General features: G+C 42.7%; 2 protein-coding genes and 1 long non-coding RNA gene across 15 annotated transcripts in view; 1 reads left to right on the top strand and 2 right to left on the bottom strand.

Moving 5' to 3' along the window:
* Positions 1-184,632: 184,632 nt before the first annotated feature.
* Positions 184,633-207,846, bottom strand: LOC140066059 (uncharacterized). Its single transcript, XR_011848096.1, has 3 exons — positions 207,710-207,846; positions 201,607-201,712; positions 184,633-185,768 (listed from the first exon to the last, which is right to left on the bottom strand). It is a non-coding gene; the product is annotated as an uncharacterized lncRNA (long non-coding RNA).
* Positions 207,847-207,876: 30 nt separating this feature from the next.
* Positions 207,877-464,766, top strand: UNC13A (unc-13 homolog A). 13 transcript variants are annotated; one of them, XM_072113530.1, is made up of 44 exons: positions 207,877-208,014; positions 225,462-225,491; positions 234,447-234,546; positions 234,631-234,748; positions 243,149-243,272; positions 245,600-245,673; positions 252,787-252,841; positions 262,900-262,935; positions 268,443-268,653; positions 268,788-268,913; positions 274,017-274,493; positions 276,770-276,854; positions 306,615-306,667; positions 311,275-311,353; positions 312,051-312,122; positions 312,204-312,423; positions 323,048-323,275; positions 323,889-324,030; positions 325,105-325,274; positions 336,431-336,546; positions 336,629-336,792; positions 338,329-338,479; positions 338,922-338,990; positions 340,158-340,247; positions 362,673-362,807; positions 374,231-374,364; positions 376,487-376,572; positions 382,811-382,937; positions 383,068-383,164; positions 383,880-384,023; positions 386,617-386,706; positions 387,561-387,638; positions 390,991-391,079; positions 391,169-391,321; positions 391,868-391,991; positions 447,237-447,275; positions 447,656-447,685; positions 448,903-448,959; positions 449,110-449,190; positions 449,363-449,510; positions 460,272-460,328; positions 461,324-461,416; positions 462,480-462,639; positions 463,510-464,766. In XM_072113530.1, exons 1-44 carry the CDS (start codon positions 207,993-207,995, stop codon positions 463,793-463,795), a joined length of 5,220 nt encoding a protein of 1,739 aa, XP_071969631.1. In that variant the 5' UTR covers positions 207,877-207,992; the 3' UTR covers positions 463,796-464,766. The 13 variants fall into 13 exon arrangements, with proteins under 13 accessions (XP_071969631.1, XP_071969637.1, XP_071969680.1 ...); XM_072113536.1 differs by lacking the exon at positions 262,900-262,935; XM_072113579.1 differs by lacking the exon at positions 268,788-268,913.
* A 30,446-nt stretch (positions 464,767-495,212) lies between these two features.
* The window catches only part of MEX3D (mex-3 RNA binding family member D), a 7,458-nt gene continuing 7,338 nt past the window's right edge, over positions 495,213-495,332 (bottom strand). The window contains exon 2 of the mRNA XM_072113524.1: positions 495,213-495,332. This exon is cut by the window's right edge and continues 5,743 nt beyond it. The gene's annotated coding sequence lies outside the window, so the exon portion shown is untranslated.

Here is a 495,332-nt window from a genome sequence, read left to right as displayed (position 1 = left end):
GGAGAGCTATAGGGAGCAATGTGAGCAAAGTGAACGGGAGCAACTTATAGGGAGCAACTGTTAATTGTAACAGTTGTTACAATTATTCATTTTACCAAAATTAATTCACAACAGGTTGGGCGTGAATTGTAAATCGGTTGCCTATAAGAAGGTAGAATATACCAATGGACCAACTGAACTTTTGTCACTCTGGAGGGGTCGCAGGTCTCTTAGTAGTATATAGTGAGTATATAGTGTCCATCCTAACTCCTCTTTTGGAACAGACTCTTTATTGAGTCCTACCTTTAGAAGCAGCAGAATTCACCGGGAAAATGCTGTCCTGGCAAAACACGGGAACATCTAATCCAGAGGTACTTGGGCCCTGTCCTTCTTGTCCCAATATTAGTTTCCTAATATCTTCCTCTTGAAAATGGAGAAATGATACGGCAGGACCTGCACATTGGAACAGCTTGTAAGACTTATACAGCATCATCTGTACAATGTACACGGCCAGCACTTTTGTACCATATCTTCGTTTTTCGTAGGGAAATTATCGCCAAGTGTTGCTCTTATTCACCCTAGCGATGCCATTTGTGACGAATATTGCTGCTTTTGGCTGGACCAAATCGACCAGCCAATAACGGCAAACATGGACAGAGGGGGGCAATAAAACCCCTCTGGACCGCAAGGCAAAATTGGTGGCTGTCAGGAACAGCCGCCACCCTTCCCCATTCACTGTGTCTACAGACATGGTGACTGGCATTACTGACGTCATAAGTAAATTTGCTGCTATTGGCTGGTCAGCATTAATGAGCCAATAGCAGCGATCATGAACTGGTGGGGTGGGACGTAACCCTTCGGGTCCATGGGGCAGGATGGATGGCTGTCAGGAACAGCCGCCATCTTGCCCCGATCACTGCGTCTGAACCGTGTTGGAAAGTCACTACCCCCGCACCGTTCTATGACACCCCGCGTCGGGAATAGGCTATACAATCTTTATTAATTTTTTTAAGCAATTTAGACAAATAAGGGCTTATTTTTTGTAAGACGAGATGCACTGTAAAAAAAAAAACCTTCATTTTAGTGGGTTTTTAGCTTATTGAAGCAATTTTATTAACTCTTTACGTGTAGAGGAAAATAAAATAATCAATTCTTGTTCTGGATTTTTGTGGGGGTGTTCACTGTAGCATAACAATAATATATTCTACTGATCACTAAGATTACGGTGATACCTCATTTATAAAGTTTTGTTTATATTTGTCCAATTTTATTGAAGGAAAACTGGAATAGAAAAAATTGCATTTGTTTTAGTATTGCCATTTTTATAGCGGCATAACTATAGTATTTTTCGATTGGCAGAGCTAGTTGTGAGCTTATTTTTTGTGTGACAAGTTGTTCTTTTCAGTGGTATCATTTTGGTGCTTGTAACTTTTTCGGATCACTTTTTAGAACATTTTTTGTAAAGCAATTTGATAAAAAATGTAAATTTTTGGGGTTTTTTTTTACCACGTTCACCGAGCGGGTCCAATTATGATTAGGATTTATTGTACAGTTTGTTACGGACGCAGCAATAACAAATAAGTGGGGTTTTTTTGTGATTTAGTGTTTTTTATACTTTATTACTTGTGTACAGGGAAATGTGGTGTTTGGGGGGACTTTCACTTTCTTTTATTATTTATTTTTATTTAAAAAAACATTTATTGTTTTAACTTATTTTACAGTTGCTGACATCTTAGCTTGAACAAGTGATCTTGTCAAATGCCCCTAAAACACCGTTAACACCCGCGATCGGAGAAAGAGGCGGGTGTCGGCTATAATATATAGCCGACACCCGCAGCTTCTGGCACTGGCTCCTTACAGGAGCCGGCGCCAGAAGCTTGACGTAATAGTACTGCATTTTGCGGGAACGCACCTCCTGCGATGCAGTACTATTACGTCAAATGTCGGGAAGGGTTAAAAAGCAGGATTCACTCTCAATTCAAACATCATTAAACTCTTGCAAATTGCAGCAAACGCAACTTGTTTTACAGTTAAACGTTATGTGTAAATGTATATGCGTCGGGAGAAACCCCCTCCACATTGCGTTTAAATTTCGTTTCAAAATGCAATGCAAACGTCACATGTGGTCACGTCCTGAGGGTTCTCATTTCATTTACGGTTTACTGCCATGCAGTGGTGATGTGATCTAATGCAGCAATGATATGCAAAAAAGAAAACAAACTTTCTTAGGATTGGTAGAGCTTTTACCCCATCCCATTTGGGGGAGGTGTAGCACAAATGGGAGCATCATTCTCCAGAAGTAATACTCCCCCACCGATATACATTGCATCTGATATACTAAAACGTGATCTTTGAAAATATCAAAATAATGGTGAAAAAAAATGTACAATCATCTGTACCACATAATTTTTATGTTTTTCTGTCAGCCACAAGAATTTTAATAAAACTTATCAAAAAGTCATACATTTCTTCAAACAGTATCAATGGAAAAATCAGTGGGTCCCACACAGTACACAGTTCAGTACATGGAAGTATAAAAATTTAATGGGGTGAGAATAAAGCAAAAAGAGCATATCATTTTTTTTGTTTACATTTTTTAAGGTATAAAGAAGGAACAAGACCTTTATAAAAGTAGTAGCTCTGTGAGCACATTGACACAAAAATAAAAGGGATGTGTCATATGAACAGTTGAGTGAAAACTTTAGAAGAATTGCCCAAAGGGGCAAAAGAGAGGCAGGGCCCATAGCAGACTTCTAAATGGGGCCCCCTTTATACAAATATATACACTCACCGGCCACTTTATTAGGTACCCCATGCTAGTAACAGGTTGGACCCCCTTTTGCCTTCAGAACTGCCTCAATTCTTCGTGGCATAAATTCAACAAGGTGCTGGAAGCATTCCTCAGAGATTTGGGTCCATATTGACATGATGGCATCACACAGTTGCCGCAGATTTGTCGGCTGCACATCCATGATGCAAATCTCCCGTTCCACCACATCCCAAAGATGATCTATTGGATTGAGATCTGGTGACTGTGGAGGCCATTTGAGTACAGTGAACTAATTGTCATGTTCAAGAAACCAGTCTGAGATGATTCCAGCTTTATGACATGGCGCATTATCCTGCTGAAAGTAGCCATCAGATGTTGGGTACATTGTGGTCATAAAGGGATGGACATGGTCAGCAACAATACTCAGGTATGCTGTGGCGTTGCAACGATGCTCAATTGGTACCAAGGGGCCCAAAGAGTGCCAAGAAAATATTCCCCACACCAGGACACCACCACCACCAGCCTGAACCGTTGATACAAGGCAGGATGGATCCATGCTTTCATGTTGTTGACGCCAAATTCTGACCCTACCATCCGAATGTCACAGCAGAAATCGAGACTCATCAGACCAGGCAACATTTTTCCAATCTTCTACTGTCCAATTTCGATGAGCTTGTGCAAATTGTAGCCTCAGTTTCCTGTTCTTAGCTGAAAGGAGTGGCACCCGGTGTGGTCTTCTGCTGCTGTAGCCCATCTGCCTCAAAGTTCGACGTACTGTGTGTTCAGAGATGCTCTTCTGACCATTCTCTATAAACCCTAGAGATGGTTGTGCGTGAAAATCCCAGTAGATCAGCAGTTTATGAAATACTCAGACCAGCCCTCCTGGCACCAACAACCATGCCACGTTCAAAGGCACTCAAATCACCTTTCTTCCCCATACTGTGGTCGGTTTGAACTGCAGGAGATTGTCTTGACCATGTCTACATGCCTAAATGCACTGAGTTGCCGCCATGTGATTGGCTGATTAGAAATTAAGTGTTAACGAGCAGTTGGACAAGTGTACCTAATAAAGTGGCCGGTGAGTGTATATATATATATTATATATATATATATATATATATATATACACACACATATATATATACATACCGTATATATTCGTGTATAAGCGAGTTTTTCTGCACAAAAAATGTGCTGAAAAACGTCCCCTCGGCTTATACACGAGTCTATTACAAAAAAAAAATTACCCACTTAAAAAAAATAAACTTAAATACTCACCCTCCGATGTCAGCACGGCTCCCCGATGTCAGCGCATCCCGTCTTCTTTCTTCTCCGCGGCTCCTCTTCTCTCTTCTTTCTTCTGTCATGTTTTCTTCATGGCCGCGCATAGTATGACGTCAGCAGCGGCCGCGTCATAGTATGCGAATGCTAGAAGAAAACATGGCCGTGTCCATGACAGAAGAAAGAAGAGGAGCCACGGAGAAGAAAGAAGTACTGACATCGGGGACATCGGTAAGCCGAGCCGACATTGGGGAGCCACGCTGACATTAGAGGGTGAGTATTTAAGTTTATTTTTTTAAGGGCCGTGGGGGCAGGCTGGCTGTATAGTACTAGGGGCTGCTGTATACTACATGCGGGCTGCTGTATACTACATGTGGGCTGCTGTATACTACTTGGGGGCTGCTGTATACTTCTAGGGGCTTACTGTATACTACATGGGGCTTTCTGTATACTACTAGGGGCTTGCTGTATACTACATGGGGCTTGCTGTATACCACTAGGGGCTGCTGTATACTACATGGGGGCTGGCAGGCTGTATTCTTCTGGGGGCTGGCAGGCTGTATACTACTGGGGGCTGGCAGGCTGTATACTACTGGGGGGGTTTGACCAATGCATTTCCCACCCTCGGCTTATACTCGAGTCAGTAGTTTTTCCCAGTTTTTGGTGGTAAAATTAGGGGTCTCTGCTTATACTCGGGTCGGCTTATACTCGAGTATATATGGAATATTTATTTGCACACTCATATATACTCACATTTATATACATACACTTACAGCATATACACACAAATAAACCCGTGCAGCACATACACATCACATTTACATACATAAAATACCATATACAGATATACAAAATTGTCACGGCGAGGACGCCGCCGCCTCGTCACGTGACTTAGGGTGCAACTGTACGGGTTAATTTAGCCTACTCAAATTTCCGCTCACCTTTTACTCAGGGCACAAATTGAGCATAAATCACACCTCATACAGCTTCAGCACTCCAGCACTAGACCCGCTGCCACCACTTATTGCATTTATACTGGGACCAATAAGTATCCCACTCTACATCAACTCTTGCTCTCAAGCAGTCACCTTGTCACACCACTAGACATGCACACTCAGCACTCTAGCAGTCACACAGCTAACCACACTTCACAAGGCTATGAGTTCGCAGAGCATACAGGGACCAAAAATAAAGTGAAAATCTTTAATTACAAAAAGTTGATCAGTGTATAAAAAGATATTAAAAACAAAAAGAATTACAAAGGACACACAACACGGCAAAACAGTTATAAAATAAAAAGGGAGAAAAATAACAGAAACTTACAACTTAAAGTAAATCCTGATTCCCTGGAGGTGGGAGAAATAAGGAACACACTCAGCTTGTCAAGCAGCCCCCAAAATGTGAACACCAATTTTTGGATTTCATATTGTTTTATAACTTCTCAGTTTGGTTCAGATTTCAGAACCTCCCATTCATTAATTAGTCCAGAGGGTCATTCACGATTGGGCAAAATGTTAATGAGGGGGGAGAGTCCAGGAATATTTAAACAGTTCTTTGTTTCCAAATTCCTAGATGCAGAGGTGGGGGTAGGTGCAGAGGAGAGGTGACCAAATGGCTTTTGAGTTTACCAGAGAACTTTCTGCAGGTCAGAGTTTATCAGGTGGTAAGGATCTCCAGGATGTTGTAAATGTGGCCTGGACGCTTCAATGGATGCCACATATTTCAACAAAGTTTGTAATTGCCCAATAGTTCAACAAATCTTACACATTCAAGAATAATATTTCCTTGACAAAAATATACATACCCAATACACACTCCAGTTGCCCGGGCCACCTCACTCTGCTGGCCCCATAACGGCTGCTATGGCGGCTTTCCCTGTACGCCCCTTACTGACCATAAAAAATGGACAAACCACTTATTTTTTGACATTTCTAACACAAATGGAATAAGGACAAATGCAAAAAATGGAAAGGAGTCTTTAAGAGGCAGCTGATGCATCAATCTGAAAAACAGCCCCTCTCTCTCCTTCACTTTTTGTTTTAAAAAAAGCTTGTCAAAATGTTTTTTGTGGGGTTGTCACCCATTCAATTATATGACATCAGGTGCGTGGCATATAGGTTTACAAACTGATTTTTGTAACATTGTAGCCATGGAAAAGAACCATTTAGGGATAAGGGCAATGCTTGTTAATCATAGTTTTAAATTAACGCTTTATTTTGGGAAGGTTCATTTGCATCACTGGTTCTCTTGAAATAATTCTCAAATTCTCTGAGACACAAAACTTATAACGTCAAGTAATTTACCAAGTGCTGCTGTTTATCCCTTTGTGATTAGAAAACTTAATTTTTGAATTGTATATGCATATGTTTATTTGTGTTCCGGTTTTGTATGATCACAGCACTGTCCTTTTTGATATTAAAGCTTCTTATGTTTTAACGATTCCAAGCATAAGAACCGTTACAAACCTTAGAAGAAGTGTTGCCTAAATTAATACCTTAACAAGGGTTTTATATAATGTATGTGGGCATTGTCTAATGCAAGTTGTCTTGTCTTACTTAGTAGTACAGTAGTGCCAGCTAAAATCACTCAGTTTTGGTTGAAGGAGAGCATGGTCCAGTGTGACCAGGGAGACTCCCTTTCTGAATCTAAGCCTGTGATCCTAACAAACGTTCTTATTTATCTACAGTTTCTGTGTCTATATTTATTTATTATTGTGCATGTAATGGTGAATGCATGCTTATTCAATATTGCACAGGCTCAGCCAGGGCCAGATTAAGGGTCCCAGCAGTTTGGAAGACCTCATTTAGGATGGGCCCCCCTGACTCGGCAGCCAATGCGGGGCCCCCTCCCACAACAATATATCTAAAAGATATACACTGGGGCACATTTACTAAGGGTCCGAAAACCGCATTTTTGTCGAGTTTCCCAACTTTTTATCGTTTTGCCCTGAATTGCCCCGGGTTTTTGGCACACGCGATTGGATTGTGGCGCATCAGCACTGGCTTGCATGCAACACAAATCGGGGGGCGTGGAAATTTAAAAACAATGTTTTGCAAGATCAGCACTCACATGCACCATCAAGAAGATGGGGAAATCCGGCGGACCTCAACGGGGGAAGCGACAGATGCTGGAAATCGGGCGTACGAGCTATGTGAATCGCGGAAGATCCGAATCCTCGTTGGACAATGCACAGTGGGGATCGCAACGGGACCCAAAATGGTGCCCCACTGTTTCATATATACCGGTAATAGCAAACCTTTTAGACACCTACAATCAAAACCCCCTTTATTTATTGTGCCCTCAAGCACAAAAAGTGGGAGGAGATAACAGCAATAATTTTGCAGGACGAATGGGCTACCAGCAATAGCAGGAAATGTGCATCTTTTGGTGAATGTAAATTACCCTACCCTGCAGCCATGTGCATACCACACCCCTGCGGATCCCTGCAGCCATGCACATACTCCTTCCCTGCGGACATTTGTAACACATCCCAGCCATGTGGCCTGTATCACCCCTGCAGCCCTCAGGCCAGTATCACCCCTGCAGCCATCAGGCCTGTATCACCCTTGCAGCCATGTGGCCTGTATCACCCCTGCAGCCATTGTGTTGCACGTGATCGGTGTCTGTAGCAGCTGTGCTGGCTTCCATGCTACAGGAATTGGGGACGGGCCGTCGGACGATGCGACTGATTCGGACTGAACCCGGGATTTAACTTGCAGCAACACATGCAGGACAAGCTGTTTTTGAATCTAATGCTTACAGTCGATTATTGGAGAGACTTCTCCTGGGTCCCACACTGATATCTTCTAGTAACGTGCTGAGGGTTATGGGCAGAGGTGTTGGCTTGATGGCTCCAGTAGGAGGTGTAAGCCCTGAGAGTGCCTAGGGCAGCATCAACACTATGGCTTTGTACACCTCCCTTCTCATCCTGCAGTCTCAGGCAACCAAAAATGTTATATGGCAGGGAGTGCAGGAGCAATCCTGTCTGGTCAACTACGGGTATGTGCTGGGGAAATGACTTGGGTGCCCACAGAGAGGCCTCTGAGTGCTGCCCCTGACACCCGTGCCATAGGTTCTCCACAACTGATATAAACTCTTTTAGCCCAAGCACTAAAGATAATAAAAACAATGGGGCACATGTATCATAGTTTCAGCTAGGCAAATTGTCAAAGTTTAGCGACTTTTGCCATTTTTGCGCCATTTTGCAACTTTTAACTCTGTTCTTTTTCAATTATAGTTAAACAATCCCGTGGAGTGGAAAAATACCTTGGACCGGCGCTGGACTTGTGATATTACATCCAACTCGATGTGTTGTTTAAAAGAAGACTTTTTTATTCTTAAAACAGCTTTGCAACGCGTTTCTGCTCCGGACTGGAGCCTTCGTCAGGCATAACATGACACATACTAATTCAACATTATATACGTTACCGTGATAACGGGGGCCCGGAAGTGAAAGGATGCCGGTCACGTGATCCATAAGGATCAAGATCATCCACCTGGCCGACCTATAATATCCGGGATCGGCTCCTTAACCAGTAACCTTTCCCATTATATCGACCTATTCTTACAACCCCTAGTAGTGCAATTACCCTCTTTCCTACGCGACTCCAGTAGCCTGATCATGGAGTTGGACCACATTGAATGGAATTACACCTATATGTTTTTAACCCTAGACATATCGGCCTTGTACTCTAATATCCGACATGATCTTGGACTCCAGGTAATCCATTGGTCCCTCACACATAACACCAGCCTACAGAAACAACAAATAGATTTAATCTATAAAGGACTTGAATTTGTCCTCAAGCATAATGTGTTTGACTTCCAAGAGCAGGTCTACCACCAGGTACGCGGTACGGCCATGGGGACTCGGGCCGCCCCCAGTTATGCAAATCTATTTATGGGGCGGTTTGAGTCCCTATTCATCTATAATACGGAATACTGGTCAAAAAACGTCGTTTACTATAAACGATATATCGATGACCTGTTCTGTATCTGGCAAGGAAGTGAGGAAGAGGCCATTGAATTTGTGGAAACTCTCAATAGAAACAACTGGGGCCTTAAATTTACGAAAAATCTTAGTCGGGATACAATAGTCTTCCTTGATCTCGAATTGAAAACAACAGGAAACAGGATCGTTACAACTACACACTTTAAAAGTGTGGACAGTAATAGTTTCCTTGAATTCAGAAGTGCACACTATTCGAAGTGGTTGAAAAACATCCCGTTTAGTCAATTCCATCGAATTAGAAAAAATTGTATGAACCCAGAGGACTATAAGGTACAGGCACAGGTCTTGAAAAGGAGATTTAAAGAGAAAAAATACCCCCAAAAAATTATAAATGAAGCTTTTTCCAAATATGCCGGAAAAACCCAAAAAGAATGCTTGCTACCCACTAAAAAGAACAATTTGGGAAATAGGAGAGCGAATAAATCAGCATTTAATTTCATTACTACATATGATAGGGGGAACACTAGGATCAGAGAAACCCTAGAAAAACACTGGAAAATCCTGAAGAGGGACCCAATCCTCAAGGATGTCCTTCCCGTCCACCCTCTCATAACTTTTAGAAAAGCCACCACTATCAAGAATATAGTAGCTCCAAGCAGGCTAAAATCTGATAAAACTATGTTAAACAGTACTGGAAAAATAAAACCTGGGGTTGAAAAATGCAGACATAAGCTATGTTTATGCTGCGACTCAATTAAAGAAGGGGCAATCACTTTCGCATCAGAGACTACCAAAGAAGTATTTAAGATTAAAACAAGAATGTCATGCTCCTCAAACTTCGTGGTTTATTTGGTGGACTGCTCATGTGGGAAGCAGTATGTTGGTCGAACCATCCAGTCTCTTAGAGTGAGACTTAATGGCCACCGACACAAAACTAAAATAGGATTTTTAAAGCAAAGCCTTTCAAAACATATTTTTTTAGAGCACAATGGCAATTTTAACTGTATAACAATAACCCCTATAGAACAGATTCATGAAAACAATGTTAACCGTGTAAAACCCCTCAATCGGAGAGAATCGTTCTGGATTTTCAAGTTGAAAACATTGGCCCCCAATGGCCTCAATGAGGTCATTGAGTCGGTCTAACATATGCAGTCTCAACCAGTATTTTATGACTTACTTCTGTTCCCTTGATGTAGAAACCACCGGCATCCAATGCTTTCGATGTACGTAGTCACCGATACCTAATGTTTCTCCAACGTACAAACGCTCCCTTCTGATTATGTCCCCTTCAGCGATCCGTAGTAGAGATTGAGATGTCATTAAGGGCTCCGTGGGTCAGATGGCATCATCCACCTCGTATGTAAAAATGCATTTCCCATTATACTCCCTCTAGCGGTCTGCAGTGGAGATTGAGATGCCGTTAAGGGCATTACAATCTATATTACATCATCTCCTTGCACAAAAACGCTGAATAGTCCGAATTTTATGTCAGCAATCGCATGTATCTTTTTTATTATGTGTTTTTTAATCGTCTGTATATCCGAAATGATACCTTTTTAAAATGTATATTGAATTGTTCGCTGGTCCCCGATTGATAGAAATTCCCGTCATTCATCTTACCGGGCCGAACTCTATCACGTGACCGGCATCCTTTCACTTCCGGGCCCCCGTTATCACGGTAACGTATATAATGTTGAATTAGTATGTGTCATGTTATGCCTGACGAAGGCTCCAGTCCGGAGCAGAAACGCGTTGCAAAGCTGTTTTAAGAATAAAAAAGTCTTCTTTTAAACAACACATCGAGTTGGATGTAATATCACAAGTCCAGCGCCGGTCCAAGGTATTTTTCCACTCCACGGGATTGTTTAACTACGTCTTACACACGCCCCCGGGATCCTGGTCCTGTGCATCGGAGCGTGGCACACCGCGACTGGCTGCTCGGATCCACATTTTTGATATGCCTCTTTGAACCTTCCATCAGGTGAGAGTCTATCTCTATACGAGTACATACCTTCTACTGTATTTACAGTATCACACGAGGTTGCGCTCCTCCGTTTCTTCCTTCATATCTCCTTAAAACGGGGCTACTCGGAGTTTCTCTGAGCTCCCCGTTCCAGGTTTCTGTTTGATCCCTTTTTCAATTATGCCTTGTCTGCACCTTTGTGCAGTGTGCCTCATGGAACATTGTTTTCCAGATATTCCCTGCGACTTTTGCCGTTTTTACGCCATTTTTGCACCATTTTTGGTTCAGGGCAGGTGCAAAGGAAGTTTTTTTTTTCATGGACCCGATTTTAACATGTAAATTGATATTATTTCACATGCTTTAACTGTTTAACATTCTGCACAGTAACCTCTTGTCAAAATTTTTTTTTGATTGGTTACTTCTAAGGTTGAGGTCAAACGTAGCTGTTTAATTGCGTTTTTAATGCATTTTGAAACTATTTACAACAGCTGAGGATAGGTGATTTGCCTAATTTCATTACTGTTAACATTCGCGCTTACAAAACGCAATATAAACGCCACGTTAATGCATGTGTTAACATTGCGTTTACTATGCGTTTTGTACATTCAAATATTAACAGTAATGTAATTAGGAAAATCAACTCAGCTGTTGTAATAGGTTTCAAAATGCATTAAAAATGCAACATGTTAAATCCCAAATTAACAGTAGTGTCCACTCCTGCATATAACACCCTCACGTAGCTTGTGTCCATGTGGATTTGAAACATTTGCAACAAAAAGTCTCAAAAAGAAGCCAAAATTTGCGCCTGCCAGGATAGGAAATACTGAACATGTATTACAAGTAAAAAGATAGGATCATACATAAGGTTCAATAAAGAGCCGCCAAATGTCTCTAAAATTCACCTCAAAGAGAAAAAACTATGATACATGTGCCCCAATGGCTCCTTTAGTTTTATATAGGTATGAAATTATGAACCTAAACCAATTCCAATTTTGGCCAATCACCAACCGAATAATACCATCATACTGTTCCCGAATAACCTTACCACCATGCTGTTACCAAATAATAACACTACCATATTGTTACCAAATAAAACCACCATAAGCCCAATAGTTCAAACAATAGCGCTACAATATCCAAATGATCACTCCAAAGTATGACCCACAGCTTACCACAGCCATACTGTCATAATACAAACACCACCATGCAAAGGACAATATCACTAATGATACCTCTGTACCTCTGTACCAGTGGTGTCACAAGGGTTTCAGCGCTCCAGGGCAAACACATCTGAGTGGGCCCCCAACCAAATGTTTTTAACTGCAAAGGCACATACTACTAACTGAGTGTTCTCAGACTCTGCCCTTTGCACAGCGTAATTGTGTCATGCCCATCATCTGTGTCTCCTGCTGAGCTCCCAGTGCACACAGCACTTCTGCTTTAGTCCAGGACCTGCCATCTGCTAGCTGGCCAGGACAAACCTATTTTGGTGCCCAAGCCAGACAAGTAAAATTACAGCCAAACACTACCCTGTAAAATCGGAGAAAAAGTGTGCCTGAAAGGAGAATTAAAATGCCCCCCCCCCCCAAATAAAAAAAAAATCAAGAATGAAATCTAAAAGGGCTACTGCTTTGAGATTGTCTACAATAAGGCCTATCAGTATTAAATAGAAAAATATCTCCCTTCCGCGACAATACTACACATACACATCTGAAATCTATATACCACAAATATTAATATTAACCCCATATTGCAGCAAACACCCATCACACACCCACCGGAAACACCCGCAGTCAGTGCTGGCACCGATCGCGGGTGTTAACACTGTAAATGCTTTGTTGTAGGCATTTAAGTTGTGGCGGCACGTAGGTGCTGCCATCTAGGACTCATAAGGCCGTAGAGTCCTACAAATGGCAGCATTGAAAAAGTCAAAAGTTGCAAAAAATTACACCACCCCCCAAAGTATGAAAAAGTTACTAGCGCCAAATGATGGCAAAACGAATACGTTTTTTTTTTGTACAGGAGGTTTTAATTTTTGTAAATGTATGAAAACATTATAAAACCTATACAAATTTGTAGTGTCCGTCAGAGGGAGGGGGCTCCCTCTCCTCCCAGCACAACAACCACATGTGAGGGGGGTCCTCCTACTCTGGCCAAAATATTCCTAGATGCATTTTTAGACTTTTATTCAGTTAATGTGGGTAAATGAATGTACTAATGATAAATATTGTGAATTCCAAATCAAACCTTCATTTTGTTTGAATTTGGTGAAAAACAAGTGATTTTCTGATTTATAAATGCTGTGCTCATCATACAGTCTGCTTAATGTTGGCATCATTTTGTTCATGAAGATTAGCAATCAAACAGCAATTTTTCAATTTTCAATGAGATTTCAAATTCAATTATATTGCGGCTAGTTCTTTTTATTAGGTTTTAAAAGTCTATTTTTTAGAACACCTCACAAAACAACCCATTTAAAACTATGCCACCATCCAAGTATTTAAACAGCCAATGGTAAGCTTGTTAACCGTTTAAGCTTCTCACATAAATTAAAACAAAATTGAGGTTCTGGGTAGAATTTTAAAATTTTGACAATTACATGATTGTATAGGCCTAAAATTGCCATGTTCTTAAAGGAAAAAAAGGAGCAAACACATCTCAGATTTTGTTATGCAGTTTCTCTCAAGTATGGCAAAACCCCATGTGTAAACCACCCTATGGGCCAACAATTAGTACAGAAGGGAAGGAGGGCCTTTGAGTTTTTAGACTTTGATAAAATTGAATTTTAAAATTTCCAGAAAGTTACCAGAACAATTGAAACACTACAAATTTCCCAATTTTGGCACTGTACCGCTCTGTACACAGGCAAAAGATAGGACATGTCGTATCTTTCCACATGTGCATGGCTTTACGCCCTACATCTTTACGGAGAGAGGAGGGGTCATCCCTCCACCTGTCCAGGGGCTGGGCTGGCACACATTCGCGCGAATGTAGCCTTAGTCATAGCAAGCCATAAACTTACCCTCTAGTAGTGTAAATGTCAATTACTCTTTATAGCCCAGACAGTATCTGCAAGGAAGGAATGCTTTACTTGGTACCTAACCACCCTGGGAGGTCCCTGTTTGTAAAAGGCTGTGGGGAAGTCTGCTTGTACAGGAGAGAGTAAGCATTGACACCTCTTCCAGGAACATGTCTTGCACGATCAAAAGAGAAAAAAAGTTCTGTGCTTCTTTCCCGCTAAAAGCCACAAAAGAAAATCATATTTGTTCCATAAACTGGATAAAGCTGCACCTATCTCCCTAATTTTAAAAGCCCAGCTGGGTGGAAATATGGTTAAATCCCAGAACACTCATGATTTTAAGCCTAGCCACCCCAAGTTTGATATGGGTTGAGAGGTAGCGAGTCACCCTAATGATTGGAAGCAATGGCACGGTTATGATATCTTCCGGTGAAAAGTTATGAGGTTTTATTAAAATCTTTCTGAAGAGAGGGGATAATGCAGACCTCCCGCTCTCATTAACATCACAGTCAGGGGTGAGGCCAACAACCCACGGGATCTAATGAATCCAGTGGAACCCCTTTGTCAGTTTTGGGAATTCCATCATCACTGGGAGGCTGCCAGAATTGTCTTTGCTGTGTTCCCCAGCTGAAGTAATTGTAAGTATTCCATAGTTTTTATACCATTTTATTTTCATAAATGTTTGTATGCATCATATGTGTATTTTTTAAATTTTAATATTAATAAGCCTCTGCTTGTAGCCTTAGAGAATCTAAGTTTCCAAAGGGATTTATAGTTGTAATGGCTTAGCATATTTAGGGATTGCATGTTATGTGTGAATTACCAGCGTATGTTGACTGTGTGGCTGAGGTGCCTACGGCCTTCTTTAATTAATTCATGGGTGGTGGCAGTGTGTGGTGTAGGTGCTGAGAGTACTTGGGCAAAGATTTAACGTAAAGATGCCATTTTGTGTAGGTGGGCAGGGATTACTGTAATAAATTTCAGTACCCCCTAGTGTAAGTCTACCCCTTGATTGATCTTCAGAGTGGGGGTTTATCACATTGATCACTATAACCAACAGGCGTTTCATAAATTGTATCCAACTTGGTTTGTGTAAGTGAAAAATAAAAATGTTTCTGTACCTTTGCAACTGTTAATTTTTGCAACGTGTACAGAAGAAAAAGCTCTACCATAGTTTATTGTAGAAACACCCCACGCATGGTGATAAACTGCTGCAGAGGCACATACACTGGGGATGAAAATTATTTAGAAAACATAATTAGAAAACAGCAATTACTGTAGCACAGAAAAAATACAAATTTAATTTACTGAATATTACCATAGACTCCAATCAGTAGGAAGTGTACAGTGTACCACAGGGCATCACTACATATCACACTGCTCTGGTGATATTTTGGTCCACACTTCTTCAGTCTCTTCCATAGTTTTGAGACTGTGGGTTTCTTGATTACCTTGGTCATCCTGGTCAGCAAGGATTTTCCAGAGGATTTTCGGGACTCTGGGCTGGCTATTTCATTTTTTCAAGTTTCCTGTTTCCAGGAACTGTTTTACCATTTTGTTATGTGACGGGGGCATTTTTCTGCATGAAAATTGATGGCTGACACATGGAAGGAACCGCATGTTGTTGAAGAAGGTTCTGATACACACTTGCATTCACTCTGACATGTAGAGGTATGAGAGGTCCAAATCCTGCTGCAGAAAACATTCATCAAACTGTGACTTCCTCCACAACTTTTCACTAACTTCTTTACACACTTTGGGTTCAGTCTTTCCCCAATTTATCAATGAACAAAATGTTTCCCATCTAGTCTAAATCATTTAAACTTGCTTTGGTCATTAAAGGGAACTGTGGACAATTGCTCTTCAGTCCTCAGTAAAGATCAGTCTTTTGATTCTGTTCAAGTTCAGTGCTAAACTGGTTAGCAATTCCAGCTGCAGTGTTAAAATGATTACCCATGGAGAATCTAAATGACTGTTTTATGTTGTAAAGATTCTGGATCTCTCAGCAGTGTTTGATGCTGTGGACCACCAGCTTCTCCTCAGGATGCTCCGCTTCATTGGCCTGAAGGACACTGCACTGTCTTGGTTTTCTTCCTATCTCTCTGACCACACCTTCAGTGTCTCCATCTCTAGACCATGACGGCACAAAACTTCAAAAATGCAATTGTTACGTGGACAAAAATTTATAATTCCGACTTGCATAAAGGGAAACCTGTCCTGTCATTTACCCCATCAGCAAGATATTTCTGTCCATAAAATGGCTGCATGATGAGGGGGAATGTCTGGATGATGAGGGAAAAGACAGAAGGCCCCCCCACACACATTACAAAATGAGGTACAAACCTAAATAACCTATCTAGTATATAACTCGGGTACTGCTTGTATATGCTTTTTAAGTGTCTAATGTGCCATATCTAGCTTTTTTGATTATAAAAAGTGCCAAAGATTATAGATCAGGGGTAGGGAACCTATAGCTCGGGAGCCAGATGTGGCTCTTTTGTTGGCTGCATTTGGCTCTCAGACAGATCTTTAATAAATTGTGATAGCTCAGATAGATCTTTAATAAATTGTCTCTTACGTCCTTTGTACAACCCAAGTGCCATTGCCGCCATTGTCTAAGCCTGGGTCAAAGAGAAGAGCGTGGGAGCAGTGAGGAGCTGGCTGCAGGGAGCACTGTTAAGTGAATATTCTTTTTGTTTGTTGCTGTGACTACCTGTCTACTGGGGGGCATGTGCTGTGGCTACCTATCTACTGGGGGGCATGTGCTTTGGCTACCTATATACTGGGAGACATGTGCTATGGCTACCTATCTACTTTGGGGCATGTGCTGTGGCTACACATCTACTGGGAGTATGTACTGTGGCTACCCATCTACTGGGGGTAAGTGGTGGGGCTGCCTATATACTGGGAGGCATGTGCTGTGGCTACCTATCTACTTGGGGACATGTGCTGTGGCTACCTATCGACTGGGGGTATTTGCTGGGACTACCTATCTACTGGAGGCATGTGGTGGGTGTCAGTATTTGGAGTACCGCGGACCATGAAGTAAGCAGACACCTGGGACCGAAATGTAAGTGGCACCCGGTCTTCACCAGACCCCGCCGCAAAGCAGCATGGTCTTGCTGCAGTGTGATACCACCAGGTCGTTCCACAGGCGCGACTTGTCCACGGTGGCAGCCAAGGTCGAGGTACAGTATCACTAGGAAATCTCGTGGTCAGGAACAGGCAGAAGGTCAAGGCAGGTGGCAATGATGCGAGGTTGGGGTTGGAGCAAGAGATCAGGGCTGGCAGCGAAGGAAAAGAATCAGGAACAGGTCCGGGGTCACAACGAGAGGTCAACACTTAGGAAGGAAACACTTTGGAAAGCTTCCTCATAGGCATGAAGCACTAAGATCTAGCCGGAAGCCGGAAAGTGATCAGTTGAGTGAGCTTGGAAATGGGTGTGGCCACGGAGTGGGGCACGGGTGTGCCTGCGATCCAAGACGTAGATCGCAGGGGCACCCAGGACACTGGGACTACCTATCTACTGGGGGGCATGTGCATATGGTACGGCTCTTATGGAATAACATTTTAAAATATGTTGTGTTCATGGCTCTCTCAGCCAAAAAGGTTCCTGACCCCTGTTATAGATTATAGAATTCCCCACTTACGAGGGTAGTTCAATAAGTACCCGTGTTTAAAAACAGAGGGCATTCCTAAGGGAAGTTGGTGTTATCTATCAAACAATGCTGCTTTTGTTTTTGGATGGGAAAAAATGTGAGGAGATAAAAGCAAAGTTGGATGCTGTTTATGGGGACACTTCGCCATATATAACCACAGTTAGACATTGGTTCAACAAATTTAAATTCGTTTTTGATGAGGAGCGACCAGGACGCCAGGCAGATGTCGAACGAAAGTGCGCGAAGTAGCAGAGGCTGTAGGGGTGTGTCGACCAGAACGGCAATCTTTTTATTGCCAACTTATCATGTAAAATATTAATTGTCAGCCCGTTGGGTGCCGTAATTGCTCAGGGTGGACAACAAGCGGAAGCAGCTGTTTACTTTCACGCAGTTTTTGGAGCAATTTTTGCGAGATCTGAAGGAATTTTTGCATTGAGTTGACACCGTTAATGAAATCTGGATTCATCATTACACAAGAGAAACTAAGCAACAATCAAAACAATGGATTTCTCCCGGTGAATCTGCTCCAAAGAAGGGGAATACGGTCCCATCGCCCGGAAAGCTCATGTCAACGATTTTTTGGAATGCGAACGGCGTCATCCGCATGGATTATTTAATAAAACTAAGAACGATCACTGGACAATACTACAATGAGTTATTGGACCGCTTTGACAAAAAATTGAAGGAGACGTGGCCGCATTTGGTGAAAAAGATGGCGCTGTTTCACCACAATAACGTACCAGCACATTCATCCGGAGATGTCGCCGCCAAACTACATGAATTGCGTTATGAATTGCTGCAGCACCCCGCATATACACCCGATCTGGCCCCCTGCGACTTTCTTGTTCGCCAACATGAAGAAATGGTTTGGGGGAAAAAATTTAGCTCAAACGAGGAAGTCATCGCTGAGACAGAGGCGTATTTTGGAGAGTTCGACAAATCCTATTTTTTGTAGTGGTTAAAAAAATGGCTGGAACGTTGGGAGAAGTGTATCTTTCTAAAAAATAAAAAACAATTTTTTGAAAAAATGGTGTCTTCATTTCTAACTTATTGAACCGCCCTCATATTACGTCAAGAGGCCCATTTAGTGTACATTTCCGATATAAGATGACTAGTATTATAAACAAGACATTGTGAGTGGGGATTTGACACACATTTTGAATTGGCCCGGCAGCTTCAAGTAAAGCCACTGCCTACATGTGGCCCTAATGTTTGATTAGGAAATGTGACAGGGTACTGGTGCTTAGTGGCTTAGTGGTTAGCATTACAGCCTTACAGTGCTGGGGACCTGGGTTCAAGTCCCAGGGTCAACATTTGCAAAGAGTTTGTATGTTCTCTCCTTGTTTTCATGGGTTGTGAGCCCCATTGAGGTAAGGGAATGATTTGGCAAGCTCTGTGCAGAGCTGCATAATCTGTGTGAACTATATAAAGAATTGTTATTATTTATTATTATTAAACTACACCCTTTTAGGATGTTGTGACCCCACAGATAATTTCAAGAAGTCAATGTGAAACATTTATGCCCAGCCCATGTCTCTGTGAAAGGTTAACTCTCTAGTTCTTATGATGTGATGCCATAATCTTTTTTTCTAAAAATAAAATGGGGCACCAAAATGAGAGACCATTATGCTCATACGAGACCTAATTTGGTAATTTGTTGATGAGCACTTACAGAATCTCTAAGATGTGATACCATTTTAGAAACATGTTTGAACCATTAAACAGCCGGGATCACGCAGGTACAAGCATGCCATGATGTTTCCTGATGTCATGGTGTATTAACCCTTTTAAGGACCCCGCCCTTTATTGTTTTTTTTATTTTTCACTCCCCACAATCAAAAATCTATAACTTTTTTACACGTAAAGAGCACTGTGAATGCTTGTTTTTACTGCTTAACAAATTGCACTTCATAGTGATGGTATTTATTCTTCCATGCCATGTACTAGGAAGCAAGAAAAAAAATCAAAATGCAGTGAAATTGGTGAAAAAACGCATTTACGGCATTTTCTTGTGGGCTTTGGAATTTACAGATTTCACTGAGCGCCACAAATTACATGTCTACATTCTTTGGGTCTGTGTGATCAAAGGGATACCAAATTTGTAAAGGTTTATAATGTTTTCAAACATTTACAAAAATTAATAGAATTTGTAGAATTTTTTTTTTGACATCTTATTTTTTATTTTGCCATTATACCATCTGGCGCTAATAATTTTTTTATACTTCTGTGTACAGAGCTGTGGGTGGTATCTTTTTTTGCAACTTTGATGAAGTTTTCAATGCTATCATAGGACTGTAAAACCTTTTGATCACTTTTTATAGATTTTTTTATATTTTTCAAAATGGCAAAAAAGTGCCATTTTCGACTTTGGGCACTTTTTTCCGTTAGGGGGTTAAATGCAGTGAAAAATTTGATTTTTAGTTTTTTTTATAGTAATTTTTTTTTCAAACTTTTTTAAAATTTTTACTTTTACTATTTTTCAGACTCCCTAGGGTACTTTAACCCTAGGTTGTCCGATTGATCCTACCATATACTGCCATACTACTGTATGGCAGTATATGGGGATTTCTTCCTCATTCATTACAATGTGCAAATCGCATATTGTAATCAATGGATTGAAACGAGACAGCCTCGGGTCTTTGGAAGACACAAGGCTGTCATGGCAACGGATCGCCTCTCCCTCATGACATCACGAGGAGCAACAATCTCCAACAAGATGGCGGCGCCTTGCTAGGTCCCATCGTGGGTGTTACTGGTAGCAGCAAAGAATTACCGCCTATGGAGAGGGCTAAGCCCGTGAGCCCTCTCCATGCACCTGCAGCCGACACAGGTCATGAATGGGTTAAAGAGCTAAACAACTCTCTCTAATACCAGAGCCTGATTAATGCCCAGGTTAATGTGAGCTCAAAATCTCGTGGAGGCCCCCACAGAATGTAGCCCAGACAGAGTATGTATTTAGCATCCATGTAATAGGTAGGGTCATGGCCGGCGCCATCACTGGGCATACTTGGACAATTGTCGGGTCCCAGATCTGCTGGGGGGAACCCACATAAGGCTGTACATAAGGAATCCAGGGGTTCAGGAAGGCTGAATCTAATGAATCCATAGAGGTGAGGGGGGCTTTATATTAAAATAACCATGAGGGGGCTGTATATAAAATAACCATGAGGGGGCTGTATATAAAATAACCTTGAGGGGGCTGTTTGGGATGATAAACTAAGGAATATTTTAGGGAACAGGAAACTGTTTTAGTTTATGATTTGCAGCCACGAGACTTCAATGAAAAGGGGCCTATTGAGGCTATGTCGTCCAGGGGCCTTCTGAAACCTGGAGCCGACCCTGGGTAGGGTGGCCCAGTAATAAATATATACAGCCCCCCAGTAATGAATATATATACAACCACCAAGTGATGAATATATACAGCCCCAAGTAATTAAAAAATATACAGCCCCCAGTAACTAATAAATGTATAGCCCCCCCAGTTACTATTATACAGACCCCAGTGATTAATACATCCAGCCCCAAGCAATTAATAAATATACAACCCCCAGTAATTAACATATACAGCCCAGCAGCAATTATAGTGTATACAGCCCCTCGTAATTAATAAATATACAGCCCCCAGCAACAAATAATTAGCCAGCCCTCCCAGTAACTAGTATACAGCCACCCGGTAACTAATATACTGCCCAGTGTGCAATATATCAACCCACAGTAACTAATAAATGTACAGCCCCCAGTAACTAATATACAGCCCCCCTGTAATGAATGTCCAGCCCCCAGTGTACAATACACAGTCCCCCGTTATGCATATCCAGCCCATTGTACAATATACAAACCCCCCATAATGCATATCTAGCCCCTGTGTACAATGTGCTGCCAGCACCACAATGCTGACAACATATACGCTCCACGGAATTTAGTACAAAATTCAAAATAGTACAAAATCTCTGAATCAGGTGGGGAGCTGGACCTGAACACATAGTGAGCTAATTGGGTAGCCATGGGACCATTTGAATATCCCACACTTGGTAGTCTCCCTTCTAAGGGCAAATAGTGGGGACCCGGTGGGGCGCGCCCTGTGCACTTGCCCTATGATCCAGCCCTGCCTAATGCGGCCTTGTGTTAACCAGCCTGACTTTTGTTTTCATGCCCCTATGTTACGCTTGTCGGGAGCACAGCATAGGCATAGGACAACTCCAGTACTTACCTTTTTTTGCTTCCCAGAAGCTGTCCTCTTCTTGTTGTTTAGAAGGACCTACACGTACTAGTAGATCATAGATTAAATAACAGCATGCAATGTCAATCAGCTGCCTCTAAAGCCAGCAAGATCTTGTCATGTATCAAAAGTGGTATGGACTCTCAGGTTAGGGAAGTAATATTACCACTATACAAGGCATTTGTTCAGCCTCACCTGGAATATGCTGTCCGGTTTTGGGCACCAGTCCATAAATAGGATGTCCTGGAGCTGGAGAGGGTACAACAAAGAGCCACAAAATTGATAGGGGGTATGGAAGGTCTCAGTTGTGAGGAAAGATTAAAACGACTACATTTATTTAGTCTTGAAAAGAGGCGACTTTGAGGGGACATGATTAATTTATATATGAATGGTCCATACAAAAAAATATAGTGTTCCAGGTTAAATCAAATCAAAATACAAGGGGGCACTGTCTCCATTTGGTTTAGTCACCAGAGGCAACAGGGCTTTTTTACTATCAGAATTTTATTATGAGTAGTGACAACAGAGAGCTTCAAGAAGGGTCTAAATGCCTTTTTACATCTAAATAACATTGACGGTTATGTTATATAGAGTTGTTTCCCTTAAGTCCCTTCCTCATCCAATCCCTTCCTTGGTTGAACTTGATGGACATGTGTCTTTTTTCAACCGTATATACTTGGTAACTATATAACATGTAACATAGTTCCCTGTTGCTGGGCAAATGAGCAATTGACAGTAATGTCACTGATAAAATCAACTATTTGCTAGGGATCTTGTTGATGTCGCTATAGGGGACAAGTCAACATAAAGGTAATACCCACATTTTTACAATGAATAATATGCTATGTAAGTCATTAATGACATTTCGCATAAAATGTTATATAATGTACCTTTATTTTTAGTTGTGCTTGAAAGGAACATGTGTGTGTCACATTATGTAATTCTGTGGCATTTTAAAGGAAACCTACCATTTAGAATGGCAGGGGTAAGCTGTAAGTACCAAGCACCAGCTCAGAGTGAGCTGGTGCCGGTACTTACTTTCGTTAGTGTTATAAACCGTGGTATTGCGGTTTTAACACTTTTTAAACTTTAGAGCAGGAGAGGCTTCGGCGCTGCGCGCGACCGTGCGCGCGCAACATCTCCGCTATTTCCTATGTAGGCGCGCGCACGATCGCGCGCACGCAGCCGCGAAGCCTCTTCTGCTCAAAAGTTTAAAAAGTGTTAAAACCGCGATACCGCGGTTTATAACACTAACGAAAGTAAGTACCGGCACCAGCTCACCCTGAGCTGGTGCTCGGTACTTACAGCTTACCCTTGCCATTCTAAATGGTAGGTTTCCTTTAAATATTTTTTTTATTAATATGAACTGTATCTTATGGTGTAGTTTCTTGTATTTTATACATAGAAACACAGCGAAGGGAAGATTAGCAGGCAGCTACGTCTCTTCCACACTAATGGTACACCTGGACAAACGCTAAGTCTGCAGATTCACTTGGTGGGGCGCTCTGAAGTAATGCAACAGTACATATAGGATAAAGACATCCAAATAAAGAATAGAAGACGGGTCACTCACCAGTACGTCATAATTTATTGTAGCCGACAAGAGCAGGTAGAGAGGTGCCGGACACGCCACAAACGACGGACCGTTTCGCGCAGGAAGCGCTTTCTCAGGTCTGTGACGTCATGTGGTGGGCAGGAACTATTCTTATAGGTGTGTTCCGGCCCAGTAACCATAGATACTGTGAATACGACTGACACCACATGTTTAAATACAAAGTAACAATGTTAACACTACTACAAAATACATCACTAAGCAAGGACCACATAGGACCACACAGATTTACACTGTTATTTATAAAAACACATTTAACTCGTTACAGTCATTTAAGCCTATCGGTCCCATGGCTTTTGTGCGCATTATCCATTTAACTTCACATCTAAGGAGCTCTTTGTTCCTGTCTCCTCCTGCTGGATTGACATTGACCTTCTCAATGCCTGCAAACCTCAGCACATCGGGACACCCTGAGTGGGCACTTCTCACATGCTCAATTAGCCGTGGGGAACCGTGTCCTGTTCTTATAGAACTGAGATGTTCACGGAAGCGAATATGCAGATGTCGATTCGTTTTCCCTATATAGAATCTACGGCACGGGCAAGTGACCACATATACAACATATTGTGACTTACAATTAATAAAATGTCTCACTGTGTGGTTAATTTCACCCATAGTAACTTTCTTTGTGCCAAGATTAAAGTTACAATAATTGCACTGCCCACATTTGAAGTTTCCGTGTGGGATATGGCGATCAAGCCAGGTGTTCTCCCTCTCAAGAAACCTACTATATACCAGTTCACTCCTCAATGTTTTACTACGTCTAAATGAGACAAGTGGGCTCGTTTCTAATGTGTTCTGTAACTGTGGATCTGTGGCTAATAAATGCCAATTTTTTAGAATTGCAGATCTAATGACATTTTCCTGTGAATTATACGTAAAGGTAAACGCAAATCTCCGATTTTGTATGTCTTCTTTGTCTCTCAAAGATGGAGTCTTTCGTTTAGATAACAGATCAGATCTCTTGACTTTCATAACTCTCGAGCAAGCTTTTTTCAACACATGTTGAGGGTAACCTCGCGCTCTCAGACGGTCTTCAAGTTCATCCGCCTGGGAGTGAAAGGTATCCTCCTCACTGTTTATCCTTCGCAAGCGGAGCATCTGACTATAGGGAATGCCATCTATTGTGCGGGGAGGGTGGAAACTCTCATAATGTAGAATTGAGTTAGTGGCTGTCTGTTTTCTATACCCCTCGGTAGATAGCCCTTTTTCTCCGAATACTACTTTGACATTCAGAAATTCTAAAAGTTCTCTACTGAATTTAGAGGTGAATTTAATATTCATATTATTCTTATTCAGGTATGCGACGAAATTATCGAATTCTGCCTCGGAATTCTCCCATATTAGGAAAACATCGTCCACATACCTGAAAAAAGATTTAAAAGGAGCCGACAAATGGATTATTAGTTGTAAATACATATCTCTCTTCGAAGACTGCTAGAAAAATATTTGCTAGGGTGCAGGCAACTGGGGTCCCCATGGCGGTTCCGACCAACTGCAGGAACCACCTTCCGTTGAACTCGAAGGTATTGTGAGACAGAATGAATGACAGAGTCACTGATGAAGTCTACATACAACTCGCTTTTTCAGTATTCCTTAATACATCTCTAACTGCTAATACTGCAGTATCTTGTGGGATGCGAGTGTAAAGGATTTCAACATCAATTGATGCAATGCTGTAACTCTCTGACCAATCAACTGTCTCAAGACTTTTAAGAATGAGTTCGTATCTTTGAGATATGATGGAATATCCTGTAATAGTGGTCGAAGGTGCCAATCAATGTACTTGGAGAGGGGTTCTGTCAAGGAACCGATGCCGGCAACGATCGGGCGGCCGGGGGGGTTGGTTAAGGACTTAAGTATCTTAGGAACAAAGTACCAACTAGGTTTTCGAGGAAATTGGTGGCACACTGCTCAGACAACACTCCCCTTTCCACATATTTCCTAAGATGAGTCTGTAGCTTCTCTTTGAATTTTTGTACAGGGCTTTTTTCTAAGGTCATGTATGTAGTGGTGTCTGATAAGTGTCGGTGGGACAAGTCAACATCAAGGTAATAGCATATTATTCATTGTAAAAATGTGGGTATGTAAGTCATTAATGACATTTCACATAAAATGTTATATAATGTACCTTTATTTTTAGTTGTGCTTGAAAGGAACAGGTGTGTGTGACATTCTGTAATTCTGTGGCATTTTAAATATTTTTTTTATTAATATGAACTGTATCTTATGGTGTAGTTACTTGTATTTTATTTCCCACTGTGTATTATGGGTAAATACCTGATTATCCCAAAAGTATTGACATGCCAAGAATTTTTTTTAAGATTAGCCAAGTTCAGAAAAAATACATAGTATATTAGTTAATCTAACCCTCCAGTGACTGCTTATACTGGTGTTATGGTGGTCATTAAGAGTTCTTAGGCAAGGTCCCTATGTTTCTATGGTAGTCTAATCTAGGTGTCTCACAGTCCTCCCATAATAGTACTAGCATTCTCATATGAACACTTTAGGGGCCTCTTGGGCCCGGTTGCAACCATACCCTCTTCCTCAAGTTATGCCCCTGCTAACACCCAAGAAGAAAGGAAGCTTCAATCTGAGCTGATTAACACCTTAAATACCATGGTCAATACATATTAATAGTTTCTGAGGGCTCTCTCTCAAGCCATCTACCTCCACAATCTGATTGCCCGTGATTTGCTGAAGTTATTATCCCCCCATCAGTTCCCTCTGTTCCAGTGGGACCGAGATGGGCTGCTCTTCTTTTAGCTTCTTTTACCTTGTTTTTCACAAATAAAAGTATTTAAAATTATGCAAATGAGTCTGAAAGGCTCTAGGATGCATAGGAGATAATGGAGCCTGGAGCCCCTCAGGCTCATTTGCATAATCTTTAAAACCTTTTTTTTCTGGAAAACAATTGAATACATCCTGCCAGAGGGGGCACACACACCAGGATGCAAGTGTGCTTGGTTTACAATTCTTGATCCTGGTGGTAGATGTCCTTTAATTATTTTTATCGTCTCCAGGGCTAGACACAAATTTAGGACCCAAGGTCAGACCCAAGAACCCTGAATAGCAGTCCAGAATATGAAGAAGCTTTGGAAGAGAAGTCAGAGGGGAGGAGAGCAACAACAGTATATAGTCCGCAAACACAGCACATTTGTGTTCAGTCTAACTCACCTGAATTCATTTAATATTAGGGTTCTGTCTGATGAGGTTGGCCAGGGATTCAATAGCTAGTGCAAACAAGGTCGGGGATAGAAGGCATCTCTGTCTTGTTCCTCGAGAAATTTGCACATGAGTAGATTGAAAGCCATTAATGTAAATTTTAGCCATAGGGAGAGAGTAAAGACTATCCAATATCGTTCAAAAATGTGGACAAAAACTCATTTAACTGAGCAAGTATTTAATGTATTCCCACGAGAGGGAGTCAAATGCTTTTTGAACAGCACAGTTTGTGTTTTAACTCCTCCATCTTTCCAACTCAATTGCCTATATAATATCTATAGCCCGACGGGTTTGGCCCCTAGCTTGATGGAATAAAGCCCACCTCATCCTTATGGATATAGTCTGCCAAAAAAGTGTTTAAGGCGATTGCCAGAAACTTTGTCATTATCTTTAGATTCACATAGCATATAAAGTACAGAAGTAAAGTACAGAATCGTAGAGTAAAGTATTTTATATACAGAAGAAATACGAAAGAAATAATAAAAAATAGAAGCCAAATGTAAAAAAAAACAGAACTACACATATAGCAAGGACAAGAAAGCCAGCAAGACAAACATTTAACCTGGCATGACGTTTGCCCCAGGTGAGTTGGGCAGAGCTTCGAAAATGTGAGTGTTAAACTTGCTGGTTCATTGTAAGGATTGCAGAGAACCGGCAGTCCAGCCAATAGAGCACTGTTCAGACTTTCAACTGAAAAGCACCAGATGAATTTATCATACTCTCAGCCTAAGATTGCGAACTGTAGAAGACCCAGACACAGATGTAACATTACTAGAGATGAGCGAGCACTAAAATGCTCGGGTGCTCGTTATTCGAGACAAACTTTTCCCGATGCTCGAGTGCTCGTCTCGAATAACGAACCCCATTGAAGTCAATGGGAGACACGTGCATTTTTCAAGGGGACCAAGGGTCTGCACAGGGAAGCTTGGCCAAACACCTGGAAACCTCAGAAAATGATGGAAACACCACGGAAATGGACTGGAAACAGCAGGGGCAGCATGCTTGGATGCCTCTGAGGCTGCTTAATCGCACCATTATGCCAAAATTATGGGCAACAGCATGGTGATGACAGAGTGACCGAATGAGACTAGATAGCATCTAAAACATCCAATAATTGACCCTGACACTATAGAAGATGGCATGCAGAGGCAGCGGCAGGCTAAAGAGTGGCATGGCGACATACCCCAAATGGACTTCATATTAAAAAAATTCCTTTTGGCGAGGATAACGTGTAACACTGTATGTATCAGTATTTTGCCTGGTTAAGGCAGCAGAGAGGAACCAAAGTAGGTGAGCAAGAAGCGCTGAAATGATTTCCTATGTGAACAAAAGGTTGACGGTATATTTAGTCGATAACACAGCATGGTGGCGACATAGTGACCAAGTTCCATAACGTATCTGGTGAAACACCCAAAAAATTAGCCTGACACAGCTCGTTTGCTAAGGGGACGACATGTGGAGGCAGCCATGGAGATGACTTCCATGATTAAGAGCGACAGTATGGGCCATCCATATTGCTCTGCTATGATTGAAACTTCAGGTCTCCAGCATGGCGGCGACAGATGGGCCGAGTTCCATTCTGTATTTGGTAAAACACCTGAAAATTCTGCCTGACACAGCTCGTTTGATAAGGGGATGATGTGCCCTATATCCTCTCACGCTCTAACGTCTGGGGTATAGACAGTTGAAAGTTGCGCATGGAGACATTGGTGGACGCTGTGGAGGACCGTGGAGGCGAAATGGACAGCAAACAGCAGGGGCAGTATGCATGGATGCCTCTGAGGCTGCCTAATCTTGGGATGGAGCTGGCGGTCCGCTGCCAGGCGAACTTTCGCCTATAAAATTCCCTGCCTCTGGGCTCCTCCCCACCCAAAATGGGCCTGGGGGCCAGAAGCGTTTACTTTGAAAGAATTATAATTTTCAAAGCAGGCGGGGGCTACAAACAGCACTTCTAAGAACCTTTTGTATAAGATCAAGTGTAGTACTGTTCTTATAAGTAATTGGCCTGGTTATTGTGGGGGAGGGGAACGAAAACAGATCTGCAAGAAGCGCTGAAATAATATCGGTCAATGATAAAAGATTGGCAGTATATTTTGTGGATAACACAGCAGGGTGGCGACAAGGTTAACAAGTTTGATGTGGAAGCCATGAAAACAACCCAAAATTCTGCCTGACACAGCTCGTTTGCTAAGGGGACGATGTATGGAGGCAGCTATATGGATGAATTTTGGAAGCAGCTATGGAGATGATGTGTGGAGGCAGCTATAAAGACGACGTGTGGAGGCTGCTATGGAGACAATTAAATTTGGATAGTGCCTGTATGTGGCAGTCCAAAAAAGTTTTCAAACCAGAGGACCGGGTAGGTGGCCCTCCAGAAAAATTAAATACATAGAGTACTATAGCTAGAGCCAGGCAAAAAATAGCCAGTTTTCTCTGCCGGCAACGTTCGGGCGCCCGGGGGGGTTGGTTAAGGACTTAAGTATCTTAGGAACAAAGTACCAACTAGGTTTTCGAGGAAATTGGTGGCACACTGCTCAGACAACACTCCCCTTTCCACATATTTCCTAAGATGAGTCTGTAGCTTCTCTTTGAATTTTTGTACAGGGCTTTTTTCTAAGGTCATGTATGTAGTGGTGTCTGATAAGTGTCGGTGGGACAAGTCAACATCAAGGTAATAGCATATTATTCATTGTAAAAATGTGGGTATGTAAGTCATTAATGACATTTCACATAAAATGTTATATAATGTACCTTTATTTTTAGTTGTGCTTGAAAGGAACAGGTGTGTGTGACATTCTGTAATTCTGTGGCATTTTAAATATTTTTTTTATTAATATGAACTGTATCTTATGGTGTAGTTACTTGTATTTTATTTCCCACTGTGTATTATGGGTAAATACCTGATTATCCCAAAAGTATTGACATGCCAAGAATTTTTTTTAAGATTAGCCAAGTTCAGAAAAAATACATAGTATATTAGTTAATCTAACCCTCCAGTGACTGCTTATACTGGTGTTATGGTGGTCATTAAGAGTTCTTAGGCAAGGTCCCTATGTTTCTATGGTAGTCTAATCTAGGTGTCTCACAGTCCTCCCATAATAGTACTAGCATTCTCATATGAACACTTTAGGGGCCTCTTGGGCCCGGTTGCAACCATACCCTCTTCCTCAAGTTATGCCCCTGCTAACACCCAAGAAGAAAGGAAGCTTCAATCTGAGCTGATTAACACCTTAAATACCATGGTCAATACATATTAATAGTTTCTGAGGGCTCTCTCTCAAGCCATCTACCTCCACAATCTGATTGCCCGTGATTTGCTGAAGTTATTATCCCCCCATCAGTTCCCTCTGTTCCAGTGGGACCGAGATGGGCTGCTCTTCTTTTAGCTTCTTTTACCTTGTTTTTCACAAATAAAAGTATTTAAAATTATGCAAATGAGTCTGAAAGGCTCTAGGATGCATAGGAGATAATGGAGCCTGGAGCCCCTCAGGCTCATTTGCATAATCTTTAAAACCTTTTTTTTCTGGAAAACAATTGAATACATCCTGCCAGAGGGGGCACACACACCAGGATGCAAGTGTGCTTGGTTTACAATTCTTGATCCTGGTGGTAGATGTCCTTTAATTATTTTTATCGTCTCCAGGGCTAGACACAAATTTAGGACCCAAGGTCAGACCCAAGAACCCTGAATAGCAGTCCAGAATATGAAGAAGCTTTGGAAGAGAAGTCAGAGGGGAGGAGAGCAACAACAGTATATAGTCCGCAAACACAGCACATTTGTGTTCAGTCTAACTCACCTGAATTCATTTAATATTAGGGTTCTGTCTGATGAGGTTGGCCAGGGATTCAATAGCTAGTGCAAACAAGGTCGGGGATAGAAGGCATCTCTGTCTTGTTCCTCGAGAAATTTGCACATGAGTAGATTGAAAGCCATTAATGTAAATTTTAGCCATAGGGAGAGAGTAAAGACTATCCAATATCGTTCAAAAATGTGGACAAAAACTCATTTAACTGAGCAAGTATTTAATGTATTCCCACGAGAGGGAGTCAAATGCTTTTTGAACAGCACAGTTTGTGTTTTAACTCCTCCATCTTTCCAACTCAATTGCCTATATAATATCTATAGCCCGACGGGTTTGGCCCCTAGCTTGATGGAATAAAGCCCACCTCATCCTTATGGATATAGTCTGCCAAAAAAGTGTTTAAGGCGATTGCCAGAAACTTTGTCATTATCTTTAGATTCACATAGCATATAAAGTACAGAAGTAAAGTACAGAATCGTAGAGTAAAGTATTTTATATACAGAAGAAATACGAAAGAAATAATAAAAAATAGAAGCCAAATGTAAAAAAAAACAGAACTACACATATAGCAAGGACAAGAAAGCCAGCAAGACAAACATTTAACCTGGCATGACGTTTGCCCCAGGTGAGTTGGGCAGAGCTTCGAAAATGTGAGTGTTAAACTTGCTGGTTCATTGTAAGGATTGCAGAGAACCGGCAGTCCAGCCAATAGAGCACTGTTCAGACTTTCAACTGAAAAGCACCAGATGAATTTATCATACTCTCAGCCTAAGATTGCGAACTGTAGAAGACCCAGACACAGATGTAACATTACTAGAGATGAGCGAGCACTAAAATGCTCGGGTGCTCGTTATTCGAGACAAACTTTTCCCGATGCTCGAGTGCTCGTCTCGAATAACGAACCCCATTGAAGTCAATGGGAGACACGTGCATTTTTCAAGGGGACCAAGGGTCTGCACAGGGAAGCTTGGCCAAACACCTGGAAACCTCAGAAAATGATGGAAACACCACGGAAATGGACTGGAAACAGCAGGGGCAGCATGCTTGGATGCCTCTGAGGCTGCTTAATCGCACCATTATGCCAAAATTATGGGCAACAGCATGGTGATGACAGAGTGACCGAATGAGACTAGATAGCATCTAAAACATCCAATAATTGACCCTGACACTATAGAAGATGGCATGCAGAGGCAGCGGCAGGCTAAAGAGTGGCATGGCGACATACCCCAAATGGACTTCATATTAAAAAAATTCCTTTTGGCGAGGATAACGTGTAACACTGTATGTATCAGTATTTTGCCTGGTTAAGGCAGCAGAGAGGAACCAAAGTAGGTGAGCAAGAAGCGCTGAAATGATTTCCTATGTGAACAAAAGGTTGACGGTATATTTAGTCGATAACACAGCATGGTGGCGACATAGTGACCAAGTTCCATAACGTATCTGGTGAAACACCCAAAAAATTAGCCTGACACAGCTCGTTTGCTAAGGGGACGACATGTGGAGGCAGCCATGGAGATGACTTCCATGATTAAGAGCGACAGTATGGGCCATCCATATTGCTCTGCTATGATTGAAACTTCAGGTCTCCAGCATGGCGGCGACAGATGGGCCGAGTTCCATTCTGTATTTGGTAAAACACCTGAAAATTCTGCCTGACACAGCTCGTTTGATAAGGGGATGATGTGCCCTATATCCTCTCACGCTCTAACGTCTGGGGTATAGACAGTTGAAAGTTGCGCATGGAGACATTGGTGGACGCTGTGGAGGACCGTGGAGGCGAAATGGACAGCAAACAGCAGGGGCAGTATGCATGGATGCCTCTGAGGCTGCCTAATCTTGGGATGGAGCTGGCGGTCCGCTGCCAGGCGAACTTTCGCCTATAAAATTCCCTGCCTCTGGGCTCCTCCCCACCCAAAATGGGCCTGGGGGCCAGAAGCGTTTACTTTGAAAGAATTATAATTTTCAAAGCAGGCGGGGGCTACAAACAGCACTTCTAAGAACCTTTTGTATAAGATCAAGTGTAGTACTGTTCTTATAAGTAATTGGCCTGGTTATTGTGGGGGAGGGGAACGAAAACAGATCTGCAAGAAGCGCTGAAATAATATCGGTCAATGATAAAAGATTGGCAGTATATTTTGTGGATAACACAGCAGGGTGGCGACAAGGTTAACAAGTTTGATGTGGAAGCCATGAAAACAACCCAAAATTCTGCCTGACACAGCTCGTTTGCTAAGGGGACGATGTATGGAGGCAGCTATATGGATGAATTTTGGAAGCAGCTATGGAGATGATGTGTGGAGGCAGCTATAAAGACGACGTGTGGAGGCTGCTATGGAGACAATTAAATTTGGATAGTGCCTGTATGTGGCAGTCCAAAAAAGTTTTCAAACCAGAGGACCGGGTAGGTGGCCCTCCAGAAAAATTAAATACATAGAGTACTATAGCTAGAGCCAGGCAAAAAATAGCCAGTTTTCTCTGCTTTAGTGTACAAAGAGGAAGAGAAGGAGGACAATGAGGAGGAGGAGTGCATACATTATTCAGGTTGAGCTTCTTTCATCTGGTGGAGAATGGAAATCCTGAGAAATCCAGGCTTTATTCATCTTGATAAGCGTCAGCCTGTCAGTCGACAGGCGTGTACGCTTATCGGTGATGATGCCACCAGCTGCACTAAAAACCCGCTCAGACAACACGCTAGCGGCAGGGCAGGCAAGAACCTCCAAGGCGTACAGCGCCAGTTCGTGCCACATGTCCAGCTTTGAAACCCAGTAGTTGTAGGGAGCTGTGTGATCATTTAGGACGATGGTATGGTCAGCTACGTACTCCCTCACCATCTTTCTGTAAAGATCAGCCCTATTCTGCCGAGACTGGGGACAGGTGACAGTGTCTTGCTGGGGTGACATAAAACTGGCAAAGGCCTTGTAAAGTGTACCCTTGCCAGTGCTGGACAAGCTGCCTGCTCGCCTACTCTCCCTCGTTACTTGTCCCGCAGAAGTACGCCCTCTGCCGCTAGCGCTGTCAGAAGGGAAATACTGTTTCAGCTTGTGCACCAGGGCCTGCTGGTATTCATGCATTCTCACACTCCTTTCCTCTCGAGGGTTGAGAGTGGAAAGATTTTGCTTGTACCGTGGGTCCAGGAGAGTGAATACCCAGTAATCGGTGCTGGAATAAATTCTTTGAACGCGAGGGTCACGGGATAGGGAGCCGAGCATGAAATCTGCCATATGCGCCAGAGTCCCAACGCGCAAGAATTCACTCCCCTCACTGGTCTGATTGTCCATTTCCTCCTCCTCCAACTCCTCTTCTTCTGCCCATACACGCTGAACAGTGAAACAGACCTGAGGGTGCTTTGGCAACAACAAGGGAATCTTCTTCCCCAGTCTCTTGTGACGAGCGCAAGGCTTCCGACTTCATGCTGACCAGAGAGTTTTTCAACAGGCCAAGCAGCGGGATGGTGAGGCTTATGATGGCGGCATCGCCACTGATCTGTGTTGACTCCTCAAAGTTACTCAGCACCTGACAGATATCAGACATCCACGTCCACTCCTCATTGTAGACTTGAGGAAGCTGACTGACCTGACTACCAGTTCTGGTGGAAGTTGACATCTGGCAGTCTACAATCGCTCTGCGCTGCTGGTAAACTCTGGATAACATGGTTAATGTTGAATTCCACCTCGTGGGCACGTCGCACAACGGTCGGTGAGCGGGCAATTGGAGGTGGCGCTGCACTGCCCTGAGAGTGGCAGCATCTGTGCTGGACTTCCTGAAATGCGCACAGATGTGGCGCACCTTCGTGAGGAACCGCTGAACTATGAGATTTAACACATGGGCCAGGCATGGCACATGTGTCAATCTGCCGAGTTGCAGAGCCGCCACCAGGTTACGGCCGTTGTCACACACAACCATGCCTGGCTTCAGGTTCAGCGGTGCCAGCCACAGATCAGTCTGCGCCGTGATGCCCTGTAATAGCTCTTGGGCGGTGTGCCTTTTATCGCCTAGGCTCAGCAGTTTGAGCACCGCCTGCTGTCGCTTAGCGACGGCACTGCTGCGGTGCCTAGAGCTACCGACTGATGGCGCCATGCCCACTGATGGTAATTCGGAGGAGAAGGTGGATAAGGGGTGGGAGGAGGAGGAGTCATAGTAGGCCTGAGAGACCTGGACCGAGGTAGGACGGCGTCGGCAGTATATGACCAGCCCCAGGGTCAGACTCGGTCCCAGCCTCCACCAAGTTAACCCAATGTGCCGTCAGCGATACATAGTGGCCCTGCCCGGCAGCACTAGTCCACGTGTCCGTGGTCAGGTGGACCTTGTCAAAAACGGCGTTGGTCAGGGCACGGATGATGTTGTCTGACACGTGCTGGTGCAGGGCTGGGACGGCACATTGGGAAAAGTAGTGGCGGCTGGGGGCCGAATACCGAGGGGCGGCAGCCGCCATGAGGTTGCGGAAGGCCTCGGTCTCTACCAGCCTATAGGGCAGCATCTCCAGGCTGAGTCATTTGGAGATGTGGACGTTGAGGGCTTGGGCGTGTGGGTGGGTTGCACTGTATTTCCTCTTGTGCTCCAGCGTCCTGGATATAGACAGCTGAACGCTGCGCATGGAGACATTGGTGGATGCTGTGGAGGCGAAGGTGTGGTTTTCGCACGGGAGGTGTTGTGCCGGGGTCCTGGGCAGGGGGCTGACTAGCAGAGGCAGCGGATGACACAGGGGAAGGAGCAGTGGCTCCTTGGTTTCATTGAGTGGGGTGTTTAGCATTCATATGCCTGTGCATACTGGTGGTGGTTAAGCTGGTAGTGGTGGAACCCCTGCTGATCCTGGTGTGGCACAGGTTGCACACCACAGTCCGTCGGTCATCCGGTGTTTCTTTAAAGAACCTCCAGACTTCAGAAAATCTAGCCTCGCCCTGGGAGCTTCACTATGTGAAACATTTTGCGTTGATGCACCAACTCTTTCCCCGCCTCTCCGTCTGGCCCCACCACTGCCTCTTCCAACCTGTTCTCGTCGAGGACTCGCCTCCGTCTCAGAAGCATTGTGTTCACCCGGCCTATCAACCCAGCTTGGGTCTGTCACCTCATCATCCTCCGATCCCTCAGTCTGCTCACCCCTCGGACTTCCTGCCCTGACAACAACTTCACCACTGTGTGACAACCGTGTCTCCTCATCGTCCGACACCTCTTTACACACTTCTTCCACTATGTCAACAATGTCATCATCACCCACAGACTGCGACCGGTGGAAAACCTGGGCATCGGGAAAGAGCTCAGCAGCAATCGGACAAGTGGTTTGTGACTCTGGGAGCGGTCCAGAAAACAGTTCCTCAGAGTATGCCGGTTGAAATGCCAAATTTTCCTGGGAGGGGGCAGACTGGGGGGAAGGAGGCTGAGGTGGAGGAGCTGGAGGAGTGCTGATTTCGGTGATATGGGTGGACTGCGTGGAAGACTGACTGGTGGACAAATGGCTAGAAGCATTGTCCGCAATCTACGACATCACCTCTTCGCACTGTTCTGGCCTCAACAGTGCTCTACCACGAGTCCCAGTAACTTGAGACATGAACCTAGGGAGTGTAGCTCTGCGGCGTTCCCCTGCTCCCTCATCAGCAGGTGGTGTCTCACCCCACCCAGGACCACGGCCTCTGACCTCTGCAGTAGTTGGACGCCCACCCCTAGCCCTCGGGTTCAACATTTTCAAAATTTAAGTGTAAACTGTAAATTTTTTTTGTGTGCGTTTTTTTTTTTTTTTTTTTTTTAACAAAACGATCAGAAGAAATCACACAGCAACCACAGAAGATGATGATGATTGCTATGGGTAGTTTCTAACCTACACTGACAGAACACAACAGGATTTTGTGCTGTGCCTGTGATGACTTTCAGTTTTGAAAAAAAAAAAACTGAAAAAAAGCGGCAGACTGTGCCTAATTCAATCAAACCCCTAATAAATTGTCCCACTTAGGTGTTTGAGATGGATATGTGTGTCACTAAGAGCTAAATAGAATGTTCGCAAGTCTCCCTGCAAATTCATCACAATATGGTACTAGCTGCACTACTAGTGCCAGCAAGCCCAGCCACAAAGCAAAGAAAAAAAAATTCTAGCCCTAACAAGGGCTGTTGGGTTCTTATAGACTCACTCCTGTCTAACAGTAAGCTAATATAACACCCTAACGCTTTCCCTGACCAGCAGCAGCTCTCTCCCTAACGGCATCCAGACAGAGAATGATGCGAGCAGGGGCTAGTCTATTCCAGGGTCACCTGATCAGGCCAGCCAACCACTGCTATCGATGTGTAAGTGTACTACGTCATGCTGGGAGGAGTGCTGAGTCTCCTGGCTTGTGATTGGCTCTGTTTCTGGCTGCCAAAAATCAAAACGGCGGGAGATGCCATTTTCTCGAGCTGGCGAAATATTCGTCCGAGCAACGAGCAGTTTCGAGTACGCTAATGCTCGAACGAGTGTGTTCGCTCATCTCTAAACATTACCCCCCTAACAAGGGGCCAACGTACTCTCTCTAGGGCCACCAGGTTTGGAAGGGTTCTTGTGATGGAACAACCTGAGGAGATGCGGGGCATGAAGATCTTTGCCAGAGACCTAGGTATGGTCCCACCTTTCAAGTATTGAATGACTTTCTGAACCCTGAGAGAGTCCAGAATATTTTCAACTCTAAATTCTAATTCCTCTTGAATGACTTTAACATGCAAGTTCTTGGTCTATTACCACACTCTTGTAAGACCATTGAATCGCTTAAACCTTTTGCTGAATTGACATTTCAATGACTGAGCTGAGTCTGGGCCCAGACATAATGGGAGAGGATGTTGTTTTTTTTACAGTATTGTTCTTGAGTTTACGATACAAGACAACCGCGATGACAGTACCTCCCTGTGCCAGAATGTGGACATGTTTCAAGACAGAAGAACAAATACCACAAAGGGTAGGTTGGCAATCTGGGTCACAACTGAGATAGCATACAAAGTTTAGAATTATATATAGAGAAGAATAGTGAAGAATATAAGCAAAATATAGAAAAACAAGAAGTACAAACATATATCAAGCAAGACAAAGGACAAGATCACTAATAGGGCTTTTAACCATCAATGGAGATAGTACACAGAGGTTTTTAGAGTATGACACATGCTCCAGGTAAGAGAGGCAGAGTTTCCGAAAGTATGACATTGTTAAGCTTTTCTGGTTAAGAGTAAGGTTTGCAGAGAGCCAGCAGTCTTGCAGAGAGCCAGCAGTCTAGCCAATAGAGTACAGTTCAGACTGCTGACTGAAAAGCACCAGATGAATTTAGTCTTCTCAGCCTGACAGTATGAACTGCAGAAGACCAAGACACAGATGTAACAATGGCAATTTGGCACTGGGGTAAGGGGGTCAGCTATGCATTGAGCTAGTTCTGGTCTTTTCTCAGTAATTACAGGAAGCAACACCTCTGTAATTTTACTTCTGTGTGCTATGTCAACCACTTTCTCTGCTCTTCCTCCCCCACTGTCCTGGGATGAGGAGAGAGTGATTGCATCTGCTGTACAACCTGGGTGACACATCCATCTTAGCAGGTAGTGTGTATAGGAGTCATAAGGCTTTATTAGATAGAAGGTTTGTCTCTATAAAAGGTGTATAGGTGGGTACAGTGGGTAAGGAAAGTATTCAGACTCTTAAATTTTTCCATCTTTGTTTCAACCCATCTTGACAGAAAAAACATAATTGTAGATATTTTTGCTAATTTATTAACCAAGAAAAAATAAAATATCACAACGTTGTAAGTATTCAGACACTTTACTGTGAAACTCAAATTTGCTGTTCATTTCCTTCTGATCCTCCTTGAGATGGTTCTACTATTTAATTGGAGTCCAGATGTGTTTAATTAAACTGATTGGACCTGATTATGAAAGGCACACACCTGTCTATGTAAGTCCTCACCGTTCACAATGCATGTCAGAGCACATGAGAATCATAAGGTCTAAGGAACTGCCCAAGGAACTTGGCCAGATCTGTGCCTTGCCGCAATTCTGTATCTAAGGTTACAAAAGAATGTATTAAGCACTCAAGGTGCCTTAGAACACAATGACCCCCATAATACTTTAATGGAAGAAGTTTGGAACGACCACATCTCTCCTCTCCTCAACCTGGCCATCCTACCAAACTAAGCAAATGTGGGAGAAGAGCCTTGGTGAGAGAGGTAAAGAAGAACCCCAAGATCACTATGACTGAGCTCCAGAGATGCAGTAGGAAGATGGGAGAAAGTTCCACAAAGTTAACCATCACTCAGGCCCTCCACCAGTTGGGGCTTTATGGCAGAGTCTACCTACGGAAGCTTCTCATCAGTCCAAGACATGTGAAAACCTGCATACAGTTTGCAAAAAAAGTTTAGCTACAAAATGAAGCACCTGTCCATACAGAGATGCGTAGAAATCACATATATTTGCAAAGGCGCACAAAAAAAAATACAGGCGTTTCCAATGGCAATACATCACCACCAGTATTCACTCCATGTGTGCATCAAAGTTCATTTTTTCCATTTTTGTGTGGCTACTTCATCAAGCAGAATGCAATCATGTGTGTCATGTGATGTTTCGGGTAGTGGCCCCTTTGGACATGCTTAGTGACATACCCACCACCATTATATATACAAACATTTAATCGGGCCAATTTCTATAAAAACATAGAATAAAACAATTAGCCATATGCTTTTACTGATTTTAACCATATATAAGGTTCTACTTCCCTGGAGCTTTATGGGATTATATTATTATACTATTTTTTAAATATATCCATGCTCTTATACAATCATTATGGGAAAATAGACTTCTATTTAGTGGCTATCTCCTAGGTTACAAACTTGTATCCCTACAAATAGACAGGTTTGGAGACCTGAAGAGGCAACTGATTGGGGATGAGTTTGCAAAAAAACATATGAAGGACTCCCAGACTAGGAGAAATAAGATTCTCTGGTCTGATGAGACAAAGATGGAAGGAACTTTTGGTGTTAATTCTAAGCAGTATGTGTGCAGAAAACCAGGCACTGGTTGCAATTGAAGGAAAGATGATACAGATATATCCTGGAAGAAAACCTCTTTCAGAGTGCTCTGGACCTCAAACTGGTCCGAAGGTTCACCTTTCAACAAGACAATGACCCTAAACACACAGCTCAAATAACAAAGCAATGGCTTAAAAACAGCTCTGTGAACATTCTTGACTGGCCCAGCCAGAGTCCTGACCTAAACCCAATTGAGCATCTCTGTAGAGACTTGTAAATGGCTGTCCACCAACATTCACCATCCACCTGAAGGAATTGCAAAGGAACCGCATGGAAGAATGGCAGAGGATCCCCAAATCCAGGTGTGAAAAACTTGTTGCATAATTCCCAACAAAACTCATGACTGTACTAGCTCTAAAGGGTGCTTCTACTTAATGCTGAGCAAAGGGTACTTAGTTATGACAATGTGATATTTCAGTTTTTCTTGTTTAATAAATTAGCAAAAACAACTACATTTCAGTTTTTTTTCTGTCAAGATGGGGTGCAGAGTGTAAATTAATGAGCAAAAAAAGGAACAGTTTAGATCTTACCAATTGATTGCAATGAAGCAAAGAGTGAACCCACTGTATAATAATTAGAGATGAGCGAACATGCTCGTCCGAGCTTGATGCTCGGTCGAGCATTAGGGTACTCGAAACTGCTCGTTACTCGGACGAATACTGCGCCCGCTCGAGAAAATGGCAGCTCCCGCCGTTTTGCTTTTTGGCGGCCAGAAACAGAGCCAATCACAAGCCAGGAGACTCTGCACTCCACCCAGCATGACGTGGTACCCTTACACGTCGATAGCAGTGGTTGGCTGGCCAGATCAGGTGACCCTGGGATAGACTAGCCGCTGGCCGCGCTGCTCGGATCATTCTGTCTCTGGATGCCGCTAGGGAGAGAGCTGCTGCTGCTCAGGGAAAGCGTTAGGGTGTTCTATTAGCTTACTGTTAGGCAGGAGTGATTCTCAAAGAACCCAACAGCCCTTCTTAGGGCTACAATAACGTTCTACTTTTTTTATTTTAATTTGCATCTTTTACCATTTTGTGAGGAATTAGCAGGGGGACTTGCTACCGTTGTGTTTAGCTCTTAGTGGCACACATATCCATAGCAAAGACCGAAGTGGGAAAATTCAGTAGGGGTTGGATTTCTATTAGGCAATAACTCAGTGTCATCTCATCTGGCATAGTACTGTGCTTCCTTTGATACTTGGCTAGAAAATAGCCATAGGAGAATACAAACAGCTTCTTGAAGCCTACAGTAGCGTTCTATATATTTGATTTCTGGTTGATCTGCTGGTGGCTGTAGTTTCTGCAGTGCATGTACTTGCCAATTCTGAGCAATTTGTAGTGAGACTTGCGACCGCTGTGTTCTGCGCTTAGTGGCGCACATATCCATAGCAAAGGCCGAAGTGGCAAAATTCAGTAGGGGTTGGATTTCTATTAGGCAATAACTCAGTGTCATCTCATCTGGCATAGTACTGTGCTTCCTTTGATACTTGGCTAGAAAATAGCCATAGGAGAATACAAACAGCTTCTTGAAGCCTACAGTAGCGTTCTATATATTTGATTTCTGGTTGATCTGCTGGTGGCTGTAGTTTCTGCAGTGCATGTACTTGCCAATTCTGAGCAATTTGTAGTGGGACTTGCGACCGCTGTGTTCTGCGCTTAGTGGCGCACATATCCATAGCAAAGGCCGAAGTGGCAAAATTCAGTAGGGGTTGGATTTCTATTAGGCAATAACTCAGTGTCATCTCATCCGGCATAGTACTGTGCTTCCTTTGATACTTGGCTAGAAAATAGCCATAGGAGAATACAAACAGCTTCTTGATCTTGAAGCCTACAGTAGCGTTCTATATATTTGATTTCTGGTTGATCTGCTGGTGGCTGTAGTTTCTGCAGTGCATGTACTTGCCAATTCTGAGCAATTTGTAGTGAGACTTGCGACCGCTGTGTTCTGCGCTTAGTGGCGCACATATCCATAGCAAAGGCCGAAGTGGCAAAATTCAGTAGGGGTTGGATTTCTATTAGGCAATAACTCAGTGTCATCTCATCCGGCATAGTACTGTGCTTCCTTTGATACTTGGCTAGAAAATAGCCATAGGAGAATACAAACAGCTTCTTGATCTTGAAGCCTACAGTAGCGTTCTATATATTTGATTTCTGGTTGATCTGCTGGTGGCTGTAGTTTCTGCAGTGCATGTACTTGCCAATTCTGAGCAATTTGTAGTGGGACTTGCGACCGCTGTGTTCTGCGCTTAGTGGCGCACATATCCATAGCAAAGGCCGAAGTGGCAAAATTCAGTAGGGGTTGGATTTCTATTAGGCAATAACTCAGTGTCATCTCATCCGGCATAGTACTGTGCTTCCTTTGATACTTGGCTAGAAAATAGCCATAGGAGAATACAAACAGCTTCTTGATCTTGAAGCCTACAGTAGCGTTCTATATATTTGATTTCTGGTTGATCTGCTGGTGGCTGTAGTTTCTGCAGTGCATGTACTTGCCAATTCTGAGCAATTTGTAGTGAGACTTGCGACCGCTGTGTTCTGCGCTTAGTGGCGCACATATCCATAGCAAAGGCCGAAGTGGCAAAATTCAGTAGGGGTTGGATTTCTATTAGGCAATAACTCAGTGTCATCTCATCTGGCATAGTACTGTGCTTCCTTTGATACTTGGCTAGAAAATAGCCATAGGAGAATACAAACAGCTTCTTGAAGCCTACAGTAGCGTTCTATATATTTGATTTCTGGTTGATCTGCTGGTGGCTGTAGTTTCTGCAGTGCATGTACTTGCCAATTCTGAGCAATTTGTAGTGGGACTTGCGACCGCTGTGTTCTGCGCTTAGTGGCGCACATATCCATAGCAAAGGCCGAAGTGGCAAAATTCAGTAGGGGTTGGATTTCTATTAGGCAATAACTCAGTGTCATCTCATCCGGCATAGTACTGTGCTTCCTTTGATACTTGGCTAGAAAATAGCCATAGGAGAATACAAACAGCTTCTTGATCTTGAAGCCTACAGTAGCGTTCTATAAATTTGATTTCTGGTTGATCTGCTGGTGGCTGTAATTTCTGCAGTGCATGTACTTGCCAATTCTGAGCAATTTGTAGTGAGACTTGCGACCGCTGTGTTCTGCACTTAGTGGCGCACATATCCATAGCAAAGGCCGAAGTGGCAAAATTCAGTAGGGGTTGGATTTCTATTAGGCAATAACTCAGTGTCATCTCATCCGGCATAGTACTGTGCTTCCTTTGATACTTGGCTAGAAAATAGCCATAGGAGAATACAAACAGCTTCTTGATCTTGAAGCCTACAGTAGCGTTCTATATATTTGATTTCTGGTTGATCTGCTGGTGGCTGTAGTTTCTGCAGTGCATGTACTTGCCAATTCTGAGCAATTTGTAGTGGGACTTGCGACCGCTGTGTTCTGCGCTTAGTGGCGCACATATCCATAGCAAAGGCCGAAGTGGCAAAATTCAGTAGGGGTTGGATTTCTATTAGGCAATAACTCAGTGTCATCTCATCCGGCATAGTACTGTGCTTCCTTTGATACTTGGCTAGAAAATAGCCATAGGAGAATACAAACAGCTTCTTGATCTTGAAGCCTACAGTAGCGTTCTATATATTTGATTTCTGGTTGATCTGCTGGTGGCTGTAGTTTCTGCAGTGCATGTACTTGCCAATTCTGAGCAATTTGTAGTGGGACTTGCGACCGCTGTGTTCTGCGCTTAGTGGCGCACATATCCATAGCAAAGGCCGAAGTGGCAAAATTCAGTAGGGGTTGGATTTCTATTAGGCAATAACTCAGTGTCATCTCATCCGGCATAGTACTGTGCTTCCTTTGATACTTGGCTAGAAAATAGCCATAGGAGAATACAAACAGCTTCTTGATCTTGAAGCCTACAGTAGCGTTCTATATATTTGATTTCTGGTTGATCTGCTGGTGGCTGTAGTTTCTGCAGTGCATGTACTTGCCAATTCTGAGCAATTTGTAGTGGGACTTGCGACCGCTGTGTTCTGCGCTTAGTGGCGCACATATCCATAGCAAAGGCCGAAGTGGCAAAATTCAGTAGGGGTTGGATTTCTATTAGGCAATAACTCAGTGTCATCTCATCTGGCATAGTACTGTGCTTCCTTTGATACTTGGCTAGAAAATAGCCATAGCAATAGGATAGCATTGTTTGGTTTTAAAAACTCAAAAAAAAACAAAAAACACAAAAAAAAAAAAAAAAAAACAAAAAAAAGTAAAAAAAAAAATAAAGTTATAACTCTCATTTTAAAAATGTTTAACCCGAGGGCTAGGGGTAGAGGACGAGGGCGGGGACGTGGGCGTCCAACTACTGCAGGGGTCAGAGGCCGTGGTCCTGGGCGGGGTGAGACACCACCTGCTGATGAGGGAGCAGGGGAACGCCGCAGAGCTACACTCCCTAGGTTCATGTCTGAAGTTACTGGGACTCGTGGTAGAGCACTGTTGAGGCCAGAACAGTGCGAACAGGTGATGTCGTGGATTGCTGACAATGCTTCGAGCAATTTGTCCACCACCAGTCAGTCTTCCACGCAGTCCACCCATGTCACCGAAATCGCCACTCCTCCAGCTCCTGCACCTCAGCCTCCTCCCCCCCAGTCTGCCCCCTCCCAGGAAAATTTGGCATTTGAACCGGCATACTCTGAGGAACTGTTTTCTGGACCCTTCCCACAGTCACAAACCACTTGTCCGGTTGCTGCTGAGCAATTTTCCGATGCCCAGGTTTTCCACCAGTCACAGTCTGTGGGTGATGATGACCTTCTTGACGTAGTGGAAGTGTGTAAAGAGGTGTCCGACGATGAGGAGACACGGTTGTCAGACAGTGGGGAAGTTGTTGTCAGGGCAGGAAGTCCGAGGGGGGAGCAGACTGAGGGATCGGAGGATGATGAGGTGACAGACCCAAGCTGGGTTGAGAGGCCGGGTGAACACAGTGCTTCTGAGACGGAGGAGAGTCCTCGACCTGAACAGGTTGGAAGAGGCAGTGGTGGGGCCAGACGGAGAGGCAGGGCCAGAGCTGGTGCATCAGCGCCACTGTCAACTAGTGAAGCTCCCGTGGTGAGGGCTCTTGCGGCGAGGGCTAGATCTTCAGAAGTGTGGAGGTTCTTTAAGGAAACACCGGATGACCGACGGACTGTGGTGTGCAACATTTGCCAAACCAGGCTCAGCAGGGGTTCCACCACTACTAGCTTAACTACCACCAGTATGCGCAGGCATATGAATGCTAAGCACCCCACTCAGTGGCAACAAGCCCGTTCACCTCCGGCCGTGCACACCACTGCTCCTTCCCCTGTGTCAGCTGCTAGTCAGCCCCCTGCCCAGGACCCTGCCACAAAAACCCCATCGTCGCCTCCACGATCCTCCACAGCATCCACCAGCGTTCAGCTCTCCATACCCCAGACGCTGGAGCGGAAACGCAAATATAGTGCAACCCACCCGCACGCCCAAGCCCTTAATGTGCACATCTCCAGATTGCTTAGCCTGGAGATGCTGCCCTATAGGCTAGTAGAGACCGAGGCCTTTCGCAACCTCATGGCGGCGGCCGCCCCTCGGTATTCGGTCCCCAGCCGCCACTACTTTTCCCGATGTGCCGTCCCAGCCCTGCACCAGCACGTGTCAGACAACATCATCCGTGCCCTGACCAACGCCGTTTCTGACAAGGTCCACCTGACCACGGACACGTGGACGAGTGCTGCCGGGCAGGGCCACTATATATCGCTGACGGCACATTGGGTTAACTTGGTGGAGGCTGGGACCGAGTCTGACCCTGGGGCTGCTCATATACTGCCGACGCCGAGGATTGCGGGGCCTACCTCGGTCCAGGTGTTTCAGGCCTACTATGCCTCCTCCTCCTCCCACCCCTCCTCCACCTCCTCCTCCGAACTACCATCCGTGGGCACGGCGCCATCAGTCGGTAGCTCTAGGCACAGCAGCAGTGCCGTCGCTAAGCGACAGCAGGCGGTGCTCAAACTGCTGAGCCTAGGCGACAAAAGGCACACCGCCCAAGAGCTATTACAGGGCATCACGGCGCAGACTGATCTGTGGCTGGCACCGCTGAACCTCAAGCCGGGAATGGTTGTGTGTGACAACGGCCGTAACCTGGTGGCGGCTCTGCAACTCGGCAGACTGACACATGTGCCATGCCTGGCCCATGTGTTAAATCTGATAGTGCAGCGTTTCCTCAAGACATACCCCAATCTGTCTGATTTGCTCACGAAGGTGCGCCGCATCTGTGCGCATTTCAGGAAGTCCAGCCCAGATGCTGCCACTCTCAGGGCAGCGCAGCGCCGCCTCCAACTGCCCGCTCACCGACTGTTGTGCGACGTGCCCACGAGGTGGAATTCAACACTGACCATGTTATCCAGAGTTTACCAGCAGCGCAGAGCGATTGTAGACTGCCAGATGTCAACTTCCACCAGAACTGGTAGTCAGGTCAGTCAGCTTCCTCAAGTCTACAATGAGGAGTGGACGTGGATGTCTGATATCTGTCAGGTGCTGAGTAACTTTGAGGAGTCAACACAGATGGTCAGTGGCGATGCCGCCATCATCAGCCTCACCATCCCGCTGCTTGGCCTGTTGAAAAACTCTCTGGTCAGCATGAAGTCGGAAGCTTTGCGCTCGTCACAAGAGACGGGGGAAGAATATTCCCTTGTTGATAGCCAAAGCACCCTGAGGTCTGTTTCTCAGCGCATATCGGAGGAGGTGGAGGTGGAGGAGGATGAGGAGGAAGAGGAGGAGAATGTTGGCGAGACACAAGAGGGGACCATTGTTGAGTCCTTCACTGTTCAGCGTGTATGGGCAGAAGAAGAGGAGTTGGAGGAGTTGGAGGAGGAGGAAATGGACAGTCAGGCCAGTGAGGGGAGTGAATTCTTACGCGTTGGTACTCTGGCGCATATGGCAGATTTCATGCTAGGCTGCCTATCCCGTGACCCTCGCGTTCAAAGAATTTATTCCAGCACCGATTACTGGGTGTTCACTCTCCTGGACCCACGGTAAAAGCAAAATCTTCCCACTCTCATCCCTGGAGAGGAAAGGAGTGTGAGAATGCATGAATACCAGCAGGCCCTGGTGCACAAGCTGAAACAGTATTTCCCTTCTGACAGCGCTAGCGGCAGAGTGCGTAGTTCTGCGGGACAAGTAGCGAGGGAGAGTAGGCGAGCAGGCAGCTTGTCCAGCACTGGCAAGGGTACGCTTTACAAGGCTTTTGCCAGCTTTATGTCACCCCAGCAAGACACTGTCACCTGTCCCCAGTCTCGGCAGAGTAGGGCTGATCTTTACAGAAAGATGGTGAGGGAGTACGTAGCTGACCATACCATCGTCCTAAATGATCACACAGCTCCCTACAACTACTGGGTTTCAAAGCTGGACATGTGGCACGAACTGGCGCTCTACGCCTTGGAGGTTCTTGCCTGCCCTGCCGCTAGCGTCTTGTCCGAGCGGGTTTTCAGTGCAGCTGGTGGCATCATCACCGATAAGCGTACACGCCTGTCGACTGACAGCGCTGACAGGCTGACGCTTATCAAGATGAATAAAGCATGGATTTCTCCTAATTTCCAATCTCCAGCAGGTGAAGGAAGCTCAACCTGAATAATTTATCCACTCCTCCTCCTCCTCCTCATTTTCCTCCTTCTCCTGCTCTTTGTACAGTAAAGCAGAGGAAACTGGCTATTTTTTGACAGGGCCCACTGGCTCTACCTATAGTACTTTATGCATTTAATTTTTCTGGAGGGCCACCTACCCGGTCCTCTGTTTGAAACAATTTTTGTGAGTGCCACATACAGGCACTCAATCTATTCCATTTTTCTGGAGGGCCACCTACCCGGTCCTCTGTTTTAAAAAATTTTTGGGACTGCCACATACAGGCACTCAATCTATTCCATTTTACTGCAGGGCCACCTACCTGCTCCTCTGGTTTGAACAATTTTTGGGACTGCCACATACAGGCACTCAATCTATTCCATTTTACTGGAGGGCCACCTACCTGCTCCTCTGGTTTGAAACATTTTTGGGACTGCCACATACAGGCACTCAATCTATTCCATTTTACTGCAGGGCCACCTCCCTGCTCCTCTGGTTTGAACAATTTTTGGGACTGCCACATACAGGCACTCAATCTATTCCATTTTACTGCAGGGCCACCTACCTGCTCCTCTGGTTTGAACAATTTTTGGGACTGCCACATACAGGCACTCAATCTATTCCATTTTACTGCAGGGCCACCTACCTGCTCCTCTGGTTTGAACAATTTTTGGGACTGCCACATACAGGCACTCAATCTATTCCATTTTACTGCAGGGCCACCTACCTGCTCCTCTGGTTTGAACAATTTTTGGGACTGCCACATACAGGCACTCAATCTATTCCATTTTACTGCAGGGCCACCTACCTGCTCCTCTGGTTTGAACAATTTTTGGGACTGCCACATACAGGCACTCAATCTATTCCATTTTACTGCAGGGCCACCTACCTGCTCCTCTGGTTTGAACAATTTTTGGGACTGCCACATACAGGCACTCAATCTATTCCATTTTACTGGAGGGCCACCTACCTGCTCCTCTGGTTTGAACAATTTTTGGGACTGCCACATACAGGCACTCAATCTATTCCATTTTACTGCAGGGCCACCTACCTGCTCCTCTGGTTTGAACAATTTTTGGGACTGCCACATACAGGCACTCAATCTATTCCATTTTACTGCAGGGCCACCTACCTGCTCCTCTGGTTTGAACAATTTTTGGGACTGCCACATACAGGCACTCAATCTATTCCATTTTACTGGAGGGCCACCTACCTGCTCCTCTGGTTTGAAACATTTTTGGGACTGCCACATACAGGCACTCAATCTATCCCATTTTACTGGAGGGCCACCTACCTGCTCCTCTGGTTTGAAAAATGTTTGGGACTGCCACATACAGGCACTATCCAAATTAAATTGTCTCCATAGCAGCCTCCACACGTTGTCTCCATTGCTACCTCCAAAAGTCGTCTATATAGCTGCCTCCATACATCGTCCCTTTATCAAACGAGGTGTGTCAGGCAGAAATTTGGGTTGTTTTCATGGATTCCACATCAAAGTTGTTAACTTTGTCGCCACCCTGCTGTGTAATCCCCAAAATATACTGGCAAACTTTTACCATTTAGGGATATTATTTCAGCGCTTCTTGCGCATCTGTTTACATTCCCCTCACCCGGCATATCCTAAACTTATAAGAACGCTACTACACTTGATCTTATACAAAAGGTTCTTAGAAGTGCTGTTTGGGGAGTAGCCTAGAGACAGGGGCTTGGATTGGCGAAAGCTCGCCTGGCAGCGGAACGCCAGCTCCATGCGCATCATGCGCTTCTTGCGCATCTGTTTACATTCCCCTCACCCGCCATATCCCAAACTTATAAGAACGCTACTACACTTAACTTGGTGCAGGCTGGGACCGAGTCTGACCCTGGGGCTGGTCATATACTGCCGACGCAGAGAATTGCGGGGCCTACCTCGGTCCAGGTCTCAAAGGCCTACTATACCTCCTCCCACCCCTCCTCCACCTCCTCCTCCTCCGAATTACCATCCGTGGGCATGGCGCCATCAGTCGGTAGCTCTAGGCACAGCAGCAGTGCCGTCGCTAAGCGACAGCAGGCGGTGCTGAAACTGCTGAGCCTAGGCGATAAAAGGCACACCGCCCAAGAGCTATTACAGGGCATTCCACATCAAAGTTGTTAACTTTGTCGCCACCCTGCTGTGTAATCCCCAAAATATACTTGCAAACTTTTACCATTTAGGGATATTATTTCAGCGCTTCTTGCGCATCTGTTTACATTCCCCTCACCCGGCATATCCTAAACTTATAAGAACGCTACTACACTTGATCTTATACAAAAGGTTCTTAGAAGTGCTGTTTGGGGAGTAGCCTAGAGACAGGGGCTTGGATTGGCGAAAGCTCGCCTGGCAGCGGAGCGCCAGCTCCATGCCAAGATCCAACTAACATAGTTTTAACTGCAGCACCTTTAATCTACTACTAGTTCACTGCCTCCATACATCGTCCCCTTATCAAACGAGCTGTGTCAGGCAGAATTTTGGGTTGTTTTCATGGCTTCCATGTTAACTTTGTCGCCACCCTGCTGTGTAATCCACAAAATATACTGGCAAACTTTTATCATGTACCGATATTATTTGAGCGCTTCTTGCTCACCTCCTTTGGTTCCTCTCTGCCACCCATTGGTTTGAAGCCTGAGTCCATTTAGGGTATGTCGCCATGACACTCTCTAGCCTGCTGCCGCTGCCTCTGCATGCCGTCCCCTATAGTGTCAGGGTCAATTATTGGATGTTTTAGATGCTATCTAGCTTCATTCTGTCACTCTGTCATGGCCATGCTGTTGCCCATAATTTTGGCATAATGGTGCGATTATGCAGCCTCAGAGGCATCCATGCATGCTGCCCCTGCTGTTTCCTGTCCATTTCCGTGGTGTTTCCATCCTTTTCTGAGGTTCCCAGGTGTTTGGCCAAGCTTCCCTGTGCAGAGCCTTGGTCCCCTTGAAAAATGCTCGAGTCTCCCATTGACTTCAATGGGGTTCGTTATTCGAGACGAGCACTCGAGCATCGGGAAAAGTTCGTCTCGAATAACGAGTACCCGAGCATTTTAGTGTTCGCTCATCTCTAATAATAATCTTTGAGCTAGGACGGCTAGTGGTAGAGATAAGACGTCAGCATTATGGGAAATGATGGAACCTGCTCTAGCCCCAGTGCCCTCAGCTGATGTCACAACCAGGAAGTTCTCACCTACTTCAGGATAAGAATATGATTTTATAAGTAAGGCTGATAGATATATGAGACTGGATATCAGACTAGGAAGAAGCCAGCAGCATGATATAGGTATTGTTGGATTTGTTGTCAAAGGTTCTCTGGTGTTGAAACTATTTTTGGGCAGTTAACTTGAGAGTGAATAATTTTGGAAAACAATGGGGAAAATGTATCTTAAGTCTGGCTTTGTGCGTCTGTTTTTTTTTGTTTGGCTTTCCTGCTGGGCAGATGTATCTTAGTGGTTCTTCCTTACCTTTTTAATTTTTGTGTTTCCATTTTTCACTCCCTACCTTCAAAAATCTATAACTTATTATTTTTACATGTAAAGAGCTGTGTTTGGGCTTGTTTTCTGCATAACAAATTGTGCTTCTTAGTGACGATATGTAGTATTATATGATGTGTACTGGGAAGTGGGCAAAAAGTTCTAAATGCAGTAAAAACCGCCTGTGCACCATTTTCTTGTTGGCTAGGTTTATAAGGCTTTCATCGTGCGCCCCCTAAAATGGCAGTATACTGGTAGTTTACATATGATCTATTACAATTTGCCACTGGCACATTGTAACAGATCTTCAGTAAATATACAGCCTTGGGTTTTATAAAGACCCAAGGCTGTCCTGGCTACAGATCGATGTCCCTTGATGACGTCACGTGGAGCAAGGATTTCAGCCAAAATGGCCCGCCTACGCTCATCTGCAATCAAGGGGTAAACACCTGCCGTTGGTGCTGACAATTATCGCGGGTGTTAATGCCATATCCCTATGGGATTAAATAAAAAGTTAACTTTTATATATTTTTTTTGTAGTCAAGTATACCTAGGTAGTAGCCATATTACCTGGCACTGTTTTGTGGTGAATTTTCAGCAATAATAATTTATTAGCCTTTTTATTTCAGTATGTGCTCCTGATAATGGCTACATCTAGTGTAATCCAGTGGAGTTTTTTTTATTTATAATTTCATAGTACCATAGTAAATAAGGCTGAAAAAAGACAAAACCTTTAGGAATAAATAAACCTTTAGGAAAGTCTTTTGTTAGAAATTAGAAATGTTTTTTCCCCATAACCCGTGATGTTTTTGCTCCCCAGAAAGGCATCCAGGCTTCTCTTGAACATGTACATAGAGTCTGCCATAACAACAAGTAGCAGAGAGTTCCATAGTCTCCCCATCTATGATGATGGTAGAACCACCTCTCCTCTAGGAATAGAGGATGCCCCCCTGTTCTGGCCACTGGCCTAGTTATAGAAAGATCTTTGGAGAGATCCTTCTACTGCCCTTTCAGGTATTTGTACATTGTAAAGAGGTCTCCCATCAGCCGTCTTTTTTTTTAAACTGAATAATCCCAATTTTTTAAATCTGTTATTATATTCTATTCCCCCCATTCCCTTAATAATTTTGGTTGTTCTCCTCTGCACCCATTCCAGTTCTACTATGTCCTTTTTACACACTGGTGTATTTGCTTTAGCAGCAGATGCCTGGCTCTGGTCACTAAAATTAAGTTTACTATCCACCAATACCCCCAAATCCTTTTCAGCTGCAATTTTACCAAATAATTGACTGTTTAGAACATAATCATACTCTTTGTTTTTATGGCCCAAGAGCATAACTTTACATTTATCTACATTAAACCTCATTTCTCCGCCCACTCCTCAAGCTTCCACAAATCCCTCTGTAATGCTATACTATCGGACTCAGTATTAATTACTTTACACAGTTTAGTATCAAATACATACATATCAAATATTGAAACTTGACTGTGTAAACCCAATACAAGGTCATTAATAAAAATATTAAAAAGAAGTGGCCCCAATACTGAGCCCTGTGGCACTCCACTTGTAACGTCAACCCAATCTGAGAATGTGCCATTAATGACAACCCTCTGTTTTCTATCACTAAGTAAGTTGCTTACTCAAATACACCGATTTTTCCCTAGTCCCAGCACTGTACTAGAAGCCAATCAGGATAATAGAATAGGGTAGTACTTATTAGCACTTGCCATATCACATAGCAAGGCCATGTGATCGGGTGCGTGTATGCTCTCCCAATCAATCATATCGCCAGTGGGGGCATCAGCTGCTGCTGGGCATTTCATTAGTGAGGGGAAGCTGGTGGATATTTCATTAGTGGGAGATGCTGCTGGTAATTTCATTAGTTGGGAAAGCTGCTGGCCATTTCATTAGTGGGGGAGGTTTTTGGGCATTTTATTAGTGGGGGAAGCTACTGGGCATTTCATTATTGAGGATAGGTTGCTGGAAATTTGAAAGTGAGGCTGTGACCAATGCATTTGGTGTTTCCTCTTATACTTGAGTACAAAATATATGCGTAACACCACTTGTGTACATATGAATTTGTCAATAAAATAGTAACACTTTTGTATTCATAAAAATTAAAACCAGTTTTGCATCAATTACACTAAATAGTTCATATGGCCTACATATCCCCATCACAAAGCTATGAAATTAGTCATACCCCTTCTTAAACTTGCACCACATTGTTGTTTTTGGGAATGTCCTAGCATCCATCGCTTCTGGGTATAGGTTGGGAGGCTTTTTACAGCCCAAATGCAGTTGACTCAAATATCGTCATTTCCCTACTCACCTAGTACCTTACCCAAGAAGGGCTAGCCCCTTACTTTCCATGTGTTCAATGGAGTGGATTGAAGCTGTGTTACAAAAAGGCTTCATGCACACAACCATTATGGAGGCTGTGACCTGTGGAAAGTAGAGGCTTTCTTCACCATGTGGAAGCCTTTTATTGAAATGTAAACGTTTTCCAACCCTTTACCTAGTATTTACTGTAGTTAAACCTTAGAAACCAGCCGGTTTTGGGCCAAGATTTCCCAAGAACTTCTTATGATTTGATCAAACTCACCTTTAAATATCTTTCTACTATGTCAGTCTTAAATTATTTTCTTTTTCATGATGAAAAACTTTTTCAGAAAAGAAAGTAGCCACAGTTTAAGACTCCACCAATGAAATTTTGTTAGAGTTTGTTTTTTTTCCGCAGTACAAGTTGTAGTTTTTATCATAATCGGAGGGGTCATCTATTTGTTTATCTTTTTTCTTTTTTGGACAGGGCAAAGATGAACAATTATGGTGGGGACTAATTATCTTTTGGATCATCTCTAGCCTGAATACAGGTTGAGTTGTGCATGGAGGAATTCAAATTCCTTAAGGTATCCATCAGCATATTTCTCCACAAATGTTGAAGCAGAGCTTGCAGAGCCTGGACACTGGTAGGATGCTATAGCTGAAGTGTCAGTTTACCACTCCATATATCAGTCCAGTCCATTCTCAAATTCAGCTGGGCAAAATGTCTTTGAGTATGTCATAGAGCATGTCTAGAAGTAAACATTTTAGCTTTTGAAAGTGTAGCAGTACAAGCACTTTTACATTCAGTAGAAGGAAAAAAGTAGAGCTGGCACTCACCAATAAAAGTCAAATCTTTATTCCAACATAGTTAAAACGACATTGTTGCAGGGGGGAAGCAAAAGACCGCAGGAGCCCACAGAAGGCGTCAGTCCTTTTCAAGCTTCAGAAGCGCCTGCCAAGCACTTTTACACCCTCCTGTTATCCGTTGACAAATCAGACCAAATCTGTAATACTTAACGCATGATAATTAGAGGTGAGTTAATTGATTTGGTAAAAATCTTTAATTTTTCAGGCACCAATTGAATTCAAATATTTTATCATTATAATTTTTAACTTTTTGGATTTTGGACTAAATCTGTCAAAATGGTTTCTGTCATTTATCCTATAACTGAGGGAAGGGGGATGGGTGAGTAAAAATAAAAAAAATTCCTAAAAAGCATCCATCATGGTGGTTCTTCAGGTATACAAAACGCCTGCTTTGATGCTAGCCAGATGTACCTCTGCATAGAGACCCATTATCAATGGATGGCTGGTATCTGTCAGCACCTGCACAATCAACACCAACCCAGCACACTCCTACCATCGCTCTTGCCACTACCATTTTGAGATTGGCCACTACCAAGCAGGACCCAGCCCCAGTCAGGGCTCAGCTTCTGCCCAAGAAATAGATGGATTTATATATTTTTTTCCCTTTATGTTAATAAAACTGTTATTTATGTATTCAAACTTATTGTCTGAATACTTGTTAACTCGAACCCCAAACTTCAGAGTTAACCCAAACTTTAACCCTACCCAAGGGTTAGGGATAACCCTAACCATACTCTAATAAACGGTAACGGTAAACAGTAAAATAGGGGTTAACCTTATGGTAGGGTTAAAGATTGTGTAGAGTAAAAAAAAACTATTGGGGCTGTCTTTTTTAAAGTACTACATCTGGATTTCATTGAGGGTCAGAATATTGAAGGACAGTTGAGGGGAAGAGAATGAATTATTAAAATCCCCAATCAGGCTAAAACTCTCTAGACCATAGGTTTTGTTGAGAGGAAACTAGATACCCCCATATACATATAAAAGTCTAAACTAAGTTAAAGTGAAAACCTTAAAAGAAATAGTTCAGTAGCTATTATATGAATTAAAAGCAGTATTTTAGAAATGAGTCTCATTCCAGGTACTAGTTGGTAAATCACCTGTTGTTTATAGCAAAATGTTTTCTACAGGGGTGTTATCTTTTATTGTTATCTTGTATGTGATGTAAATGAGGTAACATCTGTTAAAGGCATTTTACAGAAACACAGAGCTCTCAACACACATCACCTGATCTATTTCCACAACTACCCTCCCCCTTCCTCTAGTTATCAACTTATCTTTTAAATCAGCTTAGAGACTGGAAATCTCAGATCTAAAGCTATAAACAGACAACGAAGATTGTGTTCCCTTGTTTGACTCACTGATTGTTCAACACAGTGCATACACATTGCTTAAAACAGAAGTTCATGTTAAAATCATTATGAAATCTTGTTAATCACAGATAATCTTTAAAGGAACCCTGTCATAAGGATGGAGGCTCACGTACCACCATTAACCTGGATTATAACACATTGACAGCATCAAAACCAGGAGAATCATGATTACAAAAAGGTACAGGTTTTTGAAAGCTCTTCCCATTTTAGACCAGGGACATCAAATATACCTGGACAATTTCTATAACACAATTCCCCTCCTAAAGTGTCTTGTATCCATAAACACAGTGGCCTGTGGCACTATCAGAATGAATCAGAGGGGGTCCTCCAAAAACATTTCTTTGGCATTCACTACCAAAGGGGAAAATAGGGCAGTTTGCAACAACAATCTGCTGTTTGCGCGACAAACAAGATGTTCATGTCATGGCACAGAAAACTGTCTTAACACTCTTGCTGTGCCCTGTTGTGTGCCCATGCAGAGGTTTACAACCACAAGTGGGGTGTTTTAGTATTCAGGAGAAATTTAGTGACATAATTTGGAGTGCATTTTCTCCTTTAACCCCTCTTGAAATTAAAATCTGGAACTAAATGGACATTTTATGGCAAACAATGTAATTTTAAAATTTTTACTGGCCAATGTGAAAATATTCTATGAAAATCCTGTGGAGTCAAAATGCTTACTATACCCCATAATAAAATTCCTCTAGTTTCCAAAATGGTGTCACTTGTTGGGGGTTACTGTAGTTCTTTGCAAGTACATAATGGCATCTGAAATTAAGCCACCAAAAGCGGTCTTTCAAAAAACCAGTGCTGCTACTTCCTTTCTGTGCCCTGTTGTGTGCCCCAAAAATATATACACATAGGAGGTACTATAATTCTTGGAAGAATAACAAAGTTCGAGAAGGATTTTTCCTTTCAACCCCATGTAAAGCTGCATTTTTTTTAGCTAAATGAGCATACTATTGAAAAACCTCCATTTTGTTTTGATACTGGTTTGGCACACAAAGGGTTAACAAACGTTGTAATTGCTGTGGAACATAGTTTGAGGGTTGCAGTTTCTAAAATGGATTAATTTTTAGAGGCATTATAATTTATATGCCTTGAAAGATGTTTTCAGGATTGCGTTAGTACCTAAAAAATGTTTTTTCATGTCCTGAGTAATTCAAAGGGTGGTTAAATATGATGCCAACATAAAGCCAAAATATGATAAATGTAAATAAGTAACACATTTTGGTGTTACTTATTTGCAAATGAGATGAGAATACAAATAATGTATAATGTATAATGACATTTACAAATCAGAAAATTGAATTTTTTCACCAAATTTACTCTTTGTATATACACAAATGCAAAACATAAGAACCAAAATATACCATTAACATGAAGTTAAAAAAAATGACAAAAATATCTCAAATCACTTGTATAAATTAAAAAGTTTCAAAGTTATTAGCATATAAAGAGACACATGTAATTTAAAAATAAGATCTGCTCTCTAAAGGGGTATTCCCAGGAAGGCAATATTCTTAAATGTACTCAGGATAACAAAATAACACACATTCTCTAATTCACTGTTATTAACAAAAATACAGCATTTTACAGACACAGCATTTTACTGACACAGAACATTTTGACAACTCCATCTTGGTGTGTTGTGGGTGTTTGTCGGTTGAAATTGCCAGAGCCTGGGCTGGTATTTCTGGTGCTTTTATTTTTGAGAAAATTGTCCCAGTTTATGCCCTCAAGGTCCTCCATTAGCTGTTGAAAATGCGCACTTCTAAAATTCAGAGTTCCTGTTGCCCCTCTTCTGAAAGTCATATTAAAGAATAATTCAAAGGGAATGATATTCTAATCACTGTTACTGAGGTGAAACGTAACCGTTGATACCCAATCAGGTCTATTGGTCAGTATAAAGGTCCAAGAGTGCCCCCCTCGCTCTTGTTGGGTCTTTTACCAGTTTTGTCAAGTAATTATCGTTTGTTATTGTTAAAAACCTTCTGCTTTTGTAGGACCTACAGGATTGTGCCAGTGTCTATATCAGGGTAGTTAAAATCCCCTGTAAAATCCAAGCACACAAGAAAATGGCACAAATGTGTGTTTTCATAATTTTCACTGCATACTTAATTTTTTCCCGCTTCCCAGTACACAGCATGGAATATTAAATACCGTCACTGTGAATTACACTTTGTTACGCAGAAAACAAGCCCTCATACAGCTTTTTGCAAGAAAAAAAAAAGTTATAGTTTTTTGAAGGTGGGGAGTGAAAAATGAAAATGCGAAAAAAGAAAAAGCGCCCGGTCGTTAAAGGGTTAAGCCACTATCTAACTCCCTCAACTCCTGCTCTCTCTCTCTAGTGACACTTGTGACAAAAGTAAAAATAAATAATAATAACTTTATTTATAAAGCACCATAAAATCCTGCTGCGCTTTACTAACCATAAGGGACAAATAGAAAATATAATATTACATTACAGTACAAACAGTCATGTGGAATAATAGGGGTGAGGGCATCATATCTTAGAGGTCATTGATTTGAGATTTCAAACTAGTTCCCTACAATCATTCTTAAGGGCCTTCCATCTCCCACTCACTTTGTTATGGGTACAGATACGGACCATGACAATTGGATTCTCTCCAGCCCCACCCTGATCCGCAACATGCCAAATCCGAGCATCTGGAAAACAACATACTGTTTGGCATTCAGTCAGGTGACAGATAACTCTAACTGTGCACCTATGTTGTAGAATTCCCTACCACCAACATTTGTCTAAACATTTTTGCACTGTTATTAACAGTTATTGCCCTGGTTGCTAGGGCAACAGCCTGCTGTAGTTATTCCACTCCTGGGCTTCCATCCCTAACAGCCAAGCATGCACATTAATTAGGGATGGTTAGCTCAGGACTGGCCTCCCTGGTGCTTTTCCCTCTACCCCTTTTTATGACTGTTAACCTGGTGTAAATCCTTAGATGCTCGTCAACCAAAACTGTAAATAGTTTTAAATATTTATCTATGCCTTCATATTGTAGTTGTCTGTTCAGACAGTACCCGGTCAGTTGAGGATTCACCTGCTTCTGGAAAATTGGAATGGACATTTTGCACAGTTGTATATAGAATTAAGTTGGTATGTTCATTTTAGAGATTTGTACAACGGTTTTTTTTGGGGGGGGTTGATTATTTGTTTTTTTTTCTTTTGAAAAAAAAAAAAGTCTTGTTGATGACATAACATGCATCACTTTTTGTAGTAATGACTTTTGCATGCATATCATATACAACCTATCCAAGTAATTTGTAGTTTATTTTTTCGTTACATATTTTACTTTATTATAGTTGTAAATATTGATATATGCAATGTGTTAATTTATGAAAAAAATCTTAGATTTACCAAAAATTTTCATTTTTTTAAATGTTTGAAATATGTTGCCTAACAGAAGAATAGTTGACACATTCAAATTAATTACCAAATAATGTTTTCCATATGTTACCTTTATGTTGGTATAATTTTTTCAAACATCCTTTTATTGTTTTAGGATGTTAGAAGGTTAACAAATTTTTAAGTACATTTAGAAATTTTCAGGAACATTTACATGTAAAGTTTCAAACCGATTTGAAACCTCCTTAAAAACCCCCATTTTGTCAAACTACCCCTTAAATTATGCAAAACAACTTTTAGGTTGTTTGTCAACCCATGTATTTTGTAGTAAAAAATTGGAAACAAGCAGTAGGTAAAAGCTGCCAGAAGGGGTTAACTAGGAAACATAAGGGGTTAACAAGTATGTAGGGAGGTATGTGTGTGTGTATGCTGAGTTTTAACTGTGATGGCATAAATCACTTTAGACTGCTCCTATCTCTGATCTCCTGGAATGAATAAAGAGATCAGAGCTGCTGGTCACTCAGATTTTACAGACCAATTACAGCAATCACTGTGCAAGGACAGCTGTGAGAGTTCTTGGGAGTGATGACCCCAGAGGCTGATTATAGGGGTGGTGCCCCGGGCAAGTTCCGTGGGGCCCCCACCACTTTGCCCTTAAAATTGGCCCCACCAATTGTGCGCAATTCAGGCGGTTGCATGGCCACCTGAACCACCCACAGTATATTTGGGTCCGGCTTTATGGTCGGTACCCCCATATACTTCAGTATATGGAAGAGCGAGGGAACCGCTCTACCATAGACCATCTGAGGTGTACCAAGAGGAAGATGAGCCGCTAGTGCCAGTATTCTAACTTTGCAAGGGAAGAAGATGAGGTTGGCATGCATCGGCGGAGTGGAGGGAGGCTGTATAAGTTATAGGGAGTCTGTATATAGTCATAGGGGGGCTATATAGATTGTCTAAATGCCACAACTAATAACTAATCATGACAAGTTATCTCGTCCTCTGTCTTCAACCAGTTAAAGTAGATTTCTGGCCTCGGGTGAAAAATGCTCATTCTTGCATCTCCAGTTTCATATTGGAAACAATTAGACACATTATGAGGTATGTGCCTGAAGGTATGGACAAAGCTGCATCCTGTAATGTTACCTCCCATTAGTGCAGAAGTGTCTGGAAGTGGGGAGCAGTTTATGGTAGACACTAAATTTCCAAATTGCATTGGAGTTATAGATGGCAAGCATGTTAGGGTCATTCAGCCCCTCATTCCCGAAACCAGTTTTATAATTATAAAAAATATTTTTCTAGTGTTTTGCTTGCCATTGTGGTAATTCTAATTTTATTGTTATTTAGATGGGTTCCTTAATCAGTACAATTTTTTTTTAGATTTTATAGTCATCTCATTTTGACAAATATACTTTTTGAGGAACTCTCACTTCCCTAACCAGCTCTACTACCATCCTGCAATGATAAAATGCCTTTTGTTTTCATTGGTTATGAGCCCTTTGGATTAAAGTCACATCTATTTAGGTCATAGTGTCTAAGCGCATATTTAACACACATTTCAGTTGGGCACACAGGGGCACATTTACTTACAGGGTCACCGGAGTTCACTGAAAGTGCATTACTGTCTATAATGTAGCATAGAGCGGTAGAATGTGCCTTTGGCATTCATAGTGCCCGTGGGCATATTCTATCTACCGCATTATGTACAAATTCCCACAATGTTGATTTAGTTGTGAATGTACACTACATTATTTTCCTCAATAAAATAATGATTTGAGCTGCCCTCAGCTTCATAAGAGGTTTCCCAATGCCCAACTTTAAGGAGTGCATTATGTGCAGTTTTCTTGTGTGGTGTGCAAAGGGCACCAGATTCATGAATTGTAGCACATGTTCTTCGTGCATCCAGCACTCCCTGCACTGCTTAGACAGAGTGCACGAACTTTTTTTGGTGCACCTTTAACACAGGGCATTAACATAATTCTGTCTGACACTGCATGATAAATGTGGTGCAAGGTCCGACTGTGCACCGGAATGCCCCTTTATGTGCAGAATTTTGTGCAGACGTGACACAAATATGTGGCATTTGACACATTTGTGTCTTGGATACTTCTTAAATACATGTGCAAGCAGTCTTCACATAAAAGAACATACAGAGTCCAACAGACTCTGGTTGGTTTCTGGTTGGTGTGATAGGGATGGCTTTGCTCAAGATTTCCTGGCCAGCTGGATAACAGACCTTCCTGCTCCATGCTCCACATTCCCCAGAAATTGACACAAGACACTGCGAGACGTTGGAAATAGTAAGGCCACAGCAGCCAAATTTTATTAACATAAAAAGCAGGTTAAACATTTGCATAAGTAAAAACCTTTAAATAACAAAATTAAATACATTTAAATACAAAGTGCAAAACAGACCATAATGACAAGGCCTCAGAGGGTATAAGACCAAGTACGTGCATTCCTCCTGTCGTATCTCGCCAGTCTGGAACCCTGACAAATATGTCACATGTACTAAATATCCACCGCGGGTTGTGCATATTAATTGTAACCTCCGATACTCCATAACATACATTTGAACTCTTCCAAATTACTCCCCATTAGCTTCCCCTCCAAGGCCTTATCCTGCCAACAAGGCCAGATGTAGCCCCCTTACACATGAAAAGCTGTTTCCACCCCAATTTTGATGTTCAAAGTCCACAGATAAGCCCCCATATGGTTCCAGTGGACTCCATCTGACCTACCCAAGGCCGGATCCAAAGATTCCAGTTCAAAATGTTGAACTACAATGCAGCCATGTCTAGCCACAAACTTCGACACCACCTTGCTGATTTTAGACCAGGCTTAGTTAACCCTACTTACCAACCTAGCTTGCCGCTAGGTAATTCTAGGGACCATTTACGACCAAACGATTATCAAATCAGGATACATGGATTGTAACCGGAGAATATCAAACTTAATGTCCCTGAACAGGTCCACAGAAGAATGTGAACACAAATCAATCACTAAAATGTCTGGCACGGAATCCATCTGGGCATAATAATGAATGTGGCCCAGCAAGGATCACCAGACCATGCCCCTTACCCCAACCACCGGACAATGGCATCAGACCTGGACAGCCACAGCTACCTACCCTCTAGAAGAACTAGAGCCCTCTTGGCTCCCCAGAACACATAGGAATGGCCTGCTATCCAGACGAGGCATGGAGCAGGATCTAAAAAGCAAAACAAATACAATAACACTCATGCCAAACCATCACAAAAGGAGAGACGGATGCACATATGAATGGAATCTACCTGATTTCCATCTACTTATCGGCTTAAATCGCCTGCCGGTGCCACTGATGACCTCACACAGGTCGCCTCTGGCACCAACAGCCAGAACCTGTCCCAGATGAGAGAAACAAGAGAGCACATCATCAACACAGTTCCTCACCCGGGAACATGCCGTGCTCGCAACCAAATATTAGACGACAAACACATCAATACTAGAGATGAGCAAACATAATTGTCTGAGCTTGATGCTCGTTCGAGCATTAGCGAACTCACAACTGCTCGGAGGAGTATTTCCCCCGCTCGAGAAAATGTCATCTTGCGGCGTTTAGATTTTTGGGGGTCAGAAACAGAGCCAATCACAAGCCAGGAGACTCTGCAGTACACCCAGCATCACGTGGTACACTTACATGTCGATAGCAGTGGTTGGCTGGCCTGATCAGGTGATCCTGGAATAGACTAGCCCATGCCCGTGCTGCTCAGATCATTCTCTGTCTGGATGCCATTAGGGAGAGAGCTGCTGCTGGTCAGGGATAGTGTTAGGGTGCTAGTAGATTACTGTTAGGCAGGAGTAATTCTACAAGAACCTTACTGTTAGGCAGGAGTGATTCTTCGAGAACCCAACAGCCCTTGTTACGGCTATTACGGCTGTTATTAGCGTCACACACTCAGGCACAGCACAAAATCCTTTTGTAAGCTGTCAGTGTAGGTTAGAAACTAGCCATAGCAATCATCTTCTGTGGTTGCTGTCTGATTTCTTCTGCACGTTTTGTTAAAAAAAAAATAAAAAAAAATTTGCAGTTTATTTTTCTGTTTTGTATATATAGACGACTTTAATTTGGAACCCGAGGGCTAGGGATAGAGGATGAGGCCGTGGTCCTGGGCGGGGTGAGACACCACCTGCTGATGAGGATTAGGGGAACGCCGCAGAGCTACACTCCCTAACTTCAGGTCTCAAGTTACTGGGACTCGTGGTAGAGCACTGTTGAGGCCAGAACAGTGCGAACAGGTGATGTTGTGGATTGCGGACAATGCTTCTAGCCATTTGTCCACCAGTCAGTCTTCCACGCAGTCCACCCATGTTACCCAAGTGAGCACTCCTCCAGCTCCTCAACCTCCTTCCCGCCCAGTCTGCCCCCTCCCAGGAAAATTTGCCATTTGAGGCGGCATACTCTGAGGAACTGTTTTCTGGACCCTTCCCAGAGTCACAAACCACTTGTCAGGTTGCTGCTGAGCTCTTATCCCGATGCCCAGGTTTTCCACCGATCGCAGTCTGTGGGTCATGATGACCTTCTTGACATAGTGGAAGAAGTGTGTAAAGAGGTGGTGGATGATGAGGAGACACGGTTGTCAGTGGTGAAGTTGTTGCCAGGGCAGGAAGTCCAAGGGGGAGCAGACTGAGGGATCGGAGGATGATGAGGTGACAGACCCAAGCTGGGTTGATAGGCCGGGTGAACACAGTGCTTGTGAGACGGAGGCGAGTCCTATACGAGAACAGGTTGGAAGAGGCAGTGGTGGGGCCAGACGGAGAGGCAGGGCCAGAGCTGGTGCATCAGCGCCAAATGTTTCATGTAGTGAAGCTCCCGTGCCGAGGGCTAGATTTTCTGAAGTCTGGAGGTTCTTTAAAGAAACACCGGATGACCGACAGACTGTGGTGTGCAAACTGTGCCACACCAGGATCAGCAGGGGTTCCATCTCTACTAGCTTAACCACCACCAATATGCGCAGGCATATGAATGCTAAACACCCCACTCAATGGAACCAAGGCCGTTCACCTCCGGCCGGGTCCACCACTGCTCCTCCCCCTGTGTCATTTGCTGCCTCTGCTAGTCAGCCCCCTGCCCAGGACCCCGGCACAAACAACTCCCGCGCGAAAACCACACCTTCGCCTCCATGATCCCCCACAGCGTCCACCAATGTCTCCATGCGCAGCGTTCAGCTGTCTATACCCCAGACAGTGGAGTGCAACAGGAAATACAGTACCACCCATACGCTCAAGCCCTCAACGTCCACATCTCCAAATGACTCAGCCTGGAGATGCTGCCCTATAGGCTGGTAGAGACTGAGGCCTTCCGCAACCTCATGGCGGTGGCCGCCCCTCGGTATTCGGTCCCCAGCCGCCACTACTTTTCCCGATGTGCCGTCCCAGCCCTGCACCAGCACGTGTCATACAACATCATCCATGCCCTGACCAATGCCGTTTCTAAAAAGTGACAATGCAGATCTTCTTTTTAGCCAAAAAAAAAAATTTTACTTTTAAAATTGCATACAATTTTGTTTTGACCCCTGTAAAACAATTCAAGGGTTAACAAACTTCATAAAAGTTGTTTGAGGGGTGTAGTTTATGGAGTTTTACGATAATTTAGGCCTCTTGAAAGCTGAGCAGGTTCCTCAAAAACATGGTTTTGCATTTTTTATGAAAATGTAAAAAATTGCACATAAAATTCTCATAGCAGCCTAAAAAAAAGGAGCGGACACATAAAAAACATTTTAACATACAGCAGACATTCGGTAAATATTAGTTATGAAGTTATTTTGCTGTTATGACTGTTACGAAAAAGTTAAAAAATGTAGACGTTTTCTAAAGTTTTGCCAAATATCAGTTTTATTCATAAATGAATGAAAAACATATCACCAAAATGTTTTAACTAACATGAAGTGCAATGTGTTATGAGAAAACAGCTTCATAATCCACTGGATATGTTAAAGCATTTCAAACCTATAACCATTTATAGTGACACATTTTAAAGCACAGACAGATTTGAAAAAATGACCAGGTGCCCACAAGGTGCACTTGCTGCTAATGTTTTTCCCCTTCCTGGCCTTTTCAGGGACAAATTTAAAACATGGGCATCTACCTTTAACAGTGGCAATAAGCAAAATAGAAAAGAATCCAGCACTCCAAAAGCTTGTGAAAAAACGGAGTAAGGCTACATACATCGGCGCTGCGGAGAGGAGCAGGGGATGAGCACTGCTCATCCCCGCCCCTCTCCATAGGAAGATATAGCGCACGGCGCCGTATCACGGGAAAACATAGGACATGTCCTATCTTTTCCCAGGCTACGGAGCGGTACGGTGCCGCACGTGTGCTGCACCGTACCGCTCCCCTTCAGAGCCGTGAGCCCATAGAAGTGTATGGGGGACGTATATCGGCCGTACATACGTTGGCCGTACATACGTCCCCCATACATGTGTGTGAATGTAGCCTAAAAAAGACTTTAATACAGTAATGTCACCATGAACAAAAAACAAAAAGACGAGGAGGAGGGAAAAGCAGGTGATGCGTTTTGGACTTTACAATATGTACAAGTCCTTATTCATACCTAATTAGATATGACTAAGTATTTTTAATCTGTTTCCATTAGAAATGTAGTTTTAAAATTTTTTGTAGTTTTTCAAGTTTTTTTTGTATTTATCAGTGGCAGGCATGATTAATTTGGTCAATTTGGTGCTCCCAAAATGCTTATATGTAGTGCAGAATCTTTTACGCCATACCTAAACATTTTTTTAAAACCTTAGACTCCCTCATTATCATTTTCATATGGGGGATCTTCACGTTCTAAACTACAACTATTGAAATTACAGCACTCTAAGCACTTACGAGGCATGGCACTCCTGGATTTATACCTTTATCTCTCACCAGTAATTTACTTATCTTGAGAGATGGCTAGCGACTTATTTAGAGGGAACTAACCTGTGGTTTATTCTAATGTCTGAGAAGATAATACTAAAGGGCTCTTACCAGTTCATAGGGTGGCCAGTATAGTATGGAAAGTGGCTAGAGGCCTTTCTCCTCTATTAGATATACCAGCCAAAACCCCACAGTGGCAAAATGCGGATATACCCCATTTCAAAAGCAGGAGGGTGGTTTCTGGAGGGAGCAGGGTGTGCATACAATAGGTTACTTTTTTGATAATGCCTCTTTCCAGTCTTTTAAGCAGCTAGCTGATCAGTTTCAGCGTACTGCATTTTTTCAAATATCTCAAGCTTTTTCATGCAGCATAGACTCCATACCCTGACCCCCCCCCCCCCCCCCCGTACAAATTTCATTCTATCCGCTCATTGGGATTGTCTGTTCCCAGGGTCTTGGAGGAATCATATTCCTTTCTTGTAGATGCCAAGGTACATAGGGTACAGCTAACGGCTGCACAAGTGCCAAGGTTTGATTTTAGAACTGGACAATGACTTAATAGCCAACGTATTAGAGTCACATCATTATGTGTCCCTTGCCATCAATAACAGATTAACCCAACTCTATATTTTCCATCAGCGTTACTTAACTCCGCTTAGGTTGTATAAGATGGGCAGGTTACTTTTTCCCACGTTCTTAAGATGTGCACAGGCTCCGTCTGACTTTATATACATGTTGTGGACCTGCCACTGCATATGATCCTTCCGGTAATTGATCGTCCAGCAGCTCTTATCCACCCTGGTGTCACGGCCAGTTCCTGCTTCTCCTTTAGCGTGCCTGTTCGGCATCTTAGATGAAGAAATGTAGGGGCACCATTAGAGAATATGCTTGAAGGATTTATGGCACCAAAGGCTATTGTCTCATGTTGGCTAAGTAATATGAAACCTTCAATGGAAATCCTTCGTGAATAAAATAAAAAAGTCATATTGGTGTAAAGGCTGCCAAGCAAAATTCCATAAGGTTTGGGACATCTGATGCGACTCTGATCTCACCTCAATACAACCTGGAGGAAATGGCTGAATGTCTTGGTCAAAAGTATATTTCTTGACATGAATGTACCCTACCTTCAGTATACTGTAATGTCACTCCTTTCTCTGCTATTATGGGAAAATGTAACTGTCCCTTTATTCCTTTTCTTTTTCTAGTTGGTTTCTTTTTTGATTTTTCAACAAGTTAGGCATATTGATGCCATGCAGTGGCAGAAAGCTAAAGTTATTCATTCAATATGTATAATTGCGTTAGAGCCATTTAATGGAACTCCTATATGTGCTTTTCTGTATGCACGCCTTGTATACCTAAAAAAACCAATATGTGATGTAATTGCTGATTCATGTCATGGCTTTACATGGATTATGACCTGGTTGTTATTGATATAAAAGTATTGCTTTCTCTGCTGTATGGTGTTTTATTTTTCAATAAAACAGTAAAAAAATTCATCTTGCAATTACTGACTATCTGTTTTAGTCAGTAATTACTTTATATTATTATAAAGATTTATCTGGCTATATCAACATTCTTTCTTGCTACATTTTATGCCTTTTTCTCTTCTCCCTAAACAACGTTGATATCTGAACCATCAATCTACTTTAACCGATTAAGGACCGGGCCCTTTCCTGTTTTTTCATTTCCATTTTTCACTCCCCACCTTCAAAAATCTATAACTTTATTTTTACATGTAAAGAGCTGTGTGACGGCTTGTTTTCTGCGTAACAAATTGCACTTCATAGTGATGGTATTGAATATTCCATGCCGTGTACTGGGAAGCGGGAAAAAATTCCAAATGCAGTTGAAATGGTGAAAAAACGCATTTGCGCCATTTTCTTGTGGGCTTAGATATTGCGTCTTTCACTGTGCGCCCCAAATGACATGTCTACTTCATTCTTTGGATTGGTACGATTACGGGGATAACAAATTTGTATATATTTTATAATGTTTTCGTACATTTACAAAAATTAAAACCTGTACAAATTTTTTTTTTGTATTTTGCCATCTTCTGGCTCTAATAATTTTTTTATACTTTGTTGTACGGAGTTGTGGGTGGTGTCATTGTTTGCAACATTTGATAATATTTTCAATGATATTTTTAGAACTGTACAACCTTTTGATCACTTTTTATAGATTTTTTTTATATATTTCAAAATGCCAAAAAAGTGCCATTTTAGAACGCTATTTTCCGTTAAGGGGTTAAACGCAGTGAAAAATCGTTAATATATTTTGATAGATCGGGCATTTTCGGACGCGTCGATATCTAATGTGTTTATAATTTTTACTGTTTATTTATATTTATGTCAGTTCTAGGGAAAGGGGGTGATTTGAATTTTTCGTTTTTTTTAATTAGTTTTTTTTAAACTTTTTTTTATTTTTATTTTTACTATTTTTCAGACTCTATGGTGTACTTTAACCCTAGGTTGTCTGATTGATCCTATCATATACTGCCATACTACAGTGTGCAGTATATGGGGATTTTCCTCCTCATTCATTACAATGTGCTATCGGCACAATGTAATGAAGGGGTTAAAACGATGGCAGACGGGGAGCGACGATCCTAGGCAAGATGGCGGCGCCACTATCTTTTTGAGGCAGCTTTGCTGGCAGCCATCGCTGTGATAACACCCGAGATTGGTGCTAGCAGCAATATGCAGCAAAGATGTACCGGCTATGGAGAGGGCTCAACCCGTGAGCCTTCTCCATGCAGCGGGACCCGACCGCTATCGTGAATACACGGCGGGCGGTCGCGAACCAGTTTAAAATAAATAAATCTCTCAATATCTATATGTGTGTTTGAAATAAGCAAAGAATTCTCTGTGAAAAGAGTATACATAGAATTGCCAATGCATGTCACCAAATTTATTCATGACATTAAACTCTGAAAATTAAAAAAAGGCTTTTGAAAAATTTACTATGTAGCAAGTTTATGAAGAATCAACAAACAAAATAAAGCAGGATAAACCTGGGATAATATTTTATGTTTGTTATCCATGGACTCCTTACATCTTAAATTGAGGTTCACATTTTGGCTCATACACCTTTGGGCCTACTGTAGCCCATCTTTTTTGAGCTAAACAGGCTGTTACATTGTCTCAACCTATCCCCTGCTTCCTCCTCACTGCACAAGTGCAGATGTAGCAGGGGGAGATGGAGACATTGTAACAGGCTATTATCCCAGAACACAAAAGAGATATGATAGCCCAACAGGCTAATTAGCATACATTTGTATGTTTATTTTAGAAAAAAGGAAGCCAAGGAATAAAAATCTAAGAAGATTGCTCTGCGTGCTGAAGGGATTTCCCAATCCGAACCTCTGATCACAGGAATAAACTCAGGTCAGCACATTCCAGTGATCAAAGGTTCACCCCTACAGTGCACAGAGTGATTTTCAGCGGCTATCATTGCGCACTAATAACCTAATCCACCACCAGAAACCATACTGATTCTACACCAAATATCAAAAAAAAAAATCTGTTTAATAGTAAAAAACGGGCAATGGTTATACATTGGCAATTGGCCATTAACCATTAGCAATGATTAAAATAGGGGAAATACACAGAACAATAAATGTCTAATTACATGGTAACGCGTTTCAGGAAAACAACCTTTCTTCAGACCAATCATAAGACAAATGGCTTGCCTTAGGGTAACCGAAATATTTGTGGTACAGAATTTGCAGTTCAGGCACACCACCATTTAGTACTCTTTCGCCAGTCACTATTACATATGCACCTGCGCTGACAAGCACAACTCACATCAATATGAGTGAGGCATCCTATCCGTTGTCACAGATCCATACATCTATGCAGAGGCGACACTCAGAGCCTTGTCTGTGGGCACCCTGGCCATCAACAAAGAGGACGCAAGGTAGCTTCATGGATTCCCAGACAGCCCAGAACTTGTCTTGCTCAGTGCTAACTAGCGCTGCAAGAGACTAACGGAGGAATTGGTAGGGGTGGGCACTATTATTGTAGCTTCAGGCCTGACAATTTTTCCTGTTCAAGGGAACCTGAATTTGTCCTCCTTTTTCCTGTATTGGTGTTCTCAGGATACTGATACAATTGAAAGCTATAAACAGCGAAGTGAGCAATAAGTTTATTGCTTTAAAGGGGTATTCCCATCTGGCCATTCATATTTAACCTCTAGGCGCACCAGGACGTTATAGTACGTCCCCAAGGCTAGATGCTTAGCGCACGGGGACATGCTATAACGTCCTGCTTCTGGCACCGGCTCACGAACGGAGCCGGAACCAGAAGCAGCGGCTGTCAGCTGTCTATCACAGCTGACAGCCTGCGCTAACACCCGCGATTGGAGCCGACTCCGATCATGGGTGTTAACCCCTTACACGCCGCGGTCAAGCATCACCGCGGCGTGTAAGGGTGTTTACGCTATGGATCATCTTCTGGGCAGCTCCGAGGACTGCCAAGTGCCCCAGAGCTGCCCGATCTCCCTGGCAGTCAGATCCCTTCCGGGTCTAACTGTAAACTGTCTGCGCATGCTCAGACAGTTTACACTGCTCTACAATAAAATAGTATTGTAGAGCAGTGTATTGAATTTGAACCAGCGATCAGAGCATCACTGGTTCAAGGTCAAGTAAGTTTAAGTAAAAAAAAAGTGAAAAACACTAAAGTTAACACATAAGAATAAAAAATACATTAAAATATAAGCCCCTAAAATGTCACTTTCCGATAAAAACACTTAATAAAGTATAAAAAACACAAAAAGCCCACGCATATTTGGTATTGCCGCGTCAGTAACAATCTTTATAATAAAACAGAATCGTTACTGGACCCGCACGGTAAAAGCCGGAGAAAAAAACAAAAAAACAAAAACCGCAAAAACGTTCCGAAAAAAGATCATTTTTAATTAATACCCCATAAAAAAATGCTCTAAAAAGTGATTTAAAAATGTTATGCACTCTAAAATAAGCCCACTAAAAAGACCAACTCTTCTCGCAAAAAATAAGACCCTAACTAGATTTGTCAGCCGAAAAATAAAAAAGTTATGCATATGAAAAGATGGTGATGCTAAAATGAACAACATTTTTGCCAAATTACTTCTTATCCAGTAAAAATGGGAAAAAATAAAAAAAACTATATAAATGGGGTCTTTTTGTAATCGCGGTGACCCATAAAATAAGAATAATATACTATTTTTATGGTATGGTTAATGGCCAAAAAAAAAACATAAAAATGTTCCTAAAAATTGATGATTTTCATTTCCTCCACCAACAAAGAGTTAATAAAATCTCACCAATTAGCTATAGATACCCCAAAATTACGTACCAGAAAAGTGCATCTCATGTGAAAAGAAATAAGCCCCTATAGGTCTACATTAAAAAAATAAAAAAATTATAGCCTGTACAATGTGACATAGCAAATCTGATCTGGACGGCGCCTCCTTCCCTTCTATGCTCGGCCATGCGCCCATACAGCAGGTAACCACCAACATATACGGTATCGGTGTACTCAAGAGAAATTGGGTATCAAACTTTGTGGAGCCTTTTTTCATTTAATCCATTGTAAGTGTTTAATTTTCCACCCAAAATGAGCATTGTGAAAAAATATTACAATTTGTAGACTGCACCTCCATTTTGTTTTAACCCCTATAAAACACCTAAAGGGTTAACAAACTTCTTAAAAGTGGTTTTTCATACATTAAGGGGTGTCGTTTCCATAATGGGGTAATTTATGAGTCTCTCTATTATTTAGGCCTCTCAGTGTCAATTAGAATTTGAGCAGGTCCATCTAAATATGGGTTCTGGCGATTTTACAAAAAATGTGAAAAATTATACCTAAATTCTGAGCCTTATAAACATTATAGTAAAATATGTGGAATCTTAAAAAACCATGCCAACATAAAGCAGACATTTGGGAAATGTAAGTTATGAATTTATTTGGGTGCTATGACTATCTGCATCAAAAGTAGAGAATTTAGAACGTTGAAAATAAAGAATTTTTCAAAATTTTTTCAAAATTTTTTTTCATAACTAAACGCAAAAGATTTCATCTAAATTTTTAAACTAATTTGAAGTACAATGTGTCACGAGAAAACAAACAAAATCCCCTGGATATCTCATAGCGTTCCAAAGTTATAACCACTTATAGTGACACAGGCCAGATTTGAAAAATGCGACTGCCTCCTTAAGGCCAAAAGAGGATAAGTCCCGTAGGGGTTAATTAATTTCATTTACCATATGTAAAGATTTATTCAATTCGATGTTCTTAAAAAAAATGTTCCTGTGTGAAGATAATTTCTCAGACGAGGGGTGCTGGCACTTTACCATATCCCTATGTCTCAATTGCTGGGCGTTCTTCTTAACCCTTTGACAACTAGCGGAACCCCTAGTTATTTTCACATTGGTTATGGATTTTCACATTGGTTATGGAACTGCTGGAAGAAACAATACGGATCTCTGGTATTAAAGTGGGATCGATAGATCACAAAATTGGCTTATTTGCCGATGATGTGATCATGGCAGTAACACTCCCGCGGTCTTTATTGGATGCTATCACTAAAATGCTGGAAAATCACTGATCCTGGCAATGGACATTCCAACTCAAATGAAGGAACAACTTAAACTGTTTTTCCCCTTTAAATGGGCATCTGATTCTATACCGTACCTGGGCATACAGTTAGCTTACCTTATAGCTTATAGGATAGGCTTTCACAAAAAATTATGTTCTCCTTTTATTTAATTTATGTACACCAAATATCATGGGTTGGAAGAGTGGCTACAATAAAAATGATGCTGCTTCCAAAAGATCACCTACAAATGTCCCCATCTTTGTACCAAAATCCTTCCTTAAAAAATTGCAAAGAGTGGTTTTGTTTGGGTGCAGGGAAAACCAAGGGTAGCAGCTAAGATATTGTATCGCCCACAACAGGACGGGGTGCTGGGCCTTCCTTGCCTGTCTGCATATTATGAGGCAGCAATATTAGAGCAAACCAGGCAGTGGCTGTTGCAGGTTTCCCCTAAACATTGGGTGCAAATAGAAACTCCATAATTGAGGACGGTGTCAACAGGGCTAAGAAAATGGCGCAATTATGCATTGGATAATCCAATCCTATGCCTGAAAATAAGCGACTTTCCATGTAAATGGATAGGTTATTTTGTGGAAGACCTAGATTTGAGTAACTAGGTAGACTTGGGGACTTCCTCTATAGGAGATCTATGGGGAGAGAAGCATCTATTGCCATTTTCAGAAATAATTTCTAAATATCATACCAAAACAGGATTTCTAGAAGTATCTAAGACTTCGACACTTTATTTCAGATCTCCCATCCTCATCGGGGGATACTAACTACTCTTTATTCAGTAGGGCTTGTTTACACCCTAATAAGCTTACCAAAAGGATTAGTCTGGCGTATAAAGCCATAATTGCGGCAGAGGTGAATCCTATTAATACACACATCAATAAATGGGAAAAAGTCCTAGGAATGTAATTTAGCTGCTTGGCACTGCTGGACATTGGGCTATTAATTTATCTACCCAAAGAGAGAACAGTGATCTTCCATGTGACCACAAACAGTTCTAACGTTGATAGCATCTCTATGGAAATCTGCAGATGTTCCCACATTTATGAATTACCAGGAAGGGTAAATTCCAATTGCATTATGGAAAAATGGTGGCAGAGAGTGAGGGTAGATAGGAGCGATTTCATAATAACTGGGAATTGTGGTTAAAATCCATATACAAGCGGTCCCTGTATTACGTACAAGATTCTACAGGTTTGTTCTTAAATTTCAAAATGTTTGTATGTTGTTTATCAGTTTTGTGTTTTAAGATATTTTAAGCTTTTGCACAATATGGAAAAATGTGAAGCCACATAACAGGGTTGGAGTACATGTGATGTAATATGTACAAATGCAAATGTATCTATTGTAATGGCTTCAAAATAGTTTATTTAAAAAAAACTTTTTCATAATTCAGTGTATGTAGCTGTGTATTATTCGGTGAAATGAGCTGACGTTTTCATTGCTCCCATTGAGGATTGTGCATCTCTCTGATCACTTTTTATTATACAGACGGTCCTCTACTTAAGAACACCTGACTTACAGACGACCCCTAGTTACAATCGGACCTCTGATAATTGGTAATTTACTGTACTTTAGTACGGAGCCTGAAGAGGTTAAAATGGCTAAATGTCTTCGAGCAAAAATCAGTGTAAAAATGTAATTATCCTGACAAAGATAAATACCCAAACATTACCAATTCACCAACACTCCTTTGAGTCCATTGTGTCCCAATTTGAATACATATCTTTACAAATTTGGAACAATGTTTAATTCCTTTATTGCTGTAATTGGGAATCACTATAAAGAGCGTTCTTTCACGTATGTTTAAAAAAAGCAAAATACACTATTTCTAAAACACAAAAAAAAATAAAAAAATCTGAGGAGAAATAAATAGCTACATATATAAAAAATACAAGCCACTACCAAAAAAGGATGACATAAAATACTTGACAAATAAATAAAAAACAAAACAAAAACGATCCTGGAAACTACAGACCTGTGAGTTTAACTTCATGAGACCCAAGTTCCTCTCCAAAAATTGTTGTTCACTGGAGATACAGTTAGTGACTGAGTGGAAGAAATTCATAGATTTAAAGGTGACTGCTTTAAAAATTGTAGCAAATAATAATAATAATAGTTTTACAAACAGGTCAGTTGTCCTGTATTTCTCCACAAAGTGTAATTCTTTATCTGAATCCACCATGTAAATTTAATTTCATTGTCTATACTGTTGAAGTATCCAAAAAAGGCCTCCAGTTGTGTCTTTTATTCAGTGGAACACATCATCTATGTCGCCACCACCTAAGCACTTGCCTAGAGTGGTGGGACACAGATGTGGTCCTCCTTCTGGACGGTCATCACCATATTTGTAGATCTAGAGGCCATGTGGTTGCTAGAGGCCTTGTCTTACTTCAGCATTGCTAAACCTGTTCTGATATCCCCCTAATTCGCCCCTGTACACCTGAAGGTAGCATAGATTATAGTTCACACCTTTGGCAGCTGCTACTTTAACTGCCACAGATTTGAGTTTCAGTATCACGTTATATCACCGATTCATATCTTAGACACATCAGTTTTGCTTCTTGTGTTTTCATGTAGGATTCTTGATTTAGTGCCTTTAATTGGCGCTTTCTCCATTGCATTTTTGAAGGTCTCCGTTTGTGAGGTGCGTTTCGTATTGCGGTTTTAAAAGCGTTGCATTTTTGGTCTTCATTTGCAGACGCATATGATCACGTTATTGTGTTTTTGTCTGGAATGTCTTTTTGTTTGTCTTCAGATGAAGTTTCAGCATCTGATGAAGACATATTTTCTTAGACGCATGGCACTTGGCTGCTAACTTTGTTAAGTTTTTCTAAAATGTTTTATTCTTGTTATTGTAGTTTTTAAAGGGAATTATTTTTTTTCTGAGTGCATGCTCAGTTACTTACAGCTGGGTCCTGCCAGAAGGTGGAACCCAGCGGGGACAGAAGCCGAGAGCCTCAGGGCACTGTCCGGACCCCGGGTCAGCAGCAGGAGGGATCAGACCACGGTGGCGACACTTAGATGCCTCGATCATGCTTGACCACAGCATGTAAGGGGTTAAACACCAGGGATCTGAGTTTTTACGATCCCTGGTGTTAGTGCCGGGTCTGGGCTGTGATTTCACAGCCCGACACCGGCACCAGCTAAATCCGATGTCCCGAAATCTTTTTCTATAGAAATATTCGCTATAGAAAGGCGTCACATCAGAAGAAGTACCCTTAATTACCATCGTAGAATCCCGATAGGATGGTCATTAAGGCGTTAAACCTCATTAGCCATTTCTCTGCCCATGTCTACAACTTCCACAAATCTCTCTGTAATGTTATACCATAGGCCTCTGTATTAAAAGGGTTTCCCAAGAGAAGGCTGCATAAAAAAATAAATTTGTACTCATCTTGTTTGGCACTCCCAGTGTCCCGCGGTGTATCTTCTCTGGTCTGTGCCATTGTTTGTCTATAGGGACACTCCTCTGCTGAAACAGCTTACAGGGTGCCCAGTGGCCAGAATTTGTCAAAGAGGAGTCTTCATGCCCCTCTAGACAAATAGGGGCACGGCACGGACGGGCTGAGGTGCAGGACAGCAGGAGCACGGGATGAGGGGAATACAAATTTATGTTTTTATACACTCCCCCAGCCACCTCGCTTTTTTTTTTTAAAATTATATTTGGACAACCCCTTCAATTTACAGTTTAGATTCATCTGCAAATATTGAATCTTGACTGTATAAACCCTCTAAGGTCATTGATATAAATATTAAAAAGTAGAAGGACCAATACTGGCCCTGGTGGCACCCCACTGGTAATGTCAACCCAATTTGAGAATGCAACATTAACGATGACCCTCTGATTTCTATCACTAAGCCAATTGCTTACCCAAATACACAGATTTTCCCCTAGTCCCTCCCCCAGGTCCAGACTAGAACTTACCTCCTTGCAGAAGCCGATAAGATTAGTCTGACAGGACTGGTCCCTCATGCTGATGCTGGGTTATAAGGTTATTTACAGTGAGATACTGCAAGATAACATCTTTAAAACCAAAGTCTCACAGGTCTGTAGTTTACAGGATCGCTTTTTCATCCATTTTTGTATATTGCCAAACAGAACCATCCTTAACATCTTGCTATATCGTCCTCGTCCGGCAAGGGGTGTATGGAGAGAGCTCACGAGCTGAGCTCTCTCCATACACAGCAAGTAACGGCTGTATAAAACAGCCAACACCCGCCTGTCACTGCCGCGGTCGGTGCTGGCACCGATCGCAGCAGTTAACCTGTTAAGTGCCGCGGTCAAACCCGACCACGGCACCTAACTTACAGTTAAATGCCGGCCGCCATCTTGGATTCCCGATCGCCGCCCCCTGGAACGTCATTGGTGGGTGGCGATTGGTTGCTATGGCAGCCTAGAGTCTCATTGAGACTCATAGGCTTGCCAGGTACAATGATTTCTAATAGCCACCAGAGGGCAGACTATTAAAAATCATTGTAAAATACACCCACCGGCCACTTTATTAGATACACCTGTCCAACTGCTCGTTAACACTTAATTTCCAATCAGCCAATCACATGGCGGCAACTCAGTGCATTTAGGCATGTAAACATGGTCAAGACAATCTCCTGCAGTTCAAACCGAGCATCAGTATGGGGAAGAAAGGTGATTTGAGTGCCTTTGAACGTGGCATGGTTGTTGGTGCCAGAAAGGCTGGTCTGAGTATTTCAGAAACTGCTGATCTACTGGGATTTTCACACACAACCATCTCTAGGGTTTACAGAGAATGGTCCGAAAAAGAAAAAACATCCAATGAGCGGCAGTTCTGTGGGCGGAAATGCCTTGTTGATGCCAGAGGTCAGAGGAGAATGGGCAGACTGGTTCCAGCTGATAGAAAGGCAACAGTGACTCAAATTGCCACCCTTTACAACCAAGGTAGGCAGAAGAGCATCTCTGAATGCACAGAACGTCGAACTTTGAAGCAGATGGGCTACAGCAGCAGAAGACCACACCGGGTGCCACTCCTTTCAGCTAAGAACAGGAAACTGAGGCTACAATTTGCACAAGCTCATCGAAATTGGACAATAGAAGATTGGAAAAACGTTGCCTGGTCTGATGAGTCTCGATTTCTGCTGCGACATTCGGATGGTAGGGTCAGAATTTGGCGTCAACAACATGAAAGCATGGATCCATCCTGCCTTGTATCAACGGTTCAGGCTGGTGGTGGTGGTGTCATGGTGTGGGGAATATTTTCTTGGCACTCTTTGGGCCCCTTGGTACCAATTGAGCATCGTTGCAACGCCACAGCCTACCTGAGTATTGTTGCTGACCATGTCCATCCCTTTATGACCACAATTTACCCAACATCTGATGGCTACTTTCAGCAGGATAATGCGCCATGTCATAAAGCTGGAATCATCTCAGACTGGTTTCTTGAACATGACAATGAGTTCACTGTACTGAAATGGCCTCCACAGTCACCAGATCTCAATCCAATAGAGCATCTTTGGGATGTGGTGGAACGGGAGATTCGCATCATGGATGTGCAGCCGACAAATCTGCGGCAACTGTGTGATGCCATCATGTCAATATGGACCAAAATCTCTGAAGAATGCTTTCAGCACCTTGTTGAATCTATGCCACGAAGAATTGAGGCAGTTCTGAAGGCAAAAGGGGGTCCAACCCATTGCTAGCATGGTGTACCTAATAAAGTGGCCAGTGAGTGTAGCTATATACTAATACAGTAGTATTACAGTATATAGTATTAGCAATCAGACCCTGCAACGTTAAATTACCCTGGAGGATTTCAAATAATGGTAAAAAAGAATTTAAAAAAAATTAAAGAATAATAAAAAAAAAAAAAAAGTAAAAGTTTACTTAACCCCCTTTCCCTAGAACTGTTATAAATATAAATAAATAGTACAAATCATAAACACATTAGGTATCATCGCATCCCAAAATGTCCAATCTATCATAATATATTAGGGATTTTTCCTAGCGTTTAACCCTGTAACAGAAATTGGCGCCCAAAGTCGAAAATGCCACTTTTTTGCCATTTTGAAGAATATATAAAAATTCTATAAAAAGTGATCAAAAACCCATACAGTCCTAAAAATGAAAGCATTAAAAACATCAAAAGTTGCAAAAAATGACACCACCCACAGTTCTGTACACTGAAGTATGAAAAAGTTATTAGTGCCAGAACATGGCAAAATGAAGAATTTTTTTTTTTTTTGTACATAAGGCTTTAATTTTTTTAAATGTATGAAAACATTTGAAAACCTGTACAAATTTGTTATCCTCGTGATCGTACTGAACCAAAGAATAAAATAGACATGTGATTTGGGACAGTGAAAGCTGTAAAATCCAAGCCCACAAGAAAACTGTTCAAATGTGTTTTTTCATCATTTTCACTGCATTCTGAATTTTTTTTCTTGCTTCCCAGTATACAGCATGGAATAATAAATACCATCATTATGAAGTTCAATTTGTTATGCAGAAAACAAGCCCAAACAGAGCTCTTTACATGGAAAAATAAAAAAGTTACAGATTTTTGAAGGTGGGGAGTGAAAAATGAAAATGCAAAAACGAAAAAGGGCCACATCCCTAAGGGTTTAAAGAATCTTGAAATATTTAAAATAATGGTCTGTCTATCACAGTACATAATTTATGCAGTACGCGGGGGTATATGCCACCTGGGCTCGGCAATTTGGCTATTATTAGTGGTGTTGAGGCAGTGTTATACTTCTTCCTAGGTCTAACTGTTGACTTTCAAAGAAAATTTACATTATTCCTCTCGTCTTCCATCATGGGATTTTCTTGGATAAAGACTGTTGAGTGGGCTAAATTCAATAGATTGGCCCTTTTCTCATCTCTCTCCACCACAACCCCCAAATTGTTCTTCAGTTGTTTTTAGTTTCTTATTTATATGCTTGAAAAATAATTAAGGATTATTTTTACAAAATGTATTTTTCTCTCCATAATCCTCAAACGCCTCATTGCTACCTTCTTGTGTTAGCAATTTAAATGCCTTATCTTCTTCGTTTATTGATCACATTACAGTACGGTACAGCTTTTTTCTTGTTTCTCTTATTTAAGTGCCGAGGGAGGAAGAGCTCTGGCTCATATTCTGCCCCCACCCAGGATTGTCGGACATCACTCCTTCTTTTCAGCTTCCTCCTCCTAGTCCACTTCCTCTCCTCCTTCATCCAGTCAGCGCAGCACCTGCACTGCCAGTGTTAGCCATGCGTGAGGGAAACGGCAGCAGGCTGTGCTGAAACTCATCTGTCTGGGTGAAAGAACACACATTGTCTTGCGCATGTGCTAAACAAGATGGTGCAAAAGGTTCCTGGCCAACTTACCAGACCTGCTGCTTCGACTTGTGGCATGTGTTTACAATTTTGGCAATCATACCTTGCTGCTGCTCACCTATGTGCACTGCAGGGGAACTTTGGCCTGCTCAGTCTCCACCTCATATGCTGGAAGGGTGAGTGAGCCGCAGCAGGCAATTATTGAATTCCAGCTCCAGAAAATTCAGGGGAGTCTAACTGAACTTCACCAACAATTGGACTGACATAAGGGACATTTATTCAGTGCTGCACGGTTTCCAATATGCCATCAATATAGTTAGCATTGATGACTCCATTGTCAGTGCTACCATCCCCATCTTTCACCTGCCTGAAAAAGCTCTTCTGGCCATGATGGGAGAAGTGGATGAAAGGTACCCGGCCATCACACCCAATCATAGTATATAAGGCCTGAAAAACTCATAAGTACAACCTCTAAGACTAACAGAGTGGGTTTCTGGACCAGTGGTCAGGTACTGCACTGTCCAGTCAGGGGACCCTTATGGGGCAGGAAAAGGAGGAGGATCAGGATCTAGGCTGGGGAGATACAGAGAAGGAGGAAGAGACACCTCCTACTGACAATAGCTTGTTTTTGCCTCTGGTGCTGCCACTATATGCTCCAGTTGCTGCACAATGACACCTGAATTGCCTGTATAATCACCAGTTCTGATCACTGTGTGGCCACCCAACTGGATCGATGCTTTTATAGTTTATATGGTTGAAAAAAGACACATGTCCATCAAGTTCAACCAAGGAAGGAAAGGTTTTGGATGAGGAAGGGATTTAGGGGAAACACTTCTATATAATATAACCATCAATGTTATTTAGCTATAAAGAGGCATCTAGTCCTTTCTTATAGTGCTCTGCTGTCCCTACTGTTGCCTGCGCCTGAGGCAGGCTATCCCACAGATTGACAGTTTTCATTTGGCGAGTGTCATTCCTTTTTTTTTTTTTTCCACAAAATAAGTTTGTCATACTTCACTTGGAATAGAGCACCACATTTTTAGATTTATTGAGCCATTTCCATGTCCAGCGCATTACTCTAATCAGAGCCATTGTGTATAGGGGAAATATATACATGTAACACGGGAGTAGTGCCCACTATGCCTTTATTTATTGGTGTTAATTACACTATTAGAGCATGAGACAAAAATGAGGAAGTAAAAGCACATTTGTACAGGCATTCCTGGCGGAGTAACCATTAGACAATGAGAGCTCAGTGGCAGCAGAGGAAGGAGGAGGAGAAGTAATTCACCAATACAACAGGAACACCAGCATCATCTTGGAATACCGTGTTCAATTCTCTTCAATATCCACCACCATTGAATATAGCAGGTATTACTGGGAGGCAGAAAAATACATACAAAGAAGTGATCTTTTTAAAACTTAACTTTTACTGAGAAGTCTCATAAAATATACAAACATTAAGTGGTACAAATTAGCTGCTGCTATGTAGAATCCTTAGTGCATGAACCCCATCTAGAAAAGAATAGACAAATGCAAGACGTGAGCTGGGTGGCCTAAATGGATAAGGTTTCACATGAAAAAATATATTAGACACCAGGCTCACCTTGAATGCTCAGCAGCATAAGTCATCAATGTACACTATCCAACTTCCTTGAGCGTGTCAATTTGTTCATTGGTTTTGTCTCAAGATAGAAGCGTCGGAGTGCTCGCCCGAAAAGTAGACACAACGTGTCTTAAAAGGTGTGAAGAGGATAGGTGAGTATAAACAGGGTAAGATGGGACCTACGGATGTCAAGAATGGGGTCAAGATGACAATGTCATTCTCCCTGGTACACCCTGAGTCCAGCTTCTCTGATACCCTGAGAACCTAACCTTGGAGTCGTGGTCCTATTTGGCCACAACCCCGACCGGAACCTGTCCCTGGCTGGATGGCCCTATTAAACAAGCCTATACCACCGGAGTGGTTCCCGTAAAAAGATTGAAAAGAGTCTGGTATACAGTTATGGACAGTATATAGTCCTATGGAAATTCAATACACAACGTAGGGATCAGAGCGACCGAATCCCGACAGGACCTGTTTCACCCTTCCAGGGCTCATCAGGGGAAAATTGCTGTGCGCCAAAAGGCGTCCCTAATAAATATAACCATATAACATTGTTCCAGTCAAAGCAACGAGTGGGTGGTGCGTTTAACAGAGAAAAGCTTGAAAAGTCCTACCTTTACTGTGGGTAAGGGAAACACAGGGGTAATCCGTCCCTATTATAAAGGAGGGAAGGAGTATACTGATGGTCAATCCTGAAAATCTAATAAGGGCTAAAGTTTCAACGGTGGGCGCCCAAAAAAAATGTGTTCTTACCTTAGTCTAAATTGTTGGTACGGACAGGTGGTCAGGTGGGGGCTGTGGGGGCCCAGTTACAGCGTCCCCGTGCACAGCCTTGCAGGACCAGTGGGTCTGTGTGTGGGTTTCTACTGCACAGGTTAAATAGCGCGCCCTGTACTATATAGCCACGCCCCCCGACGCCCCGCCCCGTCATTTATTTTAAAAATTCACGAAACAGACCGAAGGCGGGGCTGGGCGTGCGCATGCGCGTATCAGCACAGGCATGCCATGCCCGCGCCTGGTCGCCCGCAGCCCGGACACCTGCCGTGCGCATAATCTGTCGCACGGGGAGGCCGCCGATGCACACGACCCGCGCATGCGCAAAGAAACTCACCGCTCAGAGTCTGGCAAAAGTGCCAGGACTCCAGCGGAATGAGTGTCCCCGGGGGGGGGGGGGGAGGGGGCGTGGAGAAGAGCAGGGAAATGTGGTTGGATGAATAATGCGCCATAGAGTCCCTCAATTTAAAGGTTAGGGACAAAAGTTAATGGATCAGGTGTACATTAGGTGAATGTCTGACCCTGATGAAAAAATACATACTAAAACGGGATTTAGGTCAACGTCTCCCTGGTAGTAGAGGCTGGCGAGTCCTTAGCCTGGCGTCTAAACTCACAAATGGATGAGCAATTTCTGCGCATCCTGAGGTATTGACCATACGGGATGCCTTTCTTTAGGGCCGGTGGATGGAAAGAATCCCAGCGCAGGAAGGAATTGTGCTGATATACGCATGCGCACGCCCAGCCCCACCTTCGGTCTGTTTCGTGAATTTTTAAAATAAATGACGGGGCGGGCCGTCGGGGGGTGTGGCTATATAGTACAGGGCGCGTTATTTAACCTGTGCAGTAGAAACCCACACACAGACCCACTGGTCCTGCAGGGCTGTGCACGGGGACGCTGTAACTGGGCCCCCACAGCCCCCACCTGACCACCAGTTCGTACCAACAATTTAGACTAAGGTAAGAACACATTTTTTTTGGGCGCCCACCGTTGAAACTTTTGCCCTTATTAGATTTTCAGGATTGACCATCAGTATACTCCTTCCCTCGTTTATAATAGGGACGGATTACCCCTGTGTTTCCCTTACCCACAGTAAAGGTAGGACTTTTCAAGCTTTTCTCTGTTAAACGCACCACCCACTCATTGCTTTGACTGGAACAATGTTATATGGTTATATTTATTAGGGACACCTTTTGGCGCACCGCAATTTTCCCCTGGTGAGCCCTGGAAGGGTGAAACAGGTCCTGTCGGGATTCGGTCGCTCTGATCCCTACGTTGTGTATTGAATTTCCATAGGACTATATACTGTCCATAACTGTATACCAGACTCTTTTGAATCTTTTTACGGGAACCACTCCGGTGGTATAGGCTTGTTTAATAGGGCCATCCAGCCAGGGACAGGTTCCTGTCGGGGTTGTGGCCAAATAGGACCACGACTCCGAGGTTAGGTTCTCAGGGTATCAGAGAAGCTGGACTCAGGGTGTACCAGGGAGAATGACATTGTCATCTTGACCCCATTCTTGACATCCGTAGGTCCCATCTTACCCTGTTTATACTCACCTATCCTCTTCACACCTTTTAAGACACGTTGTGTCTACTTTTCGGGCGAGCACTCCGACGCTTCTATCTTGAGACAAAACCAATGAACAAATTGACACGCTCAAGGAAGTTGGATAGTGTACATTGATGACTTATGCTGCTGAGCCTGGTGTCTAATATATTTTTTCATGTGAAACCTTATCCATTTAGGCCACCCAGCTCACGTCTTGCATTTGTCTATTCTTTTCTAGATGGGGTTCATGCACTAAGGATTCTACATAGCAGCAGCTAATTTGTACCACTTAATGTTTGTATATTTTATGAGACTTCTCAGTAAAAGTTAAGTTTTAAAAAGATCACTTCTTTGTATGTATTTTTCTGCCTTAAGCATATAAGTGATCACGGGTCATTAACCGTTATTGACCACGTTCTTTGGATTTTTCTTTTTGTGATTACTGGGAGGCAGACTGACTTGCATGACAGAGGATTATCTGTCCACATTTTTCCTGTTACTGATGGATGGGTCCTCCAGGGCCTAGGCTATGGGTGGCCCCAGCACTAGGGTGGCACGGTGGCTGAGTGGGTAGCACCTCTCCCTTGCAACGCTGGCATCCTGGGTTCAAATCCCACCCAGGTCAACATCTGCAAAGAGTTTGTATGTTCTCTCTGTGTTTGCGTGAATTTCCTCCGGTGTCCTCCCACACTCCAAAACATACTGTTAGACGGTTGATTAGATTGTGAGCCCCATGGGGACAGGGACCAATTTGGCTTTGTGCAGCGCTGCATAATCTGTGTGTGCTATATAAATAATGGATTATTATTATGGGTCTGACAGGCACTAAGACGGTATGGAATGGTGAACTCCCATGGGTCTGTAGTGAACAGTTCTATACTGAAGAAATTTAGGTAGAAACAATACAGGTATAGGTCTGACTTCTCCAATCTCCTCCCTGTCATTCTAAAGCTCAGACTGTCTGCTTTTATGGTAAACAAGTCTGTTTTTCTCTTGCAAAACAATTTCTTCTGTAGCTGTGGAAAATTACTAATTTCTCTTTAGTTAGAGATTCACAGTCAGAAATGTCTAATTGTCAGGCATGGTTCTGCTATTACCCATCTAGTTTGCCTTGCCCTTAAGTTTGCCCTCAGTTAAGATGGTGGATGTTGTCTCAACCGGGTCCAATCTTACTTCCTGTTTGGTATATATTTCCTGTCCTGCTCAGTAGACATTGCCGGATTGTTCCTCTCTTCTGCTTGCTGAACTACTGCTCCCAGATTGTTCTCCTGGCTTTTTAAAGTTCTGATTACCTGCTTGTTGTAGTACTACCGTTCCCAGCCTGCTCGCTAGTCCCTGCTATTGGATTCCAGCAATATATCACCAGTATCGTGACACTAATTGTTTATTAACCCTTTCACAGGTCTATGCAGAGATACAGTACTAATAAACAGAATGTATATAACAAAACAATATAGATTAATTCAAGTTAACCCCTGATATAAAATAAAGTAAGAAGTGATGACTTACTATAAGGGAAATATTCAAATGTCCACAGGTGCAATGCTCCTCTGATCCAGGGCACAACACCAGTTCTATTTCTTAGTGGGAAAATTAGACAGTGCTTGTACTCTATGCCTTGCAAATTGTCTCCTGCCCTGCGGCAAGAGTATGTGTTCAGCACTACTGGCGGTGTCATCACCAACAAGAGGATCCAGCTATCAAACAGCCAATGTGGACATCCTCACATTCATTAAAATAAATCAGGCATGGACTGCATGCGACTTGGCTGGACCAAAGGCTGATTAAGATGGTAGAGACAGAAGTACCGGTTTACCTGAATTTTAACTTGAATTCTCAAATTCAACATTACCTGAAATACAACTTTAAATTGTTAAATTCTGCATTTACCTGAATTTAAAATTCTCAGATTCTGCAGACTGAACCCTGAAATGACTCCTGTACCTTCCTTGCTCATTGGTTTTTGCTGGAACAAGCTTCTACAGAATAGTTTTTCTGGCTGGTGTGATGTATTGTGGGAGGCTGTTTGAGTGTCAGGTCAGTAATCTCTGAGCATATGCTAACTTGACAGATGGACTTCCAAACCAGCTGCAGGGGCGGTGTCTGGTCACTTCATTTATACTTGCTAGTTTAATAGACCTTTGGCTGTTATCGACTTTGTCTTTCTGTATTTTTGTGATTTTCGGAGATACTTTGCTTTGATTTTACTATGATTGTGGCCATTTGCCTGAACCTTGTCTACTCGTATGCCTTTTCATAATTTTGTACCTCACTGCCATCTTGGATCTTTGCCCAATTTGTTTGATTTTTCCTTCCTGTCAGTCTTGTGTCCGTTTGTTTGTCTTTCTCTAATATGCAGCTATCCAGGAGAGTACTAGCAGGAAGGCAGTGACAAAGGTTGTGGAAAGCTCAGGAATCATAATTCTTTACTGTCTTGATGAAAAAAAAAGGGAGGTGAAATAGAATGTGTTCTTGAACATATCGCCATGCATTCAGATTTCATGTGAGCAGTTTTTTAAAACTAAAACCAGATGTGGACCTAAAAAGGTACTACTCCCTATTATTATTTAAATACAATATTGGTTTGCGTCGTGCATCAAAAAAAAAAAAGTATTAAAAAAAATGGTGGCCTAAGCTTTAGGGTTCAGTAAGACTCAAGTGATTTCCATCTCCATCTGTTTTGTCAAGTATATGAATTAACACTGACACAATGGGCAAGATTTATTATGGCTGGTATGTCTGTATTCTGATGTACAAGCTGTAAAATAGGCACAATTCCTGCTAACTCGCCAGATTTCTGGTCCCTACTATTGGCCAGTTGGCATTAGCCCTATGGGGTTTGTTACTTTCCTCTTGATCAACAAATTAGAAAGGTTGGACTCTTACCATCTTAACATGTCCAATTTTCTGCATCAGGTTCATGAGCAAATTGCTACTTTGGTCATCTTTTCACAGTAGACTGTTGTCATGGTCAGAAAAAAAAAAAAAAACACACTGACTGTAGATTCAACCTATCTTAAGTGGTTTGTATTAAATTTAAGGTCACTCCAGAGTATTTTAACTATGCTATAAAATATGAAAGTTGATGCCAAATGTAACAAAGATGGAAGAAAACTGAATCAACACTAAAATTGTATTGTAGAATTGTAACATTTTTTAAAGTTCTGTTCACATTCGGTAAAGGGTCAGAGAAAAACCTGAATGTTTTCTAGACACTTCCTAAATGACAGACACAATGACATATTGAAGGACGCAGTGACAATTCCTTAATTGTGTCATTTTTTGTATTTTGCTGGAGAAATCACATTTCAGCATCAGAACTTTTATATTTGTGATGAATCTGAAACAGACCATCTTGACTTGTTGAACACATTGGGGGTCATTTACTAAGGGCCCGATTCGCGTTTTCCCGACGTGTTACCCGAATATTTCCGATTTGCGCCGCTTGTACATGAATTGCCCCGGGTTTTTGGCGCACGCGATCGGATTGTGGCGCATCGGGGCCGGCATGCGCGCGACAGAAATCGGGGGGCGTGGCCGAACGAAAACCCGACGTATTCGGAAAAACCGCCGCATTTAAAAACCGAAAATGTGTCGCTTGGGGAGCGCTCACCTTCACCTTCTATGGGATGGTGCATTCCGGGGCGTTAAGATTATTTTCGGCGCTGCAGCGCCACCTGGTGGACGGCGGAGGAACTACCATCTTAAATCCCAGCCGGACCCGAATCCTGTGCAGAGAACGCGCCGCTGGATCGCGAATGGGCCGGGTAAGTAAATGTGCCCCATTATGGTCAAAAGATGGCCTTAAAGGAAACCTACCACCACAAATCTACCTATAAAGGTAGATCGGCCCTTTTAAGGGCTAATCCTCGCGTCCCCGCACTTTTTTTGGAAACTTTTATTACCCTAATATGTAAATTTTGTTATGCGGCTACTGGGGCGTGGAGTAGCCGCATCTGAGGTTACACGAGGCGGCTACTCCACGCCCCGGTAGCCACTTTACCCCTCCTAATCACCATCTTCGGCGCGCAGCTGCGTGCCGAAGATGGTGAGTAGGAGGGGTTAAGTGGCTACCGGGCGTGGAGTAGCCGCCTCGTGTAACCTCAGATGCGGCTACTCCACGCCCCAGTAGCCGCATAACAAAATTTACATATTAGGGTAATAAAAGTTTCCAAAAAAAGTGCAGGGACGCGAGGATTAGCCCTTAAAAGGGCTATCCTCACGTCCCATTGATCCACCTACCACCCGATCTACCTTTATAGGTAGATTTGTGGTGGTAGGTGCCCTTTAATTTCTTTTAAATATGTAGGTTTGGCTGGGGTTATAATTATAAAATATACAGTTCCAACTTATGAACAAACCTACAGAACATATCTTGTACATAACATTATTGTTATATCTTGAATCTGTGTAGGAAATTTACCATTTAATTTGTACAAGTATGCTTTTTACTAAATATATATGAAATATATGTTATAAACTACTCAACTTGCCCTTACAATGCACTTCCATATTTAAAGAATAGTTCATGTTTACTTTATGAATACTTATTGTCATAAGTAGCACTGTATTTTCCTTCTTTTTTGTTAGGTTAATACACACACCCCTCTGCATTCACTGCTGGCTGAGCCACGTCAGCACCAGTCCAGGATAAGGAGATGGAGGGTTTTAGCTAGTTGGCATTAACAATCTTTAACCTCTGCACTGCCCATACGAAAAATACCAACTGGTTGGTAAACAAAACAATAACAAATTTCAAATGAAGATATAGAAAGAGGTGTACATCAAAATGTAACTAGACTACGATCTTAATTGCGGAAAGCTCTCTTTTTTTACCCACACTCCTCTTTTGGCTGTTCGTTTGCTGCAGCATAAGTTTGAGTCATTGGGCAGGAATGCTGGCAGTTGGCATGAGGCCTCCCAGGGGTGAAAGTACTCTTCAGCGGTATCACTCATGCAAAGTTGTGAATTGCTGCCCTTATTTCTTTAAAATGAATAAATTATGTGACTTTAACAACCAAGACAAACTGATATTAGTGCCTATTAATAGGTTTTGGGTAACGTAAATTAAATGGAAAATACTGAAAGAAAATAAAGAAAAACAAGTAAAAAAAAAAGGAGTGAAGGGGTACATGACATAAAAATAATATCATCCCTACTGTAAACCTCATAAAAAGTAATTTAGCCATTTCTACTTCTGTACTGACACCTAATGGTTATAAGTGGTTATATACACTTGTACAAAACAAACACATCAAAAAAAGTGTTACTGTTTCTGTATACTGTACTTTCCATACACCAAAAGAAACAAAGTAGTAGTTATAGCAAAGAGAAGCAATTTTTTTTTTCAAATAATCGTCCTATATTTAGTAAATACAAAAACCTTACTTCAAAAAGTGCACCACATTTGTTTGAGCTTATATGTTTATATACATTGCTGCAAATATAATATAATGTTCACCTAAAATATGTAAAGAGCACTAAAAACGTTTAAAGGGAACCTACCACCACGATTCTACCTATAAAAGGTAGATCGGGTGGTAGGTGGATGTGAGGGACATGAGGATAGCCCTTTTTAGAGCTAATCCTCACGTCCCCGCTAACTTTTAATAAACTTTATTCTCTTAATGTGTAAATTTACTTATGTGGCTACTGGGGCGTGGAGTAGCCGGGCACGAGGCTACACGGCGCGGCTACTCCACGCCCCAGTAGCCACGTTACTCCTCCTACCCTGTTGTGTGCGTCTTGCAGCTCCTCGTAGCTGCACGCCCTCGTCCGACATGCTGGCATTATGCGCAGAACTCCCGCTTGTCAGACGCTGAGCGCCGCACACAGCAGGGTAGAAAGAGTAACGTGGCTACTGGGGCATGGAGTAGCCGTGCCGTGGGGCCTTGTGCCCGGCTACTCCACGCCCCAGTAGCCGCATAACTAAATTTACATATTAAGGGAATAAAGTTTATTAAAAGTTAGCGGGGACGTGAGGATTAGCTCTAAAAAGGGCTATCCTCACATCTCTTACATCCACCTACCACCCGATTTACCTTTATAGGTAGAATCGTGGTGGTAGGTGCCCTTTAAGCCTGTTTTCATGCAATCTAAAAGCTTTAAAAAGTTAGGAATGTAACATCTATACTAGAGATGAGCGAACATACTCGTCCGAGCTTGATGCTCGTTTGAGCATTAGCGTACTCGAAACTGCTCGTTGCTCGGACGAATACTTCACCCGCTCGAGAAAATGGCATCTCCCGCCGTTTTGCTTTTTGGCGGCCAGAAACAGAGCCAATCACAAGCCAGGAGACTCTGCACTCCACCCAGCATGACGTGGTACCCTTACACGTCGATAGCAGTGGTTGGCTGGCCAGATCAGGTGACCCTGGAATAGACTAGCCCCTGCCCACGCTGCTCGCGTCATTCTCTGTCTGGATGCCGCTAGGGAGAGAGCTGCTGCTGGTCAGCGAAAGCGTTAGGGTGTTCTATTAGAATAGTGTTAGGCAGGAGTGGCTTCTACAAGAACCCAACAGTCCTTCTTAGGGCTACAATAACGTTTTATTTTCCTTTTTTTTGGTTTGCTTGTGGCTGGGCTTGCTGGCATTAGTAGTGCAGCTAATACCATATTGTGAGTAATTTGCAGGGGGACTTGCGACCGTTGTGTTTAGCTCTTAGTGACACACATATCCACCTCAAACACCGAAGTGGGACAATTTATTAGGGGTTTGATTTGAATTACGCCGAGTCTGCTGATTTATTTTTTTTTACGTTTATTTCTTTTTAGAACTCACATTAATCTGCCAAAGCAGTGTGCTTTGAGTGTGGGCTAGAAAATAGCCATAGGAGAACCCCAACGGCTTATTTAGGCCTACAGTAGCGTTATATTTTCCTTTTTTTTTTGGTTTGCTTGTGGCTGGGCTTGCTGGCATTAGTAGTGCAGCTAATACCATATTGTGAGTAATTTGCAGGGGGACTTGCGACCGTTGTGTTTAGCTCTTAGTGATACACATATCCACCTCAAACACCGAAGTGGGACAATTTATTAGGGGTTTGATTTGAATTACGCCGAGTCTGCTGATTTTTTTTTTTTTTAAGTTTATTTCTCTTATAACTCAAAGTCATCTGGCACAGCACAAAATCCAGTTGTGTGCCGTCAGTGTAGGTTAGAAACTAGCCATAGCAATAGGATAGCATTGTTTTGTTTAAAAAAAAAAACACAAAAAAAAAAAATTGAAGTTTACACTTTAATTTTGAAAATGTTTAACCCGAGGGCTAGGGGTAGAGGACGAGGGCGTCCAACTACTGCAGGGGTCAGAGGCCGTGGTCCTGGGCGGGGTGAGACACCACCTGCTGATGAGGGAGCAGGGGAACGCCGCAGAGCTGCACTCCCTAGGTTCATCATGTCTCAAGTTACTGGGACTCGTAGTAGAGCACTGTTGAGGCCAGAACAGTGCGAAGAGGTGATTTCGTTGATTGCGGACAATGCTTCTAGCCATTTGTCCACCAGTCAGTCTTCCACGCAGTCCACCCATGTCACCGAAATCAGCACTCCTCCACCTCAGCCTCCTTCCCCCCAGTCTGCCTCCTCCCAGCAAAATTTGGCATTTGAACCGGCATACTTTGAGGAACTGTTTTCTGGACTCTTCCCACAGTCACAAACCACTTGTCCGGTTGCTGCTGATCAATTTTCCGATGGCCAGGTTTTCCACCAGTCGCAGTCTGTGGGTGATGATGACATTATTGACGTAGTGGAAGAAGTGTGTAAAAAGGTGTCGGACGATGAGGAGACACGGTTGTCAGACAGTGGTGAAGTTGTTGTCAGGGCAGGAAGTCCGAGGGGGGAGCAGACTGAGGGATCGGAGGATGATGAGGTGACAGACCCAAGCTGGGTTGATAGGCCGGGTGAACACAGTGCTTCTGAGATGGAGGCGAGTCCTATAGCAGAACAGGTTGGAAGAGGCAGTGGTGGGGCCAGACAGAGAGGCAGGGCCAGAGCTGGTGCATCAGCGCCAAATGTTGCCCGTAGTAAAGCTCCGGTGGCGAGGGCTAGATTTTCAGAAGTCTGGAGGTTCTTTAAAGAAACACCGGATGACCGACAGACTGTGGTGTGCAACCTTTGCCAAACCAGGATCAGCAGGGGTTCCACAACTACTAGCTTAAGTACCACCAGTATACGCAGGCATATGAATGCTAAACACCCCACTCAATGGCACCAAGCCCGTTCACCTCCGGCCGGGCACACCACTGCTCCTTCCCCTGTGTCATCTGCTAGTCAGCCCCCTGCCCAAGACCACGGCCCAAACACCTCCCGTGCGAAAACCCCATCTTCGCCTCCACGATCCTCCACAGCATCCACCAGCGTTCAGCTCTCCATACCCCAGACGCTGGAGCGCAAAAGGAAGTATAGCGCAACCCACCCACACGCCTAAGCCCTCAACGTCCACATCTCCAAGTTGCTTAGCCTGGAGATGCTGCCCTATAGGCTGGTAGAGACCGAGGCCTTTCGAAACCTCATGGCGGCGGCTGCCCCTCGGTATTAGGTCCCCAGCCGCCACTACTTTTCCCGATGTGCTGTCCCAGCCCTGCACAAGCACGTGTCAGAGAACATCATCCGTGCCCTCACCAACGCCGTTTCTGACAAGGTCCACCTGACCACGGACACGTGGATGAGTGCTGCCGGGCAGGGCCTTTATATATCGCTGACGGCACATTGGGTTAACTTGGTGGAGGCTGGGACCGAGTCTGACCCTGGGGCTGCTCATATACTGCCGACGCCGAGGATTGCGGGGCCTACCTCGGTCCAGGTCTCAAAGGCCTACTATGCCTCCTCCTCCTCCCACCCCTCCTCCACCTCTTCCGAATTACCATCCGTGGGCATGGCGCCATCAGTCGGTAGCTCTAGGCACAGCAGCAGTGCCATCGCTAAGCGACAGCAGGCGGTGCTCAAACTGCTGAGCCTAGGCGATAAAAGGCACACCGCCCAAGAGCTATTACAGCACCACTGAACCTGAAGCCAGGCATGGTTGTGTGTGACAACGGCCGTAACCTGGTGGCGGCTCTGCAACTCGGCATGCCTGGCCCATGTGTTAAATCTCATAGTTCAGCGTTTCCTCAAGACATACCCCAATCTGTCTGATTTGCTCACGAAGGTGCGCCGCATCTGTGCGCATTTCAGGAAGTCCAGCACAGATGCTGCCACTCTCAGGGCAGCGCAGCGCCGCCTCCAACTGCCCGCTCAGCGACTGTTGTGCGACGTGCCCACGAGGTGGAATTCAACATTAACCATGTTATCCAGAGTTTACCAGCAGCGCAGAGCGATTGTAGACTGCCAGATGTCAACTTCCACCAGAACTGGTAGTCAGGTCAGTCAGCTTCCTCAAGTCTACAATGAGGAGTGGACGTGGATGTCTGATATCTGTCAGGTGCTGAGTAACTTCGAGGAGTCAACACAGATGGTCAGTGGCGATGCCGCCATCATCAGCCTCACCATCCCGCTGCTTGGCCTGTTGAAAAACTCTCTGATCAGCATGAAGTCGGAAGCTTTGCGCTCGTCACAAGAGACGGGGGAAGAAGATTCCCTTGTTGATAGCCAAAGCACCCTTAGGTCTGTTTCTCAGCGCATATCGGAGGAGGTGGAGGAGGATGAGGAGGAAGAGGAGGAGAATGTTGGCGAGACAGAAGAGGGGACCATTGTTCAGTCCTTCACTGTTCAGCGTGTATGGGCAGAAGAAGAGGAGTTGGAGGAGGAGGAAATGGGCAGTCAGGCCAGTGAGGGGAGTGAATTCTTGCGCGTTGTGCGCATATGGCAGATTTCATGCTAGGCTGCCTATCCCGTGACCCTCGCATTCAAAGAATTTATTCCAGCACCGATGACTGGGTATTCACTCTCCTGGACCCACGGTACAAGCAAAATCTTTCCACTCTCATCCCTGGAGAGGAAAGGAGTGTGAGAATGCATGAATACCAGCAGGCCCTGGTGCACAAGCTGAAACAGTATTTCCCTTCTGACAGCGCTAGCGGCAGAGGGCGTACTTCTGCGGGACAAGTAGCGAGGGAGAGTAGGCGAGCAGGCAGCTTTTCCAGCACTGGCAGGGGTACGCTTTACAAGGCCTTTGCCAGTTTTATGTCACCCCAGCAAGACACTGTCACCTGTCCCCAGTCTCGGCAGAGTAGGGCTGATCTTTACAGAAAGATGGTGAGGGAGTACGTAGCTGACCATACCATCGTCCTAAATGATCACACAGCTCCCTACAACTACTGGGTTTCAAAGCTGGACATGTGGCACGAACTGGCGCTGTACGCCTTGGAGGTTCTTGCCTGCCCTGCCGCTAGCGTCTTGTCCAAGCGGGTTTTCAGTGCAGCTGGTGGCATCATCACCGATAAGCGTACACGTCTGTCGACTGACAGCGCTGACAGGCTGACGCTTATCAAGATGAATAAAGCCTGGATTTCTCCGGATTTTCATTCTCCACCAGGTGAAAGAAGCTCAACCTGAATAATGTATGCACTCCTCCTCCTCATGGTCCTCCTCTTTGTACACTAAAGCATAGGAAACTGGCTATTTTTTGGCTCTGGCTCTAGCTATAGTACTCAATTTTTGGGAGTGCCACATACAGGCACTCAACCTATTTAATTTTTCTGGAGGACCACCTACCTGCTCCTCTGGTTTGAAAACTTTTTTGGACTGCCACATACAGGCACTATCCAAATTAAATTGTCTCCATAGCAGCCTCCACATGTCGTCTTTTTAGCTGGCTCCACACGTTGTCTCCATTGCTACCTCCACACGTCATCGCCATAGCTGCCTCCAAAAGTCGTCCATATAGCTGCCTCCATACATGGTCTCCTTATCAAACGAACTGTGTCAGGCAGAATTTTGGGTTGTTTTCATGTATTCCACATCAAACTTGTTAACTTTGTCGCCACCCTGCTGTGTAATCCACAAAATATACTGGCAAACTTTTATCATTTACCAATATTATTTCAGCGCTTCTTGCGCATCTGTTTACATTCCCCTCACCCGCCATATCCTAAACTTATAAGAACGCTACTACACTTGATTTTATACAAAAGGTTCTTAGAAGTGCTGTTTGGGGAGTAGCCTAGAGACAGGGGCTTGGATTGGCGAAAGCTCGCCTGGCAGCGGAGCGCCAGCTCCATCTCAAGATCCAACTAACATAGTTTTAACTGCAGCACCTTTAATCTACTACTAGTTCACTGCCTCCATACATCGTCCCCTTATCAAACGAGCTGTGTCAGGCAGAATTTTCAGGTGTTTCACCAGATACATAGTGGAACGCGGCCCATCTGTCACTGCCATGCTGGACAGATTGCAGCGCAATATGGATGCCCCATACTGTCGCTCTTAATCATGGAACCATTTCCGTAAAAACAATTAAAAATAGAACCACTATGCTATTCCATTATTCCTAGGTGAAATATTCAAACGACCTGGCCTGATTTGAAAATTATAATTTTTTCAAAGTAAACGCTTCTGGCCCCCAGGCCCATTTTGGGTGGGGAGGAGCCGAGAGACAGGGGCTTGGACAGGCGAAAGCTCGCCTGGCAGTGGACCGCCAGCTCCATCCCAAGATTAGGCAGCCTCAGAGGCATCCATGCATGCTGCCCCTGCTGTTTCCTGTCCATTTTGCCTCCACGATCCTCCACAGCGTCCACCAATGTCTCATTTCAACTCTCTATACCCCAGACGCTGGAGCACAAGAGAATATGCAGCACATCATCCCCTTATCAAACGAGCTGTGTCAGGCAGAATTTTTAGGTGTTTCACCAGATACATAGTGGAACTCGGCCCATCTGTCGCCGCCATGCTGGAGACCTGAAGTTGCAATCATAGCAGCGCAATATGAATGCCCCATACTGTCGCTCTTAATCATGGAAGTCGTCTCCATGGCTGCCTCCACATGTCGTCCCCTTATCAAAACAGCTGTGTCGGGCTCATTTTTCGGGTGTTTCACCAGATACGTTATGGAACTTGGTCACTATGTCGCCACCATGCTGTGTTATCGACTAAATATGTGAACCTTTTGTTCACATAGGAAATCATTTCACCTCCTTTGGTGAAACCCGAGTCCATTTAGGGTATGTCGCCATGAGACTCTCTAGCCTGCCACTGCTGCCGCTGCCTCTGCATGCCGCCCCCTATAGTGTCAGGGTGAATTAATGGATGTTTTAGATGCTATCTAGCCTCATTTGGTCACTCTGTCATGGCCATGCTGTTGCCCATAATTTTGGCATAATGGTGCGATTAAGCAGCCTCAGAGGCATCCATGCATGCTGCCCCTGCTGTTTCCTGTCCATTTCCGTGGTGTTTCCATCCTTTTCTGAGGTTCCCAGGTGTTTGGCCAAGCTTCCCTGTGCAGAGCCTTGGTCCCCTTGAAAAATGCTCGAGTCTCCCATTGACTTCAATGGGGCTCGTTATTCGAGACGAGCACTCGAACATCAGGAAAAGTTCATCTCGAATAACGAGTACCCGAGCATTTTAGTGCTCGCTCATCTCTAATCTATACCTATTTCGACTTCAGAACCATAAACTGTCTGTAAAGTACAGTTGAGGGTGCACTTTAATTTGTTTCAATCTCTCCTTGCCAATCTGAATACTGGTTTACTCTTTTGCTAGCAGCCTTAATTGATCTTCACAACACCCGTGTGTTTCCTGTGGAGTTTACTCTAGTTTGCAAGTGATTAATCTGTTGTGACAGACAGAATCTCCCTCCACTTACATTTCTAACCGCTCTATCCAATCATCTTCTGGACTTTGATATATCCTAAAAGGTTTGCTGGATAATTCTTCATTGCTTGCTATGGACTTATTCTGAGCTAGCTAGCATTCATTTTGACTTCTGTATTCTAGTATCTTTGGCCCTTTGCCTGATATTCTGATGCATTTGCATCGAGTTTGGACTTTCTTTTTCTCCTGGTATTGACCCCCATCTTCTGATTTCTTTTTTGTGTTTATTTTGTCTGTTTATTTTAATTTTGGCATAGGAAGGGAATGTCGACCAGTTGTTGCCTCTTAATTAAGGTAGGCTGGGTAATTAGCCAGGGATAGCTGAAAGGGGCTTTAGTCTTAGGGAACACTGTGCTTGTCTGTCCTTCCTGTCCATCCAGGCCATTCCTGTAACACACAGTGTATTGTGAATCTCCCATGCTTTCCTACCACTTAGAATGTGGGCCACACACTATAGGCATTATCCGTGGTCCTCTTCAGTTTCCCAAGGTCTCCCTTCTGGACAAATATTTATCCAAAAATTCTCCTACTGACTCTTTGGGTCTAGAATCTTCTTGACCTTGAAAACAGGAACAGAAGATAAACAGAAACAATTAACCCCTTAACGACTTGTGTATGTCACAAGTTTGTTAAGGCTGGGCCCTCTCCATACAAGAAGGGTGTGTACTGCATATTAATCAAGCAAACTAGCTTTAAGGCACCCTAGGGGGTCTGAAGAATAGTAAAAGAATAAAATGGAAAAAAAAAAAATTATAAAATCATAAATATGTCAGATATTAGGTAAACATGCCACAAAAAAGGGCCAAGGGTTAAGGACCACTGGCTTAAGGAGAGATGCATGAGAGGAAGGGATCCTGTGGCTCCAAGGCAGGTGTAGCTTTTAAGTAACTGGATTAATTTGTTGCAGAATTTCAAACCTATGAGCAAACTTATAGTAGACATATAAAGATTTTTAACCCCCTACCAAAATGTGACGCATTTCTCGGCTGCGGGTGTATGGAGAGGGCTCACAAGCTGAGCCCTCTCCATACAAGGTGGGCTTTTGCTGCATAGTGCAGCAAAGACCCACTGGCAACACCTGCAATCTATGTTAACACTTTGATCACTGTCAAAGCTGCCAGTGGCGCTCAAAAACTATATTGCTTTGCTATTTTAGCTGTGTGCTTAGGGTCATTGTCTTGTAAGAGGAACTCCAAAACACTCTTGAATAGGTTTTCATCCAGCAAGTCTCTGTACTTGGCAGCATTCATTTGGTCTTCAATTGCAACCAGTCTTCCTGTCTGCGCAGGTGAAAAACACCCCAATAGCATGATGCTGCCACCACCAGGTTTCGCTGTTGCGATTATATTTGGCAGGTAATGAGCAAAGTTCAATCTTCTTCTCAACAGACCAGAGAATCTTCTTTCTAATAGTCTGGGAGTCCTTCTTGTGTTTTTTGCAAACTGTATGCAGGATATCAGATCTTCCACTGAGGAGAGTCTTCCGTCAGCACACTCTGTGATGTGATAAAGCATGACTGTTGGAGGCCTGCAGTGATAGTTAACTTTGTGGAATTTTCTTCCATCTCCCTACTGTATCTCTGGAGCTCAGCCACTGTCATCTTGGGGTTCTTCATTACCTCTCTCACCAAAACTCTTCTCCCACAATGTTTTAGTTTGGCTGGACGCTCATGGCCCAGGCATCCAGGGTACCTGGCAGAAACCAGGGCTGAGTATCTACAAACCATGGCATCCAGGTTTAGTCTCTAGCACATAGAGGTTCATCCCTTGAAGATCGTACCGTAGATCGAAGGGTTTGTTGTTTAACTGACGACAGTCAGCCTTTTAATGTCTGAATCAATGACAGGACCCACATCTTGTTCTCAGCTCTCTACGACTCCAGGATATTAGGGACTTCACCGGAGTTGGCCGTTAGTTGGCATGGAAGACACAGGGGGAGCCCATCTGTGAGGAAGTAGCAGGAGGTCTTCTCTTTGATGGGAAAGTCACTTCTGGCTGCACCAGTCATTCAAGCATTTTTCTCATTGTGTCAGCCAGAACTGTGAATGGTGACTTGCTCCGGCAGGACAGCAACCTCTTCTGATACTGGAGGTGGTGCAGCTGGCATGGCTGGCAAGGTGGCTAGAGTGGTATCCTCCAGCCTGGGGCTCAACAGGTAATTGCTCTCTGAAGATGTTGATGGCCATCTTCTTAAAGGACATTTACCACCAGGATCAAGGATTGGTGTGTGATATACTGGTGGGTGTCCCCTCTAGCAGGAATTATTTTTATTTTAGCTTCTTATGCCCTGGTTTAAAAAAAAAAAAAAAAAAAAAAACTATGCAAATGAGCCTGGAGCCCCCAGACTCATTTGCATATTTTTAAAGCCTTTTTTTCTTAAAAACAAGGGCATAAGAAGCTTAAAGAAGAGCAGATATTGCCAGGGGTCACACATCAGTATGTCAGTGTGCTTGATCCTGGTGAAAAATGTCCTTTAATCTGTAGAAAGGAAGCCAATTATTAAACTGTCCCCACAGGATTTGTTCTGGATTCTCAGCCTCTTTAGGGTGAAGTTGGATGATTGCCCTTTCCCTGCAGGAGACATGATAGGCTAAGTGTCTGAGGGATTCTTAGGGCTTCCGTCTCTTCCCAAAGAATTACTGCTTTAGCTCAGTGGCATTAGACTCTTCAAAGGTGATGCACAGCCTATTTGGGGCCACAATGACGTTCAGGTGGAACAGGCCTCGTCCAGGATGGGCAGGTGTCCAACAGGTGGATTGCAAGAAAGAGGGAGATGCCGCAGGTGGATGGAAACAGTTCTCCCTAGGGCTCTCCCGATGTATGGATTTGTCACTGGTTGGATTGCGTTCGGTTGCTCAACCTTGCCTGGTTTAGGTGTCTTCTCGCTACAGAGGAACTGCTATAGAAGTGCTGCATGGCAGGTTCTGGTATGGCTCAGGCCTGGAATCTCTGCAGGCCATCTGTCTGGACAGAAGGTCTCAGATACATCAGCTTATTACTGGATCTTCGCTTAATCTGGAACTAAGTCTAGAACTTTCCAGCCACCAGTGAATTAATATAAACTTCACCTGGGGCAGAGAGTTCAGAGAATATCCACTGAGGACCTTTGTACAATACAATGCACTGCTCCAAGGCAAGATCTGGCTTGGCTCAGAGTCCTGAATCACTGAAAGGAGTATTAAGAGTATAATATGGTTAAAACATAACCTTTATTAGAAATGTCTAAAATATAAAAATATGAATACAAATATCTCTCCCACAGTGACCATCCTACACCAAACTATGTATTAAAAATAAAGGTCCGTTCCGGTCCAGTGGTGAGGAGTGCCCCAGCAGCCCCTGGACTCTCTGGAAAAACCTCAGGGCGTGTTCACACATTCCGCACAGGGGGCGGGGCTCGGGCGATTGCATATGCGTTTCCAGAGAAACACATGCAATCGGGTTATCAATCGCATGCGTTTCCCGGGAAACGCATATGCGATCAGCCCTAGCCCCACCCCCTGTGCGCTAGCTTTGCGTTATGAATGCGATGCTGGGGGAATGTAACAACAAATAACATTCCTTCTCAGGTAGAAGGTAAGCAGCTGAAATAATGAAATAGCCAGTTGGTGACAACATTGCTCAGGGATGAATAAGGTAAAGTACATGTTCTTAAAGGTAACTTCCTATTATATCACACAGATTGTAGGATTAGTTGGCCATACCTCTCCCACATCTTAAAGACAATGGGCCACATGTGTCACTCGTATTTTCTGTTGTTTTTGCGCCTTTTCATTCAGGTGCACCGTTTTTGCGCCATTTTTGCGATTAAACGCCAAACTAGCCACGCAGCAAAAATAACCAGCTTTCCCTCATCTATCTTACCAATCCAGATGTTTTGCTGTGCCTAATGCTATTCATCACTTGCAACGTTTTCATTTAGGCGCAAAAACGGGCGCAAAAAAGTGAATTAGTCTTGCCGGTAATTCCATTTCCTTTAGTCCACCATGACGGCCCCACCTGGAGGATGACCCCTTGACCTCTGTGGGGACAGGAAGCAGAGAAGTTAAAGGCCCCACCCCGGCATCCATACTCCAGTGTCTACCAAATAACTACACCGGCTTGGATGCAACCCGATTTATTGCCTGTTATTATGCACAAACAATTAAATCAAGCAAGATTTTAACCCCTAGGCGCACCAGGACGTTATAGTACGTCCCCGGGGCTAGATGCTTAGCGCACGGGGACGTTCTATAACGTCCTGCTTCTGGCACCGGCTCACGAACGGAGCCGGTACCAGAAGCAGCGGCTGTCAGCTGTCTAGTACAGCTGACAGCCTGCGCTAACACCCGCGATCGGAGCCGGCTCCGATCGCGGGTGTTAACCCCTTACACGCCGCGGTCAAACATGACCGCGGCGTGTAAGGGTGTTTGCGCTGTGGATCGGATCCCCCGTGCCGCTTACCGGGGGATCCGATCCACTTCTGGGCAGCTCCGAGGACTGGCATGTGCCCCGGAGCTGCCCGGTCTCCATGGGAGCCAGACCCCTTCCGGGTCTGACTGTAAACTGTCTGAGCATGCGCAAGCATGCTCAGACAGTTTACACTGCTCTACAATAAAATAGTATTGTAGAGCAGTGTATTGAACTTAAACCAGTGATCAGAGCACTGATCAACACTACACATTATAATAAATAAAAAATAAATACATAAAAATATAAGCCCCTAAAATGTCGCTTTCCCATAAAAACACTTAATAAAGTATAAAAAACACAAAAACACAAAAAACCCCGCATATTTGGTATTGCCGCGTCCGTAACAATATGTATAATAAAACAGAATCGTTACTGGACCCGCACGGTACACGCCGTAGAAAAAAAACCGCAAAAACGTTCCGAAAAAAGATAATTTTTAATTAATACCCTATCAAAAAATGCTCTAAAAAGTAATTTAAAAAATGTTATGCACTCCAAAATAAGCCCAATAAAAAGAACAACTCTTCTCGCAAAAAATAAGCCCCTAACCAGATTTGTCAGCCGAAAAATAAAAAAGTTATGCATATGAAAAGATGGTAATGCTAAAATGAACAAGATTTTCTCCAAATTGGTTTTTATTCAGTACAATTGAATAAAATACACAAAACCCCCACATATTTGGTATCCCTGCGTCCGTAACAATCTGCATAATAAAACAGAATCGTTATTAGATCCGCAAAGTGAACCCCGTAAAAAAACAAAACAAAAAAAAGCTCCAGAAAAAAGATCATTTTCAATTAATACCCTATAAAAATGCTCTAAAAAGGGATTTAAAAAATGTTATGCACTCTAAAATAAGACCACTAAAAAGAACAATCCTTCTCGCAAAAAATAAGCCCTTAAACAGATTTGTGAGGCAAAAAATAAAAAAGTTATGCATATGAAAGACGGTGATGCTAAAATTAACAACATTTTTGCCAAATTACTTTTTATGCAGTAAAAATGGGAAAAAAATAAAAAATCTATATAAATGAGGTCTTTTTGTAATCGTGGCGACCCATAGAATAAAAATAATATACTATTTTTATGGTATGGTAAACGGGCAAAAAAAAAAACCCATAAAAATCTTCCTGAAAAGTGATGATTTTCATTTCCTCCACCAACAAAGAGTTAATAAAATCTCACCAATTAGCCTATAGATTCCCCCAAATTACGTACCAGAAAAGTGCATCTCATGTGGCAAAAGAAATAAGCCCCTATAGGTCCACATTAACAAAAAAGAAAAAAATTATAGCCTGTACAATGTGACATAGCAAATCTGATCTGGATGGCGCCTCCTTCCCTCCTATGCCCGGCCGTGCGCCCATACAGCAGGTTACCACCACATGTAGAGTATCCGTGTACTCGGGAGAAATTGGGTAACAAACTTTGTGGAGCCTTTATTCATTTAATCCATTGTAAATGTTTAATTTTCCACCCAAAATGGGTGTATTGTGAAAAAATATTACAATTTGCAGACTGCACCTCCATTTTGTTTTAACCCCTATAAAACACGTAAAGCGTTAACAAACTTCTTAAAAGTGGTTTTTCATACGTTGAGGTGTGTAGTTTCCACAATGGGGTAATTTACGAGTCTCACTATTATTTAGGCCTCTCAGTGTCAATTAGAAGTTGAGCAGGTCCATCTAAATACAGGTTTTGGTGATTTTACAAAAAATGTGAAAAATGATACCTAAATTCTGAGCCTCATAACATTCTAGTAAAATATGTGGAATCTTAAAAAACCATGCCAACATAAAGCAGACATTTGGGAAATGTAAGTTATGAATTTATTTGGGAGCTATGACTATCTGCATCAAAAGTAGAGAATTTAGAACGTTGAAAATAAAGAATTTTTCCAAATTTTTTCCAAATTTTGTTTTTTTTCATAACTAAACACAAAAGATATCATCCAAATTTTTAAACTAATTTGAAGTACAATGTGTCACGAGAAAACAATCTAAAAATCCCCTGGATATCTCATAGCGTTCCCAAGCTATAACCACTTATAGTGAAATAGGCTGTGTCCCCTAGGGGTTAAATAAATTAAATCACATAACCTAGGGTGGGAAAAATATATGGGCCGTCATGGTGGACTAAAGGAAATGGAATTACCGGTAAGACTAATTCACTTTTTCCCTTACGTCCCCATGACGGCCCCACATGGAGATATACCAGATGAATTATTTTTTAGGGAGGGACTACGGCCTGTAGTATCTTTCTCCCAAAGGAAAGGTCCATGTTATTCGGAATGTCCAGCCTGTAATGTCTAGCGAAGGTAAGTGAAGAAGACCAGGTAGCCGCTTTACATATCTGTTCAATTGTGGCTCCTCTTCTTTCAGCCCAGGAGGTAGCCATCGCTCTTGTGGAATGGGCTTTTACGGTATCTGGTGCCGCCTTATTTAGAGACTCATAAGCCTCTCTGATGACGGTTTTGATCCATCTGGATAAGGATGCTTTTGAGGCCTTTCTCCCTTTGTTCTTCCCTTGGAATTGGAGAAGAATGTTAGAGTCTTTACGCCAGACCTTAGAGACTTATATGTACCTGAGTACTGTTCTCCTTACATCCAGGGAATGCCAGGTGATTTCCTTAGCGGATCTTGGGTTCTGGCAAAATGAAGGTAGGACCACTTCCTGATTGCGGTGGAAAGCTGTGCAAACCTTAGGAACAAAGTTTGGGTCAAGGTTCATTTATAGATAGTGCCTGAATCTCGCCAATCCTTCTTGCGGTAGTAATTGCAATTAGGAAGGTTGTTTTCAAAGTTAGATTTCTAAGGCTTACAGATTCAATTGGTTCAAACTGAGGCCCAGTAAGAAAATTTAGCACTAAGGATAAGTCCCAGGGAGCCACTGAAGGTTTCACTGAGGGCCTGATTCGGACAGTTGCTTTTACAAACCTTTTTATCCATCTATGGTTAGCCAGGGATGAATCAAAGAACATACTTAGAGCTGCAATCTGGACTTTAAGGGTACTTGTTTTAAGGCCCATGTCGAACCCGGCTTGCAGGAAATTTAAGATCTGTAAGATATTAGGAGAAGATTGATTGGGGACTGCTGGACCACAGAAAGAAATAAACTTCTTCCACATCTTCAGGTATATAGCTGAGGTAACTGGTTTTCTACCAGATTGTAGAGTAGAGATTACCTTGTCAGAAAGGCCTTTTGCCCTCAAAAAGCTCCTTTCAGGATCCATGCTGAGAGCCTGAGATCCTGTGGATTCGGATGCAATAGTGGCCCTTGGTACAGTAGATCTTTCTGAATGGGTAGCATAAGAGGTTCTGCTAGAGCCATCATCTTCAGGAGCGGAAACCAGCTCTTTTTGGGCCAGAAGGGAACGATCAGGATGACCTTGGACCTGTCTCTCTGAATTTTCCGAAGAACTCTTGCTATTATGGGCAGAGGAGGAAAGGCATATGCCAGAGAAGCATCCCACTTGTGGCTGAATGCGTCCAGGTTCGAAGTGGTCTCTGAATAACTGAGAGAGTAGAAAAGATCCGCTTTTGTATTTTCTCTGGTGGCAAACAGATCCACTACAGGCATGCCCCACATCTGGGTTAGAAGATGGAACACTTGCTGGTTCAAACACCATTCGTTGTGGTCTAGTTTTTTCCTGCTCAGAAAATCTGCCACCTTGTTGTCCCTTCCTCTCAGATGGACTGCTGATAGGGACTTGATGTTCAATTCTGCCCATGAGAATATTTCGCTCGAGATGTCTGAAAGGTCTGGAGATCTTGTACCCCCTTGATGTTGAAGGTAGGCTATCGTCGTGGAATTGTCCGATAGGACTTTCACGTGTTGACCTACCAAGAGATGACTGGCTGTCTTCAGGGTTTCCAGGACTGCTCTCAGTTCTCGATAGTTGGAAGACATCCTTTGAATAGGAGGAGGCCAGCTTCCCTGGAAGAAGGACCCTGCTATGTTCGCACCCCAGCCCTTTTGACTTGCATCTGTTTGGACTATAGATAGGGGCCATGGAACACCTTTCTGTAGATGTGCAGGAATGGTCCACCACTATAAGGACTGTTTGACCGCAGGAGTAATGCTGATATAATTGTCCAGATGTAGGGGATCTTTGTCCCATGATTGCAGTATCCAGCCTTGCAGGACTCTCGTATGGTTCTGAGCCCACTGGACACACTGGATGCAAGACGTCAACTGCCCCAGGAGCTTCATAGCATCTCTTATGGAGCATCTCTGGCGATGAAGAAAATTGTTGACCTGACATACCAGGCGTTCTGACCTCTCTGTGGGAAGATAAGATTTCTGTTTCACAGAGTCCAGGAGGGTTCCCAGGAAAAGGATCTGAGTATTTGGACGTAAGGCAGACTTCTCCCAGTTTATAATCCATCCTAGATCCTGTAGCATCTGGATTGTAAAGTTTCTGTGTAGAATAAGCTCTTCTCAATTTTTCGCTATTATGAGTAAGTCGTCCAGGTATGGAACGACCAGGACTTGATGTGTTCTCAAGAAGGCTACGACCTCTATGATAATTTTGGAAAATACTCTTGGCGCTGACGCAATCCCGAAAGGTAGAGACCTGTATTGGAAGCATAGATTTTTCCCTTGAGGTGAGACTATTGCGAACCTCAGAAACTTCTGAGACGGAAGGTAGATAGGGACGTGGTAATACGCATCCTTCAGGTCTATCGTGCACATGTAGGCTCCTGGATGGATCAGTGTTACTGCAGATTTTATTGACTCCATCTTGAACTTCCAGTACAAGAGATGCTGGTTCAAGCCTTTGAGGTTGCAAATCATCCTGTGGGATCCATTTGGCTTTTGAATGAGAAACAAGGGGGAGAAGTGACAGCACTTCCACCTTCCTTCTGGTACTGGTGTAATTACGTCCATCTGAATGAGTTTCTGGACTTCCTGAAAAATTAAAGCAGTCGACTTTTGAGACTCCAGCCTGGTAAGGATAAACTTGTGGGGAGGAAGAGATGTTAGTTCTAGCTTGTACCCTTGCTTTATTATGTCCAGAATCCAAGGGTTGGATGTGATCTGGGACCATCGTGCAAGGAACCCCAGTAACCTTCCTCCCACTCTGGCATCATTGTTTCCCAAATGAGGAAGCCTCTACCTCTACCTCCTTTTGGATGGCTCCAGCGCCCTTGCTTGCCTTTGCCTCTGTATGAATTTTTTCGATCTCTAAAGTCCTGAAAGGGCTGTTTTCTGGGTGGCTTCTTAACCTCAGGAAACCCTTTCTTTTTGTCCGCCGCCTTCTCCAAAATAGAATCAAGTTCAGGACCAAACACAAATTCTCCTTCAAATGGAATGCTGCAACGTTTAGACTTTGACCTGAAATCACCACTCTTAACCATAGCGCTCTTCTGGTTGCAATGGACAATGCCCCTTCTTTTGCCGAGAACCTGACGGATTCACCAAATGCATCGGCAATAAAGGCAGTAGCCGATTTTAAAGTTGGAAGAGTCTCTAGCAGGAGTTCTCTAGGGGTGCCTTCCCTAATGTGATTCTCCAGCTCAGATAGCCAGAAGTACATTGTACGGGCAACCGAGGTAGTGGCTACATTAGCTTTTAGATTAAGCATAGTAGACTCCCAAGCTTTTTTAAGCAAACAGTCAGCTTTCCTATCCATAGGGTCTTTTAGCTGGATAGAGTCCTCAAAAGGCAGGTCAGTGCGCTTTGTTAGTTTTGTTACCTGGACATCAACCTTGGGAGGTGAATTCCAGAATTTGTATCGCTTTCGTCAAATAATAGACGGTTCCTGAACTCCTTAGACACAGAAATCCTCTTTTCAGGATCTCTCCATTCTTCCTGAATAAGTTGTTTGAGAGTATCATTGATGGGGAACACTCTCTTTTTCTGGGATCTAAGGATGCCAAACAGTTCATCCTGAATGGATCTAGCTTCCTCCACTTCCTCAATCTTTAGAGTATCACGAATAGCCTTAAGGAAAACAGATATCTGGATTCCATTTTTGAAGCGGATAGAGAAGTGGATGGCTCCATCTCTAGAGAATCCTTAAAGGAGGAATTATCCTCCGAGTCAGGGTCTGAATCTGAGGCACATATTAGAGCCCTTTTAGGTGCGGGCCCAGGGAGGCTAAGTGAGGCTATGGAGGAGGCTACAGAAGACTGGACTTCTCCTTTAATGAAAGAACGTATCTCTTCCATGAAACCTGTTCGCTCTTCTCTTAGAAGGTTATCCAAACAGTCCTTGCATACTGGTTTTTTATAATTAGAATTAAGCCTTGTATTGCACATGTTGCATTTACGACAGGCTGATTTCTTCCCATCTTTAGAGGGATCTTTACTCCTCACTTTCTCTTCTGGCTCCTGCCAAGAGAGAAGTGACAGCTTAGTTTTACAGGGGATATAACATATATATATGAATAGAGCCCCAACCCCTTTAAATCTATAAGACACTCACAGGGCCTGTAGACAGGGGATCTGATACAGAAGATTCCATGGCAAGGACCTCGCTAGAAAAGATAGATACTTCCATGGGCCCTATAAATCATAGGTAAGGGGGGCTTATTCACATACAGCAGTACAACATATAGCAGTATCAAGTACATTAACACATGAGCATCGTGCACAGTACCTTATCGGCGTAGTGGTAGGCAATCTAGACCTCAGAGTCAGAGTGACTACCTGCGACCAAACCTTAAATTTTGGCGCCGCCGAGCCCCCAAACGTCACTTCCGGTGCGACCAGAAGCCTTGTAAACCGTGCGCCGGAGCATGTGACACCGCTCCGGCCTTCCAGTGACCCAAAACCGTCACTTCCGGTGCGACCGGAAGTTCTCCATCGAAGCGTCGGAGCACGTGACCGGAGCCACCACGTGTGCTCCGACTTCCGGGTACCCTGGAACTACGCGGAGTCGGGGGTAGAGCCGGCACAACAGTCCCCAACGGAGCCAGGGAGGACGCGCGATGCGCCGAGGCGAGGTCCGGGAACTGGCAGGGTAAGGGTCAGGCCCGTGCCTGCAAGCTTGTGCTCCCCCCACTGCCCCACCTGGAGGAGGCCTGTGAGGAGAGATCCATCTCTGCTCCCTGCCCTGTGTAGGGACAGGAAGACACTGGAGTATGGATGCCGGGGTGGGGCCTTTAACTTCTCTGCTTCCTGTCCCCACAGAGGTCAAGGGGTCATCCTCCAGGTGGGGCCTCATGGGGACGTAAGGGAAAACACTCCAGCCCGAAGGTGGCGTTAACTGAGAAGAAAGCACTGAGCCCCTTTGCAGAACAGCTCATTTCTAGCAGCAAAGCTCAGCCAGACAGTAGTACATATAATACAGACATGAGATACTCTGCAGACAGGAGCTGCAGACTCTATTTACAGTTCATCACCTTCTATTTACAAAACATTCTGCAAACTCCTGAGCTCAGAGCTAGAGAGCTAAGAACTTTGCACAAGTTTGCAGAATGTTGCAGAACGACATACAAGTGTCCCCCATGTAATTCTGCACAGAATCCCCCTCAGACACCAGTGTTTCTGAGGGGGATACTGTGCAGAATTACAGGGGTGCAGCAGGAGACCAGCACTGGGGGACCCCCTCCAGGAGAAGCCCCTGCTGAGGAGGTCACTGGGTGCTGGGTGTCACACACCTGGGTGCTGCTGTGAGTGTTATCTTCATTCTGGGCTGTGGGAGAAGCAGAGAGGAGCTTGTAGCAGGATCACATGTAAGTGCCTGAATCTAACATTGCGCCGAAACTGCGCCAAAATTGCGCCTAAACGGTTTTAAAGTAAAGTGATTAATAAGAGGCAGAAAATATACTTATCACAGATGGTTGTAGCTTGTGATAATTCTGGCAAAACAGTGCGCCAGAATTTAGGCGCAACTACTACACTTAGGCGCACAAAAGTGATAAATGTGGCCCAATGGAAGTGGACAAATTTTGTAACGTAACCCATCCATTACAAGTACATAACCAGGCGCCATTAGACATATGCAATCTAATAGGAGCAGTATTTTGTGATTACTGCATTGGGCAGACCTTTGCAATATCATACCCCTCTCTGTTTGGAAAGTTTATTACTGCTAGGACAGTGGTGGCGAACCTATGGCACTGGTGCCAGAGGCGGCACTCGGAGCCCTCTCTGTGGGCACCCAGGCCATCACCCCAGCATGAAGTTCACCAGGCAGGACTCAAAGAATCTTCCAACAGAATCTTCCTACAACGATAGATTAATTTGCCCTCCTCTATTCAACTGTGCTGGTGTCTTTAGGAGGCTGAACGATTGAAAGTTGTCAAAGAACAAGGAGAAATACATTACTGCTTAAATTGCTGTGCTGGCACTTTGCAATAAATAAGTGGATTTTGGTTGAAGTTTGGGCATTCAGGCTCTAAAAGGTTCGCCATCACTGTGCTAGGATGTTGGCTGGCTGGAAACTCATTTGATTACATAACATGCTCCTCAGCAAATAAATCCTATCAGGTAGATCTTTCTTAGCCCCTTTATGTATAAACCTGACAACATTTCTCCTCTTGAATGCCTGGCTGGTTTAACTGGTGTTAGAGGAGAAAAAAGTGTTGACCCACGACTACAGGCATTCCCTGATGTCTGACCCCTGTCCTGCTGTGGGATGTGAATCAAATGTAGTGTACTGCTGACCAAGACCATAGGGCTGCTAAACACATGAACCATACCTCCCAACTTTTGTTGAGGAGAAAGAGGGACAAAATTGCGGCGCGCGTAGCGGCAATTTTTTTACCCACAGAAGCCACACCCTAGCCACGCCCCCTAACCACACCCCTTGGCCACGCCACTGCTCATACCTCCAACGCATCCACTGACACCAATGTATATATAGCAGCAATATACATATATATATGCTGATTAACCCCACTGGCACCAATGTATATTTATGTATATAATTGGGGGGCATATTCCACTCCCCCTAGACAACGAGCATGTCCCCCCAAGAGACAACGAGCATGCCCCCCCCCCCTAGACAACGAGCATGCCCCCCCATGGCTGCGTGCCCTTTTTTGTGTGTTATTTGTGTCTTCCAGGACCGTACCTGCTGTGGACTACTTCGAATTCGAAGGATTACGTCGATGACCGACATTTCTAACAAATAAAATGGTCAACGAGGGTGTGTCTGCGTCCTTTGTTCAATTAAACTTATATTTGTTAAAAACGGTGTGATTTATTTTTTTGCAACACTCTTCATAGTTTGCCATAGTAGTGGTGCCGGCTAGATGACGGTGCTCATTACTAAGGGCTGGCCTTCGTGTTTGCCTTGATTTTTTTGGCAAATTCACACTAACGCCCATACCATTACCCCGGTACCCACCGCCACCAGGGGTGCCGCGAAGAGCCGGGTACAAACCAGTACCTGACCGTCTATAGATGGTCAGGAAGTGGGGCGGCTGCAGGCTGTTATTGTTGCGCTGGAATAGCCCCCTAACAGTGGCCTATCCCAGCTCAGTAATGGCAGGCTGCTGCTGCTGCTTTATTGTATCTGGCTGATTTGAAAAATAGGGGGCAAACCCACGCCGTTTTTTCTTAAAATTTTTGACAAAAATATGCGTGGGGTCCCCCCTTACAAGGGGGCTCCCAGGCTGTTTCCCTCATTTTTTCAAAAAAATGGGGGAAAAAAAACGGCATGGGATGCCCCCTATTTTTCAAATCAGCCAGATACAATAAAGCAGCAGCAGCCTGCCATTACTGAGCTGGGATAGGCCACTGATAGGGGGCTATTCCAGCGCAACAATAACAGCCTGCAGCCGCCCCACTACCTGACCATCTATAGACGGTCAGGTACTGGTTTGTACCCGGCTCTTCCCGGCACCCCTGGTGGGGTGGGTACCGGGGTAATGGTATGAGTGTTAGTGTGAATTTGCCAAAAAAATTAAGGCAAACACTAAGGCCAGCCCTTAGTAATGAGCACCGTCATCTAGCCGGCACCACTGCTATGGCAATCTATGAGTTTGTCGCAAAAAAAGAAATCACACCATTTTTAACAAATATAAATTTAAATTGAACAAAAGACGCAGACACACCCTCGTTGACCATTTTATTTATTAGAAATGCCAGTCATTGACGTAATCCTTCGAATCCGAAGTAGTCAACAGCATGCACGGTCCTGGAAGACACAAATACACACTGTGGCGGATGCACTGAATTATTGTGACATGCACCCGCTCAATAAGAGGTCCCCAAAATGGTATTAATGTAAGTGTCATCTCATACCGCATAAATGACACCTTAAAGAGGGCCTGTCGCCCAGAAATTCGGCACTAGATGTTACTAAAGTAATCAGCTCCTAGTGCCAAACCAAACGCAGCGGTGTTACACAGAAACCTCTGATAACGCTAACTAACACCGCCGCGCTGTACACTACAAACGCCGGACCGCTCTCAAAGTGGCGTATTCATGAGGGGGTGGGATTGTGGGCATGACACGCGGCAGTCACCGCCGGCCTATGGAACGAGCGGGGCGGTCAGGGGAAGAGGGACCGCCCCCTCATGAATACGTCGGACCCCTTTCAGAACGGTCTGGCGTTTCTAGGGTACAGCGCAGCGGTGTTTGTTAGTGTTATCGGAGGTTTCCGGTAACGCTATCAGTGTAGCACCGCTGCGTCTGTCTTAGCACTAGGAGTAGCTTACTTTAGTAATATCGCTGGGCGCGTTCACACGGTGCGTTTTGCCTGCGTTTTCATTAGGTTTGAAATGCATTACAACAGCTGAGAGGCGATTTGCCTAATTAAATTTAAACAATTTTTTTACATGTTTTATATTTTTTGCGAGAAGAGTTGTTCTTTTTAGTGTCTTATTTTAGAGTGCAGAACTTTTTTTTATCACTCTTTAGGGAATTTTTTTTTTAAAGGTTTCAATTTATTAAAAATGATCTTTTTTCAGAACGTTTTTTCCTTTTTTTTCCCTGGCGTTTACCGTGCGGGTCCAGTAATGATTCTGTTTTATTATACAGATTGTTACTGAAGCGGCAATACCAAATATGTGGCGTTTTTTTGTGTGTTTGTTTTTTATACTTTATTAAGTGTTTTTATAGGAAAGTGACATTTTAGGGGCTTATATTTTTATGTATTTATTTTTTATTTATTCTAATGTGTAGTGTTTTTACATGTTTTTACTGTTCCATACTTGAACCAGCGATGCTCTGATACACTGCTCTACAATACTTTTTCATTGTAGAGCAGTGTAAACTGTCTGAGCATGTAGACTGGCAGGGACATCGGGCAGCTCCGGGGGAAACATGCCAGTCCTCGGAGCTGCCCAGAAGAGGATCGAATCCATAGCGGGAACCCCCTCACACGCGGCGGTCATGCTTCACCGCGACGTGTAAGGGGTTAATACCCGCGATCGGAGTCTGCTCCGATCGTGGGTGTTAGAGCGCGGTGACATTGCGATTATTTCAGGGCTTGTACGTCAAAATGCTGACATACAAGTCCTGATAGATGTCTCCTGTCACACAGATACAGGTTACTGTGGGGGTCAGGCTGTATCCTACCTCATCCCTACTGTGCAGATGCTGGACGTCTGTAGCTGCTGGAGGAGGGGCACATCATACAAGGTGCTGCTATCTCTCCTCTGTGCTGCTCCCTGCACCTCCACAGCTTCAGGAGAAGGAGCAGAGGAGTCTGCAGGGTCTATGGCTGGGTCACACAGCAGCCGCTCTCCTGGTGACCCCCCCCTGATGATTCCATTTCACACATCCCGCGGCAGCTCACACAGGGGGGAGGAGGGGCGGCCCGGGGGAGGAGCAGGGGCTGTGTTCTGCCATGCCCTGCTGTACAGGGAGCAGAGCTCAGGATCTGAAGACACAGCGCCGCTCTGCAGGTGACCCCCCGGAGAGGGGCCGTGCTGTACTGTGAGCTCAGACTTCACAGCAGCCGCGTTGTCTCCTCTGTCTCTGCAGCCGCTGTGTACCGGGACCAGGAGACGGGACTCAGTCTCTTGGACCGGGACAATGCAGAGCAGAGCGTGACATTCTCTTAACCTCCCGGGGCGGCGGGACACGGCTAAAAAAAACGTGACAGTCCCGCCGAAAGCGGGACGGTTGGGAGGTATGCATGAACAATAGGGTTCAGCTGCCTGTGGTGTAACTAGAGGGGGTGTCAGCAGCTGCCATAGATGGTAACTGAGATGACTCCTCAGCTGGGATACCATCATACACAGAAACATTGGGTATATCAGACATAGCAACAACATTATCAGCATTAACCCCCTGCAGATCACAGTCCTAAATGTTCTTCTCAGATACACCCTGAGGCTACATTCACACTAAACGTATGGAGGACGTATATACGGCCGACGTATATACGGCCGATATACGTCCTCCATACACGTCAATGGGCGCACAGCGCCCTACGGGAGCAGTACGGTGCAGCACACCGTACTGTACCCGGAAAAAGATAGGACCTGTCCTGCGCTCACCTCCTCCTCCTCTCCCCGTGCACTGCCGTTGCCCGCTAAGGTACGGTACGGGCAACGGCAGTGTGAATATAGCATGAGGTGGTATAACCTTTTGACTCAGGTGAGTCTAAAGTCATCCAGCAGTACATGGTCTCCTTGCACTTGTGGTGTTTGTACTGCCAATTTAGTGCTGTTATCAAGTCCAATTACAGCTGGAATTTGTATTAGGTCACAAGTGGCTGCTGAAGAACTTGGCTGTTGTCTTTTTTTGTAAAATTTCAAAAGACAAAGATGGCACTACCGCTCCTGAGAATCGCAGCAATGTGAAATAGGTTATAAAACATCAATTAAATTGAGAGCAGGGAAGTGATGCTATGGATGGTGCTCTGCACTTCCAAGGTCTAACAACAACGCTCAAGTGATGCATATAGTAGTAAGAATAGTGTGGCACTCACCCAGAAGCAGGTTCCAAACGCTTTCTTTATTCAAAACATGTTAAAGAGACTTACAGAGGTGCAATGGTGAATACATATAAAAGCCATTTCACGCTGGATGCTCCTCTAACGGTTTGCACAACACATATGACACAGATCTGCCCTTTTCAAACCATGAGCTACTTATGCCCCTCTAATGATCCCCACACCTGTCTGTCACATGATCTATCCAGACAAAGGCACAGGCAGTTCTGTTTACTTCATTATGTTTTTCCATTCCTTATACGTTTTATATGTTTTAAGGTGGCGATTACACGACCCAAAACCCAGAAAAATGCTCACAAACATCACTCACGCAGTATCCAGGAACACCAAACATCCACTACACACAGCAGCGTGTCATGGACATAAGGACACACACACATGCTATTTGCCCAATTTACTTATATTGATTGGATAGGTTGTACCTATATCACAGAAATGTGTAAGTTTGGCCATATCATATACCTATAGGTAATATTCTGTTTTAAACCGGGCACTCTCCATAGCTGGTAAGTCTTTGCTGCGTGTTCCCACTGATCGCCGCCAGCAACGCTGCCAGCGGCTTCAAAAAGATGGTGGCACCCATGCGCTGCCATTTTGCCGCAGATCTTCCAGAGACCCAAGGCTGTTTCGTTTTAACCCAATCATTGCAATGTGCTTATTGCACATGTAATGAATGAGGAAGAAAATCCCCATATACTTCCATACTATAGTATGGCAGTATATGATAGGATGGATCAGACAAACGAGGGTTAAAGTACCCTAGGTAGTCTGAAAAATAGTAAAAGTAAAAATAAAAAAAAGTTTTAAAAAAAATAATAAAAAAACCCTAAAAATTCAAATCACCCCTAAAAATTCCCTAGAACTGACATATATATTAATAAACAGTAAAAATCAGAAACACATAAGGTATCGTTGGGTCTGAAAATGCCCGATCTATCAAAACATAATAACATTTTTTAACTGCATTTAACCCCGTAACGGAAAAGTCAAAAATGGCACTTTTTTGCCATTTTGAAAAATGTAAAAAAAAGCAATAAAAAGTTATCAAAAGGTCGCACAGTCCTAAAAATAAAAGAAATGAAAACGCCATCAAAAGTCTCAAAAAATTACACTACCCACAGCTCTGTTCACCAAAGTACGAAAAATTTATTGGCGCCAGAAGATGACGCAATAAAAAAAATTTGTACAGGAGGTTTTAATTTTTGTAAATGTATGAAAACATTATAAAACTTATACAAATTTGGTATCCCCATAATCGTACCGACCCAAACAATAAAGTAGACATAAGTGTCATTTGCGGCACAGTGAAAGCTCTAAAATCCAAGCCCAAGAGAAAATGGCACAAGTGCGTTTTTTTCACCATTTTCACAGCATTTGGAGTTTTTTTCCCGCTTCCCAGTACACAGCATGGAATATTAAATACCGTCACTATGAAGTGCAATTTGTTACGCAGAAAATGAGCCATCACAGAGCTCTTTATTTGGCAAAAAAGCATAAAACATATCACATTTACAGTATATTGAAGGGAAAGAGGGAAAAGGAAAAGAGAGACATTAGCTTTAGGAAGAAAGAAAACATGACCCTAGGTTGCTCAGCGTGGGATGGGTTGTGTCCGGTGAGGAGAAGATGAAGGTTTTCTCCAAGGCTGAGGAACATCGTCCTTGACCGCGAGCTGGTACACGCTGCCATGTTGGCGGCAAAGGAGGAATTGATGATGTAAGTTCCACTGGAGTAGCCGTGGGGATCGGAATGTCTAGTGACTTGCAGAAGTCTGGCCGGTCTAGAGGTGCGGAGGGTCATGGTGATTCTGCCTTTACGGCCTGGTGGTAGGGCCTGCCCTTACCCGGTATGGCTGCATTGCCGTTGCTGGCGGTTCCTGAGCTCCCGGGGCGTTAGTTGGCTAGCGAGCGCTGCAGGAGCGGGCCTAGCGGAAGAGCCTGCTGTAAAGTTTTGCTGCCGCCTGTGGCCATGAGTGAGGAGCGCTGCTGCACGCAATGGCACCATTTTGGAGGTGGATGCCCACATCGTGGGTGAAGAAATCCAGAAGTGTGGGGACTAGCAACATCCCGGATTTCTCCGGGGAGGTAGCGGGGGCTTAGCCATTCTTTTATTGCCCATGGGGCAGCGGTAGGCTGCGAAAGAGCTGCTAACGGGGCCCTAAGGAGCAGAGCCGATCTAACACGCGCCTTCTTCCCTTGGCATCTGGACACACCTCCCCAGGGGACAGTATTATAGTAGTTATATGGTATCAAACAAGGAAGAACGATCCAGCGTCTCAGGGGAATGTGATGATAAAACTTTTCTTTTATTGAAGTTCCAAAAGCATAAAATCATTAGGCAAGATACACAGCCTCTATTCTCATGGTCTGCAGGAAATGACCGACGCGTTTCGCTCAGGTGAGCTTACTCATGGTCTACTTACAAAGTGTGTATTACAGCTATTTAAAGATCGCGGTCCTCCTCGGCGTGTGACGTCACAGTCACATGATACATGACCCTGCGAGTGACGTCACGGTCACGTGACCCGCGTCACATGACCCAAGAAGCTCCGCCCCCCGGAAGGCCGCGATTGTATAGAAAGCAAGTATTTGTATATACATATAAAAACTTGTAAAGTATTAAAAGTGCCACTAGAAAAGGTAGGTGATGTATTTTGTGGATACATGCATACACAGCAATTAAACATGTAAAACACATGGAAAAACTACAGATGACAAGGGGAAACAGAGCAAACAGCAAATAATTAGATTTTTTCCAATTCTCTTTTGTACAGGATAACACTTAAAGGCTATAGGAGAAATATATACCACAGTACAAAATCCAAGGAATTGTCAGAAAATAAATAAATAATACAATTTGTCTAATAACATAATATCAGATCCTGTCTCAGGTTCATGCCCCAAGGTTGAGCAGTTTTCAAGACAAACATCCAATACGTCTCCCTATTGAAAAGCTTCTTCCTGTAGTCCCCACCTCTTATTGGTTTTGTAACTTTTTCTATTCCCTGCCACCTGAAAGTATCACAATTCCCGTCATGCGAGTCGCGGAAATGTTTCGAGGCGGCTGACATGTTACTCAAGTTTGTGTTTTTTACATCAGAAAGATGTTTTCTAATACGAGTTTTGAGGGAATTCGTAGTGCATCCTACGTATTGTTTCTCGCAAGAGGTGCAGGATATTAAATAAATGGTATAGGTTGTGTTGCAATTAAGGTAACTGGTTATGTTATACCTCTTTTTAGTTGTGTATGAAATAAAGAAATTAGTGGTAGTAAGAAATCCACACACTAAACATCTAGAATGCCCACATTTGTGGTTGCCTGGATGATGCAACCAACTATAATTATATTGTTTATCATTTCTGCTATTGAACAAGCTCGGAGATACAATTGATCCAATGGTGGGTGCTTTTCTTGAAATGTATCTCACTCCATGGGAGAGACAAATTCTGGCATTATTATCCTGCTCTAAAATTGGTATAAATTTATTTACTATCTTTCTGATTTGATTAAATTGTTTACTAAATGTTGTAACAAATGCGATTGGTTTAGTGTCAGATAGACCGTCACAGTTTCTCTTTCTCGTAGGTTTGTTTTTTAATAAATCTTTGCGGTTGATGTTTTTAATTCTTTTTTTGGCTGAGGATAAAGTTTTTTGTTTGTATTTTCTGTGTGTCAACCTATTCTCCCATTCTATAACATGTTCATCAAAAACTGCTTTAGTGGAGCTGTTCCTGCGTAGTCGAACCAACTCCCCAAAGGGAATATTGTCCACCACGTGTCTGGGGTGGCATGACGTGGATAACAAAATTGTATTGCCCGCAACTGGTTTGCGGAAGGGCGACACTAACACCCTGTTGCCCTGTCCCATAAGAGTGACATCCAAGAAATCGATCCCATGACCACCAAAATGAGAGGTGAACTTCAGGTTCATGTTGTTAGTGTTGAGGTAATCAACAAAATTTACAAAATCCGCGTGGCTACCCTTCCAAATCCACAATAGGTCGTCTATGAAGCGGCCGAACCACTCCACAGACGACCTGTGTGGATTAGAATCCGAAAAAACGAAATGTTTCTCCCACTGAATCATATATATGTTGGCAAGGGAGGGGGAAAACCTGATATAAAACCTTTTATATCCAAATAGATTAGATATGATGGTGTTGGAACTATATTTTTCCGGAAAACTAGTTCCAGAAGGGTTAAAAATAGTTTGTTACTGATTGTTACTGATTGTATTAATTTTGTACATTATGATAGCAGCTATCCATGTGCCATGATTATATCATTACTTTACAGCCAATTCCTTAGAGCCAAAAGAATCACCAGTGACCCAAAAAAGTGTAAGACCCAAATGGATGAAATTGCACTGAAATTCATACAAGGATATCCAAAAAAAGATTGTACAACAACCCCATAATGGAATCATGATAAGGACATAGTTTTGCCCTTATGCAAATCACTGATCAGGCCGCACATGGAATATTGGGGCTTATTTAGTAAGCGTCCGCATTTTCGTCGGGTTTCCTGACCTTTCGGGGATCGCGCCAGGGAGTGTGTCGCATGCGATCTGATTGTGTCGCAATCACGCCAGCTTTCACATGACACAAATCGGGGGGCAGGCTGTCAGACGATCCAACGGATTTGGACTAAGCGCGGGATTTAACATTCAAATTTGTGTCACAAGCCAAGCACTTACATGCACTAGGAAGAAGAAGGTGAACTCCGGCGGACCTGAGCGGGGAAGTAACACATGCAGCATGTATGCCCCATTGTGAGCAGTTTTGGGCACCAGTGTATAAGAAGGACAAAGTAGAACTGGAATGGGTGCAAAGGAGAGCAACCAAGATTATTAGAAGAATGGGGGGACTAGAATACAATGAAAGATTACAACATTTTGGGTTATTCAGTTTAGAAAAAAAACTACTAAGGGCAGACCTCATTACATTGTACAAATACTTGAACAGGCAGTACAAGGATCTCTCCAAAGATCTGTTCCTTTATATGGTTATAGCCTTTGAACACTTTAAATTATCAAAGTGATTTTTTAAAATATTTTTTTGTTACATGTTGTACTTCATTTTAGTGGTAAATGTTGGCTGATTTTGTGTTTATTCATAAAAAAATTTTAAATGATTAATTTTTTGAAAAATTTTCTATATTTTAAATTATCTTGTTATAGGCAGATTTTTACCACCACCAGTTTTACCACCTTAATTAGTTGCTAAATAACATTTTGCCTATGTCTGCTTTACATTTTCAAAATTTTTGAGTTAATTTATTTTGATGTCATGCGGCTTACAAATCGGTTTTCTGTATTCTCACGGAAATTTAAGAATTGACTTACTTTGGGATCATTATTGTTCTTAATGATTTTAATATCCCCTTATACATCAACCCATTTTCAAAATCTGCACCCCTCAAACTATCAGAAACAACTTAAAGGAAGATTGTTAGCCCCTTGAGATCTTCATAGTAATTAAATCAAAATATAGGTCCAATTTTGTTGGTAATACTGAACGTATTAGCCCTAAAATTTACACATTCACAAAAGATAAAAACAGAAAACCCATCATAAAATTTGTTATGCTATTCCTTTTGAGTGCCGAGACATCCCTCATGTTGTCGTTACTTATTATACAGTCATGGCCATAAGTTTTGAGAATGACACAAATATTATATTTTCACATGATCTGTTGCCCTCTGGTTTTTATGTGTGTTTGTCAGATGTTTTTATCACATACAAAAATACAACTGCAATCATATTATGAGTAACAAAAGCTTTTATTGACAGTTGGAATGAATTAACCCCTACGGGACACAGCATCTTTTGGCCTAAAGGACGCGGCCCCATTTTTCAAATCTGGCCTGTGTCACTATAAGTGGTTATAGCTTTGGAACGCTGTGAGATATCCAGGGGATTTTGAGATTGTTTTCTCGTGACACATTGTACTTCAAATTAGTTTAAAAATTTGGATGAAATCTTTTGCGTTTAGTTATGAAAAAAAACAAAATTTGGCAAAAATGTTGAAAAATTCTTTATTTTCAACGTTCTAAATTCTCTACTTTTGATTCAGAAAGTCATAGCACCCAAATAAATTCATAACTTACATTTCCCAAATGTCTGCTTTATGTTGGCATGGTTTTTTCAGATTCCACATATTTTACTAGAATGTTATGAAGCTCAGAATTTGGGAGCCATTTTTCACATTTTTTGTAAAATCGCCAAAACCTGTATTTAGATGGACCTGCACAGTTTCTAATTGACACTGAGAGGCCTAAATAATAGCGAGACTCGTAAATTACCCCATTGTGGAAACTACACCCCTCAACGTATGAAAAACCACTTTTAAGAAGTTTGTTAACCCTTTACGTGTTTTATAGGGGTTAAAACAAAATGGAGGTGGAGTCTGCAAATTGTAATATTTTTTCACAATACACTCATTTTGGGTGGAAAATTAAACATTTGTAATGGATAAAATGAAAAAAGGCTCCACAAAGTTTGATACGCAATTTCTCCCGAGTACACCGATACCCTACATGTGGTGGTAACCTGCTGTATGGGCGCACGGCCGGGCATAGAAGGGAAGGAGGCGCCATCCGGAGCAGATTTGCTGTCACATTGTACAGGCTATAATTTTTTTCTTTTTTTTAATGAGGACCTATAGGGGCTTATTTCTTTTGCCACATGAGATGCACTTTTCTAATACATAATTTTGGGGCATCTATAGCTAATTGGTGAGATTTAATTAACTCTTTGTTGGTGGAGGAAATGAAAATCATCAATTTTTAGGAAAATTTTTATGTGTTTTTTTTTTTGGCCGTTAACCATACCATGAAAATAGTATATTATTTTTATTCTTTGGGTCGCCACATTTATGAAAATACTTCATTTATATATATTTTTTTATTTTTTCCCATTTTTACTGAATAAAAAGTAATTTGGCAAAATTGTTGTTAATTTTAGCATCACCGACTTACATATGCATAACTTTTTTATTTTTCACCTCAAAAATCTGTTTAAGGGCTTATTTTTTGCAAGAATGATAGCTCTTTTTAGTGGTCTTATTTTAGATTGCGTAACTTTTTAAAATCACTTTTTTAGAGCATTTTTAAAGGGCATTAATAAAAAATCATCTTTATCAGAGAGAGTTTTTTTAGGTTGTTTTTTACGGGGTTCACTTTGCGGATCTAATAACGATTCTGTTTTATTATACAGATTGTTACGGACGCAGGGATACCAAATATGTGGGGGTTTTGTGTATTTTATTCAATTGTACTGAATAAAAACTAATTTGGAGAAAATCTTATTCATTTTAGCATCACCATCTTTTTATATGCATAACTTTTTTATTTTTTGGGAGATAAATCTTGTTAGGGGCTTATTTTTTGCGAGAACAGTTGTTCTTTTTAGTGGGCTTATTTTGGAGTGCATAACATTTTTTAAATCACTTTTTAGAGCATTTTTTATAGGGTATTAATTAAAAATTATCTTTTTTCGGAACGTTTTTTGCGTTTTTTTCCTCCGGCGTTTACCGTGCGGGTCCAGTAACAATTCTGTTTTATTATGCAGATTGTTACGGACGCGGCAATACCAAATATGCGGGTTTTTTTTGTGTTTTTATGTTTTTTATACTTTATTAAGTTTTTTTATGGGAAAGTGACATTTTAGGGGCTTATATTTTTATGTATTAATTTTTTATTTATTATAATGTGTAGTGTTAACTGTTTTTGCATATTTTTACTTATACATACTTGAACTTAAACCAGTGATGCTCTGATCACTGGTTTAAGTTCAATACACTGCTCTACAATACTATTTTATTGTAGAGCAGTGTAAACTGTCTGAGCAAGCTTGCGCATGCTCAGACAGTTTACAGCCAGACCCGGAAGGGGTCTGGCTGCCATGGAGACCGGGCAGCTCCGGGGCACATGCCAGTCCTCGGAGCTGCCCGGCAGAGGATCGGATCCCCCGGTAAGCGGCACGGGGGATCCGATCCACAGCGCTTACACCCTTACACGCCGCGGTCATGTTTGACCGCGGCGTGTAAGGGGTTAACACCCGCGATCGGAGCCGGCTCCGATCGCGGGTGTTAGCGCAGGCTGTCAGCTGTACTAGACAGCTGACAGCCGCTGCTTCTGGTACCGGCTCCGTTCGTGAGCCGGTGCCAGAAGCAGGACGTTATAGAACGTCCCCGTGCGCTAAGCATCTAGCCCCGGGGACGTACTATAACGTCCTGGTGCGCCTAGGGGTTAATGCAGCATGGCAATATTTGCAGTGTTGACCCTTCTTCTTCAGGACCTCTGCAATTCTCCCTGGCATGCTCTCAATCAACTTCTGGACCAAATCCTGACTGATGGCAGTCCATTTTTGCACAACCAATGCTTGCATTTTGTCACAATTTGTTGGTTTGTGTTTGTCCACAGTTTTGCTTTATAGAATTTAGCGGTTTTAGTTGGTTGATGGCGCACTTTTTTGAGCCACAAAATATTAGTTTTTCTGTAAATATTGCCATGTGAGGGCTTACTATTTGCAGGATGAAATGCATTTTTCAGTGGTATAATTTTGGGGTGGCTATGCCCTATTGCTGAAAATGTAATAACTCCTATTGTGGGGGGAGGGGGGTAATTTTGTTAATACGCCGCAAAAAATGTATGTACACCAAAGTGTGAAAAAGTTATTGCCTCAGAATTTGGCAAAATGGCAAATCTTTTTTTGGACAAAAGATTCAAATTTTTTAAATCTACTAAAACCTAATAAAACTTATGTAAATGTAGTATCACTGTGATTTTATAAACTCAAATAATAAAGAGGAGGTGTCATTTGGAGCAGATACAGAAAGCTGTAAAACAAAGCCCACAAGAATATGCAGCAATTTTTTTTGGTCAATTTCACCGCACATGCATTTTTTTCCCATCTTTCTAGTACATGGTATTGTATGGTATGGAATATTGAATGGCGTTATTAAAAAGTACAATGTGTCCCACAGATAACAAGCCCGCACACATCTCTGTAAACGTAAAAATAAAAAAGTTATCACTTTTGGAATGTAAAATACAGAAACACAAAATCAAAAAAGGTCCTTTAAGGGTAAAATAACTCCAAGCCAGATTAACTTGTAAACAGATTCATCATGTATGCATGGAAAGCACCAACAGGAAGTGCCACTGCACATGTGCAAGAGCACCCTGCTGTGTGATGACTTAAGCACTTTATCCAGGGCAACCAGAGGCATCGGAGAGCAGCTAAAGAGTTTGCAGTCTGCGCTGGATAGAGAAAAATAGGAAAGTATACAGTATGGAACTATAGACCCCTATTGGAGAATTCTTAGACATGGGGGAGCATTTTATTTGTCAGGATCCAGGGGTAGTTGACCCACTGAACCATCGCGGACGATGACATAAGACAACACCAGGGAGAGGAGTCTAAAGGGTACCCGGTTTTCACTGGAGCTCGCTGCAAAGTGAGTTGGACCACCTGGTCGCTCCACAGGCACAAATTTGTCTGTGGTGGTGGCCAAGGCGAGGTGCAGAATCGTGAGGCAGAGACGGAGTCATGGACAGGCAGGAGGTTAGAACAGGCAGCACAGGATCAGAGTTGGGGACAGGACGAAATGAGGAACGGAATCAAGGTCACAACGGAAAATCACTATAAACATGCAGGACATAGGGAACAAGCTTTTTCTAAGGCACAAGGCTCCAAGATCCAGCAGGGGACACAGGAATGGGCTTTCGATTATCAGGACTGGTGGCCAGCCAGCGCCAATTATCAGTGAGGGGGCGCTGTAGGAGGCGGGGACGCGGTTCACTGCCGCTGGAGCCAGGAAAGGTAAATGAGGCTGCAGACAAGATCTAGGAGCACAGGGAGGCACAAGGGTCCACCTGCGACCTGGGATGTGGGTCGGAGGAGCACCCGTGACAGTATCACATATGTTTTGAAATGCACTTGGATCACTTATATGCCTGATATTATTAATATTATGTACTTTATGATTAGATGTGTCATGATTCACTGTATTATATATGACATTTTATATGATCACTAATGTTTTTATACATTAGGGGTTATTTATCATTAGGCAGGCTCATGGGGACAGTTCTATCTCTGTCTTTGGAGCTCTGCTGCCCCTCAGATTCATTAAAGACTGTAACTAACTGTTTTTTCACAAATCAATAGCTCTTGGGATGTAAAACAACTTTGCATATTATCTATGTAATGTATATGCAGCAGTTTCCTTACTATACCCCTCAGATTACTGCATTGGTGCAGAAGATGCTTCCTCTGCCTGTTCTGATAAGCCCTGTGAGTCCGTAGTTTGTTTATAGTTTGTTTAGAAGTTGGTTTAATGGGAGGAAAAGGGTTACTGCTTCCTGCTTACAGAGGAGGAGGTCATGTGACAGAGCTCTCCCTGTGTATGTAGCAGAGCTGGATGTGTTCAGAACTGTGGATACAGATGTCTCCTGCACAGAATAGTGAGGTACAAGCTCTCCCCTGTTCCCTATCAGTCTCTCCATCCCAGTCTGTGATTTTACAGAACTTTCTCTGTCTCTTTCTGCACCTCATGCAGCTCCCCTCCCCCACTATGTCATCGGCACTTTCAGCAGATAAGCAATTAACCTTTCATGCTCACACAGCACAGACTTTACACTGCATGTAACTTGCATATGATTTACACCACTTATTACATGTTCCCTGCTCCTTCATGTATCCAGGTATCCAGGTATATCCAGGTGAAGTTACAAGGTTGCAGAAAAAACATTTTCTAGTTCCTCACAGAAAATGCAGAAGGTTACAAGGTCTCCCAAAATGCCCATTTAAAAAAAAAATATATATAAGTATGATTATTCTCTGTGGTGAGCCCTGTAATGGAGGAAAAAATGCCAAATATTCAAAATGCCAATTTTTGCTATTTTGCCACTTATAAAAATTGTTGGATGAAAAGTGATCATTTAAGTCCCCAAAATGCAATGAAATATCAATGAAAGCATCGTTTCCTGCCTCAAATTATACACTACATAGCTGCTTACAACAAAGTATAAAAAAGTTATTGTCCTAAGAACTTATTTCTTGAAGTTTTCATTGAAAGGAAGTGTACTGTTGGGAAACTACTCTTTGTAGTTCCCAATGCATATTGCTGCAGCAGCTGCATCCCATTTTTGGCTTAAACTTGGAAGCAGCTAGTTTCAAAATAAACTTTAATACCTTAATATACCATAATATGCAAATTTCAGAGGCTACTAGCGGCATGGAGTAGCCTGAGACACCTCTGGTAGCCGCTTCATACCCACCTCCCTGCATGTCTATTCAAATTTATTAAACGTCTCTGGCACTGACAGAGCTTACAGCGCTGAAAGAGCTAAAATAAATATACATACATATACAAAACATATACAAAAATCTTACTGACCCAAATAATAAAAAGAATTAAGAAGAGATGTGTTTTGGACTCCACTGTTCATTGTAGTGCATTTGGATTTTTTTTTCCAGCTTTCTAGTACATAAAATGGAATATTGCATACTGACACTAGGATGTTATATTTATCCCAAAGATGAAAAGCCCTAATTCTGGTATGTAAATGGAAAAATTAAAAGGTTATAGCTTTTATAACATGGGTGTGAAAAACACAAATTGAAAAGCAAAAATGTGACCACATTTGCTTAGTAAATAAGGCAGACAATGTGATACAGCGTAACATAAAATTATTTCATAGGATTTGTTCATTGTTGTGCTTCTGGGTATCATTTCTGTGCACCCACTATGACGGGGTATGCAGTGAGTGGAGTTTTTAACTTGCTTTTGAATAAAATGATTTAGGTATGGAACGTAATGGGCATATAACAAACTAGGGCCAGGGTGTCTTATGATTGCCTCCAAAGGGCTGATCTACAGCATGCACATTCTACTTATTGCATTTCTTATTGCACCCCATATTAAACTCCTATCGCCAACATACTTAAAGGAAATCTACCATCGGGGATGCAAATTATTGACTGCGTCTATACCACGCACCACGCACCATAAGTAAAAGATCATTTATTTTCTGCTTCTACAAATCTGACATGCTGACGCCTGGTACCATAATCTAAGTGGCACCCGGTCCAGGAACCGCAGGCAAACTTGTAGTCATTGACAGGCAGATGGCCAAGACAGACGGCAAAGATGCAAAGTCGGGGATGGAGCAGAAGGTCAAGGCTGGCAGTTGAGGAGCAAGATCAGGGTTAGGTCCGAGGTCACAACGGGAGGTCAATACATGGGAATTACTCACAGGAAACAGCTTCCTCAATGGCATTAGCACAAAGATCCATCAGGGTGTGAGGGAAGAGGCAGGTTTAAATAGTTTTCTGAAAATAGCCAGTGCCAATTAGCGGTACGCTCTGTAAATCTACTGAAGCCAGCGCGTGTGCCCTAGGAGTCGGGCAGAGGGAGTCAAGACAGAAGCTGGGACAGGTAAGAAGTGTGGGCGACGCACCAGCAGGGGAAGAGAGGCACGGGGTGAGCCTGGGACTTGCGAAATGGGTCGCTGGAGCACTAGTGACAGTACCCCCCCTTCGGCCTTCCTCTCTTTCAAAATATTCTCCTCAGGATCCCAAGATCTCTCCTCAGGCCTGAACCCCCTCCAGTCAACAAGGAAGAACCGCTTCCCTCTCACGGTCTTCATGTCCAGAAGCTCTTTTACCTCGTAGACATCCGCTGAGTCATCATCCGGAGCAGGAGGAGGAGGTTGCTGAGAGAAGCGATTCAAGATGATGGTTTCAGAAGGGAGACATGGAAGGAGTTCGAGATGCGGATAGTGGGAGGAAGGCAGAACTTATATGCCACAGGATTAATGTGCTTTAAAACCTCAAAGGGACCAAGAAATCGTGGACCAAGCTTGTAACTGGGAATCTTCAGACAGACATATCTAGAAGACAACCACACCTTGTCACCCGGAAAGAAGACAAGAGGAGTCCTACTTCTCTTATCAGCCTGGTACTTGGTGCGAGCAGAGGCCTGAAGTAGAGACTGGGTCAGACAGATTTGAGGTCCTGCATCTGAGGGAACTGACAGAGGAATAGTTGGGCAAGGAATTCGTCCATAGACAATGAAGAAAGGAGCTGCCTTGGCAGCCTCAGAGTCCAGTGAGTTATAAGAGAAATGTCTGGCAACAGACATCATCCTGATGGGCAGAGACAAAATGCCAGAGATAACAGCCCAAAGTTTGGTTCACCCTCTCCACTTGACCATTCGATTGAGGGTGGTAGGCAGAAGAGAAGCCCAAAGTAACTTGCAACTGATTGCACAAGGATCGCCAGAACTTGGACACAAACTGAACTCCTCGATCAGACACAATGGGGGTCATTTACTAAGGGCCCGAATCATGTTTTTCCGGCGGGTTATCTGAAAATTTCCGATCGGAATGTGGCTCATCTGCGACGGCATGCACATGACGGAAATGGGGGGCGTGGCCGTACGAAAACCTGCGGATTCTGAAAAACGCAGCATTTAAAAAAAGTGTCACTTGACACGCGCTTACCTGCACCCATGATAGGACGGTGAACTCCAGTGCACTCCGATGAACTTCAGCCCAGCAGCGACACCTGGTGGACGTCGGAGAAAAATACCTTAGTGAATCCCGGCAGAACCCGAATCCTCCGCAGAGAACGGGCCGCTGGATCGCGAATGGACCGGGTAAATCTGCCCCAATGTGTTGAGGAAGACCATAGGAAGATATGCTGAAAGAACAAGCTGGCAAGACGTGGAGCAGATGTAAGACCTGGAAGGGGAACAAAATGGGACATCTTAGAAAACCGGTCCGTCACCACCCAGATGATGGTATTGCCAGAGGAAGGTGGAAGGTCCGTGACAAAGTCCATAGCCACGTGCGACTGGGTATTGGTAACAGAAGCAAGCGACCAGCCTGTTTCAGGCGGGAAGGCTTATTACCGGCACAGGAAGTGCAGGATCCCACAAAGTCCCAAATATCTTTGACCAAGTCAAGCCACCAGTAGTAACGGCCACAAGCAAAGAATGTCCCCAAGACAAAATCCTCTTCCACAGAGCAGGTTGGACATACCTTTTGCCAGGGGGAAGCTGTCGAAGATCCACCTGAGCGGCAACAACCAAGTGTTCCGGAGAAATAATATGCTGAGGAAATGGCTCTTCTTCAATGACATCGGAGGCACAGGAATTGATATTCTTCTCTGCAGGTTAAACGTGGATTAACAGGTTGAAGCGAGAAGAAAAGAGGCCAATAGGCTTACCTAGGATTAAGACGTTGGGCTCTCTGGAGATACAAGAGGTTTTTATGGTCTGTATATATGCAGACCGGATGGTGAGCTCCCTCTCTAAAAGATATTACCATTCTTCCAAGGCAAGTGTAATGACAGGACTCAACTAAGGACAGTGAGCCCTGGCACTAAGACCCCCAATCTGTCCATTCCTACTTTTTTCAAATCAGATATTTTTATTAAGGTTTTTTCCCCTCCCATTTAACCCCAACATTACAAGCAGACAAAGAAAATGACTGCCGCAGGCAGTAAATACTGACATTACTGCAGATACAACTAGAGTAGTACAATATTTTGCAGTGTACTATTATTTCCTGCATTTTAACAAATAGTTATCACAAATACAATGCGAACAACACCCCCTTTTAAAGACCCCTCCCCCACCCCATGAGTCAGCTCCTTCCCAAGACCCTGCGTTCCTAAACCCTCTACATTGTATGTACCTTCCATTTTTTATTTCACTAAAGATAACTAATATTCTAGACTTTCTCTTATTCGAACTAGGGCAGCTGAAGGTAGACCAGGAGTATCAAACCATCTTCCCCATATTTTCTCAAATTTTGGTACACAGTTCCTCTTTACATATGCACCATATTCTAACCTTATAATCACATTCACGCAATCTACATACCCCTTTTTGTCTTGAGGCCAGGGCCTTATCCAGTGGGCAGCTATGACTTTTCTGGCTTGATACAATGATCGCTGTATTGCTTCCTCAGTTCCACACCCAGAAGACTCAGAATTAGATCTGACACCTATTTGGTGCAACAGGTCGGGGGATTTATATGCCCTGTGCAGAAGTAACAGATGCGACATCACTAGGGGAAAGAATTGGTAGTGGATCCAGAGCTTCTGTACATTGTTCTTCTGAAATAGGGCCAAGGTCTCTTTCCCATTTAACAAGGCATTTCAGTGGGGTATCCTTAACAGAATCATTAAGCAGTACAGTATAATAATATGAAATTAACCCTTTGGTAAAGTTTGCTCTTAAAATCCTATTCAATACCCCGCTGGAGCCCACCTTGTTAGATTCCTCTCTGACCTGTGTTTTAAACGCGTGGTGAAGTTGTAAATACTGGTAAAACCAAGTATGTGGCAACTGAAATTCAACTGATCAAAAGCTTTACAGATACCCTCTAAACACAGAGGTTATAGTGTCTCTACCCCTTTTGCTTCCCATGGAGTGAACCCTTCCAACCGCAATATTTATGGCAAGGCTGGATTTCGGCATTTCCGAAGTAAATTTGGGAATACTAAAAATCTCTTTGACCTTTTTCATAAGGAGTAATGTTGGCTTACTGCTCATAGCCCTACCACCAAATTCCGCCTCCAGGGCATGCACTGGTGTTGTATGTTTTGTCCACAGACTTATTAACCGACTAGCCGAGTTGGCCTTTCCCCCAGCCATATCGTCCACCCAACCTCTAAAATGCTGTAACTGCGCTGCCAGGAAATAGAGCCATGGGTTTGGTATTGCCAGGCCACCACCTACCTTACTCCTTTGTAGTATATTTAAGCTAATTGTAGCGTGCTGCCCTTTCCAAATTAGCCTCTGAAATAATCCATTGATCCTGCAAAAATATTTCTGCGACTATATTTCTGAATTGTGGACTATATATAGCAGCTGAGGCATCAGCACCATTTTGTCAAGATTGCTCCTCCCAATTGGGGACAGTGGCAGCTTGTACCGTACTTTCATTTTGGTCGCAAATTTGGATAGCAACGGCTCTAAATTGTCTTTAATATAATCCCTTGGATTCTACGTCACCTCTACCCCTAAGTATTTGAACTTATTCACCATTTGCAGTGACACTCCTATTGGAATAGTAATATTATGATTTGGTGGTAATGGTAACCAAACTGACTTGTCCCAGTTAATTGCAAAGTCAGAGTATGTGCCAAATTCTCTGCATACAGAGACACTCGTTCTTCTTCCCCCCTCCCTAAAATCTCAGCAGATGGACTTATAACGGCTGCCAGGGGTTCTATACCTATTGTGAACAAATAATGGGATAAAGGACACCCCTGCCTTGTACCTCTTTCCAGAGCAGACTCTTCAGACACGCACCCATTTACCTTAATTCATGCTCTAGGCTTGGAATATAATAACTTAACCCAACTAATGAATTTGGGCCCGAACCGCATTTTATGTCCCTACCTACTTATTAGGTACACCCCTAAACGAAGGCCAATAACTGTGCGACGTTCCCTCCCTGAATTAAAGTTCTCTAACCCAAATTTCTCTCTACGTGAAAGAAAGTTTTAGAAAAGAATCCGCATGTGTGTTAGGCCTTTAGAACCGCCCCAGCACCTATGGAGGATGCATCCACCTCAAGATGATAGGGTTCTCCGTGTCAGGCCTAGTGAGAACAGGAGCAGAGGCAAAGGCAGATTTTAACTTTGAGAAGGCCTCTCCAGCAGCCAAGGGCCAGAGACATGGATTGGCACTTGAGATGAGCACTAAAATGCTCGAGAGATTTTTACTTGAGTCGAACTTTTTCCAATGCTCGAGTGCTCGTTTCGAATAACAAACCCCATTGAAGTCAATGGGAGACTCGAGCATTTTTCAAGGGGACCAAGGCTCTTCACAGGGAAGCTTGACCAAACAACTGGAAACCTCAGAAAATGATGGAAACACCACGGAAATGGACAGGAAACAGCAGGGGCAGCATGCATGGATGCCTCTGAGGCCGCTTAATCGCACCATTATAGGGCAACAGCATGGTGATGACAGAGTGACTGAGTGAGGCGAGATAGCATCTAAAACACCCAATAATTGACCCTGACACTATAGGGGACGGCATGCGGAGGCAGCGGCAGCAGCGGCAGGCTAGAGAGTGGCATGGCGACATACCCCAAATGGACTCAGGCTTCAAACCAATTTAAAAAATTCCTTTTGGCGAGGATAACGTGTAGCACTGTACGTATCAGTATTCGCCTGTCCAAGCCCCTGCCTCTCGGCTCCTCCCCACCTAAAATGGGCCTGGGGGCCAGAAGCGTTTACTTTGAAAAAATGTAATTTTTCAAAGCAGACGGGGCCATAAGATGGGGCATCCATATTGCGCTGCTATGATTGAAACTTCAGGTCTCCAGCATGGCGGTGACAGATGGGTTGAGTTCCATTTTTTTTCTGGTGAAACACCCGAAAATTCTGCCTGACACAGCTCCTTGTTAAGGGGACGATGTGCTGTATTTCCTCTTGCGCTGCAGCGTCTGGGGTATAGACAGTTGAACGCTGCACATGGAGACATTGATGGACGCTGTGGAGGATCGTGGAGGCGAAATGGACAGGAAACAGCAGGGGCTGCATGCATGGATGCCTCTGAGGCTGCCTAATCTTGGGATGGAGTTGGCGGTCCGCTGCCAGGCGAGCTTTCGCCTGTCCAAGCCACTGCCTCTTGGCTCCTCCCCACCCAAAATGGGCCTTGGGCCAGAAGCGTTTACTTTGAAAAAATTATAATTTTCAAAGCAGACGGGGTCGTTTGAATATTTCATCTAGGAATAATGGAATAGCATAGCGGTTCTATTTTTTATTTTTTTTGGAAATGGTTCCATGATTAAGAGCGACAGTATGGGGCATCCATATTGCGCTGCTATGATTGAAACTTCAGGTCTCCAGCATGGCGGCAGCAGATGGGCCGAGTTCCATTATGTATCTGGTGAAACACCCAAAAATTCTGCCTGACACAGCTTGTTTGCTAAGGGGACGTTGTATGGAGGCAGTAAGGTAGTAGTAGATTAAAGGTGCTGCAGTTAAAACTATGTTAGTTGGATCCTGGGATGGAGCTGGTGGTCCGCTGCCTGGCGAGCTTTCGCCTTTCCAAGCCACTGCCTCTAGGCTCCTCTCCACCCAAAATGGGCCTGGGGCCAGAAGCGTTTACTTTGAAAAAATTATAATTTTCAAAGCAGGCGAGGGCTACAAACAGCACTTCTAACAACCTTTTGTATAAGATCAAGTGTAGTACTGTTCTTATAAGTAATTGGCCTGGTTATGGCGGGGGAGGGGAACAGATGCGCAAGTAGCGCTGAAATAATATCAGTCAATGACAAAAGTTTGGCGGTATATTTTGTGGATAACACAGCAGGGTGGCGACAAAGTTAACAAGTTTGATGTGGAAGCTGTTAAAAAAAACCAATATTCTGACACAGCTTGTTTGCTAAGGGGACCATGTATGGAGGCAGCTATGTGGAAAACTTTTGAAGGGCAGCCATAAAGACGACGTGTGGAGGCTGCTATGGAGACAATTAGATTTGGATAGTGGCAGTCCAAAAAAGTTTTCAAAACAGAGGAGCGGGTAGGTGGCCCTCCAGAAAAATTAAATACATAGAGTAACTGTATGTGGTACTCCCAAAAATTGGTTAAAACAGAGGACCGGGTAGGTGGCCCTCCAGAAAAATTAAATACATAGAGTACTATAGCTAGAGCCAGTTGGCCCTGGCAAAAAATAGCCAGTTTCCTCTGCTTTAGTGTACAAAGAGGAGGAGAAGGAGGAGAATGAGCAGGAGGAGTGCATACATTATTCAGGTTGAGCTGCTTTCACCTGGTGGAGAATGGAAATCATGAGAAATCTAGGCTTGATTCATCTTGATAAGCGTCAGCCTGTCAGCGCTGTCAGTCGACAGGCGTGTACGCTTATCGGTGATGATGCCAACAGCTGCACTGAAAACCCGCTCTGACAACACGCTAGCGGCATGGCAGGCAAGAACCTCCAAGGCGTACAGCGCCAGTTCAGGCCACATGTCCAGCTTTGAAACCCAGTAGTTGTAGGGAGCTGTGTGATCATTTAGGACGATGGTATGGTCAGCTACGTACTCCCTCACCATCTTTCTGTAAAGATCAGCCCTACTCTGCCGAGACTGGGGACAGGTGACAGTGTCTTGCTGGGGTGACATAAAACTGGCAAAGGCCTTGTAAAGTGTACCCCTGCCAGTGCTGGACAAGCTGCCTGCTTGCCTACTCTCCCTCGCTACTTGTCCCGCAGAAGTACGCCCTCTGCCGCTAGCACTGTCAGAAAAGAAATAATGTTTCGGCTTGTGCACCAGGGCCTGCTGGTATTCATGCATTCTCACACTCCTTTCCTCTACAAGGATGAAAGTGGAAAGATTTTGCTTGTACCGTGGGTCCAGGAGAGCGAATACCCAGTAATTGGTGCTGGAATAAATTCTTTGAACGCGAGGGTCACGGGATAGGCAGCCTAGCATGAAATCTGCCATATGCGCCAGAGTCCCAACGCACAAGAATTCACTCCCCTCACTGGCCTGAATCTCCATTTCCTCCTCCTCCTCCTCCAACTCCTCTTCTGTCCAAACACGCTGAACAGTTAAGGACTGAGCAATGATCCCCGCTTCTGTCTCGCCAACATTCTCCTCCTCATCCTCCTCATCCTCCTCCACCTCCTCCGATATGCGCTGAGAAACAGACCTCATAGCTTTGACTATCAACAAGGGAATCTTCTTCCTCCGTCTCTTTTGACGAGCTTCTGACTTCATGCTGACCAGAGAGTTTTTCAACAGGCCAATCACCGGGATGGTGAGGCTGATGATGGCGGCATTGCCACTGACCATCTGTGTTGACTCCTCAAAGTTACTCAGCACCTGACAGATATCAGACATCCACGTCCACTCCTCATTGTAGACTTGAGGAAGCTGACTGACCTGACTACCAGTTCTGGTGGAAGTTGACATCTGGCAGTCTACAATCGCTCTGCGCTGCTGGTAAACTCTAGATAACATGGTTAATGTTGAATTCCACCTCGTGGGCACGTCGCACAACAGTCGGTGAGCGGGCAGTTGGAGGCGGCGCTGCGCTGCCCTGAGAGTGGCAGCATCTGTGCTGGACTGTCTGAAATGCGCACAGATGGGGCGCACCTTCGTGAGCAAATCAGACAGATTGGGCTATGTCTTGAGGAACCGCTGATCTATGAGATTTAACACATGGGCCAGGCATGGCACATGTGTCAGTCTGCCGAGTTGCAGAGCCTCCACCAGGTTACGGCCGTTGTCACACACAACCATGCCTGGCTTCAGGTTCAGCGGTGCCAGCCACAGATCGGTCTGCACCGTGATGCCCTGTAATAGCTCTTGAGCGGTGTGCTTGTATTTTGTAACTGTATTTCCTCTTGCGCTCCAGCGTCAGGGGTATAAAGAGCTGGACGCTTCGCATGGAGACATTGGTGGACGCTGTAAAGGATCGTGGAGGCGAAGGTTTGGTTTTCGCCAGGGAGGTGTTTTTGCTGGGATCCTAGGCAGGGGGCTGACTAGCAGAGGCAGCAAATGATACAGGGGAAGGAGCAGTGGTGGACCCGGCCGGAGGTGAACGGCCTTGGTTCCATTGAGTGGGGTGTTTAGCATTCATATGCCTGCGCATACTGGTGGTGGTTAAGCTAGTAGTGGTGGAACCCCTGCTGATCCTGGTGTGGCACAGGTTGCACACCACAGTCCGTCGGTCATCCGTTGTTTCTTTAAAGAACCTCCAGACTTCAGAAAATCTAGCCCTTGACAAGGGAGCTTCACTACGTTAAACATTTGGCGCTGATGCACCAGCTCTGGCCCTGCCTCTCCGTCTGGATCCACCACTGCCTCTTCCAACCTGTTCTCGTATAGGACTCAAGCACTGTTTTCACCCGGCCTATAAACCCAGCTTGGGTCTGTCACCTCATCATCCTCCGAACCCTCAGTCTGCTCCCCCCTCTGACTTCCTGCCCTGACAACAACTTCATCACTGTCTGACAACCGTGTCTCTTCATCGTCCGACACCTCTTTACACACTTCTTCCACTACGTCAAGAAGGTCATCATGACCCACAGACTGCAACCGGTGGAAAACCTGGGCATCGGGAAAGAGCTCAGCAGCAACCTGACAAGTGGTTTGTGACTCTGGGAAGAAAACAGTTCCACAGAGTATGCCGCATCAAATGGCAAATTTTCCTGGGAGGGGGCAGCCTGGGGGGAAGGAGGTTGAGGACCTGGAGGAGTGCTCACTTGGGTAATATGGGTGGACTGCGTGGAACACTGACTGGTGGACAAATGGCTAGAAGCATTGTCCGCAATCCACAACATCACCTGTTCGCACTGTTCTCATCTCAACAGTGCTCTACCACGAGTCCCAGTAACTTAGGACATGAAGCTAGGGAGTGTAGCTCTGCGGCATTCCCCTGCTCCCTCATCAGCAGGTGGAGTCTCACCCCGCCCAGGACCACAGCCTCTGACCCCTCCAGTAATTGGACGCCCACACCCTCGTCCTCTACCCCTAACCCTCGGGTTCAACAAATTTAAAGTCAAAATTTAAATTCAAAATTAAAGTCTATTATAAAACAGACAAAACAGAAAAATAAACTGTAATTTTTTTTGTGTTTTTTTAAATTATTTTTTATTTTTTCGTGTTTTTTTTTTTAATAGAACAAAACGTGCTATGGCTAGTTTCTAACCTACACTGACAGCACACAAAAGGATTTTGTGCTGTGACCGAGTGTGTCACTTTAACTTTTGAAAAACGCTAATGTAGCCCTAGCAAGGGCTTTTGGGTTCTTGGAGAATCACTCCTGCCTAACAGTAAGGTTCTTGGAGAATCACTCCTGCCTAACAGTAATCTACTAGCACCTTAACACTATCCCTGACCAGCAGCAGCTCTCTCCCTAATGGCATCCAGACAGAGGATGATCCAGGCATCGCGGTCAGGGGCTAGTCTATTGCAGGGTCACCTGATCAGGCCAGCCAACACCTGCTATTGACATGTAAGTGTACCACGTGATGCTGGGTGTACTGCAGAGTCTCCTGGCTTGTGATTGGCTCTGTTTCTGGCCGTCAAAAATCTAAACGCCGCGAGATGACATGTAACCAAGGAAAGGAAGGCTTCATAGGTGGAACTGACACTTGTCGCGCTAGGCGTAGAGATGATTAGCTCGTAGCCTGCCAAGAACATGTGAGATTGGTGGGTCTCAAGGTCTGGGGAGAACACTAAATTGTTGTCTAGGTAGACCATGACACATGTTTACAGCAGATCTCGGAAGCTGTCATTGACGAATTCCTGGAAGACAGTTGGAGCATTACAAAGTCCAAAAGGCATCACAAGGTACTTGAAATGTCCATCTTGGGTGTTAAATGGCCACTGACCGAGGAAACCCTTGCGGACACGGATGAGGTTGAAGGCCTCGCGAAGGTCCAGCTTGGAGAAAATCTTGGAGCTGCGCAGGCTGTCAAAGAGTTCTGTGATCAACGGCAGAGGGTAGCGGTTCTTTACTGTGATCCTGTTAAGTCCGTGATAATCAATGCAAGGGCAGAGGGAGCCATCCTTCTTGGTCACAAAAAAGAACCCTGCACCAGCTTGAGAGGAGGACTTGCGTATAAAACTTTTCTGCAGGTTCCCTTTAATATACTCCAACGTGGCAGTGGTCTCTGGAAAGGAGAGAGGGTACACCAACCCCGGGGAGGAGAGGTACCCGGCAACAAATCTATAGGGCAGTTGTAGGGACGGTGTGGTGGCAATGTCTCTGCCTGCTTCTTAGAGAACACACCGGCAAAGTCCCGGTAACACGTTGGTAGGCCCTCCAAAGGCTTGGGAGTCATGGAGGAGGCCAAGACAGGTACAGGCCGAGATGGGGACTGACACTCTGGACCCCAATGAAAAATCTCCCCCGTAATCTAGTTAAGGACAGGTGCATGGAGCTGCAGCCATAGAAGACCCAACAGAAGAGGGGAGGTAGAGTGTGACAGCACGTAAAAGGACAGTCTCTCCTTATGCATAGCACCGACTTGCAGGGAAATTGGCTCTGTGTGATACCGGACCGGATGAGAGAGGACTTGGCCACTGACCGAGGAAATTATGAAGGACTGCTTAAGGGGAACCACCAGAATGTGATGCCGGGAGACCAGTGCCGCATCCACAAAGTTCCGAATCAGAGGCCTGAATCGAAATGCAGGTGCCGACATTGAGAAGCACCGGAATAGTCTGGCGTGGAGAAAGTTGGCTCACACCTAGGGACGCTTCTCCCAAGAACCCTAGGGGCTTGCATTTCCCGGACGTTGGGGTCGGACTGGACAAGCCCCAATGAAGTGCTTTAGACTGGCACAATAAAGTCAGAGGGTTTCCTGACTTTGCCTGGAACGCTCCTGGATGGAGAGTCAGGTTCTGTCTACCTGCATAGGCTTCTCTGCAGATGGTGCGGCCGGAGGCTGGAGCAGCCTTTGGAAGGCAGGAGCCAGGCAAGGAAGATGACGAGGTCGGGCTTGAGGAAACTTGTGAGGTAACTCCTCATCACGTTCCATGAACCGCACATCAATCCGGGTGGCTAGTGTGATCAGAGTAGATAGCAGGTCACGACCAAGCCAATGCATCCTTGACTTGAGGTGATAGTCCCTTTTTAAATGTTGCAGACAGGCCCGCATCATTCCAAGAGAGTTCAGAGGCCAGGGTACGGAACCGAACAGAATACTCTCCTACGGACAAGTCCCCTTGGCGCAAGTTCAGCAGTACAGTTTCAGCTGAGGAAGTTTGTGCAGGCTCTCCAAACATGGACCGGAACTCTGCCAGAAATGCTGTATGAGTAGCCGTGACTGGATCGCCACTATCCCATAGGCCAGGGCTTTCTCGGAGAGGAGGCTGACAATGAATGCCACTTTTGAGTGTTCTCCTTGAGAAGCAATCTGCTGTGACTGCTGGACCACAACACTGGTAAGATCAGCCAATCTAGAAGGTGGCACCTTGGTGGGGTCCATGGCCAGATCTTACTGTCAGGGATCAGAGTAGTGAACCATCTCGACCAACCATTGAATCATTTATTTATCAATCTCAATGTATTCTTCGGGTCTCTATCCTGCTGGAAAGTTATTTTATTCTTTTCTTATCCATAGTACAAAGTACAAAGGATACACACATACAGTGGAAAAGAAATAATGAAAGTGAATCAAAAGACATAATTTGCTAAAATACAATACACAACTCACTTTAGCAATAGTATTTTCTTGGGAACTGTGTCATAAATTTACAACTGGAAGCCATGACTTATTGTGATGGGAAATGACTTGGCTAAATGTAGAAAGAAATGATTTACATTAATTGAAGTGACACATACTGCAGTACACAGCAATAATGCAGTAATATGTTTGCAGCAGGGATATGGGAGGTCACCAAAGGGTTCATACAGCATAATTCATTTATTTGATACCAAATATATAAATTAGCCAGACCTTAATGGCCTCAACTACAGCCAGCCACTCCGGTTCCTGGAAATCCAGCTGCCCCACACTACGGGTTAACATAGCACTTCTATACCATTTGACACCCTGTGACACCTCCTAACCCTTGCTCACAACTCATGACCCCTGTTTACATTTCCTTACACTTACTGCTCCCACCTATTGAACCATGTTTAGATTCTTTACACTTCACCTGTCATTTCACACTCTCCAGCCTTTCTATTCACTTCTTTATAGCTCTGTCTACTACTTCTGATATCCACGTCTTATCCAGTTGATCTCTAGTAACCTATGCTCTGATCTTGGGATAGGGCCAGCTAAAATCATTCCACTAACCTCACACCCAGCAATTGCAGTTGGAAACTGGCACCGTGGGGGAGACCTTTTGCAGTGATGGGGGCCCAGGAACCCACCTTTTAATCTTTCCTGCAGCTGTCATATTGCCTAAGCTCTGTTAACAGGATTTTTCATACTTCACAGCAGCTTTATAGTCTTAGAAAGGAATAGACTGAAGCCAACTATAAAGGTTATTATCATTATGTTAGTATTTTTCTAAATCCACCATTTGACTTCAGGGCATAATGTAGTTCAAATTCAAAGTTGTCTGGAAATCTGATCCCAGGTCTCTTCTTCACCTCCCCAATACTGGATAATTCACTTTAGTAAGAATATAATTATTTCTTCTACCCATAAACGTTCAATTGAGTTTAGGTCTGTGACAAATCCAGCATCACTACTTCATGTGCGGAGTTTGCAGAGTGCGCCAGATTAAACTGGTGCACAGTCTTGATTAACAGCTTGAAGGCGACCTTTCAACTACCTCACACATGTGGATATGCACATTATGTAGGGACGGCTTCACAGATTCAGGAGCATTTTGAATTTTCTTTATAGCCCCCATGATAGCAGAGATATTAGACCAGATATCTTAACATTGTAATCTGCGTTTGGTCGGAGAGGAGGAGCGGGAGCTGGAGCTGGAGGCATGTGTTATGCTAATCTTTCCTCATACTGTGAGCTGTGATTTTTTTCTATGTTTACACACATTGCTAGTACTCTGTTTACATTACGTTTACACTGTGTTTACAAAAATGCAACCTTACAAATTACATTGTGACCGGGATGTAAACGCAATGGTAATGTGAACGCAGTGTAAATACAAATGTATTGTAAACACGCATGCAATGTAAACTCAAACATGATGCAAGTGAAATATAAAAAAAATGTAAATGCCATGTAAATGGAAGGATAAGCGCCATGTAAATGCAAACGCCCGCAGATGTAAACGCAAATTCGATGTAAGCGCCACATAACCGTGTTCCCGTTCCCATCTGCCTAGAGCTATCGTTGCTGACCTCGGATTGGACTTGTCCTTGCATCTCTGCCACCTGCCCTGACCTGGTGGTACCCTGCTCCAGCAAGTCCATCCGGCTTTGCAGAGGGCTCTGGTGAAGACCAGGTGCCACTGAGACTCCGGTCCCAGGTGTCGGCTAGTACCACCTCCTGCGGTGGTCTAGAGGATCCACTGATCCTGACGGTAAGATCCGGCCATGGATCCCACCATCGTGGTCCAGCAATCCCGGCAGATTGATGCACAACACGCACAGCTGGGACAAGTCACCGCCATGCTGCAACAACTGCTAGCTACTCAGAACAGCAACAGGTTCCTGAGACTGCTCCCGTGATTCCTGCTACCCCGGCTTGTCTTCCTGCTGCTGAACCTAGGCTACGGCTGTCTATGCTGCCAAGTACGATGGAGATCGCAAGCTGTACAACCCAGCTTTATAACCCAGTGCTCCATGCATATAGAACTTATGCCATCTCAATTTGTAATGGAGCGATCCAAGGTGGCATTCTTTGTCAGTCTTCTCTCCGGGAAAGCCCTGGCCTGGGCTACCCCTCTCTGGGACAGAGACAACCCAGTCATGGCTACTATCACTCCATTTCTGGCGGAGTTCTGGTCTGTCTTTGAAAAACCTGCACGGGCTTCCTCTGCTGAGACTCCGCTGTTGAATCTGCACCAGGGGAACTATTCCGTGGGAGAATATGATGTCCGGTTCCGTACCCCGGCCTCGGAACTCTCTTGGAACAATGAGGCCCTTAGGGAGTGTACCGAAGAGTTACGCCTCGAACAATCCCAAGTCCAGCCAGAATATCTTCCTTGTCTGGCTCTTGATTTCCAAAGGCCGCTCCAGCCTCCAGTCGTACCATCTACAGAAGAGCCTATGGAGGTGGACAGAGCCAAACTCTCTTCCCAGGAGCATTTCAGAAGACGTCAATGAAACCTCTATTGTGCCAGTCCTGAGCACTTCCTTGGTTCTTGTCTCATGTGTCCCCAGCGTCCGGGAAACACCAGCACCTAGGGTTCTTGGGAGAAGTGTCACAATGCTTCTCCACGCCTGATGATTCCAGTGCTTCTCAGCATTGGCACTGGCACCAAGATCCAGGCCTCTGCTTTCTTGGACTCCGGCTCTGCAGGGAACTTCGTGGATGCCGCTCCGGTCATCACATCCTGGTGGTTCGCCTTGAAAAGCCTTTGTTCATCTCCTCTGTTAGTGGCCAAATCCTCTCTGACCCGGTCCAATTCTGCACCAAGCCTCTGTCCTTGCAGATTGGTGTGCTGCACAAGAAAGACTGTCTTTTTATGTACTACCACGGTCCATGTCCTCCATCCTTTTGGGACTACCATGGTTGTAGCTCCATGCACCCGTTCTTAACTGGAAGACGGGGGAGATCCTTCTGTGGGGACCTGATTACCAGTCTAGCTGTATGAAGATGCGTCATCCAGTGTCAGTCCTGGTTTTTCTGTGGCTCCCAAGGCCTTGCCACTTGCTATAAGGACTTTTTTTACGTCTTCTTGAAGAAGCAAGCGAGACTTTGCCACCTCACGGCCCCTGCTGCCGGGTACGTCTCCTCCACGGGGTCGTGTATACAAACTCTCAGTACCAGAAACCACAGCCATGTTGGACTATATCAAAGAAAACCTGCAGAGGGGATTCATATGTAAATCCTCCACCCCATCCATGCATTTAAAAATGTGTTAATGACATCTTTAGAGACTTGCTTTATGTCTGTGTTGTGGTCTATCCGGACCTTGACACCCACCAAGTCCACGTATGGCAAGTCCTCAGTTGTTTAAGGGTCAATATCCTTTACGCCAAACTTGAGAAGTGCCAATTCCATCAGCGGAGTCTTCCATTTCTCGTCTATATCATCTGCAACAGAGGTCTCCGGATTGATCCTGCCAAGCTGTCTGCGGTTCTTCAGTGGCCCTGTCCTGTAGGACTACATGCTATACAGCGGTTTCTGGACTTCGCGAATTACTACCGGCAGTTCATCCCGCAATTCTCCTCTCTGGTGTCTCCAATTGTGGCGCTCACAAAAAAGGGGGTGCCTTTGACCCCTCGACTCTGGCCTTCGGCTGCTAACGAGGACTTCAAGAGCTTAAAGTCTATGTTTGCTTCAGCTCCAGTTCTTGTACGTAATGACACAGAGAAGCCTTTTCATCTGGAAGTGGAGGCCTCCTCAGTAGGGGCCGGTGCGAAGCTCACGCAGAAGGGTCCCAAAGGCTGAACCCTCACCCGTGTTTCTTTTTCTCCTCCACGGAGAGGAATTATTCTATAGGAGATCGAGAACCGCTGGCGATTAAACTCGTCTTAGAGGAGTAGCGTTATCTCCTGGAAGGAGCCTCCTCTATCTCCACACTGCTCAGTGACTCAATCCATGTCAAGCTCGCTGGTCACTCTTTTTCTCCCGGTGCGATTTCCTCATTCATTTTCGTCCGGCTGAGAAGAACATCAAGGCTGGCGCCCTCTCTCGTGCCTCGGATGTCATTGAGGAGGAACCGGCTCCTCAGCATGTCATCCCGCCTGAACAACTCCTACTGGATGTGCCTGTGGATGATCGACTACTCCCTCCTGGCAAGACCTATGTACGACCTGCTCTACGGAGGAAGATTCTGACTTGGGGTTATTGCTCATGTGTGGCTGGGCATCCTGGGGTGCAGCGCTCTGTCGCCCTCATTTCCCAATTATACTGGTGGCCAGACCTGGTCAAGGATGTTCGGTACTTTGTGGCTTCCTGTGCCATGTCTCAAGCCTGCTGGTCTTCTTCTGCCATGACGATACCCAGCTGTCCGTGGACTCATCTGGCCATGGATTTCATCACGGACCTGCCGCCTTCATCAGGCAATACCGTCATCTTGGTGGTGACTGAATATTTTTTTCAAAGATGTCCCATTTTGTTATTCTGCTAGGCAGCGGCGTCACCACGTCTCCTTCCTGTGGAGTTCACCACACAGACATCTTATGTCCTTCAATGTCACGAAATGTTGGTTCTCCGTAGTTGCGTTCACATGTTGCAGTTACAAATTCATCGCAATCAGTTTTGAGGTGGTTTAGGTGCAGTTTTGTTATTTTAACAAGTTAACAACATTTGTGGAACAGGTTTCACATTACTCAAATTCACCCGTTCAGTTCATGTTCAGTTCAGTTCACTTGTTAAATTAACAAAACTGCACCTAAAACCACCTCAAAACTGATTGTGAGGCATTTGTAACTTTAAGTCTCACACGTTTGCATTTAAACAAATACAAGACACCAGGCGCTTGTTATCCATCACATGCATTTAATTTGAAACTCATGTGAGATCAAACCTAGGCCCTACCTACTGCCACATGTGGACACGCCCCAAGAAATGCCCCCACAGCCCCCCATTAATGTCCTCACACAGCCCCCAGTAATGTCTTCCACACATTCCCCCCCAAGTAATGTCACCAGGAGTTCTAGGCAAAGTGGGGCCCTGGGCAAAACTAAAAATGGGGCCCCAAAATAACACTATTTTATGACCTATGTGAGACACTGAAGGGGTTAACTGTGGATGGGCGGTATGTTTCCCCTAGGTTTTGCTATTATGCAAGGCCTTAGTGCTGAGGTTGGGTGTCCAGCACCTTGGACACAGGTGAGGAGAGCAGCCCAATCAGTCTTTTTTTTAAACTGCTCAGCAGAGCTGGAAGGGTTGTCTCTCTCTGGAAGGAGGCTGGAGAGCACACAGCCCTGACCTCTGTGCCTGGAGCAGCCAAGTGATTTTGTATAGTGGTGAGTTAGTGAACACCTGTATAGTTAGCACCCTGACGGGTAGGATTTTTGTTTATTTAATGCCTGAATGTAAAGGCTGTTTTATTTTGCTGCTACAATAAACGCAGGCGAGACCTGTTTTGGACTGTACTTTGGTGTCACTGTCTTGAACTGCATCACAGCACCCCTCTACCACGGTCTCTACTGGGCCAAATCTCCCACATATGGTGCTTCGGATTGCGGGCAGTTCAAAAGACACACACATGAAAGACTCGCTACATCCTGCAACATTGCATGGCCTGGGTGAAAGCAGCAGGCAAATTGCAGGATACAGCCAAGATGGAGGATTTTATTAAATACCTGCAAGAGGAGGCCAGAGCTAATCGGCAGCAGCAGCAGGCCATGCTCCAGCAGCAGGAGGAGAGGTCCCGCCAGCAGCAGGCAGAGTCCCGAGCCATGCTACAGCAACAGCAGGAAGAGTCCCGAGCCATGTTCCAGCTCATGATGGAAAAGTTTTCTGGCGTTATGGCAGCACCGCAAGCGACGACTACTGAGGGGTCCCATACTGGTTTGCAAGGGTACCCGGTTGTCCAGCATTCCGCACGGGCTGCAGTGCAGAAGGCTTTACAAAAGATGACGGCGACCGACGACGTGGAGGCTTATCTCACTGTGTTCGAGCGAGTAGCTGAGCGAGAGGAGTTACCAGCTGAGCAGTGGGCAGATGTCCTGGCACCGTTCCTGACAGGCGAGTCGCAGAAGGCCTACTACGACCTGAGTGAAACGGAGGCCCGTGAGTACCCCCAGCTAAAGGCGGAGATTCTGGCTCGTCTTGGGGTCACCGTTCAAGTTCGTTCCAGCCGGGTCCACCAGTGGGCATACTCTGAAAAACTACCCCCCCGCTCCCAAATGCATGACCTGATCCATCTTGTCCGGAAGTGGCTACAACCCGATGACTGCACCCCAGCACAGACGGTCGAGAGAGTGGTTCTTGACAAGTTCACCCGTTCTCTGCCCTCTCGGCTCCAGCGGTGGGTTGGACAGGCCGGTCCCACAAATGCTGAGGAACTCGTGTCCCTAGTAGAGAGATATCGGGCTACGGAGGATCTTCTACTTATCCCTCCCACACGAAGCAGTGCCAGTGACAAGGCCATTAAACCATCTGGTAGGACTGCTACTGCAGAAAAAGGGAAACAGATCAGGTTGGGAGGGGGTACACTGGGGGGCTTGGATACACAGAAACCCAGTGAGGCTCGTGACAGAGGTCATAGCCGTATCCCGTGCTGGCGATGCCATGAAATGGGCCATATTGCTGCCAACTGTCCCCTGTCAGTGGAGCCAATGGACTGCAACCAGACCCGGCGAATGTCACTGTTTGCCCGGCCGGTTCTGGCTGCCGAGTCAGTCACGGATGCAGAACCCCAAGTGTGTATGGTCACAATCGGTGGTCACACGGTGGAAGCCTTGCTAGACTCAGGGAGTCTGGTTACCCTGGTGCGGGGAACTTTGGTTGATCCTGGACTGTACAGTGGGCGTAAAGTGGGAGTGTTGTGTATACATGGGGACACTCGCGAATATCCCACTGCTGTCATCAACCTACATACACCTTGTGGTACTATTACCCATGAAGTGGGGGTGGTGGGGACCCTGTTTCATGAGGCTATTATCGGCAGAGACTTACCGGTGTTTTGGGATCTCTGGAGACGAAGACCCACCTCAGGTGCTGTTGCAGATAATGGACGTCAGGTATGTCCGGCCTTGGCCCCTGAACCCTTTGAGGCCGATGTACCCACACCAGCAGTAGGGGTGACCCCATGTGATGAATTCTCTCCCCTAGAGGTCCTAGCTGGTGAGGTCGAGGGCCACGAGGAGGTGGCCGACATGCCGGACCTTGAGTTTTCCCGTGAGAATTTTGGGGCTGCACAGCTACAGGACCCTACCTTGTTTAAAGCACGGGAGAATGTTAAGGTGATAAATGGGGTACTCCAAATACCAGGGGCTGACAAAATATACCCCCAAATGGTGATTGTTGGGGAGCTGTTATACAGGGTCGACCAGATACGGGGTGAGGAGGTTGAGCAACTTGTAGTACCCCAATCTCACCGTAGGCTGGTGCTAGAGTTGACACACAAACATGTGCTGGGAGGGCACTTAGGTGCTGAGAAGACCCGGGAGAGGATCCTGCAGAGATTTTTCTGGCCCGGGGTGTGGGAGGAGGTAAACAGGTATTGTAGCTCCTGCCCTGAGTGTCAACTTACTGCCCCGGTGTCCCACTTCAGGAGTCCTTTGGTCCCGCTACCAATCATAGAGGTGCCATTTGAACGGATTGCAATGGATCTGGTTGGCCCCATAGTCAAATCCTCAAGGGGGCACCAATACATCCTGGTTATCCTGGACTACGCTACGCGGTATCCCGAGGCGATTCCATTAAGGAACCCCTCCTCCAAAAATATTGCTAGGGAGCTGTTCCAGGTATTCTCACGCACAGGCCTCCCCAAGGAAATCTTGACTGACCAGGGTACCCCATTCATGTCTAGGGTAATGAAGGAGATGTGTAAGTTACTGCAGGTTAAACAGCTCCGCACCTCTGTGTATCATCCTCAGACAGATGGCCTAGTCGAGAGGTTTAACAAGACTTTGAAGGGGATGCTAAAGAGGGTGGTCAGCAAGGATGGGAAGGACTGGGATTGTTTGTTGCCCTATTTGATGTTTGCCATACGTGAAGTTCCCCAGTCCTCCACGGGTTTCGCACCCTTTGAGCTGTTATATGGCCGTTCCCCACGTGGGCTTTTGGATATAGCCAAGGAGACCTGGGAACAGGAGAGGACCCCCCACCGTAGTGTGATAGAACACGTCTCCCTTATGCAGGACCGCATAGCGGCGGTAATGCCCCTTGTAAAGGAGCACATGACAAGGGCACAAGAGGCCCAGTCTAGGGTCTACAATAGGTCAGCCAGACTCAGGACCTTTAACCCAGGCGACAGAGTGCTAGTTCTGGTGCCCACCGTTGAGAGCAAGTTCTTGGCAAAATGGCAAGGACCATATGAGGTCATGGAGAAAGTAGGGGAGGTAACCTACAAGGTATCTCAGCCGGGGAGGAGGAAACCCGAACAGATATACCACGTGAACCTCCTAAAGCCATGGAGGGAAAGGGAGTCTCTGATGGCCGTGGGAGTAGAAAAAGCGTCTGTCCCCAAGAAGGGGACACCGGAGGTAGGTGTACCCGATGCCAAGGTGCCTGAAGTACGGATCTCGGAGTCCCTCTCCAGGGCCCAGATTCAGGAAGCGAAGGAGTTTGTGCTCCGAAATGTGGATGTGTTCTCTAAGTTACCGGGACGTACTTCAGTCATCAAGCATGATATCATAACCGAACCTCACATCCGGGTACACCAAAAACCCTACCGGGTCCCCGAAGCGCGCCGGCTTGCCATATCCGAAGAAGTCAGGCAGATGTTAGACCTGGGGGTTATCGAGGAGTCTAAAAGTGACTGGTCGAGTCCTATTGTGTTGATTCCCAAACCTGATGGTTCCCTACGGTTCTGCAATGACTTTAGGAAGTTGAACGAGATTCTTATCCCATGCCCAGGGTTGACGAGTTGATAGAACAACTTGGACAGGCTAGATTCTTCTCCACCCTTGACCTGACGAAAGGGTATTGGCAGGTACCCCTTACTGACAGGGCCAAAGAGAAGACCGCTTTTGTTACTCCTGATGGGCTTTTTCAGTACGTGGTACTCCCCTTTGGGCTACATGGGGCTCCCGCCACATTCCAGAGGTTAATGGATCTCGTGCTAAAACCTCACCGGAGGTATGCCTCGGCCTATCTGGATGACATTATAGTTTATAGTAACGATTGGGAGAGTCACCTGGCCAAGGTGCAAGCAGTGGTAGACTCCCTGAGGGCAGCAGGGTTGACAGCGAACCCCCAAAAATGTGCTCTGGGTCTGGAAGAGGCCCGTTACCTGGGGTACCGTATTGGGCGAGGTGTCATCAAACCCCAAGTAAATAAAGTGGAGGCGATCCAGCAGTGGCCACGACCTATGAGCAAGAAGCAAGTGAGGCCTTTCCTAGGCATAGTGGGCTATTATCGCCGATTTATCCCCGATTTTGCTACCATAGCGGCACCCCTGACTGACCTGACCAAGGGTAGCAGGGCGGTGATGGTAAAGTGGAGTGAAGAGGCTGAGGGGGCGTTTCAGCGACTTAAGACGGTTTTGTGCGAGGGACCGGTACTGATCACCCCTGACTTCACCAAGACCTTTATTGTGCAGACTGACGCTTCTGACGTGGGCTTAGGGGCTGTCCTGTCCCAAGGAGTGGAGGGTGAGGAACATCCTGTGACATTCCTGAGCCGCAAGCTCACACCCCCTGAGAAGAACTACAGTATAGTTGAGAGGGAGTGCTTGGCGATCAAATGGGCTCTGGAATCCCTGAGGTATTACTTGATAGGGCGACAGTTTACACTAGTGACCGATCACTCTCCCCTCACCTGGATGAGTCAGGCCAAAGAGAGGAACGCCAGGGTCACAAGGTGGTTCCTAATGTTGCAGAATTTCAAATTCACGGTAGAACATCGAGCAGGAAAGCTGCATGGGAATGCCGATGCCCTGTCTCGTACCCACTGTCTGATGGCCAAAAGTGTTCGCCCCCACAGGGTCAAACAGAGGGGGAGGGTATGTGAGACACTGAAGGGGTTAACTGTGGATGGGCGGTATGTTTCCCCTAGGTTTTGCTATTATGCAAGGCCTTAGTGCTGAGGTTGGGTGTCCAGCACCTTGGACACAGATGAGGGGAGCAGCCCAATCAGTCTTTTTTTTAAACCGCTCAGCAGAGCTGGAAGGGTTGTCTCTCTCTGGAAGGAGGCTGGAGAGCACACAGCCCTGACCTCTGTGCCTGGAGCAGCCAAGTGATTTTGTATAGTGGTGAGTTAGTGAACACCTGTATAGTTAGCACCCTGACGGGTAGGATTTTTGTTTATTTAATGCCTGAATGTAAAGGCTGTTTTATTTTGCTGCTACAATAAACGCAGGCGAGACCTTTTTTGGACTGTACTTTGGTGTCACTGTCTTGAACTGCATCACAGCACCCCGCTACCACGGTCTCTACTGGGCCAAATCTCCCACACCAGTCACAGTCAGTAAGAGGCTCCCTTTGGTATGGTAAAACAATAATATGGGAGAATTTTATAGGAGATAGATGATAGGGAGATTGATGGGCAGCACGGTGGCTCAGTGGTTAGCACTACAGCCTTGAAGCTGGTCAACATCTGCAAAGAATTTGTATGTTCTCTGTGTTTGCGTGGGTTTCCTCCAGGTCCTCCGGTTTCTTCCCACACTCCAAAAAATTACTGGTAGTTTGAATAGATTGTGAGCCCCATGAGGACAGAGACTGATCTGGCAAGCTCTGTGCAGCGTTGCATAATCTGTGTGAACTATATAAATAAAGAATTATTAATTATAATTATTATGAAAGAAGATAAATATGAAAGATGATAGAGATTTCTAGATGCGGAACTATAAAGTTCTGTCTCGGATCCCGGTCGCACCCGCGTTCCTCCAAGTGCTCCCCTGGCCCCAGCTTCTACGGACTCACCTGCCCCGGCTCCTGGTCTCCGTCCGACTGCCGTGCGCGCGCGTGCCCACCTCCTATGGCGCGCGCTCTGGTTGTACAAAATTTAAAGGGCCAGCGCACTGCTGATTGGTGCGTTGGCTAAACACTTCCCCTTTATAATCCGTCACCTCCCTTCCTGCCTTGCGATTATTCCTGTGTTCCTGTATACTCCTGTGTGTTCCTGCGTCTTCCTGCGTTCCTGTGTACTCCTGTGTGTTCCTGCTCCCGAGTTCCTTCGTGTTGCTGTGCTACCCGAGTTCATCTGTATTGCTGTATTGTATGCCCGTTCTCTTCTGCCTGGACCTCCCATTGCTGACCTCGGATTTGGACTTGACCTTGCACCTCTGCTGCCTGCCCTGACCTTGAGCCTCGACCTGACCTCGGGACTGTCTTCCGCTAAGGTACCTCGATCTCGGCTGCCACCGCGGGCTAGTCGCACCTGTGGAACGACCTGGTGGTATCCTGCCGCAGCATGTCCAACCCGCTTTGCGGCGGACTCTGGTGAAAACCAGGTTCCACTTAGACTCTGGTCTTAGGTGTCGGCTAGTACCATCTCTCGCGGTGGTCCAGAGGATCCACTTATCCGCACCCTAACATAAAGTAGATGATTTATACAGTAAAAATAAAACAATTCAGCTGCACCAGTTAAGAAAAACCGGGTGCTCAACCTTCAGGATTGTTAAATCCTTTCACATATAAAAATCAAATTCATAAAGGCAAGATAATTTCATCAAAAGTACCAAACATAAAATCAAATAAAAAGGTCCAAGTCTTTCTTGAGTGTCGAGTTCGTCACAGTGATTTCAAGTGTGTTCATTTTGTGATCTAAAAACTGAAAACAGATGAAAACAATTAATAAACAATAAATATTAGAATTATTTACATATCACATCTGGTATACACCAATCAGAATTAATTGTATTTATGCACGTTTGAGATGATGTCACTTCCTTATAAAAAGTTTGTATGTATCACATTCATTTGGCTTGAGAAAGGCTCCAGATATGGGAGCTGAAACGTAGCACTTTTGAAATAAAAGAATTCCTTTTTCACAAGAACTTGGAGTGCCACCATTTTTTGATTTATACAGTGGATAGATATGAGAGATTAATACAGTAGAAGAGAGATAGAAGATTGATTGAAAAATAGATAGAGAAAAATAGATAGAGAAATAGATAGATATATAGACAGATGGAAGATAAGCATCTTCACCCGCGAATTCAACCACAGGGTATTAACCCTTTCACTGCCAGACATTTATGGATATTTTGTAACGTTATTGACCAGAGCAGTTTTTACAATTTTGACGTTAAAAAATGAAATCGAAATTACAGCAAAAAGAATTAAACTAAACCACAGCAAACCACATTTTCTGAAAGCAGACACTTGCCCCATTTTCAAAATTGCATAAAGGGGTTTATAGATATAGGCACCTTTGTGCAATTTTGATCCAAACTGAAACATTTTATAAAAAATACTTAAAATTTGAACTTTGGCAAAAAATGTGCTCCAAACAGAAAATATTTACCTTCACATCTCCTAAATGCAATAGATGGACATGTGTAGAGTTCACAAACGTCCCATATTCAGGGGCGCACCTGCCATGAGGCGAGTTGAGACTCTCGCCTCTGGCGGCGCGCCACCTGCTGGACGAGGGGGTGGCGTCGTGCGCCCACCCATGCTGCCACCCGTCCATGCTGCCGGCCGCCAGTCCACCTGCCTGCCACTGCTTCCGTCTGCCTGCCCGCCCCTGCTTCCGTCCGTCCGCCTGCCCGCCCCTTCTTCCGTCGGCTTCCGTCGACCACTCGTGCCCTCCATGCCGCCGCCCAGGCCGGCACATCCCCCCTGCATGCCGGCTGACACATTCTCTTTCCCGCCAGTCGGCACATCCGTTTACCCGCCGACACCAGCCACCACATCCCCCTGCCCAAAGTGCAGGCTGCCCCACCTGTCCGCTCCAGGTTCGCTCTCCGCTCCCTCTCTCCATCCCGCTCCGTCACCCTCTCTCCTCCCCTCCCCTTCCTACCCCCCTCCCATTTTCTCTGCCCCCACCTCTAGGTCCCACCCCTCCGATCCAGGTGCACCCCCCCTCCGATCCAGGTGCTCCCCCTTCCCCCCAAGTGGAGGACAAGGCAGAAGCTTTATGGAAAAAAAAGAAAAGAATGTAAGTTTATCTGTGTATGTGTATATGTATGTGATGTGTATATGTATGTGATTTGTATATGTATGTGATGTGTATATGTATGTGACGTGTTTATGTATGTGACGTGTATATGTATGTGACGTGTATGTGACATGTAGGTGATGTGTATATGATGTGTATATGTATGTGACGTGTATATGATGTGTATATGTATATGATGTGTATATGTATGTGACGTGTTTATGTCTATTTATATGTATGTGATGTGTATATGTATATGATGTGTATATGTATGTGATGTGTATATGATGTGTAAATGTATGTGTATATGTATGTGATGTGCATATGATGTGTAAATGTATGTGTATATGTATGTGATGTGTATATGTCTATTTATATGTATGTGATGTGTATATGTATGTGATGTGTATATGTATGTGTTTATATGTGTGTGTATGTGTATATATATATATATATATATATATATATAGTGAAGACATATAGTATTCTGTATGCATTTAATACTACAACGCAATATTCTGTATGCATTTTATGCTACATGGCTGTATGCATTTTATACTACATGGTGATATTCTGTATGTATTTTATACTACAACGCGATATTCTGTATATAATTTATACTACATGGCGGTATGCTGAATGCATTTCATACTACATGGCAATATTGTGTATGTATTTTATACTACATGGCGGTACACTATATGCATTTTATATAACATGGGGTAAGCTGTATGCATTTTATACTACATGGCGATATTCTGTATGCTTTTTATACTACATGGCGATATTCTGTATGTATTTTATACTATGTGGGAGGACACTGTATGTATTTTATACTACATGGCAATATGATGTATATATTTTATACTACATGGCAATATGATGTCTGCATCTTATACTACATGGCTGTACGCTGTATGTATTTTATACTACATGGGAGGACGATGTATGTATTTTATACTACATGGCGGTACGCTGTATGTATTTTATACTACATGGTGGTATACTGTATGCATTATATACTACATGGCAATATGCTCTATGTATTTTATAAAACATGGCAATATGCTCTATGTATTTTATACTACATGGCAATATGCTGTATGCATCTTATACTACATGGCTGTACGCTATATGTATTTTATACTACATGGGAGGACGCTATATGCATTTTATACTACATGGTGGTATACTGTATGGATTATATACTACATGGCAATATGCTCTATGTATTTTATACTACATGGCAATATGCTGTATGCATTTTATACTACATGGGAGGATGCTGTATGTATTTTATACTGCATGGGAGGACACTGTATGCATTTTATACTACATGGTGGTACGCTGTATGCATTTTATACTACTTAGCGGCACACTGTATGCATTTTATACTAAATGGCGGCATGCTGTATGCATTTTATCCTAAATGGCGGCATGCTGTATACATTTTATTCTAAATGGTGGCACGCTTTATGCATTTTATACTACGTGGCGGCATGCTATATGCATTTTATACTACATGGCGGTTTGCTGTATGCATTTTGCGTTGCTTTATTCTCACACCAAACCAATATGATAGATCTGGTCCTGACACTCCATGATATATTACATATATGGCGGGGATGGGGGCATCTCTCTATGGCTTGCCTCAGGCAGCAGATAGGCTTGGTACACCCCTGCCCATATTTATATGTTCACATAAATAAATCCACATAATATCACTAAAACTGTAATAACTAGATATTTGCTTTTCAGCTAGAAATTATAGGCAAGTCACAACCTGCAAAATATAGCAATAAAACAGAATAAAAAGTAAAGACGCCATAAAACCCGATGCATTTGGCAATTAACATTCAAAATTTCTTATAAAATATGTACAAATCCAGAATACTTATATAAAGAAAATATACTTTCCTAAAACAGTAAGATTTGAGGAGATCAAACATACCCCACATGTGTATATTCACCAAAATATGCAGCAAAGGGAACTTTAAATCCACAGGGGACACCAAACTGTGTGAGCATCACACAGATCTATCATTATACGCTCCCTTACACAATGGTAACCCCAACAAATAACTATTTATCCATAAACCAAGCGAATGAGATAATAAAGGTCACTTTTAGATGTGCCCCATTGTATTAGGCGCACCATAACAGAATCCTTCGTGCTTCATAAGAATTTGAGTGAGAATGTCATAACGTGTAAATAATGGAGGATGGTGTGAAATAAAAACTTTATTCCAGAACATGTCTGTGTTTTGGTGTTACATATAACTTTATTCTGAGTGTCGGTGTTAATACGTAGCGACATTAGGCGAAGAGGATCGAATGTTCATCTTATCAGTCAATTTTTGCAAAAAAAAAAAAAAACTATCACGAAATAAAAGGCAGAAAGAGAGAAAGTGTGTTCTTAGACAGTTCTGCATAGAGAAGGGTTAAAAACATGAATATTAGTTGATATCATCCCTTTATGTATTTATGTAGTAACATATAAAGTGAATATTTCCATTATCTGTGAGGTGCAGCAGCTCCTGTGTGCAGCAAACTCTCCCTGTAGCCTGCCGGCTAAGAATGTAAATTTGTGTTTCTAAGTGTCAGGAAAGCTGAGATATTAACTGTTAAACTGCCATAGCGCCGGCCCTGAATGTCACCCACTCATTCCCCAGTAATGTCTTCCCACAGTCCTCCAGTAATGTCTTCCACACAGTCCACCAGTAATGTCTTCCAAACAGTACACCAGTAATGTCTTCCACACAGCCCACCAGTAATATCTTCCACACAGTCCACCAGTGATGTCTTCCACACAGTCTACCAGTAATGTCTTCCACACATTCCATCAAGTAGTGTCACCCACACATCCCCTCAGTAATGTTCCCCACACAGTCCCCCAGTAATGTCCCCACACATCCATCCAGTAATGTCTCCCAGTAATGAACCCCACACAGCCCCCCTGTAATGTTCCCACACACAGCACCCCTGTAATGTTCCTCAGTAATGTGCCCCACACAGCCCCCCCCCTATAATGTCCCCCAGTAATGTCCTCACACACAGGCCCCCTGTAATGTCCCCCCACATACATACACACGCAGGCCCTCTGTAATGTCCCCTACACACATACTCCCAGTAATGTGCCCCACACACAACCCAACGTTAATTTCCCCAGTAATGTGCCCCTATGTTCTCCCTCTCACCTCACTCCTGCAGCTCTGTGCACTGTTTCCCCCTGCAGGTTATGTGATCGTGACATCATCACAGGTCCTGGAGGGAAAGAAGTGTACACCGTGCACTTTCTCATCACAATCTATGTCCTGAGGACACCGATTGTGATGAGAGGTGGATGACCGGGCAGCGGGACACATGTCATGCTCACCCAGGAAGATACGGGACACTGGCCAAAAGATCCTGTCTCGGATCGCTAGCGCTCCTGTGTTCCTCTCTGTGCTATGGACTCACCTGTCCCGGCTCCTGCTCCCAGCAGACTACCGTGCGCGCGTCCCTGCCTCCTAGGGCGCATGGGCGTTAGCTGTCGGGAATTTAAAGGGCCAGCGCTGACTGTTGCTCTGGCTGAACTCCATCTCCTTTAAAACTGGCAACTCCCTTCCTGCCTCGTCAGATCTTTGAGTGCCTACACCATTGAGAAAGCCTCCCTGCGACATTCCTGAGTATTCCTGTGTTCCTGCTTCTGAGTCCCGTGTTCCTGGGTGTTCCTGCATTCCTGTGTATTCCTACATTCCTGCGTCCCATGTGCCTGTGTTCCCGTTCCCATCTGCCTGGACCTCCCGTTGCTGACCTCGGATTGGACTTGACCTTGCATCTCTGCCGCCTGCCCTGACCCTGTGCCTGAACCTGACCACAAGACTGTCTTCAGCTAAGGTACCTCAACCTCGGCTGCCACCGCAGGCTAGTCGCACCTGTGAAACGACCTGTTGGTACCCTGCCGCAGAAAGTCCATCCCGCTTAGGGGCGGGTTCTGGTGAAGACCAGGTGCCACTTAAACTCCGGTCCCAGGTGTTGATTAGTACCACCTACCACGGTGGTCCAGAGGATCCACTGATACTGACATGGAGTACTAATCAATGAAAAAGATTCAAACGATCCAGCACTTTTTATATGAAAAAAATTCTTGCTTCTTTATTAAATCATCATTTAAAATTGATCAGCACATAGTGGTATCCACAAACAGCTATGCGTTTCGAGTAAAAAAACTCTTCATCATGGCTAACATGTACTATTGCTAATGTCGTATTTAATACAAAATTGGAACCAAAGAGAGGCTGATGACGTCACAGATAGAAAAAACACACACTTGCATTCAGTATAGATTTTTTTTTTGTCATATATGGTAAATACACTCACCGGCCACTTTATTAGGTACACCTGTCCAACTGCTCGTTAACACTTAATTTCTAATCAGCCAATCACATGGCGGCAACATGGCGTGCATTTAGGCATGTAGACATGGTCACGACAATCTCCTGCAGTTCAAACTGAGAATCAGTATGGGGAAGAAAGGTGATTTGAGTGCCTTTGAACGTGGCATGGTTGTTGGTGCCAGAAGGGCTGGTCTGAGTATTTCAGAAACTGCTGATCTACTGGGATTTTCACGCACAACCATCTCTAGGGTTTACAGAGAATGGTCCGAAAAAGAAAAAACATCCAGTGAGCGGCAGTTCTGTGGGCGGAAATGCCTTGTTGATGCCAGAGGTCAGAGGAGAATGGGCAGAGCTGATAGAAAGGCAACAGTGACTCAAATCGCCACCCGTTACAACCAAGGTAGGCAGAAGAGCATCTCTGAACACACAGTACATCGAACTTTGAGACAGATGGGCTACAGCAGCAGAAGACCACACCGGGTGCCACTCCTTTCAGCTAATAACAGGAGACTGAGGCTACAATTTGCACAAGCTCATCGAAATTGGACAGTAGAAGATTGGAAAAACGTTGCCTGGTCTGATGAGTCTCGATTTCTGCTGCGACATTCGGATGGTAGGGTCAGAATTTGGCGTCAACAACATGAAAGCATGGATCCATCCTGCCTTGTGGGGAATATTTTCTTGGCACTCTTTGGGCCCCTTGGTACCAATTGAGCATCGTTGCAATGCCACAGCCTACCTGAGTATTGTTGCTGACCATGTCCATCCCTTTATGACCACAATGTACCCAACATCTGATGGCTACTTTCAGCAGGATAATGCGCCATGTCATAAAGCTGGAATCATCTCAGACTGGTTTCTTGAACTTGACAATGAGTTCACTGTACTCAAATGGCCTCCACAGTCACCAGATCTCGATCCAATAGAGCATCTTTGGGATGTGGGGGAACGGGAGATTCGCATCATGGATGTGCAGCCGACAAATCTGCGGCAACTGTGTGATGCAGATGGATCCATGCTTTCATGTTGTTGATGCCAAATTCTGACCCTACCATCCGAACTGTGCATTCAGAGTTGCTCTTCTGCCTACCTTGGTTGTAACGGGTGGCGATTTGAGTCACTGTTGCCTTTCTATCAGCTTGAACCAGTCTGCCTATTCTCCTCTGACCTCTGGCATCAACAAGGCATTTCCGCCCACAGAACTGCCACTCACTGGATGTTTTTTCTTTTTTGGACTATTCTCTGTAAACCTTAGAGATGGTTGTGCGTGAAAATCCCAGTAGATCAGCAGTTTCTGAAATACTCAGACCAGCCCTTCTGGCACCAACAACCATGCCACGTTCAAAGGCACTCAAATCACCTTTCTTCCCCATACTGATGCTCGGTTTGAACTGCAGGAGATTGTCTTGACCATGCATAAATGCACCATGTGATTGGCTGATTAGAAATTAAGCGTTAACGAGCAGTTGGACAGGTGTACCTAATAAAGTGGCCGGTGTGTATATATATATATATATATATATATATATATATATATATATATATGATCTTCAGGAGAACCATCATGTTGAACAAGGCGATTCTGCCTACTCATGCTATATTATATGTTGCATAAGTATTGATGTCAGAGTCAACATTTTCTTTAAATAGCTTAGAGACAGGGAAAGTTAACTTTACCCCTAAATATGGAATATTGTCAACCACCCATACAATTGGCATGGTAGTATGCAAAAATTATTGTTCTTGGCATAAAATAAGGTTTATAAGATACCCTCCCAAACTGGTTTAGAAGAATATTAACCAATGATTTTGTTGGTCTAGAGACAGCAATAATGATGTCATTAGTGATCAGCTTATGGCTCCTTTATTAATGTAAAAGTAAGAGGGAACAGGGGGTTCCCGTTACCAGTGCTATCTGATATAAGGTACGGCTTATAGGCATATTTTCCTGACAATACAAAAGTTGAAGGGGATCTGTATAATGCCATAAAACTTCTTGATGCTTGCTCCCAAAGACCAAACCTACCAATACTTATTTTCAATAATCTCAATGGACTCTATCAAATGCCTTCTCTGCATCCATAGAAAGAAGCAGGGAAGGCATCCAATGTCGTCCTACAAAGTCGATGAGATCTATAAACCTCCTCGTGCCATGTGATGACAGCCTGCTCTTAACAAATCATACCGACCTGATCACGATAAGCCAAGCCAGGTAAAAATAGGACTAATCTAACGGCTAAAATGTAAAAATACAGCTTATGGTCAGAATTCAATGATTCAAGGATTATGGGGAAGAAATTACCCGGGCAATCTTGCGTCTTGCCATGAATCGGGGCATGTTCCGACTAAATAATAATGTCTATTTTCCTTAACCTAATAATAATGTCTATTTTCCTTAACCTGTTATAGAGCCGATGATCGGTGGATGTGAGAGGAAGGAATTATCTCTCTCAGTAGAGTGATGCAATTTCTACACATCCTAATAAGATTTCCTATGTGGCAGGGTATAAAGTGTATCACCCTTTGCACCAGACAGATGAATCCATAGCGTGCCACATGGTCATATTAAAGTCCACTGCTATCATATCAAATCCTTGTTTGAATGTATTTGTCAAGAAAAAAACCCTCTTAAAGAAACGTAATTGACAACAAAACGACTGTGGGGATCCAGCTCAGACTGGAGAAGTTAGACGAATATACCAGTATCTAAAAGTGATAATGGCACCACATTACATTACTCAACATACATAGGAAAAAATGTTCACTTTGATTGCCAGGAGTATTTGCATGCACAGGTGTAAGGACAAAACCTTAATTGGATGGTGTTCCGGTCCTTTGGAAAAGACAGTCTAAAAACAGTTTAATAGTGGTATAGAAAAAATGGACGGCACTCACCAATCTTCAGTAACACATTTCTTCTTCTTTATTAAAGCAAAAACATATACTGGGAGCAAAGTGCCGTTAGAAGGCAACAGCCGTTTTGTGCAATATAGCGATTCTATCGGCCTTCGTGTACAGTGATTAAGAACAAATTATGCTTTATATGCTCAGTTTGATAGGTAGAAACACCTGTCACACAAAACACATAAATCCAATAGGATGGTCAAAACGTAACCCTAGTGCACATTGGCTAAACTCACACCAGTGTGCAGTTGCTCCACCTGCAAAGTTGTGACGTCCTCGTATCAGGGGTAAAGCATCTGGAGTGCAGTGCTTAGCCGCCCGGAGATCGGGCGGTGTCCCCGCCTCTCCCGCGGCCTCCCACGTGGGGTGCGTCACGTGAGAGGGTCTTGGCCCCCTCCCCTCCTTGACCGTATGATGTGCTGCCACAGTAACAAGGCTCATCGTCCCAGGGTCTTGAGGTACAGATAAAGCTGAAGAACCCAAAGTGCAAGGTAGACGGCTATTCATACTATACGGGTGATACGAAGCCTTTTACTTAGTGAGGATAAGTTGTAGGATATTATGCATGTATTTTATAATTTATTTAAATACGGAGTCCCACCAATTCCTATTATGGCATATTATACCCCATACAAACAATTAAAACCAAATTAAATAGGGGATTAAATAACCTATCAGAGGTTATCCAAATATCCCACACAAAAGTATTTAGAACAGCTTAGGACTTTTTTAAGGTCACAGGCAGAAAAAGGGTTTTATAAAAAAAAAAATGGTGGAGAAGCTGTTACCCCCTCTCCCCAAAAAGCCAGATGGTATTTTTGCCAAAAGAGGATAAAAATGTGGATAAGCCGCCGGGTTGGCCTATTGTGGTCGGAATGGGCTTAGTTACTGAGCCATTATCACAGTATGTGGACTGGCTGCTTAGACCAGTATTAAAAGACATCACCTGCTATCTAAAAGACACAAATGATTTCTTGAACAAGTGTGGCAAAGAGGCTTTTTTCTGGCCTCTATCGACGTAGAGAGCTTTTACACCCATTTACCCCATAGAGAAGGAATATATTATCAGTGAGAGAGATTGTATCTAAAGCAGGAAAGGGGGATGATTATACTAATTTTATTTGTGAAGCATTACTGTATATTCTATTCCATAACGCCTTCCTTTTTAATGGGGTATGATACGTGCAGAGACGGCCATGGGCACTCCCATCTCCTGCACGTATGCATATTTTTCTGGTGGTGTTTGAAGATGTGTACATTTACAGTGAAAGAAATCCCTATGCAAAATTTATTCAGATGTGCAGAAGATTTGTGGACGATGTAATTACTATATGGTCCGGTTCAGAAGAGACATTTATAGAAATGGTGGGATATTTAAACCTTGCTAACAAAGTGAATCCACGGTCCGCGGACAAAGGCGGTAGTGTGGTTCTTTTGGCTGCTTTATTATCCAAAAAAATCAATGAAGAGTTACTATGTGATGATAACACTTACATGTTTTTGTCCGAGGGCCCCACGCCCCTCTTTCAACAACAAATGGATGAAATTCTGGACGAAGGGGTCATCAGAGGTCTCCTTACCCAGCGAGTTAGAGACTTTTTACATGTTGAGTCCCCCACCACTCCAGTCTTTCACTCTCTGCCTAAGGTCCACAAGGAGGTATTCCCCCCTAGACCAATAGTGGCAGGTATTGGCAGTATGAGTGAGGACTGGGTGAATGGGTGGACCACTATTTACAGCCTGTAACAAAAGTTACTTTTCTACAGGACACGTACATCTTCTGAGGATTATGGACTCCTTTGAGTTGAGGAATCAGCATGAGTTGCAACAACTGATGTTACCGCACTCTACTCATCCATCCCCCACCACGAGGGACTCCATTTTCTTCAACGTCACCTGTCCAAGTATACCACTTACAGTGACAATCTTAAAGAGTAAATAGTGACGGTTGTAGAATTCCTCTAAAAACACAATTTTTCCTGTTCGATGGCATATATTATTTGCAAGGGGAGGGGGCCCCAATGGGGGCCAAGTTTTCCCCCTCCCTTGCAAGTATCTACATGTCCCAGTAGGAAGATCTGTTCCTCTTCTTCCCCAATAATCCATATCGGGAGTCAATTAAATGGCTGGGCCGTTATATTGATGACCTGGTATGGATCTGGGAGGTAGCCGAGTCCCTCTTCACGTAATTTGTTTATTCATATTTTAATTCCAATGAGATGAATCTGCGGTTTACTTTTTCATATGGTGGTACATCTATTGCTTTTCTAGATGTTACATTAGAGGGACACGGAGAAAGGTTTTGGTTAGTCCCTACAGAAAAATAACAGCGGGAAATTCCATCATCATGCCATCCCTCCCCTGACATGCCTCCGTAGAAATTGCACAGTTAACATCACGTTTATTAAAAGAGAAGGAGGTGTTAAAGAAATTATAAAAAATTTTATTTGCACATGGCAGATAAAAGAATATCCAGTTCACACAACAGGATCTTCTCAATAATACCCGTAAACAACGAATGAGGGACAAATTAGGTAATACAACTCGAACTCTAGTATTCTCTACTTGTTATAGCAGACAGTTTTCACAGATTAAGCGAATTGTAAATAAATACCTACCGGTACTGCTACAGGATGAGGATATGACCCCGATAATGGCCTCTAGAGTTCGTTATATAGCAAAGAAAGCCAAAACTCTGGGGTCCATTTTGTCTCCCAGCTTGTTTAGCAGCGCAACAAGCGGGACTTCTGTTCCTAATTGGCTGAAATTCCCTGGTTGTTTCAGATGTGGACATAACAAGTGCAAGGCTTGTTCTTGCATTTTAGTTTAAAATACCTTTACCTAGTACTCCACAAACAAAAAATACAACATACACAGCTATATCAACTGCAATTCTGAGAACATTGTCTATTTAGCTGGATGTTCTATCTGTCAGAAGCAATATGCGGGTCATACAACAGGGTCACTCAAAATAATAATTAGACGCCACTTGTCAGATATTGGAAATAACACAGTTAATGTATCAGCCTTATCTAGGCACTTCAGAGATAAACACAACAGGAGTTGACAAGGTTTTATCTGTAGTGGGATTGAAAAAGTGTTTGCCAAACAAAAGATTACTCAATCGGGAGACCTTCTGGATGTTCGTGCTTGGCACCTGTCACCAAAGGGTCTCAACAGGAGATTAAATCTAATATTGACATATTGATATCATTCTCTGATGATTAATTGTTAATATCATTTTTTGTTATAGTGGCCCCAACTTGGTTTAATGTTATTCATATACTCTTGTGGCTTGATATTTTTCTTCTTTTTTAATATTTATTCAAGATATGAATAATAAGGTATTACAAATTTATATGTAGCATACATCTTTCTTTCTTATGCCATATGTCCATATTTTTCTGCCATCACGTATATTCTATGCCTTTATTGTTGTCTTTTCTCTGTTCATCCTCTAATGATTGATTATCTTTTTTTTGTATACATACGTATTTTCCCGGATAGTGCATAACCATTTAGTCTTACAGTTTGGTTCCTAAGAAACTTTTTAGCTACAATGCAACATTTTATTTACATATTTCGTTTATGTGTCAGGTTTTAGAATATGTTTTTATGTAATATACTTACCCATAATCTGTTTCTGGTAAGTGGCTGTTTTCCGATTTTTGCCATATGACTATTATCACATGATTAGGAGGAACCATGTCATACGGGTGCGACATACCAGCGATGGACGGAGTGCAGCCATGCCGATTGTTATTGGAAGATCGTAGGTTCCCGCCTTATTTCGGACTCTTCCGAATGGTTATTGGGTGATCGGGTATGCAAACCTATTTGTTTTTCTATTATTAACAAAGTAAATATGGCATTTACATGTGCCATAAGCTGCAATAGGCTTGAGTTTTTGGATGTCTTGATAGAGATAAAGGATGATACAATTTGTACTTTGGTCCACAGGAAAAAGACAGCCACCAATGCCTTACTTCATTTTAAGAGTTATCATCCAAGACACATAAAAGAAGCCATTCCTTATGGGCAATTCTTAAGAGTGAAACTTATCAATTATTCCCAAGAAGGGTTTGAGAGGCAGGCAGGAGAATTGAAAGAGAGACTTTTGAGAAGGGATTACCTCTGAGGAACTAATACACAGAGCATATGAGAAAGTGAGGTTAAAAAGCCAGTAGGAACTATTGGGAAATAGGGATAGGAAAAAAGTATTAACAGTATAAATTCTCATTCACCTTTGATTTTTCCCCTATGGCAGACATCATCAAGAAAACCATGAGAGATAACTGGCACTTAATAGAAAATGACAAGGATTTATCCACTATAGCACATGGAGGCCCACTTATCAGTTTCAGGAGAGGGAAAACGATAAGGTCCAAATTAGTAAAAAGTTCATTCAATTCCAGTAAAAAGAACTGGCTTGAACACAATTCTCCCTCAGGCAATTTTAGATGTGGTCATTGTAGCTGTTGTTCGTATAACCTAGGAAATAAAATTGTAGCATTTGAGGGCTTGGAAGTTAGAATAAAAAGTTTAATTAACTGCAAAACTAACTTTTTGTACATGTACTGATCTGTGACTATCATAGGTTTAATATTGAAAAAACCATTAGGAGCTTGTATTTAAGTATAAAAAACATTTCCATTCAATCAGGAATAGGGGCACCCGCCTGATTCAACATATTAGAGAATTCCATGAAGGAAATATAGAAGCCCTAAAATTTGCTGGGATTGAGGTTGTACCACTCCCAAAGAAAGGAAGGGGGGAGAGGAAGACAATGCTTATTGTTATAGGCCAAGAGTAAATGGATGCTCCGCTCTAATGCTATGGGGCCGGTAGGTCTGAATGACAGGTTAAATACTTTGATCAGATTGACTGTAGGTTCTGTATAATGAATAAGATTGTGCAAAAAGAGGAAAGAGAGACAGCAATCTAAGTCCTGCACAATAGTTTATAAAACATGGTGCTCGCAGCCAAAGGTTCTAGTCCACAAACCTGAAGTGAGGAACATCGATGGAGGAAGCTACAGAACCCAGAGGATAATGTTCCAAAAATGAAGGCTTTGTTCACATAATAGGCATAAAAAACCAGGACGTTTCGATTCATAATGAATGCTTGAGCAGTTCTTCTTTTGTTGCTGAAGTGAATAGGAAGAAATATGTGTCAAATCCACGTACTTGCAGGAGTGATCTTTTCTCCAATCCCAGGGAGTCTGTTTTGGGGGATCTATTTACCCCAAATAGTAGTTCTTTTTTGTTGCTGAAGTAATAGGAAGAAATCTGTGTAAAATCCAGATACTTTCTGTAGTGATTTCTGGTCGTATCCCAGGGTGTCCGTTTTGGGGGATCTGTATACCCCAAATAGCAGTTCTTTTTTGTTGCTGAAGTGAATAGGAAGAAATCTGTGTAAAATCCACATACTTTCTGTAGTGATTTTTGCTCATATCCCAGGGTGTCAAGTTTTTTCAAGTTTTACTGGTAGATAAAATAGATCGTGTCAAATCAACATAGTTGATTAACCAATATGTCACACAGAGAGGTGATAGGTGGAGCAGGCACAGGTCGCAGCACAGTAAGAGGACGTGGCAAGGGTGACTCTGTGAGGCCAGAACTCCCGTTGTCATCTAGCGGCAGTGAGTTGATAATCAACCCAAAGGTTGTCGATTGGTTGACTCGGTCATCCACTTCCTCCCAGATGACATCTGACAACCCCAGCTAAAAGTCTGTGGGTTCGTCAGATACACTTGGCATGGCCCAGCAGCAGGTCAGCGGCGCTCAACTCTCCTCAACCAGCCTCTGTCCTGTTCCAAGTCACTACTGTGGCTGTGAGTCAGCAGGGTGGCAGCAGTGTGAGGATGGGAGCCAAATGGCCAGGGGATACAAACCCCACTTCTCAGGTCCAAGTAAGCAGTGGCACAGGGGCTCAGTGAGGCAGCAGGGCTGGGAGTCACTCAGAGCAGAGTATTGGCAGTAAAATCACCCCCTCGGCGGTCTGGCAGTTTTTTGTTAAGACACCAGAGGAGTTGAGCATGTATATATGTAGAATCTGCAGTGAGAAAGTGAAGCGTGGCCATGGAGCTACCATTGGCACCACAGCCCTGCGTCAACACATGCAGCGTCACCATCCAATGGCCTGGGAGCAACGTGGTACAGATCATCATAGTATATAAGGTCAGAAAAAGACACCAGTAAATCAAGTCCAACCTTTAAGAACTAAATAACAACCTCCTGCGGCAGAGAGTTCCATAGTCTCACTGCTCTTACAGTAAAAAACCTTTGTCTATGTTGATGGTAAAATCGCCTCTCCTCTGGGGGTAGAGGATGCCCTCTTTTCCTGGTCTCAGGGCTAGGAATAAAAAGAGCTTTGGAGAGATCCTTGTACTGCCTGTTCGGGTATTTGTACATTGTAATGAGGTCTCTGCTCAGTCGTCTTTTTTCTAAACTGAAAAATCCCACATTTTGTGATTTGTCATTGTATTCTAGTCCCACCAATCCCCTAATAATCATGGTTGCTCTCCTCTGCATCTGATCCATTTCTACTATGTCCTTTTTATACACGAGTGCCCAAAACTGTAAGCAATATTCCAAGTGTGGTCTGACCAGGGATTTCTATAAAGGCAAAACTATGTCTTTATCATGAGAATCAATTCCTCTGTTGATAAATCCCATGGTTTTATTTGCTTTAGCAGCACCCGCCTGGCTCTGGTCACTAAAATTAAGTTTACCATCCACCAATACCCCCAAGTCCTTTTCAGCTCCAGTTTTATCAAGTAATTGACTGTTTAAAACATATTCAATGGAGGTCCATCCTGCCGCCGCAGCAACATCATCTCACATATATACATCAATTTTCTTGTGGATATTCATACAATTAGATATTTCCTTTCTTTTATGCAAATTATTGGCTAGCAGATATTTATATACTCCTGTGAGTGTGAACACTATACATATAGTTTGTAAAGTCGCCTTGCTCGGCGATCATAGCACTCACTTGTTCTGAGACCTCAGGGCTGAGACGTACGTTCCTCTGACTGTTTGACAGAAAGGCATCGTCCACATGCAGTGACGTTTCGAGGGACACGCCCTCTTCCTCAGACGTCTGCGTTCCTAAGGAGGAAGAGGAGATCGTCCAGTCCTAGAACAATTGTACACTATATACCTCTGAACTTTGTTACATTTATTCCTATTGAATCAAGGAGGGATGGCCCATGTTCCCTGCATGGCGCACGTGTTCAATCTGGTTGTCAACAGGTTCCTCAAGTCTCCAACCCAACTGCAAGACATTATAATAATGGCCAGGAAACTGTGCATGCACTTCAGCCATTCTTACAAAGCCAAGCACACCCTCCTCAAGTTGCAGTGGCAGAACGGCCTCCCCCAACATAGTCTGATATGCAATGTTTCCACCCGTTGGAATTCCAGCCTCCATATGTTAGACCACCTGTATGAACAGAGAAAGACATTAATGATTTTTGATTCAACTGCTTCATGTCCTGGAACTCATGCTGCAAAATCTGTCTGATCTGGGCACTGGAGAAGTGTTGACTACATCTCATGGCCACATGAGTCCGGTGGTGGCTGAACTGGAGGAGGACATTGGAGCACAAACATAGTCTGATAAAATCAGTTGTTTTTCCTCTCAGGTGACAAGAGAGGAGAAGCATAAGCATCCGGAGGAGGTAGAAGATGACTCAGAAGCACAGTGGCAGTATACAGCGGAGATGGAGGCCGGAGGTCCCTCAGAGTCACTTGCGCAGATGGCCCGCAGCATGCTTGTCTAACTAGTAACAGCTGAATAGTCAACATCCTGCGTTTTGGCTCTCCATCATCTTGAACCCTTGCTACTGGTCAAAAATGGGTGACTTTTTTCCAGCTGCCGAGAGGGAGGAACAACTGGCGTACTACAGAGAAATACTGAAAAGACAGCTTGCTGCTGTATTTGTGCACCATTGTCCATCCTCTGTCAGGTCTGACTGGGGGATTCCTGGCAGTGATCGCTCAAGTACTACTGCCACGGCTGCTGTGGGGAGATGGGGGGGGGGGGGGTAGGAGAAGTCGCAGCTCCATCAGCAACAGCTTAAGTCTGGAGTCCTTAATGAGCAACATTCTTCACCCGCCTAGTGAGGAGGGTAGCAGCCACCAGCAGCAGCAGGACATGGAGCAGACCTTGCAACAGCAGGTGGTGGCCTACTTGGACAGCACTTGGACTACTTGGATCCCCTGGACTACTGGTCAGCCAAAATTGATGCGTAGCCGCAACTTGCAGAGTTTGCTGTAGAGAAACTGTCCTGCCCGAGCAGTAGTGTGGCATCAGAGCGGGTGATCAGTGCAGCGGGGGCCATCCCCAAGGAGAACCCGCTTATCCACCCGTGATGTGGAGAGACTGACCTTTGTCAAGATGAATCAGGCTTGGATTGGCCAGGATTTCAACACACCAATGCCTTATGCATCAGCCATGACACCTTCCGTAAACGTTGAGAAATGAGTCTGGATTCTAACTACCTGCCTCAGCCAGTATTCTGATGCTGCCACCTGCCTGATGACACACAACTGCTGCCAGTTGCTCCATCTGCCTCCCACCATCTTTACTAGAGACTGGAATTTGTCATTGTGCCACTTTGTGGCTTACCATGTTGCTGCCACCTCCATGCTCTATCATTGTGACACTCTGTTTGCTCCTGCTGCTGCTGCTACTGCCACCTCCACACTCTATCATTGTGCCACTCTGTGGCTTACCATGTTGCTGCCACCTCCACGCTCTGTCATTGTGCCACTCTGTGGCTTACCATGTTGCTGCCACCTCAACACTCATTGTGTCATTGTGCTCCTGCTGCTGCTGACACCAGCTCCACACTCACACTCATTGTGCCACTATTATGTTACTGCCACCTAAAGAATTTGTCTCACCCTACAGGCTCTTTGCACCCAGGAAATACCTGTTTAACGTGATTCATCATGATTCGATTCAGGTTGCATCAAATTTTTTCAAAAAATTCGGCGAATTGGATGTGCTGCATTGCGTGAAATGGCCATTGCCTTCTAACGGGCACTCGGCTCTCACTCCCTCTCTTGCATGTCCTCTTTGTGAGTATATGTTTTTGCTTCAAAAAAGAAGAAGAAATGTGTTACTGAAGATTGGTGAGCGCCTTCCCTTTTTTCTATACCTCTATTAAACTATTGGAGAAGTAAGAAGGCCACTGAATTTCGCTATGCACACTCAAAAAATATATGAGGATAATGCGATAACGATAAGTTGGTTCAAATGCAAGATACAAAGAGGGGGGCAGGCACTGCAGTAATAAAGCGGTCATGCATCAAACAATGATCCAAAACACAGCAAGAAAAGCAATGCAATAAGCTGACCAATATTAAAAAATCTAAGTTTATTACAATATATAACAATTCAAAACACACACACACAGATAAAAACACTAAAAAGGTGCCTGTGTGTGAACAAAGTGGAGTACAAGGCAATGTCTTACACAAATAATCCCCACATCCTGCCATACATATTAATGGAATGTACAGGTAAATAACTACCCAATGAAAATCAAAAAGCACCTGTATTGCCCCATCAGCATGTAACTAGTTGACATGAATACAAATAATAACACCACGATCTAGAAAGATGTCACGGGTGCTCCCGCGATCCCTGTCTCGGATCACAGGGGCACCCATGGACCTCCGTGTGCCCCCACTGCAGCCCCTACGCCGGACTCACCTCTCCCGGCTCCTGCTATCCTCCGGACTGCTGTGCGCATGCACCCTAGGACCGCCTCCTAGGGTGGAAGCGTGCTGGCTGCCGAAGTTTTAAAGGAACAGCGCACCGCTGATTAGTGCGCTGGATGAAAACCTCCACTTTATAATCCGGCACCTCCCTTCCTGCTCTGCCGGATCTTTGTGCCTCACAGCCTGATAGAAAGCTTCCTAGAGAGTATTCCTGCATTCCTGTGTATTCCTACGTTCCTGTGTATTCCTGTGTATTTCCTCCCGTCTGTTTGCCAGCCTATTAGGAGTACTCTAGATGCCGGTACTTCGGTAACATCTACATATCTTTTGCACTTGCACTTTCAGGATTATCATATATTTTTGCTATTGCTGATATGGTTTCTGGCAGCTTTCAGGACTAACAAGTCTTTAGGGATGTACCATTAGGACCAATGTGTGATCTGACCTTTTGAAATTTGGTCATCCCTTACACCCTTTCTTGGGAGGATTTGTGTTCACCACAGGGTGAACTAGCAGGGGTTTTTTACGGTGTAGACCTGGACCATGGTCGCCAGTTGATATATACAGTATGTATATTACATTTTTTACGTGTTTTTAGATGTGTGTCATATATGTTTCCCATTTTGCATTGAATAAAGTGTATATGATTTTTTGCATACTGTATTGATAGAGCTTTTCTTGGTGCATACTTTTTTCTCTCTTTGTTGTTCAGTTGATTATATTGTGCACCAGCTCATTTATATACTTTTTGGTTGTGCTAGCCCTTTCATATTGTATTATTGCAGAGTATTATCATGAACAAGCAATCAGATGATTGTTTGCTCATGTCCCATGGTGGAAATAGTATAAAAGTAAAAAGAAAAAGTTTTCAATAAAAAATAAAATAATAAATCAATAAAAATGTCCAAAAGCCCCATAACATTTAAAGAGAAATATAACACTAAAAAAAGTCTAAATCTTAAGACAAACCCAACATATATAGTATCACCACGTCTGTAACAATCCGTAGAATAAAATTAAATAACTATTGAACCCATACGATCAATGCTGTAAAAGTAAAACTTTAAAAACCCGCCAAAAATTATGATTTTTACCTATTGAATCCCACAAAAATGCAATAAAAAGTGACCAACAAAACATATGTACTCCTGAATGATACTGTTGAAAAGTACAATATGTCCTCCAAAAAACAAGCCATCATCCAGCTCTGTAGCCAAAAAAGTAAAAATGGTATGCGACTTGGAAGACGGCGATGCAAAAATGATAGATTTTTCCCCACATTAGGGTTTTATTTGGTAAATTTAGTAAAAGATAAGAAAAAATATTCAAGTCTGGAGCCCCGTAATTGTATCCATCCATAGAATAAAGATAACACGATTATTAAGCTATACGGTGAACACGGAAAAAAAAAAGGAAAAAATCCAGTACAAATTGATGCTTTTCTACTCCTGCCCTCAAAAAAGTTCCTAAATTTTCAACAATAGGGGATACCAATCCCAAAATGGTAACACTGAAAAAAGCATCTCGTCCCACAAAAAAAATGCCATCACATGGCCCCAATAACGAAAAAGCGAAAATGTTATAGCCTGCAAAAAGGGCCAATGAGGAAATCCTGGCAGCTGCAGATCACTCCTACCCTCCTGCGCCTTGCTGTGCGCCCATAAAACAAGTTACGGCCACATGTGGGGGGTCTCTGTACTCTGGAGAAATTGCATAACAAATTGTATGGTGGGTTCTCTCTTTTTATCTTTTGGAAATTTGTTAATGTTTAGGGCTAAATGAACGTATAACACACAACATTTGACCATTCTAAATTTCACCTCCATTTTGATTCAATTACTATGAAGATCTCAAGGGGTTAACAATCTTCCTAAAAGCTGTTTCTGATAGTTTGTGGGGTGCAGATTTGAAAATGGGTTGATTATATAGGGCATTGATGGGCAACGTTTTGAGCTTGGCGTGTCAAAATTCGCCAAAAAAACGAGCATAACTCGGGTGGTGTGTCACCTTGACAAAAAAACCCATAATTTTGTGATATTTATAGTTTAAATAACAAATATGTATATTATTTAACTTCTAGGGTACTTTAACCCTAGGAATGTGTGATTGATATTACCATATACTGCCATTCTACAGTATGGCAGTATATGGGGATTTTCCACATCATCTATTACTATGTGCAAATCGCACAATGTAATCGGTTACAATCAGACACGTGTGGAATTGCTTAGTAACCTGCAAACTTTCAGTCAAGAAAGTTCACAGGTTATGTAGCGAGGGCGCATCTCCTTCATGTCCTCTTGGCGTGGAGAAGGCATGGGGAGCAAAATAATTGCAATGTCTGGCGATTTACAAGGCGTTGCGATTATTTCAGGGCTTGTACGTCACAAAACTGAAACACAGGTGGCACAGGTACACTGACAGAGGTGGCAGAGGTACACTGACATTACTCACTGTATGATGGGAGCCGTTGTCCTCCCTGCTCCCTGATGTGGAGATGGTCAGTGTAGAGGTGGCAGAGGTACACTGAGGTACACTGACAGAGGTGGCAGAGGTACACTGAGGTACACTGACAGAGGTGGCAGAGGTACACTGACCTTACTCACTGTATGATGGGAGTTGTTGTCCTCCCTGGTCCCTGCTGTGGAGCTGGTCAGTGTAGAGGTGGCAGCTGCTGGGACATCACACAGGGCAGCAGCGATGTGGCCTCTGACTGTGCTGCCTCCCTCCTCCTTCCACAGGTATCAGGAGCTGCAGAGGAGTTTCCTATGGCCGGGTCACCTCTCCTGCTGTGCCCCGTGATGACATGGAGACCGGAGGCACAGCTCACACAGGGAGGAGGAAGAGGAGGAGGAACAACCAGGAGCTGCAGATGAGTCTCCTATGGCCTGGTCACCTCTCCTGCTGTGCCCCGTGCTGATACCTGGAGACACGAGGCACAGCTCACACAGAGGGAGGGTCCGGCCCGGGGGAGGAGGAGGGGGGAGTGCTGGGAGCTGCTGAGTGCAGCCGTGTAGAATGAAACTTCACTCTCGGGCAGCCGCGTGTCAGTGAAGATGGCTACGCGTGTCATAGGTTCGCCATCACTGATATAGGGGGTTTTAAATGCTAGATATTTAAAATTTCATTTAAAACAGTATTTATCCCCGAAATAGTAAATTCTAAAAAAAATGGAAAATCAATATTTGTAACCCACGTGACATCAAAATAAATTATCCAGACATTTCAAAAATGATGAAAATATAAAGTATGTTATTCAGCAACTTATTTAGGTGGTAAATCTATCGGCCTGAAAACGGGGCCTTAAAAATACATCATTTTTTCTTTTTTTTGTAAATAAACGCAAAACTTATCAACAAAAAGACGTTCCTGAATGTCTTGTAACGTTGGGGGGAGTATGAAGCAGGCTCTTGGGCTGAGCCCTCTTCATACTCACCAGGTGTTTGCTGCACAATCGCGCTAACACTAACGATCGGTGCTAGCTGCGTTGTCACCACCATCTTGGCTCAGATCGTCGCTCCCAGTAACATCCTTGGGGAGCAGCGATCCATTGCCATGACAGCCCCGGGTCACACAAAGATCCGAGGCTGTCATGTTTTAGGCATGTTTAGTCAAGTTTTCATGACTGAAAGTTTGCAGGTTACTAAGCAATTCCACACGTGTCTGATTGTAACCGATTACATTGTGCAATTTGCACATTGTAATAGATTATGTGCAAAATCCCCATATACTGCCATACTGCAGACAACCTAGGGTTAAAGTACCCTACTGGATCTGAAAAATAGTAAAAATTGAAAAAAAGTTTTAAAAAATTATATTAAAAAAACCTAAAAATTAAAATCACCCCCTTGCCCTAGAAGTCATAAAAATATAAATAAACAGTAAAAAATCATAACACATTAAGTATCTCCGCGTCCGAAAATGCCCAATCTATCAAAATATAATAATGGTTTATCACTGCATTTAACCTCATAACAGAAAATAGCTCCCAAAGTTGAAAATGGCACTTTTTAGCCATTTTGAACAATTAAAAAATTTGGGGCTACTAGTAGAACATAAATTGAATAGCAGCATGCAATGTCAATCAGCTGCCTCTAAAGCGAGTAGTATCTTGTCATGTATCAAAAGTGGCATGGACTCTCTGATATAATATTATACTTATATTATAATATATACTATATTATAACAGTACACTGTACTGTGCATTGGTTTGGCCTCACCTGGAATATGCAGTTCTGGGCACCGGTCCATAGAAATGATGCCCTGGAGCTGGAGAGGGTTCAATGTAGAGCCACAAAAATGATAAGGGGTATGGAGGGTCTTAGTTATGAGGAATGATTAAAACAACTAGATTTATTTAGTCTGGAAAAGAGATGACTACGAGGGGGAAATGATTCATTTATAAAAATATATGAATGGTCCACACAAAAAATATGGTGGTGTTGTTTCACATTAAATCAAATCAAAAGATGAGGGTGCACGGTCTCCATCTGGAGAGAGCAAGGTTTAATCACCAAAGGTGACAGGGCTTTTTTACTACGAGAATTGTCTGTGGAACAGACTGCCTCAGGAGCTGGTCACAGCAGGGACAGCAGAGAGCTTCAAGAAGGGTCTAGATGCCTTTTTACACCTAAATGACATTGATGGTTATGTTATATAGAATTGTTTCCCCTAAATCCCTTCCTCATGCAATCCCTTCCCTTCCTTGGTTGAACTTGATGGACAAGTGTCTTTTTTCAACCGTATGAATAAAAAAAATACAAAAATAAAAAAATTAAAATGTGATCAAAAGGTTGTACAGTCCTAAAACTGCAAGCATTGAAAACATCATCAAAAGTCTCAAAAAATGACACTACCCACAGCTCTGTAGACCTATGTATAAAATGTGTTATTCCCGCGATTGTACCGACTCAAACAATGAGGTAGACATGTCATTTGGGGTGCGCAGTGAAAGCTGTAAAATCCAAGCCCACAAGAAAATTGCGCAAATGCGTTTTTTCATAATTTTAACTGCATTCAGAATTTTTTTACCACTTCCCAGTCCACAACTTAGAATATTAAATACCGTCACTATGAATTGCAATTTCATAACAATCCTATTCACAGCTCTTTACATGGAAAAATAAAAAAGTTATAGATTTTTGAAGGTGGGGAGTGAAAAATGAAAACGCAAAAACTTAAAAGGTGATGGACTTCTTGCCTCTAAGGTGTTAAGAAAATAAAGAAGATAAGAGTAATTTTTTGAAAAGTACCTCTTTAGGGCCACTGCCCTTGTGCTGGGAAAGCTGGTATTCCTCTGGTTCTGTCGCTCTCACCATCAGGAACTGAAACCACCGATTCAGGTTCCTCGGAGTCAATAAGGGCAGCAGACTAAGACATGGAGTTGTCCTCCATGAACAGTCAGTCACAAGGTCAAGAAAGCTAGGAGTCTCTGAAGAGAAAGAGTCCATGGCTTGACATAGGGGTAAAAAAACCAAGGCACTTTTTGAGTCAGTTCCTGTGCACCCAAAGGACTAGACGGTCACCTCTTGAAATCTTGTAGGTTTCTGGGGAGAGACTGTCCCTAACAAGGTATAGCTCCTACTCCGCCCATCTAGCTTACTTGTGAGAACCACAACCACACTCGCTCCCCCGCGAAGAGAAGCACTGCACAGACATGGTGATCAAAGTCCTGCTTCTGCTTGCTCTGTGCATTCTTAACCCTTAGGTCTACGATCTCCCTGTCATCCGACAGGCGTCTCTGGTGCTCCTGGAGCCAGTTGGTCTCGGGAAGCAGAGGTTGGGAGTCAGGTGCTTCTATGTCCAGGGCCATATCCACTGGCAAACAGCCGTGTCTACCAAACATCAGGTAGTAGGGGGTATAGCAAGTAGAACAGTGAGCGCTGTTGTTGTAGAGGCAACAAGTTCAGGTAGGAGTTTTGGCCAGTCAGCCCTTTTGGCAGGTGGTAGTGTCCTCAGCATATTGATAAGGGTCTAGTTCATCTTTTCAAAGAGCATGTTTCACTGTGGGATTGTACACAGGGGTCCTCAGCTTCTTGCAGCTGTAGAGGAAACATAACTCTTGGAATAAGTCTGGACTCAAATGCTGACCCCTGGTCCATGAGTATCTGGACACCCGTAGGGTAGGATGAAGCTTTTCCAGTTCTTTGACTGGCACAGCCACCACGAACTTTGTGTAATGGTCTATGATGGTCATAGCAACTTTTGGATAAACCGCCCAGTAGTTGGCAAATACCAAGACGCTTTTGATTGTAGACGGAGTAGGCCAGTAGAGGACAGCTGCGATCTTCTCAGGATCCGCCTCAATTCCATCAGCACTCACCACGTGCCCTAAGTATTTTACACTACAGTAGACTGTAGCAGATGGCATTTAGATGGTTTTACCTGAAGCCCATGTTGGGTCTATAGTAGCAGCCTGTTAGGAGCGTGCACTGTGCACGATCTAACAGTGCAGCTGTCAGCCTATGCAGAAAGAATAGGCTGACTATGTTATATGCTGCAATACATTAGTATTGCAGTATATTACAATGAACAAGTAATCAAATAATCACTTGTTTTTGCCCCACTCTGGGAAAAAAACAGCAAAAACAAGTTTTTTTAAAAAAGTGCAATTAAAAAAAATTATTAAAAAATAATAAAAGTCCCATGAAGTCCCATGCCATGCAATAATCAAATAAAACATAAAAAAGTGAAAATAACACAACATATTGGATATCACAAGGTCCGTATCAACCTGTACAATAAGATAAAACATATGGGGAACGCCATAAAAAACAACAACAAAAAAAACTCGCAAAAATTATGAAATTTTCACATCTGACCTCATAAAAAGCACATAAAATGTGATCAAAATTAAAATTTACCTCAACAAGATACCAATAAAAAGTACAGCTTGTCCCGCAAAAAATAAGCCCTAAAAAATCTCTGCATACAAATCAAATAGAAATGTTCTGCCCATTGTTACATGGTGCAAAAACAAGCAAATTTTTCACAAAAAGAGTTCTACAAGTTAACCATAAAAAAGCCATATAAATGGGGTATCGCTGTAATCGTGATGACCCATAGAATAAAGATAGCACATTATTTTTATGGTACGGTGAACATCCAGGGAAAAAAATGCTAAAAACAATAAACAAGAATTAATAATTTTTTTAACCACCACTAAGAAACGAATTAATTCTGTTAACCGATTAAAGCTATTGAACCCCCAGTAAATGATATTCCTGAAAAGTGGATCTCATCCACATAAAATATGTCCATATTACAAAAAAATAAACATTTTGCAGCCTGTAACATTTTGAGAGCAGATCTGCTCTCAATGGCGCTCCTTCTGTGCTATGCCCGACCGGGTGCCCATACAGCAGTTTTACCACCACATATGGGGCATCCTCATACTTGGGAGAAATTGGGTATTAAACTTTGTGAAGTTTTTCGTCATTTAATACTTTGTAACGGTTTAATTTTTGGCCAAAATTAACTTATTGGCTAAAAAAAAATTGCACCTTGTAAATTACACCTCCATTTAGTTTTAACCCCTGTGAAGCATCTAACACACTTCTTAAAGTTGATTTTTCACACATTGAGGGGTGTTGTTTCTAAAATGGCATAATTTATGGGGTTTACTGCTGTTTAGGCCTCTCAAAGTCACTTAAAGCTGAGCAGGTGCCTGCCTCTAAATACGGGTTTTGGCGATTTACATAAAAATGAGAAAAATTGCACCGAAAATTCTGAACCTCCTCACAACCTAAAAAGAGGGAGGATGCATAAAACCCTATGCCAATATAATGCAGACTTTTTGAAAATTTTAGTTATAAAGTTACTTGAGCGCTGCGACTATTTGCCTGAAAAGCAGAAAATTTTGAAATTTGCAAATGAATAATTTTTAGAAATTTTTGCCAAATTTACATTTTTTTCATAACTCAACACAAAACATATCAATATTTGTTTATTACTTTGAAGTACAATGTGTGACGAATATGTTAAAGTGTTACAAAGGTAATGACACAGGGCAATTTTAAAAATCAGGCCTGGTCCTAAAGGTCTAAAATGGCTTAGACCTGCAGGGGTTGAGCACTACCAGGTAGTAGTGCACCAGTAACAGTTGACTTGCACTGAGGTATCCTGTAATTTTGCTTTGGAATGCCCCACTTAATTATAAATAAAGGCTAATTTTATTTGTCTGAAAGCTGCATTTGCAGTGGTAGATACAGCAGGTTGGTTGGGACTGACAGGAGTACTTGGCAAATGTCTGTGCAGGGTTGAGGTTGGTAAAGATGGATGACACTCCAATATGGCATTCTCTTCCTGACCCAACATAGTGACACCAGGGATTCTAAGCCGGTGGGGCTAGGAGATGTAACAATGTCCATTGCTATGAGTCACAAGGGGGACGGAGATCGGCAAGTACGCAGACTGAGTTACCTGCCCGTAAACTTTAGTGGGCTGCAATTTCTTTCTGCATAGCAAAGTCTCCACAGCTGGATCCCTAGGTACTTGAGTGGCTGGCTGAGCACTTCCGAGCGCTCGTCTGCGGTCACAGTGCTGGGTACCAGGGAACAGGGGTCTTTGCCACACCCTGGCAGGTCTCTGTCAGGTGGGAAGTATAAGAAATGAGGGAGAGGCTGAAGTTGTAGATGGTTTCTCCCTTGGGCCACATGTAGGTGGTGGTGTAAGAGGTGCCCTTGGTGGTAAAAGCCTTACACAGGGATCATTCGGAGGCAGAGAATGTACAGTATTCAACTTACAGTTTATTTGGAACTTTGTGCAACAGCAGTAACATCAACTGGGTGAGACTCCTGAAGGTGGATGTCTGTTTGGGGGCCTGGTCTCCAGACAGGTCAAGTGTGTCAGGGCACAGACTCGTGCTCAATCCTCCATCTTAGGAAGATCTGGAACTGCAGTTTATTATCTCCCCCTGGGGTGGGGAGTTCAGAGGTTATCCAACCCGCAGCCTTTTAACAGATGAAACAAACATTACATCTGATTGGTCACAATACAAAACATGTGCTTTCCAGGCATTGATAGACCAGCTGCAATACCGATTATAGCCAGTAGATGGACAATACCCTGGAAATAGGGTTAGTACACACCTACCGAGTAGACCGTTACAAGGTTTGTGGCCTTGAAATGATAAGCAGGAGGAAGGGTGTCAGGGGAAATAAAAACTTACCATTGGTTCTGTTAGGGTTGAGGCATGGGTAGGTGTGAAGAATACAAGGTGAAGGTGTCTCAGTTTGGGGAGGAAAGGGAAGCTAAGGAAATACAAAATCAATTAAGGTAATTTATCATGGCTTGTATTCCTGGTTTCTGGTGTACAATCCATTAAAAAGTCACAAGTCCCCTTTTTCCCTAAACCAAGTAGTCATGATTTCCTGTGTATTTACTAGAGCCTATGCCACATTCCTTGCGCAGAAGTAATCCAGGAGCAGAAGAGGCCAGAGCCTGCTATTAAATCTAGCACATTGTGTTCCTATAGAGGGATATCATGACTGGCACATATTTCATGCCTGCAATTATTATAAATCCCCCCACTGGGTTCTTGTTAGCAGAAGGGGTAGTGGAAAGTGCAAAAGGTCTATATGAGAGAGTAATGAGTAGGGAAACTTAGCAAGTAGTGTCAGGGAAGAAAGAAGGAATGATAATAATGGTGGGGGTAGGCCATATATTTAAGTTTCAACATTGTCAATACTATCAACGACCAATGGGGAAATCCGGTAGAGAGCTGGAAGTGAGGCTATTCAAGGCCTAACCGTACTCTTGTTGTCAGACCAGAAATGAATCCTCTTAATTTCCATTTCATGACCCCATAACTCAACAGAAACAATGATTGGGGAACCTTCAGCAACGTCAAATTGTTTGTCAATCCTGCCTGCACCCTTTGTGCTGGCCAGCGTTCAGCCAACCACTTTCTGCCAAAAATAGAACCTTAGCCCATAGACCTTTCGGCATCTGTGTGCAGTTTTCAGTCAGAGTTATCAATTACAGACTAAAGGAAAACCGAAACCTCATTATAATCTGTCAAAAAGGACCTCCAAACCTTCAAGTCATCCTTCATTATAGTCGTCAGCTTCTCCTCTAGGAAGGCCATAATCGCGGGGACCGCCATACTTGTGGGGCCAGGATCTTTCTTGAGTGTGAAGCACTCCAGAAAAGAGTGGGCAGGCTTGGCACCCAAGAATAAGTATCCCAGACTAGCGCCTCCCTGTGGCCAGCCGGTATACCACTGGCCACATGACGCCGAATGAGGAAGGTTCAGGAAATGTCATGCTCACTCTTAAAAGTGCACATGGAACCAACAAGCCGATAATTCTAGGAGTAACCTTAGTGTTGATGATAGCTGGCCCATTTGGAACAGGGAAGACACATCAGGCATGGTCTACAAAACTATTGATCAATAAAAATAAGGCTGTTTGCAGACATTCACTGGGCAATAGGACAGGGTAGGCAAAGCTGATTTAAAAAAAGGGATAAGGTCATATCATGGAAAAACTGATGAAAATATAAAACACTGTAGCAGCACACTTGCACACTAGGAAACTTTGCTCAAGCAGCTTCTTATGGAAGTTGCCTTGTGAATCTCCTAAGTACAGCAGATTGGTACCATTTCTATCACAGTTTTCTGGTTAATTATATTTCGATTTAGAAAAATGTTCTGGCACTATATTTAATAAAAAGTACTATATTCCACCATTTCTATTCTTCCCATTTATTTTTGTCTATTGACATCACAAAGATGAATCATCCTACCCTTAAAGGGTTCTCTACTGTTTCCAAGTAATAGTCATCAATTCATTCTTTACATAAATGTAAATTACCAAACATAACACCGAAATGTGTCCCTTACATTGAATTACCTTCAAGAAGAAAACGTAACAGGAACCCTTTATTTCATTAAATACCCTTAAAATTCAGTTGTTTAGGAGTTTCAGAATGATTTTAATAGTAATATAATCCTGAACCGTACTAAAGTGTAATTTAAACATCTACCCTTCATTAGAACCTTGTTTCTACCTGAATCTAATTTTTAATATATATCAAAAAATATTTACCCCCCCCCTCCCTCCCCCTTGTGGCTTGCAGACTTCCATCTTTGTTTCATAAACAAACAAACAAAAAGGAAAAAAACGAAAAAAAAAGGAAAAATAAGTTCAAATAAATACCTTCAGGGTCCTGAAAGGGAGCAGAACTCACTCCTGTACCTTCTATCCCCAAACCATCTCCCCATACTCCCTTCTGCCTTTTGTTTTATAATAGGTAATCTCATACTTCCCCACTAATTTACCCATATCTTCCCAATGCCTAAACATTGGTGGGTCCTTACTGCCCCACTGTCTAACCACTAACAATCTGCCTGAAAATAGCATTTTATTGCATCTATCTCTTTCGACCTTCGAGAGCCTCTCCATATCAACTACCCCGAATAGGGCATCCATTCTTGAGACTTTTCTGTCCCCAATACACCTTCCTTCTACTTCTTCTATCACTTTCCTCCAGAAAAGCCGTATCTTTGGGCACTCCCATATTTTGTGAAGGTAGCCAGCGTTTGGATAAGAGCATTTCTCACAATCGGCATTTTCTCTCAGCTTCATTCTATACAATTTTTCAGGCGTTTAGTGCAATCTTTGTATGATGTTAAATTGTACTATTCTATGATTACCACTTAGTGACGAACTTTTTATATTCCTATAAATCTCTAACCATTTCCTATCCTCTATATTTCCTAAATCCCTTTCCCACCCTTTACGTGCAGGGTAATATTCACACTTACATTTCTCCTTCATTATACTCTTATATACTCGTGACAAGACCCCTTTTTGAATAACGCCTAACCTTATAATTTCCACACTTTCATGTATCTCTAAACCCAATCTTTCCCTCTCAATTTTGTGTGCTGCGTGGTAAACTTGAAAGGCCCTAAATGACCCCATCCGAATTAATTCTGGCCTTTTCATCAAAAAATCCATAGTGACTCTACCGTCCTTATCTGCTATTTGTGAAAAAATTCTTTAAAATTAAAATTGTGCCATATTGGACTAAATTAAAACACCCCCCTGACCTTCAACCACTCTTTTATTTTATCCCAACATTTTTTCAGTAATTTACTGATATGCATTTTCCGATATTCATCTTGCACTAACACGCCACTCTCCAATAATTCAAATAAATTCCCATATTTGCCTTTGCTCATATCCAAGAGTTTTTGGAATGCTGAACATTCCTTTCTGAGGGCCAGAAAGCTCAATTGAGATGCCAGGAAGTACCCCCTAAAATCAGGAATAGCTAATCCCCCTTGATTCACTGGGTTGTATAAGTGAGAGATCTTTATTCTGGCTTTCTTCCCTCCCCAAATCAGGTCTCCCAAAATACCTTCTATTTTTTTGAAAATATTTAATTTAATCCAAATTGAGAGGGTACAATAACTGTGGCAGGACCACCATTTTGATAAGACTAACTCTGTCTGCTTTTGAGAAAGGCCTTTTTTCCAACCATTTACCCTTTTCTTGATTTTTTCAATTAGAGGGATGATATTCAATTCTATAAATCTACCTAGCTCCTCCGAAACCTGAACCCCCAAATATTTGAAATTTCCTCCCTTCTTGAGGTTCCTCAGCTTACATTCCTGTAAATTAATTTCCTCCCCCAGTGGGAGAACTACAGATTTTTCCCAGTTTATAAGCAGTCCGGAAAACCTCCCAAACTCTTCCACTACTTCAATCACTTTGTGGATCCCTTCATCTGAGTCCTTTAATGTAAGCAGAATATCATCTGCATACAGGGATATCTTATCCCTCTCCCTGCCGCTCCCGCATCCCCGAATATCCTTCATTTCTCTTATTTTAATAGCCAAAGGCTCAATATACAATGCAATAAGAAGCGGGGAGAGGGGACACCCCTGCTGCGTACCCCTGCTCAGAGAGAAACAGGACAAACTACTTCCCCCACTCTGACTCTAGCCTTCGGGGACTGGTACATTATCCTTACCGCCTCGACAAACCCTGGTCCAAAACCAAATTTTTGTAATACTGCCCAGAGGAAGCGCCACTCCACCCTGTCAAAGGCCTTGACACCGTCTAATGGCAGGATGGAGCGACGCCCCCCTTCTCCCAACTGGAGATCAGAATACAAACGATGTAAATTGTTACTTGTACTCCTACCGGGTATAAACCCGTTCTGATCCGGGTGTATCAAAGAGGCAATCACTTTTTTTAATCTATTCCATAACCTTGGCATAAATTTTTATATCTGAATTTAAAAGAGATATCGGCCGATAAGAGCCTACGTCCCTTAAATCCTTGTCCTTTTTAGGAATAACCACTATCACTGCCTCCTCCATTGAATGTGGAATATGACCCATTTTCCTCGCCTCATTGAACACCTGAAACAGAAGGGGCCCCATGACTTCGGAATGTTCCCTATAGAGCCTATATGGGAAACTGTCCGCTCCTGGGCTGGAGTCAGGCGAAGTCCCAATAACCTCCATTAATTCCTCAAAGGAAATTGGCGCCTCCAATTCCTCTCTCTCCTCTGATGTCAACTGAGGAAATTTGATATTATCCAAGTAAGGCTGTAATTCTGAAGATGAGTCCTCCCACTCTGATTGGTGCAGTTTTTGATAATAGATCCTAAACTGTTCCAATATGCCTTCCTCCATCTTTTCCAATCCTCCCTCCTGATTTATTATTTCTTTAATTTTGATGTCCTGTAAGCCAGGGTCTATAATAGAGGCTAAAACTTTTCCCGGTTTTCCTCTTTCTAGGAAGTTCTTCTCTCCCCTAAAGAAGGTCTTTTGCTGTGCCTTTTCTTTCATATATATATTCATAGAGTTCCTTGCCTCCCACCATGCTATCCTCCTTTCTCTAGTTGGGTCGATGGCCAGATTCCTTAGCTTTTTTTCCATGTCCCATCTTAGGGACCTTTCCTGTATTCTAAATTTCGCTTTTTTATCCTCAATCTTATCCCTAAGTATCCCTCTAAGGTATGCCTTCGGGGTATCCCAAACTAAGAGCAGATCGGTCCTGCCACAGTTATTCTCCCAGAATTCGGTAATGAGCCCCAAAATTCCCCCTTTATCATTTAAAAGACTAAGCCAATGGGGGTTTAGTCTAAAAGAAATTTCTCCCTTACCTCTTCCCCCAGCTTTCAACCTTAAAGCCACCGGCGCATGATCAGATATAGTGATGGATTCATACTTCATCCCACTTATTAAATCCAGGGCCTTATGGTTTACCAAACAAAGGTCTATTCTGGAGAAGCTCTCGTGGGTCTGACTAAAACAGGAAAAAGCCTTTTTTTCTGAATATAGGAACCGCCAAACATCAATAAAACCGGCTTCCATACAAAAATTCTTCAGATTTGGGGTACTACTGTTCTTGTAGGTCGTATTGCCCCTCATTCTCATTCTATCCTTTTCCCCATCCATAATGGCGTTAATATCCCCCATTATAAAAACAGGGCAAGGATCCCTCACTTCCATGAATCTCAGAAGTTTTCCAAGAACCACGAATGAGAATGGCGGGGGAATATAGACAAATGCCAAGATATTAACCTGCTCCCTCCAGGACCCATAAAAAAATATATACCTCCCCAATTTATCAATCTCGGTTTTAAAAATTTTATAATCGAACCTGTTATGAAACAGAACCGTTACCCCTCTGGAGTATGAGGAACCGAACGAGTGAAATATTTTTGATGCCCATTTCCTTTCCAGCCAATGTTTGGATTCTAAAGTAAGATGTGTTTCTAATAGGCAGACTATGGCTGGGAGGTGCCTTTTTATGCAGTCCTCCACCATACACCTTTACGTACGGTCCCCCAAACCCCTAACATTCCAGGTGACTATCTGTAATTCCATTTATCAACGGGGAGGGTAAGAAAAAAAAAACAAAAAAAACCCACCTTTTTAACGAAGTCTGCAGCCACAAGATGTCCCCCCTCCCCATCCCTTCCCCCCCCCCAATCCCCCCTTTCCCCACCGTGACTTACATCCCTGCACGTTCTGCAGGTCTCCACCTTCTGTGCATCCTTCCCCCTCCTACCCCTATCCCCGCTCCTCCAGTTCTATTTTAACTTTCTATTCCAATTCTTTCCAGCCAGTCTGAGGCTTCCTCACTATAGTAAAAAAATGTGCATTTTCATTGTGGATCACTCTTAATTTAGCTGGATACAATAATGCAAACTTCAGCTGTGCTTCTGATAAAGGGGGGTTTGGGATTGGGTTTCTATTCAGTTCCTCTAGGCTTCAGTGGTTCTGTCCAGCCCCTTAGTCTGTGCTATTTACATAAGCACCTACTCCAGTCCTTCATATATCACAGGAATAACATACAACCCTCGCAGATACTTATATACAAAAAGACTTTACTAACATACATGTGACGAAGTAACTACATACTATACAATACAAGATACACAGAGAACACAACTACACACAAACCTCTTTTCCTGACCCCCAGTAATGTGTATGTATATACAATATAATCTAATACTACAGCCGCTCCTGGATATACCCTGAAGCAGGAGTCACATCCAGTACCTGACCATATACATGTACATATGGAGACTCATGCACAATAGCATCTATATATCTACTCCTCCAATACACGTGCAGGGCACAGATCCACATGTGAATGGGATACGGCTACAGGTTATACATGTAGTTACACTAATATATACACACTCACTGTAAACACTTAGCTATGTATATATATGGTAAAACACATAACACCTGGAATATCTATAGGTACACATATAAAGTCTACTATGTTATAATAAGTACTATGTTATAATTACTCTTATAAAGTTATATACATACACAGAAAGTACACACACTATATAACCTGGTTCCTTGAGTGCTAGTTGTCCAGGGGGCCAGGAAGCAAGAGGTTTTGATTTCTGCTTCTTCCACCTTAAATATCCCTTTGTGTAGTCCCTGCCCATCGCCTATAACTCCGCCCTAAGACCCTCTCAGGATAGACCCCAGTAGTGTGCAGGGAATCTCACACCTGGTTCATGGTGGCTTCTTACTGTTCAAAGCCTTTTGATATGTTAATGACCCAATGGCTTTGGTACACACTGACATCTCACCACAGAATATCAGTGACTGTGGTCAGTATATACTGTATCCATTTACACTATATGTAATATATATAATAATAGAGCAGAGGGTCCAGTTATGAATAATGTCCCCTGCAACAGCTTCGTACAAACGTTTTTTGACCTCTTTAAATTTTGCTCTTTTTTGTTGAGTGTCCTTGGAGTAGTCTGAGAAAATAAAGATTTTATTACCATAATATGTTAAATCTTTTTTATCCCTTATAGCCCTCAGAATAGTTTCTCTATCTTTTGAATTTAGGAGTTTTGCCAATATCACTCTAGGGGGAGAGCCTACCGGGGGGGATTTTCCTGGGACCCTGTGGGCCCTTTCTATTGAAAAGATCTTAGAGAGCCCTTCTATTTTCAAAGTGTCCACTATCCATTTTTCCAGAAATATTTCTAGTTCCTTGTCCCCTGAATCCTCGGGGAACCCTACAATCCGTAAATTGGATCTTCTTGACCTATCTTCTAGATCTGTTAATTTATCCCTCAGGAACTTGTTCTCCTTCTCTAATTTTTCTGTTGATTTTCCTAGGGCCCTCTGCTCTTTTTCTAGCGTTTTTACTTGTGCCCTGGTCTCCGCCAGGGAATCTCTGATTTTACCCAAATCCCCTCGGATGAGGGAAATATCTGATTGACATCTCCTGTTTCTCTTTTCAATTCTTCCAGGGAGGAATTAAGTTTCTGAACATTTACCAGTATTTACCTAAGGATGGGATTTTGCTCTACTTCTTCTCCCTCCACCAGTAGGACCTCATACCTAGAACCCCCCCTGTTGCCCCATCTTCTTGAGGATCCGCCTGACTTTCCGGGGTTTTCCCCACCTGTCTCGTTTTAATACTAGGGGATATCCATAACTTATCCAACTTTCCCGTGGATTCTGCTTTCCCCCCAGCCTTTTCTTTCTCCTTTGGGGAGGTTATTCCCCCAGACTTCCTTCCTTGATTTTTGGGAGGCATTTTCGATTAAACAATTAAATAAAGTTAGTAATCGTCAAACGTCTTAATATGTGAAAAACATAGACAGGTAGTGATTAAACAGCCTGCAAGCGCATAAGAAATTGACCCCTTCAGTAAATAGACCAGCAACAATCCATTCCCAAAAAATGCTGAGGGTTAACAAACAAATATTGGCTTCTATGTAGCGTTTAGAAGAGTTAATGCAATTAATATACTACAATAATCTCCTTATGCCAAATTTAAGTATGTTATACAGTTAGCAATGATCTCTACTGCCGGAGCCCCTGTGGCTGATAAACAGGTGTTAGCCAAGGAACCTAGCAAGTATAAATATGCTGGGAAAATCAGTTATCAGGGAATGCACACAAAACAAAAAAAAACAACAAAAAAAGGACAAATATCAATTCCATGTAATCTTGACAAAGTTGCAGCAGTTAGTATAATAGTCCGCTTGTCCAATAATTTGTTAAATGCTAATAAGCCAGCCAGTATTCAAAAAGATACCACTCAGTATTTTAGCACAGCCACAGTCTTAATTTCAGAAGACAGAGTGATTAAGGACAAATACTGATATTAGGGCAGTAGTCCGTTCCCAGAGGACTCCGGGGTCAGAAGAGAGCTGTCAGTTCCATATTGACTGGCTGAATTAATACAGTTAGTATAGTATTCTGCTTGTTCAAGAGTTAGTACCACTATTAAATGTTAGTAAGCCGGCCAGCACAGGAAATGCATCCAGACTCAGAAAAAAAAAGGAAAAAAAGAGAAAAATTTGCTGTTGCAAGCAACTGTCCGTTCCCAGGAAACTCTGGGGTCAGTGGGGCAAATGTCAATTCCATGTAATCTTGGCAAAATTGCAACAGTTAGTATAATAGTCCGCTTGTCCAATAATTAGTACAGTTGTTAAATGCTAATAAACCAGCCAGTACTCAAAGAAAATACCACTCAGTATTTTAGCATAGCCACCGTCTTAGTTTCAGAAGACAGAGTAATTAAAGACCAATACTGGTATTGGAGCAGTAGTCCGTTCCCAGAAAACTCCAGGGTCAGGAGACAATGGTCAGTTCCATATAGACTGGCTGAGTTAATGCAGTTGGTGTAGTAGTCTGCTTGTCCAAGATTAGTATAGCTATTAGATGTTAATAAGCCAGCCAGCACCTAAAGAAAAAAAATAAAAAATTTCCCTTAGTAGTTTTAATACAGCCACAGTCTTAGCTTTAGCAGACATATGGGTTAGCAGACATATGAGTTAGAGGCAGAAATAAATGCCATATTTCAAAATCAATCACTTAGTACTTATCTGACTTTATTTTCACTGTACTTCAGTCCGGATTCTTTGACCCGCACAGCCCTTTTCCGGCACAGACCTTCTGCTACCCGCTGCTACTGTGGCCCCGGGGTCCGGATCCAATCCTGGCCACCCCCGAAAAACAGAAGATCCTCTCTGGCCTCTAAGCGCCGCACTGACCACGGCACGCCATTCAGAACCGCTTAGAAGTTGCTAGCGGCGGGGTGAAGGTGCGTTCCGTCCCAGCATTGCTCCATGCTCCATACTGCTCTCAGCTGGGATCACCTCGTGGAGAACGTGGTGGAGCAGAGCGGAGAGGAGGAGGAGAGTCGGAGCACGGCGTGATCACGTCATCATGTCATGCCGCTGCACCATCACTGCAGGACAAATTGCACCCAGTTTGATACAAGAATTTATAGCCAAGTAAGCCTTGGAAACTGTCCCCTTCCAGCAGCAAGGCTTAGGCGTCTACTCCAGGGTTTTTCTGGTGCCAAAACCAGGAGGGAAGTGGAGGCTGGTCATCAATCTCACATATCTCAACCAATTTATCATAAAAAAAAAAGTTCAAAATCAGCAGTGGCCCTCCTGTCAGAAGATTACCTGATGACTTCAATAGAATTAGAGGAAGCATACCTACACATCCCAATTCCTCAATCCCACTGGAAATTCCTAGGGGAAGGAATCAAGATTCCATTTGCCATTATAAATTCACATGTCTTCCATTTGGCCTCAGCTCGGTGCTCAGGGCCTTTACCAAAGTGGCTGTATTCCTCTCAGTGATCCTCAGACTTCGAGAAGTGAGTGTAATCCCCTATCTGGACGACTAGCTATTGATTACCAGAACAAAGGAAGAGATGGAGAAGAATCTAATGGTCACTCTGACTACCTTGAAAGAACACGGGTTTGTGGTCAACCTAGAAAAGTCCTCCCTCATTCCTTTTACCAGACAGAAGTTGCTTGGGTTCATAATCAATTCCAGCAATACAGGCGGTCCCCTACTTAAGAACACTCGACTTACATACGACCCATAGTTACAAACGGACCTCTGGATATTGGTAATTTATTGCACTTTAGTCCTAGGCTACAATGATCAGCTATAATAGTTATCAAATGTGTCTGTAATGAAGCTTTAGTGGTAATATTGATTCTTATGACAACCCAACATTTTTAAAATGCAATTGTCACAGAGACCAAAAAAGTTCTGGCTGGGATTACAATGATAAAATATACAGTTCCGACTTACATACAAATTCAACTTAAGAACAAACCTACAGACCCTATCTTGTATGTAACCCGGGGACTGCCTGTATGACACTCTCACTTACCTCCAACATAATTATCAAACTGAAGAAAGCGATCAATCATCTGATTCTTCATCTAGGAACATCAATCCGTGCAGCCATGTCAGTTCTAGGGTTACTTACCTCATCAATAGACGCAGTCTAAAAGCTCATCAAAAGCCCACATAAGGAAGTTGCAGTCTACAATACTGGCCCAATGGACCAGATATTCATGGTCACTTGAGAATCTGATGGTGGTTCTCAATGATTTTGTTTGGTGGACCAAGAACCTAATGAAAGGGAAATCCCCACACTATGTTCCCCTGTTAATTGTAACAACATATGCCTCCAAATGGGGATGGGGAACACACATGGACAAAAGGTACAAAAGGAATGGTCGCTTGGGGAGAGAAGCCTCCCACCGAATCTCAAGGAATTGAGGGCAGTGCGCCTGGCCCTCTGTTATTTTCAAGGTCATTTGAAAAACCAGGAAGTTCAGGTCCAATCAGACAACTTAGCGGTGGTCTATTATATGAAACAGGGAGGCACATTTCTCTCCAAAGAATGTGTTCTCCTGATGTGCTGGACAGAGAAGCATGTCTGAAACTTTTCAGGAATTCATCTAAAAAGCATCCGGAATCTAAAAGCAGACTGGCTGAGTCTTCTCCCTTCAGAGTGATCTCTGACCAAGAAAATGTTCAACCTTGTAGTTCAAAAGATGGGGTGTCCTCAAATGGACTTGATGGCGACAAGGGAAAATGCTCAACCTCCAGTATTTTGCTCGCTGAACATCCGAGAGAATCGATACAGGGTGGATGTCCTGTCCTTCAGCTGGGAGCATCAATTCCTTTCTATATTTCACCCATTTCCTCTCATTCCCAGAATTCAGCAGAAAATCATAAGGGAGAAAACAGTAGTGATTGCAATCATTCCCCTCGTGGTTTTCCCTTCTCCTAAACCGGTCTCAAGGGAAATTCTGGAAGATAACTGTAATGGCAGGACACAAACAAGGACAGTGAGCCCTGGCACTGAAACCCCTAATCTGTCCCTACCTACTTATTGGGTCCCCCCCCTAAATTGAGGCCAAGAACTGGGCGACGTGATGTAATCCATTAAATTTGGACATATATGCATGTTTTAACCTCAAAATTGAGCATATTTTTGCTAACAGGAAAAACGGACAGCATGTTTCCACAGGTATATATATAACGATCATAGTATATAACATGTTTATATGGTTATACATGAATTTATGTTGGATGCTAAAGTGACCTGTGCAACAAATAATTAGTTCATCAATAAAGTGCAGTAGTGTTAAAAGTGTCTTCCATAATGCTTTATGATGAGTTCTTTAAAGATTAAATTCTTAGTACTCGTGTTGGTGTAAAAAAAACTTCTTCTTATGTATATCTCATGTATTCATGTCAACATATAACTGCAGAAGATAATACTTCGTTGTATAGTTGACATCATACTATATCGGAAACTGTTGATCTTATATTCTATGACTTATAAAATCAAGTAAAAATGAATTCCTCAATGAGTCCCCTCAGTGTCATAGTTTGCGTCTGGAAAATCCATTTAGTTTCCTCCTGTAGTAGCTGTGGGACAGTACTCCCTTCCCTAATGTTGGGGTGCACTCTTTCCAGGCCCACAATTTTAATCCCTCCACACTTACCCCCATGGTGGTGATGGAAGTGTGTGGCAACCGAGGTAAAGCTTTTGTCCCTGCTAAAATCTCATCTCGCTGTCAAAATTGTAGATGAATGTTTCTGGATTCTTTTGCACAGTTCCTGTGAGATCTGTCCTATACACACTTTGGGGCAATAGCATGTTATGGCATAAACAACATTTTTTGTACAGCAAATGATGTAGTGTTTCAATTGATATCTCTTACCATCCACAGGGTCCTCAAAGCAGTCAGATGAAATCATATATTGGCAGATATTAGAATTTCCGTATGCATACGATCCTTTTAGTTTATTTCCTCCAGTTGTATTTGCAGGACGTTTAGAGTGGCTTTGGACCAGATGTCCTTCGAGTTTTGTGCCCTTCTAGATGTTATCCTTGGGTATCAATGTAGGCCTCCTGTCTTGGTTCAGTTAGTAATATGTTCCAATTTTTCCCTATTATTCGGTATATGTCCTACCACAGATTATTGTATGTGGTAATGTCTGACCTTGTTCTCGAGTACCCTGTATTTTGGTTTTAAGGTATCTTCTCTGTTGGCATTTCTAGCTTTCATATAAGCTTTAGAAATTATCTTCTTAGGGTATCCCCTTGCTCTTAGTCTTGTTGTAAGTTCCAATGCATAATTCTTGAATTATTTTTCATCACTACAATTTTACGTATTCTCATAAACTGACCCACTGGAATGCCATGTGTTTGGTGTCTCGGGTGAAAGCTTGTATAATGTAGTAAGTTATTGGTGGCTGTCTTCTTTTGAAATAATGTTGTCACAATACTAGAGTTCTGTATTGTCAACTTGAGGTCTAAGCTGTCAATTGTTGTTTCCAAAATTTGGAGAACCAGGTAGATGTTATATGGATTATCATTAAGCTCTGCCACAAATTGAAGACATTTTTGATGTTTACTCTGCCAAAAGAAAACAATGTCGTACATGAATCAGTACCAGTGCAGTACATTGTACTCTAAGGACCGCAAAGGGTACACCCTGGTCTCCTTCCACCTTCCCAGGAAGATATTGGCATAGGAAGGAGCAGAGCGAGCACCCATCGTCGTTCCCGAGACCTGACGGTAGAAGGTCCTGTCAAATGTAAAATAGTTGTGTCTAAGCACAAAATCCAATAACTCAAGCAAAAAGGAATAATGTCCTCTATCCAAATCAATTTGTTTGTCAAGGAAATAGGTTACTGCCCCCACACCAACATCATGTGAGATGTTGGTGTAGAGGGACTCCACGTCCATTGTCACAATCAACGTACCTGTTGGTATGTGTATGGTATTTAATCTTTCCATAAGATGCATAGAGTCACATAGGTACGAGTTCAATTTCAATATGAACGGCTGTAAAAAATAATCCAAGTAATACTACCTATTCCCACCACTATTGGTCTTCCGGGTGCGGTAATAAGTGATTTATGTACCTTAGGGACTAAATAAAACGTAGGTACCACTGGATGGTCTACTGACAGATATTTTGCCTCCTGCTTAGTAATTATATTTTGCATCAGGGCCTGATCAATTAATTGATCCAATTTTCTTTTGAAGATTTCAGATGGATCTGTAGGTAACACAGAGTAAAAGGATTGATTGCTTAATTGTTTCTTAGCCTCTGTCAAATACATAGTCACAGGCCAAAGGACAATGTTACCTCCTTTGTCCGCCTCTTTTATAACAAAGGACTGATTGTCCTGTAATGTTCGGATTGCCTGTTGTTCTTGTTCGTAAAATTGCTGTGCTGTCATCTGTCAAGTGGTAAGGGTTGAATGTCCCTATAGGTACTCTGAAAAAAGATATTAATGGCAGCTCATAAACTAAACGTAGGTGTAGCCTGTGAAGGTGTCCGACCAGGAAACCTGTCTGTCTTACCCCTGTTGTCGTCATTTTCCCGTAGTAGATCCAGGAGATCTCTAAATACCCTGCAATCGTTCTCTGGTAATAAATCCACTGTTGAAGGCTGATGGAAGAATATTTTAAAGGTTAATTTTCTGCAGATTAGGTATAGATCTTTCACAAGTTCAAACCTGTCCAGTCTATTTGTAGGTGAAAAAGTAAGGCCTCTCTGCAATACTGACTGTTCAGTTTCAGATAGTATGTGGTCGGACAGATTGATCACCTGTAGTTGGTGTTGAGAACCTGTGGCATTTTGTGTTAATGACGTTTGTAGCTCTTTTTGTATTTTCTGTTGGTCGGTGAATGTTCCTGTAGCAATATGTTATATGCTATCCTGCCCTCTAGGGGCCTCACTACTTGTGTGTGTGTACAGTAAAGCAGGTACCAACTTGTTGGTAGACAGACATGAGTATGTGACATGTGTAATGGCAGCTTGTTGAATAAAGAGCCTGAGACCAACCACTGTGTGTGAAGCCAATACAGGAGAATCAACTAACAGAACAGTTCCCCTTGTTTGAAACCTCGTTTTCTCGTGTTGACCCTTTCCTGTCCTGTGTCTTGGTCGCTGGACAATACCTTACCAGAATGACTTTCTGCTGCAGAACAATTGTCTTCATCCGAACCTGGAACATCTGCATGTTTCATCCTGGAAGCTGAAATGGAGAACTGAGAAGACCTGGGTTTTCAGATGAAGTGATAGAAACTCAGCTTCAGCTTCTAGAAAGCCTAAAACTCTAAAAGTTTACAATAGAATCTGGAACACATTTCAGCAATGAAGCAGATTAAAGCAAGTATCTATAAATTCAATTCCAGTTCTTCTTCAGTTCTTGCAAGACGGCCTTTAGAAGGGGCTCCATCTTGGGAGGAATCTTTTCAGATAACCTGCTGGTGCGCAGATTCTTTAGAGGCCTAAGAAAGCTGAAGCCTCCTATAAAAACCCCTTTACCATCATGGGACTTGTCTATGGTGCTGAAACATCTAGCTCTAGCCCGCTTTGAACAGGATATTCCACTACATCTTTTGTCCTAGAAAGCAGTTTTCCTTATAGTGATATATGCTCAGCAAAATATGCTTGAGTGAAATCCAAGCGTTCTCCTGTAAAGAGCCATATTTACAAATCACAGAGGATTGTATAATTTTATGCACCATGCAAGGTTTTTTGCCCAAAGTGAACATATATACAGGTACATAAACTGGGCATAGATACTTACGGACATACGTGTAGGCATACAGTTGATATGTCACAGCAATACTGTTAGTATGGGATCGAGCAGGTAGTTCAATACTCTCCTTCCTCAACTGCCATTCCACCTACAGCATTTATTTACTTGAGTGCCCTTTCAATTTACAGTATATAGGCAGAACCACTCAAGAATTACACATTCAAATTATTAATCATAGGTCCAATATCACCATCGGCTTCCTCAAACACTCGCTCGTAAACATGACAAAGACTTTAGCAGCATCAGAATCACTCCTATTGAACAGATACCTCCCACCATCAGCAACAGTTTCCAGAAACTACGCCTACGAGAGTCATACAGGATCATACTGGTCGAAACATCATTTTGATTCTATTCACCATCTCCGTGGGTACATTACAGAGGTATCCCCCACTCCACGATCTTTTGATCCCATACTTGCTGTGACATATCAACTGTCTGCACGTGTGTCCGTATGTATCTGTGCCCAGTTTAGGCACCTGTATATGTTCACACACGTATGCAGATATTTTGTATCCTATGTGTGTGTGTATATATATATTTGTATTTATGCAATCTATGTGATTATATTTCTAAATACTTTTAAAATCCTCTGTAAATTGCATGTTTTGCATACATATCACACGAGTCTATATGTCCCCTTCTATATACCTTCTTCTACAGGATCTGCTTATAATTCTGTTTATATTTCTGTCTATACTTTTATTTTTATATTTATACTTATATTTATTTTTGTATTTATATATTTATATCCACCCATACACATGATTAAAATTTTTATATTTCTCTATATTCTATCTACCCTCATATGATATCTACTAATATGAACCATCCACCCATATGCATTATTTATATTCAAATGCATTCTCCATCAGTATCAATCCTATTTTGACCTGTTCAATGACTTTATTATGTAATCCTTTCCTTAATACTTTGTGATGAGATTCAGTCTATAATGTAACATTTAGGGTCAATTGACTGATTAACAGTGATTAGGAATACACTTTGGTTTCCTTGAGGTTTGAGAACTTTGGTCTCCTTTTTTTTTTATTAGTATGCAAAACAGAAAAATTACACAGTAATACATATTGCAAAAAAAATCATTACATACTGTATAAAAGTATTATTAATCCTATTACCTCATGTAATTTTATACCTTTTTTCTCCCTCTTATATTCCCACCCCCATCCCACCCCCAGTGGTTGGCTATTGGCTTTACTAGTTAATTTTATATCAATTAATTGCAAATCATACAACTATCAGCGTTAACGTCACCCTATACAAAGCTATCAGTCTAATAAGACTCTTCTTCTTCTTTTCCCACTCATACATTTTTGGTGAATTTTTATTTTTCCAATTGTATAAAATTAATTTTCTAGCCAGTAGAAGACCCTTCATCACATAGAGCACACCACTCGGTGAACCGATCACTCCCATCTTAGAACCTAATATGCAGATTTTTTCGCTAACTGGAATTATACAGTTCGAAATTGACATCAGTCTGCCTATAACTCTATTCCAGTAGATATGAAGTTTCGGGATCGCCAGAGCATACGTATAACATCTGCATCCACTAGATTACATCTTGGGCATTTTTAATCTCTTGTATTTCTAAAATAATTCAATTGTTTTGGTGTGTAGTGGGCTCTATGTATGATGAATATTTGAGAGATGGTATATACAACATATTTTTTGAGGTCTGTTTAACCATCGTAAGTGAGTCAGTCCGTTAGTTTTTTCCCAAACCCAGTGTATTAATCCAAACATAGGATACTGTGCTTTAACTTCTTTTTTTGAAAAGATTCCTGTTTCCAATAGTGACCAAATATTGTAAACATTTAAGTATTCATAGTTTTCCTTTAATATGTGTATTAACATTAATATATCGTGATCTATCATATTTTGCCATTGTGCTGCTAAAAAATAAGATTGAAAATCACGGAGGGCGAGCCCTCCTTTATTTAATTGTGGATATAACTTAACTAAACTTATACGCGCCCTTTTCCTGTTCCACAAAAACTTCCTTAATAATGTGTTCAATATGTTTCTATATTTGTTTGGTATGACTACTGGACTGTTTTGAAAGTTAAAGAGAACCTGTGGCAATATTATCATTTTGAACATCACCAATCTAGCAGCCATTGATAAATTCATTTTTTTCCAGACTAGCAATTTCTGTCTTATATTCTGAATCAAGGGTTTAATTTTTAGTGTAATGTAATCATTTAGATTTCTACAAACTATTATCCCCAAGTATGTCATTTTTTCCACTACCGGGAGCAAATCCGTAACTGGATTTGGAATGCACCCTGGATCTAAAGGTAAACTAGCCGATTTATTCCAGTTGATACATATGCCCGATAATTTACTATTTCCCAATCAGGTCCAAGATTTCTTTGATACCCTCCTCATAGTTTTCAAGGAATAATAACATATCTGCCCACTTAAATCCTGTTAGATTATTTGCTAATCTTATAGTACACCAGTTTTTACCCCTGTCTAGCCCCGTATTAAATACATGGTTAAAATCTCCCATCCAAAAGATAGGGATATCCTCATATTTCTGCCCTTGGTTAGAAATATCAACTAAGACCTCCAAAGGAGCAGTGGGTGGAAGATATATACCTATCATTACTATTCTAAATCCATTCAGAATAGCATGCACTATAACATATCTACCAAGAGGGTCTATTTTAATATCTAGTTCTTTAAAACAAACATTTTTCTTTATCAGGATGCTCACCCCCCTGGCATAAGAGGAGAATGTTGAGTTGTAATAATGACCTAGCCATGTTTTACTCAAGAGCTTACATGAATCCGCCACTAAGTGTGTTTCCTGTAAACAAATTACCTCAGGGCGAGCTAACCAACACAGGTCAAAGATAGCCTTTTCGTTTAAGTCTATCATTCAGGCCTCTCACATTCCAAGATAATATCTTAGTCATTCACATTCTATGGGTTTACGTACTCCGGTATTATGCAACAAATGATATATCGTCATTGCCAACCACCGTACCCTCCCCCATCCCAAAACCCCCCTAACCCCTTATCCAGGATTCTTCATACCTGAACTCTTCATGGAGCACTATAAATGCTGGAGTGAGTATGTCCCTTAATGAGCTTCAAATTTTCAACACTCTCTCCATCCATTCATTCATTTGCCTCCCCAAAATTTTCAAAGAAGACCGTCTTGTCCTCCTGTATCAACTTTAATTTTGCTGGGTAGATTAGTGAGTATTTAACCCCTTTTTCTCTCAATCTTTTTTTGATACCCGCATAACTCATTCTTTTTTTCTGGATGTCTTGCGGATAGTCCGGGAAAATCACGATCGGGGTATTGTTAAATTGCAATTGGGGCATGGACCTTGCATTTCTCAAAATGTTGTCCCTATCTCTTGGGGAGAGGAGTCGCACCAGAACATTCCTGGGTTTCGCTCCCACAGGGGGGCTCTAGCTGGTACTCGATATGCCCTATCTAACATTCTGGTACGAACTTCCTCCGAAAATATGGATTCCAGCCAATCCGACACAAATTTAGTAACGTCATTCCCCTCTGATCCCCCCGGAAATCCTACTATCCGTAAATGATTTCTCCTCAAGCGATTCTCTAGGTCAAGGATTTTTTTCCCTTAACCCCTGTTCATTTCTTTCCATCCTTTTAATTTTTGTGTTGAGTACTTCAACCTTATCCTCCACCTTGCGTACCCTTGACTCCTCTTCTTCCATACGTGTCCTGAGTTTGTGTAGGTCTTCTCTCATAGAGGTTACATCTAGTTTCAAACTTCCAATTTCCTTTAATACATTGCTTACCGCTGTGAGAGTTTGGGTTAGTTGAGAAGATATATCCTTAAGAGAAATCTCTGACTCCTGGCTTTCCCTGTCCTCATTGTTCTCTATGTTTGGATTTCCTATAGTGTCTTCGCCTACCTCTTGTACCTCCGATTGCCCCCTTTTTCCCCGCCTTTCTTTGATTTATTCTGTATGGGTGGAGGAGATTGGAGAAAGCGGTCTATTTTTCCATCCTTTCTATTTTTTTATCCCGGGCAGCAACCTGTGTCAGAAAGTCTGTTTTTGGTGGTATTTTTCAATTGTTTTCGGCTAGCCATTGTACCCTCTGTATCGTGAATTCACTCTCACTCACCCGATTTAAAATACAAGGTAACCTCCTGATCACAGTAACAATACACTCAGCAACCAATAATCAATACGTTGTGCACTTATTACATGAAATAAAACCCCAAAAGGCCTTATTGAACCTCAACCAACACATCAATTATCAAACATGTGGTGATAATATATCGACATAATGTTATATTCAGGAGGTTTTAACAATTCATTGAGTATTATGCAAGCTAGGACGGTTAAACAAGTTAGTTAGTATACACTAATACTGTAAGCAGCAGACAGGGGTTGTAAGAAAGCAAACTGTAAGCCCAAAGGAGGTAGACTCAAGATTCCACTGTTGTTATAGCTGAAACATTGGGTCAGTTATTATCACGTTTGTTAATTAGTCCAATGTCACTCATGAAAGCACTCAATAATGAATGATTACACCGCCAGCTATACGACTGGCTATAAATCCTTTGATAGTCAATCAACACACTGCAAAAGTTCTTCCCAATTCATATACTACAATACAGGAAGCCAGGTTGGTCAAGCTGATGTTAGTTATAGTCAATTAATCCTGGATCCAGTAGCATAATAGCATTAGTTGTTAAAGGGGTTATTCCACGAAACAATTGACTACAAAAAGCTGTCAAAGAGGTTAAAATATTTCAAAAATCTATTTGTAATGGTTACCTGGAATTAAAAATACCTTTCTATTTGTTATTATGCTGCTTGTACAGCCTCTATTCTGCAGATGTGGGAGGGGCCTAGCAGGCACATGCACAGCACTGACAGCGGCAGTTATTGCACAACTGAGTGCTACAGAGCGCTAAGCCTTCAGAGTCTCCTTCCACCTGCTGTGCTCAAATAGTCCCTGCATTTACTTATCCAATAGAAGTCCAATAGAAATGTGTCACACGCCCCATGTTAAAAGTGCACCAAAAAAAGTTGGTGCAGTCTGTCAAAGCAGGGGGCACCAGATTCATGAAGAACGTGTGCTAGAAATCCTGAATCTGGCGCCCCCTGCACACTACATTGCACTATGTATTCTCACAGCATCATGGTCGGTCAGGCTGACATGCATGGCGGAAGTCTATGTGGGTGCAGGGGAGGCAAACCCCACGTGTATCATCACTCCAAAGTGACACTTACCCCTGAGGAAGTGACTTCGAAGTGAGGATACGCATGGAGTTTGCCGTCCCTGCATTTTTCTAGACCTCCGACATATTTACACTTTACTGTCCGCGTGACCTAACATGATGCTGTAAAAATACATTGTTTTGCTCTCCTTGTATGCATTGATTGTACAAAATTAGGTGCAATAACATGGACCTTTTCAGTTGTTTTTATGACTTTTACTAATAAACTTTTGTATTTTTGTATTTTACTTTGGGGCCGTTAATTGGATCTCTTTGTGTATTTTGGAAGGAATTGCAAGTAAATCACTAGATAGATATGAGATAGATATATATGAGATGGATAGAAAGATGACAGGTGATAGATAGATAGATATGTGATAGATAGATAGATAGATAGATAGATAGATAGATAGATAATAGATAACAGTGGCCGGAGGCACCCCACGCGCTGCGTCGCAGTCATGCGACTTCCTTAGGGGTAACGCGTGGGGTGCCTCTGGCCACTGGTCTAGGACTACACTGTCCCTCTCATTACTTTTTCATACATGTTTCCATGGTAGCTGCTTGACTCTGCATTTAGAGACATATAAAACCTATCTACAAAAAAGCCATTCCAACCAAAGAATTATAAAGTACAATTAATCTTTATTACAAATCAAATGACAAACACTTTAAAAGCAACAAGAACAGGCTGGTCACATAGAAGGGAAAGCGGAGACACTACACAAAATCAGACAAATCTTGCAGGGTGGTGCATGGGAATGGGTGCTACCCTCCTAGGGGGAGGTGTGCCTGAGGAGATATGCTATAAGTCCAAAAGGAGGAATGATCCTAAAATCGATGTACAATGTTTAAAGTGCATAGTGCCTGTGCATCCCAATAGGGGGCATATCTTAATCTCAAAGCACACATTTCATTATAGCTTATCATGGAACAAATAAGACAGCTCTATTATATGTCCTATTCTAAAGGTAAACAAATGTATTTGTCATGATAGCAGTGAAGTAATCATATTGCACATACCCATTGTAGTAAGTTCGCCTGCCGTCTGACACAGAAGCCCCGACGCGCGTTTCGGCGCTAGCCTTCGTCTGGGGGTAATGTGTGACTAGGACACCTGGGTTTTTAAATAAGCAGTGGCCAATAGTAGAGAGGAAAACCTCTCTGTACCTGTCAGGTGGTGAATATCATTTCCGGTCAGCGCTATTGAGCGCACGCCGTCCCGGGGGTGACACTCCCTCACCCGTATCCAACCCGGAGCACGTGACCCACCACGTGATGGGTCACGTGCTCCGGGTTGGATACGGGTGAGGGAGTGTCACCCCCGGGACGGCGTGCGCTCAATAGCGCTGACCGGAAATGATATTCACCACCTGACAGGTACAGAGAGGTTTTCCTCTCTACTATTGGCCACTGCTTATTTAAAAACCCAGGTGTCCTAGTCACACATTACCCCCAGACGAAGGCTAGCGCCGAAACGCGCGTCGGGGCTTCTGTGTCAGACGGCAGGCGAACTTACTACAATGGGTATGTGCAATATGATTACTTCACTGCTATCATGACAAATACATTTGTTTACCTTTAGAATAGGACATATAATAGAGCTGTCTTATTTGTTCCATGATAAGCTATAATGAAATGTGTGCTTTGAGATTAAGATATGCCCCCTATTGGGATGCACAGGCACTATGCACTTTAAACATTGTACATCGATTTTAGGATCATTCCTCCTTTTGGACTTATAGCATATCTCCTCAGGCACACCTCCCCCTAGGAGGGTAGCACCCATTCCCATGCACCACCCTGCAAGATTTGTCTGATTTTGTGTAGTGTCTCCGCTTTCCCTTCTATGTGACCAGCCTGTTCTTGTTGCTTTTAAAGTGTTTGTTATTTGATTTGTAATAAAGATTAATTGTACTTTATAATTCTTTGGTTGGAATGGCTTTTTTGTAGATAGGTTTTGTGTTTATTGAAGTCAACCACGATGTATATGTAGGAGTCTACCATAACAGTGGAATATGAGAAGGAAACTCAGGGAAATATAGATTTAAAATTTTTATACCACATGTCACTATACTCCCTCCACTGTATGTTATATGTGTGCAGCTGCACTGTTAGTACTAATTATCGTTGCTGTGTCATCCACAGAAAAAGGAGCTGCCGGCTCAATGGATTTTACCGCCAGGGAACAATCCTGGCTGGAACAGGCTGACCAGGTTTTTGGGGGCGAACCCACTGCACTGGTTTCGGAGAGTCGGAGGGATGTGTGCATATCTCAGGGCCAGTTAAAAAACTTACTCCACCGGAAAACACGGATCTGGTGGAATAAAACCTCACTGGAAAAATATGTCACACAAGGATTGATACCAAGGGGACTCCGGATACAAGTCTTTCCCTCATTTCCCATTGAGGATGAGGGATTGATCACGAAATGGGAAGCAATATGCAGTAAGTGTTCCGCAGAATTCATGGAACTACTTATTGATCTATATAAAAAGGCATTACTTGAAATTGAGCCAGAGATCGAATCAGTCAAACAACTCCTCACAGAGATGATGACGAAGGAATCCCTTGGAAAATTCTTTGAACAAATAGAAACAGATTTCGAGGATTGGGAAAAAAAGATCCAGGAAGCGAAAAAGAAAAAATATGCGAGAGATCTTAGAGATTTCCAACAGAAACAAGTCTACAGATGGCGAAGGTCACGTCCCGTGCGCCCAAATAGAAGACCTATGAGTCGCACGTCATCCTTCTCCTCAAACGCATCACAGAGCGATGCAGGAGAGGGCCCCCATTGGAGAGGATATGGCCAACAAGAAAAGGGTGGAAAAAGGAAAATGACCCAGAACCATTCTGAAAACAAAAGAAAACCAGAGACTAGGAGCACCACTACTGGAACCCAGCTAAAGGTAATCAATTTAACCAATTATAATCTATCTGTAGAAGAAAATCAAGTACTGGAAAAGGGACTAACATTCTCCCCATGTGCTCGTTTTAATACTTTCACAGCGGTAAAGGATCTAAACATATTTGCGAGATCTTTAATTCATAAGAAGTGGTTCCATGTGGAAGACCCCAAAGATATTTTTTCATCAACCATCGATTTGGAAGCAGTTCGAATACTGGAAGAACTAGAGGAAGAATCTAGAGATACAGCATCAATGCACGGTAAGATACCGGCCTGTATACGACCAAGATCCCGCAGGTTCCCCTCCTTGTCCACTTCCCCCACCATTGACTTATTTGTAAAATTGGTGTCCGCGGAATTTGAGAACATCTCTAAAGAGATTCACCGCGACAATCTGACCCCCAAAATGCGAGAAGCATTAAAAAATCTAGAAAAATTGGACAATGTAATCATCAAACAGGCGGACAAGGGGGGGAACATAGTATTGTGGTCACGACAAATGTATGAGGCGGAAGCCCAACGACAGCTGAGAGACAAGATGTGTTATCAAAAGTTAACATATAACCCAACCAGTAAATTCGTGGAGGAATTAAATACACTGCTCCAGAGAGCAGTAATTAATAAAGTAATTTCCAAGGAATGTGCGGAAGCGTTATCAGTCAAACTACCAAGGACACCTACACTGTACCTCCTACCCAAGGTGCATAAGAACTCTGTCAACCCACCCGGGCGCCCAATTATCTCGGGCAACGGGGGGCTGACAGAAAAAATTGGTAAATTCATTGACCATCACCTAAAGGACATAGTAGAGTGCTTACCTTCCTATGTACGAGACACCTCAGATTTATTGCAAAAAATCTAATGCATCCATATGGAGGAAGACATGATTCTCGTTGCGATGGACGTAGAATCATTATACACAAGTATAAAACACCCAGATGGCCTCAGGGCGGTAAAATTCTTCCTCGACACCACAACTCTTGATAGGGGTATGAAGAAACTAATCCTAGATCTATTGGAATTCGTGCTCTGTCACAACGCATTTGTATTTGGGGACTCCTTCTTCCTACAGCTCCAGGGAACGGCGATGGGGGCGGCTTGTGCCCCCTCGTATGCCAATTTGTTCCTGGGGCTGTGGGAGAGGGACCTCCTCATGGGTGACCGGGACGTCGCAATGGACCGTGTCATTTTCTGGGCACGGTACATTGATGACGTCCTGGTCATCTGGAGGGGCACTGCCCAAGAGTTAGACACATTTATCCACCAATTAAATGATAACAATATGAACATCAAACTCACATATAAATATGATGTAAATAAAGTGGATTTTTTGGATGTTCTTCTAGAGAAGGATGAATTTGGATACCTCCAATCGGATGTACATAGAAAGGAAACGGCAGTAAATTCCCTGTTGCACGCCTCATCATCCCACCCTCCACAAACCATTACGGCAGTCCCCATTGGACAATACTTACGTATGAGGAGAATCTGCTCAACGGACGAATCTTTTGAACTCCAGGCACAGGAACTGAGACGCAGATTCAGAGACCGGGGATATAGTCAGAGAACGCTAAGGAAAGCCTATAACAGAGCAAAACAGACCCCAAGAATTGAATTACTATATCCAGAAAAGAAACAGAAGGAGGATTGCAAGGTAAGATTTATTACTGAGTATCACTCGCAGTGGAAGGAGATGAAAGAAATACTGGAACGGTTCTGGCCTCTATAGAGAGCGGAACCCTATTTTACAAAAATACATCCCTGAACATCCAGGCATAGCAGCACGAAGGTCCAAAAATCTCAAAGATCTCTTGGTTAAAAGCCATTATGAGAAAAAGAACAGACATACTTTTTTGAGCACTAAAGGCCCCAAATGGGGGTGTAAACCATGCGGTCGATGCGTGGCATGCCCCAACATCGTGCAAACAGACTCATTTAAAAATTCAGATGGATCACGGACGTATAAGATTACACATACAATCACATGTAACACAAAAACAGTAATTTACCATGCCTCATGCCCCTGTGACCTAATTTATATAGGTCTGACAACGAGAGAGCTAAAGATAAGGGTCCTCGAACATGTACGGGATATTACAGCAGCAAAAAACCCTGAGTTCTGCACGGACGGACTTCCCGTTGCAAAACATTTTAGAGATAAACACGGATGCAATCCGAAATATCTCCGCGTCTGTGGCATTGACCACATCAAGAATAATATCAGGGGAGGTCCGGTAGCACAAAAATTGGCCCAATGTGAGACCAAATGGATCTGGACCCTCAAATCCCTAAGCCCATTAGGCTTGAATGAGACCCTGAGTTATGCACCCTTCCTCTGATTCCCGACCCGGTTCACACTGGGTTTTTAAATTGTATATATATATTTTTAAAATTATATGTCTGATGAAATGTTGTTAATTTGATTTTATTATCATTTTTCTCTACTAGCAGGTCCATTATATGATCATCTAATGAAACAGGAGCACTTGGACTCAAGAGAAACCAGCTATAGGACTACAAGCATAAGACCTCCTTAATCACCCAGGAATCAATTATTATTTTGATCTGGGACTAACATAATATATTTCTCCCGGTCCACCTCAGGTTTTTCCCTTTTCCCCTCCCCCTCTTCCCACCCTCCCCCCCTCCCCCCCCCCCCCCCCTATATATATTTTTATAATTTTTTTTGGGCACTGCAGATAATAAATATACACACCATTGCATCACTGCATTAGCCCCTTCAACCCCTTCCATAAGCCCCCCTATTTACATGAACCAGTTCCTGGGCATGCTAGAGACATAACCATGGATTCGGTCACCCATGAGAGACACATACATATTTTCTTGGACCACTCTTGAATCCCTGGGATACTTAAATAGTCATCACAATTTTCTAGATATATTATGACCAGAGCCAATATGCAATATCACCTCACACATACATTTTTTAGGTTTGTAGTTTTTTGTGCACTTTTTGCACATTTTTTTAATGTTTAGATATGTTTTTAAGCAGTATTATTGAATATCACTTGTTTTGAGCACTCCACAATAGACTTACAGTAATTTTATGGTGGTTACTCCTATTAATTTTAATAATTCCCTTATCCACAATTCACTCGATGCACTTTATATGCCACAATTCACTTTATGCACGGTAAAAGTGTTGTGCACACGTATATATTATTATGCATTCTAACAATGGTATGTGGAATGCACGAAAATGTTAGGTAGAATGCGCTTGAGTATTGTTAAGGTAGAATGCACTTTAATATAGGTTTATATAGAATACATTTTTTCAAAAAATGATATACACAGTGATTTATTCACTTTTCATGCACTTTAAGAATAATGTCTTGCATATTTAGTTTGTAGTCACCTCCGGACTGAACCCCATGATATATGTGTCCTTCGTTTAAAACGTTGTAAGACCCCTTTTTAACTCTTTCCCTCTGTCCCTCCTCCTCTTCTCCCTATTTTGTGTATAAATAGATAAGTTTTCTCATATATGACTCCCTATAGAAAGTGCTCCCATGATAACGGTTTCTAGTGTTCACTTTACCTGTCAGGTCCTGATCAGCAGCGCACACGCTCGGTGGGAGACACGCCCCCCCGATCACCTGATCCATTACCCGCATCACGTGCCCCGGCGTGACGTCACCATCACGTGGTGGGTCACGTGCTCCAGGTTGGATACGGGTGAGGGAGTGTCACCCCCGGGACGGCGTGCGCTCAATAGCGCTGACCGGAAATGATATTCACCACCTGACAGGTACAGAGAGGTTTTCCTCTCTACTATTGGCCACTGCTTATTTAAAAACCCAGGTGTCCTAGTCACACATTACCCCCAGACGAAGGCTAGCGCCGAAACGCGCGTCGGGGCTTCTGTGTCAGACGGCAGGCGAACTTACTACAATGGGTATGTGCAATATGATTACTTCACTGCTATCATGACAAATACATTTGTTTACCTTTAGAATAGGACATATAATAGAGCTGTCTTATTTGTTCCATGATAAGCTATAATGAAATGTGTGCTTTGAGATTAAGATATGCCCCCTATTGGGATGCACAGGCACTATGCACTTTAAACATTGTACATCGATTTTAGGATCATTCCTCCTTTTGGACTTATAGCATATCTCCTCAGGCACACCTCCCCCTAGGAGGGTAGCACCCATTCCCATGCACCACCCTGCAAGATTTGTCTGATTTTGTGTAGTGTCTCCGCTTTCCCTTCTATGTGACCAGCCTGTTCTTGTTGCTTTTAAAGTGTTTGTCATTTGATTTGTAATAAAGATTAATTGTACTTTATAATTCTTTGGTTGGAATGGCTTTTTTGTAGATAGGTTTTGTGTTTATTGAAGTCAACCACGATGTATATGTAGGAGTCTACCATAACAGTGGAATATGAGAAGGAAACTCAGGGAAATATAGATTTAAAATTTTTATACCACATGTCACTATACTCCCTCCACTGCATGTTATATGTGTGCAGCTGCACTGTTAGTACTATTTAGAGACATATGACCGGAGTCAGCAATATAAATCAATTTTTCTTTATATCCAAATGTGAAAAGACATAAAACACCAGTACATCACCATATCTTCGGCAAACAGTGTGACACCTCCGAAACGTCACACTAGACCATACGGGCGTCGGTTGCTCAGTGAAAAGCCATGATCTCCTAGCGTGCTACAATTTTATGGACATAAAACACCAGTACATCACCATATCTTCGGCAAACAGTGTGACACCTCCGAAACGTCACACTAGACCATACGGGCGTCGGTTGCTCAGTGAAAAGCCATGATCTCCTAGCGTGCTACAATTTTATGGACATAAAACACCAGTACATCACCATATCTTCGGCAAACAGTGTGACACCTCCGAAACGTCACACTAGACCATACGGGCGTCGGTTGCTCAGTGAAAAGCCATGATCTCCTAGCGTGCTACAATTTTATGGACAATTGACACTGTTTGCCGAAGATATGGTGATGTACTGGTGTTTTATGTCCTTTCACATTTGGATATAAAGAAAAATTGATTTATATTGCTGACTCTGGTCATATGTCTCTAAATGCTTGGTTAATGGGTTTTTGGTTGAAAGCTGCTTGACTCTGCCCTGCTTCTACATCTACTTTTCAGTTTGTCTTCCCTATTTGAGGACTACTGTAAGAATGTACAGGTATCTTTATAGGGTTGTTTGACTTGCATATTTAATCATGTATTGATCCGTTTGACCTGTGGCCTTTTGTGGATCCTTGTAACTGGCTCGGATCCACCTGTTTATGTGTATTTGTACACTTTTTAAATTGTTTTTAATGCTTTGAGGTATGACAGCTTGTTGGTGTGCTTAGTATTAATTGTTTAATAAAATTGGTATTTGTTTCAGCCTATACACACCGGCTTCTTTCTTGCTTGAACTGTATAGTGTTTTTTGGTGTGTTGGCTATAGAGCATTGCAGCCTTAACATAAGATCCGTTTCCACTTTCTTTGTTGTAGCTAAACCCCTTTAAGATGGCATTAATAAGCAATAAGCGATGAACGAAAAGCTGAACTTTTATGAACTTTGATGTGTTTTTTATCTAATATTTATATATTTATATGCATACATCTATATGTTTTTCATATGTATTTTAATGTGTGTCAACTTTTCTAATATCTACCAATCAATTTACTAATTAAATACGGTCTCTGGACCACCATCCAGCTACAGGACTAGAAGCTGCAACACCACTACTGACCACCACTTACAACCAAACCCAACTCCAGCCCCCCGCCTGGCTCAAACAAAAATACTTCAACATTGTTCATTCTAACCTCACTCATCTGCTTATTGTTTTAGCGCTATTACTGGCAGTGGAGGTGGAGAGGTGAGTTGGGATTAGAGAGGGGTCTCCGGAGCAGACCCCCTGTTTCTGTTGATTGGTAGATGATGCATGTGTATCTTGGATAAATGCTAATTTTGCCTCCTGTTCTTAAGCAGGAAGAGAAGTACAATTTTATTTTTACAACAAAAGTCCTAAAGGTGCAGCTATCCAGTAGTCATCCCTTATCCTGTCACATATAAGCAATCAAAAAAGCAGTGTGCTATGCTAAACATTGCCTTGGAAAACTGAGAAAACCAGCATTTTCATCATCACGTCATTCAAAATGAGCGTCAGACTCTACCAGTCCACTGGACAACATGTTTTGCTTCCTGACAAAGTTCTTCTCATCCTCTACCCGAGCAAGCACCCAACCGAATTTATAGCTTGGGCTGGACTCTGGCACGGGTTACAGCAGATTTTTGCATGATGTGCCAGTAGAGGAAAACTGTAAGACCTACATGGTTGTCAGACAATGCAACCAAAAATATTAAACTTGCTCAATTGTGAGAGATGACACTTGTTCTAAAATAATTCCCTCAACAATTCAATAATCACTGTTCTGTGGATGGTAAGGTGAAAAGCAATCTAGTGTGACAATTTTATTCCTTGCAAGATTTTGGGTGCTATTCTCTATTAGACTGCTGGAGGCAACTGAATGTTTTGATCACCTGTCCAGGGAAATCCTCTGAAGCAAATAGAGTAGCTGTACATGTGGGGCAAACAACTCCATTCAATACTTCAAGCTGTCATCCTAGTCACCTCTCTACTGTACTCTCATCCCAATGCCGCTGTTTCTCTGTACACAATTCATTATGCGCTCCTATATACCACCATACACGTTCACTGTGCCTTGTGGAGCTGAGTTAGGAATTTATGAATAGAAAACAGTGGGGTGACGTGAGCAGACGGGAAAGGGTGGGGAGATGGGTTATGTTATGCACAGACAATCTATCTTACTAGCTATCTGCATCTCTGCCTACCCTTATCAATAATAAAAAAGAAAGCTATTTCTATATTTACATTGTACTTATTGTTCCTTGCATTCTAGTAAACCCATTAATAAGTATGATACCTTGCTTGCACATTGTATATACTGTAATAAAAAATATGTTTGAATTGACAACCAGGTACATGGTGGAGCATATAACATTTGTTATACTATGTTTATATTATATGCTTATCCAAGTCAACCTTTTTAAGTATTCCATATATATAAGACAATGTTCAGAGGTTCTGTGCAAGCTGTGAAAGATGGACTCCATAATGGAAACCTGACTAACTAGTTTAGAGGCATGAAGTCCATCACCTTATGTGTCACAAGCTTAGCCCGAAAATAAAGTAAGGTATGAGAAGAGGAAGACATGGCTGCTCTTTCTACTCCACTCACAGCAGTGATTCCTTCTGATGTTTCCTCGGTCATATACGTGCGTGTGCAGTGTTCTGTCTGCTGCAATGTACTGTAGGCTCAGAGATAACATGCATTACTGACGTACATAATATACACTGCTATTTATTTTCATTCTTTCCCTTCCTCTGGAAGCATACATTTCCTGTAGGGATCTTAGTCGGGTTTCCATACAAGAAGGCCAGCCACCTCCCCAGCAAAACACCTCCCCCTTCCTCACTCTCGCTTTCTCTCTGGGTATCCGCTGAGCCATGAAATGTAGTCCTTCCATTATACACAGGCTAGAAGGAGCACTTACTTATATGAACCACTTGGTAGATATTTGCAAATCAGGTGTGTTCTCTCCTCCTCCTCAGTCCGTCCCCTCAGAGCTGCACTCCCTTCTGCCCCATCTCCTTCCCCTGACGTCAAACGGAGCTCTCCACAGCCTTGGTGCTGAAGCATAAAGATGGCAGACAGTGTGCACTGTGAGAGAGGGTCATTATGACCAACTCCATCCTGAGAAGAGCTCAGACCAGCTAACGCTGCCGGAGGGAGGGCACTGGGCTTCATTCCCTGCTCTACAATAGGCATCAAACACAATGTCGCTGCTGTGCGTGGGAGGTAAGACTCTCGACGGACTGGGAGCCCATGTCGGGTTGGGTGTTGGCTGCCAGATGATTTTTTCCTGTTGCCTCCTGTCATCTACCTTTCCTGGGATAGTGATACATCATTTGTCATTCATGTATCTCAGAGCTACTGAGCTATAGCATATATGAGATCTGGCAGATCCAGCTGTGTGATGGGTGTGTTTCTTCACCTGACGAAGGAAATGTATAGAAATGAAATGAAGTAAAGGGGTTCTGCAGCAGGGACAGGCAACACATTCTTAGATAAGGTTACATTTCCATCCTTCTTCATAAGATGTCTCCTGACATACTGCAAAAGATGCTGTTAAATGGAACAAGTTGTAATATCTATTTAAGAGTCTGTCTATTTAGCTCATATCTATCTATAATCTATCCAACTATTTAATACATACCCCTCTGATAACTACATATTTATCTATCTCACATCTATCTCATGTCGGTTTATCCATTTATCTTATATCCCCCTATCATTAACCATTTGGTCGATTTTTTTTTTAGGAATTTTCTAATTATTTAACCTAAATATTACATCTAAATTGCATCATTGTAATAAACGTGAATTAATCCATCCATTTTGTATGTATTAATGAACTGTATACATCGCTCTATTTATTTTCTCATCAATTACATCTATCTATGCATTTGTTCTGTCAATGTAATTTTCACAATTTCTCTATTGATCCATGTATCAATCTCATTATGTATCTAACACCTACAAAGTAGCCATAAATATATTTGTCAGCTCTGTAGCAGTTCTTGAATGCCCACTCTGTCTCCTACACATTGTCACTCTGACTTTCATGCTCTCACTCACTCACCCACCCACTCTCGGTCTGTCCCCTATTCTGTCTCTGATGCCATGTATACAGGGCACTGTGCCTTCCTGTACATTGCCCCATGCATGCACGTTCACTGTGCCCTGTGGAGCTGATTCTGCATTTTTTTACTGAGTCAGGAATTTATGAATAGAAAACAGCGAGGTGATGTGACCAGATGGGAAAGGATAGGGAGATGGGTTATACATGCATAGACTGAATCTATCTTACTACTAAGTAAGATAGACAGAATCTCTCTTGCTAGTTATCTGCATTTGTGCCTATCCATATCAATAAAAAATACATATTTTTTCTTTATTGTCATTTTTTGCCTTAGAACTTTAGGAACCATATCTGTGTTAATATGCATTAGGGTGTGGTGCTTTCCAGGCTGGCTATAATATGATATTTTATAATATGGATTGTGAATTTCCAAGGAATTTTATATATTATATGCTATGTTCAACATATCTGATTTTTTTGAAAAAGCACAGCAAGCTGCACTACTTGGTCTGCAACATGATGGACACAATAATGGAAAGCTGACAGATACCATCATAGTCAATATAGTTTATGAGGATCCATTTGGATCCCTCATATGATAAATGTAACAGAAAAATTGATATTCTTTATTCGTGCCATGCATAGTCTTGACTATGTTTACAATGTAAATATGCGTGTAAAAATCTGTAACATACATTAAACTTATGGTACATGGGTTCAATATTGAACATGTCCTGGTGTGTATTCTGTAAGGTATGAGAAGAGGAAGATATGTCTACTCTTTGTACACCATTCACACCTTCTGATGTTTCCATAGGTTCTATAGTTACTATGACTATTACTATGACTCTGTGTGTGCAGTGTCCTGTGTGCTGGAAAAAGTAGAATAACTGCTCTGCTGCATGTGCAGTTTATTGTGTGATTCGATTGAAGATTTCATGCATTCCATGTGATTTCCCATTCATTCTTTCCCTCCCTATTTTCTACCTCTGAAAGTATTGATTTCCTGTAGAGATCTTGGTCTGGTTTCCATACCAGGAGGCCAGCCGTCTACCATATCTACACAGGCATACAAACCTCCTCTTTCCTCTGGCTTTCTCCCTAGGGTTCCAAAGCATCATATGAACTGTGAAATAAAACAACTGCTCACACAATTCCATAAAGAGATGGAATGCCAGAACAGCCAAATAAACAGAATCAGGAGTAAGCTGATATCTGAATCAGATATCTAAAATCTGTAGATATCTGTAAATACTGTAAAACTCATATACAATATAAAGGCAGTCCCCGAGTTACGTACAAGATAAGTCCTTCAGGTTTGTTCTTAAGTTCAATTTGTATGTAAGTCGGAACAGGCATATTTTATCATTTTAACTACAGGCATTTTTTTTTTGTCCCTGTGACAGATTTTTTAAATTTTGTTCTGTCATGGGTACAAGGATTATAAATAAAGATTACAAGTGACCATTGCAGCCTGGAACTAAAGTAATGCAACTAGAGCTTCACCAGAGGGCACAGTGGGCAGAGAGGTCTGTCTGTAACTAGGGGTCATTGCCATAACCACCCCCTTTGGTCCACAACTTGTGGGTGATCTTGAGGAAACTTGGATATTTGGAACATATCTACTAACAGAGCGGACAATAGAAGAGCTTAAAGGGAAACTCTCATCAGACATTTACCTAATATAGCATTACCAGTATGATGTGAAGCAGCTTAATACCTTCTAGATTTTTCAAGGACCAGTGTGTTGGCATCATCCAGAAAATCAACTTTGAAGCAGTTGATTTCCCCTGCAGTTTTTTTCTGCCCCCATAAAAATTCTTATCGCACTTGCGCCATAGTCATGCCTTCTTCATACATGACCATGTTAGCCTGAAGTGTATTAATGTATATTAGCTTCAATTGAGTATGTGAGACTAACACCAGTTAATAACACCGGTAAAGGCATATTTTATATTTTTCTGTATACTTTTATTTTACATACTGCTGACTGGGGCAATGAAATACAATGAAATTTAAATCCAGCAAAAGGTGAAGAATGTAATCTAACAACAAAATCTGCTATTCCCATTCACTCTTTGTTCACCACTGATATAGAGCACATATATATATCTTGTTTAAGAAAATTTAGTTGAAACCTGTATGACTGCTTCCCTAAAAATAGGCCCTAGTAACATTTCATTTTAACGGCTTCATATAGCTATAACTTTTGAACCATGGCACCTAAAAATGAGTGTCATTTTGAAAAAAAATCTCCTCACAGACTCAGATTTATCTACTGTTAGGCTGCATGCACACTGACGTGTGCCCGCCATGCCGTAGATGGGAGTGTAATTTTCATATATAGTTCCTATTCCGGACTGTAACTTTAACAGTGGATCTCTAGTTCTATGGCACTTAGAAAAACAATTCTTCTGTGATAAGACTTTGCCCCATATTTATCAAAAACAGTGCAAACTGCACTATGAGCAGTTTGTCTGTGGAGTGTGCAGGGTGCGCCTGCTTCATGAATAATGGTGCATTTTCTTCATGAATCTGATGCCCCGTGCAACTGGTCTGGAAGTGTGAATCAGTGTTTTGGGTTCACCTTGTTCATTCTGCAAAATTGTGGTGCACATCGGACAGAAATGTGGTGCACGGTCCAACTAAGCACTAACACACCCCTTTTGGTGCACTTTTTTTCTGTCTTGTCGAATACAGGGCAGCCACGACACAAAACTGGCGCAGACACTTATAAATACATGTGCATACAGTTTGCATTTTCTTTCTAGTGCAAAGTCAGACAGGAAAGTGGTGCAAACACTTTAATAAATGTGTTTTCATGGAAACAAGGTATATCTATATATATATCTTTTTAGAGAAGTGTCTACTGGCCCCATCCATGCACTATGCACATCTGCTATATAAGATGTAAGATTTGTTTTGTGGAGACCATAGCATATTTCTGGGGGGGGGAGCAAATGCACACATATAAAAGTTTATTGGCAGCTTTTCCTCCTAGGTTAGGAGAAAAACAGGAAATACCTTTAAAGTTGAAAACTTCAAAGTATACACATGCATATCCAAATATTACAGCTCTGTTAGACCTATGTAAACCCAGAGGATATCAACACTAATCTTAGCTTAACCGGTAAACGACCAGGCCCTTTTTTGTTATTTAATTTCCATTTTTCACTCCCCACCTTCAAAAATCTATAACTTTTTTATTTTTACACTTAAAGAGCTCTGTGATGGATTGTTTTCTGGGTAACAAATTGCACTTAAAAGTGATGGTATTGAATATACCATGCCATGTACTGGGAAGCAGGAAAAAAATTCCAAATGCAGTGAAAATAGGGAAAAAAAACACATTTGCACTGTTTTCTTGTGGGCTTGAATTTTACGGCTTTCACTGTGTGCCCCAAATGACATGTCTACTTTATTCTTTTGGGTTGGTACGATTAGGGAGAAATCTAATTTGTATAGGTTTTATAATGTTTTCATACATTTACAAATGTGAAAACCTCCTGTGCAAAATTTTTTTTTTTATTTTGACATCTTCTGGCGCTAATAACTTTTTCATACTTTGTTGTATGGAGCTGTGTGTGGTGTCATTTTATTCCGACTTTTGATGAAGGTTTCAATTATACGACCTTTTGATCACTTTTTGTTTTTTAATATTTTACAAAAAGGCAAAAAAATGCCATTTTCGAATTTGGGCGCTATTTTCTGTTACGGGGTTAAATGCAATGAAAAACTGTCATTATATTTTGATATTGGGATTTTCCTCCTCATTCTGATAGCACATTGTAATGAAAGGGTTAAAATGAGACAGCCTTGGGCCTTTTTTGAAGCAGCCGGCAGCTTTTCTAGCACTGATCAAGGGTGTTACGGGTAAGTCTTTGCTGTAATATCCCCGTGAGCCCTCTCCATGCACCATGACCCGTGAATACACGGCGGGCGGTTGTGAACCAGTTAAAAGGAACCTGTCAGGCAAATCTAGCCCTCCAAACTGAAGGTCCTATAACATTTACTGTAGTGAGTTGTTTTGCATATTGAAATGAATCAGCGAATTATACAGATCTAGGAGAAGGGTTTCAGATACGGTGAAACATAAAATTGATTTTATTGAAGCAAAAAAACAAAAAAAAAACAAATCCACAACCCATTTCAGGGACACATAATGCACACATAATTCCCCTTTTTCAAGTGGGACATTTTCTGTGAGAGAGAACTTATGTGAATAAAAAAGATAAATAATGAGTGGATGCAAATAAAATAAATGGAAGGAGGAATTCCAGGACATGAAGACAGAGAAAAAGCTTTTATTTGGATAGAATCCCATCACCTCCACCTTTTACCAGGTACCAAAAGTCCATAAGGATGAAAAAAATCCACGAGAAGACCAATAATATCAAGGATCTCCTCTCTCACTTGCAATTTGTCTCATTATGGGGACGTTCTTTTACAAAAATATGTGCAAGACTTTAACTCCTATTTATATAATTCCACTAGTGTACTGCTGTGTCTTGAAAAGATCTCTTGGAAACCATCCTATGTCTGGCTTACCTTAGATGTTATATTCTAGTATTCCGTACACCAAACGGATTGAAGCCACTACATTTTATTTGGACAGAGATCCCATAGGGAAATGTATAATTAGCAGCATGGAGTGAAGGCACAAGATGTCCTGTGCTCTGGGCTTCTAATTATGCACGCCCTCGCCAGTCTCCCATTCTGGATTCACGCCTCTCACGTGACATCACCTCGCTCTCCTGTGCATAATTAGCAGCCTGGAGCACAAGACATCTTGTCCCTTCGCTCCATGCTGCTAATTATACGTTTCTTTTCTAGGTGATCCCTGCGTGTCAAGACTAGTGAAGGATAACACCAGGATCAAGACGAAGAGGAGCCGAGGTGAGTATTTCTAGTTTTTTATGTGTTTTTGGAGTGCTTGATTTCCTTTACAGGGAACCTTCCATTCAATTTCACTTTCCCAAAATAAATACTTAATTAAAATCTAAGATTAAAAAGTATTGCCTTTATCCCTGAAGGTACTTTCATATGTATTGTTTGTATTGCATTTACAAAGGCAACGCAATTGCCCGAGGTTCAGCCTAATCACATCTGTGTTTCCAGTGAAACACTTGCGATTGGCAACAAGGTGCTGGACGTTTGCAGTGCATCTGTAAATGCAATAAAAATGCCACATGTGAACACACCCTCAATGGTTCCTTTCCATACCTACAATGTCAAAAAAATCTGTTTGAATACTTCTATGCAACTCGCCTGAGGCGAGTCCAATCACAGAAAGTGAGTCCTGCATATTTATGGTTCCCCTGCACTGCCTGTGTCCCCGATACTAATTGACCTAGTCTCACTGCTACCAGCAAAAGCTGTAACTCTTGGGCGTGCCTTGTGCATGGAACTGGTACTGATGCCAGATTCATGAAAACTGTGTGACACATTTCATCTACCGCACTCTGCACACTTTACAGGCAAACTGCAGATAGGCAGCGTATGCTACACAGTGGGCACATTTACAAATGACCTTGTGCTAGTTTTCTGTCGGAAACTGCTTGGACATGTATTTAAGAAGTGTCAGTATTACATATGTGTCGCACGCAACCCTTTTGTATTGTGGCTACAATATTCTTCACGCAACACAAATTTCATCACTGAAATGGGCATTCCAGGGGATAGTTGGACTGTCTGCGACATTTTAACATGCAAAGTTAGACAGAAGTTTGTTGCCCGCCCCATGTTAAAGGGGCACCAAAAAAAGTTGGTTCACTCTGTCGGTCCAATGCAAGGAGCACCAGACTTATGAAGAATGGACGCCACATACAATACAACACAATAAAGCTTTATTGATCCCTTAGGAAATTGTGATGTACATGGCTCCAGAAAAGAAAAATCATAGACAGTTAGAAACACAGACAATAAAACATGATAAAGTGGTAAAATATGGCTGGGGGGGGGGGTCCCTGGAGGGGCAAGTGGGGGTTATTAAGTTAGTTTGCCTGTTCCTTGAGTCCATTTATTGTAGAAATCGATGGCTCTTGGTATTGTTAGAGATTTTAATCTGGGCCTAACCGCCCTTAACAGTTGTACAGGCGACTTTCAAATTAACCCTTTCATGGTTGTCCTGGTACCAGGAACTTGAACATAAAACCAAGACACACATCAGTCTCTTAGTGTATGTAAAGATCTTCTCATTCGTTTAATCTCTCAAATGCATAATATCACAGACAGAAGAGTCATCAAAGAGGCGTGAATAGTATACTGCAATGCTATTGGTCATCAGCACATTCTGGAAAAAATGAATAGGCCTTGTTCACAGCCATGCTTATCTACAGAATGTCTCCAGAAGTTTCTTCATAACCAAAACAAATAACAAGAAAACAGAGGCCTGAAGGACAGTAAGGATACCAAGGATACTGTGAAAGGCAAACAACAGTTTAAACAAGAAAAATAGCTGAAGACATTTAACTCTATAGCTAATGAGTGGGCTAATGAGTGGACATCCCCCCTCTCCCCCCCCAGGGCAGACCTGTAATGGCGTCTGTTTTGTTCTCTTGGTCAAGGTGGCCGCCGTAGAGGAATATATCACCAACAGTATAAAGGAGTTTTGAAACCTCGTTGCTCGGCAGCTGATCTGCCTGTACCGGTCACTTCTCGTGCTCTGTTGTTGGAGTAGTACTTGGTGCAATGGTTGTAATGCATTACTTGCCATAGATATGAGCTTGCTTCGACTCCTGACCTGCCAAATGCTGTCGATTGGGCTCAGGCTAATGCCTTGTGACCTTCTAGTGATTTTGGCCAGCCTATTGTATTCCTTCTTTTTAATTGACCCTCCCCAGCAGACAATGGCATAGCATATAATGCTTGCGATACTTGATTCGTAAAACATCTTTAGGATTTTGGAACAGATGTTGAATGACTTCAGCTTCCTGAGGAAATACATCCTGGAGGAAGCTTTTTTGAGTACCATATTGCTGTTAGCTTTCCATTCTAGCTTATCATTAATTACAACACCAAGATACTTGTACGTTTGGACCTGGATGATGGGTCTACCTTTGATTAAGATCGGATCATGGGCTGTTTCTTTTCCTCTGTAGGTCTATGACCGTTTCTTTAGTTTTTTCTATGTTTGGTAGGAGGCTATTACCTTCTCTCCATTCCACAAATTTGTTTAAGACTTCCCTATAGGTTTTTTCCTCACCCTCCAGGATGCAGGCAACGATTACTGAATCATCTGAAAATTTCTAAGGGTGACAGGTGTCAGAGTGATAGCGGAAGTCAGAAGTGTATATACTGTAGTAAACAGGAATGGAGATAGTACAGTGCCCTGTGGCGCTCCTCGGTTACTGACCAAAGTTTTAGATAGACCTCAATAGATCCTAATGGGCAAAGAACTGTCAGTTAGATTCAGTTCAAATATCCAGTTATTGATAGCCTTGTCAGTGTTCAGATTGGACAGTTTATCCCTCATTAGAACTGGGTCGATGGTGTTGAACGCGCTAGAGAAATCGAAATAGGTTATCCACACAGTAGTACCACTATTCTCTAGGTATGAGTATGTTTTGTGTAGCAGGAAAAGAAGGCTCTCAGTTCTTCTACCCTGTCATTGGGTATTGGGGGCACTCTTTTTACCAGCTGCCGGTAGATTGGTTTTCCAATGATAATGTTGTGGTCTGATCTGCCCAATAGTGAACGGATCACAATGTTATAGACATCACTCACATTGGTATACACTAATTCTAGGATTTTGTCATTTCTGGTTGCTAAGCATACATATTGATGAAAATCAGGGAGGTAGTTGTTAGATAGAGCATGGTTAAAGTCGCCCATTATAAGTTTGGGTGTTTATTCTGTAGGTCATTGATGTCATCAGCTAGGATTTCACAGGCCCTGTTTCTGTCTGTAGATGTTGGTATGTAAATTACACCCACTAGAACAAGTACAAGTTCTCTTGGTAGATAGTAGGGAGAAATATCATCTAACAACAGTTGATGTTTGCACAACAGTGTATCTTTTTAACGGAAGTGTGAAATGGATTGCACTATTTGTCACTGATATACAGGATGACGCTTCCCCCTTTACCTTTACCTACAGCCTGTACGTCTCTATCTGATCTAATTGCCTGATAACCTGGGATGCATATACAAGAGTCATTAAAGGGAACCTGTCACCAGGAGGCCGATTTTTAGCACTCCCCCAGGCCCCACATAGAATAGTACATACACTGCCAAAGTGTTTTTGTATAAAAAGTTGGTTTTACAGAAAAAAGGATTCCAAATGGGAGGAGCTGGAGAGGAGCAGTTCCCCCCCACCCTTGGGAAACATGTGACCTTTTCAAATATATGAATAACTCCCCACACTCGGGATTGGCTGTAGAGGAGCAGGGGACGTCGCTAAGCCAAGTGATGGGTGTTTTCATATATTTTAAAAGGTCACATGGAGTAGCTGTTTCCCAAGGGTGGGGAGGAACTGCTCCTTTCCAGCCCCTCCCATTTGGCAACTGCCTAGTCACACAGCAGATGCTAATGAAAGGTACAATATAACATATCTTTTTTTCTATAAAACCAATTGTTAATACAAAAACACTTTGGCAGTGTATGTACTATGCTCTGTGGGAACTGGGGAGTGCTAAAAATGGGTCTCCTTGTGACAGGTTCCCTTTAAGCTCATTAAGCAGCCAAGTCTCTGTGAATGAAAGCAGACTGGAATTCATGTACATTCATATCTGCAAAGTGCAATCAATTCATCTATTTTGTTGTGAATGGCTCTGACGTTTCCCCTTAACAAAAGAAGGGTCAGGTGGTCTGTGTGCTTTTGTTTTATCCCTGAGTTTTTTAACGAATTTTCTTCCTCTAATTTTTTTCCTTATTTCCAAAGGGATGGGCAACCTGTTACCTATGCATCTATATGTAACTCCAGTAGACTGTCCCTGGAGTATTGAAATAGAGGGGTGACAGGGTTTTTGTTCAATAGTATGCTTCAAGGACACCTTGTTAGTGCCCCCATGATGATTTAGATAGTGTAGGCACAAGGGTTATTGCCTTGGTAGTAGCTGAAGCTGCATGTTACTATTGGTGCGACCATGGTTTTGATCAAGAAGATGGTGGTCCTCATGTTGTCTTGGGGTACATGGTGCAAATCAGGTGTTAAGAGCATCCCAGATGCACAAGCCTGTGTGTTTTACAGGCAATATGGGTGCTGTGCAGGAATATAGGTGACTAAATCAGTAGTTGAGAGTTATGGTGGTCTGCATGATAATGCACTTGATGGTGGTTCTTGCAGTTCCTAGTGATGCTGCTCCTGGTATTGATGGCAGTGGAGTTGTTGGTTAGCGTTGATACCCCCGTGATGATGCTGCTGCTGATGCTTTGGATGCTTGTGCCGCTGGTACTAATAGTGATGTTGCTGGTAGTGCTGGTACAGTTGGTAATGCTAATACCGGTGATGCTGCCAAAAATGGTGGAGTGCCGCTGGTGATGCTGCCAGAGATGCTGGAGGTGCTGCTGGTGCTGGTAGTTCAGGTGGTTCTGCTGCATGTGATGATGTTGATGATGGTTCCGCTGGTCAGGTTGTGGTGCTGGTGTGGGATTCTTTTACTGCCGGTAAGTGATCCAGGGTAGTAGCACTGTGCTTGTATTCTGTTCCAAGGGAGCAGAGCCTGTTCAGATCCAGGTACTAGGTGTGGGGGATATGGATATCTACTAACATCACTAAAATTCACAAAACTAAACTAACTATTATAGGCTAGACTAAACTCATAAGATGTGGAAACTAGGTAAATAAAAGACAAAAAACTAATAAACTAGGTGACTTACAAAAACGAAATAAGAAAAAAAAGCTGGAGCTGATGTACAAGCAGCCACCTTCCAAGGCACACAATAGTATAGATGTGATATCCTGAATATAGTGCCCTCTGCACACTAGATAGGCAAACTGCACATGTTTCAGTTTACACTGTTTTTAGTAAATGTGCCCCAGTGTCTTGCTGGAACTCTCCGGCATGCTCAGTGCATGGAACTAGTACTGAGGGACCATCTGCCAATATACAACTGCAGAGGTATAAAGTTCTGTTTACTTTCCTCTTCAGACAGTATTATCAGGGGCCAGATAAGCTACATGATGCCAGTGTTGTCAGGTGGTTTGGGAAGAGCAGAGGAAAGGTAAAGGAGAAGGCACAGCAGGAGGCAGTGATGGAGGTGACACCCTGCATCATCACACACCAGACAGAGGCAGAAGGAGATGGGAGGGGTAAAAGGGGAATTCTCCGCCAGCTCATCTGCCTTCCTCTGTGTACTGGGGCTGATTCACATAAAAAATAATAGCTTCTCATATTGGAATAAAAGGATGGTTTGGCAAGATTGGAACACTTTTACTTTTCTGTTCCCATCTACAGTACATTAAACAGACAAATACTGGGACAAACCATACAAATGCAAATTATAACCTGGAAAAATGATCATTTGATGGTTTGGGTTATATGAATAGATAATTAATAGTGCTCAATTTATATGTTCCCTGTGTATCACTGAATGTAGTTGTTCTGACTTGCAGTGAATGTGATCTTATTCTGCAGAGCATTGTAGTGCAAATGGATACATGCTCCACGCACACACTGCCATGCTTGCTCTGTCAGAACCAGGGGCGTAACTTGAGGGGGTGTAGAGGTTGCGGTCGCTCCAGGGCCCAAGAGGTTTAGGGGGCCGTTATGGTGTCACTTTCCCATATGAGAAGACTATTTCTATAAACCCTTCATAATAGTCGGGGACCTGGCACAGACTTTGCATTGGGGCCCATCAGCTTCTAGTTATGCCACTGGTCAGAACATGTACACTGGAGATCGAAATTAGAGAACTCAATTTCCTAAATGTCACAGTAGTTGTGAAGTAATATGTGACTGCACATAAATTTCATTAATTATCTTTTGTAAATGTAAATGAGATAATTGTAACCGACATACTTGCGCCAAATACTGCAATTCACAGATGACCCCCCCCCCCCTCAATGGTGTTTCAATACACTTAAGTATTCTCTAAGGCCATAATTCCTGTAGACTTCCTGCCATGATTTTCTAGGCCATTTTTGGCCTCATTAACAGGGTCTTTCACCTGGTTGTTCCTGGGGACAGATCCTCTCCTAGTATAGGTGTTAAGTTGTTATATGTCCCTTTCTGTCTCTTCTTTCTGTGAGCTGCTCTTGTGTTATAGAGATGTTTCTATATGTTTCTAGTTCTCCTGCTCTTGCAGCTGATGACATCTCAGCCACTCACATCTCAGAAGGGTCTAGCCAACTGCCGACTCCCTAGAGAGCAGTGTATTCACGGCGGCGGTCGCGTTCCGATGCATGGAGAGGGCTCGCGGGCCGAGCCCTCTCCATAGCCAGTAAGTCTCTGCTGCATATTGCAGCAAAGGCTTACCGGTAACACCCGCGATCGGTGCCAGCACCGATCGCGGGTGTCTTCTTGCTGATCGCCGCCGGCAAAGCTGCCGGCGGCTTCAAACTGATGGCGGCGCATCTTTCCGAGGATTGCCGCTCCCCGTGACGTCATCGGTGAGCGGCGTTCCGTCGCCATGGTAGCTTCGGGTCTCACGAAGACCCGAAGATACTTCGGGTTAACCCATTCATTACAATGTGCTATCAGCACATTGTAATGTATGAGGAGTACAATCCCCATATACTGTAGTATGGCAGTATATGGTAGGATCGATCAGACAACCTAGGGTTAAAGTACCCTTGGGAGTCTGAAAAATAGTAAAAATAAAAAAAAAGTTAAAAAAAAAAAATTATAATAAAAAAACCTAAAAATTCAAATCACCCCCCTTTCCCTAGAACTGATATAAATATAAATAAACAGTAAAAATCATAAACACATTAGGTATCGCCGCGTCCGAAAATGCCTGATCTATCAAAATATGATAACGGTTTTTCACTGTGTTTAACCCCGTAACGGAAAATCGCGTCCAAAGTCAAAACTGCCACTTTTTTGCCATTTAAAAAATTTTTTAAAATTCTATAAAAAGTGATCAAAAGGTCATACAGTCCTAAAATTAATATAATTGAAAACATCATCAAAAGTCGCAAAAGATGACACCACCCTAAACTCCATACAACGAAGTATGGAAAAGTTATAAGCACAAGAAGACGTAAAAATAAAAAAAAAAAATTTTGTTCATGAGGTTTTAATTTTTGTAAATGTATGAAAACATTATAAAACCTATACAAATTTGGTATCCCTGTAATCGTACTGACCCAAAGAATAAATTAGATGCGTCATTTGTGGCGTGAAGTGAAAGCCATAATATCCAAGCCCACAAGAATACGACACAAATGCGTTTTTTCACCATTTTCACTGCATTTGGAATTTTTTTCCCACTTCCCAGTACATGGCATGGAATATTCAATGCGATCACTATGAAGTGCAATTTGTTACGCAAAAAACGAGCCATCACATAGCTTTTTACGTGTAAAAATAAAAAAGTTAGATTTTTGAAGGTGGGGAGTGAAAAATGGAAATGAAAAAACGGGAAAGGGCCCAGTCCTTAACCGGTTAATAACTTTGCTCTGCTCCATAAATCAGTGTGTGCAGGGGTCTACCTGTCATCTGTTAAAGTGCTTGAACACATTCTAACTGCATACAAAAGCATATACATTTGCATTAAGCCTTTGAATTTTATATGGAGGGTCCCAAATATCAGCTTGTGGGCTCAACACCTATTCGCCCTGCTCTGGTATCTATAGAACTGATTCAAGCTATAGACCATTCTTGGAGCATATGGCCATATGCTTGATGACTTAGACACCTAAAGTAACATTTAAAAAATGCCTAAACTTTCATTCCACTAGAATAAGTTGGCACATCTGTATATGAGGAGTAGCACTTCTTTTGGCCAATATTTTATTAAATTTTTTTCACCTGTTTAAGGTTTTATCGCCCAGGGCTATTAACTGTGTGTATGAACACAGCAATAAATGAAGCCATACAAAAGCCACAAAAAATGTTTGTATCTCCAGGGGAAAAAAACAGTCATGTGCATGAGGGCACATGGTTGTATATGAGGGCCATAAGCTTGCTGCACATAAAAGAGGTCTACTACGTATGGCTGTTTAGTTACTATGGATATGTGCGGGCGAGAGGTGCCTGTTGTCCATGTTTGCGACCCTTATTCATCAGGTGGTTGTGTGCACTTAGCCTTATTAAGTAGCCTGATATGATATTGCAGCATATTGAGCAATATTGATATGAATATACAGTATATTGTACATTGAGATAACAAACATGATATTTACTATGTCTGCATCTGCATGTTGTTAGTTCTTTCACTTCCTCCTACACATGCGACTCTGTCCTACTTCTTTCTCTCAATTTTGTACTCTCCACTCCACTCTTTATACACATCTATTCACACATGTAATCTGAAACTTTTGTGAGCTTGCTCCGTTTTTTTTTGGAGACCAATTGCATTATGAGTCGTTTTAGAATGAATGCTTATTTAAGACGGGTTTGCTTTGAGAAATACAAATGGGGTTTGCATGCGAGTTTCAGTAGGTATATATCATTCACACATAAAAATAAACTTACCAAAATGGTGTTAGGGACATGATTAATAACCATGATTGCATACCACTTGCCCTTACACACATGCAGAGGTAAAATAGACCCACTAAGGTGCTATGGAGTGCAGAGATCTGCTTTGTACCGTGCATATGAAAAATCACCCACTTATCAAATCTGAATAAGGAGACTGGCAAAAATATATTAAAACTGGTGCAAACTGGATGAGTGCTTGATAATCCAATAGTGTTGCATGCTCTTAGTAAATCTGGTCTATTTTAAGGATGAGCACTACCAATCCTCTTTACACAAAAGTGGTGCAAACACTCCATAACACATGTGCAAGCTCAAAAACATTCTTTTTTAGTGCAAAAATAGACAAAAAACTGGCACAGACACAATGATATATCTGGGCCATGGCAGTTCAGCACATAGGGTCTCATTTACTAAGGGTTGCAGAGTGCACTTTTTTCGGGCTGTGCGCCTTTTACGGGGATTACACGGCTTGGACAGGTATTTAACAAGTGTCTGCACTTGGATTGTTCGCACATAAATGTTTTTTGGCACAGGTGCTCTGGCTTCCATGCGGCACAAATTGAGGGGCATTCCTTCAGACGATCCGACTGATTCGGACTGAGTGCAGGATTTAACATTCAAATATCCTGCGACACATGCAGGATATCAGTCACACTTTCTGTGAACTACAGTGGATGGCTAAGTAAATGTTCCCCATAATCTAAGAGGGACTGTGTATTTGTCTTTGTGTTACTAGACATGGATGGTTAGTGCTTGGTACTGTGCAAACAGTTTCAAGTGTGGTTCCTGTTTAACTCATCTACAACACACTGTGGCGTAACTAGAGTTCACTGGGCCCTGGGGCAAAAATCCTAATGGCCCCTCCTCCAGCCTAAATATGACCACTGCCATTACTACAATCCAATAATTAAATGCAGATGGACATTTTAATTGTGAGGGGAGAGTAGGGTGTAACATACTAGCACGTTACATATCTGTTACGGGCATATGAAGAGGGCTCATGGGCTTAGCCCTCTCAATAAAAGCTGATTGTTTGCTGAATATTGCAGCAAACACCCGCAATTGGTTCTTACACCGACCATGGCAGTCTTAAACTGGTGATGAGTGGGCACTACCATATTAGCTTTGTTCATCCCTCCCAGGGAGGTCATCAGGGAGCGATGATCAGTTGCCATGAAAACCTGTAGTCTTTATAGGACTCCAGGGCCAGTCATTGCGGTAGATTTGTAACAGTGTGCAAGTGGCACAATTTTACAAATCTACAGTAATTTTTCCATATAGTGCCTTACAGTAGCATGGCAGTATGTGCTAGGATCGATCAGACAATCTAGAGATTAAGTACTGTAGGGGTCTGAAAAATTATATTTAAAAAAAGTAAAAAATTACAAAAAAAAAATAAATAAACTTAAAAGTTCAACCCCCCCCCTTTCTCTAGGATTGTCATAAAAATAAACAAATAAAATATTAGTGTTAGGTATTGCCACTTTCCAAAAGTCCCAATCTATCAAAATATGATAATTGTTATTCCCGGTGTTGAAACCCATAATGGAAAATAGCACCGAGTGTCTGAAACATCACTTTTTCGCCATTTTGCAACATAGAAAAAGTTAAATAAAAACTAATCATAAGGTCATAGATCACCCCTCACACAGCAACTTACACAGAAGTATGAAAAATTTATTAGCGTTAGAAGATGGTAAAATGAAAAATATTTTTTCATAAAGAAGGCTTACATTTTTTTTAAATGTATAGGCAGTCCCCGACTTAAGCACATCCGATTTACAGATGACCCCTAGTAACAAATGTACAAGATAGGTTCTGTAGGTTTGCTCTTAAGTTGAAGTTGTATGTAAATCGGAACTGTATATTTTATAAGTGTAACCTCAGCCAAAAATGTTTTGGTCTCTTTGACAATTGGATTTTAAAACCAGGATTAACAATAAATCTTTATTGCCAGCACCTTTGATAACTCTTACAGCTGATCATTGTAGCTTGGGACTAAAGTACAGTAAATTACCAACATCCAGAAGGCCGTTTGTAACTAGGGTCGTCTGTAAGTCGAGTGTTCTTAAGTCGGGGATCGCCTATATATGTACATCACTGAACATACATAGTGTATATACATTACGGTACATAAATACTGTACATACACATATTGCACATTTTCACACATTTGTACAAATCACATATGCTGTACTACAGATACATGACACACTCACACACAAATACAGTTACTCACCTCTTTAGGTGACAGTAGTTTGGATCCACAGATTACAGCTCCTGGATGCTGGATTTCCTGCAATGCTTCAACCTGACAGTTGCCTGGCTGGTGTCACATTACAAATCAGGCAGCCGGGCGAACAGCATGGACCTACAGGTGGTTGACCCGGGGTTGGAGGGGACAGGGCATTTGTGTTGTGTAGAGGAAAGAGCTTCCTGCACAGCAGTAAGGTATGAGCGTCAGGCAGGGAGGCCCATGGTGGTCACATCTGTGTGTGAGCTGCGCTGCAGTTCCTTCTTGTGTGGGTGCAGCACATGGAGGAGTCATGGGCCCTTCTCCACTTATGGACCCGGTCGCAGTCGCACCCTATGCGTCTGCGATCATTACACCTCTGAAAACTTACATGTTGTGTAGTCATTTATTTTAATGTGTTCTTAGGAAGAACATTTTTGTTGCTGTTTTTGCAAAATCACCATTAACAGTGTAAATGTATTTCCAATTACTATAATGCAATTTCAAGTAACCTGAAATGTATTCTACCATAGGAGTTAAAATGGGCCCATACCTGTAATTATTTTTATGGCTACTTTAAAATCTAAAGAGTTATGTAAAAGAAAATGTTCTTAGAAATGCTTACTTTACTTACAGTAGGCTAATTATTTGAAAGGACAAAGCTTTAAAGGATTTACCAGAATTTACATTACACATTTTTATTTGTATTTTTAAATCATTATACTTGTGTCTTACTAAATCTACTATTATATTAATCAGATTTTCATTTTCTCTTTTTATAGTCAAAAAGGCTAAGTTTGATGGGCCACAAGGTAAGAAATATTTACCTGTTTTGAGCTTCTTAGACAACATACAGAGTTATATGAAAAGTGCACCAGTTTAATAAAAATAAGTCCCCATACCAAATGTATGCATTGCATGCTTTTATTTTAGGCTGAGTTCACATCATTTTTGTATACTGCCGATTGACATGTTTTTCACTGAAAAAACATAAAACAGGTGCATGTCCATTCAAATGGCATATCCATCTGTAAACTTTTTTGGTTGACAAAACGTAGGCTGCTGCTTTTTTTTATATCCTTTTGGAAAAACGTATGCAAAATTTATTTTTAATATTGATGTCTATGGGCGATGTATGCAAAAAGATTAATAGTGTATGCATCATCCATCACATCCATTTTTATGGATGTTAAAGGAGTTTTCCCACGAACAAAAATTCTCAAATCTCAAACCCTTGTGATGTTTACAAAATAAAGATCATTTTAACCTCCTACTTTACAACTTTACTCAGTTTTAATGCTGTTTTAGCTCCTATCGCTCCCTAGATTGGGAAGTGCAAAATTCCAGAGTGTGGGTGGGGACTCTCTAAGCAGACACATTTTGATCCATCTAGTTCTGTGGGTTGACAGTGTGGTTACATTATCAGGGTACAGGTGTATATACACTTTTATCTGACTACTGACATTGTACTAACACACTGGCACATAGGCACATAGAAAAGAGCGATGAGACAGATAAGAGATGCATGAGATACCTATAACACAGAGGCTGACAAACTTTTACACTGTCAGCGCTGCTACATTTCTGTTCTCATAGATATGTGCCTTTCCCTGGCTCAGTTACGGTGTATACTCGAGTATAAACCGACCCAAGTATAAGCCGAGGCCCCTAATTTTACCACCAAAAACTGGGAAAACCTATTGACTCGAGTATAAGCTGAGCGTGGGAAATGCATTGGTCACAGACCCCTCCAGTATATAGTCAGCAAGCCCTCGGTAGTACATAGCCAGCCAGCTCCCAGTAGTATATAGCCAGCCCCTGTAGTATGTTGCCATCCAGCCCCCCGCAGTATACAGCCAGCCAGCCTCCTAAAGTATACAGCCAGTCAGTCCCCTGTAGTATACAGCCAACCTGCCCCCTGTAGTATACAGCCAACCTGCCCCCTGTAGTATACAGCCAGTCCCCGTAGTATACAGCCAGCCTTCCCCCTGTTGTATACAGCCAGCCCACCCAGCACGTAAAAAAAACAAACTTGCATACTAACTTTCAGGTGGTTTCAATGTCCGCGCCTCCTCTTCTGTATTCTCCAGGATCCTCCGGTTCCCACGGCTCCTCTTTTTTCTTCAGTCTTCTGGCCGACACATACTATGATGCGGCTGCTGATGACATCATAGTGCGTGCCGGCCAGCAAATAACATGGCCGCGTCTCTGCCGGCTGTTACAGAAGACCAAAGAAAGAAGAGGAGGGGACACGGGCAAGTCAGAAGAGGAGCCGTGCCGACATCGGGGAGCTGCGCTGAGCACCGTGGGCGCCAGAGGGCGAGTATGTAAATTTACTTTTTTAATTGACTTGTGTATAATTTGAGGTGAGGTTTTTCACCACATTTTTTGTGCTGAAAAACTCGGCTTATACACGAGTATGATCATAGTATCATAGTTTAGTTTATACAGTTGAAAAAAAGACCAAGGAAGGGAAGGGATTGCATGAAGAAGGGATTTAGGGGAAACAATTCTATATCACATAACCATCAATGTTATTTATGTGTAAAAAGGCATCTAGACCCTTCTTGAAGCTCTCTGCTGTCCATGCTGTGACCAGCGCCTGAGGCAGGCTATTCCACAGATTGATAGTTCTCATAGTAAAAAAGCCCTGTCACCTCTGGTGATTAAACCTTGATTTTTCCAGATCGAGACAGTGACCCCTCGTCTTTTGATTTGATTTAATCTGAAACAACTTACCACCATATTTTTTGTATGGACCATTCATATATTTTTATAAATGAATCATTTCCCCTCATAGTCGCCTCTTTTCCAGACTAAATAAATCTAGTTGTTTTAATCTTTCTTAACTAGGACCCTCCATACCCCTTATCATTTTTGTGGCTCGACATTGAACCCTCTCCAGCTATAGGGCATCCTTTTCATGGACCGGTGCCCAGAACTGGATATCATATTGCAGGTGAGGCCGGACCAATGCCTTGTACAGTGGTAATATTATATCCTTATCACGAGAGTCCATACTACTTTTGATACATGACAAGAACCTACTGGCTTTAGAGGCAGCTGATTGACATTGCATGCTGTTATTCAATTTATGATCTACTCAACAAGGGCCTCTGCCAGATTACCAAGGACATATTTTGCCTTTGGATTATTAGCCCCCAGGTGCATAACCAATAATGACATGATGGCCCACATTTATTGTGTTTGCACCAGTTTTCTGTCTGATTTAGGCTACATTGTATGTATAACGTGCCAATTTTGTGCGCAGCTCCACTTAGCAACATAGTGCTTAGTTGGACCGTGCGCCACAATTCAGTAGCATGAACAATGTGCACCAAAAAAAAAAAAAAAATGGTGCACACTTCCTGAACAGTGCAAGAAAGTGCCAGATTCATGAAGAACATGCACCACAATTCATGAATCTGGTGTACCCTGCACACCTGCAGGTTGCACTATTTTTAAATTTTTTGTGTTTCTTTCATTGTCATAGTAAATTTGCTGCTAATATATCTGTTACATATGAATATGAATAGGTGAATGTGTTTTACCTTTAATATATATTAGAAGTATGCTGCAACATATACGTCTAAAAAATTTACAAAAACGTATGCATTTTTCTTCATACCTCTACTTTTTTGGGAGGTATCCATCATATCCTTTGCATACGTTAGCATCTGTTTTAACACTTAAAAACTTTTTACAACAATTAAAAAAGTTTTATAAAACTTATTGGGGCTTATTTACTAATGGTCTGTGGAACACAATTTAGTCGGATTTTGGAAATTTTCGGGATTTGCGTCACTCTGACAGCTATTTAGAAGGGGATTGTGCCGCATGCGATCAGATTTTCGGCACATCGGGCACATGATGTTTGTGAATTGCGGCAAAGTTCATTCTCGTCGGACAACACACGGCGGGGATCGCGCAGGACTGGCTAAGTAAATGTGCCCCATTGTTTCAAAGAAAAAAGCCAGAGAAATCTGTTTTTGGATATGCTTGGTATTAACTGTGGGGACGTGGGAGGACCTAAAAACTGTGTTGTGGTGAAAGGTCCCACGAAGACCAGTTTCTTATATATACTCAGGATAACAAAATAGCACAGTCTCTAATTCACTGTTAACAAAAATACTGAATTTCATAGATGTAAGTCCAACTTGTCAGTCCTGCTGTACACAATTTCAGTTGCCCCTAGACACAACCCCATAACTTCAGACTTAGGGTTGGCTGTCATCTTGGATTCCTGTGTGACAGCGTGGAGCTAAGATCTCTATCTCTTTCTGCTCTGAGGCTGTAACCGCGCACCCTGCAGTCCTTGCAGACACTCACTGACATCCTGCCAGCACATTGTGAAGTGAGAGAAGCTGCAAACTACAAACTGCAAGGAAATACTGTATATACTCTGAATTTTAAGAGGGTTAATTTCCAGAAATTCAGGGCTGCACCACAGGATACAGACTGGGATCAAATACTGTCAAATGATGATACTAATATTAAATGGGAGAAATTCAAATCTATCCTGGGTCATTATACTTCTAAATTTATTCCAATAGGTAACGAGTATAGACAGGGTAGTTTACACCCCGTGTGGCTTACAGCTACAGTTAAAAAGGACAATTAATGAGAAAAAGAGGGCATTCAAAAAATATAAATCTGACGGGTCACCTGAGGCTTTCAATACTTACAAAAAACTTACCAAAAACTGTAAAAAGGAAATCAAATCAGCCAAAATACAAAATGAAAGACAGGTGGCTAAAGATAGTAACAAATCCCAAGAATTTTTTTAAGTATATCAAGGCAAAAAAATGGGTCAGTACAGGTTGGACCCCTTTATTCTGAAAATGGGGCATCGGTCACTGGAGACCAAGAGAAGGCGGTGCCAATATATAAAAAGGGCTATAGAACTTTGCCAGGCAATTACAGGCCTGTAAGCTTAACTTCCATTGTGGGGAAAGTATTGGAAGGGTTAGTAAAAGACTATATACTGGATTATGTGACATCCAATAGTATAATAAGTGACAGCCAGCATGGGTTTACTAAGAATAGAAGTTATCAAACTAACCTGATCTGTTTCTATTAAGAGGTGAGCAGATGTCTGGATGGAGAGGCTGCTGTGGATATTGTGTTCTTGGACTTTGCAAAGGTATTTGACACTGTCCCTCATAGATGCCTGATGGGTAAAATAAGGTCTATTGGTTTGGCAAAAATCCATTTGCAATTGGATTGAGAACTGGCTGAGCGATCGTATCCAGAGAGTTGTGGTCAATGATTCCTACTCGGAATGGTCATCAGTTATGAGTGGTGTAGCCCAGGGTTCTGTGCTTGGCTCACTACTATTTAATATATTTATTAATGATATAGAGGTAGGAATTAATAGCACTGTATCTATTTTTGCTGATGACCAAGCTGTGTAGTGTAATACAATCTATGGAGGATGTTCATAGGCTGCAGGGTGACTTGGACAAACTGAGTGTTTGGTCGTCCACTTGGCAAATGAAGTTCAGTATGGATAAATGTAAGGTTATGCCCCTAGGGGCTAATAATCCAAAGGCAAAATATGTCCTTGGGGGAGTAAATCTGGGAGAGTCCCTTGTTGAGAAGCACCTGGGGGTACTAGTAGATCATAAATTAAATAACAGCTTGCAATGTCAATCAGCTGCCTCTAAAGCCAGTAGGATCTTGTCATTTATCAAAAGTAGTATGGACTCTCATGATAGGGATGTAATATTATCACTGTACTAGGTATTGGTTCGGCCTCACCTTGAATAAGCTGTCCAGTTCTGGGCACCGGTCCATAAAAAGGATGCCCTGGAGCTGGAGAGGGTTCAACATAGAGCCACAAAAATGATAAGGGGTATGAAGGGTCTTAGTTATAAGGAAAGATTAAAACAATTAGATTTATTTAGTCTGAAAAAGAGACGATTACGAGGGGACATGATTAATTTATATAAATATATGAAAGGTCCATACAAAAAATATGGTGGTAAGTTGTTTCAGATTAAATCAAATCAAAAGACGAGGGGTCACTGTCTCCATCTGGAGAAATCAAGGTTTAATCACCAGAGGTGACAGGGCTTTTTTACTATAAGAACTGTGAATAAGTGGAATAGCCTGCCTCAGGCGCTGGTCACAGCAGGGACAGCAGAGAGCTTCAAGAAGGGTCTAGATGCCTTTTTACACCTAAATAACATTGATGGTTATATTATAGAATTGTTTCCCCTAAATCCCTTCCCTTCCCTTCCTCGGTTGAACTTGATGGACGAGTGTGTTTTTTAAACCATATAAACTAAACTATGATACTATGATGATACTTGTGTATAAGCTGAGTTTTTCAGCACAAAAAATGTGCTGAAAAACCTCAGCTTATACACGTGTCAATTAAAAAAAATACATTTACATACTCACCCTCTGGCGCCCCCGATGCTCAGCGCAGCTCCCCGATTAGAACTGTCAATCTGTGGAATAGCCTGCCTCAGGTGCTGGTCACAGCAGGGACAGCAGAGAGCTTCAAGAAGGGTCTAAATGCCTTTTTACACCTAAATAACATTGATGGTTATGTTATATAGAATTGTTTCCCCTAAATCTCTTCCTCATGCAATCTTTTCCCTTCCTTGGTTGAACTTGATGGACAAGTGTGTTTTTTCAACCATATAAACTAAACTATGATACTATGATGATACTTGTGTATAAGTGTGGGTGCTTCACAACTTAAGGCAGAGTCGGACTGGGCCACCATGAAGCCAGGAAAACCCCCGGTGGGCCCCGCAGCTTTTGGCTCCGCCCCCTCATTATACTATGGATGAGGGGGAATGCTGATGCAGTGCTTCCTGCACCTGTTATGCCACTGTATCAGTGTCACTGAGTGTGCCTGCTCACAGTCGCTAGGTCTGGACTGGCTCCTGTGATTGTGATCAGACACATTCAGTAATCCCAGCAGGACTGTCAGAATCATACCTCCGGGAGCACGGGGGATAGAAAGAGGGCAGAATCAGTTGGAGAGTGGAGGAATCTCTCATCTTCACACAAAGCTCGGGCAGTGAGAGTTACTGTGAGCTCATTACACCTCACTGCCCGAGTGCTGGGGGAAGAGGAGAGACTCCTGGCTCTGCTCCAGCAAGCAGGTAAAGAATCGGTTAATTGTTCTGCCAGCGGTGCACTGACCAGCCAGGGAGAGAGCAGCCAGCACTGGAGCTGCTGAGCAGACATGGGGCCACCTCCTGGTCCTGACCAATGAGAAGACAGCTTGTAGGTGAGGCATCATCACTCTGATGTCTGCCCTTAATAATAACCCTGAGCTGCGCGCCGGCGGAGCCCTTTTTGTGGGCACCAGGGCCATCACCCCAGCACACTAGACAAGACTCAAGAATCTTCCTGCAGTTCCAAGCAACTTAAAAGATGCTGCTTTCAGTATTATTTTGATATTTACTTCGCTACTTGGGACTGAAGGAAGAGGGAGAATTAGACAGGGCCGAATTATCTGTGTATAGTGGGAAAATGGAAAGAAGCTAAAATGATGAAAATTTTCCATCTTTCTACTGTGCTGCTGTCCTCAGGAGGCCAATATGATTGAAAGTTGTTGAACAGGGAGCAATAAGTTACTGCTTTAATTTTTGGTTGGCACCTCGCGATAAATAAGCAGGGTTTTTGGTTACAGTCTGGGCACTCGGCCTCTAAAAGGTTCGCCATCACTATCATATCTGGTGGCCTACTGCACAGAGCAATAGGTATTTACAGCAATACACTGCACTACACGTCACATTAAAAACTTCCCATTTAAGAACTACAAGTCCCAGCCGCTGAAAAGGCTGCTGAAAGTTGTAGTTCTTCAGCCAATTCTAATTTAGTAAGCAGCTCCCAGTGCTAAAACAAACGCAGCAGTGTTACCCTGATAGCGTTACCGGAAACCTCTGGTAACGGCAACAAACACCGCTGCGCTGTACACTAGAAACGCCTGGACCGCTCTAAAAGTGGTCCAGTGTATTCATTAGGGTGCTACCTGCTTTTGACGCGGAGAACTTGCATTGCACTCTGTCCTATTGTTTCCAATCGGCCTTTCCTCATTTGCATTTTTTTTCACACCCGTGCGTGCGTTGTTTTGACGCGCGTCAAAATCGCAGCATGCTCTACTTTTGCGTTTCACTCGCCCCATTCAAGTCTATGGAGATGCATCAAAAACGCATTGCACTCGCAATCATTGCAAGTGCAATGCGAGTGCAATGCGTTTTAAACGGATGGGTTGCTAAATAAAAAGTGATCAAAAGGCTGTACAGTCCTAAAAATAGAAGCATCATCAAAAGTTGCAAAAATGACATCACCCACAGCCCTGTAGACCGAAGTCTGAAAATGTTTTTGTACAGGAGCTTTTAATTCTTCTAAATGTATGAAAAAATTATAAAACCTATACAAATTTGGTATTCCTGTGATTGTACCAACCCAAAGAATAAAGTAGACAAGTCATTTGGGGCATACAGTGAAATCCGTAAAATCCAAGCCCACAAGAAAACGGCGCAAATGCAATTTTTCACCAGTTTCACTGCATTTGGAATTTTTTTTCCCTCTTTCCACTACACAGCATAAAAAATTAAATACTGTAACTACGAAGTGGAATTTGTTACGCAGAAAACCAGCCCTCACACAGCTCTTTACATGAAAAATTAAAAAAGTTCTAGATTTTTGAAGGTGGGGAGTGAAAAATGAAGAAGTAAAAACTGAATAGGACCTCGGCGTTAAAAGGTTAAAAATCAAATGTAAACATATAAAAAGTTGCATGAAAAATTTTGGCACAAATTGTGGTTAAAAAGCCACAAATAAACTCCAGTCCTGACCAGGCATGGGAAAAACATTAGAAGAAGTTGCAGAAGAGTTTGAGACTTTTGTGCAACTTTTTAGTAAAGAGTTGCAAAAACCTATAGAATCAGCTGCCTGATTTACCTCTAAGATAAACCAAACAAGTCCAATACCTGGAAAAAACAAGAAAAGACACACACAATTGTCCTGACTAAATGAAAATGAACCCATAATTTTATAATGCACATCACTAATATTCATTGTAACTTTCTTACCGGCGGATATCTAACTTGGTCTCTACATTGATCCTGGAAATGATTGGCAGAGGTCTTTATGGCTTTTCCACTACTATTCACCTCCTGAACAGGAACCTGCAAGCGCGCTCCATTCAAATGATAAGCCATAAAATACATTGATTCCTCATCCACAGAAAAGGGGATGTGTGTTTGATGAATGGGGGTCCAAACACTTAAATAGCTTGCTGGAAATACCATAGAAGTTAGAGCCTTATACTAGGTAAAGGAAGAGAATGAAAAGACACTACCTCCTTTTACTGTTCACATACTCGCTAATATATCCAGTTTTCCTTGATGACAGGGTACTATACAGTTTGTGCAGGATTCAGATCTCTGGTGGTGCAAAGCTACGAGTTAATTCACGAGAGAAGAAGGGTAGCATTCACATTTCATGATACACAACCTTAATTCAGCAATGTAATGACAGAGACACAAAGACGCAGTGGTTCTCGAGCTGACCTGTCTTTACATCACTGAATTAAAGTTTTTGGATTGCAGAATGTGAGTGCTGCTCTTCTTCTTCTTTTGTGGATAAAAGTTAGAGCGCCTGTGATAGATTTCCAGGGACTTTTGTTTCCCTGTTTTTTAATCCTGGATAGGGGATAAGTGGTTTTTGGGCCAAATTCCTTTGTGTAAATATGTTTATGTGTACATTAAAACTACTTTATTTTTATTTTCTGACAGAAAAATTTAATGCCTATGTGACACTTAAAGTACAAAATGTAAAGAGCACAACAATTGCAGTAAGGGGAAACCTTCCCTGCTGGGAGCAAGACTTTATGTTGTAAGTATAACATTCAGAACAACATTCTAGATAAATATGATGTTGAACAAGTTATAACCTGAGTTTTTATATCCCTCCTTTTAGTGAGATTAACCGCCTGGACCTAGGCCTAACAGTAGAAGTCTGGAACAAAGGACTGATTTGGGACACCATGGTTGGGACTGTATGGATCCCACTAAGAACCATTAGACAGTCTAATGAGGTATGTTTTCATATACAGAATTATACTTTGTTAAATTTGGTCAAAGATAAGAGTTCAATGACTAGAAAGTAGTACCCTATATACTTAGGTATATGTTAATTTTTTCCAGCACAAAAATGTTTTTTTTTTTTTTTTGACGCCCCCCCTGGCAGGTCCTCTTTTATACAGCGATGCACCAGCATTGACTCAATGTCCCCGCGCTGTCCGTCGCATGTATCGTGACTCCAGCCGCTCGGTGACATTCTAAGGTGTGCGCTGGCATTGGTACACGCTATGATGTTAGCGAGTGGCTGATGTCATGGTGCCTGTGATGGATCGTACGGGTACACGGAGCCAATGCCATTTTTTTCCTATAGGCATTATATTGGGGGTATGGGGTTGCAGGCTACTTACTAGGGGTCTGGCAGGCTATATAATACAGGGGCTGTCAGGCTATATACTAAAGTGGGATGGCAGGTTATATACTACAGGGGCTGGTAGGCTATATACTAGAGGGGGCTGGCAGTCTATATACTACAGGGGGCTGGCAGTCTATATACTACAGGGGGCTGGCAGGCTATATATTACAGGGGCCTGGCAGGCTATATATTACAGGGGCCTGGCAGGCTATATACTACAGGGGGCTTGCTGGCTATATACTGGGGACGTTGTGACCAATGCATTTCCCACCCTCGGTTTATACTAGAGTCAATATGTTTTTACAGTTTTTTGTGTTAAAATTAGTGGCCTCGGCTTATACTTGGGTCGGCTTATACTCTAGTATATACGGTGATCAATCACAATACTTAGCCTTTGTGGTTGTATTGAACCAAGCATGGAAATGAAAAAGACCAAACAATAAAGCAAATGTACAAAATATTTTACACTCTTTTGGTATCTTCTAATTTCATAATGACTTCCTCAGATTTATATAAAAAAAATGTATCTTTATTTTCTGTACATTCCTCGCCCTGGATCTCTACAAGCAGAAGATCATATAAAATATAAATCACAACTGAATAATCTTCAATGCCTTGCATAAGTTTCTACATCATGTTTTAAAAAGGTTTCTAATTTCTAATAGTTTGGAGGTTAAACTAAGTGTGTCTTAGTGTATTACCAAATTTAGAAAATGTTATTTTGAGCAATAGTCATTTAGCCCTAAATCAGCACATTCACAAGGGGTTGAATGAGAAATGGTACCCTATCCTTCTGCTGAGAATGACACTCCACCCCATCCCTCCCAGTTTTTAAGTGCTAGGATGGAGGTTGGGAGTCCCTGAAATCCCAGAACAATGGGTTTTTTATTTAGAATTATTTATAATTAATGCAGGCATTGAAAATTAAAAAAAAAAAAAAAAAATAGTTTCAGCTCACAATGTGCATTTGAGTCCTTATTCAGTCATAGTATCATGTACATAATTTTAATTTACATAGTAGTCATGTACATAGTATCTACTGAAAGTTGCTGAGGCTGTGGAGTGCACAAATAAATAAAAAAGCTTTTTGGAAACGACACCTTGCACAAATTTATAAAGATGTACAGCAAACATGCATCAAACCTATCATGGTCGGCTACAGGTTTCAGTAGGCTCCTGGGCGACAGATCCTCAGTAGGCCCCTTTGCAGTAAACTCATGTAGCGCCATTAAAAATTTAGAAACTAAAACATTCTTTTGTTCCCGAAAATATTCCCTAGTTTTTAATATAAATCAGCCCCCTCATGGTTATTTTATATAAGCCCCCCTCACTCCATATGGATTCATAAGATACAGCCCCACTCACCCCCATGGATTACTTATGTACAGCCCTATGTGGGCCCCCCAGCAGCCCTGGGCCCGGCACTTGCCCAGGTATGCCCTATGCCAACGCCGGCTCTGCAACTTATAGCTGCTTTTGGAAATTGTCTGGTGCACAGTGAAAATTTTTATTTTTGTACCAATTTGATCATTTTAACCTCAGGAGGTGCTGTGGATGGTGCAATGTGAAAATAGTGTCCTACCCCCCAAAAAATACACAAGAATTTCACAGTGCGTAGAATCTATAAAGATTGGTATTTGGAACACCATTATTTTCTAAAAAGCTTACTTGTTTTTCACTGGCAAGTGAAATTTGGGGGACTTCAGCAGCCAACTTCTGCTTTTGTGTTAGGGCTTAGTTAAAGGCTTCCATATAAGGATAGGTATGAAGAAAATCGCGGCACTCACCAGGAACGCTTCAGTATTTATTCATAACAGACAGGTGGTACAGGACGCATACATGCGGCAAGGCGACGGGCCGTTTCGCGCTAGACAGCGCTTTCTCTAGCCTCTGACGTCATCCTCCCGGGGCATGCGTGTTTTAAGCGCCGGCCCCGGAAGGTCGTCATGGATACATGGCAACAACAAAACATGCAGGTGCATAATCATTACAATACGTGATTAAACTAACACGAAGTTAAAAACAACAGCATATAAGGGAATGCAGTTTGCAGGCAATAGTACTATGTGATTAAGACTGGTATGGCTGATTTAGGTCAAATTGAGGATACACGTACAATCTTGGGTTTTACAAAAAAACGCTCAAATCGTTGCGGTCATTCAGACCCAAAGCGCCCATGGCGTTACACCTAAGAATCCATTTAGCCTCGTGGCGCAATAAGGTTTTTTGGCGATCCCCACCTCTTGGATTATTGTCCAGCCTTTCTATACCGGCGAAGCGAAATGGATTCGGTTCGTTAGGGTGGCAAAGTCTTGCGTGCTCGATCAGCCGCGGGCAGCCATTCCCAGTCAAAATGGAGTTAAAATGTTCTCTGACTCTGGTAAACATGCTTCTAATTGTTTTTCCAATGTAAAATTTATTGCACGAACAGACGAGGACGTACACTACAAACGTCGTTCTACAGGTCATGAAGCTCTTAATGTCAATTGTTATGCCTCCTAGGTTCAAAGTTTTGGCTTGTAAATTATACCTGCAAAAATTGCAGTGCCCACATTTAAAGTTTCCCTTAGGAGCACCCTTACTGAGCCAATTTTGTCTCGGAACAGAGTATCTACTCTGGACTAGCTCAGTTCTCAATGTGGGGCTGCGTCTGAAGGTAACGAGTGGCTTGTGGGCCGTAAGCCAATTTTGGTTCCTGACGGAGGATGTTCCAATGCTTATTGATGGCTTTACGAATAGCAACATCGTTAGAATTAAACTCAAAGGAGAAAGCAAATCTCTTATCTCCATCATTTCTATATTTCTTTGCATTGGTGAACAGACTTAGTCTAGGAATAGCCTCGGCTTTTTTTAGGGCGGCCTGTATATCCTCGTTTGGATACCCGCGTTCTAAGAACCGTGTGGCGAGTTCCTGCGCTTGCTGTTTGAACCTTATGTCTCTTGAGACGAAGAAATTGGCTGAAGGGGACGCCGGATTTGACGTGTGGGGGATGGAAACTATCGTGATGCAGAAGTGAGTTTGTCGCTGTTGGTTTTCTGTAACCTTCCGTAAGCAAAATGCCATCCCCTGTTTTAATCCTTACGTCTAAAAAGTCAAGAGAGTCGCCTCCAAATGAAGAAGTGAATTTCATATTCATGTCATTAGTGCCATTTAGATAGTCGACAAATGAAGTGAATTCGTTATGTGACCCGTCCCAAACAATAAAAATATCGTCCACGTATCTAAGATAAACGCAGATATTTCTGATGAATGGGTTGCACCGAGAGTGGACAAAGCGGGATTCAAAAACTGCCAAGAAAATATTGGCCAATGTACAGGCTACAGGTGTACCCATTGCCGTACCCACTCTCTGTGCATACCAAGAGCCATCGAACATAAACGCGTTATGTGAAAGGACAAAAGTCAGTGCGTCGCTAACAAACTCGATATAGTCTGTATCTTTACCTGCGTTCCGCAGGGTCAGGCGGACAGCCTCGACGCCAAGGTCCTGCGGGATGCGGGTATATAGGCTTTCAAAGTCAATGGATGCGAGTTGGAAACCGTCTTGCCATACTAAATCTTTGATGGCTAGGAGAAAAGTAGTGGTATCTTTCAGGTAAGCAGGGATATCATTTAACAATGGGCGTAATAACCAATCCAAGTATTGAGAGATGGGTTCTGTAATAGACCCTATACCAGCGACAATGGGACGTCCCGGTGGGTCGCAGAGGGTCTTGTGGATCTTAGGGAGGAAATACCACACGGGGTAAGTGGGATTTTTTGGGAACAAACGGTCTGCTGTTCTCTTAGAAAGGACCCCTTTTTCAACATTACGCCTAAGTAACGTCTGAAGGTGTGATGCGTATTTGATGGTAGGGTTCTGGTCGAGACGTTTGTAAGTGCAGTCATCCCCCAACTGGCGTTTCGCTTCCGCTAAGTAGTAGTCTCGCGTCATAACCACCACGTTCCCACCCTTGTCGGCTGGTTTTATAATTATGTCATCCCGCGTCTTAAGATGTTTTAGAGCTATTTTTTCACTAGAAGACAAATTGTCAGGGGTGGTTGGATAAATCAGCGCCCTAACGTCTTCAGTGACGCATTGGACAAAAATGTCTATGGGATGACCAGCCGGCAAGGGTGGGCAAAAAGAGGAGGGGAGCCCCCCTTTAAACTCTTCAATGCATACCTGTGTGGTGTGGTTATACATAGGTTCAATGTCAGGCATGTGGTGTAGGTCGTGTAGTAGTCGGACTTCCGACTCGTTAATATTTGGGGTGGTGTCGGGGGGACTAAACCCTAGAGGGCCAATGGTGCTGGGGATCTCGCCAGACCTGTGTTCTACCTCAGATGTGGGTTTGTCATAGAAAAACCTACGCAAATTGAGTTTTCGTGCTGCTTTAAATAAATCAATTTCAAAATTGCACAGATCAAAGGCATTAGGTATCGCATAATTTAACCCCTTAGAGAGTAAGGAAACTACATTATTGTCAAGGGGAGTGTTAGTAAGATTGACCACAGTCCGGTTAGTACAAGAGTCACCTGTTTCGGCTAGCGCCAGGAGACCTGTTTCCGTTTTTTTCTTCCTCGACCGCCTCGTCCTGCCCCGGCGGGTACATCGCCTAAAGGGACAGGAACCTCTGGAGTGCTCTCATTGCCCAAAAGGCCGGTATCTTTGTTACTCGGTCCTGCTTCGTCGGATGGACTGGAGTCAGACTCCGTTGTCCAAAAGTCTGTATTGGTTCTGTTTCTGGTATTTCTCCTACGGTTCCCTCTTCTTCTGTAGGTGCTGCTATTGAACTGCCAATCAAAAATCCGTCCCTCGTCGAAATCTTGTTTATCGCGAAGGAACTTGTCTCTCTTACGATTTTTCACTTCTATTTGCGTTAAAAGCATTTTTTTCTCCAATTTTTTGGAGAATACTTGAAATTGACTCTCTGAAAGGCGCGATCTTAACTCAGTCTTGGCCTTACAGAGCTCTGTAGTGACTGATTCATATTCAATTCTGTTTCTATCCAGTACTAATTGCATTATCTCAAGGGAGTGCTTAAGATGTAACTTCTTCCAGGTATCGAAGAAAGCAGGTGCTCCTGCTGAGCACCACCTGTGGCTTCATTTTACTGCAATATATGCCATACGTCACCTTAACGGAACCGGGGCTCAATTGTGCCGCAGGGTGTTTGGGGGTAGTGCCAGAGCCACTTCCTTCTCTCCTTCGTGCTTCCGTATAAGGGTTTGTATCCTGTGGAACAAAGTTTACTTGTTAGTGGCACTATTTAAAGTTCCATGCAAAATTGGGAGAGTCACAGATATGTCAGATTTATGTTTAATACCTATATCGGGAAATAAAATCCTGTGTCAACATATTCTACTTCTTTCAGAGTAAAGTGTTTTATAAATGTACGAGCTGATGGCAAGCTATAGATCTATAAAGTTCCTTTTTTTGTTCTTGCAGCTACATGACTTATTCTTCATGGAATTTTTTATTCAGCATTTTGTGGTGTATATAGCAAATTGGTGACATTTTATTAAAGGGAGTCTAACAGCAGTTAGATAATGTTAGGTAGCAGCCCTGGAAAGCTGTGTGACCCTACATTTGTATGTGTTCTTAGTAACATCAGGACAATGAAAAATGGATTTATATTTTAGAATTTTAGCAGTAGGAGTCCCCTCAAACTGTTCCTCTGTATTTAAAGGTGTTTTCCCCAAGAAATAAAATTCTAGAATTTCAAACCCTTAGTGGGATCAGGTTTACCCCTTACTTTACAATTTTTTGTTTTATTGCTGTTTTAGCTCCATTCACTCCCTAGGCTGGTCAGTGACAAATTCCAGGATGTGGGCGGGGACTCTCTAAGCAGAAACATTATGATCCTCTAGTTCTGTGAGCTGACAGTGTGGTAAGATTATCTGGGTACAGGTTTATATAGACATTCATCTGGCTTATGAACATTCACTAGTATGTGACACATAGAAAGAGAGAGATGCGACAGGTCAGAGATGAGAAATGCTGAGATCCATGAGATGCCCATTACACACAATGACAGTCAGCACTCCTACATCTCTGCCATTTCACAACACACTAGATCTGCTTTGCCTTCCTGCTGTGCCTCCCCAGATAAAGAACTTGTCTGTAGCTTGTAGTTCTCCTCAGACTGCTGCCGACAGGAACTCAGCTCTGCTGCCGCTCACAGAAATCCAAGATGGCGTCCCCGACCTTAAGTCAGAAGTTACAGGGTAGTATCTAAGGGCAACTTGAACTTTCTACACCAGAGTTGATAAAGACAGGTTGGACTTATTAACAAAAATACAGCATTTCACAGATATAACAGTGAATTAGATAATGTGTTATTTTGTTATCCTGAATACATCTAAGAAACTTTTGTTAGCAGAAATGCCCCTTTAAACTGCTCGACATGCCCTGCACCATTCTAACCAGAAGCCAACTGCTACTCTCTCTCATAGCAGAGATGGAGGGCTGTGCTGTGTTGAGCTACAATCTTGCAATACAAAGCATTTTATCACAGTTCTACAAACACAAACAAAAGGAATGATTACATGATTACACAGCTTACCAGTGCTGTCACCTAACATTGTCAGCAGCTTTAATGGATAAAACTGCTAGTAGTCTTCCTTTACCTCTTTCTGCAGTGGGGTAGGAAAAAAACAAATTATTTTATTAAATTTTAACATTTTACTTGGGTCTACAGTAAAAATTAATGGGGCAGAATTTATCAAAAGAATTGTAAGGCAAGACAAAGTACACTTAGGCTACATTCACACAATGTATGCCTGCTGTAACGTAGTATGACAGACATACATCAGTGTGGGGGAGAGGAGGAGGGGATGAGCGTCGCTCACCCTCGCCCCTTTCAATAGTGATATATGGTGCACCGCATTGTATTCTGGAGGACATTTCCTATCTTTCTCACAGCTAAGGAACAGTACGGTGCCGCACGTCGCCCATTGCAGTGTATAGGGGACATATATACGCCATATATACGTCGGCCGTATATATGCCCCCCATACGTTTGTGCAAATGTAGCCTTAAACTGGACATTCTTTTTCTGCACAGGATTTATCACTCTCTCTGATGCTAGATGATAAATGTGGCATAGTTTGAGACTGTCTTGTTGTACTTTGCATCTCCCATTAGTTGCCTCAGTTTATGCCAGAAAGCTGAGCCAAAATTCTGGCGCATTTGCATTTTTGGCGCACACACACATTCTGCCATTAAGCCACGTCCCCTTTTCATAGGCCACACTGCCGTTGTGGTACTGGTCATAGAAGTGCCTGAAAACTAAAGAAAACCCTTGATATATGTGGTACGCACATACAGTTGCAAATTACAACAAAATTCTGTCGTTATCAGATTGATAAATCTACCCCAATATGTTTTATTTTCACTGTAAAATGATTACAGTGATACCTAACTCTATACAGCTTTTTGTTGTCTTATTTGGAGACAATTTTTTCCTAAACATACTATGTTTTTATTTTACCTTTTTAAAGAAAAATTTCTGTAACATGTATGTATGTATGTATGTAAAACCTCTGTAGTCCATCATCAGTACATGTGGGCACCCATAGAAATTATTGCCATCTCTCAAAGGCTATTGTGGGGAAACAGATGAAAGCCACTGAAACTCTCTGATTATAGGTATTACAGCAGTTTTTCATCTATTACAGTAGTTAAAACTGACAACCCACGGTTTATGAAGAAATCCAAAGTTATAAACCGTGTGGGAAGTCACTTGTTTGCTGTACTATTATGGTGCATGTTGGTAACTTTTCCCCTACCTTTGGCTATGTAAAAGAACATTATATAATCATTGTTTACTTTGGTTAGGTTTACTATTATATAAATGTTCTCATACACTTGTTATTAAGATCTGTACATGAAATTCTCTATGTTTTCATTAAATACAAATCATGATTTGGAGTATATGAATTGTTTCATTCATCCTTTTCTTGTAATTGCATTCCAATTGTCCTCACTTTTATACTGTAACCTGTATTTATATGCAGGAAGGCCCTGGTGAATGGCTAACACTTGACTCACAAGTCATAATGACAGATAATGAAATCTGTGGAACCAAAGACCCGACCTTTCATCGCATTTTGCTCGATACCCGATTTGAACTTCCATTAGGTAATAAATTAAATTGTATTTGTTGTTGTTAATTTGCTGTGAACAACTAAGAATCAACCAGTAGATTTAAAATTTCTTTTCTATATAAATATTTTTGTTCACAGACGTTATAGTCCTGTCCATTTTGAAATTGCAGAGTTGTAAAAGTTACAAATGCCTTCTATTAGATATAATGCCAGTGCGGATAGATTACTACTAGGGATGCTGGAAAAATACCCGGGAGCTTTCAATAACCCTCCGTAAGAGAGCACAGTTGAATTGTAAGTTTCATTTAAAAAGCAAATACAGGGTTCAGATTATGAAAATTCTTCCCATTAAACAATAATTTTATATTATTAGATTTGTATAAAATAGATTAGAGGCATACTATAGGGCACATTTACTTATCCGTCCTGCGGAGTTCATGAAGTATAGAGTGCCCTACGATGATGCACTCTGCCGCGATTCACTAAGATCGTGCGCCCGATATCCTGCATGTGTCGCTTCCCTGCTCAGGTCCGTGTGTCAGCAGTTCCTACACAATGGAAGCATTGAAGCTATGGACTGGCCTGCTCCTGCTCCTGACTTGAATCCTAGCATCTGCACCATCATGACTGGCTCCATCCACCAACGTCACTTTGTCCCATAGACTGTACAGGAGCTGGCTGAGGCATTGTAGGGAGGTCATACAGGCATGTGGAGGCCACACACAATACTAAGCCTCATTTTGACTTGTTTTAAGGTGATTTCATCGAAGTTGGATCAGCCTGTAGCGTTTTTTTCCCACTGTAATGTTGTGTGTGACTCTAAATCCAGGCCTGCATTGGTTAATAAGTTTTATTTCCATTGACGATTTTTTTTGTTGTCATCACATTCAACTATGTACAGAACAAAGTATTAATTGAGAATATTTCATTCAATTATTCAGATCTAGAATGTATTATTTGAATGGTCTCTTTATTTTTTTGAGCAGTGTATATTAAATCATGTAATGGACATGGCTTTGTGCCTAGAGATGCAGTCATGCTGAAAGACCTTCCCAAAACTAAAATATAGATTTTCTATGCTGTATCACTAATTATATTACAAACATTCCCACAAAGACAAGATTCTTAAATATACTTAAAATAATAAAATAACTTATTCTCTAATTCACTTTTATTAACAAAAATACAGCATTTCACATATACAATTCCACCCTGTCTCTGTCAGTCCTGGTGTTTAAAATTTGGTTTGCCCTGGATCAGAATCTTCTGACTATGGTCGGATTCTTCTCATGAATGGCTGCAGTACTGCACACTGCAGTGCCCTCTGCCTCCTGCACACTATTACCCCCCAATATTACAAGACCAGTTCATACCAGGCACTTCCTGCCTACAAGGAGCAGTGTGCAGAGACTTACTCTACAAGCTACGTACTGATAAGTTCTTTATCTGAGGCAGGCATATAGCAGAACTGACTCTGTGTGTTATAGCTGAATTACAGAGCTGAGAGTGTCATTGTGTTTTATATCCATCTCATCGATCTCATCATCTGATTGGTCTCATCTCTTTTCTCTGTGTCAGATACTAGCAGAAATTTTGGAAGCTAAATAAAAATGTAGATAAAGATGTACCCTAATAATCTAAGCACATTGTTAGCACACAGCATCTCATAGCACAAAGGAAGTGTCTGCTTAGAGAGTCCCCCCGCCCACAATTTTACACTGACCATCACTGAGTTATAGGAGCTAAAACTGAAAAAAAAAATGAGTAAAATCTGGTAAAGGATGGGGGTTAAACATGATCTTTATTGTGTAAATATCACTAGGGGATTAAAATGTGAGATCTTTCTCTTATATGCAAAAAATAAGGGTCCTAGGATATTCTTAAAAGAATATCCCCTTACTACTATCCTACCTCCCAGATGGCTTTCACAGGTATCCTCACCATCATGATTCTTTGAGCATAAGGCTTGATAGTCAGACATAAGCAGAGCATGTACAGAACATATACACATTGCTCCTAAATTTGGTTAATTAAATATAAAATACCTTGTGGTTATTTGGATAAATGGCCATCCATGTAATGCTCTGTCCACAAGAACAGAAGCACCTGTTAGGTTTGGTATTCTGGCTCATAAGGTGGGTTCCCAAGCAGTGGACTATTCTGTATGATGTCCATTTGTCCATTAAATAGCCCCTTTAAAATACTTTTTTTTTTAACTGATGAAATAAAATAAGCTGCAATTGCTGAGGTATTTGTTTTGGTCTAAGAAGGTTGGATTTCAACCAAAGTAAATATGAAAGAATATAGGTAAGCAAAATCACAACTATATATTATAAAAAACAACGTATGTTTTACTTTCAGATATTCCCGAAGAGGAGGCTCGTTACTGGGCTAAAAAACTCGAGCAGCTAAATGCAATGCGGGACCAGGATGATGTAAGTAATGCAACCTGTCACTAGATTTTCAGTAATAAACCTAATCACAGGTTCCCATAGCATTATGCTAACTATTGCCCACACTGTTCTAAGCAACAAAAATTGTATTCTTCCTATCCCTAGAAAATTTTCTTTGTAAGGCTACCTGTAACTCTGACAGACAGAGCAGCGAGTCCTAAGAGTCATGTGTTATTCCCTGTGGGAGCCCATATTTCCGGCATCTTTCCCTTCCCTCCTTCCCTTCAGCTGACGTCGTCCTTTGCTTTGCAATTGTTTTACCTAAAAACAGTGTAGGCGATAGTTAGCATAGTGCTATGGGAACTTGGTTTTTTTAGGTTTACTAGAGAAAATCTGGTAAAGATTAGAGATGAGCGAACATACTCGTCCGAGCTTGATGCTCGTTCGAGCATTAGCGTACTCGAAACTGCTCGTTGCTCGGACGAATACTTCGCCCGCTTGAGAAAATGGCAGCTCCCGCCGTTTTGCTTTTTGGCGGCCAGAAACAGAGCCAATCACAAGCCAGGAGACTCTGCACTCCACCCAGCATGACGTGGTACCCTTACACGTCGATAGCAGTGGTTGGCTGGCCAGATCAGGTGACCCTGGGATAGACTAGCCGCTGCCCGCGCTGCTCGGATCATTCTGTGTCTGGATGCCGCTAGGGAGAGAGCTGCTGCTGATCAGGGAAAGTGTTAGGGTGTTCTATTAGAATAGTGTTAGGCAGGAGTGATTCAACAAGAACCCAACAGCCCTTCTTAGGGCTACAATAACGTTATACTTTTTTTTTTTTGTTTGCTTGTGGCTGGGCTTGCTGGCACTAGTAGTGCAGCTAGTACCATATTGTGAGGAATTTGCAGGGGGACTTGCTACCGTTGTGTTTAGCTCTTAGTGACACACATATCCACCTCAAACACCAAAGTGGGAAAATTTATTAGGGGTTTGATTTCAATTAGGCACAGTCTGCCATTTACTTTTTATTTTACGTTTATTTTTTTAATAACTCAGTGTCATCTCATCTGGCATAGCAGTGTGCTTTCATACTTGGCTAGAAAATAGCCATAGGAGAATCCAAACGGCTTACTTACGCCTACAGTAGCGTTATATATATTTGATTTCTGGTTGATCTGCTGGTGGCTGTACTTGCTGCAGTGCATCTACTAGCAAATTGTGAGCAATTTGTAGTGAGACTTGCGACCGCTGTGTTTTGCGCTTAGTGACGCACATGTCCATCGCAAAGACCGAAGTGGGAAAATTTATTAGGGCTTGGATTTCAATTAGGCACAGTCTGCCATTTCCTTTTTTATTTTACGTTTATTTTTTTAATAACTCAGCGTCATCTCATCTGGCATAGCAGTGTGCTTTCATACTTGGCTAGAAAATAGCCATAGCAATAGGATAGCATCGTTTGGTTTTAAAAACTAAAAAACACAAAAAAAAAACAAAAAACACAAAAAAAAGTTTAAAAAAAAATTAAAGTTATAACTCTCATTTTCAAAATGTTTAACCCGAGGGCTAGGGGTAGAGGACGAGGGCGGGGACGTGGGCGTCCAACTACTGCAGGGGTCAGAGGCCGTGGTCCTGGGCGGGGTGAGACACCACCTGCTTATGAGGGAGCAGGGGAACGCCGCAGAGCTACACTCCCTAGGTTCATGTCTGAAGTTACTGGGACTCGTGGTAGAGCACTGTTGAGGCCAGAACAGTGCGAACAGGTGATGTCGTGGATTGCCGACAATGCTTCGAGCAATTTGTCCACCAGTCAGTCTTCCACGCTGTCCACCCATGTCACCGAAATCGGCACTCCTCCAGCTCCTGCACCTCAGCCTCCTCCCCCCCAGTCTGCCCCCTCCCAGGAAAATTTGGCATTTGAACCGGCATACTCTGAGGAACTGTTTTCTGGACCCTTCCCACAGTCACAAACCACTTGTCCGGTTGCTGCTGAGCAATTTTCCAATGCCCAGGTTTTCCACCAGTCGCAGTCTGTGGGTGATGATGACCTTCTTGACGTAGTGGAAGAAGTGTTTAAAGAGGTGTCCGACGATGAGGAGACACGGTTGTCAGACAGTGGGGAAGTTGTTGTCAGGGCAGGAAGTCCGAGGGGGGAGCAGACTGAGGGATCGGAGGATGATGAGGTGACAGACCCAAGCTGGGTTGATAGGCCGGGTGAACACAGTGCTTCTGAGACGGAGGAGAGTCCTCGACCAGAACAGGTTGGAAGAGGCAGTGGTGGGGCCAGACGGAGAGGCAGGGCCAGAGCTGGTGCATCAGCGCCAAATGTGTCAACTAGTGAAGCTCCCGTGGCGAGGGCTCCTGCGGCGAGGGCTAGATTTTCAGAAGTCTGGAGGTTCTTTAAGGAAACACCGGAAGACCGACGGACTGTGGTGTGCAACATTTGCCAAACCAGGATCAGCAGGGGTTCAACCACTAATAGCTTAACTACCACCAGTATGCGCAGGCATATGAATGCTAAACACCCCACTCAGTGGCAACAAGCCCGTTCACCTCCGGTCGTGCAGACCACTGCTCCTTCCACTGTGTCAGCTGATAGTCAGCCCCCTGCCCAGGACCCTGCCACAAAAACCCCATCGTCGCCTCCACGATCCTCCACAGCATCCACTAGCGTTCAGCTCTCCATACCCCAGACGCTGGAGCGGAAACGCAAATATAGTGCAACCCACCCGCACGCCCAAGCCCTTAATGTCCACATCTCCAGATTGCTTAGCCTGGAGATGCTGCCCTATAGGCTAGTAGAGACCAAGGCCTTTCGCAACCTCATGGCGGCGGCCGCCCCTCGGTATTCGGTCCCCAGCCGCCACTACATTTCCCGATGTGCCGTCCCAGCCCTGCACCAGCACGTGTCAGACAACATCATCCGTGCCCTGACCAACGCCATTTCTGACAAGGTCCACCTGACCACGGACACGTGGACGAGTGCTGCCGGGCAGGGCCACTATATATCGCTGACGGCACATTGGGTTAACTTGGTGGAGGCTGGGACCGAGTCTGACCCTGCGGCTGGTCATATACTGCCGACGGCGAGGATTGCGGGGCCTACCTCGGTCCAGGTGTTTCAGGCCTACTATGCCTCCTCCTCCTCCCACCCCTCCTCCGAACTACCATCCGTGGGCATGGCGCCATCAGTCGGTAGCTCTAGGCACAGCAGCAGTGCCGTCGCTAAGCGACAGCAGGCGGTGCTCAAACTGCTGAGCCTAGGCGATAAAAGGCACACCGCCCAAGAACTATTACAGGGCATCACGGCGCAGACTGATCTGTGGCTGGCACCACTGAACCTGAAGCCAGGCATGGTTGTGTGTGACAACGGCCGTAACCTGGTGGCGGCTCTGCAACTCGGCATGCCTGGCCCATGTGTTAAATCTGATAGTTCAGCGTTTCCTCAAGACATACCCCAATCTGTCTGATTTGCTCACGAAGGTGCGCCGCATCTGTGCGCATTTCAGGAAGTCCAGCACAGATGCTGCCACTCTCAGGGCAGCGCAGCGCCGCCTCCAACTGCCCGCTCACCGACTGTTGTGCGACGTGCCCACGAGGTGGAATTCAACACTGACCATGTTATCCAGAGTTTACCAGCAGCGCCGAGCGATTGTAGACTGCCAGATGTCAACTTCCACCAGAACTGGTAGTCAGGTCAGTCAGCTTCCTCAAGTCTACAATGAGGAGTGGACGTGGATGTCTGATATCTGTCAGGTGCTGAGTAACTTTGAGGAGTCAACACAGATGGTCAGTGGCGATGCCGCCATCATCAGCCTCACCATCCCGCTGCTTGGCCTGTTGAAAAACTCTCTGATCAGCATGAAGTCGGTAGCTTTGCGCTCGTCACAAGAGACGGGGGAAGAAGATTCCCTTGTTGATAGCCAAAGCACCCTTAGGTCTGTTTCTCAGCGCATATCGGAGGAGGTGTAGGTGGAGGAGGATGAGGAGGAAGAGGAGGAGAATGTTGGCGAGACACAAGAGGGGACCATTGTTGAGTCCTTCACTGTTCAGCGTGTATGGGCAGAAGAAGAGGAGTTGGAGGAGTTGGAGGAGGAGGAAATGGACAGTCAGGCCAGTGAGGGGAGTGAATTCTTACGCGTTGGTACTCTGGCGCATATGGCAGATTTCATGCTAGGCTGCCTATCCCGTGAGCCTCGCGTTCAAAGAATTTATTCCAGCACCGATTACTGGGTGTTCACTCTCCTGGACCCACGGTACAAGCAAAATCTTTCCACTCTCATCCCTGGAGAGGAAAGGAGTGTGAGAATGCATGAATACCAGCAGGCCCTGGTGCACAAGCTGAAACAGTATTTCCCTTCTGACAGCGCTAGCGGCAGAGTGCGTAGTTCTGCGGGACAAGTAGCGAGGGAGAGTAGGCGAGCAGGCAGCTTGTCCAGCACTGGCAAGGGTACGCTTTACAAGGCTTTTGCCAGCTTTATGTCACCCCAGCAAGACACTGTCACCTGTCCCCAGTCTCGGCAGAGTAGGGTTGATCTTTACAGAAAGATGGTGAGGGAGTACGTAGCTGACCATACCATCGTCCTAAATGATCACACAGCTCCCTACAACTACTGGGTTTCAAAGCTGTACATGTGGCACGAACTGGCGCTGTACGCCTTGGAGGTTCTTGCCTGCCCTGCCGCTAGCGTCTTGTCCGAGCGGGTTTTCAGTGCAGCTGGTGGCATCATCACCGATAAGCGTACACGCCTGTCGACTGACAGTGCTGACAGGCTGACGCTTATTAAGATGAATAAAGCCTGGATTTCTCATAATTTCCAATCTCCACCATGTGAAGGAAGCTCAACCTGAATAATTTATCCACTCCTCCTCCTCCTCATTTTCCTCCTTCTCCTCCTCTTTGTACAGTAAAGCAGAGGAAACTGGCTATTTTTTGACAGGGCCCACTGGCTCTAGCTATAGTACTTTATGCATTTAATTTTTCTGGAGGGCCACCTACCCGGTCCTCTGTTTTAAACAATTTTGGGAGTGCCACATACAGGCACTCAATCTATTCAATTTTTCTGGAGGGCCACCTACCTGCTCCTCTGGTTTGAAAACTTTTTTGGACTGCCACATACAGGCACTATCCAAATTAAATTGTCTCCATAGCAGCCTCCACACGTTGTCTCCATTGCTACCTCCAAAAGTCGTCCATATAGCTGCCTCCATACATCGTCCCTTTATCAAACGAGGTGTGTCAGGCAGAAATTTGGGTTGTTTTCATGGATTCCACATCAAAGTTGTTAACTTTGTCGCCACCCAGCTGTGTTATCCACAAAATATACTGGCAAACTTTTATCATTTACCAATATTATTTCAGCGCTTCTTGCGCTTCCGTTTACATTCCTCTCACCCGCCATATCCTAAACTTATAAGAACGCTACTACACTTGATCTTATACAAAAGGTTCTTAGAAGTGCTGTTTGGGGAGTAGCCTAGAGACACGGGCTTGGATTGGCGAAAGCTCGCCTGGCAGCGGAGCGCCAGCTCCATGCCAAGATCCAACTAACATAGTTTTAACTGCAGCACCTTTAATCTACTACTAGTTCACTGCCTCCATACATGGTCCCCTTATCAAACGAGCTGTGTCAGGCAGAATTTTGGGTTGTTTTCATGGCTTCCACAACAAACTTGTTAACTTTGTCGCCACCCTGCTGTGTAATCCACAAAATATACTGGCAAACTTTTATCATGTACCGATATTATTTGAGCGCTTCTTGCTCACCTCCTTTGGTTCCTCTCTGCCACCCATTGGTTTGAAGCCTGAGTCCATTTAGGGTATGTCACCATGCCACTCTCTAGCCTGCCGCTGCTGCCGCTGCCTCTGCATGCCGTCCCCTATAGTGTCAGGGTCAATTATTGGATGTTTTAGATGCTATCTAGCTTCATTCTGTCACTCTGTTATGGCCATGCTGTTGCCCATAGTTTTGGCATAATGGTGCGATTAAGCTGCCCCTGCTGTTTCCTGTCCATTTCCGTGGAGTTTCCATCCTTTTCTGAGGTTCCCAGGTGTTTGGCCAAGCTTCCCTGTGCAGAGCCTTGGTCCCCTTGAAAAATGCTCGAGTCTCCCATTGACTTCAATGGGGCTCGTTATTCGAGACGAGCACTCGAGCATCGGGAAAAGTTCGTCTCGAATAACGAGTACCCGAGCATTTTAGTGCTCGCTCATCTCTAGTAAAGATCATTCATTTGTAGAGAGTTACACTGGCATACTGGAGAAACAAATGATCTTCTTTAAGATCTAGTTACCAATTGGTTCAGCACAGACAAACCTTGCCACCAAGTTTTGCTCTTGCTTGTTTTTATTTTTTTTAAATATGTCTTTAGAAACCCTAATACATAGCTCTGTTAACATAAAGTTTCCAAGTAGTCATCTATGCTTCTTAACAAAAGTTCTTTAAATGGCATACACATATATCATATGGCTGTTGTGTGCCTCCTTTTCATGGAACCAAATGCTGTGTAAAATGCATTGTTACTCACTGTAGGTCTAGTGCAATTAATGTAAATATTGAAGGGGTATTCATGTCTGGGCATTCACATTCAATTTCATTAATCTGCCATTTATATACATTTCTTCAATTAGATGTTGTTATCGTCACCTGTGTGAAGATAATTTCTCATAAATGTAGTCATATCGTCCCTTAGAAACAACACCATGTCCTTGGATACGTCCACCTCTGCTGGAGGGATTGCACAACGAAACACAAGGCTTTTGTATATGAAATGTCTGAGAGTTCCTGTATGTCCCACAGCCATCCTGTGGTAATGAATGCTTAGTCCAGGTGGTCAGGCAGGGCTCTATAGCGCAAGTTTGGCCAGTGCTGCCAGAGTGCGGGGTTGTCGTATCCAAGAAAGCGTTTTTTCTTGTTTTTCTAAGAGATAAAATGCCTACATTTATGAGAAATGATCTTCACACAAGAACTTTTTTTTTAATAGCATCCATTTGAAGAAATGTTTACATATGGCAAAGGAAATAAATTAAATGTGAATGCCCAGATGGTAATACCTCTTTAAGTTAACCATGAAATAAGTGAATGTAGAACTCATAGACATGCAGAAGATATTGGCAGTCAAAAGAACTTTTGAAAAAAAAACATTACTTTCTCTCTTTCTTTTTTCCAGTTTGTGTTTCGAGAAGAGGAAGAGAATCCATTGCCTGTCCATGGTTCTCAGTGTTGTATGTATAAATATTTAAAATTGCCTTGTGCTTATGCCAAATGTACAGTACATTTTAGTTTGATTTCTGTTGATTAAAGGAGGAGATTGTCTTGTAAAACTTGCATTTTTGAAGGGCTACTAACATTTTATTATACAATGGAATAATTTTTAAATATGCAGTCACTTTGTGACTAGTGCGGGCCTACTGATTTTGATGATGACTGTATTTCCCTGCACAACCCCCTAGACAAATATCTGTTCAAGGTATATGCAGCAAAGTTCCATTCAAGTGGATTCCTGCACAGCCCAGTGGTCAAGGGAAGCCACACCATTATAGCAGTCTTCTAGTTGTTTCAATGTAAAAATAGTTGGACTGACCCACCCCATCCCCACTGACTATTAAATGATGACAAACTCAGTTTAGGTGGGTTTACAATATTTATTGTAACTCATTCCCATTCATTTATATCTCTACAGCAGTGCCATGGCTGCTCAGCTGTGGAATTAAAGCAAAGTGTACTTTCATTCAGGTGTTCCTTTATTGCAAGGACCTTTCACTTATCAAAGATTGATGGCATATGCTAGTTATATGCCACCATTTCATAAGATGGAATCATATCTTTAGATCTAAGCAGTGTGATTGTGGAAATCCTCTTATATTTGTTGTCCATGGCATCTTTTCTTCTAAATTAAACTTTTAAAATTATGCTAATCAGCCTGGGGGGCTCTGGTGGTGAATCCAGTGCCTCTCTGAGCGGCAGATTCACAGGGTGATACACAGTGGCGTAACTAGAGTCCTCTTGGCCCCGGGGCAAAATTCCTAGCAGGGCCCCCCCACCCAACGGTTACCACCATTATTTCAACAAATACTGTCATTGTAATAATAAGCAATTTACAGTACATAATATTTGCAGTGACTAATATTAGAGATATTGAAACACAAAGGACAATATCACCCAAATAATACTTCTACACCATTAATACAGAAAGACTGAAAAATACCAAACACTAATCTGCAGTATGTATATCCAAAGACTAATTTACTTCAGTGATATTATAGTAGCTCAGCACAGAGAATACAACTAAAAGTGTAATAATATCCCTCTTAACTTTATTAACCTGGGACTTTTTTTGAGGAGTAAAACTCACTTTACAAGCGTCATAGTCAGAGTTAAGGTGATCTCTAGACTCACCAATGATGCCTTGACGGAGCATTTCTCCTTCTCAGTTAGATCTTCCAGACGAAGACTTCCGTCCAGCACGCTCTATAGCGTGTGCAAAACAGACATATTTGGCATCATCATAGTTTATCCATCAAAACCTTTATGCCTCTTTCAGAATAATCATGCTTCTGTTTGTCTTGTTAGTTTATAACACTACCCTGCTCTCCCTAAAAGTTTTTGTTTCCCTCCCCTTAAGTGCCTTCTTTTAGAGTTTCTGTCCCTTCCTTTTTACTTACATATTATACCATGTTTAATGCCCCATTTTTTTTGGAAGCACCCCTTTTGCTATTCTACCTTGTAAATGCCCCATCATCACTATTTTTTCTTCTGTTCTGCCCTATTTTTGCCTCCATTTATAATACCCAGTTTTGCGACACTCATAATGCCCCCTCTATATTGCCCCCATTCATAATCCCCCCTTTTATTTTGCCCCCATTCATATTGCCAGTGCATGATATAAAAAAAGAAATGGGAGTCAGACTTGAATGTGGAACTGGATGACGAGCACTGGGCAAAAACATTTAGATGGACAGCCCGGTGCTCGCCATGCATAAACCACTTAGAACAAATAAAAAAGATGCATCTGAGATGGTATCTCACACCGGATAGACTCTCCAAAGGAGGAACGTTTTTTTCTCCTCAATGTTGGCGGGGATGCCGCACTAAAGGAGATCAAGTGTACATGTGGTGGTTTTGCCCTAAATGGATTTTATTTTGGTCACAGGGGATTTGATCAATACAGTCACACATTCATAGAATATCATCTCCCCACAGTTAGCCCTATTACATATAGGGACTGAAAAATTTCCATTGGCTCAGAGATGGATTATTACGTATATCTTGATCGCAGCAAGGCAATGCATAGCAGCAAATTGAAAAACGGTACAAAAATTATAGTTAATAGATGTCTGCAACAAAGTAAACATATATAGGCATTATGAAATTAAGATGGCCACAAATTATACGCATTTTTGTAGAACAAAAGAAAAATGGGCCATATGGGAGAAGTCCCCTTACTCAGCAATTTGATTTCGGTCCCTGAAATAGCTATCAATGGATACTTTAAAGTTGTTTAGACTATTCTACCCAATAGAATGGTCACACTCAGCCCCAATGGAAAATTGAAATTTAAAATATCTGTTACTTTACACTCACCGGCCACTTTATTAGGTACACCTGTCCAACTGCTGGTTAACACTTAATTTCTAATCAGCCAATCACATGGCGGCAACTCAGTGCATTTAGACATGTAGACATGGTCAAGACAATCTCCTGCAGTTCAAACCGAGCATCAGTATGGGGAAGAAAGGTGATTTGAGTGCCTTTGAACGTGGCATGGTTGTTGGTGCCAGAAGGGCTGGTCTGAGTATTTCAGAAACTGCTGATCTACTGGGATTTTCACGCACAACCATCTCTAGGGTTTACAGAGAATGGTCCGAAAAAGAAAAAACATCCAGTGAGCGGCAGTTCTGTGGGCGGAAATGTCTTGTTGATGCCAGAGGTCAGAGGAGAATGGGCAGACTGGTTCGAGCTGATAGAAAGGCAACAGTGACTCAAATCGCCACCCATTACAACCAAGGTAGGCAGAAGAGCATCTCTGAACGCACAGTACGTCAAACTTTAAGGCAGATGGGCTACAGCAGCAGAAGACCCCACCGGGTGCCACTCCTTTCAGCTAAGAACAGGAAACTGAGGCTACAATTTGCACAAGCTCATCGAAATTGGAAAGTAGAAGATTGGAAAAACGTTGCCTGGTCTGATGAGTCTCGATTTCTGCTGCGACATTCGGATGGTAGGGTCAGAATTTGGCGTCAACAACATGAAAGCATGGATCCATCCTGCCTTGTATCAACGGTTCAGGCTGGTGGTGGTGGTGTCATGGTGTGGGGAATATTTTCTTGGCACTCTTTGGGCCCCTTGGTACCAAATGAGCATCATTGCATCGCCACAGCCTACCTGAGTATTGTTGCTGACCATGTCCATCCCTTTATGACCACAATGTACCCAACATCTGATGGCTACTTTCAGCAGGATAATGCGCCATGTCATAAAGCTGGAATCATCTCAGACTGGTTTCTTGAACATGACAATGAGTTCACTGTACTCAAATGGCCTCCACAGTCACCAGATCTCAATCCAATAGAGCATCTTTGGGATGTGGTGGAACGGGAGATTCGCATCATGGATGTGCAGCCGACAAATCTGCGGCAACTGTGTGATGCCATCATGTCAATATGGACCAAAATCTCTGAGGAATGCTTCCAGCACCTTGTTGAATCTATGCCACAAAGAATTGAGGCAGTTCTGAAGGCAAAAGGGAGTCCAACCCGTTACTAGAATGGTGTACCTAATAAGTGGCCGGTGAGTGTAGATATTGAAAATGAAAATGTTGCCCCTCCCAGGCTGTGGCTGTATCTGTTTGTGTGTGCTGTATACTTCTCAATGTATTTGTATCTCTGTGTATTAATTAAAAAAAAACAAAAAAACAACAACAATACTTACCACTTCTGTAATGATCTCTCTGGGCGGGCAGTGGATATGCTGCTCTTCTTCTCTTCACTTCTCTTTTCTGCCGTAAAGTGCCCTTACTTTCTGTGCTCTGCGGCAGTCCTCAGTGGGACACAGGAGGAAGTGTCAGCACGCATCACTTCCTGCTCTGTCATGGTTTTCAGCAGTATTCGAGTACCTGCTGGATGCCAAAGAATGGCCGCAGGGGACCGTCTCTCTCTCCGCACATCATTTAGTACGCCACCTGCCAGCCTATGAGGTTAAAGTGACAGGCCTGCCCCCCCCCCCCCTCTTCCAACAGGCCCGGTCACAGTCGCACCCCCTGCGTCGGCGATAGTTACACCACTGCTGTTATAATAAGCAGAACATGTCTTGCCCTCCCCCTGCTCTCTCCCTCCTCCCTCTGCCAGTGTAATTTAGAAGCAGCAAGAAGTGCACGGGGAGGGGAGACCTGTTTTGCTCATTGTATCAACCAGTGAAAGGACATCACTGATGGAAACACCAATCATAGTCCCTTAGACTCATTAGCATGATTTAAAAAGTTGATTTTAAAAGGAAGTAGGCCATGGAAAACAAACATAAGATGATTACCACAGCCACTGTGCCTGGATTTATGAGTAAGTGTCCCTGATGTATTATGCATGATTTTGATGGTAGATTTTGTTTAACATTATTAGTCTTTGTAGATATCTTATAGAAACAAAAGCTTTAATATTGTTGTAATAGATCAGTAATTAACATATTGTTAGAATATTATAAATGTTATAATGTTATATTGTATATTATAAATATAAATGTATCCAACCTCTGGGACCTTCACTGATTCTGATAAAGTACAGCAATGCTTCTGGTCCCTAGCTGTGCAGGGAACTACATAGTATCCATTTACTTGTTTGCAGTTTCCTGATCAGCAGGTGGACAAAATATTTCACCAAGTGAAAATGCGGCAAAGAAAGGAGATGTCTACAATTCCAAAGATCAATGGGGGGCACATAGGTCACACCCATATTGATCATATATTTCCAACTGACAAAGCCATAACTAGAAGGAAATCTATCACATGGATGCAGTGTTGAACACCAAACACATTTATACATAGTTCTGTGTCCCTCAAAAGATGATATTTTCTTCCTTTACCTTCTAATGGCCTTGCATTGAAGAAAATAATTTTTTAAAATTATGCAAATGAGTCTCCCAGGCTCATTTTTTCACGCACATGTTCTGCACATGTTTTTGACTTGCAGAACTTGCATTGCATTTACTTGGCCCATTGAACTCACATTGACCCACATTTATTAAGGTGTTTGCGCCAGTTTTCTGTCTGACTTTGCACTAAAAATCCGATCAGTGTTCCAGAAGATGAAAAGGAGAAAAAAGGAGAAACAACTGCGCTACCTACAGCAAGTTTACCCTTATAGTAAAATGAATATGTTAGAGCATAAGTAGATACACCAACCTTTTTGGTTGTGCTGCAATTCAAGCACAACTCTGGTAAGGGCATTGGTGTTGATAGACTGTTGGAGTGCTGCAGCCACATCCTAACCCTAGGGTTTATCAGTTTATCCTGCGCATGTAGTGGTATGGGGTATACCATAAGACAATGGTGTCAAAGGAAACCCAAACCAAAAAGGCGGACGTAATTCTGAGTAATATTATTTCTGGGAGATGAGAGATAATCCAAATGCGAAAAAGGTCATGGTCCAGCCAATTCTCCAACTCAACAAGACTTAATTCTACATGCATCATAAAAGGTTCCAATACATTTTTTGCATCTTAGTGTTTACGCGTTTCGAGTGGAGGCTCCGCTCTTAATCATGACAAACATATACTGCTGACAGACCATCTTAACACACATTTAAAATTCCCTCCCGGTGACGTAATCCTATCCCCTCCCTCTACATCACTTCCGGTCAGTTCATGAATATGTATGAGAGGAGGGGGCCGATACTCATACTCTGGTAAATATGCACTTGCATTGTTCTAAACATTATTATTTTGGGTATGGTTAAACTGTTATACATAATAACTAGTTGGTATTGGATGGCGTGAGGGAAAAACATCGTCCCGCAACAGTGTCGCTCTTAGGTTAGAGACGGAGATTACCTCTTCACCCCGTAAGGAGCGATCACGTCGCGGGACGGCGCCACAGAACTAAAATCAAAAGACAAGAAAAAGATACATATTTAGAATTAAAAACACTCAATGTTTCCTATTACACATAACGGCATTGTTATATTGGCACATATTTGGGATATACATTGTGCACCATATGTGTTAGTGTATTAGAGCGGAAGTCGAATGTCCAAACTTCGTGGTTAGCTTATTTCTTACAATAATGATACATGATTTCCTTCCTCATATTCAAACCAAATGGAGAACGAGTATTTAAATTAAAAATCCAAAATGCTTCCCGGTTACATAAGATATCACTGATATTACCCCCTCTAGTTGGTTTGTGTATCTTTTCTATGACAAATGTATTCAGATCATTAGTGTTGCCTCCATGAACATTTACAAAGTGTCTTGATGCTGCTGATAAGTTCCGTCCCTTAGGGTGGGAAATGTCATACAGATGTTCATAAAATCGCGTTTTAAATTTTCTTGTGGTCTGACCCACATACATGAGGTCACAAGAAGAACATTTAATAATGTATATTACCTTTTGTGAATTACAATTGATGAAACCCTTTATTGGGAATTCATGATTTCCCTCACTGTTGGTGAAAAATTTCTTTTTGTTCACCGCAAATTTGCAGGTGGTACATCTTGGAGATGCACATTTGTAGAATCCTTGTGTTTCTAACCACGTGGTTGTATTTTGTTTCTTTGACTCAAAGGGGGAAGGTGACAGCATATTGCCCAGAGTTTTTCCCTTTCGTGAAACAACTCTGTCTCCCTCTGATAATATTTTGTCCAAGATGGGATCTGTTTTCAGTAATGGGATATTGTTTTGGATGATTTTTGATATTTGTTTGAATTGGGGGCTATATTGGAATATTGCTGTTGGTACATTTGTAGCTATTTTCGTTATATCTTTCTTATTAAGCCCTTTGTTTTTATTTAGGAGTTTTCTGTCCTTTTTATCCACTCTACTTTCTGCTCTGGCTAGTGTCCAGGACGGGTAACCTCTTTTTATAAGTCTATTGCAAATTTTGTGTTTTTCTGTATTATATAGATCTTCCGTATTGCAATTTCTTTTACTTCTAGTGAGTTCCCCCACAGGAATTGCTTTGGTGGTATGTGACGGTTGTTGAGATGTTGCATGTAGAATAGTATTTCCCGCAGTGGGTTTCCTAAATGTTGACTTGCAAATCTTATTACCTGGGAAGCCCTCCATGACAAGATCCAAAAAAGTAATTTTGTTCTTATGTGTATAAGATGTAAACCGTAAATTGAACTCATTGTTGTTTAGATAGTCAATGAAGGGAGTCAGCATGGGGGCCAAGTTCTCCCCCTCACTGGCCAATCTCACCATGGCCTGGTGGGAGGAGAAAGTCATTTTCAATCATGACAATCCGTTCCTCGGGGATGTGCACTGGTATGGCAGGTACGTCGACGATCTCCTGATTATTTGGACCGGAGATGTGCCTGCAATACCAGTGTTCATTGACTATCTAAACAACAATGAGTTCAATTTACGGTTTACATCTTATACACATAAGAACAAAATTACTTTTTTGGATCTTGTCATAAGGGCTTCCCAGGTATTTGCACGTCAACATTTAGGAAACCCACTGCAGGAAATACTATTCTACATGCAACATCTCAACACCCGTCACATACCATCAAAGCAATTCCTGTGGGGGAACTCACTAGAAGTAAAAGAAATTGCAATACGGAAGATCTATATAATACAGAAAAACACAAAATTTGCAATAGACTTATAAAAAAAAGAGGTTACCCGTCCTGGACACTAGCCAAAGCAGAAAGTAGAGTGGATAAAAAGGACAGAAAACTCCTAAATAAAAACAAAGGGGTTAATAAGAAAAATATAACGAAAATAGCTACAAATGTACCAACAGCAATATTCCAATATAGCCCCCAATTCAAACAAATATCAAAAATCATCCAAAACAATATCCCATTACTGAAAACAGATCCCATCTTGGACAAAATATTATCAGAGGGAGACAGAGTTGTTTCACGAAAGGGAAAAACTCTGGGCAATATGCTGTCACCTTCCCCCTTTGAGTCAAAGAAACAAAATACAACCACGTGGTTAGAAACACAAGGATTCTACAAATGTGCATCTCCAAGATGTACCACCTGCAAATTTGCGGTGAACAAAAAGAAATTTTTCACCAACAGTGAGGGAAATCATGAATTCCCAATAAAGGGTTTCATCAATTGTAATTCACAAAACGTAATATACATTATTAAATGTTCTTGTGACCTCATGTATGTGGGTCAGACCACAAGAAAATTTAAAACGCAATTTTATGAACATCTGTATGACATTTCCCACCCTAAGGGACGGAACTTATCAGCAGCATCAAGACACTTGGAAATCATGTATCATTATTGTAAAAAATAAGCTAACCACGAAGTTTGGACATTCGACTTCCGCTCTAATACACTAACACATATGGTGCACAATGTATATCCCAAATATATGCCAATATAACAATGCCGTTAGGTGTAATAGGAAACATTGAGTGTTTTTAATTCTAAATATGTATCTTTTTCTTGTCTTTTGATTTTAGTCCTGTGGCGCCGTCCCGCGACGTGATCGCTCCTTACGGGGTGAAGAGGTAATCTCCGTCTCTAACCTAAGAGCGACACTGTTGCGGGACAATGTTTTTCCCTCACGCTATCCAATACCAACTATGTATAACAGTTTAACCATACCCAAAATAATAATGTTTAGAACAATGCAAGTGCATATTTACCAGAATATGAGTATCGGCCCCCTCTTCTCATACATATTCATGAACAGACCGGAAGTGATGTAGAGGGAGGGGATAGGATTACGTCACCGGGAGGGAATTTTAAATGTGTGTTAAGATGGTCTGTCAGTATATGTTTGTCATGATTAAGAGCGGAGCCTCCGCTTGAAACGCGTAGACACTAAGACGCAAAAATGTATTGGAACCTTTTATGATGCATTTGGAATTGAACAATTACCTGAGCAGCGAGGTGGCCCGTGCCGACCCAACTACAAGCGCCCATTGTTAAAGGAGAGGTGAGCTGGTAATTTTCCTTCTTTCAAAGATGAGAGCAAATGACAACGTGTTTCACACCACTGCTGCGGATGCTTCATCAGGTCTAAAACAGCAGAAAAAAAGTGTTCCGCATGTCCATAAATAAATATAAAATACATGTAAAAAGAATATTCATCATGTGTAATGAAGAAAGTTTCCATAAATCCTTATAAAATACATTTAAAAATCATAAGGATATACAATTCATCATATATAAAATTCAATGATATTTTCAAAAAGAAGTTATTTTTTTTAGATTAAAATAAGAAAAATATATATATTGAATGGATTTTTTAAGACTCACATTTTTTTCACACACAGGGAGATTTTTTTTAAAGCGTGTAAAAATCTCATAATGCATATTTTTCATGCCCCATTCAAGTCAATGGGGAGGCATCAAAAACGCATTGCACTTGTGAGCATTGCAAGTGCAATGCATTTTTAACAGATGGGTCGCTAGGTGATGTGAAAAAAGGCAGAAAGTGTCACGTAGAACTGTAGAATCGTGATTTGAAACACACAACGAAAATGCAGTAAAAATGCAAAAATTTACCAAAAATTGGCAAAATGCTGACTGTCTTCTGCTAATTAGGCATTGCTCTGTTCAGTGTTACCCCGGCCGCCTCCTTCCCTTCCCTCTTCAGCCAGAGATCCACTGACAGAGCCGTGATGGGCCATGATGTCAGACAGAGCCATGATGGGCTTCTGTTATGCAAACAGAGTCTCATTTGCATAATCTTAAAGGACATTTTTTTCTAAAACTAGGCCATCAGAAGATAGTAAAAGAAAGGATCCTGTTTCAGGGGGACACATCAGCGTATGCATCTATGTGGTAGATGGAATAGCTCAATTGACTCACCATTTTGACATCAATGTTCGCTTAAGTTACAGAAATACTGCAAATATTCTACAAGCTGGTTTCATATTCTAAGGACCTGGGTTACCCAAAAGTTTTGTGAAACAGTACAGCAAACACGCAATGCTATATAAATAATGCAGTAAAACATGGGGTGAAATTTATTGAATACAGTCCCATATTTGTTGAACAATGAGATAAAAATCAGAAATATATTATTTATCTCTATTTCAGTAAATGAAAAACTGATATTTTGCATTTGATGAACACTGTTTATCTCATAATTCAGGTAACTGGAATTACTTTGGCTGGGGAGAGCAGCACAGTAAGTATAACAATAAGCTGTTTACTCTGCATGCTGTGCTATTCTTTCCTGTTAAAATAATGTGCATCCCCATTCTAGCATTTCAGCACTGGGGAATGTATTGTATAAGTGATGCCAAAATGCATTAGTTATGCAAATACAATTAAATGCTCAAATAAGATATGGCATTTTAGTGCAAATGTGAACCAGCCTAAAGTGCATGTAGTATATTTGTATTTTATTATCAAGGAGCAAATAATGTGCATAACCTTTAGTAATTACTGTTGTATGAATCATTATATCTTGATATTATAAATATTCCTAATTAATGCAATTGAATGTCTTAGGGTACATACTCACAGCCATATGCTGGGCGAGCAGGCATACAGCTGTGTTCTGGAGAGGAGGAGGAGGTGACCCCTCCATAGAGAAAAGTGGCGCACGGCCCGCACACATTGGGAAAGATAGAGCATGATCCAGGGGTGCCAGATCCCTTCAAACAGTGGCAAGGTGTCTGTCCTAGTAGCTTCAATTCTCTCAAACAGCATCAGTAGGTGGATTCTGTTCTTAACCGCGGTAAAGAATAGGTCCAGAGATTTCCATTTAGCTGCTGTGTGAATTCTAGTCGCTAAAGCTATAAATTGGCTCAAGCGATGTGCTCTGTTGTTAACCTTTGTAAAAGTTGATTTTAGGAGGGAGGAGGCCATACATTGCAAATATAGCAAGATTATAACAGTCAGGATGCCTGGATCTATGAATGAGTGATCCTAGTTTATCATGATTTTGAAGGTGGATTTTCTTTTCTTTTTTTTGAAGGAAAATATTTATTGAATAATCAAAAAGTTGGGCATACATATAAATCATCAATTTAATCCAACAAATATATACTATTAACCTAGGGTAATATAATTCAATAAGATTCCTAATTTCTTGTGCCTCCAACCAGGTTTTTTCCTATTGTAACCTTTATTTCTAAAGAGACCAATATACCCTCTTTATACAGCAACCACATGCTTTCCTTATATCCAAAGTAAGACCACCCAACAAATTACAAAATACCCTAGACCTCTTCAGGATCTCCAAAATCATACCTCTCAAGCGAGCCCTCTGCATGCACAGAGACCCGCGTCGGTAAGGGGTTAATGACGAGCGCTTTATATTCCTATACATCTCTACCCACGATTTTTCCCCAGTATCTCCTAATTCTTTTATCCACCCTTTTCTTGCTGGGTAGTGTTCATTGCTACATTTCTTCTTCATAATACTTTTGTACAAAAGTGACATAACCCCTTTGTGTCTAACTCCTAATCTTATCATTTCCACACTTTCGTGGGTCTCAACACCCAATCTGTCCCTCTTTTTTTTGTGAGCTGCGTGATAACCCTGAAAAATCCTAAGTTGTGGTATATGCTTAATTCCTTGTTTCTTCCATAACTGTTGTTCTGGAATTGATAAGAACTCTTCAAAATTGAAATTGTGCCATATTGGGGTAAAAAACACCCCTCCTACCCTCAACCACTTCTTTAATGTACCCCAACATTTATTAAATAATTTACTTATGTGCATTTTACTATAGACCCCTTGTGATAGAGCGCCACTCTCAAGAAGCTCCGGTAAATCTGCATATTTTCCTTCACCCATATCCAACATCCTATTAAATGGATGAGCATCCTTTTCTTGGAACCAACAAACTCAATTGAGATGCCAAAAAGTACCCCAAAAAAGAGGCTCTCATGGGTCTGACTGAAACAGGAAAACACCTTCATGTCTTGGTAAAGACCGCCAAACACCATAAGGGCCAGCTTCCTGACAGAAATTCCTGAGGTTTGGGGTACCACTGTTCCCATAACTCTTACTACCACTCATCCTCATTCTATCTTTCTGCCCATCCATAATGGCATTAAAGTCCCCCATAATAAAATGGGGCATGGGTCCCTTTCTTCCATAAATTCCACCAATTTTCCCAATACTGAAAATGAAAATGGTGGGGGAATATAGACAAATGCCAAAATACACACCTTTTCCCTTCAGGACCCATGAAAAAAATATATCTCCCCAATTTGTCAATTTCTGATTTCTTAAATTCGATCCTGTTATGGAACAGGACCATAACCCCTCTAGAGTATAAGAAACCAAACAAATGAAATACTCTTGATGCCCACTTTTTTTCTAACTGAGTTTTTGATTAAGAGGTAAGGTGGGTTTTAAGAAGGCAAATTATGGCAGGAAGTTGCCTTTTAACTAGGTCCTCTACCATTCAACGTTTTGTTCAGTCCCCCACCCCTCTAACGTTCCAGGTAACTATCCGTATCTCCATTCAGGAGTACAAAAGATGGGAAGAAGAAAAAAAAAAAAGGAACCTAAACTGAGGCCACTCTGGGTCCCCCCGCTCCCACCCACCACCCATTCCTTTCCCCCCTCCTCCTCCCACCTTGACCTACATCGCTTTTCGTTCCACTCTGCATCCCTCCGCCCCCCCCCCCAGTTCCTCCAAGTCAACTTTCAATTATTGCAAGACATCTTAACAGAAAAGCAGGGATGGCACTACCACCCTCCCAAGGAGATGCCGGCACTACCGGTCCCGTGTTTAAAAGGTAGTAAGGCAAGGGCACATTTAACCTTAGACTGGGCGTGATTGAAATATTGCGGTGGTGCTCAGCCGGTTGCAAGAGTTGTGCATCAACGTAGTGTAATTAATGAAAGAAAGCAGCACTCACCTGGTTAATCTTCTTTTATTAAACAACCATGGGCAGGGAGGTATGAAAAGGCATCACTCACGGCGAGGGGCTGTTTCGCGCAGTCCTGCGCTTCCTCTTGCCGCGTGAGGGACGCCAGCAGCTGTAACTAGTTAAATACCCAGCCGCCAACGTCATACGTTACATAGTGTCATGTGACTAGGGGGTGTGTGTGTGTGTGACGTGGCGGTTCCGAGTCAGTCTCGGATGGAGAGACACACCTCCCCAAGGTCTCGGATTTCATGCAAGTGCCGCACACTCACAAAGTAGGTAATACAATCTAAAAAATACAGACACGTTAAACATACACTATAATGAACAATGTTAGACCGTCATAGGACTTAAAAGCTTATACAGGCAATTGGAATATACAAAGTACCGTGCATAGTACGCTATCTGGCCTAAACGAAAACTGCCATATTTTTATCGTTTAACCCCATCGGGGCCCGGCTAGAGGAAGCGCAGGACTGCGCGAAACTGCCCATTGCCGTGAGTCATACCTCCCCACCCATGGTTGTTTAATAAAAGAAGATTAACCTGGTGAGTGCCGCTTTCTTTCATCTATTACACTACGTTGATGCACAACTTTCAATTATATTCCTCTTCCCAACTCACAGTTGTGAAAAAAAATGTGTCTCATCATTATAAATAACTCTTAGCTAAGCCGGATACAATAATGAAAGCTCCAGCTTTGCCTCATGTAAACGTTTTTCAACTTCCTTGAATCTTACCCGTTTCTGTTGTGTATCCCAGGAATAGTCTGAGAAAATGAAAATTTTATTTCCATTATATGCTAGTAATAGATGGTAGATTTTCTTTCCACAAAGTATTGGCTGCCTGCCCCAAAATTTGTTGGTTTATGGTCTCTGACCATAGCATTTTTTCTACTGTGGAAAAGCCCAATTTATCATTGATACAGCCAATGTAATTAAAAATGTAATCAGAAAGATGAATTTTTCATTATATTTTTGTTTAACATAATGTACGTCATGTCTAAAGACTAGCACTCCCACATAGCATAACATATCAAATTCTCTACCACAGCCACCAATAGGTGATGATAACACATACCTGAAATTTTCTGCTAACAAAAGAGCGTGTGAATGTGGGTGGTTTGCAAGTTCCAGAGCATCACATTTCTGGCCTAGTGTGTTCTTTTTGCATTGCTTTTCTGAAAAAGAAATGAATAGAAAACAGAAATTAAAATCTGAACATGCCCTCCCCATAAGTCATAATTAAAATTTTTTTTAGAAATCATTGTATTCCTATATATAAATAAATACAATTGTAAAAATTAAGAAATTTGTAGATGTTTCAAATTGTATTAAAGGGGTGTTCCAGGAATAAGTATAATTCATATACAAATTGGTCCTTAAAATATAAGCTAATATGTAATTAGTTATTAATTAGTTAAAATTTTGCTCCCCTTAGTAGAAAAATACTGTTGACATACACTGTAATAAAGTATTAAAATGCTACTGGCCCTTTAAAGAGGACCTGCCACCCATAATTTCGGCACTAGGAGCTGCTTACTAAAGTAAGCAGCTCCTATTGCTTGAACAAACGCCGCAGTATTAGAAGGATAGCGTTACCGGAAATCTCCGGTAACGCTATCCTTCTAACACCGAAATTATGGGTGACAGGTCCTCTTTAATCAGTCCATTGATTTTGTCCACGCGGAGCAGACATAGGACAAAAGATGGGTGCTGGTCACATGTCCACATCACATGTCCTGCATCTGCCTGGGCAGGTCATGTGATCATTACTATGTTTGGCTGTAGTCAGTTGGGTGCAGTGCATCCAGTATGGCCTGTGTTGTGGTGAGACATCATCTCAGTGAGGTAATGTGCAGGGATGGCAGTTACACATCATTACTATGGTAACAGAGCATGACAGTCTGTTACATCATCACAGGGAGCAGAGCATAAGGTGGAGGAGGAGTTACTGAGTGCGGTGGCATCATCTAGAAAAGTCAGATGTAATTTGGTTGTATAAATTCACAAAGGTAGAGAGTTTAACACTGAAATCAATCTTTCCTCACTTCAGAATGTCCATTTCACTGCAATTGATGGTCCTGCATCCAGGTACATCACTTACCAGATCTCCTTCATTCTGAGGTGAGGAGAACTTGACTTCAATGCTCAGCTCTATGCCTCCATGGCTTTATACAACCAATTTACACCTCACTTCAAACTGACTGAGCCATGAAAGAAACATGAAACATGAAACAAGAAACATACTGGTAATGGTCAATTGGGTCAATTTCTGATGAGAGATTCCCTTTAAGCACTTTGTTATGCAATGTGCATAACACCAAAAGTGGGCCTCAATATGTATCCGCCTAGGCTGCTGCAGGCATTACTCCTTTGTATCATAGTCTTGGCTGACCAAAATAGATGAGAGAGTAAAATTGGAGTACCTAGCAAAGTGTGTGTACCTGATGAAGGTAGAATGTCCTATCCCACAATGCGTAGTTCTGCACAGGAATAAATCTGGCATAACTACATCCAAGGATACTTTTGGTGATTTTATGTTGTAAGTTTTTAAAGTATTCTATTCTATTAAAACATAATTTTTTAAATGTAGGTCACCCACACTTGCGTTGTTAATGCGTAAAGTTGATACTTCTGAGACCTGTTCACCATTTTTTTTATTGACATGTATTTATTATTCTCATCTCTCTGTTACTTCAACGGCTGATGATGGTTGACTTAATTAACTATTCATTATGTATATATCATGGTTTATCTCTATTCTTGTAACAATTCAGTTATTTTTTTCCATTGCTTCCAGACAATGAAGATCCTGATAGTGCAGTGGATGATCGTGATAGTGATTATCGAAGTGAGACTAGCAATAGTATCCCTCCCGCATACTATTCAACATGCCAGCCAAATGCCTCTGTTCATCAATACCCAGTGCGACATCAATACAGTTCTCATGGCTCATATACGGACTCAGTACACAGTTATGAAATGGATTTCTCTGACCATCGTCTTATCAGGTACAGACACTAACATGATAGTGCTCTAAATGTAAAAAAGCTGAACGTCATTATAAATTAATAACTGATGGATGGCAGGATGGAGGGGTGTGTGTGACCCCCTCTGACCTGTCTCCTCTCTCCCTGGATGGCAGGCGTTACGATAGTGCAGACTCTGCCACAAACGGGCGCAGTGATGTGGAGTCTGTCTCTGGTTCAAGCCACCTCACCAGTCGCCAGCATTCTCTGGAGAGCCGACAGTCACTAGACTTGTCTGATAGGTGGGTCAGTCCCAAAATGTTGCAGTGTGAGTGCTGCAGAGTTCTGTGCTCGTCCTATGCGCATGCCAAGACAGGCCGTAACCTATTATTTAGTCTCACAACCTCTTTGTGTATTAACAAGCCCAAGATTCCACCCAAAAGCCCAAGGTGCTCTTTCTTTGTCATTGACATTGAGAGTGACATTTGAAATTAACAATATGGGGGTTTCAGAATGGATTTTTGTCATTTATCTATTCACACGGTAAAAATCTAATCCTGAAAAGTGCAGTGATAAAATACACAATGTCTGTATGTTAGAATATGTTGAACGAGTTGGTCCTTTGACAGTTTTGCTTGTTTTCTTTATAAAAAATGCCTGTCAATCCTATTTAAACCCTCATTCCTGTAAAAGTGTCTTATAGTACCATTATTATCAAACACACATAAGTATGGAGCGTTTGTTTGCATTTGGAGTGCACATTATCAGTTGCAAAGAAACCTAACTTTAAACCAGTGACAAGCAAAGCTATGCAGCTGACACATGGGTACAGAGTTCTGTGAATGTAATTTATGTATTTGGTGAATATGTGAAGACAGGTGAATCCTGCATTGCCCATACTTTTACATTTAAAGAATAGAATGACCTGATATTTCTTCAGATAGATCTTGCAAACTGCCATGTACTAATAAACATTACCATGTACTATAGAACCCCCCAAAATGGTGCCCACATTTAATCATTAGCCTCCTATACATGTGTTTATTACAGTTCTATGCAAGCTCCAGGTGCTTCAGAGCTGTAAAACACAGTGTTAATCGGTATATGTCTCTGAAGTCATACAGAGGTTGCTGGTACTTTAGTATAGCATGGTGCAGTGGAAGCCATGTTCTCTTGAAAGTAAGCAGTGCTCCAACAAGACCCATGTGGGGACATTCAGAGTACTTACAGCTTATATCTGCTCACAGCATTAAGCCATAATGTAAAAATGATTTGATTATGTAAATGTAATTACAGTATATAATTGTATAGGAGATAATTCATTTTATTCTGTTTTATCCTAAATTCAGTAGCATTAATATTTTGAAAGTCTACTTGGCCTGTCATGGGGTGTGCATCTGTAAATCTGTCTGCATGCGCGCTTCAGGGTATTGCTTCATGTTGCAGGGATTTCATGTGTGATCCACATGGTTTTTATTTTGTTAAAAAAATCTTATAACATTATGGTAAATTCTAGATGTATAGCACATGAAAACACATGTTAACACATTTTAAAGGAAATCTACCATCAAAATCAACCTGGACACTTACTCATTGATCCAGACACTGTGGCTGTGGCAATCTTGTTATATTTGGTATCCATGGCCTCTTTCCTTCTAAAATCAACTTTTAAATCAACTTTTAAATCAACTTTCTACTAATGAGTGTGAGGGACAAGCCTAGTCCCTCTGTGATCTCGGTTTACAGGGTGTAACAGACGTTTGAAACAGCCTGTAAAGCCAGATCAGGATCATTAGCATAATTTCTAAAGTTGGAAAGAAGGAGGCCATGGATAACAAACATAAGAATATTACCACAGTCACAGTGCCTGGATCTACGAGTAGGTGTCCCTGGGTTATCATACTTGATTTTGATGGTAAATTTACTTTAAGTTGTATAGGATTCAGGGGGATATACACTTTTCAAACCAATTGGACTGTATAAAAAGTTGTCTACATATGAAAGTTAAACCAATAGGTTTATGTGTAGCTATCTATACATAAATGTCAAACCAGGCTGCACAACTTGTAGAACCAATATGTATGTATAACATCTGTCTACTAATAAAAGGCACAAACATGTTTACAAAGAAACTGTCTACAAATAAAGGTTGAATAGGTCTACAAGTACAGAAAAACAATTAATTTCATACAATAGCTAACAAATTTACATACATATAATATACCAAAACATGATACAAAATTTGTACTAAAATGTATGTATACAAAATACCTAGCACAATCCTAATGTACCAATAAAGCATTATACCCCCTGATCCCCCCCACTCCCTAAACCAATAGAATAGGGATCGACGACCATGTCAAAATCTAAAAGGAGGCAAAAAGGCCCATCATAAGACAAGTTCTCTTACAGAAATATACTTTTTTCTACTGTTCCGTAATCCTAGTCCTCCTTAAGCAGTATGGCCACACAACTTTGATCCCCCCCAACCCAACCCAGCCCAACCCTTTTTTTTAATAATATAATAAAATAAAAAATAACATTCCTATTAAGACCAACCTCTTAGCCAATGTACCATATCTTTTTTCCCTTCTGAAAGTACCCTCTCCTCACAGCCATCAATTTCTCATAGCTTTTACATCTCTGCAGTTTTACACAGAATTCCTCCCAAGACGGGGCCACTAAACTACCCCACTTAAGGGTAATAATCAGCCTAGCTATAAAAAGAATTTTATGAACTACTAACTTCTTCCCCCACTCTCCTTTCCTGATTTCATAAAGACTAAGAAGGGCAGACTGGATGGAGTAATTAACTCTCACCTTAAAGGTGGCCTCCAAGTAGTCGAATATCTTGCTCCAATAGTTACTTAATTTTTGGCATCCGAACACTACATGTGAAAAATCTGTGTTTTCCAGGAGACATCTCCGACACCAAGAATCTGTCTTAAGTTTCATTTTAAATAACCCATTAGGAGAATAATATAATTGATGAACAAAATTAAATTGAATCTATTGAATTCTATGGTTCCAAGACAGAGAGGACAGCCCGATGCCCCTATAGCAGTGGTGGCGAACCTATGGCACGGGTGCCAGAGGTGGCACTCGGAGCCCTTTCTGTGGGCACCCTTAACCCCAGCACAGAATTTACCAGATAGGAATCAAGGCTTCCTCTTGCAGTCCAAGACAGCCATGGACATGCTATATGATCAGTGCTTTTTTGAAGTGACGCCTACTTGGCTGCCAGGACTTTAGGAGGAGGGAGAAAGTATGGACAGAGATGGATAATCATTGGAGCCCTTGCTTTGGGTCCCCTGATTCTTCCTCTTCAGGGGACCCTGGAGGTTAACTTCAATCCAAATGTCTCCTGCATTCTATTGTATTGGTGTCCTCAGGACGCCAATACGATTGAAATTTATGGTACAGCAGAGATCAATAGGTTACTGCTCAAATTGTTATGTTGGCACTTTGCAACATAAAAGTGGGTTTTGGTTGCAGTTTGGGCACTCTGTATCTAAAAGGTTCGCCATGACTGCCCTATAGCATAACTTGATGCCCCAGTTGAACTTGCCACTTTTTAATAGAAGAGTGAACTACCCCTTTTTCAAACCTGTGATTTATATATTTATACATCTAAGAAATCACCTTATGCATTGCAGTAGTACTAATCAAATACTCAATACCTATATCCGTGCATAAAGTGAGTCTACTTTTATCCAAGACTGAATTCAAAGCGTGTTGAAGTTGAATAAACCTAAAGAAACCCGAATCCAACCCACTAAATTGAAGAAAAGTCATTAAAATAAATGTGAGTTACACAAAATTTGTGAAAAAAAACGAACCCCCTTTTTGATCCAGTACTCACTATCTGGAATAGAACTAAATTCCTCGAAATGGGAATTTTCCCATGTTGGGGAAAACCATAGAACCACATTTTTAAAATATTTTTAATAAATATCTTTGGATATTTGTTTTGAATGTTATAGAAAAGAAAGATTGTAAATGTTCCTTAAAAATATCAATGCCAGCAGTGGTTGATTAGGTGCACAATAGACTCTGGACTGTTCAATAAACCTGGTGAAAGTCCCTCTTTTCCCTACCACTACCCTCCCATACTACTTATCTTAGACAACACCACCTTTCTGTGTAAACAGGTTTACTTCTTGATAACTCCTAGTCAACTAGCATTCATTCAGATCACAGTATTGCAGTTTACTTTAGGCTCCACAGGTAAGTAGACTAATATATTTTTATTGACAAATAAGCTATGAAACATGTTAGTCACATGGACAGCAATAGCCAGATCTGAATACATCCTAATACTTGTTTTACACTACATTCTCCAAGATTGTCTTCAGCTACAAGCACTAAAACTTAAAGACAATATCCTTGGCTCTTATCGGGAGGATAGATTCGAAAGGTAGCAGCTAATTAAATTCTCAGGAAGAAAGTAGAGCACAGAGAAACACTTTTTTGTGTGGGCAGAAAATATAGCATCTATGTGAGTAAGCAATAGGCAGGGGTTCATAAAGTGACAGGGTCTGGTGTAGCAAGTAGTTGCAGGGAAAAAAGTACTTATTAAGTAGGTGGCAGAAGATCCATACTGGGTAACGGGGAACAAAAAATGCCCCAATGACTGCTCTGTGAAATATGGACTAGTGTGCTGTATTTCTCACAATAGACACCAAGAAGGTAGTAGGACTTACATGGGTTTATGGGTATCTATAATGCTTCTAAATTTTAGTTTAGGACAGCAGTTCAGCAGGGAAACAGGGATGCCTAGCATGATAAATAGCTACTGTTTGGTTCAGTATTTTATGGGCCGTATACTGCCATTTGAATAAAACAGTTGGTAAAGTACAGAGATGGATACAATATAGCAGGGGCATCTTGTGGCAACCAAGAGGGAATACAGAGTAGGAATGCTCTTTGTGGAAAGTATGGGCCATATAGCAATAACAAAAGAAAACTGTCTCATGCTATAGAGCTTTTTTTATTTATATAAAAATAAAACTAAACCTAAATAAAACTTATTATATATAATTTATATTGCACCATCATATTACACAGTGCCATACCGATCATGTATATTCCAGTTCTTTTAAATGGCAATACATATACAAACCTTTATAAGCATTCATATTAGATTATTTGTATTGTATTGTGTTGTGCTATGCAGAAATCTGACATTTACTTAAATTGTCATTTGTACATTCATTTTGAATTTATCATATCTGTATAAGCAGAAATCTAAAGAAAAATCAGTGGATCAATGTTTATATTTTGGCAAGTGCATTAGTGGTTTGTTATTGGTCTGTGATTTTGAAGTAATGGAAAACCCAAGAGATGCTGCAGTTAGTTTACTTTTTTCCTTTCATACTTCTGCCCCCATTTTCTAATTTCTGTAGCCCCACTGGAAGCAGTCGCTATGCATCATCAGGAGAACTCAGCCGGGATTCAACACAGCTTAGTGATGACTTTGACCCAGAGAATGACAGTCTCCAGGGTTCAGAAATAGAAGAGGAGAGGGACAGAGACTCTTATCATTCCTGTCATAGTTCTGTCAGTTATCGAAAAGATTCTCCAAACTGGGAGGGAGAAGAATGCCCTGAAGGCTACAGTGGAGAAGAAGATGATGATGAAGGAGGGTACCCTGATAGGGGACAGCTTTCAGATAGAGAGCTTTATGATGATGAACTTCAAGATGAAGAAGATGAAGATGGAAAAATGAGATATAATTTAGAAGACTCTTTGTATCTGTCAGGAGAGTCTAAAGAAAAGACTCCACCCGAGATCCCAGTGGAGAAGGATAGGTCCCCAGAAGTTGCTCTAGAGGATGATGCAGTACCGGCTCCACCTGAGGTCCAAGAGCCAGTAACAGAGAGGTAAATGTAGTTGATTACTATTGAGTACTTATCTGGCAAAATTAATTAACAAATTTTCCATCAAATACAATTTAGTAAATTATATCAATTTATAAAATGCAGAAATGCTAAATATTTTAAAGCTTAACTAAACTTGTTAAACTCTTTCTAGTAGGAATTTAAGTCCCTTATATAAAACTTGTAGTACATAGATCTGCAGGGGTTTAAACTTTAGCCTCCTCTCTTTATGTTTCTGCTCTGTGTCCTTTTTGCCCTTTAACATATAAAGTGGCAAAAAATGAAAAATAGTACAAAACCTTCACACTTTTAGCATCAACTTGTCTGTAACAACCCTTACAAAAAAATATATTTTTTTACCCACATGGTGAAAAAAAAGACCAAATTAAAGACCAAAGCTCAAGTAAATTGAAATTTTTCCCCATCTCACCTTGCAAAAAAACATAAAACTGTGCAAAACAGTACCAATGAAAAGTGTAATTTGTTGCACAAAAAAGATCCCTTCACTTGGTGTGTCAACAAAATATGGTACGCACCTTGGCAAGCCAATCTGTAGACCTTAGTTGGAGAGGAGAAAAGCTGAGCTAACAGAAGAGTGAGCATAATCCTACCATGGGGCCCAGATAGCCAGAAATGTATTGTTTAGAATAGAAGTGAGCTTTTCATTGTTAATTTAAAAATTTAATTTCCACTTCTACCTAGAGAAATTAATTCCAGGTTTCCTCCAAGCCGTAGCTATAGTTTTTTGGCAACTGGAAAAAAAGGAAATTAGCTGTTTTGAGGCTTGGTAGATACAGTTACACTTCTCAGTAGCAGCACCTCTCGACTATTTAGTGAGATAATATCCTGTAACATAATAAATTAGGTTAGAGTCTTAATTCCACAAAGATGTAGCTCTAGGGCAAGACCAGCAGATTTGAAGTATCACTCACCACAGAACAGCCTTTCATGCAGTTTGGATAGTATCCAGGCAATTCTAGTTGGACCAAGTACCCCCACAAGACTTTAAAGGGGTATTCCCATCACAGCAAATTGTTATTGTTTGTATGGTGAAAAGTTATGCAATTTTTCAATATACTTTCTCTATCAATTCCCAACGGTTTTCTAGATCTCTGCTTGCTGTCATTCTATAGAAAGCTTCTATGTTTACTTCCAGTGGACAGAAGTGTGACCATGGTCACACAGGTGCACCGGTGACCCTCAGCTCTGATTACTTTATATGATAATAAAGTACACCGTGCACCGGTGTGACCATGGTCAGATTTCTGTCCACTGCAAGTAAATATAGACGCTTTCTAAAGAAGGACAGCAAGCATAGATCTAGAAAACCATGAGTAATTGACACAGAAAGTATATTGGAAAATTCTATAACTTTTTATCATAAAAACATTAACATTCATTTGCTGAAATGGGAATACGCCTATAAGTACTGTCTATTGCTTTAAATAATGGCATTGCTTGTGACTTGACTTGGGTACATAGAGGGTCTTTTATAATTTATAATCCCAAGTCTGATTCTTATTTACCAACATAATTCAATTATGTCCTATGTGTAGATTGAACAAAGTCTGAAAGAATATGCATGATAAGGCCCATTGCATGTTAAAATGTATGTTTCAAAGGTTGTAATGATTCAGGGATTTTGTATTCGTTACAAAGGGGTGATTAAAGTGGACATACCTACAATGCTCTGAGGAGGCCATCTCAAAATTCTTCTGCAATGACAAAATGTGGACACATCCCAAGGGAGAGAAGATGGTAAATTTTATGCTGTCCAATTTTTGTCTAGGGCCTGAAGGCCCCAGGAGACTCTGGGTTAGGAGGGAATAGTGGGGTGTATAAAAGAGAAGGGTAAATGTGGTGATATAAGGCCTGCAGACAATTTGAGGATGTTCTATATTAGACTAGACAGTCCATGTGTCTCATTGTTATAAAAAAGAATACTTTGAATGTTGATCCAGTTTGAGAGCAATAGTCAAGTTTAGTACCCAAGACTCCAGACAAAGATCTGCACCTGGACAGTTGCGAGAGAAGATTGGGAAGGCATGTAATGAGGAGAGAAGGAGCACGTTTTCCATAAACATACATAATTTGCTGTGGTATGACGTAGCCTCAATCCCTCAACCCATCACATCTTGCCTATCAATAACACACAGAAAAATGGTGATTTTCAAAATCTCCCACCGTACACTGAACTATAAATTATTTGAATGCTATTGTTATAAAATATTCTTATTAGCCATTTGTATAATGCATTAAAATTTTCTCATTTCAATCAGTTACAGAGATGAGAGCTCCGGCATGTCTAGAGCAAAATCAAACTGGCTTAGGGCATTCAACAAGGTGCGGATGCAACTACAAGAGGTATGTGTTATGAATGCAATTCTAAATATGGTTTTCCATCTTCAATAGTCCGTATAATATAGAGTAGTTCAACAGTGGTTAAAAATTGTTTCATATAGATTTTTTAGCTTTGCTGCTTAATAATCCCATCACCTTTTCTTTTACCCTGTCTGACTGGTATTTTTGGTTTTATCATTATTTTATTTTTATTTCTTTGTGTCATTTTGTGATTTTTTCCATTCAGAATGGCTCCTTCTGTGCACCCCTTCCCTGTTCACACTCTCATCTTAAACATCAGTTTGTCTCACTGGCAGGGGCCAAAGATATCCTTCACAGGTAGGTAAGGAGTTAGTGACCTATATTTAGATAAATCTAGTATATAATCAGTCATAATTTGACAATTATTTTAGTAATATTTAAGTTACATTTAGTTTGGAGGAAAAATGTGAGGATAAGTAAGCTGTCACTATAAGGTATGTGCTTAGGAAAAGTATTAGCTTCTCTCACGGATGATACCTTACAGCAAACACTATCCTAACCATTACTTACTTATTTGGGGACATTTACTTACGTCTATAATGCACAGTGTGGCAATTCATTAAGATAATGCGCAATAAATCATTAATTTGGCTCTTCCCCGCACTGGCCTGATAGAGTTAATCTTTTTTGTGGTACATCTTTAACATAGGGTGGGCAACACAATTTTAAAGTTAAATACGGCACTCAGTCCGAATCAGTCGGACTGTCCGACGGCATGCCTAATTAGTGTCGCTTGGAAGCCGGCGCAGCTTCGCCACAAAAGGGTCGTGTGTAGAGATGAGCGAGTATTTCGCCAGCTCGAGAAAATGGCATCTCCCGCCGTTGTGATTTTTGGCGGCCAGAAACAGAGCCAATCACAAGCCAGGAGACTCTGCACTCCACCCAGCATGACGTGGTACCCTTACACGTCGATAGCAGTGGTTGGCTGGCCTGATCATGTGACCCTGGAATAGACTAGCCCCTGCCCGAGCTGCTCGGATCATTCTCTGTCTGGATGCTGCTAGGGAGAGAGCTGCTGCTGGTCAGGGAAAGCGTTAGGGTGTTCTATTAGAATAGTGTTAGGCAGGAGTGATTCGACAAGAACCCAACAGCCCTTCTTATGGCTACAATAACGTTATATATATTTTTTTTATTTGCTTGTGGCTGGGCTTGCTGCCACTAGTAGTGCAGCTAGTACCATATTGTGAGTAATTTGCTGGGAGACTTGCGACCGTTGTGTTTAGCTCTTAGTGACACACATATCCACCTCATACACCGAAGTGGGACAATTTATTAGGGGTTTGATTTGAATTAGGCACAGTCTGCTGATTTTTTTTTTTTTTACGTTTATTTCTTTTTATAACTCAAAGTCATCAGGCACAGCACAAAATCCAGTTGTGTGCTGTCAGTGTAGGTTAGAAACTAGCCATAGCAATAGGATAGCATCGTTTTGTTTAAAAAAAAAAAAAAAAAAAAAATGTTGAAAATGTTTAACCCGAGGGCTAGGGGTAGAGGACGAGGGCGTGGACGTGGGCGTCCAACTACTGCAGGGTTTAGAGGCCGTGGTCCTGGGCGGGGTGAGACACCACCTGCTGATGAGGGAGCAGGGGAACGCCGCAGAGCTACACTCCCTAGGTTCATCATGTCTCAAGTTACTGGGACTCGTGGTAGAGCACTGTTGAGGCCAGAACAGTGCGATGTCGTGGATTGCGGACAATGCTTCTAGCCATTTGTCCACCAGTCAGTCTTCCACACAGTCCATCCATGTCACCGAAATCAGCACTCCTCCAGCTCCTCCGCCTCAGCCTCCTACCCCCCAGTCTGCCCCCTCCCAGCAAAAATTTGCATTTGAACCGGCATACTCTGAGGAACTGTTTTCTGGACCCTTCCCACAGTCACAAACCACTTGTCCGGTTGCTGCTGAGCTATTTTCCGATGCCCAGGTTTTCCACCGGTCGCAGTCTGTGGGTGAGGATGACATTATTGACGTAGTGGAAGAAGTGTGTAAAGAGGTGTCGGACGATAAGGAGACACAGTTGTCAGACAGTGGTGAAGTTGTTGTCAGGGCAGGAAGTCCGATTGGGGGAGCAGACTGAGGGATCGGAGGATGATGAGGTGACAGACCCAAGCTGGGTTGATAGGCCGGGTGAACACAGTGGTTCTGAGACGGAGGCGAGTCCTATACCAAAACAGGTTGGAAGAGGCAGTGGTGGGGCCAGACGGAGAGGCACTGCCAGAGTTGGTGCATCAGCGCCAAATGTTTCACGTAGTCAAGCTCCCGTGGCGAGGGCTAGATTTTCAGAAGTCTGGAGGTTCTTAAAAGAAACACCGGATGACCGACGGACTGTGGTGTGCAACCTGTGCCAAACCAGGATCAGCAGGGGTTCCACCACTACTAGCTTAACTACCACCAGTATGCGCAGGCATATGAATGCTAAACACCCCAATCAATGGCACCAAGCCCATTCACCTCCGGCCAGGCACACCACTGCTCCTTCCCCTGTGTCATCTGCTAGTCAGCCCCCTGCCCAGAACCCCGGCCCAAACACCTCCCATGCGAAAACCCAATTTTCGCCTCCACGATCCTCCACAGCATCCACCAGCGTTCAACTCTCCATACCCCAGACGCTGGAGCGCAAAAGGAAGTATAGTGCAACCCACCCACACGCCCAAGCCCTCAATGTCCACATCTCCAAACTGCTTAGCCTGGAGATGCTGCCCTATAGGCGGGTAGAGACCGAAGCCTTTCGAAACCTCACGGCGGCGGCCACTCCTCGGTATTTGGTCCCCAGCCGCCACTACTTTTCCCGTTGTGCCGTCCCAGCCCTGCACAAGCACGTGTCAGACAACATCATCTGTGCCCTGACCAACGCCGTTTCTGACAAGGTCCACCTGACCACGGACACGTGGACGAGTGCTGCCGGGCAGGGCCACGATATATCGCTCAAGGCACATTGGGATAACTTGTTGGAGGCTGGGACCGAGTCTGAGCCTGGGGCTGGTCATATACTGCCGACGCCGAGGATTGCGGGGCCTACCTCGGTCCAGGTCTCAAAGGCCTACTATGCCTCCTCCTCCTCCCACCCCTCCTCCACCACCTCCTCCGAATTACCATCCGTGGCGCCATCAGTCGGTAGCTTTAGGCACAGCAGCAGTGCCATCGTTAAGCGACAGCAGGCGGTGCTCAAACTGCTGAGCCTAGGCGATAAAAGGCACACCGCCCCAGAGCTATTACAGGGCATCACGGTGCAGACTGATCTGTGGCTGGCAACGCTGAACCTGAAGCCAGGTATGGTTGTGTGTGACAACGGCCGTAACCTGGTGGCGGCCCTGCAACTCGGCAGACTGACACATGAGCCATGCCTGGCCCATGTGTTAAATCTCATAGTTCAGCGTTTCCACAAAGACATACCCCAATCTGTTTGATTTGCTCACGAAGGTGTGCCGCCTCTGTGCGCATTTCAGGAAGTCCAGCACAGATGCTGCCACTCAGGGCAGTGCAGCGCCGCCTCCAACTGCCCGCTCACCGACTGATTCCCGGTCTGTTTCTCAGTGCATATCGGAGGAGGTGGAGGAGGATGAGGAGGAAGAGGAGGAGAATGTTGGCGAGACAGAAGAGGGGACCATTGTTCAGTCCTTCACTGTTCAGCATGTATGGGCAGAAGAAGAGTTGGAGGAAATGGACAGTCAGGCCAGTGAGGGGAGTGAATTCTTGCGCGTTGGGACTCTGTCGCATATGGCAGATTTCATGCTAGGCTGCCTATCCCGTGACCCTCGCGTTCAAAGAATTTATTCCAGCACCGATTACTGGGTATTCACTCTCCTGGACCCACGGTACAAGCAAAATCTTTCCACTCTCATCCCTGGAGAGGAAAGGAGTGTGAGAATGCATGAATACCAGCAGGCCCTGGTGCACAAGCTGAAACAGTATTTCCCTTCTGACAGCGCTAGCGGCAGAGGGCGTACTTGTGCGGGGGAGAGTAGGTGAGCAGGCAGCTTGTCCAGCACTGGCAGGGGTACGCTTTACAAGGCCTTGGCCAGTTTTATGTCACCCCAGCAAGACACTGTCACCTGTCCCCAGTCTCGGCAGAGTAGGGTTGATCTTTACAGAAAGATGGTGAGGGAGTACATAGCTGACCATACCATCGTCCTAAATGATCACACAGCTCCCTACAACTACTGGGTTTCAAAGCTGGACATGTGGCACGAACTGGCGCTGTACGCCTTGGAGGTTCTTGCCTGCCCTGCCGCTAGCATGTTGTCCGAGCGGGTTTTCAGTGCAGCTGGTGGCAACATCACCGATAAGCGTACACGCCTGTCGACTGACAGCGCTGACGCTTATCAAGATGAATAAAGCCTGGATTTCTCAGGATTTCCATTCTCCACCAGGTGAAAGAAGCTCACCTGAATAATGTATCACTCCTCCTCCTCATTGTCCTCCTTCTCCTCCTCTTTGTACACTAAAGCAGAGGAAACTGGCTATTTTTTGCCAGGGCCAACTGGCTCTAGCTATAGTACTCTATGTATTTAATTTTTATGGAGGACCACCTACCTGCTCCTCTGGTTTGAAAACTTTTTTTGGACTGCAACATACAGGCACTATCCAAATTAAAAATTGTCTCCATAGCAGCCTCCACACGTTGTCTCCATTGCTACCTCCACACGTCGTCTCCATTGCTACCTCCACACGTCATCGCCATAGCTGCCTCCAAAAGTCGTCCATATAGCTGCCTCCATCCATGGTCCCCTTATCAAACGAGCTGTGTCTGGCAGAATTTTGGGTTGTTTTCATGGCTTCCACAAACTTGTTAACTTTGTCGCCACCCTGCTGTGTTATCCACAAAATATACTGGCAAACTTTTATCATTTACCAATATTATTTCAGCGCTTCTTGCGCATCTGTTTACATTCCCCTCACCCGCCATAACCCAAACTTATAAGAACACTACTACACTTGATCTTATACAAAAAGGTTCTTAGAAGTGCTGTTTGAAGAGTATCCGAGAGACAGGGGCTTGGATAGACGAAAGCTCGCCTGGCAGCGGAGCGCCAGCTCCATCCCAAGATCCAACCAACATAGTTTTAACTGCAGCACCTTTAATCTACTACTACTTCACGGCCTCCATGCATCGTCCCCTTATCAAACGAGCTGTTTCAGGCAGAATTTTCAGGTTTTACACCAGATACATAGTGGAACTCGGCCCATCTGTCGCCGCCATGCTGGAGATCTGAAGTTGCAATCATAGCAGCGCAATATGGATGCCCCATACTGTCGCTCTTAATCATGGAACCATTTCCGAAAAAACAATTAAACATAGAACCACTATGCTATTCCATTAGTCCTAGGTGAAATATTCAAACGACCCGGCCTGCTTTGAAAATTACAATTTTTTCAAAGTAAACGCTTCTGGCACCTAGGCCCATTTTGGGTGGGGAGGAGCCGAGAGACGGGCTTGGACAGGCGAAAGCTTGCCTGGCAGCGGACCGCCGGCTCCATCCCAAGATTAGGCAGCCTCAGAGGCATCCATGCATGCTGCCCCTGCTGTTTCCTGTCCATTTTGCCTCCACGATCCTCCACAGCGTCCACCAATGTCTCCATGCGCAACTTTCAACTCTCTATACCCCAGACGCTGGAGCACGAGAGGATATGCAGCACATCGTCCCCTTATCAAACGAGCTGTGTCAGGCTCATTTTTCGGGTGTTTCACCAGATACGTTATGGAACTTGGTCACTATGTTGCCACCATGCTGTGTTATCGACTAAATATACCGTCAACCTTTTGTTCACATAGGAAATCATTTCAGCGCTTCTTGCTCACCTCCTTTGGTGAAGTCCATTTAGGGTATGTCGCCATGACACTCTAGCCTGCCGCTGCCTCTGCATGCCATCCCCTATAGCAGTGATGGCGAACCTTTTAGATACAGAGTGCCCAAACTGCAACCAAAACCCACTTTTATGTTGCAAAGTGCCAACATAACAATTTGAGCAGTAACCTATTGATCTCTGCTGTACCATAAATTTCAATCGTATTGGCGTCCTGAGGACACCAATACAATAGAATGCAGGAGACATTTGGATTGAAGTTTACCTCCAGGGTCCCCTGAAGAGGAAGAATCAGGGGACCCAAAGCAAGGGCTCCAATGATTATCCATCTCTGTCCATACTTTCTCCCTCCTCCTAAAGTCCTGGCAGCCAAGTGGGTGTCACTTTAAAAAAGCACTGATCATATAGCATGTCCATGGCTGTCTTGGACTGCAGGAGGAAGCCTTGAGTCCTATCTGGTAAATTCTGTGCTGGGGTTAAGGGTGCCCACAGAAAGGGCTCCGAGTGCCACCTCTGGCACCCGTGCCATAGGTTCGTCACCACTGCCCTATAGTGTCAGGGTCAATTATTGCATGCTTTAGATGCTATCTAGCCTCATTCGGTCACTCTGTCATGGCCATGCTGTTGCCCATAATTTTGGCATAATGGTGTGATTAAGCAGCCTCAGAGGCATCCATGCATGCTGCCCCTGCTGTTTCCGGTCCATTTCCGTGGTGTTTCCATCCTTTTCTGAGGTTCACTGGTGTTTGGCCAAGCTTCCCTGTGCAGAGCCTTGGTCCCCTTGAAAAATGCTCGAGTCTCCCATTGACTTCAATGGGGCTCGTTATTCGAGACGAGCACTCGAGCATTTTAGTGCTCGCTCATCTCTAGTCACGTGCAACACAATCCCAGTGCAGACACCTCTTAAATACTTGGTCTATCTAGATGATATCCTGGTGTTATCCGTAGATATTGAGTCCCATCGGACCAATGTACGGCAAGTTCTCAGGCGCCTAAGGGCCATTCGCCTATATGCCAAGCTCGAGAAGTGCCTATTCCATCAGAAGAGTTTTCCATTCCTAGGATATATTATCTCAGACAAGGGACTACAGGTGGATCCTGCAAAGTTGTCTACTGTACTTCAGTGGCAGCGTCCAGTGGGACTTCGAGCTATAAAGAAATTCCTGGGTTTCACGAATTACTACCGGCAGGTTATTCCACATTTCTCCTCCCTGGTACCTCGCATTGTGGCTCTGACCAAGCTCTGATCTCCGGTGGTGGAGGAAGCTTTCAGTAAGTTGAAGTCTGCCTTTTCATCAACCGGCCTGATACTGAGAAACTGTTGCTGCTAGAGGTTGATTCCTCATCTGTTGGTGCTGGAGCCGTTCAACAGAATGTTGAATCCACATTCAATTTCTGTAGCCCCACTGGAAGCAGTCGCTATGCATCATCAGGAGAACTCAGCCGGTGATTTCTTCTGTCAGTGACCAGCATCTATATAGTATTCAGTAATACCCTGATTGCTCCTGTCAGTGACCAGCATCCGTATAGTGTTCAGTAATAAAGTGATTTCTCCGATCAGTGACCTTCGTCCGTATAGTGTCCTGTAATACTGTGATTGCTCCTGTCAGTGACCAGCATCCCTATACTGTTCAATATTACTGTGATTCCTCCTGTCACTGAATAACATCCAGTAATACAGTAATTGCGACATACCCTGTCAGTGACCAGCGTCCGTATAGTGTCCAGTGATACCGTGATTGCTCCTGTCAGTGACCAGTGTCCATATAGTGTGCAGTAATATAGCGATTGCTCTGGTCAGTGACCAGCGTCCCAATAGTGTTCAATATTACTGTGATTCCTTCTGTCACTGAATAACATGAGTGAGCACCAAAATGCTCGGGTGCTCGTTATTCAAGACAAACTTTTTCCGATGCTCGAGTGATCGTCTCGAATAACGAGCCCCATTGAAGTCAATGGGAGACTCGAGCATTTTTCAAAGGGGACCAAGGCTCTGCACAGAGAAGCTTAGCCAAACACCTGGGAACCTCAGAAAAGGATGGAAACACCACGGAAATGGACAGGAAACAGCAGGGGCTACATGGATGCCTCTGAGGCTGCTTAATCGCACCATTATGCCAAAATTATGGGCAACAGCATGGCCATGACAGAGTGACCGAATTACGCTAGATAGCATCTAAAACATCCAATAATTGACCCTGACACTATAGGGGACGGCATGCAGAGGCAGCGGCAGCAACGGCAGGCTAGAGAGTGTCATGGCGACTTACCCTAAATGGACTCAGGCTTCAAACCAATGGGTGGCAGAGAGGAACCAAAGTAGGTGAGCAAGAAGCGCTGAAATGATTTCCTATGTGAACAAAAGGTTGACGGTATATTTAGTCGATAACACAGCATGGTGGCGACATAGTGACCAAGTTCCATAACGTATCTGGTGAGACACCCGAAAAATGAGCCTGACACAGTTCTTTTGATAAAAGGACGACATGTGGAGGCAGCCATGGAGACGACTTCCATGATTAAGAGCGACAGTATGGGGCATCCATATTGCGCTGCTATGATTGCAACTTCAGATCTCCAACATGGCGTCGACAGATGAGCCGAGTTCCACTATGTATCTGGTGAAACACCTGAAAATTCTGCCTGACACAGCTCGTTTGATAAGGGGATGATGTGCTCCTTATCCTCTCGTGCTCCAGCGTCTGGGGTATAGAGAGTTGAAAGTTGCGCATGGAGACATTGGTGGACGCTGTGGAGGATCGTGGAGGCAAAATGGACAGGAAACAGCAGGGGCAGTATGCATGGATGCCTCTGAGGCTGCCTAATCTTGGGATGGAGCTGGCGGTCCGCTGCCAGGCGAGCTTTCGCCTGTCCAAGCCCCTGTCTCTCGGCTACTCCCCAAACAGCACTTCTAAGAACCTTTTGTATAAGATCAAGTGTAGTAGTGTTCTTATAAGTTTGGGTTATGGCGGGTGAGGGGAATGTAAACAGATGCGCAAGAAGCGCTGAAATAATATCGGTGAATGATAAAAGTTTGCCAGTATATTTTGTGGATAACACAGCAGGGTGGCGACAAAGTTAACAAGTTTGATGTGGAAGCCATGAAAACAACCCAAAATTCTGCCTGACACAGCTCGTTTGCTAAGGGGCCGATGTATGGAGGCAGCTATATGGACGATTTTTGGAGGCAGCTATGGCGATGACGTGTGGAGGTAGCAATGGAGACAACGTGTGGAGGCAGCTAAAAAGACGACGTGTAGAGGCAGCTATGGAGACAATTTAATTTGGATAGTGCCTGTATGTGGAAGTCCAAAAAAGTTTTCAAACCAGGGGAGCAGGTAGGTGGTCCTCCATAAAAATTAAATACATAGAGTACTATAGCTAGAGCCAGTTGGCCCTGGCAAAAAATAGCCAGTTTCCTCTGCTTTAGTGTACAAAGAGGAGGAGAAGGAGGACAATGAGGAGGAGAAGTGCATAAATTATTCAGGTTGAGCTTCCTTCACCTGGTGGAGAATAGAAATCCTGAGAAATCCAGGCTTTATTCATCTTGATAAGCGTCAGCCTGTCAGTCGACAGGCGTGTACGCTTATCGGTGATGATGCCACCAGCTGCACTGAAAACCCGCTCGGGCAACACGCTAGCGGCAGGGCAGGCAAGAACCTCCAAGGCGTACAGTGCCAGTTCGTGCCACATGTCCAGCTTTGAAACCCAGTAGTTGTAGGGAGCCGTGTGATCATTTAGGACGATGGTATGGTCAGCTACATACTCCCTCACCATCTTTCTGTAAAGATCAGCCCTACTCTGCCGAGACTGGGGACAGGTGACAGTGTCTTGCTGGGGTGACATAAAGCTGGCCAAGGCCTTGTAAAGCGTACCCCTGCCAGTGCTGGACAAGCTGCCTGCTCGCCTACTCTCCCTTGCTACTTGTCCCGCAGAAGTACGCCCTCTGCCGTTAGCACTGTCAGAAGGGAAATACTGTTTCAGCTTGTGCACCAGGGCCTGCTGGTATTCATGCATTCTCACACTCCTTTCCTCTCCAGGGATGAGAGTGGAAAGATTTTGCTTGTACCGTGGGTCCAGGAGAGTGAATACCCAGTAATCGGTGCTGGAATAAATTCTTTGAACGCGAGGGTCACGGGATAGGCAGCCTAGCATAAAATCTGCCATATGCGCCAGAGTATCAACGCGAAAGAATTCACTCCCCTCACTGGCCTGACTCTCCATTTCCTCCTCCTCCAACTCCTCTTCTTCTGCCCATACACGCTCAACAGTGAAGGACTGAACAATGCTCCCCTCTTCTGTCTCGCCAATATTCTCCTCCTCTTCCTCCTCATCCTCCTCCACCTCCTCCGATATGCGCTGAGAAACATACCTGAGGGTGCTTTGGCTATCAACAAGGGAATCTTCTTCCCCAGTCTCTTGTGACGAGCGCAAAGCTTCCGACTTCATGCTGACCAGAGAGTTTTTCAACAGGCAAAGCAGCGGGATGGTGAGGCTGATGATGGCGGCATCGCCACTGACCATCTGTGTTGACTCCTCGAAGTTACTCAGCACCTGACAGATATCAGACATCCACGTCCACTCCTCATTGTAGACTTGAGGAAGCTGACTGACCTGACTACCAGTTCTGGTGGAAGTTGACATCTGGCAGTCTACAATCGCTCTGCGCTGCTGGTAAACTCTGGATAACATGGTTAATTTTGAATTCCACCTCGTGGGCACGTCGCACAACAGTCGGTGAGCGGGCAGTTGGAGGCGATGCTGCGCTGCCCTGAGAGTGGCAGCATCTGTGCTGGACTTCCTGAAATGCGCACAGATGCGGCGCACCTTTGTGAGCAAATCAGACAGATTGGGGTATGTCTTGAGGAACCGCTGAACTATGAGATTTAACACATGGGCCAGGCATGGCACATGTGTCAGTCTGCCGAGTTGCAGAGCCGCCACCAGGTTACGGCCGTTGTCACACAGAACCATCACAGATCAGTCTGCGCCGTGATGCCCTGTAATAGCACTTGGGCGGTGTGCTTTTAATCGCCTAGGCTCAGCAGTTTGAGCACCGCCTGCTGTCGCTTAGCGATGGCACTGCTGCTGTGCCTAGAGCTACCGACTGATGGCGCCATGCCCACGGATGGTAATTCGGAGGTGGAGGAGGGGTGGGAGGAGGAGGAGGCATAGTAGGCCTGAGAGACCTGGACCGAGGTAGGCCCCGCAATCCTCGGCGTCAGCAGTATATGACCAGTCCCAGGGTCAGACTCGGTCCCAGCCTCCAACAAGTTAGCCCAATGTGCCGTCAGGGAAATATAGTGGCCCTGCCCGGCAGCACTCGTCCACGGCGTTGGTCAGGGCACAGATGATGTTGTCTGACACGTGCTTGTGCAGTGCTGGGAAGGCACATCGGGAAAAGTAGTGCTGGCTGGCGACCGAATACCGAGGGGCGGCCAGCGCCTTGAGGTTTCAAAAGGCCTCGGTCTCTACCCGCCTATAGGGCAGCATCTCCAGGCTAAGCAGTTTGGAGATGTGGACGTTGAGGGCTTGGGTGTGTGGGTGGGTTGCACTATACTTCCTTTTGCGCTCTCTGGGGTATGGAGAGCTGAACGCTGGTGGATGCTGTGGAGGATCGTGGAGGCGAAGATGGGGGTTTTCGCACGGGAGGTGTTTTTGCCGAGGTCCTGGGCAGGGGGCTGACTAGCAGATGACACAGGGGAAGGAGCAGTGGTGTGCCCGGCCGAAGGTGAACAGGCTTGGTGCCATTGAGTGGGGTGTTTAGCATTCATATGCCTGCGCATACTGGTGGTAGTTAAGCTAGTAGTGGTGGAACCCCTGCTGATCCTGGTTTGGCACAGGTTGCACACCACAGTCGGTCAGTCTTCCGGTGTTTCTTTAAAGAACCTCCAGACTTCTGAAAATCTATCCCTCGACATGGGAGCTTGACTACGTGAAACATTTGGCGCTGATGCACCAGCTCTGGCCCTGCCTCTCCGTCTGGCCCCACCACTGCCTCTTCCAACCTGTTCTGGTATAGGACTCGCCTCCGTCTCAGAAGCACTGTGTTCACCCGGCCTATCAACCCAGCTTGGGTCTGTCACCTCATCATCCTCCGATCTCTCAGTCTGCTCCCCCCCCTCGGACTTCCTGCCCTGACAACAACTTCACCACTGTCTGACAACCGCGTCTCCTCATCGTCCGACACCTCTTTACACACTTCTTCCACTACGTCAATAATGTCATCATCACACACAGACTGCGACCGGTGGAAAACCTGGGCATCGGAAAATAGCTCAGCAGCAACCAGACAAGTGGTTTGTGACTCTGGGAAGGGTCCAGAAAACAGTTCCTCAGAGTATGCCGGTTCAAATGCCAAATTTTGCTGGGATGGGGCAGACTGGGGGGAAGGAGGCTGAGGTGGAGGAGCGCTGATATCGGTGACATGGGTGGACTGTGTGGAAGACTGACTGGTGGACAAATGGCTAGAAGCATTGTCCGCAATCCACGACATCACCTCTTCGCACTGTTCTGGCCTCAACAGTGCTCTACCACGAGTCCCAGTAACTTGAGACATGATGAACCTAGGGAGTGTAGCTCTGCGGCGTTCCCCTGCTCCCTCATCAGCAGGTGGTGTCTCACCCCGCCCAGGACCACGGCCTCTGACTCCTGCAGTAGTTGGACGCCCATGTCCACGCCCTCTACCCCTAGCCCTTGGGTTAAACATTTTCAAAATTAAAGTGTAAACTGTAAATTTTTTTTTTTTTTTTTAAACAAAACGATGCTATCCTATTGCTATGGCTAGTTTCTAACCTACACTGACAGCACACAACTGGATTTTGTGCTGTGCCTGATGACTTTGAGTTATAAAAAGAAATAAACGTAAAAAAAAAAAAAATCAGCAGACTGTGCCTAATTCAAATCAAACCCCTAATAAATTGTCCCACTTCGGTGTATGAGGTGGATATGTGTGTCACTAAGAGCTAAACACAACGGTCGCAAGTCTCCCAGCAAATTACTCACAATATGGTACTAGCTGCACTACTAGTGGCAGCAAGCCCAGCCACAAGCAAATAAAAAAAATATATATAACGTTATTGTAGCCATAAGAAGGGCTGTTGGGTTCTTGTCGAATCACTCCTGCCTAACACTATTCTAATAGAACACCCTAACGCTTTCCCTGACCAGCAGCAGCTCTCTCCCTAGCAGCATCCAGACAGAGAATGATCCGAGCAGCGCGGGCAGGGGCTAGTCTATTCCAGGGTCACCTGATCAGGCCAGCCAACCACTGCTATCGATGTGTAAGGGTACCACGTCATGCTGGGTGGAGTGCAGAGTCTCCTGGCTTGTGATTGGCTCTGTTTCTGGCAGCCAAAAATCACAACGGCGGGAGATGCCATTTTCTTGAGCTGGCGAAATACTCGTCCGAGCAACGAGCAGTTTCGAGTACGCTAATGCTCCAACGAGCATCAAGGTCGGACGAGTGTGTACACTCATCTTTAGTAATAAAGTGATTTCTCCTGTCAGTGACCAGCGTCCATATAGTGTCCAGTAATATCCTGATTGCTCCTGTCAGTGACCAGCGTCCATATAGTGTCCAGTATTACAGTGATTTCTCCTGTCAGTGACCAGTGTCCATATAGTGTCCAGTAATACTGTGATTGCGCCTGTCCGTGACCAGTGTTCATATAAGGTTCCAGTAATACAGTGATTGCGCCTGTCAGTGACCAGTGTTCATGTAGGGGCACATTTATTTACCTGTCCGAGTTGCGATCCCCGAGGTGCGTTCTCTGACGATGATGCACGGAGTCCACCTTTTTCTTCCCGGTTCATGCAAGTGCTTGCGACAAATTTGAATGTTAAATTCTGCGCTTAGTCTGAATCCATCGGAGGGTCCAACGGCCCGCCCTTCCGATTTGTGTTGCACGAAAGCCGACGCAATTGCGACACAATCCCTGGCGACCCCCGAATAGTCGGGAAACCCAATGCAAATGTGGCCGCGTGACCCTTAGTACATAAACCCCATAGTGTCCAGTAGTAGTCCGTGATTGCCCCTGTCAGTGACCAGCATCCGTATAGTGTCCAGTAATACAGTGATTTCTTCTGTCACTGAATAACATCCAGTAATTCAGTGATTGCTTCTGTGACTCAATTATATCCAGTAATACAGTGGTTGCTGTCACTGAATAACATCCAGTTATACCGTGATTGCTCTTGTCAGTGAATATTAGTTACTAGTGGTTTGGTACCTAAGAAAATAAAAGCTAAAAAAAAATCCCCAAAAAATTAACTTTACAAAAAAAAAAAAAAAAAAAAAAGGATTAGCCTTAGAACTTAGCTCTAGTTGGGATTTGGGGGTTCAAATTTAAAAAAAAAAGGAATTTATAGATATATAGTTGTAGTTATACCTTGTAGCTCTAGGTATATGTAAACACTTTTTGAATGTTTCTCAGAGAATGGCTCAGCGGATGTTTACTGCAGAGGAAGCCTATCCAATGATCTGTTCAGACACAGATACAGCAAATGAAATTGATGATGAACCTTCGTTCATTCTTCATCATCTAGTGACAACAATGAGCAAGAAGGCGCTCGAGGCTGAGTGAAAGTCAGCCACGTACCAGCAGTAATAACCCAGACTGGCTGTCCGCAGAATCATATGCCCCACAAATTCCAGATTTTCTTTCTGTGCTCTGCATTAAGATAAACACCAAAGGCTATTGTAAGGCAGATTTCTTTTCAGAAGACTTAATAAATCTAATAGTCCAACAAACAAATTTGTACGCTGGTCAATTTTTGGCTACACACCCTGAATCACTATGTTCGTGATAACATGTGGAAGCCAGTGAACCAGGCAGAAATGCTGACATTTTGGAGCCTTCTTTTGAACATGGACCTTGTAAAAAAGCCAACGATCAGATCATACTGGTCAACAGATGGATTGTGCGACACCCCTATGTATCCCCCTACGTATCGGGACGTGATGCCGCGCAAGCGCTTTGAGGCTATAACACTCTTCATTCATTACAGTGACAACTCACTATGTCCCACAGCAAGTGACCCCAGCCATGATCAGCTATTTAAAATTAGGCCTCTCATCAAGCATTTTAATTTAAGATTTGAAGAGGTGTATATGCCTGAAAAAAATTGGCAATTGACGAATCCCTAGTGTTGTTCAAGGGGAGATTAAAATTCAGACAATATCTCCCAAGCAAAAGAGCCAAAAAAGTCTGCGAAAGCAGCAGTGGCTTTACCCACCATTTTCGGATATATGAGGGAAAAGATTAAAAAAAAATAACCTTTCTAAATGTCCCCCAAACCTTAGTGTTAGCTGCAAAATAGTTTGGGACCTAATTCACCCACTGTTGGACAAGGGGTATGACTTGTTTGTCGATAATTTTTTTATACAAGTGAGCACCTGCATAGAGCCCTTTTCCAAAAAGAAAACTGTGGCTTGTGGCAACATCAGGAGAAAGCAAAAAGGCCTTCAAAAGGCACTGATCAATTTTAAACTAAAAGCCGGGGAATGCAAAGCTCTTTGCAATGATCATCTATTGCTAGTAAAATACAGAGAGAAAAAGGATGTGCATGTGCTAACCACCATTCATTCTATTGAGAGCAGCCCTGTTCCTGTCGGTGGGAGAAATGTCACCACTTCAAAACCTCTCTGCATACAGCAATATAATAAGAACATGGGAGGGGTAGACCTTGCGGATCAAATGCTGCAGCCCTGCAGCACAGTTAGGAAGTCCAGGGTCTGGTACAAGAAACTGGCTATTAATCTGGTGCAAATGGCCCTGTACAATTCATTCTTTATTTACAAAAAGACTGTCCACTGGGGATCTTACCTGGACTACCAGGAAAATGTAATAAAAAATTAAATTTTTGGACATCAGGCATAGCAAGGTCTACAACATCAAGTGATGCCACCAGGATAGTTGTAGGACAGCGCTTCCCATCCCAAGTCCTACCAACTGCAAAAAAGATGTTGTGTCTGCAATCAAAATAGAATTAGGAGAACACCAGGGCTATGCATTCATCAATGTTTCCGCAAGTACCATACCTCGCTAGAATATTAAATTTTTTTGTATTTAGTCACTTTTTATGCCCTTTCAGAAATGTCCTCATATTTATGCCGTGCCCCCCACTTCTCAATATTTGGCCACTTCAAAATTAAAATTCCCATTATACCTCTAGATGAATAGTATGTGGACTGTAAAAATTGGGTTCCATTTCCTCAGTTTCCCTTACTCAAAACTCACAAAAGTAACAAGGTTGGGAATACAGATGGTCCCTTACTTAAGGACGACCCCTAGTTAAAGACGGACCCCTTTGCCCAGTGTGACATCTCTGGATGATTTACTTTAATCCCAAACTGCAATGATCAGCTGTAAGTTTTCTGTAATGAAGATTTGTTGATAATCCTTGGTCCCAATACAGCTAAAATCTAGAAAATCTAATTATCACTGGGGCAAAAATAAAATGTTGTCTGAAGCGGCAAATATACAGTTTTGACATAAGAACAAACCGATGGATCCTATCTTGTACGTAACTCGGGGACTGCCTGTATAAGGTTCTCAATTCCTCTGCAAGGGGAATAGGCCTGTAATTCCTTGCAGCCTGAATTGTGGCCAGAAAAGCTAAAATGCACTCCCTCCATTGTAGGCGCTGCCAATTGTCCAAGAAGCAGATAATGGTCATGTTGGGGGCATTTTTCATCATGGACGACACCAAAATATTAAATCTGGGATCCATTTTGGTCATTCTTTTTATTTAAATTTTTTTTTTTTTTTTTTTTTTTAAACTGTTCCAAATGTGAGATATCGCTGAAAATAATGAAAATTTAACATTTTCATTTTTGCTTTGCATTAATTCTGAAAAAAGTGGTAAGGTCTAAATACATGATAATCCCATATATATGGTCCAAAAAGGGATCACATCTGAGTGATTTCTGGGATCTTCATTGCCAAATTTCTCTTCTAAGGGTGGATAGGGTCTAGAATTGGTTGCAGCCTGAATTGTAGCCAGAAAAGCTAAAATGCACTCCCTCCATTTTAGGCCCTGCTAATTGTGCAAAAAGTGGATAATAGTAATGTGCGGGGTATTTTTCATCATGGAAGACACCAAAATATTAAATCTGGGATCTATTTTGGTCCTTCTCTTTACTTTAAACCAACTGTCACAAATGTGATATAGCAATGAAAATTAATTTTTCACATTTACTTTGCATTAATTCTGAAAAAAGTAGCAAGTTGTGAATACATGATATTCGCATATATATATATATATATATATATATATATATATATATATATATATATATATATATATATATATATATTGAAACGTTGCTGTTGTTGCTCACCATGGAATAAAAGAAACACATTCATCCATGGGGGTCGACAATGACAAAGCTTTCATTGACAGAAGGATTCAAGTTCAAATTGTGCATTTATTCCATAAAAACACCAATATCAAACAAAGCATCAAATAAAATCCTTGCCTATCCGGCTCTATCCTATACTATAATACAGGCAGTCCCCTACTTAAGAACACTCGACTTACATACGACCCCTAGTTACAAACGGACCTCTGGATATTGGTAATTTATTGTTCTTTAGTCCTAGGCTGCAATGATCAGTTGTAACAGTTATTAAAGGTGTCTTTAGTGAAGTTTTAGTGTTAATATTGATTCTTATGACAACCCAACATTTTTAAAATCAAATTGTCACAGAGACCAAAAAAAGTTCTGGCTGGGATTACAATGATAAAATATACAGTTCCGACCTACATACAAATTCAACTTAAGAACAAACCTACAGACCCTATCTTGTACGTAACCCGGGGACTGGCTGTATTTGTCGGCCCTCACTAGCCACTGAAAATGAAAAATACTTTCAGCAACCCCCTGTCACTCACGCGTGGCTCTCACACAGTCCAGCTGTCTCCAGGTAGAAAGAGACTCTGACTGCTCCACACCCTTCTTTAAGGGATAGCACACCTGGTACATTGTTAGACCCTTTGCAATGTGGAAGCTTTGGTCTGGAGCAGTGATCACACTTCTGTCTCCACTCCAGCAATTAGAGTCTTGTACGAGGTCTTCCAAGAGACCAACACATGGAAAACAGCTTCCAGTGTGACCTAATTCACATTGTGGTCGCTGTAATACATATAAATAACTATATATATATATCCCAAAAAGGGTGTAGTATCTAAAATGTTTAAAACACTTAGTTAAAACATTTTTAATAAAAAGAATTAAATAAAGTGAAAGTCCGCTAAACACCAACATTTACATCACCCTTTACATACCTAATAAAGAACAAAAAACACAAAATCATGTAAAAACCCACACATATTTGGTACCGCCGCGTCCATAACAATCTGTACAATAAATTACTATTATTATTGGACTCACTCGGGGAATGCTGTAAAAACAAAACACAAAAAACTTTCCAAAAATGTACATTTTTCATAAAATCCCTTCACAAAAATGTTCCAAAAAGTGTAAAAACATAAAAAATCAAAAAAGGTAATGTGTGGTCACACGTTGCATTTTGACCTGCGTTTTCATCGCGTTTGAAACGCATATACAACAGCTGAGGAGAGGTGATTTGCCTAATTATATCACTGTTAGCATTTCCGTTTACAAAACGCATCGTAAACACAAAGTTAACACACATGTTAACAACGCGTTAATGCATGCGTTAAAAAAAAGTAAATGGTAATGTAATTAGGCAAACGCAGACCAAGCCGCACCCAACGCCTGCGATCGGGAACGAACCGCCAGTGTTTTGTGTTAATTTAAAGCAAAACACCGGCGGCTTGATCCCGATCACAGGCGTTTCCATAAAAACGCCGATGCAATCGGCCCGCGGCCTGCCCAGTGGGTGCGACTTGGTCTGTGTATGCGTTTGCAAACACAGCCAGAACGGCACGTGTGCCACCACCCTTAACCAGCTCTGTCAACGAAAAAGTATAAAAGTTATTTCTCCGAAAAGATGGCGATACGAAAATATAAAGATTTTCTCTATATTAGTTTTTCTTCAGTAAAATTGTAAAAATATATATAAATTGATATAAATGAGGTATCACCGTAATTGTAGTGATCTATAGAATAAAGATGATATCGTATTTTTAGTGTATGGTGTACAGCCCCTAAAAAATACAAGAAGAAAGGAAACTAAAATTTACGATTTTCTTTCCCCACATACATTTAAGAGTTAATAAAATCTCATCAATAAGCCAATAACCAACTGAAATAAAGTATTTGTAAAGTGCATCTCATGTCACTGAAAAAAAGCCCTTATTTGTCCATATTGACAAAAAAAATAAAGATTGAATAGCCGCTAAAAAATTACAATGTATTATCTGCTCTGAGTGGAGCGGCTTCCCTTTGGTATTGGCATACTGAGGAGAAATTGGGTATCAAACTTTGTGGAGCGTTTTGGTATTTTATCCACTGAGAATTTGTACATTTTTTTGAAAAAAAAAATTCATTTTGCCAAAAAAATGAAAATTTTAAAAAAGCACACAATTCTGTTTTATCCCCTGTAAAACAATTAAAGGGTTAAAAAGGAAAGTTAAAAAAACATGAAAGTTTGTTTACATACGTATAGAGTTGTAATTTCTATAATGGGGTAATTTATGGGGTTTTACTTTTATTTAGGTTTACTTGAAACCTGAGCAGGTCCGGCAAAAGCATGATTTTGGGGCTTATTTACTAAGGGTCCCATTTTCGTCGGATCGCGCCTGGGATTGTGTCGCACATGATCGTATTGTATCGCAATCGTGCCTGCTTTCACGCGACAAAAGCAGGGGGGGCGGCCAGTCGGACGATCCGACGGGTTCAGACTAAGCGCGAGACTTAACATTCAAATTTGTGTCGCAAGCCAAGCACTTACATGCACCAGGAATAAGAAGGTGAACTCTGGCGGACCTGAGCGGGGAGCGACACATGCAGGATATCAGCTGCAGGATCTACGTGGATTGCGGCAGATGTGCATTCCGGCGGACATTCCGGATCGGGGATCGTGACTCCGATGGGTAAGTATATGTGCCCCTTTGTGTTTTTTATGAAAATGTGAAAAATCGCACCTAAAGTTCAAAACCCCATAACAACTTACAAAAATGAGAGGATGCATAAAAAACAATGTTAGTTATTAAGGTTTTTTTTGTTATGATTATGTATGGGAAAAAGTAGAAAAGTAGTTGAATTTCGAAAATCGAGAATTTTTCCAAATTTTCACCAAATATCATTTTTTTTCATAAATAAACGCAAAACATACCACCAACATTTTCCAACTAACATGAAGTAGAAAAGGTCACGAAAAAACAATTTCAAAATCGCTTGGATATGTTAAAGCGTTCCAAAGTTATAACCACTTATAGTGACACAGGGCAGATTTGAAAAAAAATGAGCCGTGTCAAGAAGGTGAAAAGTGGCTTCAGCGTTAAGGGGTTAAGGTGCAATCACCATGGGGACTTAAGGGGTTAAAATATCCATTAGTTTTCGTTCCACTTCACAATTGTGTCTCACTTGTTGTTGATTCTTTACCAAAAAAAATACAATTTTATATCTTTATGTTTGAAGCCTGAAATGTGGCAAAAGGTAGAAAAGTTCAAGGAGAGGGTGAATAATTTTGCAAGGCACTGTATATAATCCAGCCGTGGTACACCCCCGTGCACTTTGATTCTGTTTCTAAAAGTCAAAGTGATACGCGTGACCACACCCTTAGAGTCCTTGGCTAGGAGTTCTAGATATAATCAAAAGAAATTAAAGCATTCCAAAGCTCATTTTGGTTAAAAAATATGTAGGGAAGCTTTTGTAACTGAAATGTTGCACTTTATTATGGAATAAAGGATCACCGTTTTTCACTTTTTGAGCTTTAGAGTACTGCTATTTCTATCTATATCTATATGCAATGCACGGGATAATCCTTGAAAAATTTACTTTTGTAATATTTTTTTTTACTTGGGTGTTAAAATTACATAAAGCAATTCACCTCTACCCTCATTTCCCACTCAATACACCATGAAAATATAATTTCATACATTTTTGGAAAATTAATATGAAAAGAAAACCAGAATTTCACATGAAATGTTTAGATACCTCGATTTTAGTGTGGTAAATTCAGCATACAGTTGACAATGCATGTCAAAGCATTGAAGACAAAATTGCTACATGTACAGCTCAGAAGAAGTTTTGTGGAAACATAGACCTGAAGAAGGGTACAACACATTTCTGCTTTTCTGCTGCACTTAAAGTTCTCAGGTGCAAGGGCCTCCATAATAATTTAAATGGAACATGTTTGATACAGCCAGGATATTTTCTAAATCTGGCTGTCCCATGAAATTACGGTAAGTAATCATGGGAGAAGAGCCCATGTGCCCAATATGCTCTCTGGTAGAGCTAAAAAAAAGATGGGAAAAATGTCTAGAAGGTCAACCATTACTGCAGCACTCCACTTCACCTAAGTGCTGAGTAAAGGATCTAAAATACTTATGTCAATGCAATATTTTAGATTTTCCTTTTTAATAAATTAGCAAACATTAGCTCACATTCAGTTTCACTTTGTCACTATGTGGTATTAAATGCAGAATGATTGCACACAACATTTTCTTTTTGTTTATCACAAGGTCACAGCATAAGAAATGAACACTCTTTTTGGCTGTGGTTTCAACAGATCCATGGATGAGCCATCTGTCGGACAGTCTTTATTGCTGTCATCGGTGTGTGAGATGACTCATATAGAGACCAGTGCCTCCACTGATCCGTTGTTTGTAGGCCACAAAAGACATCAGGCCACATTTATCAAAACTAGTGCAGACTGTATGTCGCTGTTCGTAGGGACGAACCATCAGAGAGTCTATGGGCAGAGTCTGTGGACTCCCTTGACCACTGTGGGGGAAAATGATACTAGCCGCAACCCGGGAGCGAAGTTTAAGTGGACTCCTGGTCTTTGCGAGAGCCCACCACAAAGCGGGATGGTCTTGCTGCGGCGGACCTCGGAAGGACAGCTGGCAGGACCTCAGGAAGACCAATGGCATACCGGACTGCCACAGGATAACAGTACCGCCACAGAATAACAGGACCACCACAGGATTTCAGGACCACCACTGGATCACAGGACCGCCACAGGATCATAGGACCACCACAGGATCACAGGACCGCTACACCACAGGAACACGGGAACACCACAGGGACACCACAGGAACACGGGAACACCACAGGAATCATGGAGGCGTCTGGAAACGCTCAGGAATCACGGAGGCATCTGGAAACGTTCAGGAATCATGGAGGCGTCTGGAAACGCTCAGGAGGCTTTTTTACTTCAGTTAGAATGACTTGAAGATCCGGCAGGGGATGCTGGGAGTTTCCAGAATATATAGCGCCAATTAGGAGGACGCTGGCCCTTTAAATTCTTGTCGGCGCGGGCGAGCCCTAGCAACGGGAAGCACACCCATGGCCTGGATGGGACCACATCGGAGCCATCATGAGCCGGGAGATGTGAGTATGGATCCAGAGCGGGGCAGCGGCGGGCACACAGCGGAGCAGGGGGCACCCGTGCCATAGGTCCGGACCGGGCCGAGCAGCGCACGGGTGCACCCGCAATCCGAGACATGGATCGCGGGGTCACCCGTGACACTGTACTATGTGCAGTTTGCCTGTGGCATGTGCAGAGTGTGATAGATTCATGAATTGTGGTGCACATTCTTCATGAATCTGGCACACCCTGCACTGCTCCGACAGAGTGCACCAACTTTTTATGGTGCACTTTTAACATAGAGTGTGCGATGCAGTTCTTTCGGACACTGCATGATAAATGTGGCGAATAGTCCAACTGTGCACCGGAACGCCCCTTTCAGTGCAGAATTTTGTGCTGCCTCGGGTCTAGTGCAGCCATGACACATGGGTTGCAGATAGAGATAGGCGAATTTGTTGAAATTCAGTTTGACCCGATTTGCCGAATTTTTTGAAAAAATTTGGTTCGACCCGAATCGAAAAATGACAAATCAGGTTAAAAAAACAGGTATTTCCGGGCTGCCGAGAGCCTGAGCCTGTAGGGTGTTGTGGAATGTTGGGCCATGCTTAAATATGCATAGGGAGCATGGTTTGGTCTTCAAACAATGCTGTGTTTTAGTATGACACGCACATGACAGCTGCCGCTCTTAGAATCGCTTCACTCTTCAATTCCATGGGCACTTACAGAGACCAACTTCAACAAATAAGCGAAGCGGGAACGCAGCCTGACAAGGTAACATCTGTGTCAGCTTGAAAGGACTGAGCTGAGGGCCACAATAACATCAAAGAGTGCACTCTTTTCACACTGACATCAGATGATTCCATAGATTACGACAGAACCTGTTCTGTTAAATCATGTAGAACATGTAGAACCCCCCCCCCCCAAAGGAGTGCATAGGGTGTCGGCAGTAATACTGCATTGACCTCACTGATCATTTTGCCCTTCATTTCATCCGTCAGTGTCCTCTTTCAATTGGTCAATAATCCATCATCAGTATTGCCAAAGGCAAAAAGAAAACAGGAGTGGATCCAAAGCAGAGATGACCAGTAAATGGGATATTTGCATGTCCTTGTGTACTGTATCCACTCCTGCTTTTGGCTATCAATCCTGAGGCTTTTCATTCCTTCTGACAGATGAAATTAAGGGGAAAACTAAGCATAGTGGCAACGACATAGAGCGATGGAGGGTGAAAACACATTATGGAAATCACAGGGTGTTCCAGGGAGAAAGCGGTCAGTTGTCAGCAGCATAAGTAGGCCGCAGAGTGGCACAATGACAAATTATGTAGGTGGCTGAAGCATGGTAGGCCACAGAGTGGCACAATGACAGTGTGGAGGTGGCAGCAACCTATTAAGCCACAGAGTGGCACAATGATAGAATGTAGAGGTGGCGGCAACCTGGTAAGCCACAGAGTGGCACAATGATAGAGTGTAGAGGTGGCATCGGCAGCAGCAGGAGCCCACAGAGTGGTGCAATGACAGTGTGGAGGTGGCGGCAACCTGGTAAGCCACAGAGTGGCACAATGATAGAGTGTAGAGGTGGCGGCTGCAGCAGCAGGAGGCCACAGAGTGGCACAATGACAGTGTGGAGGTAGCAGCAACCTAGTAAGCCACAGAGTGGCACAATGATAGAATGTAGAGGTGGCAGCAACCTGGTAAGCCACAGAGTGGCACAATGATAGAGTGTAGAGGTGGCATCGGCAGCAGCAGGAGCCCACCGAGTGGTGCAATGATAGAGTGTGAAGGAGGCGGCAGCAGTAGCAGCCCCCCCCCCCACCTCCCCACAGCAGCTGTGGCAGTATTACGTGAGCGATCACTGCCAGGAATCCCTCGGTCAGACCTGACAGAGGATGGACAATGGCGCACAAAAGCAGTGGCCAACTGTGTTTTCACTATTTCTCTACAGTACACCAGTTGTTCCTCCCTCTCGGCAGCTGGAAAAAAGTCACCCATTTTTGACCGGCAGCAAGGGTCCAAGACGGTGGAGAGCCAGAACTCATCCCTATGCCGGATGTTGACTATTCGGCTGTCACTATTTAGGCAAAGCAGCATGCTGCGGGCCATCTGCGCAAGTGACTCTGAGGGATTCCCTGTTTCCATCTCCACTGTATACTGCCCCGGTGCTTCTGGGTCATCTGCCTCGTCTTCTACCTCCTCCGGATGCTCCTGCTCCTCCTCTCTTGTCACCTGAGTGGAAAAACCACTGATTTCACCAGACTCTGCTTATGCTCCATTGTCCTCCTCCTCCAGTTCAGCCCCCAGCGGACTCATGTGGCCATGAGATGTAGTCTCCACTTCTCCAGTGCCGTTTCCAGACAGATTTTGCAGTATGAGTTCCAGGACATGAAGCAGTGGAATGACGTTATTGATCCCGCAGTCCTAGCGACTGACAAATAATGTGGCATCTTCAAAGGGCCTGGACAAACGGCAGTTGTCACGCATGAGCTGCCAGTGGCTGACATCAAAGTTACACAGGGGAGTACTCCGGTCCGCTTGCATCATCAAAAAATCATTAATGCCTTTTCTTTGTTCAGGCTTTCTAACATATGAAGGCTTGAATTCCAACGGGTGGAAACATCGCATATCAGACTATGCTGGGGGAGGCCGTTCTGATGCTGCAACTCGAGGAGGGTGTGCTTGGCTTTATAAGAATGGCTGAAGTTGATGCACAGTTTCCTGGCCATTTTTAGAATGTCTTGCAGATGTGTGGAAAACTTGAGGAACCTGTGTACTACCAGATTGAACACGTGCACCATGCAGGGCGCATGGGCCATCCCTCCTTGGTGCAGCGCGGATAGCATGTTCCTCCCATTGTCTGTAACCATGATTCCATTTTCAGTTGTCGCGGAGAAAGCCACAGATTGATTTCTTGTTACATGACGCGGAACAGTTCCTCCCCTGTGTGACTTCGTTTGCCCAGGCAAACCAGGTGTAGAACTGCATGACACCGCTGTGCCCTGCACATGTGGTATAATGGAGCAGCACTTAGACTTGTGGAGGCTGAGGTGGTGGTGGAGAAGGAGGAGGTGGACACTGGCGCAGGAGCAGCAGTTTGACAAAGTGGAGGAGAAAGCGGCGTCTCTTGTTCAAGTTGTTGGTATGGCTGGGTGAGGTGCCATTGTTAACTCCCTGGCCACACTTCACTTTCTGCCCGCAGATTCTACATATACACACGCTCGGCTCCTCTGATATCTTAACAAAAAACTGCCACACTGCCGAGGTGGTGATTTTACTGCCAACACTCTGCACTGAGTGCTTAGTAATGCCGCTGCCTCGCTGACCCCCTGTACCACTGCTTACTTGGACCTCTGAAGCGGGGTTTGTACAGTAGCGACTTGCTGCCTGCTCTGCTGCCTGACACTCTCTCCGCCCAACGATGATAAATCCCTTGCTACACCTGGATCCCAGGTGCGATCGGCCACATCATCGTCAATGTGCGTTTCCATGTCACTGCTTTTCTCCTCAACTGTGTCAGTATGCACAGCCTGCCTACTACATGAAGCAGCGGATGTTTGCCCTACCTTTGGCGCTGAGCCCAGATGACCTAGTAGCTCTTTGGCTGAGGGAAATGAACAAGACTGGTTGAGGACAGGTGAGGGCCGTTGACCTGCTCCTGGGGCATGCCAACTAGTTGTTGTATCTGATGAACCCACTGACTCTTGGCTGGGGTTGTCAGATGTTATATTTGTGGAATTGGGTGACCTAGTCAACCAATCAACAACCTTTGACAACGGCAGTTCTGGCCTCACAGGGTTACCCCTGCTGCGATGTCCCCTTACTGTGCTGCGACCTCTGCCTGCTCCACCTGCCCCCTTTCTGTCTGGTATAGTGGTTAATCAACTACGTGGATTTGACACATATTTCTTGCTCTCAACTTTAGCAACACAAAAGTATGGGAATTTGCGTTATACAGATACCCCACAACGGACACCCTGTAATTGGAGCGAAAATCACTATATAAACTACGTGGATTTGACACATAGTTTTTACTCTCATCTTTAGAAAGACAAACATTATGGGAATTTGTGTTATACAGATACCCCACCACGGACACCCTGTAATTGGAGCAAAAATCACTCTATAAACTACGTGGATTTGACATGTATTTCATGCTTTCAACTTTAGCAATACAAAAAGTATGGGAATTTGCGTGTTACAGATACCCCACAACGGACACCCTGTAATTGGAGCGAAAATCACTCTATAAACTACGTGGATATGACACATATTTCTTGCTCTCAACTTTAGTGACAAAAAAGTATGGGAATTTGCATTATACAGATACCCCACAACAGACACTCTGTAATTGGAGCGAAAAATCACTCTATAAACTATGTGGATTTGACATATATTTCTTGCTCTCAACTATAGCAACACAAAAAGTATGGGAATGAACTACGTGGATTTGACACGTATTTCTGGCACACAACTTTAGCAACAAAAAAGTATGGTAATTTGCGTTATACAGATACCCCATAACGGACACCCTGTAATTGGAGCTAAAATAACTCTATAAACTATGTGGATTTGACACTTTTTTCTTGCTCTCAACTTTAACAACAAAAAACTATTGCAATTTGCATTATACAGATGCCCCTAAACGCACATCCTGGGAGAGGGGCAGAAATCACTACTGCAGCTGTGTGGATATGAATTTCTTCCTAGTCACTTCAGTAACAAAAAAGAACTGCTATTTGGGGTTGTGGGGAATTGCTCTGGTAGTTGACTGGTAGCAGTGCAGGAAGCAGGGACACACGCCGGTTTAAAGTCCAACTTAAGTGTTTTATTCACACTTGCAAAACAGAACACAAATTCAGCCTTGGCTTAGGCACATGCAAAAACGTTACAAAAGTAATTCCTGCCCGGCTAGGCGCTGTCTAATACATTTGACGGACCCTAGCTATCCGGGTACCAGGCTGCCTGGCACCCGCTCTTGGCAGCAGCAAGACAGGAGGCCCTCAGTTATTTTTGCTGTAAGAATGCAATCTCGCTTTCAGCTCTCCTGGTAGGGCCTCTCCTACTGCTTCTGGCCTGCAGATGAAATCAGGCCCTAACGAGGCCTGTGACCCGCACCTGTGGGCTATACAAAAGCCCAGGACCGAAGCCCGGGTGGAGTCCCACTACCAACCTACCCCTACTCCATAATAAGCAGGCCCAGTACGGACATTACAAATGTGTCTGTGTTAGCTAGGCCAAAACAGACAAAACAGACTATTCCTGCTTATCATGTCTGCATTAACCCTTGGGTTACTGCAGACAAACCCAGGGCTTTTACCACCTGCATTTCATCTGCCTGTAGGACAGATAGCGGTTTTCCCAAATGACACCTCTCACTTTCTCACATACCCTCCCCCTCAGTTCAGACCCACCGGGGCGAACTCCTGACATTAAGCAATGCGTTCGGGACAAGGGGCCTTTTGTATCCCGGCTCTGTGCTCCACCATGAAACTGAAATTTTGGAGGGACAAGAACCACCTAGTGACCCTGGCATTCTTCTCCTTAGTTCTACTCATCCATGTGAGAGGAGAGTGGTCAGTTATTAGACGGAACTGTCGTCCCAGCAAGTAGTACCGTAGGAACTCTAATGCCCACTTTATCGCCAGACATTCCTTCTCTACGATACTGTAATTTTTTTCAGCTGGCGTGAGCTTCCTGCTCAGGTAGGTAATGGGGTGTTCCTCGCCATTCACCCCCTGAGAGAGGACAGCTCCCAGTCCTACATCTGACGCATCCGTCTGCACAATAAACTCTTTCGTGAAGTTTGGCGTAATGAGGACGGGAGATCCACACAACGCAGACTTCAATGCCTGAAAAGCACCTTCTGCTTGTTCATTCCATCGCACCATGACAGATATTTTACCCTTCAGCAGGTCTGTCAGGGGAGCGGACACAGTGGCAAAGTTTGGTATAAACCGTCTGTAGTACCCGACAATGCCCAGGAATCCCCTGACTTGCTTTGTGCTCACTGGTTGAGGCCAACCCTGTATATCTTCTGTCAATCTTGTTGACCTGAGGTTTAATTATACCTCAACCGATCACATACCCCAAATAGTGTGTCTCCTCCATTCCTAGCGCACACTTCTTGGGGTGTGCGGTCAGGCCTGCTGCCCTTAGCGAGTTCACTACGGCCTGTACCTTGGCCAAGAGATTATATCATCTAGATAGGCGGAGGCGTATCTCCTATGTGGCTTTAACACTATGTCCATTAACCGTTGAAAGGTAGCGGGGGCCCCATGAGGCCCAAACGGTAACACAACATAGTGAAAAAGGCCCTCAGGGGTAACAAAGGCTGTCTTTTCTTTAGCCCTATCGGTCAGGGGTACCTGCCAATATCCTTTAGTTAAATCCAATGTGGTGAAGTACCGAGCTCCCCCTAGCCTCTCAATAAGCTTGTCCACCCGGGGCATGGGATAGGCATCAAACTTAGACACCTCATTCAATTTTCTAAAATCGTTGCAAAATCACAACGTCCCATCCGGTTTGGGAATTAGAACAATTGGACTGGCCCACTCCAATCCACCATGTGTGGGGAATTGCTCTGGTAGTTGCCTGTAGGACAGATAGCGGTTTTCCCAAATGACACCTCTCACTTTCTCACAGGGTATACAGATCTCCCTAAATGCACACCTTGGGATTGCAGCAGAAATCACTACAGAACAGTACAGTAAAAGCAGCTAGATGCTACAGACAGCACATGCAGTGTGAAATGCCGAGATTGCAAATGTCTGACAGTTTTTATAGGCCTGTGTGACATCACATAAGCCTGCTGGTCGCTGATTGGCTTATAGGTCTGCAGATATCATTGAGGGTGTTCCTTTTTCCTTCCCAGACTTCTCTGCCCCATGTTACACGTTGTGCTCGCGGCCATTTAGCTCAAAATGCGGGAAAAAAAACGAATGGAGCCTAACAAAATGTGAATAAAGTAAAAGGGTCTTAAACATGGAACAATGGAATTGTAGCTTTTAAACATGCAGTAGGGGAGTCTCCTCAAGCTACTCTACTACCCCTCTCAGTGCATTTCAAGCCCAGCTGCAATTCTGAAATATAAATGTTTATTTCCTGCTGCTACTAACAACAAAATACACAAAAGTATGATGCGTAGGTCTATAGGGCCACTGTCTAACAATGTCTGCAGTTTTGTAGTCAAAGCTGATGACATATTTCCTTCAAGTGCAGGCTGAAATACTACAGCATTTATTCAAAAGAGAGGCAAAAACCTTCACGAGATGGATGCCAATTGTCTCCTGTTAGGGAAAAGGTCCTTCACAACAACTGACAGCACTAAATCTTTGGCTAAAACTTTCATTTTTTTGAAATCTATTAGAAACTTTTTTTATCTTGTACAGTACAGTAATACATAAAACAGTAAATAAATATGCAGAGTATCCTGAACACAAAATACATGTGTGGTAATAACTTCTGATTTATCTTTCAGGCTAGAGGTGAAGGTAGTGGAGAAATGTCAAAGTCTCTCTGGTTTAAAGATGGGTATGTACTATGTTATCTCAGTATTCTAATTTTTTTAAACTAAACTTCATGTTTTATCTCTTGTTCATATTTTTAAAATCTTTGTTCATGTTCATATCATAGGATACCTTAAGCAGCTGTCCAAACCTCAGACATAGATATCAAAATTAATTTAAATATCTAGAATAGATACAGACCTCAAAATAAGGTCAGTGCTAAAAACTCAAAATAAAAAATACCCCAAACTCCCAGTTTAAGGATGGTAAATATGTCTTACTAACCAGAACCTGAGGAATCTTTATCCTCAGGACTTCTTTTATTCAAGGGAACCTGTCACTAGGGATGTCATTATCACTAAATACAGACCAATTAAAGCTGTATTGCACATATGCCTCTCTGCTTTCTCTAAGCATTTGCATTACAATATACACTCACCGGCCACTTTATTAGGTACACCTGTCCAACTGCTCGTTAACACTTAATTTCTAATCAGACAATCACATGGCGGCAACTCAGTGCATTTAGGCATGTATACATGGTCAAGACAATCTCCTGCAGTTCAAACTGAGCATCAGTATGGGGAAGAAAGGTGATTTGAGTGCCTTTGAACGTGGCATGGTTGTTGGTGCCAGAAGGGCTGGTCTGAGTATTTCAGAAACTGCTGATCTACTGGGATTTTCACGCACAACCATCTCTAGGGTTTACAGCGAATGGTCCGAAAAAGAAAAAACATCCAGTGAGAGGCAGTTCTGTGGGCGGAAATGCCTTGTTGATGCCAGAGGTCAGAGGAGAATGGGCAGGCTGGTTCGAGCTGATAGAAAGGCAACAGTGACTCAAATCGCCACCCGTTACAACCAAGGTAGGCAGAAGAGCATCTCTGAACGCACAGTACGTCGAACTTTGAGGCAGATGGGCTACAGCAGCAGAAGACCACACCAGGTGCCACTGCTTTCAGCTAAGAACAGGAAACTGAGGCTACAATTTGCACAAGCTCATCGAAATTGGACAGTAGAAGATTGGAAAAACGTTGCCTGGTCTGATGAGTCTCGATTTCTGCTGCGACATTCGGATGGTAGCGTCAGAATTTGGCGTCAACATGAAAGCATGAAAGCATGGATCCATCCTGCCTTGTATCAACGGTTCAGGATGGTGGTGGTGGTGTCATGGTGTGGGGAATATTTTCTTGGCACTCTTTAGGCCCCTTGGTACCAATTGAGCATCGTTGCAACGCCACAGCTTACCTGAGTATTGTTGCTGACCATGTCCATCCCTTTATGACCACAATGTACCCAACATCTGATGGCTACTTTCAGCAGGATAATGCGCCATGTCATAAAGCTGGAATAATCTCAGACTGGTTTCTTGAACATGACAATGAGTTCACTGTACTCAAATGGCCTCCACAGTCACCAGATCTCAAACCAATAGAGCATCTTTGGGATGTGGTGGAACGGGAGATTTGCATCATGGATGTGCAGCCGACAAATCTGCGGCAACTGTGTGATGCCATCATGTCAATATGGACCAAGGAATGCTTCCAACACCTTGTTGAATCTATGCCACGAAGAATTGAGGCAGTTCTGAAGGCAAAAGGGGGTCCAACCCGTTACTAGCATGTTGTACCTAATAAAGTGGCCGGTTAGTGTAATTGTGTGTTATAACTTACCTGTCATCTTGACAGAATCCTCTGTTCAGTCCCAGGGGTTGAGCTTTGGTTTAGATACATTTCAAAAAACAACATGTGACTTGTTTGTGCTGCATATTGCTCAGCTCTTGGCCCCCACCTTTGTGCTCCTGTACAGCTCCTTCCTCCTGCTCCTTCATAGAGCTAACAGTGTTGTGAGCTTACATAAGTGGGAGAGGGAGGAGCTGAACATGCTTAGAGAAAGCAGAAAGGCATATTTGCAATGCAGCTGTAATGGGCTTTTGCAACCTGTCTTTAGTGAACATGAGGGCCCTGGTGACAGGTTCCCTTTAAAACTCTTTACACTGAGATTTCAGCAATATAGAGTTTTTGTGCTAATCAGTCTGGCTACATCACCAGAGCACCTCAGAGTGACTTGTTTTTTAATTTATTCATTCCCCCACTACGATAAATGTCCTGCCGGGCGTTTTAATCTGCACTGCTCTTTTACTGATATTGGATTGATTATGAGGCAGTGCTGACCTGTTAGGATCTACCCTTTTGATTAACTTTTGCTGTGAACAAGTCCTTCTGTGTCCTGCCCGTCCACCATGCATAGAGTAGGTGACACCAGGAATTAGGCGAGACTTGTTTCATAACGGGAGAGTGAATACATTGACATAGTCGGAGTCGGAGCCCCCTAGACTGATTAGCATTATATTTTTAACTTTGTATTGCTGAAATATCTGCATATAGAGTTAGAATAAGAGAAGTCCTGGGGAAAATAGTTCCTCAGGAACTGGTTAGTAAGACATGTCTGTAAGACATGTCTACCATCAGTAAAACTGGATGTTTTTAAAGGAAATTTATAATGAAAACCAAGCATAATAAACAAGGGGCACTTACTAATAGAGCCAGGCATGGTAATCTTCTCCTCTTTTCTGAAATTTTGCTAATTAGCCTGAAGGGTTCTAAAGGGCATTACCAGACCCCCTCCATGCACAGGTTATTACACTATAGGAGCACTTCCCCCGTTCTATTGTGTGAGATTATAACACGCAGAAGGAGGAGGAAGTGCTAACGGAGCATTGCCGCAAGTAAGATAGTGTAACAGCCCATAAAGCTGCAGCGCAGAGTGGCTCTGGTAACATCCCCCTGAGCCCTTCCAGCTCATAAGCATAATAATAAAAATTGATTTTTGATGGAAGGAAGGAAGCCATGGATAACATGGATCTATGAGTAAGTGCTCCCGGTTTATTATTCTTGATTTTAATGGTAGTAAGTCAAAACCTACTAGAATAGATCATTCAAGCAGGAGTCTTCGGAGTCCAGTCTTAAAAAAACAGGTTATCCCAAATTATAGTTTAGATGCCACTGGGTCTCTGGGTTCTCTTTCATGGTACAAGACTTTTGGTTCAAGGTCCAGTAGAAGAAAACATACTGTATGTGTGAGCCTGATATTCCTGGTCCTTTCAATGCCATATTTAAATGAATAAATTCAGATGTTACCGCCATTATATGTGATAAAAGCCCAAACACTACAGTCATGGCCAAAAGTTTTGAGAATGATACAAATGTTAATTTTTACAAAGTCTACTGCATCAGGTTTTATAATGGCAATTTGCATTTACTTATAAAAAGTGATCAGCTTAACAGCAATTAATTGCAAAGTCAATATTTGCCTAGAAAATTAACTTTTTCACCCAAAATACATTTCAACTTCATTGCAGGCCTGCCTTAAAAGGAGCAGCTAACATTGTTTCAGTGATTTCTCCATTAACACAGGTGTGGGTGTTGATGAGGACAGGGCTGGAGATCAATCTGTCATGATTAAGTAAGAATCACACCACTGGACACTTTAAAAGGAGGCTGGTGCTTGGCACCATTGTTTCTCTTCTGTTAACCATGGTTATCTCTAAAGAAACACGTGTAGTCATCATTGCACTGCACAAAACAGGGAAGAGTATTGCAGCTAGAAAGATTGCACCTAAGTCAGCAATCTATCGACTGCTCAGGAATGGCAGCAGGCAGGTGTGAGTGAATCTGCACGCAATGTGAGGTGGAGACTCTTGGAGCAAGGCCTAGTGTCAAGGAGGGCAGCAAAGAAGCCACTTCGTTCCAGAAAAAACATCAGAGACTTACTGATATTCTGCAAAAGGTACAGGGAGTGGACTGCTGAGTACTGGGGTAAAGTCATTTTCTCTGATGAATCCCCTTTCCGATTGTTTGGAAAACAGCTTGTTTGGGGAAGACAAGGTGAGCGATACCACCAGTCTTGTCTCATGCCAACTGTAAAGCATCCTGCAACCATTCATGTGTGGGGTTGCTTCTCAGCCAAGGGAATCGGCTCTCTCACAGTCTTGCCTTAAAACACATCCATTAATAAAGAATGGTACCAGAATGTCCTCCAAGAACAACTTCTCCCAATCGTCCAAGAGCAGTTTGGTAATCAGCAATACCTTTTCCAGCATGATGGAGCACCTTGCCATAAAGCAAAGGTGATAAGTAAATGGCTGAGGGAACAAAACATAGAGATTTTGGGTCCAAGGCCTGGAAACTCCCCATATCTTAATCCCATTGAGAACTTGTGGTCAATTATCAAGAGACAGGTGGACAAACAAAAAAACAACAAATTGTGACAAAATGCAAGCATTGATTATGCAAGAATGGACTGCTATCAGTCAGGATTTGGTCCAGAAGTTGATTGAGAGCTGCCAGGGAGAATTGCAGAGGTCCTGAAGAAGAAGGGTCAACACTGCAAATATTGACTTGCTGCAGTAACTCATTCTAACTGTCACTAAAAGCTTTTGTTACTCATAATATGATTGCAGTTGTATTTCTGTATGTGATAAAAACATCTGACAAACACACATAAAAACCAGATGGCAACAGATCATGTGAAAATATAATATTTGTGTCATTCTCAAAACTTTTGGCCATGACTGTACTTACATTTTTTACCTCACATGCAGTCACTACTACTTTTATCATGTGTCTTTTGCAGCCCCGCTGGTGGTCTCATTATAATTGACAGTATGCCAGACATTCGGAAAAGAAAACCCATACCTCTAGTTAGCGACTTGGTGAGTATACAACTTTTATCCCTAACCTTTTAACCTGTTCTTTAATAATTGAGTATTATTCTCTAACCATTTACTGTTATATTTCATGCATTCCTCCCTGTAAAGGCAATGGTAAGTTTGGCTCTCTATGGTTTTAATACAAATGCATATCAGGAGCAAAAACTGTTGATATGTCCTGCATTACAATACTTATTCTAAAATAATACACACAGTTTTGGGTTTCTCTCACCAACAGTTCACTCTAGGTGTGTTGGAGAGGGGTGAGGGGCGGGCCGGGGGCGTGAACTCCAGGTCTTCCAGGTTTACAATAGACTCTGCTGGAAAACCGGCGGAGACTATAGTGAAAAACTCTGCAGAGCTGGTCTACTCTGAACTGGTGGAGTTTGCACCTGTATTTACTGAGAGGCCCGAGCGTCTTAGTGGATCGAGGCGTCAGAGCACCAGCAAGGGGAATTTTAAGATTGGTGTTCAAAATTCATTTCTCCCAAAATGTTTTATTTTACATCACTTTCTGTATGTCTGCATTAAAAATGACTGGATTATTTTTCCTTACACATATTAGTAGTGTGTAAGTTGTAAGTTGTCAGTGATCATGTTTCCACAACATTTTCCAACTTGCTCATGTAGTGCACCATGTCATTTTTTAAAGTGTATTTAAAAACAATTGATTTTCATTAAAAATAATTTTGTCCTGCAGTCCCTTGTCCAGTCCCGCAAAGCAGGCATAACATCTGCGCTTGCGACAAGCACTTTAAACAATGAGGAGCTAGTAAGTAACAATATTTTATATTAAATTGAATATTTAAAGTACATATTCTCCTCACTCACTTCATTATGTTCCACGTTTCAGAAAAACCATGTTTACAAGAAGGCCCTTCAAGCTTTAATATACCCAATCTCCAGCACTACACCTCACAACTTTGAGGTGTGGACTGCCACAACTCCCACCTACTGTTATGAGTGTGAAGGGCTCTTGTGGGGTATTGCTCGGCAGGGTATGCGCTGCACAGAATGTGGAGTCAAGTGCCATGAAAAATGTCAGGACCTCTTGAATGCCGACTGTTTGCAAAGTAAGCATTAATTTCTGTGTACACTAAATTATATCTGTACTCTGCACTTCCAGGTAGGAAATGTTGGAGTAATGCTCAACTGGTATATAAAGACGCAGATATCTTTGTTGCATGTTAAGGAAGATCTCCCAAGTTTCTGAGGTGGCATATTGGCAATATCTTGCCGTTTGGACACCTGGAATTATCCAGTTCTCAAACAAGACCTAAACAGAACATCATGGAATGTCATTGGCCTTCTACACATATTGTGAGACCAAGATAGTTAACTGGGGTCAGATGATAACACGCTTTTTTAGCAGACAATATGGAAGCTTAGCTGTGTTCATGTATATGCATCCTAATCATGTATAGATAAATATACACAAATCAAAATGTCAGTTCTGACTAATACTCTCACAGAAACATTGTGTATTTGTTCTATATATGAAAGCAATGCTAACATGCTGTGATAATCCAAAATTAGTACTGGTCTAAGTAAAGGCTGAATTTACAAGATGCATTGCATTTAAAGGAAACCTACCACTTAAAAGTGGTAGGTTTTACACACATATACAGTGCCTACAAGTAGTATTCAACCCCCTGCAGATTTAGCAGGTTTGATAAGAAGCAAATAAGTTAGAGCCTTCAAACAAGAGCAGGATTTATTAACAGATGCATAAATCTTACAAACCAAAAAGTTATGTTGCTCAGTTAAATTTTAATAAATTTTAAACATAAAAGTGTGGGTCAATTATTATTCAACCCCTAGGTTTAATATTTTGTGGAATAACCCTTGTTTGCAATTACAGCTAATAATCATCTTTTATAAGACCTGATCAGGCCGGCACAGGTCTCTGGAGTTATCTTGGCCCACTCCTTCATGCAGATCTTCTCCAAGTTATCTAGGTTCTTTGGGTGTCTCATGTGGACTTTAATCTTGAGCTCCTTCCACAAGTTTTCAATTGGGTTAAGGTCAGGAGACTGACTAGGCCACTGCAACACCTTGATTTTTTCCCTCTTGAACAGGCCTTGGTTTTCTTGGCTGTGTACTTTGGGTCGTTGTCTTGTTGGAAGATGAAATGACGACGCATCTTAAGATCCTTGATGGAGGAGCGGAGGTTCTTGGCCAAAATCTCCAAGTAGGCCGTGCTATCCATCTTCCCATGGATGCGGACCAGATGGCCAGGCCCCTTGGCTGAGAAACAGACCCACAGCATGATGCTGCCAACACCATGCTTGACTGTAGGGATGGTATTCTTGGGGTCATATGCAGTGCCATCCAGTCTCCAAACGTCACGTGTGTGGTTGGCACCAAAGATCTCGATCTTGGTCTCATCAGACCAGAGAACCTTGAACCAGTCTTAGAGTCCTCCAAGTGATCATGAGCAAACTGTAAACGAGCCTTGACATGACGCTTTGAAAGTAAAGGTACCTTATGTGCTCGTCTGGAACGGAGACCATTGCGGTGGAGTACATTACTTATGGTGTTGACTGAAACCAATGTCTCCACTGCCATGAGATCTTCCCGGAGTTCCTTCCTTGTTGTCCTTGGGTTAGCCTTGACTCTTTGGACAAGCCTGGCCTCGGCACGGGAGGAAACTTTCAAAGGCTGTCCAGGCCGTGGAAGGCTAACAGTAGTTCCATAAGCCTTCCACTTCCGGATGATGCTCTCAACAGTGGAGACAAGTAGGCCCAACTCCTTGGAAAGGGTTTTGTACCCCTTGCCAACCTTGTGACCCTCCACAATCTTGTCTCTAATGGCCTTGGAATGGATGTTCACAAGTTTGGGGAGGGTCTTAAATAGTCAGAAAAGGCTGGAAACAGATAATTAATCCAAACATGTGAAGCTCATTGTTCTTTGATCCTGAACTACTTCTTAATACTTTAGGGGAACCAAACAGAATTCTGGTGGTTTGAGGGGTTGAATAATAATTGACCCATACTTTTATGTTTAAAATTTATTAAAATTTAACTGAGCAACATAACTTTTTGGTTTGTAAGATTTATGCATCTGTTAATAAATCCTGCTCTTGTTTGAAGTTTGAAGGCTCTAACTTATTTGCTTCTTATCAAACCTACTAAATCTGCAGGGGGTTGAATACTACTTGTAGGCACTGTACATGGCACCAGCTGAGGGTGAGCTGGTGCCAGAGCATATTTTTGTTAGGGGAACAAAGCCCCTATCGCAGATTTATAAGTTATATTAACTTATAACTCGGCGCACCGCACTTGGGCACGGCGCACCATGCGTGCGCCCGTGCGTGCGCCAGATTCTAAAGTCCTGGAGAGCCGGTGACGTCACCGAGCTCTCCGGCACACGTGCGCCTGCGCTATTTAGTATGGGGAAACAGGCCGTGTTAAGTTGCGCAGATGCGCGTGTGCTGGACATCTCGGTGACGTCACCGGCTCTCCAGCACTTTAGGATCTGCCGCACGCATGGGCGCGCGCATGGTGCGCTGTGCCCAAGTGCGGTGCACTGAGTTATAAGTTAATATAACTTATAAATCTGCGATAGGGGCTTTGTTTCCCTAACAAAAATATGTTCTGGCACCAGCTCACCCTGAACTGGTGCCATGTATATGTGTGTAAAGCCTACCACTTTTAAGTGGTAGGTTTCCTTTAATAAAAAAAGATATTAGAAAAATTTTTTTTGTTAAAATGCTTAAGATGCTTAAGATAGCATACTGCAAATTTCCGTTTACAGAATGCTTGCCATACATTGTTTTTTCCTAACCCTTCTCACAAGCTCCTCAACACAATCTTGTATTGGGGGTATAATAAGGTGAGTGGAAATTGGTTGGGTTAGTTGTATGATGTGCTGGTGAGTGACCCTGGTGGTTAAGGGAGGTGGTGGTGCAGTAAGGATAATGTCCCTGCCCTTGAATGTTCCTGAGTAGGAATGTACATTTAGGAGAATGCCCCTGCTAAAGGGGGTTCAATAAGGAGGTCTCTGCTGGGGGTGGGTGTAGTACAATAAATAAATGTCCATGTTGGATATTGCAACCATAAGGCTGATTTTGACCTCTGTGAAAATGAGAGTTGCATCCCTGATCTAAAACTACAGAATAACAGCTGTTATCTACATAACTCATAGCACCATGGACACTTCATGTATTCTCAAAAGCTTTAAATATGTGCACACAACAGCATTCTTGTAAAAAGATTTATCAGTTTATTCAAAGAGGATCTGTCACCCGAATATTGGCTCAAGGGGGGCCTCCTCCTCACAAATATGCCGAACCGCTGTAAGCAGGGTCGGACTGGGGTGCCTGGGGCCCACCAGAGGAATTGATTCTAGGGGCCCACCACATCGCTACCGCTGCATTGTGCTTAGCACTACCTTACCAATAAGAATAACGAACTATAACCCTTCATCTCCTCCTTATGTTTTCTGCACCACATAAGAACTAGGTACTGACATAGAAATAGTCTAGATAGTTAGCAATTACAGTTACCAGACTCAGAAGTGGGAGTCAGTACCTCACATGTCACACGTCTTCTCCTTTGGGTACTGAATTGCAAGACGACTTCATCCTTTTTTTCTGAACAATGAAGAATTTTCCACCAGATACCTTCATCTCTGTGTGGCACATCTCCACACTGTGCAACTAAAAATATCACCGTCACTACAGCATATTGTCACTTGTATAACAATGTCCTACTCTGTGCTCCTAAATAATAGTTACCACTCATGACACAACTGACCCCACTGTGCTCCACACAAATATCAAATATACCCCCATATCAAAAACCATACTGCCCCCTCTCCATAAATCAAATATTGCATTGCGACTCCTCAGTATATTACAATACACACCCCTGAGTTAATAATATGATACACCTAATAAATTAAATTGGACATAATTCCCTTTAATTACATAATATATAATTTCCAATTAATCATTTCATCTATACAGTCTTACAGTGCTCCTACTTAATTATTATGTTTTAATGCTCTCCGTAGTTATTCTTCTACTGTTTAGCTTTCCTCTTATCAAATATTTTATATAAAAGTCCTAATAAATACTCCTATCCTGTATATATGGGCACAGCACAGTACTACTACTCCTATCCTGTATATATGGGCACAGCACAGTACTACTACTCCTATCCTGTATATATGGGCACAGCACAGTACTACTACTCCTATCCTGTATATATGGACACAGCACAGTACTACTACTCCTATCCTGTATATATGGACACAGCCCAGTACTACTACTCCTATCCTGTATATATGGACACAGCACAGTACTACTATTCCTATCCCGTATATATGGGCACAGCACAGTACTACTACTCCCATCTCATAAATATAGGGGCACAGCACAGTACTACTACTCATATCCTGTATATATGGACACAGCACAGTACTACTACTCCTATCCTGAATATATGGACACAGCACAGTACTACTCCTCCTATCCTGTATATATGGGCACAGCACAGTACTACTCCTCCTATCCTGTATATATGGACACAGCACAGTACTACTCCTCCTATCCTGAATATATGGACACAGCACAGTACTACTTCTCATATCCTGTATATATTGGTACAGCACAGTACTACTCCTACTATCCTGTATATATGGGCACAGCACAGTACTACTACTCCTATCCTGTATATATGGACACAGCACAGTACTACTACTCCTATCCTGTATATATGGACACAGCACAGTACTACTACTCCTATCCCGTATATATGGGCACAGCACAGTACTACTACTCCTATCCTGTATATATGGACACAGCACAGTACTACTACTCCTATCCTGAATATATGGATACAGTACAGTACTACTACTCCTATCCTGAATATTTGAACACAGCACAATACTACTACCCCTATCCTGTATATATGGACACAGCACAGTACTACTACTCCTATCCTGTATATATGGACACAGCCCAGTACTACTACTCCTATCCTGTATATATGGACACAGCACAGTACTACTATTCCTATCCCGTATATATGGGCACAGCACAGTACTACTACTCCCATCCCATAAATATAGGGGCACAGCACAGTACTACTACTCATATCCTGTATATATGGACACAGCACAGTACTACTACTCCTATCCTGAATATATGGACACAGCACAGTACTACTCCTCCTATCCTGTATATATGGGCACAGCACAGTACTACTCCTCCTATCCTGTATATATGGACACAGCACAGTACTACTCCTCCTATCCTGAATATATGGACACAGGTCGCGGTACAGAATCAGAGTCCAGGCTCGAGGTCAGGCACAGGCAGAAAGTCAGGGCAGGCACCAGAGATGCAGAGGTCAAAGGTCAGGTCCGAGGTCACAACTGGAGATCAATGTAGAAACGGGAAAAGGAGCATAAGGAAGCATAAGGAAGCTTACACAATGGCTAATGAGCGCAAAGATCCGGCAGGGAATCCTGGGAATAGCTTGCCTTAAAGGCAACCCAGAAGTGCCAGCGCCAATCAGCGGTGTGCTGGCCCTTTAAATCTTCGAGTGCCGGCGCATATGCACCCTATGGAACATTAGCTTGGAGAGGTGAGTTCAGTGCGGGGACCCGGGCAGTGCCACGGAGAGGGGCATGGGTGTGCCCGTAATCCGTGATGTGGATAGCAGGGGCACCCGTGACAAATATAAGACTGTCTCCATGTAGATCACCTGCATAGGAGAAAATAATAGACACAGTCACATCCCAGAGGAGATCTGTTTGCAACAAAATCCTTGATATTCATAACCTCTTCATTTTCAAAAACTGTCTTATCTAGGCGTAACAGAAACATGTCCAACTCCTTCTGACACTGCATCCCCTGCTTTGCTCTCCTATGGCAGTCTCTACTCTACTTCAACTATAACTTCTTCTTCATCCTAAATCTACCTTTATCCTCCCCCGCCTTTCTGTCTTTTGAAGTGCACTCTATATGCAACTATTTTCCCTTAAATTTCCAATTGGCATTCATCTACCAACCTCCAGGCCCATCCACTACTTTTATTCACCACTATAACACCTGGCTTAACTTCAACTCCTCTCCATCATCATAGATGGCTTTAACATCCCCATTGTTATAGCTATAACACATGATTTCATTTTCCCTCACCTTTGTTTTGTGTCAAACCTATGTAACACTGCTCTGCTATCTGACTACAACTTAATCATTTTCTCTACCTTTCTGGCTTCAATCACCCCTGCAGTCTTTAAACTTATACAGCAAAGCAGGAATCTCAAATAACTCTCCTACCTCTATTTACTATATATTCATTCAAGGAGGTAGAAACTGCTGCCACCTTTTACAACAACACCATATCCTCAACCCTGGACTCTGCAAACCAACATTTACTAAGGGCCCGATGTGTTACCAACGTGTTACCCGAATATTTTCGATGTGCGCCGATTTCCCCTGTATTGTGGCGCATCGGCGCTGGCATGCACGCGACGGAAATCGGGGGGCGTGGCCGAACGAAAACCCGACGGATTAGGAAAAACCGCCGCATTTAAAAAAAAAAAAGTGTTGCGGGACTCGCGCTTACCTTCACCAGGAATAGGCCGATGAACTTCAGTGCATTCCGGCGGGCCTCGGCAGACTTCAGCGTAGCAGCGCCACCTGGTGGACGTCGGGGGAACTACCTTAGGGAATCCCGGGCCGGACCCGAATCCACCGCAGAGGACGCGCTGCTGGATCGCAAAGGGACCGGGTAAGTAAATCTGCCCCATTATCACTACAACTAGAAAAACCAGATGGCAGCACTGGCCCACCAACCTCACAAAACATTAGTGCCAGCAGTGCTGAACGGTGTTGGAAGAAATTCCTCTCCAAGGAAGAACTGCTGTCAAGTTTAAACCCTTAACTCATGCAACCCACTTAGGATATCTAATGCCCCTCCCTAATATCTGTTCCCTTACTGATGAGAGTTTCCTCCATGCTAATCACATATTATCCCCAACCTCACTACTGCGCTTATCCCAGCTCTTTAACCTTTGCATATCCATTATACCACTATATGTTACATCTTCCTTTAAACATACAACTGTCACATACATGGTAACACAATTCCCATATTTCATAAACTTTATATATACATATATAAAATAAATAAAGACACAAGACAATCTTTTAATGGAGAAAAATGTTGCAATGTTTTATTATTGGGTAACCAAGAATAAATATTTTAATAAATAGTTTCCAACATAATAATAATAATAATAATAATAATAATGATAATAATAAATATTAAATAATTAAAATTGTCAAAACATTAAAACATTTCATCATATAATAAGATAAACTGGGAGACAAAACCCCCACTAACAAGCAATCACGACAGGCTTAAAAGATTAATTAAGGGTGGGCTGGGTGGGCCACTGCTCTATGAAGATCTTGAAGAACTGGCCTAGAACCCCAGCTGACGGCTCCTTATATTCATAAGTGAGAGCGGCCAGCTGACATTATTTGACAGGAATGATAATAATAATTTCAGGGGCTCCTATGCATTCTATAGAAACTATCTTTTGACCCATCTTCTCTGTTGAAGTATCACCTTATGTCATTACTTTAATTTGCTTTAAAACCACTGAACAACATGTGCATCTGGAACTATCCTCCTACCATTTTCTCCAACTTGCTCTTTGACAAACTACAATCTTGTTTCGGATCCAATTACAGGCAGTCCCCGGGTTACATACAAGATAGGGTCTGGAGGTTTGTTCTTAAGTTGAATTTGTATGTAAGTCGAAACTGTATATTTTATAATGGAAGTTCTAGACAATTTTTTTTCTTTTGCCCCAGTGACGATTGAAGTTTCAAAATTTTTGGTGTAATTGTACCAAGAATTATCAATAAAGCTTCATTACAGACACATTACAGCTGATCATTGCAGTCTGGGACTATAGTAAAGCATCCAGAGAGCTTCACCAGAGGTCACAGTGGGCAGAGGGGTCCGTCTGTAACTATGGGTTGTCTGTAAGTCGGGTGTCCTTAAGTAGGGGACCGCCTGTACTGCACTACTATTTGCCAAAGCATAACAACACGACCCTGCCTCCTCTTTCTTCAAAAGTCCCCTGCTTTTGACACCACTGATTATTCTCTCCTGCTGCATGCGCTATGTTCCCTTTGTGTCACTGATCTGGGCCTTTCTTGGTAGCAACCAGATTTTCAGTGTTTATCACTCTCATACCACTTCTTCACCTTGCTCCCTCTCAGTTGGCATCCTACAGGCGCTGTCCTAAGACCCCTATTCTTCTTGTTCAGGGAATATGAACGCCTCTGGCCACTCCTATGTGGAGAAAAATCAGATCTAAATCTTTGGCCCAGACATCACTTCCCTGCTAGCCAGAATTCTAGAGTGTCTAGTGTATCAGCTATATCCTCCTTCTTCTCTTTCAGTTTTCTAAAACTTAAAGGGGTATTCAGGGAATATGAACGTCAAAAACCCATGATGCTATAAATAAATGAATATAACAAAACTTAATGTCATTGGTCACAATATGAAGCTTAAATAGTTTGATTTTATGATTCACTAAATTTTATGGCCTTTCTAAAGTTATCACGAAGATGGCAACCACTGGAAACTGCAAGTCCCAAGATCCTTTAGTTCTCAGTAACTCCTCCTACCTCTTATGCTCTGCTCCCAGTGATGATGTAACAGGTTTTCTTGCTCTGTTACTATAGTAATAATGTGTAACTGCCATCATCACAACAGTGGCCATTCTGGATGCTACGCAACCAAACGTAGTGGTGATCACATGACCTGCCCAGGCAGATGCAGGACATGTGATGTGGACATGTGACCAGCAGCCATCTTCTGTCCTGTGTATGCTCTGCAACAGACCACGCGGAGGAAATTAACAAACTGATTAAAGGGCCTGTAGCATTTTAATTCTTCATTACAGTCTATGTCATCAGCATTTTTCTACTAAGGGGAGCAAAATTTTCAATAACAACTAATTACATATAAGCTTATATTTGAAGGACCCATATGTATATGAATTATGCCGATTCCTGGAATACCCCTTTAATATGGAGAAAACAGAACTTTTAATCTCTACTCCACCGTATACCTTTGACCAACTATACACCTAACAGTCAAAATTCATGGCCCCACACTCTCCAGTCTCAAAAGTTTGCTGTCTTGAAAGAATTTATGACCCTGTCTTCCTTTAATCCAGGCCCTTCCTACAACCTGCCGCCTCCTCCTTCAGAACATCTCTAACATCTGGCCCTACCTTAATCCAAAGTCTACACAATTGATAGCCCATTCCCCCATGACTGCAGTATTCTTCTCTGTGGTCTCCCATCTAACATCCCCCCACAATCTATCCTTAACTCTGTTGTTTGCCTAATCCATCTCTCTCCTCATGTCTCCTCTCTGCCAGTCTCTCCACTTGTTACCAATTGCACAGGGAGTTTAGTTTAAAATATTAACCCCTTCCAACCAAATGTGTTTTAATTTTTCACTCCCTATCTTCAAAAATCCATAACTTTTTTATTTTGCCATGTAAAGAACTGTGTGAGGGTTTGTTTTCTGTGTAGTAAATTACACTTCATAGTGACGGTATTTAATATTCCATTTAATATTTGGTGCAATTATGGGGATACCAAATTTGTATACGTTTTATAATACATTTACAAAAATTAATACCTCCTGTACAAATTTTTTTTTTTCATTTTGCCATCTTATGGTGCTAATAACTTTTTCATACTTCGTTGTACGGAGCTGTGTGTGGTGTCATCTTTTGCATTTATTGATGTCGCTTTCAATGTTATAATTGTAGGACTTTTGATCACTTTTTATAGAACTTTTTATAGTTTTTATAGACTTTGGGCACTATTTTCAGTTACGGGGTTAAAGTCCGGGTATAACCGTTAATATATTAGAGAAAGGCTCACTGTTTGGAGCCGAAACGTTGCTCTTGCACATGGAAAGAGGTATTTTTCACTACAATCTGGTGTGCTGCCTTTTTTTCATTTGTCGTTATTATATTTTGATAGTTCGGATATTTTGGGATGCGGCGATACCTAACACAAACTGTCCCCTCCATATATCCCTGAACTAATCAGCAAATACCATCCAACACATAATCACTGACAAGACGTGTTTTCAATTACCATGTGCTATTTAAACAACTTTCTCCAGGACTTCTCAAGTGCATCCCACATACTGGAACTCAATTGAACTTCAATTGTAACCTGAAAACCCACCTGTTTAGGATTGTCTTCACCAAGCAATAACTACACTGCTATGCTTCATCATCACATGTCTCCACCAATCCTTAGAGATAGTGATAGTGTCAGGCCACAACTACCACTTGGAGGGGTGGGGTCTTGTGAGCATCTCTGCCTATTGTAAGCTCTAGGATGAAGCACAGAGGTGAGCTCAGTGTCGGGACAAGGGTATGCCGGGGAAAATAGGGTATAATAAGGTTACTTTTTGTGATATGGCAGTGAAGGCAGCCTGTGAAGAGAAAGCAGGGGGTGCAGAGCTAGGATCCTATATTATTGCTGTGAGGACCATATCTGAACTAGAAAACTGCAAAACAAAAAAGGGTTACGTAAATGTTATTGTTGTTGTTATCATGGATTTACAACAACCTTCATGACCAATCTATAAAATCTTACAGTAAAATACTGTTCTTTATTTTACCTAACAGGGGCAGCTGAGAAGAGCTCCAAACATGGAGCAGAGGACCGTACTCTTAACATTATCATGGTTTTGAAAGATAGGATGAAAATCCGTGAAAGAAACAAGCCAGAGATATTTGAACTTATTCAAGAAGTCTTTGGAGTTGCTAAAGCAACACATGCACATCAGATCAAAGCTGTGAAGCAGAGTGTCCTGGATGGAACTTCAAAGTGGTCAGCAAAAATCAGCATTACTGGTAAATGGAGATAATGGTAATATGGAGATAATAACAATGCAAGAAGTGTCGATACCAAATTGCAACAGTATGCAGGTATGAGGAGAAAATGTTAGATATGTTTATCAAGCTGTAAAAACTGGCCATTATAAATTCTAGCTACTGATATGATTAAGAGTCGTCAAAGACATTGCTGCAGGAATGTGTACAGGACAACCGAACATACTTTCAGTACAAATTGCACATATTGTACATTTTGCTGATGGATCAATGGCAATTTATACATATATATTTGAACAAGTCTTTTATACCTGGAGTAGTCAATCTATGGAATGTCCTGTCCTAAGAGGTCATGATGGCAGAAAATATAGTAGCACTTAAAAAAGGGCTAAATTAATTTCATATCACAAATAGCAGCAGCACTTTCAAGTGCCCGTTTTATCAGTACCGTATTTTGCATCATTCTTTATAAGCCAAAACCAAAAATGGGTTCGTAACACAGAAGAGATGCAATCTTTGTTCTGGAAATCATAAAGTGGTCTGATATCACAGAATTGTGATGTGTTATTCTTATACTTACTCAAAAATAATTTGGACTTGAAAGGTGCTATATTCCATCTTTTACTTTTTACAGTGGTGTGTGCACAGGGTCTACAGGCCAAGGATAAGACTGGCTCCAGTGATCCCTATGTTACTGTACAGGTTGGAAAAACAAAGAAAAGAACCAAGACCATCTATGGAAACCTAAACCCAGTGTGGGAGGAAAATTTTCACTTGTGAGTCTGTGGCTTAACAAAATCAGTTTCATTTTTCAGAAAAACATAACGTTCATTATTTTAAATAACTGTATGCTATATTAAAGTCTGAGGCCATATTCATAAAGCTCAATCCGTATATAATATGCCTAAAATGTGGAACTAAACACAGACACAATGATGGAGATTTATCAGGTCTTCTGGAGTACAAGTGAACCGCCAGTAAAAGCGATTGTTTCCCCCTTTGCATATCCCCACACCAAGAGGTTGTGCAGGGGCATGAAGGGGGCACGGTCGGTGGCCAAGTGTGCCGGCCTGGGTCATTTCTGCCCTTAAAGTGTGGCATGTTGCAGATTGCGGCATATTTCTTCTGTCCTGTGTCTCCTCCACAGAGACAAAAGCAATGGACTTATTAAAGGGCAAGTAGCATTTTAATTCTTCATTATAGTGTATGTCGACAACATTATTTTTGCTAAGGAAGCAAAATTTTAAAAATGACTAATTACATATAAGACCCATTTGAATATGAATTATACTTATTCATAGCATAAGAATAAGTTTTTAAGAATGTATTTGAGCCCTCTCCATACTGGGCTTGTGTGTTTTGTTTAATACACCATGACATAATTGGTGCAACAACCAGTTTCCATGACAGCTTCCAAAACTGTCATCAATTTAAAATTTTAGACTTTTTTTGGGTGTGACAAATGTATTGAGTTACCAGAATATTCATCTTTGTGGTCTTAAATCATTGTTATTAAAGAAGTTTGAAATTTGCAAACATTAATACATTTTACTAATTATGTACCTCATTTCAGCCCTTTCCATTTTAATAAATGTCATGCAAATTAAATTTTACAATATCCCTAACTATACCTGGCTTAAGAGACTAAAATATCAGTAAATATGGACTACTGAGTATTTTTTTTAAAACATATATATGATATATATAAAGCTGTATGAGTTCCATAAATTAGTTTAGTATTTGAGATCTTACAAATGTGAAACAGAGATTAAACATATGCCACTTCTGTGAATGAGCCCTCAGATCTCACTGCTATATTGCATAGTTTTGAGCTGCTTTTTATTTTCTAGTGAGTGTCACAACTCCTCAGATCGCATCAAGGTACGAGTATGGGATGAAGATGATGACATTAAATCAAGGGTTAAACAAAGATTCAAACGCGAGTCAGATGATTTTTTGGGACAGACTATTATTGAAGTTCGAACCTTGAGTGGAGAAATGGACGTATGGTACAATCTAGGTAAGTCATCTACTGTTGTATCAGAATGGAGAAATACTCTGTTTTATTCGAATAAGTGATATAACTTGCAAGGCTGAAAAACGATATGATGAAAAATTCTACCTTTGTTAATCATTCAAATTGTGAAGTGACTCGTAACTGCTCGTTGCTCGGACGAATACTTCACCAGCTCGAGAAAATGGCATCTCCCGCCGTTTTGATTTTTGCCCGGAGACTCTGCACTCCACCCAGCATGACGTGGTACCCTTACACATCGATAGCAGTCGTTGGCTGGCCTGATCAAGTGACCCTGGAATAGACTAGCCCCTGCCCGCGCTGCTCGCATCATTCTCTGTCTGGATGCCATTAGGGAGAGAGCTGCTGCTGCTGCAGGGTTAGCGTTAGGCTGTTATATTAGCTTACTGTTAGGCAGGAGTGAGTCTACAAGAACCCAACAGCCCTTGTTAGGGCTAGAATAGCGTTAATTTTTTTTTTTTGTTGTTTGCTTGTGGCTGCCCTTGCTGGCACTAGTAGTGCAGCTAGTACCATATTGTGACGAATTTGCAGGGAGACTTGCGGACGTTATATTTAGCTCTTAGTGACACACATATCCATCTCAAACACCTAAGTGGGACAATTTATTAGGGGTTTGATTGAATTAGGCACAGTCTGACGATTTTTTTTTTTTTCAAAACTTAAAGTCATCAGGCACAGCACAAAATCCTGTTGTGTGTGACAACGGCCGTAACCTGGTGGCGGCTCTGCAACTCGGCAGACTGACACATGTGCCATGCCTGGCCCACGTGTTAAATCTCATAGTTCAGCGGTTCCTCAAGACATACCCCAATCTGTCTGATTTTCTCACGAAGGTGCGCCGCATCTGTGCACATTTCAGGAAGTCCAGCACAGATGCTGCCACTCTCAGGGCAGCGCAGCGCCGCCTCCAACTGCCCGCTCACCGACTGTTGTGCGACGTGCCCACAAGGTGGAATTCAACATTAACCATGTTATCCAGAGTTTACCAGCAGCGCAGAGCGATTGTAGACTGCCAGATGTCAACTTCCACCAGAACTGGTAGTCAGGTCAGTCAGCTTCCTCAAGTCTACAATGAGGAGTGGACGTGGATGTCTGATATTTGTCAGGTGCTGAGTAACTTTGAGGAGTCAACACAGATGGTCAGCGGCAATGCCACCATCATCAGCCTCACCATCCTGCTGCTTGGCCTGTTGAAAAACTCTCTGGTCAGCATGAAGTCGGAAGCTTTGCGCTCGTCACAAGAGACGGGGGAAGATTCCCTTGTTGATAGCCAAAGCACCCTCAGGTCTGTTTCTCAGCGCATATCGGAGGAGGTGGATGAGGAGGATGAGGAGGCGAGACAGAAGAGGGGAGCATTGCTCCGTCCTTCACTGTTCAGCGTGTATGGGCAGAAGAAGAGGAGTTTGAGGAGGAGGAAATGGACTGTCAGGCCAGTGAGGGGAGTGAATTCTTGCGCGTTGGGACTCAGGCCCACATGGCAGATTTCATGCTGTCTATCCCGTGACCCTCGCATTCAAAGAATTTATTCCAGCACCGATTACTGGGTATTCACTCTCCTGGACCCACGGTACAAGCAAAATCTTTCCACTCTCATCCCTGGAGAGGAAAGGAGTGTGAGAATGCATGAATACCAGCAGGGCCTGGTGCACAATCTGAAACAGTATTTCCCTTCTGACAGCGCTAGCGGCAGAGGGCATACTGCGGGACAAGTAGCGAGGGAGAGTAGGCGAGCAGGCAGCTTGTCCAGCACTGGCAGGGATACACTTTACAAGGCCTTTGCCAGTTTTATGTCACCCCAGCAAGACACTGTCACCTGTCCCCAGTCTCGGCAGAGTAGGGCTGATCTTTACAGAAAGATGGTGAGGGAGTACGTAGCTGACCATACCATCGTCCTAAATGATCACACAGCTCCCTACAACTATTGGGTTTCAAAGCTGGACATGTGGCATGAACTGGCGCTGCATGTTCTTGCCTGCCCTGCCGCTAGCGTGTTGTCTGAGCAGGTTTTCAGTGCAGCTGGTGGCATCATCACCGATAAGCGTACACGCCTGTCAACTGACAACGCTGACAGGCTGACGCCTATCAAGATGAATATAGCCTGGATTTCTCAGGATTTCCATTCTCCACCAGGTGAAAGAAGCTCACCTGAATAATGTATGCACTCCTCCTCCTCATTTTCCTCCTTCTCCTCCTCTTTGTACACTAAAGCAGAGGAAACTGGCTATTTTTTGCCAGGGCCAACTGGCTCTAGGTATAGTACTCTATGTATTTAATTTTTCTGGAGGGCCACCTACCTGCTCCTCTGTTTTAAACAACTTTTGGGACTGCCACATACAGGCACTCAATCTATTTCATTTTTCTGGAGGACCACCTACCTGCTCCTTTGGTTTGAAAACTTTTTTGGACTGCCACATACAGGCACTATCCAAATTTAATCGTCTCCATAGCAGCCTCTGCACGTCGTCTTTATAGCTGCCTCCACACGTTGTCTCCATTGCTACCTCCACACATCATCTCCATAGCTGCCTCCCAAAGTCGTCCATATAGCTGCCTCGATACATCGTCCCCTTAGCAAACAAGCTGTGTCAGGCAGAATTTTGGGTTGTTTTCATGGCTTCCACATCAAACTTGTTAACTTTGTCGCTACCCTGCTGTGTTATCCACAAAATATACTGGCAAACTTTTATCATTTACCGATATTATTTCAGCGCTTCTTGCGCATCTGTTTACATTCCCCTCACCCACCATAACCAAGCCAATTACTTTTAAGAACACTACTACACTTGATCTTATACAAAAGCTTCTTAGAAGTGCTGTTTGTAGCCCCCGCCTGCTTTGAAAATTACAATTTTTTCAAAGTAAACACTTCTGGCCCCCAGGCCCATTTTGGGTGGGGAGGAGCCGAGAGACAGGGGCTTGGACAGGCGAAAGCTCGCTTGGCAGAGGACCGCCATCTCCATCCTAAGATTAGGCAGCCCCTGCTGTTTCCTGTCCATTATGCCTCCACGATCCTCCACAGCGTCTCCATGCGCAACTTTCAACTGTCTATACCAAAGACGCTGGAGCGCAAGAGGATATACAGCACATCATCCCCTTATCAAACAAGCTGTGTCAGGCAGAATTTTCAGGTGTTTCACCAAATACATTATGGAACTCGGTACATCTGTCGCCGCCATGCTGGAGACCTGAAGTTGCAATCATAGCAGCGCAATATGGATGCCCCATACTGTGGCTCTTAATCATGGAACCATTTCCGAAAAACTATTAAAAATAGAACCGCTATGCTATTCCATTATTCCTAGAAGAACTATTCAAACGACCCCGCCTGCTTTGAAAATTACAATTTTTTCTAAGTAAACGCTTCTGGCCCCCAGGCCCATTTTGGGTGGGGAGGAGCCGAGAGACAGGGGCTTGGACAGGCGAAAGCTTGCTTGGCAGCGCACCGCCATCTCCATCCTAAGATTAGGCAGCCTCAGAGGCATCCATGCATACTGCCCCTGCTGTTTCCTGTCCATTATGCCTCCACGATCCTCCACAGCGTCAACCAATGTCTCCATGCGCAACTTTCAACTGTCTATACCCCAGACACTGGAGCGCAAGAGGATATACAGCACATCATCCCCTTATCAAACGAGCTGTGTCAGGCAGAATTTTCAGGTGTTTCACCAGATACATAATGGAACTCGGCCCATCTGTCGCCGCCATGCTGGAGACCTGAAGTTTCAATCATAGCAGCGCAATATGGATGGTCCCTACTGTCGCTCTTAATCATGGAAGTCGTCTCCATGGCTGCCTCCACATGTCATCCCCTTATCAAACGAGCTGTGTCAGGCTCATTTTTCGGGTGTTTCACCAGATACGTTATGGAACTTGGTCACTATGTTGCCACCATGCTGTGTTATCGACTAAATATACCGTCAACCTTTTGTTCACATAGGAAATCATTTCAGCGCTTCTTGCTCACCTCCTTTGGTTCCTCTCTGCCGCCTTAACCAGGCAAAATACTGACACATACAGTGCTACACGTTATCCTCACCAAAAGGAATGTTTTAAATTGGTTTGAAGCCTGAGTCCATTTGGGGCATGTCGCCATGCCACTCTCTGGCCTGCCGCTGCATGCAGTCTTCTATAGAGTCAGGGTCAATTATTGGATGTTTTAGATGCTATCTAGCCTCATTCGGTCACTCTGTCATCGCTATGTTGTTGACCATAATTTTGGCATAATGGTGCGATTAAGCAGCCTCAGAGGCATCCATGCATGCTGCCCCTGCTGTTTCCTGTCCATTTCCGTGGTGTTTCCATCATTTTCTGAGGTTTCCAGGTGTTTGGCCAAGCTTCCCTGTGCAGACCCTTGGTCCCCTTAAAAAATGCTTGAGTCTCCCATTGACTTCAATGGGGTTCGTTATTCGAGACGAGCACTCGAGCATCGGGAAAAATTCGTCTCGATTAACGAGCACCCGAGCATTTTAGTGCTCGCTCATCTCTAGAATTTTATGAAGAAAGTTTTTTTTTTTTACTTTTCTTTACCTTTATGACCCTGAACCAGGTAGTTGTTTTTGTTTGAGACCACATGCTACAAGCCTGGCAAATTTGGACTTCCTCAGGTCTAGATGATCATTTACACAACTAGATCCAATTCCATTATCTATACATTGTAAATCCCCTTAACACAAAGTTATCACTGCTGCTAAACTTCAGGCCCTCCCTTACTATTATTTTCTATGTACCAACACTGGAAGTGTTACTTATCTGTTAATAATGTTCCGTCTGTACACACTTTCCTTTGCGCCATGTATGTGATAAAAAGAAAAATTTCTGATAAAGAGAACGAAGGATGGATCATGCTCCGTTTCTTTTTTGAGACCTTAATCAAACATTCAAACATTACATTGTTTAGCATCCATTTGTTAGCATCCACTTCTCAAAAAGCCCTTAGTGCCCATTATCAACTCTCAGTGAGCTCCAGAGTTTCATAGAAATGACCTTGTAAGAAACAACAACATGTTGTGAACAGCAGGGTTATTCACACAGTTTTGCTAGATTATGCTGAGATCGAGGCTACACTGGCATTTTTTCACTGAAGCTCTCGCCCGGATGACGAGCTCCCTCCAAAAGATAGTGCCATTCTTCCAAGGTAAGGTTAATAGCCAGAAGTTCACGATCTTCAATGGAGTAATTCCTCTTGGCAGAGGAGAAGGTTTTAGAGAAAAACCCACAACTGAGTGTTCGGCCATTGGGCCCTTTCTGGGTGAGAACAGCTCCAGCACCTACAGATGAAGCATCAACCTCAAGTTGGAATGGTTTCTCAGTGTCAGGTCGTGTAAGGACAGGGGCAGAAACAAAGGCAGACTTAAGCTTGGAAAATGCTTCTTCAGCTGCCAAGACCAGAGTTTAGGTTCAACGTTCTTTCTTGTTAACGCCACAATGGGAGACACGAGAGAGGAAAAATGCTGGTAGTAATTGGCGAAACCAAGGAATCTCTGTATAGCACAAAGCCCTACTGGCCGAGGCCACTGAAGTACCGCAGATTACTAGGTTGGATCCAGCTGTAGGCCCTTATCGGAGATGATGTATCCGTGATACGGAAGACTCTTTTGATAGAAATGGCACTTCTCCAGTTTGGCATGGAGACGATTGTCCCTTAGGCGCCTAAGAACTTGTCATACGTGGATTCAATGGGACTCCAGGTCAGAAGAAAACACCAAGATATTGTCCAGGAAGACTACGACACAGGTGCAAAGCAAGTTTTGGAAAATGTTGTTGACAAATTCCTGAAACACTGCAGATGCATTGCACAGTCCAAAGGGCATGACCAGATATTCAAAGTGCCCTTCACAAATATTGAAGGCGGTCTTCCACTCATCGCCTTCACGGATGAGGATGAGGTAATATGCCCCCCACAGATTCAGCTTAGTGAAAACCTTGGCACCAATTAAACAGTCAAAAAGTTCCATGATCAGGGGTAGTGCGTAGTGGTTTTTCACTGTGACTTTATTGAGGCCGTGGTAGTCGATACACGGATGGAGGGAGCAATCCTTCTTGGCCACGAAGAAGAGGATTTGCGAATGAACCCCTTCTGCAGATTCTCTTTGATATAATCATATATAGTCACAGTCTTGGGCACAGAGAGTGGGTATAACTGACCTTGTGGTGGAGATGTGCCTGGTAGCAGCTCTATAGGACAGTTAAAGGAAAAAGACAGAGTCTCCGGTTGTTTCTCTGAGAAGACGTCAGCAAGGTCCATATTAACAGCAGGAAGACCCACCAACGGCTTGGAAGGCTCAGAAGAAGACCTGGCAGACACTGGTCGGAGAGCCAGGAGGCAGCGAGACTGGCACTCAGGACCCCAGCAAAGAACATCCCCAATCTGCCAGTTGAGGACAGGAGCTTGGTTACTGTAACCATGGAAATCCAAATAGAACAGAGGGTGTGGAGGATGTTAGGCAACTTGCAGGCATAGTGGTTCGGTGCGATACTGGACTGGGTCACAGAGGATCTCCAGACGAACCACAGGGAAATGATTCCAGGAGACCAGAACAGCATCCACAAAATTCCCTGCATAACCGAAGTCCAGGACAGCCGAGACTTGAACTGGATCACTGGTTCTAAAGCTGGACAGAACCTGATGCAGACGTGGGGAAGCTTTACTCTCAGCTAAGGAATGCTCCTCCTAGGAAACCTAGGTGTGAATGACTTCCTGGATACTGAGGACGCACTGGACACAACTGGAGGAAGTGTTCTGGGCTGGCATCGTAGATGCCGAGATTTCCCTGTCTACGTCTGGAGCGCTCTTGGGTTTTACCCACCTGCATGGGCTTTTTGGTAGACATAGGAGACAGCAGAGGTGATATTTGGTAAACTATAGCCAGGCGTGAAAAACAGTGGACTCTGGGTTGCGCTAGTTCAACCCACTGCTCTTCCTTGTGTTCAGGGAAGCGTATGTCTATCTGAGGGGCCAAGGAGATTGAACCATTCAGGGTAGATGGCAGGTCCTGTGCAGAAAGGACGTCTTTGATCTAACTAGACAGTCCCTTTTTAAAGGTGGTGACCAAGGTTTCTTTATTCCAGGAAAGTTCAGAAGCCAGAGTACGGAATTGCACTGCATAGTTACCCACAGAGGAGCCCCCTTGGCACAAGTTCAGAAGGGCAGTCTCAGCAGAAGACGCCCAGGCTGGTTCCTCCGAGACAGTCCGTAGTTCAACAAGGAAAGTGGTGATGTCTGCTGTAACTCGATCTCCCTTGTCCCAGAGGGGAGTGGCCCATGCCAGGGCTTTCCCGGAGAGAAGACTGATCACGAAAGCCACTCTCGGCCATTCAGTTACGAATTGTGTAGGCATTAGTTCAATATGCGAGGAGCACTGGGTAATAAATCCTCTTCACATCCCTATCATATTTATAAGGCATAGAGAGCCTCAGCCTAGGTTTTGTGGAAGGTAGACAAACCGGGATAGCAGGTGGAACTGCAGGAACTTGAAGTGGCTGCTTGGAGGTCAATAGCTGCTGTAGAATGGCGGTGGCTTTTGCTAGCTGATGACCTTGTACAGCAACCTGCTGGGAATGCCGGGCCACAATGGTGGGAAGATCAGCCAGTTCTGGTAGCGGAACCTTGGCTTGAGCCATGGCCTGATCTTACGGTCAGGATCTGAGGTAGTGGATGTCTCAATTGGAAAATCACTTTCTAGTCTCTCATCTATAACACTTTTCCAGCTCATCATTTTTGTCATTTTCATGCAAAAATTCTAAATCAGATGTCTGCAAAGTGGCAATTTTATCCATTTGTTGGACCCTTTGTGTGGGGTTACAAATATTCCATTACCACTTTTTGTTCCTCCCAATTTAATGTGAGGCTGAGAATTTTTTATTTTATTTTGCAAACTTTCTATTGCTTTTCTAACTCCACATTTTTCAATGCATTCTCATCCAATTTATCTTGCAAGAAAGCGGAAGTATGAATAGAAGTCTGCACCAATAATCGTATATATCTTCCATACAACTTTCTGCATTCCCTAACTCTTCTCTCATTGCAGCAATATCCTGAGACAACTTCTTAACTTCCCTATTCAATACTTTTCCAACCTGAAACAACAATTGAATAACTCTTCCCAACTTTGATTTCTTCTCCTTCACTAAGGGAGTCAAACTCATAGCCACTTTTAAACCATCCAAAGTGCTATCATCCACATTTTTCCAGGAAAATGGACCACCATAGCTAGCAACCAACTCATGCACCAAATCAGAAAAAACATTAGGACACCACCCCTCAACTATAACCTTCTGAGCAATTTCTCTAGTTTCTGACCCTTGGTTAACTGTCTTAGAAAAGTTTTTAAAGACATTCAAATTTACCGAATTCTGTTTGGGCCCTTCAAACGAACAGCAATATGCAACTCCAGAAGATCTTCTTTCCTGCTTGAGATCTTTACCATGCCGATGATTCCTTATTGGAGACCTGGTAGCTGTGGAATCCTCCTTATAGATGAGCCACGATATTTCCTTGATTCTTTTGTGTTGTTCTGGTACTTCCGCTATGTTCAATCAACCGGACAAGCCCCCAAGATGTCGGAGTTGATATGTTTTATATATGAAATTAATAAGTTGTTCCTGGCTTGTGCGAGTGCTGACTCACCCACTAGGGATGTCCACAGTTGCAGATTCTCAAGGTTCGACAATAAGGATCCAAGCAGGCTGCTCAGTTGTAGTTTTATTACTGTGATGTTCACAGTCTCTGTGTAACAGTTTCCAACCTGCTGTCACCCTAAGGACACAGCACAATTTATATACAATGGTCTTACATCACAGCAGTTGTTACCTTCACATCACAGCACCTGTTCACATCCCCCTACCATTGTCTGCAGCTGTGTTCATGGCTCCTACACTCCATTATCATCAATGGAAGTCTCTGGAAGATTCCTTGCAAATGGCTGGAATGTGGATTCCAGAAACATCCCTGTCTGACCAGAAAGTACTATAATATTTCACCAGAATATTCCACTATAGCTCTCTCTCTCCTACACTCTGTACCAAGGTGAACAATGGTGTAAGCCGTCGCCTGGGAGCATAGTCTAAGTGGCACCTGCTTTTCACCAGAGTCTGCCACAAAGCGGGATGGACTTGCTGCGGCAGGGTATCACCAGGTCGCGCCCGCAGTGGTGGCCAAGGCGTGGTACAAAGTCATGAGGCAGAATCGTGGTCGAGGGAGGATAGGCAGGAGGTCGAGACAGCCAGCATGGAATCAACGTCAGGAACAAAGCAGGAGGTCAGGACAGGCAGCACAGAGTCAAAGTCAGGAACGGAACCGGGTTCACAACAAGAAATCAGCAGACAGACACTAGGCAACAAAACAAGCTTTCTCTGAGGCATATAGCACAAAGATCCAGCAGAGAATGCTGGGAGAGGCCGGCTTATATACAATTCCTGGAAATGGCCAACCCCAATTAGTGGTGTGCTGGCCCTTTAAATCTTCGAGGGGCAGCATGTGCCCGCCCTGGGAGGTGGGGAGGTGTGCGCCAGGCTGGGAGTAGTGGAGCAGAATGTAACTGCATCCTGAAAGATTTGTAGGGAGCAAGGAGGAGGGTATGTTGTACATACCCAGCAGTACTATTGGCCTGGAGAATAGTAGGACATAAACAAATACATATCACCCCTCGGGATGTATTTGCCCTCTTTGAGGGTCCCACCTCAAGGAGGAGTGGATTAATAGGGAAACGCTCCTGGAATAAGAAGTATCACACAAGCTCTTAACCTATTGTACACAGGGTTTGTTGAGATAGTGTGTTGTCTCAGAGCTCATATGGGTCTCCTGAAGACACAAGATAGCGCCTAACATGGGAAAAGACTGTGCTTCTCTTGCCAGGGATCTCCAAGCCCCTCGCATTCCATGATATAATGTTACACCCTGCCATTAAAGTCGGACATTAATACTGAAGCGGTAGGATATAGGCACTATATTGAAGAGATAAATACATACAAACAGGACAATATCAGAGTGTGGCAATAATAGCCATGTTGCTTCATATTACAGTACCTCCCATCCATTCGACCATCTACAAAAAACATTCCCAACAAGAAAAAAAAAACAGTAGAGCCATATCTTAAAAGTGGCTAAAGAAGATAATTATGGGGGAAAGACCCACAAATAAGATTATGTTTTTTGTGTGTCAATGCACTAAATAATCTGCCGATGCATTCAGCTACTCACACAATAGAAGGAATATCTGTCCCTCTGGAGAAACACAACAGAATGACTTTTTGAGGATGTGTATATCTCACCAAACCCGTAATGTCCCGAATCAGTAAAGTATCAAGTCCCTGGTAAAGGACAAGTGGAGATCGCCAGCTATTAACGCCTGGGCAAGCAAAACCACACACCTTTGCAGGAGTAGAAATGAAGATAAATCGGTCACCATCTATTACTCGCAGCCTAGCTAGATAAGCCATGGAGTAGACAATATTTATTTCTCTCAACTTTCACTTGACTTGCGCTTTGTCGTTGTAATTCAGGGAAGAAGTCTGGAAATATAGAGACTGTTGCATTTTCAAATTGTTCTCCTGCCTGTCTGGCATACTGCAAAACAGTTACAGTTCAGCAGCCGAACCAAGAGAGGCTGTTGTGTGCGCCAGGCGGAGGAGCTTTAGTGGGGACCCGATGGGCCCGTCCACTGCGCATGCAGAGGAGTATGGGGCTTCTGGAAGAAGCTCCCTGAGCAATCGCTCCACAAGTTCTGCTGGTCATTGACCCTCAGCCCTCTCAGGGAGGCCCACAATGCGCAGATCATTTTGCAGGTTGAGTACACATTGTTCTGTTTCAAATGACATATAAAGTAACACATAATAAGGTTAACTTTAACCCCAATTCTAACCCTAACTTTTACCCTGACCCTAACTCAAAACCTAACTCTAATCAAAAAACTGTGTGTTATGAGGGCTACAAAGAGTTATATACCAATTTCCAGAACAATTGGAGCAACATTGGTTCTGCACAATTTGATTCAGACCCAAACCGAATCTTAAAGCTAAACTAATTTTGAACACAACATGGCATACAGTAATGGTATTGTTTGCTACATTATTTATTTGTTCTAGATCCATCTTCTAAATAATTAAAAATTATTCTAATAAAAAAAAGTTGTTGTTTTCTTTAGATAAACGCACAGACAAATCTGCAGTATCTGGTGCTATCAGGCTGCATATTAGTGTGGAGATCAAAGGCGAGGAGAAGGTGGCTCCATATCATGTTCAATACACTTGTCTACATGAGGTTTGTAAATATCCTTTTCTCTTTAAACTGATCGTTGTTTAAATGAACATCAATATTTATTTTACATTTTGTTTTCTTTTAGAACCTGTTCCATTACCTTACAGATGTACAGAATAATGGTGTTGTCAAAATTCCTGATGCCAAAGGAGATGATGCCTGGAAAGTTTACTTTGATGAGACAGCACAAGAAATAGTGGATGAATTTGCAATGCGATATGGAGTGGAGTCAATATACCAAGCAATGACGTGAGGTTTTTTTTTGTCTATGGTGGGAGTGACGTAACTGAAATTTTGCATAAGAAGATGCTGACATGGAACTTCTCTATAGTTTAAACCAATATCTGGCAGAAATAGCTTTAAACCATCAATGATCAATTATATTGATTCATTTACATAAATTATACTTTGTGGCGCGCTAGCCCTGAAATAATTGCAATTCCTGACACAAGAATAGTTATTATTTCTCTCTATGCCAAGTTCATGAAGTGGTGTGAAAAAGGGGCATGCCCAACGGCAGAGCACTAGCTATAGCTCAACAAGCGCAGGTGAAAGCACAATTCTATGTCATGCAGGACCTTATGTAGAATTGTATGCCAACACAGCCACCCACCAGATACAGCACCTAGCACCAGCATATTTTTTGATCAAAAACAGTTGCTGTCTCTATGGAGGTTCCATCAGTCACCCCGCTCCTGAGTATTTAATCGGCCATGCATGCTAGCCAGTGGTTAATCATTTAAGTGCTACTCTGACATTTTTATTTCACAAATCAGTAGCTCTTTGGATGTAGAACAAATTTGCCTTGTATCTTTATTAGTTACAGTATGTGCAGTAGTTTCTTTGCTATCTTGTCTGTCAGTTAGTCCCTGTAACATCCTGTCTGTCTCTATTCATCTTATCTCACACATTATCTGTCATATACGCATTGCCTATAGTAACCAATCACATCTCAGAGCTCATATTAATGACCTGTGGCAGAATAGCAACCAATCACGGATCAACTTCCAACTGCCACACCAGCAGCAGCAGAAGGCAATGGCTCCTGTATATGATGGTTTATAAGAGGATTCTGGAAAGCGCGGGTTGAAAACTTCAGCACAAAACCTAGTCTATGACTAGAGAGCGTCTGTGCAAAATTTGGTGACTGCAAACGCAATGATGCAGATTCCTTTAGCAGACATACATACACACATACACTCAGCTTGTTATATATCAGATATGTGTGTGATATGCGTCTTTTAAGATATTTATGTTTAAATATCTGAACAGTATGTGATTATAATATGAATGTATACTATGTGCACTAAAATAATAAAAGAAAAATCATAAAAGACTGGTAGGATAAGGTTTCTATTCAATACAGTAAAAGTGTAAAAAGACCAACATTTTACTAAAGCCCCTGTCTGACTTCTTGCCCTGTCATGTCCTTTTTAGTGCAAACTGCTTGCACATGTATTTACAAAGTGTCCGCTGCACTATACCAGAGGCAACACAAATTATGCACTAAAAGGGGCGTTCCAGTGCACAGTCGGACCGTGTGTCACATTTATCATAAGGTGTCTGGTAGAATTGTGTCGCACATGTTATGCTAAAGGTGTAGCTCCAGATTCATGAAGAATGTGTTCCACAATTTATGAATCTGGTGCACCCTGCACATTCCGTAGGCAAACTGCACATAGTGCAGTTTGCACTATTTTTGAGAAATGTAGGACAGTATGGCGCACAATTGGAGTTGTCGTTAATTTATATTTTTGTAACACTTTGTTTTGCTTTACTTTTTAGTCATTTTGCCTGTCTTTCCTCCAAGTACATGTGCCCAGGTGTACCAGCTGTCATGAGCACTCTTCTTGCCAATATAAATGCCTATTATGCCCACACCACTGCATCAACTAATGTGTCTGCCTCAGATCGATTTTCTGCCTCAAATTTCGGTGTAAGTAAATATTCTGGTAGAGAATTCATGATTCCAGTAACATGGAACAGGACTAATGAAATGTGAAAACAATGTTATACTTATTTTAAGATTGCCAATCTGGGTCATAGATGTAGATGTCATTTGGGGATTTGTGAATATTCAAAAAGCTCTTCTGTACCATCTGTAATTTTTTATTCAATTAAATTTAAGAATTGATTTTATAAATAGTTTTTTATGCGATACAAGCCTTAATGTGATCTTCCTGTTTTACTGATTATGCTTGAAAAGCAACGTATGTCTTAACAGTGCAACTCATGACATAAAATGTTACTTTACTTGTGTTTCTGCGATTAGATGAAAGCACTAATAAATGTGAAAATGAACTCAAATGTTAAATTTAATGCATAATTTACCTTATGGCAAGTGTTCATAGAACATTTTTCTTTATTTCCTTAAATAGAAGGAAAGATTTGTGAAGCTACTTGATCAACTGCACAACTCTTTGCGTATCGACCTTTCAATGTACCGGGTAAGAAAATCTAAGTTTTGGTGTTACAAGTTGTATCTTTAAAGCATTCTTCACCTTTCAACAAACCTTACGTGTATTTCCGTACTAATATTTAAATCGCTGAATTGTTGATTGATAGAGCACCATAAATTCTAAAGTACTGTACTATACATTTAAAAGAGATTCATATACCGGTATATTGCATTACAATAAGCACAAATAAGAACGGAAAACACAAAATTAGACTGAACTGGCACAAGTGGAAGGAGGACCATGCACTTGAGGGCTCACAATCTATATGGGAGGGAAGATGAAAACACTAGGAGAAGGAGCATATCAGTTGTGTTATTGTATATTGTAAGCAATTATAGATAATTATAATTATATATAATTAGAATTTTAGAGCTTTTTTTAAGAACATATAGAATCTGGTGGTAGTATTAGATCATAGTATGTGCAGTTTGGGCCACCCGTCATGGCTGAAGGCTTCTTGTGGGCCCCACAGACTCCGGAACCAACTTTCAAGTTTGTTAATAGGTTAGATTTAACAGAAGTGTCTGAGGTAAAACTGTTCTAGTTGCCCATGGAAACCAAACAGAGCTCAGCTATAATTTTTCAAACAGCTGTAGAGAAATGAAAGTTGAGCTCTGATTGGTTGCCATGGGCAATTAGAACAGTTCCACTTTCAGACACTTCTGAGAAATCTCCCCAAATGAGTAGAATATCCTATAATACTTGTTCAAGTGATATACTCCTGACTGCAGGAGTATACAGCAGCCCTTCCAGGACCTCTGAAAGTCCATGAAGCTCAGCATTGAATTTATCCCCTTTCCTCTGTTTTTATCTATAAAGTAAGCTTGACTCTGGTACCAAATCTAGACAGTAAGTATCTACACCATTTGAAAAAAATTAGATACTATAGGGCCCCAACATACAGCCCAGGGCACATGAAAGTTATAAACCACCCTCTGTGGGAGACAATTTAAAAAATTTTGGTAGAGTGTTCCAAAGCATGAGGGATGCATGGGAGAAGTTTTGGATACAATTGTTAGAAAAGTAGATAGTAGGGAAGAAAAGCAGAAGGTCTTTTGAGATTCAGAGACTATATTTGGGATGGTATTCACTGATAAGATCAGAGATGTTTGTTTTTAACTCAAATAGTCCAATTCTTTTTGTGTTTCCTGATAGAATAATTTTCCAGCCAGTAGCCCAGAAAGACTTCAGGATCTGAAATCCACTGTAGATTTACTTACCAGTATCACATTCTTCAGAATGAAGGTGAGTACAGTATAATCATTTCAAGTAAACCTTGAATTCTAGTTCAATTCAGAAGAAATTCATCAGCAGTGCCTCCCTGTAGCAGTTTTCTTGGCACAGTTCCCCCAATTTTCAGTACCCACTTCAGTTTTGTAAAATAGGCACTAGCCAAAATTAATAACCGTACAAATTTCCTTGCCTTTTTCATTCACACTGTCTGAGTTACATGTTAGTCTCTGCTTTCCAAGTCATTGTGACACATAAGAAGTTCCACTAAACTGTTAAGTGAGCAATTCAGTAGCAAGTGAGTGGCTAAGGCCCCTTCCACACTTGCAAAAGTGAGATGCGCTGAACTCACACTACACTCGCAGCGAGTGCTGCCTGGATCGGCTGTCCTGAACACTGCAAACCGGAAATGAACTGACATGCTGCCTGGTCATTACCCCACTGTTCATTAATGATCTTTTGACAGAGCCCCCGGATGGGGCTCATCCGCCGGGCCATCCCCCGCCACAGAGGTGGCGCATAAAAACACTTAATAAAGTATAAAAAACACAAACACACAAAACCCCCCCACATATTTGGTATTGCTGCGGCCGTAACAATCTGTACAATAAAACAGGAAAAAAACCCTGCAAAAAACATTCAGAAAAAAGATCATTTTTAATTAATACCTCTAAAAACTGATTTAAAAAAAATGTTACGCACTCTAAAATAAGACCACTAAAAAGCACAACTCTTCTCACAAAAAATAAGCCCCTAACCAGATTTGTCAACCGAAAAATAAAAAAGTTATGCATATGAAAAGATGGTGATGCTAAAATGAACAAGATTTTCTCCAAATTAGCTTTTATTCAGTAAAATTGAACGAAATACACAAAACCCCCACATATTTGGTTTTGCTGCGTCCGTGACAATCTGCATAATAAAACCAAGTCATTATTAGATCCGCAAAGTGAACCCTGTAAAAACAAGCTCAAAAAAATGCTCCAAAAAATAGATCATTTTTAATTATTACCCTTAAAAAAAATACTCTAAAAAATGATTAAAAAATGCTACACACTCTAAAATAAGACCACTAAAAAGAAAAATGCTTCTTGCAAAAAAGAGATTTATCAGTTGAAAAATAAAAAAGTTATGCATATGAAAGTCAATTGACAACATTAATTTTTATTCAGTAAAAATGGGGAAAAAAATTATATAAAAAAAATCTAAAAATGTATATATTAAAAAATCTATATAAATGAGGTATTTTCGTAATCGTGGCGACCCATAGAATAAAAATAATATACTATTTTTATGGTATGGTAAACAGACAAAAAAATTTATGATTTTCATTTCCTCCACCAACAAAGAGTTAATAAAATCTCACCAATTAGCTATAGATGCCCCAAAATTATGTACTAGTGCATCTCATATGGTAAAAAAAAGCCCCTATAGGTCCACATTTAAAAAAGAAAAAGGAAATCTGCTCCGGATGGCGCCTCCTTCCCTTCTATGCCCAGCTGTGCGCCCATGCAGCAGGTTACCAACACATAAGGGGTATAAGTGTACTCTGGAGAAATTGGGTATCAAACTTTGTGGAGCCTTTTTTCATTTAATCCATTGCAAATGTTCAATTTTTAACCAAAAATGACTGTATTTTACTGTATGAGGGGGTAGTGTCCCTCACTGTATGGGGGTAGTGTTCCTCACTGTATGGGGGTAGTGTTCCTCACTGTATGGGGGTAGTGTTCCTCACTGTATTGGGGTAGTGTTCCTCACTGTATGGGGGTAGTGTTCCTCACTGTATGGGGGTAGTGTTCCTCACTGTATGGAGGTAGTGTTCCTCACTGTATGGAGATAGTGTTCCTCACTGTATGGAGATAGTGTTCCTCACTGTATGGAGATAGTGTTCCTCACTGTATGGCGGTAGTGATCCTCACTGTATGGGGGTAGTGTTCCTCACTGTATGGGGGTAGTGTTCCTCACTGTATGGCTGTATTATTCACTGTATGGTGGTAGTGTTCCTCACTGTATGGCTGTATTCTTCACTGTATGGAGATAGTGTTCCTCACTGTATGGGGGTAGTGTCCCTCACTGTATGGTGGCAGTGTTCCTCACTGTATGGGGGTAGTGTTCCTCACTGTATGGGGGTAATGTTCCTCACTGTATGGGGGTAGTGTTCCTCACTGTATGGGGGTAGTGTTCCTCACTGTATGGCTGTATTCTTCACTGTATGGTGGTAGTGTTCCTCACTGTATGGCTGTATTCTTCACTTTATGGGGGTAGTGTTCCTCACTGTATGGAGATAGTGTTCCTCACTGTATGGAGATAGTGTTCCTCACTGTATGGAGATAGTATTCCTCACCGTATGGAGATAGTGTTCCTCACTGTATGGAGATAGTGATCCTCACTGTATGGAGATAGTGATCCTCACTGTATGGCGGTAGTGATCCTCACTGTATGGGGGTAGTGTTCCTCACTGTATGGAGATAGTGTTCCTCACTGTATGGAGATAGTGTTCCTCACTGTATGGAGATAGTGTTCCTCACTGTATGGAGATAGTGTTCCTCACTGTATGGAGATAGTGTTCCTCACTGTATGGAGATAGTGTTCCTCACTGTATAGAGATAGTGTTCCTCACTGTATGGAGATAGTGTTCCTCACTGTATGGAGATAGTGTTCCTCACTGTATGGCAGTAGTGATCCTCACTGTATGGCAGTAGTGATCCTCACTGTATGGCAGTAGTGATCCTGACTGTATGGCAGTAGTGATCCTCACTGTATGGCAGTAGTGATCCTCACTGTATGGGGGTAGTGATCCTCACTGTATGGGGGTAGTGATCCTCACTGTATGGGGGTAGTGATCCTCACTGTATGGTGGTAGTGTTCCTCACTGTATGGAGATAGTGTTCCTCACTGTATGGAGATAGTGTTCCTCACTGTATGGAGATAGTGTTCCTCACTGTATGGAGATAGTGTTCCTCACTGTATGGAGATAGTGTTCCTCACTGTATGGCGGTAGTGATCCTCACTGTATGGGGGTAGTGTTCCTCACTGTATGGGGGTAGTGTTCCTCACTGTATGGCTGTATTCTTCACTGTATGGTGTTAGTGTTCCTCACTGTATGGCTGTATTCTTCACTGTATGGAGATAGTGTTCCTCACTGTATGGAGATAGTGTTCCTCACTGTATGGGGGTAGTGTTCCTCACTATATGGGGTAGTGTTCCTCACTATATGGGGTAGTGTTCCTCACTGTATGGTGGCAGTGTTCCTCACTATATGGGGTAGTGTTCCTCACTGTATGGTGGTAGTGTTCCTCACTGTATGGCTGTATTCTTCACTTTATGGGGGTAGTGTTCCTCACTGTATGGAGATAGTGTTCCTCACTGTATGGAGATAGTGTTCCTCACTGTATGGAGATAGTGTTCCTCACTGTATGGAGATAGTGTTCCTCACTGTATGGAGATAGTGTTCCTCACTGTATGGAGATAGTGTTCCTCACTGTATGGAGATAGTGTTCCTCACTGTATGGAGATAGTGTTCCTCACTGTATGGAGATAGTGTTCCTCACTGTATGGAGATAGTGTTCCTCACCGTATGGAGATGGTGTTCCTCACCGTATGGAGATGGTGTTCCTCACCGTATGGAGATAGTGTTCCTCACCGTATGGAGATAGTGTTCCTCACTGTATGGAGATAGTGTTCCTCACTGTATGGAGATAGTGTTCCTCACTGTATGGAGATAGTGTTCCTCACTGTATGGCGGTAGTGATCCTCACTGTATGGGGGTAGTGTTCCTCACTGTATGGAGATAGTGTTCCTCACTGTATGGAGATAGTGTTCCTCACTGTATGGAGATAGTGTTCCTCATTGTATGGAGATAGTGTTCCTCATTGTATGGAGATAGTGTTCCTCACTGTATGGAGATAGTGTTCCTCACTGTATGGCGGTAGTGATCCTCACTGTATGGGGGTAGTGTTCCTCACTGTATGGCTGTATTCTTCACTGTATGGTGGTAGTGTTCCTCACTGTATGGCTGTATTCTTCACTTTATGGAGGTAGTGTTCCTCACTGTATGGAGATAGTGTTCCTCACTGTATGGAGATAGTGTTCCTCACTGTATGGCAGTAGTGATCCTCACTGTATGGCAGTAGTGATCCTCACTGTATGGCAGTAGTGATCCTCACTGTATGGCAGTAGTGATCCTCACTGTATGGGGGTACTGATCCTCACTGTATGGGGGTAGTGATCCTCACTGTATGGGGGTAGTGATCCTCACTGTATGGTGGTAGTGTTCCTCACTGTATGGAGATAGTGTTCCTCACTGTATGGAGATAGTGTTCCTCACTGTATGGAGATAGTGTTCCTCACTGTATGGCGGTAGTGATCCTCACTGTATGGGGGTAGTGTTCCTCACTGTATGGGGGTAGTGTTCCTCACTGTATGGCTGTATTCTTCACTGTATGGTGTTAGTGTTCCTCACTGTATGGCTGTATTCTTCACTGTATGGAGATAGTGTTCCTCACTGTATGGAGATAGTGTTCCTCACTGTATGGGGGTAGTGTTCCTCACTATATGGGGTAGTGTTCCTCACTATATGGGGTAGTGTTCCTCACTGTATGGTGGCAGTGTTCCTCACTATATGGGGTAGTGTTCCTCACTGTATGGTGGTAGTGTTCCTCACTGTATGGCTGTATTCTTCACTTTATGGGGGTAGTGTTCCTCACTGTATGGAGATAGTGTTCCTCACTGTATGGAGATAGTGTTCCTCACTGTATGGAGATAGTGTTCCTCACTGTATGGAGATAGTGTTCCTCACTGTATGGAGATAGTGTTCCTCACTGTATGGAGATAGTGTTCCTCACTGTATGGAGATAGTGTTCCTCACTGTATGGAGATAGTGTTCCTCACCGTATGGAGATAGTGTTCCTCACCGTATGGAGATGGTGTTCCTCACCGTATGGAGATGGTGTTCCTCACCGTATGGAGATGGTGTTCCTCACCGTATGGAGATGGTGTTCCTCACCGTATGGAGATAGTGTTCCTCACTGTATGGAGATAGTGTTCCTCACTGTATGGAGATAGTGTTCCTCACTGTATGGAGATAGTGTTCCTCACTGTATGGAGATAGTGTTCCTCACTGTATGGAGATAGTGTTCCTCACTGTATGGCGGTAGTGATCCTCACTGTATGGGGGTAGTGTTCCTCACTGTATGGAGATAGTGTTCCTCACTGTATGGAGATAGTGTTCCTCACTGTATGGAGATAGTGTTCCTCATTGTATGGAGATAGTGTTCCTCACTGTATGGAGATAGTGTTCCTCACTGTATGGCGGTAGTGATCCTCACTGTATGGGGGTAGTGTTCCTCACTGTATGGCTGTATTCTTCACTGTATGGTGGTAGTGTTCCTCACTGTATGGCTGTATTCTTCACTTTATGGAGGTAGTGTTCATCACTGTATGGAGATAGTGTTCCTCACTGTATGGCGGAAGTGTTCCTCACTGTATGGCTGTATTCTTCACTGTATGGCTGTAGTGTTCCTCACTGTATGGTGGTAGTATTCCTCACTGTATGGAGGTAGTTTTCCTCACTGTATGGAGGTAGTTTTCCTCACTGTATGGCCATAGTGTTCCTCACTGTATGGCGGTAGTGTTCCTCACTGTATAGGGGTAGTGTCCCTCACTGTATGGCGGTAGTGTTCCTCATTGTATTGCGGTAGTGTCCCTCACTGTGTTGCGGTACTGTCCCTCACTGTGTTGCAGTACTGTCCCTCACTGTGTTGCGGTACTGTCAATGTATGGCTGTATTCTTCACTGTATGGATGTAGTGTTCCTCACTGTATGGTGGTAGTATTCCTCACTGTATGGAGGTAGTTTTCCTCACTGTATGGGGGAAGTGTCCCTCACTGTATGACGGTAGTGTTCCTCACTGTATGGGGATAGTGTTCCTCACTGTATGGGGGTAGTGTTCCTCACTAGATGGCAGTAGTGTTCCTCACTGCATGGCGGTAGTGTTCCTTACTGTATGGCCATAGTGTTCCTCACTGTATGGCGGTAGTGTTCCTCACTGTATAGGGGTAGTGTCCCTCACTGTATGGCGGTAGTGTTCCTCATTGTATTGCGGTAGTGTCCCTCACTGTGTTGCGGTACTGTCCCTCACTGTGTTGCGGTACTGTCCCTCACTGTGTTGCGGTACTGTCCCTCACTGTGTTGCGGTACTGTCCCTCACTGTGTTGCGGTACTGTCCCTCACTGTGTTGCGGTACTGTCCCTCACTGTGTTGCGGTACTGTCCCTCACTGTGTTGCGGTACTGTCCCTCACTGTGTTGCGGTACTGTCCCTCACTGTGTTGCGGTACTGTCCCTCACTGTGTTGAGGTACTGTCCCTCACTGTGTTGCGGTACTGTCCCTCACCGTATGGCGGTAGTGTTCCTCACCGTATGGCGGTAGTGTCCCTCACTGTATGGCCGTAGTGTTCCTCACTGTATGGTGGTAGTGTTCCTCACTGTATGGCGGTAGTGTTCCTTACCGTATGCGGGAGTGTTCCTCACTGTATGGCGTTAGTTTTTCTCACTGTATGGCGGTAGTGTTTCTCACCATATGGCGGTAGGGATACCAATTTTGTATAGGTTTTATATCTAATGTTCTTATACATTTACAAAAATTAAAACCTCATGTACAAAAATGTTTTTTTTTGTATTTTGCCCTCGTCTGGCACTAATAACTTTTTTATACTATATATGGAGCTGTGGAGGTGTCATTTTTTGCGACTTTTGATGCTGTTTTATTTTATTGCTATCATTTTAAAGACTGTACGACCGTTTGATCACTTTTTATTGAATTTTTTTATATTTTTCAAAATTGCAAAAAAGTACCACTTTCGACTATTTTCCGTTACGGGGTTAAACGCAGTGAAAAATTATATTTTGATAGATCGGGCATTTTCAGAGGCGGGGATAGTTTATGTGTTTATGATTTTTACTGTTTATTTATTTTTATATCATTTCTATGGAAAGGGGAGTGATTAGAATTTTTAGGTTTTTGTATTATAAAAAAATTTTTAAACGATCCTCGGAAAGATGGCGCATGGTCGCTTTTTGAAACCGCCGCCAGCTTTGCTAGCACCAGCCACAGGTGTTAACGGTAAGCCTTTGCTGCAATATGCAGTAAAGACTTACCGGCTATGGAGAGGGCTCAGCCCGTAAGCCTTCTCCATGTACCTGCAGTCGGCATGCGACGTACCATTACGTCACATGCCGTAATTCGTTATGATTCCATTCGATTCGAATCGAAGACCGGGTCGAAATGAATTTACATAAATTCACCCATCTCTAATAATGGGGTAATTTACAAGTCAAATAGGCTGAGTCCCGAAGGGGTTAAGGCAGATGTGTTGTTAACACAAGTACAATGTAAACATGATGTGAACAGAAATGCAATGAAACTAAGATGTAAACTCAAATGCAATGCAAATTATACATGGAATTGATGTAAATCCAAATGTAAACACATTGGGGCAGATTTACTTACCCGGTCTTGTCGCAATCCAGCGGCGCGTTCTATGTGGAGGATTTGGGTCTTCCGGCGATTCACTAAGGTAGTTCCCCCCATGTCCACTAGGTGTCGCTGCTGTGATGAAGTTTGTCGGAATGCACTGAAGTTCACCGTCCTACGCTGGGTGCAGGTAAGTGCGTGTCAAGCGACCCTTTTTTTTTTTTTAAATGCGGCATTTTTTCAGAATCCGTCGGGTTTTCGTAAGGCCAGGCCCCCGATTTCCGTTGTGTCCACGTCGGTGCGCCACAATCCGATCGCGTGCCAAAAACCCGGGTCAGTAACAGAAAAATTCGGGTAACCCGCCATAAAAACACGATTCGGGCCCTTAGTAAATGACCCCAATTGTGAATGCAAATGTGATGTAAATGCATACATGATGTAAATGTAATGTTATCCCAAATGCAATGTAATTTTAATGTGAATGCAAACACGCTGTAAACACAGCTATGATGATAGAGCAAATGCACTGTAAACACAAACACTATGTAAGGCTACATTCACACGAATGTATGGGGGACGTATATACAGCCGACATATATACAACGTATATACGTCCCACATACATCGCAATCGCCTCATGGCACCGTAAGGGAGCAGTACAGTGCAGCACATGTCCTAGCTTTCAACGGAATACGGCGCCGGGCTCTATGTTAGGTTATTAAGAGGGGCAGGGTGAGTGGCGATCTCCCCCTCCTCCTCTCCCTGGCACTGCCGTGTGCCCACCGTGCTATGTTACGGCGGGCAATGGCAATGTGAATGTAGCCTTAATGTGACGTAATAACATATGAATACATTGTAAATTTAAACGCAATCTGAATGCAAAAGTGATGTGAACAGAAACATAATGTAAATGTAATGTTAGCACAAATGCAATGTAAACCTTACCGCAAATGCGTTGTTAACGTGAATGCAATATTAACCTGATGTAGACGCAAATGCAAAGTAAATGCAATGTAAAAGTAACCACCATGTATATCGGAAATGCTATGTAAATGGCATGTTTGCGCAGATGCATTGAAGATGCATTTACGTTTACATTACTTTGGTGATAAGATGCTGTTAAAGTTTACATTTTGTTTGTGTGTACACCAAAGTAACATCACATTTGCATTTACATCACTTTTACATAGAATTTGTGCTAACGTGTTTATATCAGCACACGGAGCGTCACTTTACTGCGCGAGCATTCCGGCACAGCCAGGCTGCTTGGGGCGGGGGTCTCTTTACGGTGCCAGCACCCGGCACGGGTTGCCGAGTGTTCAAAATGATGTGCAATAAAAACAGCAGGTGGCGCTATTCGTACATCTTCCCTGATCTTCCCTGCCACAGAAACATTACCAGCGTATAAGACGACCCCAAACCAGACAGAAGATTTTTCAGTCTTCAAAAGTCGTCTTATACGCCGGTGTATACGGTAGTTGTTATTTAAAATTTTGCTCCCCTTAGCAGAAAATGCTGGTGACATACAATGTAATGAAGAATAAAAATGCTACTGGCCCTTTAATCAGTCCGTTAATTTCCTCCGCGCGGTCCGTTACAGAGCTGACACAGGACAGAAGATGGCCGCTGGTCACATGTCCACACCACATGTTCTGCACCTGTCTGGGCAGGTCATGTGATCACCACTACGTTTGGCTGTAGTCGGTTGGTTGAACTGCATCCAGTATGGCCAGTGTTTTGCTGATGGCAGTTACACATCATTACTATGGTAACAGAGCAGGAAAGTCTGTTATATCATCACTGGGAGCAGAGCATAAGAGGGAGGAGGAGTTACTGAGAACTAAAGAATCATGGAACTTGTAGTTTCCAGTGGCGGCCATCTTAGTGATAACTCCACCTACTTTAGAGAGGCCATTTGTAAATCATTAAAAAAAAACTATTTAAGCTCCGTTTTGCGACAAATGACATTGAGTATTGTTGTATTCATTTATTTATATCATCATGGGTTTTTGTGTCAGACCTTCATATTCCTGGAATACCCCTTTAATTAATCAGTCGTGCGCCAGAAAAATGCAGACAGTAATGAAGTGTGCGCCAAAATCTTTAATCGACTGCGCCTCTAATTTTTCTGGTCTATCGTGCGCCAAAAAATGCGCCTAAAAATGCAGACAAAATACACATAAATGTGGAGGATAATGTGGAAATCTTAGGCCACGCCCACTTGCGCCAAAAAAAGACAGAGGTGTCGGGAGGGTCGGAAACATCTGTTCTTTCTGGCGCAAACTCATTATAAATGATCCGCAACAGTTTAGCACCAACAAAAACATTCAAATACCGGCATTTTTTTGGCACAGATGCAATAATACATGTGCCCCAATATTCTGCAATGAAAAGGGAGTTCCAGTGCACAGTCGAATCTTGCACCACATTTATCTTTCAGTATCCAACAGTATCTGTCACATTCTCTGTGTTAACCTTGTACCATAAAAAAGTTGGCACACTCTGTCAGACCAGTTCAGCGTGTGCCAGATTCATGAAAAACATGCAGTACAATTTATGAATCTGGCTCCCATTATGCATTCCACAGACAAACTACACCATTTGCACTGTTTTTGATAAATGTGAACCATTGAGGCAGATTTACTTACCCGGTCCATTCGCGATTCAACGGCACCTTTTCTTTGGAGGATTCGGGTCTTCCGGCGATTCACTAAGGTAGTTCCCCCCATGTCCACTAGGTGTCGCTGCTACGCTGAATTCCGTCGTAGTGCACTGAACTTCAACAAGCTATCCTTTTTTTTTTTTAATGCTGCAATTTTTCCAGTTCCGTCGGTTTTATGTACGGCCACGCCCCCCGATTTCCTTTGCGCCAGAAACCGGGGGGGGGGGGCAATTCAGGGAAAATCGGCGCAAAACACAAAAAATTAGGTAACCCACCGGAAAAACGTGATTCAGGCCCTTAGTAAATGACCCCCATTGTGTTCACATCGCATTAACATCACATTTGTATTTACATCACATTAACATTACATTTGCGTTTACAACTAGAGATGAGCGAACATGCTCGTCCGAGCTTGATGCTCGGTCGAGCATTAGGGTACTCGAAACTGCTCGTTGCTCGGACGAATACTTCGCCCGCTCGAGGAAATGGCAGCTCCCGCCGTTTTGCTTTTTGGCGGCCATAAACAGAGCCAATCACAAGCCAGGAGACTCTGCACTCCACCCAGCATGACGTGGTACCCTTACACGTCGATAGCAGTGGTTGGCTGGCCAGATCAGGTGACCCTGGGATAGACTAGCCGCTGCCCGCGCTGCTCGGATCATTCTGTGTCTGGATGCCGCTAGGGAGAGAGCTGCTGCTGGTCAGGGAAAGCGTTAGGGTGTTCTATTAGCTTACTGTTAGGCAGGAGTGATTCTCAAAGAACCCAACAGCCCTTCTTAGGGCTACAATAACGTTCTACTTTTTTTATTTTAATTTGCATCTAGTACCATTTTGTGAGGAATTAGCAGGGGGACTTGCTACCGTTGTGTTTAGCTCTTAGTGGCACACATATCCATAGCAAAGACCGAAGTGGGAAAATTTAGTAGGGGTTGGATTTCAATTAGGCACTAACTCAGTGTCATCTCATCTGGCATAGTAGTGTGCTTTGATACTTGGCTAGAAAATAGCCATAGGAGAATACAAAGAGCTTACTTACGCATACAGTAGCGTTCTATATATTTGATTTCTGGTTGATCTGCTGGTGGCTGTACTTTCTGCAGTGCATGTACTAGCCAATTCTGAGCAATTTGTAGTGAGACTTGCGACCGCTGTGTTCTGCGCTTAGTGACGCACATATCCATAGCAAAGACCGAAGTGGGAAAATTTAGTAGGGGTTGGATTTCAATTAGGCACTAACTCAGTGTCATCTCATCTGGCATAGTAGTGTGTTTTGATACTTGGCTAGAAAATAGCCATAGGAGAATACAAAGAGCTTACTTACGCATACAGTAGCGTTCTATATATTTGATTTCTGGTTGATCTGCTGGTGGCTGTACTTTCTGCAGTGCATGTACTAGCCAATTCTGAGCAATTTGTAGTGAGACTTGCGACCGCTGTGTTCTGCGCTTAGTGACGCACATATCCATAGCAAAGACCGAAGTAGGAAAATTTAGTAGGGGTTGGATTTCAATTAGGCACTAACTCAGTGTCATCTCATCTGGCATAGTAGTGTGCTTTGATACTTGGCTAGAAAATAGCCATAGGAGAATACAAAGAGCTTACTTACGCATACAGTAGCGTTCTATATATTTGATTTCTGGTTGATCTGCTGGTGGCTGTACTTTCTGCAGTGCATGTACTAGCCAATTCTGAGCAATTTGTAGTGAGACTTGCGACCGCTGTGTTCTGCGCTTAGTGACGCACATATCCATAGCAAAGACCGAAGTGGGAAAATTTAGTAGGGGTTGGATTTCAATTAGGCACTAACTCAGTGTCATCTCATCTGGCATAGTAGTGTGCTTTGATACTTGGCTAGAAAATAGCCATAGGAGAATACAAAGAGCTTACTTACGCATACAGTAGCGTTCTATATATTTGATTTCTGGTTGATCTGCTGGTGGCTGTACTTTCTGCAGTGCATGTACTAGCCAATTCTGAGCAATTTGTAGTGAGACTTGCGACCGCTGTGTTCTGCGCTTAGTGACGCACATATCCATAGCAAAGACCGAAGTGGGAAAATTTAGTAGGGGTTGGATTTCAATTAGGCACTAACTCAGTGTCATCTCATCTGGCATAGTAGTGTGCTTTGATACTTGGCTAGAAAATAGCCATAGCAATAGGATAGCATTGTTTGGTTTTAAAAACTCAAAAAAAAACAAAAAACACAAAAAAAAAAAAAAAACACAAAAAAAAACAAAAAAAAGTAAAAAAAAAAATAAAGTTATAACTCTCATTTTAAAAATGTTTAACCCGAGGGCTAGGGGTAGAGGACGAGGGCGGGGACGTGGGCGTCCAACTACTGCAGGGGTCAGAGGCCGTGGTCCTGGGCGGGGTGAGACACCACCTGCTGATGAGGGAGCAGGGGAACGCCGCAGAGCTACACTCCCTAGGTTCATGTCTGAAGTTACTGGGACTCGTGGTAGAGCACTGTTGAGGCCAGAACAGTGCGAACAGGTGATGTCGTGGATTGCTGACAATGCTTCGAGCAATTTGTCCACCACCAGTCAGTCTTCCACGCAGTCCACCCATGTCACCGAAATCGCCACTCCTCCAGCTCCTGCACCTCAGCCTCCTCCCCCCCAGTCTGCCCCCTCCCAGGAAAATTTGGCATTTGAACCGGCATACTCTGAGGAACTGTTTTCTGGACCCTTCCCACAGTCACAAACCACTTGTCCGGTTGCTGCTGAGCAATTTTCCGATGCCCAGGTTTTCCAACAGTCACAGTCTGTGGGTGATGATGACCTTCTTGACGTAGTGGAAGTGTGTAAAGAGGTGTCCGACGATGAGGAGACACGGTTGTCAGACAGTGGGGAAGTTGTTGTCAGGGCAGGAAGTCCGAGGGGGGAGCAGACTGAGGGATCGGAGGATGATGAGGTGACAGACCCAAGCTGGGTTGAGAGGCCGGGTGAACACAGTGCTTCTGAGACGGAGGAGAGTCCTCGACCAGAACAGGTTGGAAGAGGCAGTGGTGGGGCCAGACGGAGAGGCAGGGCCAGAGCTGGTGCATCAGCGCCAAATGTGTCAACTAGTGAAGCTCCCGTGGCGAGGGCTCCTGCGGCGAGGGCTAGATCTTCAGAAGTCTGGAGGTTCTTTAAGGAAACACCGGATGACCGACGGACTGTGGTGTGCAACATTTGCCAAACCAGGCTCAGCAGGGGTTCCACCACTACTAGCTTAACTACCACCAGTATGCGCAGGCATATGAATGCTAAACACCCCACTCAGTGGCAACAAGCCCGTTCACCTCCGGCCGTGCACACCACTGCTCCTTCCCCTGTGTCAGCTGCTAGTCAGCCCCCTGCCCAGGACCCTGCCACAAAAACCCCATCGTCGCCTCCACGATCCTCCACAGCATCCACCAGCGTTCAGCTCTCCATACCCCAGACGCTGGAGCGGAAACGCAAATATAATGCAACCCACCCGCACGCCCAAGCCCTTAATGTGCACATCTCCAGATTGCTTAGCCTGGAGATGCTGCCCTATAGGCTAGTAGAGACCGAGGCCTTTCGCAACCTCATGGCGGCGGCCGCCCCTCGGTATTCGGTCCCCAGCCGCCACTACTTTTCCCGATGTGCCGTCCCAGCCCTGCACCAGCACGTGTCAGACAACATCATCCGTGCCCTGACCAACGCCGTTTCTGACAAGGTCCACCTGACCACGGACACGTGGACGAGTGCTGCCGGGCAGGGCCACTATATATCGCTGACGGCACATTGGGTTAACTTGGTGGAGGCTGGGACCGAGTCTGACACTGGGGCTGCTCATATACTGCCGACGCCGAGGATTGCGGGGCCTACCTCGGTCCAGGTGTTTCAGGCCTACTATGCCTCCTCCTCCTCCCACCCCTCCTCCACCTCCTCCTCCGAACTACCATCCGTGGGCACGGCGCCATCAGTCGGTAGCTCTAGGCACAGCAGCAGTGCCGTCGCTAAGCGACAGCAGGCGGTGCTCAAACTGCTGAGCCTAGGCGACAAAAGGCACACCGCCCAAGAGCTATTACAGGGCATCACGGCGCAGACTGATCTGTGGCTGGCACCGCTGAACCTCAAGCCGGGAATGGTTGTGTGTGACAACGGCCGTAACCTGGTGGCGGCTCTGCAACTCGGCAGACTGACACATGTGCCATGCCTGGCCCATGTGTTAAATCTGATAGTTCAGCGTTTCCTCAAGACATACCCCAATCTGTCTGATTTGCTCACGAAGGTGCGCCGCATCTGTGCGCATTTCAGGAAGTCCAGCCCAGATGCTGCCACTCTCAGGGCAGCGCAGCGCCCCCTCCAACTGCCCGCTCACCGACTGTTGTGCGACGTGCCCACGAGGTGGAATTCAACACTGACCATGTTATCCAGAGTTTACCAGCAGCGCAGAGCGATTGTAGACTGCCAGATGTCAACTTCCACCAGAACTGGTAGTCAGGTCAGTCAGCTTCCTCAAGTCTACAATGAGGAGTGGACGTGGATGTCTGATATCTGTCAGGTGCTGAGTAACTTTGAGGAGTCAACACAGATGGTCAGTGGCGATGCCGCCATCATCAGCCTCACCATCCCGCTGCTTGGCCTGTTGAAAAACTCTCTGGTCAGCATGAAGTCGGAAGCTTTGCGCTCGTCACAAGAGACAGGGGAAGAATATTCCCTTGTTGATAGCCAAAGCACCCTCAGGTCTGTTTCTCAGCGCATATCGGAGGAGGTGGAGGTGGAGGAGGATGAGGAGGAAGAGGAGGAGAATGTTGGTGAGACACAAGAGGGGACCATTGTTGAGTCCTTTACTGTTCAGCGTGTATGGGCAGAAGAAGAGGAGTTGGAGGAGTTGGAGGAGGAGGAAATGGACAGTCAGGCCAGTGAGGGGAGTGAATTCTTACGCGTTGGTACTCTGGCGCATATGGCAGATTTCATGCTAGGCTGCCTATCCCGTGACCCTCGCGTTCAAAGAATTTATTCCAGCACCGATTACTGGGTGTTCACTCTCCTGGACCCACGGTACAAGCAAAATCTTTCCACTCTCATCCCTGCAGAGGAAAGGAGTGTGAGAATGCATGAATACCAGCAGGCCCTGGTGCACAAGCTGAAACAGTATTTCCCTTCTGACAGCGCTAGCGGCAGAGTGCGTAGTTCTGCGGGACAAGTAGCGAGGGAGAGTAGGCGAGCAGGCAGCTTGTCCAGCACTGGCAAGGGTACGCTTTACAAGGCTTTTGCCAGCTTTATGTCACCCCAGCAAGACACTGTCACCTGTCCCCAGTCTCGGCAGAGTAGGGCTGATCTTTACAGAAAGATGGTGAGGGAGTACGTAGCTGACCATACCATCGTCCTAAATGATCACACAGCTCCCTACAACTACTGGGTTTCAAAGCTGGACATGTGGCACGAACTGGCGCTGTACGCCTTGGAGGTTCTTGCCTGCCCTGCCGCTAGCGTCTTGTCCGAGCGGGTTTTCAGTGCAGCTGGTGGCATCATCACCGATAAGCGTACACGCCTGTCGACTGACAGCGCTGACAGGCTGACGCTTATTAAAATGAATAAAGGCTGGATTTCTCAGAATTTCCAATCTCCACCAGGTGAAGGAAGCTCAACCTGAATAATTGATCCACTCCTCCTCCTCCTCATTTTCCTCCTTCTCCTCCTCTTTGTACAGTAAAGCAGAGGAAAATGGCTATTTTTTGACAGGGCCCACTGGCTCTTGCTATAGTACTTCATGCATTTAATTTTTCTGGAGGGCCACCTACCCGGTCCTCTGTTTGAAACAATTTTTGTGAGTGCCACATACAGGCACTCAATCTATTCCATTTTACTGCAGGGCCACCTACCTGCTCCTCTGGTTTGAAACATTTTTGGGACTGCCACATACAGGCACTCAATCTATTCCATTTTACTGGAGGGCCACCTACCTGCTCCTCTGGTTTGAAAAATTTTTGGGACTGCCACATACAGGCACTCAATCTATTCCATTTTACTGCAGGGCCACCTACCTGCTCCTCTGGTTTGAAACATTTTTGGGACTGCCACATACAGGCACTCAATCTATTCCATTTTACTGGAGGGCCACCTACCTGCTCCTCTGGTTTGAAAAATGTTTGGGACTGCCACATACAGGCACTATCCAAATTAAATTGTCTCCATAGCAGCCTCCACACGTTGTCTCCATTGCTACCTCCAAAAGTCGTCCATATAGCTGCCTCCATACATCGTCCCTTTATCAAACGAGGTGTGTCAGGCAGAAATTTGGGTTGTTTTCATGGATTCCACATCAAAGTTGTTAACTTTGTCGCCACCCTGCTGTGTTATCCACAAAATATACTGGCAAACTTTTACCATTTAGGGATATTATTTCAGCGCTTCTTGCGCATCTGTTTACATTCCCCTCACCCGGCATATCCTAAACTTATAAGAACGCTACTACACTTGATCTTATACAAAAGGTTCTTAGAAGTGCTGTTTGGGGAGTAGCCTAGAGACAGGGGCTTGAATTGGCGAAAGCTCGCCTGGCAGCGGAGCGCCAGCTCCATGCGCATCATGCGCTTCTTGCGCATCTGTTTACATTCCCCTCACCCGGCATATCCTAAACTTATAAGAACGCTACTACACTTGATCTTATACAAAAGGTTCTTAGAAGTGCTGTTTGGGGAGTAGCCTAGAGACAGGGGCTTGAATTGGCGAAAGCTCGCCTGGCAGCGGAGCGCCAGCTCCATGCGCATCATGCGCTTCTTGCGCATCTGTTTACATTCCCCTCACCCGGCATATCCTAAACTTATAAGAACGCTACTACACTTGATCTTATACAAAAGGTTCTTAGAAGTGCTGTTTGGGGAGTAGCCTAGAGACAGGGGCTTGAATTGGCGAAAGCTCGCCTGGCAGCGGAGCGCCAGCTCCATGCGCATCATGCGCTTCTTGCGCATCTGTTTACATTCCCCTCACCCGCCATATCCCAAACTTATAAGAACGCTACTACACTTAACTTGGTGCAGGCTGGGACCGAGTCTGACCCTGGGGCTGGTCATATACTGCCGACGCAGAGAATTGCGGGGCCTACCTCGGTCCAGGTCTCAAAGGCCTACTATACCTCCTCCCACCCCTCCTCCACCTCCTCCTCCTCCGAATTACCATCCGTGGGCATGGCGCCATCAGTCGGTAGCTCTAGGCACAGCAGCAGTGCCGTCGCTAAGCGACAGCAGGCGGTGCTGAAACTGCTGAGCCTAGGCGATAAAAGGCACACCGCCCAAGAGCTATTACAGGGCATTCCACATCAAAGTTGTTAACTTTGTCGCCACCCTGCTGTGTAATCCACAAAATATACTTGCAAACTTTTACCATTTAGGGATATTATTTCAGCGCTTCTTGCGCATCTGTTTACATTCCCCTCACCCGCCATATCCTAAACTTATAAGAACGCTACTACACTTGATCTTATACAAAAGGTTCTTAGAAGTGCTGTTTGGGGAGTAGCCTAGAGACAGGGGCTTGGATTGGCGAAAGCTCGCCTGGCTGCAGAGCGCCAGCTCCATCCCAAGATCCAACTAACATAGTTGCAGCACCTTTAATCTACTACTAGTTCACTGCCTCCATAATAATAATAATAATAATCTTTATTTATATAGCGTCATCATATTCTGTAGCGCTTTACAAATCATAGGAAACAAATACAAATGTAATGTAACAGAGCACAACATTTGTATGGAACAACAGGAGTGAGGTCCCTGCTCGCCAGAGCTTACGGTTTATGAAGATGATGGGGTAACACGAGGTAAAAGAATATTTAATGGTCAAGCCATTCTTCTTAGGGAATAGAAAAAAATATAATAAATGGAATTGCTGTCGCTTGAACCACTCAGCCGTCATCTTATATACCAGGTCCAGGGTGAATGGGACTGCAGAGAAGTCTGGTGCCTGTTGGTTGCTGGATAACAGATGGGAGGACGACACAGGACGGGTTAGTAGAAGAGTTAAAACTTCATGCAGTTAATGAGTGTTATAGGCTTGCCTAAAGAAATGGGTTTTAAGAGCACGTTTGAAACTTTGGAGGTTAGGTATTAGTCTGATAGTCCAGGGCAGAGCATTCCATAGAATTGGTGCAGCTCTAGAGAAGTCTTGGAGACGCGAGTGGGAGGTCCGCACTAGGGTAGAGGTTAATCTAAGATCACTGGCGGATCTAAGAGCACGGGTTGGGCGATAGACTGAGATAAGAGAGGAGAGGTAGGGGGGTGCAGCATTATACAGAGCTTTATGGATGAGGGTTATTATTATTTTAAACTGTATTCGAAAGGAGACTGGCAGCCAGTGCAGCGACTGGCATGAACTGTAAGCATACATGGTCCCCTTATCAAACGAGCTGTGTCAGGCAGAATTTTGGGTTGTTTTCATGGCTTCCATGTTAACTTTGTCGCCACCCTGCTGTGTAATCCACAAAATATACTGGCAAACTTTTATCATGTACCGATATTATTTGAGCGCTTCTTGCTCACCTCCTTTGGTTCCTCTCTGACACCCATTGGTTTGAAGCCTGAGTCCAATTAGGGTATGTCGCCATGCCACTCTCTAGCCTGCTGCCGCTGCCTCTGCCTCTGCATGCCGTCCCCTATAGTGTCAGGGTCAATTATTGGATGTTTTACATGCTATCTAGCTTCATTCTGTCACTCTGTCATGGCCATGCTGTTGCCCATAATTTCGGCATAATGGTGCGATTAAGCAGCCTCAGAGGCATCCATGCATGCTGCCCCTGCTGTTTCCTGTCCATTTCCGTGGTGTTTCCATCCTTTTCTGAGGTTCCCAGGTGTTTGGCCAAGCTTCCCTGTGCAGAGCCTTGGTCCCCTTGAAAAATGCTCGAGTCTCCCATTGACTTCAATGGGGTTCGTTATTCGAGACGAGCACTCGAGCATCGGGAAAAGTTCGTCTCGAATAACGAGTACCCGAGCATTTTAGTGTTCGCTCATCTCTATTTACAACACATTTTCAGTAACATAATGTTTGAGGTAATGTTGCTTTTAGCTTTTATATTGTGTTTGCTTTCGCTAATGTTCACATTGTGTGTTCATCCTGTTTACATCGCAATTTTGTAACTTTGTGTTAATGTAAATGTGGTGTAAACACAGCATTAATGAAATATTAGCATAATGTGAACACAGTGAACATACAGAGATCACAATGGTCCACATATATTAAAGGCTGTGCACAGGATCGGACTGGGGTGCCTGGGGCCTACCAGAGAAATTGATTCTGGGGGCCCACCATACCGCTAGCTAGAAATATTCGTTATTTCACAGGAGTTCACAGCAGCTGCATTGTGCTTAGCACTAACTTACCTATAAGAATAACTAACTATAACCCTTCACTTTCTACGTATGTTCTCTGCACCACATAAGAAGACTATCTGACATTATAGGAATAGTCTAGATAGTTAGTAACAGTTACCAGACTCAGAAGTGGGATTCAGTACCCCACATGTCACACGTCTTCTCCTTTCGGTACTGAACTGCAGATCAACTTCTCCCTTTTTTTTCTTATCACTGGACAATCTTCCACCAGATACTTTCATCTCTGTGAGGCACATTTCCACACTGTGCAACTAAAAATATCACCGTCACTACAGCATATTGTCACCTCGGTAACTCTGAGGTCCTAAATAATATTTACCACTCAGAACATAACTGACCACATTGTGCCCCCCCCCCCAATACCAAATATACTCCCATAACAAAAACCATACTGTGCCCTCTAAATAAATCAAATATTACATTGCGACTCCTCAGTATGTTACAATACAGACCCCTGAGTAAATAATATGATGCACCTAATAAATGAAATTGGACATAATTCCCTTAATTTTCATAAAAATCATTTCCTAAGAATCATTTCAGTCTTACAGTGCTCCTACTTATTAATTATGTTTTATATAATGCTCTCCTTAATTATTCTTGTATTTACTGCTCCCCTTATCAAATATTTTGTATAAAAGTCCTAATAAATACTCCCTTCATGAATATATGGGCACAGCACAGTACTACTACTCCTATCCTGTATATATTGGCACAGCACAGTACTACTACTCCTATCCTGTATATATGAGCTCAGCACAGTACTACTACACCTATCCTGTATATATGGGCACAGCACAGCACTACTACTCCTATCCTGTATTTATGGGCACAGCACAGCACTACTACGCCTATCCTTTATATATAGACACAGCACAGTTCTACTACCCCTATCCTGTAAATATTGACACAGCACAGTACTACTACTCCTATCCTGTATATATTGACACAGCACAGTACTACTCCTCCTATCCTGTGTATATTGACACAGCACAGTACTACTCCTCCTATCCTGTGTATATTGACACAGCACAGTACTACTACTCCTATCCTGTATACATTGACACAGCACAGTACTCCTACTCTAGTTGTCATTAATTATATATTCCTGCAACTAGTCCCATTATTATAATTACTCTTCTAGTGGCCCCTTTAATATTAATTCCTGCAATGGAGTCCCCTATTAAATATAACCCCTTACTACTGTGGCCCCCTATGATATATTTAGAATAGTAGATAAAAAAAAAATTCACTTACCTGTCGCAGCTCTCCCGCGTCCTCCGCTTCTCTTCTCCCCGCGACAGTGGAACTCACAATGTAATGCTATTGCCGAGTGTTCGAGCGATGTGGCCATTTTGTCTCGGCACGCGCCGCACTGTGACCCTTGATGCGCGGCAGCATGATGATGCACTCACAGTGCCGCGCATCAGGGGTCATAGTGCGGCGCATGACGGGACAAAACGCCTGCTTTGCCCGAACACTCGGCAATAGCATTACAGCAGAGATGGTACTCGAGTGGCCGCTTATAGCCGCATCGAGTACAAGAGTTGTCACTCACTGGCAGGGGCCTCGGATGGATGCCCCTGCCTGAGTGGAGATATCGGGGCCTCACTGTGGACCCTTGCAACCTTGCTAGTAGGGCCCTCAGATCGGGATGGAGGCCCCTGCCGTAGTGGAGGTAACGGGGTCCCACTGGAGGATCCACCGGCCCTCCGGTGGGCCAGTCCGACCCTGGCTGTGCAACAGTTTTCTGTCAGACTTTGCATGTTCTTTTCATGTGTCCAAGACACATTTCTAGTGCACACAACACAAATGTGGCAACGGCTGCACTATACCTGATGCTACACCAAATTTTGCACTGAAAAGCAAAGTCCGACAGAAATGTGCTGCACACCCCATGTTAAAAGTACACGAAAAAAAAAGGTGCAATCTGTCGGAACAGTGCAGAGGGCATCAGATTCATCATGAACGGGCACCACAAATCATGAATCTGACGCCCTCTGCACATTATATAGGCAAACTTCACATAGTGCAGTTTGCACTGTTTTTAGTAAATGTGGGCCACTCTGACATTGTCTACCTCGGACTGGACAGTATGAGTGAAGATTAGCATAACACACACCCTTCCCCCCTCTTCTGCACCAGCACCTCTTCTCAGACAGACACCTGGCTTTCTGACCTTACATAACCGTACATAAGCTGAGAGCTGTCTCACATTAGAAAGTTAGTCAGTGACTACAATACTGATCTGACACAGGCAGAAGTAGGATCTTGTACCTCACAGGTGACTTGTCTTCTCCTTCACATCCAGAATCGTCGTAAAATCTGGTTGCAGAATTGTCTGGCAGACGAGCTCAGCTCTGGGAAGCAGATCCCCCTCACTGTGCCCCTAAAAATACCACAGTTACTTACAGTATAATGTCACCTGGATAAAACAATTTGATTGCTTATACAACATAATGCACTCATTTACAGCTGTTACTTGCTGGTGTTGGTTATATAACATTACCAACAACTGGCAAATTTGCTACATGCTCAGCTACTGAGCTTGCATCATATCACACCTGGATAACACCAAGCATACATTTAGGTTGTATCAGTGCTAATTATAACTATTTGTATGCTTTTAGTAACAGCAAGATAATAAAATTTATTTAAATTATCGTATCTGAATGAGGCACATGGGAGTGTCCTCAATCTGATGTGTTGTGAGTTCTTTGCACTGAAATGTACCTTCTCTCTGCTCACAGTGAAAAGCTGCAGAGATCCTCTGTTTTAATGCTACAGATACAATCCTGGAATATAAATTCATTTTTTACAGTCTTGCTGCAGCTAACAAACACTTTTGCATGGTCAGATTCCTTTCAATGCTTGGAAGCACAATGGAAGATTGTAACCACCCTATTTATGTGTCATTGTCTTTCTTTTTGTCTTGACATTTTTAATAACTTTGGGAATATCTACAGGTCCAAGAGCTACAGAGTCCACCAAGAGCAAGCCAAGTGGTAAAGGATTGTGTGAAGGCCTGTCTCAATTCTACTTATGAATACATCTTCAACAACTGTCATGAGCTGTACAGCCGAGAATATCAAAGTGACCCGGTAATTTCTCTAGTATACTTACCTTATATACTCGAGTATAAGCCTAGTTTTTCAGCACAAAATTTGTGCTCAAAAACCCTAACTCGGCTTATACTCGAGTCAACTAAAAACATAAAGACAAAACTCACCTTTCTGACGTCACCCATAGGTCCTCTTCTGTCTGAGACAGAAGAGGACCTATCGGGGACGTCGGAAAGATGAGTACAGTGTTATTTTTTTTTTCCTTCTACAGGGGCTGGGTAGGCTGTATGCCACAGGGGTTGGGTAGGCTGTATGCTACAGGGGCTGGGCAGGCTGTAACCAATGCATTTCCCACCCTCGGCTTATACTCGAGTCAATAGGTTTTCCCAGTTTTTTGTATTGAAATTAGGGGTCTCGGCTTATACTCGGGTCGGCTTATACTCGAGTATATACGGTAAATACATTTGTGGTACACCCACATGTAATAATAATAATATGTGATCAGTGTAAGTGCCCCTTTCCCATGATATCCATTCAGCTGTTCAGACCTCTTTTTGTAGACTATAATGAAAATGTGTCATCGTTATTATGTGGCTTTTCCTGGCACAAGTTGTTCTTTGTCAGAGGCACTATAAGCCAAGCTTGTGGCTTGAAAGGGTTTTCTGGCCTAAAAATGGGGAGCAAGTGTGCAGCACTGGTGTAGACAGACCATATTACAGGCCACAGTACAGACTGTGGAGTGCACGAAAGTGCATTGTCCGGCGATCATGCACACGTTTCACTAAGATTGCGCGCCCGATATCCTGCATGTGTCGCTTCCCCACTCAGGTCCGCCGGAGTTCACCTTCTTCCTGGTGCAGGTAAGTGCTTGATCTTGCGACACAATTTGAAAGTTAAGTCCTGCGCTCAGTCCGAATCAGTCAGATCATCAGGCAGCACACCCCCACGACTTCTGTCGCATGAAAGTCAGCGCAGCAGTGCCAAAAAACTATCGCGTGCAACATAATCCCCAGTTAAATACCTGTCCCAGTGGCGCAAATCCCGAAAACATCGGAAAAACCAATGAAAGTGCGGCCATGGGCCCTTAGTAAATAAGCCCCATTGTGCAGAAACTTGAAATGCATCCACACATTATACAATGATCTATTGCTGGGTTAATTTAAACATACAATCTGGAGCTTTTTATTTACATTTTGATCAAATTGAGCCCACTTGGAGACCTCTTTTTAGCAGATCCCTGCACTACTGAGTGCATCATCACATGGCATTCTCTCATCTGCAACAGCACCAGCAGGGGCTAAGCCCCAGCAGCTCACCAGTATACATACTGACAAGTTAAGCCCTCATTGTTCTAGGCCTCAACTAGCCACAAGAACTGCCCAACAGCAACAGCTGATGCCCTGCAGTACCATCTTCACTGCTGAATGCAAAATGCTTTTTTTACAGCATGCCAATCTGAAACTATCCTCATACCTTTCCTCTTACTCACTCTTTGACAAACTACAAACGGGTTTCCAAACCGGACTGGTTTGGAAACCATATTGTAGTTTGCCAAAGAGTGAGTCAACTAAGACTGCCCAAACCAAAGTCTCTTATGACCTACTTTCTGCCAAACCTAAAAAAAACACTTCACACTTGAGCTCTCCTCTGCTTTATATATTGTTGACCATTCTCTCCTGCTAATTCTTTTATGCCTTGGCATCTCTGATCTGACCCTTTCCACATAACTCTCCAACTGCACCTTCAGTGGATTTCAGTCACATAACACCTCTTCTTTCCTAGGACCTCTACATTTTCCATCTACACCTCTGGTCTAGAACAGCTGTAGTTTAGGGTCCCAAATCAGCCTGTGTAAGGTCTTCACGTGGGCCCCATGTAAAAAAGAAAAAAACATTTATACTTAACTAGATTATGCTTCGTGAGGCCAAGCTAAGACCCTATCTAACTATCTCCATTGTGTATGCGCTGTACTCTGGCACATGCTGTGTGAAGCCCGGCACAAGGGAGCTTGGGATCGAAGGTGCAGCAAACAAAGGCATATAGCCATAAGTCCAGCACAAAAAGGTGGAGAGGTAAAAGGATATTCTTTATTGTTCAAGGATTAAAAACCTCCATACAGGACATCACAGGCGGCGTCACAGACCTGGTCTGTGACGCCGCCTGTGATGTCCTGTATGGAGGTTTTTAATCCTTGAACAATAAAGAATATCCTTTTACCTCTCCACCTTTTTGTGCTGGACTTATGGCTATATGCCTTTGTTTGCTGTGTCTACGGTCATGCTCCTGACCGGTCCGTGCACATTAGGACAAGAGGGGTCGTCCTCATTTGTGGTGTGAGCCGGGGCTGGAGGTACTTGTTACCGACTGCATACTTTTCCTTGGGATCGAAGGTGAGTATAAAATTTTTTTTTTTATTGCGCCCATGTAGGAACCTCATAGAGGGCAATTTGGGACACTAAACCACCGTTTCATAAGGACCTGTGTGTTGTTTAGTGCCCCGAATTACACTGAGAGGTTCCCTTTAAGTATCACAGTTTTCAATACCACTCCCATGCTGATGACACTGATGACATGATTTTTACCTCTGGCCTAGACATGACCCTTTGCCAGAGTTTCAGAGTGTACACCCTTCTTCTCCTCCTGATTTCTAAAACTTCACATTAAATTTTTAAATTATATCTCTGACCTAACCAGCAAATTGCATCCCAAATGTAATTTCGAATTCTCACAAGACTTTCTTCTTTACTTTACTACCGTCTTCAGAACTTTTTCAACCATCTTCAGGACTTCTGTCATTCAAACCCCATACCTTGAAACATCCTACCAAAACGAGGCAGATTGTCCCTAACCTTTCCAACCTTGAAACACAAATCTGGAAACCAATCTGTTCAGAACCCAACACTAAATTACCTCACTTTTGACACATGTTTCCACCAACAATTCCATTTAGATTTTGAGCTCACAGAGGGCTTGGTCCTCATTCCAGTAGTGCCTTTTGTATTCATTTCTTCTCAGCATGGAATTGATGGTGCTTTATAAATTAATTAAAATAAAAAAAATCTGGAGGCTAAATCAATACTTACTCCTTGATTCCATGTGCACATCTGAGATCTCCTGTATCATTGCCCACTTTACTTCAGATCACAAGGATATTGCTGCCTCTACCTTGGTCCAATAGGAGCCCCTCACAGCATCTATCCAGTGTCTTCTTATTTAAAAGTGGCACCTGGCTTAAGAGAGAAAAACCACACATTACATAACTACGCAAATTCATGTGTGGAACAGCATCCAGTCAGCCAGCAAATTAGTGGTAACACACATATAGATAAGGGTGCACAGATGTTGATCCTAGTTGCCAGAATCCAATTGTAGATGAAGAAAATATCAGCAGCACTCCAGGACGAAGCAATAGATCAAAAGTCTTCCTTTATCAGAGATTTGGGACACTAAATCACAGACCCTCTTATCTTCCCCTGAATATTGTGCAACAAGGGACTGAGTGTGTCTGGGGTGTTGTTGGCTTCCTTATTTAATTCTGGGGACCTCCATTTGTACATATCCCTTCCTACCAACCCCCCTCTCACCCTTTTCTGTCCTTTTCCTTGTGCCCCTTTCTTTTGAGTATTTATGACTCAATTATCTGTCATTGAAATATTGTTTCTACAATCTTATGTAGTACATTATTTTGCCCAGCTGTTTAATTGTGTTTGGCTGTTTGCTCTGCCTTGCCCCCAAAAGGCGATATACAATCCTTGAATGATAAAAAAAATATATAAATGTATAATAAATATATGTAAATCTAGTTAAGCACCATATAGTACCACACTGGATCCTCACAAAGCAGTTTTCTTTACAATCTGAACCTTTCAACGCCCATCCCAAATACAGAAGCTGCATAAATGTCAAGGTCATTATGTAGTTTTATGCAAATATATCCTATATATCCTAACTTGAGTAAAATAGCAGTATTTTAAGCTTATTTAATAAATTCTATATCTTCTAAACCACAGAATAAAAATGTAAATGAGATAAATTATAAAAGATCACTGAACAGATATCTGCAAGTTATTGGTGTTATCTGGTGCCTGGTACTAAGTTGTATTAACACTGCAGATGGATCTGTGAGGATCTAGTCCATACATAGTCCATAGTCTGAAATTGGCCACAGGATGGTCTCATTACGACCTGCTACAAAAGCTTTTTTCTCACCGTTTTACCTCTCATAAAGTCTTACTGCAACATGCTGTTTAGTGGTGAACAAATTCCTGGATATAGGCATTGCTGCCTATTAAACTGTTGTCCCTAAGCCGTAGAACAATGGCCTTCTGCCACATAACTCATTTTGCTCTTCAACCAAGACTTCAAAAAATGTTCTTACTTGACAATACTGTATCTATAGATGATAGATTAACAGTGGCACATATCAAATACAGTATGTGATTTGATTTCAGGAAACTGGGGTTCTTCATTTGAACATACACTCACCGGCCACTTTATTAGGTACACCATGCTAGTAACGGGTTGGACCCCCTTTTGCCTTCAGAACTGCCTCAATTCTTCGTGGCATAGATTCAACAAGGTGCTGGAAGCATTCCTCAGAGATTTTGGTCCATATTGACATGATGGCAGCACATCCATGATGCGAATCTCCCGTTCCACCACATCCCAAAGATGCTCTAATGGATTGAGATCTGGTGACTGTGGAGGCCATTTGAGTACAGTGAACTCATTGTCATGTTCAAGAAACCAGTCTGAGATGATTCCAGCTTTATGACATGGCGCATTATCCTGCTGAAAGTAGCCATCAGATGTTGGGTATGTTGTGGTCATAAAGGGATGGACATGGTCAGCAACAATACTCAGGTAGGCTGTGGCGTTGCAACGATGCTCAATTGGTACCAAGGGGCCCAAAGAGTGCCAAGAAAACATTTCCCACACCATGACACCACCACCACCAGCCTGAACCGTTGATACAAGGCAGGATGGACCCATGCTTTCATGTTGTTGATGCCAAATTCTGACCCTACCATCCGAATGTCGCAGCAGAAATCGAGACTCATCAGACCAGGCAGCGTTTTTTCAATCTTCTACTGTCCAATTTCGATGAGCTTGTGCAAATTGTAGCCTCAGTTTCCTGTTCTTAGCTGAAAGGAGTGGCACCCGGTGTGGTCTTCTGCTGCTGTAGCCCATCTGCCTCAAAGTTCGACGTACTGTGCGTTCAGAGATGCTCTTCTGCCTACCTTGGTTGTAACGGGTGGCGATTTGAGTCACTGTTGCCTTTCTATCAGCTCGAACCAGTCTGCCCATTCTCCTCTGACCTCTGGCATCACAAAAAGCGAATCTCCCGTTCCACCACATCCCAAAGATGCTCTAATGGATTGAGATCTGGTGACTGTGGAGGCCATTTGAGTACAGTGAACTCATTGTCATGTTCAAGAAACCAGTCTGAGATGATTCCAGCTTTATGACATGGCGCATTATCCTGCTGAAAGTAGCCATCAGATGTTGGGTATGTTGTGGTCATAAAGGGATGGACATGGTCAGCAACAATACTCAGGTAGGCTGTGGCGTTGCAACGATGCTCAATTGGTACCAAGGGGCCCAAAGAGTGCCAAGAAAACATTTCCCACACCATGACACCACCACCACCAGCCTGAACCGTTGATACAAGGCAGGATGGATCCATGCTTTCATGTTGTTGATGCCAAATTCTGACCCTACCATCCGAATGTCGCAGCAGAAATCGAGACTCATCAGACCAGGCAGCGTTTTTTCAATCTTCTACTGTCCAATTTCGATGAGCTTGTGCAAATTGTAGCCTCAGTTTCCTGTTCTTAGCTGAAAGGAGTGGCACCCGGTGTGGTCTTCTGCTGCTGTAGCCCATCTGCCTCAAAGTTCGACGTACTGTGCGTTCAGAGATGCTCTTCTGCCTACCTTGGTTGTAACGGGTGGCGATTTGAGTCACTGTTGCCTTTCTATCAGCTCGAACCAGTCTGTCCATTCTCCTCTGACCTCTGGCATCAACAAGGCATTTCCGCCCACAGAACTGCTGCTCACTGGATGTTTTTTCTTTTTCGGACCATTCTCTGTAAACCCTAGAGATGGTTGTGCGTGAAAATCCCAGTAGATCAGCAGTTTCTGAAATACTCAGACCAGCCCTTCTGGCACCACCAACCATGACACGTTCAAAGGCACTCAAATCACCTTTCTTCCCCATACTGGTGCTCGGTTTGAACTGCAGGAGATTGTCTTGACCATGTCTACATGCCTAAATGCACTGAGTTGCTGCCATGTGATTGGCTGATTAGAAATTAAGTGTTAACGATCAGTTGGACAGGTGTACCTAATAAAGTGGCCAAGACTTTTTGATGCCAGAGGTCAGTTTCAACTTTGCCTCAAAGTTCGACGTACTGTGCATTCAGAGATGCTCTTCTGCCTACATTGGTTGTAACGGGTGGCGATTTGAGTCACTGTTGCCTTTCTATCAGCTCGAACCAGTCTGCCCATTCTCCTCTGACCTCTGGCATCAAAAAAAGCGAATCTCCCGTTCCACCACATCCCAAAGATGCTCTAATGGATTGAGATCTGGTGACTGTGGAGGCCATTTGAGTACAGTGAACTCATTGTCATGTTCAAGAAACCAGTCTGAGATGATTCCAGCTTTATGACATGGCGCATTATCCTGCTGAAAGTAGCCATCAGATGTTGGGTATGTTGTGGTCATAAAGGGATGGACATGGTCAGCAACAATACTCAGGTAGGCTGTGGCGTTGCAACGATGCTCAATTGGTACCAAGGGGCCCAAAGAGTGCCAAGAAAATATTTCCCACACCATGACACCACCACCACCAGCCTGAACCGTTGATACAAGGCAGGATGGATCCATGCTTTCATTTCGTTGACGCCAAATTCTGACCCTACCATCCGAATGTCGCAGCAGAAATCAAGACTCATCAGACCAGGCAACGTTTTTTCAATCTTCTACTGTCCAATTTCGATGAGCTTGTGCAAATTGTAGCCTCAGTTTCCTGTTCTTAGCTGAAAGGAGTGGCACCCGGTGTGGTCTTCTGCTGCTGTAGCCCATCTGCCTCAAAGTTCGACATACTGTGCATTCAGAGATGCTCTTCTGCCTACCTTGGTTGTAACGGGTGGCGATTTGAGTCACTGTTGCCTTTCTATCAGCTCGAACCAGTCTGCCCATTCTCCTCTGACCTCTGGCATCAACAAGGCATTTCCGCCCACAGAACTGCCGCTCACTGGATGTTTTTTCTTTTTCGGACCATTCTCTGTAAACCCTAGAGATGGTTGTGCGTGAAAATCCCAGTAGATCAGCAGTTTCTGAAATACTCAGACCAGCCCTTCTGGCACCACCAACCATGACACGTTCAAAGGCACTCAAATCACCTTTCTTCCCCATACTGGTGCTCGGTTTGAACTGCAGGAGATTGTCTTGACCATGTCTACATGCCTAAATGCACTGAGTTGCTGCCATGTGATTGGCTGATTAGAAATTAAGTGTTAACGAGCAGTTGGACAGGTGTACCTAATAAAGTGGCCAAGACTTTTTGATGCCAGAGGTCAGTTTCAACTTTGCCTCAAAGTTCAACGTACTGTGTGTTCAGAGATGCTCTTCTGCCTACCTTGGTTGTAACGGGTGGCGATTTGAGTCACTGTTGCCTTTCTATCAGCTCGAACCAGTCTGCCCATTCTCCTCTGACCTCTGGCATCAAAAAAAGCGAATCTCCCGTTCCACCACATCCCAAAGATGCTCTAATGGATTGAGATCTGGTGACTGTGGAGGCCATTTCAGTACAGTGAACTCATTGTCATGTTCAAGAAACCAGTCTGAGATGATTCCAGCTTTATGACATGGCGCATTATCCTGCTGAAAGTAGACATCAGATGTTGGGTACGTTGTGGTCATAAAGGGATGGACATGGTCAGCAACAATACTCAGGTAGGCTGTGGCGTTGCAACGATGCTCAATTGGTACCAAGGGGCCCAAAGAGTGCCAAGAAAATATTTCCCACACCATGACACCACCACCACCAGCCTGAACCGTTGATACAAGGCAGGATGGATCCATGCTTTCATTTTGTTGACGCCAAATTCTGACCCTACCATCCGAATGTCGCAGCAGAAATCAAGACTCATCAGACCAGGCAACATTTTTTCAATTTTCTACTGTCCAATTTCGATGAGCTTGTGCAAATTGTAGCCTCAGTTTCCTGTTCTTAGCTGAAAGGAGTGGCACCCGGTGTGGTCTTCTGCTGCTGTAGCCCATCTGCCTCAAAGTTCGACGTACTGTGCATTCAGAGATGCTCTTCTGCCTAGACCAGCCCTTCTGGCACCAACAACCATGCCACGTTCAAAGGCACTCAAATCACCTTTCTTCCCCATACTGGTGCTCGGTTTGAACTGCAGGAGATTGTCTTGACCATGTCTACATGCCTAAATGCACTGAGTTGTCGCCATGTGATTGGCTGATTAGAAATTAAGTGTTAACGAGCAGTTGGACAGGTGTACCTAATAAAGTGGCCTGTGAGTGGATTTGTATAGAAAACATCTATGGTTTGTGAGGGCAGCTATATTCCCATGTTACTAACAGATGCTTTTGAGGTTACGATGTCCCAGGAAATATTTATCACTTGGTGATTGTGGAAAGTTGTCAAAACCTAATTTCTACTTAACCTCTCTCCTGACCTTTCAATCTCTGTAATACTAAAGGGGATCAACTCCCTGCAGTTTTTAACAAGGCTTACCTTCTTTTATAATTAATTGTAGCTAAATAAAAGTCCTCCATCCTTTGAATTAAAGCTCTGAAATGTATTAATCTTATTATGTTGTTTAAAAGGTACACTTTTTTAAACCTTTGTTTAAAGGTTCTATGGCCACTCTTTAAAACAACACATTTTTGTCTTACCTACCTTTTATCTTCTGAGCTTGATTGATATTTCAAGATGGTCACAGCGTAACTTCTCAGGAAGTCCCATGATCCTTTTCAGTTTGCACCTGAGTTCGGCAATATATCCGGTGCGCGTCCCATTCACATGTGAACACAGGGCTACTGGCAAGCAGGAAGGGTTTGCGCATGCGTTACAATAATTCTACAGGTTGTTTCCTAAGAGATCGAAGAGAGAAGCAAGCCAGGTAAGGATAACCCAAAGTTTGCAAATGGCTAAACATAGCAAATAGATTTAAATTAACCATTTGCTATATTAAGCTAGATAAAGCTTATTAAAGACAAAGTAAATAGCTGTAGAAAACATTTAAAGGGATAACAGAGTTTGTTAGCTACTTCACATGAACATATAAGATATAATTTATTTAGTATTGATATACCAAAACCTATATGATGTGATTGTACTCTACCTGCTGTTGTGTCATTACAAGCATTCTCCTCCACCTGTTCTGATGTTTGTTTCAGGCAATTATGTATGTGATGCTATGCATTTTTTTGTTTTGTACATATATGTTATTATCCCCATGGATATTGTTGGCCTAATTCTGCTGTAAGGCTTATCCCATTTTCAAAACCTGAATAAAAAAACTTTTAAGAAATTAAACTATTTTCAAAACCTGAATAAAAAAACTTTCAAGAAATTATTAAATGTATGGCAATCTTCCAGGCTATCAGTGGCGCCAATCACTCAGTATACAGGCAGTCCCCGGGTTACATACAAGATAGGGTTCGGAGGTTTGTTCTTAAGTTGAATTTGTATGTAAGTCGAAACTGTATATTTTATAATTGAAGTTCTAGGGAATTTTTTTTCTTTTGTCCCACTGACAATTGGAGTTTCAAAATTTTTGCTTTAATTAGGCCAAGGATTATCAATAAAGCTTCATTTCAGACACCTTACAGCTGATCACTGCAGCCTGGGACTATAGTAAAGCATCCAGAGAGCTTCACCAGTGGTCACAGTGGGCAGAGGGGTCCGTCTGTAACTATGGGTTGTCTGTAAGTCGGGTGTCCTTAAGTAGGGGACCGCCTGTAGTTCCTTTTCATAAATGAATATCTTTATTCATAGGCTGAATAATACGCGTTTCGAGCCCAGACCGGGCTCTTCCTCAGTTATATACAGCATAAAATTACATTAAAACATGTCTAATTATATAATGACCCTCGGGGAAAAAAAAAAAACTTTACGTGCTAGTGACGCTGGAATAATAAAAAGAGGGGGGAAAAAAAACTAACAAAAAAAAAACAAAAAAAAACTTTATGTGCTAGTGACACTGGAATAATAAAGAGAGGGAAAAAAAGGGTTAGGGAAATTATGAGATAAACCCTCAGGACTTAACGAGTTGACCGAAACAATATTGACCTAAGTCCACCATCTCCTCCTCATCTGCTAACCAAATAGCACACCAACTCTATCATCACATGTGTCCATATTCACAATATATTCTACCCACCATGTTGTTCGCAACAGAATACACCTCCATGGGTCGAACGATGGACTACATCTGCTTTTACATTCCTACAGTATCTGTTACCCCATATACCACAAGTCTCGGGGGTCCTGCACCGTCGATCCCTTTTCCCTTACATAATTCAGCGTGCGAACGCATAGAGGAACATACTATTAACAAAATATTTATTGTAAATATATGAAATGATGCTTCACGTATTTATATGCTTTTAAATGCTATGGAAATATATTTTCATGTATTCCCCACTTTAAATTATATCTCAGACAAATAATTTCCCTATCCCTTTTTTTCTTTTTTCTTTTTTTTCGTCTCTTTATTATTCCAGCGTCACTAGCACATCCAGTTTTTTTTTTGTGTTTTCCCCCTCTTTTTATTATTCCAGCGTCACTAGCACGTAAAGTTTTTTTTTTCTCTCTTTATTATTCCAGCGTCACTAGCACATAAAGTTTTTTTTTCCCCTCTTTTTATTATTCCAGCGTCACTAGCACCTAAAGTTTTTTTTTCCCCTCTCTTTATTATTCCAGCGTCACTAGCAAATAAAGTTTTTTTTTTCCAGGGTCATTATATAAGTCAGACATGTTTTAATGTAATTTTATGCTCTATATAACTGAGGAAGAGCCCGGTCCGGGCTCGAAATGCGTATTATTCAGCCTATGAATAAAGATATTCATTTATGAAAAGGAACTATTCTGAGTGATTGGCGCCACTGATAGCCTGGAAGATTGCCATACATTTACTACTCTGTTCTCCGACGAATTCTATTGCCGGAAAAAACCCAGGACGGCTGCCGAGACCACTACAATACCTAAGCTACTATACGAGTTGTGCCGCTTGTACAACCAGAAAAGGTGAGCAGATTACCAATCAATTTTTTTTTTTTTTTACCAAGCCAGAAACTGCTTTCATACATGTGGCGCTTGTATCGCTTTTCTTTCTTCTCTTTCTAATTCTTCAAGAAATTATTGACATAGAAGCAAAAAAAGATAAAAATGTAAAAAATTCATATAACTAACTTTTTTCATTACTTATAGGCCAAGAAGGGGGACGTACCACCTGAGGAGCAGGGCCCAAGTATCAAGAATCTGGATTTTTGGTCAAAGCTAATTACTTTGATAGTGTCCATAATAGAAGAGGATAAAAATTCCTACACACCATGTTTAAACCAGTGAGTTTTACTTCCCCATAGAAAACAAACATATAGAAGGTATTATAGATATCCATCTAATCTGAATTAAGCCAAATCGTAGTTACAGAGGGTGTTCTTTTGTGTAAAGGCCAAGGCATTACAAGGTTGCATATTGAAATCTCCTTTTCAGAACCAGGAAAATACCATAGATAACACACTTAAATACCACCACACTTGTTGTTTCAGCTTCAGTTTTTCCACTTTAAATACGGTAGATTTTAATGGAAATCCTTGACGCAAGTGTGACCTGCACCTTATGATAGGAGATTTTTTCCCAAGGCTCCATCTGAAAAAGAAATTAAAGGGATAAATCCGGGAATTTGAACATCTGATACAAAAAACTGTAATGCTATAAATAAATGAATACAACAAAACTCAATGTAATTAATCAGAAAACAGAGCTTAGTTTGTTTTAATGATTCACAAAATTTTATGGGCTTTCTAAAGTAGTCGGAGCTATCTCCAAGATGGCTGATACAAGATACTGCAACTCCCATGACCCTATCCTCTTATGCTCCCAGTGATGATCTAAAACACTGTCCCACTCTAGTAAAGATGTTTGTGTAACTGCCCCACTGAGATGACATCTCACCAGAACACCGCCCATACTGGATGCAAGACAAGCAACCGACTACAGCCAAACTTGGTGATAATCACATGACCTTCCCAGATAGGTTCACAACTTGTGATTTGGGCATGTGACCAGCAGCCATATTCTGTATTGTGTCTTCTCCAGAGCATTTTTATGCTAAAGGAAACAAAATTTAAAATATCAACTAATTACATGTTATCTCATACTCTAATGACCCATTTAAATATGAATTATGCTTATTCCCATTTAATTGTGCATGGCCCATAGCGACCCACAAAGTAATAGTACAGCACAGCATGAAGTAACTTCCCACTACCATACTACTATTAGCTCACCCGTGTAATAAAATGCTTTACCCATTGGGTGTTAGCTATAACTTACAGTTGACACCATTCTGTTACACCCACGATCGGGTCCAATTGCAATATTTAAACGCCAAGGTATTTTAAGGGGATTTTAACTCATTCCATCTCCCCATATTTAGACCTTCCGTCATGTTTTCAGAGGATCAAATGATTGCAGAGTACATGCCAATATAAAACCTAAAAATCTCCATTGGAGTCTATTAAACCCGGTCACGGTGCAGTGAGCAAACGGTGTCTTGACGCACCACAACCGAGCCAATTACCTTTCAATGGAGTTTTTTTTATTATATATGGCTTTTAAAGTCACTTAAAACATCAGCTGGTCCCTCAAAAAGTAGATGTTGGCATTTTCGCTCTTAACATTCTTAAAAAGGTAAAGGATACTTTAAAAAATTCTGTCATCATAAAGCAGTCATAAGGTAGATGTCTGTTGGGAGTGGGTCAGTGCAGGGCACATTCACTGCTGTCAACAACTTTTCACACATGAAGTCACTTGGCTGTTCTGAAATAAAATGCTGCGCAGTCACCCACTGAAAGCATCAGGAGGCCTTATCCTTTATATTGAAGAAATGTAAATTTCTTTCTTCGGATTAAAATAACAATATTTATAAAAGAGCATATTTATTAAAAGTGTCAGTTCAAAGTTAAACTACACCAGATTTAATCAAAGTGTCTGATACACTTTCGCAGGACTTTTTTGTAAGGACACTCTTCCTTTTGTTGTTGTACCAGTTTTAAAAAAAAGGCTAAAACCCTTGATAAATGTGGCACAAGCCATGTTAGACAGTTTTGCAGCACAAATTAAAACAGATTTCCGCCATAAATTGGACAGATGGGGCAGATTTAAATTGCAGGATAAATGTATAGGAAAAAAAACTCAGCAAGATCCTGGGTACAAAGGCAGTCTTTTATTCCATGCTGTAAAACAAGCCATACAGGGGGAGAGTATACCCAGGTAGTTCTAAAACATGGCAATGGACATTTTGCTCCTTATTGTGCTGTGTAAGGAAAATATGATAAGGACTCATCTGTGGCCTCTTCTTACTCCAGATAGGTGGTAGCCTTATTCCTCCCAATTATGAAGTGATATTACATACATATTTGATTTACTAGCCCTTACATACTCTGCTTTGGCTCTGTTTAGGTTTCCTCAGGAGCTTAATGTTGGTAAAATCAGTGCTGAAGTTATGTGGAGTCTCTTTGCTCAGGATATGAAATATGCCATGGAAGGTAAGCACTTCCTGCTGCATTAATGCAGTTGTCCAGACATGAAGAATTTAAAAAATATATTTATTGTCATAAAAATGATATAGAATAATGTAAGCATCAGAACAGGAATGGTGGTGGTTTACCAGGTGAGTAGTCATTTATTTAAAGGACACCTGTCATCAGGTCTGTGTCATTTGTCCTGTCACTACTACCTGTTGGAGCAGCTCACAAGGATCCCATCCCAGCCTTTATCTAGTTATTTCATACATTATTCATTGTAAAATTATCTATTTTTTATCATGTAAATGAGGCTGGTCACATGGTCAGAGGCAGTGATGTCACCCCCGTTACCCCTCCCCCTGCTCATGTCTGTGTGTAATGTATAGTAAAGCATGGCTAGTGTGTGTGCTGCATCTGCTGACATGCTGCATCCTCCTAATATACAGGTGAGAGACACAGACATGAATCTGACATGTTCTGCTGTAACATGGCTGCCTGGAGATGTTGTATCTCTCCTATACACACACACAGGCTGCAGGGGTCGTGGCCACCAGCACCAGGAAGCACATCATTATACAGACACACATCATTATACAGGCTGTCAGTCATGCACTGGGGGTGTGGCTGTGCCTCCCACTCATGAATAGAGTGGACAGCTTGAATATGATAATGCTTCATTGGACATTTCACAGGTCATTTGCATACAGCTTTAGGACCTCATTGCTTAGGTTTACAGACATGTAGAGGGACAATGAAGGGATAGAGGCAATGCTCTCTAATGGCAGTTTATGAACATATATTTAGTTTAGGGGGGTTATTTTGCATGACGGGTTCTCTTTAAGTTTTATTACATTTGATAGAACTTGATGTGACTGAAACTCCCCTAGCTCCTCTTTTCCCATTTTTGTTACTCACAGTAGACCTGAAGCAGATACTACCTGTAAATAAATCAATGCTTACATTTAGGGACGATTCTAGCTTTTTGCTACCTCAGGCGAAAATTTTAATGCTAACAACCCCCGCCCCCACCCCCAACATCAAGCAGCCTACTCCTGATCCATTCCTTTCTGAAATTGCAGCAAAATCTTTAAAAATTAGTTCAAAACCTGATGAAATTTGCTGAAAACTATAAAAACAATTGATAAAATCATCAAACAGTGTCACGGCACCCTGCTGTTCAGCACCCTAGTATATACAGCCAGGACCCAATGTAGATAGTATATAAACCCAGGACCCAACATAGATAGCATATACAGCCAGAACCCGATGTAGATAGTATATACAGCCAGAAACCTACATAAATTGTATATAAAGCCAGAACCCTATGTAGATGGTATACAGTATATACTGCCAGACACCCCCATATATAGATATATAGCCAGACACCCCTAGTAGATAATACATGCAGTCAGATACATCCATATGTAGTATATACAGCCAGACACCCCCATATATAGTATATATAGCAAAACTCCCCCATGGATATAGCCCGACTCCCCCATGGATACAGCCAGACACCCCGATGGAGAGTATATACAGTCATACTCCCCCAGTAGATAATATATACAGCCAGACACCACCATAGGCAGTATATACAGCCAGACACCCCCATAGATAGTATATACAGCCAGACCCCCCATGGATAGTACATCCAGCCAGTACCCCATAGATATTATATACGGCCAGTGCCCTTATATATAATGTAAATAAAGCCAGACCTCCCATAGACAATATATGCAGCCAATGTGTGCACTATAGACAGCACCATAGTATATACAGCCAGAACCCTGCGTAGATAGTATATACAACCAGACAACCCCATGTACATATATGCAGCCAGACACCCCCGGTAAATAGCATATACAGCCAGATATCCCCTATAAATATAGTATAAGCGGCCAGTACACCCCATAGATAGTATATAGAGCCAGCACCCCCGTAGACAGCATATACAGTACAGACCAAAAGTTTGGACACACCCCATTCAAAGAGTTCTATATTCTCATGACTATAAAACTTGTAGATTCACACTGAAGGAATCAAATCTATGAATTAACACACGTGGAATTATATTCTAAACAAAAGAAGAGTGAAACAACTGAAAATATGTCTTATAATCTAGGACAGTGATGGCGAACCTTTTAGAGCCTCAGTGACACAACTTCAACCAAAAGCCACTTATTTATTGCAAAGTGCCAGTGCAGCAATTTAAGCAGCAATTTATTTCTCCTTGTTCATTGACAACTTTCAATCCTTCAGCCTCCCAAGGACACCAATGCAGTTGAAAGGAGGAGGGAAAATTCATCTATCATTGTAGGAAGATTCTGCAGGCAGATTCTTTGAGTTCTGTCTGGTGAACTTCATTCTGGGTTGATGGCCTGGGTGCCCACAGAGAGGGCTCAGAGTGCCGCCTCTGGCACCAGTGCCATAGGTTCGCCACCCCTGCTCTAGGATCTTCAAAGCAGCCATCTTTTGCTCTGCTTACTGCTTTGCACACTCTTGGCATTTTCTTGATGAGCTTCAAGGGGTGGTCACCTGAAATGGTCTTCCAACAGTCTTGAAGGAGTCTTCCCAGAGATGCTTAGCACTTGTTGGCCCTTTTGCCTTCAATATGCGGTCCAGCTTATCCCACACAATCTCGATTGGGTTCAGGTCTGGTGACTGTTGAGGCAGGTCATCTGGCGTAGCACTCCATTACTCACCTTCTTGGTTGAATAGCGCTTACACAGCCATGAGGTGTGTTTGGGGTCATTTTCCTGTTGAAAAATAAATGATGGTCCAACTAAATGCAAACCAGATGCAATAGCATGCCGCTGCAAGATGCTGTGGTAACCATGCTGGTTCAGTATACCTTCAATTGCGAATAAATCCCTAACACTGTCACCAGCAAAGCACCCCCACACCATCACACCACCTCCACCATGCTTCACGGTGGGAACCATGCATGTAGAATCCATTTGTTTACCTTTTCTGCATCTAACAAAGACACGGTGGTTGGAACCAAAGATCTCAAATTTTGACTCATAACACTAAAGCTCATACTTCCACTGGTCTAATGTCCATTACTTGTGTTCTATAGCTCAAACAAGTCTCTTCTGCTTGTTGCCTGTCCTTACCAGTGGGTTCCTAGCAGCTATTTTGCCATAAAGGCCTGCTGCACACAGTCTCCTCTTAACAGTTATTGTAGAGATGTGTCTGCAGCTAGAACTCTGTGTGGCATTGAACTGGTCTCTAATCTGAGCTGCTGTTAACCTGTGATTTCAGAGGCTGGTGCCTCGGATGACCTTATCCTCCGCAGCAGAGGTGACTCTTGGTCATTTCCCTTTCCTGGGGCGGTCCTCAAGTGAGTCAAGCAAGTCTCTTTGTAGCGCTTGATGGTTATTGTAACTGCACTTAGGGACACTTTCATAACTGATGGTCCCAACCCCATTTATAAGGCAAGAAATCCCACTTATTACACCTGACTGGGCACACCTGGTGAATACCTCTTGAAGCTCATCAAGAGAATGCCAAGAGTGTGCAAAGTAGTAATCAAAGGTGGCTACTTTGAAGAACCTAGAATATAAGACATATTTTCAGTTGTTTTATACCTTATAAGTTTATAATTCCACACATGTTAAAACACTTTTAATAAGAAGGTGTGTCCAAACTTTTTGTCTGTACTGTATAACCAGACCTCCCGCAGATAATATATACAGCCAGACCCCCCATAGTTAGTATCAGCTGCCAGACCAACAACCCATTGACAATATATACTGCTACTGGCCCCTGTGTGTGAAGTGATCATTATGACTTAAAAACACATAAAAATAATCCATGATGGACAAAGGGTTCAACGCCGGTATTAATGTAATAATGTTACAATATAATACACAATAATCCAAGTGGCACTAAATCCAACAGTTTACCACATGTTTGATGCCTATTTCAGTACTTAATGTTAATCCTAAAAATTATTCAATGTGTAGTTCATATAATAATGAAAAAAGTGCCTTGTGCAAACTACAAATCCTATAGCGAAATTTCATGAAAGTATTAATTAAAGTGCCTAATGGATATTTAAAAGATCGAACACCATATACACTCACCGGCCACTTTATTAGGTACACCATGCTAGTAACGGGTTGGACCCCCTTTTGCCTTCAGAACTGCCTCAATTCTTCGTGGCATAGATTCAACAAGGTGCTGGAAGCATTCCTCAGAGATTTTGGTCCATATTGACATGATGGCATCACACAGTTGCCGCAGATTTGTCGGCTGCACATCCATGATGCGAATCTCCCGTTCCACCACATCCCAAAGATGCTCTATTGGATTGAGATCTGGTGACTGTGGAGGCCATTTGAGTACAGTGAACTCATTGTCATGTTCAAGAAACCAGTCTGAGATGATTCCAGCTTTATGACATGACGCATTATCCTGCTGAAAGTAGCCATCAGATGTTGGGTACATTGTGGTCATAAAGGGATGGACATGGTCAGCAACAATACTCAGGTAGGCTGTGGCGTTGCAACGATGCTCAATTGGTACCAAGGGGCCCAAAGAGTGCCAAGAAAATATTCCCCACACCATGACACCACCACCACTAGCCTGAACCGTTGATACAAGGCAGGATGGATCCATGCTTTCATGTTGTTGACGCCAAATTCTGACCCTACCATCCGAATGTTGCAGCAGAAATCGAGACTCATCAGACCTGGCAACGTTTTTCCAATCTGCTATTGTCCAATTTCGATGAGCTTGTGCAAATTGTAGCCTCAGTTTCCTGTTCTTAGCTGAAAGGAGTGGCACCCGGTGTGGTCTTCTGCTGCTGTAGCCCATCTGCCTCAAAGTTCGACGTTCTGTGCGTTCAGAGATGCTCTTCTGCTTACCTTGGTTGTAAAGGGTGGCAATTTGAGTCACTGTTGCCTTTCTATCAGCTCGAACCAGTCTGCCCATTCTCCTCTGACCTCTGGCATCAACAAGGCATTTCCGCCCACAGAACTGCCGCTCACTGGATGTTTTTTCTTTTTCGGACCATTCTCTGTAAACCCTAGATATGTTTGTGCGTGAAAATCCCAATAGTTCAGCAGTTTCTGAAATACTCAGACCAACCCTTCTGGCACCAACAACCATGCCACGTTCAAAGGCACTCAAATCACGTTTCTTCCCCATACTGATGCTCTGTTTGAACTGCAGGAGATTGTCATGAGTTGCTGCCATGTGATTGGCTGATTAGAAATTAAGTGTTAACGAGCAGTTGGACAGGTGTACCTAATAAAGTGGCCGGTGAGTGTACAGTAAGCCCTGTATGACAATGTAGGTACAAGAAACTTAACTATAAATATAAAGTGCTCAGTGCATATAAGATTCAAAATACCAACCGGGCTGCATCACAATCTGGATACCTAGTGAAGAACCAGTAGTACCCCGACGTGAGTTTCGCAGTCGCTTCCTCAGGAGGTAATGCTTACCTTGGGCCTCCAGCCTCAGCACTCCCTGCCACTGCCATCTGGTCCTCTACTTCTGCCAGTAGCCATGTATTCCCTGCAATCACACAGGTCGGCACCCGTGATAACATCATGCCAGGCTTTTTTATACAGGGTCTGTGCTGCAGCACTCAGCCTGTCAATTACATCAGCAAGTAAAAACTTATTGTAAGGATAGATAACCTGCAGGAAGATTCAATATTTTCCAGAATTGTTTATGACCTGCAGGAAGATTCAATATTTTCCAGAATTGTTTATGAGATACAAAAAAGAATTTTTTTGTACAAATTAATGTTTGTATTAATTCTGACCAAAAACATTTTAATTTATGTGTCAATTACAGTCAGTCCTTGGGTTACATACAAGTTTACTCTGTATGTAAGTGGAAACTGGTTTATTTTGTAAGTGTAATTAGTATTTATTTTGAGCTGGTGACAATAGGATTTTCAAATGTTGGGCTGTCATGGGAACAAGGAATAACAATAAAGTTTCATTGTTGTATTATGTTAGCCATTGCTGTCTTGGGCTAAAGTTCAGGAATTACCAGCATCCAGAGAGCATCACAAGAGGTTACAATGGGCAGAGAGGCCTCTCTATAAGTTGGGTGTTCTTAAGTTGGATACCGTCTATATTAGACTGGGGGAGTGCATCACTGCAATTCGTCTAGCTGATATACTAGAAGGATTATTGTATAATGTGACCTCAATGGGGCCCTTGGACAGTGGAGGCTCAGCATAGGTGGTTTCATATATTAATGGGAGTGTACTTGCTGTATTCTCTGTATATTTTAGAACATGACAAGCACCGCTTGTGTAAGAGTGCTGATTACATGAACTTACACTTCAAGGTCAAGTGGCTTTATAATGAATATGTGACAGACCTTCCGTCTTTTAAGAGCAAGGTTCCGGAGTATCCTGCGTAAGTATAAAAATAGCATAAAAGAGAAATTAATTTTTTAAGATGTTTTTCACTGAACATTATGCACATTGTTGGGCAAAATACAATGGCTTGATAAATATGCTAGACACTATTCCCAATCTCTCTGCAGATGGTTTGAGCCATTTGTTATCCAGTGGTTGGATGAAAATGAAGAAGTTTCAAGGGATTTTCTCCATGGAGCCTTGGAAAGAGACAAAAAGGATGGGGTTAGTGTTGGTGATTTCATTGTAGTCCAAAATATCTCTTTATGATGAGAGAATTTATCAGATTTGCTGATAAACCCAATGTTATGGTCTGTGAGCCGCTGGCATTGCAAGGGGAACCGAAGAGGAGCCAAAGTACATGAGGAATACCTAAAGATGCACTGGAGCATCAGAAGCAAGAAGATGACTTGCGGGGGCTTATACTCGAGTATATACGATGCATCCAGAATATATAATATAAATAAAGGGTGATGTTTATTAAATGTCGGCACTCATGTGCCTGTGTATGATAGCCCCATTGCTGCACCGTCCTCTTGATGTATCTGGCGGGGTGCGACTGGAGGCATGGGGACAGGAACGCACTCCGCCGGCCCACTTCCCGACGGCCACGGCCACCCCTTTCCTGACATGGCGCAGAAGCCCCATAAAGTCTGTTTAAGGTAAAATCTGTAGTTGGCTATCATTGTTCTGTTCCTGTAAGAAAGCAAAAGATTTATAAAAAAAAAGAAAGTCCACCATGATACATAACAACAGTTGCCAAAAAACTGTTGACTAAAAGCAGGTTGTTGGGGTTCCAATTGGGTCCTCCGTGTGTCTTTTCTATCCAGAATTTTCAATTAGAATCTGTGATGAAGGGTGGTCATGATTGTTAACTTAGCACTTTACATTTTTAGCTGTGCTACTGTGCTACTGATTTTGAACATTATTGTCTCCACAGTTTCAGCAGACCTCAGAACATGCTCTCTTTTCCTGCTCTGTGGTGGATGTTTTCTCCCAACTGAACCAGAGCTTTGAAATAATTAAGAAACTGGAATGTCCAGATCCTCAAATTGTTGGACATTATATGCGCAGATTTGCCAAGGTATGAACACTGTTTCATTTCCATGTTTCAAAATTTTTCATTTGGGTTTTTGGAGACTTGCAAGAAAAGCCAATGGGGCACATTTACTAAGAATGGTTCAAACTGCAAGTGTGGCTTGCCTGTGTACAATTCATGATTTCTGGTGCCCTTTCTTCACGAATCTGGCGCTCCCTAAACTGGACTGACACTTCTGTTGGACTTGCATGTTAAAATTGGCACACGGTCCGACTGAGCACCGGAACGCCCTCTAATTTGTGTCGCATGATGCCTAGTGCAGTTGTGGCACAAAACGGTAGTCTGCGACACATTTAATTTCTGTTTCTTTCTGTCAAAGGAAAAAAAACACTGATACCAAAGCTGTTCAATTTAGTATGAGTTATCATTGACTTGCATGCATGGAAGGTTACCTTCTGTCATGCTTCGAATATTTAACAGTTTAAAAAAAGAAGTACATTTTTTTTAGTTACCATATATACTCAAGTTTAAGCCGACCCAAGTATAAGCCGAGTCCCCTAATTTTACCACCATAAACTGGGAAAACCTATTGACTTGAGTATAAACCGAGGGTGGGAAATGCATTGGCCAGGCAGCTCCCAGTAGTATACAGCCAGCCCCCTTTAGTATATAGCCAGCCACCTGTAGTATACCGCCAGCCCCCAGTAGTATACAGCCAGCCAGCCCATTTTAGCATACAGCCATCCCCCTGTAGTACACAGCCAGCCAGCCCCCTTTTAGTTGCCAGCCAGCCGCCTTTAGTAGCTAGCCAGCCCTCTTTAGCATACAGCCAGCTCCCAGTTTGCCCAGCACTTAAAAAAAATAAACTGACATACTCACCTTCGGGTGGTTCTGATGTTTGGCACGGCTCTTCTGTCTTCTCCGCGATGCTCCGGGGCTCCTTTTCTGTCTTCTGTCTGCTGTAACAGCCAGCAGAAATGCGGCCATGTGCTCTAACGTATGCTACAGCACTGTATGTTACAGCAGACAGAAGAGGAGCCACAGGGACCGGAGCATCACGAAAAAAAAAAGTAGAGGAGCAGCGCCGAACATCAGGGGTGCCGCAAGGTGAGTATGTAAGTAAATTTTTTTATTGACTAGTGTATAAGCCTAGGTGAGGTTATTCAGCACATTATTGCTGCTGAAAAACCTCAGCTTACACACAAATATATACGGTATGTTCTGGGAATTTAACTTGTAGAGGATATTTGCTCATTTCTGCTTCAGTTTTTCAGTATTGAATGTTTTTACAGGAAACAGGTACAGGAAAGTCTAGTGCAAACTCATTTTGGAAAAAAATGAAACAATTACAAAAGAACCTAAATAACCATTGGATACAGTAAATTTGTCATTAAAGTTTCCACTAACATTATGATCATTTTATTGATGTATGATATCAGGTATACATTCCATATCTGTATAAGATATGGCAGGGCCGATTCTAGCTTCTTTGCTGCTTGAGGCGAAACTTGAGGCAAAATTCTGCCTGTGTCATTAGACACATATACTAGTGACCTCTAGTACCTTACAGGTGACCATCTACTCCATCAGGAAGAGGACTTCTTTACGCTTTCTCCCGGCCATGGTTTTTCTCTGCTGAATTCACAATCAAATGTCTTCAACTGCAGCACAATTCCACACTGTGCCCCTAAAAATACAGTCACGTAAAGTATAATGGAACGTGTTTCCAATATACTGTATATTATACTCACAAGATGACTGAACAAAGTGTTTCCCACATAAAACATCCTTTATATAGTCACACAATTTATAGTATATACAGAACCCACAATTAATTATGTGTTCACAATTTCTACGCGGCGCGGCTCTGTTCTCCTCCCGGCTCGTAAGCGGTGGCTCTGTTCTCCTCACGACTTGTCAGCGGCTGCTCTCTTCTTCTCCTGGCTCGTCAGCGGCGGCTCTCTTCTTTTCCCGTCTCTTCAGCGCCATCTCCCTTCTCCTCCCGACTAGACCGTGGTTGCTCCCTTCAGAGACACCGTTGGCGTGACGTCCCTGCATAGTGTGGCATGCCTGCATTGCTCCATATATGAATTGCATATGAATGTGTCTTAAAGAGACAGGTGCATTTTAATTACCTGGCGGGCGATTTGAGTGACAATAGGTACCCGAATCGTCCACCTTAGTAGCACATTCTGCCTCTCCTCGAAGGGCTCTGCGTTCTGCCGCCTAGGGCAAGATTTTCATCTCCCCTCATGGCAGATGCAGCACTGAGATATGGGGGGGTCGACAAATGATTTTACAAGACACTCAATCACATAATGCCTGGATACTACATGTATATATGGCAGCATATGGTGCACAACCATGTGCAACACATATTTTAAATGTTCCCATAAACTTCTATGGAGTATAAGGAACGGAAATCCTGAAGAAAATAGGACAAGATTTTTTTACATCTCGATCATGGTATGGTACAGTGGGCAATACGGCCATTCAAATGTATGCCCTTTGTAGTGAATGTAGCCATTTGCTACCTGTATGAAAACAGTATGTGTAGCACACTCCCTTTTAATAAGTTTATTTGAAAGGGGGGCCTTACTGTAATGTTAATCCTACTTTTTTCTTGCTTCTTTTCCAGACAATCAGTAATGTCCTCCTCCAGTATGCAGAGATAATCTCAAAAGACTTTGCTTCACATTGCTCCAAAGAGAAGAAAGAAGAAAAAGTGGTAATGTGTCTTCACACTAGTCAGGCATTAAAAGCATATTTCAATTATTGACAACTTACTGTTGCATGCAATGTATGCATTAATTAAATGGGTTATTAATTCTATGGATCTTTTTACTGTCTTGTTCCTTCAGCTGTATGAAGACACATTGGGCAGATTTATAAAAAGTGTCTTAAAGATAGTAAATTAGACTATATAGTCTTAAACAATGCCTTGTTTATCATTTGTATCACACACTTCACATCACACACAGAAATCTGGTGCATCATACAACTGTCTGGTCTAACTTTATACCTCCTAATAGCTGGCTTAGTCCACACATAAAATATTTGCCAGATTTTGCAATCTAGGTCACGTCCCCTTTTACAGATTCCACGTCCATTCTGTCGCACCAGTCACATGAGTGTCTCAAAACTCTTAGAACCTCTTTCAGTGCAAGATGTTTTCGTTTTTTTTGGTGCAACAAAAGCACCAAATATAACACTACATTATTCCATAATTATAAAAACAGGCAGCACATATCCCATAAAGATAAGGACTTAGGTGTTAGTATCTACTTAAAATGTTATTGCCCTAAGGTAGGCCTTATGTCTTTGCTCTTTATTCTAAAAATCAAATATGGCTACATACACTGTCCTGCTGAAGACCAAAATGGCAATATTTATTTACTCTTTTTCCTGTGCAAATACCTTGCATGTACCATGCGTACGTTTGTGTAAATGCGGCCTAACATTGTACTTGTTAAACAAATATACAATATATTTATCTGTATACATATGTATATATCTACTGCAACATACATATTGATGGCAAATTTAGCCTGAAATTATCACATATGTATTGTATCTTTACAGCCATGTATATTAATGAATAATATCCAACAACTACGAGTACAATTGGAGAAAATGTTTGAAGCAATGGGTGGGAAGGAAGTGAGTATTCCACAACACCAAACTTCATGCAGTCTAACTACTATTGTTTAAAAATAAATCAATTGTTTTAAAATAAATCCTCTGGACACATCTGTCTCCCTCCTTAGTTTTCTATTTGGCTGAATATTAAATATAAATATGGCGAAGGAGGATTGTCATTTCAAGACGATGGATGTTATTGAAACTAAATCACTAAATTATAACCTGTATGTGTGGCTATGCGGTGGCTGTGTTGTGGATTGCAGCCTTAGCTTGTGATATTGTTTTGAAGCATTTTTATGTTATATTTAAAGGAAATCTATCAATAATTCCAGAATGATAAACCAGGGACATGTATAGGTCCAGGCACTGTAACTGTAATAATATTCTTATATTTGTTATCCAAGCCCTCCTCCCTTCTAAGATCAACTTTTATAATTATGCTAATGAGTCCAAAGGGAACTGGGGATGTTACTAGAGCCCCTCAGTGCTGTAAGTGCACAGGCTCTAACAATGATCAGAGCGGGTCTCCCCTTGCACTTCCCCCCTTGCAGAACAGGGGATTGGGTGAGACATGTTCTGCTCATTTAACAGCCTGACACCTCAAACCTGATGCCCCAGGAGCCCCTAAGGCTCATAAGCTTAATTTTAAAAGTTGATTTTATAAGGATGGAGGTCAAGTAAAACAAATAAAAGAAGATTATCAGTAAATGCCCCTATGGAGCCACAGGGAATTCACACCGAATATGGAGAGTGTATTATACTGCCCATGGAAGGAAAAAGGACTCAAGAAGGTGGTAGACCTATTCCATGAGACAGAACAATGCTGGCTTACTGAACAGGAACTACAGCAGAAACACTCACTGACTGGCTGCGTGTCATTTACTAACCACCAACTACACAATTTCTTGAGAGGTAGAGTAGTCTCCACGTTGTTGGGAACCCCGCAGTGTACACGAAAAATCTACATATTATACAGGGATTTTAAAAATTAAATGCTCAAAGGAGCTCAGTTAACAGTGGGCAGATGTTGGTCACGAAAATTCTCGGATAGGGAGGTGCTGGAAGGGAGTTTAAGGGGATGGGCTAATATACGCAAATGTGTACAGAGTGAGCAGTGGTGGAAAACCTTTTTTAAAATCCTACACCATGTTTCAATGTTCCCAAAACACCCTCCAAACCCGACAGGAGAACAAAATGCCCTAAAAACTCCACACCAAACTCTGATCTATGGCATGGCTTATGGCAATGCGAACATTCACCTGTCATATCAAAGTGCGCTGGAAAATTGACTTACCCATGGACCCGTTACTTCTTATCTTACATGACGAGGAAGGGGAGGAAGACAGGGATGAAGTTATAACCCAACGTTTAGACCTGCATGCCTTTTTATTGGTAGCAAAAAGATTCACGTTGGATACAGCAGTCCATGCCCACAGTTCCGGAAATTATAGTTAAAATCAGATACCTGATACAAATGGACAGGCTAGAGACCTTAAGGTACAAAGATAAGCAAACAAAAGGATTCTTCAAAAAAATGGAAAACTTTTATTGTCACACATATGAATAGAGCAGAAATAGTAGAGTTGGTCTCACCATTCCACCTGAAGCAATGGTATCACACAGAGCCACTAAAAGGCTCCCTAGGTGCTTTACAGGTGTAATAAAATCTGAGATAAAAGCTTTGTTACGAATGCTCCCTCCTCATGGGGAATCAAGTGGCAGGTCCAACCATGCTCCATAGGTTTGTGTCCCCATGGGGCATCATCTTAAGGCTTGATGTCTATTTATATAAGAATGTTAATACAGTGATTTATGGCAACTGGAATGTTCGAAAATTGTTTTTTTTTTTGTATTTGAGAAATGTATGTTCATTTCCGCTACATTTATGTCATAAAGTATTATGGCTGTATAATTAAAACCAAATAAAATGTAAAAAAAAAAGAAGATTATCACAGTCACAGTGCCTGGATCTATTAGTACGAGCCCCTGCTTTATCAGTCTTGATTTTGATGGTAGATTTCCATTAAGTAATTAACTTAATGAGTGTTATGGTTAATCGTAAATACCCTTTCAACAAACTGTGTAAACTTTGTAAACTGAGTTGGCGAGTGACTATTTATGTATTATTGCAATAGACAAATTAGCAATTTTGTATTGCAGAATTTGCTCCATCACTCTCACATCAGTAGGGTCATATAGGACATAATTAGGAGAGGCTTTTTGCTGCCTGAGGCAAAAATTGAAATGATGACCCTCAGCAGCCCACCCCTGATCCTATGCTGTGTTTGGCTCCCCAAAATTGCAGGCAAATCTAAAAAAAAAACAATGTTGACAACTTTACTAACAGTTGAGAACATCCCCACACAGCGCTTCCAGATCACCTACAGCCTGACTGACACTACATGCTGTCTCAGTTACGGGTAGTCAGTCACTGACAAATATTAGTTGGATCCAGTACCTTACAGTTAATGATCTTCTCCATCAGGAGTAGGACCTAAAGAGGTATTCCAGGAATATGAACATCTGATACAAAAAACCCATGATATTAAAAATAAATGAATACAGTAAAACTCAATGCACAGCATGAGCCCCGGATCTTTTGACCTAGCACTTGCCCGGGTGCTGGCGCCGGGCCTGTCCCTCAGTGAGAAACCCACTGCAAGCAACCAGCTACAGCCAAACATAGTGATGATGTAATTCATATTTCAGGTAGTATGGACTTGCTAGCATTTGGCAAGTCCATACTGCTGATGATCTGCTTCCTCCTTCAGGGCTTTGCCGTCTGCTGCCTGAGATTCATCTCACGGCAGATGTCGCTATGCTCACATGTACTACTTACAGTCTTTACCTTTTTATCTTACTTTTTTGGTAAAATTATTTCTTTTCTCTGCTTAAGATATTTTCAAGAGAAAATAAGTAATGCCTAAAGGGGACCTTTCACCTCCTCTCACCTCATGTGGAGATCAGCATACCATTCTGTATGGGCTGCTACACAGATTCAGAGGCACTTCGAGTGTTATTTCTAGCCCCCACGTTTGCAGAGAGATCAGTCCCAGTCATACCATTCTGCTGATTCTATTGACATTGTATTTACACTGCATTTACAGAAACACTATACTAATATCCACATCTTTGAGGGGGTGAAAGGTCCTCTTTAAGAAAAGTTTGCTAAAAAGTTAGCAAGGGTGGACATATTTGTAGGACATGGATAAGACATCATTAAATTGCTCAGTTGCAATACCCACCTCCTATTAAATGAAATGACCCAGAATTGCTAAGTGTGATAATATTTTTGTCTGCATAGTGTGTATGTAGCCAATTTTTGTTATAAACAAGATCATGTCCCTTGGTACATGTGTTTCATCTTTAGTTGGACCCAGAAACAAGCGACATTCTAAAGGAGTTGCAGGTGAAACTCAACAATGTGCTGGATGAGCTCAGCAGAGTGTTTGCCACAAGGTTAGTGACGTAATAAAAAACTGTATTACATCCATCACAGCATAAAAAAATATTAGAAATGTGTTTTGTATCTTTCTTTCTTTTTTTAGCTTCCAACCACACATAGAGGAATGTGTGAAACAAATGGGAGACATCCTGAGTCAGGTCAAAGGGACTGGAAATGTGCCTGCCAGTAACTGCAGCAGTGTGGCGCAAGATGCTGACAATGTTTTACAGCCCATTCTCGACCCATTGGACAGCAAGTGAGAAATGGATTGTATACATGTTGAGCTTTTTCTTAGATCTGCCATCCATATTATATATTTTATTCTCCCATTAGTTTTAGTGGACGGTATAATGGACGGTGCTTTCATAAAACAACCATGATGGATAAAGGGGGAGTGCCTTACTTGGCAATCTCCATCAGCTCCATAGAGATGAACTGGGCGGGGCACAAATGCGCAACCGCAATGGGTTATATCGGCCCCCCTGTTCTGGCCATCTGTGGGGGTCCCATTACTGAGAACCCCACCAATTGGCAAATTAGGCTCTATCCTGTGTATTAAACCCCCCTTTAACATGCCCTGAACAGCCTGAGCAGTCTACAGAGAAGGGAGTATAAAAGAAGTGAAAGCCATTACAAAGTTCATATATCCATACTGTATATATATATATATATATATATATATATATATATACATATATATATATATATATATATATATGGAGAGAGAGATAGATCTTCTCTATAAATTATATAATTATGTAAGGGTAGCTTTGATATTTCTATTTCTTCTTTATTTCTTCAGCCTTACACTTTTTGCTAAAATCTGTGAGAAGACTGTTTTGAAACGCGTTTTGAAGGAGCTTTGGAAGCTTGTAATGAACACTATGGAGAAAACAATTGTATTACCACCACTTACAGACCAAACGGTAAGTCTTTATAAACTGCTACTCAAGCTGCTACATTTCAAGGTTCAACCCTGAAACCAATCAACACATCAAGTTTACATTATACTTTAGTGAAGTAGATTTCCTCCCATATTAAAAAAAACTGCCTACAAACACTTGATTCTAGCAATATCCTCCTTCCATAGAAAACTGCGGCACACAGCCGCACACCAGGGAAGAGATAGAGCGTGTTCTTTTTATGGTGTGCAGCGCGGCAATCTTATGAGGGGGCAGGCTTATGATTGAAAGCTATATATTCATGAATAAAACTATACATAAATGTGTGCAGCTTCTTCTCAATAGCAGGCTGCTTTTTTCCTTTATACAAAAAATATAGTATACAGGACAGAAAGCAAACAAATGTGAGTTTAATGTAAGTAAACTAAGTAATAGTAGTAAGTTATAAAAAGTCAACATGCATGAAGAAAAGTATGGAAACAGCAACACTGAGCTGAGCACATCTGTGTTAGGGGTCCAGGAATTACTCTACAACCCACATAACTACCAAACTATACATGTAAATCTATGGGAATGGAAGGTGAACATTAGCTCTTCGATTAATGTATGAGGTCTTGTTTGCACGATCTCATGACTGGCTACAGTCTAATCCTATCAATACATTAAGGCTGCTGCTGAGTTAGAATGGGTCGGTGTCCCTCTTGGGGATTGGGCGGGGCTGTGGGATCTTGGGGCAGACTTACAGAACATGGACAGGGGCCTAATCACCTTCCATGGCTGGTGCTTGACCTGCACCTCCTCCACCGCTTCGCTGCGGGTCTACGTGTGCAGCTTAGTTTGGATTATGATCTGCCTCTGCCAGTGGTGGCGTGGAGACCCGGGATTGGAGTGTGTCTGCAGAACCGCAAAGTCTGTGCAATTGTTTAGGATCCAGCACTACAAGAAGCAAAATGCTCGATTCCTGGCAGAGAGAGGGGGCACAAAATAAATAAACCACAGTCCATTCTCACTTGCGCCAGGCCCTTGTAATGAACTTGTGCATAGTCGGGCCCAGGAGCACAGCAATGATCAATTATGAATCACCTGTGCACCAAAGGCCCCTGGACATTGCGGGAGCTGCAGCCGCTATTGTTGTAGTTACGCCCCTGGATAAGCCAAGACAATAATCCTTAAAGGAAATCAACCACGTGTACAACTGGTGTTTTTAGTTGAGCTCACTTACATATTGGTGTCTTTATGCTGAGCAATTGTAGCAATGCAGAGAAAAACACTACTCTTGCGTGCGATTCTTCTTTCCTACTCCTTCGCATTCCCATTAGAGCAGCCAGATACATGATAGGGCTGACATTTCTCGGGGACGGCAATAGGAGGGAGAAGGAGGGAATAATTATGTGATAAGGGAAGGCTGAATGCCTTATTTAAGACACCCTGGAGCTCCAGAGACTAACCTGAGCACAGATGTAAGTACGCTTACGTACCAGCGGTATGATCCTAAAACAGGATTATAACTTTATTAGCGCTATGGGTTGCAGGGATGTAAAAAAAAAAGAATTGTACTTACCGACGTCCATTGTTGCCGTGCCCTTGTTTGTTTGCAGAGGCAGGGTGGCAACTCTGACAACTTCCGCCCACCTGAAACACCCACCCGTATTCCTGTCCCAGCACCTGATACAGCATTAGTTGCAATGTGTTTTAAGCGCTAGGATAGGGGATTCTGTAGAAAGCTTTTATATTTACTGCCAGTGGACAAGAAACTGACCATGGTCACACAGGTGCATGGCTCATTAGTATGAGAGTAATCAGAGTTGAGTGTTATAATGAGCCATCAGATTTCTGTTCACTAGGAGTAACCAAACAAGATTGATATTGAATGACAGCAAGCAGAGATATAGAAAACCCTTAGTAATTGATGCAAAAAGTATATTGAAAAATTGTATAACTTTTCATTATACAAGCAAAATATGTATTTGCTGAAATGGAAATACCTTTTTAAATATTTGTATAAAGTGATTTTATTCGGATTCAATGCTTTTAAGCACTAATGAAAATAAGAACCTGTTTCAGGCTCATACCACCGGCACATGAGTGTACTTACATTAAAACTAAATAAGGTAAGTGGTAGTTTTCCTTTAGGTTTTTATTTAAATATTTAAAATGTATTATCAAATAAAGGCATCGATTCTTAAAGGTACAGTTTCTGAAATATTTTTTTTCATACATATTTAGTATAGATTTTCATAACTAATATGGTTGTATTGCAATAATACATTTTATCTCCAGAAAAGTTTAATAATGATTTTAAACAAATTGCTCTGAAAATGGTGGGCCATATAGTCCCCATATTGTGAATGTATATAAGAAGTATATTTAACATGTGGGATACTAAGTGTTAAAGAGTAACCGTCATTTTAGAACCCCTTTGATATGTTGTAGGGAATGCAATTTTAAGCCCTTTTGCATTTGGATTAGTTCCCCAAATCTTGCTCCTTTCACTGCTATTCAGCACCCTCCCCCCTCTTTTCAGCCTCTCTCAGTGATGTCTCAAATGGCCATTGGTAGGCACTTCCCATCCACTCAGGGCTGAATACAGAGTGAGAATGTACATGTGAGACACACCCCCTCTCCTCTCTCTCTCTGCTCTCAGCTGATTTCCTCATGACTGCCAGGAGCCCTAACTAATCTAATTATAACACACCTGCATTCTTATCTCTGCAGAGCAGCTTGAACTTGTTTGGATGTTAGTTGAGGTTCTTTATCCACCATCTGCACAATCTTGCGTTGAAATCTCTTGTCAATTTTTCTTTTCCGTCCCCATTTAGGGAGGTTAGCCACAGTGCCATGGGCTTTACACTTCTTGATGACACTGCGCACTTTCCATTGAAGACAAATTAAATTAAGATACCGTAATAATACCAAATAAAACAAGTATTATCTGACACAATTACAGGGGTGCCATTACTTTTGGCCAGCACTGTAGATAATTGAGCAGGTAGAAGATGTGATAGATGGAGGGGAGTGGTGTTTTGTTATTACATTCTTCTCTAGTTACACCACAAAAAAAGAAAACAAACACCAAAATGAAGAAAGCATAATATAACATTATAAGATTATTTAATGGATATTAAATGGATTAAAACAAATCCATTTAAAAAGACAAAGACAAAAGACAGAAAAAGTCCAACAATGTTCAAATAATTAAATATTAGAGTGCTTGTTACTCGGGTCGAACTTTTCCCGATGCTCGAGTGCTAGTATCGAATAACGAACCCCATTGAAGTCAATGGGAGACTTGAGCATTTTTCACTGAAAGAACACATTGAAAAAACACTAAAGAAGAACACATTGCAGATGTTTGCAGATGTTTTCACTGAAAGAACACATTGAAAGAACACAGTGAAGAACACATTGCAGGTGTTCCGTAACTGCTAACTTTTCCAAAGACACGCGTGCCGAACGGTGTTCTTCACAATAGTATGTGAAGAACAATATACACTCACCGGCCACTTTATTAGGTACACCTGTCCAACTGCTCGTTAACACTTAATTTCTAATCAGCCAATCACATGGCGGCAACTCAGTGCATTTAGGCATGTAGACATGGTCAAGACAATCTCCTGCAGTTCAAACCGAGCATCAGTATGGAGAAGAAAGGTGATTTGAGGCCTTTGAACGTGGCATGGTTGTTGGTGCCAGAAGGGCTGGTCTGAGTATTTCAGAAACTGCTGATCTACTGGGATTTTCACGCACAACCATCTCTAGGGTTTACAGAGAATGGTCCGAAAAAGAAAAAACATCCAGTGAGCGGCAGTCCTGTGGGCGGAAATGCCTTGTTGATGCCAGAGGTCAGAGGAGAATGGGCAGACTGGTCCGAGCTGATAGAAAGGCAACAGTGACTCAAATCGCCACCCGTTACAACCAAGGTAGGCAGAAGAGCATCTCTGTAAGCACAGTACGTTGAACTTTGAGGCAGATGGGCTACAGCAGCAGAAGACCACACTGGGTGCCACTCCTTTCAGCTAAGAACAGGAAACTGAGGCTACAATTTGCACAAGCTCATCGAAATTGGACAGTAGAAGATTGGAAAAACGTTGCCTGGTCTGATGAGTCTCGATTTCTGCTGCGACATTCAGATGGTAGGGTCAGAATTTGGCGTCAACAACATGAAAGCATGGATCCATCCTGCCTTGTATCAACTGTTCAGGCTGGCTGTGGTGGTGTCATGGTGTGGGGAATATTTTCTTGGCACTCTTTGGGCCCCTTGGTAACAATTGAGCATCATTGCAACACCACAGCCTACCTGAGTATTGTTGCTGACCATGTCCATCCCTTTATGACCACAATGTACCCAACATCTGATGGCTACTTTCAGCAGGATAATGCGCCATGTCATAAAGCTGGAATCATCTCAGACTGGTTTCTTGAACATGACAATGAGGTCACTGTACTCAAATAGCCTCCACAGTCACCAGATCTCAATCCAATAGAGCATCTTTGGGATGTGGTGGAACGGGAGATTCGCATCATGGATGTGCAGCCGACAAATCTGCGGCAACTGTGTGATGCCATCATGTCAATATGGACCAAAATCTCTGAGGAATGCTTCCAGCACCTTATTGAATCTATGCCACGAAGAATTGAGGCAGTTCTGAAGGCAAAAGGGGGTCCAACCCGTTACTAGCATGGTGTACCTAATAAAGTGGCCGGTGAGTGTATGTCAACAACACATACTATTGTGAAGAACATCGTTCGGCACGCGTGTCTTTCGACAAGTTAACAGATGTACGGAACATCTGCAATGTGTTCTTCACTTAAATGATCCTGTGTTCACTGTTTTCATTGTATTCTTCACTGTTCTTCACTGTGTTTCGTTAACTAAATGCTCGATCTCGAGCCGGCGAGATACTCGTCCGAGCAACGAGCCGTTTCGAGTACGCTAATACGCGAACGAGCATCAAGCTCGGACGAGTATACTCGCTTATCTCTATTACATATACATAAAAATAGATTACAGTAAGCCTGTATAGAGGTATAGAAGGTAAAGTCCTCAGAACAAGTCAAGCTTAAAATATACTGTTTCACATTACCCAGAGGAATAACAGAGGACAAGGGACACATACACAGGTATATACAGACCAAGGGTAGACACCACCCGACACATTTTTCATCTTGCTTCATCATGGGTATGTGTGTATGTGTCCCTTATCCTGTGTTATTCCTCTGGGTAATGTACAATACTTGACTGGTTCTGAGGAGTATGCCTTCTGCACAGGTCTACTGTGATCTATTTATCATGTATATTTAGTTATTTTGATCATTGGTAGACATTTTCTGTGTATATTCTTTTTAAATGGATTTGTTTTAATTGATTTAATAATAATAGTAAAGTATTATTTTATGCTTATATTTTGGCTTTTGTTTCCTTTTTTGTGGTGCTATTTAATTTTGGGAGCAATCTATTTTATCTAGTGGGGGAACACTGGGGCTTATTTACTAAGGGTCTGCGGACACACTTTCGTTGCATTTCCTGATGTTTTTAGGTTTTGCGCGGCTGTGACAGATATTTAACAGGGGATTGGGTAGCAACCAATCAGATTTTTGCGCAGCTGCACTGGCTTTCATGCGTCAGAAATTGGGTGTCGGGCCGTCGGATGATCTGACTGATTTGGACTGAGTGTGGGATTTAACTTTCAAATTGTGCCACAAGATCAAGCACTTGTTGCTAAAGTTATAATACTGCAACTTTTCTTGTCATTCAATAAAACTTCACATTTTCACGCATGTATATTATTCAGCCTCTTAGCTACACGCTTCACACTCGCCTATGTGGATGTGTCTAAGATAAACAAGCTATGGTCTCATTGGTCAGCATGTGCTTGTAATGATGTCACAGGAGGCAGGTTCAGCCCCTCCATATTGCTGATTGTAGTTTTTTGCAGATCTGGAAACCATGGTTGCTATAGGCCAAGAAAGGTACAAAATGGGGAATGAGAGGCAAAATACTTTGAGGAATGTTTCGCAGGAACACCTGGAGCAGAATTTTATTTTTTTTGCTCAGAAAGACGGTTACCCTTTAACAGGGCTGTGTAGATACGTTTTGAGAGAAGGGCCTAAGAGGTGTGTCAAAAAAGTCCATGGTTTTATGAGCTGCCAACAGAGGGGCATAGAAAGTTGTCCAGGTTCACAGATGGAGGCCTCTCTGTCTCTTTGGAAAATATTTTGTAAGACATTGGGCTGCACATCCGCAATGATTTATTACCAACTATGGAGAGAGCAGGGAGTAGATGACCCTTTCCTTTACACCATGGGTGCATAACCTATTTTGATTCATTGGTCCTTATGCTTGAAATACTATTATTCCTAGCCAAGGCCTTAATAATAATAATAACAATAATAATAATAATCTTTATATATCACCATCATATTCCGTAGCGCTGTACAGATTTTGGGGGGCATAAACAAATAAAATAAGACATCACAGAGTAAAAACAAAGTCATCTGAAACATTAGGAGTGAGGGCTCTGCGTGATGAGCTTACTATCGATGAGGATGAATAGGTAAGAAAGAAAAGAAACATTTAAACTTAGCTTGTTTCTGAGCACTAATTCATCACTTAGTGTAATTCCAGTCAGACTGATGTAGATAAATAATGCATTTATTAAAAATTTCACAGTTAACTCAAAGTGGCATCTTATGACAGACCTTCTACGGACACTGTTAATGACATAGCGATTTTATAAGTATAGATACATATTTACATAGGATACTATACATAGAAGAATTCATAATATGAGGGTATATTGGGTGAAACAAAAGGGGAACATTAGTAAAAACAATTAGTCAGATAATGGTGTTGTTTTCTTAATAGACTGTTACAAGTAAAACTCTTCCAAAGTGCTCATAGTACTCATACTGGATAGATTACAGCATGTAAAATTCTCCAAAATGTTCATACGACCTCCTAAAATGACAATGGCATAAACTAAGATGGAACATCACAGTATGTAACATAAATCATATATACATATGTATATATATATATATACATATATATAGAAGGGCAGGGTCGGGGTGGCCCACCAATGTGCCGGTGAAAACACTGGTGGCCCCAACGCCTATTAGCTTCACCCCCACCACGTGCTGACTCTGCCCCTCATCATGGTTGACTCCACAATATGGGGAGAAGGTGAGTGGTCACAATACGAGGGGGAGATTAGGGGCCACAGTATGAGGGGGACATGAGGGACCACAATATGAGGAGGAAATGAGAGGACACAATATGAGGGGGAGATGAGAGAAGCCACAATAATGGCATAAACTAAGATGGAACATCACAGTATGTAACATATATATATATATATATACTGACTCTGCCCCTCGTCAACACTGATATGAGGAGAAGTTGAGAGGTCACAATACGACGGGGATATGAGGGACCACAGTATGAGGAGGAAATGAGAGGACACAATATGAGGGGGAGATGAGAGAAGCTACAATATGAGGGGTCACAATATCAGGAGCAGATGAGAGGGGCCAAAATATGAGTAGATGAGAGGCCACAATATGAGCAGGGGGTAAGAGGTGACAATATGAAGAGGAGATGAGAGGCGACAATATGAGGCGGTGTTGAGAGGTTACAATATAAGGGGCAGATTAGGGGCCACAATATGAGGAGGAAATGAGAGGACACAATATGAGGGTGAGATGAGAGAAGCCACAATATGTGTGGGAAGTAAGAGGTCACAATATGAAGGGGAGGTGAGAGGTAATAATATGAGGGCGAGATGAGAGGAGGCCACAATATAAGAGGGAGATGAGGCGCCACAATAGGAGCTGGCAGGGGGACTGATTGCTTTCAGTGGGTTCTATCTAATGCTCAACCTTACATCCACGTTCACCAGATTGAATTACCTTTTGGATGCCTATGGGGAATCACCTCTCTGACATCTGAATGCAGAGATAATGGGAGGAGATTCTTCAGATGCACCTAAAATGCATTTTAAAACACAATTCAATCTCATCTTGCGCACATTGTCTTAAAGGGGTATTCTCATTTCGGCAAATTAATGTTATTGTTTGTATAATGAAAAGTTTTACATTTTTCCAATATGCTTCGTCTATCAATTCCTCACGGTTTACTAGATCCCTGCTTGCTGTCATTCTGTAGAAAGCTTCTATGTTTATTTCCAGTGGATAGAAATCTGACCACAGTCACAAAGGTGCACGGCTCCTTAGTTTCAAAGAGTAATCAGAGAAGTGGGTTTAACCCCTTAGCGCTCCGCGCCGTAGCTGTACTGCGCAGCTTCCCACTATTGGCGCTCAGCGCAGTACAGCTACTGCGCGAGCGCATACTATTTTAGAATTGTCACCACGTCGCGAGACGTGGTGACATCGGGCTGAAATTTGGGTGACAGAGGCAGGAGGAGTTCCTGTCTCCGTCACCCGACCAATCAAATTGGTCCCGCCCGCCGATCGCCGTGATTGGCCAGTCAAACCTGACTGGCCAATTACAGCGATTTTAGGCTAAAAAACGTGCTTTTAGCACTTTCCTCTTCCTCCAGCGGCACCATTTTGGTTTGGTATCGCTGGAGAGAGGAAAGAGCGTTACTGTGTGCACCAAAATACACTTTTACACTATAAATAGTGTTCTGATCCTTATCTGATCCCTATTGTTCCCTACAAATTCCCATCCTATCTGTTTTTTCCTGTGTCCTGTGTGTTCCCTGTGTGATCGCCTTGTGTGATCCCACGTGTCTTCCGTTTTTCCCTGTCTGTCCCTTCTGAACCCAAACGCACTTTTCAGTGCGCTGTGTTAGCGTTGTTCTGCACTGGACGCACTTTTCAGTGCGCCGTGTGAATAGCGCTGCACAGAATCTTTAGCAATCTTAGCGGTAGTTAGTTTGTCTTAGGGCAAGCTAGGTGCATTTGTAGCGCCTTTTTGCGCGGTGCACATAGGTTTTTTTTCGGTGCCTGGTAATATTTTTTTCCAGAACGCCGTGTACCCGTACTTAGCTATTTTTTGTGTGTGCCATCTGTGCGGCTGGTCCGTGTGGCTTGGTGTGCATTATCTTTTTTTTTTTGTGTGCTATCTGTGCGGCTTGTCCGTGTAGTTTAGTGCGCATTATTTTTTTTGTGTGCTATCTGTGCGGCTTGTCCGTGTAGTTTAGTGCGCATTATTTTTTGTGTGTGCCATCTGTGCGGCTTGTCCGTGTAGTTTGGTGTGCATTACCTTTTTTTTTGTGTGCTATCTGTGCGGCTTGTCCGTGTAGTTTAGTGCGCATTATTTTTTTTGTGTGCTATCTGTGCGGCTTGTCCGTGTAGTTTAGTGCGCATTATTTTTTTTGTGTGCTATCTGTGCGGCTTATCCGTGTAGTTTAGTGCGCATTATTTTTTGTGTGCCATCTGTGCGGCTGGTCCGTGTGGCTTGGTGTGCATTATCTTTTTTTTTTGTGTGCTATCTGTGCGGCTTGTCCGTGTAGTTTAGTGCACATTATTTTTTGTGTGTGCCATCTGTGCGGCTTGTCCGTGTAGTTTGGTGCGCATTATCTTTTTTTTTTTTGTGTGCTATCTGTGCGGCTTGTCCGTGTAGTTTAGTGCACATTATCTTTTTGTGTGTGCCATCTGTGCGGCTTGTCCGTGTAGTTTGGTGCGCATTATCTTTTTTTTTTTGTGTGCTATCTGTGCGGCTTGTCCGTGTAGTTTAGTGCACATTATTTTTTGTGTGTGCCATCTGTGCGGCTTGTCCGTGTGGTTTGGTGTGCATTCTCTTTTTTTTTTTGTGTGCTATCTGTGCGGCTTGTCCGTGTAGTTTAGTGCACATTATTTTTTGTGTGTGCCATCTGTGCGGCTTGTCCGTGTAGTTTGGTGTGCATTATATTTTTTTTTTGTGTGCCTGCTAGACGGTTTATCCGTGTAGTTTGGTGCACATTATCTAATTTTTCTTGTTCTCTATTTTTTTTTGTGTGCAATGTCTCAGAAGACGTACACCGTGTTGGAGGCATATAACATGCTTGCCTCTGACACCGAGTCAGCTAGTGGGGATGATGGTCCCTTTTACCTATCATCATCCTCCTGCTCATCTTCCAGTGACCTGGAAGGACCCCCAAGAAGGCGCCGTAGGGTTCCAGGGACTTCTGCAATTGAAGTGCCTGGGACTTCTGCAGGAGAAGTGCCTGGGACTTCTGCAGGAGAAGTGCCTGGGACTTCTGCAGGAGAAGTTTCTGGGACTTCTGCAGGAGAAGCGTCTGGGGCTTCCACTGACCCCACATGGGTAGCCCCAGATAATTATACCCCTCAGGTCCCTGACTTTTTGGGCCATCCTGGCATTAACTTTGACACGACAGGGCTCAGAGCTGTAGACTTTTTTAAGTTTTTTTTTGATGAGGAGCTGCTAAATATTATTATATTTCAGACAAATCTCTACGCTGCACAACATATTGCCCAAAACCCCACGTCCTTTTATGCACAACCCTACAGGTGGACCCCTGTCACTGCAGCAGAGATGTACAAGTATTGGGGCATAATACTCCTTATGGGGATAGTAAAGAAGCCTTCAATCAGGGACTACTGGAGCACAGATATACTGTACCACACCCCCATGTTCCGCATGGCAATGAGCAGGATGCGCTTTGAAGCCATCCATAAGTTTTTGCACTACACTGACAACACACAGTGCCCACCCAGAGGTGACCCCAGTTATGATCGGTTATTTAAGGTCAGGCCCATATTAGATCATTTTAGTGCCAAGTTTGCCCAGGCATATACTCCCGCCAAACATGTGAGCATAGACGAGTCCCTGGTACAATTCAAAGGGAGACTTCAATTCCGCCAGTACCTGCCCAATAAGAGGGCAAGATATGGTGTGAAAATGTATAAGCTGTGCGAAAGTTCATCAGGGTACACATACAAGTTCAGGGTATATGAAGGGAAGGACTCCACTATAGTGCCCCCAGAATGCCCCCCCTTCCTGGGTGTTACAGGGAAGATAGTGTGGGATTTAGTGCACCCACTGCTGGACCAGGGCTACCACCTCTACCTGGACAATTTCTACACCAGCACCACCCTGTTCAAGTGCCTCACTTCCAGAAATACTGCGGCATGCGGCACTGTACGCAGAAATCAGAGAGGTCTCCCTAAGTCGCTGCTTGGGCAAAAACTTAAAAGGCACGAAAGCAGGGCACTATGCAGCGACTCTGTATTGTGTGTTAAGTACAAGGACAAGAGAGAGGTCCTTGTATTAACCACAATACATGAGCACACCACCACCCCTGTCCCAGTACGAGGTGCCAGTGCAGAAACCCCCAAGCCAGACTGTATTTTAGATTATAACAAATACATGGGAGGGGTGGACTTGTCTGACCAGGTGCTTCAGCCGTACAATGCCATGCGGAAGTCGAGGGTGTGGTACAAGAAGCTGGCCGTGCACATCATGCAGATGGCATTGTATAATGCTTATGTGCTGCATCGATATGCCGGCCAGAGGGGAACTTTCCTGGAATTTCAAGAGATGGTAATAAAGTACTTTCTTTTTGGAGACCAGGAAGGGGGGAGTGCTAGCACATCTGGAAGTGAGGCCACATCACGTATTGTACCAGGGCAGCACTTTCCAGGAGTAGTTCCCCAAACAGCCAGCAAGGGAAGGTCACAAAAGAGGTGCAGGGTGTGCTCCAAAAATGGCATTCGGAAGGACACCATTCATCACTGTGAGACATGCCCAGAAAAACCAGGGTTATGTATGAAAGATTGCTTCCGAATTTATCATACATCCCTGGATTTTTAGAGTACCCTGTTGTTACCCTGACGCACAGCTTATACATCATGCCGCACCTTCCCTTCTAAGCCCTGCCATGTGCCCAGCCTCTAGATTACTGTCCCGTATGCTTTACCCGGGAAAACATGCATCATGATTTTTAGGGTGTTTGTCTCCCATGGCAGCAGCTGGGCACAAAATGACATAATAGATATTTTTTACTATGCACTATCCATTTTGCACTTTTTCAGGGGTCCACCTGTGGGGTTAAAATGCTAACTATACCCCTAGATTAATTCATGGAGGGGTGTAGTTTCCAAAATAGGGTCAGTTCTTAGGGGTTTCTACTGTACTGGCCCCTATTGGCATCTACAAATCTTTCATGATGCCAAAAAGAAAAAAAAAAGTACAATGTCTGTGCTCCAACAAGTTATTCCCTTTTGAGCCCTGCCGTGTCACCATCCTACAGATTATTGCCTCCTATGGGGTATTGCCCTAACCGGGGTAACCCGCAGAATGATTTTTGATGTGTTTTTCCCCAGTGGCATGAGTTGGGCAAAATACTTTTGTCACTTCAATGGCATATTTGATAAATTGCAATACAACTGTTTCTCTGCACTACTCACTTTGTATTACATTTGAGCCAGCACCTTAGGGGTTAAAATACTCATGCAAGCCTACATACATTCTTTGAGGGGTGCCCTTTCCAAAATGGGTTCACTACTTGGGCTTTCTATTGTACTGGTACCTCGGGGGTACCCCCCATTACCAATCTAGTGAAAACGAAGCTTGAAAACCTAAATTGTGCTTCTTTCTTCCTGACCCCTGCCGTGTGCCCAGCCTGTAAATTATTGGCACATGTGTGGTATTGCCGTACTCAGGACAACCCCCAGAATGATTTTTGGGGTGTTTGTCTAAAGTGGCATGGGTTGGGCACAGTATATGAGGCACAAAAATGACTTTTTTGAGATAAAAACACAATTTTTACTCTGCACCATTTACTTTGCATTCAATTTTGACCAGCGTGTTGGGGGTTAAAATGATCATACAAGCCTACATACATTCTTTGAGGGGTGCCCTTTCCAAAATGGGTTCACTACTTGGGAGTTTCTATTGTACTGGTACCTCGGGGGTACCCCCCATTACCAATCTAGTGAAAACGAAGCTTGAAAACCTAAATTGTGCTTCTTTCTTCCTGACCCCTGCCGTGTGCCCAGCCTGTAAATTATTGGCACATGTGTGGTATTGCCGTACTCAGGACAACCCCCAGAATGATTTTTGGGGTGTTTGTCTAAAGTGGCATGGGTTGGGCACAGTATATGAGGCACAAAAATGACTTTTTTTGAGATAAAAACACAATTTTTACTCTGCACCATTTACTTTGCATTCAATTTTGACCAGCGTGTTGGGGGTTAAAATGATCATACAAGCCTACATACATTCTTTGAGGGGTGCCCTTTCCAAAATGGGTTCACTACTTGGGAGTTTCTATTGTACTGGTACCTCGGGGGTACCCCCCATTACCAATCTAGTGAAAACGAAGCTTGAAAACCTAAATTGTGCTTCTTTCTTCCTGACCCCTGCCGTGTGCCCAGCCTGTAAATTATTGGCACATGTGTGGTATTGCCGTACTCAGGACAACCCCCAGAATGATTTTTGGGGTGTTTGTCTAAAGTGGCATGGGTTGGGCACAGTATATGAGGCACAAAAATGACTTTTTTTGAGATAAAAACACAATTTTTACTCTGCACCATTTACTTTGCATTCAATTTTGACCAGCGTGTTGGGGGTTAAAATGATCATACAAGCCTACATACATTCTTTGAGGGGTGCCCTTTCCAAAATGGGTTCACTACTTGGGAGTTTCTATTGTACTGGTACCTCGGGGGTACCCCCCATTACCAATCTAGTGAAAACGAAGCTTGAAAACCTAAATTGTGCTTCTTTCTTCCTGACCCCTGCCGTGTGCCCAGCCTGTAAATTATTGGCACATGTGTGGTATTGCCATACTCAGGACAACCCCCAGAATGATTTTTGGGGTGTTTGTCTAAAGTGGCATGGGTTGGGCACAGTATATGAGGCACAAAAATGACTTTTTTGAGATAAAAACACAATTTTTACTCTGCACCATTTACTTTGCATTCAATTTTGACCAGCGTGTCGGGGGTTAAAATGCTCACCACAACCACCGATAAATTCTTTGAGGGGTCTAGTTTCCGTAATGGTATCATTTATTGGGGGTTTCTATTGCACTGGCACCTCACGGGCCCTGCCAACATGACATGGCACTCCAAATCCAAACGTGTGAAAACGGAGCTGGAAAATCAAAATTTCACTCCTTCCGTTCTCATCCCTTCTGTGTGCCCAGCCTGTAAATTATTGGCACATGTGTGGTATTGCCGTACTCGGGACAACCCGCAGAATGATTTTTGGGGTGTTTGTCTGAAGTGGCATGGGTTGGGCACAGTATATGAGGCACTAAAATGACATTTTTGAGATAAAAACGCAATTTTTACTCTGCACCATTTACTTTGCATTCAATTTTGACCAGCGTGTCGGGGGTTAAAATGCTCACCACAACCACCGATAAATTCTTTGAGGGGTCTAGTTTCCGTAATGGTATCATTTATTGGGGGTTTCTATTGCACTGGCACCTCACGGGCCCTGCCAACATGACATGGCACTCCAAATCCAAACGTGTGAAAACGGAGCTGGAAAATCAAAATTTCACTCCTTCCGTTCTCATCCCTTCTGTGTGCCCAGCCTGTAAATTATTGGCACATGTGTGGTATTGCTGTACTCGGGACAACCCGCAGAATGATTTTTGGGGTGTTTGTCTGAAGTGGCATGGGTTGGGCACAGTATATGAGGCACTAAAATGACATTTTTGAGATAAAAACGCAATTTTTACTCTGCACCATTTACTTTGCATTCAATTTTGACCAGCGTGTCGGGGGTTAAAATGCTCACCACAACCACCGATAAATTCTTTGAGGGGTCTAGTTTCCGTAATGGTATCATTTATTGGGGGTTTCTATTGCACTGGCACCTCACGGGCCCTGCCAACATGACATGGCACTCCAAATCCAAACGTGTGAAAACGGAGCTGGAAAATCAAAATTTCACTCCTTCCGTTCTCATCCCTTCTGTGTGCCCAGCCTGTAAATTATTGGCACATGTGTGGTATTGCCGTACTCGGGACAACCCGCAGAATGATTTTTGGGGTGTTTGTCTGAAGTGGCATGGGTTGGGCACAGTATATGAGGCACTAAAATGACATTTTTGAGATAAAAACGCAATTTTTACTCTGCACCATTTACTTTGCATTCAATTTTGACCAGCGTGTCGGGGGTTAAAATGCTCACCACAACCACCGATAAATTCTTTGAGGGGTCTAGTTTCCGTAATGGTATCATTTATTGGGGGTTTCTATTGCACTGGCACCTCACGGGCCCTGCCAACATGACATGGCACTCCAAATCCAAACGTGTGAAAACGGAGCTGGAAAATCAAAATTTCACTCCTTCCGTTCTCATCCCTTCTGTGTGCCCAGCCTGTAAATTATTGGCACATGTGTGGTATTGCCGTACTCGGGACAACCCGCAGAATGATTTTTGGGGTGTTTGTCTGAAGTGGCATGGGTTGGGCACAGTATATGAGGCACTAAAATGACATTTTTGAGATAAAAACGCAATTTTTACTCTGCACCATTTACTTTGCATTCAATTTTGACCAGCGTGTCGGGGGTTAAAATGCTCACCACAACCACCGATAAATTCTTTGAGGGGTCTAGTTTCCGTAATGGTATCATTTATTGGGGGTTTCTATTGCACTGGCACCTCACGGGCCCTGCCAACATGACATGGCACTCCAAATCCAAACATGTGAAAACGGAGCTGGAAAATCAAAATTTCACTCCTTCCGTTTTCATCCCTTCTGTGTGCCCAGTCTGTAAATTATTGGCACATGTGTGGTATTGCTGTACTCAGGACAACCCGCAGAATGATTTTTGGGGTGTTTGTCTAAAGTGGCATGGGTTGGGCACAGTATATGAGGCACTAAAATGACATTTTTGAGATAAAAACGCAATTTTTACTCTGCACCATTTTCTTTGCATTTAATTTTGACCAGCGTGTCGGGGGTTAAAATGCTCACCACAACCACCGATAAATTATTTGAGGGGTCTAGTTTCCGTAATGGTATCATTTATTGGGGGTTTCTATTGCACTGGCACCTCACGGGCCCTGCCAACATGACATGGCACTCCAAATCCAAACATGTGAAAACGGAGCTGGAAAATCAAAATTTCATTCCTTCCGTTCTCATCCCTTCTGTGTGCCCAGTCTGTAAATTATTGGCACATGTGTGGTATTGCTGTACTCGGGACAACCTGCAGAATGATTTTTGGGGTGTTTGTCTAAAGTGGCACGGGTTGGGCACAGTATATGAGGCACTAAAATGACATTTTTGAGATAAAAACGCAATTTTTACTCTGCACCATTTGCTTTGCATTTAATTTTGACCAGCGTGTCGGGGGTTAAAATGCTCACCACAACCACCGATAAATTCTTTGAGGGGTCTAGTTTCCGTAATGGTATCATTTATTGGGGGTTTCTATTGCACTGGCACCTCACGGGCCCTGCCAACATGACATGGCACTCCAAATCCAAACATGTGAAAACGGAGCTGGAAAATCAAAATTTCATTCCTTCCGTTCTCATCCCTTCTGTGTGCCCAGTCTGTAAATTATTGGCACATGTGTGGTATTGCTGTACTCGGGACAACCTGCAGAATGATTTTTGGGGTGTTTGTCTAAAGTGGCACGGGTTGGGCACAGTATATGAGGCACTAAAATGACATTTTTGAGATAAAAACGCAATTTTTACTCTGCACCATTTGCTTTGCATTTAATTTTGACCAGCGTGTCGGGGGTTAAAATGCTCACCACAACCACCGATAAATTCTTTGAGGGGTCTAGTTTCCGTAATGGTATCATTTATTGGGGGTTTCTATTGCACTGGCACCTCACGGGCCCTGCCAACATGACATGGCACTCCAAATCCAAACATGTGAAAACGGAGCTGGAAAATCAAAATTTCACTCCTTCCGTTCTCATCCCTTCTGTGCGCCCAGTCTGTAAATTATTGGCACATGTGTGGTATTGCTGTACTCGGGACAACCCGCAGAATGATTTTTGGGGTGTTTGTCTAAAGTGGCATGAGTTGGGCACAGTATATGAGGCACTAAAATGACATTTTTGAGATAAAAACACAATTTTTACTCTGCACCATTTACTTTGCATTCAATTTTGACCAGCGTGTCGGGGGTTAAAATGCTCACCACAACCACCGATAAATTCTTTGAGGGGTCTAGTTTCCGAAATGGTGACATTTTGGGGGGTTTTCTATTGTACTTTTACTTCAGGGGCTCTTCAATTACACTGTGGCACCACAAAATAAATTGGCCTTCCAAATTCCCGGTATCGCTAACTCTGTTCTGGACATCGATGTGCGGGGAAACAGCAGCTGACATCCACATGTCTGGTATTGCCGTACTCGGAAGAAGCAGGGCAAGAAATTAGGAATATATATTTACCTCAAATTCCTTCTGAATGTATCCGTTTTAGGGCTAAATTGGAAAGATTGAAATCAAAAATTGAAATTTCAAAATTTCCACTCCATTTTCATATGCTTCCGGAAAAATAATTAAAGGGTTAACAGACTTCTTAAATGCTGATTTGAATAGGTTGAGATGTTAGGTTCATAAAATGGTGTTACTTGTGGGGGTATATAGTACATAAGCCTTTATACGGCACTTCCAAACTGAATTGATCACCAAAAAGTTCGCATTTTTCAAATTTCAAGAAAATCTGAGAAGTTGCTACTAAAACTTCAAACCTTCTCACATCCATAAAAATAATGGAAACGTAAAACAAATTATGGATATAAAAAGAAGACCAATGGCAAAAGGTTTCTATCAAAAAAAATTTGTGGTATCACTTTTTGTCTAAAAATTATAACATTTGAAACTTTGAAAATAGTCATTTTTTTCAAATTTTTCCTAAATTTTTGAATTTTTACCCCCCAAAAAAGGAACGGATCACCGAAATGACACTACTAACATAAACTACAATGTCTCACGAGAAAACAATCTCAAAATCACAGAGATATCTTAAAGCGTTGAAAAGTTATTACCACAGGAAGAGACACTGGTCAAATTTCCAAAAAAAGTTGCGAGCCTTAACCTGCAAACAGGCTGCGTCCTTAAGGGGTTAATCCCTTAAGGACGCAGCCATTTTGTAGGTTAAGGCTCAGCCCGATTTTTTTGTGTCTCTTTATATGGTTATAACTTTTGAACTCTGTTACTCATCAAAGTGACTTCATTTTAGTGGTAAATTTCGGCTGGTAAGTTTTGCGTTTATTTACAAAAAAAAAGAAAAAAATTTTGAGATTCGAAATCATCGTGCTTTCAGGCAGATAGGTTTACCACCTAAATAAGTTGCTGTATAACATTTCCCATATGTCTACTTTAAATTTTCATAAATTTTGAAATGTCTGGATAATTTATTTTGATGTCACGCGGCTTACAAATAAATTATCAATTTTCTGTATTTTCAGAATTTACTATTTTGGGGATAAATACTGTTTTGAATTAAATTTTACATATATAGCTTTAAAACCACCCTATTTAATCAACCCATTTTCAAATCTGCCCCCCTCATACTATCAGAAACAGCTTTTAGGAAGATTGTTAACCCCTTGAGCTCTTCATAGTAATTGAAATTTAGAATGCTCAGATTTTGTGGTTATACGTTCATTTAGCCCTAAAATTTACACATTTCCAAAAGATAAAAAGAGAAAACCCACCATACAATTTGTTATGCAATTTCTCCCGAGTACAGAAACCCCCCTCATGTGGCTGTTAAATGCAGCATTTCACAGATATAATTCCAACCTGTCTCTATCTGTCCTGGTGTACACAATTTCTTAGTTTCAGGCCGCCATCTTGGATTTTTGTGTGAGATTGTGCAGATGAGGTCTCTCTCTGCCCTCCCACGCCCCCTGTCCAGAGCTCAGAGACTTTCATTGATCACTTCCTGTCAGCACATGGTGAGGAGAGAGAGGCTGAAAACAACAAGGGAGGGAGAGGGAAGCCACATATCTGTGAGAACACACATGTAGTAGTGCTGTGTGTGTAATAGGCATCTAATGGATTTCATGGATCTCTCCTTCTATGTGTCAGTGTGTTAGTATAATGTCAGAATCCAGATGAAAGTGTATTTACACCTGTACCCTGATAATCTAACCACATTGTCGCTAGATGGGTTAGATGGGATTTTGCACTGAGCAGCATAGAGAGTAAGGAGCTAAAACAGCAATATGAAATGTGAGAATCTTTGTGGGAAACCCCCTTTAAGTAAAATGGCATGGTGCATGCCGCATGAGAAAGGTGCTATGGGGCTGTGGATAATAGCCGAGTTAAGTATATGCTGCAGGAGCATGGTACTATGACTTCTGGTCTAGACTGGCAGTTTGCCAGAGGTGCATTCCACCTGTGGAATGCATGATGGAGCAGACACAATCCTATGAAATCCAGAGGCCAATAGAGTAAATGGAGGATGCGGAAACAAAGCAACATAGAATTTTGTCTGTATGTTATCCTATGTATCATATATATTAAATCTTTATACTCCTACAATCACTTCAGTGTCTTAGGAAGGTCTGTCATAAGACATACACATCACTTGGAGTTGGGTGAACAGTGATTAGGGCTGTGGTTCAATCTTGTAAATTTGTCATGGCTGCTATCATTATAAGGGAATTCATAATCAATCTTACTGGTAATTTGAAAAAAAAATAATGGGCCCATCAACTTACATTTTGCAAATCTACTCTCAGGATTAAGAGAAGGTGCTAAAACATATAACATGATATAACAATGCTGTAAAACTTCCTATACATAAAACAAGAGTTAAAATTCATCAGTCTATATCACTATTAGTGTTTTAAAAGGAAGGATTATCGTTACAGTTGACTTGGTGATATTGCAGTTTACTTGAAGATTTTACTCATGTTCCATCAATCAAAATGTCTGTATTTTATACTGCTGTAAAACTCTTAAAAATCCCGTTTTTAGTGGAGCTTATGTTAAACGTGAAAGGATGTGCACCTATACATGCTCAATCTTGCATCTTTACTAATAGTGTCTAAAAGTTAGACAGTGGAAAGTTATACAGGCTGACTTTAACTGTAAGAAATGTATCAAAGTGTCTAGTGCTAAATAATACATTTTATAAGTTTAACACTGTCTAGTCTAACTTCACACCCCTATTTGTAAGCAATTTGTAAGTTTACACTTACACTCATTTTGATGCTTTTACAAGATGTGAATATTTTAATTTACATTTTTTTTTCTCATTTTGTTAAAAAAGCAACTAAGTTGGTTATGGTATTGGTTATGGATCCAAAATTTTTCGAGAGAAAGCTTACCTAGATCACTTATGATCTGTTCATCTCTGCATTGTAGCATTCTTCTGTAATGAAAATGATGGCGTCATATTTCAAGTGATGAAGTACATTGGTATTTTATTTGAGCGCTTAAAAATCAGAGCCAGGATTGGGACCAAAGCTAGTAGAAGATTCTAATCTTAATATAAACCATAGTGTAATACTTTATTACTTTATCCTCCATCTCTGTTTTTATTTGCAGTGACAAAATAAAAGAAAGCTACTACATCATTTTTACACTTATTTTCAGTATTGTCTTTAAAAAATATCTTACTTTCTTCAGATCTATGACATATATGACTTGATAGGGTATACTATAATTATAATACAATATAGAGGATTTTTTAATTTGACGTGCTGTACAAAAAATATAAACTATGTTATACAATATTTATGATTTATCTTAACTTGTTCTTAAGCATTTACTTATGAGCAGTCTAGCTTGCAAATGAATATTTGGTGTCATTCAAAACAGTCCTGGAATATTGTTCCTAAAGGTTATTAGAACAAAAGGGACACTATACTCTACAACCACCAATGCTAAATGTTGACTAATGTTGAACAAGCATCATGTACATGGGTTTCCGGGATGGTTCTGTATTTATGGCTCAAAAGTTTCAATCTACTCCGGAAACTTCAAGCAGTTTTCATCATGTTATTACAAAGGGTTTGTGTAACACTAGTAGTGTAGCACTAGTATTATGTTGTAACATTTAATTGCTACAACTGCCTATTTATATGGAACAAAGATCTACATATAAATTCCAGACTAAAATGTGGTCATAACGCACAGTTGTAAATCAGAAAGACTCAGGCCCACATTTATTAAAGCCCCTGCACATTCTTTTCAGTGCAGACTGCTTGCACATGTAATTATGAAGTTTCTGTGACACATTTGTGTCGCATCTGTACTATACCTGATGCTACACAAAATTCTGCACTGAAAGGGGCGTTCCAGTGCACAGTCAGACAGTGCGCCCGTTTATAATGCAGTGTGACAGAATTGTGTTGCATGGCCTATGTTAAAGGTGCTCTGTTGTAGCCGTGCCGAGGGCACCAGATTCATGAATCTGGTGCAGCCTGCACACTAGACAGGCAAACTGCACTTGGTGCAGTTTGCACTATTTTTGATAAATGTTGACCTCAATGTTTCATTTGACCTGTATTCTTCTATACTTAATAAATTCAATCACAAAAGTATGTCCTCTTTGAATTCTATGGCTTTACATATCAATGCACATTTAAATGATCTGGCCATTAGAAGGTCTTAAAAACAGGTAAAAACAACCTCAGATCAACAAACATTACATTGTTTCACAAAAATTAGGACAGAATACATAAGCAATGAGTGAAAAATTTGCTACCTAAGCAGAGGTTTTAACATTTTTCTGGTCTAGAACATTCAGGTATTTCTCAACATATAGGCCACATCTTTATACCTCCTAAAGATTATATGCTTTTTAATCTCCTGATCATATGAGCAGAATAATAAAACATTAATAAGCATGCACAACAAGAAATGTTATTAGGACAGACAGCAGTTATCCTAAGCAGAGTGATAACACGTTGCTATATGTATTGAATTATTTATTGTTGTTTATTTTTCACTGCTCACCGTTCGTGCAGATGATAGTAAGTAGATGTTGTGTGTCTGTCTGCTTACAATTAGCTGATCTATGTCACATGTGAAGCTGCAACCTCCCTCTTTTCCCTTCTGCGCTGGTCCTGTGTCTTTATCAGCTCTATTTGTTGCTAATCCTTTTATCTGTAACATATGGGTCACTCTGCTTAATCCACATCCTTCATCCCTCTTGTTGATGTGCACAGTCAGGCCCCTTCTCCACTGGCGTTTTTCACGCGCGAGTTCTGCGCGTGCATTTGACGCTCAGAACTCGCATTGCACTCTGTCCCATTGTATTCAATGGGTCTTTCTCCATTAGCGTGGTTTTTAACGCGCGTGCTTGCGTTCGTTTGCACGCGCGTCAAAATCGCAGCATGCTCTATTTTTGCGGGTCACGCGCGTTTTTCACGCCCCATTCAAGTCTATGGAGATGCATCAAGAACGCATTGCACTCGCAATCATTGCAAGTGCAATGCGAGTGCAATGCGTTTTAAACGTAAGGGTTGCTAGGTGACCAGAATAACATTATTTCCCCTGCTCGCGATCGAGCATTTAATTAAAAAAACACAATGAAGAACAGTGAAGAATAGAATAAAAACATTGTACACAGTGAACACAGTGAACACAGGATCATTTAAGATAAAAACACAGTGCAGAACACAGTGCAGAATAGATTACAGATGTTCGGCACATCTGCTTACTTGTCGGGAGATACGCGCGGAACGGTGCGAACAAAATAGCATGTGAAGAACAATATATATGTGTGTAGAACACATTGCAGATGTATTTAAACATCTGCAATTTGTTCTTCACACACATATATATTGTTCTTCACATGCTATTTTGTTCGCGCCGTTCCGCGCGTATCTCCCGACAAGTAAGCAGATGTGCCGAACATCTGTAATCTATTCTGCACTGTGTTCTGCACTGTGTTTTTATCTTAAATGATCCTGTGTTCACTGTGTTCACTGTGTACAATGTTTTTATTCTATTCTTCACTGTTCTTCACATCTGCTAAATTGTCGGGAGATAATATACGCGCGGAACAGTGAAGAATAGATCGCCGATGTTTGCAAATTATCAGAAGACATTATTTTTCAATTAACTAACACATTTTAATCCCAAACCATGGTCCCTTTGAAATATGCTCGAGTCTCCCATTGAATCGCGCGTCAAAAATGCGCCGAAAACGCAAAAAAAACGCAAATTACTCCAAGGAAAAATGCAACAAAAACGCAGCAAAAACGTCAGTTTTTCACGCATTGCACACGCACGTGAAACGCAACCCTAGTGTGCAAGAGGCCTCAGAGTAGGAAGAAAAAGTCTAGTTTTTACACTAGGCATCTGCCGGACATTTTGGTCTTATAGGTTCTAATATTGATTTGTAGTCATATAAACTATATATAATAGCCATGAAGGGTGGAGAGAGGGGTTTCTGAAAAATAATTTTAAGGCCATGACAGAGGTTAGTTACCGTATACCACAGAGTTAAGAGAAAATACATTTTAAATGAATTATTGACTTGCTTTGTCTAGATTATGTATTATATTATGTGATACACCATGTCTTTAGGCCAGAGCTGCATTCTTAATACTCCTGGCTTGAGAGATGACTTCTTTCAATATTCCTTTGTGGTACTATATTTGTGCAATTCCTGTAGTAATGATTTGTATTCTTAAAATTTTCACAGTGGGATAATACATGTAAAAATAATGTCCCACTTTAAAATAAAAGCTCTTATAAAGAAAAGCACAGAGCACAAATCTGTTGGACATCAAGCAAAAACCACTAGAGTAAACCTGCCAGTAGTAGGTATCTTCACTACAACACCCCTACAAACATTTTAATGCTAAGTTATGTTAAATTGTCTATAATGGATCATTGCTCAGCTAACTTCAGTTTAAAGGGGCTTGCTACAAATGTACAATTGTATTTACTTAACATTCACAGTTTACTTAACATTCACTTAACATAACATTCTCTTGGTGCCTTGATCTTACTATTAGACATTTCTGAAAACTTGACATCTATGTTTTGCCAGGGGATGGAATGTCAAATGGCGTAGCAATACACCACTTATATAAGGGGGGTGATTTTGCCCAGTTTTTCTAACATGTCTAGGATATATACTGTAACAGAACAGCACAGTAGAGTTATATGAAAATAAGAGGAAAATAGAAGGAATACACTGTAGGCCTAAGTTGACGAGCTGCTTGTATTCTGTAACTGTCCAAAATTTGCGACTAAAATAACTTTTTTCATATGACTGCAATAATTTGTTTAAAGTTTTAAAAAGGCAGTTTTAAGTATATTTCAGACTTCAATCAATGTGAAGGTAACATCCAGGGTAACAATTCCTAATGTACTCATTTCTGCAATGCTACTAAAAATAACTGCTGAATTAATTATATGCATATCTAGAACACTTTTCTTCATCTTCCATTACATTACATACATATTACAAACATATTATACATTTGTTTTACACCAACTTGCTTCATTCATATGTATTGTATGTATTGAATGCAGTGGGACTGATTTATCATGCCAGTTTTCTCGCAAGCTTGGCATGAAAAAGTAAAAGTAAAGCTCACCAAGAACCTTCTAATAATTCTGGCACATCAGATCATCATATCAAGTTAAGATCAGCACAAAAAAGATGATCTTAATAATTCCTCCCCAATGTTTGTGCCTGTTTGGGAACTCTGAATAAAGAGTTGAATGAGTTGTATTTCCTTTTCCATTCCATTTCTCTTCTTCTACCAATTTTTTTGCCCATTGGATCTTTCTCAACAATATTCCATATAAAAACTATTTCAATGTGCCCCATGCTAATTGAAAGGGGTAATCCAGGAATAAGCATAATTCAGATATCATTAAAATATAATCAAATATGTAATATGTAGTTGTTTTTTTTTTAATTTTGCTCCCCTTAGCAGAAAAATGTTTTGGACATACACTGCAATGAAGAATTAAAATGGCCACTGGTCACATGTCCACATCACATGGCCTGCACCTGCCAGGGCAGGTCATGTGATGATCACTATGTTTGGGTGTAGTCAGTTGGTTGCAGGTTATCCAGTATGGCCAGTGTAATGGTGAGACGTCACCTCAGAGAGGTTATATGAAGTGAAGGCAGTTACACATCCTTACTATGGTAACAGAGAAGGATATTCTGTTAGAACATTACTGGGCACAAAGCATGAGAGGGAGGAGGAATTAATGAGAATCATTAATGTATTAGACATTCATATTCTCAGAATACCCCTTTTACTTTCTAGTCTTTGTGTACCTTTCTTTCTATTGTTTTCTAAAAAAAAGTAACAAAATATATGTGTATTACAATATTTACACATTCATAGCAATAGATATACCATATATATTCAAGTATAAGCCAACCCAAGTATCAATTGAGGTACCTAATTTTAACACCAAAAACTGGGAAAACCTATTGACTAGGATGGGAAATGCATTGGTCATAGCCTCCCCAGTATATAGCCAGCCAGCACATGCCCCCCAGTATATTGCCTGTAGTATATAGCAAGCCCCCTGTAGTATATAGCCAGCTAGCCCCCTCTAGTATATAGCTATCCCCCTTTAGTATATAGCCAGTCCCCTTAAGTATATAGCCTGCCAGCCAGCCCCCTTTATGTGCGTGGGTGCCTGAAGCTGGCACCTGGGACATGGAGACAGAAGAGGAGCTGCCTGGGGTATCGTTATGGTGAGTTCTCCATTTATTTTATATATACCCGAGTATAAGCCAAGTGGGGAGTTTACAGCAAAATAATTGTGCTGAAAATCTCGGCTTATACTCAAGTAAATACGGTACATGTTACAATAGGAAACATGTAAGTATAGGAATACAGAACCACAATGTAAACAAATAGAACAGTGCCTACATAACAGTGCCTATTATTATTCACTTGTTTAACTTCGTGTATGGTAGTGTGAACCATAATGGATGAACTGAGAGGAACTTAATCCAGTCCGCCCATTTTTCTTTGAAGGTGACTTCCAGATTTTTGGAATTAGGTTTCTAGTTGTGTTCAGTATATGTCATATAATTGTTAGGTGTGATAGTGGTATGTCTTCTAAACCTATTGATAACAGGAAGATTCCTGGATCCCAGGGAATGGGGTATGGGATAATATTTTTGAGTTTAGTATAAAGTTCCAGAGAGTTTGAATTGGTTTTCAATTCCAACAGACATATAATAATGATTAAATCTCTCCATTGCATCTTCAACATATATCTGATATATGTGGATACATTTTTGCTAAAATGAATGAGGGGTGAGGTACCATCTATACATTATTTACAAAGGGGGTTAGAAGAGGGTTGTTTCCCTCTAGTGGCAAATTATATGTTTACATCTCACCCATCTTCTTACATAGTTTTCTGATGTGCTTGAAGCTTCTTTTTGTAATTATCAGCTGAACCCGGGAAACCCCATTTGTAACTACATTATTGTTGCACAGTATTCTTGTCATTTAATTGAATTCCTTTTTTATGGAGAGGGTAGTTGCTGACAAATCTGTGAAGAAGGTGATATTTTGAAATGACTCAGGTGTATCTTTGCTATTACATATCTCGTTATAACTTGAGGAAGAAATGTGGGTTTTGGCAATCAATGACCTCTGTTGATACATTATGGAGCATATTGGCAAACAGGTCTGTCAAAAAATCATACAGTACTTCTGTTTTCAAACTTTCTGGGATTCCTCTGAATCAAATATTGCTCCTGTCTGAGATTTTGTTTTTGAGAGATGTGATTTCTTTCTCTACTGAGTTGGCAATATCTACGATATCGTTTTGCGCTGATGTAACTCTGCCATTTTGTTTTCAATATGGGTAGTTCTATTGCCCACAATTTCTTGATGTAAATAAGAGAAAACTGAATGAAGTTCAGAGTGTATTGATACCTTTAGAGCAAGTAGTGCTCTCATAAGATTTTCTGTAATAGGATTGTTCTGGGGTGCCAAGCTGCTCAATTTCATTGATGCCTCCTTGCTCATGCGTCTTGCTACACGCGCCGCTAGCCATGGACATCATAACCCTTCTAATATACATTCTAGAGAAACAAACAAATCATCTTCCTGTTTGATCTCAATATCAATTTTATTATGTATAACTCACACTCACAAGTCCACAGTTGCAGATGTAGAGAAGACAGAGATATATTCAACCCTCAACCATTTTCTTTCAAGTAGAACCAAATTCTTCTTAGTGAGATAAGTATTAGTTAAAGGGAACCTACCACCACGAATCTACCTATAAAGGTAGATCGGGTGGTAGGTGGATCAATAGGATGTGAGGATAGCCCTTTTAAGGGCTAATCCTCACGTCCCCGCACTGTTTTGTGAACTTATATTAAAGGTTTATGCTAATTTTGTTATGCGGCTACTGGGGCGTGGAGTAGACGCAGCTGTGGCTACACGGCGCGGCTACTCCACGCCCCAGTAGCCACTTTACCCCTCCTACCCACAATCTTCGTCCGGCGATCCTGCCGTCTGCGCAGGCGCAGAACAGCAGGCCCGCGCCTGTTTCGGAGCAGTGACCGCACCGCATGCGCAGACGGCAGGTTCGTCGGACGAGGGCGCGCAGCTGCAAGGAGCGGCACTCCGAAGATTGTGGGTAGGAGGGGTAAAGTGGCTACTGGGGCGTGGAGTAGCCGCGCCGTGTAGCCACAGCTGCGTCTACTCCACGCCCCAGTAGCCGCATAACAAAATTAGCATAAACCCTTAATATAAGTTCACAAAACAGTGCGGGGACGTGAGGATTAGTCCTTAAAAGGGCTATCCTCATGTCCTATTGATCCACCTACCACCCGATCTACCTTTATAGGTAGATTCGTGGTGGTAGGTGCCCTTTAAAGCCACTTTCGCTGCTAGGTATTGCTGTATGCAGTCAAATATCCCCCTCCTCTTGATCTTTATGCTCATTCTTCAAGAAAAGGAAAAAAGAAACAAAAGTTGAACCCTCCCCCTCCCCTAACAACATGGCATCTCATGAAATGCAAAAGTTTTTTATTCACCTACACAATTATTATGTTAACCCATCCACCCTCTCTGCCTGAACCGTAATACATTCCATTCAACAATCAGTTGCATTTATTCAACAAATATTGACAAAACAACATTATATTCTTAAATGTGGAGCATCAGTGAATAGAAAACTACAAAAAACCTTTTTTAATCCATCGTTTACATCAGCCAGTATAGTTCATACTGTATGTGGCCAACATTCTAGTCTTATATTAATCTGTAATTTCCATATTTTTTTAATAAATGTGACTTATTCTTTGATAAGCATTTTTTATATATATGGTTAGAATGGTCCACATTTATTAAAACGTTTGCACCATTTTTTGCCTGACTTCTTTTCAGTGCAAACTGCTTGCACTTGTATAACCATACTAACCATACTAACTTATCAAAGTGTTCTGCTGTGAAGCAAGAAATAACTTATAAATCTCTGAAGCATCTTTTGTCTCTTCTCTTTCTCCTTCTGCTTGCTGCAGGGGACATCTCTCCTAACCCAGACCCACCTGCTGCTTATTTCAACACTTCACACAGAAACCCTGCTAGCCTTATAAAAATTCAGTGTATCCCCTCTTCTTCTCCTCCTCTTGCAACCCCTTTTAACCCCTTAAGGACGGAGGGTTTTTCGGCTCATTTCTCGCTCTCCAACTTCAAAAATCCATAACTTTTTCATTTTTCCGTGTACAGACCTGTGTGAGGGCTTATTTTGTGTGTAACAAATTTTACTTTCCCGTAATGTTATTTATTTTAACATGCCGTGTACTGCGAAGCTGAAAAAAAATTCCAAATGTGGAAAAATTGAAAAAAAAAAAACGCACGTGCGTCACGTTCTTGTGGGCTCAGTTTTTACGACTTTCACTCCTCGCTCCAAATAACAAGCCTACTTTATTCTTTGGTTCGGTGCGATCGCGGTGATACCAAATTTATATAGGTTTTATTGTGTTTTAATACATTTTCAAAAATTAAACGAATGTGTACAAAAAAGAAAAAAAAATTTTTGCCATCTTCTGACGCTAATAACTTTTTCATACTTTGGCGCACGGAGATGTGTGAGGGGTCATTTTTTGCGAAATGAGGCGACGTTTTCATTGCTACCATTTTGAGGTCTGTGCGACATTTTGATCATTTTTTATTTCATTTTTTATGTTATGTAAAAAGGTGTAAAAGTCGCATTTCGGACATTTGGGCGCCATTTCCCGCCTCGGAGGTCACCGCCGGCCATAACCGTTTTTATATTTTGATAGATCGGGCTTTTTGGGACGCGGCGATACCTAATGTGTCTGTGATTTTTACTGTTTATTATGTTTTATATCCGTTCTAGGGAAAGGGGGGTGATTTGAACTTTTAATATTTTATTAATTTTTTTTATTTTTTAAACTTTTTTTTTTCTTTTTTTTTTCACTATCTTTTAGACCATCTAGGGTACATTAACCCTAGATTGACAGATCGCTCCTACCATATACTGCAATACTTCTGTATTGCAATATATGGCATTTTTGCAGTACATTCATTACAATGAGCCACTGGCTCATTGTAACGAATCTGCAGCTGCCAGATAGCCTCGTGTCAAAAGAAGACACGAGGCTACCATGGCAACTGATCGCCGCCCCCCGATGACGTTCGGGGGCGTGGCGATCGAAAAAAAGATGGCGGCGCCCGCGCGCCGCCGTCTTTTAAATGCCGCCGGCGACTTTGCCGGCGGCAACGGGGGGGTTAATAGCCGCGATCGGTGCTAGCACCAACCGCGGTTATTAGTGGTGGGGGTTTTATGCATTATGCAAAAACCCCCACCTTTGTATGAAGAGGATTCAGCCCGTGAGCCCTCTTCATACAATCTTTATACCTCTGCGCCGTAGAGCTACGGCGCAGAGCGTTAAGGGGTTAAATGTGCCCTGCGGAATGCTTGCTGTATGTGTAATAAACTAGAATCAGTTTATGACCTCTTTCTTTCTAAGTCTTTTGACATGCTGGCCATCACGGAAACATGGATCCAGCAGGATGCCTTGGTTGTGGCATTGTCTTATGGCGGTTTACAATTTTCTCACTGTTCCAGGCCTGAGAATAGATAGAGAGGAGGAGTAGGCATACTCCTCTCTCCACGATGCACTTTCCAGGTTATTCCTCCTGTACCCTCTCTTACTACACAACTTATCTAGATCTTTCACAACTCTGTGATTCCCCCACTCATAATGATGGAAACATACTCGATTTGGTCTTCTCCCGACCATCTTTAATATCTTATTTTACCAATTCTTCCTTTCCACTCTCAGACTATAACCTCCTTTCTTTTACTTTCAATAATCCTAGACCTTCTCAGAATCCTTCCACCCATCATTCATACTGGAACCCACATGCAATAGATACTCATCAACTCACAGAAACCTTAGTCTGCACTGTCCCCCATCTCCTCTTTCACCTGTCCAAACCTGGCTACTAACCACTATAATCACACTGTCAGAAGCTCGCTAGATGAGATGGCACCATACACTATCTAAAATTTGCAACACAGATGCAGGCAACCTTGGCACACCAAACAAACTCATTTCCTTTGGCAGTGCTCCAGGAATGCCGAACGTCTGTGGAGAAAATCGAGCACATCTGCAGACTTTTACACTTCAAATTTATGCTAAAAACCTATAACTCTTCCCTTCACCTTGCTAAACAGGTCTATTTTACTAATCTAATATCCACTCTCTCTAACAACCCCAAAAGGCTCTTTGATACTCCTCACTCCTTCCTATCACCAAAGGTGCAGCCACCTGTCACAGACCTTGGGGCTGAAGAACTGGCCACCTACTTTAAGGATAAGATTGCATTTGTCAGGAAATAATTGCTCAATCCTCTCACCCCACTAATCCCCTTCCCTCCGGTACCTTACCTTGTTCACTCTCTTCCTTTGAGCCAGTCACAGAGGAAGTGTTCAGGCTCCTTTCCTCAGCTCGACCCACTACCTGTATCCCCATCCCTTCACATCTCATACAGTCTCTCTCCCCAACAGTCACTTCTCACATCACTAAAATCGTGAACCTCTCTCTTCTGGTGTCATCCCCTCTTCTTTCAAGCATGCTGTTGATACCGCTTTACTAAAGAAACCTTCACTGAACCCATCCAATGCTACTAACCACCCTTTCATCTCCAAACTCCTGGAACGCCTGGTCTATTCTCGACTAACCCGCTATCTCTAAGGCTACATTCACACGAACGTATGGGGGACGTATATATGGCCGACGTATATACGGCCGATATACGTCCCCCATACACTCCTATGGGCGCACGGCACCCTACGGGAGCGGTACGGTGCAGCACACGTGCGGCACCTACCGTTCCGTACCCGGGAAAAAGATAGGACATGTCCTATCTTTTCCCGTAATACGGGGCCGTGCGCCATAGGTTGCTATGGAGAGGGGCGGGGGTGAGCTGTGCTCACCTCCTCCTCCTCCTCCTCTCCCCGTACACTGCCGTTGCCCGCTACGGTACGGTACAGGCGGGCAACGGCAGTGTGAATGTAGCCTAAGCTAACTCCCTCCTTGTGTCTGGGCTCCTCAGGGCTCAGTCCTAGGTCCTCTTCTCCCTCTATACTGCCCCCATTGGACAAACCATCAGCAGATTTGGTTTCCAGTATCATCTCCATGCTGATGACACCCAGCTGTATACTTCTGCATGTAACATCACCCCTGCCTTAATCCAGAACACTAGTGAATATCATGTCCTCTCTCTTCTTGAAACTTAATCTTTCTAAGACTGAACTTCTTGTCTTTTCACCATCTACTAACCGACCTAACCCCGACCTCTCCATCCCGGTCTGTGGGATCTCTGTGTTGGACTCTGACCTCTCCTTTTCACCATATATTCAATCTCTTGCTCACTCCTGCCACATGCATCTCAGAAACATCTCCAGAATCCAACCATTTCTGACAATTGAAACTTCTAAAATGCGAATTGTTGCACTTATTTACTCTCGACTAGACTACTGTAACTCCCTACTAATCGGTCTACCACTCACTCTTCTACAAACTCTCTCCTCTATAGGCTCTACCAGGCTCGTCTTTCAGACCAAACGCTACACGGATGCCTCCAGTTTGTGCCAATCACTGCACTGGCTGCCTGTCTCCTTCCGTATTCACTTTAAAATAATAACCCTCATCCACAAAGCTCTGAATAATGCTGCACCTCCAAATCTCTCTTCTTTCATCTCAGTCTATTGTCCCTCTCGTGCCCTTCGATCTGCCAGTGATATTAGATTAATCTCTACCTTACTTCGAACCTCTCATGCACATCTCCAGGACTTCTCCCGAGTTGCTTCAATTCTCTGGAATACCCTTTCGCGGACTCTTATTCTAGTACCCACCCTCCAAAGCTTCAAATGTGCTCTTAAAACCCATCTCTTTAGGCAAGCCTATCACATTCACTAGACAGCCAACGAGGAAATAATCCATCAGTCCAGCACGGCACACCATAGGCTTAATAAATGTTCATCCGTTTATTCTTTATAAAAGCACATACAGCAACACACAGCTTTAAGCATCAGAGACCAACGCGTTTCGACACATCGTGTCTTTCTCAAGGTCAGACCTTGAGACCTTGAGAAAGACACGATGTGTCGAAACGCGTCGGTCTGTGACGCTTAAAGCTGTGTGTTGCTGTATGTGCTTTTATAAAGAATAAACGGATGAACATTTATTAAGCCTATGGTGTGCCGTGCTGGACTGATGGATTATTTCCTCGTTGGCTGTCTATTTTGGGTCTAGCTCCGGACCCGTCCTTTTGCACCACCTAAGAGGCTTGTCACGGATCCGATTTGGGTGAGAGCTGGACGTGGAGGTGTTTTTGCCTCCGTGACTTACTATCACATTCACTAAATGCATGAAACGTCAACTCTCCCTTTACTAATCCATCCAATGTCATATCTCCCATCTATTATCCGGCAAACAGCAGATATATACCAAGTTCCAGGTTACTCTGCAGTCTTTTTCACCTTGGACCCTGTAAATAAGAAGGCGGCTGATGGCTGGTTCAAGCAGAAATAATTTTTATTTATTAAATTATTTTAGATTGTTCCCTTATAAAGAATGGCTGGACCATTATACAAGCTCTTTTACCTCATGTGTCAACGTCCTCATCCTCATAGTCTGTAAGCTCTTGTGAGCAGGGCCCTCACTCCTATTGTTCCATATGACTGTTTGTTCTGTGTAATGTAATATTATATTTGTAAAGTGCTACAGAATTTGATGCCGCTATATAAGATTATTATTATTATTTATAAATTAAAAGCACTATCCCCAATGTGACACAAAATTCTGCACTGAAAGGGGGATTCTGTGTGCCACATTTGCAGTGAACACCTCAAGAAGCCAGCTCAGTTCTGGAAAAGTATTCTATGGACAGATGAGACAATCTGATCAACCTGTACCAGAATGATGGGAAGAAAAAAGTTTGGAGAAGAAAGGGAACGGCACATGATCCAAAGCACACCACATCCTCTGTAAAACATGGTGGAGGCAACGTGATGGCATGGGCATGCATGGCTTTCAATGGCACTGGGTCACTTGTGTTTATTGATGACATAACAGCAGACAAGAGTCGGATGAATTCTAAAGTATACCGGGATATACTTTCAGCCCAGATTCAGCCAAATTCTGCAAAGTTGATCGGACGGAGCTTCATAGTACAGATGGACAATGACCCCAAGCATACAGCCAAAGCTACCCAGGAGTCCATGAGTGCAAAAAAGTGGAACATTCTGCAATGGCCAAGTCAATCACCAGATCTTAAGCCAATTGAGCATGCATTTCACTTGCTCAAATCCAGACTTAAGACGGAAAGACCCACAAACAAGCAAGACCTGAAGGCTGCGGCTGTAAAGCCCTGGCAAAGCATTAAGAAGAAACCCAGCGTTTGGTGATGTCCATGAGTTCCAGACTTAAGGCAGTGATTGCCTCCAAAGGATTTGCAACAAAATATTGAAAATAAAAATATTTTGTTTGGGTTATGTTTATTTGTCCAATTACTTTTGAGCTCCTAAAATGTGGAGTGTTTGTAAAGAAATGTGTACAATTCCTACATTTTCTATCAGATATTTTTGTTCAACCCTTAAATTAAACGTAACAATCTGCACTTGAATTCTGTTGTAGAGGTTTCATTTCAAATCCAATGTGGTGGCATGCAGAGCCGAACTCGCGAAAATTGTGTCACTGTCCAAATATTTCTGACCCTAACTGTATATATATATATATATATATATATATATATATATATAGCAAATAATGAAAAAGGCAGCTCAAAAAAATATGGTGAAAAAGAAGACGTTTCGGCTCGTATACACGTGAGCCTTTCTCAAGTCAGCCTTTCTCACGTGTATACGAGCCGAAACGTCGTCTTCTATGGATTAAAACCACCGTTTTTTCACCATATTTTTTTGTGCTGCCTTTTTCATTATTTGCTATTTGGAGGGTCCTTTTTTTGCCCGGACCCATTACGGCTTTGCACATAACTACATTTTGCGTCTTTGCTGGAATAACTGCCGTGCTGCTTGGACTTTCTTTCATTTTATATATATATATAAATTTCATTTTATTACAAAAAAGCAAAACATTTTTTTACAATCTCTGAATACATTACCAAATACAGTCACCAATATAATACTACCTTACTTAACATTTTATATTACTAGAAAGTATTCTAAAGATGCATCTATTTATTATACAAAAACTATTTTCACATATTAACTTCTCGTCATAAACATATAAAAAAAAATCTCCTCTACTCCTCCTCCTCCCCACTCCAATCCTCCCAAATTGTATTAAAAATTTGTTCGTATACCAACATTTTCCTAGAATAAAGGATCCAATCCCTCACTGTTGGTGGGTCGATTGATTGATATCCATTCAATCATTATAACCTTCCGGACCCAACATAAGAGTTTATTTACTCTCCCCTCCTGACTCGTACATATTATGGGTTCCAGGCTTTCCAAAAATAAATATTTGGGGATCCCAGGCAACTTCTGTTTTAAGACGTATTTTAATGATTCCAATAATACTTTTTCAATAATTCTGTATATGAGAACGACTCCAAAATTAATGGAAAAAGTCTGCCTTCTCCTCCGGACATTTATTACATTTAGATTTGCATTCTTTATACATCTTAGATCTTAGTGTTTCATGCCTATGAGGAAGCTTTCCCCAGTGTTTCCTTCCCAAGTGTTGACCTCCCATTGTGACCCCGGACCTGTTCCTGATTCTGCTCCTTCGCTGCTAGCCCTGATCTCTTGCTCCATACCCGACCTCGCATCATTGCCGCCTGCCTTGACCGTCTGCCTGTTCCTGACCCCGAGACTGCCTAGTGATCCTGTACCTCAACCTTGGCTGCCACCATGGACAAGTTGTGCCTGTGGAATAACCTGGTTGTACCACGCCGCAGCAAGACCATCCTGCTTTGCGGTGGGCTCTGGTGAAGACCGGGTGCCCCAGGTGTCTGCTAACGCCATTGTCCACGGTGGTCCGGGGGTTCACTACTCCAAATCCTGACACCCACCACATGCCTCCCAGTAGATAAGTAGTCCCAGCACATACCCCCAGTAGATAGGTAGCTACAGCACATACTCCCAGTAAATAGGAAGCCAAAGCACATGCTTCCCACGAGATAGGTAATCACAGCACATGCCTCCCAGTATAAAGGTGGCCCCAGCACATACTCCCAGTAGATGGGTAGCCACAGCACATACTCCCAGTAGATCGGAAGCCACAGCACATACCCCCAGTAGATGGGTAGCCACAGCACATACTCCCAATAGATAGTTAGCCACAGCAAATGCCCCCAAGTAGATAGGTAGCCATAGCACATGTCCCCCAGTATATAGGTAGCCACAGCACATACCCCCAAGTAGATGGGTAGCCACAGCACACGCCCCCAGTATATAGCTAGCCACAGCACATACTCCCATCAGATAGGTAGCCCCAGCACATACTCCCAGTAGATAGTTAGCCACAGCACATACTCCCAGTAGATCGGAAGCCACAGCACATACCCCCAGTAGATAGGTAGCCACAGCACATACTCCCAGTAGAAGGGTAGCCACAGCACATACTCCCAGTAGATAGGTAGCCACAGCGCATGACCCCAAGTAGACAGGTAGCCACAGCAAATGCCCCGCAGTAGATAGTCACATCAAACAAAAAATGAATGTTCACTTACCATCGTTCCCTGCTGCCAGCTTCTCCTCGCTCCCACACTCTACTCTTTGGCCCAGGCTTAGGGGATGGCACTGATGGCGCCTGGGTCGTACACAGGATGTAGGCAGTGGTAACATCGCTACCTGTGTCCAGTGATCAGTCTAAGAGACACACAGCAGCCATCACTACTTATTAAAGATCTGTCTGAGAGCCAGATGCAGCCAACAAAAGAGCCATATCTGGCTCCCGAGCCATAGGTTCCCTACCCCTGCTATACGGCGTATAGTATAGCCTATTTACTATAAAGAATTGCATAATCCTCATTTTGGCAATACGATGAATATTCAATCTTCTTCACCTAATGTCGTTATTATATATTAACACTGCAACCAAGAACATCTCCATAAAGCTATATGTATACAGAGAACATGGCACACACCGGAGTAATTTTTATGATTTTATTTTAATGAGAATATCACTCACTATATGTTGTGATATACTCACTAAAATAAAATCTTAAAATTTACTCCGGTGTGTGCCATGTTCTCTGTATGGATTAAGACGGATTGAAAATCCCATATTGAGCACCACCCCATCAACGGTGTGTGGTTACTATTGTTCTACGTGTCATAAAGCTATATGTAACACCAAAAACACACACCTGCTCTGGAATAAAGTTTTTATTTCAAACCATATTTCAAACCATATTCCATTATTTACACCTATGTTATGACGTTCTTACTCTCATTCTTATGCATCACGGAGGGTTCCGTCATTGTGCGGGTAATACATTGGCGCACATCTAAAAGTGACTTTTGTCATCTCATTAGCTTGGTTTACGGATATATAGTTATTTATTTGGGTTACCATTCTGTAAGGGACCATACCATGATAGATCTGTGTGACGCTCAGTGCAAATTTTCTGCAAAAATAGTTTGTTGTCCCCTGTGGATTTAACTTTCCCTTTGCTGCACATTTTGGTGAATATACACATGTGTATGTGTATGATCTCCTCACATCTTGCTGTTTTAGGAAAGTATGTTCTCTTTATATAAGTGTTCTGGATTTGTACATATGTTAGAGGTCATTTAGAATTTTTGCATTTTATTGCTGCAGAGTTGCATGAAGGTGGTAGTGTGTATGAATTCAGGAAGAGCTTGACTTTAACTTGACCACCATGCTGGGTCATGAAAGAAAAATTATATGGAAGGTGTTAAACCACTTCACAACATAGTGCTAGTTGTTTATTTGGTCAATTTCTGCTGACAGGTTCCCTTTAAAGGGGTTATGCCACGAAACTACAACTACAAAATAAGCTGTCAAAGTGGTTAAAATATTTCAAAAATCTATTTGTAATGGTTACATGGAATTAAAAATACCTTTCTATTTGTTATTATGCTGCCTGTACAGCCTCTATTCTGCTCCACACAGAAGCAGATGTGGGAGGGGCCTAGCAATCAGCCTTCAGAGTCTCCTTCCACCTGCTGTGCTCAAATAGTCCCTGCATTTACTGATCCCCAGCACAGCAGGAATCTGCTATTGGTGCTATGTGTCACCTACCAAAGCTCTGACACTGCTTCCTCTCCTTTTAATCATTGTCAATATATACTTGAATAAGAAATATATATATATATATATATATATATATATATATATATATATATATATATGTACACCTATATATTCATTAACATATTCTGAAACTTTCATATCAGCCTCATTTATAAAAACTATAACACAGTCTATGTTGTTCTTAGCAATCAGTCACAGCTCAGCTATAATGTTTTCACAGCCGTATAAAAATATAAAGCTCAGTATAATGTGTGTGTGTGTGTGTGTGTATATACCATATATACTAGAGCATAAGCTGACCCAAGTATAAGCCGAGGTACCTAATTTTAACACAAAAACAGGCAGAACCCGCTGACTCAAGTATAAGCCTAGAGTGGGAAATGCATTGGTCACAGCCTCCACCCAGTATATATCTAGACAGCACATGCCCCCCAGTATATACCCAGCCTCTACCCTCTAGTATATAGACAGCACCTGCCCCTTGCATAGAGCCAATAGCCACCTGCCCCCAGTATATAGCCAGCAACCTACAAGTATATAGCCAGCCAGTCCCAAGTATATAGCCAGTGCCTGCCCCCTCGTGTATATAGCAAGTGCCTGCCCCCTCGTGTATATAGCAAGTGCCTGTCTCCTCTTATATAGCAAGTGCCTGTCTTTTCGTATATAGCAAGTGCCTGTCTCATTGTATATATAGCAAATGCTTGTCTCTTCGTATATAGCAAGTGCCTGCCTCTTCATATATAGAAAGTGCCTGCCCCCTCGTATATAGCAAGTGCCTGCCCCCTCGTATATATATAGCAAGTGCCTGTCCCCTCGTTATTATAGCAAGTGCCTGCCCCCTCGTATATATAGCCAGTGCCTGCCCCCTCGTATATAGCCAGTGCCTGCCCCCTCGTAGCCAGCAGCCCCCTGCCCAGCCTAAAAAAAACCTCTGTACTCATCTCACAAAAACTCAGCCCCCACAGATCCTCCTCTGTCTTCAGCTCCCGCGCGGTCCTATCGCATACACCATGATGTCAGCCGCTGACATGCATGGCGGAAGTCTAGGTGGGTGCAGGGGAGGCAAACCCCACGTGTACCGTCACTCCAAAGTGACTTCCTCAGGGGTAAGTGCCACTTACCCCTGAGGAAGTCAATCGAAGTGAGGATACGCATGGATTTTGCCGTCCCTGCATTTTTCTAGACCTCCGACATATTTACACTTTACTGTCCGCCTGACCGACCATGATGCTGTGAGAATACATTGTTTTGCTCTACATTGATTGTACAAAATTAGGTGCAATAACATGGACCTTTTCAGTTGTTTTTATGACTATTACTAAAATATTTGTATGTTACTTTGGTGCCGTTAATTGCATCTCTTTCTGTGTATTTTGTAAGGAATTGCAACTAAATCACTAGATAGATAGATGGATGGATAGATGGATATGAGATAGATAGATAGATGGAAGGATGGATAGATATGTATAGAAAGTCCAAGCAGCACATTCAATGGATCTGTTGGTGGGTGCAAGCTTCATAAGACTGGGCCTTGAGTCCTTCAGCGATATACAAAAGGAAATTGCGCAGCACACCAAGTCAAGTGAAAAAAGTATTCCTTTGATTTATTCCATATTCAATAACAACAGCGACGTTTCGGCTACAAGTAGCCTTCTTCAAGCCATTAAACAAGTGTGAATGGTGGACATACACTCACCGGCCACTTTATTAGGTACACCATGCTAGTAACGGGTTGGACCCCCTTTTGCCTTCAGAACTGCCTCAATTCTTCGTGGCATAGATTCAACAAGGTGCTGGAAGCATTCCTCAGAGATTTTGGTTCATATTGACATGATGGCATCACACAGTTGCCGCAGATATGTCGGCTGCACATCCATGAGGCGAATCTCCCGTTTCACCATGTCCCAAAAATGCTCTATTGGATTGAGATCTGGTGACTGTGGAGGCCATTTGAGTACAGTGAACTCATTGTCATGTTCAAGAAACCAGTCTGAGATGATTCCAGCTTCATGACATGGCGCATTATCCTGCTGAAAGTAGCCATCAGATGTTGGGTACATTGTGGTCATAAAGGGATGGACATGGTCAGCAACAATACTCAGGTAGGCTGTGGAGTTGCAACGATGCTCAATTGGTACCAAGGGGCCCAAAGAGTGCCAAGAAAATATTCCCCAAACCATGACACCACCACCACCAGCCTGAACCGTTGATACAAGGCAGGATGGATCCATGCTTTCATGTTGTTTACGCCAAATTCTGACCCTACCATCCAAATGTCGTAGCAGAAATCAAGACTCATCAGACCAGGCAACGTTTTTCCAATCTTCTACTGTCCAATTTCGATGAGCTTGTGCAAATTGTAGCCTCAGTTTCCTGTTCTTAGCTGAAAGGAGTGGCACCCGGTGTGGTCTTCTGCTGCTGTAGCCCATCTGCCTCAAAGTTCGACGTACTGTGCGTTCTGCCTACCTTGGTTGTAACGGGTGGCGATTTGAGTCACTGTTGCCTTTCTATCAGCTCGAACCAGTCTGCCCATTCTCCTGTGACCTCTGGCATCAACAAGGCATTTCCGCCCACAGAACTGCCGCTCACTGGATGTTTTTTCTTTTTCGGACCATTCTCTGTAAACCCTAGAGAAGGTTGTGCGTGAAAATCCCAGTAGATCAGCAGTTTCTGAAATACTCAGACAGCCCTTCTGGCACCAACAACCATGCCACGTTCAAAGGCACTCAAATCACCTTTCTTCCCCATACTGATGCTCGGTTTGAACTGCAGGAGATTGTCTTGACCATGTCTACATGCCTAAATGCACTGAGTTGCTGCCATGTGATTGGCTGATTAGAAATTAAGTGTTAACGAGCATTTGGACAGGTGTACCTAATAAAGTGGCTGGTGAGTGTATATACAATTGTGAGAGGTCACATGACCTCATAAGTGCCGCCCATCCAATTATCATATTTGTGTTAAAATACAAAAACAAATACAATAGCATAGTACATGAATTTGATTTGCATATAAAATTAGATATTTACATATAGTGAATAGAATTGTAATGATATTAGACAAATATACATATAAAGTGCATGTGCCATATACTGATATACAGCGGATTCCCCACAATAAAAGTGATTAAGTGCCAAAGTGCATCAAGTGTATCCTCCTACTGTGAACTGGTGATGTGTCCCCGGTTGAGCTGCAGACTCCGATCTTTGTAATATTGTCTGGAACTCTTGAATAACAAAACGGCTCACTGGAACGCACCAGTGGAACGCATGCCATCCAGACCACAGTGCGCGTGCGCCGCGGTCGTTGTGGAGCCGAACAAGCGTCATAGAAACCACTCAGCAGTCATGGCAACCCAGTAACAAAACTCGCAAGTGGATCACCGTAGATCGCTCCAACTATAAGGTATGAATCCTGGCAGAGCTGTAACTAGAAGGCACAGGAGCATAGTACCCTTCCACATGGTCCAGGATATTGTAAATGTGCCGAACCCCAGTCATGAAATATGGGATGCATATAGCGAACAACGTGACCAGGACAGGGGTGGAATGGTTAACCCCTCCCGGGGAAACCATCCTCCAAGAGAGTGACAACACCACCAGGAACCCCAAAATCCGGGTATACCTCCGTGTGTCACCTCCACTCTATTTATGGTCACAGGTATAATAATACCTTAATTTTCCCTGACTGGAGGGGGCACAATGGATAAGGGCAATTCCACATAATAACACCTGCTGGTGGAGCAAAAAAGACAAAAATTGGCGTATGTGTTTGGTGCCATTCCGGCCATAAACAAACATTGTAGAAAAAAAAATAAAAAACGTCCAACAGCTTCCTCGGGGAGAAATCTGGGGCAGGGCCGTAATATCTGTAAGAAAAATAAAATAAAAATAAAGAGATATCAATAAATATTTGTACAAATATGTTCACACTAAGTGTTATTGTATAACTGTACATGAAATGACCACGGGATTGTCCAACCTGTATGTGACTACACCAGGGCCGGATCATAGGCGGGGCTCCCGGGGCGCGCGCCCCGGGGCCCCCACCACTTAGCCCTTTAAAGGGGCCGCCACCAAATGTGGGCGATTCGGGCGGTCACACGACCGCCCGAATCGCCAACAGTGTAGTTGGCTTCGGGCTCCCCGGCCGATTCGCGCGATGTTCCTCACTTTCGTCTATGGCAGAGCGAGGGAACAATAAGTTCCCTGCTCTGCCATAGACGATCGCATATAAACAAAGATGGCGGCCCCCTGCCGCTAGCGGCGCAGTGCGTGACATCTCAGCGTGTGACGTCACGGCGCCGCGCCGCCGCCGCGCTGCCTGTAGCAGAGCGCCGCCATCTTTGTTTACATCCGACAGCGAGAAGGAAGATGATGACGGCGCGCATCGGGGGAACGCTGGAAGGTGAGAACAATTTTATTGTGACTGTATATAGTTAATTATAGGGGGATTGTCTGTATATATTTATTATGTGGGGAGGGTGTTGTATATAGTTGTTATGGGGGATTGTATGTAGTTCGTTATTATAGGGGGTCTGTATTTAGTTATAGGGGTTGTATATAGTTTAAGGGGGGTATATAGTTATTATAGGAGGACTGTATACAGTTATAGGAGTGTATAGTTATTATAGGGAGACTGTATATTGTTATAGGGGGACAGTATATAGTTATAGGGGTATATAGTTACTATAGGGGGCTGTATATAGTTATAGGGGTCTATAGTTATTATAGGGGACAGTATAAAGTTATAGGGGGACAGTATATAGTTATTATAGGGGTGTATAGTTATTTTAGGGGGACTGTATATAGTTATTATAGGGGGACAGTATATAGGGGGAGCTGTATATAGTGATTGCTGGGGGAGCTGTATATAGTGATTGCTGGGGGAGCTGTATATAGTGATTGCTGGGGGAGCTGTATACAGTGATTGCTGGGGGAGCTGTATACAGTGGTTGCTGGGGGAGCTGTATATAGTGATTGCTGGGGGAGCTGTATATAGTGATTGCTGGGAGAGCTGTATATAGTGATTACTGGGGGAGCTGTATACAGTGATTGCTGGGGGAGCTGTATATAGTGATTGCTGGGGGAGCTGTATATAGTGATTGCTGGGGGAGCTGTATATAGTGATTGCTGGGGGAGCTGTATATAGTGATTGCTGGGAGAGCTGTATATAGTGATTACTGGGGGAGCTGTATACAGTGATTGCTGGGGGGCTGTATATAGTGATTGCTGTGGGAGCTGTATATAGTGATTGCTGGGGGAGCTGTATATAGTGATTGCTGGGGGAGCTGTATATAGTGGTTGCTGGGGGAGCTGTATATAGTGATTGCTGGGAGCTGTATATAGTGGTTGCTGGGGGAGCTGTATATAGTGGTTGCTGGTGGAGCTGTATATAGTGATTGCTGGGGGAGCTGTATATAGTGGTTGCTGGGGGAGCTGTATATAGTGGTTGCTGGGGGAGCTGTATATAGTGATTGCTGGGGGAGCTGTATATAGTGATTGCTGGGGGAGCTGTATATAGTGATTACTGGGGGCTGTATACAGTGATTACTGGGGGAGCTGTAAATAGTGATTGCTGGGGGAGCTGTATACAGTGATTGCTGGGGGGCTGTATATAGTGATTGCTGGGGGGCTGTATATAGTGATTACTCGGGGAGCTGTATATAGTGATTGCTGGGGGAGCTGTGTATAGTGATTGCTGGGGGAGCTGTATATAGTGATTGCTGAGGGGAGCTGTATACAGTGATTGCTGGGGGAGCTGTATATAGTGATTGCTGGGGGGCTGTATATAGTGATTGCTGGGGGAGCTGTATATAGTGATTGCTGGGGGAGCTGTATATAGTGATTGCTGGGGGAGCTGTATGTAGTGATTGCTGGGGGAGCTGTATATAGTGGTTGCTGGGAGCTGTATATAGTGGTTGCTGGGGGAGCTGTATATAGTGGTTGCTGGGGGAGCTGCATATAGTGATTGCTGGGGGAGCTGTATATAGTGATTGCTGGGGGAGCTGTATATAGTGATTGCTGGGGGAGCTATATATAGTGATTGCTGGGGGAGCTGTATATAGTGATTGCTGGGGGAGCTGTACATAGTGATTGCTGGTGGAGCTGTATACAGTGATTGCTGGGGGAGCTGTATACAGTGATTGCTGGGGGAGCTGTATACAGTGATTGCTGGGGGAGCTGTATACAGTGATTGCTGGGGGAGCTGTATACAGTGATTGCTGGGGGAGCTGTATATAGTGATTGCTGGGGGAGCTGTATATAGTGATTGCTGGAGGAGCTGTATATAGTGATTGCTGGGGGAGCTGTATACAGTGATTGCTGGGGGAGCTGTATATAGTGATTGCTGGGGAGCTGTATATAGTGATTGCTGGGGGAGCTGTATATAGTGATTAGGGGGAGCTGTATATAGTAATTGCTGGGGGAGCTGTATATAGTGATTGCTGGGGGAGCTGTATATAGTGATTGCTGGGGAGCTGTATATAGTGATTGCTGGGGGAGCTGTATATAGTGATTGCTGGGGAGCTGTATATAGTGATTGCTGGGGGTGCTGTATATAGTGATTAGGGGGAGCTGTATATAGTAATTGCTGGGGGAGCTGTATATAGTGATTGCTGGGGGAGCTGTATATAGTGATTGCTGGGGAGCTGTATATAGTGATTGCTGGGGGAGCTGTATATAGTGATTGCTGCGGGAGCTGTATATAGTGATTGCTGGGGAGCTGTATATAGTGATTGCTGGGGGAGCTGTATATAGTGATTACTGGGGGAGCTGTATATAGTGATTGCTGGGGAGCTGTATATAGTGATTGCTGGGGGAGCTGTATATAGTGATTACTGGGGGAGCTCTATATAGTGATTGCTGGGGGAGCTGGATACAACGGTTGCTGGGGAGTGGTATGTAGCGATTGCTGTTCCTTGTCTGGACTACATCCGATGGGGGCCCCCACCATATTTTGCGCCCAGGGGCCCCCACCAACCTTGATCCGGCCCTGGACTACACTATCAATTTAAATTGTCCATAACTTAAAATCCACATTAAGTCTTTTCGGTCTAAGTGTGTCTAATGTATAAATCCATTGAAGTTCCTTCTTTTTTAAAATTCTTTCCCTATCACCACCGCGTCTAAGCGGGGGCACATGATCAATTATGCGAAATCTAAGATGTCTCTCGGTATGTCCTAACTCTGTAAAATGCTTCGGAACCGGAAGATCTTTACGATTGGATCTTATTGTGTACCGATGCTGATTGAAGCGTGTTTTAAATTCCAATGTAGTTTCTCCTACATAAGACAATCCGCATGGGCAACTTAAAAGGTAAATTACATAAGTGCTGTCGCATGTTAGATAGTGAGTAATATAATATTTTTTATCATTGTGAAAAAGCGAGGAGCCTTTGTCCATGTGCTTGCAATTAATACACTTGCAGCAAGGAAAACATCCCTTCCTCAATTGGCCCAGTATCCCTAGCTGTCGACTCATATTCATTGGTCCTACGTCTGCCCTCACCAATCTGTCTCCGATTTTTTGCGAATTTATGTATGATAATAACTCTGATATAATTCTGGTGCTATTGTGTCACTGCATGTAAGTTTCGGCCAATGTCGCCGGATGATATTCGCCACCTTGTGGCTCTGGGAGTTGAAATTTGTGACAAATGGGATTCTATCAGAGTGCTTATTTTGTTTAACTCTAGACAGTAGGTCCGCTCTTTGTACATTGTTAACTTTTTGCATGTTAACTTCTATAACTTTTTGTGGATAGCCACGTTGTCGGAACCTATGTGTCATGGTTGATAAATTCTTATTTAAATTGTGCAGCTCGCTAGTGATCTTTTTCACCCTGAGAAACTGACTATAGGGCAATGATTTAATGGTGGTGCGTGGATGGCTACTTTCGTGGCACACCAATGTGTACCTATCGGTAGGCTTTGTGTATAAATCAGTTTCAAAATGGCCATCTAATAATTTCACTGTCATGTGCAAAAATTGTAACTCTGAATCGGAAGTTACCACTGTAAATTTAATTGTATCATCAATTGAATTAAGGAAGACATGAATACCCGGATTTTGGGGTCCCTGGTGGTGTTGTCACTCTCTTGGGGGTTGGTTTACAATATCCTGGGCCATGTGGAAGGGTACTATTATGCTCCTGTGCCTTCTAGTTACAGCTCTGCCGGGATACATACCTTATAGTTGGAGCGATCTACGGTGATCCACTTGCGAGTTTTGTTACTGGGTTGCCATGACTGCTGAGTGGTTTCTATGACGCTTGTTCGGCTCCACAATGACCGCGGCGCATGCGCACTGTGGTCTGGATGGCGTGCGTTCCACTGGTGCATTCCAGTGAGCCGTTTGGTTATTCAAGAGTTCCGGACAATATTACAAAGAGCGGAGTCCGCAGCTCAACCGGGGACACATCAACAGTTCACAGTAGGGGGATACACTTGATGCACTTTGGCACTTAATCACTTTTATTGTGGGGGATCCGCTGTATATCAGTATATGGCACATGCACTTTATATGTATATTTATCTAATATCATTATTCCATTGCTCCAATAGTTTACTTGCAAAATCAACTTTAATCTACTTTAACCCCTACGGGACTCAGCCTCTTTTGGCCTTAAGGACGCGGCCCCATTTTTCAAATCTGCCCTGTGTCAGTATAAGTGCTTATAGCTTCGGAACGTTATGAGATATCCAGGGGATTTTGAGATTGTTTTCTCGTGACACATTATACTTCAAATTAGTTTAAAAATTTTGATGAAATCTTTTGTATTTTCAACATTCTAATTTCTCTACTTTTGATGCAGATAGCACCTAAATAAATTCATAACTTACATTTAACAAATGTCTGCTTTATGTTGGATGGTTTTTTAAGATTCCACATATTTTACTAGAATGTTATGAGGCTCAGAATTTGGGTGCCATTTTTAAAATTTTTTGTAAAATCACCAAAACCCGTATTTAGATGGACCTGCTCAACTTCTACTTGACACTGAGAGGCCTAAATAATAGCTAGACTTGTAAATTATGGAAACTACAACCCGCAATGTATGAAAAACCACTTTTAAGAAGTTTGTTAACCCTTTAGGACTTTTATAGTTAAAACAAAATGGAGGTGCAGTCTACAAATTGTAATATTTTTTCACAATACACTCATTTTGGGTGGAAAATTAAACATTTACAATAGATTAAATAAAAAAAGGCTACACAAAGTTTGATACCCAATTTCTCTCGAGTACACCAATGCCCAATATGTGGTGGTAACCTGCTGTATGGGCGCACGGCCGGGCATAGAAGGGAAGGAGGCGCCATCCAGATCAGATTTGCTATGTCACATTGTACAGGCTATAATTTTTTTCTTTTTGTATTGTTGACCTATAGGGGCTTATTTCTTTTGCCAAATGAGATACACTTTTCTGGTACGTAATTTTGTGGCATCTATAGCTAATTGGTGAGATTTTATTAACTCTTTGTTGGTGGAGGAAATCATAAATTTTTAGGAAAATTTTTATGTGTTTTTTTTTTGGTTTTTTTTTTTGGCTGTTAACCATACCATAAAAATAGTATATTATTTTTATTCTATGGGTTGCCACGATTACAAAAATACCTCATTTATATAGATTTTTTTTTCCCATTTTTACTGAATAAGAAGTAATTTGGCAAAAATATTGTTAATTTTAGCATTCCAGACTTTCATATGCATAACTTTTTTATTTTTCGCCTCAAAAATCTGTTTAAGGGCTTATTTTTTGCGAGTAGAAATGTTCTTTTTAGTGGTCTTATTTTAGAGTGCCCATTCAAAAACAAAAGGAAAATGTAGTCAGCTCACCTGGATACAGAAGAACATGCGGCAACAGCGTGGTGATTCGTGAGCACGGAGGACTGTGGCTCTGGAGTGCACAAAAAAATTAGCCCCTAACCAGATTTGTCAGCCGAAAAATAAAAAAGTTATGCACATGAAAAGATGGTGATGTTAAAATAAACAAGATTTTCTCCAAATTAGTTTTTATTCAGTACAATTGAATAAAATACACAAAACCCCCTCATATTTGGTATCCCTGCGCCCCTACCAATCTGCATAAGAAAACAGAATAGTTATTAGATCTGCAAAGTGAACCCTGTAAAAAAAACAAAAAAACATTTCCATAAAAAGGATAATTTTTAATTAATACCCTATAAAAAATGCTCTAAAAAGTAATTTAAAAAATGTTATGCACTCTAAAATAATGGCAAAAGGAAAGGAATCCAGCTTCAAACGAAACCCACGTGGATATAAAATGAATTTATTTAGAAAAACTTCATAAAACGTCAAATTGACATGCAGAAAACCGCACAAACAGTTTGTGTAAAGGGTAGTAAGGAGACCATCCGACGCCTACGCGTTTCAGAGAAACATCTCCTTAATCATGGCTAATGTGGACACACAAACGGGAAGTAGATATTCACATTTCCCACGATCACGTGAGAAACACAGCCGTGATCTCACATGTCGCGTGTGTGTTCCCGTTTGATTGACATACCTTTCAAATCCAAACAATGCATAAAACATCATATTGCAAATTAAAGCAACAAGGCAAGCATGATACATATAGTATAAGACATAAAGCATGATGAAATGTTGTGGAAAAACAGAAGCTAATACTGGTAAATTACGTCCTGTCTTTTGCCCAAACCTTCGGGGACCCGAGTTTGCAATGTAAAAATCCAGAAGATTTCTCTATTGAGAAGTTTTCTTCTGTGGTCACCTACTCTAGCAGGACGTTTCACCTTTTCTATAGCTGTAACAGATAATCCTGAACAGTCACCCTTATGAATATTTTGAAAGTGCCGAGACAACATGGAAACATTTATTGCATCTTTTTACCGGCATCAGATATATGGCGACGTATCCTGGTTTTGAGCGAACATGTGGTGCAGCCAACATATTGGAGATCACAAGTAGTACAGGTAATTAAATATATGACAAAGGTTGTGTTACAATTAATGTAATTGTGTATTTTGTACACTTGTTTTGTTCGCGCTGAATTAAAGTATTCCTTTGGTGCGGAAAAATTACAACATGTGCATTTCTTGTGACCGCACTTGAAGAACCCCGTAACCTGGAGCCAACCGCCCTGTGAAACATGTTTAGACAAAAAATAAACTTTGGGATAACTGCATGCCAAGAGTTGGAGCCCTTCTGGCCACACAATTAATTTTATCAGGAAGTATGGACCCCAGACTATCTTCCATGTAAAGTATTGGAAGATCTTTGTTAACAATATACATAATTTCCCAATATTGAAGGCTATATGTCGTAGAGAATGTAATTCGTGACATGCGATTTTTGTTATGTTTGGCCTCAATTTTTTCTCTTCCATTTTTTTCTATCAATAACTTTTTTTCTAGGGATTTCCTCTACTATTTTATGTGCTCTATTTAACATCCAGTTTGGATAATCCCTTTGTGACAGATCTCTCTTTTTCTTAATGATTTTATCAATTAAAGTATTGGTATCTGTACAATTTCGTTTTGTGCGGATCATCTCACCCACTGGGATGTTTTTTATAACATGTTTGGGATGGCACGATTTAGCGTTTAGTGTAGAATTGAGGGCTACAGATTTAGAGTGGGGTTCTACCTTTACATGTTTGGTACTGATAAGGGTGATGTCCAAATAGGTACTTGTTGGCTGGACAACTCATGTGTGAACCTGAGATTCATACTGTTGTTATTAATGTATTTGGAGAAATCTCCCACCTCTGACTCCGGTCCCTCCCACACCAGGAGGAGGTCGTCAATATAACGACCATACCACCCGATGTGGGAGAAGAAAGGATTGTCAGAGGTAAAGAGAAATTGTTCCTCCGAAATGGCCATATAGATATTCACTAGGGATGGGGAGCATTTGCCCCCCATTGCTACCCCACATCTCTGAATGTAGTATTCACCTTCAAAAGAAAAATAATTATTTTCTAACAAAAAACGCACTGCCAAAATTAAGAACTCCTTAGTAGCATTCGGATATGTGCTGAATCTGTGGAGAAAAGATGTTAGACTGGCTATAGCAATTTCATGGTGTAGGGAAGGGTATAGCCCCAACACATCACACGTGAGCCATAGATAATGCGGCTCCCATTTGAAGCTCTCATATAAACAAACAACATGCTTGGTATCACTGATATAACCCAGTAACGATGTTACTAGAGATGAGCACTAAAATGCTCGGGTGCTTGTTATTCGATACAAACTTTTCCCGATGCTCGAGTGCTCGTATCGAAAAACGAACCCCATTAAAGTCAATGGGAGACCCGAGCATTTTTTCACTGAAAGAACACATTAAAAGAACAGTGCAGAATAACACATTACAGATGTTTACAGATGTTTTCCTTGTAAGAACAAATTGAAATAACACTATTCTTCCCTTTGCAGGTGTTCGCGCGTGTCTTCCGCTAAGTTAGGAACACTATTCTTCACATTCCAGATGTTCATGCACATCTCCTAACTTAGCGGAAGACACGCGCGAACACCTGCAAAGGGAAGAATAGTGTTATTTCAATGTGTTCTTACAAGGAAAACATCTGTAAACATGTGTGACGTGTTATTCTTCACTGTTAACACTGTTCTTCACTGTCTTTTATTAATTTAATGCTCGATCTCGAGCCGGCGAGATACTCGTCCGAGCAACGAGCCGGTCCCAATATGCTAATTAATACTCGACCGAGCAGTATACTCGGACGAATATACTCGCTCATCTCTAGATGTTACCAATGGCTGTAGCAGATGATCAATCCACTCCCCAAGTTCTCCAAGCGAGCCAATGCCGGCCACAATGAGTCTGAGGGGTGGAGGGAACACCTCCTTATGTATCTTGGGGAGCGAATGAAAGATGGGAACAATGGGAAAATTCAACATATAAATAGAAAAATTTAGATTTAGATCTATTTATATATTGAATTTCCTTGTTGTTCCCATCTTTCATTCGCTCCCAAAGATACATAAGGAGGTGTTCCCTCCACCCCTATGACCAATTGTGGTCGGCATTGGCTCGCTTGGAGAAAAACCTGGGGAGTGGATTGATCATCTGCTACAGCCATTGGTAACATTGTTACCGGGTTATATCAGGGATACCAAGCATGTTGTTGGTTTATTGGATGGCTTCAAATGGGAGCCGCATTATCTATGGCTCACGTGTGATGTATTGGGGCTATACCCTTCCCTTAACCATGAAATTGCTATAGCCAGTCTAACATCTTTCCTCCACAGATTCAGCACATATCCGAATGCTACTAAGGAGTTCTTAATTTTGGCAGTGCGTTTTTTGTTAGAAAATAATTATTTTTCTTTTGATGGTGAATACTACATTCAGCGATGTGGGGCATGAATGGGGGCAAATGCTCCCCATCTCTGGCAAATATCTATATGGCCATTTGGGAGGAACAATCTCTCTTTACCTCTGACAATCCCTTCTTCTTCCACATCAGGTGGTATGGTCGTTATATTGACGACCTCCTCCTGGTGTGGGAGGGAATGGAGTCAGAGGTGGGAGATTTCTCCAAATACATTAATAACAACAGTATTAATCTCAGGTTCACACATGAGTTGTCCAGCCAACAAGTACATTATTTGGACATCACCCTTATCAGTACCAAACATGTAAAGGTAGAACCCCACTCTAAATCTGTAGCCCTCAATTCTACACTAAACGCTAAATCATGCCATCCCAAACATGTTATAAAAAACATCCCAGTGGGTGAGATGATCCGCACAAAACTAAATCGTACAGATACCAATACTTTAATTGATAAAATCATTAAGAAAAAGAGAGATCTGTCACAAAGGGATTATCCAAACTGGATGTTAAATAGAGCACATAAAATAGTAGAGGAAATCCCTAGAAAAAAAGTTATTGATAGAAAAAAATGGAAGAGAAAAAATTGAGGCCAAACATAACAAAAATCGCATGTCAAAAATTACATTCTCTACGACATATAGCCTTCAATATCGGGAAATTACGCATATTGTTAACAAACATCTTCCCATACTTTACATGGAAGATAGTCTGGGGTCCATACTTCCTGATAAAATTAATTGTGTGGCCAGAAGGGCTCCAACTCTTGGCATGCAGTTATCCCAAAGTTTATTTTTGTCTAAACATGTTTCACAGGGCGGTTGGCTCTAGGTTACGGGGTTCTTCAAGTGCGGTCACAAGAAATGCACATGTTGTAATTTTTCCGCACCAAAGGAATACTTTAATTCAGCGCGAACAAAACAAGTGTACAAAATACACAATTACATTAATTGTAACACAACCTTTGTCATATATTTAATTACCTGTACTACTTGTGATCTCCAATATGTTGGCTGCACCACATGTTCGCTCAAAACCAGGATACGTCGCCATATATCTGATGCCGGTAAAAAGATGCAATAAATGTTTCCATGTTGTCTCGGCACTTTCAAAATATTCATAAGGGTGACTGTTCAGGATTATCTGTTACAGCTATAGAAAAGGTGAAACGTCCTGCTAGAGTAGGTGACCACAGAAGAAAACTTCTCAATAGAGAAATCTTCTGGATTTTTACATTGCAAACTCGGGTCCCCGAAGGTTTGAGCAAAAGACAGGACGCAATTTACCAGTATTAGCTTCTGTTTTTCCACAACATTTCATCATGCTTTATGTCTTATACTATATGTATCATGCTTGCCTTGTTGTTTTAATTTGCAATATGATGTTTTATGCATTGTTTGGATTTGAAAGGTATGTCAATCAAACGGGAACACGCACGTGACATGTGAGATCACGGCTGTGTTTCTCACGTGATCGTGGGAAATGTGAATATCTACTTCCCGTTTGTGTTTCCACATTAGCCATGATTAAGGAGATGTTTCTCTGAAACGCGTAGGCGTCGGATGGTCTCCTTACTACCCTTCACACAAACTTTTTGTGCAGTTTTCTGCATGTCAATTTGACGTTTTATGAAGTTTTTCTAAATAAATTTGTACGTTTTATATCCACGTGGGTTTCATTTGAAGCTGGATTCCTTTCCTTTTGCCATTATTTTAGAGTGCATAACAATTGTTTAAATTACTTTTTAGAGCATTTTTATAGGGTATTAATTAAAAATGATCCTTTTTTTGGAGCTTTTTGGGTTTTTTTTTTTACAGGGTTCACTTTTTCGGAACTAATAACTATTCTGTTTTATTATGCAGATTGGTACGGGCGCAGGGATACCAAATATGAGGGGGTTTTGTGTATTTTATTCAATTGTACTGAATAAAAACTAATTTGTAGAAAATCTTGTTCATTTTAGCATCACCATCTTTACATATGCAAACTTTTTTATTTTTCGGCTGAAAATCTGGTTAAGGGCTTATTTTTTACGAGAAGAGTTGTTCTTTTTAGTGGGCTTATTTTAGAGTGTGGATCTTTTTTTATCACTTTTTAGAGCATTTTTTAAAAATATATTAATTAAAAAATGATCTTTTTTCGGAACCTTTTTTTGTGTTTTTTTTTCTCCGCCGTTTACCGTGCAGGTCCAGTAATGATTCTGTTTTATTATACAGATAGTTACGGATGCAGCAATACCAAATATGTGGGTGGTTTTTGTGTTTTTTATACTTTATTAAGTGTTTTTATGGGAAAGTGACATTTTAGATATTTTTATGTATTTATTTTTTATTTATTCTAATGTGTAGTATTTAGCGTTTTTACATGTTTTTACTTGTCCATGCTTGAACTTGAACCAGCGATGCTCTGATCGCACGTAGTGTCAGCAATGTTAGACAGCTGACAGAGCCGCTGCTTCTGGTGCCGACTCCGTTTGTGAGCTGGTGCCAGAAGCAGGACGTTATAGCACGTCCCCGTGCGCTTAGCATCCAGCCCCCTCAGTGTGCCTAGGGGTTAAAAACTGCTGTAGGGGCCAATCCAGGCTCCTGGATCTCTGGCTCTAACAAACCCCTGAAGTACTTGTAAATGCCTCCCTGTTCCCAGCATCAAGAATGATTATTAAAGTTAGAAACTGATGGTAGATTTTCTTTAAAAAAAACAACACGTTCTGGTAGGCATTTTTTCATCATAAATGAATGTAATACCTGGGAAATAAAATTGCCCACCAAATTCCTAATAACATTTCTTGACAAATTTTAAGTATTTATTTTTATGTTTAGTCTATGTAAGAAAATAATATTATATGTTAAAAAGACATTTAAGCGCATTTTTTATCTTTTTAAAAAAAAATTAGGTGTCTGTAATGAAGTTGTATTGATAATCCTTGTTCCCATGACAGCACAAAATTTTGAAAATCCAATTGTCACAAAATTTTTTGTCAGGAGTTACAATTATAAAATATACCTGTTCTGACTTACATAAAAATTCAACTTATAGGACATCTACCACAAGAATGAAGGATTGTAAACAATACACACTGACATACTGGTGTGTGCCCCCTCTGGCAGGGTCTGTTTTTCTGTAAGCTTCTTATGCCCTGTTTTATTTAAAATTATGCAAATGAGCCTAAGGGGCTTAGGGCTGCATTGCTGCCTGGAGCCACTTAGATTTATTTGCATGAGTCATTTTCTCTTAAAAATAAGAGCTTAAAGAAGCTTAAAGAAGAACTGATCCTGCCAGAGGGGGAACACACCAGTATGTCAGTGTGCTTGGTTTACAATCCTTCATTCTGGTGGTAGATGTTCTTTAAGAATAAACCTAAAGAGCCTATCCTGTATATAATTTGAGGACTGCCCAAATATTAATATTACTCCTTCTGTGCCCAACATCTTGCACATTTAATGCCCATGGGAGAATTATATGACAGCATATGGGGACTCTGCAGGTCCTAAGTGTGACTTTCCAACCTAGACCAAGATCCCCTACACATTGAAGCCAAAATGTATGGAATATTGCCTCTAGCAATAATGAAAGATAAATAGTTAAAAGATATTTTGAATAGCCAAATAACCATTTTTTTAATTAAGGAAAGAAAATATAAATGATATATTATAAATTGGGAACTTCATGAATGACAAGCAGGCTTTATGTAAGAAATAATAATGACACTTTTTTTCTTCAATTGAATGAAGGTATAAACCATTGATTTCTCTAGCTATTGCATGCTGCAACTCCCAGCATGTGATTACAGCTATTGGGTTTCCTGACATGATAGAATTTGTAGCTTTGAAACACTTTTCTACTGCTTACATTAAATCATGCATTTTATGATAAAATCTAGTTCAACCTATAATTATTATTATCTTCCTGATGCATTGTGACTCTTACCCTTCCTTACATGTGTGTTAATCTTGCTTATGCTTTGCTGTCCCTTTTGTCTATACCTTGCGATCAGTTGGTACTGTATTGTTGTGTCACACGTATGGGTACCATTTGTTTACATTTAGTGTCCCTAAATTTTGACAATTTATCCAGGTGTCTATAAAAACCTAATCACAGATATCACAATCATTTCTATTTATCTCTGTCTGGATTCCATCCAGTCACCTGTCTATTCACTTGTATTACATAATTTACAAATAAAACAACCTATGCACTTGCAGACTCAGTCAAACACCTGGCTGCCATAACAATGCTTATTCCAAAGCAGTGACGATTATGACATGTTTCTGCAGGGGACGCTGCTGAGAAAACATGGCAAAGGGCTAGAGAAGGTAAACTTGTATGCAGACCCTTCAGTCTTGTGTTTTGCAAGGTTACAAAGTAAATTAAACGTAGCAAGAGTCCATAAAAAACCTGATAATTCTGTTCAATACAAAATACTGTCAGCATTAAAATGTGTCAAGTATACTATGTGGTGGAAAAACCTGTGTAGTCTTGGTCTCTATTTGTATTGATATGATACATGATATTCACCTAACTATCCAGTTATGCTTCCAATTAATGCTGAATATATTATTTAAAAAAACAGCTGGATGCATATTTGGTGTGGATTTGTGTAGTGCGTATGTATCTGTGCTGTATATGTGCAGTAGTTTTTGTATGTTTTTTGCATACCCACACTCATATTTTAATCTCACACTTCTCTCTCCAGAGCAGGGTGAAGCTGCCGTACCATGCAGATGTAAGGACACTGTGTGTGTGTCTGTCTTTCTGCACTCTCCCCTATTATCTTTTTGTCTCTCTGTACAATCTGCCCTTGTGAGATGTGTCCTCAACTTGTACCCTATTATATGTTACCTGCAACTGTGATGTCTGTAGTGTGCAGTCAAGCTGTGTATACCAAATTGTAGTCAATGGTATTTACATATTCATTACACCTCTGATGTCCTTTTCTTCTGTATAAGCATATATATAACGATAAACATACATTTTCCTGCAGTATGGGTCAGTGCAATGTGGTTTTATGTTATCCCAAACAAATGCCATTTATGCTAGAGATTATGCCTAGACACTAGAACATCACAATGGATTATCAGTATAATTCACCTTACATTTTCTTTTATATTTCTTGCTAGTATACAATATGGGGGACAAGAACAGTAACTGTTAGCCCTCCTGTCTGTATTGGTAAATTCTAAAGCATCTTTTCTTAGAACCTAGCCATGAACAGCTTGGTATTTCTTCAGGAAATGTAACAACTTGGTATTAACAGTCGTCTTGCAAATATGGGTTGTACATATTGCCACGGGAAATGGTAATGGGCAGGTGGATAAATAACAAAATAATGCTGCAATTCAAAACCATAAAGAGAATTCCTAAGTCTTAAGGGTGGGTATGATTTAGAGAAATTTGTATGTAGGCTGGTCTCAAAGTAATGTTGACCCTGTAAATAGTCAAAAATAAATAGGTTTACAGGCGGTCCCCTACTTAAGGACACCCGACTTACAGACAACCCATAGTTACAGACAGACCCCTCTGACCTCTGGTGAAGCTTTCTAAATGCTTTACTATAGTCCCAGACTGAAATAATCAGCTGTAAGGAGTCTGTAATGAATATTTATTGATAATCCTTGGTCCCATTACATCAAAAAATGTTTAAACTCCAATTGTCACTGGAGCCAAATTTTTTTTTGTCTGGATCTACAATTATAAAATATACAGTTTCGACTTACATACAAATTCAACTTAAGAACAAACCTCCAGACCCTATCTTGTACGTAACCCGGGGACTGCCTGTATTTGAAATATATTGTTATTGAGTTAAAATATAATGAAAGGAAAAATAGAGACTAAAAGTATATATTGTATATGGAAATACTACATACTCCATAGTACCCTTAGGTCGTTAGCCTTTGTTGTTTGTGGGTAACCATTCTGGTACTTCTTGTCACCCAACAGGGGACTCATCTGATCATCAATGCTGCTAAAGAGTTGGGACAACTTTCCAAACTAAAGGTACAGGATCCAGAATCAATTTATTATTCCAAAAATCTCATTTTTTCAAACAAGTTACCGTCTCCTCATGTCAAGTTTGATGCAAAATTTAAGCTTGACACATCTTTATTAAATAGACTTCTCTTATTTCTCTCCTGCATTTAACTCTAGGATCACATGGTAAGGGAAGAAGCAAAGAGTTTGACTCCTAAGCAATGTGCTGTAGTGGAGCTTGCACTGGATACTATTAAGGTAATTGTATTCATCAAATATCAGTTAAGATGGATTATGTCATATGTCTTGAGCCACATTGAATTGTCAATTTAGCCTTGCTAGATGTAAAATACTGTGTACTGTAAAATACTGTGGCAAAAGGGATACAAGGTTATAGAAAGTAGTAATCTTGCTTGTTTTTACTTCACAGCAATATTTCCATGCTGGAGGTGTTGGTCTCAAAAAGACTTTCCTGGAGAAAAGTCCTGACTTACAATCTCTACGTTATGCACTGTCTCTTTATACACAGGCTACAGATACACTCATCAAAACCTTTGTCCAAACGCAGTCTGCTCAGGGTGAGATCATTTGTTTCCATCTATTTGTGATGTATGGGATTAATGGGTTCATGTAGTAGTCGCAAAATTAAAAGTGACTATTGAAAGGTTATAAAAAACATGGATGCTTTTCTCCAATACTAGTACTAAACATGTCCATGGATTCCACATATTTAATTCCAGTTTCTGCATTGTCATGTGAAAGATAAATTGTGGGGCATATTTTTACAGTGCATGCCCCCAGATAATTTAGAACATCTCCAGAATGTCAAGTCTCAGTTTACCAACATTTGTTAATTTTGAGTTACTTTGCACAGTTTGTGTGTGATATTAGGCATCTGGAGTATAAGTATAGTCTTTAGGGTTCATGGATAGAGCATATGAAGTACAGAATTGCATACACAGAAGAATAGTCAAGAATGTAAGCCAAATATTGAAAGTCCTATTATGAAAAAGTATAGCAAACAAAGTAGAGACAAGAAAGCTAGCAATATTTTTTACAAGCAAGGGAGGATAACACATACCCAAAGATTTTATTAGGGTATGACTTATGCTCCAGATAAGTGACTGTTAGGTTTTCAAAACCTGTGACAACACAACAGACTATTACATCATCACATGCTATATGCCTCGGTCAAACCTGCCTGCTGCAATTAAACAAAGCGCACATTTCCAACTTGCAAATATTATATATCAAAATGACAGCTAGTCCTGCATAAAAAGAACTATACACTCTAGTATTAAAACATATTCGTGTTTGAGTTTAATGATTACAAAGACTATTTTTTTTTTGCAATTTTATAAAATATTTTTAACAATATTAAAAATAACATTACTGTATGTATTTTTTATTGTATTGACCCAAAGAATAAAGAGGAGGTGTAAAACTTATAAAACAATGCCCTTAAAGGAAACCTACCTCGTGAAATTGTACTTCTAAGCTTCAAATACCGAGCACCAGCACTAAGAGAGCCGGTGACGTCACGCGTGCATGGTCGCACGCATGGTGTGACGGGCGCCTACCACTGTGCGCCGAAGCTGCTTCACATATAAAGATTACAAAAAGGTTTTAAACCGCAATACAGCGGTTTATGAAAATAACGAAAATATGCTCCGGCACCAGCTCACCCTGAGCTCGTGCTCGGTATTTGAAGCTTAGAAGTACAATTTCACGTGGTAGGTTTCCTTTAAGCAAATTTGTTATTTACACTTTAGTTGAATTTCTTCCAATCTTCCCAGTACACTCCACAGAATATTAAATGGTTTTAAGGGAGCAATGGAACGATTCAAATATCTCTGTGAATGGAAAAATAAAAAAAGTGATGTCTTTTGGAATACAGGAAATAAAAAACTAAAGTGCTAATTCAGAAAAGGGCATTTAAATATTTGTAGAGGGTATGCCACCTTTTGACTAAAATGTATTAGTCAATTAGTCAATGTATTCACTTAAATTTGTATTCATAGGGTAAATGTGGAAAAAGTTGTCTAAAGTAAAAAGTGGAGTAGGTTGGCTCACTCCAAAAAAAAAAATCTGTATGACACTGGCTGTGTTCCAGCGGGGTAACTAGGAGAGGCTGGGACCTATTTCAGACATGGCAACAAAAACGAGAGCGATGCACAAAAAACGGCCAATATACATATACCGTATTTTCCGGACTATAAGGCGCACTTAAAAGCATTGGATTTCCGTGGAAATCCAAAGTGCGCCTTATAGTCCGGTGCGCCCTATGTATGGCGCTGGGCACAGGGCAGCGGACCATACTTACATAGGTCCCCGCTACCGGAGACCGGAGACAGCAGATCTCCAGCGGGAACTGCAGACCACGCGGCACGAACAACTTCTGCCGCGTGGTATGCAGTTCCCGCTGGAGATCTGCTGTCTCCGGTAGTGGGGACCTATGTAAGTATGGTCCGCTGCCATCCTCCACCTCGTCCTCACCTTCCCCGCTCACCTTCCCCGCGTTCCCCGTCGCGTCTCGGCGTCGCGTCTCGGCGTCGCGTCCCGTCGCGCGTCCCGTCGGGTCTCCGCCACGCCCCCGGACCTCCGCCACGCCCCCGGCCCCCGGACCCCGCGCCTTATATTCCGATGCGCCTTATATATGTAATTATTACATATATAAGGCGCATCGGACTAATGCGCCTTATAGTCCGGTGCGCCCTATAGGGCAAAAAATACGGTACTCAAAATATACACCAAAAAATACTCATTTTATTAATATTAAAGGACAAACAAAAATACCAGACAAAGGCATCTAAAACCATTTAAAACAATAATATACATAGAATGACCAGAGTGGAGATCCCGGTGTGGGTCATCCACAAATAACCTCTTATCCAGACAACGTACACTGTCTAAACACCTCTCTCCAAAAAAGTTGTGTTAAAGAATTGCATGAATTGCATATAATTGCATATAATGCCCTAACAAATTGCAGGGAGTAAACAATTACTCTGGTCCCAAAACCATGCTACAATAATGACCAATAAACCTATAAAGTGCAAGTGCTACAATATCAAAAAACAACCAGCCCCCCTTTTTAATTTTGCGCCGTCCTTGGGACGACGATACGCGTGGGGAGCAGTTTACCTCGCATCCTGCCTCATCTCCACTCCTTCACCAACCTTGCAGGACTCTCTTCATAATTTTTTGATACGTTGTAAGAATTCAGCCTTGGCCCCACGGGGTTGCACATCAGCACTTTCTCTCTTTTTCCTGTTACCAGGGACTTTGTACTATACCTTGCAAAATTAAAAAGGGGGGGCTGGTTGTTTTTTGATATTGTAGCACTTGTACTTTATAGGTTTATTGTTCATTATTGTAGCATGCTTTTGGGACCAGAGTAATTGTTTACTCCCTGCAATTTGTTGGTTAGGGCATTATATGCAATTCATGCAATTCTTGAACACAACTTTTTTGAAGAGAGGTGTTTAGACAGTATACGTTGTCTAAAATAAGAGGTTATTTGTGGATGACCCACACTGGGATCTCCACTCTGGTCATTCTATGTATATTATTGTTTTAAATGGTTTTAGATGTCTTTGTCTGATATTTTAGTTTGTCCTTTAATATTAATAAAATGAGTATTTTTTTGGTGTATATTTTGAGTATATGTATATTGGCCGTTTTTGTGCATCGCTCTCGTTTTTGTGACATACCTACTTATGTTGCACAAGGCTATTGGACATTGTATTTGGTTGTGCTAACTGGTCCTTCAAGCTATTTCAGACATGGGGCACCCCTTCTCCCTAAAAAATACATACATATTTTTACACACGCGTTTATACAATCACATTTTTACACACTAACATACATGAATATACTCATACGCATGCATTTATGAACTCCATATAGTACAGCCAAGAGTCTTCACACCTGGATTTGAGGATCCTCTCCAGTTCCCTCAGGTTTGATGGTGAACGTTGGTGGACAGCCATATTAAAATTTCTCTATATATGTTCAATTGGGTTTAAGTCACGGTTGTGGCTGGGCCAGCCAAGAATGGTCACAGAGTTATCCTGAAGACATTGCTTTGTTAGCTGTGTGCTTAGGGTCATTGTCTTGTTGGAAGGTGAACCTTTGGCTCAGTCTGAGGTCCAGAGGACTCTGGAAGAGATTTCATCCAGTATATATCTGTACTGCATTCATATTTGCTTCAATTGTAACCAGTCTTCCTGTCCCTCCAGCTGAAAAACACTCCCATAGCATGATGCTGCCACCACCATGTTTCACTGTTAGGATTGTAATTGGCGGGCAATGAGCAGTGCCTGATTTTCTCCCAACATATCGCTTAGAATTAACACCAAAGAGCCTGGAGAATCCTATTTTTTGTAGCCATTATGTGTTTTTTTTGCAAACTGTATGCAGATGTCTTGCACAGAGGAGAGGCTTCCTTTGGCCATAGAGCCCTGACTGGTGGAGGGCTGTAGTGATAGTTGACTTTGTGGAACTTTCTCCCATCTCCCTACTGCATCTTTGGAGCTCAGACATAGTAAACTTGGGGTTCTTCTTTACCTCACTCCAAGGCTCTTCTCCCACAATTCCTTAGTTTGGTTGGACGGCCAGGTCGAGGAAGAGTTATGGTCGAGACAAACTTCTTACATTTAAGGATTATAGAGGCCACTGTCCTCTTAGGAACCTTGAGTGCTGCAGAAATTCTTCTGTAACCTTGGTCAGATTGCTGCCTTGCTACAATTTTTCTCTGAGCTCCCTGGGTAGCTCCTTAGACCTTATGATTCTCATGTGCTCTGACATTTAATGGGAGCTGTGAGGTCTTGAGGTTTGTGAGGTCTATATAGAGAGGTGTGTTCCTTTCCTAATCAAGTCCAATTAGTTTAATTAAACACAGCTGGACTCCAATGAAGGAAGATCAGAAGGAAATGGACAGCATATGACCATGTGATATTTCAGTTTTTCTAGTTTAATAAATTTGCCAATAATATCTACATTTCTGTACCCACTGTACATACATTTATACAGCATTTACAGAATTTACAGATCATATGCACACATAAAGTATATACACATCAAATACAGACACATTTAGTTTATACACATTATATACACACATATATAATGTATACACAGCACAACACTTAAACATACAGTATATACACACACACCATTTATACACATACATACAATATAAACACCACACACACAAATACAGTATATAAACAGCATATACATACAGAATATAAACACACCAATATACAGTATATACACACATAAAGCAGATACACACACATATAGCATATATACACACACACATAGATGCAGCACTGGATAACATGACTGGCTTAACCCATTAACCAGCTGTGATAAGGTGTAACATAAGTCACCAGAGGGAACCACCCATTTTGTGTGATAGCCAGTTCTATTAACCAATTTTACAACAAAATCAGCACATACTGTTGTTAACCACATGACATACATATCAATGGCTTGCACGCTCAAAGGTTAGTAAGTGACTTCAGGACTGATCAGGCATACGCAGAAGAGTCATCTAGCAACAACAGGACTGCATTTTGACTTTTCAAAGCAGTGACTTATTGCTGCAGAATTTACCCCCAGATGTCTTCCGCTCCTTGTAGCACATCTCCACACTGAGCCCCTATAAATACCATAGAAGTTACAGTAAAAAATCCCTTGGATAATAACTAATCAAATAAATGTTTCTAATAAATAGCACTCACACCACAACTGACCACACTTATGTTCTCACATACATCAAATATACACTGTTACTACTCCATAAATTATAATATATATTCCCCCCCCCCTCTCAAATACATTATATAGAACCCCCTTGAATAAAAATATATATAGCGGCCACTAAATTTATAAGCACAATATACATCCCCCTTTATATTTATATTATAAACACTTGGTATCAACCCATCTATTGCCGGCAGCGCCGCCATCTTGGCGAAGATTGTCGCTCCCCGTGACATCATCGTTTGCCTCGTTTTAACCCATTGATTACAATGTAGCAATCACTATATACAGACCCCCCCCCCAGCAATGACTCTATACAGCCCCCCCAGCAATCACTATATAGAGCCCCCAGCAATCACTGTATACAGCCCCTCCACCACCAGTAATCACTATATGCAGCCCCCACCAATAAATATATACGGCCCTCCAGTAATCACTGAATACAGCCCCAGTAATCCCTAAATACAGCCCCCACCAATAAAATACAGTCCCCCGTAATCACTATATACAGCTCCCCCAACAATCACTATATACAGCCCCCAGCAATCAATATATACAGCCCCCCCAGTAATCACTATATACAGATCCCCAGCAATCACTACATACAGCCCCCAGTAATCACTTTATACAGCTCCCCCAGTTATCACTATACATAGACCCCAGCAATCACTATATACAGCTCTCCCAGCAATCACAGTTCCCCCAGCAAATCACTATATACAGCTACCCCAGTAATGACAATATACAGCCCACCAGCAATCACTATATAAAGCCGACAGCAATCACTATATACAGACCCCCCAGCAATCACTATATACAGTCCCCCAGCAATCACTTTTAACAGCCCCTCCACCACCAGTAATCACTATATACAGCCCCCCACCAATAAATATATTCAGCCCCCCAGTAATCACTATATACAGTTCCCCCAACAATCACTATATACAGTTCCCCAAGGACTACTATATACAGTTCCCCCAGCAATCACTATATGCATCTCCCAGTAATCACTGTATACAGCCCCCTATAATAACTATATACAGCCCACTACAACTATATACACCCCCCTCCATAATAACTATACACCCACCCTCCATAATAACAATATACACTCCCTCCCGCCCCATCCTCATCTTCCCTCGCGGTGTCATGACACCACCGGTGGTGTACTTTGTCACACTCTGCGCCGGCAGCAGCTGGGCACCGCCATCTTAGTACACATGCGATGGTCTATGGCAGCGAGAGGGCCATTACGGACCGGACCGTAGAGCCGGACCCTAATTTACCATGGGAGGTTCGGGCGCTCAAGCAACTGGCTGAATGGCCCACATTGGCGGGCCTGCCGGATTCAAATATACTGTGGGCGTTTCGGCAGGTCATGCAACCGCCTGAATCACCCACATTTGGTGGGGGATCCTTTAAGGGCAAAGTGGTGGGGGCCCAGGGTCGGCGCCCCTGGTGCTCCCCCATATGATCCGGCCCTGAGAACTGATATAAAAATAAATATACGTTAAAAGTCATAAACACATTAGGTATCGCCCTCTCTGAAAATGCCCGATCTATCAAAATAAAATATCGATTTTTCATTGCGTTTAACTCCATAATGGAAAACAGCGTCCAAAATTGAAAATGGCACTTTTTTTGCCTTATTGAAAAATATAACAAATTCAATCAAAAGTCCTAAAAATGGTAGCATTCAAACCGTCGTCAAAATGAGCAAAAAATGACACTACTCACAGCTCTGTACACCGAAGTATGAAAATGTTATTAGCGCCAGAAGATGGCAAAATAAAACATTTCTTTTGTACAGGGGTTTTTAACTCTTGTAAATGTATGAAAAAAATTATAAAACCTATGCAAATTTTGTATCCCCGTTATCGATCCAAAGAATAAAGTAGACATGTCATTTGGGGCACACAATAAATCCAACCCCACAAAAAAACGTGCAAATTTTTTTTTCTCCAATTTCATTTCATTTGGAATTTTTTCAAAAATGTAATACCACCTATATGTAGTTCGATAAGTTACACAGAAAACAATCCATCACATGGCTCTATACATGGAAAATTTAAAAAGTTATATATTTTTGAAGGTGGGGAGTGAAAAATGAAAATGAAAAAGGGGCCTCGGCGGGAAGAGTTAAGAGCAGTTGGACTAAAAGCCCAAGTGATTAAAGCAATTTTCATTTATTTGGGTCACATGGGAAACGTTGAGGCTCATTTACTAAGGGTCCGCGAATCGCATTTCCGTCGGACTTCCAGACTTTTCAGGATTTGAGCTGCTGGGACAGGTATTTAGAAGGAGACTGTGTTGCACGGGATTGGATTTTGGCTCAGCCGCGCTGGCTTTCATGCGACAGGAATCGGGGGCGGGCGGTCAGACGATCCGACTGATTGGGACTGAGCGCGGGATATAACATTTAAATTGTGTAGCAAGAACAAGCACTTACATACACCGGGAAGAAAATGGTGAACTCCGGCGGACCTGATCGGGGAAGCGACAAATGAAGGATATCGGGCGCACAATGAGTCATAGCACAGTGCATTCTGGTCGGACAATGCACATCGGGGAACGTGCCAGGGATGGGTAAGTAAATGTACCCCATTATGTCTGTTGGCAAACTGGGGAAAGACTGAACCCAAAGTGTGTAAAGAAGTCAGCAAATAGTGGTCAGGAAGTGTAATGGTTTGGGAAAAATCTCCTGCAGCAGGAGTTGGACCTTTCATACAGCTACATGGCAGAGTGAATACAATCTTCATGAAGGTTAATAGTCACATGGCAAAAAGTTCCTTGAAAAAAAAGTGAACAGTGAAACAATGAAATGGCCAGCCAAATCCTTTGTAACAAAGTTCTTGCTGAGAAACCCACAACAGTCACAGAACTGTGGAAGAGACTCAAATAAATGTGAACCAAAATCACACCACAGTCATGGCCATAAGTTTTGAGAATGACACAAATATTATATTTTCACATGATCTGTTGCCCTCTGGTTTTTATGTCTGTTTGTCAGATGTTTTTATCGCATACAGAAATACAAGTGCAATCATATTATGAGTAACAAAAGCTTTTACTGACAGTTAGAATGAGTTAATGCAGCAAGTCAATATTTGCAGTGCTGGCGATTCTTCTTCTGGACCTCTGCAATTCTCCCTGGCAGCTCTCAATCAACTTCTGGTCCAAATCCTGACTGATAGCAGTCCATTCTTGAACAATCAAAGCTTGCATTTTGTCACAATTTGTTGTTTTTTGTTAGTCCATCCGTCTCTTGATGATTGACCACAAGTTCTCAATGGGATTAAGAGTTTCCAGGCCATGAACCCAAAATCTCTATGTTTTGTTCCCCGAGCCATTTAGTTATCAACTTTGCTTTATGGCAAGGTGCTCCATCATGCTGGAAAAGGCATTGTTGATCACCAAACTGCTCTTGGACGGTTGGGCGAAGTTGCTTTTGGAGTTCATTCTGGTACCATTCTTTATTCATGGATGTGTTTTTATGCAAGACTGTGAGAGAGCCGATTCCCTTGGCTGAGAAGCAACCCCACACATGAATGGTTGCAGGATGCTTTACAGTTGGCATGAGACAAGACTAGTGGTATCGCTCACCTTGTCTTCTCCAAACAAGCTGTTTTCCAGATGTTCCAAACAATCGGAAAGGTTATTCATCAGAGAAAATGACTTTACCCCAGTCCTCAGTAGTCCACTCCCTGTACCTTTTGCAGAATATCAGTCTGTCCCTGATCTTTTTTTCTGGAGAGAAGTGGCTTCTTTACTGCCCTCCTTGACACCAGGCCTTGCTCCAAGAGTCTCTGCCTCACAGTGCGCGCAGATGAAGTCACACCTGCCTGCAAACTCTGCACTGCTGGTAGCCCATTCCCGCAGCTGAAACACTTTTAAGAGACTTCCTGGCGCTTGCTGGTCCTTCTTGGGTGCCCTGAAGCTTTTTTGGCAACAATGGAACCTCTCTCCTTGAATTCCTTGATGATGCGATAGATTGTTGACTGAGGTGCAATCTATCTAGCTGCAATACCCTTCCCTGTTAAGCCAGTTTTGTGCAGTGCTGCATATGGCTGCATATGTCTCTTTAGAGATAACCATGGTTAACAGAAGAGAAACAATGATGCCAAGCACCAGCCTTCTTTTAAAGTGTCCAGTGGTGTGATTCTTACTCAATCATGACAGCTTGATCTCCTGCCCTGTCCTCATCAACACCCAAACCTGTGTTAATGGAGCAATCACTGAAACAATGTTAGCTACTCCTTTTAAGGCAGGCCTGCAATGAAGAAGAAATGTGTTTTGGGGGGGAAAGTTCATTTTCTAGGCAAATATTGACTTTGCAAATAATTGCTGTTAAGCTGATCACTATTTATAACATTCTGGAGTATATGCAAATTGTCATTATAAAACCTGATGCAGCAGACTTTGTAAAAATTTACATTTGTATCATTCTCAAAACTTTTGGCCATGACTGTACACTTCTAATTTCTGCTTCTGGCTCTATACATTGTACATAGCAATAGCCACAGCAGCTGATCAGTGGCAGTGCCACATGTTGGGAATTTAATCATCTAATATTGACTGTCCTAAGGACTCTTTCACACTGGCATTGTTTTTCAGATGTGTGATTCTGTGATTTTTCACTAAAGCCTTACTGAACCATTTTTTTCTATGGGTGTTTTCACATTTCAGTTTTTTCCCACTGGAAATTTAGAATCTGTCCTATTGTTTTTCATGCTTTGGATCAGACAATAAAAGTCTATGTGTCCGCAAAAAAAAAAAAAAAGTCATGTTTTCTAACCAATGTTGAACCTTCAGGTTTTTTTAGCAAAAAAAAACTAAATGCAACAATGGACACTCCAATGTGAATCTACCTTAAGAATAGGCTATTCGTAGCAAGAGGTGAATAACCGCTGAAATGCCAATTATACTTTGCTTTCACCTTACTCCTGTCAAAATTGAGAATTCAGGTTTGTCTGTTGTTAACCTCAAAACCACAGTTGCCTAGGAACCACTGATAAATGGTCAACCAAATTTTTATTCAGTTTACTCTCTATAACTTTTATTTTGAGTGTTCCATCATTGCTAGGCCCTTGCATGCTCCATTCATCCTATTTTTGGAGCCCTGTGAGCACAATATAAAGAGAATGAGACACTGAACATACAAAAACTATTTTACTATGTTTTGGATAAATAAAACCCAATGCAAAATATATATAAAAGATACAACTTAACAATTGCTAAGGTATGCCTATCCACTGTGTTTTTATTATATACAGGTTAAATATATGAGAATAAAAGAAACTGTGTACGTTTATCTTAATTTGCTATATATGAAAATATCTGTTGCTGGCCTTGTTTTTTGTTTTGTATTTAATAATTTCCTATACAGATTTGTACAATAGAAAAGAATTTTAAAGGTTTCTTTCAATAGAATAATATATTGTTTTTGTGTATCTTGAACCTGATCGGTCTTGGCAGAGTATGTAAAAAACCTCTCCTTTCCTTTCTTCCCATGAATCTGCTTTTACATCCTCTTCCATCTCTGCTTTTCCCTTTTCTTTTTCACCTAGTTCATGGCGGAAAAGGTATTAGGTTTACTCTTAGTGAAGAGATTTATCCAGAAAAGGGTATGTCATTGGTGAAAAGGCTTCTGGAAGCATGACCTATCCTGCTCTGCCAATAGTCAGTTTGACTCAATTTTATTGCCAGTTAGAGCTTCTTCCCCAGCTGATAAAAAAGAAGTATGGGAAGCATGAAGAATCTCCAGTCCCACTTGTCAGGATTTAATATAACCATGATGTCTCCAAATGTATTTGCTTCTCTAAATGAACGACAAAACGAAACTATAATAAAAGTATATAATATAACTGCGAACTTTCATAAGCCACCCTTTACAGGTAGGCAGTTTTGTCATAATATTAACCTGTATAAGTGGGAGTGAAGTGTAAGCTCTTCTGGTAAGACCTTATAGCACGTTATTGAGCTTTTTATTACATGTACTGAATGTGACAAGACTTTGCAAGATGACCCTTTGCCTGTGGAAAAAGCATGCACTGCATCAGAATGCCCAGTACATTACAATCAAAAATTGCAAGTTACCTGCTTTATAACTGTTATAATCTAGTCTATCTAATGGTACTGACTGTAACAGTATTATTTAGGTGTAGTTTATAAGGAGGTGAATGCTACTAAATACTAAATATATGGTAAGACAGTAAAAAGAGAAATACATGATGGCAAGCATATCAGAGCAAATACATCAAATATGGTTTTCTTTGGGAGGATCATACAATAAGTGGAAAATAGTAAGTTGCATGTTGCACTTGGAAAGCATGGTTAATCTACAGAGACAATAAAGCATCTCATAAATATATCATCTGCTGGACTTGGGTTACAAGTAAAGTAGTAACACAATTCCTCAGAATTTCTAAAATCCTTAGAACAAAATAACAAAACTGCTGGCAGGATAAAATGAGAAACCCAGTAGACTAATTTTCATATGAAAAATTTAGAATGGTTTTAATGTTTAGAGGCCAGACAGACCCTGCCAACAGTTGTACTCATTGCTAAAATCACAGTACAAAGGCTTTGATTTAATTGCCTGCTTTTTTTTCTCCTTTAGGATCTGGTGTGGATGATTCAGTCGGAGAGGTTTCTATCCACGTAGAGCTGTTTACGCACCCTGGAACAGGAGAGCACAAAATTAGCGTAAAAGGTAATTTGTTAGGATACTAGAGTTAATCTTGGACTATGTAAGAAGAGCATAGCAAATGACTGCAGCCCCAAGTTTTATAATCATTGGTATAAATATAAAAATAAGTAAACATTTTCTATATAAATTATACATGCTGCATGAGAACTGCATACCAGGAAACAAAAAGTGGAAACTTTGGAAAAGGATTGTCAAAGCTAGCCTGTCACATAAGATGATTGTAAGCAATAAATTGATAAATTTTTCCTAACGAGTTTACCTGGTAACTAGCCATTATGTGCATCTCTGGTCCCCTGTAATAAAAACAACAAATTAATCCATTGAAGAATTATTAGGAGCTAAGTAAACTTTAAAATTAAAACGTCTAAGCTACAAAGTCTGTGCTGCTAGATAGCAGGGTATACCAATTGTGTTTATGCTGCTAGAGCAGGGGCTGGTGCTACTGGACTTCAGGGTCAGGCACTGTTTTTTGTGCAGCAGGCTTGCAGGATGTGCCACTCATCTGTTCTGCTGGATTGCATGATATGTAACTAGTGTCTTTGCTACTGGATTGGCACTGCTGTCTGTGCTGCTGGACTGCAGGTGGATAAACTGTGTCTGTGCAGCATGGGGCAGTTGCAAATGTTCTACTGAACTCCAGAACTGGTACATGTGCTGCTGGACTTTAGGCTTTGGTACTGATGTCTGTGCTGCTTGACAGCAGGATTTGGCACTTGTGTTTCTGCTGCTTGACTGCAGTTTGATGCTTTTCTTATAATCTGTACCGTTTTGCATCAGTTTTGAGGCATGTGCCTAGTGCCTGCTGCAAGAGTTCAGTAAGAAAAATTCTGAAACATAAATATTACAGAAAACTTTACAGTTTAATGTATTTTATAGCTTTTAATTTGATCTGAAAAGAATCACTTAATTTGGATATTGGAGTTCAGTTTATGACAGTCGAAGAACAAGCTTATTTTGTCTGTTGGTCACTGGTTTGATTTAAAGTATTCACAAAATGTATGCAAATAGTAAATTATATATACAGGTTATTTCTTGTTGACATATCATAATTTTTTATTATGTATAGTTGTTGCAGCCAATGATCTCAAATGGCAGACCTCAGGAATTTTCCGTCCCTTCATTGAGGTCAACATGATTGGTCCAAATCTAAGTGACAAGAAGAGAAAGTTTACAACAAAATCCAAAAATAACAGTTGGGCCCCAAAATACAATGAGAGCTTCCAATTGTAAGTATACTGTGTAATTGTACTAATTGTAGCAGCAAATTCCCACAGGGAACATAATAATAATCTTTATTTTATAGGGCTGTCATATTCTGTATAAATTTACAAATCAATTATTTCCAACAGACACATCCTTCCACTCAGTAGTGGATTATAATATGGGCGGTTTGGACAGTAGCCTGGGGCTAAAGCCATCTAGGGGGCCCATGGCAACCCAAACCACCCACCCTCTGAATTTTGTACTCATAAGGACCTTCACCTGTGAAATCCTTGAACATATGTTCCTGCTCTCAATACACATGTACACAAGAGCCATTTCAGGACCTTTTAAGGTCCTCCAAAGGTCCTGAAACTGCAGATTGAAAGCAGATAGAAGGGACGCATCATCCATTCTCCAAGAAGCTGATTCTAGTATCATATGTAGGAAGTGATTCCAAAACTTGCATGGGCCATAATATTCATGCAGCCAAGGGCCTGTGACAGTCTTAATCCTCCCTGCTGCCACTTGTCCTAACAACCTGTTTTCAGCTTCAGCAAGCACTGATCTAACCAAATGTGATCTGATCTGACCACTGATCTGGCCACAACCTCCTGCAGGAGATTTATGGAGTTTTTTAGTGTATTTATTAAACTATCTAGCAGAGATGGTGACTGCCAAGATTACTAGCAGTATGAAGAAAGAATTTCTATTTATATATTATTCACATGGGTTAATACATGATAAAGACAAAGAAATGAAGTTGATCAAAGGTAGATAGCAAATGAGCAGGCTTTTGCAGATCCATTTGTCCAAGTTCCATTTGTCACAAGGGTGAATAGCACCAGACAAATCAAGTAGGACTGTAAATAATATATTGTCTTTTTTACTTTTAGCACCTTAGGCAATGAGAATGGCCCTGAGTGCTATGAACTGCAGGTCTGTGTGAAAGATTACTGCTTTGCTCGGGAAGACCGTACAGTGGGAACAGCTGTCATGCAGCTAAAGGATCTGACACAAAGGGGCAGTTGTGCTTGCTGGCTGCCTCTTGGCCGACGTATTCATATGGATGAAACAGGACTGACAATCTTGAGGATCTTGTCGCAACGCAACAATGATGAGGTGGCCAAAGAATTTGTCAAACTAAAATCTGACACCCGCTCGCCTGAAGAAGGCAACTAGGTTTATGGTCTGTTTACACCTCCACTACATGGATAAAAAGATGACCCTTTTCACTGCCTTGCACCCCAGGCCCAGATTGTAAATAGTTTGAATACATTTTGAAATACACTTTTAACCAGGTCATTGCCAGCAGTGCTCCCCAAGCTCTGCCTAATGCTCACTGGTGCCTTTCTGGCATTGACATGGATAAAGTGTACATGAATACACACACCAAGGGCTGCGTTCATATGTGCCATAGTGTTAATGTTCTCCCTGCTGGACCACATAAGCACAGTTGTTATGGGAGCCTTAACTTCTGTCCTGCATTACGCTGCTGGGCAGTTAAAAGCACCCTGGCAGTGGGAGGATTACCTGTTTGAGATAACATATTTCCCTACAAGTGAAACAGTTGACATATTCCTACCCCTGTCTGTTATAGTTGCCTGCACCCCACCTGCTGTGTATATAGGATATTCCTGTACCAGTGTCTTATTCTGTGCAATGGTGCTGCATGGGTATTAGTTTTCCAAAAAACAGCCCTATAAACCCCTAAGCTCTTGGTATAAGCCAGTCACATCATGCCTGTTGCAATGCCTTGAATTGGATAGTCACCCACTTGCACGGTGCAACAAAAAAAGGACACTGCCAGCTGCTCAGCACCTCTGTCCTTTCCTAGAACTGCCCAAATTATTCAGCACTGATGGGATTATAAATCCCTGATCGGATTCAGGGCAGAACATCGAAAACATCCTAACCCCCTCCCCACATAAATACTGCACAAAAATAAAAACTCTGATGTTAGAAAGTGTGGCATGTTGTTTTGAGGAGAAATGCTGAAATTATCCCACTTCTTTATTTAGATGTCCATCATGTATAGACCTTTCCTTTCCTTCCCCCTTGGGTGCATGTGAAAAAGTTTTGCACTAACTTGGACATTTTTTGGTCTCTGTAAAAATTTTTATTATAACAGCCATTAAATACAAATAAGAAAGGCAGTGTCTGTTTGATTACTGGAATGATTATACAAAAGCATTTAGAGAAAATCCTTAAAATGGAACCTGACACCTTATTTTCACTGATAAACCTAATGACAGGTACCCATATCACTGTGTCAACTATTGCGCACACTTTTTTTTGGTTTTAGGTAAAAAAAAATATTAATTTGTAGGCCTACCTGGCACCCTGCCAGTAGGGATGGAGGAATGAAGGAGGTTCCAGAGACACAGGCTGAGTCATGCAGTGATTTACATGAATAACACATGCCCCTTGTTACTTGCTGCTCATTCAGCTCTTACCAGATTTTCACCAATAAACCTAATGGCAGGTTCTAATGATATCTACTTCATTTCACCACCTCGAGGTAGGTATGAGGGAAATGGGAGATGGTTCACACAGTGGGGCACATTTACTAAGGGGCCGCAGCCGCAAATCCGTTGGGTTTTTCCCGAATATTTCCGCTTTGCGCTGTATTTCACGGGATTGTGGCGCACGCGATCGATTTTTGGCACAATCGCGCCGACTTTCACGTGACAGAAATCGGGGTGCGTGGCCACCGGACAACCCGAAGGATTCGGAAAAACCGCAGAATTTAAAAAGCAATTTGTGTCGCAAGATCAAGCACTCACATACACCAGAAAAAAGCAAGTGAACTCCGGCGGACCTCGGCGCAGCAGCGACACCTGGTGAATATCGGCGCACAGACCTTAGTGAATCCCGGCAGAACCCGAATCAGCGTTGGAGGACCCGCCGCTGGATCGCGACTGGACCGGGTAAGTAAATGTGCCCCAGTGACTTGCATGAATAACACACACTTCTTGTGACTTGCTGCTCCTTCAGGCAGGGTGCCAGGTAGGCTTACAAATTTGAATCTTTTAGCTAAAAGCAATGCAGGTAATAGTTAACATAGCACTATGGGAGCTTGACATTAGGTTTATCAGTGAAAATCTGGTGACAAGTTCCCTTTAAATTACATTGTGGATATTTCATTTATTAGGTCATTTTAATAAAAAAAAAACATGCAATGTTATATGTATTCCCTGAACTCAGTAACAAGAGTATGGAGCAATGTGTCATACTTCTACCAGTGGTATTGACAGTGAGATTTAAATCAATTAAAGGAAACCAATCACTTTGAAAATTCTGCAAGCGCAGGACAAATTAATTTGTAGTTTTGTAGGAAAATAATCAAAATAACATGGATTATTTCAGATGTATGCTTAGTCACTGCTTAGAACTCCAGTGGATTGTCTTCATTAGTATTACTTGGATAAGTGCAATTTGGTGCCCCATGCTGACAAAAATAATAAGAATTCCCCCACCCCATGGGTGCTGATCACTTCATCCTGACATTATCACAGGTCCTTTGAGAAATTGCATTTACATTTAGATGCTTTTTTGCCTTGGGTTCAAGGGCCTGAGAAGTGATGCCCTATCTGATCTTTGCCCTCCAATAACTATACTCTGACATTCTCTGTGTGTTATTAGCTTGGTTCCCAAGTGAAAGTTCTTTGGTTTGAAGCAGCCATGAGGAGGATTTCCAGAGAAAAAAGAAACAGCATCACCTAGCTCATAAACAGTGGTCTTTTGAAAAACGTTCTCCTACAGATTCCTGCTCACTTCTGCAACATCCCATTTAACAAATTGCAATACCAGGTCATTTAACATATTCCATATCCAAGGCGAGGTGACAACCGGATTAAAATTTTGTAAAAACAAGAAACCTTTTGGATACACACATTGCAGACACTAAAGCCCAGGGGTCTTAACAGTAGTGTACAGTCTTAACAGTACTGTAAGAGTCATACAATAATGCTGTTTGTATGAAATTTTTTCGTTTTCTACATATGCATTAAAGGGGTATTCCAGGAATCAGCATAATTCATATACAAGGGGGCACTCAAAATATAAGCTAATGTGTAATTAGTTGTTATTTAAAATTTTGCTCCCCTTAGCAGAAAATGCTGATGACATATACTGTAATGAAGAATTAAAATGCTACCAGCCCTTTAATCAGTCCGTTAATTTCCTCCGCGCGGTCCATTGCAGAAAAGAAGATGGCTGCTGTTCACATGTCCACATCACATGTCCTGTACCTGCCTGGGCAGGGTCATGTGATCACCACTATGTTTGGCTGTAGTCGGTTGGTTGCAGTGCATCCAGTATGGCCAGTGTTGTGGTGATGGCAGTTACACATCATTACTATGGTAACAGAGCAAGAAAACCTGTTACATCATCACTGTTAGCAGAGCATAAGTGGTAGGAGGAGTTACTGAGAACTAAAGGATCATGGAACGTGTAGTTTCCAGTGGCGGCCATCTTAGTGATAACTCCACCTACTTTAGAGAGGCCATAAATTTTGTAAATCATAAAATCATATTATTTTAGCTCCGTTTTGTGACTAATGACATTGAGTATTGTTGTATTCATTTACTTATATCATCAAGGGTTTTTGTGTCAGACTTTCATATTCCCGGAATACCCCTTTAACATTTCTCACAATTTTTTCCACATGACAGATGTTCCCTCTCGGTGTCATCAGTGGTAACATATAAATTTCACACATAGCTGTAGACTGTATTATATAGTATTATACACCCCTATACAAAATATATTCTTTACAAAATCCATATTAAACCAGTTCCTTGTACATGTCCTATCTCCTTCCAAGTGCAGACAGATCCTGATGTATTCCTTGCTAATAGATAACATCTTCTATAGTACTGGTAGATCATCGCCAATAAACCCACTTGTGTGCATGCAGAGCACGTCACTTCTGGTATTCGTACTTCCGGCTACTGATCTCCTGGTTCGCAGAAGATACTCACGCCAGACCTAAACCATGTCTCCAATGCCTACCCTACTGAACCACAGTGTACTGTAATGCATGGTTCAACATCTCACCCACATGTAGAATAGGCTCAGAAGAGTGGACATTAGGAGGAGACTCAAGCTAAAACTAAAGGTAGATCATAGCTTATCAATTTTGTATGCTATGCTGTAATGCTGCCTCTTAAATGTCTACACAGCGGCAGTTAACAAGAACATTTTTAGAACAACTCAGAACTGTATGATAGCTATGCATAATAGACAGGGCGACTATGGAACTGTCTGCCACAAGATGAAATGGCTATTAATTTGGACAAGTTCAAGAGTGGCCTAGATGTCTTTCTGGAAATCAATTGGGGCATTCCTTCAATGTAGAGTGTACAGCATGCTTCAACACCGCACCCACGTGTAGAATAGACTCAGAAGGGAGGGCATTATTAAGATAGGGAGATACAAGCTAAAAAAAGGAAGATAACAGATAAGATACATCTAGTATCAATGTTGCATGCCATGTTTTAATGATGCCTCTTAAATGCTTCCTACGCAGCAGCAGTTAACAAGAACCAAAATGAAAAAGTTACTAGAAATGGGTAGCGTCAAGGAACATTTTTAGAACAACTCAGGACTATATGATAGACCACCATTTCAGGAACTGAAATACATTTGTGGCAAAGTGCATTGCAGGGTTAAAAGAGGAAAATTATTCTCATTGTTATTTCAGTTTCCATTAGTCCACCATGACGTCCCCCAATTGGAGGATGACCACTAGACCTCTGTTAGGACAGGAAGCAGAGAAGTTAAGTACCCCACCCCTGCATCCATACTCCAGTGACTACCAAATAACTACACCAGCAGTGGATGTAACCCGAATTTTATTGCATGTTAAATCACATACAGTATTAGGAATTTATATAGTACAGCAAGCACATTGCATATGGGTGGGAATATATATTTTTAGAGAGGAACAATGGCTTGCAACACTTTCCTACCAAAGGCTAGCTTTTTAGTGTTTTGGATATGTAATCAATAATAGTTTTACAAAAGTAGACTGGTTAGACCAAGTAGCTGCTCTGCATATTTCGTTAGCTGATGCCCCTCTCTTTTCAGTCTAGGAGGCAGCCATGGCCCTAGTGGAGTGGGCCTGGAACTGCCAGTTTTTGGGAATCATAAGTTCTTTGATGATAGTTTTTATCCATTTTGCTATAGAAGCCTTTGATGTTTTGAGGCCTCTGTTTTTTCTACTGAACTGTAGCAGGATGTTAGAGTCCTTTCACCTTGACTGGGTCGTTTCTAGGTAAAAAAAAAACAGAATCCTTGTGACATCCCAAGAGTGACATTTCTTTTCTTGTGCAGATTTTGGATTCTGACAGAAAGTAGGTAAGATAATTTCTTGGTTCTGATGGAAACTTGAGGAGACCTTCGGAACAAAGTTTTCATCAAGCATTAGAGAAACCCTGTAAGGGTCTTTAGTGGAGAGAGCCTGTATTTTCCTTAAGCACCTGGCCGATGTTTTGGCTATTAAGAATGTTAATTTTAATTAATTAGTTAATATTTGTGGACTCTAGAGGTTTAAATGAAGAACCAGTAAAGTAGTTTAGGACTATAGATACATCTCAACTAGGAATAGCTGTCCTAAAGGTAGGATTGAGTCTATAGGTAGCTTTTACAAACCTTTTAATCCACTGGTGCTCAGCCAAGGGTTTATCAGAGAATACGCTTAAGGCTGAAATCTAAGCCTTCAAAGAGCTGGTTTTCAGGCCTTTATCAAATCCTGCTTGAAGATAGTCCAGTACCTGAGAAATATTAGGGGAAGATTGATCAGGAGTATTAGCACTACAGAATGAAACAAACGTTTCCCAAATGTGTGAGTAAAAAGAAAAAGTGATTGGTTTAAGACTTACCTTTAAAGTTGTAATGACTTTATGTGACAATCCTTTAGTCTTTAGCAACTCCCTCTCAGGATCCAAGCTGAGAACTGGAGAGCCTGGGGATTTGGATGGAAGAATGGACACTGGAACAGAAGGTCTGGGTGAGCAGGAAGGAGTATTGGTTCGTCTAAGGCCATCTTTTTCAGCAATGAGAACCATATCTTTTTCAGCCCTAATGGCCCTACAAGGATTACAGTTGCCTTTGAATCTTTTGAACCACTTTTGATATTACTGGTATCAGAGGAAAAGCATAGATTAGGGAAGCATCCCAAATGGTGACTGAAGGGATCTAGCTGGGAAAATGAAGTTGTTTTGTCTAGAGAGAAGAAACGTTCCACTTTCGTATTGGCTCGAGTAGAGAACAGATCTATTCCTGAAAGATCCCCATTTCTGTACGAAATAATTTGTCATTTAACCCCTTAACGCTGAAGCCACTTTTCACCTTCCTGACACAGCCCATTTTTTCAAATCTGCCCTGTGTCACTATAAATGGTTATAACTTCGGAACGCTTTAACATATCCAAGTGATTTTAAAATTGTTTTCTCGTGACGCTTTGTACTTCATGTTAGTTGAAAAATTTTGGTGGTATGTTTTGCATTTATGTATGAGAAAATCAGATGTTTGGTGAAAATTTGGAAAAATTCTTGATTTTCGAACTTCAAAATGTTCTACTTTTTCCATACATAGTCATAACCGCAAAAAAACGTAATAACTAACATTCACTAAATGTCTAATTTATGTGGACATGGTTTTTTATGCATACTCTTATATTTGTAGGATGTTATGGGCCTTTGAACGTTAGGTGCGATTTTTCACATTTTCATAAAAAACGCAAAATCCTGCTATTGAGGGACCTGCTCAGGTTTTAAATCACTTTGAGAGGCCTAAATAAAAGTAAAACCCCATAAATTACCCCATTATAGAAACTACACCCCTCAACGTACGTAAAACAACTTTTAGGAAGTTTATTAACCCTTTAATTATTTTACAGGGGTTAAAACAAAATCGGATACAATTTTGAAAGTAAACTTTTTTGGCTAAATGAATGTGTTTTTCAAAAAATTTACAAATTCTCAGTGGATAAAATACCAAAACGCTCCACAAAATTTGATACCCAATCCCTCCGGCGTATAACAATACCCCATATGTGGTGGTAACCTGCTGTATGGGCACACGCCAGGGCATCGAAGGGAAGCTGCGCCATTCAGAGCAGATTATGCATTGTCACTTTTTATTGGCTATACAATCTTTATTTTTTTGGCAATTTGGACATATAAGGGCTTATTTTTTGCGACATGAGATGCACTTTACAAATAATTAATTTTTGTGGGTCATTAGCTTATTGAAGAGATTTTATTAACTCTTGAATGTATGGGTGAAAAGAAAATTGTCAATTTTGGTTTACTTTTTTTCATATTTTTTGGGGGTCGTACACCGTACACTAAAAATACTATATTATCTTTATTCTATAGGTCCCTACGATTACGGTGATACCTCATTTATACAGTTTTTCATTTATTTTTACAATTTTACTGGATAAAAACTAATATAGAGGAAATCTCATTTGTTTTTGCATCGCCATCTTTTCGGAGACGTAACTTTAATATTTTTTGGTTGACAGAGCTAGTTTTGGGCTTATTTTTTACGAGTTGAGTTGTTCTTTTCAGTGGTACCATTTTGGCGCACATAACTTTTTTTGATCACTTTTTAGAACATTTTTGTGTAGAGATTTTATGAAAAATGTACATTTTTGGCGTTTTTTACGGGTTTTGTTTTTACGGCGTTCACCGAGCGGGTCCAATAATGTTTCTGAGTTATTGTACGGATTATTACGGGCGCCGTGATACCAAATATGTGGGGGTTTTTGGCGATTTTGTGTTTTTTTCACTTTATTGCATGTGTATAGGGAATATTTGTGTTTAGGGGACTTTAACTTTATTTAATTAATTCTTTTTATTAAAAAATGATTTTATGTAGTGTTTTTAACATTTTTTTATTAACTTTTACAGGTTAGCTTGAACAAGTGATCCACTGATCACTTGTTCAAGCTCTTCTTCACATTACACAGTGTAATACAGATGTATTACACTGTGTAATGTAACACACTGAGCATGCTGCGCATGCTCAGTGTGTTACAGCCGGGTCCTGCCAGAAGGCAAGGACCCGGCTCACAGAAGAGGATCGCGCAGCCCCGGGCACCGGCAGTAAGCGCTGCGGGGGGGTCCGATTCTTCTCAAATACCCCTAGCACGCCGCGGTCATCGCGACCGCGGCGTGTCAGGGGTTAACACTCGCGATCGGAGAAATCTCCGATCGCGGGTGTTAGAGGCGGGTGTCGGCTATAATATATACAGTCAATACTGTATCTATACTGTTCTATACAGTCAATTACTTGGTAAAACTGGAGCTGGAAAGGACTATTGGTGGATGGTAAACTTAATTTTAGTGACCAGAGCCAGGCGTCTTCTGCTAAAGCAAATAAAATTATGGGATGTATCAAGAGAGGAATAGATTCTCATGATAAAGACATAGTTTTGCCCTTATACAAATCCCTGGTCAGACCACACATGGAATATTGTGTACAGTTTTGGGCACCAGTGTATAAAAAGGACACAGTAGAGCTGGAACGGGTGCAAAGGAGAGCAACCAGGATTATTAGGAGAATGGGGGGATTAGAATACACTGACAGTTTACAAAATTTGGGATTATTCAGTTTAGAAAAAAGACGACTGAGGGGAGACCTCATTACAATGTACAAATACCTGAACGGACAGTACAAGGATCTCTCCAAAGATCTTTTTATACCTAGACCTGTGACCAGGACAAGGGGGCATCCTCTACGCCTAGAGGAGAGGCGATTTTACCATCAACATAGACAAAGGTTCTTTACTGTAAGAGCAGTGAGACTATGGAACTCTCTGCCGCAGGAGGTTGTTATGGCGGACTCTATGTACATGTTCAAGAGAGGCATGGATGCCATTCTGGAGAGAAAAAATATCACGGGTTATGGGAATAAAACATTTATTTAATTCTTAAAGGTTGGACTTGATGGACTTGTGTCTTTTTCCAGCCTTATATACTATGAACAGGGACAGTCCAATTCCATATCAAACTGTCATGGATAGGCCTACACAGTTTGACTCACTGTGGGAAATCATTTTAGGACATTGTGTGTCCTATCCCCATACAGTGAGGAACACTACCGCCATACAGTGAGGGACACTACCGCCATACAGTGAGGGACACTACCGCCATACAGTGAGGAACAATACCCCCATATAGTGAGGAACACTACCGCCATACAGTGAGGAAAACTACCGGCACACAGTGAGGGACACTACCACCATACAGTGAGGAACACTACCGCCATACAGTGAGGGACACTACCCCCATACAGTGAGGGACACTACCCCCATACAGTGAGGAACACAACCTCTATACAGTGAGGAACACTACCGCCATATAGTGAGGAACACTACCGCCATACAGTGAGGAAAACTACCGCCACACAGTGAGGGACACTACCCCCATACAGTGAGGGACACTACCCCCATACAGTGAGGGACACTACCCCCATACAGTGAGGAACAGTTCCATCATATAGTGAAGAATACTACCCCCATATAGTGAAGAATACAGCCATACAGTGAGGAACACTACCGCCACACAGTGAGGGGCACTACCGCCATACAAGGGCAATAATGAAGGATTGTTCAATCTAGTTTGGCAAAGGGTTTGTAGGGTACAGTGTATATTGTGGGGTGGAAAGTGGGAGCACTGAATAGCAAAGTATATATACCTCCCTTCTCCGGAGCTCTGGGCATCTGTGCCAGGCTGTCAGTGAGGGCAGTGTAGTGCACCCCAGAGTCACTGGCAGCATAGCACAGCAACACGAGATCCAGGCCAAGGGCAGTATATATGTGGCCATAGATATCTGTCATATAGGGCATTTTGGGACACTAAACAATAAGGACCTATATTGGTTTAGTGTCCCAAAGCCACCTGCCTGCTGCCTGTGTAATACACACAAACAGCTCCTGCCTCCTGCCCTCCTCCTGCACTTATCTTTACTGGGCACTGATGCTGTATACTCTGGCAGGTCTGTCTCACTCCTTGTGTTCCCAGGCTGCAGGGGGAAGAGGAGGGAGTGGAGGGGTGCTGCTGTGTCTCTAAGGCAGCACTGGTGAGCACAGAGCAGGTCAGACTCAGCCTTCAGAGAGAGATTGCTGGAGCTCTCGGCAGTCGGCAGCTATTCCTGCCTGGCCAGTTTATATAGAGACAGCAGTGGAGATGGTGCGCATGCCCACAGAGAGGGCTCTGCGTGCCCGCTCTGGGACTCGTGCCATAGGTTCACCACCACTGCTCTAGAACATTCCAAGGAAACGTGACTGAGGGAAGGTCATGTGACCACAACACTTACACCTATACAAATGCCAGTAGGTGGCAGCATAGAGCAAACATTAACTGAATCACATAATCCATTTGGCAAATCCTCAACCACCGGACAACTACATTATCCAGTAGCTGGGATGAGGTACTGGGACTACTGTATATACTGGCGTATAAGACTACTTTTTAACCCCTTAAAATAATGGCTACAGTGGGGGGTCGTCTTATACGCCGGATATACGGGGGCCGCACTGTGTGAGGTGTTTTTTTCCCCCGTCAGCGCGCAGAGAGCCGCTTCCTGGGACTGCCGCGCATGCGCGGCAGTCCGCCTCTCACAGTCATTAGAAGAGGCTTAGTACGCGCTGACGGGGCGGCGCGCTGTATGCTAATGCAGCCGCCCTGTCACATCGGTCGGCGTCACAGAGCTGGGGGTCACAGGCGGCACTTACAGAAGCATGTCGGATCTTCATTAATATCGCAGCTTACAGTTATGATCACCAGGCACTTGCTCTCTTGTTTGTTTTGCAAAGTTTTAAGCAGACTTTTTTTCATTTGGGAGAGGGGTAGTCTTATACAGTGAGTATATACCAAATTCTATATTTTTAGGGCAGAAGTTGGGGGTCGTCTTATACGCCCAGTCGTCTTATACGCCGGCATATACGGTATATATCACTGAGTAAACATTACTCTTGCAAGTGTAAAGCGGGCCTAACAGTATCGTGGATACCACTTAATTGTACCTGATCTCAGCAGCACACAGGTCGGGGGCTGGGCACAAGACACTGAGCGGAGAGACCTAAAATCATAATGCATCCCCGCTGGAGTTTTAAACTTACTACTCTGCCTGAAGTCACTTCCGGCGCGCCACTGCTGGGCCGAAGCCGTAGCCTTAGCCGCCATACTGCCAACGTTCAGGTGTTGTTCCGGATAGAGACGGAACTCTCGGTCACTTGGAAAGGCAAGGAAGGGGACTATTATGCCTACTGCTGCCTGGACCGGATGGGTAAGAGAACAGTTCTCACCCCTGACAAATGTTCTGCTAGGTGGAAATGAGGAGACATATTCTCTACTCCCTGCCCTGTTTAGGGACAGGAAGACACTGGAGAATGGATGCAGGAGTGGGATATTTAACCATACCTCCCAACATTTCCGGAAGAGAAAGAGGAACAAAATAGCAGCACACGTAGCGATGATTCCACCTAAGCCACACCCCTAATCACACCCTGGCCACACCTTAAATTTTTATTACTAATAATCATCTCCATAATAATAATAATACTTTATTATGATGGAGAGGATTATTAGTATTATTAATAATAATTATCCTCTCCATAATAATAAATACATTTTTACCCAGCACAGGATATGAACCCACAACCTCCACACTCCACTTGCCAAACAGATAGAGAGCCTCTATCCAATTGGCTATTGCATTAGTGGTTGTTCATGGGTTATGTAACTAAGAGTTGGTAAACTGTGACACAAGCTCCATGCACTGCTTTATGGAGAGGGATCTTTTCTAAGTTAAAGGGGTTATGCTACGAAACTACAAAAAAGCTGTCAAAGTGGTTAAAATATTTCAAAAATCTATTTGTAATGGTTACATGGAATTAAAAATACCTTTCTATTTGTTATTATGCTGCTTGTACAGCCTCTATTCTGCTCCACACAGAAGCAGATGTGGGAGGGGCCTAGCAATCAGCCTTCAGAGTCTCCTTCCACCTGCTGTGCTCAAATAGTCCCTGCATTAATGATCCCCAGCACAGCAGGAATCTGCTATTGGTGCTATGTGTCACCTACCAGAGCCCTGACACTGCTTCCTCTCCTTTTAATCATTGTCAATATATACTTGAATAAGAAAAAAAAAAATATATATATATATATATATGTACACCTATATATTTATTAACATATTCTGAAACTTTCATATCAGCCTCATTTATAAAAACTATAACACAGTCTATGTTGTTCATAGCAATCAGTCACAGCTCAGCTATAATGTTTTCACAACCGTATAAAAATATAAAGCTCAGTATAATGTGTGTGTGTGTGTATATACCATATATACTAGAGCATAAGCCGATCCAAGTATAAGCCGAGGTACCTAATTTTAACACAAAAACAGGCAGAACCCACTGACTCAAGTATAAGCCTAGAGTGGGAAATGCATTGGTCACAGCCTCCACCCAGTATATATCTAGACAGCACATGCCCCCCAGTATATACCCAGCCTCTACCCTCTAGTATATAGACAGCACCTGCCCCTTGTATACAGCCAATAGACCCCTGCCCCCAGTATATAGCCAGCAACCTACAAGTATATAGCCAGCCAGTCCCAAGTATATAGCCAGCGCCTGCCCCCTCATGTATATAGCAAGTGCCTGCCCCCTCGTGTATATAGCAAGTGCCTGTCTCTTCGTATATAGCAAATGCCTGTCTCTTCGTATATAGCAAGTGCCTGTCTCTTCGTATATATATAGCAAGTGCCTGCCTCTTCGTATATAGCAAGTGCCTGCCCCCTCGTATATATAGCAAGAGCCTGCCCCCTCGTATATTTAGCAAGTGCCTGCCCCCTTGTATATATATAGCAAGAGCCTGCCCCCTCGTATATATATAGCAAGTACCTGCCCCCTCGTATATATATAGCAAGTGCCTGCCCCCTCGTATATATATAGCAAGTGCCTGTTCCCTCGTATATATAGCAAGTGCCTGCCCCCTCGTATAGGCGGACAGTAAAGTGTAAATATGTCAGAGGTCTAGAAAAATGCAGGGGAGTCAAACCCCACGTGTATCATCACTCCAAAGTGACTTCCTCAATGGTAAGTGCCACTTACCTCTGAGGAAGTCACTTCGAAGTGAGGATACGCATGGATTTTGCCGTCCCTGCATTTTTCTAGACCTCTGACATATTTACACTTTACTGTCCGCCTGACCGACCATGATGCTGTGAGAATACATTGTTTTGCTATACATTGATTGTACAAAATTAGGTGCAATAACATGGACCTTTTCAGTTGTTTTTATGATTATTACTAATAAACTTTTGTATTTTTGTATGTTACTTTGGTGCCGTTAATTGCATCTCTTTCTGTGTATTTTGTAAGGAATTGCAACTAAATCACCAGATAGATAGATAGATAGATAGATAGACAGACAGATAGATAGTTAGCTTCTCACATGTTCTGATCTTTAGCTAGGGACAGGGGCCCCTTTGCAGGACAGCAGTGTAGCATGGAGGGACAGTGAATGGTGGAGAGTACAGGAGGATGACTGCATCAGGAGAGGTCAGAGCTCAGCCTGTTACTGTTATCTCTGCAGCCTCCTGTGTGACCTGGTGGTGTGACTAATGGTGGAGGGAGGAAGGGGCTGCTACATTGCTATAACTCATGTTAAAGGAGGACTCCTCTGTGCAGCAGATAGTCACGTCTGCCTGCAGTTACCTTGTATCTGCTGCTGGAAGCACCTGTGGAGCTGCTAAGCAGTGGAGATCACAGCCATCACTCGTGTATACAGCTAAGCTCTCTGCCCTTCCTCCTCTCTCACTTCCTATTGGCTGCACCGTGTCAGCTGATCTCTCAGTGTGAAGAGGAGCTGTGAGCCATGTAGTGATCTGTAGTGCAGAGCAGCTGCTGACTCCTTGTGCACAGACTCGGCCAGATCAGCTGTAGCTCAGGACCGGACACAGCTACCAGCAGGGGCGCCAGCAACCAGGACAAAGGGAGTTATCTCAGTAAGGCTTCAGATTTTGTAATAAGTGTAAATGGTGAAAGTACTTGTCACAATGCATTGGACCCAATTACAGCCATGTGCTATGGTGACACAACCCCTTTAAGGCTCGGTCCTTTTTTTTTTTTAATTTGACCAGTGTCTCTTCCTGTGGTAATAACTTTTCAACACTAAGATATCTCTGTGATTTTGAGATTGTTTTCTTGTGAGACATTGTAGTTTATGTTAGTAGTGTCGTTTCGGTGATCAGTTTCTTTTTTTGGGGGGGGTTAAAAATTCAATAATTTAGGAAAAATTTTAAAAGAATGACAATTTTCAAAGTTTCAAATGTTCTACTTTTAGACAAAAAGTCATACCATAATATTTTTTTTGTAGAAACCTTTTGCCATTGGTCTTCTTTTTATCTCCATAATTTGTTTTACGTTTCCATTTTTTTTTTTTTTACGGATCTGAGAAGGTTTCAAGTTTTAATAGCAACAAGAGATTTGAAAAATGCTAAATTTTTGGTGACCAATTCAGTTTGGAAGTGCCCTATGAAAGCTTTTGTACTATATACTCCCACAAGTAACACCATTTTATGAACCTAACATCTCAAACTATTCAAATCAGCATTTGAGAAGCCTGTTAACCCTTTAATTCTTTCTCTGGAAGCAAACAAAAATGGATTGAAAATGTAGAAATTTAAATTTTTTAATACAATTATTCTCATTTAGCCCTAAAATGGACACATTCAGAAGGAATTTGAGGTAAATATACATCCCAAAATTTTTGCCCTGCTTCTTCTGAGTACGTCATACATGTGTATGACAACTGCTGTTTCATCGCACAGCGATGTCCAGAACACAGTTAGTGCTATTGGATTTTTGGCAGGACAATTTGGCTACAAATGTTTTGTGGTGCCACAGTGTACTTGAAGAGCCCCTGAAGTAACAATAGAAAACCTCCAAAGAAGTAACCATTTAGGAAACCAGACCCCTCAAAGAATTTATCTGGGGTTGTGGTGAGCATTTTAACTTCCAACATGCTGGCCAAAATCTAACGCAAAGTAAATGGTGTAGAGCACAAATTGCGTTTTTATTTCAAAAATGTCATTTTAATGTCTAATGTATTGTGCCAAACTCATGCCACTTTAGACAAACACCCTAAAAATCATTCTGCGGGTTTCCCCAAGTATGGCAATACCACACATGTGCCAATAATTGACAGGCTGGGCACACAGCAGGGCTGAGAAAGGAAGGAGCGAAGTTTTGCTTTTGGAGCTCCGTTTTCACACGTCTGGATTTGGAGTGACTTGTCAGGTTTGCAGGGCCCGTGAAGTACAAGTGCAATAGAAACCCATGAGAAATTGTACCATTTTGGAAACTAGACCCCTCAAAGAATTTAACTGAGGTTGTGGTGAGCATTTTAATCCCCAACATGCAGTCCAAAATCTAATGCAAAGTAAATGGTGCAGAGCAAAAATTGTGGTTTTATTTCAAAAATGTAATTTTAGTTCATAATATATTGTGCCAAACTCATGCCACTTTAAACAAACACCCCAAAAATTATGTGGGTTGTCCTGAGTAGGAAAATACCACACATGTGGCAATAATTGACAGGTTGGCCACACAGCAGGGCTGAGAAGGGAAGGAGCGAAATTTTGCTTTTGGAGCACCCTTGTCACTAGACTGGTGTTGGGGTGCACCTGAGGTACCAGTACAATGGAAACCCCTGAGTAGTGACTCCATTTTAGGAAAGGGCACTCCTCAAAGAATTTATCTAGGGCTGTGTTAACATTTTAACCCATAAGATCCTGGCTCAAATATAACACAAATTGAATGGTGTAGAGTAAAATTTGCTTTGCACTTTCTCAAAATTTCTCATTGAAGTGTCAAAAGTACACAATGGGGGGGGGTAATCATGTGTTTTGGGTGACATCCAAAATGCAAGTAGGGCTCACGTCCAATATATCGGACGCTGAGCGTTATGTCAGATTAGTATTTTTTGTGTGTGTTTTTACTTTTTATTTTACTTTTACAAGTTCTCCCCTATAACTGAAGGTTCTATAAGAGTGGCACAATGACAGAGTGCGGAGGTGGCAGCAACATGGTAGGCCACAGAGTGGCACAATGACAAAGTGTGGAGGTGGCAGCAGCAGCATGAGGTCAGAGAGTGGCACGATGACAAATTCTGTAGGTGGCTGCAACATGGTAGGCCACAGAGTGGCACAATGATAGAATTTGGAGGTGGCGGCAGCAGAAGGAGCGCACAGAGTGGCACAATGACAAAGTGTGGAGATGGCAGCAACCTAGTAGGCCACAGAGTTGCACAATGAGAAAGTGTGGACATGGAAGTAGCAGCATGAGGTCAAAGAGTAGCACAATAGAAATTCTTGACAGGCCACAGTGTCGCACAATGGCAGAGTTTGAAATCTGAAATGAATTTGAAGTTTGAAATGAATTCGTAGTTTGAAATGAATTCAAAGTTTGAAATGAATTTGAAGTTTGAAATTTAAATTTGAATTTGAAGATTAGAGACGGCACATGCATCATTCACTAATTTCCCTGAAAATATTATGTCTTTGCCAAAAAAAAAAACAGAAATTTGGGGTATTCACATCCCCCAAAATGAACAAGAACAAAGTCAGAAGGCAAAAAGTCAATGTCAAAAACTAGCCGAGGTTACAACAATACAGATACAGAGCAAGTCAACCTAATGCAGCGAGCGAGTGATGAAAGGATTTCAAACACTGGCACAGGTGACTAGTGAGGCTGCAATTTATGCAGCCAGAACCCCACCTCCAGAACCTGATAGGAGCTGGACAACTACTGAGAATTAACCCCTCATGGTGCAGAATAACCAAGCACAATAGCAGGCACCATGCAGAGGTACCACAAGTCTCAGCAGTTCAGAACACAACTCCTAGACAGCGCGAGATCTTAGCAGCCGCTGCACGGGACGAGAGGAGGAATTTGCGCGGATACGCGCCGGAGGTTGGAGAACACTGCTAGCACCACCAGAAGAACCAGAAGTACCAGCATTCTCTCCAGCGAACCTGACAGAAACCCCCCCCCCCTGACGGGGGCCTTGGGACCCCTAGATCGTAAAGATGGCTTCTGAGGATAGGCCTGATGAAATAACCTGAGTAACTGCGGGGCATGAACATCTCTAGCCGGAACCCAGGACCTATCCTCAGGACCAAAACCTTTCCAGTGGACCAGCTACTGCAGGGAGTTACCTACCCATCTGGAATTCATGACTTTTTCCACCTCAAACTCCAGATTCCCCTCCAGACTAGATGGAGGAGGAGGGTCAGGAAGAGGCAAAACAGGCTCAACATAGCGCTTCAGAAGACTCTTATGGAAGGTGTTATGGACCCGCCACCCTGCTGGAAGAGTAACCTTGAAGGAAACTGGGTTAACAAAAGGACCCACGAACCTGGGCGCAAACTTCAAAGAGGGGACCTTCAATTTAAGGTTTTATGTGGATAACCATACTTTATCCCCCACCACAAACGTATCGGAGTTAGTGCGCCTTCTTTGAGCCTGTTGGACCATAGAATTTTGTGCCCTCTTAATATTTTGCTGAACCTGTGACCAGAGCGTGCGCAACTTGGACGTAATAGCTTCCGTCCGAGGAATATTAGAAACAGGCACAGATGAAAAGGAGAAACTAGGATGAAAACCATAATTGCAGAAAAAGGGAGAAAGCTGAGTGGAAGAATTACAGTGATTATTAATAGCAAATTCTGCCAATGGAAGGAATTTCACCCACTGATCCTGACTGTCCGAGACAAAGAGTCGCAGATATTGAATCATCTCCTGATTCATTCTCTCGGACTGACCATTAGTCTCAGGGTGAAATGCCAATGAGAAAATGTATAATTCATAATACTTATAATTCTCTCAAAGATGGAATGGTTTGTCAGATGAGAATTGTAGAATGGGTCAGGCTTGGGTTAGGGGATGAGGGATGCTTGTAGTTGCTTACCAGTGCTGGTGGTGTTGTCTGTATCATCCACAGCATTAAAGGGCACGACGTGGTGTGAGGGTATTTAGCTGTTCGCAGCGGGGAGCGGGGAGTGCCATAAAATATCGGGCGCATGCGCAGTAGCTCAAGAAACCCGCAAGATGTCAGCCATAAGGATGGCGACACAACTTTGCAGGCGCAAGCGCTGAGAGGTATCTCGTAGTGGTGATGGATAGCGATCGTGTCAGGCGATCGTATGGAGGAACGGAACGAAGACCACACCTCCTGATCTCGATCTTGTCAGGGATCGTAAAAACTCTTCAATGGGCTAATCTGGGCTTAAAGAATGAGAATGATAATAATAACAAGCAAATTTGCATACATGGTGGAAGAAATTGGCGGGGGCTGGAATGATATACTCTAATAGAAAAAATTGGCCAGGGCTGGAGTCATAGTCTCTAATAGAAGATTTTGATAGGTGGGTAAGTAAATGGTACTAACATGAAGGATGAGGCAATGAACTGGTGTAGATGCACATAGATGTATAAATAAATGGACAGATACTTGGATGATGGATATGTAATGGTGAGGAGGTGATGACAGGTGGAAGGTTGGACCACATGACTCGTGGGGAATATTAATAGGTCAAGTTTTACATTTTTTTTTTTTTTTTTTAATTTTAAAATATCAATGCATCAGTGGTTTGTAAATGTATGGGGGATGGATGGAGAGTGGCATGGTCACAGGGGATTCTGTTAAAAATTGGTGCTCTCCAGGGATCCGTTGAGTCCGTTAGGTACTAGGCAGTTTAGCTTGTAAATCCAATACATCTCTCTCTGGCAGAGTTTGATGTATCTGTTGTTCCCAGGCGGTTCTATGGGGGTGACTGAAAAGGATGAGAATTCATCTTGATGGTACATATGACCATGCCTGGAGACACTATGTTTAAGGAACCCGTTAGTAACGTTACTCCGATGTTTATTGATCCTCGTGTTAAGTTGTTGGATTGTACGTCCAATATATTGGAGACCACAAGAGCACTCCAGCAGATAAATTACGAAAGAGGACGTACAGTTCAGGAAGGATTTAATCCTAAAGACTTCCTCCGTGATGTTGCTTTTAAATTCTTTTGTCTTATGGTTTATACTGAGACAGCATTTACAGTTGGGTTGACCACACTTGTAGCTGCCGGTAGTTTTGGGAAGGAGTTGATTGGTAGTTGTTGTGCTCCTAATGGTCCGGAGTTTTCTTGGAGCAAGTATATTTTTTAGAGTTTGTGACCTTCTATAAGTTATACTGGGTCTGGAGGGCAATTGAGATTTTAGATATGGGTCATCCAGTAGGATTGACCAATGTTTTTCAAAAATATTTCTTAAATGGGAGTGGTTGTCATTATAAGTGGTGATGAAATTCATTTTGCAGTTTCTATTTGGTATTTGTTCGGATACCTGCTTGACTCCAGGGGCAAGGCAATCCTTTTGGGACAATTGTTCGGCCCGTTTATAGGCTGACTTGACAATTTTTTTAGGGAACTTTTTGTCTATGAACCTATTGATGAGTATTTTGCTCTGTACTTGAAAGCTCGTAGTTTCAGAGCAGTTTTTCCTTATGCGTCTGAATTGGCTGAATGGAATGTTCTTCTTCCATTTATGGTGGTGGGAACTATTATAATGTAAAAAACTGTTGCTGTCGACTTTCTTGAAGAAAGTCTCTGTGATGATTTTGTTATCTTTTGCTTGCAGATGTAAGTCAAGGAATTCTACTTCCGTTCTTGAAATGGGTAAAGGACAAACACCAGTTATTACAATTAATAGCGGTTACGAAGGACTGTATATCATCTTCAGTCCCCTTCCAGATCAGAAGGAGGTCGTCTTTATATCTCCGGTAGTAGATGATGTTGGCGGACCATCTCGGGTTAATTTAAATAAATTCCGACTCAAACTCGCCCATATACAAGTTTGCAAGTTTGCAAAACTAGGGGCAAATCTCGTGCCCATCGCTGTGCCTCTAGTTTGCTTGAATATTTTATTTTGGAAACTGAAAACATTGTGTGTTAAGATGAAGCGTATTGCTTCCAGGATGAAAGTCCTTTGTTTTCTGGGCATGGTGCAGTTTTTTTCAAGATGTTGGTTAATTCTAAAGAGACCCTCTTGATGGGGAATATTCGAATACAGATCGAGGGTAACCCACCAGTAAGAAGGTTCCCAGATGATATATATTTTTTTTTTTAATAATTGTATTTTTATTAAAAGATTAACAAACAATGTGATGACACATGTCAGCAAATAACAATACATACAAATAAAGAAAGACAGGATTTGTCGGATCTGAGAATACAAGCTTTCAACAATCTGCTTCTTTAACTAGGGATTAACCCTTCATCAAACATATTTATTATACAGCGATTCTCCGGTCTATGACCGTACAATATAAAATGCAAACAGGGTTGGGACCTGAACATACGCAACCAATAACCTCATGTGATGCCTGAAGTTGTTGGCCTCATAGCTGAGGTATGCAATCAGACTAATCCGCTTATGTGCTAGCACATTTCCAGCAAAAGTCCTAAAACACAAGAAAGGAAAAGAGAACCAGTAGAAGAGACACAGGGACCTCAGTCATACCCACAAGGACAAAAGACAACATATGAATCTCAAGACAGAGCCTCCTCAAACAGTTGGGCGCCCACTTCACTCCTCCCCGCGCCCCAACTCCTCCGCCCAGAAGCGATCCCACTGTTCCCACACTTTATCAAAGGCCAAAATACGATTATCCAGGGAGGTAGTTAGGGACTCCATAGTGCGAATACTTCTCACTCTGGAGAGGAGGTCCAGGCGGGAAGGGGGGGCCTGCCTCTTCCAGAATTGCGAAATCAGGCATCTGGCTGCCGTCAGAATGTGTAGGCACATCTTGGTGATTGTCTTGGCCAGGGGCTGGGGAGAAACATTCAGTAGGTAAAATAGAGGGGAAAGTGGGACATCTACCGCTGTGACTGCTTGAATAAGGGCCTGCACCTCTTGCCAGAAGGGCTGTATGAATGGGCAGCTCCAGAAAATGTGCTGAAGGGTCCCGCCGGCGAGACCACAGCGCCAACAAGTATTGGGTGTGTCCGGAAACAGTTTATGTAGCAAGGAGGGTGTATGATACCATTGCATCATTAGCTTGTACTGGTTCTCCTTGTACGTGGCACAACGAGACGTCTCCGCAGCCCTCCACCAAATCAACTGCCAAGTCTCCTGCGGTATCGCCTCCCCCACTATGGCCTCCCACTTGGTCATGTATGGATGTGAGATCCCTTCTTCTGGGTCTGGATGCAATAACACCATGTAAATATCTGAAATGAGACCAGCCGTGTGGGTAGCGTTTTTACAAATGTGCTCAAATACCGTGGGTATCGAGATCGTTTCAGTGCTCTCCAGGGATTGTAACAAGTGCCTAACCCGCATGTAATATAAGTTGGCGGAGGGCGGATGATTGAACTTATCTCGCAAGTTCTCAAAGGGTAGAACCGTCCTATCTCGGTAGTCCACAATATCTGCAAATCTGAATAGACCCTTTTCATGCCAGGGCTTGGAATCCTGTGCACTCCCTGAGTATTGCAAGGAAGGAGTATGTAAAAAGGACTGCATTGGGGAACACTGTGACACCAAAGGGAATTTGTTCATACAAGCTTTCCAGACTCTGATTGTGAAAGCAATGGTACCTAGCAAGGAGCTAGGTGTCGGGGGTGGTTTCTTAGACCAGAGGTAGGAGTTGGGATGAAAGGGGGCTAACCACAATTTTTCAATCTCCATCCATTTGAAGAAAGCCCACAAGGTGAACCAAGCCGGAATTCGTCTCAGGTGGGTCGCCCAATAATACTTAATTATGTCTGGGACTGACAAGCCTCCTCTGGATATGGGATAGAAAAACTGATTTGGAAATCCTATGTCTCTTTTTGGCCCAAATAAAGTGCAAAATCATCGACTGAAGAGATCGCAGGACGCTCAACGGAATCGATACCGGTAGAGTCTCGAATCCATAGAGCAGTTTGGGCAAGATGGTCATTTTGACCGCAGCTATCCTACCAAAAAGAGACAGGGGGAGGGAGTTCCACTTATCCAGCAGGGTTCTTATCTCCCGGAAAAGACCGGGGAAATTCTGCGTGTAAAGGGAGCCATAGGAGGGGGTCAGCAGTATCCCAAGGTATTTGATGGCATCTGTTTTCCAGTTATATTTGAAGGTCAATTTGAGGTTGTCCACTAAGGGTTGCGGTAGATTAAGCACAGGGCCTCCGTCTTGGAGGTGTTGACCTTCTAACCGGATAGACGCCCGTACTGTAATAACCGAGCTTGCAAATTGGGCAGGGAAATGAGGGGTTGGGTTATGGTAAGCAAGATGTCATCTGCAAACAGCGCCAATTTAAATTCCTTATCTCGAAGTGCAATGTATGTTGGGATCTTGCCTGATGATGACGGCCAGGGGCTCTATGCACAGTATAAACAGAAGAGGGGATAGCGGCCAGCCCTGTCGGGTACCATTTCGGATCTGCAGAGGTGGGGAAGACACGTGCGGGAGCTTAATTTGAGCTGTGGGATTTGAGTATAGCCCTTTCAATGCCTGAAGAAAGGGACCCCGTATGCCTATTTGTTCTAGAACCTGGAACATAAAGGGCCAACTGAGGCGGTCAAACGCCTTCTCAGCGACAAGGCTCAAAACTAACGCTTTATCACCCCCGTTGGTTAACCAAATCAATAAGATCAATCGTTCTTCTGGTGTTGTCACCCCCCTGCCGACCAGGGACAAATCCCACCTGATCTTTATGGATCAAATGGGGGATTCACTGGATCAGACGGTGGGCCAGTAATTTCGTAAAAATTTTTAGATCCGTGTTCAAAAGTGCTATTGGCCTATAGTTAGCACACTCAGTCGCATCCTTCCCCGGTTTGGGGATGAGGGTGATATACGAATGGGTGAGGGTCTCAGGCAGGGGTTCACCTTTAAGAAAGGTATTAAATAGCTTTGTCATTCGGGGCAACAACACATCAGAGAAGGTCTGATAGTATAAGTATGTGAGTCCATCCGGCCCAGGAGACTTCCCATTAGGCATTTCCTTTATTACCTCTTCTATTTCATCCGGTGTTAGTTCTGAGTTAAGAGCCTCAACCGCCTCCCGGGACAACCCTGGAAGGGAGCAGGAGTCTAAAAAATCCACCAAAGCTGCTTTCCTGTGATTTTCATCTCGGGGCAAGGTGTCTGGCAGGGAGTACAATTTGGCTTAAAAATCGTGGAAGCGGGATATATATAGCCCTTGGGTCATGTAGTAGGCCCCCAGCCGCGTCTCATATGACATGGGGTACCTGATGGTCTCTTTTTTCCCTCAGCGGTCTCGCCAACAGGGAGTGTGGTTTATTGGCCTGTTCATAATACTTTTGTCTAGTAAACACAAGTAGCTTTTCTACTGCTTGGGTTTGAATTTCCCAGAGCTGCTCCCTCGTCTCTGTCAGCCGGCGTAGGCGACTCTTAGTGGGTTTAGCCAGGAGTGCTGCCTCTTGTTTGCCTATCTCTTTTCGCAGTTCCCCTTCCAGGTGCAGCCTGTTCTTTTTAAGTCTGGCCCCTTGCTCCATACAGTGTCCCCTAAAGACCGCCTTGTGAGCCTCCCATATCATAGGGATGGAGGGTATAGCTTCCTCATTGAATTGAAAGTACTCTTTCAGAGCTGCAATAAGCTCTTCCTTAATTAAGGGTTTTTTTTAGAAGGGACTCATTTAAGCACCAGTGACATGCCCTGACTGAGGAAAAATCCTCCTTGAGTGCCAGATGGACAGGCGCATGATCTGACCACGAAATATCCCCCACCTCTGCAGATGTCATCAACCGCAATATTTGTATATCCCCGAACCAGTAATCGATCCAGGTGTGCGTGCCGTCCGGAGCGGAATAGAAGGTGAAGGAGCGGTCGCCCGGATTACCCACCCTCCATAGATCGTACAAAGCGAATCGTCGGATAACCCTACGAAAGGCCATCGAAATGCTGTTTTGGGATCTTGCTGGAGGTGTTGGGTTAATTGCTAAGCGGTCCATAGTTTCTGAGAAAATTACGTTGAGGTCACCCCCTAACAGTAATGGCGCAGGTGGAAGTTTGGCTAATTTGTTCAGGACTTTGGTGATAAACCGAACCTGAGACTTATTAGGGGCATACAAATTGCATAAGAGAATTGGTGAGCCAAACATTTTACCCTGAATGATAATGTATCGCCCATTGGGATCCGAGGTCACCGATTCCGGGACAATGGGACAGGAAGTAGAGAATAAGATCGCTACTCCCGCTTTTTTATTGTCTGTGGAGGCCATATAGGAGACGGGATATAGGTGCCTCGAGAAGTTTAGGTTCCCTGTGGTGTCAAAGTGCGTTTCCTGCAGGAAAACTACATCAGCTCTAGACCTTTTCAGCTCATTGAGCGCTAGGCGGCGCTTATGGGCTGAATTGAGCCCCTTCACATTCAAAGTCAAAAACTGAACCATGATGAGCTAAACAGTTAGAGCGTGGATATGATGCGGCTGATACACCCTAAGCGGGTTTTACCTTAGACCGGCTTCTGACGGGCGAGGTCTATACACTGCTACTGCCACACCTCCTTTAAGTGCAGAGAATGGAGTCCCGTGTGCACAGCACCCTAGAGCAACAGGGAGACAAAAACGACACAGACACAACAGATACCTAGGAAGACAAACACTCGATCCGAAGCAACAGGAAAGGGGGGACAAATAAAATAGAACGAATCCAAGAAAAAAAAGGGAGAGGGAGGGAAAAAGTACGGAAGAAAATAGAACAATCTATAACTAGAGAGAGGAGGCACCTCCTGTCTCCAGTGTAGGCCTAATCAGCTGATCTACCCCTAGACTCGGGGAGCACTGTCGGCTGGTCCAGAATCCTTCACCACCTAAGGGCTAGGAGGAAAAGGTCTGAGCAAGACCTACTTACCGAGGGTGTTGTGGCAACGGAAGCCTCTAAAAGGCTATAAACCTTGTAATATACAAGTCGATAACAGCTTAAGAAAAGGATTAAACAACAGATTACAATAAGACATCACACTGGGAGAAGCACCCCAGCGCCTTAGTGCACGTATGTAGTTAACAAACTTAGAGAGGAAGTACCCCGGAGGTACACCCAGATAAAAGAAAACCCCCCTCCCCCCCGGACCAACATAGCTAAAGAAATTAACTTCAAAGGATATGTATCAGGGCGGTCAGCCACCCTCAATCACACGAGTCCCTGGAGAAGGTTCTATTTCTCGGTTTTTGTCGCTTCTGCTGGGGCTGGCTTCCCTCTTGCTTCTGATACATCGGTGGAGGGAGAAGGTTCTAGTCAACCATCTCCGGAATCGGGATATCCCGGACCTTGCAGAATTCTCGTAGGTCCGCGCTCACAGATAGAGTGGTCGTGACTCCGTCTTTAGTAGCTGACAGAGCAAATGGAAAGTTCCAACGGTAGGAAATCCCATGTTCACGTAGCACATTCAGCAAGGGTTGCATCATCCTTCTCTTCTGTAGCGTAATTCCTGACAAGTCCTGGTAAAGCTGCACCTCTGCGGTGTTAAAGGTGAAGTCTCTCTTCCTCCTTGCCAGGGACATAATCCGCTCTTTTAGCTCGAAGTCATGAACACAGCAGATGATATCTCTCGGGTTCGCCCCCATCGATTTAGGCCTCAGTGCTCGGTGCGCCCTGTCAAGCTTAACTTGTGTCTCCGGCTCATCCAGCAATGCAGAAAACAAAGCTTGAAGAGTAGAATGGACATCCTCCTTACCCTCCACTTTGGGAATGCCCCTCACCCGGATATTGTTGCGTCTGCCCCTATTATCCAAGTCTTCCAGATGTCTAGCCATATCTTGTATCACAGAGGACTGAGTACGCAGGACTTGTTGCGTGTGTGAGATTTGGCATTTCGTATACGCTTGTTCGGCTTCCAGGTTGCCAATTTTCTGAGTCATAGACTGGATATCGCGCCTCATCTCCAAGAATTTGGATTTGAAAGTTTCTTTAACATCCGCAATCAGACATTTAAAGTCCTCTTTAGTCGGCAGATTCTGCAAGTGAGTGTGCCAGCTTAAGTCAGGGGCTGGTGTTCTCCTATCCACAGCAGAAGCAGTGAATTGTTGCTCGGGTGGGGACTCCCATTCTGGTGAGGGTGCCGCATAACGTGCCATAGCAGGGGTAGCACTAATGTCATCTCCAAATGACTGTAACAGCGGAACATACGGGATTCCGGGTGTAAACACCCCTGGTTGCGGGATAGTAGGAGATCTGAGAGGCGGCACCTTTGTTTAAAAGTCCTCTTGGTCTGATGCCGTGAGGGCCAAGCTGTCCTTGATAGGAGAGGGATGGGTAACTTGGGAAGGTTGCTCACCTTCATGCTGCTGCCTGGGAGAACCCTGCTGTGATTCCTGTGTCGATGCGCCAGAAATTTGGCGCTGCTGCGCCAGAGTGGAGCCCTGCTGTATTTGTGGCGCAGGGGCGCCACGATGGCGACCGGAGACCGCATGGCGCAGGGTGGCATTCACATGGCCTCGTACCTGTGGCGGCTGCACGGTGGCGTCCGTGGAGCTGCGTTTGCCTGCAGGAGCTGTGGGCGACAGCTTGGTCCCTGAAGGAGCTGATGGCGCCATTTTCGCTGGCATCCTGCTACTGGGTGCAGGCCCCGCCGGTGGTTCAGTGGCGGGAACGGAGCGGAGGTACCGGGTAAGTGCCATATTCCCTCCTGTTGCAGCTGGTTTTGGTCCAGGGGTCTTCACTCCCCTTCCAGGAGTTTTGCTAAGTTTGGGGGCCAGGGTAGCTCCTCTCTTTTGGGTTGAATCAGGCACAGGGGTGGCAGAGCTCTCTCAGTGTGCGGCCATCTTCCTTGAGCTCCAGCCACGCCCCCGCCCAGATGATATTTTGAAGGCTGATTAGGACGCTGGTGGAGTCGCGTAAATAGGAGGGTAAATTTTGAGCATAATATTGGAGGTGCACATCTATATAATGGGACAGGTTACAGGTGAGTGATGAAATACCAGAAAGGATTGGTCGTCCGGGTGGGTTTTGTTGGTTTTTATGAATTTTGGGTAAATGGTAGAAGATGGGGGTGGATGGAAAATCGATCTCTCTACCTGTCACTGTTTGTTCTATACAGTCTTTGTACACTTGATAAAGGGGTACTGTAACCTCAAAACGCGTTGTGTTTTAAGATCTTTAATAAACCAAATTATATCACACTCTGAGTGCGCCATCTGGTTGAATCACAAATAATAACTCCACTTTCCAAAATTCCTGAGTGATACGGCTATACCACACAGGAGATCCTCCACCGGGAGGCAGCACCAGACCATTTGCCATCTAACCTCTAACATCTTATAGCGTTGTGCCTATCCAAGCACAACTCTACACGGTGAGCACAATTTTCACCTAAACCTGTATATTTTCAAAAAAGGTGTAACACTATTAGCGCTTTCCCCCTGTCCTCTCTTGCCATATTCTATCACATTATCTTCCTGATAGTCCTGGGCAGGAGAATCATGGTAGGAAAGGCATAAAGAAGAGGACTGTCCCACTTTTGAGAAAAAGCGTCCACAGCTAAAGGAAGGTCTGCCCTGTTGAGGAAATCCACCTTGCGATTTCTCCTTGCGGCAAAAAGATCTATCAATGGCATCCCCCAAAGCCTGACTATCTTCCGAAATACTGACTGGCTCAGTTCCCATTCCCCTTGATATAGGGTCTCTCGACTTAAAAAATCTGCCGATACATTTTCTACACCTCTTATATGATCTGAGTGGCTATGAACATAAGGTCTGAATTTCTTGTGCCGCCCTGTCTGTTGATATTGGCAACGGTTGTAGTGTTGTCCGACATCACAGCCACCCCATGTCCCTGTAATAGAGGAAGTGCTTGCATCAGGGCTTTTAAGACTGCTAATAGCTCTTTTTTGTTTGATGACAGGTCCCTCTCTGCCATGTTCCAAGTACCCTGAAAAACTGATTTTCCATATGAGCCCCCCACCCCCACGGACTGGCATCCGTAGTGATTAGCCTGTCCTGACTGGGGTTCCAAGGAAGACCAACCTCTAGATTCCTTATGTTTAACCACCAATCTAGGGAGTTTAACATTTTTATGGGGAGGTGAACTTTTACTTCTAAGGAGGTCTGATCCTTGTCCCACTTTTCTAGAAGAAAAGTCTGTAGACTTCTTGAGTGGAACTGAGCCCAAGGGACAGCAGGGATGGCAGCTGAAAAAAAGACCCAGAAGAGACATACCCTTTCTTAATGAAATCAGGGGAGTTTTGTTTTACTTCTAGCACCAGTGTTCTTATTTTTTCTACTTTTTCTACTGGAAGAAAGGTCCTCTGTCTTTGGGAGTCTAACCATATTCCTAGAAAGAGCTTTCTTGTTGTAAGAACCATAGATGATTTTTCTTTGTTTATCAGCCATCCTAATTTCCTCAATATCTGAAGAACCCTGGATAGTTGACTTTGTACCTCCTGACTCGATGACCCTACCAGTAGGAAATCATCCAGATATGGTATGAACAATCCCTGTGTTTCTCGTATGTGGGCTGCCATTTTTGACATTATCTTTGTGAAGATTCTTGGGGCAATAGTGATCCCGAATGGTAGTGCTCTGTATTGAAAATGATGAACTTCCGAGTCTACCTGAATGGCCACCCTTAAGTATCTCTGAAAGTCCTGATGTATGGGGATGTGGTAATACGCATCGGATAGGTCTATAGAAGCCATGAAGCAATTGGGGAACAATAGATTTACTGCTGATTTCAGGGTTTCCATCTTGAACTTTGGAACAACTAGGAATTTGTTTAGAGGTTTTAGATTTAAAATGACCCTTAACGAACCCCCCGGTTTCTTTACCAGGAATAGATTTGAGTAAAATCCCTGGCCCTGTTCGGCAAGAGGAACCTGACATAGTACCTTTTTCTGGACCAGGGTCCGGACCTCGGTAATCATCGCTTCTCTGTTTTCTCTCGACGCGGGATATGTGATGACTAATCGAGAGGGGGGAGGAGAGAGAAATTCCATCGAGACGCCTTTCTGAATTGTCTGTAACACCCACTTGCTCCCTGATATCTCCGACTTCTTTGAAGAAGTGGGCCAGTCTTCCCCCTACGGGGGCCCTGGCGTCATAAAGCATTTGGCCTTTGACGCTTGGGGTCTCTGGATTGATTAAACAGGAGTCCTCTTTTCTTTTGAAAGGGTCTGAAATTCTGATTCCTTTTTCTGCTTCCCTTCTCCCTGCATTTTCCAATAACTCTTCCAACACTTTCCCGAATAACAACTTTTCGTCACAAGGGATTCCACATAGGATATTTCTTGACTTTATGTCCCCTGGCCAGTTTTTTAGCCAGAGGGCTCTTCTGGCAGAATTGGACAATGCTGATGAACGAGCAGTAGGTCTAAGGGCATCGACAGAGGCGTCTGCTAAAAAGACGGCTCCCTTCTGTACATTAGAAACCGACAAGGCTAGGGCATCCCTCGGCACCTTATTTCAAATATCAGTTTCTAGTTGATTTAACCAAAACAACATAGAACGGGAAACACAAGCGGCTGCAATATTAGGCTTAAAGGCCGAGGTAGCCGAATCCCAAGACCTTTTGAGGAAACTTTCAATTTTCTTATCCATAGGATCTCTGAGGGAACCTAGATCTTCAAACGGGAGAGATGACCTGCGACTGACCTTTTCTACAGACGCATCCACCCTAGGGGCAGAGCCCCATGTACTGGATACATCTGAGTCAAAGGGATACTTCCTCTTGACTGATCTAGGAATATACGACTTTTTATCTGGTTTCTCCCATTCTTTCTGTAACAGGGATGACACTGTCTCATGAAGGGGAAAAGAAAATTTCTTTCTTTAAGGCCTTCAGACATAATATCCTGAACGGACTTAGGTTGCTTTTTGTCCTCAATGTCCATAGTCATCCGAAAGGGGTTTAAGAAGGTGATCAGAGTTGTCAATATTAAATAGAGGACGTCCTACCTGCTCTGTTTCAGATGCCAGGGAACCTGAATCGCTAATTGAGGCTACACCTTCCTCCTCTGATCCTGACCTGACATATACTGCCGCGGAGGTGCCCGCCTGTTCCTGAGTGAGAGGGGGGGGGGGGGGGAGTTAGGATATGACAACTCTCTGGCCTTTTGAACTTCTTCTCTAACCACACTCCTTAATGATTCCATCCAAACTGCAGATTCCCCAGTTAAGATCTTGCCAATACAGGTGTTACAGGTAGCTTTTTCATAACTGGAAGGGAGTTTATGAGCGCAAATTTTACACTCGCTATGGTGCGTCTTACGGGTAGCCTTTTTAGGCCCCTCTTCTCCCTAAGATAGGCAAACAATAACACCCGTTATAAGATCAGTACAAAAAAAGTGAAACCACTCACCGCCCTGCAGTATAGTTATCAGGGCTGGAGTCCTGGGTGCCTCTGTAAGATCTCGCTTGTCTGCCATGCTGCACAACTGACTTGTTACCAGCACTCAGCCGTCCTCCTCTTCCATTTTTAGAACTCCCGCCAAGTGGGGGTGGCCTTTGACCCTACTTCCGGTCAGAACAGCCAGTAATGAGGGGAAAACAAAAAATGGTCTAAGACAAAAATACTTTTCCCTGCAGAAATACAGTAAAGGCGCCCCATCGCTTTATAGTATATGCGGTCCGCCATATTTTTCTCTCCGAGCGCCACTTCGCTTGTAGCCGAAACCTGAAGTGACTACACGTCACTTCCGATGCGCGCTTTCCACTTACCCCCGCTGTCAGCAGCCGCCGGGTCCTAGAAACAAAGTTCCGGCCGAGGTCCTGCGCGTACAGAGGGAGGAAGCGCCACGATCCTCATCCCCACACCGGAGGATAGAACTGACGGCGTCCCACACTCCATTCATGGAGAAGAGTAAGTGAGACACCGCAGGGACACCTTCATCACGGTGTGCTTCCAAGGACAGGAAACCAATCTGAGGTGGAGTAGGAGGAGCCTCTTTTTATGCTCAGGTTTCCTGTCCTTGGAGGGCGGATCCCCATCTCTCTGGTGGTGCCGTCGTGATGAAGGGGAAATAAAAGATAATGACCGTCAAATTAAGAGAACTGCAGATGTCCTAACACACTATCATCACTATCACACAGAGTCTCTCATCCGATACGTCTCGTCTCTCTTCTTCTAGGTGTCAGATACTAGTAGAATGTTCAGAAGCTAAATATAGCTAGATAGAAGCTAGATAAACATGTACCCTGTCAGCACACAGCAGCTCACAGCACTAGAGATCATAAAGTGTCTGCTTAGAGTCCCGACATACACTCCGGAATTTTACACTGACCATCACTGAGTTATAGGAGCTAAAACAGCAATTAAATTGAGTAAAATTGTAAAGATGATCTTTATTGTGTAAACATCACTAGGGGATTCAAATTTGAATACCTTCTTTCATAGGAAAACCCCTTTAAAAAGCAAAAACCCCGTCATGGCTTCCATCATTTAAGAAGCTGCATTGTATGTAATATAACAAAGTGCAAATGCAAGAGTTTAAAATCAGAAACATGAATCAATTCATATAAAAATTGTATTTTATTAAAGAAAGTTTTACATTACAAAAAATAAAAACTTTTGTTATCCATTAACACCCATTTTGGTACTGTATATGTAAATAGATTCGTGATTAAAACATTGTTTAATACTCTTTAAAATAAAAAAATTGTTTATTATACCAATAACCCCCAATAATAGTGTAAAAAAA

This window comes from Engystomops pustulosus, chromosome 1, assembly GCF_040894005.1.
Source record: "Engystomops pustulosus chromosome 1, aEngPut4.maternal, whole genome shotgun sequence".
NCBI classification, from domain to species: Eukaryota; Metazoa; Chordata; class Amphibia; order Anura; family Leptodactylidae; genus Engystomops; species Engystomops pustulosus.
The sequence above is the reverse complement of the archived record's forward strand: the minus strand, read 5'-3'. Positions and strand labels throughout refer to the sequence as shown.

What these genes read in the sequence shown, in the direction of transcription:
- UNC13A (XM_072113530.1), top strand. Translation starts at nt 207,993, where the DNA reads ATGTCGCTGCTGTGCGTGGGAG. An exon ending in TGTCCATGGTTCTCAGTGTT is followed by an intron (nt 252,842 to 262,899) that starts GTATGTATAAAT and finishes CTCATAATTCAG; the next exon opens with GTAACTGGAATTACTTTGGC. An exon ending in TCACATTCTTCAGAATGAAG is followed by an intron (nt 340,248 to 362,672) that starts GTGAGTACAGTA and finishes GAATATCTACAG; the next exon opens with GTCCAAGAGCTACAGAGTCC.